The following is a 452,278-nucleotide window of genomic DNA, read 5'->3' as shown; positions in this document are numbered from 1 at the left end:
TTCGTTTTTCTCATCTCTAAAAGGACAAGAATAACTTTGAAGGTCACTTCCAGGTCTACCCTTCTGGGTTTTAAAGTCTGGCCCAGCTAGAACTGAAGTATAAACATTCACACACATATATGTGTGTATATATACACATAACATGTATCTGTCTGTATATATACACACACATAAATATGTGTAATATATAATATTACATATATTATATGTCTGTAATATATAATATTACATATATTATATATAATACATAATATTACATAGTATAATATACACACACTTACATGTGTACATATAAAATAAAGGTATGTGTGTTTGCGTATATACCACTATACACACACACACACACACACCCTATTAGCTACTAATACTCAAGTTGCATTAGCTAACAAACCTCATAAGGAAGAGAGCTTAAATGTAATGCAACACAGAAAAAGTAAATTTGCTATGGAAGATGAAGTCTGGAAATGTCCAGACCATGAGGCATGGTAGGTAAAGGTCAAATTCAGTAGATGTAACTAAACAAGGAGCTCCATAGTACCTGACATAGTTCGAGGATTTGGGAGATCAAGGAGAGAGTTTTAAGAGAATTCATTGTAGGGAAGGGATATTGACTACTTTTTAACCTTGATAACAATTTTGTTATGGGCCTGGCCTAGTTACCCACTTACTGAAGATTTTCTTTAAAGTGAAAATCAAAAAATCTTGATAAATTTTCAGCTGGGAAGCTACCTTAGAAAGTCATCTGGTCCAGGTCCCTCATTTTAGAGATAAGGAAGTTGAAACCCAGAGAGGTTAAAAGATTTTCCCAAGGTCACACAGCTAGTAAGTGGCAGATCTGGGGTTTGCACTCAGCTCCAAGTTCTGGATTCATTCCACTACCTCTTGGTTGGGGAGGGTCCACTTGAAGTTTAACTCCAAAATCTCTGATCTCTCTAGGGAAAGTAAAAAAGGCAATGGAAAACAAGCAGAAATCAGAGTCAAGGAGTTCAGCCTCACCAGCTGTCTCCTTTTACCACATCTGAAGGCATAAATACTGCTCATGCAGCATCACAGAAGGGTCTGGAGATCTCCCAGTTTTAAAATCAACAAAGAAAATGTGGACTCTTTCTGATTTTTTTTTTCTGGAGAGAAGGAGCCTGAAGGAAAAAAGCTGGATTGTAAATGGCACCTGGTAAAGAGTGTTTCTTCTAAATATTTTATCAGGACCATGGGCAGGGAAAGCAACATAAATAAAAGTCAAGACTGGGGTAAAAGAATCAAGGAAAGGGGAGACTGAAAGACGAGGGGTTAATCAAAGAACTCAGTCTTATTTTGGTTGTCATCTGTGGCCACATTGGAATTGGGAGTCTGAAGCCAGGCTAAGGGTTCTGGAGTTATGGCAACCATGAGCCCCACTGGTCCAAGCAAAGTGGGTGGTGAGTTCAACTTGGCAGCCAAGAGCTAGTCACCCTGTAAGCAGAACAGAGGTTGTAACCTGGGCTGGCAATCTGGGAGGCATAATCTTAAAAAAAAAAAGGCCAATTTTTGCTTTGGCCAGGAAAATTCCTATGATTACCGCCAAAGCTGGACAAAAGCTAGAAAATATACAGTTCAGGGGCCTCTGTTGGAAGTTCATAAGTAAATGTGTTGGGCTAGAAGAAGGCAGAGAGGGGGCAGCTAGGTGGCGCAGTGCACAGGCCCTGGAGTCAGGAGGACCTGAGTTCAAATCTAATCTCAGACACCGGACACACTGTGTGACTTTGGGCAAGTCTCTTAACCCCAATTGCCTTGCCTTCCCCGCTCAAAAAAAAAAAAAAAAAGTAGAAAGAACACTAAATAAGAAGGAACCTTTTGGAACTACGGCAAGCCCAGGAAAAGAAATGTATACACTCACAATAGTGAGGAGGCTAAGGACTGAGAACTGGGTCTTATTTCAAAGGCTGGGAGACAATGTGAAGTCAGTGAAAGAGAAGAAAAAGTGACCCAACTGGTCAGAGAAAAATGGGGACAAAGTACTGACATGAGGGCCAAGGGAGGCTATAATTGTAGGACAAAGTGGGTGGCCACCACTGTCAAATGCTTCAGAGGTGATAAGGACTGGGAAAAAAAAAAAGACTTTTATGGACAGGAGGTACTCGGTGTCCTTTGATAGTTGCAGAGGGGCTAACCAGATTGCAAGAGGTTAAGCTGTGAATGAATGATGGCACCTCTTGATCTAAGGCTGAATGAAGAGAGTCTGGGAATAAGGAGGCCTCACTGAATTCTGCACAGGTCAGCCTGCATGTTGAATACTGTGTTCGGTTATGGTATGTTTTAGGAAGGACATTGATAAGAATGAATGGAGCGTTAGTTAGCATTTACGATATGCAAGCCACTATGCCAAGTGCTGGGCATACAAAGAGAAAAAATTAAGACAGCCCCTATTCTCAAGGAACTTCCATTCTAATGGGAGCAGACAACACATATGGAAGGATTCAGCTTTTCTAGTGGAAAGACTTCATGATCTTTAGGGAGCAGCAGCAAAGAAGATGTTAATGGCTCTTCTTTAACGTCACTTTCACTGAAAAAATCCTGTCAGTGTCTAGTGTTGAATCATTTGACCATGCCAAGGAATTTAGCGACAAGAGCTTCCTCTTTTGGGTCTCCAACATGGTTGTACCACCTTCATGAAGTTGTCAGGCTATGTCTGTAGAGGGTTGCTCTCTAGGATGATAGCTACAGACACTGGGCTGGAAGCATTGCTATTCCCAAGGCTTTTGGGTTAAGGTCCCTGGTCATCCTTATCAAGGTCTGAGGGGAGATGGTGGTCAGAGCAGTGGAAATTTGACTTGCTTGGCGATGCCACCTCCTATATCTCCCTCGGGGTGCCCTGCTGATTTGTCCAGGCTGGCTTGCCCGTCTTGTAAGCCACAGTTGGTTGGGTGGGTGGGTGAGTAAGGATAGCTGCCACCTTCTCCACAGGAGCTGCTTCCTTAGACAATGACTGTGAGGCCTGGGCTTTAAGAAGGACCAGTGGTCTGGGGTGGGGGGAGAAAGTATGGACACTTCCAGAGTTCTTGTTCCTATCTACCGATTAGTGCAGCTAGTCAGCAATTGTTGGTGGTAATAAGAACATGAAAGCCTTCTACACAATGATTTGTCCATCAATGATGGGTACAGGGGCTAGGATGGGAGGAGGTCTGGAAATCTGGGGGACAGCATTCTTCCCAAGGCTTCTGATAAGTCAGAGAGAATAGATCTTGAGCTCTGCCTTATGAAAAATGGTGAAGGGAATGGGGATGTATAGCCTGGAGATCATTCCCATGAGGCCTAAGCATCTCCCCATAGTTTCCAGTGCCATCCCCCTCCCAACTAGGAGTTTTATTTTCTTTGTATGTGTTTTATTTTCTTTGTATGTGTTTATTTGTGTTTGTGTTGTTTTCTCTCTCTAGAGTGCATGTTCCTTGAGGACAGGGACTGGCTCATTTTGTCATTGCATCCCAAGCACCAAGGAACATTCTTTCAAACCAGAAAAACACTTGGTGCTGTTGGAGTTAGAACAAATTTTACCCTCTTGAGTGGGACTCCATAATAGGGTAAGGAATCATAGAATTAAAGGTTACGGAATTAGAAGCAATGTTAGAGATCACCTAGTTCATTTTACAGATGAGGACAATGAGGCACAGAAAAAGCATGTAACTTGCCCAAGGTCACATAGAGAGTAACTGGCAGAAGCAGGATTCTAACCCAGATTCTCTGACCCCCAATCTAGGGTGCTTTCCTCTGAAAAAATATAGGATACTAAGGGCTGTTGTGTACTTAGCACTGTTTCTAAGAGAGTGTATAGCTCCCTGTATAGTCCAGGAATATCCCTGGCAAGATGCTGTATAGGTAGGGCAGGAAACCCAAGGTTGTCCTTAGGGAATCCAGGGCTTATGGCCTTGGGAGAGGGTGGCAGAGAAAGAAGGGGGATGACAGTTGTCAGTAAACAGTGTCCTTGGCAATGCCAGGCCAAAGAACATTCCTGAGTGACACTGAGCTCAGAGTTGTGGATAGGTAGGTGCTAGGCCTGAGGCATATGAGACCAAGAGGTGAGGCTGAGGGCATCTTAAAGATTCAAGTCAGATCTTGCTATGATCATACCTGCAAACACTCACCAATACAAAATGATCACCTGAGACTGGTTAAATTCAGTGAAAATGAATATCGATTATAGATTTGAAGGGGAAAAGTAGTCACAAGAGGACAGCCATGCAGGGGAAGGTGTGTGGAATCCACTGACAAGTACTTTGCTGTCCCATCCACTTTATTTTGAAGCTCAAGAGGGGCAGCTGGTTGTTGGTCAATAGGTATGTAATGAGCCAGATGAACCTGAGCTCATTTTTGGCACCAGCTTGGGGAAATAAGCTCCATTTCCCATTCTTCTTTTGTGCTCCTCTGCCTCCCTCATGTACCTTCCCAGAGCAGCTCCTGCCCTAGACCCCACTCCCTATACCCATGAATTAAATCCAATTTTACTGCCCTGATTGACTGTACCTGAAGACTGGACCATTAGAATCTAGAAGATACCTTAGAGGTCATCCAGTCCAATCCTTTCCTTTTATTAAAAAAAAAGCACCTTAGTCCCAGAAAAGGGAAAAAAAGGCCTTCCTGAAGGCTGCATAGGTAGTGAGGAAAAGTTTAGATACAGGTTTGTCATCTAAGACAAGCAGGGGCCTGAAAGAGGCAGCTAAGTACATCAGGAAGTCCTGAGTTCAAACCTTGCCTCATCTACTTATTATCTGTGAATTCGGCTAGTCACTTAACTTATCTCCACCTTGGCTTCCTTGTCTGTAAAATGAAGGGGTTAGACAAGATGGACCGAAAGTTTCCTTTCTTCCACCTCAGAATTTATGATCCTTTGTGATGACTGATACCATCTGGGATGTGAAAAAAAAATCAGATGTATCCTTGTACTATACCTGAATAAGAAGATATATAATAATACCCATTGTACACATGCGCACCTATGTTTATGGTAGATGATTACCTAGCATATCATGTGGCAGTGTATGCAAAATGTGTCCTGAGACATAAATTCATGTCTGTATAGGCATATCAACTTATAGAGAGCCTCACAAAGGAAGACAAGGAAAGAGAGAAGGTCCCTGTTGAAAACAGAGGGCTTTTATAGAGATGGTTTTTCACTTTTGTCTTTGCATCCCATGGTACACAGCAGGTACCTAATAAATACATATTGATTTAGACTTATAAAGGAGCCTTAGAGATCCTCAAGGATAATAAGGGGATTCCCTTATTATTTTCCAGATAATGAAACAGAAGCCTAAAAAGGCCCCAGTTTGCACAGGTAATAACAGGTAAGAAGTAATTAGCAGAGGTAGGATTGGAACCCACAGCCGTGGATTCTAAATCTAGTGTTCTTTCCAAATGCCCATACCACTTCTGGGCTGAAAGTCAAGAGAGCTGGGTTCAGGTGCTACTTTTGCCACTAAATCTTGACTTCACTATAGTGTTGAATGCCCACAGACATACCTATAGGGCTGCCATTATCAAACTTTGGACCACTGACTTGATATTAATGTAACAGATTAATAGTCTTGATATTAAAACCAATGATGCTGGTGCTGATTTTTTTTTAAATCTAGAATTGTGCTTTTTATCAGTGTGGTATACCTATTGTGAAAGCTTCTACCAATGGAGTTTAAGAATTTATCAATACCATAGAATTTGAGAGAGCTATTCAGGGGCATAGAGCGGTTAAGTTATATCATAATAATAATAGTTAACATCTATTTAGTACCTATTACATGCCAGGCACTGCACTAAGCAGTTTACAACTGCTGTTTCATTTAATCCTCACCACAACCCTGGGAAATAGGTACTATTATTATCCCCATTTTACAGATGGGGAAACTGAGGCAAACAGAGACTAAGTTACTTGCTTATGATTGTAATCCATATGGATCGGATGCAGTTCTTCGACCTTGGTCTCCCCACCTCCAAGGTCCATCCTTTATCCACTATGCTATTTGCTTTTCGAATCACTAGTGACCACTAGATTGGTTCTCATTGAAAGTTAATCAGATCCCTAAGAATGTGCGTGTGTGTGTGTGTGTGTGTGTGTGTGTGTGTGTCTATGCGCATGTGGGTATCTGTGTGTTCACGTATAGGCCTGTGTCTGTCTGTCTATCTGTCTGCCTATGTGAGGGTATCTGTCTGCCTCTCTGTTTGCCTGTGTGTGGGTGTCTGTCTGCCTGTGTGTAGGTGTGTGCCTGTCTGGGTGTGTGTCTGCCTGTCTGTGTATCTGCCCATCTGTGTGTCCATCTGCCTGCATCTATGTGCGCTGACACGTGCGCATGCACACACACACACAGTCACTTAAGCTATCTGCCTCTGTTTTCTCATTTGTAAATTGAGAATAATAATAGCACCTACTTACCAGGGTTTTGCGAGGATAAAATGAAAATAATATTTGTAAAGCTCCTAACAAATTGTAAAGCGCTACAGACATGCTAGCTATTCTTACTATAACATGGGATGTTAGAGCTGGATGAGGCCTTAAGACTACAGAATGACTTCTGAGTCATCTAGCTAAAAGCTCTTATTTTAGGGTTAGGGAACTAGAACTCCAAAGAGGGGAACGTACTTATTCAAGGTCACAGAGCCAGTATTAGACCCGAAGTTGGCTGACTCCCAGTTCTTGTTCTTTGCATATTTCTGCATACTGCTTTTCATGAAATTATGCTGCCGTCTCAAATCTTAACCCCTCATGATTGATTGTTTTATACCAGAGGCTAATGGCAAGTGTACATCAAGGTTACTCACCTCCAAAGGGGCATTTGAAGTTCTTCTGGGAAAATGTATACATATAGAATGGGAATGAAGTTCCAGGACCTTGCAAGCTACACAAATTTGGTATCTGTGTGTGGAGGGGTGGTAGGGAGTGGTAAGAGAAGGAATTGATGCTTAGAAGTAGGCTATAATTATAAATACATGTGGGTTCAAGTGTGTGAAAATGTAAAAATAGCTTTATAAAAAATTCTAGGCTCAAAATTTGCCTAGATCCAAGTCAATTCAAACTGATGAAATTTAAAATGGCCTATAATGGTACTCATTGAAGGTGCTGTGAACAAACAAAACCTAGATATATTTGGTGGTGTTTTGTTTTTAATTTGAGGTTGCCCATAACATTGCAAGGACCTGAAAGGTTTCTGACTTTTCCTTTTGGAAACTGTTCAATATGGCTTGTACACATACTACCAGAACAATTTTTCTTGCTTGTCTGTTTTACAAGGGTTGGCAGAGGGTAAAATAATGTGCCCAGTAATATATACCCAGGTGTTCTTTTCTGGACATAGAGAGGGAGAGAGAGACACACATACAGACACAGAGAAAGAGAGAGAGAGAGAGACAGACACATGCACACGCACACACACACACACACATACACACAGAAAGAGAGAGAGACAGAGAGACAGAGGGAGAGAGGCTGGAAAGGACCTTGGAACATGGAATATTAGAACCCAAATTATAGAATCATAGCTCTAGAAATAGAAGGGAACATTTTTTAATATGAATATACTGAGGCTCAAGAGAGTCTATATAATTTGCCTAGTGGGAAGTGTCAAGACACTGGCTATAGAACCCAAAATGTTATAGGTGGAAAGAACATTACAACATGGAATTCTACATTGGAAGAGAATTTAGAACACGGCATGTGAATATGTTAGGCTGTGTGACCTAGAATAAAGAGCACTTGACTCCTGGTTTACTTTGTCTCTTCCTTATACCTTCATGCTGATATAACTGCTGCCCCAAATATATAAGACCCTAAGCTACAAAAACAGCCTTTCATTATTACTACGCTTTTAAACAAAAAAAGCACTCATGTATTAAAAACTCAAAAAAAGCATAAAGAATGGACTCTTTCTAAATATGATCCAAAGCATGTAAACACTAACATTGTCTGCAATTGAGAAAAATTAGCTTTTCTAGTGTGAACAAGGGTAAAGCAATGCTTTTCCCTTTTTCCACCCTCTCCCCACTTTTATTTAACATAGTTATAGAAGTATTAGAGCATCAGAACAAAATTTAAAATGTAAGAATAAACAAAAAGGACACAAAATTATTTCTAATTACAGGCAATAGTATGGTGTACTTAGAAAACCCCAGTGAATTAGGAGAGAAACTAATTTAGATGATTGCAGATGAGGAAACTGGGACCCAGAAAACTGAAATGATTTGCCAAAGATCCTATAGAATACTCATAGCAGAACCATGAATATAATCTTGTCTTCTGAGTCTAATTCTTCATTACTCTCTTACTTCTTGACATATTATTCCCACTGGGATGACAAGCATCAAAAAAGACCAGACACCTTCTCAGTTTCCCATTCCTCTAGTGAGGCTTCAGTAGTAGCAGGGAAAATATCAGAAACTGACCTCAAAGTGTTTTGAACCATTTTATTTCTTTTTCCAATATCAAGTCAATAAACATTTGTTAAATGCTTACTCTGTTCTAAGTACTCTACTAAGTCCTGGGGATACAAATAAAGGCAAAAATAACCCCTGTGCTCAAGGGGTTTATATTCTAACGGAAGAGACAATATGTAAATAATTAGAAACATACACGATAATACAGGAGAGGCAGAAGGTGATTTCAGAGATTAAGGCATTAGCATTAAGAAAGATGAGGGAAGGCCTTCTGAAGATGAATCTCAAAAGAATCTAGGGAAGCTAAAAGGCAGAAGTGAGAAGATGGAGAATTTTGAGTTCAGAATAAAGTGAAGAGATACTTGAGTCAGGGAGACCGTTCAAAGGCTGTTTCAATAGTCCAAGTGAGAATTGATAAAAGCCTGACCTAGGGTAATGGCTTGGTGAGTAGAGAGAAGAGAAGGTATAAGAGATGTGGTAAAAGTAGAATGGACGAGATTTGGCAAAGGATTGATATGTGATAAGTCACCAAGGATAACCACTAATATTTTAGATCTGGATAACTAGGAGAATAATGGCATCATCCACAGTAATAGAGAATGGAAGAAAGAGGGAGGATTTGGGGGAGGAGGAAGATAAATTCTGTTTTGAAGATGTTGACTTTGAAATTTCTATAGGGCATCCAATTCAGAAGGCCCAACAGACAGCTGGTATCTTGTGTAGGAGGGAGACAGGGGTGTAGGGTGCATTCAGGGAAAACTCTTACCTCTGGTGTGTGGGCTGCTTTCAACCTTTGGTGTCCACTTAATTCACCTAAATCTCACCCATGGCTCCAAGAAGCACTACATGCGCAGCAGCCATACCTTGGTACGGCCGTACTTGAGCAGATAGGTTAAACCAGGTTGAGGGTAACCAAGGGGTCTCAAACCCTTCAATGAGTTAGAGGAGTCTCTACCCCAAGGATGTGAAGACTTCTGGTGGAATGGGAAGATGAGAACAATGTGTTCCAATGGCCATGAAGGTAACTGAAGCAGGCACTGTGTAATGCTCAGAGCTTGGTTAAACATGGAGGATACCAAGGTCACCCACTGCATCCTAAGCCATCACCAGTCAACTTGACTTTGTCTTGCCACTGTACTTTGATGGCTCTGGAAGAGAGAATGAGGCCCACAACTTTGTGTAGCTCTGCCTCAATTAAAGCCAATTTATGCACAAATTAAAAGAAAAGAGACTAGGGCTGGATATGTAGGGTGTTTTTTTTAAAGTCACAGAAACTTTATTGGAGACAAACACAGAGCTGCAGCAAAGTGACCCCTCAGTGCACATAAAGGTGGTAAATGAACCCATGGGTACTGATGGGATCACTAAGTAAGAAAGTATAGAGTAAAAAAGAATAAATCCCCGGACAGAGCCTTGGGGGACACCTACGGTTAGTGGGCATGACCTGGATGAAGAACCAGCAAAGGAGAATTAGGAAAAGTCAGACACATGGGAAGAGAGAACAGTGTTATGAAAACCTAGAGGACAGAGTATCCAGGATCATGATATCAACAGTGTCAAAATCTGCAGAGGTTTCAAGATGAATGAGAATTGAGAACAAGTCATTAGATATGGCATTAAATGATTGGGAACTCTGGAGAGAGCAGTTTTCCTTGAATGTTGAGGTTAGAAGTCAGCTGAGGGTTTAGAAATGAGAGGAAGCAAAGTGTAGATGACTTTCTCAAGAATTTTAACCGAAAAAGGGAGTAGAGATATATACAATGATAGCCATCAAGAGGGAAGGGAATAAGTATGTGTATATATGTATATGCATGTCTATGCATATATACATACACATGCATGTATATGCACATATACGTGTGCACGTGTGTGTATATATATACATGTGTGTATGTGTATATATATATTGCTATATATATGTATACACACACACATATATAGTGCTACAATGTGCCAGGCATTGTGCTAACTGCTTTTTACAAATATCTCACTTAATTCTCACAATAACCCTGGCAAGGTGGATACTACTATTTTTCCCCATTTTATAGTAGACAAAACTGAGACAAAAGGCTAAGCAACTTGCCCAGAGTCACACATCTAGTTAAGTGTGAGGTCAAATTTGAGTTAGAAAGCAGCATTCTATCTGTTGTGCCACTCATTGCTTCTAAGAGGGTATGTTCAGGTCAAGTGTCTTATTTTTTGGGTGGTAGGGGATAAGGAAGAGCTGGACACATTTGTGGATAGCAGAGAAGGACCCAGTGGATAGGCAGAAACTGAGGATGATAGTGGAGGCAATCTGCCTGAGAAGACTAGAGGAGATGAGATCAGGTGTGCATATGGAAGGGTCAGCTTTAGTAAGGAAGAGAGGTAGGCACTCTGGAAGTGGGCTCTTTCTTTTTTTGAGCAAAGTATAAAGTGAGGTCCTCTGTTGAGATGGTAAAGACAGCAGTGCAGAGGGATCCTTGGAAGAGCTGTTGTGGAAGAGGATAATAGCAAATATATTGAACAGCAAATGAATGTTCCTTGACACAGTGAAGTATCAGCTTGTATCATATAAACTTGAAGTGCATACAGTTTGTATGGCTTTGCAGTTTCCTCCGGCTCCATTCAGCAGTATGTGAATAACAGAGGTTGAGGTGGATGGTAAGAGTAATCCAGGGTCAGGGTTTGGCAAGGAGTGATAGGATAAGGTGGCAAGGGGTTCAAGAATAAAGGATAATATAGAGTTAAGGCTGGTTCACCAAAGGGTCAAGCTAGGGAAGAAAGGATGGTGCAGCTAATATAGGGGCAACCACCTGGAAAAGAACCCAGGAGTAAAGGAAATGTAGGTCACAGTGAGGATGAGAATAAAGTAAGGGTTGTAATATACAGAGAAGGAATAATGAAAAAAATATGATCATATAAAGGAGTTTTGGAGTTCATGAACCTTGGTATCCTTCAGTCTGCCCCTCACTCACATCGACTCTAGCCCAGCAGAGAGTGATTCTTCAGCCAGGTGGTATAGCAGATAGAGTGTTGGGTCAGAAGACCCAGGTTCAACTCCAGTTTCAGAAACTTAACTAGCTGTGAGATTCTGGCCAAGTCACTTGCCCACTGTCTGCCTCAGTTTCCCTATCTGTAAAATGGAGATAATACTAACACCTACCTCCCAGGGTTGTGGGGAGGATCAAATGATAATAGTCACAAAAATAAATGTTAGCTATTATTTTTATTAGCTTTTCTCCTTCTCAAACTACCTGTCCTCCTTAGCATAACCTACTTCGGTAGGCTCTTAAGATCAAAGATCCCAAGCAAGATATGAGAAAAGGACACAAGACTGTGGTAAAAGCCTAGCACAGCAGAAAAAAAAGAACTTGGACTGAGAGAGGAGGCAGTGCTTGAACCTAGATTGGTCTATTCATTAGTCATGTGATCCTGGACACATTTACCCTGCTGAACTCTTCTCTTATTCCGTAAAAATGAGATAATCCCAGCAGGGCTATTATATAAAAAGTACTCTATTAACAGTTAAACTATATAAATTCGAGTGATTTTTTTTTAGAGTCTTCCAGGCAGAATAGTGCTGGGCTTAGCCAAGGTCCAAATCATGCTTCTGACAAATCCCCTAGCTGTTGACCCTGACCAAGTCACTTAACATCTATGTGCTTTACAGGGTTGCCTGAGGGAGCTAGTGCCACTAATCGTACCGACTGCTTCAGCAGGCTGTGTGGAAGATCAAAAGAGAAGATGCTTATGAAGTGATTTGAAAATGTTGAAGTGCTTTATAAATATCTTTTATTATTGTTGGTCCTCACAATAAATCCATGAGGTAGGTAGTAACAATTTAATCACCTCCATTTTACAAGAAAGGAAACTGAGGCTCTAACAGAAAAAAAAAATGATTTGCCCAAAGCCACCCAACTAGTAAATGGGAGAGTGGATTGGGTCCCTCGATCTTCTAATTCAGGGGTGGGGAGGCCTCGAGGCCACATGTGGCCCTCTAGTTCCTCAAGTGGGAACCCTAAATGGATTGAGTCTAAGGACCGAACTTGAGAACCTAGAGAGAGCTACAAGAAGCCTGGAGGCCACAGGTTCACCACCCACCCTAACCCCAAGCCTAGGGGCTCTTTCCTCTATACTACTCAGCTTCTGAACAAGAATCTTTTTCAGAAGTTCATTCCCCATAGAGAGGGAATGGTTCCTTGCTAGCATGTACAATGTAGCTGGTTAAAGGACAGGCCTGTATCTCTGGAGCATTTTTTTTTAAATTTCTTGTTCAGCCTTGTGCTGACCCCAGAGTAACCCTTAATCTAGCCCCTTTCCAATGACTGGAACTGGTGATGGCGGGGGGAAGTTCCCCTCCTACCCCCATCTGCACAGGAAGCCAGGCATCAGTGCCCGAGGAGAGATTCCTTGGGATTATTTTCATCATAAATATGAGAACGGCAGTGGTTCAGTAGGCTTTATGATCCGTTCATGACGGAGTTTCTTCAAGTGCAGCCCTCCAGCACTTCAGCCTTTGTATTGCTCTCCTAGCACTGAGGAAAAGGTGTGTACACAGAACAGCTATTTGGATGCATGCCCTGTGAATACAAGAGAAGGGTGAGGCGGACCAGAGCTGAGAAACAAAAGCATGGAATGAATCCATGGCTCAAAAATGAGGAGCACTTTTAACTCATTCTGTGACCTGGGGCAAGTCATCTGACCTTTCCTGGCCTGTTCCCTCATAGGTTAAAAAAAAAGGGGGTTGAACTAGGTGACCTCTGATATCCTTTACAGCTTTAAGATCATGTGTTCTTTTCTACCATGCTAGGGTCCAGGGTTCCTCCCAGTTCTGACATTTTATGATTCTACACAGGAAGACTTAGTGGGGGACAGACCACATTTTTTTTATGATAGCCTAAGGGTAATATGTGGAAAAGATTTACTCTGTGTAGCTACCAGAGGCAGAACTTTAGCCATTCTGTGAGAGTTAAAAGGAGGAAGAATTAAAATCAATACAAGGAAGGGCTTCCTGACAATTCAAGCCATCCAACGATGCAAGGGACTGCCTTGTGAGATAGTGAGCTCACCATCTCCACTGGTTTTCAGAGAGAGGTCAGGTTTATGATTCTTTACAAAGGATTTCCTATGATACGTAGGAGGTTTGACCAGATGACCTCTGAGGTACTTACTTAGTTTTCAGATCTATCATTTCATTAGTCCATATGACATTTCTTATAGCCTATTCTTTCTCATAAACGCCTTGCTTATTTTTTTTCTTGCTCCCCCAAGCATTACAGGAATGTAGAGCTTTACTCCTCAACACAATATATCCTAACCAGCCACATGCACCATAATATAAGACATGCAGGCTTGGATTTTAAAAGAAAAACAAAAACTAATTCTTAGGTGGCTGAGGGTTTTCTTTGGAGGCTGATGACATGGAGTTTGGGTCATGGTGAAGGACTTCATGCCCTAATTCTTTTTAAGTTTTCAATTTAATCAACGAGCTGGGAATGATCCAAACTCAAGCCCTAGTCAGCACATCTGTAATTGGGCTAATGGTATTTTGATCTGTTTAATATATTTACCTCGGCGTCAATGGGACGTAACAGTCACAGAACATGCTGTGGCTCTTCTTTTCGGAAAAAAAAAAAACAATACAGTGTTTCAAAACCAGTGATGATGAAGGGAAAAGCATCCTGAGAACAGCAAGGGTCACCTCGCATATGCTGAGACCCCAACATTTCCCCAGAGACAGGACATCAAGGACTATGTGGTTGGGAGGAAAGGGAATGACTCATAAGGGACAGTTTCTTTAGCCTAAAGGTTGGAGATTGACTTTAGAACTGACTCAATCCATTCGGCCTTTAGGAAAGCAGGGGGCAGGGGAAAACTGGAAAATACGGCAAAGGAAGTATGCTGTGACTGAATGAAGTGCTCTTCTGTTCTTGGCCTATTCAAACAAACACACCACATTCTGGAGGTAGAGCAGTCAACCACTAAAGGCTTCTGGTGACTGGATGGAAAGATTTCATCTAGAAATCCTAATAAAATTCCTAATAAAAGGGATTCCCTTCCCTTCTCTCTGCATGCCCTCCCTGCCTATTAGAAGCATTAATGATACCTCAGGGCCACTCTCTGACATGATGGAAACTGTGAAGAGTTGGAATTTCCACACTAGAGAACAGAAGAATGTTATTCTCTCTGAGGCCTGCCTCTTACTGATCTTGCTCTGGATGGCAGAGAAGGGGATACAAGAAAAGAAGGGAAGGGAAGGGCTGTCCTCAAGGGAAGACACATTCTGTGATGATCAGAATCAGAGGTAGGACAGGAAGCAGAATCAGAGGCTGTCTGCAAAATGCAAAGGTTTCCCACCATGTGAAACATTTCTTCTGACACTTAGATATGTAGTCCAGTAAACTTTTATGCATCATTCAGAGGAGAATTCTTTAGGTCCTCACTCAAAATCCACTTACTCATCTTTTACACACGGGTCTAACTAATTTGAAGATCTCCTTTTCTGGTCCCCGTCAGATTAAAAATCCGCAAAAAGTCTATTACAGTCAAGTGTATTGAGAGTATTAGTACACAACAAAACAACATAACCATTGCTATTCATAGTGATAAATTGGAGGCAGCTAGATGACTCACAGGGCCTGGCATCAGGAAGAGCCAAGTTCAAATCTGACCTTAGACACTTACTAGCTGTGTGACCTTGGGCAAGTCATTTAATTTGTGTTTGCCTTAATCCACTGGAGAAGGAAATGACAAATCACTCTAGTATTTTTGCCACAATAACCTCATAGAGAGTATCGCCATGCTCTGGTCAAATCTGACCTTAGACACTTACTAGCTGTGTGACCTTGGGCAAGTCATTTAATTTGTGTTTGCCTTAATCCACTGGAGAAGGAAATGACAAATCACTCTAGTATTTTTGCCACAATAACCTCATAGAGAGTATCGCCATGCTCTGGTCAATGAGGTCACAAAATCAGACAGGACTGAATGACTCAACAACCACAAAAGTGATAACAAGGGACAATCAAAGCAAGTATAACATGCTGAGTAACCTTCATTTAAGAAGACATGGAAGATTATAGTACATTTTTCAATAGTTTTCCACCTCAAATAATCTAAATGAAAAATATGCTTATAAGAATGAAATTTAAACAATATGAAAAATGTAAGGATCCAGGAAAATCTTCTCTCCAAGGGTTTTGGAGAACTCTGGTAATGCTAACTGTGTAAGAAAAAAAATGACTAATTATTTCACAACTCTCTTTACTAAAGTCTTCTTTTAGCATTTATTGTGGCATTGAGGTGACTCTGGGGTCCCAAAGACTATATCAATGGACCCATTAAGCTAGAAGCTCTTCAGGCGGTGTACTGTTCATCTACTCGATCGAGTTAAGTTTGAAGAAACCAGTCACCAGGTTATTCATGAAATGAGGAGTTTTTTGGCCACAGCAATTCTCAAAGACTGTCTACTAAATTATAGAAGGGTCAGGGAGGCCTGAAGGCATAGTTGAAAGAATGCTAGTTTGAGACCTGGTTTCAAATACTTTCTCTTCCACTTAGTACCAAATATGGCCTTGGAAAAGTCACCTCTTTCCTCGGCCTCAGCTTCCTTATCTCTTAAAAGGATGGGGCTGGACTAGATGAGTTCTCAGGTCTCTTTTAGCTCCAAATCTGTGCTCCTACAACCAAAGAAGTGACAGTTTTCTGAAGCATGAAAATACTTTAGGGACTGATAATTTCATTTTATTAATCCTTCTATCAAGGCAGGTTGCAATAGTTCCATGCCTTTCTAAATGCCGTGATGGATTGTCACAGGCAAAAATATTCAGCACCTCATCACACTCCCTACTTATGTCAGTGGATCTATACTCATAGTCCTTATAAGCTTGGTAAAAAAAGTACCTCCTGAAACTTAAGAAATTGAGAGTATAGACTTTAAGAACCCAGGATCACTTTGACACACTGTAGAGAGCCATCACAGGAGAGCTTGAGTAGAAGATTACATCATGCAGAAATTGGCAAAATGAATTTAAAATTTTAGATTAGATTTCTTAAAATAAGATTTTTTCACAACAGTTTTATTGCAAATTGAACAATGTGGCAAACAGCATACTTGGTGAGAAGGGTGAGACTGTGCTCGCTGTTCTTACCTTTGCTTATATAAGACAGTTGTTTGGGAGGATAGTTTCAGTGAAACAACTGAGTTTTGTTTTGAAGTTCACCATAATTTGCTTTAAAAAACAAGTATTGTAGGAATAGGATTATTATTTTTAATGTGATAGTTGCATATACTAGAAATTAACTCGAATTGGAGATAAGTACTATTATGTTTATATTTATTTTGGACTGGGAATCTGTATATGAAACAAAGTTCTAAGGTGTTTATTTCAAAGTTAATCTTCAGTTTCTGTTATTTGTTTTTAATTGAAACCTAGGATTTCACTATTTTAGAGTAAATTCTCTGATTTTCTTTCATTCGTGAAAAATCTTACAAAGTAACCTGGGCCACTGAAGGTTAGGTGACTTGTCTAAGGTCACTTAACTAGTAGGTATAAGAGAAAGGACTCCAAGTCAGGTCTTCCTAATTATAAGGCCCATTCTATATACATGCTGCCTGTCCATAGTCTTAACTATTGCCACAAAGTCTTTGCTTTTATTTTTTTCTTCCAGCTCCCCAATTTTAACCACCCAGCTCTGGTTTCCTTTAGACTTCTCCATCATGCTTCCAAAAACCTGATTGTTGGGCAATCTTATCATTCTTCCAGATCCAATCAGCTTCAGTCCTCACATCTTTTCACTTAGCATAGTTGCTGGCACATAGTTGGTGTTTAATAAATGCTTACGGATTGACCTAAATTCCTCAAAGCGTATTCCCACCAAAAGTATCAGTAATTTTTAAATACTTAGAAACATAAATCAACATTGGTTATTTTATATCTACTCTGCTGAGATAGTAAAAAAAAACTAATTACATATTCTGCATTAGGAATATTCAGTGATTGAATTGTGACTAATAATATGACTGACTTTGATCATAGTTTTCAATATCAGTTGAACCCATACATTACATACAACAGATATAGCAAAATGAACAGTTAAGACATTCCTTTATGGATCGGGATTTCCTCAGTTCTGAAAAATAATTTTATGAGGAACATCAGTCTAGCAAAGTTTATTTTTTTCCACTTAGGTTAGAGTTTTGTGTGACTGTTTCTACACAGAGATGCTAGGAGTATTATTGGTGAAGCCAAATCAATGTTTTCCATACATATATTCTAATAACATTTTATGTGTAGAAATATACATTTCTAATATGTTTATATAAGTATATTTATATAAAAATTATATAAATACATAAAAATGTATAGAAATACATTTATATAAAATTAGCAATGATCAAGGAAACCAACTTTAGCCCCCTTTAGCTCGCAGTATTTAATGATCCTTATCTATACTTACGTATGATAAGTGATAAAAAAGCCAATATGACTTCGGGCAAGTCACTTAGCCTTCTTGTGCCTCAGTTTCCATATCTGTAGAAGTAGAGGGTTGAATTAGCTAGCCTCTGAGGTTCCATCCAATTCTATTTCTATATTACCATGATGTAAAGTAGCTAGGTGGCAAGGATGCCTACCTCCCAGGATTGTTATTAACATCAAATGAGATATATAGAGAGCGCTCAATATTAGATAGGCAAAAACAATAGCTAACATACGTATAGGGCTTCAAAGTTTGATAATAGTTTTTATATAGTGCTTTAAGGTTTGCAAATCATTTTCCTCACCACTGTGAGGAAATTTCACAAATAAAGTGAGACCTGGAGTGGTGAGGCACCTAGTTGTAGATTACAAAGTTCAATATAAATTGACAGTCTAACATCATGAAAAAAGAATGAATGTGATCTTAGAATGCATTAACTAAGGAATAGTGCCCAATGATTGTGGTATTAGTTTTAGTTCCAGGTACAACATTTTAAGGACATAGATGGAACTACATCCAGAGAAAGTTGATGAAGATGGTCAAGTGCCTTACGACCATGTGATGCAAAGATAACTTGAAAAAAATGTGGATGTTTAGCTTGGAAAGAACAATTATGCAGATACATGGTAGTTTTCTTCAAATATTTGAAGGGCTGTTATGAAGAAAAGGGATTAGAATTTTTCTGCCATGACCTGAGTAAAGCTTGCAAGGATTCATATTTAGACTTATGGTAAGGAAAAGCTCTCTAATCACTTGAGATATAGAACAATGTTTTGGGAGGTAATGAACTTCTCCTTCACTGGGGGTCTTTCAGCAGAGGTATTATGACCATTTGTCAAGGATACTGAAGAGAGTATTCCCCTGTATGTCCTCACTAGATTAAGTGATCTCTTAGGTTCTTCACAATTCTAAAATTCTATCATTCTGTGACTTGTTCTAGGCCATATGGCTAATTAGTGATAGAACTGAGGCTAGAACCCAGATAGTCTGACTTTTGATTGTTCTTTCCCTTTTCAACCCTTTTTGAATATGTAGATGCCCAATGTTCTTGAGTCAGTGCCCCCCTGTATAGATGACACAGTAGTAACTCAGAGTGAGGATTTGGTAGCCAGACAGTGTAACTGCCAACTGACTAATACAGATGTTGGACTCGTAACTCTTAATCTGTCTGCCTTTTATTTTATAGACATGCCTCAGCAGTCTCAGACCTGAGTAAAGGGGACACACCTGGACAAGATGAGTCAGGGCTTAGGATAAGGTTTGCAAAAACAGAGCAAGATTCACTTTTAAAAGTCTTGGTCACTTCACTCCTACCCAACATGGTAGAAGGTTTGCCCCCACCCCAAACAATGACATTTATGGGGAGACATTCTATCCTGGAATACCAAAACTGAAACTACATCTTTCCCAGGAAATTGAAATAACTGTGGGATAGTGAAAAGAATGTTTTTTATAATCCAATTACTTATGTTTAAATCATTATTTTGCCACTTACCAGCTTTTGACTTTGGTAATTCCGGATCTTTACTGGAAGATGAGAAGAAAGAATAGATGACATTCCAGGATTAGTATTTTGTGACGTTATTCAATCTCTCTCAACATCTATTTTCACCGTTTATTCATTAATTTATTTAACTAACATTTGTAGGTACCTATCACAAGCAGAACCCTAGGGAAGGAGGAAAAGAGGGAGGGATGCAGAATTTATATAAGGCATAAACCCACCTTCATTACATTTACAGTCTAATAGGGAAGTTAAAATAACTGGAGAACACCGTGAAAAGAACACTGAGCCAACAGGCATCTCTCAAACAGTATGGAATGTTTATTAGACCCAAATGGTGTTAATCTCTCCTGCCCCCTCCAATAAGCCAGAGCTAAATATCTTCACCTGTAGAATGGGGATGATGATACTTGACCTGCCTGCCTCATAGCGTTGTGGTGACGATAAAGTAAGACAACAGTAATGAAAATGCTTTGTAACCACATAGCCCTAAGTGAATGTCATCTTTTAATATTATCATAATAATTATTATCCCCCTTTCCAACAGATGTGAGCTGATTGGGGCTAACTCATTTCAAAATTAGCAGATATTTCACTGTAAGAATTAATTCTCACACGCCCACATCTGGAGGAGAGAGCTCTGATGAAGACCATTCAGGACAACAATTTCAGACTCAATTGACTACATTGCTCCCCTTGCTCCCCAAACAAACAACACGAGGTTGGATTTGTTTGGAGTGTAGATTTCCCTGTTTAGATGACATTTTGTGAAGGTACTTTATAAGCTACAAAATACATAGCAATATAATTAATTTATCTCTGAACGCTTATCAGAGCTGGAAGGATTGGCTCTGCCTCTGGATGCTGATGCTACTCATGTTATTATCTGCCCTTGCAATACCCCTTTCCCCTGCCTTGGTGGGCATCCTGCAAATTCTTCAAGATTCATCTCAAATGCCATCATTTTCCTTAAGTTGTCCATCGTTACTAAGTTGGAAGTAACCTCCACAGTTCTGGGGGGTTTTTTAATCTCGCTTTTCACATGGATAACATTTTTGTTGTTACATGTGTGTGTATAAATATATACACATACACATGATAGATTCATATATATAGTATGTACATATTCTATGCGTGTATACATATGCACACATACATACACATATACTACCTCTCCTGTTCGACTCTAAGACCATTAAGGGCAAAGACTGTAGCTGATTCCTCTTTTTATTTCCCACAATGCTTAGCACAGGGGCTTGTATATGATAGGTGCTCCATAAATGAAGAGAAGAGGAAGGGGAGAGGAGAGGAGAGGACATTTATGGGCTATTAGAAAGAATTCCTCCCTCAATAAGGGAAGAGATAGCATAAAATGATAAGGTATCTCTTTTTACCTCTGACTTTCTGAATTTAGGCAAGAGTGGTGGTGGAGTGAGTAGAGCTAACCAGATAGTCTTGAATCACATTGAACTACAAAAGCAAAAACAGAGTGGTTGGAAGAACATTAGATTTGTTATCAGGAGACATAGATTTGAATCCTTTTTCTGACACTTAGTAGCTAAGTTATGATGGATAAAGCAATTTACCTCTGTAAGCCTCAGCTTTCTCATCTAGATAATGGGATAATAATATTTTACACTACCTAACTGAAGGGGTTGTTATGAAGAAACTACTTTGTAAGCTTTAAAATGCTATATAAATGCAAGGTATTATTATTAAGCTATAATGCACTATATAAACGAAAGTTATTGTTATTTACAAGAGACCTCAGAAAGCTGGAGACCTTCATTGAAGGGAAAGAGCCTATGGCGCTCTCCTTGGTCCTGCAGCTGTCTCTGTTTGGCATCTTCTTGACAATTTGCTAATGTTGAGCTCAAGCTGACAAACTCTGACTCTTCTTTTCTAATAGTTTTGTGAAGCAAGCCCTTCTGACTATGGTCTGTTTGGCTTTGCTATGGTCTGGTTTTTTATGTCTACCCCACCCCGGCTATTGGGATTCTCTGTTTCCCACTCCAGCTGCCCTGAGCACTTAGACATTAGCTTTTCACTTGGATCATTGACACCCCCTTCTGCTCCCCAGATAGCAACCATTCAAAATGATGGTCCAGTCTAACTACACCATAATGTTAATTATTTGGGAGGAGAGTTGGAATTGTTAATGAGTATGAATTAGCATGCATTCTAAATTTAAAAAACATAGTGTTATTACTTTCAAGTTTTCCAGTATACACACACACACACACACACACACACACACACACACACACACGATTTGAGACCATCCCCCCCCCCCCAGAAAAAGCTTCCTAGTAGAGCTCTTTAGAGAAATTGCTTAATGGGTAAATAAGATTTGTAATAACACATGAATTTCGTGTAATCGCAGCTTCCCAAGTGATCAAGCATATTATCTTAAATAATGTTGTTCAAATTACTTAAGCTCTCTGGGCCTTGGTTTCTTCATTTAGGTTATCTTTAAGGTCCCATGCCATTGTAAAGACTATAGTTTTATTATGCAATTTCCAACGTTATAGTTCTAGTTGGCTTGGTAAATTTTTTCTTCATTGATAATATTGGTTTGCCACATGATATACTAGAAACAACAGTGTTCAAAATATAAGAGGTCTCAGTTCTTATACCAACTCTGCCCCTAATTCTTTGTGTGATCTTGGCCTAGTCACTTCTTTTCTCTTGCCCTAAGTTTCCTCATCTGACAAATACAAGATGGCTTTTTAAATCTAGTTCAGCACCAATATTATAAGATTTTAAACCACCTCAGTCCTTGACCCACAACAGTTACAAAATATAAATTAGCAGGTTACAAAGTACTGAGTTTTGACCATATTCCTGAAGAAGTAACCTTAGATTAGGAGCCCAACTGAAAATCAAAGCTGAAATATGAACCATTCATATTCTGGCTGGGTTCTCATAAGTTAGAAGAGAACTACAGATGTTTTGAGATGAGAACAGCTGGCAGAGTACTTCATGGAAAATGCCTTAAAACATCAATGTAGATTATATTTCTTACCAACTCAAAAAGGAAAGAGGATACATAGTAAGTCTTCAACTTGGGTCTTCCATATTGCAAAAAACCAAGAAGTTCACTGTATTGTACTTTGGAAACATTTTGATATTTGTATTTGAGAAATGACTACAGTGCTATCTGAAATATGCTGCCCAGTCATGTGTGTGTGTGTGTATGTGTGTGTGTGCATTTCATATACATTTGGGTGGGTTGGAAAGTGTCTGGTCATACTGTTTCTCACATGTGGTCTGTGTTACCTTGACATATATTTCTCAGAATTTTAATACTTTGAAATAATACATCCCCTATGGTAAGAAGGCTTAGTTGGATTAACTACTCAGTTTCCATGGAAATTCCAGCTAGGCTGGTGTTACTTATTTGAAGGAAATATCTCTACCCCTTGTGTTCCACTTCTGCTAAGAAACACCATCTTTCTAATCCCTTTCTCTTTTGGGTACATATAGGAAAGAACATATTAAGAAAGTCCATTTTAGAGCTATAGTCTTTTTGCCTGCCCAAGACAGTGTCGCTATCCTCTTGTGCCACTATACCTATCCATTGGATCTCATCATGGGGAGCATTGTTATATGAGGGATAAAGGGAGTCTTGGTAAGTTGTCAGTATAGTGTGTGCCTTTTGAATGCCTTTTGCCCCTTCAATCTTTATACCATGCTCTGTCATTATGCCTTGTGACTGCTTGAAAGTTTGGAGAGGGTCAGTTTTAAGCTTTGTATTTACTCATCTAATGACAGTCTTCTGGTTGGGTTCTGAGCTAGAATAACTAAATAAACAGGGACATTTAAAAAGAGAAAACTTTGTGTGTGTGTGTGTGTGTGTGTGTGTGTGTCTGTCTGTCTGTCTCTTTGTCTCTCTGTCTATCTCTGTCTCCCACTCTATCTCTTTTTCCTTTTTCTGTTGCAGCTTTCACAAGATGTGATTTCAATGATGAGCCAGTCTCTACTAAAACATAATGGTAGCAGAAGCTCCAATTACCTTGTGGAATGGTGACTTATCTAGCTTCCTATAGGAAGACTCTGGTTTCTTCTCCTATGTCTTTCCTTTCTTTGGCACCAACCTTGTGAATAATAATAATAATAATACCCTACAGTCATTGCAACTGGTATCTTCCCCTTTCCTGGTACTCACGTAGCAGGGGGTAACAGAATGTGTAATCAGTGGCAGGACAGCCTGATGTTAAGGAAAGAGCTAACACTAGTGAGAAAAAGATAACTGGAGTAAAGATTGGAGTTGGCCTTTTGTTGGACTGTGATAAGTAAAGGTGAAATGTGAAAGGACTAATTATCAGTATTGTAAAAACTATTTCATAGGAAGCTCTGGAGTCAGAAATGTTCCATTGAATATTGAGTGTGGAGGTAGAGCGCCAATGAGTATATTCAAAATATTACTAAGTGTTTCTGTGTTCTAGGCATTGTTCAAGCTCTGAGGATAAGAACAAACAAACAAATAAGCATAATATTCCCTTCCCTCAAGGAACTTACAGTCTAAGAGAAGGTGATAACTCTTAAAGGGGAATTAAAGTTAAAAAAACCAGAAGAATAGGGTTGTACGTACTCCAGTGATGGGAAAAAAAGAAGGGATACAGACAGCATTTTTTTTCAAAATGGCCAGGAAGATTTCAGAAATCTACTCCCCCACTTCGGTAGTCAGGCTTTGCTGGACATGGTGTATGTTCCTGTGCTCCCAGCTACCAAGGTGGCTGAAGCTAAAGGATCTCTGAAAGTTAAGAGTTCTGAGCTGCAGTGAGTTATGCAGAACAGATGTCTGCACTAAGTTTGACATCGACATGGTGAGACTCTGGGAGAAAGGGAACCACCAAATTTCCTAAAAAGCGGAAGACCCAGATCAGAAGTGGAGTAATTCAAAACTCCCATGCCAATCTATTGTAGGTTCAGGACCATGAGTAGCACCTGCAGTTCTTGCCTGGGCAAGATGGGAAGACCATGTCTTCTTTAAAAAATCAGCCTTTCCTAACGATGAACTTGGTATATAACCATATATCTAGCTACAGAGTAGAGGGAGGTAAGTATTCTGTGGCCTAGCAAGTCCTAGCAGTGGTTGCCTCTGACCTATATGGGACATCAGCTATGTCTTTCGTAGAGGAACCTGGAGAAAAATACTTTACTTGAGATACTTCTCAAAAGTAGCAAAGGAAAACGTGCAGAGGTTGAAGAAATATAATTTTCGAGCTGGAAAGAAGTATATCATATATCCTAAATCTGATGAAGAGAAATTACAGAATCTGAGAGTTGTATGGAACCTCAGTGACCATCTCATCCAACTGATACCTTGAAGGAATCCCTGCCATAACATACCTGAAAAGTGATTATTCAGTATTCCATCCTCTATCTACCTTCAAACCCTATAAAGTCTTATGGCTCCCATGCAAATAATCTAGGATTGTTATAACCTCGATTATTCTCTGTTTAACTTTGAGATGTATCCCTGGCCATCACTCAGATCTTGCCAAATGAGTTAAGAAGTATTCCCTTTGGCAAGTTCTCCCTCAGGAAGCTCAATTGCCCTAGCAGATTCTACAAAGACCAACACTAGCAGAAGCCAAGGATTTATGGGCCATGAAACCTGAATGCCTTCTCCAAATAATCTTTGAACTGAATTGAATTGAAACCTTATTTTACGGAAAAGTCTGGACTGACCAAAGGTACATCTGAATAATTGTCAATGCTTTTCAGGGACCTGACTACTCCTAGAATCTTCATTTTAGCTCCTTATATTGCCATCAAATCCCCTAGCATCATGATAAATCAATAGGCTAAATCAACAGACATTATTAAGCACCCACTATATATGTTGGGGGCTGTGCTAAGAGCCGAAGATACAAGGAAAGGAATGTTCTTTTGGTTACTTAATTGAGGGACATCAAATATATCCTAACTATTTAAGTCAATCAAAGTTGTCCAGTTTTCCTTATTGAGAATAAGAGATATAGTCATCCCATTCTTCCCTCTGGGGGGGGGGGGGATTTCAACTAAACTGAGGTTCAGGGACTCCAGGCAGAGACTTACATTTGGCTACCAGTGGGTTAAAGAAGGAAGCAAAGAGGACCCTGGCCAGCCCATACCTGATACTGTGGAGTGCTTGGAGCCTTGGGGAAAAAGATGTGGGATCAGGACTTCGATGGGGGGCCAGGCAGAACCAGTGAGCAAACAGCCTGCAGCAGTGCTGTGTGTCGAAGAGAGACAAAGCAGAACTCCTGGAAAATACATGATTCCTCCAGGGAAGAAAGACTACTGGATCCCATCAACTGGACAAAGGACAAGAGGCCCCTTGCAAGAGTCTGAGGAGCTGATAAGTGTCGAGGCTGGAGAAAGAAGAGGGGACACTTCTCCCTTCACTCAGGCACTATTTCTCTATGTCTCTTGGAGGACTCCAGGGCTACAGATGCTAGAGTCAGATGTTAAATGTAGAGGGAAACTCATTTGTAATGGTGGTAGTGGAAGGACAGGTATCACATGTATCTTCCAAGTTAACTATATTCATCAGTGCATGTGAGCTAGAACTGGAAAGGATCTTACAGATTATCTACTCCAACCCCTTCATTTTACAGGAAACTCAGTGAAAGGAAGAGAAGTGCCCACTGTCATATGGTGTCTTATAGAGGCAGAACTGGTATTCAAGCCCAGTTTGATCATCACTCAAAGTGGGAGGTAGAAAGGCAAGTTAGGTGGCCATTTTGGGGTGACTCTGTAGGAGGAATTCTCATTTATGTATTAGTTGGATTAGATTACCTCTGAACTCCCTTCCTACTCAGATTCTGATGCTACTGACAGGTATATATTGGGGAGGGTAGAGGAAATGGCCTGGCATGAGGGAAGGTGTGTATCTTGCCTGAATCCATATAACAATGAACCAAATCATAATGAAAATCTACCATATTTTAAGGAAGTAAGGCCAACTGGACCAGAATTAGGGTATCATTTATCCCAGATAAACTGAGATTTGTGTAGTAAGCTTTCTAGTTACTCAAGACCAAAGTCACATAGAATATTTAACAGGTACCAGTTTAAAAAATCTACCATATAAGAAGAGCTCTGGGTTTGGAGTTAGAAGACCTGGGTTTGAATATTGACTTGGCTACTTACACATGACCTTGGGTAAGTCACAACCCAATAGGGTCTCAGGTTCTTCATCTGTAAAATTAGGCATATGTGGCTTCAATGACCTAAAAGTTCCTATCTAGATCTAAATCCTGTGATAAAATGAAACTTCCAGCCTAACCACTGAAGACTCTTAATTTTTACTCCTCTTGGCTGGTTGTTGTCTGTGTTTTTTTTTTTGTTGTTGTTGTTTTGATTTATTGTTTTTTGTTTATTTTTTGGCAAACAGGGTTAAGTGACTTGCCCAGGGTCACACAGCTAGTAAGTGTCTGAAGCCAAATTTGAACTCAGGTCATTCTGACTCCAGGGCCTCTATCTACTGCACCCCCTAGCTACTCCTGTCCTATGTTCTTGAAGAGGACCAAAATGATACCACTATGTTGGAGTCACTCTACCTAAAGACAGATATACTACCTGCTTAGTAGATATAGAGATTGAAGCAGATGCAAGGGGAGTTATGCAAATGAGTTTGTGTTGGAAGTCAAGAATAAAATTGACAATTTTGCTTTCCCAGGTGCTCCGACAAGTTCCCTGCCTTGTCCCTCAGAGTAGCCAACGATGCTGTCCCATAATCCAAATGCCCCCTGCTCTCTGTCCAAGTGAGAACACTGACTTCCCAATTCCTCTTTAGGCTGGACTCTTGACTCTGCACAGACTTTCTCTACCATGCCATTAAGAGTTATTCATCCTAGAAACTCACTCTACCCCTGAAATACTTCTCACCTTTGAAGTATGCTTCACCCCAATGGTCTCTCCTTGTGATAGGCTGGTTCCTCCCAAACCTTTCACTTTAAGAAGCTATGTTCAGGCTAAGCCCATCTCCATTCCTGTCCAGGCTGCACTCCTGACTCTTCACAGGACTTTCTCTACTATGCCCCATCCCTTCCCCGTGTTTTCTGGTTTCCATTTACGTGCCGTATTCATTCACCCAGTAGAATGTAAGCTCTTTGAGGACCCGATAAAATTCCAAGTCCTCAGCTTGAAATCAAAAGCCTCCATCTCCCACCTAATATTCTCGTTTTATTTTTCACTATTTCTCATCACATGCTCCCTATTTCAGTAAAAGTGGCCTGCCAGCTATTCCCTATAAGCTATATTCCATCCCCAGTCTATGCCCTTGCATTGTTGCTCATGTCTGGAATACCCTTCTCTCCACCTCTACCTCTTGGAGTCCCTAGTCTTTCTTCAAGATACCATCTTCTATATGACGTCTTTCATGATTCCCTCAGTTACTACATGACCTTGGGTAAGTCACAGCCCAATAGGGCCTCAGTTTCTTCACCTGTAAAATTAGGGATATGTGGCCTCAATGACCTAAAAGTTAACTCTGTGTGTGTGTGTGTGTGTGTGTGTGTGTGTGTGTTCACGCATGTGTCTCTCTCCGTTGTATTAATTGAACAAACATTCACCATATGCCGGATACTGTCCTAGACACTGGGGAAGCAAATACACAAATGAAATAGTCCCTGAACTCAAGGAACATTCTAACAGGGGAGAAACATACAAATATGTAGGTATGTATAGAACACATAAAGTAGATACAAAATCATCTGGGAAGAGGTACTAGCACCTGGTGGGGGTGGAGGGAGGAAAGGTCATTATTATTATTTTATATATTTCTATGTTTACTTATCTGTATACATATTAAGTTCCCTAAATTCCCTGAGGGCAGGGGTTATTTCATTTTTCTTTTTATATTTTCATCACCTAGCACAACGCCTTGCTCATAATTGGTGCTTAATAAATGTTTGTGGGATTGAATTAAACTTGGGATAAGTCAAGACCTTCTAAAATGGCCACACTGAGGATTGGAGACAGTGGCTGAACTCTCCATAGCCTTGAATAATGTGGGAAGTCCAGTAAGTTACAAATAGGTTGTGCTTCTCTCCTTAAGTTAGTCCAAAAGAAGTTGGAGAGAGCATAGAGATGATATCTTGAAATTCTTTAAGAAAACAAGCAGCATTGGCAGAGTTTCCTATGCTGAAGCACAAGCACACACGCACACATGCACACACACACACGCGCGCACGCGCACACACGCACACACACACACACACCCCTTTTGTCTATTGTATCCTTGGGACTGTCTAAAGCTTGAGTGTGATCATTCACTCATTCATTCACATGGTATTTATTAAGTGCTTACTATGGACCAGGCACTATGCATAGGACTAGGACACAAAGACAAAGCAAAACAAACCAACAACAACAACAAAAAATAATAGTTCCTGTCCTCAAGAAGTTTTACATAATACTGGGGAAGAAGATAGTGTCCAAAAAAGATTATATTTCAATAAAAGCTAAATGGGACCATTGAAATTATCCAATCTAGGGGCAGCTAGGTGGTGCAGTGAGTAGAGCACTGGCCCTGGACTCAGGAGGACCTGAGTTCAAATCCAGCCTCAGACACCTGACACACTAGCTGTGTGACCTTGGGCAAATCACTTACCCGAAATTGTCCTGCCTTCCTCCCTCCAAAGAAAAAAAAAGAGAGAAATTATCTAATCCAAAGCCCTCATTTTACAGATGAGACAACTGAGAAGCAGAGAAGGGATGTGATTTAGCCAAGATCACACAGGTAGTAAGTACACAGGGCTAGGAGTGAACCAAGTTCATTGCTTTTTCTACTACTTTATACAGCATGTATGTGTGTGTTATGTAATATATATACACACACATTTATAACTATGTGTAAATAACTATGTGTGCGTGTGTATTTATTTAATATATATATACATATATATATATACATATATGTATGTATTTAAAGAAATTTTTAGGGAACAGCTCTAAGAGCTAAATGCAAGGCTCTTAAAATTCATATTCAACAGTGCACATGGCCAGCTGTCGATCCTTTTCTAAGCACAAACAATACCTGTGTGCAGGCTTCATTTGTTTGGTCGAGAGCTTTTGAAGCCTCCCAGGCCAAATACCCCAGAAATAACAGACCAAGCTGTGCACAACCACCATGGGGCTGGAGCTGGTGGGCATGGAGCCCTTCTGTCTTCATCTCCCTATTGTTTACATGGGGAAAACATGCATCTCTTTTACCTCACCAAGAAAGAAGCTCTGCAATCCATTAAACTTGTTTTCACCAAAACTGGACACATCTCAGTTACATGCCCAAGGGGATGTTCAGGTCCGGGAGAGAGACAAAATGCAACCACGAAACTCTGCTTTCTTGTTAGTGCATGAAATACACAACTTGGGTAAGGGGAGGAAAAAACCAACAACAGTGATGACACACCCAGCGAAGGTATGTTTTTACAGGTGAAGGTACATGAGTCCAAGTCAGTAATTAGCTCAAGGTATTGGCTCTTTGTAGAATACCTTTTAGAGGAATCATAAGGGAACTTTAGAGATGATATAGTCTAGAGGTGTGAGACAAGCTGCTAAGGCCTACTCCCAAGTGCTGCCTGAACCAGATTAAAATGTAATTGGGGAATCAATTACAAGATAGATAAAAATACGATAAAACCTAGATAACTTTACATTTTAAGTCAATATGCAGCCTGCATGGATCCTTATGTACAAATTGTTGCTGTTTAGTCCTGTCTGACTCTATGTGACCCCATGGAACATAGCACATGTTATATTTTTAGCATTTTAAAACTGTCCATGGGGTTTTCTTGATAAAGATAGTGGAGTAGTTTGCCATTTTCTTGTCCGATGGATCAATCGCGTTTTGTCAGAATTCTCCACTATGACCTGTCCATCTTGGGTAACCCTGAACGGCGGAGCTCACAGTGTCATTGAACTATACAAGCCCCTCTACCAGTGATCCAGCAGGGGTATGTACAAATTAGTGGCCCCCATTTATATTTAAATTTGACCCTATTGCTCTAGCTCAACCCTCTTATTTTACATATAAGGAAACTAAAACTTAGAGAGGGCAGGTCACTTACCTGATGTGGTCATGTGGCTAATTGTCGGAAAAGCTAAGAATAAAACCCAGGTTTTTGGATTTTCAGTCCAGTGATTGCTCTTTATCATAGAATCATAGGCTTTAAAAACCCTGAGCAGGATCCTAGAGGTCATCAAATACTGTGCCTTCATTTTAACAGCCATGCCCTCTTCTACACATCTTGCAAAGTTTGTAAAGCTCTTGCCTCACAATAACCCAGTGAAGTATGTAATCTAAGTAGTATTACATTTTGTGTGGTGGAACAGAGGTCCTAGAGTTCAGAATACCTAAGTTCAAAGCTCTGGGCACTTGCTAGATAGATCTAGATATATAGATATTTACATGTGTGTGTGTATACACACATACATATGTGTGTGTATGTATTTATTTTATATTTGTAAACTTTAAAATTATAAGGAACGACAAAGAAACTTAACTGCTTCAGGTAAGGCATAATTCATAGATGGGACAACTGAGGCTTAGAGAGGTTAGGCAATTCACCAAAGAATAAATATAGTGCTGGGTAGGGTTTGAGATGGAAAATTACTGCGCCCTCCCCCCACCTGTGGCACCCAATTCCCCTTCTTAGACCAGTGCTCCATAACCATACGCCTTTGGCCCTTTGTCTCTTTGAGGAATTCTTTTGAGCCAAGGGGGCAGAGCAGGTGGTAAGAGCTGCCTTGTTGCCTTGAACAATTCAGTTCACCAGGCTCAGATAGACTGTCCCACTGAAAGAATTTATGGATGTGTTTGCTGAGCTCCTGCCAGTGATTTTTTTTTTTAAAGCATGGTGTGCAGCAGAGATGTCACAGTATTAGGGATGAACAGATGTGATTTTCCCCAAAGAGAAGAGGGTAGATTCTTCAAAATCCTGTATGTTTGTGGACTGTGCTTGAATTATTGGTAAATTTCTAGAATGTGCTATTAACAGAATGGTTTGTGAGCATTTGAGAAGGGATACAAAAGTATGTAAGAATAGGATCAGTTGAAGGAACTGGGGATGTTTAGCCTAGAGGTGGGGAATGAGCTTGGAAGGAATATGGTAGTTATCTTCAAAGTCCAAAGGCTTGTCATGAGGAAGGGAAATTAGACTTAACCTACTTGGTAATGGAGGGCAGATTTATGAGCAATACCTAGAAGTTACCAAGTCAGATTTCTGCTCAGTGTATGGAAAATCTCCCTTGCAATCAAAGGACTAAAAGTGAAATGGGCTTCCTGGGAGGTAGTGAGCTCCTCAACAATGGAATTCTTTAAGATGGTGATTGACGACCACTGGTTGGGATTTTGTAGTGGTAATAAATGACTTCTGAAGCCTCTTCTTACTCTGAGATTCTGTGATGTTCTCATTGTAAAAATGGTCTACAACTGATTATGCATCTATTTTCCCTTCCTTTCCCCACTAGCCACCACATGCTCTGCCTAGTTAACAAAGCTATGGCTGTGTCTACAATAGTTGTTTTAGGAAATATGATTGTATGACTTCATTCAGTCATATCATCAGTTTCCCAAAATATTTGCAGATAGGGCCTCTAAATCCCAGGATGCTACTACCTTGGTTTCTGAGCCTTTTAGTCCCTAAGGGGGACAATTACCCTCCCTACCCAGGTGTGTGTGTATTTGTGAGCCCATACCTATTAAATCATCGCACTGCTGGGATGTACAAAACCACACCAAGAAAGGTTTAAGCATACAAGTTATTATATATTTTTATAATATAGAATTTTAAGGTATAGGAATCAACAGTGGCAAAATATTTCTGTCTTTGACAATTTTAGTGAAATCCAACCTGTATTTGAGACCAGGGGGGAAAACAGTATGAAACAATGCCATGGATACAGAAGGTTAACAATCTCTCAAACAGCAAAACAGGACAGTGATGGTTAAAAACGGTATTGAAAAAAAATAAATTAGATGAACATTTGTGTAAATATAAATTAAAAAAAGATGACAATCTTAATAAATAAGCTATACTATTTACATCTTTATATATGGCTTGGAGACTTAAATTAGATCCATAAAAACAGACAAACAAATAAACAAACCCCAAAACAGGAGCAGCAAATGTACGTGCGTGAGGTACAGAATAAAGATTGAATTGTGTTTTGCTTTGGGTGTTTACTTTTTTTCTCTTTTTTTTCTTTTCTTTTTTTTTTTTTAAATTTTACAGTAGAATGTTCATGAAAACAGATCTTCAGCACTTGGGATATGTAGTGTTATTTGCCATAGTTTCCAGAAGGTGCCAAACAGATTCCAAAATAATAATAATTATAATAATCATAATAATCATAACAATAATAAAAAGGTACAGTATGATACATGAAGATGGAAGAGCCATTTGTAATATGAATACATTTTCTCTAGACGAGATCACAGTTTTATTTGTAAATATTACATTTAAATATATATACACACATATATGTACAGATATATTTATATACATGTGCATATATATATTAATATAGATAGATATGTGCAGACAGGTAACTGATTACAGAGGCCCACCAATATAATTCCTAATTATTCCAATTTCCCTTTGTTGACTGCTGGTGTATAGTTCAATTAAGCTCCTTTTTTCCGCACTCAGAAGGTAGGTTGTGGTTTGTAAGGAGCATGACCTCTCACTTTTTAGAGAAAACAGTTTAAATGACACCACCCGCCAAAAAAAAAAAAAAAAACTTCAACCCAGACAACTCAGTCTGTAGAACTGAGGTGTGGCCTTAAATTATCTTTTGCTTCCTTCCCCAATGGGTTAGAAGCAACCTTACTATTTCTCAGAATATGACAAGCTGACTTTTGCCAGCCTTTATTGTTTCTATGGGGAGGAAGTAATTGGATTTTAATTGGACCTCAGAGCTGGAGAACAAGCCAAAAATCAGAAGGAGAAAAAGCTATAATAATAATTAATAATAATAATAATGATAATAATAATAAACCCTAAATCTTCTAAAACAGAAGCCTCTTTTCCCAGGTGACTATAACTAGGAAGGTTTTTTTTTTGGTTGTTTTTTTTAAACTTGGAAAGTAGCAAGAATTCACTCTTACTTATCATTGGTCTCAAAGAATAATGCTTGGAATGTGTCATGCCTTTGTCCCTAAGCATCTCAAAATGCTTTTAAAACCTCAATCCAGAACGCCCCACAACCCCCCCAATGAGGTAGGTAAGAATTAGTATCTCCATTTGACAGCTGGAGAAACTGAGGCATGGAGAGGCTTTAAGTGACTTGTTCATAGCAAAAACAAACAAACAAACAACTGGCCAGAACTGGTAACTTCTGTGCTCTCATTTCAGAGCCAGATTTCCTTTTTGGCTTCTCTCTTTTCTGTCTTCCAGCCCAAATGTTCAATTCAGAAATTAGGGAACATTTGAATAAAACACAAATAAAGGGTTTGGTTTGGTTTGATTATCCAAACCCAAACTTGTGGTATTACCTGTCTTGTTTAGCAGTATTTTGGGAAAACTAGACTGTGCACAGTCATTCTGAGTGTAGTGTTGAGAGCAAAGTTAAATACTAGTGAAATACAGACTTTGTATAATGTAAAAAGCACAAATACATTTTTTTCTCTAAGGATCTTGTAAAATTGAAAACAGCACCCCCTCAAAAACAAAATAAATAGCCATACTTCCAGAGAGATAAAATTTTGCCTTATTTCCTGGGCCTACCAGAATGAATGAGGAAAAATAGATAGTGTTATTAAAACTCCACTGTGTTTTCTCTTCTAGGGAAATCTATGAGATTGTGTCTAATTCACTACTCAGGTTGCAGAATACATCTTTTCCTTTATGACACATAAAAATATGTTTTGCTCTTCTTGGTTCTGGATCATGCAGTTTTTTTTCTTTTTTTTTCTTTTTTTCACTCCTCTTTTTTATTCCCTCTTCTATCCACCTCTCTATTCGTACAGATTTCTTACTACATATATATTTTTATATTTTTTGACTTGAATCAATTGCAGCAAGAAATTGGCGTACTTTATTATTATTATCATTATTATTATTATTCTTTTTTAAACACAGGTAAAACCTATAACAAACCGACAGTTACAACCAAGTTTTTTTTTTGTTTGTTTTTTGTTTTTTTTTGTTTTTTCCTGGAACTAGAAGGGAGGTAGCTGAAATCTGTCTCAAAGTATCATCTTCCACAGCCTTCTCAGCCTTAGATCAAGAGAATAAGGCTATCAAGATGGCAAGAATATTCAGACACCCCCTCAAAGCCCTAAGGATGAGAATTACAGACAGTAGGTGCACTTTACACCAAGCCCTACCATCTAGGAATGTTGGTCTCTTCACCCTTCACCAAAATGAATTCCTCGAGTTAGAAAGGATTCTCTCCTTTCTCCCCCCCCCCAAAAAGGCAGTTGGCACAAAAGGGGGGAGGCTTTGTATCAGAAAGTTGGATCGGTGGCATTGGGTGTTTTTAATTCTTTACAGGGTAGAAAAAGTATAATGCATTAGAATGCCACTGTAACAAGAGAGCAAATACTTCATCAGACACTGAATCCAAAATTTTCAGGACCTCAGAGCTGTCTACAGCCAGCAAAGCTTCAGAGGTCTCTTCAGAGATCTTAGAATATGTATAGGAAATGACTTTAAGAATTGGGTCTGAGTCCCCAGAGAAGGATGAGGGGCTTCTCAGCCACTTGAAATTAAGTGGAATACTCCATTCTCACACATGGGGAGCAATCTGCTTGATACTGCCTTTCTATCCCACCATCAATGTGAACATGTCCCCAATTCTACTGTGGAAAATGCCTTGGGGAGAAATTGAGAATGGGTAGGATGTATACCAACAAATCCTCCTCCTTTCCCTTCTCCATTTTTGGCAAAAAAAAAAACGTTCTTTCCTAGGCTATTTTCCTAACAAGGTGACTTCTTCTTTGAAGGACAGTAGGGTAAGTGTGGGCAGGTGTTAAGCCATTTTGCTGATAAGTCCCCTGGCCTTTTGAAAGAATCACTCATCTAATGAAAAGAATGTGAAGAGAAAGTTGACCTGATTGGTAGGGTCTCCTCCAAAATACCTGCCTCATTCTCTTGCTCTCTGCCTGTCCCACTATCTTAAACATAACTAGAAAGTCACTCTTCTGGGTTTTCAAGGGTTGTGGCCTCCTGGTAAGAGATATCACCTTCCGTAACAGCCAAACTCTATATAGGAACTGTTAGCTTCTTGAAACCAAGATGGAAGGGGACTCAGGCTGGAGAACGATGCTGAAAGGGAAAGGGCCAGTATGTGGAATGAGCAGGGAGTACATGCATCCCACATCCCACTAACCCTGGCTCTCAGAGTGTGGATTCTAAAGGGCTTGATGTGTCTGCTTTATTTTAATGCTTGAATGTGCCTATAACATAGACTATGCTTAAAGATACCTGTCATTTTATTTGGGGCTGAGGGAAGTGACCAGGTCTTGAATCTCAGCCCTGAACTTTTTCAGTTAAGAAACCTTGGTGTAGACAAGAACTGGACCTCGTATATCTTCTCCTCTTTCTGAGCTCTAGGCTAAGACCTCGCTTGAGATTTGACTTCAAACCTTTTGATATAAGCTGGTCTCCAGCCACCTTAATCCCACAACACTAACCTATCTCATGTGAAGAGATATTTAGTGCTAGTTGCTGTGAACCATTCATACTCGAGGGCTATGGGTAGGGAAAGAAATGATGAAACATAGACTAAGTGCCTCTAATATACTTATCCCAACTAACTGCACCCTCTAACCTATAGATTCAGCCTATAAAGAAGAGAGAACAAATGGTGCTCTCTACCCGTTTCAGGGCAAGGTACTATGGGATACACAGTGCTGTGACTGGATTGCTGGGGGCTGGAGCTGCACTCCTACTGATCCATCCTCTCTGAGTCTTACTGAGCCCTACTGAGGTGAGATTATTATGGAGTATAGAGGGGGTTGGCCACCTCTGGGACTGTGTTTGTTCCCTAGAAACTGGCCCACTAGCAAGTATTTATTCAGGACAGAATTAATCCTAGAGACCAATGTCTAGCCAGGAATGGAATCTTTCTCGGGCTCCTGGAAATTAACACTGATACACTCAGTTCCAAAATGCCAACACTGTCTTCAGCATTCTTTGCTCTGGTTTGGGGACCCTTAAAATAGTTTTTGGAGTCTCTTTGCTTGACAAATCCCTTGCTCTCTCAGGCCCAAAGGTCTCTTCAGGAAGTGAAATGGGACGTGAGCTCTCACCACACAAGCCAGTGAGTGTCCTTTCCTTTGCCATAGGGTTAAGGTGGTGGCAGTAGGGAGAAGTGGAAGGAAGGAAGGCTGTGGGTAAGCTTTAAGGCAGACCATTTGGTTGTTTGGGGGTTGTTGTAACCCTCTCCTGACACAGTAAAGAAATGAACCGGATGGGATGTAGCAGCAGGCATAGCAGCAAGATGTGCTTAAATGGCAAGATCTAGGGGTGGACAGGAACCACTGGTTCTTCCTCTTTGTTCTCTTGGGGTATAAGCACCTCAAAGTCTCTGAGGAGCCAAGCCAGCTCAGTACTTAGGCCAGGCCAGGCTAAGGCTCTTACCGCCTCTCATCTGGAGCTTCATCCCAGGACTGCTCACTACTCTTTCTGAAGTGGAAGACCAGTGCCCAGCAGTAGAAAGAGTGGGCAGTAACCCATTCCTCTTTTCTTGGACCCACTGCCCACTGAGACTCAAAAGCTCAACCCTTCACCTATTATGTGACTTTCAGAGGGCTACTGTCCTGGGATGAAACCCATGTCCCCCAACCCAATACTTGGAGCACAATATACCTTGGCACTCAGCATTGGTCTAATGTGGTCTCAACAACTCCAGGAGTTTCAAAGCTGCAACTCTCCCATGGAGAATCAGCAGTGAGCACCAGAGAGGAATGTGTCTTGTCTTTTCCTCTCTCCCTCCTTAATCTCTAAAGAGACAGACACATGCATATACATATACATACATAAATATATAAATATATATAATATACACATGTATGTATATATTTGTATGTATGTGTACGCATGTGCATAGACCACATATACACATCATAGATAAAGAGCTCACTTGTAACCTCCATCTCAAGACATGCTGTTCCAATCATGTGGGCCCATCACTGCACACCACACACCATTGCAATACTTCCAAGTCTTCTGGACTTAACTCTGTTCTGTTTGGTCATTATGTTGCGATTTGGTACATAACCCCAGCTTTGAGTCCTTCTTGGGCAAAATTAAAGGCAGACCGGTTGAATTCTAAGGGTCCCTGGGTGCAGAGAGGCCATTCAGTTGAGCAGCTAACAATAAAAACAATACCAAAAGGGATGTGGTGTCTTGTGTAGCCTGCCTTCGGGCTGGGTGGTCTTTGGCTCCTCTTCGCCCATTGTTAGCCGTGACTATAGGCCCGGAGGTCCTTCCGACTGTGCTCTTGGGCCTTTGGGTCTCGGCAAGCGCAGTCTCCTTGTAGGTCACAGGACATAGGAAAGGGAGTGACCTGTAGGAGAGAGAGGGAAGAAGGAAAGTGAGCAGTGGAGGTCCTCATCACGTGAAAGTGTTCTTTGTAATGCCTGATGAGGCTCTGGGCAGTGCCAGGACTGCTGGCAGCATCTCTGGGTCAGGCAAGGCTTTTGCTCTGTGGGTGGCATGAGACCCTGAGTCAGGGATATGTTTTATGCCTTAGTTCCTCATTCAAGACTCAGATGAAAAGGACTTGGAAGAATTTTACATGCTGTAGTGATTTCAGAGTGGTAGAGAGATAGATAGGCATACCGATTTGGCTTCTAGTCTGAGTTAATGCCTAGAAAAAGGAAAAGGAAAGGGAAAGGAAGAAGTATTTATACAGCATGTCCAGGACTGTGCTCAGAACTTTACAAACATTATCTCATTTGGTCCTCAAAATAACCCTGAGAGGTAGGTGCCATTACGATCCTTATTTTACATTAAGGAAACTGAGGCAGAAAGAAGTTAAATGACTGGCCCACGGTCATACAGCTAGTACCTGGGGGCAGATTCGAACTCAAGTCTTCCTGACTCCAGGTCCAGCTCTCCATCTGCTGTATGACCTAGCTCCCTCTGACTACCATTAGTACTCACATTTGTACAATGCTTTCAGGTTTGTAAAGTGATAAGTGGTTAGGCTCAAGTTTCCCCATCTTAAATCTAGTAGGGATGAGGAGGGGGTTGCCCAAGAGGAGAAATCTCCTTCCAAGTCTAGTATAGTCTAAAAAGAAAACAGAGTGCATTGTTAAAAAAAAAAATCAAGCCAGTACTGAACTTAAGTCAGAGGATCTGCCTTTGAATGCTGGCTCTGCTACTCATTGTGTGACACTTGGGAGGTTACTTCCCTTCTCTGGGCTTCTGTTTGCCAACTATAAAGTACAGGAGTTGGACTAAATAATCTTTAAGGTCCCTTCAATCCACTTGAAATCTCCATGTCTCAGTTTCTGCCATCCAAAAAGCAGTGGAGGGACAGGTCACATGGGAGGGTCTATGTCTATCTGAATGCAATGCTAGACTCGACTTTTGAACGGCCTAAGTGTGATTCCAGTGCCTGGCTGCTGGAGGAAGGTACTTTCACCTTATTGCATCATAACATTTGCAAAGTGCATTCTCCAGAGTGTCTCCCATCTGCGCACACGGAGCTAATGACCTCACCCTTGCCCCTCCTTCTAGGGCAGTGCTGCAACCTGCTTAGATGTTCTCAGAGAACAATCTGCATCTTTCTTGATCTTTCTCTGCTTATTTTCCGTGTCTAACCCCCTTCCTTTCTCCTCCCTTACATTGTTAACACATGCCCCTTCAGTTAGTTTCTGGGCAGTGTATGCATCACCTCAATGGATTTCCTGTTCAATAACGGTATATCCCCTTCATCACTAACACACCAGGAATGTACTCTGCTTGGAATCATCACAGTTTCTTGCTCCTCTCCTTCCCTACATGCATCAGCCTGTCTGCCTAGGGAGACTAAATCTTCACATCCATGTGGTGGTGGGGGCTGGGGAATGTTTGGATAGCCAAATGGAGTACTTTATTGCCTAACTCAGAGAAAAAGAGTGTGGCAGAAGAGAATGAATAAGTCCAATCTTTTCAAGTTCCCCAGAATTCAGAACCAAATTGCTACCCCATGGCAAAAAGAACGGTCCCTTTGGCCAAACCATTTGACTAGAGTCTAGTCACTAGACTTTTGTCCCAAAAGAAAATTTAAGAAAATGAAGACCCTCTTCCTTGACTAGCAAGGTCCACACTGCCTCTGATGTTCCCATTAAACCTTGCGCCGCCCCCCAACTCATCTCAGAAACATTGTATAGAGAAAGGGAAGGGGAACTAGATTTGGAGTCAGATAACCTGGGTTTGAATTCCTAGCTAAAATCAAAAGATATGTATATATTTTTAATGACTTGGGATTTTAAGAAACTGAGAGATAACAATGGTCAAGAAAATCATTATGTGAGAAGTAAGAGAACACTTCTAAAGGCCAAAACAGACCAGAAAAATAATTCATGGGTGTTCTCTCTCTACTGATATTCTTTCCGATTGCCATTAATTGTTTGTGTGACCTTAACAAACCTTTTTGGTTCTTTGAATCTCAGTTTTCTCATTTCTGTCATGGGGACAGGGTACACAAGGGTAGGCCAGCAAGGTGGCACAATGGTTGGAGTGTTGGGCCTGAAGTCAGAAGACATCTTCCTGAGCTCAAATCCAGCCTTAGACACTTCCTAGTTTTGTGATCCTGGGCAGGTCACTTCACCCTGTTTGCCTTGGTTGTCTCATCTGTAAAATGAGCCAGAGAAGGAAATGGCAAACCATTCCAGTATCTTTGTCAAGAAAATTCCAAATGGGGTCATGAAGAGTCAGACACAAATGAAAAATGACTGAACAAGAAGAAAAGTTTGAGCCACCCCAACTCTCAAGGAATTTATCTTCTAATGGAAAAGATAGTACATATATAGGAGAAGTCCCCAAAGAAATGTGTTTTGGTCTGAGGATTCTCAGAGACTGGGAGATGGAACAATGAGCACCTGAATAATATGCCTGAACAACAACAAAGGGTAAGAATTAGATAACTTCTACATTACCTTCCATGTGAAGGCATTTCATTCAACTCTATAAAAGAGTAAGAGAAGATGCTTACAAATTTGGGGGTGGAGTGGAAGAGCTACCAAAGTGTATTCACTTAAAAAGCATGGTACCCTAGAAAGATCAATGCATTTGGAGTCAGGAATCCTCAGATAGTATCCCAGTTTAATTGCCTGTGTGACCCTGAGCAAGTCATTATAACTCCATGAGTCTGTTTCCTCACCTGTTAAATGATGGGATTAGACTAGGTGATTTCTGAACTTTCTTCTAGCTCTAAGTCCTACAAATAAATGTAATTGAACAACTACTATGGTTATGCACAAGGCACCATGTTAGCCTGAAAGGACGGCAGGAGAATACAATGCAAGGCATAGCTCCTGCCCTCCAGGAGCTTACAGTCTAATTAGAGGGTTGGGAAAACAAAGCTTACGCGAAAGGCTAAATAAAAATGCAATATTGTGTGGTTAAATAAATGCTAGAGCAAGTGGCAAGTGGTAGAGCAAAGGGTGAAGGTGTTTGGAGGTGGTGGGAGCTGCTGCCCCCTGGGGTAACTAGGGAAGAAGTGTGGTGAACTGGACAGCGACTTGAGAGGAAGGTGACTTGAAGAGAAGGTGAAGGGAATTTCCAAGACAAAGTAGGAAGAGGAGAGGAATTAGCCAGGGGTGGGTGTAAGAAACCATGAGGAGAGTGGCTGACTTCAATGGAGGTCCATAGGATTTAGAACTGGAAGGGGGTCTGGCGACCATCTAGTCCAACCCTTCACTTGACATGTGAGGAAGATGAGGCTCAGAAGTGAATCAACTTGGCCAAAATCACACAAGTAACTTTTAAAGTGCTTTTCACATAGACCATTGGTGCCTTGGAGAAACCACAAGAGATACACAGGGGGGGGTATCATTATTTCGTTGTTGATGAAGCCACCGAGGCTCAGAAAGGTAAAGACACATGATGTGACTGACACGTAAGCCATGATTTCTTTTTCTCAATACACCTTGCTGCCTCTTCAGCAAACATATTCAACTTTCTCCCTCAATGCAGATGGAAGTGAGGCAGGCTTTAAATTTTGAGGTTCTTGCCAAACTTTACAAAGACTATTCCTGAATAAGTGTCTGGAGGTAATAGAGGCTGGAGAGAGAGGGTACACTTCCTGAAAGGCTTTCACCCTTTTTGGGTGAAAGCTAAGCATTAGTTATTATTATTATTATTATTATTATTAAAAGCTTTCTTCTTCCCCCTTTGTGGCTAAGTTTGAGTTCAGGAGCTGTTGTTTCTCCCACTGAAACACATGTAAGGGCTGCCTCCTCAACCTGTGTAATCACTTCAGGAATGCAGCCTGTTCAGGAGAAACACAGAATTCTGAACTCAGAAGGTCTTGGCTGCTATTGTGAAACAGGTAAGGGCAGGATCCTGACGCAGACTCCAGCATGCAGATAACAACCTCGGGAGTGGAGGAGTAGAGAGAGAAGATAGGCATGAGAACACTGAGTCACAGAGCCACAGAGCTAGAAGCAACCTCAATCCAAACCACTAAGAATTTATTAAGCGCCTAATATGTGCAAGACACCTTGCTCGGTAGGCACTGGAGATTCAAAGGCAAAACAAAACACAGTGCCTTCCCTGAAGGAGCTTATGTTTCACCTCAAGAGATGCAGAATTATATTCTGAAATGGCCACAGGGCTTGCAACCATTTTAAAGACCTGGATGTTGGTAGGCAACACCTACCTTTGAGTCAACACTAAACTACCAATGTTCCCATTCAACCCTTAATGAAATACTGCCGACACCTGGCAGTTCTTCTAATTTGACTGGAAGTTTTCCAGGATTTCTTCTGCAGCAGGGATTCTTAACCTCTTTTTCTATCATGGAACCACCTGGCATTCTCGTGAAGCCTATATACTCCTCCTCAAAAGGATGTTTTTCAATGTGTAGTGAAATACATAAAACCACAAAGGAAAACATAAGCTAGTGACAACAAAGATGTATTTTCTTTCCCCATACAAGTTTGCAGACTCCTTACAATCTACCTATGAACACCTTGGGGAGGAGGGAAGTAAGGTCTGTGGGCCTCAGATTAAGAACCTCAGTTCTACAGACGTTTTAGGAATTTCTAGCATTGGAACTACCATGTGGAGAAACATATAAAGACTTCAAGGAGCAATGAAATGAGAGTCAGAAGACTTGAGTTTTAACCTTATCTTTATCCCTAAGGCAATCAAGGAAGGTTTCATGGAAGAAGTGGGATTTGAGCTAGATGTTGACTTGAGAGTAGGATAACTTGAAAAGAAGGGAAGGGCATTCTGAGTCTTATGAGCAATTGTGAGCAGAGAAGGGCTTGGGGAAATGTGAGGAAAATGAGCTAACTTCTGACAGTAATGCTACTTGAAGGGTAATATGACATAGGAGAAAGAGCACTGGATTCAGAGTCATAAAGAGCTGAGTTCAAATCTTATCCTTAGACATTTGCTAGCTGTGTAACCACTTTGTGCCTCAGTTTCCACTTTAGTGAAATGAGGGTCTAAGCTTCCTTCTGGCTCTAAATCTATGAACTTATGATCCTCTGACTGGAATAGAAGATGTATGTGAACTCAGACAAGTCAGTTCCCCCTTGTTAGACCACTTCTTCATCAGTAAAATAAGGTTGAACTAGATCACAAGTTTAGAACCAGTCTTTTCTAGCACTCACAGTCTGTGAATTCTAAAGAACTGTCTCACAACAGCTCTGGGGAATATTCTTTCACAGCTGGAGAATATGAGAAAAAGAAAGGGCTGCTTTTCTTTGCCAAGAATTAAGGGAGGGTGGAAGGGGTTGGGTTTGTCAAATCCTGATTAGGATGCTAACACCATATTCAAATGTCTATAATATCATGGCAACAAGTTTTAGTGGAGACAACATCCAAATGTAAGTCAGGGGACCTCAGTGCCAGTCAGGCTGCTGCTATTTCCTAGCTAGGGATTCCTGAAAAAGTCCCTTAACCTTTCTCCTCTTCATTTTCCAAATCTGTAGATTAAGTGATAGATGACCTTTAAGTAGAGTAATAGAAAAAAAAAATACCGTATTTTGAATCAGAGGACCTGAGTTTGAATCTTAGCTTTGCCAATTATTACATGCACAACTTTGGACAAGACACTTCATCTCTCTGGGGCTCAGTTGCCTTATTTGTAAAATGAGAAGACTGAACTAGACAGTAGCTTAACTTTATGTAGGATTTCATATGTCAATGGATTTGTGATCTCATTTCCTCCAATGGTACAGAAGAAGAACAAGCCATGTTTTCTCACCCTGTGTGATTCTTGACCAGATACCCATGAAAATCCTCCATTGAGGATCTACCCAATATGCGAGAAACTTTCCCCTAAGTCTTTTTAACATTCCGAAGGTACCATCACTATTCACCTTGTATCCTTTGCTCTGCCTTCAGGAAAGGCCCACCTCTTTTTTCCCAGTCATAAGCATGTGCGGTTCATTTCATTAGGGCATACACTCAGGGAATTATATGTGTGTATAGTGTGTAAGTTGAAAGTCTTAAAGAATATTATTTTTATTCGATAAATTAAACAAACTAAGACTTAATGGATTTTTAAAAAGTCACAACTAAACTTTATTTTAAAAATATAACCTTTGCAAAGGACTCCTTTTGGTCAAACTATTCCCCTTATCTAAAAATGCAGAACAATTTTTCAGCCTTAATTTTGGCTAATAAAACAGTTTTGTAACTGGACCCTACTGCCCAGCTCCATATTTTGCCATGATGGGAGGGATGGTGGTGGAGTTTAAGAACTGAGAAAGGCAAAAGTGACTTGCTCATAGCCACGAGTTCAGCCTCAATTTCCTGACCTGAAAAATGGGTATATCAGTAGTAAAACCTCCCTCTGAGGGTAGTTGCTGGGGAGACACTTTGTAAATCTTTAAGAGCTATGTAAATAAGTCCCTATTATTCTAGGATCCCAGTGAAGAAAGGGCTTCATTCTGAGACAAGAAGAACAAAAAATATAGCAGAAGCCAATGATATTCAAAGAAGATAGGCAAGAGTCTGCTTAGACATCAGCCTAAGCTCACCATCCACATCTGGGAGTGCTGAGGAAATGCCACAGGGTTTCAAAAATGCCATGATCCCTCTCCGTAAGGAGAAGCAAGTTGCTAACGCTGACAGTTGTAAACAGCTCTGGACTCTCTCCTCTGTAGCCCACTGAATCCTAGCTGGAATCATTCTGGAACCCCTCTGGTACACAGGGCAGTCTGCAGAATAAGTAACAGTGGAGGGGGAGGAAGGTGATGAGGGAAGAGGACCACATGCTGAGAAAGAGCATGTCTGGAGATTGCTGTCAAAGCATTTTCGAAACTTCCCTGATGTGAACAACTCTGAAACTATGAATAACAACTCCCTTCCCCCTCCATAGTCTGCGCCTGTCCTCCGGTGTGCATCACCTTCTGAATGCTAAGGCTGTATCAAGATAACCAAGGCAGGTCAGGGCAGGGAGTCTTCACTTAATTTCCCTTCATTTGACACTCTTCTCAGGTAAATGCTGATGGCTCAGTTGAGGAGGGAAAAGGGGGCAGGAAAACAAGCAAGGATTTCTTTTTTCTTGGCTGCTTAGTCACAAGAATGTTTCCCACATATCCAGAAAAAAAAAAGACTCCTACGGGCCAATAGGTCATACAGGGTCAAACTCAGGACTTCAAAGGTCCTGGAAAAAAAATCTTGAGAGCTGATGGAAAAGAGAAAGAGAGGACTTGGGGAATATAGTATTACCACATCTCTCTGGTTGAAGCACCATGTTTGAGGAAGTGGCAGAATTAACTCATAGCTGTGGGTTCAGCAGCTGACCCAAGGATTAGGAGAAACCTCATGAACATCATCCATAGAATGGAAACCTAAAGACACCAAATCAAGGAAGGAGTTCAGGCATCATTTTATGGGGAACCTTCTAAGGCTGGAAGCCCATTGGACTGGGAAGACTTCTGTGTTTTAGAGGATCCAGGCCTCATTTCATTTTATTTTTTCACAGGGAATAGAAGCTGAAAGATGGCTTCCCTACAGTGTCTGGTTTAAGAGGCAAGCTTCCAATACATATAATGATGTCCAAGGAGGAGTAAGGAGGATACTGAAGGATATGTGAAACCACTGGCAGGTGGTAGCATGACAATCTTTGGAGGGTTCCATCACCTTGACACCCCCCAGGTCTCTGCCAGCTTTCCTCCTGGATCTTCAGAGGCTGAGAGCTCTGGGCCTGCAGTGAGCTAGAGATGGTTGCCAAACCGCACAGAGTACAAAAGCCATATTACTCTGCTGCTCAGCAATTAGTCGCACTTCCCATCTTCCTGCTACTGATTGTGAAAATATGAATGCAATTAGTGAAAATAATCACCAAAGATTTAATGGCATGACAGACCACCCCAGAGCTGCAGGGAGATACCCTGCTACGTGGCGGGGGGGCATTGGTATCGTGGTCAGATCCCCCAGCTTGTAAGGACCTGGAGGTCACCGAGTCCTTGAGCAAATGCCATTGGGGAACCCTCTTCTTGGGAGAGCTGTGCTGTTGGGATAGCTAGGCTTTTTGGAAGCCAGGGATATCTCCCAAGCCAATGGAGTGGTGGCTGCTGCTGCTGCTTTTAATTTACCCTTTGTCTGAGAAGAAATCCCTTGGCTGGGGGCCACAGGATGCACCCTCTAGATTCCACCAAGACACTAAAGGCCCAATAGATCCTTGCATTAAAGTCCAAACCTTGTTCAGATTGAAAGGTACCTTTACCATTGAGGAGGAATCTAATTTGTGGTCACCCGTACCCCACCAACCCCACCAAAACTCATTCTTGGAGTTCTTCAAGGGCAACATGATTGGAACTGGAAGGGACCACAGAGATCGTCGTCACATGACCCTTTGGAATTTCGATGGCCACATTTCCAGGATGTTGGGGAAGAGATGCCTGTTCAGTCACAGGTTGGATGAGGTGACCTCTGAGATCCATCTCTGAAACTCCATGATCACTCTTGTTCTTATGACATTTTATATGGACTTTTCATTTTCTCTTAATGAAGTCCACCTAGTAGTATAATTATTGATGTCATAACACTCCCCCCACCCCCGCAAGAAAAAAGTATATGAGTTCCTTGAGGGCAAAAGTGATTTCCCACCCTAATCATTATATGTCTACCATCGAGCATGATACTTTACTTTTAATACATACTTAATAATTATGAAAAAAATTCACAGAATCACATAATGTTACAACTAGATGGGGGCTTAGAGGTTATCTAGGTCAACTCTCATTTTGTGGGTGAGGAAACTATTAAGGGACAGAGATAGAACTTGAACTCAAGAGAAACATGACTTTATGGAATCATGTTCTAGCTTCTCGGGATTCCAGGAGATCAAAGAAAAGCCAATGTCAATGTTGGCCATGTTACACCCCAACCCCAATCCCAATGACCTGAGGAGAAAGTTTACAGTTATTATACTGAAATACTCTCCTAAAAGCCTCTGAGCTGATTCTTCAGAGACCCATGGTCTCTCAGATCACTAGCTATTGGCTGGATCATCCTTGGGGACTGCCGATGTCCTAGGAGAATGCCAGTGGTGAGACCTCTTTCCATTCCAAAGGCGTTTGAGAACACCAGCTCTGAACACCTGACTCAACGTGCAAGGCCATAAGCACATTCAATCAGGACCACCTTCCTACCATTGTTCAGTTGTACTCTTCAATCTAGTGATAATGGTTACCTTACTGTTCCCTCACACAAGAGGATCTCCAGAATCCAGGCATTTTTACTGGCTGTCCCTGATCCTCGAAATCCTTTCCCTCCTCACCTCTGCCTCCTAGCTTCATTCAAGTCCCAGTTAAAATCCCAACTTATATAAGAAGCCTTTCCCAGTCCTCTTTAATAGTAATGCCTTCCTTCTGTTAATTACTTCCAATTCATCTTGTATATATCTTGTTTCTACATCATCATGATATTTTTTTGTGAACTCCTTGAGGACACAATTTCCAACATACAGTAGGCACTTAATAAATGCTTGCTGAATGACTGACTGTGGATGCCCTTATACTAACGGGTTTTTTAAACCAATAGGTTACAAATGGGGTCTAGTATCTTGAAATAATTTCAATAAGGGGAATAAGAAAAGGGCACCAAGTCCATTTTTGACTCCTGAGAATAGCAATACTAGTTAGCATCTTCAGTCTCAAGATGGGAATCCAGAATGTTACAATGATAACTGGAATAGGATTGTTTTCCTTGCAAAGTCCCATCACTCCTGTCAGCTCATTTTCTTTTCACAAAATCTTTATTAGAATAAAAGAGAAATCAAGGCCCAAAGATGCAAAGAACCATTCCCAAGTATAGCCCCCTCATTTCACATATAAGAAAAATGAGGCCAAAAAGAAGTGACTTGCCTAAGGTCACAAAAAAATAGTAAGTAACAGAACTAAGATTTGAACCCAGGTCTTCTTATTCCAGGAATCTAATATTTCTGCTACCATTCCACAGTACCTCTCTCAGATCTCTTCTTTCTGACTCACCTCGCCCTGAAAAGGCTAGTTACTTTTAGTGTTTTGATGTTCTCTCTTCTTCATTGCTGCCTCTTACATACAGTAATTTCAGTTTTCTTTGACCTTTTTTTTTCTTCAATCTGTGAAACCTAGATAATATAAAATGATCTTAAACTAGAACTGAATATTAAATGTTTGTTTCTTTGGTTGGTTTTTTTTTGGGGGGACACGTTTAAAAACTGAATAAAATCCCATTTATTTGAAATTCAGGTTTATAACAACCTCAATTTTCCAGAACATGGCTGCAAAATCAGAAGAAAATGAAAAAAAAATCTTCTCGGCAACCAAAAGAGACATCACAAAACACCAGCAAACGTGTATTTTATTTCATAGGAAAAGCCCTTTGATCCTCACCTATAGCTTGTTAACTCTTATTTAGTACACGGTACTAACAAGTTTGCTTGCCCATCTCGCAACTGATTAGAAGCAGCAAATTAGAAAGCTTCCCCAGGCAGATTCATCCTTGAGCCCAAGGAATGAGGCACATGAGAGCACCTTGGGGTTATAAGCTAGAGATTTGGGGATGGGTTCCTCCAAGAAGGAGAAATAGCCCTTACTTACTTTTTTTGTCTTAACTGTAGAGGCACAACAATCACCCCCATCATAGTTGCAGAAGGCTCGGTTGTTGATGGCATCACAGTAGTTATCTCCCATGAAAGGCTATTGAAAGGAAGACAAAAAATTGAAAAGGGTCCTCAAGGCGGTGTAGGCTGACTTGGGCACCCTTACTGGGGTATCGTCTTGTGGTAGGGCTATAGCCTTCTCTCCTGGGTACTGGAGCACCTGAGATTCCCCAAATAAAGGCAAACTCCTTAGGGCCCTTGGCCAAGGTTCCCAGTCAGCTCAAGAAAAGCTGGAAGTAAATGGTTCCTTCTTTCCATGTGCGTATAATGTCCTCTCACAGGTCCTCCACTTCTACCACCAACAGGGAGCTGAGCCTCTTATTGGCTTACCCACAACCTATGGGGTAGGCAAGGCCCCAGCTCCAGGAGTGTTCCCTGAGGGGTCTTCAAGGTCTTTCTTATAGACAAAGTGCACCAGACCCACCCAGACTCTCTGCTGAATCAGTCAGTGCCTCTGGGTTCTGCACCAGCATGTGGGGGAAAGAGGTCTCAGTTACACATGTGCATTGGATGTGAGTGCGCAGGGAAAGGCAAGCCAAAGAAAAGAAAGAAGGAAATGCAGCAGCTCATTCATGGGGTCCAAGGTCAGCTGAACAGTGGGAGAAGGTAGTGGGAAGGCTTGCAGCCTCCTGAAAGGTCAGTATTCTGCCTTTGTTTCTTCTTCCTATTACCAGCCTTATTTCTAGAGGAGATGCTCCTGGAATCTTTACTCCAGATAGAAGGACTGCTATAGGTTATCAGGTTAGTAATGTCAAGACCAACTGGGAGAGTCAAAGACAGGGGATATCAGTGAGGCAGGCAATAGGAGCTCAGCAATTTGATAGCTCAACTACATCTGAAGACTATTAGCAAATCTGCCTTTGAGAAGTGGGGAAATGGGATCAGTCAGAAAGAGGGGCTAAATTGAATATAGAACTGTCCTTTTCTAGAGATACAGTGAGACATTTTGGACAGAGCCCAGGACTTGGGGTCAGGAAATATGAGTCCAGATCCTAGTATCACATACCACCTAGCTGTGTGACCTTGGGCAAATCATTCAACTTCTCTCGGTCTCAGTCTCCTTATTTGGAAACCAGGAATGAGAATAATAATTGATTTCCTTATCTGACAGGAGGATTGTGAAGAATTTTCTTTTTTTAACTTAAAGCTCTGCAGAAATATGATTTGTCATTTTGCAGATTCCTCCTAGATTGACTCAGATGTCAAGAGAGATGGAAGTATATTACATTGAATACTATGTGAAGTACAAAGAAGCTGCATCTAGTTGAAAGAAGAGTCAAATAATACAACAGCTACCTGCTGTCTCCCTATAAGTGGGAAAAGTGACAGAGAAAGAAAGGGCAAGATGTTTAGAGCACTGACTTGGGAGGTAGAGGACCTGGGTTCAAATCCCACCTCTGTGATTTACTACTTGTGAAAACTGAAACAAGTCAATTAACTTCCTTCAGCGCTTTCAGTGTCCTCAAGCTATGAAATGAGGAGTTTAGATGAGATGATATCTGAGGTCCCTAGAGCTGTGATCCCATGATTCTTGCATACCTCTACTGGTCTGTGGCTTCTACAGTGCATAAGTCCTCAATACAGGTCTAAGAAAGCCAAGGATTCTTCCAGAGAGCAGAAAGATTGGAATCTAGTCAGAAATTTCACGATTCCTAAAGTAAATAAATCTTTTCCCACACCTATTCTCTAGCAAAGGACTGGAGGGATCCAGAGGTTAGTGCAGATGCTGATCTCTGCACCTCTTCTTTGGGAAAATCCTAGCCTTGGCTGAAGGAATATCAAGGTATAATGGAAATAGCTCAAGCTCCTTGGGCTCTCACCCTAGCCCTAACCTAGAGACCTTGGTCAAGTCACTTCATTTCTTTAAGCCTCAGTTTTCGCACATACAAAACAAGAGGGCTAGGTTAGATGACCTCCAAGGTCCCTTAAACTCAACTGTGCTAACTTCCTACATTTTAGGCATTGATATATTCAGAACTTGAAGGGACCTCCAAGGTTTCCTAGTCCAATCCCCCTCATCTCATAGAAGATAAAACTGAGGCCAAGCATGCCTTAGTGACTCGACCAAGGTCACAAGTACTGTCATAGGCAGAATTTGAATCCAGGTTCTTTGTCTCCATAACCAACATTCTTTCCATTATCTAGGGGTCTTTAACTGTGTGCTGTGTGTGTGTGTGTGTGTGTGTGTGTGTGTGTTTATCCACTTCTGGTGTTTTTGAATACATAAAATACATAGGATTCTTTAGGGAATATTGAAATACAGTTATTAAAATGTTTTTAAAAAACAAACAAGTTTATGAATCCCAGGTTAAGGATCTTTGCCACGTGTGATCCTATCTGTCTTACCCTTGGCATCGTAGGGAAGTATATGGTAGCATGGAAAGAACATTGGCTGATACTTTTTCACTCTCATATTTATTTCCTGTGCGACTCTGAGTAAATCACATAACCTCCATGGGCCTCAGTTTCCTCATCTGTAAAATGAGAGAGTTGGACTAAATGATTTCCGAAGTTCCTTCCTACATGAGATCTCAAAGCTGCTAGGTGGCACAGGGGATAGAGAGCTAAGCCTGAAGCCACAAAAACCCGAGTTCAAATTTAACTTCTGACCTTCACTGGTTATGTGAACCTCAGTAAATTACTTAAATTCTATCTGCCTCAGTTTCTTCAACTGTAAAATGAGAGTGATAATAATGGCACCTACCTCCAAGGGTTATCGCGAGGATCAAAAGAGACAATATTTGTAAAGTGCTTAGCATAGTACCTGGTACATAGAATTGGCCATGTAAATGCTTATTCCCTCCCCCCTTCCCCAGACCTCTAATCTTATGCTTTAATAGTTGATGCTGTAAGATCCCTTCCACCTCTAACATTCCATGTACTTGAGTCCCTTCCAACTCTAACACTGTTTTATGTTCTGAGGTCTATTCCAGCTCTAACATTTTCTGTTTTCTGTTCTAATATTAGCTTTAATATTCTAGGTTCTGTGAGCTTCCTTCCCTGTCCTAATGTTTAGAGTGAGCTCATCTAAAGAGGCAGCCTTGGTTCCTATGGCTGTATTCGAAATCTCTCTGTAGGTTTTCATAAAGTGGCCAGGCTCTCATTAACCCTGCTGACCCCACTTTTTCCTCTCCCAAATCTCCCAGGACCTAGGACTACCAGGTTTCTTTTCACCACCTCCCTCTTGGTGTCTAAAGGAAGAACAAGGATTGACCTTTCCCCTAGAAATCTCTCTAAGGAAGGATGAGCTGAGAAACTATGCAGAGCTCGGAGCTCATGTGAGTGTGTGTGTGACTGAGTGATAGGAGACCTACTCTAAGATTGCATTATTAAGTTTATATTAAAGCAGAGGCACCAGTGCCAATCAATAAGCGCTTCAGTTCCCTTCTCCCCTAAGGAGGCCTGCTTGTGACCTAACATATATTAAGGAACCAAAAGAGCTGCATGCTGGGACCTATCCTGGGAATGAAAGGAGCTGGTTTGGTAAAAGATCAGCCATTTTATAATAATAATAGCCATTTCAATTTTGTAATACCTGACTGTTTACAAATCAACCTGCAGTGGACAGACTATTGGATTTAGAGTTAGAAGACCTGGGTTTTTAATATATTTTTTTTGCCACTTAGTACCAATGTGACTTTGGATAAATCACTTAACCTCCATGTGTCTGTTCCCTTATCTATAAAATAAGGGTGAGAGAGATGACCTTTGATATCTTTTCCAGTTCCAAATCTATGATCCACCTGTTTTCTGGACAATACCCTTCTGAGGCAGATACTGTATGGTTTGCTGTTATTCTCATTTTACAGTTGAGGAAACTGAGGCTCAGAAAAGTTGTGGCTTGCTTACAGTCAAAAGGTTAGCAAGTGGCAGAAGGACGCAGACTCAAAACCCGGTCAATCTAAATTTTAGATATAATACTTTCCTCATAATACTATACATAATACTTTTTGGGTTTATAGTACTACACATAATACTTTTGGGGTTTATATTCTGATACCAGTGAGGAATCAGCTAAAGAAATGACAATGAAGGCTAAACTTGGTGGGGAAAATGTTATGTTAATTCTTTGTGAAAAGATGCAAGTTTTAAAAATGTAAATTTTGCCCTTGAATGCCCAGGAATTCAAACAGAGTTCTGTTCGCTTGTAAAACCAACATATCAGGCATATTAGGGTTTTATATGATATATAAAAAAACAAAATATATTATTAAAAGAGTTGCATTGCTTCATATAGTTCTTTCCGTGTTTCTTCATATTTGCCATTTTATGGCACCATGCCCTTCCACTGCTATATGAGAATTTAGTCAACTATTCCTCCTTTCATTAAAACCTATAAGTTGGTTCCAAATTTGCCCTATATGCATCAAATAAAGAATCTAAGAATATTTTTATACTGGGGGGAAAATCTAGCTCACCTGAAGTAAAATGAACTAGAAATAACTAGTTCCTTCATTTTCCAGGCAAAGAAAGGGCCTCTTAAAGGATGTGGTACTTGAGCTAAGCTCTGAAGTGAGCTAGGATTTCCAAGAGGCTAAGGTGAACAGGGAGGGCATTTTAGGCTTGGGGTACAGCTTATGAAAAGGTCCCGAGTTGGGAGATGGAATGTCATGGATGGGGAGCAATAAGTCAATGAAGAGTATATGAGGGGGAATAAAGCATTATCACCCAGGAAAGATAAACTAGAGCCCAAAAGAGAAGCTTATATTGTACCTTAGCAGTAATAAGGAATCACTGAAGCTAGGTTCGTGTGACACTACTTGGTCATAATTGCCTTCCTACCTCTCTGATGAGTCCTTTTCAGCCTCTTTTACATCCTCATCCAGCTATTTTGGGTTGCCACCCTCCTGCTATTTTGGTATCAATCAATAATCTTTTAAGCAGGGGGTGTTATATGGTTATCCCAGTGCTTTAGAAATATCAGTTTGGTGGCTGTGCAAAGGATGTGGTGGCAAAGAAGTGGAAACTAAGGGGATGGCCATCATTTGGAGGAAAGGATGAACAAATTATAGTATATAAGTAGAATAAAATAGTGTACTATGAGAAATGACATGGGAAGATTTTGAAGAAACCTGGGAAGATTTTTATGAACTGATGCAGAACCACAAGAACAATTTATACTATAACAGCAACACTGTAAAACAAAATACACAAAAAACTTTGAAAGACTTCAAATCTGTGATTAAACATTATTCCGGAAGACTCCCAACACCTAAAAGGAAGGTTTGGGAGTAATATGTAGAATAAGACAATGATTTTGGGACATGGAAAATATGGGAATCATTTTGCTTAAAATGTAGATTGTTATAACGGTTGCTTTTTTCTCCGTTTTTTCCATTGGGAGAGTGAGTGATATAAAGGAGAGAAAATAGATTCTTACTAACTGAAAAAAAAAATTAAAGAAAAACAAAGAGAAGAGGGAGGGAGGAGCTATTGTAAAGGTAAGCTTCTGGAAGGAAAGGTAGGGAATATAACCGAGGACACAAATAGAGAGGTTGGTCTCGGCAAGAAGAAAGAGGCACCTCTGCATTAGAGATTGCAGTAAAGAAGGAAAGAATAGATGATGATGTTGAGGTGATTTGAAGGATGCCATTGGGGAGGAGAGGGAACTCCTCTGACAATGTCCTTAAATCTTTGGGGTGTACATCCTCAGTTCCTTTAACCAACCCCCATGTGTCCTAAACTCAAGAATCCTTCCCAATCTAGCTGCCTTCCCCTGGATGTGTTCCAGTTTAAAAATGCCCTTCTAAAATGTGGCACTGAGAACTGATCATAATATTCCCAATGTGGTCTGACTAGGGCATAGTGGGGACTGTCCCCAACTTATTTCTGGAAGCTATGAGCCTCTTCCTGAAGCCTAAGATCACACTGACTTTCTTGTATGCCACTTCAACATTCTTGTTTCCCATTAAACTTTTAGACCTCTTCAAATGCCACTGTAACTTTTTCAAGTAAGCCTCTGTCTAAGTATGTCTACCCAGCCTTGTATTTGTGAAGTGAAGGTTACTCAGCTTCTCAATCAGAGAACTTAAAATCTTAAAGCTGTTTAGGGGCACTGATCAAGAAACATGGGGTGAGCTTTAAAAAATAAAAAATAAATAAAAAAATCAGACGCCAGGAATTCCAGACTGGTCTGTCTGGCTGTACTGGGACAGGGGCCCAGCTGCTCATTCGCCTGCTGACTTTGTCTCTCAGTGCAGCGCCACCACTGTTCTAAGCCCATATCACAGGGATGGGGCAGGAAGAGAGCAATAATCTCTTATCCCTGTGCCAGGGAGATAACAATCAGAACATGGTCAGGTGAGGGCCTCCCTGAGGCCACTAGTGCTGAGTCAAAGGAGAGATTGAATTCTGCTGTCAAATTGTCCACTTAAACTGCTGATTGAGCAGTCTCTTTAGCAAGGGGGTGACAGGGAGGGAAACAATACATGTGAAACTGAAAAAAAAATACAAAGCATTCAGATAACTCTAGCTTTTTCCTGAAACACTGGACTAGTCATAGTTGCTGGAGGGGATACCAGGAGACTCTTTGCCTGGTTATTTTCATTTCTGTACCACAGTGAATAGCAGAATCAGTGAAGGGGCTGAGCAAAAAATGATGATAGAAGCTGGAGATCTGGGCTCTGGCCCTGAGATGTCATGGGGCATCACCCTGGTGAATGCAGTGGTGTATATTTTTCTATCATCTCAGAATTTTGAGCTTAAAAAGGGACCTTTAGTAACATTTTTCAGTGAGGAAGATACCTCATATTAACATAGAGCTTTAAGGTTTACAAAGCACTTTCCTCACAAACCCTGTGAGGTTAGTGGCCCATGTTGTTGCTTTCCTTCCATTTTTTACAAATGAGGGAAATGAAGCCTAGAAAGGCTAAGTGACTTGCCAAGCATCACACATTTACTAAGTAGTTGAGGAAGTGTTTGAACCCTGGTCCTACTGACTGTAAGTCCATTCCTCTTCCCTCTACACAGAGCTGCCTCTGAATCCAAATCCAGTGAACTTCTCCCTATTGCAACTGTAGGATTCAGAGGAATCGTCTATGATTTTCTCTTGAACATTTGAATGTGGCCTTATGGTCATCTCTATACACTGTATGTAGGAAGGGTGAGGGAGTGAGTAGTAAAATCCTCCACAGTGAGCCTCACACTATTCCTTCCTAGTAAGGAGTTCATTGACCAAAAAAAAATTGTTTTAATTGACCAAAAGAAAGCCTCTGGAGAGTCAAAAGTTGACTCACTGTTGTTTATCTTGATAGGCCATCATATACATCAAAGAACTATGGAACATGGTATGATGAGAGTTTGTCAGAGTCTTCAGAGATGTTAACTGGAAGTTGCATAAGGATTTGTAGACTAATGTGCTCGTAAAGGTTTGGAGACAAGTCATTCTGTGTCTTGTACCAAGGTAGAGATGATACGATTGGTTTTTTGATAGGATTTTGTGAATTTTGTGGATAGGATTTTGGGATAGGATTTCATACTGGAAAGAATCACCACCTCAGCTTCTTACACTGATTAACCCAATAGCCTCTCCCTGTGGAAACTCAGGCCAACATTCATATCTGTCTCTTGTCATCTTATTTCTTGAAAGTTATGGAAGAATTATACCTTCCTTCATTGGCAGTCTGGTTAGGATTTTGCAGATTATCATCAGAGACCTGTCCCACAGACAACTGGGACATCAACCTACTCAGTATGTCTGGATCATCCATGCAGCCACAGGTGCCTGAAGTGACTGAGATCAAATGGGGATCCACTGGATAGAACAAGTATCTCTGTTTCTGTTCAGTGACAAAAAACACATAGACGAGGGACAGATCTCCTGAAAGCATCAGGTCAGACCTTTTTAAGTCACCAAGGATCCTATCTGATCACCCCAGCAAGAGACAAGTTGCATGTGATTATGTCCAATTAATAGTGAGATTACCTAAATTGCCAAAGAACCTCTCCTTCCCTTTATAAATCTGTCTCCATCAAGGACCATAGCCTCCTTCATTGAAATGTCTTCGAAAGGGATTAACAAAACAAACAACTATTAGGACAGACATACTATGAGCATTTAACTTTTGTACCTCAAGAATCCAGAGGGCTCAGCGTAGAGAAGCCTAGAATCAGGTAATTGTAGAGTTGGAATAGGCTTTAAAGGTCACTAGTACAGCATCCTAACTACCCTCCCTGACAAGAAGTCATCCAAATTCTGCTTGAGCATATCCAATGGAAGGAATTTCCCTACCCCATAAAACAACTGGTCTACTACCAGATAGCTCTAGATGTTCTAAAGTTGTTTAAACTGAGCCAGGATCTGCCTCCCTGCCGCTTCCATTCATTGGCGTTAGTTCTTCATTCTGCAGTCGCACAGATGACGTAGGTTTCCTTTTCTTCATAAGAGAGATGCAAGTATTTGAAGTAGCTTGTTTTTATCATTGTTGTTCATCCTTCATTCTCAAAGAGGACCATGTGAACAGGCAGGAGTCTCAGAATCTCCCCTCATGGGAAGACAGGTGATGAGATCATAGCGATCAAACTGGAAGGGCCTCAGAGGCCATCTATCCTAACTTGTTTATTTTACTAAAAAGAGAAGTTAAATGCCTTGTAGCTAGGTAAGAGAGATAATTGGGTGGGGCAGTGGATAGAGCCTGTACCTGGAGTCAGGAAGACCCGAATCTGAATCCTGCCTCAAATATTTACTAGCTTTGTGACCCTAGAAAAGTCACTTGACCTCTCTCTGACTCAGTTTTCTCATCTGCAAAGAAGGGATAATTATAGTACCTACCTCCTGGAGTTGTGAGATATTTATTAAGTGCTTTGTAGACCTTAAAGTGCCATGTGAATGGTAGTTATTTTTGCCCAAGTTTGCACAGGTAGCAAGTGGTAGATCTGGAATTCAAATCCGGATGGCTTGACTCCAAATCCCTTGCTCTTTTTAGAAAGATTTCTGTTTGGAAAGCTAGAGAGAGTTGTTTTGTTTTTGTTTTCTTGTGATACCTACCTCACAGCCTTTTACACAGTGAATCAGAGATGGATGAGGATACCACTTGAGTCCAGCGGTGCATACGACTCTCTGAAGGCAAAGGGAAAGAGAGAGAGACACAAGAGAATTCAGATGAGGCACCCTCCTGTGTGACTGGACCATTTTCAACCCCCTGAACTTCTCTTGGAATCTCCAAAGCACAGTCTCCCTCCTGGCATTTACTTGATGCATTAGCCCAGACGCTTGCAATAACAAAAATCTTAAGATTAAACTAATATTTGTGGTTCACCCAATGTGTCATAATTCTATATTTCACTCACGAAAGTGAGGGCAGCCCAGGAGAGAGACAGAGAGGGAGTTTTTTTTTGTTTTGTTTTGGCTTTTTTTTTTAACCCAAAGGCTCAGACACTAATACAGAAACAAAATCAGAAATGTTTTCCAAGAGGCCCTGTATTGTTGCCCAAGTTTACCTCAATGTGCTGATTGGTTTGGAGTTAAGGAAAAAGTAGCAGTAGTAGGAGGAGGAGGAGGAGGAGAAGGAGGAGCAGCAGCAGCAGTAGCAACAGAGAGATGTGTGTGTGTGTGTGTGTGTGTGTGTGTGTGTGTGTGTGTGTGTATGTGTGTGTATCCCAGCTATAGGAGGGCATTGTGTGTATATATACACATATTCTGTACATATATATATATATATATGCACACACGCATATATATGTGTATATATATATGTGAACAGATAGGTACCAACACACGTGAAGACACAGACATGTGTGAATGTATGTATGTGTGTGTATGTATGTACGTGTGTATATGTATGTATGTGTGTGTGTGTATTTGAGAGGCACCTGAACCCCGGCCTTCCTATTTCTGAAGCCAGCTCTATCCACTATGCTATACTGCCTTCAACTACTAGTATCTTGCCCTCTCAGATTATCTTCCATTTTTCTCTGTATATATCTTGTATGTGTCTTGTTTTGGTCTCCCCTATTAGAATGTAAGTTCCTTGAGGTCAGGGACTATTTGTGTCTTTGTATTTCCAGAGTTTAGTGGTGCCTGGTACATACTAAACACTTAATAAATGCTTATTGACTGACTGATTCAGAGTTCCCTAAATTACAAATGAAATATGTCACAGATTTAATCCCTATCCCCTGTTTTCTGTTTGTTATCACCATCATGGCCCATATGTTCCCTTCTCACTACACCCCACACACACATACTGAATTGAACACCTCTTGAACACCTCAGAAACAAAAAAAGAAAAAAAGCAAAACCAACCAAAGCATCTACCAAGTCTGACATTGTATGTCGTGTCCTATACTAAGAGTCCATCATCTTAAAGGACGTTATCAATAGTGCCAAACTTTTCTAAGGTGTATTAGTGGAAAGTAGACTGAAATTGGAGCTTTCAAAATGAAATTTTAATCCAGGATCTTCCACTTACTATCTGTATCACTTTAGGCAAGTCCCATAATATCTCTAGGCCCCAGTTTCCTTATCAGTAAAACCAGGGGGTTGGACTGGATGGCTTCTCAGGATCCTCCCAGCCCTAAGTCTATGATCCTACAAACCACTAGTCTCTGGGCCTCCGTTTTAAAATACTGAGGTTGAACTAGAGCATCTCTCAGGTTCCTTGTACCTCTAAATTCTATTTCTCAAGTTGTCATGGTAAAATCAACAACCTAGGACCCCTCCTCTTTTTCTGACTCTCTTCATTCCTATGACTCCAACTCAGTCTTTATTTCCTTTAAATCAAAAGGTGTTGGGGAAAATTGCCTACTTTCACTCTATAGAAAACAATCATAGGACATTAATCACATTTCAGGACAAGTACTTGTAGGGACTAGAAGGGGGCATTTGCTAATAGTTCAAGACTTCAAAAGCACAGGGATTAATATCAAGAGGGGACTTGATGGCCCCTGCCCCTCCGCCTGTTTATTTGAGGGCTAATTTAATCCGTCTGCAAGAGAACTCCAGTGTGTTTTTACAGTTTCTGTCATTTGAGGTTTACCTGATGTGGGTTCAGAAAAAGGACTTTTATACTATCTACATGGGGCTGTTTATCTTTCCGACACTCTTGGATTTTCCACTATTACTCAGGCTCCATGTGCCCCACCTGTCTCACTACAGGGCCTGTCTGTGTGCAGGGGGAAAACCGGGAAAAGGGACAGATGCAGAAGGGGTGGGGAGTTAAGAAAGGGAAGGCAGGGTTGTTTATCCCACAAGCAAGGGAGACCGCAGAGCAGGCCCCTCAAACGTCAGCTAGTCAGCTACGCTCTTGGTGCTGTAGACAGACATCTGGAATACCACCAGAGGCAGGGAGAACACTTCTGTTTATTGCCCTAGGCATTAAAGGAGGAGAGAACACCTCACCCATGCCCCCTTCTCCTGTGAACTGTCCCCCAACACTTTTGATTTATTGCTTGGAAACAAATGTGTGGAAGAAGCTGAACCAAAGGAAGCAGATAATGTAGGGGAGGTCAAGAACCAAAGAAAACTGGGTCCTAGGTTAAGGCAAGGGAAATTGAGGGACATGGAGAGAAAGATAACTGAGCTGGAAGGAAGGAGATGCAGGTTCTAGTTTCAATTCTGTCATTAATTCACTGTATGTTAATATTTTTATGTCTAGTCTCTCCCATTGGACTATAGGCTTCTAGAGGACAGGTTCCATGTCTTATATATCCTTCCTACATTCTCTAGCAGAGATAACATCTTAAGTGTGCGATATACATTTATCGAATGACTTGTTGAATAAAGGAATGAATGAATAAAGCTGTTTCTAGGACATTTTCATTTCTTGAGGCAAAAAAAAAAACCCAATTTAGCTGGTCTCACAGATATATGAGCATTGGTACAGCAAACTTGTATGAAACTGAAACACAGAACACATTGCTTGGGAGTCAGGGCAGGCTTGGTGATTTCTAATCTGCTAAATCAAAGTACCAAAGCCACCCAGATACTGAACACTGGAGTTGCCATTAAAATATGATTATGGATATGAAATGTTTAATATGAATGTATACGTAGAGCCTATATCAGATTGCATACTGTCTGGGGGTGGGAGGAGGGGAAAATTTAGAACTCAAAATGTTATGGAAATGAATGTTGAAAACTAGAAATTAATTAATTAATTGAAGAATATAATTATGGAATCTTAAGTTAAAGCTAAAAGGGATTAAACACAGAAAACTAGAACATAGAATAACTACAAGGGACCTCAGAAGAAAACATGTTAGAATGTAGATGACAAGTCATTAAAGCAGGCCAGCAAGTCTATTTAGTCCAGCTTCCTCATTTTACAGATGAGAAAACTGAGGCCCATGGAGGCTGTAACCAATGAATCGGCAGCCCAGAGAAGTGAGCAATAATTTGCCTAAGCTTCCACAGCTAGCTAGTGATCAAGTAGAACTAGTAGCTGGGTTTTCTGGGGTTAGTCTTCTCTCCATAATATCCATCCCCATAAGCCCTTTCTCACCATGACAACTGTACCAACTCAAAGCAACTGGAGAGAAAATTTCCTAATTCATCATTATGCTCATATTCTGAGATTCCAGCTTCATCCTCTAGTAGTGGAATAACTTGGCCCTGGGATAGTCTAAGGAATATTTTGGACTGGAAATGGCCCCAATTCTATATTCTCACAACAGGAGAGGGGAGGGCATAGTACAGACCCATATTTTCCACTGTATTCCTGGAAATCATCAATCTCCTCTCTCACCCTCCTCCCCCCACCCCTTTTCTACCACTTTTTTTCTTCCTTCTGGCTAATGAGGCCCCCAGGGACCCATGGAGGTCTAAAACTCGTTACAACTCCCTGTGAACACTGGTATCAATAAAGGAGGGCAGGCCCCAAGAACTGGGTGGGGGCTGGGGTAGAGGGGGTGAAACTCAAGGCTTTCAAAGCCTTGGTTTTATTTTGTTCTAAAATTACAACAAATCTCTTTAATTCCTAGAGCTCCAAGAGGGGCCCATTTGGTAGAGATAAGGGTTGGGGAGGGGGAGGGCAGGATTTCCAAGGAAGCTGACACAGGCCTGGCCTGGTCAGTAACATAATCAGAGTCTGGAGTGAAAAAGACACTCATGAGACTGCGGAAGTTGTTGTCCCATTCTGGGGGGGCAGAGGCTACTTCAGGAAATGCTGCCTGCATATGTACTCAGTGCACGGGCACATACATACACACGTGTATATCTGTGTGTACATGCAGACAGATGAGGTAAGGGGAGTAGGGGCACATAAAGACACATAGGCTTTCAGGTACATGGGGTGATGAGAATGGGAAGAGGGATGAGGCTCAGTGAATGAATACCTTAGCTTTGGAGGGCAGTAGTGAGGAGCTATGGGTTTGTCTGGGAGTTCACATGTATGTTTATGTCGTCTGATGACAGAAGAGAGATGGCCAGGAGGGGGAGAGAGAAAAATGGTAAAAAAAAAAAAAAAAAAGATGTCGATTAGGTGGGGGAAAAATGAGACTGGGAGAGAGAGGGGAAAAGAGGAGCCTTAAGAGAGGAGAGGGGGAAAAATGCCTAGGCTAGTAGATGACGTGCTGAGTAAGGCATCTGAATTAGTCACCTCAGCTTGTTTGAGAAATGGGACACCTTCTGTATCGGGTTTTCTGTCTATCCACAAGGAGAATCTGCATTGGGCAGAAAGTATTTCTCATGCCAGAGGTTCACACCCTTACTTTATAGCCAGAAAAAAGTGAGAATAAATAAGAATGTGAAACCATAGGCCCCCATGCCTCACTCCATTTCCTTACTGCAGAGCTGGTAGGCAAAGGCCCAAATCCCATGACACTCTCCTGTAGTTCTCTAGCCCGGATCCCTATAGATACAAACTTAGAGCTTAGAGGAATACTGGTAGATGAGCAGCCACATCTCAACCCTTGGGCCTGGATTGAGTTACTCAGGGGTGGGTATACTTGGAAGCTCCAAAGTTGAATCCTTTAGAAGGGCAGAGGCAGAAGCCCTTTCCTCCAGATTTTCTCTTATTCAGGGACTATATCAAATCAATAGGTCTTCATTACTCTGTGCCCGGCCTAATGTCATGTATTGGGAAGGATGTTTTGTTTTTTTTAATGTAGAAAAACTTTTTCCTTCTGGAAGTTGATAGACAATAAGAGAATATAAAAGCTGAATGAGACCTTAGGCTAGACATTAGACCACAGAATGTTCAAATGCAGAATGTTAGGGTTGGAAAAACTTCAGAAAATAGAATATTTGGACACAGAATATTAGGGCTGGAAGGGAATTTAGAACATAGAATGCTAGAATATAGAGTATAGGATGTGAGATCTGGAAGGGACAAAAGTAATTTAATCCAAGCCCTTCATAAGAGAACAGAAGAGCACAGAGGAGGCTCTAGGAATCTCAGGCCAGTGCATTTTACAGTACACCAAGCCATCTCAATAGATACCAGCACATAATTTTTCATTTTACTCTTCTTCTGCTCAGATTGCTAAGCTCTAGCTCTGGCCTCCTGTTAATGAATCTAGGAAGCCAAGGGGTGGAGAAGGTTAAAAGCTGAGAATCACTCACCTCCACTCGAGTTGGGTTCATCCAGTGGGGGATGTCCCGTACAGTCATGTTGACGGGTAGAATGATGGATTCGCTGTTGTGGTCCAGGCACGAGGTGGCACACTCCGCTCCTGAGCAGCCGGCCGGGCAGAGGAGGAGAGAACAAGCAAAGAAAGGAGCAGGTTAGGTCTCTTGCCATCTCATCAGTCATCATAAGAGCGCACATAGGCTCCCCTTTCTTTCTGGCAGCACAATTCCTGTGGTGAGCCACAACAGGGCCCTTTACCACTCTGTGGGGAGATGAACCTTATGGCTCCACCCCACGAGGATTCTGACCACCACGCCCACAGCGAGAGCATGATGATCAAAGACACTTTTCTTGTGGGATCTCCAAGTAGCACAAATGGGCTGCTGTATGAACTGAATACCCCTAGGGGGCCAAGGTATATGGTGGTGGTGGGGGGGGGAAGTGGCACACTGTCTCCCACAGAGCCCTGGGAGGAAAACTCTTGCCCTTCCCTTGAGGAAGGCCAGTATTTCCCTGTCAGTCATGGGATCACAAAATCTGAGCTGGAAGGGGCTTTAAAGCAAATGAAAAACACTTATACAGCACTTTAAGATTTGCCAAGAACGTTGCAAATATGATCTCATTTTAGCTGTGCAAGAACCCTGGGATATAGGTGCTATTATCATCCCCATTTTACACATGAGGAAACTGAGGCAGACACAGAGGTTAAGTGACTTGCCCAGGGTCACACAGCTAGGGAATGTCTGAGGTAGGATTGAACCTCAGGTTCTAGGCTATCCCATCCTGGATTTGAATCACTTCTAAAATACCTCCAGAAAGGGGTCCTCCAGACTCAGCTTGAAGATCTCTAGTGGGGGAAAAATCCATCCCAAGGGAGCCCACTGTACCTCTGGATAGATCTATTTATTGAGAAGCTGTTGTTTTTTCTTTACATTGAATAAAAATGTTTATTGGTTGATTGATTGTAATCTGAGTAGGGGAGCTAGGTGGCATAGTGGATAGAGCACCGGGTCTGTAGTCACAAAGGCTCATCTTCCTAAGTTCAAATCCAATCCCAGACTCTTACTAAGCTGTGTGACCCTGGACGAGTCACCTAACCCTGTTTGCCTCAGTTCCCTCATCTGTAAAATGAGCTGGAGAAAGAAATGGCAAACCACTCGAGTATCTTTGCCAGGAAAGCCCCAAATGAGATCATGGAGAGTCAGACACGACTGAATAGCAACAACAAATCTGCCATTTTGGGGCTTTCCACTAGTAAATAATTTTACCCTTCTGGATCCAAGTGGTCCTTCCTCAGGACAGCCCTGCAGAAGCTTGAGCTATCATGTTCTCACTTCACTTTCTCTTATTCATGATATTCGTGTCCAGTGCCTTCAACTCATTCTCATGTAGAATAGTTTTTCAGTCCTCTCATCCCTAACACCAAGTCTACAGGTCCTAGAGAATGATCCTCCGTGGTGGGCAAGGTGTCATAGAATCGAGAACTGACAAAGCCCCTTGGGAGATTACCTAGTCTGTCTCTCTGTCCTCGGGACACAATCACACACAAGAAGGGCAACATCTGATGTTCTAAATACCTACCTCAACTGCCCATTCAAATGTTTGACATTTCTTATTATCAGGAAACTAATCCCCCTCCATTTATGACCTAAATTCACTCTATGTTGATCCATTCTCTGAAGATGGGGTAAGGGAAAGCTGATTATCAGCTTCTATAAAAGATCCCATTAAACTTTTGTAGACAGGGAGGGCAGAGAATTCTTTCCACTAAGATTCTTTCCACTGGATTGTACAATGTAAGAACTAGAAGGGACCTTAAGCCAGAAAATGTAAGAACTGGAAAATACCTCATAAAGTTAGGCAGTTCAAGCCCCTCACTTTACAGAAAAGTGATGGAGAGATTTGCCCAGGGTCACACAATCAGCTAGCGATGATAGGGACAGGATTAGACAGAGACCTTATGACTGGCTGTGTTACTTTTTCTGGTAATGCTGAATAACATATATTGCCCTAAATATAATAGGCAGCCCCTATGTTGTTGGCAGTCTAGAAAAGGTTAAAAAAAAAGGAGAATATCTCCTCTCCACGGGATATTTATTTTGTAGGTGCTTCCAGGTAAGAAGGTCCTCTCTGGTCTGCATTATGTTATGTTGCGTTGTGTTGTGTTTTGTTGTGGTGTGCATGTGTGTATATGTGTGTCTGTCTGTCTGTTTCTATGTCTGTGCCTGTATTTTGGCTTTGAGAGGTAATGTGATATAGTAGAAGAAAGCACTGACTAGGAGTCAGAAATCCTGGTTTGAAGTCTAGTTGTGTGGCCCTGAGAGAGCCTCTGTGCCTCAGTTTCCTCATCTGTAAAATGAGGGGTTGCTGTTGTTTTTCGATTGTGTCCAGCACTTCCTGACCCCATTTGGAGTTTTCTTGGCAAAGATATTGAAGTGGTTTGCCATTTCCTTCTCCAGCTCATTTTACAGATGAGGAAACTGAGACAAATAGGGTTAAGTGACTTGCCTAAGGTCATACAGCTAGAGGCCAAATTTAAACTCAGGTCTTCCTGACTCCAGGCCTGGCACTTTATCCATTGTGCCACCCAGCTGCCTGTAAAATGAGTAGGTTATACTAAATGGTCTCCAAAGCGTCTTCCAACTTTGACTATTTATGGATTTATAAACTGAGAGTATGAACTTAAGGCCTTGCATTATAACCGTACAGGGATTGAAAAAAAATTGGAAGGAAAGAAAATAGAGGAAGAAACAGAAGGCAGTGGGGTAGAAAAGGATAGAGGTGTAGGAACAAGGAGGAGAATGATGATGTCACAAGTGAAATGAGAGAAGAGACAAAAAAAGGAGAGTCGAAAAGATGGATCTTAAGAAAATAAAAAGGAAAACATTTCAGGCACAAACTATTCAGTGTTTGTGCCTTGTTAAGACCCCAGTTCTGAGGAAGACTGCCCAAGGCAGACAGATTCCTGAGATGAGAATTAGGGGGTTGTGACTTCTGTTCTCTTGAAAAAGAGGCAGCCTCTTAGAGGTAAACAAAGGTCATCTTATCTCAAGGGTAAAAAGCATTGTCAAATTAGATGCTATACCAGCTCTGTGCCTGCAGATATATTTATATGCATTCTCTCTCCCTCCAACTCCCCTTCCCTCCCCTTCTTCTCCTCCCCTCCTCCCGTCCCAGTTAGCTATTTCTGCTTAAGGAACAGGTCTGCATTGTTTTGATATATGAGTAGTAATTGGCATCATTACAGAGTGGTGATCTCATCCAGGTTCCTGCCTTTCCTCCCCTAGAGAATGAACGGCAGCAGTTTTCTGATGACTTAGGACAGTTTTGAAATTCACTGGAGCCTCAATATTACGCCGCCCCCCAGCCCCAAGGGGCCATGCCGTGGGGCCTTCTCCTGCTTGAGGATGGTTTATAATGAGGTGCCCTGGGTCCTTTAGGAAATGCCTCTCTCTTGGACTCTTGGATGGGGTCCAAGGTGACCTTAGATGAGATTCGCCCTGCACCAGGCACCAAAGAGCTCTTTGGCAAATAGATTCGAGCTGAGGGTTTCAGATCTGTAAGAAGCAGGTCCAAGGCCAAAGGAAAGAGTGTTGGGCAGGAGGGGAAAAGAGGCTAGTGACTGGCTTTCTCTGCCTCCTACTTCTTAGGTTTTTAGATCATAAAAATATTCCTTGGGTAGGGGGAGGGGATGTGGAGGGGCAGTTTTACAAAACGAAATGTTGAACGTCATGCAAATATTTTTCTTTTCTTTCTTTGAAAAAGAAAATGCCAAATGGGGTAAGAAACTATGTTCCGATGAATACCGTAACAACAACTGCTCATATTTCTAGAGCATTTGAATATGTACAAAATAATTTCTTCACAAAAAGCCTGTGAGGGAGACAGTGTGAGCTGTTGTTGTGTTGTTCAGTCATTTCGGTCATGTCTGACTCTTCATGGCCCCATTTGGGGTTTTCTTGGCAAAGATACTGGAGTGGTTTGCCATTTCCTTCTCCAGCTCATTTTACAGATGAAGAAACTGAGGCAAACAGGGTTAAGTGACTTGTCCAGGGTCACACAGATACTAAATATCGGAGGCCAGCTTTGAAATCAGGAAGATGAGTCTTCCTGACTTCAGGACCACCCAGCTGAACATTATCCCCCACTTCTTTCTTACCCCTACCTGCACTTTTTACCGACGAAGAAACTGAGGCTCAGAGCAAGTAAGAGTCAGCTATGGGGAGTGTGAGTCTACATACCCACAAGGTTCTGGGAGGGTGGGAGATACGCCAAGTTAGAGCATGATTGTGTATTCACTTTATCCAAATTAAAAGTACTTCCTCTTCTCCAAGTTTTTCATCATCCTTAATTAGTGACTCTGCTTTTCATTGCTAATACACAGACAGGTATGGCTTCACTGAATTCAAGAAGAGATTGGAGAGCCACCTGTTAGGGATGCTGAATCCTGCCTCATCTCAAAGTTCCCTTTTATAAACTAAGATTCTGTATTTCTCTTCTCCGGGGCCCAAAGGTTGGGAGATTTGAGGTTGGCAGGGCACTTTTCTCACATCAGCCTTGAGAGATAGGTGATACAAATGCTATCTTCCTTTTACAAACAAGGAAATGCACTAGGGGAGGTTTAAGCGACTTGCTGAAGGTTGCCATTCAGCGAGTGGCTGAAGAAGGGACCAGAGTGCAGGCCTTTCAACTCTGATTCCTGTATCACTAAACTTTGATATGTCCACACAGGACTTTATTCTGGGTCTTTATACCTGATCAGGAAAAAAAAAGGAGTTAAATGAAGGCTGAGATTGTATATACTTAGGAGGAATTGCAAATACTTGAAAGAAGTGTTCTAAGACAAAGTGATCCTTTGGATGCGGGGCATTCAAAGGTGCGTCCTGAGGTGCACCACGATCTATGTTCCTCGAGAATTGGGTCCAATCCCAGGGTATACCACCAGCACCACCATCACTACCCCACCTCGAATTCACAGGACCAATCCCACTTGGCTGGGGGTGGGGGGAAGGGACATGCCCACATCACCACCACCACCCCTCACCACTTCATACCTATTTCATAGCCACCGGAACACTGCAACTTGAGATTGCTGTTGAGTTGATCAGGTAGGGAACACTGGCCATGCATCTCTTTGCAGACGTGGAATGACCCACTCCAGGTGCCATCCTTTCGGCAATGGATCACGTTGCTCCCACGACCCTGAGAGACAGAGGGCAAACAATCAAGCAAAATGTTTTCATTAGGCATCTACTAAATGCCAGGTGCTGCTAGTATAGTTATGGGGATATGGTTATGGGGATATGGAGGCAGGAACAAAACAGTCTCCGCCTTCATGGAGCATTTTTATAGTGCTTACTATGTGCCAGGCACTGTGCTAAACATTTTTTAAAACTACCGTTTCATTTGATATTCACAACATCTCCCTGAGATAGATGTTCTTGTTATATCCATTTTACAGTTGAGGGAACTGAGGCAGAGGGTAAGCAACTTCCCCAGGGATAGCTAGAGGTCAAATCTGAACTCTGGTCTCCCTGACTCTCAGCCCATCACTCTGTCCACTGTGCCGCCAGTTACCAGGGGTGGGAAATATGTGAGGTTTAGATAAAACTTAACTTGCGTCTTCAAGGAGCATAGGTTCTAATAGAAAAAAATGAGGGTTCAATTATCCCCTTCATTTTCCATACAGGCTACTCTCTTTATAGAAACACAAATAAACTTTATACGAGTTGTGCTTTGAATTTTTCTTAGCCCACCTCCTAGTACAAGTATTATTTTTTTTCCCCACAAATACAATGGCCTGGATTTGTAATAAGTTTCTGTGTAATGCCCTTTATACTGATCAAACCAACAACCCAGTCAATCCCTTGGGATTTCCTAAGAAGGCAAGGGAAGTGTGCCTTGTTTTACACAGGTTGGGGTGGGGGTGGGGGCGAGAGAGAAGTGGGTCCCTGAAAAATTAAACGAGCAACCATGGACATCTCCACTCCCAACAAACTGCTCCTTATTCATTCAGCCTCTCCAATTTCCTAATTTGGGGAAGATTGCCCTGCCTTGTATACCTCCTAGGGTTAGACATGGACAACCAAAAGCTTAGCTGGTTAATTAGAACATTTATTTAGTACCTACTGTATACAGAGCATAGTATTAAGTATGTAAAGAAAATAAAAGTGAAAGAGGCAATAGCAAGAACATGAAGGTAACAGAGAGCTAAGATTTCCAAAAGATGTAGATGTCCTCTTCCCCTTAATGAATGGGAAATTCAGCATAGCTGTATACCTAATAATTTCCTTAGGCTGTTTTAAAAGGGTGATCAAAGTTCAGTTATAGGTTTAAATTAAACTATGGAATAAAACTATAACCAAGGTGAAGAAAGAAACAACTGTAGACCTAGCTTGGCATCTAATGTCAATGGAGGTGAGCTTCTCCTCCTTGGCAATCTTCAGGTAGAGACTAGGAAACCACTTGACAGGTATGTTATAGTGGAGGTTCCATCATATGTGGGTTGGTCTAAATGGCCACTGAGGTCTCTTCCTCTGTGACTCTGTAACTTGAATTGGGTTGGGAAGGATCATGCCAAACCTATGCCAGGGGAGCCATGCTTCACCTCAAGTCTGTTCTGCTGGCTACATGAAGCCATTTTATTAACTGAATCTTCCCAGGATGAACATGGTGGAAAAGCAGAAACCTTGGTGACATACAGGGGCCATAATAATAGCTGATATTTGTATATTGCTGTAATGTTTGCAAGGTATTTTATATAAATTATCCTATTTCAGGTGGCACAGTAGATAGAGAACTACTCCTCTAGTCAGGACCCAAGTTCAAATCCAGCCTCAGATAGGTACTAACTATGGGACCCTGAGGAAGAACACTTAACCTTGCTTGCCTCAGTTTCCTCATCTGTAAAATGAGCTGGAAAAGGAAATGGCAAACCACTTCAGTGTCTTGGGGTCTTGGAGAGTTGGACATTACTAGAACAACACAACAAGAACAATCTTATTAGATTTTCACAAATCTATTAAGACAGATGGTATTACTGTTCCCATCTTATAGATGAGCAAACAGATTCAGAGAGTTCAGGTGATTGGTCCAAGACCATAAAGCTAATAAATGGTGATGTAGAAATTGAACCCACGTCTTCATTACTTCAGGTCTGATGCTCTGTCTATGGTACCATGGTGTCCCATAGAGCTGCACGCTACTTGTATGGACTATGGGATTACAACACTGGCCTGTCAAGCAGGATTAGAGAACCAGTTAGTTGTGTGAACATGGATGGGCAATTCATGGGTGTGTCTGGGCTTCTGTTTCCTCATCTGTAAAGGGGGGACAGTAATAGTTATACTACCCATATCACAGTGTTATTGTAAGGAAAGGTCTTTGTAAACTTTAAATGTCTTAGTAGAGTGACGAATAGCCATAAAAATAAAATCAGGGTGTTGAATTTGACCTCTAAGGTTCTTTTCAGCTCCAACATTTTATGATTATGATTCTATGATTATAAAACAGCTGAGAGGAAACAGGATTTGAGAGAGAAAGGGGGCCTCTTGCTCTAACTCCCACAGGCCAACAGGAGAAGGTCCAGGAAGTATGGTCACTCAGAAGTATTATTAGTCGAAATGTGTCTGGCATTGGAGCATAGGGTGGCCTCCCTGAACACACAGCTGCAGGGAACTTCATGGCGTCGAGTCCCAAAGGTTCTGTGTGAACTCATGTCGGTTTATATGGGTTCACACGGGTTCTCTCCTTACAAGCTTTGTAGCTCAGACATTAGCAAACACCAGACTCTCGCTGACCCCCAGCTGGGCCCAAGTCCCCAAGATTCTCCTGGTTTCTCTCAGAAACCAAAAATCGTCCCCAATTTTCCTGGAAACTTGGCTCAGATTTACCCTGAGTTTGGCCCACAGACCTTAAAAGGTTTGCAGACCTCAGCATAATATGGGACAAAGCTGGCCCTGAAATCAAATTTGCAGCAGAGAGACTAAACCCTAACTTGGATTCTACTATGGGAATTTCAAACCAGTATAACTTAAGTGACAACCCGAAAAGGAGATGAAGTGTGTTCCTTGGGATAAGATGATGGAAAGATCTGAGGAGAATTTTCTAGAGAGTGGTGATAGGTCACCAGTAGGTTACTCTTTGACACAGAAACAGTCATTCACACTAGGCTCAAAGAGTACAGGATTGGTTGATAAGAGCTCACATTTCTATGGCACTCTACATTCTATAAAGTGCTTTCTTCACAACAGCCCTGTGGGCAAAAGAATACACTATGATTGTCCCCATTTTACAGAGAAGGAAACCAAGTTCATTGAAGTTTTGTGATTTGTTTGAGGCAGCTAGGTTCTGAAGTAGATGGAGTGTTGGACTTGGAGTCAGAACACCTGAGTTCAAATCCATCCTTAGAAATTTACTAGCTGTGTGATCTTGGAAAAGTCACAACTTCTATCTACCTCAGTTCCCTAATTTGTAAATAAGGAATAATTAATAGCACCTATTTCTTGGAGTTGTAGGAATAAAATGAGATAATATTTTTTTATTAATTAATTAATTTTTTAAAGCTTACAACACCCAGTTCCACAAGTTTTTGAGTTCCAAATTTTCTCCCCCTCCTTCTCCTTCCCCACCTCCCACAAGATGGCATGTAATCTGATATAGGTTCTACAAAATGAGATAATATTTGCAAAGTGCTTTGCAAACCTTCAAGTGCTATATAAATGCTAGATATTATGACTGTTCTTGCTGCTAATTGATGACGGTTAGTAGTAGACAGGAGTGAAACCCAAATTTCTTGAATCTAAGTCTAGTGCTCTTTCCGCACAGGCTTCATAAACTTTCATTTGTAAACCATAAAGGACTATATGAATGCTAGCTTTTATTATTACTGTAGGGTGTAGAGGAATAAGGAAAATGGGGCTTCTCTCTCACGAAGGGGAAACAACCACCACCAAAGGAATCAGGAATCCTGGTTCTGCCCACCAAGTAACTGTGGTACCAGGGGAAAATTCACTGACATGCTCTGAGCCTCAGTTTTGTCCTCTGGAAAACAAGGCAGTTGTTACAGAGGTTCTCCCTAAATTACTCAACCTTTGGTCTCAGAATGCTATGATCCCCCCTAACATATTTTTATTTATTTTGTTAAATATTTCCCAATAACATAAAAAAATTAACATTCATTTTTTTAAAAAAATTTTGTTCCAAATTCTCTCCCTCCTTCCCATCTCTTCCCCCTCATTGAGAAGGCAAGCAATTTGATATTGAGTATATATGTGAAGTCATGCAAAACTTATTTCCATATTATGCTATGATTTTCTAAACTTCATGGCACTTTCTGGGCAGACCTAGGAATCATACGTCTTTGTGGGCCTTTCAGCAACACAGTAACCACATGACTTCTCCTTCCCCTATATTCCCTACCCATGCCCCAGTGCCTGCTTATCTGCCTAGGGTATTATAAATACACAAGAGCTTAAGCATGAAGCAACAAACAGGGAAAGGGATGGTGTGTGTGTGTGTGTGTGTGTGTGTGTGTGTGTGTGTGTGTGTGTAATATCAAAGGCAGTTTGCAAACTATCACTTTTAAAGGTGAAAACACCATTACAGTAAACCTTTTTGTGATTCCTGGAATGGGCCGGATGCATTACAGGATCCCAAATTACCTTCCCCTCATCCTTCCAGATGGTCTATTGAAAGCTTCTTTTAGGCAAACACTTTTTCCTACACTCTAGTCTGTCAGGTTTTTCTATCCCTATAGCTGCTGCCTAGTACCAAGCATCCTATCGCTTGTAATGGGTATCACAGTCTCTGCTGGCAGGATGGATCACCTACAATGCAAAGAGTCCTGGGTTTTAAGGCAGAGGAGCTGGTTTCAAAGCATGGTTATCTGCCACTTACTGTCTCTTAACCTCTTGGGGCCTCAGTTTACTCATCTGTCAAAAGAAAGGGTTTAGACTTGATGGCCTCTAGGATCTGTGATCCATGGTTGGTCTTTCATGATTCCTTGCTAAGGAAGCATGAGTTTCTTGTTTGGGTACAGGTTTGTCTTATCACCTACTATGGCCAGAGACATATCACAGGTTTTAATCCTAAAATAATTAATATTTTGGGGGGGGTCAGCACCTCCCCCTCCAGCCCCACCCTCCCACACATACTTTTGCCCCTATCGTTTTCTGAAGGTCTTAGAAATATCTTTGTTTAGGGTAGCATTTTCTATGGAAACCATGTGTCATCCTTGGAACATGGATGGAGGGGTGTAAATTATCCTGAGGAGTACCATGGTTCTGATAACCATAGAGAACACTTCATGAAATCAGCTTGTTTTTGAGTGAGAAACAGATTTCTGCATAGCTTCCAGGTGACCTCCACTTCCCCCCCCACCCCCATATCCTCAACCATGGTTCACTACATGTGGCATATATGTCCTCTGTCTCACCACCAGCCTTGCTATAATGGAAGGGAATTATGCAGGTTTCTTGGAATTTTCCTAGCCGAGTCCCTTCCCCTATCCCCTACTCCTACTACAAGATTTCCACCTTATATTCTTTCATTCAAGACTCTCAAAGTCTTTTATGATTGTTCAACTTGCAACATACCTTCCTGGTCATAAAATCACAGATTTAGAGCTGGAAGGGACCTCAGTGATGAATTTATGGATGAGGAAACTGAGAAATTGAGAGGTAAAGTGACTTGGCCAAGGTCACTCAGGTAGTGAGTAGCCAAGCTGATATCCAAACCCAGGTCCTCTCACTCCAAAGCCAATGCTCTTTCTACCACCCTAGGATGTCAGTCCTATGGATCTCATTTCAGATTTTTTCTGCTTATTTGTAGGATCATGGATTATCAGCACCGGAAATTATATATATAAATTAAATATAATTTAATTCAGCAATCATTTACAATGTACCTGTGTACAAAGGGCAATGCCATGTAGTGGAAAGAGTAATGGCTTTGGAATGAGAGGCCCTGGGTTCAAAATCCAATTCTACAACTTACCTGTGTGACCTTGGTCAAGTCATTTCAAATCTCAGTGGCCTTAAGACTAAAAATCACCAAATTGCATTAGTTAGTGTCATCTCGTAGGGAGTTCCTAATACCATGAAAATCACAGGTTTTGACCCCACCACCCAAAAACATGCAAGGTCCCCTGCTAGGTGCTAAGGGAATAACAAAAAAATAAAAAATAAAACAACAAAGCATCCAAGAATAGTCAAGCTGGAAGGCATCTTAGACTATCAGTCCTACCTCTTCCTTTTAGGAAACCAATTAAAGGATCCACCCAAACTCTCACAGTCAAGAAGTAATAGCAACTGAGTTTGAACCTATGTGTTCTACCCTACCACTTGTGGTGTTCTTTCTTTCCTGAGCTCAAACTATTGAATAAAACAACTTACAATGGTGTTCTTGCTACTTTGGAACATCTGTATACTTTTCTGCTTTCTAGAATGCTCTGCCATCCATTGGGGAGGAAGCTGTCAAGCATCCTGAGAGAAGAGATGATAAGTAAGTGAGAGTAAATTCATCTTTGGTGAAGCATGACATGGTCCTGGTGACATATTTGCTGTGAGAATAAGAAAGAGCTCAGACATGATTAAGATTTGTTTTCTAATCTCACACATCTTCAGTTCCCAGGATGTTAGAACTAGAGATTACTGAGTCTAATGCCTCCAATTTACAGATGAGGAAGCTGAGGCCAAGAAGAGAAGTGGCCTGCTCAAAGTCACACAGCTGATTAATGTCAGAGCCAGGGGCCTTGTGTTTTTGCCTACAGCACAATGATTATACAGGATATACTCATGGCCTTTGTAATGTACTGTATCAGACTCAAACCTCATCAAAGGATTAGGGGTCATATGTAAAAGTATCAAAGCAAAGCGTGTTGTTTTTAGGGCCTGGGTTGAGACAAGCAGATGTAACCAGAGCCCAGATAATTTACTACATCATACAGGAACCCAGACAAAAAAAGCATGTCTAAGAGAGCCAGCATAGAAGAGTGGATAGACAGCCAACCTTGGAATCATGAAGATTTGGGTTCAAGCCCTGTCTCTGATACATACCAGCTGTGTGACCATAGGCAGGTCACTTGACCTCTCAATGTTCTAGCCAGCTCTCTAATACTGTAACTTAGAGATGAGTTGCTAAATCTGAATGAGTAGAGGGAGTTTACACACAGGGAGTTCTGTATAGTAACGAAATCGCAGCTATGAACTGGACCACAATCAAACCAAACCGCAGTCTTTAATAGGGAATATGGATAGGTTGGAGCCACAAACAGTCTCAGATGGGATATACCTGTTCCCTGTACTCTCTCCTCCAATGTGATCAGACAGTGAGGTTCTAAGCAGCAGAAACCCCAAACCATTCATATGAGAAGCAATGATAGATAGACAGCAGAAACAACACTGGATTTGGATGGTAAAGGCCTCTGGTTCATATCCTAGCTTTGCTCTTTCATAGGATCCTAGTTCTAGAGCTGGCAGGAAACTTCGAGGCTATCCAGTCCAAAATCTTCGTTTTAGAGAGGTCCAGAGTTTTTAAGTGACTTTAAGTGATTAAGTGACTTGCCTAAGATTACATAAGTAATCAGCTATGTCAGATGTGGATTTAAACTCAGGTCCTTGGACTCTGACTTCATTCCACTCTACCCTACCTGTCAGATTAGATAACACCCTCCTGTCTAAGTTTCAGTTTCCTTATGTGTAAAATGATCTCTGAGGTGCATCCTATTTCTGAATCCCATAGGCCTATAGCAGATTTCTTGAGAGTTTTATAGTAAAAAAAAGAAATGGAGAGGGGAAGGGAAAAAGTGTTTGCTTGAGAATAAAAGCTTCCAGAAATGTTTTGTTTACATGCCATCTTTAACACAAGACTATGGTAAATGTGTGAAATAATGGTTATTTCCATTATAACCATGTATACATGGTTACTAAAAATGGGTTTTTTTTAATAGTGTGCAGTAAAGCACTTGGAAAAGTTAAAAAATACAGCCCAATCCATCCTGCGTGTTTGAAACAAGGCATGTTTCCCAGTGTCCAGAATAGAAGAGCTGGCGAGATAGAGGAGATTGGGTTTTGAATGTCCCGTACTATCCGCATGTACTGTGTTTACAGGCAGTGAGAGGGAATCTGAGGTGAATACTAGAATTGGCTCTCAGGTTGTTGGTCTGAGGGTAGAGGAAATTCATTTTCAGTATAACCTCAGAAATGTCAATTGTATTAGAAGCCATTTGGCAAGGAGCGCTTCATTCTTTGAACTGACAAGCGATACCCTACTCTCCTGCTTCCAGGTTCCTGCTCAGATTGCCAAACAGCCCTTCTGTAGTCCTCCGATAAATTTACATTTTCCTCTCTTTAAATACAAGCTGGCCATGAAAGTAACTTGGCAGCCTTCAGACAGACTGGGTTTCAGTTTGATAACATGACCACGGCCAGAATATTATTTGGCCTTGCTGCTACAGCGGCTTGTGTAACACTTACTAACATTTTTTCTGTAAGCAGTCTAAGGGGATCATGGCATCCGTCCCTTCCTGCCTTTGTCCTTTGCCCCCTTTCTTCCTTCTTGGTATGTACACGTGCCTATGCCCATAAATACACATATTTATTGCACTCAAGGATTCTTGAGTTGCATCTACCAGCCAGTCAAGTAAAAAAAAATCTGGATGCTTGGTCCACAGAGACCAAAAAACCAATTTAAGTCTATTTGGAAAGGGCAGCTAGGTGGTACAGTAGATAGTCAGAAGGACCTGAGTTCAAATTTGGCTTTGGACACTTGACGCTCACTGGCTATGGGACCCTGGGCAAGTCACTTAACCTCAATTGCCTCACCAAAAATAATAAATTAAAAAAAAATTTTAAAAGACTATTTGGGGCTGAGCTAATGGGAATGGGTTAGACCCAGACTTTGAAGCCTCCTTTAAGTTCAAAAGGAACATAACATAGCATTTTGATTGAATACTCACTGCTAACTTCATTTCTGATTGGCACTGGTCGGTGGACTAATATAAATTGGGTTCTATGTTTTGTGTGACTTTCTAAAAAGTCAATCATTTTATCCTTCTATTCACAGTTGTGTTTGTCTGTTTATATTAATGAGCCTTATGTAGAATCACAAGTCTCCAGAATGATGGACTAACCCCTGAACTCTATCTGTAGGAAGTTAGGTAAGTTTGATCACAAAGGCAATGTGATAATAGAGAAGGGAACACTAGCTTAGAAGTCAGAGGGACTGTATTTGAATCCTGGCTCTGTGCCTTACTATGTATATGAGCTTAAGCAAATAACTTGCCCTGACATGGCCTCAGTTAATTCATCTGCAAAATGGGGGGAGGGAGATCAGGAAAGATGACTGCTAATATCTCTTCCAGCCCTACATTTATGAACTTATGGTAAGATACATTTTGGCATCTTACCCAAGTCCCTGCCTCAAAATTAAGCAGGAAATGTACTTCCTGAAACCAAGCACCAACTTAGCAGGCTAATAGACAGCATTCTACTCTGCCATGAAGCAGATTCAAACTATTTGTGAATTTTTGTTTTCTACAGAGCCAAACAATGAGACATTTTACTTTGTTACCCTTAATGTAAGTGAAATCCACAGCTGTAGGCCCTTTGGCAAATCACTTCACTCCATGACCAATAATTGCTTCCTCTGTAAAAAAGAGGGTGTTTGACCAAGATGATCTATAAAATCTTTTTTTTTTTTAACTTTAGAAACTATGATTTCAGCTTTTTATAATTAGGAGGTGAAATACTGGGCTACTTGAAACATAGCCTAATGATGATTGTGAGTATTCAAATGTTTCATATTCCCCCATTGATCCTGAGTTATTTTATAGTGAGGTTGTACTACTGTGGTATGATACGCCTACCTTGTAGAATCATAAAATTTTCTTTGGGATCTAATCTCAGCCATTAGTGGGCTTTAGTTTCCTCACGGGTAAGATTGGGGGTGGAGAGAATATTGGGCTACCTGACTTCTAAAGTCCTTTGCTTCTCTAAATCTCTATGATCTTCATCTTCAAGATAGGGACAATAATCCTTTATCAGGGCCACCTGATCCACAGAGGTAGACTGAGGATCAAATAAAAAAAATGTATTTGAAAGCATTTTGAAGAATTAAAATTCTATAGAATCTGTCCAACCAAAGGGAAAAGGACATATTTGTACAAAAATATTTATAGCAGCTCTTTTTGTGTAAGCAGAAAACTGGAAATTGAAGAGATGGCCATCAACTAGGTAATGGCTGAACAAGTTGTGTATATGGCTGTGATAGAATACTATTATGTTATGAGAAATGACAAGCAGGATGATTTCAGAAAAACCTGGAAAGCCTTATATGAACTGATAGAAAGTGACGTGAGTAGAACCAGGAGAACATCATAGCCAATATCAGCAATATTGTACGATGATCAACTGTGAATGAATTAGCTATTCTCAGCAATACAAAGATCCAAGACAATCAGTCCCAAAGGACTCATGATGAAAAATGCTATCTGCCTCCAGAGAAATAACTGATGGACTCTGAATGCATATTGAAGCATGCTATTTTTCGCTTTATTTTTTCATGGTTTTGTTTTGTTTTCATCTGTTTTTGTTCACAAAATGACTAATATGGAAATATATTTTGCATGATTACCCATGCATAACCTATATCAAATTGCATACTGTCTTGGTGGGAGGGTGGGGGGTGGAGGAGGGATATGGACAGGAAGAGAATTTGGAATTCAAAATTTAAAAAAATGAATGCTAAAAATTGTCTTCACATATGAATGTAAATTGTTTTCACATATCCAAAAAAAGAGAAAAAAATAATTTATCCAACCTCTTTCTGCCAGACTATTCTCCCTAAATGATCCTTTTCATTACGACATTTCCCACCTAAGAAACAAACAATGGCTTCCTATAGCTGACCGCAGAGGTGTTAAACATGTGGCCCACAATCCACAAGTGGCCCACAAAGCCACATGCGGTCCACAACACTTCCTAGTGGGGCTGAACCAAATTAAAATGGAGTTCTTATCTGATTTTAACATGTTGATGTATTAATTTTTTAGAAAGAGAGACATATAAACACATGTGGTTTTCTAAGTCAATATGTGGCCCACAGGGATCTTTAGGCATGGTTTATTGGCCCCCATTTCTATTTATTTGATACCACTGGTCTACTGCATTAAGCCTAATTCTTCTGGCTGCCTTTCAAAACAGGCTTATCAAACACAACCTCTTATGATTTCTCAATGCATGCCTGCTATTCTGCTGCCGACCTACTTATGACATATTATTTCCCAAGTCTGTGTCTTTGTTCATATTGTTCTCCCCTCCTGGAATGTCTTCTGTGTCCCTCTCTTTTGATGGCCTAGATCCTTCCCATTTTTCATGTCCCAGCTCTAGTTGCTGCCTAGTCCATGAAGCCTTCCCTGGCTACTCTTGGTCACATGGAATTCCACCTCCTATTAACTATCATGGGACTTAAGATTCATGACCACATCTTTTAGTCCTTAAACTGTTTGTTCTACCTGAGTTATTTATAGCTTTCCAGATACACTATAGCTCATAGTAAGCAAGGACCACATTTTAATTATCTTCTGTATGGTCCTAACTATAGGGTGGAATATAAGAAGTGTTCAATATAAAATTATTGGTTGTTTTATCATAATCATCAGGATCCCAATCAACATCATCATTATCATATCCTTAGAGCTGGAACGAACTATGGTGGTTATTTAGTCAAATCTGTATTTTACAGATAAAGAAAGTGAGGCCAAAATCATGGAATGACTTGGCCAAGGTGATGTAAGCAGTACGCAGCAGATCCAGGCTTCAATTTTAGGTTCTCTGGTTCCAGTTACATAATAAATTCAAATGCACAAATCTATCACCATCATCAATATCCCCATTACTACCATTGCCACCACCACCATCATCATATTCATCAAAATTAATATGGTAACTTACTAGAGGCCTATTTGAGACAGGACTTACAGAAATATCTAGATGTGCATTCCACTTGTGAAATATGATCATGGTACCCTAATATTCTTCTAAAGAACTTTACGGTGCCATGAAACACAATCAGATAAGCCTTCACATGTAGAACATAAGCTCTCCATATACTCAGAAGAGTGAGGATATCACTAAAGGCCACAGTCAGGGAACAATTCATAGAGGTGGTGATCTTGCACTTTATAACATCAAAGAAAGAGGAAGGAGAAACTTGAAAACACTGTCTATTACTCTTAGTTCGTGATGAACAGGAAGGCCAAGACACAGTACTCTGCACACAGCAGCCACTTAATAAATTTTGGCCGAATTAAGAAATGGGGAAAAGAATAAGCATTTTAAAAATATCTACTATATTCTAGGCACTGTGATTAGCACTTTACAAATGTTATCTCATTCGATGCTCACAACAATCTGGTGAGGAAAATGCTGTGATTGTCCACATCTAGTAGTTAAGGCAAACAGAGGTTAAGTGAATGGGTGAAGACACTTACCGAAGAAATGTCGCTCTCCTCACACTTGATCCTGCACTCACTGTTGAACTGGAAACCATTGGTACACTGGTATAGCCCATGGAACTTGGGTGGGGGTGGGTCACATGTCACAGGTACACAGGCTCCCTCCAGCCAGCTGCCATCTTGGGTACACTGTATCTTGAAGGCCCGTCTTCCAAGAAGAAATGAGAGGAATCATTTGAATGAGTGCCTTGCACATAGAAAGCATTTAATGTTTTGGAATGAACTGAGTGACTGAATAGATTAATTTCTTATTCAAAACATTCAAATTTGAATGTTAAACTCCAAGGAGTAGACATCACATTGAAAATATCTATGAGGTAAGTTTGGTCTAACTGACTTCGTATGGAGTTTGCCAATATACCTCCTATGTTGGAGTGGATGATGGATGACAACATTTGTCATCTACTAACTCATCTACTAACTAATAAGATTTTGTGACTTAGAACTGGTAAGGACCTTAGCAATTATCTAACTCATTTTTCAAATGAAGAAACTGTGGGTTAGAGGGCTTAAGAAAGTTGCTCAGAATCATGCAGGTAGGAGAAATGGAGACAGGATTTGAACCTAGGTTTTCTGTATCTAAATCCAAGGTTCTTTCTGCTATACCATGGATGCCTCTCTCAACTCACAGGAAGCAGGGTCTTGATCCAAAACCAAGATTTGTGAACATTAAGTTAACTTTAGGATTGCTAGGTTAATAAGTCGCTAGGCTTATTTTAAAGTTCAAAGGGACCTCAGAAAAAAATCTAGTCCAATCTCCTCATTTTATATGTGAGGAAACAGAATTCCAGAATGATAGTGATTTTAAAATGTGAAGTCATGACATATGGGGAAAGAATTAAGTTTATTTTATGTAATTCCAGAGGGAAGAATTAGAACCAATAGGTGGGACCTCTATACATTCCAACCAATGGAATGAATTATCTTGCAAAGTTGTGAGCTCTCTGATTCTGGAAGTGTTCAAATACAGACTGGATGACCATCTTTTAGGGATGTTGTAGAGGGGTGCCCTTGTATTTGGTGCCCTCTTAGTAGCACAGGGCTAGCTACCATAATAGGCACTCAGTAAATAGTTGCTGACTGATGCATTGATTTCATGCTAGAAGCCACAATAGAACAACACGGAATAATGGATTCTTTGCGATGCTATGATAATGTATTCATCTAACACATGATAATAGATTCAGATGCCCACTGAACAACTGCCCTTCCTCCACACGCCCTGCTTACATTTTCAACTTCACTTACTTCTTTGACTTCCGAGAGGAACCAGGCACGTGGTATCCTGGTTTGCACTTGTACTTGCAAAAGGAGCCCACTTTGTGCTTGTCCTCCCGGCACCGAGCAGTCTGGAGATCAGCATTGGGTACAATGGGAGGGGCCAGGCACATCAGTTCACAAAGTGCCTCCGGGAAGGACCACAACCCATCTTCCATACATGTCAGGAAGCTATTGTTTCCTGTTAGGAAGATGTATTTAGGATTAGCATTAGAAATCAATGGGAGAATGGAACTATACTGCCTTTATTAACAGTATGAATTATGTTGAATTAAACCTTTTTTCAAGTTAGGATTTGCCTTAGAATATAGAATGCTGAAACACAGTTTGTTAAGACTATAAGGAACATAGAATACGTCAGATAATAGAATATGGAGCTCTAAAGATAGAAATGACCTTAGGAACCACTGAGACTATAAGTTTTATCTGATAGAAAAAACTGATATCTATAGAAATGGAATGGTTTACTCAAAATCATAGAGAGAAGCAACCTGAGAGAGTCATGACTGCAATAGAAACCCTCGTCCCCTGACTCTCAAGTCAAAGAATCCTGCTATACTATGAAGTGGACCTGGAGGGTCATCTACACCCTAAACTTAATTTTACATATAAGAAACCTCAGGCTAAGAGGGGAGAGGGGAAGTGACGGACCCAAATAAGAGCAGGTAGGCTCCCCTGAAATCAAGGTCTACTAACAAATTTCATAATGGCATGATCATGATACATGATCAGTTAACTTTTCTCTCTCTATTTCTATGGTTCCATCTAAAAGAATGGAAATGTTGGCTAGCTTGCCTGGGCTTCAAGGGAAAATTTAGAGGCTTTATAGTCCTCAAGTTGAGTTGCTGAGTTGCTTTTCAGATTCCAAACTTTGCTGACAGACCCTCATGAATGACACTTCCCAATATAGCCCATGCCTATGCTAATAGCTGTGCTGACCATCACTGGTGAGCTGGACTGCTTAGGTTTTACAAATGAAAGTAAAACCCAGTGAGGTCGTCCTTATCCTGTCAGATGATATATTATGGTGAAGCAGCTTGGCCAAAGCTTCCCTGAGACAAGAGAGGAGAAGCAATTCACATTCCCCAATATCCTTCTTGTCACTGGCGTCATCTCCGATCTTCCTTCCTCCCCATTAAGCTTTACTGTGCCTTTCCCTCATTCCTTTGCACATTTATCAAATTATCAAGGTGCTCCTCTTTAGTACTTGATTCCTTTCCCTCCTCTTTCTCCTCTTCCTTGTCTTGTATGATTCATCCAGTGAGTGAAGTAAAGGCCAGTGTCTACAAACACAGCAGATGCTTCTGTGTTGATGAACTGTTATATTACAAACTCTGGACAGTTTGACGTCAACAAATATATGAGCCAGCAGGAATGAGAGGGTGATTCATTCAGTTTCCTGCAAAGTGGTGAGGCTTCTTGGGCATCAGGGACTACATGCTCCAATCACTTCCTTTTCTCTTACTTCATTACCTAGTGATGTTCACTTAGTACCATTATCTGGAAACCACTGGAGGTATTGGAGCCAGACATTCTATTATGTAGAGACATTGAGTCTAGGCCATAGGTCAGGCTACTGCCCAGTAGCCCATGGCCCAAGCAGGACTTGGAAGGGAGCATAACAGGAATGTTTCTGGGGTGATGACCTATTAGTGAATTTGAGGGAGATGTCTGGCATTTTTTCCCCTCATGAGTGAAGAGTCCAAGTTTATACCACTGGCCTAAGCCTTATAAGAGTATAGTGGGGATCCTTACTGACAAAAGGAATAGTTTGGAGTTAATTATTCTAGCCTGGAAGGTACCTCAGACTGGGTGACTTGGCCAAGCCCTCACAATTAGAGAGCGGCAAAAGCAAGTTTCAAACCGAGGTCCTCTGACTCCAAATCCACTAAGAAACAGATATTTCAGGAAAGAGAGAGATTCTCAGACCCTGTGAATGAAGGATTGCTAGTGCTATCATGGAAGGGAAGAGTCAAATTTATTCATGGAGGTTAAAACAAAAAAGCAGATCACCGGGGTATCAGATGATAAACCGACACATAGGAGACATTCAGCAGACCGAATAGAACATTAGAAATCAAGGAAGCAAGATTGAAAAGGAATGTAGATCTGTAGAGGATGAAGAAGGATCCATAAGAGGGAACAGAATAAAGGAAGAGAGTTACTTGGGAATTAACAAGAATAAGAGGATGAGTAAGGGAAAGCTTCAGATTGGTTGTTGCACATTAAGAAACACATCTGAACTCCTTACGGTTGCTAGACCAGGGAAACACTGAAGAGGACAAAAACAGAAGAAATCAAGGCCTCATAGAAAGAACTCACTTTTATGTTGGTGGTGTTCCAAGACCTAGTCCCCGGGCTCTAAGGATATCAAAGAGTTAAAAAGAAACTATGTTCCTCACTTGGCAATTCCAAAAAGTATGTCAATTGTTCATCGAAATTGGGCCCTCCTGATAAAAGTGTGGGCAAATCCAATTTTACTTGGATGGTTGAATTGTACAAGGTCTTATATGTCAAAAGGGAATAAAACTAATGGACAGTCATGATCATCTACAAAATCTGCCAAGAGAAAAAGAGAGACAGAGAAATAGACAGAAAGAAACAGAGAAAGAGAGAGACAGAGACAGAGACAAAGACAGAGACAGAGCATCAGAGAGACAAAGACAGAGATTGAGACAGAGACAGAAAGAAAGGCAGAGGGAGAAACTAGTGAGATCATCTCCAAAGTAATAATAGTTGTCATTTCTATATAGTATGTTGAGGTTTATAAAGTATTTTATTATCAATGATCTCATTTGAACAATGACCCTTTGAAGTAGGAAGGCCAAGTTTTATTATCCTTGTTTTTCAGTAGAGGAAACTAAGGCCCAGAGAAGTGAAATGTCTTATCTAAGATCACACAACTGGTAAGTGGCAGAATGAGGATTTGAACCCAAGTCTGCTCATTCTAAAGTCAATGCTCTTGACATCATGCCAAGCTGTCTCTCTCAAATATAACAGAAGACCCAAAAAAAGGCACATCTGCATAGTTCCCTCTTCAAAGGAAGTCCTCCCATGACCCAGCTTTCAAAGTGGCGTCTGAAATTGATGTCCTTTGGTGAGCTATGATTTCACCAACTTGCCATCCAAGGGGAGGGATTTGTGATCTTCACCCACTTGATATGAGTGAAAAGGTATTGATTTATACAAACATCCTTGCAAGGTCAGGAGCTTACGGAGCTTCAAAACACTGTGCAAACCTTAAAGCTATATAAAGTAACAGCGAATACCCTTTTATCCTGCCCTAAAACAAGAATCTTAGAATGTAAGAGCCAGAAAGGACCCTAAAACATGAAACATAATAATGTAAACTGTTAGTTCTAGAAGGAGCCTCAAAGACTAGCCCAACCCCCTCATTTTATAAAGAAAAAAGATGAGGCCTGGAAGGGGGGATGGAAAGGGAAGAGTGACTGGCCCAAGGCCACACCGTAGCAGACTTGGGTACTAACAGCTTGGCCTCTTGACTCCCAGGTCAGTGTTCTTCTGACTCTGGTAAATAAATAATGTCTCTTTACCCTTAGAAGACAAATGGTTCTCCCATATTTAGGAGACCCAAGGTGGGAAGGGGAGAAGAGGTCAGTATAAGGAACATTAAGTCACTGGTCTGGAAGGAAAGGGGTAAGGATTCAGGCACTGTTGAGAAGGGTGGACTCCTATCACATCTTTCTGCAAGCTATAATTGAAATAGCATCTTCACCTTTTTTGTTTCATGATCCTTTCAGAGACCTTCAGTCAGAGAATTTTCTGAATGTCATAATGTCACATGAATATAATTCATTAAAGGAAACAACATGGTACAGTAAGACTTTTGAGCTGGGGAGTCAGGAGAAAAGAAGGCAGTTTGCTACAGTGGAAAGAACCCTGGATCTGGAATCAGAAGATCTGGGTTCAAATCCCACCTGTGAATTTCACTGGCTGTATGACCTTAGGTTGCTTACTTGCCCTCTCAGTTTCCTCCTCTGGGAAATGAGAGGGTGGACTAGATGATCTCTAAAGTTAAACATGGGAAATTCCTGAGTTTTAGGAGATTTGAGCAACCAGCCAAGGTATCTGAAGTAACAACAGACTAGATTTGATAACTAGGAAAAAAAGAAAGAACTGAACCCTGGACTTTCTTACGGAGCTGGGGCAAGCCCATTCTGGAAACAGGCTATGCAATCCTCACTGCCCACAGACAAGTACAACGCTCAAGAAGGCTGTGATTGTCTCAAGGCCCAAGTAGAGGAAGAGGCATATGTAAGAAAAGAGGAGCTATAAGCGTCCTATGAAAGAGGGCACATCGACACATTTATGTAGTTACTGCAAAGGCAGGAAGCTTGAATTCAGCCCGTGATGACTTCCACCTTCAGGGGCATTTTGCAGCAAAATAGAGGACACAGAGAAAGCCTGGAGCTAGATGCTCCCCTCATACTCTCCCACCTGACTGCCAGGTCCCACCCCGACCAAAGTTCTAATGGAAGAAGGTTCACCTGAGTCACCAAATCTTAATGAGGACAAACCTTTTTCCTGCCCTTGATTCTAGCTGGTCCAGGCAGAACTTTTTCCCTAGGTTTTGAAGACAGAGCACCAGGTGGGATTGACAATCAGTATGTTTCAAGACAACAATCAGTCCAAACGGGTGAATCTTCCCAGGGGCATCCATGTTTGATTATTAAGGGGAGAGGATATGAGCAATTAACATAAATGATCAAGGTGATCATTCTCACAGGGAACTCTTTTCCATTGTGGGGGCCCATGACACCCCCTTGAGAGACAGTGTGTGGGAAGGGAACATTGGGGGCAAGGGGGGCTGGTAGAGAAAGATACAGCCAGGTGGGTGCAAATCATTCTGATTAGAAATTATTATTAACCAAAATAAAAATGCTAATAATCAATGCTAATTTATACAGCTTCCATCCCTAGGGGCCTGCCTCTGATTGAGATGAGAAGTGTGATTTCCGTCTGGAGTTATTAATACACCTCACGTCTTAGGGAGCTCAGATGAGTAGAGAGGATCCAAGGGGATGCCTGTTGGTGGTGTTAGCACTTCCAATGGTTTCCAGGCCTCACCAGTACCTCCAAGTTGTTACCCTCTCCTTAGCTATTTCAGACCAGGTGCTTAAATCAGTTCTTGGCATCATAGGAGAATAACTGTTCAATTATACTGAAATGAGTTGAGTCATAGGATTTAGAGTTAGAAGGGGCCTTAGGGTATCCTATCATCAAAAGACCATTGATTTATAGCTGAAGGGCCCTTGTAGGCAATCTAGGTTAACCTCCTCATTTTAAAGATGAAGAAACTGAAGTTAAATGACTTGCCCAACATCACCTTGGTAGTACGAGTCAGAGGGGAGACCTGTACCTAGGTTTTCTATGCTCTCTCCACTGGAACATACTTGAAGATTAGAAAATAATGATGTCCTCCCTGTTTCCTCAGACCAAGGCTAGAGAAAAAGAGGAAATGCCAACAGAGGATTCAGAATCAGTCTCTTTTCACCCTGGAGTCATCCACCATTTTTCTTCCCTTTAATCTGAAGTCTTCTGATTGCTCATTTGCTGTTTTGCCCATTTTTTAACCCTCTTCCAATCCCCAACCTGACAGCAATGAAGGTAGAGGAGAATGACTTCAGGCCCAAGGCCAGTAGTGACCCCAGCAGGCCAGTTTAGTCCCAGCCAGCATTTTGTGGGTTGGACTAAAGGCTGGTCAGTCTCTGGCTCTCCATATGACAGGAATATGGAAGCTACTTTCTAGGAGTGACCCCTAAAGTTTCTCAGCTTGAATCAATTCCCTTTTTAGACCCACCTTTCACTATGCCTACTGTTGAATGGTACTGGCCTCATACATTTTTTTAACTTATTGTTTGCCTGTCAAATAGCCAGGTCTACTTGTTACTTGAAGGGAACAAACCAAAGGTCATTCTCACAATGAGCATAGATGCTGATGGGGATATCCTGTTGGCTTTGTGGTAGCACTGTTGGCATCAATCTGAGCTCATGCCCCTGAAAGTTCAGGATAAGAATCTCTTTATCCCATTTCTTGTTCCTTTTCCTTGTTACCTTTAAAATAATTCCTCATACCTTCCCTATACACTCTTACAGTTATAACTCATGAATTGAGTTGAAGTAAAATAAATTGAATTGTTCTGAACTGAACCAAATTAACTTGGCATGGGATAACCACAGTCCTTCTGGGTTTTAGTTGACAATGGATATGATTAAATACATCATCATCATCAAAACCCATAATGTTTTCCAGGTAGGCTTCCAACTAGTCCTAGCACTGTTTGTGGATTACTGTTAACTAACCACACACCCTTCTGCATTCCCTGATAGAAGTAAGAATCCTCCAAGACAGAGAAGGATTTATGCTAGGTTTATCTGAGAACAGTTCTATGTTCCTGGTCAGAATCAAAAACAGGCTCTGATTTTGTTTTTGTTTTTTTCTGTCAGATGGTGATCTCCTCACACATGCTCCTCATGGGTTTATTTCTTCATCTAGAACAATTGCATTAGTAAAAACAGAAGCACAGGATATCAGAGCTGGCAGGAACCTTAGAAAATAGAGTGGTGGAACTGGAAGGAATCCTGGTGCAAAGAATTTTAGACTATATGGAGCATGTAGGCTGTTAGAGATGCAAGGGATCTTATTGGTCATCTAATCAAGCCATTCAGTCAATCAATAAACATTGATGAAGCACCTACTATGTGCCAGGCATTGTGCTAAGTGGTGGGGCTACACAGAAAACTAAAAGGCAGTCCTTGTTCTCAAGGAGCTCTCAGTCCAACGGGGGAGATGATATGTAAGACATTATGTATAGGATAACCTTGAAATAAATAGATATATGAACAAATAAGGCTATGTATGGGATAAATTTGAAATCAACAGAGGAAAGACACTAGAATTAAGGAAGATTGGGAAAGACTTCCTGTTGAAAGTGAGACTTTAACTGAGACTTGAAGAAAGCCAGGGAAGCCAGTAGGCAGAGATCTAGTTTAACACACAGTTTTTAGAGAAGGAAACTGAGATCCTGGAGAAGGGAAGTGAGTTTCCAAGGTCATATGGTTAGTAAGTAGATGTATCAGTTTCGATTCTATTTTATTCTTTTCCCCACATTTTCCCCCTGCCAGATTTCATAGGAATCTCAAGAGACAAATATCCTTGTCAGTCTCTTCAATGTTTTGTTTTGGGTTTTTGTTTTTGTTTTTGCCTTTTACCTAGGCCCCTGGGGACACTGCATTAAATAAATAAATGGAGTTAACTGAGAGAAGATCAGCAGCCAATTAGCCTCCAGTGTAAAGAAAACCTTGGTTATCACCCACCAATATCAAAATAGTCATAAATAAACATAAGTGAAATATACATACATACATACATATATACATACATACAGTTATATAGATATAGATACACATGTATAGATATATGAAAAAGAAAGGGATATATATATCCCTTATCTCTTTTTCCTTTCAAAGGTTCTTCCTTGCTTCCTATGGTCTAAAGTAAATAGTCATAGTAGACAAACAATACCTTTCAGCTGAGCTGGGAGACGGCACTGGAAGGAGCATTTCTTGCCAAATGTGGTACCTTCAAGACAGGAGAAGGTGGCTGGGTAGACGTGATACTGGTCAGGAATGCCACAGTCCACAGGTTCACATGATACCTGCTTATTCCACTTGCCCTCAGTGCAGGTAACAGTGACGCTAGACCCAGACTAAAAGGAACAAACACAGGAGAATTTGTTAAAGGGAAGAAAAAGTAAGTGGAAGTGAGTATAGATATATCCGATACTCTTGCTTCCAACAGAAAAAAAACATCTGTGTGGTGCTGCGAATTCTGTGGACACTCAGGACAGTAAGGTTCTAGTCTTGGCTCTGTCCTTAAGCACACCTGTGATCTTGGACAACTCATTTCTATTCCATTTCTGGGACTCAATTTCCTCATTTGTGAAATAGTGCCACATCCTTTGGACTACTTGCCTCAAAGTATCAACTGAAACAATGGCTCCAAAGTGTCATGAAGCATTAAAAAAGGGGACAAGAAATATGGACACAGTAGTTAAATCACTTATTTTATTCTCAAGTGGCCTTAAAGGAGATGAGTTGGGGGCACAAATGTTAGGGTTAGACAGCTTAGGGTCCAAGATCACAGAAAATATACATTTAATAATGGCATAATGGCGGGAAAACACATTAGATTTGGCAGCATGATATGGTGGAAAGTTTTAAGAGTTGGAGGACCTGGGTTCAAGTCTCACATTGATACTATCTGGGTGACCTTAGGCAAGTCCCTCAACCACTTAGAACCTCAGTTACCTCTTCTTGTAAAATTAGGAGCCTAAACAAGAGGGCCTCTAAAGTCCCTTTCAGTATTAAATTTATGATCCTATGGTACCAAGGTCCAAATATTGGTTCTTCCACTCTGACTTCAAGTTACATCATCAGAGTCTTGATTTCTTCCAAAGTCAAATAGTGATAGCAATATTTTCTCTATGCATTGCAACAAGTTCTTATGAAATTATTTTTTCAAAATTAAAGCTTTGTAGGAATATATTATTATAGCCATGTTAACTATTATTACCTTATAATGCCCTACTCTATGCATCCCTTTCCTTTTTCTTCATTCTATTTCTCCCTCATCTCTTTTTTCTTCTCTTATTCTTGCTTTTCCATCCTTCCCTTTCGTCCTCTTTCCCTGCTGCCTTGGCATTAAGGGCTGCCAGGGGTTCCCAGGGGCAATGCATAATACCTCTGGGGACTCTTAGAGCCAAAGATCTAAGAGGTCCCCTGGGAAGAATCCTGAAAGGTCTTCCTGACTCAATCCCCCTGACATTGCTGCTAGGAGATGCTGCCCCATTCTCTTGGCTGGGCAGCTGTGCCATAAGTGACTCTGGGACCCTTTTAATGAGAACAGGGTCCCAGTTCATTGGCTTAACTCTGGTTTGGGTCATTAGATACTGTTGTCTAGTTCCCCCAGGATTCCAGTTGCATGTGGTTAGTCCTCTTCCTTTCCTACCTCATATCCTAGGGCTGTGGATCTACCAGCTGGGGCTTCTTCCATAAGGGAAGGGAGTGGGTCCCATCAGGAAGCTGGGGGAGGGGGTGGGAAATGGAGTGAAGACTGCCCTCAGGTGTCAGATAGAGCTAATACGGTGACATACTGTGAGCTAACTCTCTTATCACTATACTTAGAATGGCCTGAGGCTAAATTAGGAGTTTTTAACCTAGCTTCCATGAACTTATTTCTTTTTAACAACTATATTTCAATATAATTAATTTCCTTTGTAATCCTTTACATTTTATTTTATTCATTTAAAAATATGATTCTGAGGAATTCTTCCAGACTGCCAAAGTTCATCACACACACACACACACACATACACAAACACACATACATACACACATATCCCTCTACACAAAAGGGTTAAGAGTTCCTCAGTTAGATAGATCATAGAGGGGTAACAATACAGGTTTACACAGAAGCAGACAAGGAGAGGGGAGTGAACAGAGAGAGTGGAAAATGACAGATAATTTTTTTTAGTATATTTCTTTTTTTTATATTCAATAAAACTGGTATTAAAATTTCCCCAGATGTGGTATATGGCTGCAAATCATGGATAATATGATTATAAATTTGGAGCTGGAAAGAACTTTAAGGTCCATCAGTTGAACCCCTCTTTCCCAGATGAAGAAACGGAAGTCCCCAGAGAGGTTAAGTTACTTGCCCAAGGTCACACAGAGAGTGTCAGTGGTGAGACAGGCAATTTAAGGATCTTCCCAAGTTGACAGTTAGTAAGGAACAGAGGTAGGGTTTGGACTGAGGTCCTCTGACTCCCAAGCCAGGTGCTGTTTCTGCCATACCACACACGGGACAGAACAGAAGACTCATAACTGCAGGTGTTCCAAAATACAGCTGTAAAACTATCCACATGTTACTTAATGTTACCGTTAGGAAGACTTCCCTGATGCATCAGTTTGCTATAGGGCTTTCTCCCTTCTCTTGTAAGCTCCTTGAAGGCAAGGACTGATTCCTCCATGTCTTTGTGTCCCTATTACCTAGTATAGTGCTTTGGACATGGCAGGAACATGATAAATGTTTGCTGAATTGAATTAACTATATTGTCAAGATGATGGATGACTTGGAAAAGAAGTGGCCTATTTACATAGTGAGAACAAGGATAAGAAATGGCTAATGATTAATGATCATGATGATGACAGCAGCTAGCATTTATATAGCAGTTTAAGGATTGAAAAGCATTTTACAAAAAAAAAAAAAACAAAAAAAATAACAAAAATAAAAAAATTAAATTAAATTAAAATAAAAATAAAATAAAAAAAGAAAAAAAAAAGAAAAGCATTTTACAAATGTAATCTAATTCTATCCTGACAAACAGCCTGAGAAGTAGGTTGTTATTATTATCCCCATTGGACAGATGAAGAAACTGAGGAAGGCAGAGATAAAGTGACTTGACCAGGGTCACACAGCGCGTAAGTATCTTAGGTAGAATTTGAACTCAGTTCATCCTGACTCCAGGTCCAGTGGTCCAGCCACTGCACCACCAGCCACCTAGATGAACCCATATCCACTGAATAGTGACAAAATTCATAGCAAGGCCCTTAGTGTATCAGGGAGCTCCTCTTTGGAAAATTGATAGAAGAGGCCCTTCTCCCTGAAGTCAGGGGACATGGGTTCAAAGTTGTCCTCTGATGTTTAATACTTAAGCAACCCTGGGCTAGTAACAACCTCTTTGGACATGTTTCCCCATCTCAAAAGTGAGAGAGTTGGATATGGCTTTGAAGTTCCTTTCAGGTTGGTCTCTGAATCTATAGGAAGCACACAAGCTGAAAAGGTAGACATAGATGATAATCTCTACCAGTGGAAAGAATACCTACATTGGTAAGGACTCAATCTGATAATAGTCCTAGACAAGATTTCATTTTTTTAATGGAAAATTCCCATTAACGTTGGCCTGCTTCATTGGATTTATCAAAAGTAAGCTCAAGTTTCTTTAGACACTACAGTTAAAACAATGTAGTAGCATATTGGTCTATAGATTCTCTTTATGAAATTAACTCTGAAACATCTATTATACTAACATATTCTAACCCTGTACCATTTTTATCTGTATAACTTTCTGTAATAATCACATTGTACCCTGTATATGCTGTAGCAGCTTTTGGACAAACATAACAACATTCTGTACTAGACCTGGGTTTTATTGGGAGGTCATCCTCCTGACTGAATGAAGTTGGAAATCTTTTTTCTTCTTTGTTCCCATGAACAGGAGAATCTGATTTTTATTTTGTTGTTGTTAACAATAATATTAATAATTCACATTTATAGAGTATTTTAAGGCTTACGAGAGCTACAGAGTAGAATAAGGGCTAAGGGTTCCTCAAGGAGATCTGAGTTAAAGTCCTATTCTGACATATACTTGGCATTATCCTGGACAAGTAATTTTACTGCTCAGTGTGCCAAGCTCCCACCTCCCAACAATTCTCTAAGAATAAGCTGAAGAGAAGTTGGTCTGAATCAGCAGAAGATATTTTCTCATCAGGAGTTCTACATATCAGTCAAATCACACATGTGGACCAGCACTACCACATCATTCCCCAAAAAAGGGTGAGAGTAGTTACAAAGAACACTTTGCACAGTATCTCTGTGAAGTGTATAATATAATTAGCATTATTCTCCAAGTTATTGATAGTTGTGAAATGTCTTGCCCATAGTCACATGGTATCAGAATTTGAACCCAGGTTTTCTGTCCCTAGGTTCCAATATACTGTGACATCTTCTGTCTAAGCTAAAAGTGTACTTCCCAAAGTACATTGTGAACAGCCAGATACATTCTTACTTCTTTTGGCAGAAGGGTAGGGGACAGATCACAAAACTTAGAAGTTTGACTATTATCTCTTTCTCAACTCCACCAATGGCTCTCCAATAATTGGGGGTGGGGTGGGAGAGGCTACAGTGAACTTGAATTAGGGATGATGATGTTTTCATAAACACTAACTGAAAAGGCTATCTGATTAGTCTGCCAGCTGAGTTAGAGTCAAGGGAGGAATAGAGGTAATGAGTACGGTCTATAGAATCAGAGATGCATGCCATCCTACAAATGTTCACTTTCTGAAATCCAGGGAAACTGGGAAAGATATTTGAGAAGCAGTATAGCACCAGGGAAAGAAGAACAGATCAGGAATTGGTCAACCTGGGTTCTAACTTTGGTTCTACCACTCACAGGCTATGTCACTTGTATGAGACTCAGATGATTCCTCTGTGGGGTGAGATGGTCAGACTGGAATAAATTTAAAGACTCTGTGGAGTCTTATGGCCATATCCTATAATTCTTTGCAAGGTAATGGTAGTAGAAAGAGAAAGAGGTAAATTTTTTCTTTTTTTTTTTCAATAGCCTAAAAGTGGAAGAGATCCAAACTCCAAGAGAAAGATAGTGCTTGGAGGGAGGGAGAAGCCACTGGTAACAATGCCAAGTAAGTGACAGTCATCACTTGTGGCCTTGAGGGTTTCATTGAGGAAGAGGGCTGGCCAAATCACAGGAGTTTTGAAATGCCAAACATTGATCTAGGATTTTAAAAGCAAAAGATTTTTTTTTTCTTCTCAAGCACACATCAAAGGGACCTGAAATTCCTTAGTGCCAAAACACCCTAATTGTTTCCGTAGGAGTTTGGACCTGTCTGTATTTGATACATGGATATGTTCAGAAGGGAGAAAGCAGCCAATGGCCTGGAAACTCCCATGTGGGCACCTTTTCAAAGGCAGAAGCATTGCACAAATAGGTCCTGTCAGTAGCAAGTTACAATGTCTCCTAGGGCAGTGTAGGATGGCAGCAATGAGATACTACACCGCCTTGGGCACAGTGCCGACGTCAGAGTCATAATGCTATATAATCCCTAGGGCCCTCCCATTCCCATACTCTATCTCCGTTACTTACTAGATGCACTGCATCATACAAAAGCAAGCCCAACCAGTGAAGGAGATGGTCTATTCATGCCTGGTTGAGCAATCCAATGTGGGGGTGGGGGGGTGGGGAGGTGGGGGGAGGCAGGGAGAACCCACTACTGGAAAATCTTATCTAGTCAAAATCAGACAGAGAAATGACCTTAGAGATCATTTGGATCATATATTTAGAGCTGAAAGGTACTTTACAGATCATCTGACCTAGCCCCCTCATTTTACAGATAAGCAAACTGAGACTCAGAAAGGTGAGGAGAAATCCACTCAAGGTCACATAGGTGATACATGATCAGATCCTCAGATTCTAAATCCAATGGTCTGGCTTTCCCTTTCCTTTTCTGTTCTACTGGCCTTATCTCAATACCGAGCTGTATTTTATTGTGGGAGGTAGGCAAGCAATCAATCAGTCAGTGACCCTTTCTTAAGCCCCTACCTTGTACTAGGTGCTGGGGATATAAAGAGAAGAATGAATTAGTGTTTGTCCTCCAGGAACAAAGAGATCACAGGTACAGAAATAAGGGTATGCAAAACAGACGCCAGGTAACTGGGTGTGGGGGGGGGTGGGTGGTGTGCCAGTGCAGATATGAGCTGATGGGATCAGGAAAGCCTTCAGACAAAAGAAAGACAGTTCATCTGAGCCTTGAAGGAAACTGTGGAGATGAAGGTGGGGGGAAGTATTTCAAGTACTGAAGACAATCGGGGCAAAGGTATGGAATGCCATGCATGAGGAACAATAAGAAACCCAGTTTGGCTAGACCATATAGTAAATAAAGTGCAACACTATGCAATATGGCTGAAAAGAAAAGGTTATGGCCACGTTGTAAAAGGTTCTAAATGCCAAACCATATTCTAGAGGTAATAGGCAGCTATTGGAGTTTATTGAGCAGAAAACTGATAAGACCTAACCCTTAGTAAAATCAAAAGTTTTTGATTTACTCAGGAAAAAAATATATGTAATTTTACGATTATTTATTCCTAATAATTATTACATACACACACACACACACACACACACACACACACACACACACTATATTTAGTGACTTCCCATTCCTAACAAATACAGCCCAAACTTTTTGTGGAAAGTTTGCATGCACAGAATGTTCTGCCTGATATCAACACACAGAGAAACTTAGTGAGCCTGCTTCTGAAAGTCTATGATAGAGGAGCATCCTTTTATTTGCCTCAATTCAGAGGACACATAAGAATTCCTGGTCAGTTTTCTACATAGTAATGAAGAACCTTTTCAATGGCTTCAGAGATAGAATTGTGAGCATATTGAGAACAAGTGAACAAACAAAAGCTTGCGTTCTCTCTCTCTCTGTCTCTCTCTCCCTTCCTCTGTCTCTGTCTCTGTCTCTCTCTGTGTCTCCTCCCTTCTCTCTCCCTCTCCTCCTCCCTCCCTCCCCACCCCACTTTACCTCCCCACCCCACTCCCGGCCCCAGTCAAGAAATGTGATGTGTCTGGGTGGGGAAAAAAGTGAGAGTGACAGCTGCCTTATCTCCCCATCTGGCCTTCCAAGTGATAGCAAATGCATGGCCATCTCTATTCTTTTGCTATAATCAATTCTTTCCTGATTTTAGGTGAACAAGTATCAAACAAAGATAATCCCTCTTCCACAAGACAGTTCTTGAAATGTCAACCATAACCACTCTAAGTATTCTTTTCTTCCACCTGAACATCCCCAGTTCTTTCCACTGGTCTTCATATGGAATGATTTTCCGTCCTGGCGTGCTGGTTCTCCTCATCTGGATACATTCTAGTTTGTTAGCATCATTCATAAAATACGGTGCCCAGAACAAAATAATATGTTTTAGATGTGGTCTGAACAAGACAGAAAGTAATGGGATAATAACATATCTTATTCTAGATACTATTCTTCTCTTAATGCATCATTATCTTTTGAACCACCAATTGGATTTGTAAACCATGACCACTCCCAGATCTCTTTCATATGAACGGTTGCCTTGATATGCCTTTTCCATCCAGTCCTTGTATGATTAAAAAAAAATTATTACACACACATACACTATATTTAGTGACTTCCTATGCCTATTTTGGAATTTAAATTGTCTCATCTTATTAAATTTGTTCTATCATTCTGGTTCTTCAGGACATATTTGGATAAACTAACAACTCATGCCTATATAGCATTTTAAGTGTTATAAAGTATTTTCCTCATAGTAACCCTTCTGACTTAGTCATCTTAACAAACTGTCTCTCTCTCTCAGCATTGAGTCATCTTCAAATTTCACGAGCATACTATTTATGATTTCATCCATATTGCTGATAAAATAATTGAAACAAATGGATTTGAATTGACCTTCAGCCTTTATTGAGTCCTGTAAGCTACCCTATCTCCTCTTTTTTTGTTGTTATCTATACTTTTTCCTAAAAAAAAAAAAAAACAACAAAAAAAAAACCCAACTATTAGGATCTTTTTCTTTTAAACATCATTTCTAAGCAATTTCTTCCTACACTTCAGCATGCCATCAAACACCCCTTTGTCCAACCCGGGCCAGGAGGTAATGGGACTTTTCACTGAGAAGAACAATGTTTCAATAACTTCCTCTCTGTGTGACTTGAGGCCTTCCATCCTCTCTTACAGAGGTTCACCAAGCCAGTACATATTCTCGATAACTCTTAGCTGTTTTCAGTAATATTTTTTCTACAGCAGCAGGGAGGTCAGACCAATACCCATGAATTTAACAGTCTGAGTTTTCAGGCAAGAGAGATCAGTTTCCAAAACCCAAGGAAGGTAACATTACAATAACTATACTTCAAACTCACACAGCTCTTATTCCCAGAGTCCTTCAAGTGTTTTACTAGTTATAGCATATACAGACGGATCATAGCTTTGCCCTTGGCAGAGATGTAGCTGTTCAAGGGACCACTGCAGGCAACTGGCAAAATTCCAGTAGCCATGGGACCTGGTGGCAAGGCGGCCACTGGATCTAATTCCCATTGGAAAGGAGGCCTGCAACAACTACCAGCTGGCCAGCCTCAGCTGACATACCAACACGAAGGCCTAGGCCTCCAGCCATATTACCTCCTCTGCTTTATAAAGAGGCCACATTTCATGGCTGACTGAAAGGCAACAGCATCATCTCTTGAGTGACAAACTGGTCCAGGGCCTGGTGTTTTCTCTTGGAGGTCCATGCTCTCAGCACTGACCTCGGGTAAGATCTGATGAGACCACACAGCCTGAGGTGTGATGGCGTCAGCCTTAGCTGTTGTTTTCTTTTTATTAACTGCCATTTGGGGTGGGGGGGGTGGGTATGGATGAGGGGAGGACCATGATTGTCACCACCAGCTGGCGTGGCTCCCCTTTGTTCCTTCCCCAAATGGGTTTTGCATAAGGAAAGGTGTAAAGGGAAAATTAAAGAGAGGGAGAGAGGCAGAGGCAGAGAGACAGAAAAAGGGGGGGGGGAAGGAAGATATAAAAAATTGAGAAGAAAGCAGGAAAGAAAAGAAATGAGGAAAGGAAAAGGAAAAAAAAGAAAAGAAAAATGAAGAGAAAAGCAGGAAGGAAAGAAGGAAGGAGAAAGGAGAGGAAGGAAATGAGAAAAGGAGGGAGGAAGGAAAAAAGAGGGGAGAAAGAAAGAACTGTATTCTCTTCCATCTCTGACTTCCTACCACATAACCCAGTGTTGATTAAAACAACTAAAACTTAACCAAAACAGTAACACTCAGTTTGAGGAGGCATTCTAGTAGAGGAGGCTTGATTAAAGCCACACTTTCTTCTCATGACCTGAGAACTATGCTTTCTTCAGGAGATGCTTCATGTATGAAGTTTCTTCCCCTTAAAAATGCACAGCTGCATGCTCCCTTCCAGGTCCTCTCCTACCACTGCCCACTACTGTGCTCCTAATTGAGCCCACATGAGCGGCTGCTTTCTTTTCCTGGCATGATTGATGATGCCTTTACACAAGGCAAAGGCACTGCTGGGTTTTAAATAACACCTCTCTGTTGGAGCAGCATCAGGGATAGGGAACCACGACAACTCACAGGCCCATAGGAAGCAAGGGAAAAAAAGAGGGGACAGAGCTGAGAAGAGACCATTAAATAGGAGGGTAAGACAGGGCACAGGGATCTTGGGGATCCTGGAGGGGTAGAAAGATGAAAGATAATATGAGGTTACAGACATCAACTATGAAAAGCGGGGAGAAGGGGAGACAGAGACAGAGGTAGAGACAGAGAGACAGAGACATTAAGAGAGGAAGAGGGGGGTGGGAAGGGAAGGGAAGGGAAGGGAAGGGAAGGGAAGGGAAGGAAAGGGAAGGGAAGGAAGGGAAGGGAAGGGAAGGGAAGGGAAGGGAAGGGAAGGGAAGGGAAGGGAAGGGAAGAGGGGAGGAGAGGGGAGGGGAGGGGAAGGGAAGGGAGGGGAGGGAAGGGATAGAATAAGACAAGGGAGAGACAGACAGGAAAAGGGAGAGTGGGGAAAGAGACAGAGAGACAGACAGACACTGAGACAGAGAGAAAGAGGAGGGGGGACAAGACTGAGTATAGTGTAGAGTATTACAGGGATACAAGACTGGCAATGGAGTATCTCTTCTTTCCCAACGGGAGGCCCTTAATTTCTGAGCCAGGTCCTGCTCTGTTTCTGAAATGCAGCCGGGCTCTATTTATTAATTCTTTATTTAGCTGTTTGTTTGTTTGTTTTTGACTGGATCTGTGATTTCACTGGTGTGTAGGGAGCTCCCAGTGAGATTTCCTTTACCAATGTATTCTTGAGTCTTAAAGAAATCACCTAAGGGCACTGAGATATTTAAGGACTTGCCCAGTTTGGGTGAGACAAGAACCTAGATCTTCCTGACTCTAATGCCCAACTTTTCTATTCACTATACCATCATTTCAGATGCAAAAAATCTTAAGTGTTAGAAGCTGTCCAACAGATCCTTCATTCCCCACAATCCAACATCCTATGCTAAGGCAGTCACCTAGCCTTTTCTTAAAAACATCTAGTGACAGTGTCCCTTCACTACCATAGAACACTGTTAGCTCTGATTATGAGAAAGTGCTTCCTTACATTGAGCTAAATTCTAGCAACTTGTCTGTAACCTCTACCTTTTGGTCCTAGTTCTGGTCTCTGGGACTCAACAGGATAATAAGAGGAATGGCAGTGCTACTCTGAGTGCTAAACTTGGAATTACGAGAGTTACTTTTGAACCCCAGATCTGCCACTTAACTACCTGTGCTTGTCATCTTACTTCCAGGTCACTTCATATCTCTGGGCCAGTTTTCTCAGCTGTAAAATAAGGGGTGTGGTTTAATTAGGAGTACTTAACCTAGAATTTGTGAATTTTTTTTTAAATTTTGATAACTATATCAACATGATTGATTTCCTTTGTAATCCCATTCATTTTATTTTATGCATTTAAAAATAATATGCTTAAATGGAGCCCTTAGTCATCACCAGGTTGCCAAAGGGGTCAGTGAAACAAACAAAAAAATAATTAGAAAATCTTTGGCCTTGAAGTATCTTTAAGGCTCCTTTCAGTTCTAAATTCTTTAATTCTATTCTTTGACCTTTGACTCCTTACTTCTCCAGGCTTACACATCCCCAGCTCTTTCAACCAATCCTTTGGCTTGTTTCTCTGTCTTTACATTGAGTCAGACAGAATAGGCAGGCCACTATAAAGGAAGACTCTTTGGCCTGGCTTCTTAACTTGCGTGCTCTAGGAGATGGTCTTTTGTGATTCCTCCCCTCTGCCAAAGCAGATGCTGCCTCTGTCAGGCTGCCTTCGTTCCCCAATTCCCCTAAGGCTTCTTCCATTTGGTGATGAGGAACATATTTCCCATTCCATGCAGAGCCCTTATACAAACAGAGTCATCATCAGGCCCCCAGTTGGTAGTGATTACTGACCTATGTTGTCCCATGCTATTTCCAAACATCTTCACCCAGAAGATAAACTGGAACTGAAAGGCTATGAAAAGAGGAAGAAATGAGAGGGAGCTAACAAATGCCAACACTGGGGTGCAGGTAATACCCTATATCTGTACCCTACCTCCAGTGTAAAGGAAAGGAGGAACTGTAGACTGAGGGACAAAGGATTTGAACTTGACTTTAAACAACTGATGACCCCATCTGTATTTCTTGCAAAGAACCCTTTCAGATACAGAATATTGCTGAGGGAGAAGTGGCTAGGTTTTTAAAATCAATGGCACTTCATGTTGATACCAGCTGTATGCCACCTCTCTCTATACTCACTTGACTCTTAAACCTTTCTTTGAAGTAGACTGAGGGTTTAGGGACTATACTCTGCCCATTTTACAGTGAAAGCAACTCCTATGCAGGCAGAGATTGGCTCATGATTATGCAATGATTCTCCTAGTAAAGGCAGAAATCAGAACCAAGTGCTCTGCCTCAGTGCCCATACCATGTGTAGGGAGTTACTAGGCTACCCTGCCTTTGGAATCATTAATGCCACCACGATATTAAGAAGTTTGAGCCCTCTCATCTCAATCCAATTCACACATGAAGTCAGGCCTACAAAGACTCTTCCCCTTGAAAATGCTTTTGAGGGCGTTGAAATGTGTCTCCCCTCAAGTCCCACACCCTGAAAAAAAATCTCCCCTTATTTTGGGGGAGAGCAAGTTCCTATGTTTTGAGTGGGAAAAAAAATGAAGCCTAATAATTCACAGTTGCTGGCCTATGTTTTCTTGAACAGTATTGAGCTGAAGCTACACTCTCAATGGAGATGCCATCAAGATGGCAAAGCGCTCTCTGCCAGGTTCTGAAGTTGTCCTTCAATTTTGTTGAAAATCTTTATGTGTTTCCCTTCTACCCTGCTCAAGAGGTCTCATGAAAAATTCAGTATGAATATGAATACATGACAGTCTGTTTGAAAATATGTAGCTCAATCTGTTTTCACTCTATTGTATATTGAATTGATGGGTCTGGAATACCATACCGAACCTAAAGAAGAGGTCTTCTAGTGCAGTGCCTTGTTATCCCAGGTTTTGGCACGCAGCTAGATGGGACTGAATGAAGCAGGAGGGTGGGAGGTATAAACATAGACAAATTGTCACTAAGCTCCAATCTGCAATACACCTCCTCTTCCTTTTCCCAATTTATAAGAAAGCAACATGGTGCAAAAACAGCAACATCCAGCAGGGGAATGAGTATTGGATTGGAAAGACCTAGGGCCTGGCTTAGAATTCTGGCCCTGCCCCTTACTATCTGGGTGACCTTGGTGACTTGCTTTAGTCTTTTTAACCGCAGTTTCTTCATCTGTATAACGAAGGGGTTGAACTGGATGAAGTCTAGGTACCTGCCAGCTTTAAATCCCACAATTCTATCTGTCTTGAAACTTAAAGGAAAATCAATATGCTACAAATCTATATGCCACAGTGGAAAAGAAAGTGGATCGAGTAAGAGAATCTGAGTTCAAATCACAGCTCATCCACTGACTAGCTGTGTGACATCAGGCAACTCGCTTAACCTCTCTAGGCCTCAACTGTTTCAAGTGTATGATGAATAAGTTGGTCTATAGAACCTCTAAGGTCCCTCTCAGTTATAGATTAATGATTGTATGATATTATGAATCAAGTTCACTTACATGATCATAATACCAGAAAAAAAAAAAGACAGCAGTGCCAAACCCCTGGAATCCACTTGGATTTTGTGTGGAGTCAGCAATGTCATATGAATCACCCTACCTGTCTGAAATCACTCCAAAAAGCATGGTCACAGCTGGGTTGGGGAGGGAGTCAGGAGATTCCAGTTCTCAGTGAAATGCCTGTTTTTATGCATAGTAGGTGCATAAAAAATGTTGATTGATTCTTCTGCTCCCCTCTCACTTCAAGCCTTTCCTCAGACCACTGGCTTTCCTAGACCATGGGTTGTTGGAAAGAGCTACTCAACTAACCTGACTCTTGATGAGGTCATCATCTCGGTGAATTTGCAAAATGTAACCCATCTTGCAACTGACGGTACACTGGGCACCATTGTAGCGTTCACTGCTGGAACAGTTCAGAGACGCATTCTCAACGTTCAGCTCTTGGCAGTCGGTGGCTTCACAGGAGAAGTGGACACAGCTGTCAAGGAAACAAGAAATGGGCCATTAGTATACCTCCACAACTAGACAACCAGTCACAAGCCACTGGAAAATTGAAGGCTGAGGAAAGATGTGATCAAAGTCAAAAACAGATTGAAAGGCATGGGGAGTGTAAACGCGGATCCAAATCTGGGAACCCTAGAACTAGGACATCCTCTTGATACTTAAAGGAAGTCATCTTAGGGCAAATAAAAGGAAATACTACTTCATAAGTATGTAATAAACATAAGGAACTCATTATCCCCAGAGGTTATACAGGCAGTGAATGTAAATACATTCAAGAAGGGTGTAGACAAATTCAAGGGTGATTGATCTGTAGCCAACTCTTAAGAGGAAGTAAGGGATGTTCGAGGTACATCTCTAAGCTTTTTGGGTTAGTAGCATACAGAATAACTGCTTTCCCACAAACTACTCCTTGGTGCCATGCTCAGAGACAAAATCTCACTGGGGCTAAAACAAGATCATGATACACACACACACACACACACACACCCTAGCTGGGAGGCAGGAAAGAGAGATTTTAGTACTGGGCATACAAATGTATAACTAGCATGGTCACCTGACTTTGTATCTCTGGGCCTTGGTTTTCCCGTATGTCAGATGGTGTTGTGGTTGTTATCCAGTTGTTTCAGTTGTGTCTGATTCTTTGTGACCTCATTTGGAGTTTTATTGGCAAAGATACTGGAGTGGTTTGCCATTTCCCTCTCCAGATCACTTTACAGATGAGGAAACTGAGGTGAATAGGATTAAGTGACTTGTCCAGGATAACACTGCTAGTAGGTATCTGAAGTAGGATTTGAACTCACAAAGATGAGTCTTCCTGACTTGAGACCCAGCACTCTATCCACTGCGCCACCTAGCTGCCCAGCTAGGTTTTCCCATATGTCAAATGAGGTTGGACTAAATGCTATGTAAGTTCTTGTTCCGCAACAGAGTTCTATTTTCTAGGTCCTAATTGTCCTGGAATCTTCTCTACCCAAACAATAAGAATATTGAGACACCCTAATACGAATGAAAAAAAAATACATGGAAAAAACAAAACAAAACCAAAACCAAACACTGGACCTGTAGTCAGAAGATCTGGGTTCAAATCCTAGCCCCAACATTTATTCAGCTGTGATGCTGGGAAAGTTACTTTAACCCTTCTCAGCCTCAGATTACTCATGTATACAATGAGATTAGTAATAGCACCTACTTTACTACTGTATTGTTGTGAGGAAAACACCTTATAAATCACAAAGCATAGGAATTGTGAGCTGTGGGTTACTGTTATTCTTATGAATTGTTAATATTGTTGTTATACTGTGAAAGAAATGAGTACTCTTTTTATGTACACCTTCCATCTGGCATATCTTTCTCCCATCCTCCATCAACTCATAAGGAGAAGGTATGGGTTCATCAAAAGGGTGACAGACGCCTGTGCCAGTAACAAGCTTTGGACTCTCTTTGTCTGCCCAAGATGATATTGTTCAGTCTCATCCTTACCACCGTCAGTAGCTGTTGCTTGGCATGTTGAAGGACGTGAGTTAAGATGAACGTGGTAAATATTCAAGTGAGACCTAAGTTCAAGGTCTCCCATTACAAGGTTTATTTGGTGACAGATGTTGCAACATCTTGTCTAGGGAGGTGGTACGGTGAAATGAATGGGGGGGGGGGGGTGGAATCAGAGGATGTAGGTCCAGCTCCTGTCCGACCTGGGCCTTACTTTCCCCCTCTGTACAAACCATGCATTTGGGCTAAATGATGTTCAAGTTTCCTTCTAGCTCCAAGCTGATAAGCTTATAAAATAGTTATTTTTCCTGGATGAGGCATGTTCAGTCTTGCCTCATGGCCAGAAAGTAGACAACTTCAGGGATACCCTTCTATGGCTAAACATCCCATGAAAAGAGTGAGTGTTTATCCTTCACCATCTGGATGCACTGGTGAAGATTATTTTACAGCGGCAGTATTGAAATGACTACAAATGTTCAGTCAGATACATAAAACATTCCAGAATTGAGCCTTAAATCGGCTTTGAAACCTGAGACCACTGTAGGGGTGAGAGTGCTGGATCTGGGGTCAAGGAAGACCTGGGTTCAAATCTTCCCTCAAAAATTTCCTTAGCTGTGTAACCCTGGGCAAATCACTTACCCTTTCTCTCAGGTTCAGCTTCCTCATCTATAAAATTGGGATAAAAATACCTCTGGTACTTACTTTACAGGATAATCACAATGACCAAATGATATAATACATGGAAAGTATGTTGAAACCTTTAAAGTATAACGGAGATGCTAGCACTTACCTCCCAGGATTGTGGTGAGGATAAAATGAGGCAATATTTATAAAGAGCTTTGTAATTCTCAAAGTGCTATTTAAATGTGGGATATTATTATCATATATTTATCAGCCGTTATCTCCTACTCATCAACACCTTTTACCCCATAGTCTTTTCCAGGTAGTATTTTCAACAGTCCATAAACATTCCACGCTCATTCCTGCCACTATACCTTTGACTGGACACTGCATCTTGACTGTTAAATGCCTTCCCCCTCTGACAATCTAGATCTTGTATATTCCTTAAATTCAGCTCAAGTCCCGTCTTTTCCATGTAGACTTCACTGACTAATATAATATACAAGCATCTCTATCTGCCATGGATTCCCATAGAATTTATCATCTGGTCCACAATTTAGGACTTGATTACATTCTGTGGTACTGTTTCCCCATGATTTCATAAGTGTTAGTTCTCTTTCTCCAGTAAAATCACAAGCTCTGGGTCTGATGCTTCAGCTTTGATTCTGTATTTGCATTTTCCAAGGCACCTCTTAGAACGGAGGGAGGCACATAGTAAGCATGTGGTAAATCATAGGAGCATGAGGTTGTATATTTACTGCTAAAAGGAACCTCAGAGATCATCTGGCCCTCCCATTTTACAGATAAAAAGACTGAGGATCAGAGAGGGTAAGAGTCTTGCCCAAATTGTTAAATATCTAAAACAAGATTTGAAGCCAGTTCTTCTTGAGTCCCAGACAAGAGCTCCACAAGCTACCCCGTGCTGCCTCACAACTTCTTGATGTGTCCTAATTCTGAATGGTGTTGTTGGATATTTCTCCATCTGCATCTAAATGTTAGATAGCTACAGTTGTAGAGGCTGCTTTAACAATCTAGGATGCCATGATTCTTTGAAGAATAGGTCTTTAGTGTGCTCCAAAGTAAGTGCCTGAAAAGGAACCATATTCCACTGCGGTTATTTCCCTGAACAAAGAGTGTTAGAGTATAAGCCATAGAATGGTAGGTTAAAGAACTCAGAAAGTTAGAATTGGAAGAGAACTCAGACCATTTGTTTTGCTATTCAGTTGTTTTCCAGTTGTGCCCGACTCTCCTTGACCACATATTTGGGGGGGGGGCGGTTTCTTGGCAAAGATACCGGAGTGGTTCACCATTTCCTTTTCTAGCTCATTTTACAGATGAGGAAACTGAGGCAAATGAGGTTTTAAATGACTTGCCCAGGGTCACACAGCTAGTAAGTGTCTGAGGCCAGATGTAAACAGGATACAGAATATTAGGTGTGAAAAGACATTTAAAGATCTCCTGGAGGCATAATGAAAGGAACATTGGATTTGGAGTTATTTGGGGTTTAAATCCCAACTCTTCAACCTGGTTGGCACTCAGAAAGTTATCTTCCCTCTTTCAGCTTCAGTTTTCTCATCTGAAAAATGAAAAGGTTGGATTAACTGGTGTCTAAGGTCCCTTCCAGCTCCAATCCTTATGATCCTATGGTTTTTCTGAAGACAAGAGAAAAAGCAACTTGTCCAAAGTGCACATTGAGTTGGTAGCAGAACTATGCCTCCTGACCACTTGAGATTCAGTGTCCCAAAAAACCAGAATTAAGGAACCAAACAAACAAACAACACCCCCCCCCAAAAAAAAAAGAATGCTTGAAATGACAAAAGTTTATTTTAGTATTTCAAATGATTATTGTTGGGAGATCTGAAGTCATGTACCCTTGAAAGGGAAGGCAACACATATTAAGTAAATGATATTGAAGTGTTTTGATTTCCACCGAAATTTTCTGATTTCTACTGACTTGGTCCTTTGAAGCCCCAGCAAAAGGCCTTGAGACCCTTTACACAATTCCTTGAAGCCTCTGAATTATACCATGTAGAGGCCTCTAAGAGGCTGGAATTCTATAATCAATGCGAGAGGTAGTGAAACCAAACATTGCAACCCCTGACATTTTGTAAGCAAGTAAGACAGGAAAATAATAATAATAACCAAATGTTTCTACCGTGCAGTGCTTCTCAATATGCAGTTGGCCAGAACACCAGGGTTCAATTCTCCAGCCTAGTCAACATATTCTGGGAACCCCTGGGAAAGTTGCATTCCCTCTCTGGGCTCTGGTGTTTCCAAAAGGCTAATCAAGAGACTGTCCTCACAGCTGGCCACATTCCCAAATCTATCCCATCTCCCATGCTAATTACCTTATTCATACAGGGAGGGCTAGTCAGTGGCCCAAGTGAGGGTTGCAACTTTGTTGGAAAAAGTGGCTGAATGAAGCTAACCCTCTGTCTACATTATAGGCAATGGGGTATTGTGGGGGAATAGAAAAGAACATTGGATGTGAGTGATCTGAGTTTGAATTTAGATTCCTTTATTTATTACCTGGGTGGCCTTGGCCAAGTAAGTTAGAATTCCATCAACAGGTATTTCTCAAGTGCATAATACTATGTTCCAGGTACTGTGCTAGGTGCTGGAGGGGAGATACAAAGAGAAGGCTATGCCAGTCCCTGATCTCAAAGATCTTACATTCTCTCAATGGGAGACAGCATGTGTGTGTGTGTGTGTGTGTATATATATATATATATATACATATACATATAGATATATATCTCCACACATACATATGCACATATGTAAGTATACATATATGTGTATATATACATGTATGTGTATAAACACACACATGTGAAACCTCTATGAAATAATGTGAGCTTCAGTTTTCTTATCTATAAAAGTAGGTAGACGATCTCTAAGGTCCCTTTCACCTCTGAATTCTATGAGACATCCAAACCCTTTCAGTGCCTGTCTCCTCAATCCTACTGGTTCATGAATAAAAAGGAGAGGATTCCTATACTTACTAGAGGGTTGGACAGTATGACCTCTAAAGGCTTTTTTAACTCTGGCATTCTATTATTTACAATCCATGACAGTGAGAACACATGCTTTCAACCTTCAGGCACTGCTGAACCACTAACTCTCTTGGGATATCTCTATAGTTCCTCAGAAACCTCTTCACTCTGGAATTTCACTCTATTCCTGGAATTCACAAATTAGAAGCACCCTCTGCACCTTCAGTCTCTCTCTCTCTCTGATTGGCTGTTCTTGTTTGTCCTTTTGTTCTGGAAAAGGACCCATGTGGTGATGTCCTGACTTGCCCAGTATAGGATTTAAGTGAGACAGAGCTGTGCAAAGGTGCCAGCCTCACTCTCTCCTCCAGAGTCTAGTGGCAAGCCTGGCTCTTCCCAAAACCTCCATTTTAAGGAGGCTCAGGGCACCCATGTCTTCATTCCTTTCCAAACTGTACTCCAGAGTCCTCTGGGACTTCCTCCACAAGACTGGGCATACTTTAACTCTCCTCCCACCCCTTTTCTCTATTGTCTTTCTCTTTTAACATAGAAGCTCCTTGAGGGCAGGGGCTATCTTTCTACTAGTATCAGTATTCTGAGAATTTAGCACCATGCCTGTAGCATAGTAAGTACATAATAAATGTTTCTTGACAACTCGAAATGAAAAGAATATTAGACCTGAAGTCATTAGACCTGAGTTTGAGTTCTAACTGAGAAATACAAGCTTGGTGAGCCTGGTTAAATGACTTGACCTGTCTGAGAATCATTTTCCTCATCTTGAGGGAAACATTTCATGAATCTTAAAGTGTCAAAGAGATGTGAGTTATTCCATTTCTATTTTCTATTAAAAAGATAGCCAGTTTTAGAAGTCTATCAACTTCTCACTACAGTCATGTTATTTTTGAAAATCTTTGGAAGAAAATGATTTAGGCTAGAAGAAGGGAATAACACTCCAAGTATATGTTCAATTTCTTTTTTTGGTGGGGGAGGACAGACAGAGAGAAACAGAGACAGGGAGAAACAGAGACAGCGAGACAAATAGAAAAAGAGAAGAAACAGAGATGGAAAAAGAGTGAGACAAAGAGAGAGAGAGACAGAGAGAGAGAGAGAAGGGCAATTCTACTTCTATGAATAGGAAATGGCTAATAGTAAGGAGGAAGAAGAGGGGCAGAAGGGAAAGTTGGATGAGAATCTGAAGTTTTCCTGAGAAAAGCCCTCTCCCCTCGCCCCCACCAGGTCAAACTATCAATGGAGAACTAATCAATTTTTGGTGTGGGTTTTGAAATTGTTTACATTCCAACTTAAGCCAAGATTTTGAGTCAAATCTTTATCTGATCAGAAACAGCCCTACTATTAGTACTAGTACTAGTACTACTACTACAGGGTATAATTGCAAAAGATAGCCCACCATGCAAATTCAAACAGCGATCTGGTGGCTGGAAGTTCAAACCTTGCCAGCCCCTTGAATTCTGGCCCCTCTCTCTACTAACTAGACAACACCCCCTTGTCATTCTTTGTTATAAATAGTTTAACTATAATTGGATTGCCAGTGGGAGGGCTGTTTCTGATCAAATAAAGATTTGACTCAAAATACCCAAGTATTTCTAGTAACAATAAAAAACCCCACTTATATGTATATAGAATTTCAATATTAACAAAGAATTTTACACATATCATCTTATTTGTACCTTAGAACAATTCTATATCATTACAGTATGGTCATGAAAAAATGGGGCAGCCAGGTGGTACAGTGTATACAGCGCTGGGCCGAGAGTCAGGATGACTTATCTTCCTGAGTTCAAATTTGGCCTCAGATACTTACTAGCTGTGTGAATTTGGACAAGTTACTTAACCCTGTTTGACTCAGATTCTTCATCTCTAAAATAAGCTGGAGAAGGAAGTAGTAAACCACTCCAGTATCTTTGCCAAGAAAACCCTAAATTGGGTCACAAAAAGTTGGACATGATTGAAAAATGATGGAACAAAATAAACACAAAATAATAAGTCATTAAAATGTAAAACAAAATGTTGTCTGTACTGCATCTCTAGGCTAGGATATCTTCTAGCTCAAGATTCTAGAGCTATGACTAGAGTCCAAAAGCTATGAAGTAAGATATATTATTTGTTTGTTTGCCAGTTGTTTTGTTTTTTGTTTTTGTTCTTGGTGGGGGGGAGGGCACTGAGTCTCCTTAGTTATCCCAGGTCAGAAGTCCAATGGCCACTAATGGACTGCATCCTACTAATGCTTGGAATGAAAACTTTTGACCTGCTCTGTTTTTTGGACCTAGTCTGGTTCCCCCACCTAAACCAGTCTTGTGGTCCCCTTATGACTAGGGGCTTAATATATTGGTGCCTGACTTAGTGTGGACATCCAATCTTCTTTAAGCCCCACTACAACTCAGAATTCCCAAACTCAAGTGATCCACCAGCCTCAGCCTCCCCAGCAGCAAGAATTACAGGCATGTACCATCACACCTGGTATTACTATCATTTCTTAAAGAATGAATATAGTTTGCAGATCTCATTGGAAGTATAAATTTGTTCTTACTTCAAGAAAAGTAGAGTAGAAAGTCTAGTACTAGAAATGGTGGAGCTGAAGGGGGTATGGAGAAGGAAATGGAAAGTGGATCAAAGTGAAGGGAACCTTCTTTGAAATTTTTGAAGGGATGGAAGAGGGAATACTAAGTATGAGGTGGGGCAGGGAGGGGGAAGGAGGTTTGACTACTGATTTCATTTATTATTCCTTAAAATCAGCATCTACTATATTCTGCAAAAAGGAAGAAGATTTCAAAGTAGATAAAGAAGGTTAAGGGCAGAGGTAAATCAATAAAATTACAAAGTTGGACAAGGCCGTGATAACTCAGGGAAACCATGAGTAAAGTCCATCATCATAATCTGCTGTCTCCTGGGAACCATTTCATATCACTCCTACCTGAGAGAATAAGCCTTTTACTCTTCTCACACTTGGGAGAGAGTACGAGCAATTCATTCTGGCAAGGGGCCTGAGGTCCTCCTTTGTTGGAAGTAAATCCCAAGTTTTATAAACAGTACAAGGTCACCCTGCATCCCTGTCATGGACAGCATGCAGGCCTGCTGCCCCGGTCCCTGGAAGGTTCATGAAAGAGCCCAGGAAATGGACTCAAGCTTGAAGAAGCAAAACCAGTAGTGGAACAGTTTCAGGAACAAAAGCCTAAAAAGCCTGGGTTTCCAAAGGTTAGTTTCCTCCTCTATTATAACAGCCCTGCTCAAGCCAGGCTCCAGAGTCTGAATATGTTTTTGTGAAGAAGGAATGAGAAAAAAAAATTCAGAGAAAAAAAAAAGATTTTCTAAACATACAGTACTTCACATTTCATAACAAACTGTTCAATGCCTGCTTAAAACTGGATGAGTGAAGGAAGGCAAGAGAATAAGAATAAGGTGCATACACACCCCTGAACACTCGACGCTTAGACAGCCCCTAATCTCAGCCTTCCTCTTCTTATTGACCTCTCAAAACCTTCTTCCTTCATGTTCTCTCCCTCTGTCTCTCTGTCTCTGTCTCTGTCTGTGTGTGTGTGTGTGTCTCTTTCTCTCCCTCTGTCTCTCTCTCTCTCTCTCTCTCTCTCTCCCCCTCCCTCCCTCTCTCTCCATCTAAGTTGTGCACTGGGATTTGGCCAGACTTACACAACTGGACCTCTCATTTGAAACTTGATCTTCCTTTCTTTGGGCCTCTGGATTTATACAGTTTATTACACAGAATGATCAGAGGGCTTGAATCTAGGTCAGAACACACTGACTGGATTGATTTAGTTATAGAGATATTGCTCTACCTCCTCCACCCCCCTCCCCAACACCCTCTCTTCTTTGTCCCACCACCCCCACTTCTTCTACAAGTAAAGCAAGAAAGACCTGAAAACTCAGACACCACCATCCACCCACTCATTCCATAAACATGCCAACAATGGTTTTTGTCATTGTCGTGGTTTGTTTGTTTGGTAACTATCCACTTGTTGTTGGAAAATGTATTGATCATTACACTAAGAGCATTCATCTCTTTATTGTTCTGATCACTGCTATGTCATTCATAGAGATGTTCCTTAGCATTTCCAGTGTCTTTCCTGCCCCTCCCAAGTCCAAATCTTATCTGCTCTGGCAAACAGTGTCTGTATGCTCCATGAGCAGCTGCAGACCACGATGATGCTCAAGGATGCCGCATACATAGGGGTCAATGTCTCAGTGAGATAGTGCAACTGTGCAAGGCATTTTGTTTTTAAGTTTGATCAAAGGAGCAGCACTAGTATCTCAGGGATGGTATCCTAAACAACATATAATCCAGAGCTTTCACATCATCATGATACCTTTTAATGCCCCAATGTAAATGCGTATAAATTTTCTTTCCTTTTTTTGTTCTTTCTTGTAGGTGGGGAGGTCCACTTAACTCTTTTGAACCATAGATAGCTAAGAGTTGAAAAGGGCCTTAGAACATAGAATGTTAGAACTGCCAGGGACCTCATCAGATCTTGAACCCAGTTTTTCTTAACTCAAACCAAGGCCAACTTTTTATCCAAGGCTGTATTGCCTCATCTATAAAGTACTCAGTATTTATTGATTAACATTGATCACTATAACATTTGGAAACACCTTGAAAGGTGCTATGGACAAATCTAATGTCACATTAACTTTTCCCCCTTTTTTTGAAAATTTGCCTGTATATTAGAATTGATCAGAGGCAGCATGCGTAGTGGAAACAGAGCTGGCCTCGAAAGACAAGACTTGAGTTCAAGTCACAACTCTGAAACATACTGGTTGTGACCCTTGACCAGTGTATCTTAAACTGTGGGTAGCAGCCCCATTTGATGACGATAAAAAGTTTCTGAACACTCAACGACCAAAAATTAATTCAAAATCAAACACATGATGAATCCGACGTGTTTCTGGCAGTGCTTGCTCATGCTGCAACACGCAATTTCACTGCAACCTTGGTTCTGAACACAAAGCGTGCCCTCATGCCTCCATGCCATGCCATGCCAACAAATGCTGCTGAAACTCAAAATGGGGTCTTGAGTGGAAAAAGTTTAAGAAGCCCTGCTCTAGGCAACTCTCTGAAACCATTTGACAGAGAAGGCACCAACCTGCCTCATTAGAGGAAATTTCATCTAAGAGTTTTTTATAACAGTGAAATCACAGGTTTCATTTCTATTTCTCTATATAATATAGATAATTCTGTATTTTTAAAAAAAAAGCCTATTGGCAGCAAAACATCATAGCAATCAATATTTAAGTCTTCCTAAATTATTGTGACAGACTTTATATGACATTTGTTGGAAACAATGAATAAAAAAATGGGAGATTGTGCATAGCCCTTTTTTTGTCCTCTGTGGCAGCAGGTGAGTGGAAAAACTTGTAGGCTCCTTTATAAAATTCTCTTAGCCTCTACACTCAGATGACAAAAAGAATGAGGTCAAATATTCTCATAGGGCAATCAGTCCCTGAGAGATAACACTGATCTCGCAACCTCAGAGCCAGGTCACACAGGACTGCTTTTTTTCCTTCAGTAAGTCATTCCAAAGACATTCATAAAAACCCCACTGAGCCCTATGCTACACATAGCACAATCTTGGAACAAAGACAAAAACTGTCTTTTACCCACAAAACTTTGTATTTATCATTCCAGGTAATAGTTGTAGAGTCAGTCACTAGGAGGGAACTTAGAACCTAGACTGTTAGAATATAGAACACTAGCGCTCATAGAGTTCTTCCAGAACACAGACAGAATTATCACCAAAGGAACTTGGGAGCCATTATAAAGAATATTAAAAATTACCTAGTCCTCTTAAAAAAAGAAGAAGAAGGAGAAGAAGGAGGAGGAGGGAGGAATGGAGGAGAAGAAGGAGAAGAAGAATTCAGGAAACTAGAGCCAAAGGAGATGGAGTGAATTGTTAAGGGTCACACAGTGAGTTAGAGGCAGAGTTGGAACAAGAATCCAGGTCAACCTAATGAGGATTGTAATCAGAATCAAATGAGAAAATGCTTGTTAAACTACTTTGGAGGTGGGAGAGTTGGAAGGGGAAAGTGCAAAACACATGGAAGTACTATCAATGGGTCACTTTGGATTAGACTAAAATCAATGAATCAGTTAACAAGCATTAAATGCCTACTGGAAAGTGATAGGCAGTTAGGTGGCACAGTGCTTAGAATGCTGGGCCTGGAGTCAGGAAGACTCATCATCCTGAGTTCAAGTCTGACCTCAGGCACGTACTAGCTGTGTGAACCTGAGTAAGTCACTTAACCCTGTTTACCTCAGTTTCTTCATCTGGGCAATGAGCTAGAGAAGGAAATGACAAACCACTCCAGGATCTCTACCAAGAAAATCTCAAAGGAGGTCATGAAGAGTAGGATACAACTGAAAAACAACTGAACAGCCTCAGAAAGTGATGCTTTAAAAAAAAATTAAATGAAACATTGTAAGTAAATGACTGGTACACAAAACCAGATATTTATCTGGTCATATCAGAAATATTAATATTTCTAGAGGCTATCCCGTAGATTATGAGGAGACTTCTTTGGGGTCACACTTTGAGGAGCCCTTGAATAGATACAGTGCAGTTATTCTGTCCTAAAAGGAAGAAGACTCTGGGATGAAGCATGGTGAATGTTGAAATTTAGCAGGGGTCATTCCCCATCACTTGCTTTTCTCATTTCCCAGAGGATGTGTGTCTTCACCTGGGATTAAATGGTGAGCCTCCTTACTTTGCAGCAATTACAAGTTTAGAGGGAGTGAAAGAAGAAATCAATATAATGATACCTCTTTCTGATTAAGCAGTAGGAATATTGGGACTTTTCTCAGCATTATCAAAGACCACTTAGGTTCATCTCCCTTCCCTTCAGTTTCTTTGTTTGCTGTTCTGAGGTTACAAACCAGAGAGGGCAGGGAAACCATTTGTTAGGGGTAGGGAAGAAACTGAGGCGGGGGTGGTGGGGAGAAGCTGGAATTGAGAGCTTTACCTCTGCTCAGCCGGGCTGTAGGTCTCCCCTCTCTGACAGCTGCTGATGGTGATGGGGTCAAAGTTGTAGAAGGAACGCAGGGCCACCCCAGAGATGGCAACCAGTGGTGAGCTGAAACTCACAAGGACAGCTTGGCTGTGGTAGAAGGGGTGGCTGAGGTCATGGATCACTGGGATAATCAGGGGATTGCTCCTGCAGCTTAGAACATGGACACCTGTGGGGGGGGGGGGGTGTAGAACAGAGAGATGGAGGGGAGGACACTCATTAGTCAATGCTTTTCACACACTCCCCAAAGGCCCTTTCCAAAGATTCCGGACCCTTTTATGTCACTATACAAAAGCCCCATTTGTGCAACTGATGGGGATTTCAAGTTTGATTGAAAGTTGTTTTTTTGGGGGGGGAGGTTGTTTTGGTCTGAGTTTTTTTGTGCATTAAAAAAACAACACCCCCCCCCAAAAAAAAACCTCTCCAATTCCCTTCCATTCTTACTTCCTAGGCTAATGAACATTCTTTCCTCCACTCTCTACTCACCTACATCCAGCTTCTCTTTCTTATCCATACCCACCCATCAGCATTCACTAAAGTAATTCCTTCTTCACCTCCTTCCCTTTAGATTCATGCCCTCTGTAATACCATTCTTCAGATGGTCCAATTCTCCAACCTCACTCAAATAAGATAAAGGCTTTTCCCTGGCCTTGTTTACATGTCTCACTTTCCCCTTCCGTCTCAACCTGGCCTTGTGACCTAAACTGCCACTGTGTTTGCCACAGCAAACCATGCTGACAAGAGTGGAATGGGAAAGTGTGGAAGGGGGACATTATCTGAGGACTCAATGAGGAAAGACGGAATTCATCAACCAAACAAGACACACAATTATAACAGAGATTGCATTCACAGGTTTAGCTGCATCAAAGATGTCTAATGTTCCAGATGTCTTTGCCCAGAAGCAAAGACAATAAAAACAACAATTTTTTTTTTAATGTGCTTCTCCCCTACCAAGATAGGGATCCCCTATGAATTGATAGGAACATGGCGGTTTTCTTTCTCTTTTCTATTTATTATTTTCTCTTTTACCATTTAGGGGGCAAAATTCCTCCCTTCTTATTTGGCTTCTACCTGACCCTGAAACGACCTCCTTGTCTGCCTCCCTCCCACAGGCCTTTTGAAATGAGCTCTCTGTGGAATGATGCCGGGTTCCCGCTTTGAAGCAGGGGCTGCCAGAGCAGCGTCCGCCTGGAATTCCAAACACTTCGGAATTGCAAGGCTGAAAGTCATCCATTTCCCCAATCCCCTGATTACTGCTAGCTTGCCAGAAGGGCTAGGGGCTGCGGAGAGGTTGGGGGTGGGGGCTGGGGCAGGATAGGGCCAACAGGGTGGTGATATCAATTCACCTCCGGCTAGGCATATACTCAAGGGGCTTCGCAGTCAACACTAGGCCTAATTGGGCCCCTTGGTAGAGAAGTACAGCTTCTCAGGAACTGTGGTGAGTCCTCCCAAAGGCAGCCAACTAGGGACAATCACAGAGATGATTTGTGTGTCTCAATCTGTGTGTGCCACAGGATAGGAGGTTCCATCTACTCTCCTCTTCTTATCCTCGATTTCTCTAGGAAGGTTATAGTCAGTCACAGTCACTCCCATTGACTGAGCACCCAGTGGGTAAAGAGCCCTAAGATGGTTTTGTGGGGAGAGACGAGGACAACGTTGTTATCCCCAAGGAGTTTACAAAGACTTTATTGTGTAAAGGAAGATCTTGGACTGGGAGTCAGAAGTGAGCTCCTGCTGTGACTCAGCCATGAATTAGCTATCGGTGTCAAGAAAGAAATTTCTCCTGTCTGGGCCTCGGCTGCCTGGTTTATAAAATGGTAGACTAGACAATCTTTAAGATTCCTTCTAGTTCTGATACTAATTAATATGAATTTATTATATACAATAGGTAAAAAGGAATTCCACAAAAGAAAATTAAGTATACACACACATATATACATATATATATATATATATATATATATATACACCTGTATCTATATATAAATGCATACTTGTATGTAACTACACGTTTGTGTATATATCATACCCAGATCATGAATTTGTTCTTTCGTGTCAAATAGCTGAACACTGATTGTCTCCTGTTTCTGGTCCAAATAATTTGTCCCATCAGTCACCAGATGGACAATAACTGCTGTGGCTACCATTGGCTGGGAAAAGTAAGCCTGTGAGAGAAGAACAAATAATATTAAAGTCATTTGCCAAGACTCTAAGGGGTGGGATTCAGTGGGGAGGGAGAAACAGAAAGCAGAGAAGGGCTGAACAGGACTAGTAATGTTCTTGTTCAAGGCAAAATTTAAAGAAGCCTCACATTCACAAGGGTACAATATTTCCTCCTACATGGATCTCCTTAATGGATAGATCAGTGTATAAAAATATGGGGCCAGTGACCCAATAGAAACATGTTGGGAGTTTTAAAGGATTTTCATCCCAGTCTCTTACCCTGAGCCAGAAAGTGGTCTGAGGTATATATGAATATTGGTAGTTGACTGTGCAAGGATACCATGCGTGTTGAGATACCTCTTCACTCAAGTCCACCACTTTAGTTCGACACATCTGGAAAAAGAAGGATGCTATAAAATCAATCACAGGTATATTTCTACAAGTCCCATAGATCACAAAAGGAAAAAATGTGTGTATATGCATGGGCATGTATATGAGCAAGAAAGAACTGTGTGTACACATATACACAGCTTAACCTCAGTCATTGGTATCAGTACTTCTTCCACCTCAGTTCAAGACCCAGAGGTACCAGAGTGGGATGTAGTGATTTTTTTTGTTTGTTTATTTGGATGGTCAGTAATCAAAGGATTCATTTTGAGACTTGTTAGGATTTTTAGAAAATGCTAAATTTCTTTCTGAATGGGTTAAATGATCTCTTACCATTATCCAAGGCAGGTTCCCCCCGCAAAATAGTAAAACTTTAAAAAACAATGAAAACGAAAATAGTAGAAACAAATTTTCCTTAAGAAGAGTCCAAGAACAGGTATGAAAGGACATATAATTAATTTTTACAATATATGTATATACCCTGTATGTATATGTATACCCTGTAAATATATGTATCCCCTGTAAACACACATACTAATGGATACACACACACATACATATTTCAACATGTCAAAGATCTGTGATTTTGTTGGTTTGGGTATTTCCTCTACTGACACAGATCCCAAACCCTCCATGCCTTAGCAGATGGCCTTAACATGAGTTGCTATGGCTAGAAAATTCATCACCTTATAACCAATCTGAAGATGAGGTTCTTCAAGCTCAGCTAAGCTGGTTCTCAGATGATATCATACTTTCAGCCTTTCTAGCCTGATGGAAGTGGTGGTGGTAGTGGTGGTGGTGGTGGTAGTAGTAGTAGTATACAAGAGAGGTGCATGTCTAAAAGTTTATCCATTAAGTGCCAGATATTTCTGGCCATAGCATTTCATGACAGTGGTTTATCTAAAGCACATTGGAGTTCTATAATCAGTGGAGTGAGTATCCACATGAAAGAAATCGCATATACTTGAAGTAACAAATTATATATTATGTAGACATATATATGCCTACATACATATATTCATACATGTATAGACTTTCAATAAATGATATTAAAATCCTTAAAGATCCTCAGATCTTCTGTATTTATCAAAAGCACTCTTATTCTTGACAGCCCATTCCTTATAATCAATCAACCAACAAGCAATTAATAGCCAACAAGCATTTTATTAATGATGAAACTCCATAACTCAGGTATGCCAGATACTGTGATGGTTTCTTAGAAACTAAAGGTAAAAAGAAATGGTGCTCGTCCTCTAGGAACTTACACAAGCCTTTAACTTGCCAAGGTTCACTTGCAAATTTAAATTCATACACAGTTTCATATTATTTATTCAGAATAATGGTCACTCATGTCTCCACCCACAGAAAACACAAACATGTTGCAATTTCCCACGAGGCTAACTGCTATGCAAAGTCAATCATGTTTGCATGTCCCTGCTCTGATCACTCGTCCTTTCTCTGCTTCCATAAGCCAAGCAAAAATGTCAGCTTTTACCTTGACCTCTTTTCCTTTGCATTTTCTGAATACTAACAAAACATTTGTAAATAAAGCAATATAAGAAGCTATAAAATTGTGGGATAAAAGGACTCCTGGGCATTGGTGATATGTCATACTATAGCACTAATCACTGTATAGATAATAAAAAGGTAGAGATTTAAAATGATAGAATTATGTCTGATAGTTGAGCCATATAAGTGGACTTTAAAATACTACTACAAAACCAAAAATGTTGAAGGACGAGGGCAGCTAAATGGTGTAGTGATAGAATGCCAGGCCTGGAGTCTATTAAAACCTGAGTTCAAATCTGACCTCAGACACATACTAGCTGTGTGACCCTGGATGAGTCATTTAACCCTGTTTGCCTCAGTTTCCTCATCTGTCAAATGAGCTAGGGAGGGAAATGGCAAACCACTTCAGTATCTCCGCCAAGAAAACCCCCAAAATATGTGATGAAGAGTCAAATATGACTGAAACAGCTGAACGACCACAACAAAGCTGAAATACAAAGACACTAGAGATATAAATTTTAAATGGATTCATTAAATCATTTCAAGGATATAAAGCCATTTGATGGTAATACAGAGTTATGATACTGTAAACAACACTGAAGAGTCAGAAGACCTAGATTCATATCCTGATTTTGTCACTTGTTAATTATGTGATGTTAGGCAAGTCATGTAACCTCTCTAGACCTGTTTCCTCACATTGAACATATGGGACACATCAGAAATCACTAATCTCTAAAGTTCTCTCTAGCACCACTATTATGTGATTTAGTGATACATGGTAAATATGAGGCAGAGGTTATCTGGATAAGTATTTACCTGGAAGATGAGAAAAATACAGGGAATACCAATGTGTGTGTGTACATACACACACAGATACACACATATGTATCAGTGGTAGTTTCTAATATATCTTTCTCAAAGAGTCATTGAAACTGCTAGAAAGGAGAGGAAGGAAAGGAATAAGCATTTATTAAGCACCTACGATGTGCCAGGCTGTGTGCTAAGCACTTTGAAAATATCCCTTTTAATGCTAAGAACACAAGTGTTATTATTATTCCTACTTTACAGTTGAGGGAACTGAGTCAGACAGATGGTAAGGATTTGCTTACTTTAATACATTCTAATATTAAAGTTTTCATTACAGATTAAATGCTTATTGGGTATACATTTTACTGAAGTATGCTTCATGTACATATTGCTGTATGTGGACTCCCACATTCAGTCAATCTTTTACACAGTAAATTCCTTTGTTTATTCAACACAATTATTCTATGCTTACTATGAGCAAGGCATAATGCTGGAAATGATTAACCAATGAGCACATGAGGTGAGTCAATCATTTAAGGGGATTCAGCATCTTTTCTGGCTTCACTTGTAATGTCCAAGTCATTTCAGTCAGCCAAGCAACAAGTGTTTATGAAGTGCTTACTACGTGCCAGGCATTGTACTAAACATAAGGAATACAAACAGAAGCAGAAAGATGGTCCCTGCCCTCAAGGAGCACACATTCTAATGGGGGAGGATGACACATAACAGTGAGTTGAAAGGGAGAGTGGGTTGGTGTAGAAGATACCTGGTCCAGGGGCATGGTAGATGTAGAAAAGTCCTGTGGAGATAAAACAGCAATGCTCCCAGGAGGACAATGAAGACATCTTTGGCCTGGACCACCTCCTTAAATTGGAGGTTCTGAGATGAACCAGCCACTGAAAGTGAGGCCTCAGAGGTGAACAATACTTCTAATTTGAGAAGTAGTCCAGGGGTGGAGTGAACCTCCAGAGTGAAGAAGTTTCTACGGATCCATAGAAGTCTTATCGATACAATACAACTCTACACCCTGGAGAGAGATGTCAGTGTTTTTTTCTTAAGCCTCCAAAATGAATATAAGTCCATGGGTATAAAAGCTATTTCCCCCCCCAGGAGGATTTTTTCTCCACAGTGGGGAATATATATACATACGTATGTATATGTTTATATACATATACATACGTGTATATACATATACATACATACACACATATACATATATACACATACATATACACACATATATATATGTATGCACACTTGCTTGCACAACACACGTGTGTGTGTGTGTATGTACCCCAACTTCTATCAATACTAGGCTCATTTGAGAAGTCAGGGCAATCCACAGCCATGTGTTTCCATATTAGCTCCCCAAGGATGGCAAGACAGCTGAGCTCTGAAGGGGAAACAGCAGCAGCTGAAGCCTATAACTCTTAAGGAGGGCACCAGTCTCTCTCTACCAGTAGCCAACCTAAAAACAGGGAGAAGCCAGACTTTTACTATCTATGTTAGAGACCAGCCCTCTGGTGATACTATTTGTGCATAAACTTATATAGTGTTAGAGGAAGGAGAGGAGACAGGTAAGACTTTGTAGAAAAGCAGGGAAACTGAGAGGGAGGTCTGTGTATTATTCCTGGGTGCCTTTTACTGTGTGTCTGTGTATTTTCCCTCTGCTATTTGCATGGCCTGGGAGAGCCTGCTTGGCCATGTTACTGAGCCGCCCAAGGCACAGAAAACACCTAAGGCCTTTTGGTGATGATCTGCGTAACAAGGTCAGAGACAACTCCATCCTTGAGCACTTCCAAGTCTTTCCCTCTTCCCTAGAGCCTGTCAATGTCAGAGGCAGGGAGACCCTGATGTACAGCTTAGAATTTAAAAAAAAAAATGTTTCCTCTTTTAAACCTTGAATAAAAAGAGACATTTTAAACAATGCCAGGGCACTGCAAAGACAAACCCAGAGACATTCTTCAAAGGATCCCCTGGAGAAAATGGAACGCAGTGTGTTGCCAGTCTGCAGGTAAAACTGTAGCAAAGAAAAAGGCTTGAGGGACCAGCCATCTGATTGGCTAGAAGTGAGGTAATGGTTTCAGTCATTCAGCTCTCTAAAGGCCTTGTGCAAAGGAATCTATGGGTAAAACATAACCAGCTTTAATGGGCTGGAAGACGTTTTTTGAATTTATTTTTCTAAAAAACAACTGGGCCCAAGCTTCCCTGAGACTTGCCAGTGGGTAGTGTTACATTTTACAACAGTGTAAGACTTAACATAAACTATCTTTGGCATTTGAAATGCAGACCAGCAATTCGACATGTATCATTTCAGAATTCTTCCTCCTCATGTTTTAAGCCGCCTTAGTCCTCAGTGGAGCATGGTTGAGGACACCATTGTAGTCAGGGGGAATTATCTGTCCACATCTAACATCTTCATGGTCACAGAACTCTCTGACATGAACAAAGGCCTCTTATTGCTTTAATACGGTTAGCCCTTATCTTCCTCAGTCTATCAGCACAGGACGCAGCTTTAGAGAAACATGCCGCCAATATTTTCTCTTTTGTTGTTTTGTTTAGTTTTGGTTTTGTTGTCAGCCTGGCTAGGATTATAATCAGAGACCGGTCAACCCAGATCAAAGAGTAGGAAACCAATCCAGTTGAATCTTTGCCCAAAGTCCTGACCAATTTCAAACACATCTCTGGTGTGAAAGCTCCATATGAATGTCCCTTCAATGAGGTGAATGGGCATAGTAACTTCTTTTCCAAAGACATTTACACGCAGCTCTGTACATCTTCCATTCGGGAATGGTGGAATAAGCCCACAAATGAAATTGAATTGTAGTGATATTTTCTCAGGCCACCTTAGGAGCACCTTTCAGAGGAAAGTTTTATGATGTTTGACTTTTCATCTAGCTTTTAACTTTTTTTTTGACTTTTCAATTAGGAATAGAAAGGAATAAGCATTTCTCTAGTGCCTATCATATGCCAGACACTGTATTAAGCATTTTTACAAATATTATCCAATTTGATCTTCATAACAACCCTAGGAGGTAGGTGCTATTATTAACCCCATTTTACAGTTGAGGAAACTGAGGCAAATAGAAGTTAAGTGACTTAACCAAGATTATACTGCTACTAATTGCATGAAAATGGATTTGAACTCAGGTCTCAACTCCAGGCTCAGCACTTTACCCACTTTTCCATTAGCTACCTCTATTAGGAATTGGAAACTAGCACCTTATTTTAGTTCCTCATCTATGACTCTGAGAATTAAAGAAAGATAGAAACTTAAGTCTGGGAGTGACCTTACAGGCCAGCTAATTCAATTTCTTATCCAATGCAAGAATTTTTCTAATGTTATCAAGCCTTCACCTGAATACCTCCTATGACCTAAAGTTCACTATCATTCAAGGCAATCCCATGCCATTGCAGGCCAGCTCTATTTGGTAAAAAGGTGTTCCTTACATTGAGTTGAGATATAGATTCCTTCAAAGCTCAGCTCAAGCACCACTTCCTACATGAGGTATATTCTCGATCCTGTACCAACTAGTGCCTCCTCCCTCCAATGAACTATCTCCTACTTTAAATAAAGTTGTCTGTACATTGTTGTCTCCGGATAAATGTAAGCTCCTTCTGGGGAGGGACTGTTTCATTTTTTTTTTTTAATCTTCATATGGCCAACAACTAGCCCAGTGCCTAGCAAATAGTAGGCACTTAACAAATGCTTATAGATGGATTGAAATTCTTCCTTGTTAATTTCTCCTAATTGAGCTTCATTCTGCCCTCTGGAGTTACTTAAAATTAGTTTGTTCCCTCTCTCAAAAAACAGTTCTTCAAAAAAGAAAGTAAATCTCCTCTATTTTCTACACCATCTCCCCCTTGCATCAGTCTTCTTTTCTCAAACCTGAATACCCCTGGTTACTCTGACCAATCCTAACCTAATTTTCATCATCTTGGCCACCATTTGTTTTTCATTCTCTCTTCCCTTTTCTGCTGGACCACCTAGCTAGTCCAATTTGGAATTTCAAGGAACAGAAATACAACTTGATACTCTACTACCCACAGGTCTACAGTTAACATACAAGTTACCTGCCAGGGGTTGGGGGGTGGGGGGAGAGAGACACACACACAGGCAGAGAGAGAGAGAGGGAAAGAGAGAGGGAGAGCGAGAGAATGAAAGAGAATACAAATGTACTAATCTGCTTCATCACTGCTATTTCCCAATATTTGGTCTATTCCTGAGAGTTGAAGCAGGACACTGATAATTCTAGGAACTAACCTGCCTAGAACTGAAGGGCTGATTCTGAGTGGCATGTGACAAATAGAGCTAGAACTATTTTCTATGCTGGAGGACAAAAAGCTAAAACCTTTTTCAAATGTAGCAATTCAGGAGAAGTTGACCCCAGGCACCTTTGAATATTCCAATCATGAATAAGCCAGATAAGAATGAACACAGGGGTTGGTAAAAATTCCTTTGGTGTCAGGGGCTATAGTTACAGTGGGAAAGGGTCTAGTTAACCAGCCTGTATCATTAGTCAATAAACAATCTCTCTCTCTGTCTCTCTCTCTGTCTCTCTGTCTCTCTCTCTCTCTCTCCCTTCCCCCCCCCAGCCCAGACCTGTGGTTTAATCAATGTAAGGGACTTCTAACATGGAAGCCTCCAGTACTGATGTCAATCTGTCACTTATAGTCTTAGAGAGTTGCTGGGAGTACTGAGAGGAACTTGACTGTGGTTATATAGCTTGTAAAAGTGGTCAGAGGTAGTACCCAACCTAAGGCTACCCTTCTATCATCTCTACCAAACTGCCTTTTAAGATTGCTCCTAATTCCTTCTTAATCCTCTGGTCATGATGCACATACTAAAAGATTTTTACCACTGAGCTCACCCACCAGTGAACATACTGGAGTTGATTAGGCTCAGTCTCTGCTCATCCTTTTCCCTTTATATGTCTGAGGTGATTGTATGACTTCCTGTTTAGCTCCCAATTCCCCTGATTTCTGTTTGAATTAGGGTGATAACCTGCCTAGGCCTTTTCACTGTTTCCCAACTATGTCTTTATCTAGCAAGGCTTGTTTAATGAAATGGCTCTCATTAAATAACCAGCTCCAAAATTTTGCAATCTTAGGCAAGTATGAGCACCAGAGTCAGAGTGCAGGGCAGTGAGGAAGAGTGCTGAGGCTAGTATTAGGTCACAGAGGCTTACGTCTTGACTTTGTCTCTTCCTAGAGAAAACCAAAGAGCTTCTCTGAGACTCAACTTCCTTATTTACAAGGGAGGCATATGGATACCTGCTCTGTCTGTCTCCTAAGCTTATGGTGAAATTTATGTGTTGGCACATTTGCATGGTTGCTGTGAAGAAAGCATCCTGTAAAACTCAAAACACTAAATAAATATTTGTCATCATCAGCCAGTAAGAAAGATTGTTCCACACAAATACACAGTAGTATTACCACTGTTGTCCTTCCTCTTACTGGTTTTTGTTGCAATCTGATTGACAAGGAATTATTTAAGTGAGGAACAAAGGAAAAACACATTGAATTAGAAGACAGAGGATCTGGGTTTGAATCTTTGTGTGACTCACCCTCTGTCCACTTCAGTCTCTTTATTTGTAAAACGAAGTGTTTGGACTTAGATGTATTCCAAAGGTCCCTCTAGTTCAAGCTCTAGGAATCCATGATCAGTTTCAGAGTAGGTTCTTCTGAGTCCATTTTGCTTTTATATATAGTATGATGGGGAAAGCAGGAGACTAGATTCCCACTCCCAACTGTAGTACTAACCAGCAAGTCACTTCCTTAGGCAAAAGCCACTCCATGTACTTATATTGTGCTTTCCTCATCTCTAAAAGGAGGGGTTTGGCCTAGATAATTTCTAAGGTCACTTTCAGCTCTCAAGTTCTATGATTCAATAACTGATGTCAAAGCCACTGAAGAGAGCTGTCTGCATTGTACTGGGCTCAAAAATTAAATGCTCATGAAAAAACAAAAAGTGGGGGAAAGGAGATGGGGATGGTCCCATTTGCCTCCCAGTCACCTTAACAACTTCTGGATCAAATTTTCTCAGTTTTACAAGGTCAGAGGTTGGTTTTGCAGCTGCCCACCCTTGCCAAGACAACCCAGAGAACAAGAAAAGCAATCCAGACTCATCATCGCCATTAATAAAAGGGGTGTGTGTGTATGTGTGTGTGTTTGTGCTTGTGATTCAAGGGAGTTCAGGAGGATGGTCTGAATCTTTCTGAGCAAAAAGATCCTTCTACAGAGTAAGTTCTGGTGAAAAGTCTTGTTTGTCTTCAGTCCACTAACCAGATAGGACAGGGGGATATAAGTGGCCTCTTCTGGTATAGGGGGAGCATTTGTCCACTGGATAAGTGACCAGTTATGGCAGCCAGCACCAAATCCCGTCCTCAAAGGCTGCTTTCAATTAGAGGAGTTAACGATGTCTTGCTTTCAAAGGGTTTTTTTAATCCAGTTTATCTTCCACCCACACACGTTGTACACAAAGGCAGAGAGACAGAGAGAACAAGAGGAGAAGGAGCTGTGGTATTTTCCCACACGAGGGAATGCCATGCGGTTTCTATTGAGTTCCCCTTTGACAGATTTATGCCGTCCTTTGTCAATCACAGGAGGGGGGAAGTGCTCACCAAACCTCCAGCCCATCCTCTCCAATTTCCTCTTTCTACCCAAAGGGACCTGGGAATGTGCCACAGAGAAAGAAAGGGGGAAAAAAAAAAGAAAGGAGGGAAACACACACACTCACATACATACACATACACACACCAATCAGGGTTTCCCAATGTGTCTCCTTAGGCCAAATGTTAGCCTCAGTTACGCAGGCGCAGCTCCAATTGACTTCACTGGGAATTGAGCAGGCGTAAATGGGGCTGGAGTTGGCCCCTTTCACTTAACCCCAGTGGACCTTCAAACACCAGGCAACTCCTGAGTGTATGGTGGACTTTGAAAATGCTCTATTTGGGGTGGAGTGCAGAAACTAAAAAGATAAGGAAAAGAGGAAGGCTGGCCCCTGTTTCCTTCCCCTCCCACCCAAGCCTGGTTTAGGAACTGTTGACTTCCTAAATCAGAAGGCCAGAGTAACCATGTGGAATTCCCAAAAGGAGTGAATAATCCAGTAGAAATCATGCTGGATTGGACAGAAGAGACATGGACTTTAGTCTGACTCAATATATGTATAACTCACAGAAGTTCAAGAGTTAGAAGAGACCTCACAAGTCAATACCTACTTCCAACCCAAGCCAGAACAGTTACCCCACTACTCCATCAATCAATCACGTGGCACAAGAAATACAAAAAGAAAAGTGAGACAATCCCTGCCCTCAAGAAACTGATATTATATTGAGGGAGAAGGGGGGAAGCTAGGTGGCACAGTAGGTAGCACTGGGCCTCGAGTCAACAAAAAGTACCTACTATGTGACAGACATTGTAATAAGTGCTAGGGATACAAAAAAGACCTTCAAGAGGCGCTTTCTGATTCCCCAATTATTATTCCTCTTCCCTCAATTACTTTGCATTAATTTCATATAAATCTGCCTTTACTTATATTGACTTAACTGTGGAGAGGTAAAGGTTCCTGACACAGTGGATAAAGAGAACCAGTTTAAATCTAGGGAAATCTGGATTCAGGTGCTCTCTCTGACACACACTGACCAAACATCAAAGTCTTCGAAGCAAATCTATAAGCGACTAGTTTTCAAACTTTTTGATCTCATGACACCTTTTACATTCTTTAAATTATTAGGAAAAGCAACCATCCCTCAAAGAGCTTTTGTTCAAGCAGATTATATCTATCAATATTTGTTATATTAGAAATTAAAACATCTTATCATGAAAAAAGTTTTGACCCTGGATTTGCTGAAATGCCTGCAGGGGTGCCTGACCATACTTCTAGAAACACTGTTCTAAGCTTTAAGACCTGAATTACCTAGAAGTTCCCTCAACTAATGAAATCATATGTCCAATTCTTACCTGGGAACCTCTTGTATCTCTGTCCTCTCTCAATCTGTTCAGTCATGCCTGACATTTCATGACACCATTTGGGGTTCTCTCAGCAAAGATACTGGAGTGGTTTGCCATTTTCTTCTCCAGCTCATTTTACAGGTGATGAAACTGAGGCAAATGGGGTTAAGTGACTTGCCTGGGTTCTCACATCTAGTAAGTGTTTGAGGTCAGATTTGAACTCAGGAAAATGAGTCTTTCTGACTCTAGGCCTGGCACTCTATGCACTGTGCCACCAGTAGGTACTTAATAAATGTTTGTCATTGATTGATTGAAGGAGGTGGTTTGAGCTTGTCCTTGAAGAGAACTAGGGGTTCTAAAAAGTAGAGCTGAGGAGATAGAACAGCCAAGGCCTGGAGACAGCCTGTATAAGGTCAATGAGACAAAAGATCTCTAACAAGTACTCACCAAGTTTATGTTTGAAGATATCTAGTAAAGTAAAAGTTGGTTCCTGAGAGGCCAGCTCCACTTACACAAGACACAACACTACCTCTCTTCCCCACATACTCTGTCATCCAGTAACACTGGTCTCCTTGAAGTTAATCAAACAACATACTCCATCTCTCAAGTCTGGGCACTTTCACTCACTGCCCCCTATGACTGGAATACTCTCCCTCCCTATCTCTACCTCCTGGCTCCCTAAGCTACCTTCAAGTCTCAGCTAAAAGCCTACCTTCTAGAAGAAGCCTTTTCTGATTCCTCTCAATGTTAGTGCCTTCCCTGAAGGAGTATGTATTTCCAATTTATCCTGTTTATAGCTTGTTTATACATAATTGTTTGCACATTGTCTCTCCCTTTAGACTATGAACTCTTTGAGGACAGGGCACATAGTAAGTGATTAATAAATTTTTTTTGATTGACTCTTGGCCAACTGATTGTTACCAAGTTTTTCCTTAATTTGAAAGGTCAGGCCAAAATTTGTCAGAATAACTTCTACCCACTGCTGTCCCCTAGAGCTAATTTGAACTGGGGTTTTACTTTTACCCCCTCCCCCCAACCCCAACCCCTGGTAGGCAACACTCCAGTGTTCCCTTTGAATTCTTTGAATTACCTCAGGCCAACTACCACCAGATATTTTCAAGCCCAGCCCCACTCCTCCACCATAACTCAGAAGTTTAGAAAGTCTCTCTATTTTTATTCTAAGTATCAACTCCCTCCATTTCCAGACCCTACACTAAAATGGCAGGAAAAAAAAAACAGACTACAAAGAGTTAATGGATTAACACTGGCCTCAAACTCTCTTTTACAGACTTAACAACTACAAAAAGCTAGTCCTGTTGTTTACAAACCATTAGAAACAATTATCACCTTCCTGGGCAGGGCCTCAGGGAGTAGTTTACAGCTAGGATGCAAGTCTCAAAGAGATAAAGAGAATCCATTCTTTCAACTTTCAGATTTATAGTTTGACAGAATGTTGGTCAGTCAGCCAGCAACTGTGGCAGGAGCAGGGCACAGAGAGCATAGGGACTTTTCCGTTTGGCAGTCACAGATATCTGAAGACCCTCAGGGTTCTGAGTTGGTCTGCATTTCCAGATTAGATAATTTCCCATCTAATCCACCACCCCACCCCACCAGGACTTCAGGTTTCTATAATGAAGTTATTAGCATTGGAAATCAGAAACTCATAGATTTAAATACCATTCATTCCTAGTCCCCTCATTTCACAGGTGAGGAAAAGGAAGGTCAGGGAGAGAATTTACTAGCCTAAGATCCTACAGACAGGATTTGAAGGCCAAGTGATTCCAATGGTCTCTCTACAAGCCATGAATTGTGTGAGGCTGGCTTTCGCTCATTATACCTAATGCAATCGCTCAATTCAAATCACCTGCAGTGATTTGTTCCCAATAAGAGGATAGGCTATGGATTCTGAACCTCTGGGGAAAAAAACCAACCAACCAAGCAAACAAACAAAAAACACAACTTTCTAGTAGTAGTAACAATAACAGTGACAGTAATATTTACAGTAATAGTAACAGTGGCAATAGCAGTGCAGCAGACTAATACCCCCCAAGATGTAATGGAAAGAGCCTTCTAGGTGGAATTGGAATTCAAACCTTGGTTCTGCCACTTAGTTTCTGCATGACTTGGGTCAAGTCACTTATCCTCTCTGAGACTCATTTTCCTTATCTGTAAAATGAGGGGTTTGAAGTACATGGTATAGGGGAAAGAGCCTGGAATCTCTCTTAGGTGGCACAGTGGGTAGAGCTCTGAACCTGGAGCCAGGAAATCTTGAATTCCAACAGGCCTCAGAGATTTACTGGGTGTATGCCACCGGGCAAGTCACTTAAACTCTGTTTACCTCGGTTTTCTCATCTGTATAGTGGGTATAATAGTAGCATTTCCCTCCCAAGATCATTGTAAGGATCAAATAAAATAATATTTGTAAATGTCTGTAGGTGTTGTACAAATGTTGGTTGATGATAGTGATGGCGGTGATGGCGATCCTGAAGAACAGAGGATTCAAATCTCCCCTTTGGAGAGTACTACATGTGACAGTAGATTTAACATGCCCATCCCACCATTTCCTTATGTAAAAAGTGAGGCAGTGAAGTCAGATGGCTTCTAAGATCTCCCCCCCCCCCCCACACACACACACAGACACACACACACCATTTATTTCTCTAGCTTATAAGTTTCTTTCTAGTCCTAAATCCATGATCCACTTTACAATTCATGACTAAATAAGGAAGCGCCTTTACCTCCAAGGCATTAATGGTGCTGATAATGATCTCAGAGATGGAGAAGCCTTGTAGTAATCCTGGCAGGCCAAAGTTATTCCAATGGGCCAATGAAATCATAATCTTAAGGGTAACATGCTGAGGTAATGGTTACAGTTCTGGTGCCCATGAAATCCTACAGGGAGGAAGTGCTGGATATTGTGGTATCATTGTTGTATGTCAACACTTATTCCATTTCAAGACTTTGGGGAGATGTGAAGAGAGAGAAGAAATCTGGCTATTTCATCCAAAGAAACTCAACAGGTATTCTTGTCTCCTCTCCACAATTTTACCAGTCACCCACGCCTCCACTGCCCCATTTGGACTAGTAACCTAGGGAAAGACTTTATAGATCACTATGAATCCCTTAAGCCATCTAGTCTACCAGATCCACTTTTTCAATGGAAAATGGAAAGACCACTGTAATTGGAGTCCCAGGACCTAGATTTCAGTCCTGACTCTGCTACTGCGTGACTTTAGTCAATCATTTCATCTCTATGGGCCTCAGTTTTCTCATCTGTAAAATGAGGGGAGAATAAAATAAAAAGGAGAGAATAAATTAGATGACTTCCAAGGTTTTTTGGGTTATAAATCCATGATCTTATGATTTCAAGCAATAGGGAAAATGCCTTGGAACTGGTGAGGGGAAAACACATGAAGACAAGCATTCAAGGTCTCAGCAACAGGCCACCTGACAGGGACCTCTGGCCTGGGAGTAGCCAGGAGTATGTAGAGAAGCAGGATACCAAACAAAAACAAAACAAAACAAACAAACAAAAAAACTTTCTATGTAGTGCACCATGGCAACCTTTCCTCTGCTTCAGAAAGTCCTTTGCCAGCAAGGGCATGTGGGCCCACCTGTTTGTAATTTCTGGAGGATAGAGGGTAGAGGAAAAGTTTTATTTGTTTTAATTATTATTATTTAAAAAGGGAAGTGGAAAAAATGTTAACATATGACAGTTCTTGTGAGGCTTACATAATCTTCCATGTCAGAGGAGGAAGAGAGATTCCCTCTCCCTACTCTAGTCTCCCCAGATGGTCTAGGGGTGAATGAATGGTACTTTATCCTCCAGAGGAAAAGAAAGCAGACTTAGAAGGGACCATAGAACTAGAGCTGGAAAGGACCTTAGAGGTCATCAAGTGCAATCCCTGTCTTTCATCTTACACATTTTATACTACTCTGGAGCCCAGGGTAGTTAACTAATTTGCCCAGAGTCACACAAGGAATAAATAGAAAGGCAGAATTTGAAGCCACCTCTCCAGACATCAGTCTCTTCCCATGATAGCACTGTGAAGTGGAAACTAGGTATTTCCTTTAAGTGCTGGGAAATGAGCTGCCATGGCTTTGGTGTACCTGGGGATGCTCCAGCGTAGCTACAAAGAGGGAAGGCAAGTCAAATTTCCTTCTATGGGAACTAGTTTCTTCTTCCATCATGGGGAAGTCTTGGAGAAAGGGTGCATTGTAAAATCATAGAGTTGATGAGTTAGAAGAAATCTGAGAGTTCATCTAGTCCAACTCGTTCAGGGAGTCTGAATTCCTCTCCAGCACCCCTAACAAAGGGTCACCCAGCCTCTGCCTGAACACCTTCAGTAGCAGGAACCTTAGGATTTTATGAGGTAGCCCTGATTGTTGGGAGAGCTCTAATGGTTGACAGCCATCAAAAATCCACCTCTCTGTGCCTTTTACCCCCTGGTTCTATAGGCACATAAAGTCTTTGACTTCTTTCTTATGATAAGGCTTCAGGTTTCTTAAAGAATGCAGTCTTGTCTCTCCAAATTTCATGTTCCTCTGGCAAAATCCTGATAACATGACAACACAAAAAGAAGTTTCTCTTGTTTATACTCCTCTCAGCACCATTCATTCATTCATTCAAAAAGTATAAGTGCTATGTGTTAGCTATCATTACTACTATTATTTTTATTATTAACAATAATAATAATTCTATGTATTTTATGCATTTAAAAACATTCTTCTGAGAAAGGGTCCATAGGCTGCACCAGACTACCAAAGGACTTCATGAGATAAAAAGGTTAAGAACCTTTGGGCTAGATGTTTTCTAAGTACCTCCCAAGCCAAAATGTTTATGATTCTATCTCATAATATTGGTAAAAAATGGAACAAAGAATCAAACCAAGGATCAGTGGTGAAATTCCTAGGAACCCAACTCCAACACATAAGAGAAAAGAATATCATTACATTTCCCAAACTCATTAAATGGTGGGGTACATTTCTGGTCACATTGTCTATGGATTGTTTCAAAGTTCCTCACACAAGGTTAATAGGCTTAGGAGTTTGAGAGATCAAATTTATATCTTAGAGGGACTTCAGAAATCACTTTGTCTAATTCTCCAATATCACAGATGAAGAAACTGAGACCTACACTCGACTTGTTGAATTTCACACAAGCAGCAAGTTGGAATTTGAACCCACATCTTCTGTCATGAAATCCAGTGCTGTTTCCATTTCATCCCTAAAGTTTTCATCCTTCTCTTCATTGCAAGACAGACATCCCTATAGACTCACAATACCTTTTGCTTGTAGTCTTGTACACCCAATATAACCGTAGCTTTCATGAAAACCTGTCCAAAAACTGACTGCCATAGCATGAAACAAATGCTAAAGTCCATATCTCTGCACAAGTTCAGTATTTCTGAGGGAAAGAGGTAATTGAGCAGGCAAGAATTAGGAGAGTGAAATACAAAGTCTTCGTTAGACAATGTCAAATGATCAAGGTGGCAAAATATAAATTGATATGACATATGGACTGCCTGTATTTATATTGCCTGTGTACATACATGTATCATAACACAAAACTACCTAACATCAGATTGATTGCTAGATAGAGAGGTAGATAGAAATATATAGATCTATAGGTTGTATATATTCTAAATATATATGCTATGGCTCCCTAGGCCTATCTTTGTATGCTTGCTCAATTTCACTAAGTGTATAGGAATGAGATGAATAAAGAAGGACAGGGTAGGAATTCAAAGTGTACCAGGCAAAGTATGGTTCACTTTGCAGAACGTCCCATTGAAGAAGACAGATCTGAGGAAGGATTTGAAGTCTGGAAGACACAGTTTTGTGGAAGGTAGTGTGTATAAGTTGGTTCCAGAACATGGCATGGCATAAGTGAATGTTTAGAGGTAGAAAAGTATCAACAGAGGGTGAGGTTCAGAAACTCACAGATTTAGAGACTTTGAGATAAAGGAACAACCTCATAAGTCATGTGTAAAACCCCTCATTTTAGAGATGAAGAAACTGAAGCACAGAAAGTTTAAGTAATTCCTTATGGTGGCATAGAAAGAACTTGTAAGGGTTAGGATTTATATACAGATCCTCTGCCTCAAAACCCAGTACTCTTTCCATCATGATATGCTTAATGGGAAACAAGAATTAACTGAAAATATGAGAGGGCATGCAGTTATTGAGTTGTAGGGTCAATTGGTCAAGAGCCTTTAAGACCACAATCAAATTTTATTTTTATTGGTTGATGAGTGTGAATTCAGGACGGCAATCTGAACAGGAGATACTGGAGTGAAAGGTCATTTAAAAAAAACAGACAAAGTATTATAGTCACAAGGAGATAATAGGCATTGGCAGAAGTCTATAGGAGAGAAAATGAAAGCCAATGCAAGAAGCCTTGTGGGCCATGGGGACTGTGGAGATGGAGAAGGACCAAAAAGATTAATGTGACATAGACCCTCTCTTGAGAACCTTACAAATTAATTGAAATCACTATCTCTCCAGACCTTACTAGATGGTTGCATGAAATGCCATGGGTAAAATATTCCTCTCCTGATAGCCTTCCTTTGTGATAGTAAGCTTTACTGCCTCAGCTAAGCTGATTGTTAGATGCAAACACTCTTTCTCTAAAGCTTTTCTTCTTGGCGTAAATTGGTGGAGCTCGTGTGTTCTTGCATAGCATTTGAGAACCCCAAGTCACTTTCATACTTTTATGAAGTATCAGAGGAAAATGTTATCTACTCTAGGGCAGTAATTATCTATTCTATGTAAGAAGATGCCAAAACAGAGAAAGGGACCAATTTGCTTCAGATAGCTAAGCAAGAAGATAGGATTAGGCCTTATGCCTATTCCAAAGTATTTTCTGAGAATTACTGAAAACTTAAGAGTTAACTCCAAGAGAAAAGGAGGAAGGAGCCCTCCGTCTACTTTCTGAGCATTTTTATCCAAATTTTTTTCTCTCGAAGTTCTAAACAGTCAAGATATAGTTAATGACAAAATTGACCACATGGACCTTTCAGGAAAGGTCAGAGGAGCGATTTTTCACTTAAAAACATCTGTGTTGAAAGAACAAGACTTTCTCATGTTCATAAAACTACTAGTTTCCAAAGTTCCTACCCACCCCCCCTTTCTTCTGATTCTATGCTTTTCTAATTAGAAGCCACGAGTCTAAAGTTGTGTGTGAGGTTAATTACCAGCCAAATTACCTGAAGAAAACCACAACTGATGCCCAGACCCCAACAGAGAACAATTTCACCAAGAGCAGAAACAGAGGAAACATCTGTCCCTATGTCCCTTTTCATGGGATGTTTCTGCCATGCCTGGCTATGTGCAGGACAGAGAGTCCAAGAACTCTTTTCATTATCTCCTTTTCCTTTGCCAGGACCCCTCATTTTAATAAGTTGGGGTTCAATAGAGCTCTAAATGCAGAACTACTCCCTGTACTTTCTGGGAGAGCATGGAGTTTCTTTGCTTAATTGCTATACTTCAAACTAGATCTCCCCTGGGGAGGTGACCCAGTGAGAAGCCATGTCCCACCTTATGTAAGCTGTGAGGAAGGGATCAGGGGAAGAATAGGAACCATTTACAGTTGAATAATTGGAGTTTTTTGGTGACCTCCCAACTCAACCATCTGAATGTGTGCAAAAGAGCAAGAGAGAAATTTCTCTTGGCTTGCTCCATTTGATTCCAAAGATATGGTTGGTGGTGTGTAAATTAGAATGATTGCACTCACTTCCTAGGGCTATTCCAGCTGTCATAAGAAAACTGCTGACTAACAAATCCGTCACCACATAAACGAATTCCTCTAAACAACTTGGGCCATTCAATGAGCTGATTCCTCCCCCAGCAGCTGGTTGCTTCCTCTGGCATGTAGTGACTCACATCTGTATCCAAGTACAATTTTGCTGCAGGTGTTTGGAGAAGCCCTTCACTTTTATCCAACCACAACACAACTCTGGGTCAGTATGATGAGATCCACAGTTGGATTAATTAAACTCTTCAAGTGCTTTGGTAGCTTCCTTCTCTAACTTTCCAGGAGAACAGGAGTGCTACTCCAGCACCAGGCACGCTCAACAAGAGTCTTCATGGAGGAGCTAGTGGAAACAACATGAGAGGAAATTCCTAATTCTTATGCCAAACAATTTCTATAAGGCAATAGTATGGAATCCCTGACTGCAAAGGAGCTCCTTGATACCACATAGAGCAAATGATGACTAGTGCTAGGAAGAAATTTTAAGATCAAGTAAGTGACTCACCTAGGGTCACCTGATGACCTGAAAATAGAACTCAGGGTGTTCTGAGTCATGCTCTTTTCATAATACCATACCACCTAGGATCTTCTCTCTGCTCATGGCTTGGGTGCTTGACAGGCTTGCCACTGAGGATCTTCACTCAGCTTTTAAAGATCTGAATGAGGCATGTGTGTGTGTGTGTGTGTGCGCGCGCGCACGTGTATGTGTGTATGCACTCACAGGGCGCATGCAGGCACACGTGTGTATGCACTCGCATGCAGGTAAGTCCATGTGCACATGCAATTAAGAGATCCAGACTGCAATAAAAAGGTCATAATACACTTGTCTACTTCTCCCAATTTTGGAATCGCTCTTTCTCTCCAATTTCTGTCTTCTTAGGCTTCCTTCAAGTCTCAGGTAAAATCCCACCATGTGCAAGAAGCCTTTCCCATTCTCCCTTAATGCTAGTGCCTTCCCTCTGAGATATCGCCAATTTATCCTATCTATATCTTGCTTGTACATAGTTGTCTCCCCCATTATATTATAAGCTCCTTGAAGGCAGTGATTTTTTTTTGATCTTTCTTTGTATCCACATTGTTAAGCATAGTGCCTGACACAAAGTGGATACTTAATAAATGACTTGACTTGAAATTCCTTCCCAGTGTAGCTAAGACGGGAAAGATGGGGAGAGCATATTGTAGGTTGGGGAACAGTATGAGCAAAGAAACAAATGCAAAAAAAGCATAAGATGTTTTGGGGGACAGTGAATAGTGCAGTTAATACTAGAGGGGCCATATAGAAAAATAGGATATAAGACCTGAAAATGCAGTTTGTGGTTAGATTGGAGTGAGCTTTGAATGGCATACGAGGTATTTGGATTTTATAGTGCGAACATTGGTAAGCCAATGGAATTGCCTCAGTGAAAGGGTGATCATTCATTTTGTTAATTCTGGCAAGATGGGAACAGTAGTCCCAAGGTGTCTTATCCTCAGCTGGGGTATTTTGAAGAGTTTAATAACAAACCACTCTGGAAGGGAAAATTGTATAGTTGATACTCTTGCCTTATGATATGAAGAAAAGCTTTACTCCCCTAACAGAAGCTTCTCCCAACAGTTTTTTCCCCCAATGGATAAGCCGAGTGCAACACTTACATGTAACTTTAATTCCTTCTGCTTCTTGAAGTGATCTAGAAATTAATCTGAAAGGGGTTATCCCTGAATCTATAATATTCCAGTTTCAGGGAAGGACACTGACTCACAGTTCAGGATCCTAAGGATCCTCAGGATCCACTGAGTCCAGCCTCCTCGTTTTACAGAAGAATAAACCAAGGCCTTATCTAGGATCACACAGCTATTGCATATGAGAAGTGAGATTTGAACCCAATATTTTTGACTCTAGGCCCAGCATTTTCTCCACTTTACTATACTGTATCATAACTCCTTTTTTCTCATCAATTTATTTATTTTTAGTTCTCAACATTCACTTTTATAAGAGTTTGAGTTCTAAATTTTTCTTCCTCCCTCCCCTCCCCAAGATGGCATGCAATCTGATATAGGCAGTGGTGGGACTCAGCAGGTTTGCACCAGTTCAATAGAACCATTACCTAATTTTAGGTTGAGTTCAGCTAACTGGTTGTTAGCGGGGGCAGGACCTGCGCCCGCCACATCAGCAGTGGTACCACCTCAGCTCGGTTCCGTGGAGAACCTGTTGTTAATTTATTTGAATCCCACCACTGGATATAGGCTATATGGCTGTACGCATACAATAATATTAAACATATTTTTACGTTAATCATGCACAACTCCTTCAATCAGGTAAAGAAATAAGCTTTTACTGAAGGGATGAAAGCCAGTGATAGGATCCAAGGGTCACCTAAAGTGAGCAACCTAATGGATCCATTAAATTGTAATCACTTTGAGGGCTGGGACTGTCTTTTGCTTCTTTTGATTTTCCCAGTGCTTAGCATGGTTCTTTACACAGTAGATTCTTAAGAAATGCTTGCTGATTGATTCATTCATTCATTTGGGCAAAGTGCCCTCATTGTGTTTTATAAATGGGACTTCTTTCCATATTCTACTTCACCAGCCGTATCTCATATTATACCCCCTCTATATAGTCTATGATTCAAAGTGGACAATTCTGACCTCTAAACCCATTGTATCACATTGTATTCTCTCACACCTTCAAGTATTTGCTTATACTATATTCAGAATGTCATTCCTCCCTCTTTTTGCCTGTTAAATTATCATCTGTCCTTTAAATCCTACTCAAATGTCATCCTGTCCAGATGGTAAAGACGTCCTCCCTCAGAACTCTTAAATCTCCTCAGACTTTTGTTTTGCATCACTCTCACGCAGTTATAATAGAATACTGCATATTCTATCTATACATCTTGGTCCTGTAGTCTCTCCTAGAATGTAAGTTCTTGGAGGGCAGAGATTGTCTCTTACAAAAACTTTGTATTTTCCTACATTTTGCACTTTTACAGCAGGGGCTTAATTTGTTGGCATTATTATAATTCTTGTTTTATCTCTTTAGGCCCTTACTTCCCATGTGACTCTACCATTCTTTTCTCTTTGGTGCCAATGTGAGGATCAACATGGAAAAAAAATTATCTAAACCCTATGGGAGTTTTTGGTCTAGTTACGAAAATAAGTGCCAGTCTGAAGAGGACACAGGGGAGGCAAAGAGGGGAAGAAGGAGGAGAGGTGGAGATGGCGAGACTCTGCCTGACTCTGCAAGTCCAGTTCTGTGAAAAGTGGGGAAGCCCAATGAAAACAAACCCAACAAACAAACAAACAAACAAACAAACAAAAAGCACACAGAGGAGAAAAGCCCCAACTCAACAAACCCTTGCTTCAGAGCTGACATGAGAAAGTTTACTTTCAGACTCTTAGAAATGAGCGTGTGGTTTTGAGGGTGGAATTCCGTTCTGCTGAAGAATAGCACCCTGCATGTCTGTGTATCTGCGGCTTAGTAACTACATTACAATCTTGGAGAGCCCTGTTTACATTTTTTACATGTTTTTTGGGTACAGAACATGAAACTAAATTACACAGCAAAGGCCATCCTGGCCAGGCTCTGGTCATTCCCCCCTCCCTCATATGTATATGTATACACATATATATAAGTATATATGTGTATATATATATATATATATATATATATGTATATATATATATATATATATATATTCTTTTTTAAAGCTTATAATAGGGCTTGAGCGACAGTCTTGCAAGGGAACTTTCTGGCTTTGTTACAAAAAGAACTGTGTTAAGGAACTGAGAAGAGATGAGGGCCATAGGATTTAGAACTAGAAGGCACCTTGGAAATCATCCAGTCTAATCCCCTCATTTTATGGGGAAACTAAGGCCAAGAAGGAAATGAGTGGCTTTAGAGAACCTCAGACTTAGAATGGACCTCAGAAGTTTCGAGGTACCACAAGCAATAAATAGCAAGGCTCACATTCAGGTTTTCAGACTTCAAATGTACTAATCATTCTGCTTTTGTGCTCCAAGAGGCCATGGACTGTTCTTATCTATTGTGTATCTTCCTTTTCCCCCTCACTTAAGAAAAATGGTCTCTCTGCAAAGTAGATGTTTAATAACTTCGTTGAATTGAATTTGGGGGGAGGGGTGGAGAGAAGAATGAAAAATTCTGAGGAGTCCTTGCAGATAAATAAAATAGACAAATTGATTCTGCTTTTTGGCTCCCAATGGAAACGAAATAGTAATAAACACATTCATGTAAATATCACCACCACCACCCCTCAAGCCTCCACCTATTAATCTGTGGGCCTTCCATCAAAAAAGGCCAGCAGGCAAGGTAGAGATAGAAAATTGTTTCTACAGCTATCTTTTATACTCTTCATGCTATCTTTCTTAGCATTAAGTTTTCTTTACCTTCCTTTGGCATTTTCTCTTTCAATTGCTTTCAGTGTGTGAAGACAAGGGAATGCATATTTTGATCTGGCTTGTGCCAACCAGCCATCTAATGTAGGACCGTAAGATCGTAGGACTGTAGATTAAGAATTAGAAAGGATTTTAGTGGTTATCAAAGCTGATTCTCTGACTAGAGAAGAGGAAATTAAGGTTCAAAGAACTTGAGATTTGTCCTGGGTCACACAGCTAGTAATTATCTGAGGCAGGATTTGAATCCAAGTCGAGAGCCCAAGTCCAGAATCCTATCTACATGGTCTTTTCATTAATTGAAAATACTACTGGGTCTTTAGGTTGTTTGATGGATCTGACTGAACTCAATGAAATTCACTAAAATTCTTCCGTAAATGTCAGGTGACTAGGAGATATGGCTGTCAGAGATTTTAAGTGAGGGCAGAGCTGAACATTTAGAGTTTTGTAATTATTCGAATGAGAAAGGATCTTAGTAGTCATGACTTTATCTAGTCTAATACAATCATTGTATAGATGAAGAAACTGAGTTTCAGAGAGAGGAAACAATGTCATACAATCACAGAGTTGCAACTAAAGACCAGGTTTACTAATACTTTTCTTAACCTCTTCTATAGACTAATCCTCTCTAGTAATACTAGACCACATTTCTATAGTGCTTAAATGTATATAGAGATAATCTATATATGTATATATGTACATATATTTGTATGTATATGCATATATTTCCTCAAAACAACTGTGTAAGGTAGGTATAAGTATTTCCATCCTTCTGGCTAAGAAACTCAGGCTTAGAGAGAGCGAGTGATTTGCTGATTATCTAACTTCTTACTAAGTGCCCAGGTTACCCAATGTCAAGACCATGGCTCTTTCTAGTACATCACCCTGCCTTTTAATATATAGCTTTGGTCTTTGGCAGACTTGCCATAGAGGATCTTCACTATAAATTTTAGGCTTCCATGGAAGAGACACCATGGAAGTGTCCCTTCAGATTCTCTCAATAGCTAGAATTCCCTAAGCTGGGAAGTTGGTGCCAAACCCCAACCCTGGATTACTCCCACAAGCTGCCTTCTCCACTCTTACTCACATGCTGCTGAACAGTGCTGGAGGAAGTCAAACAACTATGCTGGCTGGGCCCACAACAAATTTTTGTTATCTAATCTCAATTGGGCCCTTTAGGTAGCCAGGCAATCCCTTTAACTCTTCAAATTGACTGTCTCACTCCCCACAGAGACAGTTTCTAACCTTTACAACTTTTCTCAAGCTTCCCATACTCCTCCTACCAACTTCTTCTCAGCAGAGGATTTAGCTCATACTTTACTGGGACAATAGGGGCCATATGCTGTGAAATTCCTTTTCCCTATTTTACATTTTAAACCCCCCTTGATAGAATTCCTTAACCTCTCATTTTTTTTGCTCCAATCTGATGGAAGGTTGGCCCCTTTCCTACTAGAGGCCAACCTCTATACTTATGCCCTTGATCCCAACCCCCTTTTGTCTCCAGAAATCCGGCATGTGTCTCTACAATCTCCCATCCCAACACCACCAACTTCAACTTCTCTCTATGGAATGGGTTTTTCTTTGCACCTTACGACAAGGTTGTGTTTGTGCTTTGTTTTCAAAGAGGACCACGGCATCAGGGAAATGATGACATGACTTGCAGTTGACTTTGATTTGAGTGAGGGAGGGCTGTGCAAGGTCACCAGCCTTACTTTCTCCTCCAGAGCCATCTGGATTCAATGATCTGATATTCATCAAGATGACTGGATATGACCCAGAATGCAATGGGAGACCCTGGCCTTTTTAGGCTAACACACCCACATCTATCCCATCCTTAAAAAGCTTTCTCTTTCCCCAATCATTCCCTCAAACTACTAACCTATACCTATCCTATTCATAACCAAATTCTTAAAGTGAGATTATGCGGGTGGGGTGGGAGAAACTGTTCTATTCCAATTCTCTCTACTTTTTTTCCCTTCCCTCCTATAATCCATGCAAATCTGTCTTCCAACTTCATCACCCAAATGAAAATGCTTTCTCCAAGAACAGTAATTATCTCCTAATTCCCAAATGTGATGGCCTCTACTCAGTACTCATCATTCTTGGCCACTCTACGGCATGACACTATACTGATGGGCACCCCCTCCTTTTCCATAATCTATTATCCCTAAGTTTTTATGAGTGTTCAAACTGGTTCTCTCCTTAACTTGCTGATTGCTTCTACTCAGATCCCTTGGCAAGGTTATCTATCATTCATATCCTTCTCTACTATGCATGGGTCTACTTCAGTCAGACTCTGTCTGAAGCCATTATTTCTTCTCCTTTTTATCATTTGTTGATATCCTCAGTTCTTATGTGATCAACTATCATCTCTATGTTGATGACTCCCAGATATATATATATATATATAACCAATTATAATTATTCTCTTGAATTTCAGCCCTGTATTATCAACTGTCTAGTAGAAATTTCCAAATTATTTAATATGCCCCAAATAGAACTCATTACATTTCCTCTGCCAAGCTCTCCTTTCTTGCAAATTCCTTATTTCTAATAATGGTATCACTGTCCTTCCAGTCTAAAATTAACAGGTCTAGAGTTATGCTCAACTTTTCACTCTTCCTCCTGCTTCACATCTGCTTCACAATTGCTAAGTACTGTGGATCCTATCCTCAAAATATATCTCATATGTGTATCCTCTTTCCTCTCAAAGAACCACCACGCCAATCCAGTCTCTTATTATCTCTGGAAGAAAATTTGTTCTATTTTCTGCTAAAGATGGCTTCTAGGGCCTCCAGGATATGTGCTTCTCTGCCCTGGTGTGCTTTTAAATAAGGACCCACCTAGTGTCAGTCTCACAGCTATAATAATAACAATCTACTTTTCTGGAACCTTCTAATTGGATTCCCTACCTTAAATCTCTCCTCCTCTCCAAACTATCCTTTTCTAAGTTGTCAAATTATTATTCCTAAAGCATAGGTCTGACCATGCCATTTCCATGATCAAGAAATTACAGTGGTTCTCAATTGTTTCTAGGCTAAAATACAAAATACTTGACATTTAAAGTCCTTCACATCTTCCATCTCCTTTGCTGGTTTATTGAACATTCCTCCCTTTCATGTATTCTATATTTCAGACAAACTGATCTACTTGCCATTCTTCCTGAACATGACTTTCAGCCTCCAGTCTCCATGACCATACATGGGTTATTCCCTCTGCCTAGAATATTTTCCCTCCTAACCTTCACCTCGTACTTCTTCACCTAGCTTCTCTTAAGATTCAGATCAAATACTACTAGCCAAGATCTATTCTGATTGCCTAATTGCTTCCACCATCTACCTCTGGAAACTACTTTCTATTTACTTGGGTATATTTTATATCTATAGGTGTTCATGTTGTTTTCCCTCAATAGAATGTAAGCTCCTTCAGTGCAGAAACTGTCTTTTACCTATAGCATTTAATGAAGTAAAGTGAAGTCTCCCCGGGATGGTAGGTATGAAGCCTCCTGACTACCTCTAAGGAAGTTGTAGTGCCCACCTCTGGGTGATATACCAGTGGGCTCCTTTCCATATTCTGCTGTTGTTCTGTGTGTGCATTTTTGTAACATACACAAAAAGAACATGGTGTACCAGTCCCTGGTACTTGTTGTACTCTTTCCCTAGATGACTTGCATATGTGCTCTCCAAAAGCTATTCTAAAACCACGGGGAGAAAACAAATCCCTAGAGTGTTTGGGGAAGCTGTTTGGAATCTCCTCTAACATTCCATTGTATTTTTCCTTCTCTCCTCTCTTCTCACATGACATGAGGAAAGAGTTGCTCCCTTAGGTTAGTGAGCTTCCTACCAAAAAGGATAAAATAAATGGTAATGGGAAGAAAAGAGGATGAATAGAGAGATCAGAATTGTTCTCATGAAGTCATGTCCAACATTTTACACTTTGAATCATAACTTGCTTTATATGATGGAGATTTTTGGCATATTTTCCATGCCAAACTATGCTCACCTTTTTTGAATGGTGCATTCATTGAGTTATTCCATCAATACATATATTTTGGACAAGCTAGGCTCAAACATAGCTGAGCTAAGAAACTGAATAGGCAGAAGAAGGGATGGGGTGGGATTGTGGTAGGGAACTGCACACCATGTCTGGTGATACCAAAGTGTACATTGCCACAGAATAAAATAAAACACAAAAATCAAAAATATCCCACTCTGACTACATGGCTGTTAATTATAGAATGTTATGATACTAGAAGGCATAAAATCTCAAGGTCAGTGTAAAGACACACAATGGATGTTACCAATGATGACTTGGACATCAGAAGTGACGTAAAATGTATCATCATTGACATTTATACCTGGAAAGGGAGGTAAGCTGATCCTGGGGCAAGATGAATGGATGATGGATAAATAGAGTGCTACACTGGTATCCATAATATATTGTAAAAGAACAAAAAGTAGAGGAAGGCTTCCAATAATAATACTATAGTTAGATAGAGGCACTTTATCTTGCAACCTAGATTATCCCAGAACCTAGTCAAGAACTAGGAAGGAATTAAAAAAAAAATCAAATCAAACAAACAAAAAAGAATCTCTGGGCAGCCAAAATCAATGTTGAAAAGCAACATAACCTCAGCTTGTGCATTTACCCATTAACAACACTTGGATGTACCAATCTCTGGAAATATTGATGACTACTCAGTTTTCTTTGGGGGTCATAGTGGAAGCTGAAACCCTGGATTTCTTCAATTCAGCAAGTTGAATTATTCCATTTTAATTTTCACCAATAGGTTCTAATCCTGTTATCCAGACTAAAGTTATAGAGCAAGTTGATTATCTCATTGTTTGAGCATCCTTGCAGCATAGTATATTGGACAAAGCACTGGATTAGAAGTTGGAGGATCTGGGTTCAAAACCTAGTCCTGCTAATTATGTAACTTCTGGAAAGATATTTCATCCTTCTAAGCCTTACGTCTCTCAATTGTAAAAGGAGGGGGTTGAAACTGATAATGTTTAAGGTCCCTTCTAGCTAACTATATGATTCTTGTGTGTTTTAAAACTATACATGTACATATCTCCACTACTCATTATCTCTAAAGCAGGGGGTAATTTTTAAAAAAGAAATTTGGATGGCTGTATTTTAACATAGTTGGTTTCCTTTGTAATCCTACATATGTTATTTGATCAATTTAAAAACATTTTCTGAGTAAGGGTCCAGAGTGCTTCATCAGACTTTCAACGGGGTCCATGACACAAAAATAGTCAAGAACCCAAGCTCTAACTATAATTTTATAAGGAGGGGGATTATTAATTTGCTAGGAAAAAAGAAACACTGATAGTATGGGACAATAGGATCATAGATTCAGAGGTCGAAAAGACTTTGGAAATTATCTATCTAGTCCAGTCGCCTAACTTACGGATGAAGAAATGAAGGCCAGTAAGAGGTAGTAATTGCCAAAGGTTACTCCAAGTCTACTGATAAAAAGAATCTTTTTGAGATATATTACCTTCCTGTTCTATCTCTGCTAACACAAGAGAAATGTCTGGTGGATGACTTTGGCAACTTTTTGGTGCAAAGCACAACAGAAAGAAATCAGAGAATCACAAAGTTTCAGAGTTGAGAAGAACATCAGAGCCCATCGAACTCAAAGCACCAAAAAAGAAAACAAACAAACAAGCAAAAAAAAAAAAAAAGATTTACTCTTTGCAAATATTTAAAACAATTTTTTTTCTGAGTTTCAAAAATAAAACACATTCTATTTATTCATTTCCATTTTTGTTCTGTCTCTGTACTGAGTAGGGGAGGGAGTAAACTAAAATATTCAGAGAATGTCTGTTAGTCCTTAAAAGAAGAGAAATGAATTGCCCAGGATAAACAATTAAGATAATAATAGAGTCAGGATTAGAATTCAGAATTATAGGGCTCTTCCCACTCTGCACACTGCTTCCCTTCATTCTATGAGCGTACATCTGTTTTTTGGTTAATAGCCAAAATTCTCTTGGAGCCAACTCTGATATTGTGTAATGTGGCAAGAACATTGGCTTTGGTGTTAGAGAATTCAGGTCCAAACCTCAGCTCTACTACCTTTGTGATCTTGGGCAGTCAGTCCATTGAATACAGTACAATGTTCTGGAATTGGAGGACCTGGGTTCAAATCCAACTTCTTACATGAGTATAGTGGTAAGTAACTATTGACTTCTTTGATGATCAGTTTTCTTATCTTCAAAGAGCTGGACTCAATGACTGCTGATTTCCCTTTCATCTCTAAATCTATGATCCTAAGTCACTTTACCTCTGTTTCCTTATCTGTAAAATGAGGCAGTTCTCCACTATATGATCTCCAAGGTCCTTTCCATAAGCTGAATCATTTCATACGATCTGGACATTCTGATATGCAACTCTGTGTGTGTGTGTGTGTGTGTGTGTGTGTGTGTGTACATGTGCATATGCATTTATGTATACGTATGTTTCAGCAGACCAGCTCTGAATGAAGTTCTGGAATGTTTATTTCTAAAATCAGTCTTACGACCTTCAAGTTATTATACCTTACACAACAAAGAAAATTTGCTCTGGGTCATTTCCCCTGAAGATGACCTGTAGGACTTCCAGGATGTGTGCTTCTTTGCCTTAAGAGAGAAAGACTAAAGGGTAAGCTCTATTTCCAGGAAATCATACAGACAAATAGCAGGACTTAAGAAAAAAAGATCTATGGGGGAGCAAATAGTGATATTTATAATGGAAAAAATATTTTTCTTTAGTGATGCATCAGAGTATTTTCAAGTAAGGAGCCACATAGTGCTAATCTAATAGTTATAATGAAAACAATTCACATTTCAATAGAGCTCTGAGCTTTACAAAGCACTTTCCTAATGCCAATTCTTTGAGGTAGGGAATAAAATGTGGTTACTACAGATGAAATGGAGGTCCTGAGGAGAAATGACTTGGCCAGGGTCACCTAGCTAAGAAATAGCCACAATGGACTTCAAACTCATATATCCTGAACCCAGGTCCATGCCCTTTCTACTATTTCACATTGCCTCTCATCTTTTGTCTACTGATTCTGGCTACTTCATGGTTCTAGAGTTATGGATACTTAGAAACATATGGGAACTTAGAGGTCACCAGTTGGTGAGCATATAGTCATAATAGGCTGACTTTCATTTATTAACACTTTCTCAGTCATGCATTTTGTTTGGACACAACTCTTTCCAGTACCCTCCCCCAGTTTCCCGAAATAGTTCAGTAAAACTTGCCTCATACAGTGATTGCAAAAACCAATACTTGTCATTTTCTACTTCTGTAGTTTTCAATTTTTTTTCCCTAGAAAGAAAGGATGTGTTCTTTAAATTTAATCAGTTGGTGCCAACATTTCCATTGTATTTGACCAGTGTTTTGCTGCATTTTAGTGCCATGTTTATCTACATTTTTGCCCTGTATCTTAAACTAATTTTTTTCTTCTTCAAACCCCATACTCCTACACTGTCTCATTTGATCCTTGTAATCGTTTCTGAGAAGCAAATGAAATGAGGATTGTATTTTTTCCATTTGGCAGACAAGAACGCTGAAACTTTTCGAGGTGAAATCAGCTGCCCAAGGTTCCCCACAGCTAGCTAGTAACAGAACAGAGTCAGGAACTCAAGATTCCTATATCTCCTGAACCCTTAAGAGAAGAACAGAATAACTTTGCACCAAAGTGTTAACCACCTCTGCCCACTGACAAGGGACCAGAAATGGAGACATATCATCTTGGCAATTAGAATGTTAGTCAATGGGAAGATAGGGTTTGAATTATATGAAACTTTTAAAGAATACATTGATAGCACGAACAAAGGCATACCTTGTAATAAGGAAGAGGAACGGGAGGGACAAGAACGAAATGGTACAAACTTATGTGAGCAATTCTCATATCTGAAAACAGAGCCATGGTTTTAGTTTTATACATCTTAATCCTATATTAATGCTTCTAGGAAGTACTGACCACCTTCCTACTGTGCTTGTTAATAAAATCAGTATACTCCTATGCCTAGTTAGTAGCAACTTTGTGCTCCCAAGTCAAGGAAATACTCCTTAGCAGAAGGAAATGCCCCAAACATGGCAGGCTTAGTCTATGGACAGGTGACTGGGTACACTTTGAAGATGATGAAACTGGGAGTCAAGACTCTTGAGGTTCTAGTCCTGATTTTACCACTAATTTGCTGTGTGACCTTGGAAAAATCATTTTCCCTCTCTGGGCATCAGTTTCCTCATTTACAAAAATAAGACAATTGGAGTCCCTAAGGTATCTTCTAACTCTAAGAATCTACAGTTTTCCCTTCCACATTGAGGAGGTTAGGGGCATGGCAACCTGGCAAATCCATTTAAAAATTTTTACCCTCCCTCTGTACCAGAGAAGTTTGAAATTTTTTCTTTTTCTTTTATGGGGTGTTTATAGTATTAAAAGATAAAATATGTTGATATTATACAGTATTATACATCTATTTTATGCATTTCTGAGTTTCTAAACTTTTTCTGGGTCATCTGCTGGGCTTCGTGTGTTGTCTGTGGCTTCTGCAAAACCCTCAAAAAATTTCCACTTAATTTCTTATGCTGATCTATGATATATTGAAACTGTAATGGGGAATGTCATGATGTGGAAGGGATAACTGTAATTTCTGCTGGCTGGTAGTTTCCTAAGGGACTCCAGGAAAGATGAGGAAAGAGAATGATGAACAAGACTACTAGGCACTGTGTGGATGGGCAAGGCATCCCAAGAGCATCCTTTCCAATTATCTGACTTAGGAGACGCTTTCCTTTGAAGCTCCTATTTCCCAGGGCCATAATTCTTTTCTTAAAGGAGAGACAGTATCAAACATTGAATAGAGGGCTGGCCTTGGAGTCAAGAAAACCTGCATTCAAATTCTGCCTCTGATTCCTATTAGTTATGTGACAGTTGGCAAGTCACAGCCTCTCAGAACCCCAGGCAAAGTCTTTAAGATTCTAAGTTAGGGAGAAGTTGTTATCCTGGCTACATTGGCTGTCTTGTCATCTATTCTGCCACTGTCCTTCCTCTCCTTCAATAATACCTTCCTGATCATGTCTCCCTCCCCCAGTGATCACAAAGCTAGAAGGAACATCAAAGGCTATCACCTCATTTTACAGAAGCGGGCACAGAGGCTGAAAGCTAAGTGACTTGCCCAAGTTCATAATAATAATAGCTATCATTTAGAGAATGCTTTCAAGTTTGCCAGTTCCTTCACACGTTACCTTAGTTGATCCTGAGAGCAATCCTTTGAGGTAAGTACTATTAGTATCCTTGTTTTATATATGAGGAAACAACTAAGTCTGATGAAGATTCAAGGACATGACCAGTAAGTGCCTAAGGCAAAATTTGAACTCAGGTGTTCCACATAGGAGGCCATCATTCTATCCACTATGATGCCAAGATGAGTTAATCCATTGAGGTTTGAAGCTTCACCCTAGAGCTGAGTTCTTCTAATCAGTAAGTGAATGAATGTGAACTCACCTAAGCTACTCTTAAAGACACATCTAGCCTATGGTTCACCTCCCATCTTTCCATCCACTTAGACATCTGACCATCTGCCTTGGCAATACACTTATCATTTTATCTTACATAGCACCTAAATATAATAGGCGTTCAACAAATATGTGTTGGCTGCATACCTGCAAGAATGAGGAACCATAGTTGCACTAAGGGAATATATATACTTGGTGGGGACATAAGTTAGACAGGTTAAGCACTGAAATAATACTCCAAGTTAGCATCTTTTAAATTATCAAAATGAGTGGCATAGTCATATCCTAAAGATGAAATTTGAGGATGAAGAGCTAATGATGAGCTGCGGAAATCATGGAAGACTCCATGGAAAATGGAAGGTCTTGAAATAAGCCCTTAAGCATGAATAAAATTATTCCATGTGAGGCACTAGTATATATTTTGCCATTTGGTTTATCTCTATGTTTAGTGCCTTCAAATGAACCTCAGATACTCATTAGCTGTGTAATCCTGGGCAAATAACTTAACCTCTATTTGACTCAGTTTCCTCAGCTGCAAAATGGGGATAGTAATATCACCTACCTCATAGGCCAAGCCTAATCTAACCTCCTTGACAGAAGGCATTGGACAATGGAGAATGGGTAGCAGGACTCTTAGCCTCACTGTCCCCCATGGATAGGTAATGATCACGTCCCCAGTTTCAGATACCATACTCTAATTTTCCATTAAACTTTATGGTCAGTGTGGACATACAGACCTAGCTATGCTTGTGCATGCATTACTTATACATGTGTTTGGATACATATAAGAAATTAATCATAAGATAAAGAGGAAAATACCCAGAATCTAAAATTAGTACCTCTATTGAAACATTAGACACATTTCAGCAGAGGGAGAAAGTAATGGCACAGTCAGTATAAGAAAGAACCCAATGTTGAATGGTAGGGAGAAAACTATACAATACCTTTAAATATACAGGTCAAATTTCATCACAACAAACTTATCTGAGAAAACTTCAACCAATTGTCCACATCATAATATCCTTGAAAGGAACTTCCTAGGTATCAAAGGTAGTCATTCCTGCTCACTAATGGGCTCTGATTCCTTCAAAGTCCTTGACAGTAAATCTTGAATGAGATGTATTGATTCAAATGTCACCTCACATAAGTCTCGACTAAAGCACTTGTCTATGGGCCTCAATTTTCTCTGCCATAAAATGAAGAGATTAGAATACAATTTGCTCTAAGATCCCTCCCAAGTCTAACATATTGTGTTCTAATGTTCAATATTTTAAAATCCCTTTTAACTCTTAAATCCCATATTCTATCTTCTAGAGTTCTTTTAGCTCTAGAATTCTGTGTTGTGTTATACTGTGAAATCACCCAAAGGTCACTATTCCTACCAATATGGAGATACATTATAGACCCATAGGTCCAAAGCTGCAACAGACCTCAGAGGTCATCCAGTAAAGCCCCTTTGTTTAACAGATGAAGAAACTGAGGCCCAGAGAAGTTAAGTAACTTAAGCTCACACAATTAGTGTCAGAGACAAGATTTCGAACCCAGGTTCCATGACTCTAGAATCAATGCCTTTTCCACTATACTCCAACATTAAGTACAGTGTTCTGACATATAGTAGTAGGTGCTTAATAAATGTTTATTGATTGAATCATTAAGTGCATTGGTTGATTCCCCAGTATGAATGAAGAAGGTACAATTAGAAACTACAGGCAACTGTCTCTTCCCCAAAATTTCAATATTCTTTTTTTTTCATTGCTTCTAGTAACATCTATGTTTGAGGACTGGGAAAGAAAGAGAGGAAAGTAATTATTCAGTGTAATAAATATCATTCCAATGACTCTGATAGCCTTTTATAATGGGTTTGGATATAATTTTGCTACAGATTTTACTTATAGCTGAAAGTATTGTAGTAAGATCAATCCAATGGAGAAAGCAGGGACATCTTCTAGGAAGTGAGATTATAATTACATACCACAAAATATATATCTGAGAAAAGACAACAGAAATGTTCTTAAATTGGACAATTCGTGTCTAAATAGCAAAAAAAAAAAAAAAAACAAACAAACAACAAAAAAAAAAACCCTAGTAAATAAAGCAAGCCAGAATCTCACAACACACACACATAATTTGCCACCAAGATTATCCCTGAATATCAAATTGAGGCATTCTCTGGGAAGGTTGGGTGCCCTGTAAGATGGTGGAGGAGGAGGTGTCAGTCTTGCCTGATTATTGTACAAGATGATTAGAGGAGGCTAGGAGGTTAATTTTTACCCTGTCAGGGCCTCTAGTTAAGATGTTGATGGCTAGAGTGGATAAACCGAGAGGCTTTTGTAAGCTGTCTTTCCTAACAAGAGATTAAGATGGACATTCTCCACCCTCCAGCCCTGTACCCCACCCCACCCCTCGCCCCCCACATACAGCCCAGAAATTTCCAGAAAGAGCTTTTTTGTTGTTTCAAAAGTCTTCTTCCTGTGATTTGGACCTTTCTCTTTCTTTTTTTTTTCTTCAAAGGGCTATCTTTGCTGGGTGAATAGCTTAAGAAGCAGGAAGGCTTTTGAGTAATTATCTGGTCTAATTCCATCATTTAAAAGATGGGAAAAACTGAGTTCTACAGAAAGTGATTTGTCTAAGAGCAAAAAACGAGGATTGCAGAGTGAGCCTGGGACTGGGCTCAGGTCTTCCAATTCCTACTCCAGGGCTCTTCTCATAGATCCATATAACTACTCACAAACTACAGTACTTAGCAATTCAAAACATATGCACAAGAAAAGTTGGTTAACACATTGGAGGTCAAATGGAGAAGAAAGACAATAAGTCCTTTGAGCTATATCCAAGGAAAGATCACTTTGGGCTAAGAAAATCAGAGAAGCCTCCAAAGGAAGCAAGCTCTAGAGCTGGGCCCTGAAGGCTAGACTGCAAAGAGGAGAGACAGAGATTTTATGTAATGATCACAGGATTTAGGACTAGGAGGGACTTTAGAGGTCATCTAATCCAACCCCTCATCATATAGTTAACAAAACAGAATACTAGCAGGTTAAGTGACTTGTCCAAGAGTAAACAGATCATAACCAGGAGAGCCAAGAGTCTAAATCAGTATTCTTTCTACTGGAGACTGGAGAAAGGAGCTGTCTGAGAAGAGGTCCCTGGGGCAGGGATGTCCATAAATACACAGATCAGTCTTCTATTGGGATACAGGATTCAAAAAAAAAAAAGGGTAGGAGACAGATGGTGGAGGGTCTTGACGAACAGCCTTCGAAGTTAAGATTCGCTTTATGAAATCTGCATAATAAGAAGAATATTGGCTTTATAAAATCATTACAATAAGAGTTTATTTTCACTAAAGAATAGCTTAAAAGAATCATTCATTTAAAAGGCATAGTAAAGAGAGCAAGCCTTTATCAATGATGACTAGGGCCTTGTCTCTTACCTGTGATGCAGCTGGCTGGCCAATGATGACCAAACCTGGGCACTTCTGGTCCTGATGCGAGACGGAAGCATTAGATGCCCACTGATCCAGGAAGCCTTTTGGTGTGTAAACTCCACAGTCTTTAATGCTGGTCTTTTGCTCAAACTCTTCACACACCCCATCTCCATCATGAAAATAGCATCGGCTGGGCTCATCTGCAGAAGGTAGACAAATGAAGGGGGTAAAGAATGTGAGAGTCTTTCTCATTTGTTTGTCCTTAGAATCAAAGAATCTAAGAGCTGGAAAAAAAATGACCTTGAGAGATCCTTTCTAATCCTTGTTAGATCCTTTTTAACCCTGTCTAAAGCAGGAATCTTTCTCTACAACATCTTTAAGGAAACTGTCATCCAGAATGCATTTGAAAATGATAGGGAAGGCATGTCCTTGGACAATGGTAATTCTTGGGAAGCACATCCCAATATTGAGTTAAAAATCTGTCTCCTTATAATTTCTATGCATTGCTTCAAAATTTGCCCTTGTAGGCCAATCAAAATAAGTCTATTCCCTCTTTCACATGATGATTCCTCAAATACTTGAAAATGTCAGTAATCATGATCCCTCTCCAAAAATATTCTACTTTTTCATTGTATTTTTATTCTGAACTTTAAACACCAAAAAAAGAGCACTTCCGTATACATAGAAGAACACAAAAAAACACTATGTAACAGCATGAATTTCCATTTCATACCTCTTGCTTAAAAATAAACATATAATAAATTCCACACACTGCTTTCAAAACTGTCCACCTGGTTTGGGCTTCTTTCTGAATTTCCTTCTGTTCTCTGCTGGGTATACATGTATGCATACATACATATATACATACATGCATACACACATACACATATACACACACACAATTACATGTATGTGTATATGTCTCTTTCTGTACCTTGAGAACATCACTTCTAAGGGAGGTAGACATACACTTCACAGGTCTTCTGGAGATAGATTTAGTTATTGTATTTATCACAGCTCTTAAGGCTTTCAAAGTTGTTTTCTTTACTATACCGTTGTCCTTGTAAAACTGTTGTCTTAATTATGCTCCTTCCTCTTTGCCTCAGTTCATACCACAAAGGATTTTCAGCAAATGTCTCCATTACTACTTACGGTATAATAATATTCTATTATATTCACACACTACAATTTGTTCAGCCATTCTCCAATTAACGGGGCACCTCCTTGCATCCAATTTCTTTGTGGTTTTTTTCTCTTTTCTTCTTTTAATCCTTCTCCTACTCTTTTAAATGATATTCACATGACATGATTGTAAACCCTATGTTCAGCAAAAGACACAGGTTAACTTCCCACATAGGTTGTTTTTTTTTTCAAACAATATAGTACAGTTAAACAAGGAAAAAAATGAGAAATTTTTTGTGTGTGTGTGATTTGGCTAATTTAGGGTAAAAACTCCACTTTTGCCTGGTGTTTCAGCTAATTCAAGAGCAAACAGGGTTTTCATCCTGTTAGAGGAAAAGTAGAACACATTTACCCCTGTATGTTGGGTTGTTATTCTGATAGACTTTGTTCACAGATCTTAGACCTTTTGAGTTGTGATGACGCCTTCCACATTAACAGAACCTATGTATTTTCATTGCACTTCAGTTCAAACTAAGAAATAAGTATTGAAAATAGTCAGAATGGTGCATTCCAAAAACAGAACAAATGTACACATTTATAAATGATTATGGTACTGAAGTGATCTCAGGCAGGGTGCTTTCCAATTGCATTGTAATCATAACCATATTGATCAGAGTGGGATGATTCTTTTCTATGCTGTAAAAATAAAACTACCAGTCTACGTTTGGAACTATGACTATAAGGAGAATATTTTTGTTTTTATTAAACACTCTATAAGCAATATAAATTGACATAATGGCAAGGACACTGGATCCAGAAGACTTGGGTTCAAATCTTCATTCTGCTACTTACTATGTGACACTGAACAATTCACTTAGCCACTCTGAGCCTTAATTTCTTTATTGGCAAAAATGGGAATAATTATGTTTATACTACCCTAGCTCACATAGTGAGGAAAATATTTCATACAGCTTAAAATGTTACATACGGGACTTATTTCTATACAATGTTTATTATACATATATATGTATGCATGTATCTACATACACACACATTTTATATATACATACATACATAATACATATAAATAAAACTAAATCATCTTTCTGTCTTAAAGTCATGGAAGGACAACAATTGTTTGATAAATCTTAAAGGTGACATCTACATTTGAAACAATCAGAAGCAGTCAAATCCATTGAAATAAGACAGGAAAAGTATATTTCCATTACCACTCAACTTGTCTCAAATATAAATCAATAACTTGTGATTTAGCTGGTTTGAGAATTCCCTAGCATATAACAACAATCTGTCTTACAATTTACAGTCTTTGGAGAGTTGCTCATGATTAAGTTAATCATTTAAGATCACATAGAAAGTAAGTTCCAGATGCAGGATTTGAACTGAAGTCTTCCTGACTCCAGTTCCAGCACTCTATCAAAAATGATGGGTGCCTCTTAAACATGTGACACAAACATGACCTGGAGGAATAGTCTTTAGGAGATCATAATCAAAGTTTGTGTCTATTCCATGTAGGAATCTTTGCTATCTAAATGGTACTTTAAAGGGCAGATCACCTTCCCCCCGCCCCAGTTAATTAGAAATTAAAGGACTGAAGACACAAATTCTATGACATGAATTGGAAAGCACTTTAAAACTCCATAATCAGGTGACCCAATGGCAAGTATTGTTTTGAGTCATTATCAGTTGACACAATTCTGCCTACTTAGGAAAAGTTCATAAAGGAGGAAGAATTAAGCTTGGAATAGTAGTACAAACTGTGATTCTGGAATTAGAGGACCCGAATTTAAAGTCTACCCCAACTACTTACTACTATTGATAAGGCATTGAAGAATGATATCCCTTCTCTGGGCGTAAGTTTTCTCACCTTGAAAATGAAAGAGTTGAACTAGATAATACCTATGGTTCATATGATCATAGACTTGGAGCTATAAGGGACCTTAGAGGCCATCAATTCCAACCTCCTTAGATGAGGAAGGCTCAGAGAAGTTAAGTAAGTTGCCAGAGGTGTCACCGCTAGTAAGTGTGACAGGTGGGATTTGAACCCAGGACTTCTTGGCTCTAAGTCCAGCATTCGGTCCACTAGATGATACTGTCTTCCAGGCCTAAGCTTTCTCAACCTGATAAGGTTTGTATTCTCAGTATGACTAACTATCTGCAAAATAAGAGTCACTGAATGTAATGTCAGCTGAGTTTTGAGTCCTTTCCAACTTCTTCAGTCCCCTGTTTACTTCTATAAACAGTTTATACAGTAAAATACCATCACAAGAGCCAGAATAAATCAATTCATTATAATTCAATTATTTAATGATGGGCTATTTCCAGCTGGGGACTCCAGTGACCAATAACATGCCTGAGGGAAAGAGTCTGGACTGATGACAGAAATATGATCTGTGTCTCTATAGCATACATCTCTCATGGTATGGAGCCAACTTATATATGATAAAAATGGAATCTCATCTAATCATGACCATCTGTAACGTCACTCCTTATATTCTTTTTTTTTTTTAATTTAAAATTTTTTTCCCAAGAATGTTTCTACACATCACTTCCTGGGCACCTCTTCCAAAAGACAATGGAAATGGGGTGGTATCTTCAGCAAGTAAATGAGTTACCAGGGCTCTTTTTCGATTGTGGACCTCTGGCTGGATTAAAATGTCAGCATAGTTAAGACATGAGATCATAGAGTTGTAAAAATAGAAAAAGTGCATTAGATGAAACCTACCACTTAGCCCTTGAGTCAAAAGGCATCATGGCATTACAGAGAGGAGGGAGGGTGCTACAGTAAGTAGAGGACCAAGATTTGAGGGATGTGACTAAGCACACCATTTTCTTGAGTTAAGCTTTCATAAAATGTGGGCAGTGACACCTGCCCTCTCTACCACGCAGGGGTTTTGTGAGGCTCAAATGATATCTAATTCATGTGAAGTGCTTTGTAAGCCTTAAAAGGGCTCAGCAAAGACCAGTTCTCTGTCTTATTCATAGTGTCATCGACAATGATGATGATGATGATAGGGGTAGTGATGATGAAGAGAAAGAGCTATATCAGATATGGTACTAATGCATGGTATTCCTGTTAGGGTCAATAGCAGATGCCTTTGTTGGTCAGTTATGTCCTACTCTTTGTGATCCCTTTTGGTGTTTTCCTGGAGTGGTTTGTCATTTCCTTCTCCATCTCATTTTATAAATGAGGAACTGAGGTAAAAAAGGATAAGTGACTTAGCCAGGGTCACACAGCTAATAAGCGTCTGAGTCCAGATTTGAAGACAAGCCTGATTCCAGGCCTGGCACTCTATACACTGCACCACCAAGCTGTCCTTACTGATATCCCAACTGATGGAAAATGTAGGTTCAAATCCTGTTTATACCATTTATCAACTGTGAACTTGGGAAATTCTATCCCTCTATATAGGCCTCAGTTTCCCCATCTGTAATAGGAAAAGTCTTGACCAGCTTATCTCTATAGTCCACTCTAACTCTATATTTTGTGATTCTATTATCTAGAACTTTTGACTCCAGAGGCATAAAGAATGAATTGAATGTGCCCAGGTGGGGCAGCTCTGGGGTTAACATTACCCTTAACTCTTCCCTTCCTCCTGTGGTCCTAGAGAGGAAAGGGCTAATCAATCTGGGTGTGCTGACACACTGGGTCATAGCTCTAAGCATGCATGGGCTCCCAGGCTACTATTCTGGGGTAAAGACATGTCTAAAACATAAAAGGGGGAGTGGGGCGGGGAGAGCAATACATTGATCTTCTCATGTTCCTCTAGCATATTCAGATTTCAAAGAACATTACTGAAGAGTGTGTGGCTACCCACAATAGGAATTAGAAGTATTCAGGCGCAAGCTGTAGGAAACCCTCCCTATACTCTAAACCCTTCTCTTACCCTGCCAAACATCAGGGGCCTATTTGAATGAAAGAAGAAGCAAATTTATGAAAAGCTTAATCACTCCCTCCCTCCTCACACATCCTCAGATTCATGATGACTGGGATAACAGGGCTTCCTATGTTGTTGTTATTTGAGCCAAAGGCCTCCTTCCTCCCCTAATATAATGGTAAGATCCTATGATAGGTATAAACAAAGCCTCAAATCTACTAGAGTCAGATGCCTCAATTCATTTTCACATGAAAAAGAAATCTCTAATTTCTATAATCTGGGCCTGTGTGTGTGTGTGTGTGTGTGAGAGAGAGAGAGAGAGAGAGAGAGAGAGAGGGAGGGAGAGATAGAGAATTTGTGTGTTTATATGTGTGAGTATGAATGTGTGTGTGTCTTCATGCACATGCTTATGTGAGTGTTTGTACGTGTGTGTGTGTGTGTGTGTGTTTTTTCCAGACCAATGATTTCATCAGTGTAGGGAATTCCCACTGTAGAAAGTCCTTTGCAATTAATAGTTTGAGAGTGTTGCATGAGGCACCAAGAGGTTAAGTGACTTGCTCAGAGTCATGTTGCCAGTCTGTATGCTAGGCAGGCCTCGAATCCTAGCCTTCTTTACTCACAAAAATCACAAAGGTAGGAGAGAGAATTCATAGTGAAAGTGAAGAAGAGTAATGAGGCCAGCTGTCTATCCTCTACGCCACATGGAATCTCATGGAATTCTTACAGAGGCTAATTTCTTCCTGATCATGCTCAAGACCCCAATAAATCTGTCTGCTTGGAGTCAGTAGAGCCTGAGGGAGGAAGAAAACAGAGAGACAGAGTTTTCTGAACTTCATGGAGATTATCCACTTCACTGCCAAGATCTTGTTGAACAAGCCTGCTGGAGGTCCCTTCTCTAAACAAGATCCTATTACCTAGATAGGGTCTTCCCTCCCTTCTTTCTTGCTACTACTGACCCAGGGGTCATTGGTTGTATGTGTCCAACTCCATGAGGGATTCACTCCTTTCAAAAGCCGGGGTGAATATGAAAAAATGTGTTAGAAACCACTGGGGAAAGCTTTTAATTTGTTTTCCTAATTTACCATCTTAACCTCCCTCACTTGCAAACCTCCCTGTTTCTGATGGGCATACCATCCTTCTAGTTAAGGATAAAACACAAACTCTAATTTAACCTGGTGTTTCAAAAGACATCAGAGTATATCCATTTAGTCTAGCCCCCTTGTTTTACAGATGCAGCCCAAGGATGTGAAAGAAGTGACTGGCCTAATGTCATGTAGCTAGTAAATGTGAAATGCAGGATTTAAATTTACATCATCTGAATACATTCAGTGTTCTTTCTACTTGAACATATATCTTCCTTCCCAATGAAGGTCTGCTGAATTTAATTTAATTTCATTCCATGGAATTTAATTTTTATTCACTGGATATTTATGAAACATCTAGAAACAGCTGGATTCATGGAATTTCGGAGTAGGAAAAGACTTCAGAGATCTACTATAACGCTTTCATTTTACAGATGAGGAGCCAAAGAGAACCGAAGAACTTCACTGACTTGTCCAAGGAGCCAGAACTTGAACTGCCATCTCCTGAATTCCTTCTAGGTTTCTTCTTATTATAGTTCAACGACTACCATGTGATTAGCACGACGCTACTTTGTTATCTGAAGGAATTTTATAGAAATGCCTTTGAATTATAATCCGGCCCATAAATTGTTCACACACGTGGGATCCCATGAGCACCTGTATTTTTCTCAAAGCTATGTTAATCTTCAAGTGTGAACTTGGGAGTCAGGACACTTAGGTTCTAGTTCTAGTGTAACCTTAAGCAAATCATTTCCCTTTTCTGGACTTTATTTTCCTTGTTTTTAAAATAAGAGAGTTTGATCTATGATCTCTACGATCCTTTTCAACTCTGTCTCTTCTCTGAGAAGGATTGATAGGAAGGGGGAGGAGAGTGGGAAGAGCAGCAGCTTTGGAGTCAAGAGACCTGGGTTCAAAATCCTACTTCTGTCACTTATTCCTAGTTCCAAGGAGTCCATATAGACACAACCAGTGGCTACCAGCTTAATGTTATGATTTCATCCAGCAACCTTAATACTCTAATTCCCCCTTGTATTCTCTCAGTGTAAGACAAATCTCTTTTTTGGCTCCACTCCTGTCCGTTTAGTTGAGGACTTAGGAGAGCCCCACATTTGGCTAACAGAATTGATATGGGTGTGGTGGTATTAAGTAATTGTCTCTTCTCTAGTTGAGCCGAAATCTGCCCATAATGATTTTCCCCCATGTCCACTGCTAAGACAACCATAGACTTGCTGAAAATGGTCTAATAAGGAGGATGCCTGTTTTCCTGACTTTTTTCCTTTAAAATGCTGATGCAGTAGACTACATTGGTGTCATATGGCAAGCCAAAGAACACTTCAGTTTTCACCTTCAAAAAACCTTGGAAAGGGTAAAAATTGTTACCCCATTTGAAAGCTGGGAAAACCAAGCCTCAGAGACAATTGTATTAATAGTAAAGTCTAGGATTTATTGTTGAGAGTTCTAAGTTCTATGGCTTAATCATCACTTGTTGGGAATATGGTAAAATTTCTTTCCGCATATAGCAAGAGGCTGAGCTTATCGTTTCCAAGGGTCATTACAATCCCAGAATTCTATGGTCCCAAGCTGGTCTTCATGGTTATAGATTCTGCTTATGGAGTCTACCCCAGTTCATTTCAAAAACAGTCCTAGGACCATAAGATTTAGAGTTAGGTAGCATCTTAAAGATTGTCTAGTCCAAACTTCTCATTGTACAGGTGAGGAATCTAAGGCCCAAAGAGGTTAAGTGTGATTTTGTTCAAGATCACACAAGTAGTAAGTAGCAGAACCAGTATTCAGACCAGGTCTTTGACTCAAAATCTTGCGTCTTTTCCATAGTACCATGACAATAATCATGTATGCTTCTCAGAAGCAAATTAGGGGTGGGGAGGTTAGCCCTGTTATCAGCACAGTTAATCAAGTGACTATGGGGACAAATTCACGTTATTGAAAAGCTCATCTGAGACAATTTACTAATCATTGACTTACCCGGTCATTCTAATTATTTATCCTGGATGTGATATTTCAATTACCCTCTTTCTATCACTCTTCCCTTCTAAAACATCTTCCTTATTAGACTGTTTAATTGGCTTCAATTTAAATTTTCATCAGGACTGATAATTTTAAATTGCCCTAAAACCAAGTAGCAAGTGGTCATCTCCCAAACTGGACGAACACATAAATAGCCCAGGTGCTGAGGATCTGGCAAGTACAATGGAAAAAGTCAAAAGAGGAATATGGCCACCCCCAAGAAGAAGGTATAAGAGACTGCTGAAGGTTTTGGAACTAGTGCTAGCAATTGGCAACTCTACCTTAGAAGATCTTTCAACTCCCAGTTTGAGCCTGGAGAAGGGTTAGGTAATGTAAGACCTAGCAATGTTGCTAGAAATCTCTAGTTTCAGTCTTCCCCAAAATTACCAGGATGAAAAGTGGGGGGTGGGGTGGGATATTGTCTTGGAAGCTACAAAAACTGCGGAGAGTTTGGCCCACCGAGAAATATGACTACCTGTGGAAGGAAAGATGAGAGCTTCTTATTTTAGAAGGGTGATGAATGTGCCAGGCAGTCAAAAGCAGACAAATAGTACATGGACTTTTTTAGGATGGATAGCTTTCCACATCATTAACAATATTACCTAACTTACAGTATACTACATTCTTGAATTAAACTTTAATACTTAAGGATATTTATTAAAGTATAGATGACATATACCCAATATAGCTTTCCATTGTCAACTCAAATAACATCTGATTAGCACCAGGTAATTCTTCTTTAGCTCAATGACATCTATCTATTGATATCTATTTATCTATATGTATCTATCTGTGTACATATAAATATTTATACCATTTACATATATATATATATATATATATACACACATAAATACACATATATACACAGACACATATACACATGTGTATGTGTATGAGTGTGTGTGTCTATTTTTTTTTCCTGATCAGACAAAATAAATAGTATTTTTAAGCTCAGCTGTTTGTCTAGGGATAGTTCCAATCACAACAAGCTTTATACCACATAAGTACTCATCCAAATTTAAAAAAAAAAGAAAAGAAAGAAAAAAGACAAAAATGCAAGAGCTTGGCGTCCAAATAACAAATTCTTGGAACAAGGCAGATGGGATAACTTAACCCCCAAAGTTTTGTAATAATCTATGTAGGAACTGTTCCATGGTAGATAGGTTGGTGTGGAACTCTTCAGGAATGGAAATATTCAGGCCCTATAGCTTCTATCTTCAAAGATTTAATTTTTAATCCCAGACTATTGATCTTACTTAGTAACTCTTACCAGCAGGAGTAACATATTCTTAGTCTCTGCTATTGGGTCAGCATAGATAGAATACTGAAGGCAAGAAATAGATGACTTCCCAAATTCCTTTAAATTTACTATCCAGCTTCATATACAGCATAAAAGTCTAAGGTCAGTGGAAAGTTGGAAAGCTTACACTGGTTCCCAGGTCTTTCATTGATTCACATCTCACCAAAGGGAATCACTTTTCCTACTCTATCAACCCATCTCCTACTCAGCAACCAAGATTTTAGAATAAGTGAGCCTTGTGTCTATTGTACTATAAAAATTTCACAGAAGAATAGTATAGGCTTGGAAACAATTCCTGAAACCATCTTATAATGATACCTTTATTTTTGTAACAAAGATGTTTATTCCTCTAGATTGGATACAAGGAGGACCCACTTTACAGCATATTCTACCTTGAAGTAAGGTATTCTACCTTTTAGTAAGCTTTCAATGAAGATACTAAGTATGTACAATAGGACCATAGGATGAAAGGGACATTAGAATGATATTACATAGAATATTGGAATTGCAAGAGATCTTAAAACATGGAATGTTAGGTCATACATCTAAGAATGTTAGAACAAGAATCAACCATGTTTGAACGTTTTCCTTTTAAAGACAATGAAATAGGCCCAGGGAGTTGCAAAGTGAGTTAAAAGCTGAGTAAGGATAACAACCTAGGATTTCTGTTTCCTAACATAATGTTCTTTCCACTATGCTATGCTGAGGTAGGTTATAAATATAAATTTATGTTAAGAAGATTAAAATAAACTCTTGTAAAATATTTGAAAAGCATGTTTTTTGAAGAAAATTTTGTTAATTTTTCTTACATCAAAAAATCTCAGAAAAGCATTTTTTTAAATTTTTTTAGCTGTTTATGTAGCTTTATTTCTCTCAAAAGAATTAGAAAAGTATACAAAAATTTTCTGGATAAGAATATGAAATATATTGTGTTAAGATTTAATAGAGTGCTTTGATTGTCATCAAGTTATATGGATTTGAGTTCAAATCCTAACTCTGCCATTTGCCAGCTTTGTAACTTAAGGTAAATCATTTCTTCTTTGGTCCAGTGACTTGTAGGCTAGACTTAAAGTCAGGCATATCTAGGTTATATTCTGCCTCTGAAATTTACCAGTGATGTGAACTTTGGCGAATCATGGAATGTCTCCGAATCTCTGCTTCCTCATCTAGAAAATGAGGAGGTTGGAATAGATGCCTCTGAGGTCCCATCCAGCTCTGAATTTATAATCCTTCAAACCTCTGTAAAATGAGGCTAATAGATTGGCTAATCACTGAAGTTACTTTTAGTTTGAACATTTTATGTTGTAAGCTTCACTTTCCAGGCTTACAATACTAAGCAAAGGAGCGGAATGTTACCACAAAGTTCTAATGCTTTTCCTTGGGTCTTCCCCTTTTCCTGGCCCCATTCTACCATCCCAGTCCTGTTCCCCCAATCTTGGCCCCATGTTCCCTCCACCCTCTTCCACACACACACCCACCCACATACATTGTCTGATGATTAAGAAGAGGTAGTAAACAGCATGATATTTTACTGAAATCTGCAGATACCAAGTAACTGGGAGATTTCTTAAATAAAAACAAGGAGAAAAAAAGGGTTACAGAGAATGTAAAAGAACTTAGACATTTAAGCAGGAAATAACAAAGTGAGATTCAGCTAGGAGAGCATAAACTAATAAACAGCCTCCCTCCCCGCCAAAAAAAGAGAGTAAAAAACACTGCTATCCAGAGGGCATGCCCAAAGTAGTAACTACTAAAAGACCAAGCCCCTAGGATGAGAAATGACAGTAAATTACAAAATTCATGCTGATAATGTTATTTCATTGAAAAGAAAAAATAAAAGTAGTATTTCAAGTGTTATGCAAAAATATAGTCCCCTCTCTGCTACTAAGGCATATGATGTTGTATAAGTCACTTCCCCATTGTGGGCCTCATTTTCTTTATTTTAAAAAATGAGAGAGAGAGAGCGTGCTGGTAATCTTCAATATCCCTCCCTGCTTTAAAATGGTATGTATCTGATTTATATTTGGGGAACAGGAGTAAAAATTATGCTTATAACACTCCTTAATTTCCTATACATTTGATTTTTTTATTTTATTTTAATCTAGTCCTATACTTTTATGGGCCTAGAGGACTCCCAGGGAGGAAGCTCCCTCTAACAATACAGATAAGAAAGTGTTCTGCAATTTATAGTCTTAAAGAGTTGCATGTAGTACAGTGATTTAAGTAACTTACCCAGGGTCACATAGCTAGGGGTCAGACTCTCAGGTCCTTTCCAGCCCTGACATTCTACATTCTAATAGTCTATGACATAAATTATCTTACAACTCTGACATTCAATGTTCTATGTTTTAATTCTAATTCTTCTAAGGTTTCTTCCAGTTCTAATATTCTATGATAAATATTTTCTTCCAGTTGTGACATTCTATTTTCTATCTTTAAATGTTCTAGGATCTTTTCTAGTTCTACCATCCTATGGCATTATAATTGAGGTTCATGAAATTAATATCAGATATATAGAAATCTGTGACAAGATACACAGACATGTGGATAGAAAGATAAAATGCATGTGTTTATTTGTACTGGTTTAATGAGGAGACTTCATCTATGTGGCAACTCCCTAGTGTGGAAACTCCCGGCAACTGCAGATCTACTATTGTTCTGAAATTTATAGGCTTTTAGTTCCCAAGAGCAAAGAAAGGTTAAGTGATTTACTCATAGTTGGACTGCTAGTATGTTTCAGAGACAGGATTTGAACTCAGTTTTTCTTAATGAAAAAGGCTGGCCCCCAATATACTACTCTTGTGTGCATATTCACATTTATATAGTTACCACAGATAGATAGCTAGTATAGATATCTGTATTGATGTGGATATATCCATGTATGTATATCCAGTTTCATATACATATACATACACATATATATCTCCCTATAGATAATTATCAATTAAATCAATTTCAAATCAGTGAAATGTGTCACTTCTCAATTCATAATTGGCAAAGATTTTGGAGGAATTAGATTTCTATAAATAGGCGACATTCCTGTCAGAATATTTCCTAGATGGGCCCACAAGATCCCTAGATGAATCAGACTACCACATAAAAAGTAAGTCAGTTACTCTAACTTGATATAGTTCTCATGACTAAGATGACCACAGTATGGTTGGCTCCTAGTAGGGTTCCTGTAAAGAAATCATAGCATCAAATTCTAACCCTTCCACTCCACTGTCTGGATGTTCTTAAAGACTAATGGTCCTTCTGCCATCCTACTTACACATGGCCAAATTTTCTCACTGCTATTACACTGACAGTGCCTTTGGTCACCAAGCCAGGAGAGATCTAAAAATAGTGGAAGCTGAGACACACTGTGGATTTACAGTATGGTGAGTTTCCTTTATCTCATCTGTCTGGTTACTCTTGTGAACTTGGTCAATATTTTTTTGCAACTGGTTAGTATCCATCTGAATCCAGATGTCCTTGAATGGCTATGTGGTTTGTTTTCTTTTCTCTATCAATATACATGAATGTATTTTGATCCTTCCAATCAAGCATTGTGAGAAAGGTAAAAAAAAGTAAAGAAAAGATAGAATTAGAGAAAGAATGAGAGGAAACAAAAGGACTCAAATCCTAAGGGTTAAAGTTTGGGGGAAAATAAAAATAAAATGACAGGCAAAAAAGCCTGACCTTGATTCAAACACTTTGATCCAAAGTCTAGAGCTTAAAAAGATGGATATTACATATGGTGGAGTTCTCTTCTGATTGATTATTGATTTCAATGCAGCCAGCACCATGATACCAACCAACATTTGGAGCCATTGGCTGTTAGATAGAGCTGGAAGGGCCATTCGTTCATTGTTTATACTCAATGTTCCAGCAAACTGGACTACCAGCTAGCTATTCACTGAACTCAACCTGCTCTTTCTTGCCTCTGTATATCCTTTTAGGCTGTTCTCTATGCTTGAATTGTATATTCTCCTCATATTCATTTGTAAAACTCCCTTTTCCTTCAAGGCTCAGCAACTGTGCAACCTTCTCTATGAACGCTTCCTTTATTCCTTTCAGCTGAAAGTAAATCCTCTCTCCTCAAATATTCTTAGGTTACTTTGTCTGGATCTCTCTTCACCACCACCTTTCCCTCCACGCCCCAATCAATCACAATATTATCTTGTCTTTTATTTGTCTATGTAGATGGTGGATTCCCACCATTACCCTAAGTAAATCATAAGCTCCTTGAGGTCAGGAATTTTGTTAGTTTTCATCCTTGAAAAAAAAATTCTGGTACTTAGCAATTATGTATTTGCAAAGGGTCTGTGACTTCATGTGGGGAGGTTCTCCTGTGGGGTCCCCTCCACCAGAAGATTTCAAGTAGTCTATAACTTAGTAGACTAAGATCTAAGATCTTAGATTTACAATTGGAAGGCCAATCCCCTCATTTTACAGATGAGAAAACTGAGACAAAGAGAAATTAAGTGACTATCTAAGGTCACTTAGTGAATAAGTGGCAGAATCAAGGTTTGAACCCAGGTCCTATGATTCCAAATTCCATATTATTTCCAGTGTTATCAGATAATCCTAGGCAGAAGTCAAGCCATTCCCCTATGGTTCTACCTCAAGTAAGTGTCACAAATGCTACTAGATTCCCTGTCTTCCTATCTCTGAGCCAGCACCCTATTCACTATACCCAGTTGTCTCTACTGCTTTATGCCTTTTAGGTGCCTAATGTATGATGTTATTTAATTGAATTCATTCACCAACAAATTTATTCATTTGTTGATTCAACAAAATTACATTGAACAGTTTTGTACCAGGGATTGTAGAGGACACACACACACACACACACACACACACACACAACATGGTCCCTACCTTCTTCATGGACATTAGGAGCCCATATTGTGGGTAAGGCACAAGCCACAAAGGTCAGGGAATAGTTCTATCACTCGGCTATTCAGGAACCAAATTAGCAACCTTTTAAAGTTTTCTTTTTCCCCCCAAAAGCTCTGGGCTTGAATCAATTTATTTTTACTTTCCAGGTATTCAGCAAATCTTTTGCCTGAGTACTTTGGTGAGGAGAGGTAAGGTGATAGCAGTAACTAGGGCACTCATTGTTTGGGGCTGGAAATTGTGCGAGAGTTCATGTCCTATTATTCTGCTAGCATGGCTGATGGTTGCAGTGCATTTTTACATAAGATTTTAACTAAGTAGAGACTAAGACTTTGAGACCTTAAACATCATCTAAAATAAGTCCCAATGAGAAACCTGAGATCCAGAGATCACACTAAATACTAAGTAACTGGGTCCAGATTCAAACTGGAATCTCCTGATCCCAAATCCAATGTTCTTTCCATAATAGTGCACAAAACAAAGATTACTCCACCAGCCAATGCATACCTTTTAGATTGTTCAGAGAGTTAAGGAAACTACATGAGATACCTTTGGCCGATCAATTTTTTTTTGGTGGTGATGAGGGGGAAGGAGTAATGAGACACAATCAAAATGTTTTGATTGACAAAGGAATGCATGTATGGTGATGGCTTTATATATTCCATGGAAATACTTATTCTTGCCTCCTCAGATGTGAGTTTTCTAAAAACAATTGAAGGTGCTTAACTATTATATTTCCATATGGATTGTCATAGTTGATAGTGAGTTAACATGGGATCCCGAGGCCAAAAGGACTGGTTCAGTTGTCCTAAATTGCCCAAATCCTCCATTTTCTTTAGGGATTGTAGGGAAAATGGCTGGTTTGATGTCTTAGTAGCCATAAAATCACTTTTTTTTTCAATTCTCAAAATATTTTGGGTTTCCCATGTATATACTAGCACAGTCTACTTGAATCACAAAACAGATTTCATTCCATTCTCCCATTTCATGAAGGAAATCCCTAAGAATATCATATCAAGCTTCTGCTCAAATATTTCTAATTCAAAGGAATTCACTGCTTTGCAAGTTCCATCTCATTAAACAGTGCTAATTCTTGAAAGAAATCATTCCTTATTTCAACTAAAATTTGTTTTCCTGTAATTAATTATCACTCATAGGTTCTAGCTTTGCCTTCAGAAACGTCATAATTTGTGCTTCACATCTGTGCTCCCTCTTTTACAGAGATATTTGAGGAAAGCTTTCACTATCCTTATCACCCCCAGTCTTCTCTTTTCCAGACTAAAGATTCTGAGTTCCCTACATCTCCCCTCCAATCAGACTAACCTGACATTGCTCTCTTCTAGAAATTTCTAGCTCAACCACACTGTGTCAGAGCATCACCAAATCTGACTTCTATACTTTCCGTTTAGGAACACATTAGATAAAGTGAAGACAATCATACAAAGTAATGAGATTTAAAAGTAGAACCCAACTTTTCTACCTATAATATCATTTTCACTTTGATAGCTTACCCAAATTTGGTGCTAAGATAAACCAAATTTTATAAAAAGCAGCCAGTGGTAATTGAAAGGTTTGCAGTATTTGGTTCAGTCTTATGGATAAATTGATTATGGACTTTTAACTGGTTTTGAGAGTTAAAATTACACACAGGTACTTGTTTTGTTTTGTTTTTCCCTATAGATAGCACTTCAGTTGAGGAGAAGGGGTAATTATTGGAAAGTGGTAATGACATAAAAACAAAAACAAAAAAAATATGACTAAAACAATTTTTAAAAAATCAGACTGGGAGGAAAGGAGTATCTCACTTAGAAGAGGTTAATCAGCTTAACACACAACTTCTAATATCACCCTTCTGTGCTAAAGGGGGCCATCTCCAGACATCCTGATCTATATCTTCCCGCTGGACCCAGATAGCTCTGGAAGAGAGAATGAAGCTGGTGACTTTGCACAGCCCTCCCTTACTTAAGTCTAATTCACTTGCAAGTCATGGCATCACCTTCCTGATGTCATGGTTCTCTTTGAGAATGAAAGGCAAACAAAAATCTGTTAAAAGAAGAAAACTTTCAAAATACTCCCCATTGCTTTATAGAATAGAAGCTAAACTCCTCAGTCATATTTAGAGCTTTCTGTGATATGACCCCACTTTACCCCAGACAACTTTATTTCCAGTCATGGTGGTTTTCTCAATGTTTCCTACACATGCTTTTGCTATTTCCACTAGCGTGTTTTTTGCTTATCTTTTCTCTAGCCTCTCTCACCCAGACTTGCCACCTTTTCTGGGCAGCTTTTCCTGACCTCATTATCAATGCAGTGATCTCTCCCTTTCCCCTAACCCCTTTCTTGTTGTTCAGTCCTATTTGACTCTCTGTGACCCCATTTTGGGGTTTTCTTGGCAAAAATACTGGCATAGTTTGCCAATTCCTTCTTCAGCTCATTTTATAGATGAGGAACTGAGGCAAACAAATAGGGTTGGTTAAGTGACTTGCCCAGGGTCACAAAGCTAGTAAGTGTCTGAGGCCAGATTTGAACTCATCAGGATGAGTCTTCCTGATTCCAACCCCGGTGCTCTATCCACTGTGCTCCCTCACTGTCCAGTCCCTAATTCTTTAGCACTTGCTATCTTGATAATTCATTGGACTGTACGGTCTGCTGCCTTGCATTATCAGTTCAGCGCATGTGCTTTGTAATCCAAACTCAACTATAATGAATACTATTTCCCTATCACAACAACCACTGGTATTTTAGTAACAACAACTACAATAAACCACTTTCCAATAAGTGACTTGCTCAAGGTCTCACAGTGAATTAATGACAGAGACAAAGTCAGAACCCAAATCTACTGAAGCTCGATGCTCTTTTAGCTATATTTGGCTGTCTCCCTATGACTGTTTAAGTTCTGGCAAGGAATTTATTTTCAAATGAGACTAATTTTCAGAGTCATCCTGTGCTAAAATAAATTTGTCTGCTCTCATTAAAATGCTTGGGAGGACAAACTGTCGAAAACAAAACCAAAATACATCATTGTTCCAAGATCCAGAACCAGGCTAGGGGAGCAGGACACAATCCATTGATGTATTTAGAGTGTGATGACCCCTCCTGGATCACAGCCTTGTGATGGAGGAGGGGCTTTTGTAGCTCAATGAAACTACAAGCTCTGCTGTTCAGGGTTACCTAAGAGGGACAGGTCATAGTGGAGAGTTCTGACAAAAGGAGGTCCACTGGAGATGAAAATGGCAACTGCTCCAATGTGTTTGCCAAGCAAATCCCATGGACAGTGTGGAAGACAGAAGGGCCTGGAGTCTCAAAGTGTCAGATAAGAGCGAACAACTGAGCAGCAACAATAATTAAAAGTTGCTATTTTCATGAGCTATGAAAAATGGGCTATATGAAAAAAAACATGCATTCACTTATATTTCCTGCTGTGACATAATAGTGAGAGTAGAAATAAAGCAAAAATTGGAAAAGAGGAACATTTCTCATTTCTGACCCAAAATATTTTAGTTTGTGGAAAGGGTCACAGAGTACTGAGACCTTAAAAACTCTATTGTATATAAAGACAATTCTACAAAGGGAAAGCGCTGTTGTCTGAGATCATACAAGGGGGGAACCTGCAGAATAACAGCTGGGACCCACATCTCCAAACCCCCAGTGATAGGATTTGCATCTGGAAAGCACCATCTTAGCGATCACCTGATCCATACTTCACCACTACGTTGCAAATGAGGAAACTGAGGTGCAGAGAGGGGAAGTGCCGTGCCTTAGATCAGCTATCTGGTGCAGAGGCTAGATCTGGACACAGATCCTGACTCTATAGTTGGTGCTCTTTCTAGATCATGCTGACTTTTTTTTTCTATGGAGGAAATTGTGAATATATATTTTTTTAATGGAAATGGTTTGGGGTGTGTGCATGTGTATACTTATATATGCATGTTCAATAATGAGTCAATATCTCAAAACTAATAATCACTATAAATAGCATCATTAATAAATAATATTTTATAAATAACATTATTAATGTTAACAATATACTTACTGTAAATAATATTAATGTTGGCACTGTGGTAATTATTATCAGTAATCATAATAAACATAAATCCAAAGATAGTGACACCCTCCACCTCCAACTACCCCTAATCCTTTCCACCTCCACCAGATGCTATTTTGTTTTTCCTCATTGTTTTCCTAAGGTCCTATTAGACTATCTCCAAAAAAGAAACACTATTAATCTTCTTGTTTGGCTTTCTCAACTTTCCGCTGAGGAGGCCAAGACAATCTAACAGAGGGGACCACACAGACCTGTCACCTCTGGTAATGTGATGAGGGATGGGAAAGTAGATTGATCCCACCTTATCTGCCTCACTCAGGGAGCCTGGAGGGCTGTGGGAAAAGGGGAAGAAACTGTGAATAAGAGAAGTTGAAGGTGGACTTATCAGCAAGTGTCCAGCTCAATGGTTGGAAGGTTGTGTCTGGAACTGAGACAGAAAGAAGAAGCAGGCAGATACTGAGAGTGGGCCAGATACTGAGAGTAGGACCAGGAACAGAGATTGGTGAAGATGTGTTTGTTTTCGGGAACTGAATTTCTTAATGGTATTAAAAATGATTTTTTTTCTTAATAGTATTAGAAAACATTATGACCTTGGGGGCCAACACACAAGTGTGGACCTGGGCCTAAGAAGTTACATATGGTGACCTTTTTTCCTGAAGTCACAGGCTTTCCCAGGCCCATTTATGTTTTATTTTTAATGGAAAATCATGATGATGATGATGACCTTAGGCAAAGTGACAAACCTTAGGAAACCTCAAGATACGGAACAACTCAGGAGAACAGGAGTTGGACTCACTGGATTACTGTCAGGAAAGCACCATCGTAAATCTTTTAACACCACATAAATGTAAGCTATGGTTATTAAAATTAATGATAATGAGAGCAAGTGTTTAGACAGTTTAAGATAGACACAGTTTATAGAGAGTTGCTTTGGAGTCAGAAGGACCTGGGTTCAAGTCCTACCTCTGACACATACTGATAAGTCACTTATTTCTCAGTGCCACCAGGCAATTTTCTAAGGTCTCTCTGTAGCATTCGGCACTGATGCCTATTTTTTGCATACTCTTTCCATTTGGGGTTTTCATAACATTATTCTCCTTTGGGTTTCTTGCTACCTGTCTGACTGCTTCTTCCTTGTCTCTTTTTGCTGGATAATCATTGATAGTCCATTCCCTATCTGAGGGTTTACATCAAGGTTCCATCCTGGGCCCTCTTTCTCTCTCTCGACTCATCACATGTCATGAGCTCAATTATCATCTCTGCAGATGGCTCCCTATTCTATAAATCCAGCCCTAGTTTCTCTTCTGAGCTTCGGTCCTATGTAATCAATTGCTTAGACATTTAGAACTGGATATCCCATAGAGATCTCTAAACAGACCTCATTATCTTTCCTCCAGAACCTACTTCTCTTCTGAACTTACCCATACCTATCAAGGGTACCCCTATCCTTCCATACATGTAGATTCACAACTTCGGAATCCTCTCCTATTCCACATCTTCCTTTAACCTTCATATTCCGTAAGTTGCTAAGTCTTGTTAATTCTATCTCCATTGCATCTTTTTGCATCTTTTACCTTCTCTACACTCAGCCACCATCTTAGTTCAAGTTTTCATTATTTCTCATATGATCTATTGCAATAGTCTTCTGTGCAATAGTTTATAGAACAGGTATTATAAAAGAAATAGTAGCAGGATATCAACTTGTCCCAGGACTCTTTCTGTCTAAATGCACTGGGAAAAAAATAGAAATATTGAATGATAAAATCATAAGAATAAATTAGAGATGTAAGTTATCTTAAAAGAGAATGTCAGAGCAGGCAGGGACTTTAGACAACAGAATATAAAAGAGGATAGAGATTAAAGTCTAGAAGGTGCTTAGAGGCTATCCGGTTTGACAACTTATTTATTTTACAGGTGAGGAAACTGAAGTCCAGAAAGGTGAAACAATATAATGAAGGTCACTCAGAAAGTTAGTGGCAGAATTCAAGGCATGACTTCCAGTTTAGGGCTCCTTGTACTTAATAAACCAGACGAAACAGGTCATTTCAATTTTTTAGTGTTCTAAAGGCATCTGAATACCAAACTGTGTTTGGTAAAGCTGTCCCCAAGGAATCATCATTATGGCATAAAGAATATGTTCATAAATCAAAAGGAAATAAGATCTTTAGGGAGTGCTCTGGGGAAAAAATGATCATCCACCCAAATTTATTAAGCCCCATTCAGTCTGTGGCATTTCTCTGGGACTGTTTCAAGATCTATTACTGGGAGGAGGAGGAAAAAAAAAGCCTTTTGGAAACTTCATACTTTGGCTGACTAATTTGCCTATTCCATTCTCTTCTCAGCTTTTATCAGTGACATGTCCATATTTATGACATCAGGGTGTTAGAAAATGAATTGCCAACCCCCTTTTTTGCTCTAGAAAACAATAGCCACAGCCAGTGCCTGTCAGTGGAAGCTATCTTTTTACTGATACCATATTTTTGAGTGTTTCAGGCCCTGTTGCTGTAAGTTATAAAAGGACAAGATAATTTCCACATTGCTGGGACAGGGAGCCCTGCCTTTCCTAAACAGGGCTTGCTGGTGGTGTTTGTTTAGCTGAACAACTTAATTGGAAAAACCGAGGAGAGAGAAAGGGTCTGCAAGGTAGGCTGCATGGCACCTTAGAAACCATTCAGGATGGGGCAATTAACAATAAAATCACATTCTCCTGTGAAGAATTATGCATTATGTATACTAGCCCACTCATTTTGCTGATATTGATGGATACTGAGGCAGAGAAAGGTGAAAGTGACTTGACTAAAGTCACACATCAAGTTAGCGGCAGAGACACAGCTAAGATTTAGGTCACCTACTTCCCATTCCACCATACATGTAAATGTGGCCTCCTAGTCTGTAGGGTACTGGAAGGTGCTTTCAGAACCCTCGAGAGGTTGAAAGTCATATTTTCTGAGCCCCAAAGTAGTCTGAAAAGTATTCTGAAAAGTAAGTGAAAACAGCTTTTCTGTTAGATATCACTAAAATTAAGTGAGGCTGCCATCAAGATATGAGACCATGTGGCTCAGTAGAGCACTGGACTTGAAGTCAGGAGACTTAAATTCAAATCCTACCTCAAACACTTATATATTTACCAGCTGTTTAATTAGAACTCATAGAATCATAAATGGGAGGTGGGGGAGAGGATACCTTAGAGGTCATCTAAGTCAAAAGCCTCATTTTATAGATGGGGAAACCGAGAATGTTATATTGGTAATCAAGGAGGGGAAAGAAAAGCAAAACAAAATAAAACAAAACTCTGATTAGTTTTCACCTCTTTCAAAGGGGATTATCTAGTGGAACTTTGATCTTTAGTATTGATTTGCATCTCAAAGAAGATGTGACCTCATCTGTAGCCAGTACAACTTCTATTCAACTCCCTCCAAACCCCACCCCTACTTGTACTAACCAGCAAAGGAAAGAATCCCTGGGCCAAGCTAAACCACCAGCAAGCCCTCAGTAAGGGGACAAATGCTGATGAAAACCAACTTCCTATTAGAATCACTAAAAAGGTAGAAATGGGGTATTTGCTTTGCAAATAGAGGGAGCTACTGGATCACTGCAAATGTTATAGCTACTGTCACAGGGTATCAGCAGGAGCCACCAGAAGGTCTGAGGTTGCCCAGAGTGCCCTCCTGAAAGCCTGTGCAGCTTTCAGGACTAGACTTACCAATGCAATTGAAGTACAGTTCCTTTCGACAGAAGAGAGAGCAGCCATCACCATTGATCTTATTCATATCATCACACTCTTCTCCTAGGTGTCTGCAGATAAAGATATGAAAGAGGCATTGGTCTAACAGAAGCAGCTAGATAGACACAGTAACGTTAGAGAGTACATAGTTTAATTCTCTCATTTTATAGATGAGGAAAAGGCAGTCAGTCGAAGTATAATGACCTGGACAAAGTTATAGTGCGCTGCAATTCAAATACAGGTATTCAGACGATAAACCCAATTCTAGGTCCAGCGTAACACTAATCCTCTAATCCTCGCTGAACTGGAAATTGAGATACCTTGGTTCTATTCTTAGCTCCAAGACTTAATATAGTATATAATTAAATTATTTAATTATCTATATCTATCTATCCACACACAAACACACACACACACACACACACACACACACACACACACACACCAAGCACTCATCTGCCTCTAAGGGCCTTAGTGTCCTTATCTCCCTACTAGATTGCAGTCATAATATCATAGTTCTGGAGCTGGAAGGGATCTCTACGAGCCATCTAGTCCAACTCTTCACTTTACAGATGTGAAAAATGAAGCCCAAGGAAGTGACTTGTCCAAGGTCATGGATGTAGTAGTGGTCAGAAGTGGGATTGGAACCCTGGGCCTTTAATTATAGATACTTTAAGTACTCTTTCTAGTCAACTTTGGTTCTTGTAAGTTATCTCTGAGAAATATGACCAAAAACTGAAATGGATTCCCACTCAGCCCACAATTTCTGGTTATTTTTAATCATTCCAAAGTTTTTCAAATTACAAATGACCAAGGAGAATATAAGTTCCTTGAGGATGGACACAGTTCCCTCTTGTTTTTATAGTGTAGCATAGTGACTTACATGATAAGTGGTTAATAAGTACATGTTCATTTCTTACAGCACAACAGTATTCCATTACATTCATATACTATGATTTGTTCATCCATCCCTCAATTAACGGACACACCTTTAGTTTCCATTTCTTTGCCACTACAAAAAGAACTGCTATTAATATCTTATATAAGACATAAAAATATATATCACAAAGGACTTTTTCCTCTCTTTTTGATCTCTTCCATGTATAGACTTAGTAGCAGTATCATTGGGTCAAAGGGCCCAAAAAGTTTCATAACTTTGGGGATGTAATTCCAAATTGCTCTCCAGAATGACTAAACCAATTCATAGCTCTAATTAAATTTAAGTCAATTTACTTTCATACATCCTATTTCCCTTGAGTTTCCTCTCTCCCCTTCATCTCTCAAGATCTGTACCTGTAGGTTTTTTCCAACCAAATCACAAGTCAGTTATAGGCCTCTCTGCTTTCCTTCAGTGGTTTCTTAAATATTTTAAGTATTTAATAAATAGCTGTGTGATATTATGTAAGTTACTTCTTAGTTTCCTTCTCAGTAAAATGAGTGGGTTAGACTAGATGATCGATGTCAACAAATTTGCCACTCCCCTTTGCTTCCATTTTATTTATGGAACTCTGACAGAATGGTATTGTAGTGTTTTCCCCTAAACTTTTTCTTTCTCTCCTTAAGTGAATCCACCAGTTCCTCTCTCTCGGATTTCTCCCTCATTTTCTATAAAAGTGTTGATCCCCAGTTAGTTGCATCATTTTTTGGACTGCTAGAATCTAGAGGTCTTAGGTTACTGTTATTTCTATGATGAGATTCATGGCAATTTTGAGCAGAATAGAACCTTATAGATCACACTGTGATTATTATGAAATACCCAGGGCTTTTTTTTTTAAGTTCCAACTCAGAGAGAACAGGATCAATGTTTTCAGAATTGGCCAAGGAAGGTAGAGAAAGAAGAGGTAATTGGGAGACTAGGTAACTGGCATACATCTGGACACTTCTACCCCTTGTTAGGATGGAATTCCCATCAAATGTTTGAATGATTTCCTATGAGACCTGCTGCTTATCATCTACCAGTCAGCTGGGACCCCTCATAGCATGGTAGGGACTACAGAAGTTGTCTTTTACTCCATAATTTGCACTAGTTAATGCTCCTCATTCTGTAGCATCATCTGAGCAGCAGAGTAGATGGTTCCAATTAACCCTGGAAAATAACTGAGGAAATTAGTATTGATCTCTCTTTAACAAATGGCCCTCATAGCCTTTCTTTATGGGATGTTTTGGCTAGCTCTTCCCACTCTGTCTGCTATGGGCTGAAAAGCCAGTTAGATATGAACCCAGCCTTGTGTTCCAAGCTGCTCTCAGATCACTGTGTTTAACACAGTATCATGTTAGCCAAGGAGGGATTATCTCAGTGTTATTATCTACTTTGTGGACTTTATAGGGAAAGTTTTGTCTTGTTTTTATCATGAGCTAGTTTCTCCAAGTCTAACCACACATGCAGGTCTGCTCCTCATCTCCAATTCACACCCAAGGTGTGTATTGTATCCCTGAAATAAGTTACTATTTCATGGACAACTGAATTTGCTAGAGTATGTACTCCCTCCATTAAATAAAATCACAGTACTAGGTACATGATCCTCATGAGTTACTGCAGACTAATATATCTTATTAACTTAAGCAAGATATAACAATGTGGGATGCATATGTGTGTCTACCAGTTAGCATAAAAAAAATCAATTTCCTGGTTTGCTACAGATACAGCTATAACTCTAGATATCAATGTATAAATAAAAGATAGTATGACAGATTAGCTAAAGTGCTATATTTGGTGTGAGGAAGACATTCTGCATCAGAAACTAGCTCTGGGATCCTGGGAAGGTTGCTGTCCTTCTCTGTGCCTCAGTTTCCTCACCTCTATAATGGGGGATATCCTCCCATCAACATCCTCTAAGATCCCTTCTACCTCTAAATCTATGATCTTATGACCTGGGACTAAGATGTCAAACATGTAGCCTACAATATTCCTGAGTGCAGCCCTAACCAAATTAAAATTTATTTGGGAAATATTTAATAAAATATATAAAAATACAATAAACATTATCAGTTAATATATTAACTTGTGGCTTCCTAAGTCAATATGTGGCCTGCAAGGATCATTCTGTATGGTTTAGAGGCCCCCATTTCTAGTTGAGTTTGAAACCATTGACCTAGAAGTTATGTGACCATGGGCAAGACACTTAACGTCTCAATGTCCAAGATGATTTTCTTAGACTATAAGTTGCCCAAGTGATCCACCCATTCTGGTAGTAAATGGCAGAAAATGGATTTGAACTCTGGTTTTCTAACTTAAAATCCATTAGAATTGCTTAAGATCTATATTGACTCTTATTTGTAGAGAATATATGTGTGCATTATGTGTGTATGCATTATATGAGAAGTAAGGCTTTAGGGTTGAGAGGAACCTCAGAGATCATCTAGTCCATCTAGTCCTCATTTTTTAGATGGAAAAAAAATGAGGTCCATGATGGTAAGGTGTAAATAAATGGTAGGCCTAGGGTTAGAGCCAAGACTTCTGGCTTCACATCCAGAGTCCTTTGCATGGTACCATGTTGCCTCTCCTATAAGTTAGTATCATTTTACATGATGTATTTTCAGGGCCATCAATAAACTCCATTCAGGTTTTCCATCAAAAATAAAAATATCTAAAGTCCAGCAAGCACATCAGTGTTTCTGTTATGGTTTTGACTTCATGGAAATACCATTTCTTTACACAAGATGCACCCTTCTACTTACTTTTGTATGATTCCATCTCCACAGTAGCCGCTTCCATGTATATATGTGGCTGTGGGAGAAGGCTCACTCTCCTCTGTACCAGAAATGGTGACAATCTGGTACTTATATGTACTGCCATGGCTCAGCTCCCTGGGAAGAATAAAGAAGGAGATTAGAGACACAGAGCCAAAAAGAGAGGTCAGACTGGATTCAATCAGAGATGCTCTTTTCTTCCCCCTTGTGAAATGTAGATGACCATTCAATTCACTTCTCAGCAAATTTCAGGAATACTTTACAAGGAATTGATAAAAAAAAAAAATTCAAGGCAAAACCCACCCACAATGTCCAAGGAAATGAGCCCATAATTTACAAATGAGGAAATATAAATTATAAATAATCACTTGAAAAACGGTTCAACCTCACTAATAACCAAAGAAATACAAAACAAAAGAACTTCGGACAACTATCTCATATGCACCAAAATGAGAGAAAAAAAATTCTTAAAAATTGTAAAGATGGGACAGCTAGGTGCCGCAGTGAGTGGAGCACCAGCCCTAGAGTTGGGAGGACCTGAATTCAAATCTAACCTCAGACACTTGACACACTTACTAGCTGTGTGATCTTGGGCAAGTCACTAAACCCCAATTGCCCTGCCCTCCCCCCTCAAAAAAAAAACAAAAGAAAAATTGTAAAGATATTGTGGGAAGGTTGTAGAGAAACAGAGACATTAATGTATGATGGCAAAACACAAATCAGTAGAAAAATTTTAAAATAAATTTGGCAAAAACATACGGCAAAGGTTACTGAAACTGTCAAACATTTTGATATAAGAACAAAGAAAGAGCAACCTGGTGTTATGGACATTTGCATATTGAATTCATTTATTTAACATGTAAATAGTTAAATAAAGTAAGTTTAACTGGTTTGTTTGAAGTTTAAAGCTAGGTTTATATTAAATAATTTTTAAGAATAAGAAGCATCAGGCACAGAATCATAGGATTTAAAATTGGAGGTCATTTAGTCCAACCAGTCTTATTTTTGCAGAGGCAGCTAGGTAGTGTAGTGGACCTAAAGCTGGACCTGGAGCTAGGAAAACCTGAGTTTAAATCCTGCCTGAGGCACTTAGTAACTCTGTGACCCTGGACAAGTCACTTGATCCCTGTCAACCTCACCTTTCTCATCTGTAAAATGAGGATAAACCTATCTCCTAGGGCTGTTAAAAGGATAAGATAAAGTCATACTTTTAAAGTACTTTGAAAAACTGGAAAACACTGAGTGTCAGAGAAGGGAAGTGATTTACTTAGGGTCACACAGGAAGAAAGTAGCAGAATCAGGATTTGAACATGGGTCATCTAATTATAGCAATAGCTAGCTCCCACTACCAAGAACTTTAAGACCCAAATAAAGTAGCCTGGGAACATACACTGACAGTCAGGAGACTTGGACTCTAATCCCAAATCTCATGTTAACCTGCTGTGTTATCTTAGGTGAAATGCTTGGGACCACAGATTCCTCACTTGTAGGATGAAAAGTTATACTTGGTAATCTCTAAGGACTCAAGCTCCCTTTTTCTGGGGGGAGGCAAGGGGTTGTTGCTGTTGTCCATTCGTTTCAGTCATATCTGACTCTTCATGACTGCTTTGGGGTTTTCTTAGCAAAGATACTGCAATGGTTTGCCGTTTCCTTCTCTAGATCATTTTACACATGAGGAAACTGAGGTTAAGTGACTTGCCCAGGGTCACAGCTAGGAAGTGTCTGAAGTCAAATTTGAACTCAGGTCCTCTGGACTCTAGACCCGGCACTCTATTCATTGTGCCAAGCAGGGAACATCCAGACCCAATAGACATAAGGAACTCTTGGTGAGGAAACTCTCTCTGAAGGTATGTGGGCAACTGGTTTTGGAGAATTCGTTGTCTGGGATACAGAGGATACTGAGAGATGAAGTAACTAGTCCAGGGAATTATGATTAATGTGTGTTAGAGACAGACATTAAACCCAGCTCTTCTGGAGCCTGAGATTACTAACTGTCTCCTAGGCCATGTTGCCTTTAATTCCATTTCTAAGGCTTTATGATTTTAATATTCAATTAATTACAAGGTAAGGCAATATATGATAGTCATAGCACTGGTACAAAGTGAGCAGTGTCCAGAAGAGGGGAAGTTCATGTCTTCCTGGGGTGATGCAAGGAGGCTATAGGGAAGACGTGACATGGAAATCATTTGGCCCTTAAAGGATAAGGAAGATCTCAGCATCAGAAGGTAGTATGAGGGAGGTAGTGGAATTTGGCAGAAGGAACAACCTGAGCAAAAAGTTACAAAGACAGAAAAATTACATTGTATATTTCAGGAGCCACAAACAGACCAATTTGACTGGCACAAAGCAAATATTGTAAAAAGAATGAAGACTGATAAAATTGAAAAGGCAAGTAAGGGCCAGAGAGTGGACTGTCTTGACTGTCATGGTAAGGGTTAATTCCATGAGCTATTGGGGCTTTCATGTGGTGAACTTAACTCATTATTTAATGAAGATGAGTGGAGGTAGATATTTTTTTTCCACATTTTCTTTCTTGTCACTTAGAAATGTGAACCAGGGTTCCTTTCCCCACTCCCATTTTAAAAGCTTTGTGGGCTTCTGTTTTATTTTTTTTTCTTTAAATATTTTAATTTAATCCCCTAAAGCAGAGAGAAAATTGAAAGGTTTACCTTTTTTTTTTGTTTTGTTTTCATTTTTGGCCATTCTAAGTCCCCCTTTTCTTGTAATGAATCTCAGGGCATCTTTGGAACTCTTTATGGCTGACTGGAGGACGAATAAATGGCATGTTTCTATAGGAGAGACTAATATTTTTTTTGTCACTGTGTTGACCAGATCTCATCCTGTCAAGGAACTAACCAATGAGAGCCCAAAAGGATGAATGATCCTTGTGTCCTTTTCTTTTAATTGCCCTCCTGCTCATAACAGGAGGAATTCAGGAAAGAAATGACATCAATTGGAGTATATTAAAGAAAGAAAGAAAAAATATATTTATGACTCCTAGAGTTTCAAGGAACTTTGTCAAGAATTCTTTTTACTGTATTGCATCCTATGTCTTACCTCAGGCCCACTCACATTTATCTTTATGTCACCTGTACCAACCTAAGGCTTTGTATGTGTTATTGTTGTTTTCAGTCATTTCAATCATGTCTAATTCTTGATAAGCCCATTTGAGGTATTTTTTGGTAAATATGTCAGAATGGTGTGGCATTGCCTTTTCCACCTCATTGTACTAATGAAGAAACTGAGGCAAATAGAGTTAAGTGACTTGCCTAGGGTAATACAACTAGTAAGGGTCAGAGGACAGATTTGAACTCACAAAGATGAGTCTTCTTGATTCCTGGTCCAGCACTCTATCCACTGTGCCATCTAGAAGTGCCCTTGTAGAAATAGGCACCTAATAAATATCTGCTGAATTGAGTTTAAGACCACAGCAATGAATTGACAAAAACTATAAGGAACTGATTCCTTAGAGAATTGACTCACCAATTTTCCATAAGCAGACAACCACCTCACCCTATCCCTGTATTTCCCTTCTAGCCAATTACAAAACTTCTTATTCTTCTGTCATTTTTCCTTTAAAAAAATTTAAATGGCATGGGAAAATTGCAAAAAAGATAATAAAGAGAATTCCTGCTGAATTCCATCATGGCGGGGGTGGGATTTCAAAAACAAAAGAAGGACGTCAAAAAATTCAAGTTCTTGGACTCGTCTGTTTTTTCAGCTGCCCTCAGATCTGGGGCTGTTTGGATAAGCCCAACGAGATAGCAGGTGCAGAGGCCGAACCAACCTCTTACTTCTCAATACAACAATGATTTGGTTTTTCAAGGGTGTGAAAGGACTCAAGTGGTGAAAATATCCTTTCTGGGAAAGATGGGTTTTCTCCCTATGCTTTCCCTCACAAAGTAAATATATTAGAACTGGCATTGGTCTCATTTTGGTTTGGTTGTCTTCCAGTCATGTCTGATTTTTCATGACCCCATTTGTGACTTTCTGGGCCAAGATACTGGAGTGGTTTGCTATTTCCTTCTCCAGCTCATTTTACAGATGGGAAAACTAAGGCAAACAGGGTTAAGTGATTCACCCAAAGTCACACAGCTAGAAAGTATCTAAGGCCAGATTTAAACAGAGAAAAATGAGTCTTCCTGACTTCGGGCCCTGAACTTCATCCATTGAGCCACCTAGCTTCCTTCAACACTCATATCAAATGCCACCTTCTACAGGAGGCCTTGTCCAATCCCCTCAGTTGCTAATGCCTTTCCCATAATATACTTTTTCATTTACTTCATATTTATTTATGCGTATATTGGTCATTTTCCCTTTAGAATTTAAGCTCCTTGAAGGCAGAAACTGCTTTTTGCTTTTTATTTCTATTCCCAGGACTTAGCACCGTCCCTAGCACATAGTGAGTACTTAATAAATCCTTGTTGATTGATCATTGTTGACTGACTGATGTAACACATCACATAACATTGTGAAATAACTAGCCTTGCTATGCTCTGGAAGGTTCGGATGATCTGTATATGTTTGTTTACACGTAGTATCCTCTTGGGAAAATACAAGTTCTTTGGGAAAATACAAGAGGTATGGCTTTTGTTTTTTCCTTTATATCTCCAACATCTAGAAAAAAGTCTAGCTGCACATAGTAGGCACTTAATAAATACTTGTTAGATTAGATTAGACTGGATCACCACGTGGTGAATTTTTTGGGCACAGAAATTAACTAAGCTATCTCCCAAAGCATAGAGGGGTTGTAATTTGAATTGGTAGAGTGCCTACAATAACACACTTTTTTTGAAATCATGAAGTTGTACACATAGGTATATGAAAGTTCACAAGAGCCCTGAAATGTAGACACAAAATATGTACTCAATAAATCCTTGAATTGTTGAATAGACAATCCAATTGAGGCTCCAAGAATTCTCATAGAAAAATAAATAAATAAAGGGGTCCAAATTATATTTGTCTAAATTAACATCAAAGTTAGTCACAGAAACAGTACATGAAGCATAGGCTTCCCCACTCCCAAGAACCAGGACTAAGAATTCAGTTCTTAGAAGGAGGTCGAGAAGATCTTTAAAGCCCCTACCAGTGGTTAGGACCTATTTCATGGTTCATCGAAAAGAAGGATGTTATGTGTCAAGCTGTTCCTTTCAGCTGTTCCCAAAGCCATCTGGAATGATTTATGCTGCTACTATGATTCCTCCTTTCCTTCCCCTCCCCCCAAACCCTTCCCCCCACAGAGTCAGTAACTGGGTCCTATTGATCCTTCCTTTGTAATCTCTCTTATCTATCCCCTCCTTTCCATTCTCAAGGCCATTAACCTAATGCAGAGTCCTCAAACTTTTTGGTCTCAAAACTACTTTATATTCTTAAAATTCTTGAGGCCCTCCCACTGAACTTTCCTTCTATTTATAGCTTTTGTCCTCTATATAGAGGCAGCTAGGTGGTACAGTGGATAAAGCATTGGACCTGGAGTCAGGAAGACCTGAGTTCAAATTCTACCTTCAGATATTTACTAGCTATGTGACTCTGGGCAAGTCACTTAACTTCTGTCTGCCTCATTTCCCTCATCTCTAAAAAGGAGACAGTAATAGCATCTATTTACCAGCACTGTTGTAAGGATAAAATGAGATATTCGTAAAGCGCTTTGCAAACTTAAAGCCTTATAAAAATTCTAGTTGTTGTTATTGTTGCTTTTATTATTATTATCATATCTGCTGAAATTTACCAGATTTCATTATATCATTATGAAAATGGTTTTGACCTTGTAGGCTTCCCAAAAGGATCTTGGGCACCCCCGAGATTTCCCAGACTGCACTTTGAAAACCTGCCCCAGTCCATGCCTGAGTTGTCTCTCACAAAAGCCTTCTAATTGGGCTCTCTTCCTCCAATCCATCCCACACCAGTGCCAGGTTAGTCTTCCTCAAGTACCACTTTCATCATATTGCTCCTGGCCTATGATTGTTATAAAAGGCCCTCTGCTGTCTCCAGGATAAAGTTGATAGTGCTCAGAAATGAACATTCTAAAAGCTCTTTAATAATTCATTCTAAAGACATTTTCAGGATCTCAGAGGACTTCGGTGTCATCTTCAATATTACCAGTTATCAATGCACAGGAATATAGGTATAAATTGTATAGGAGATGGAGTTGACCCTATGATATATATATATAATATATTATATATATATAATATATATATGTTATATATTATATATATAATATATATATATGTGCATATATATATATATATATATACATATCCTGGAAAGGAACCTTTTGAAAGAAATTCCCCATATTATCTTATTTATTTAGGCAATGTTTTGTATCGGAGTGATTGCAGGAGGAAAAAAAAATCATCCAGTTATTTGAGCTTACTGGTTTCATGAGTTCTGAAAAAAAGAGATATTACTAAATTATGAAATTTTAGGAGAGACAGTGAAAAACTGAAGTGTATCCAAATGAGGGCAACCTGTGTGCTCAGAAAACTCCAACCCATTGAATGTAAGGGACAGTTGAAGGAGCTGGGATTGCTTAGCTTGGCACAAGGAAGATTTGGGAGGGTGAGGATGATCATTGTCTTTTGATCACAGGCCTCTCATGTGGAAAAGGGATTAGACTCATTCTTTATAGGTTGAGAGGCTTGGACTAGAACCAACGAGTGGAATTTTTAAGGAGGCAGATGTCAGTTCAATACTAGAACTTCCTAATAATATGAACCACTTAACAATGACATGGGCTGTTTATGGAAGAAGTGAATTCCCTGTCACTAAGGGTATCTGAGCAAGGTGAGAATGAGCAGTTGTCAAGGGTGTTTAATGGTGAGTCATGTTTCTAGTAGGGATTTGAAAGACATGGACACTAAGGCTTCTTCTATGTCAAAAATTCTCTGCTTCTGATTTCCCGGCAATTAGCCTTCTCTCATCAGATGTTCCACTGCTTAATCTTCTTGAAAGAAAGTTTCTAGACATTTAACACGAATAATTGAAATTCTACCCACTTTGTTTCCTTCATATAACCTCCTCATCTAGTTAGTCTCTTTCTTTAAAATTTCCATCCTTCTGTATTACTCTGAATTCACAAAGAACAACTTGATTTTCCTTGCTGTTCATTCGGTTCAGATAACTGTTATTCATTGAGAACGGTCCTATAATTCTGCTATAGTCATTTACAGAATCTTAGAGTATTAGGGATGGAAAGGACCTTAGAGATTCTCTACTTCAACTTTTCTCATTTTATAGATGAGGAAATGGAGGACCAGAGAGAAGAAATATCTTGGCTAAGGTCATAAGGTACTAGAACTAGGTTTCATGGCTACAGGCATTTTTTTCCCCTTGACTTAAGGAACCTGCTGAACTAAAGCATCATTTTTTTGATTAGCATTTGGAAAGTGATATTTTTTGGTGAGGCATCAGGGCTACAGGGGAAAAGCACATTCAAAGGGGGAGCCAGCAGACTTAGATTCTTGGCCTCATTCTGCCATTAACTCTATGTATGACCCTGTGCAAACTGTCATTTCCCTTGACCATAACACGTGTACACAGTGTAATGTTCATATTTGTTCTACTTCTTCCCTGTGAAGCAATATGGAGGCACATACAGGAGCAGGAACATTGAACCAGATGTCCAGGAGACCTCAGTCCTAAGCACTGTCACCACATGTCATTTCTGCTCTTTGGGTTTTATTTTTTTTTTCCTTCACTGTAACATGAGGCAATTAAGCAAGATGAGATCTAAAGATCTTTGTATTTGTAGTTCTAACATTCTATAATATATTTCCATAGTCTATGTGCTAAAGTACCTTGCAGATCTAACATAGTAAGCTCCCACTCGGCTATAAAATTCTAGGACCTAAGTGTATAGGAGATACTGTATCGTCATAGAACATAGCCAACCTATAACAATTGGAGACCATAGCCTGCCTGTCTTCATGCTGGCCCTCTCTCAACCAAAATTCAATTCATCAGTCAGAAGCCTCCAATGTGTTTCACTTTGGGTGTTCCAATTATTAAGGCAAAGCTGTGATCTTTGAATTTCCTTGCCAAGAAGAAATCTTTGTTTGTGCAAATTGGCCTTTGTCTTGCAACATCATGTTCTGTTATTTCTTCTGTAGACCGCAAGGAGATCCAACTCATGAACTGGACGGAATGGAAGGAAAATGAGAAGTCTAGAGGAGCTGGGCATCTGTACCCCCTCACATTGGCAGTGGAACACAGCTTGGTTTCTGACAGGTAACATGATACTTGTCCTTTCCTTCTTGTCCACTCCTTCTCCTCACTCCCTATAAGGGTCCATGCTTTGAAAGTAGCAGACGTATACATGTGACTGATTAACTCCAGCAGGCCTTGATATAATTGTCCAAAGATTTGCCCTGGTACCAATTTAAAACACAGTAGCAAATTTAATAAAACAAACAGTTTGCAGCCAAGGCCTTTGTTATTCTGTTTTAATCATCTTTTACCACCAATTGAAATAATTTTCTCCTTTCTTGGTGAAATGAAATAAGATATGGGCGGGAGTGGGGGGAGTGTAAAATGATGGAACAATGTGGAAATTATCGAGGGTCTGTATCTGTAGTTATGAATTAGAAGGCATGCAAACAGTGGCCCTAAGGTTTAGAAGGGTATTTATGTCAGGAAAAGAACTCAAAGGAGACCATTTACAGGTTAAGGGAACTCCACACCTGGATAACATTAAAGATGAAAAAAAAAAATTGACAAGGAACTCTTGTTTTTCCTGAATACAACTGGAATAGATGTGTGACAGCTTCTCCAAACATTCCCCTCATGATGGACATTTCTCCTGATTACAGAGCACGGACTGACCCATTACCAAGGACTCTGGGAGCCAAAACACCAGATATAGTTCATGGTAAACAAGTGGAGTAGTGTGAAAATCAAGTCCAAGATGGGGCCAACAGCCTAGTGGAGGAGAACAGTGACAACCTGTCATGGAGAGACACTAACTTAACACAGTTGTTGGTGATTGCTGGCCAGTCAGGGAAACAATCCTCTTGTTCCTGATTGTAGCTGTTCTGGGTGGCCAGAGATTTTATTACTGGCAAAGGGCGAGCCCAACAGCATTTTAAAATTTGGCAACACATCTAAAAGTGTTTGGGGGTTGCTTTTATTTTTCTTCCCCCCACTAATGTTTTGGGTTCGGTGAAACCCAGAGTGCAGGCAGGGAAGTACGTTTCCCCTTAATTCTTAAACCCATGTGCACTTCAAGAAAATTTAATCCGTATGTTTCTGATTCATTTACACTTAACTCATCAAAATGCTGTTTTGTAAGAGCTATTTGATGTCCAAGAAGTCTTATGAGCCCTTTTGTAAGCCTTACTTCTTAGAAGCAGGAAGTCACGTTCCTGATGAGAGGAGCAAGAACTTGAACCTGAAAGGTTCAGTTTGTTTTGAAAAGAAGGGTCGAGGAAAGTCACGTGAGGCTTTAGGCCCTGCCAAATGGGATCCCTCATTTTTTGTGCACTTTCTCCTACAACTGCCACAATGCTGCCAGTGACAGATCTCTCTGAGTTCACTTACAGAAACAGGAGACTTCCAGGACATTGAGAGGATAAAAACACCCCAGACAAGGATGGCTTACATTTAGAGACATAACACTTTAAGATTTCCAAGGTACACACCTCATAACTTCACATTTATCTGGTAAGGGAAGATAGGTAGTGTCTCCTCAGTCCCATTTTGCAGAAGGAAACCCCTCCATGACAGAGACTGTTTCAGGTTTATTTGGGGGATCACAGTGTCTATTACCGCCTGCGGCACGAAGTAGGCGCTTCATAAATGTTTACTGACTGATTGATGAGGGGCTGCCCCGCCCAAAGAAGGTGAAGACACTTTAGGAATTCTTCCTGCCTGAAACTTTCCTGAGATGGTCTTTGTGCATAACTAACTTGGCTTTGGAATAGCTTGGCTTTGCTTTAGAGAGGTGGCTTTCAAACTTCTCAATTCACAGGATATTTGGACATGAGCAAAAAATCCCATCGGCCGACTACCCCTATTGCTCTCTATTACTTCCCATTATAAAGGCAAAAATAACGACTGGAAAATCCTCACCAGAATGAACGAGAAGGCTGGTATTGCTTTGGATGAAACATCAATGAGGACTTGCCAAGCATTTATTAAAGACCATACGTAAATTATTAATTCAGAGTATAAACCTTGTCATGCTGTAGATATTATACTTCAGGAGACTAGACTAGAGATCACCTGGACCCTTTCAGGACACCAGTGAACCCTGGACCACACTTTGAGAATCAATGAAGGGAAAACATAAAATCAGCTGCTCACATCCGTACCTGGAAGAGAAGATAATGACCTGCAGAGCCTGGGAACTTCACTATAAAGCTGTCTTTACAAGACCCAAGCTGTGGAATCACCTTAGTGATAGGTTAGGATAGTGCAATATTGTGAAAAGATCACTGGACTTGGAGTCAACAAACCAGAGCTCGAAACCTGGCTCTAACACACAATCTATACAAAGTTATAGTGGTGGCTCAGTGCATGTTAAGCTACCACAGATTCTAAAGGATTGTCTTGGATTAGGTTTTAGAGTAACCAAGGAAAATGAATACCTTCTAAGTTTCAGCTTGCCTTAAAGATTTTGTTAGAGTTGTTCTGACCATTGGCTAATCAGACAGGCTTAGACACCCGCTCTATAATATTTCTCAAGACATAAGTCATTCTTCCTACATGTTGCTTAAGTATGAAAATCAATCTGTGGAGAACCTTGCCATTGCTTGAAACATAGAATCAGTCAGTCAGTCAATAATCCTTTATTTAGCACTTTCCATGTGCCAGGAACTGTTGGAGATATAAAGAAAAGATAAAAACAGTCCCTGCCCTCTAGAAGCTAACATTCTAGTGAGGAAGAAAACCTGTAAATAACTAGATACTTATAAGATAAAAACATGGTAGATGAAGATAATCCAAAAGGGGAAAATATTTGGAGCTGAGTAGGCTTTGTACTGGAGTCTTGAAGGAAGCCTAGGAAATGGCACAGCAGAATGTTATGGCTGAAAAAGGATCATTAGAAATCATCTATTCCATGAAGACCCTCATTTTACAGATGAGGAAACAAAGACTCAGGGAAGGAAGTAACTGTTCAAATTCACACAGAAACAGTTGATGACAGAGCCAAGACTAGACCCTACATCTCCAGTGTTATTTCCAACATACTGTAGTAGGTGTCCTTTTTCTCAACTCCATTAAACTTAGTCTTGTACTTTTAATTAAATGAATAATGCTATAATTGGGGTCCTGGCTCAAGTAAGACAAAGGTTAGAATATCTTGGATTGTGTGTGTGTGTGTGTGTGTGTGTGTGTGTGTGTGTCTGTCTGTCTGTCTGTCTGTCTGCTTGTCCTTCAGTGTGTTTGTCTCTCTATGTGTGGAAGTACTAGGGAAAAAGTTAAGTGTGTGTGCTTTTAGGTGTATCCGCTACAAAGAACAAACTCAGTAGAAAAAAAAATGGAGTAGTCATAATAATGATAATACTTTATATGTGAATAACCCTAGAGTGTCTCTTCAGTGGAAAAAAAATCCTCTGTCGTATTTACTTCTCCTTGTAGCCTAATGAGTTTATTGTTTCATTACATATTGTAAAATTCTCAAAGTCTCATGGAGACCTTTCCCAATGTGAAGAGTAAAAGAAAGTGATTTTGTGCAACAGCTTTGTGATGACACTGCTATTTACCTGTGTGTCCTTGGAAGAGTCCCCTAACTCCTCTGAAACTCATTTCCCTCACCTGTAAAAGGAGAGGGCTAGATTCCATGATAGCACTAGTATAATTTGCAGCCTTCAATCCTATGCCTACTACTTTCAAAACTGATTGTAAATGGCTTTCATTTACTGTTATCCAATATGTAATGGCTCTTTTGCTATTTTGTGCTTCATCCACTTATTAATTCATTCAAATAGACATATCTATATAGAAAGTATGTGAGGGCAGTAGAGAGAGAGGGTGAGAACCAAAGTCAGGTCCATTTTGCCAACCTACAGGTAAACAGGGTGAGATATAAATAGCTCAATTTATATGAATAAAGCCTTCCCTTATTATACATTATTCCTCTTCCTATACACTGTAGTTTAGCCAAACGTGAGCTCATCTTAATCTCTCCTCTCCTGACTTTTCTTTTCCTTTCTTCCAATCCCTTTCAACTCTCTCCCTTCCTTCCTTCCTTCTCCCTTCCCTTTCCCTCCTTCTCCTAGTGGTAAAGAGGAACAGAGTCAAAAATATTCAGGATATTTTGTCCTTTGTAATGATTTCTGAAGTGAAAAATCTAAGGATATATTTAGAAATAAAGGTGATATAAAAACAAAATATAAATGATTTTTAAAAAGAGATAATAAATAAAAGGAAAATATAAAGATCCTTTTAGACTAAATAATAAACTTGCAGCAATATCTACCATGGAGCAGGGTTTGGGAGCTTTGTTGGGAGGCAGATTGATTGATTCTGTGTTTGCCACTGAAAACACAGAAGACAAGGAGTCAGGACATTTGGACTTTGTTCTTGTCATTGATGCTAAGCAAATTGTCTGTGTGTCTTTGAGTAGGTCATATCAGCTTTCTGGGCCTCAGTTTCTTCATCTGTCAAATGATGGAATGGTACTAAATATAGTCATATATAATCAAAGATGGATAGGACTAATGCTCCTTATTTGCTTGATGAGGGAACTGATGATCACTAAGTTTCCTTTAGAGAGAATTCTATGTTTTAATCTCAAGGAGTAACAAACTGACCCATGCACACATGGATAAAGGGACTCAGTATTTTCCTCCAATATCATAAAAGATGGTCCTTCGCCCTTTAGGGATATTAATAGCTTTTGCCATAGATAGTGGTTTGGGAAATCTGTCAGTTTAACTGATCCCTGTTGCTCTCCCTAATGTTCCTGAAAATCGTATTTCATCATGAGAGGTACTTGGCCTGAAACAGACAAGGGGGAGGAAGAGATGAGGTTGCCCAGCTTCTAGAAATAAAGTGAAATTGACTTAACAATATTTTGTGTCTGGTCAACATGGCATTAATTCTGGCTCTAAGAATATCAGCTATCACTTATGATGTATAACCTCCATTCTTGGATCTGGCAGCATTTCAGAAATCAGTAGTGATTTTACTGGATAGATGTGGGGGAGGGGGGGACATGGAGGCACTCAGGAATGGATCCAGCTCAAATCACGGATATCAGCAACATGTTACGGGAAACTGCACTGGTTCTAAAATGTTTAGATTTCCTCAAGGCATCCTCCTTATGATCTTGGTGGATTTAAAAAAAAATAATAGTTTGACTTTCTGCCTTATTTTCATCACTACATTGTTTCTTGGAAGGAATGAAATCTGGTTTTCAAGATGATTATTTGATTTCTCCTAAAGTCTGCTGTGGGATAAGACTTGCTTGGCTTTTTCCTAAAGGACAGAATTAGGAACCATGGATAAAAGCTGCAGAGAAGAGTTCATCTCTATGGAAAGCGAATAATTTCTATGATTTAGAAATGTTCAAAGGTAGAAGTATTGGAAGATGGTGGGTTCTTCCTTGCTGGAATGAGCTGGACGACTACTTATCAGACACATGGAAGAGATTCCTATTCAAGTTGGACTAGATCAGTGGTATCAAACTCAAACAGAAAGTGATCCTGGCAGGACTGGATATTGAAAACCAATTAGAAAACCATAAATTTACATAATCTCTGTTTTGTTATATTTTCATTTCTTTTGTTAAGCATTTCCTAATTACATTTTAATCTGGTTCGGACAATACTTGGGAGTTTTGTCTGAGTTTTATACGTCATCTGATGTCTGAGGTCTATGAGTTTGATACCTCTGGACTACATGACCTCTGAAATACCTTCCAATTCTGAGATTCTGAATCTGTTGTCACCAGTTAGGGAAACAAAAGAATAGCACCCAGCAACTAGGAAATTCACTTAAACTCTTTGTGCCCCAGGGAAGAGAAAGGAAAGAAGAGGGAATAAACATTTATATCATGCCTACTATATGGCAGGCATTGTGCTAAGTGCTTTTTACAAATATCTCATTTGATGTTCACAACAACATTGAGAGATAGATGTTATTATTATCCACATTTTACAGTTGAGGAAACTAAGGCAAACAGATGTTAAGTGACTTGCCCAGGGTCATACAGCTGGTAAGTGTCTGAGGCCAAATTTGAACTCAGGTTTTCCTGACTCTAAGTCCAGGTCTCCCCTCAACTGTGCCATTAGGAGCCTCAGGCAATTCCCTAAGAATTATTCTACTAAAATAATAGATGGATTGATGGAGGGAGTTCCTATACCAAGGGTCCCTCCAGTTGTTGAAAATACTGATCATTTGTGTAATTGAATAGAGTACATAAAATGTACTCTGTGATGGTGTGATTTTATGTTTAATTCTGGGTCCTGTAGTTTAAGTGGGACATTAGCAGGGCAGAACATGTCCAAAGAGTCAGTCAGGACAGTGAGGGCTAGGTGAGGTGACCCTCTCCACCTTGAGATCCCTTCCAACTCCAATATTCTAGGATTCTATGATGATGAGGGCTTCATTACTAGACTGGGGAAATGAGGTCTTAGACATGATCTCTTTTCTTGCCTTAGAGGAGAGGAGAGCCAGTGTCTTTTCTTTAAGAAAGCTCATGTGCCATGGTGGCAGTGGGGAAGGGACAGAAGGCTATGTGGGGGAGAAACACAGAAAGAAGAACTGCTCCTAGAAGGAAAATCAGCTCCCTGACTTTGTGGCCTCTGGGCTACAGAGCTCCCATGAGCACAGGGATGTTCTTTGGCTTTGATACAGCCAAGGGCTTTAATTTCCAGGATCACGTAAGGACCTGTGTTTCTGTGGGCCAACCTCAAGCAAAACAAACAAACAAAAATCATTCCCCTCAGTGCAAGAGTGTTATATAGTTAACCAGGGAAACAAAAGCTCCCTAGCTTGACTCTTCGGCCAGAGCCACAAGGAACTGGCTGTGTAACAGAGCAGGGAGGCATCCATTTGTTCCAGAGGTATGTGGGTAGGTCACAGGAGCTGATGCGTGGGCTGGTGGTCTGAGTTCACTGCTGGAGTCAGGAAGAGATGAGTTCTAATCCTAGTTTAGCTGCTGACTGTTCCTAGAGGTTTGGCCAAGTGGTTTGTACTTCTCAGATTTAGATTTCATCTCTATTAAAAGAGATTGTGAGTGAGTGAGATGCACATATTATGTAAGTCATTGCATAATGCTACAGAGGAGTCCAAGGGCAAATCATTCATTCATTCATTTATTCATTCGTTCATTCATCTAACAAATACTATGTACAAGGCCTTGTCCTCAGCTCCAGGGATAAAAAGATAGCTGGCACAGACTCTGCTATCAAGGAAGTTATAATCAAATGGGAAGAAGAATAGCAAAAAGAACACACATAGCCATAAAACAAAAACAAGACCACCATACCAACATACAAAGCAGAAGGAAAAATACAAAGGAGAAATCCAGGCAGAGTGCCATGAGAAATTTAAATAGTAAATTATTTTTTTTGCTAGAGTGAGTCAAGGAAACCTTCAAAAGCAGGTAGCCTGAATGGATATCAATAAATGGAAAAGGCAGTGAAGAGGGAATCAGTTTCAGGCATGGGGTAAGGCAGTAGCAATGTCAAGGAAACAGAAGAGATTAGGAAAAAACCAGATAATGAAAATTAGTTCAGTTTTGTCGGAATGTAGAATAGGATGAGAAGAAGCTGGAAAGACAGGCTGACATCAGATTGTGCTGGGCCTTCACAGCCAGAATGATGAGTACACACACACCACACACCACACACACACGCACACATACACACACACGGTATATATATATACATACATATATATATGTATATATAATATAGATAGATATAGATTATAGATATAGATATACACACATATATGTGTATATATACATATGTGTATACATGTATTCGTGTATGCACATGTATGCATGTGTTACAATGCACCATGGATACATATGCATATATTATATAGACATGTATTCATTCATTTATAAATATATGTGTATGTGTGTATATATCCTAAGTGTCTGATATAGTGTCTGGGACTTAGAAGGTGCTTGATGGCTTGATCTGGTAGGCAATGAGAGGTTATGGAGGTTTTTAGGCTCAAACACTCATTTAATCAGAGGAGTGCATTAAGAACATGAATTGAGCAGCAGTGTGAGTGGTGGGCAGGATGGATTCAAGGGTAAATAGTTTAATAGAGTTGAGGGAAGAAAACCAGTGATGAGGTTATTTGCAATAGTCTAAGCAAGAAGAGTTCTAGGCTTGAACAAGAGTAGTTGTGATGAGAAAAAAGGAAAAATGTAAGACCTGTTGCAGGGGCACAAACAAGATTTAGAACAGGGAGGGACTCAAGGAGAATGTGGCCCAGAGAGGTAAACTAAGGTTAAATTACTTGTCCAAGTTGACACATTAAATCTAAGAGAAAGAACAGGCTTTGAAAATCCCAGATTAAACCAGGCAGCTTCAGCTTAACTCTAACAGGGACCCAAATGAGACAAATGACAAAAGTTGACAAACAATTGGATATTAGAAGTGAGAGAAAGAGAAGAGTAAAAGGTGATCTCAAGGCTATGAGCCTAGGTGACTGGAAAGAAGGTAGTGAAATTCACAGACATAGAGAAGCTAAAGGGAATGGCTAGCTCTGGGAGAAAGACTGAATGTTGGACATACAGAACATTTTACCCTGAAATCCCCAGGGGCTGAGGAATCAAAAATGGTATCTGTCACTTCGGACATTTCAAAAGAGTATTAGTTTTTCAACAATTACAGCTGAACTCCATTCCCTTCGTTGGGGAGGTCGGAGACTATGGTTATGAAATGTATACTATGTCAGACATAGTCGATGTATTAGTTGGTTTTGTGAAACAATTTTTTTTCTTTTTAAAATCTTTGTTACAAGGTAAAGCTATCTGACTAGGAAAGCATATATTTGGAAATGCATATAAAGTAAAAATAAAAGGGAGCATCAACAAATCTTGTTTAAAAATAAAATTGAAGGCAATGGAAGGGCCATATGATCCTAAACTCTCCTTGTTCTAGATTCTATTAGTACTTCTCAATCAGTCAAAAAGCAATTATTAAGCATATACTATATATAATTGTGTTAAGTGTTGGGGATACAGAGCAAATAAAATTAAAAGACCCTGCCCTGAAGGAGCTTATATTCTAGAGGGGAAGATGATGTGAATATAAGTAAATATAAGGTCCATAAATAAGGCAAGGTATTAGCCTAGAGAAAGAAGCAAGAAGATCCTCACTGTTCTATTTGAATTTGGAGGTGATGGCTCTTCTGGGTGGTAACTTTTCCTAAAGTTATATTTGTCTACATACTTGTGAGGAGAATAAGGGAATTTTTCCATTCCCTTTCTGAAGCAGCTAGTAGTGTAATGGAAAGGGTGCTGGACCTAGAATCAAGAAATTCAAAGTTCAAATTCAAGCTCAGACACCTACTATGTGACCCTGGACAAGTCACTTAAACTCACTCTGTCTCAGTTATTCCAACTATAAAATGGAGATGATAATAGACCTGCCTAGCCCACAGCGATGCTATGAGGATCCAATGGGATAATACTTGTTAAAAGCACTTTGGTACCTGGTATACAGTAGGTGCTTTATAAATGCCTATTCTCTTCTCTCCCCTCTCTTCACCTTCCCTCATCAAAGATTTCAGTTGGGATCTTTGTGTATGAAGATTCACTCATCCACCTACTCCAAAGAGAGAATGTTTCATCTCTCCCTCTGACAGTGTCCTTCTCTGCCTTGCTGAGAACCCCTCTTTCAAGGGAAAAAGTCTGGATTTCTTCCTCCACTTCCTGCCTCCCTCAAAAAATCAAAATCTAACTCATTGAAGCTTCCAAATGGTGACCATGGGAGTTTCTCCCTTCAGCGTCACACCTTGGTGAACAATTTCTTGCACAGATAACTGAAGGAATAAATATTTTCATTAGGGGGAAAAATGAAGGAAAAGGTCAGAGGGAATCATGAGAAGAGATGGGAGGCTTGGGGAGGAAAGAAAAGTATTTCATTCTTTTTTTTTTCCTCTCTCCTCAAAATGTCTTTATATAGAACTTGTGTGAGCGCCAGTTTATTTGATATGGAAAAAATGTGAGAGCAGTTTTATATATACACACACATACACATACAAAAGGTATTTGTGTTGGGGTTTATAACTCAAATTACCAAGAGATAAAAAAGCTGGAATGCTCGATCTCTTTGGAATGCCGAGTTTCATTTATTCGGAGATTCAAAGAACAATCCAGATGACGAGCCAAGAGGAGCTCAGAGATTTTGAATGTGCTATCCATGACCAAACACAGATAAAGATGACGGAAAGAAATCCCTTGGGGTTGAAGGGCCACATAAGTACATCTCTGTGCACTGGTGGTTTGGGGAGGAAGTGGAATGGCCTTCAGTTTCAAATCATTGAACTTAAAACCATTAAAACCAGAAGGGATCATGCAACCAAGGGAGGGACCTTAGAACATAGAATAGTACAATAAAAAGCACCAAATGGTAGAGATAGAAGTAGCCTTAGAACATGGACTATAGAGCAGGAAGGGATAATAGGTACCTAGAACTCATCTAGTTCCATTCCTTCATTATATAGATGAGAAGGACAAGGCCAAGCAAGATGAAATGGCTTGTTCATGGTTATCCAGGACTAGAATTCAGGTTGCCAGGACCTCCAGTGCTATGGCAAGACCCCATATCCTATAGATGTGCTTCACTGCTTCATTCTGATATTCCTGAGTTGTTGTCATAAGCTCCTCAATGTCTTGGCTGCCCTATGACATCTGCTGGACGTTAAGACAAAAAAAACCAACAACAACAACAAAAAAAAACTCCTTTCCAAGGGATCCAGTCGATCACAATGATTTCACTTTCCATACCCTCTGTATGGGGTCCTGCTGACCATAGGCTAGAAGCTCATAAAGGACTGGGTCACTTTCCAGTTTTCCCAACTGTCTCTCTTACTTGCTGACTTGGACAGGAGTCCTATCCCCTGGGCATTCCTCCACAGAGCCCCTGTGAAACAGAGCTTATTAAAACTGCAATGATGTTCCACACATTTTGGCATCACTTTGAGAGGAACTGGAATGACCCTTTCCACGAAGTGCTTTCTACTCCTGGCACAAAGGGACTTCACGGCTGGCCTTACACTGTTCCAAGAAGGCCAAGGAACCAAGGCTGGGGACTTAATGTAACTAGTGTATTGACATAAAACAAGAACATGAAAATCATATACCCCAAAACAAACTTCAGGTTTCTGCCAAACAAAGTCTCCACACTGTCCTCAAACACACTGTACTCACTCTCCCCTCTTTATCTTTGCTCATGATGCTTCTTCTGCCAGGAAGGGCCTCTTCTATCTTAGCTGCCTGTCTCAAGCCTTCTCATCCTTAGAAGGATATGATTTAAATCTGGAAAATATCACCTAATCCAACTCTTTCATTTTACAGATGAGGGAACTGAGGCCAGGGAAACAGAAGTGACTTGTCCAAGGTCACAGAGAGACTCAAGGACAAAGCCAGTAGAGAACTTTTCTACCAGACAGACAGCCTATCTACCTAGATCAACGGATACTAGATGGCAGGGCCAGGATTCAACTCAGGCCCTCTCACTGCTTGTCCAATTTAAGATTCACCTTCTCTCTGAGTTATCCATGACTGTTCAAACACAAGATGTAAAATAACAGCTTCCTTCCCTCCCCACTCAGAGAAATCCCCCCCCAACTCAAAACTGGAAAGGGCTGTAAAAATCGTCTAGTTCAATTCATACATGAATAGAAACACTTCTAGCATCCCTATGAAGAGGTCACCCAGCTGTCACTTGGAGATCTCCAGGAAAGTGAAACTCATTCTGAGGCAACCCATCCCACTTCTGATCACTTTTCATTGTTAGGCTATTTCCTCTTCCTTCAAGCCAAAATTTGTCTCCCAAAAACTTCTAATTTTGCCTTCTAAAGTCAAACAGAAGAAGAAGGAGGTAGCATGGTATATAAGAAAGAACACTGACGGGGCATGAGAAGTCTTAGATTAAAATCCTGGTTCTGCCACTTACTCTTTATGTGACTTTGGGCAAGTCACCTGAGGGGGAAGGGGATGGTGGATCTGATTATTTCTTAGATACCTTTCAGCTCAAAAATCCTATAATTCTAAGTCTAATCTCTTTTGCAATGTCACTCAAAAACTTGAAGATAATTACTTTGTCCCTTAAAATCTTTCCTTAAGGTTAAATACTCCCTGTTCTTCTAAACAACTACTGGATGGCAGAGTTTCCAAGACTATGATCCCTCCCATGAATTTCCATGGTATTTAATGTCATCCATGGTTCAAATGGCATTTATTATATATATTGTTATATTATTATTTGTTTCATACATTTGATATAATTTGTTTCATTTTACATACGCATCTGTCATATATTTATAATGTGTACACACACACAAATACATATACTTATATGTGTGTATATGTATATATGTGTATATATGTATGTATATGTGTGTATTTATTTTTTATAAAACCACACATGTATACACATATTCCAACTAATTTATAAGCTCCTTGGAGACAGGGACCTGACACTGCTTTGTATCTTCCAGACCTAGTATTGATCCTCAAACATAAGAGGAATTTAATAAATATTTGTTAGCTGATGATTAAACTGTGTTGATGGTGTACCCTTAAAGTGATTCCCTAGAACCCTGTTTCCTAGAAAAGTGAAATTTGGTATAAAACAGTTTCACCTCACATCATATCCAAGTGTGTTTAACTATTGAGGTATCTATGTTGTGGAAACCACTAAGAGACTCATTTCAGCTTAATATAAAGAAGAATTTTGTAAAAATCAAGATTGGCCTGAGAAAAGGCTTGGGCTGCCTCATAAGGTAGTGAGTTTTCAGTCACTGGTAGTGTTTGGTAAAGGCTAGATGGCTATTTGTTGGGGGAGCAGCAAAGGGAATTAATGCTTTTGTTAAGAGCTATACTAGATGGTCTCTGGAGTGGGTTCAAAGTGTAGGAATCTGGGTCCATGAAGGAATCTCATTTTGAAGTGTTCCTAATTATAAAGTGATCCCTTTGCATAGCCTACAGGAATGGTATCAAAGTGAAGTTTTAACATGCCTTTTCTTGTATAGAGGAATAGTTAAAGAAGTAAAGTGGGAAATTTCCATGGGAATAAGTGCTATCTGAAAGAGGATGTTAAGTAGATAGATTTCCCTGAGGTGTTGAAACAGATGATCCAAAAATAATCATTGGAAATCCCAGAATATTAGTATTAGAAGGGAACTTAGAGACCACTGAGTCTACTGAATCCCATTTTAGAGATGAAAAAATGAAGGCCCAGAGAGGGGATGTGGCCTGTCCAAATTCAGACAGTAAGTTGACACTGTTGTTACTTCATGATACCTCTCTCCTCTGACAGTCCCTTTCTAGTTTGTTCTCCCTTTACAACTTCTTTCTCTAGTATTGCAAGTTCAATAGACTGGCTTGGATTTATAAGCAACAAGCTCGTTGGACCATTTTAAGTGTGATTTGGACAAGTTGACCTTTCTAGGCCTTAACTTCTCCCTCTATAAAATGGGGTTAATAATTTCCTAGCATGATTACGGTCCTCTCTGTTCATCCTAGGCTATCTGTAACCCTCCCCACTTTCCCCATTTTCCCCAGCCTGCTGTTCCACTTTGCCAACCTTCTGAGAGTCATGGACTTACGTATCTACGTATCTCCTGTTGAGGTTAGAGATGACAATGGGGACATCAGACTGGAATGGTGGGTCCCGGAGAACTTTGTACTTGAGGGGCTTACAGTCCAGACACAGGGGACTCTCAGGGATGGAGGTCAGCATGGCTGCATCAATTTCTAGGTGTTCATCCAGGGTGTAGATCTGGATGCCATACACCTCTTCACCAACATCCCGGATCTTGATGGTCAGGGGGATATCACAGAAAATATTCTGTGGTCCCAGTGAGATGTTCTTTCCACTCAGAGTCAGCAGTTTGATATCATTAACAGCCCCACTAGAGTCCCAGTCTGTGGAGACAAGTGTCACCCATATAGTGAGTGACTCAGGAATCAATGGGTATTGGAATTCCAGTTCTAGGTAGCATCCCTGGGGCTCCGGGCAGGCCGGGGGGACTGTGTGATGATTAACAGCAGAATTGGGGCTCCATGTCCGGACACTTGACTTGCAGGGCTGTTCTACATCTGGGTGGCCTGTGGAAAAGAGAGGAAAGAAACAAACTGTTGGCACCATTCTGCTTGATGCATAAATAAGTTCTTAAAGGCTCTGATAGTACTATAAGAGGGTGGGCCTTCTCCAATTTGGAGTGAGGAAAGGAGGAAAGAATGGGAAGGAAATTGAAAAGAGAAGAACTTTGTTACATATTGGAAAATCTGCCTTCTGCTACCCCCCTCAAAAAAAAAAAAAAGATTACGGATGAATCACCATACATTCAAAGTATATGACTCATCTTAAAGTGAATGACCAAATCTTCCATACTTCCCCTCCCCGTGGCTTCAAACCTTCCCAAAGCCCCAGCAGCAGTACAAAGACTTTTTATGGAGTAGAACAGTATACTCCCCTCTCCCTACCCAAGAAAAAGGAAAAAGAGGAAAGTTAACAAATCTTTGTGATATCTACCTCCTCTTCTTGCAACGCAACAGACTTTGAAAACAACAGTGGTGGATGAAAAGCCAAGGAAAGCCTGGAAAGGAGAAACTCTCAAGAAAGGACCAAGTGAGCATAGAAGACATTTTCTACTTGAACTGGAGATGTGAGGGAGACAGAGTAGCCAGTACTACAAAAAATGGAGTTGAAAGAAACATGAAGCTACTTTGTCCATCCTCACCTTCCCCATATGGGGTCATTCTCTAAAAATATCTTTTGTTTTTCCTTTTTTCTGTCTAGTCAACCTCAATAAACCATTTCAATACTTTTGGACCAATATTATATAATTGTATACTTATGCTGCTTAATGCATGTATGATCTCTTCTGCATCAAATTATAAGTTTTTTGAGGGTGCATTTTCAATTTATTGTATACGCACCATATAATACAGTATAGGCCTTTATAAAGGTTTAAAGTCCCTAAGAATTAATGAGAGAATGAACTTACCTATAATAATATTAGGTGGCATTTACACAGCACTTTTAATAAATTTAATAAATTAATAATTAATAATTTTACAAATATTATCTCATATAATCCTCACAACAACCCTGGGAGGTAGTTGCTGTTATTATCCCCCAGGCATACTTTTTTTTAACAAATGAAGAAATTGAGGCAGACAGCAGTTAAATGGCTGCCCCAAGGTCACAAGCTAGTAAGTGTCTGAAGCTAGATTTTAACTCAAGTCTTCCTCACTCCAGGTCCAGCACTCTATCCACTATGCCAACTGTGTCATACAGAATCATGGGATTTTGAGCTGAAAGAGACTTTAGGAAAGCAGTGGAATCATGGAAAAAGTATATGTCTGAAGTTAGAGGTCCTCAGTTTAAATACTGACTCTGTTATATATTATCTGTGATCTCTGGCTTGTTACTTAACTTCTAGGAGTCTTAATTCCCTTAGCTGTGAAATGACACCTTAGCTTAAGTTCACTTTCCAGGTCTAAATAAAGATTCTAGCCCAAGTATCTTATGGAATAGAGGAGGAAGGTGAGGCCTAATGAGACTAAGTGACTTGTGCCAGAATGGATACAGATAATAAATATCAGAGTTTGGATTCAAATCCAAATCCACTGAAAACAAATCCATGTCTCTCTGCTCTACCATTCTCTGGATGACCTCTCTAGAGACCCTTACAAGCCTCAAATTCGATGACTGCATGAAACATTTGCATTCGATTTTGCCCTAAGAATTCTTGAGCTCTCATCTGTGAAGAGGGTCAGCTTCTGAAGAGCATGTTGCTACATTACTACAAAGGCTGCTTATTATGTAGGTGGGGCCATAGCTGTAGTTTTGTGTGATCACACATTGTGAAAAAGTCTTTTTTTTTTTTTTAAAGATGTGGGGTCAGATAGCTCAATCAATGAATTCTTTACATCATTCTCCTCCTGGATTTTTCTAAATTTCTTTAAATATGCATCATAATGGATAGAACCACAAAAAGGTTGGGTAACTTTATGACTGCTAATGACATCTGCAGTGATGAGATAAGGTTAATCAGATTCTGAAGGACGTCAAGGCTAGCTGGCCTATTGAGCATGGACTAGAATCCCACCCCCTCCCTGTGAACATAATGCACTTTCTTCTTTTGTTTCAGGCTTAAGAAATTGGTCATCAGTAGGCAGGGCCCCAGGGGGTAAAGATGAGTAATCTGGCTGGCTCCTGCTCTCTTTCTGTTTACTTGTTAGTCAGAGAAACAATTAACAATGTCATCAGATGCTTTCAAAGGAAAGGAAGGTGAAAGAAGACATTGAACTCAACAATGATCAGGGCAGAGATTTAAGTGAAAGCTGAGCTTACTTATTTCCTAAGAGCATAGAATGTTAGCAGTGGAAGGAATTTCAGAATATAAAATGTCAGAGCTCAGAGGATACACAGAATGTTAAAATGTGGTATCTAGAATACTAAGAGTTAGAAGTGATGTTGGAAGAAAGGACCCTAAAACATAAAATGTGACAGCTGGAAACGTCCTTAGAGGTGATCTGGTTCCATTTCTTCATTTTATAGATGAGAAAAGTGGGGACCAGAAAAGGTAAGGGGCTGCCCAAGATCTTACAGTTAGTAGTAACACCAATATTAAAACCTATGTCCTTTAAGCTCTTCCCACTCTACCAGTAATGAAACTGGAATTGCTGATTGATTGGGGAGCTCTATATTCAGTGGGAAAGGCTAAAAACTTAACTACTCTGACATAAATAACATGAAAACGAGCCAGGAAGCAAAGAATAGTGTTTGGTTCACGGAAAAATTTATATTTTTCAAGAATATTAAAGGGACAGAGCTGAACTAAGCATAGAATCTGTAATAGAATGCACTAAAGAAGAACAATGCCTTCCCAGGCCTGGCGGAACTAAATTTATATATCCTGAGGGAAAACCCTTGGTCTTCTGGGTTCCTTTGTAGAGCTAAATCAACACGCAGAATCCAAAGATTTAGAATTCCATACCATGGAGTATAAAGATGGGCAATCTTGGAATATAAGGTTCATTTTAGAAAGGATAATGATACAGTAGAGTTCATCTTCAAGGGAATGACTAGGATTGTGAGGTGACTACCAAAGAGTATTACATGAAAGAATCGATAATTCTTGGTCTAAACAAATTAATACTGATTGGGAGTAAGGGTGGGGTTAGTCATGATAATGACCTCAGTTCTCTTTCAGCTCCACCTCTTATGGAACATATGAAATATCTCAAGAGCTGCCATGTAGAAGGCAGGATTAGACTTATTCTGCTGTGTGTTCAGAGGGCAGAACTAGAATCAATAGCTAGAAGGTATGGAGAAGCAGAATTTAGTTCAATACAAGGAAAAAAAATCTAACCATTAAATCTATCCAAAATATAAGAGGCATTGTTGGAGAGTGAGCTCCCTATCTCTGGAAGCGTTCAAGCAAAGGCTATATCTCTCAGGTATGCCTGTATTATGAGAGAGCCTAGACTAAATGATTTCCACCTATCACCCACAACCTATGTTCTTATGAAAGTGAGCTGAATATATGCCCAGGAATGTTTCCTATTTTACATTTCAAATGAATTTGCTTAGAATTTCTGCATCCTTCCCTTATTTTTACATTAAGCTCCTTTGAGAGATAAACATTGTACATACAGTTCTCCTCTCCTTTTCCTGGTTTCCTTTCTCTTCTCTATCATGAGTCAAAGTTAAGTTTTCCTCCTCCTGGTGGACAGGGGAATGGTGGAGTCAGCTGGCATCTCCTTGGTTCCCTTTCTACGTCATCAGTCTCACCCCATCTCTCTTACCTTCTGCTTCTCTGGGGCTCCAGTGCCCGGATGGATCACATGGCATGGGTGAGGAGGCATTGAAGGCGTACTGAACCAGGACTCTCCCTTCCAGACAGAGATCACATGCTGATCCCACTTCTCTAGGAAGCCAAGAAAACAGGAAAAACATACCAACTTAGTAACAGTTGAATGAGCTGCTGACCCAACTGGGCTAAAAGGGAAGGAGACTTAACACACACAATGCCATTTAGCCTCCTCCCTTTAACAAGGCACATGCAGAACATTCTCAAGAAAAGACCTTTGGGGAGAATTTCCAATGAACTTCCCAGCAAAGGGATTTACCAAGATTTAAAATGTATGTGTACTGCTCTAGTACCAAGAACACTGGATTTTTCATTAAAGGATCTGAATTCAAATCTGCTTTACTACTTATGAGCTATATGACCTTAGGCAAGTCTGGTCTTCTTTTGCCTGAAAAGTTAAACTAGATAGTCCCTAATACCCCATCTAGGTCTATGTCCCAGGAAAACTACTGAAGAATATGTCAAGTTATGTTTTTATACCTTATTTCTTTTCCCCTCTACCCAATCTCACCCTACAGCAGATTCTAAATCAGTCAGTAAGTCAATAGGCATTTATGAAATGCCTACTATGTTCCAGACACTGTTCTAAGTGTGGGGGATTCAAAGAAAGGCAGAAGACCACCCCACCCCTAAGGAGCTCACAATCTAATAGGAGTGACAACTTTCAAATAAATATGTACAAACAAGCTATATATAGAATAAATAGGAAATAATTAAAGAAGGGAAGGCAATATAATTAAATTCGGAGCTAAAAATGGGAAAGGATCTGTGCTTGAGGGGAGAAATTGTGTTGTTTTTCATTGCTGTATGCCCAGAACCTTGTACAGTGTGTTACACATAGTTGTTGCTCAATAGGTGACAATTGAATTGAATTCCATTGAATGTTGATTATAGACTATGCAGTTGACTATAATTCATGAAATCAGATTTGAGTTCTAGTACTGGCTGTGACACTAATAAGCTGTATGACCTTGTGCAAGTAACTTCATCTTCCAAAACCTCAATCATACCACCTATTAATTGGGGGGTGGAGGTAGGGCAGAGGGAGCTACCCAGTCTCTACTTCACAATGGATACAAGATTGAAAGGTTGAGAGAAAAAATACAGAAGCAAGTGCAAAAGGTTCCTCTTGTGCATTGATCATTACAGAAAATGTGCAAAAAGACCTCCTTCAATACCCCAAAGGGATGTGTGCTCCTATCAATGTGAGAGATCACAATTCCTCTCTCCCTTCTCATCTTTTGAGATGCTCATTCTTGTCTTTCAATAAATCTTCCCAAAACAATCCACTCATTTCATAAATGTCTCGAAAAATTTGAGATCCACACAATTCTCTGAAAATCTGTGTTGGAGAAGATGCAACTTTAACATCTCTTAGAGATTAATATTTAAAGTAGCTCAAATAGGGAAATAAGTCATAAAAATGGAAAAGATGACCAATGATTACCCTTATAAGGTGACTGAGAAGGCACTAACAAGTGCCAACCCATCTACCTATTTCTTTTCTATAAGGTCTTAATGAGAATAATTTACACATGAACTAAAGAGTATCCTTGGTAAAAACATGAAAAGCAACTAATAGACTTTTGCACACAATGTTCTCCAGCAAATAACATCTACACGATAGGTACATAGTAACTGAGAGGTTGTAGAGAGTGTTAGACTCCATTGTGTCTTTTGTTTATTGACTTAAAAACCAACAGCAACAAATTCATTTTTCATGTCTTTGGTAGGGTCCAGTTTTTCTTTCCAATTTGATGTTTTACCCCCATCAAGCTGTTTATTTTATTTTAAAATTCTTTTAAATTTATTATTAACTTGAGCATTTCTTTTTCTTTTTAGATTTTGAGTTCCAAATTCAATCCTTCTCACCCCTCCCCTACCCACTGAGAAGGCAAGCAATAGGATAACGATTATGCATGTGAAGTCATGCAAAATGTATTTCCACACTAGCCATATTTCAAAAAGAAAAAGAACGCGAGAAAAGTATACTTCAATTTGCACTCAGAGTTCATCAATTCTATCTCTGGAGGTGGATAGCATTTTTTTCAGAACGAGTTCTTTGGAATTGTCTTCGATTATTCTATTATCAGAGCAGCCAAGTCTTACACATCTTGGCTATAAACCCTAGCTCCTTTGCCTTCAAGAATATTATATTCCAATCTCTCTGCTTTTTTTTTTTTTTAATGTTGAAGTTGCTAAATCTTGTGTGAACCTGACTGTGGTTCCATATCTGAGGTATTTGTTTCTGGCTGCTTGAAGCATTTTCTCTTTAACCTGGGAGCTCTGGAATTTGACTATAACATTCCTGGGAGTTTTCATTTGGGAATCTCTTTCAGACGGTGATCAGTGGATTCTTTCAATTTTTATTTTACCTTCACTATCTAAGATATTGGGGAAGTATTCCTTGATAATTTCTTGAAATATGATATCTAGTCTTTCTTTTTTTTATGTATCATAACTTTCAGGTAGTCCAATAATTTTTAAGCTATCTCTACTTAAACACTGTAGACAGTAATAGTAACATTGGGTGATGATCAACTATGATTGTAGCTTTTCTCAGCAATACAATGATCCCAGACAATTCTGAAAGACTCATGATGAAAAATGCTATCAACATCCAGAGAAAGAACTGATGGAGTCTGAATGCAGATAGAAACTATTTTCACTTTATTTTGCGTGGGTTTTTTTTTCCCTTTTGTTCTGTTTCTTTCACAACATGACTAATGTGGAAATATGCTTTACATGATTGCACATATATAACCTATATCAAATTGCTTACTGTCTTAGGGAGGGGAGAGGGGAAGGAGAGAGAAAATTGGGAACTCAACATTTTATAAAAGTGAATGCTAAAAATTGTCTTTATATATAGTTAGAAAAAATAACATACTATTAAAAATATCTCTCCTCAATCTATTCTCTAGGTCAGTTTTTTTTAATGAGATATTTCATATGTTCTTCTATTTTTTTTCATTCTTTAGACTTTGTTTTATTGTTTCTTGATGTCTCATGGAGTCATTAACTTCTACTTGCCAAATTCTAATTTTTAAGAAATAATTTTCTTCAGTGAAATTTTTGTACCTACTTTTTCATTTAGTCCATTCTGCTTTTTAAAGAATTCTTTTCTTCAGTATCTTTTTGTGTCTCTTTTATTATTAGGCCAATTTTGTTTTTAAAGGTGTTATTTTCTTCAGTATTTTTTTTGTGTGTTTCTTTTACCAAGCTGTTAATTCTCTTTTCATAATTTTCTTGCACCACTCTCATTTCTTTTCCCAATTTTATCTACCACTCTTATCTCTTCCTTTAGCTCTTCCAGTAACTCTTGTTGAGCTTGGGTCCAATTAGCTTTTTTCTTTGAGGCTTTGTAGATGTTTTTACATTGTTTTCTTCTTCCAAGTTTATGTCTTGGTCTTCCCTGCCACCATAGCAGCTTTTTACGTTCAAAGTCCCTTTTCATTGTTTGCTCATTTTTCCAGCCTATTTCTTTACTTTGAACTTCATGATAAAGTTGGGCTCTGCTCCACTGGGGATGGGGAGGCATCATGCCAAGCTTCAAGTTTTTGTCTTGTTATTATTTTCAGAGCTAGTTCTGGAGGTTTGCAATCTTCCAAGATGGTATGATTCTGCGAGAAGTATGCTCATTGCTCTCTTAGTCTCCATTTTGGTCTTACCCAAGAGGGGCCCTTGGCCCCCTGTAGCTACAATCACTAGCACTCATTTCCACTAGCACTCAACTTCAAACCAGAACACACATACATACAATAGAGTTGCCCAATCAGTTCTAGCTATAGCTAGTGAAAGCAAAGGGTCCCCTATAATCTCTTTTCTGACTAGTTGTCTGAACTTATTATCTCAGGGCTGAAAGCTCCAAAAACTGCTGCCACCACCACATATGTGGGCTCTGGATAGGCCCCCACTCCAGTGTCACAATCTTTTCCTGCTGACCACCTAAGTTTTCTTATGCCAGAAAATGTTTTACCCCAACCTTTTTTTGGCTCTGAAGCTACAAAAATTGATTTGAGATATTATTTTAAAGTTGTTTGGAGGGAAATGTTGGGAGACTTCATCTGGGTTACCTCTAATTGGCCATCTTGACTCCACCCCTCCAATTTGACCTTAAATGTCATCACTTCCCTAGATAAGAACCAAGTACTTCATGAGGTAACAATATCTGATTATGATGGGTCTATCTTAGCTGATGAGGATATTTCAATATATAAAAGCCAGAAGTTCTTTTCCTTCTCATTCTAAATGTTATCCTTTAAGCATTTGTCTCTACAAGTGTTTTAGGGATGATTGGTTTAGCTGTCATACCAAGTTCTCTACCGGCTTATTTTCTTTTCAACTATTCCCCCTCTCCCCACTTTGTAATGTCACACTGCTTTTGATCTTCCACGATCTCCCTGTCATGTCTTGCAAACAAATCTGAATTCTAAATAGATTTAGCTTGCCCTTGACTGCCAGGCCTCTATTCATGATAAATAGATAAAGTGTTTGCTGGCTGAGGTAGTTTCTGGACGGGTTTTCCCCCCTCTTCCTTCTGTTTTGCATCAGTTACGTTTCTTAAAGAAATGATGATTGTCAGTGCATCCCCCCACCCCACCCTCATGTCCATTTCTAATTTCCTTGAGTTGACAACATACTTAAACATGCCAGGTTGTTACTGCTGTAATTATTGCAGTTTCTTCTCATCTTTATCCTTTCTTCTAATTTAGTATTGATTTTGACCTTTGCTCTAATTAGCTTATGATCTGATTGCACATCAACAGCTGATTCTGAAATGACTTGTATCAGTAACTAGTTTGTTCCTGTCTCTTAAAATGTAGTCAGCTTCACTTTTTTTTTGGGGGGGGGTGAGGGGGTGTCATTAGATGTTCAACACATCCACCAGCTTTCAAGCCTCTTTTTGAAGTAATCATGCTGTACTGCATGAAGTTTTTGAGTAGTAGATCATTCTGCTTCCTTCCATTTTTTAATGCTAAACTGTATTTCCAACATAATTTTGGCCTCCTGCCCCTATACCCACATTCATATTGAAGCAACTGAGTATAGAGGTACAGGCATACCTTGTTTTATTGCTCTTTGCTTTGTTTTGCTTTGCAGGTATTTATTTTTTTTTTTTAACAAACTGAAGGTTTGTGGCAACCCCGCATCAAGCAAGTCTATGGGCGCCATTTTTCCAACAGTGTCTGTTCACATCTTGTTTCTGTGTCACATTTTGGTAGTTCTTGCAATATTTCAAACCTTTTCATTATTATTATATCTTTTATGATGATCTGTGATCAGTGATCTATGATGCTACTATTATAATTGTTTTGGGGAGTCACAAACCATGCCAATATAAGACTGAGAATTTAGCTGATAAATATTGTATGTATTCTGATTGCTCCAGTGACTGGCCATTCTCCCAACTCTCTCCCTTTCTCCATTACTTCCTATTCCTTGAGATACAACAATATTGAAATTAGGCCAATTAATAACCATACAATGGCCTCTAAGTGTTCAAGTGAAAGGATGTGTCAATCCATATGGCAAACTTCATTGTTGTTTTATTTTAAGAAATTGCCACAGCCACCCTACCCTTTAGCAACCACTACACTGATCAGACAACAGCCATCAACACTGAGGCAAGACCCTTCACCAGGAAAAACGTTCTGACTCACTGAAGGCTCTTATGACGGTTAACAATTTTTTTAGCAATAAAATATTTTTAATTATGGGATGTACAATTTTTTAGACATAATACTATTGCACACTTAATAGATTACAGTATAGTATAAATATAACTTTTATATGTACTGGAAAACAAAAAAAAAAAAGTGTGTGACTCGCTTTATTGCAGTGGTCTAGAACCAAACCCGCAATATCTCTGAGGGATGCCTATCTATGCTGACTTAACTTAGATGATTTTATCAGGTTCTTTGTAACATTTCTCCACATTTCCATCATCTGCAACAGTTCCTGTTTTCTAGTTGGGCTGTTTCTTATGCTTATCAGGAACACTGGAAGGAGAGATAGGAAAATATTCCCTAAAGTGATGTTCTTTCTTGTTTTTAAGTGCAGGTTAAAATCAAATCTCTCCAATTCTTTTGCCTTTCAGAGGAGAAGCTGGGAGGGGCCCTTCCATTCCGTAGCTACTTTTTAAATTAATACATTTTGGACTCAATGTTCCCTGAAGTCCATCCTAGGTCTTAGATTCTGTGCTTTTATGATCCCTTATGTCTTTTGTTCAACTAACTGTCAATATAGACAGCCTACGTTTCTTCTAGTGTTGTGTCAACTCATTGGTCATTGCATGAGGGTTCCACATTACAAATACCAACAGTTAAATGTTTGTGATAAGCCTAAGTGCTGTGAGATTGTTATCACCTTCTCTGCCCTTATTCTGTCCCGTTACCATAGTTATCATGGAAGTGCAAGAGGACTGAACAAGACAAGGGCCATTTGAAATGTTTCTCTTTCATGGGTTGCCATGGACAAAATATACACAGTGGGTAGAGTGCTGGACTAGGATTCAGGAAGACCTAAATTTAAATCTTCCCTCATATACTTTCTCCATCTATAACCATAGGAAGTCACTTAACTTCTTAAATCTCATTATCCTCATCTATAAAAATGAGGATAGGAATGGCACCTAACTCACAGTGGTTATTGTAAAGATCAAAAGAAAGAATATATGGAAAGCACTTTATGATAGCTGCCTTATTGTTGTTGTAGTCATTTAGTTAGCTATCTAATGGTCAATTTTCTGGTGATGAGCCTTTTCCATATTTTGCAAAGCTGGTCCTTGGGAAGCAGACAAAGTCTATCACAGGACCTAAACTCAAAGCCTTTTCCAGCTTGGCAAAATCTGTCAGAGTTTGGATCTCCATTGGTATAAAATCCAAGAACTCAGGGTAATCTCCATGCCAAAATCACACATTTGAGCAAGAAAAAACCTTGTAGTTATATATTCTGCTTTGTGAATTGTATGGAGAGTTTTAGCTGGTTGATCCAGCCATACTTTTTTCTGTCTGATTCCCCTCTACAATTCTTTTCTCATCTTCCCCAGAAAATTTCCAAGAAAGGGGGAAGGGAGGTCAAGACAGAGAGAGGGATAATAGGGGTAGAAAAATCAATGGATCCAGCATTCTTTGAGTTCACATACCACAGGTCTAGGTGGTCAAGCCTGCCTCCAGCAATCCACATCATTTTGAGTTCCTCCAGTCAAAAGCTGTTTCTTTACCATATAATCTAATTTGACTTAGCAGCCAACTTTTCCAAGGGAAGTTCAAAGCCCTCAAGGGATCCAACCCTGAAAAGTCAGAGTCCAAGCCCATTGAGAGTGGAATCTTTGGGTGGCTAACCACCCCACCCCCCCAATCTTCTATGTCTGGATTCAATCTCATTTTGGAAACCTCTGGGATCCAACTTATCCTCCAAGGAGATAATTACCTCAGGAGAGAGCCAAAGGGGGAACTCCTTTTCTTTTCTTGATACAAAATCAACTAACAGGAACAATCCCAAGTGAGGTTGGAAATGTCAGAGGAAATAACATGCTGGTTCATAAGCCAGAAATAGCCCAGCATTTTTTTCCTAAACCATTATCCTTAAGTCAGGGACAAGGGTGGAGTATGGGCAAGGACATGAAAAGGCCCTGGTCACTGATGCTGCCCCCTAGGTCTCTCCTTGAGAAGAGCTCTCGCTGTCAGTCAGAATCCCCCACAAAGACAGGGCTGGAAAAGCCAAATTTCTACAATTCAGTTTCTTGTTTTCTGTTTTAGTTAAGAATACTAGCTCCACAATTTTACCATACACTACAGCAGCCTCAGATCATCCATGTTAAGAAGACTCAAAACTGGACCTTGAATCAGTGGGGAGATGCTAAGCTACATTTCACCCATAGGGATCTATAAAAAAAGAATTCAATACCCTAGAGAAGTTAATCAGTTAATAAAGATTTGTTACCAGCTTGGCGTCCAAGCATTTATTTTCCATTTATCAATATTTTAAGCTTGCATTGTGTTTGCTCTAGCAAAGAAATGTTGACTACTGGTAATTGTCTGCCTGTTCTTTAAAAATTGATTGTGGGGGCAGCTAGGTGGTGTAGTGAGTAGAGCACAGGCCTTGGAGTCAGGAGGACCTGAGTTCAAATCTGGCCTCAGGCACTTGACACACTTACTAGTTATGTGACCTTGGGCAAGTCACTTAACCCCAATTGCCCTGCCTAGTCCCCTCAAAAAAAAAAAAAAAAAAGAAATCTATACAAGTGTCAAAATAAATATATTTTTAAAAAACTGATTGTGCCATTTGGATATGCCTCTGTAAAATGTTTTCAGTTAAAGTCATTAATGCTTTCAACATAAAAAAAAGAAAGCCTATTATGTGCCAGGTGTTGGTGATACAAAGAAAAGCAAAGGACAGTGCCTGTCCTCAAGGAGCTCACAGTCTAATGGGGGAGACAGCATGTAAACAACTATATACAAACAAACTATATACAAGATAAATTGGAAATGATCAATGGACAGAAGGCATTAGAATTAAAGGGGGGGGGGGTGGGAGGGTCCGGAGAGGCTTCCTGTAGAATATAAGGTTTTAGATAAAACCTGAAGGAAGTCAAGAAGCAAAGTTGAGGAAGATGAGAATTCCAGTCATGGGGGACCGTCAGCAGAAATGGCTAGGGTTGGGAAGATGCCATGTCTTGTTTGAATAACAGCAAGGAGGTCAGGGTTACCAGAACACTGAGTGTAGGGGGAGGGGGGAGGCAGGGAGAGAAGGGAGCAGGCCATAAGGACACTGGAAAAGTGGGTGGGGAGAGGGTTACATAATGAAGGACTCTGAATGCTAAAACAGGTGATTTTCTATTTGATCTTGGAAGTGATAAGGAGCTATTGGGTTTTATTGCATAAGAACGTGACATGGTCAGACCTGTGCTTTAGTAAGGTCACTTTGACAGCTGAATTAGGAAACTTATCTCTGTGCTCTGAATTAAGACAATACTTAATAAATTCAGACCCCAATAAATCAGACTTTGTGAGAAGTACACTCTACCTTGCTTCTCTCGAGCATTCCAGTAACTAGAATTCTCTATTAATAATTTCCCCATTTCTATGGTCCAATAAATGCTACTGTCTGTAAAGATCTGAGGGCTTCTGACACATGCTGAAATGTCTTTGGAACCACCAAAATAAAGACTTTTCTATGTTCAGTCCACTTTTGAAGCCTTTCCTGATCTCCCCAGCTACTAATATAAACTTCCCCCTCCATTTACCTGGTATTTATTTTGTGTATACTTTTAAAATAATAGTCAACACTTAAATAAAGCTTTAAGGTTGGCAAAATGTTTTACACACATCATTTCCTTTTATGTGTGCATGCCGCAATAGAATGTAAGGGCCTGTTTGATTTTTTTTTTTTTTTGGTCTTTATAGCACCTGAACCTAGCACAGTGCCTGGCACACAGTAGGTTTTTGTTGTTGAGTCATTTCATGTATGTCCAATTCTCCATGGCCCCTTCTGGAGGTTTTCTTGGCAAAGATACTGCAGTCATTTGTCATTTCCTTCTCTAGATCATTTTACAGATGAGGAACTGAGGCAAAAAGAGTTAAGTGACTTGCCTAGGGTCACATAGCTTATGTCAGAGGTCATATTTGAACCGTGGTCCTCTTGACTCTAGGGCAGTACTCTATCCACTGTTCTAGCTAGCTGTCCAGAAGGTACTAGAATGTAAACTGTAGGGGAGTAAAAATGTTCTTAGGAATATGAGCTCATCATCGCCAGACTGACTCTGATGGCTGCGTAGGAGAAAATTGAAGGACCTTCCACTGTCCAGGGACGCCAAGCATAACTGTGCTGATCAGATGTGTCCCACGTTGTGGCAGTGGGGAGAAGGAGCTAGAACACATCTAGTGAGTACAGTAAGGAAGGGCAGGGACCCTGTTGGCTGTGGGCACTTTCAGGAGAGCAGAGTTCCTGGTTTCAATTCCAGGGCAAAGAGGACAGCTGTAGTTTGCAGCCACCAGAGGGACAGCAGGGAGCAAGGGCATTTGCAGGACGTTGTGGCTGGGAGCCCTATCTGTGGCTTAGGAGTGGAGAGCCCAAGGTTGGGCCCCAAGACAGACCTCATAGAGTAACAGTTAGAAGGACTTGAGGCTTGGGGTATCATTCCCCATACCTTGGGACTGTAACTTGATCATACTAATAGCTGCTAAAAATGATATAAAACAAAAAATATATACATAAAAATGAGTAAGCAAAGGAGAAAGAACAAAACATAGATAGTTACTATGGGGATAAAGAAGATCTGGGTTTATATTCAGAGGAAGATAATGAAGCTAAAAAAGTCTCTCCTTTTTCAATGAGAAACATCAAATGGTCCCAAGCACAAAGAGTTCTTGGAAGGACTTAAAAAGGATTTTAAAAATCAGATAAAAGAGATCAAGGGGAAAAAAATAGAAAAAAAAATGTCAATCCAAGAAAATCAAGAAAATCATAAAAAAGTCAACCAACTGGAAATAGAAAATCAAAAAACTTAAGGAAGAAAATAATTCCTTGAAAACTAGAATTGGGCAAGGGGAAGCTAATGGAATTCTAAGACAGCAAGAAATCATAAAACAAAATCAAAAGAATGAAAAAATAGGAGAAAAAGTAAAAATCTCATCAAAAAAACAACAGATCTGAAGAACAGATCGAAGAGAAATAAGAACATTTAAACTACCTGAAAATTATGATTAAAAAAAAGAATCTTGATACAATGTTACAAGAGATTATCAGGGAAAATTGCCCTGGAATTCTAGAACAAGAAGTCAAAGTAGATACAGAAAAAATCCATTGATCACCACCTGAAAGAGATCTCAGGAGGCAAGCTTACAAGAATATCACAGCCAAGTTTCAAAGCTCCTAGGCTAAGGAGAAAATATTGGAAGCCATGAGGGGAAAAAAAAAAATTAAATATCGTGGAGGTGCAATGATGGTTACACAAGACCTAGCAGCTACTACGCTGAAGAACTGTAGGTTTTGGAATACTATATTCTGTAGAGCAAAAGAGCTGGGGTTATGACCCAGGATAATTTAGCCAGTAAAGACAAGTATAATCCAGAATGGGGGGAGGAGGGAGACATTTAACAAACTGAAAGACTTTCAGGTTTTTCTAACAAAAACTCTGGAACTTAAGGGAAAACTTGACATATAAAATGCAGGAGAAATATAAGATAAACATTCAATACCACTTATAAGGGACTCAATAAGATCAAATATTTACTTTTTATATGTTAAAATATTAACAGTACTCTCATGATTGTCATCATTATTTGGATAGTTTGAACAAAAGGTGTGAACTGGACTGAGTACGATGAGGTGATTCTAAAAAAAATAAAACCGTGTTGTGAGAGATAAAAAGGAGTAATTATCTCATACAAATGAGTCATAAAAGGAAAAAAAAAATATATAGAAGAAGCTAGTAGGGGGGAGAGTGGGTAGTGCCAGAATCTTACTCTCATTGGGAATGGGTTAAAGAGGGAACAACATACACACACACACACACACACACACACACACACACACACACAAGTTTTCTATATTTAGAAAGAAATAAGAGGGCAAGGGGATAGGGTGGGGAGAAGATAAGGGAGGGGCTTTTAAAGGAGTGGGTATATTAAGGAATAAGAGGGCAAAGTAGCGAGTAGAAGTAAAATGGAGGAGTGAGAAGGAATAGGGTAAAGTGGGATGAGAAGGATAATGAAGAAAAGTAGGAAAGAAGAAAATACATAAGTAATTGTGGCTTAGAATGTGAATGGGATGAATTTACCCATAAAATGGAAATGGATAAAATTAAAAATTCGAATTCAACAATATGCTGCTTTTAGGAAACATAAAAATGAGAGATACACACAAAGATAAAATAAAGGGCAGGAGTAGAATTTAGTATGTAAAAAAAGCAAGAATAGTAATTGCGATCTCAAAGTTAAAACAGAATTAATCAAAAGTGAAAAATAGAGAAACTATACTGTCAGCAATTATTGTTTTAGACCATTTAAAATACCTACACATAATAAACATCTGCCAAAACAGACACAGGAATTATATGAACATAAACATAAAATATTTTTATGCAAATAAGCTCAGATCTAAATAATTAAAGCAACATTTATTGTTCATGGGTAGGTAATGGAATATAATTTTTAAAATGATAATTTTACCTAATTTATTTATTTACTGTCATTCCAATTAAATTACTAAAAAAAAATTACCAAGTTAGAAAAAATAATGATGAAATTCATTTGGAAGAACAAAAGGTCAGGAACTTCAAAGAAATCAGGGGAAAAAATATGTAAAGGGAGTAGATTCAGCAACATCAGACCTTAAACTATATTATAAGGTGACAGCATTGTTGAAGTTCAAAAAAGGATGATTTCTATTATTTCAAATTAAAATATTTTTGTATACATAAAACTTATATAACCAAGATTAGAAGGAATGCAAAAAAAAAATTGGTGGGAAAAACTTTCATAGACAATCTCTCAGACAGGATGTGATTGGGTTGCAATATTGCTGTGATGCAGGAAATAGTGAAGTGGTTGAAGTAGAAAAACATGGAAAAACTTGGACTTATAAAGGAGATGCTATCCACCTTCAAAGAAACAAATGATAAGAGGAAATAAGCATAGTATGGTCTTACATATATGTGTATGAGTGTATATGTGTATATTTACAGATATCTATGTTACATATGTGTATATATGTATATATGTGTGTGTATATATGTGTGTGTCTATATATATTATATACATAAAAGTATATATATGTGTATGTATATGTGGTAGGGGGAGGGAGGGGAAAAATAAAGTAAAAAATGCACAGCAGAGAACAAAGGAAGTAAAGAAAAGGTGGGCAACTCTGAAAACAATGTATAGTATTTGTTATATAGGTTTTCTTGAAATGGAAATTCACTGTTTTATATTGAATCCTCTTTTCATAGTCTGCTGTAAACATGGCAATGTTTATTTGTCTTTTCCTTTTTTTATCTTGTATCTAAGTTTAAAAAAAAAAAGGAATATGAGCCCCTTGGAGGTTGTCTCCTTTAACCCCTTTATTTTACAGATAAAGAAATTGAAGCCAAGAAATGTTTAGTGACTTGTTTAAGGTCCCACAACTAGTTGGTATCAGAAATGGGATCTGAAACCCTGTTTTCTAACAACTACATTACCTTACTTTATTCTCACAGGAACCCTATCATTGAGGCAGGGAAATGATTATTATCCTCAATTAATAGATGATGAAACTCAGCCTCAGAGGCCAAAGGGACTGACTATCCATCCCCAAGTCACATAGATAACGAATTGCAGATTCAGGATTCTAATCTTGGTCTCAAGTCTCCCAGTTCAGGACATTTTTTTTAATTGAAATGTTTTAATTAAGTAAGCACAGTATAAGCCCAATTACAAAGAATTGAAATGTAAATCACCATTATCATATTACTATTCATTAAAAACAAGTCGCTCCAGGGCCTCTCTGGAAATACTTTCTTTTTCTCCTTTCTGAATATAACAGCATTTCAGTCCTTCAGTATTTAAGGAAAACAACAGCAACAACTACAAGATGGAAGAGGTGTGACTAAATAGAAATTGAAAAGGAGCTCTAGAGGGATTAGATTGGATGAAGTAGACTGTAGGGCATATTGCCTGGCACATAATAAACATTTATTAACATTTATTTACTGACTGGCAGACTAACGACTTACCCAAGGTCACACAGGTAGCACATACCAAAGCTGGAATTTGCACCCATGTCCTTTGCCTATAAATTGAGTTTTTCATCACTAACTGCTATAATGCGCTTTCTCCAGAAGACATCTAGTTCAGAGCACTCATTTTGTTGAAACCAAAATGCCTATAAATAGGAAGTGATTTACCTAAGGTCAAAGCATGATTTGGTGGTAGAGGCAAAATATTTGGACAATTGTATAATATACCTCTCTAACCTCACACTAGCTTGTCCTATAGAAATTGAAGGGTAAATAAACTTATACTATAAGAAGCAGAGGGCCTGCATTCAATTCTCTCTACATGAATGTGGGTACTTTGTGTGGTTAGTTAGGGGGAAAAAAAATCAATCAATTAATACTAGACTTTCTCATCCTAAGGACAGAGTCCTAGACCCTAGGTTAGACTTGGAAGGGGACTTTAGAGGTTGGCTGGTTCAGCTCCCTCCCTACAGGAGCCCCAGTAGAATTCCAGTTTCAATGCAGCCCAAGTACATGAAGCTCGAACCACATGAGTGGATTCATGATGATGAAAAGATTAGGAAAGTGCTGCGACAGAATCAGGGAGCAAACTGATTTTATCGGGCCCTTGCACAGGGCTATGTTCCCTCTCTGGTATTTTCTTTTTTTTTTTTTTCCTCTCAATACAAAGAAGTATTCTTCATATGCAGAATTTCTTAAAACAGATTATGTCTTCTAGTAGTAATAACACCTTACACTTTTAGCTCTACTTCTCAGTTTACCAAGTGTTTCACATTCAGTATTTTGGTCCTCATGGCAATCTTCTGAGGTGTGTGTACTATAATTAATAATAATTATTATAATTTATAAGAATGTAATTAATAATTGTAACAACATAATAATTGCTCTCTCTCTATATATATATGTACATATATAATATATAAAACACATTATATACACGTCATATATAATGTATGTATTATTTTCCTCATATTGCAAATGATGAAAGTGAAGCCTAGAGTTTCAATGATTTACATGAAGTTTAAAAGCAAGTCAGCGATAGAGTCAGGACTAGAACCTAGGTTTTCTGACTGCTGCTACCACTACAACAACTACTACTACTACTACTACTACTACCACTGCTGCTACTACTACCACTACAACTACCACTACTATTACTACTACTACTACCACCACTACTACCACTACTATCACTATTACTACTACCACTACTATCACTATTACTACTACTACTGACACTACTGCTACTACTACTACCACTACTACTCTTTCAAGTACACTCAAGACATTCTCTCTCTCTCTGTCTCTCTCTTTCTCTTCCTCAGTTCCACAGTTGAGGGAAAATACTCAAAGAGGCGAAGTAACTTGCCTATTGTCACAAAGTTAGCAGCAGAACCAAAACCTGGACTAGAATCCAAGTAATTTGGTCAAGGCTTTTTTCTCATACCCAGCTCTCTCAACTATCCAGGTAGTTGAAACAAGCAAATTAAAAAAAAACCTGAAACAAACACACACACACACACACACACACACACACACACACACACACACACACACACACAAAGACTATAACCTACTTGTGAGTTAAAATTGTTTTTTCTTTGTACTTATATCCCAAAAGGTTGGGAACCTGAGGCCTCAAGGCCACATGTGGCCTTCTAGGTCCTTGAGTGAGGCCTTTTGACTGAGTCAAAGTTTTACATGACAGATTCTTTTATTAAGGGGATTTGTTCTGTGAAGTTTGGATCCAGTCAAAGGGAGCCACTTAGAGGGCCACATATGGCCTTGAGGCTCTGGTTCCCCACCCCTGTGCCTAGCCTCTAGAAGGGCACCTGGTATACAGTAGGGGCATAATAAAAACTTGTTGATTGATAGATTAGGCATTTCCTTGAATGACCAGCCATACAAATTAGACTTGGAAGGGATCTTAGACACCATTTGGTCCAATAATCCCCTTATTTTGTAGATTAGAAAACTGATTCCCAGAGGGGACACAGGACTTGCCTAAGTGACTTAGTGGCAGTCAGCATTTAATCCCAAGCTTTCTGACTCCAAATCCAGTGTTCTTTCTTATTGGTCATAGTTCCTCAATGAATCCAGTATGTACAGATGCAAAATACAGGGATATCTGAGCATTTTAAGAAATACATACGTTATTGTTGAGAATAATAATAGGTGGTGAGGAAGACTAGGGAAGAGGGACAGGTGGCTATTGGTTGATATAGATGGGAACAATGGAGATTCCTTGGTCAGCAAAAATTTTATAGAGCTGAACATTTCTGGAGCACTTGGAAAGGAGCAAGAAGAGATTTTGTTCTATAAATGGTACCATTCGTTCTTTGGGCATGAGTTTCTAATTGTTTTCAATACTTTATTCACCTTACTGACAGGCTTCCCCTAAATATTGAGTAGAGCCTACAGAGTTGTTAACCCTCATTAGGCATGTTTCTAAAATGTCACTATTAATTTAGCATATGATAATTCTGTTATGGAGCTTTAGGCTGAATAGAATAGCTATTGTATGTTTTTAAGTGCCAACTGACTATGGGTTATTAAAAACATATTGATTAAGGCTCAAGAAACTATGTAATAGAGACATATCTCATTACACAACAATTAACCCTCCAATATGTTTTTTAACAGTCAGATGGTACTTATTTAATGTACAATAACTGCCTTATGAAATACAAATTAAAGACATACATGGGCCACTTCATTTACAAAAATTCTATTTACAAAAAAGAATACAGGCCAAAAGTGGACCAAAAGTTTGATAATACATACAGCCAGAGGGGGAGAAAAATCTCAAGACGGCTAGAAAGGCAGTTTATTAAGTATTATGGAAAGTTTTCTAAATAGAGCTCCCAGCAAAGCTACTGATAACAGCTCTTCAAAAAAAGTGGGGAGTCAACTTATTTTTCATGTGCCATTACTGCAGACAAAGTGGATTGAGGCTGTGAGCTGTGCCAGTCCTGAATTCAGGGAACATCAAAACACTCGTGCTTTCTACTGGTGTTAACCCTCAAGATTTTACTGGCAGTTCTACTCTTCTATATAGACTTTCAGCACAGGTCCATTAAGGTATTTACAAGAGAAAATCGTAAACTCTCATGGGTCAAAGGGGCTTCAGAGGTCATATAGTCCAGTAATGTCAAATTCAAAGAGAAATTACCTCCATGGGCTTCATATTGACTTAGAAAACTACAAATTAACATTATCTATATTGTATTGCATTTTTATTGTTTTTTTTGTTGTTGTTAATTGTTTCCTAATCATATCTGGTTCCAGTTGCACTGAAGAGTTTTGCAGTCCACTGGGGGAAGCTGGCCTGAGTTTGACGCCAACCTTTACATGTCTATCAATTCCCTCTATACTACCACCACTCTAAACTTCCACTTAAAGACCACCAGAAATAGGGAACCTCTACCACCCAAGGCAGCCCGTTCTATACTCATATAACCCTAATTGTCATGAAATGTTTTCCTAAAATCAGGCTAAAATCTTCCTTGCTATAACTTCCACCTATCATTCCTAGTTCTTCCCTCTGGCTCTAAAGACAGTACATCTAATCTCTCTTCCATAAGAAAGTCCTCCAAATAGAGAGCTGTCATGTTTTCCCCTAAATCTTCTCTTGTCCAGGATATACTTCCCAGTTCATTAAATGGATTGTCATATGGCAAAGTCTCTTGTCCTTTCACCACCCTGGCCACCCTCAGCTAGTCTTGCTCCAACTTGTTAAGTCCTTCTGAAAATGGTATACACAGAGTTGAATACTCCTCATGAAGTTCAGTCTCCTCATGGCTGAACATGGAAGAGGAGAGTGGAACTACTGCCACCTTCATTCGAGTCACTGTTTCTTGCCTTGTGGCCTAAGGTTATATTTGCTCTTTTGGGCGACCATGTCATACAGTTGGCAAACTCACATTGACCTTGAAATCTATTAAAAACCCAAGATCTTTTTCACAAAACTACTGACCAGTCACAACTCCCTCACCTTGTACTTGTATATTTAAAATAAGATCTAGGTATGAGACTTTATGTTATTTGACCCATAATATTTAGATTCATATAATGGTATCAGGGCTGGAATGAGATAGCATATCATAAGATACTGGATTAAGAGACAAGTGGCTTGGATTCCCCTGACATATGATCTTAAGTTTGTTATTACCCCTCTCTAAGCCTCAGTTTCCTCATCAGCAAAAAAGATCTTTCTCCATTAATGTCCTCCTCCAATGTCATGAAGAAGCCCTTAGAGTTTCTTAGGCTATGCAATGGAGTGCTCATTGAGTTAGAAGGGCTAGTATAATATTGTGTAGCTTCTGTGCAAAGACCAGCCTCACTAATTAGGTGTAGGGAGACTCATTATCAGGTTATTGTAGAGTGAGAAATTTTTCAGCCACAGTGACTCACAACTGCAGCTTATAACATACGTTGATGAAGAGAATGCCCACATCAACAACAAATAAAATTACAGATCCTTGGTTTACCAAAGTGAATAAAATGGACTTAAAAAAATTGATAGTAACTACTTTATAGGCACATTGTTAGGAAAAAAGGAAATATTGTATATGTAAGTATGTTATAACCACAAAGTCCTATGTATACATAAGGTGTTATTATTTTGGAAACTGTATCTATTAGTTATGTCAAATACTGGCCCTAAAGTTCTAGTAAGCAGGCAATCCTGCCCCCATGCCCATAAAGATCCCAAGGCTTGGGGATTTGCTCCTATTCTAGAAAGTGTAAGGATTCTTGCTTTAGAAATCCTCATAACCCCTTTCTCTCCCTCTTCCCTCTAAATAAGAGAGAAGGGTTAGTACTTCATAACCTTTGCTCACCTTTCAAAGAAGTGGCCATCAATGGGTGGAAACCACTCCAGGGTGACTGAGGTGGGTGTCCGATCTACAATCTGGGGAGTCAGGGCTATGGGAGCAGGCTTCTGGGCAGGCTGCCAGCTCTGGTAGACGAGATCCAAGTAGCAGTGCATTCTCGCCACTTGATTGGGCGTGAAGGAGTCAGTGCAGTCATCTTCTACAAACCAGCAAAAAGAGAGATAAGAATGGGGGGGTGGAGGGAGGAGAGGAGAGAATTATGACATCAGCTGGCTGGGGAGTGTGCATACCCGAGCTCTTGCCAATGCGAAGGTTGGCCTCTTCCAGCACTCTGGAGTTAATGGTGTGTGAACAAATTAGTATAGTCATCACTTCTACAGACAGGTGAAAGGAAACAGAAGGGGTGGTGGTCGTGGAAATCACATTGAAAAGTACATCCGGGAAGTGCCAGAGCACTAACTGGAAGTTATAGCAAGGTGGGCAGTGAGAACAGTAGTATGGTACAATAGATAGACCTGTGGATTAATAGTGAGGAAAATGAATTCTAGTTTTGGCTTTTATTGAGTGGATTTGATTAAGTAGCTACCCTTCTCTGGACCTGAGAATCTCTATCTAGGGTTAGGAATAGGTGTTGTCTAGATCATCTCTAAGGTTCCTATTAACTCTTCCTGTCTGTGTTCTGAGGTCTTTTCCAGATCTAATATTTCATGTTCTAGTACCTTGTTTTCTAAGGTCCATGCTAGTTCCATCACATTCATGCTAGCTAATTTTAATTAAACCATCATTTTCCATCAAATCAATTTGCTTAATAATTCTGCCTTTTTTTGGACATTTAAATTTCCTACATCATGGATTTGCTTTTGTTTTGAAATTAAAAATAATACTTAAAAAAATCTGTATTCTCAGGTCCCTTTGTAGCTCAGAGAGTCTATGCCTCTATAATTTTGTTCCTTTTCATCTTTGTTAGAAAGTCATAGATTAAAGAAAGGACTTCCTCAAAGTCAAACAAGCAATAAGCATCAGAGATGGGATTTGAACACAGGTCATCATATGTTTTTCTTTCTCTGAATTAAAGTTTTAAGTTCCAATCTGATCTCCAGATTCATTCCTAGTGGTGTAATCAATGTATATTATGCAAAGACAATTATCGTGTCAGAGGATTTTGTATTGAAGAATGGGGTTGAAGAAGACATATTCTGTAGAAGGAAACCTTGCTATGGTAGGGTTTGAACTAGAAGACTTCTAAAGTGCTTTCCCATCTCAGAATTCTGTGATTCCATGATGATCCTAACATATAAACTGTACTCCTGGAGTATGTCAAAACTAGGAGCCTGGGAAATTCCATTCATTCTTAATATATAATAATATTCTATTAAATTTATGTACCATAATTTGCTCATCCATTCCCCAATTGATATATACCCAATTGGTTTCTAATTCTTTGCTACAAGCAAAAATTGCTGCTATAAATATTTGTGTAAATATGAGTCCTTTCCCTCTGTTTTTAACCTATTTGGAGTAGATGCCTAGTAGTGGTATCACTAAGTCAAAGATTATGTACAGCTTTAGTAACTTTAACAAAGTACCAAATTGCTTTCCAGAATGGTTGGATCAGTTCCTAGCTCCACCAACATTGCCTTAGTGTTCCTATTTTCAGACATCTCCTCCAACAACTGTTAATGTACTTTTGGGGGGAACTTTGCCAATCTAATGGGCATGAGATGGAACTTCAGAGTTGTTTTAATTTGCGCATATTTTATTACTTAAAATTTGGCAGTTACTTTAATTTTTACAGGCTATTAGTTGAATAGAACAGGAAAAAAAAATAACACAAACAAGAAAACCCACCACACCGCTATACACACGCATTTGCTAATCTGGTCCTATACCATAGGAAGGGGATCACAGACCCTTGCAAGCATAAGGGACCCCAGAGGTGATCTAATATAACCCATACCTAAAGCATAATCCTTACTACAATATCCCCAGCAAAAAGATATATAGGCTTTTCTTGAAGATCTCTATGGAAGGGGAACCTTCAACTTCCTAAGGCAGCCCGTTGTAATGATTGGATAGCTCTAATTGTTAAGCAATATTCTCTTATAACAAACCTAAATCTATCTCACTACAACTTTTACCCATTGCTCCTAGTTCTGTCCCCTGGAATAAAGGGGAACGAGTCTAATCCCTCCTGTATGGCAGTCTTTTTAATACTTAAGACAATTAACAATCTTTTGAATCTCAATTAAATCTTCTCATATACAAATATGTGTATATATATATATATATCCTCAGTTTCTTTCTCATACGGAATGATCCTGAAGCTCTTCTTTGGGCTTGTTGTGATTATGTGTAATGATGTCCCTTCTGAAGTGTGGCTCCAAGAACTGAAAACAAAATGCTCCATCTGTGGCCTGACTAGAACAGAGGACTAATACCTCTCTAGACACTGTCTCTAAATGGAGCCTAAGATCACATAAGTTCAACTGACTGACATTGCTTACTGTTGACTAATTTTGACCTCAAGGTCCACTAGGACTGCCAATCTTTTTTAGATGAACTGCTACAGAGCCACATCTACCCACTTTGTACTTGTGAAAATTATTTTTTGAACCTGTGTCAGACTTTATCCCTACCCCTATTAAATTTCATCTTCTTTGACTTGGCTCAATGTTTTAGACAGTTAAGATTCTTGAGATCCTGAGTTTCTCACCCAACTTGCAAGCTACCCCTTACCCCCAAACCTTGGCTTAGCACCATCTGCAAATTTGGAAAGCACGTTCTCTGTACCTATATCCAAATCACTGATGAAAATGTTAAAGAGCATAGGACCAAGACCTGAGGCCCTCAAGTAAAAGCGCCAATCCAAAATGAAGTAGAACCATAAATAGTGATGCTGTCCAGCCATTTGACTAGTGCAGAATCAACCTGATCCTACTATCATCTAACCCTTATCTCAACATCTTTTCTATCAAGTGCTTCACTAAAATATAAATAATCTTTATCTATAGAATGCCTTCATATAACAATCTAGAAAGTCTGTCAGAAAAGGAAATCTTAATCTGACATGGCCTGTTCTTGAGATAATTGCTTCCCTTTAAATATTTCACTAATGATCCCTTAAGTAATGTACAATAAAATTTTGCTTGAAGTCAGAATGAAACTCATTGGCCTCTAGTTTGCCACCACTCTCCCACTGTCTTTCTTTGTCTCTGTCATTCTCTCTGTCTCCGCCCCCTCTCTCTGTCTTTCCATTTCTCTGTCTGTCTCTTTCTGTTTCTGTCTTTCCATCTCTCCCCTTCTTTCTCTATCTCTTCCTGTCTGTTTCTCCTTCCTCTTTCCTCCTTTTCTCTCCATCTCTGTCTTTCTGTCTCTCTCTTCTGTCTGTCTCTCAATGCCTCTCTATCTCCCCCTCTCTGTCTCTCCATATCTCTGTCTTTGTCTCCGATCTTTCTGTCTCTCTTACTATCTCCCCCTCTTCTCCATCTCTATTTTTCTCTATCTTCCCTCTCTCACCCTTTTTTGTTCTATCTCTGTCTTTCTCATTGTCTCTCTCTTATGTCTTTCTGTCTTTCTATTACCCCCCCATCTCTCCATATCGCCTTCTGTCTCTGTCTCTTCTGGTTCTTCTCTCTTACTGTCTCTCCCCCAACTTTTTCTCCATCTGTCTGTCTCTCTGTCTTGCCTCTCTCCCCTTTCTCTTCATCTCTCATTCTCTCTCTCTCTGCCTTTTAGTCTCTCTTAATCTTTTTGTCTCTCTCTTATGGCTGTCTCTCTTTCCCTATCTCTCTCTTTGTCTCCATTTCTCTCTGTGTCTCTGTCTCTCGATCTCCCTTTCCTTCTATTTTTCCCTCTCCCCATTTTCTGGATAATTTCAACATTTCAACTTTCCCTGTTTTGTGTCACCTTCCACATTCTTCATGATCTTTCAAATATCATTGATGGTAACAAGGGATAACTAACAAGATTGTTTTAGGCAGAGGGATGACATAACTAATATCTAGAGTCCCTTCCAGTTTGAAATCCTACGATCCTGTGAATAATCTGAATATCTCCTTGGCTAGTTAATGACAGACCCTAAATCAAACCTAGAACTTATTTGTCCCTAGCCAGGGTTCTGGATGCCTTCTAAGACCCAGAAACAAACCCTGGACAGTAAAGATTAGTCCTAGCCTTCCCACCTGCATCTAAATCTCTTAACTCCAGAAGTGGTGTGAAGAGGTTGTTTTGGCTTAAGTTGGAACAAATAACACTTCCCAGAGGTTCCTGGTCAGGGCTACTGCAGCTGGGACCCTGTGGAGGGCAGAGAGGGGAGAACAGTCTCAAAACAGGTCTTAAAATAAACCTGCTGCTGTTGATCCCATGGTGTTAACTTGCCTTCCCTATCAAAAAAAACAGAAAATAAGTTTAGGCAGGTGCAGGAGGTTTGGGAATGGCAGCCTTGCCTTCAGCCCTGGGGTGGGAGTTAAGGGATTGAACAGAGCTGATTCTGATTTTCTCAGTCAGTAGTGATGATCAGCCACCCAACATTCTGCAAAATACATAAATATTCCTGGAGGAAGCCAGAAAGTGCACAGTGCCATAAAAGGATAATAAACAACATAACAGCTAACTTTGATATGTTACTATGTGCCAGGCACTGTGTGACAAGAGCTTTGCAATTATTATTTCATTTGATCCTCACAACACTGTGAGGGAGGTGTTCTTATTATCCCCACTTTACAGATGAGGAAATTGAGGCAAACAGATGTTAAGTGACTTGCCCATGGTTACACGTCTCTTAGTTGTCTGAGGCTACATTTGAACTCAGGTTTTACTGACTTCTGGCCCATCACTCTCTATCTACCGTACCACCTAGCTGCCAAGGACCAAGGAAGGAACACTGAGACAATGGCAGAAAAGCAAGACCCCCTGAGTTTGTGGACTATCTGAAAATTCTTTGGTTTTCTCTTTACTAAACAGCTCTTCTGAAAAGCCTTAGATTCCACTTCTGAGGTGGCATTTAAAGCCGTTTTGGAGACATTAAACAATTCTCATAATAACCATCAGCATGGTATGGTGGAAAGAGAAGTGGCCTTGGCATCATAAGATTTCTTTTTTATCTCAGCTGTGTTACTATTCTTGAGACCTTTAGCAAGTCACTTAATCCCTTTAGGTCTCAGTTTCCTCATTTGTGAAATGAGGAGACTAGATTAGATTATCTGCAAAGTGCCTTGCTGATTCTATATTCTAAGAACTCTTCTCACCCTGCCCCTTCATACAACCTGAGTTAGCAACAACTGATAGGGAGATCTGCTCTCCCCCATTCCTGTCTCCTGGCTTGGCATACACATTCACCCTTAGAGTCAAGTATTTGGTTCTGCATATGATTGCTGAGAAAAACTTAGTTCCTACAACTGAAATAAGAGTTACAGGGCAAATCAATCATACCATCAACAAAAATCTATTGACAGCCTACTCTGTGTGTAGTATTGCCCTCTATGAGTATGTTGGGGTAAGGTGACACACAGGAGAAGATGTTCACATGAAACCGAGGACATGGAAAGCCCTTTGAAAACAAAGTAGCTTATGGAAGGGATGCTGAGGTTAGATCCTGAAGATGTGAGTTCAAGTCCCAGTTTGGATCTTTACTGTGTAACTTCGGGAAGCTAGAACATCTAAAGATGTAAGGGGAAAAGAACAGGGGATATGCATTTATATGGAACCTGCTATACGCAGGCAATATGTTAAGAACATTTTACAAATATCTCATTTGATCCTCACAACAACCCCTTACAGTTGAGTAAACTGAGGCAGACAGGTTAAGTGAGTTGCCCAGGGTCAACAGCAAGTAAGAATGTGGGGCTGCATTGGAACTCATGTCTTTCTGACTCCAGCCCAGGATTTTATCCACTGTGCTACCAGATGTCTCTTAAGGATTTTGGAGGTCAGATTCTACCTTCCTCATTTTATAGATGGGGGAAAGGAGGTCCAAAGAGATAAAGTGACTTGCACAGTACCACACAGTTAATACATGCCTGATGCATGATCAGAGTCCTGACTCTAAGCCTAGCACTTCTTATCTTTAGAATGAGGGAGCTGATTTACATGACCTAAAAAGTTTCTTCTGGTTGGAGGTCTTTTTACATATGAAGTGGGATGCAAAGACAAGTTAACTTATTATTATTATTATTATTATTACTGGAAAAAATTGAAAGAAATAGTCTCGTCTCAAGGAGCTAGATTTGAGGTATGTATGTTTTTGGTTTGATTTGGTTTGGTTTTCAGGGGGAGTGAGAATTAAAAGAAAGAAGAGGGTATAAGAAAAAGGAATGGATGAAATGAAGGGTTCTAAGGAAATATTTGAAGTTATAAGAGAAATATATAGAAGCTAATAGAATCTAAAGTTCAAACTGATCTTACAATCATCTAGTCCGCACCCCTAGCTCTACAGGTAGAGAAACAAAAGGCCAAAGTAAGTCATGCAGGTAGAAGATGGCAGAAGGAGGATTCAAACCCAAGTCTTCTGACAACAAATTCAGGGCTTTTTCCACTACAGTATACTGAGAACACTCAAAGAAAGAAAAGAGCAAAGGAAAGAGAGAAGAGTGTTCTGGGACTATCTTTAAAAGCTTGACGCTTGAAATGAACTAAATCTTCTAAAAACCCTAAGGAAATAAAAAGATCTTTTTTCCTCTATTCACACCAGGAAGAATAACAAGAGAGGGATAGGTCTGTTGCTAGAGACAGATGGCACAATGCTAGCAGATGACAAAGAGAACACAGAATTATTCAAATCCTATTTTCCTTATACTTTTTCCTGGAGCGAATGGATGAATGAAAAATAAAACATTTATTAAGTGCTCATTATGTTTCAAGCATTCCCTTAAGCACTGGGGACATAAATGAAAAAAAAAATGAGACAGGTCCTCCCCTCAAGGAGCTTACATTCAAACAGAGGAAGGCAATATATGTTAGGAGCCTAATGGCTAAGAAGGATTAATTTGATTTGGAAAGTCACTCACAGGGATTGTGAATGGAGACACTGCATGAAAGGGAGGGATAGTTTGACATACTCTTTCCGGAAGCAATGACAAAATTGATGTGATTATGGTTCTAGTATCCAGAAGAAAGATGAGAGACCTATGGTAATCCCTGCTTCTAAATGAGACAGTGGCTTAGATGCTCAGATTACTATAAAACCCACTAACAGGACCATTAAAGCCCCCATTTCCAGTCCCAGGATGAACACAAATTTTCATATAACTTGGGAAATGAATCAGCAGGATGATGAAAGAATAGAGCATAGAATGATAGTCTTCCAAATGGATAAAGATGCTAGCTCTCCCCTCTGCCTAACCTCGCTTGATTCTAAATCTATGAATTCAATATGAGGCAGCACACAGACAAAGCAGATAAGAAGATAGGCACTGGGACCCATAATGGTGACAAGAATATGATCTAGAGTCTAAACAGTGAGGCAAAGAGAAGTCCCAAAGGTGATAATGTCTCATACGTATCCAGCACTTTCTCAACAGGAGGGCAACCTTTTAATAAATGGCCTCACTAACCCTCTCATTCCTGCAAAAGGATCACAGCCTATTTTGGGTTATCTGTGCTAATTAAAGGGCTCAATGCCAATAATAATATAATTAGAAACCTAAAATCAATTAACTTAAAATCATTTACATCAAAATTTGGAATGCATTTTCTGAATTCTTTCTGGCAGGCTCTCCCTTCAAACTGCCCTTTCTTCTGGTTAATAATGACTTAGAATCATGGAATCCTAGAGCTGGAAGGAATTACAGAAAATAGCTCCAAAAGAATATGGAATGTTAGAACACAGAATATTAGAATTGAAAGAGACCTTAGAGAGATTGTGTAGTCTAATCCCTTCATTTAGCAGTTGGCAAAATGAGTCTCAGAGCTTCAGGTTCACACAACTAGTTAAGGGCAGAGTTGGGCTTAGAACCCCTGCTACTAACTCCCAGGCCAGTGGTCTCTTTTCTTCCTTTCCTTTTATTCTCCTGGGCACACAAAAATTGAAGACAATATTAAGATAGCCTTGATGTTGCTCTTTATCATATGGAAGCTAGTCTAGAAGTCTGCTGGTTATAAATAATAAGTAACTGAGAATTCAAACCTGAATGACATGAATCAGGTAAGCACTAGCTTCCCCACCAAATCCTGACATACTGGGGTGGGTTGGGGAAGTGAGGAGATGTCAAAAGAAAGTATTTTCTGAAACTTAAGTGAGACAATTTTAAGAAAAATTTAAAAAGACCAATGGGGCACCATAAATAATAAGCTTCAGGATCCTCATTATACATGAGATTTGGTATAGGCAAGATACAGACAATTATGCAAAAGGCTTTAGGACACACAGGAATGGCCATTCATAGAAGTTGGGGCATAGCCTTCCTTCCTTCCAAGTCCCATTGTACTCTGTAACTTTCTTAAGAGATTCAAAATTTGTCTTTAATTGAATTTATTTATCTTAATTCCTTTCCTAGATTATAAGCAACTTTTGGTGAAGTAAAATGTATATTTCTTCCTTTCTTTCTTTTTAAATCACAGAGACTTTTTGTTTCTTTTTTTTTAATTCCAAATTCTCTCCCTCATTTCCCACCCAAAGAAGAGGCAAAACAAATTTCCATTATTAGCTATTTAAAAAAAGAAAGAAAGAAAGAAAGAAAAGAACACGAGAAAGAAAGAAAAAAATCCTCATTCTTCACTGAGTTCATCAGTTCTCCCTCTGGAGATGGGTAATATGTTTCATCATGAATCCTCTGGAATTGTCATGGGTCTTCATGTCAATCAGAGTTACTAAGCCTTTACAATTGATTAACTTTACAATATTGCTGTTACTGTGCAGATTTGTTCTCCTGCTTCTGTTCACTTCACTTTGTATCAGTTCATACAGATTTCCCAGATTTTTCTGAAACCATTTCTTTCAACATTTCTTTTTAAAAAAAAAATTAACATTTTTGTTAAAAGTTTTAAGTTTCAAATTCTATCCTTCCCTCATTCCCTTCTCTCCCCCATCCCTGAGATGGTAAGTAAATAATAGGTTATTGGTGTACAATTATGTAAAACAATTCTATATAAATCATTTTGTACAGGAAGACTCAAAAGGGAAAAAAAAATAGCATTCTTCAGTCTGTATTCAATCAGTATCAGTTCTTTCTCTGGAGGCCAATAGTATACTTCATCATTAGTCCTTTGGAATTGTCTTGGATCATTGTATACCTGAGAATAGCTAAGACATTCACAGTTCTTCATCAAACAATATTGCTGTTACTATGTATGATGCTTTCCTGGTTCTGTTCATTTCACTATACATCAGTTCATATAAGTCTTTCCAGGTTTTTCTGAAATCATCCTGCTTGTCATTTCTTATAGCACAATAATATTCCATTATGATCACATACCAGAGCTTGTTTAGCCATTCCCCAATTGATGGGCATCCCTTTGATTTCCAATTCTTAGCCACCATAAAAAGAACTACTATAAATATTTTTGTACAAATTGGTCCTTTTTGCTTTTTTGGATGTCTTTAGGATATAGACCTAGCAGTATTGCTACATTAAGGGATGTGCACAGTTTTATAGCCCTTTTGGCATATTTCCAAATTTCTCTCCAGAATGGTTGGATCAGTTCACAACTCCACCAACAGTGCATCAGTGTCCCAGTTTTTCCACATCCCCTAGCATATCCAACATTTTCCTTTTTTGTCATATTAGCCATTCTAATAATTATGAGGTGGTACCTTACAGTAGTTTTAATTTTCATTTCTCTAATCAATAGTGATTTAGAGCATTTTCATATGACTATAGATACCTTTAATTTCTTCATCTGAAAACTGCCTGTTCGTATCTTTAGAGCATTTATAAACTGGGGATTGACTGGTATTTTTTTTTATAAATTTGACTCAGTTCTCTACATATTTGAGAAATGAAGCCTTTATCAGAGATACCTGTTGCAAATTTCTCCCCAGTTTTCTGATTTCCTTATACTTTCAGTTGCATTGGTTTTATTGCACAAAACCTTTTTAATTTTATCTAATCAAAATTACCTATTTTATATTTTGTAATGCTCTCTCTATCTTCTGGTATCATAAATTCTTCCCTTATTCATAAATCTGACAGATAAACTATTCTATGCTTCCTTAATTGGCTTATGGTATCGCCCTTTATGTGTAAATCACGTAACCATTTGGACCTTACCTTAGAATACAGTGTGAGATGTTGTTCTATACCTAGTTTCTGCCATACTGTTTTCCAGTTTCCCCAACAGATTTTGTCAAATGAGTTTTTGTTCCAAAACCTTGGATCTTGGAGTTTATCATATACTAGATTACTAGGGTCATTTATTATAATGTAATTTGTACCTAATCTATTCCACTGTATCTACCACTCTATTTCTTTGCCAGTACCACTGTATAATACAGTTTGAGATCTGGCCAGATCACCTTATGGGAAGGGGATTCTTGGTTGTAATCCTAACTTTCTTACCTTCTGGTATATCATATTCCAAGCTCTCTGGTTCTTTAATGTGGAAGCTGTCCAATCTTATGTAATCCTGACTATGGATCCACGATACTTGAATTGTTTCTTTCTGGCTTCTTGCCATACTTTTCCCTTGATCTTTGAGCTCTGGTATTTGGCTATGATGTTCCTGGGAGTTTTCATTTTGGGATCTCTTTCAGGCAGTGATTGGTGGATTCTTTCAATTTCTATTTTGCCCTTTGGTTCTAATATATCAGGGCAGCTTTCTTTGATGATTTCTTGAAAGATGTTGTCCAGCTTTTTTCTTTCAATCATGGCTTTCAGGTAGTTCAATAATTCTTATATTATCTCTCCTGGATCTATTTTCTAGGTGAGTTGTTTTTCCAATGAAAAATTTCACATTTTCTTCTATTTTTTTTTCTTTTTTGATTTTGTTTTATTTTATCTTCAAGTCTCATAGGGTCATTAGTTTCCACTTGTCAATTCTAATTTTTAAGGAATTATTTTCTTCAGTGAGCTTTTGTATTTCCTTTTCCATTTGGCCAATTCTATTTTTTAGGGAGTTATTTTCCTCTGTAAATTTTTGTATATCTTTTCCCATGCTATTAACTCTTTTTTCTATTCCCTTACATTATTCTCATTTCTTTTCCTGATTTTTCTTCTACTTCTTTAATTGGCTTTTTATAATCTTTTTTAAGCTCTTCTAGGAATTCTTTTTGGTCTTGAGACCAAATTACACTTTTTTCTTTAAGACTTCACATATAGCCATTTTGACATTATTGTCCTCTTCTAAGTTTATGCCTTGATCCTCCCTATCACCATAGTAACTTTCTATAGTCAAGCTCTTTTTCTTTTTGCTTATTTTTTCTGCCTTTTTTTTTTTTGGTAACTTTGTGTTTTTATGTGAGAATTGGGCTCTGGTCCTGAACTATCCCAAGTTCGGGCTCTAGGTCTTACCGCTGGCTTTCACTGGGCTTCAGGGCTTAGCAGCTTGCTTTCTCTAGAGGGTAGGCTTCCCTTCTGGCTTGTACTGGAGTGGGGAGGGGTCGCTGTTGGCCCCCCTGGGTGTGGGGTTTAGCTGCTGGCCTGCTCCAGAGGTGGGGCCTTGCTGCTAGGTTGCTATGGTATGGGCTTCACTATTGGTCAGCAATGGGGTCAAGGCCTACCTGTTAGCTTGTGTTGGGGGTGTTCCAAATTGCTTTCCAGAATGGTTGGACTAGTTTTCAGCTCCACCAACAGCATGTTAGTGCATTTGTTTTCTCACAAGCCCTCCAGCATTTGCTGCACTGCACAAACTACTCAATTGCCTAGGGTTCTGCTGGTTTGTAGGAGGGCAGGGCCTCACTAGTGGATTGCCCCAGGCTTAGAACCCTGCTGCAAGCCCCCTGCTGTGAGGCTGGCTGCTGCTGCTTTTGGACCTCACTCCTCTCCCACCTCAGTGTGACAGACTTTTCCTGCTGGGTTGGTAAGCTGCTTCCCTGCTCCTAGAGTAATTCTGAGGTGGTTTGCTAGTTGTTTGGAGGGGAATTTAGAAGGGCTTCTGAGGGTTCCTTCCTCATTCCACCATCTTGGGACTGGAATGCATCATTTCTAACAGCACAATAGTATTCCATCACATTCCTATGTCATAACTTATTCAACCATTCTCTCAATGATAGAGAACTTCTCAGTTTCCAATTCCTTGTCACCACAAAAAGAACTACTTTAAATATTTTTGTACTTATGGGTCCTCTTCCTCTTTCTTTGACCTCTTTGGGGTTTAAACCTAGTAGCAATATTGCTGAGATAAAAGGTATGCACAATTTAATTCCCGTTAGGTCATAGTTCCAAATTGCTATCAAGAATGGTTGGACTAGTTTGCAGCTCACCAACAGTGGACTTCTTTTTCCCAAACTCTCCAGCATTTGTCATTTGCCATCTTTGTAATCTTAGCCAACCTGATGGGTGTGAGGAGGTACCTTAGAGGTGTTTTAATTTGTATTTCTCTAATTATTAATGATTTAGATATTTTTTCATGTCATTATTGATAACTTGGATTGCTTCCTCTAAAATGACTATTAATATTTCTGACCATTTATCAATTGGGAAATGCCTCTTATTCTTATAAATTTGAAGAAGTTGCCTATATTATTTTAGAAATGAAACCTTTATCAGAGAAACTTGCTATAAAGATGTTTTCCCAGTTTCCTGCTTTTCTTCTAATTTAGTTGCATTGGTTTTATTTGTGCAAAGTTTTCAAAAAATTTATATAATGAGAATTTTTTTTTGTTTCATTTCAATACTCTTATCTCTCATTTGGTTTTCAACTCTTCCCCTATACATAGATCTAACAGGTCCCCTGCTCCACTAATTTGCTTATGATATTATCATTTATGTCTACATCATACATCCATTTTGACCTTATCTTGGTATACAGTACATGATGTTGGTCTGTGCCTTGTTTCTGCCAGACTGCTTTCCAGTTATGTCAGATAGTGAAGTCCTACTCCAATAGCTGAGATATTTGAGTTTATCAAATATTGTTATTGTGTTCATTTGCTAGATATATGATGTATCTAATACATCCCACTGTTCATCTTCTCTATTTTTTATATAGTACCAAATTATTTTGATGATTACAGCTTTGTAGTATAGTTTGAGATATTGATAGGTACTGCTAAGTTTCCCTTCATTCTATTTTTTTTCTGTAATTTCTGCAACATATTTGACCTTGTTTCTCCAAATTAATATTATTATTATTATTATTTCTAGCTCTATAAAATAATTCTTTGCTAGTTTGATTATCTGGGTAATCAGTTAGGCACTGAATAAGTAAATTAACTTAAGTCATTTTTATTATATTGGCTTGGTTGATTAAATTCTCCAATTATTTAGATTTGTTTTGATTTGTGTGAAGTATTTTTTAATTGTGTTCATATAATTCTGCTATGTGTGTTGACAGGTAGACTTCCAACTATTGTACACTACTTCTGGTGATCTTAAATGAAGATTGTACTGGATTCTGTTGGTAATAAACAGAAATGCTGATAATTTGTGTGGGTTTATTTCTATCCTGTGACTTTACTAAAGGTGTTAGTTGTTTCAGTTAGATTTTTAGTTGACACTCTAGTGCTCTCTAGGTAAGTTATCATATCTGCAAAAAGTGATGGTTTTGTTTCCTCATTACCTATGCTTATTCCTTCCATTTCTTTTTTTCTTGTCTTATTGATATACCTAGGATTTCTTGTAAAATACTAAAAAGTAATAGTGATAATGGGCATCCTTGTTTTATCCCTGATGTTATAGGAAAGGCTTCTAGATTTAATCATTTTAAGGAAAGTTTGATTTATTCCTATTTGTTTTTCTTTTAAATCAGGAATGAGTGTTGCATTTTGCAATAAATAAATAAATGAATAAATGAATGAATGAATGAATGAATAAAAATCTGCATCTATTTCAATAAATAATCATGTGATTTTTGTTGTTTTTATTATTGATACATGGTCAATTATGCTTACAATTTTCCTCATACTGAACCATGTCTATTCCTTATACACATTCTTCCTGGTCGTAGCGTATGCCTTTTGTGACATATTGCTATAATGTTGCTACTGTTTTATTTAAAATTTTTGCATCCATATTTATTAAGGAAATTGGGCTACAGTTTTCATTCTCTATTTTGACTCCCCTGATTTAGGTAACAAAAACCATATTTGTCGTACTGAAGGAATTTTGCAGGATTCCTCCTTTACCTATTTTTCTAAACATTTTATGTAGTATTAAAATTGTTCTTTAAATTTTTAGCAGAATTCACTTGTAAATTCATCGGTCCTATTTTCCCCCCTTAGGGAGCTCTTTTATAGCTTGTTTGATTTCTTTTTCCAAGATGGTGTTATTTAAATATTCTATTTCCTGTTCTGTTAATCTGGGCAACTTTTATTTTTTTGTAAATATCATCCATTTTATTTAGATTATAAATTTTATTGGAATATAATTGGGCAAAATGGTTGCTTTTATTTCCTCTTCATTGGTTGTGAATTCCTCTTTTTTTTTTCCATTTTTGATACTGGTAATTTGGTTTTCTTCTTTCTTTTTATAAATCAAATTAGTTAACGGTTTACCTATTTTTTTTCCAAAAAAAATCAGAACCTGGTTTTATTTATTAGTTCAATGATTTGTTGTTGTTGTTTTAATTTGAACTTTGTTAATCTCTCCTTTGATTTTCAAGATTTCTATTTAGGTGTTGAGTTCAGGGGTTTTAAGTTGTTGGGCTGTGTTTTTTTGTGTGCATTTTTTTTAGTTGCATGCCCAATTTGTTGATTGGATCTTTCTCTTTTTATTTTACTGATATAAGCAATTAGGAACATAAAATTTTCCCTAAGTACTGCATTGGCTGCATCCCACAAATTTTGGCATGTTGTTTCACTGTTGTCATTGTCTTTAATGAAATTATTGATTGTTTCTATGATTTGTTCTTTGAGCCACTTATTCTTAAGGATTAGGTTTCCAATTAATTTTTAATCTATGCTTCAAAGGCCCTTTATTGAATGGGATTTTTATTGCATTATGGTCAGAAGTACTGTGTGTATTTCATCGTTGTTTCCCCTAAGGAAACTCAGGAAATATTTGTTGAATGAATGAATGGATGAATGAAGGAATGAGGGAGTGAGTGAATGAATGGACATGCTAAATCTTTAAAGCTGATATTAAAGAGGATAACCAGGTCCTCCCATATGCATTCCCCTGGGGCCACTACTGGCAAGAGAACTGGGAACTAAAAGGGCCTGAGAACTAAACTAATATGACAACTCAATAAAATTAGCATTTATCAAATGACTATCTACTAAGTGCTAAGGTGACAGAGATGAAAAATGGTTTCATGTTTCCCTCAAAGAGATTACAGTCTAGAGAGCTATATATAAGAACTTAAAACCTAATTCCTTTTAGTTTATATGCATCTGTAAAACCTTGGACACTGAGAATTATCAGGTAGTGGTGAGCCCCAAAGTTCTATTACATGGCAATTTCTCCTATGCTAAATTATGGCTCTAGCTTAAGCAATTTTAAAATGAAATCTAATGCATGAGCAGGTTAAAAGTGAGGTAGCAATGTGGCACAGTAGGCAGTATGATTGACTTGGAGTCAGGAAGACCTGATATCAAACTCTGTCTGAGATACTAGCTCTTTGACCTTGGCCTCAGTTTCCTTATCTGTAAAATGAGGGGCTTAGATTTAGTAAGTCTTAAGTTCCCTTCCAGTTCTATATCTATGATTCTGTTATCCCATAAAATATAAATGGGAAGTAGTTTTATCTTTATTATTATTTTATGGCACTAAATTATGTCTATTTTTTTTTTGCCTACTCTAAGTATACTTCTTTCTTTCCAGATCACATTCCCTCATCTAATCTCATACTACTTTGTAGTGTTCTTATGTGCTTATCATATTTATCTATATACATTGATTATTATTGCTACTACTAGACTGTAAACTGTTTGAAGGTGAGGACTATGTCATATTTTTCTCTCCACGATTCTAATACATGATGAATCCAGTATACATGGTAAGTACTTAATAAATGTCAAATATCAGAGGATGAATGGGGTAGATTCAATCCCAAAAGAGAAAATGAGTTGTTCAAGGTCCCAAAGAATGGACTCCCAGATCTTGCATCCAGGCCTTTGCTTAGCCCATTAAGACCTCACTGGGACAGTAAGATCTGCCTTGAGTAGCTCAGCACTGAGAACTTGATCCTGTCCTGCTTTTTGAATTTAATCCAGCTGCTATTGTCACACCATCTATCACAAAGCCTAAGGAAAACAAACATTTCAAAGCTGTGGTTGCCTTAAATATGCTTTTGTGGGTGCAGGTTTGTTATCCTAACTCAGTGAATTAGCTCTGTTCTTAATGGGTCAGTGAGCTGAGGGGTTCTTTAAAAAAAAATAGCAAATCAATCATTACATATCTGTAAAGAAAAGAAAAGAAAGGAAAAAAAAGAGAAGGAAAAGATTTATTTTATGGTGGTCTGATAGTGAATGGCAGCTCCTAAGCTTCCAACAGGCAGGCAAACATTCCAGCTCATGCTGTTGTTAATCCTGCCAATACACTGAGCTATCCACAGGAAAGGTGCTAAAGTCAAGTCAGTAAGATGTATTGGTGCTTAATATGTGCAAGGCATTGTGAATAAAATGGAATCATGACTACCTAGTGACTGGACTATAGAAGGTTGAATCTGGACCCCACCAGGGATATTTAATCCTGTGGATATTTGCTTTTGTAGAAACATTGCAGAATTCTTTAGAATGTTTATGGATCTTATTGATCCTTATTTGTCATGACAGCATCATAGACCTTCAGGGCACTAGTACTAGAGGGCAGTTCTGACGCCTGACTAGGAGGCTAAGAAACATAATAGCAGACTCATGTTCTTAGAGTTCATAGAATCTGACCAATTGGAAAGCAACTTAAAATGCTAGAGTTGGAATGAACCCTAGAGAGCATTTTATCCAATTCTTACTTTTATTAGATGAGGAAACTGAGTCAGAGATTTTTTTTAATTGTTGTTTGTTTCCATTGAAACTACACTTTATAAAGGGGAAAAAATATGGACCAAATAAAGTGTCTTTACATACTGGGATGCAGAAAAAAAAAGAGATCTGAGATTTTAGATAAATGAGCAAGGTTTTGTTTTGGAATTTCCTTCAATTAGCAATGTGCAAAAAGTGACATTGTTATTATTATAATCATCATTGTCACTATTGAGATCGATACAAAATATTTCTATACTGCTTTAACATTTATAAAGCAATTTCCCCACTGTAATCTGTGAATTACTCAATGAAATTGCCGATTTATCTCCACCACTCAGATGTGAAAACTGAGACTCTGGAAAAGTGACTTGTTCAAAGTCATACAGCTAAGTGTAGGAACAAAGATTTATAGAGTGATTTCAATATTCCAAAGTTCTCATTCACTGTCTCATTTGGTCCTCCTGGCGCCCCTTTTGAAACAGGTATTGTCAGCTCATTTGATAAATGAGACTATGTGCTAAAGGGAAAACAAATTGCTGGAGACTATGAATCAAGTTACATCAGAACAGACTATATTCTAAGGCTTCTGACCACCAATACAGTCCTCTCTGTGCCCAACATGCTGTATGAGAACAGTGGAAAATTCATGAAAACCCAAGTTAAGTACCTGCATAGCTCATGAAGTTGTTGTATGGTGTGTTGAGGAAGGTCCGGAAGCCACATGTATCATTTCCTGGTGCTGGATCCCCGCACAACTTGTGCTTGGGAGCTGGGTTGGTATCACTGCAGAGATCTCCAGTCTCAAAGGAAGGCTCAATCTCCATGCATGGGTCACTGCAGGACTGGATTTCTGATATGCCTCGAAAGATATGGTAAAGCCCTAGACTATGCCCAATCTCATGGGTCATTGTGTGGGTGTGCCCAGGGATGCCATAGAATGATGGGTTCAGGACGATACCACCTGCAAGGGGAAAACCAGGTGAATTGATAAGTGGAGTAATGTGTTTCTCAGTAAAACTACATATACAACTGAGGATTACAGAATCATTCAATCAATCATTCAATAAGCATTTGTTAAGCACTTATTCTGTCCCAGGCAATCTCAGAGTTTGAATTGGAACTAATCTCAGGAATTCATTTTGTTTAATTCATTCTGAAGAAGAGTCCCCTCCAAGAAGTTAATGCCAAAAGAGACATATATGTGATGAAAAGGACAACAAAAAATAAAGAAAAAAAAACTTCTTGTTCTTCTGCCTGATGACTCCCCAATCCTGACCTTTTTTATTCAGTTCATTGTCCATTACTTTTTATGGTTGTTGTTGTTTTTATTTTGTTTTAGGTTTTTTGGCAATTTCTCCAGATGGGAAGATATGTCTAGTCACCTGTTGTGTACAACACCCAGCACATTAAAGGTACATGGAAATTTTGAAGAAATCTTGAAAAGAAGAAAAAAGAAACTACCCAGTAACTGCCCCCTCAGACATGGCACAAAGAATTCAGGTGGATTTCACCTTCCTATGAAGTCCCTTCTAGTTCTTAATCTATGATTCTATGATCCTATAGCAGGGCTGTACCTTTACTAGGTCCCAACAAATTGCCCACAAAGTGTTGTCTATAAAACTACAGAATTATGGATCATACACATCAGAAATGGAAAGGGACCCTGGAACATAAAAAGCTAAAACATAAAAGAGAGACCCTTCAAGATGGAACGGATATTCGGGATCTTCTAGTCCAACCCCTTCATTTATAGATGAGCATACTGAGAACTAGAGTAGCTCAGACTTAATAGTTGGTAAATTGTAGTACTCATTCATGGATGGTGAGCCTCAGGTTTGACCACTGAATTTAGCAAGTGGGTAATGTTATGCAATTCCATAGACTGCGTCCTAAGACCTAACCCCATGGTTTCTAGGTGTGATCTTTATCTCTTACCTTTGTCTTCATAGCTCAAATCCAAACATTTATCCTGTTTTTGAATGTGATTTCTTGCCTATAACCACCTAACCTCTCAGTGCTTGCACACAGCTCTATAAGGCATTTTAAGGTGCAGAGAAGGTGCCAACCTGCAGTAATAGATGGAGTTCCTCATTAGGAACTCCTTATGCCAATAAAATCATGGGACCAGTCTGAAAAAAAAAAGCCCACAAAAACACAGATCCACTATGACTTAATCCTTTATTTTCTCTATCTATCCTTTTTGATATTCAATTAAGCAATGATTTCTTAGGTATATCTTATGTGGAAAGCGTGGTGTTAGATCCTAGATTTATGAAGGGAAAAAAATGATACTCTGTTAAGTCTCATGGAGCTAATAATCTAAAAATTTGATTTCTGGAAGTCTTTTTACCTGTCCTATCCTAAAATTATAGAATTACATAGAATTGTAGCATCAACTTTTTTTAAAATAAGTTTTTATTGATGTCTTTTTTTAACATCCTCATAGTTTTCCCCAGTAACATTCCTCCTCCACCTTCCAGAAAGCCATCTCCTGTAACAAATAGTATCTTTAAAGACAAAAAATAGAGAAGAAAAAAAGGAATAGGAAAACAATCAGCAAAACTAATCAATATATTGAAAAAGTCCAAAAACATGTGCCACCATGTGGACCTCCCACCTCCACAAAGGGGTGGGTTAAGAGAGTCCTCTCATATATTTTATTCAGAGCCATTATCATTCTTTATAATTTTTGCAACATTAACTTTTAATGTATATGTGTCTATAGGGTTGTCTTTCCATTTGCATTATTCTAGTCATTGTGAGTATTATTTTCTTGGCTCAGCTTCACTCTGCACCAGAGCATGTCAATCTTTCCATGATTTTCTGTATTCATTACATTCATCATTTCTTACAGCATAGTAATACAGAATAGATGTTTGATATTATGTACAAATATACATATTATTTATAAATACTTTTGTAAATAATATATTTGCATTTTACAAATACATTGTGCAAATACAAATTATTTACAAATGTAAGATTTTTAAATGTTACAAAAATATTAAGAAAAGATGAATCACTTTCCTAAGGTTACTTAATAACTTGGAGGATGGGATAGAACTGGCCTCAATCTTTCCTTCTCCCTAGTTTGGCAATCAGAGGTTTATAGGTGTAGTCTTGGAAAGTACCTCAGGATGGTATAGTGGAAAAGATAATTGCTCTGAAGTGAAATATCATCTCTAATATATGCTATCTGTGTTATTTTGGGAAAGTCACTTAACCTTGCTGGGTCTCATTTTCCTCAAGTGTAAAAGGTAGGAGGTGGACTGGATAGCTTCTTAGGTCTGTTTCCAGCCATAGATCTCTAAATTTCCTGCCATTAAGTTCAGTTCTCTCATTTTACAGTTGAGGAAAGGGAGGCCAGAGGGGATTAAGTGACTTGCCCAGAAGCATATCATCTAACAGTAAAGGGCAACATTCGAACCCAGATCCTCTCACTCCAAAAAGACCACAGAAATCATCTGGTCCAAGCATCTCATTTGTACTCGTAAACTACCATGGGCAGCTATCCTCAGAGCCTGGATAGGAATGCTGAAATGAAAAGAGGTCCTGGATTTGGGTAGAGTCAGCCAGGGAAGGCTTCCTGGAGAAGGGGGGGGCCATTTCAGCAGGGTTTGGAAGGAGCAGAAAGGATATGGCTTGGCTAAGAGAAGACAAACCATCCACAGTAAGGAGAGAAAGACTGTAGAAAAGAAGAGAAGATTGAAGTATCAGTAGAACTATGCTGAAGTCAGCTTGATTTGGCTCAAGGGAACTTGCTGTTCAATTTTCAGAGTTACCTTTTACACCTGGAAATCAACAAATGACACAAATCTGGGCTTGATTTATTGTTTTGTTGATTCTCTATACTTAAGAAAGTGATGGAGAAAATGTTAATAATGCATATTAGATTTGAAAGAGAGTGACGGGTACCTTTTTTGGCAGGCTATTTTTTTCTTTTCTTTTTAAATTTTATTTATTTGTTTTTAGTTTTCAATATTTACTTCTATAAGATTTTGAGTTCTAAAATTTCTCCCTCTCCCTATGCTCTCCCCTCCCCAAGTAGCATGCAATATGATATAGGCTATACATGTACAATCATATTAAACATATTTCCACATTAATCATATTGTAAAGAAGAATTAGAACTAAAGGGAAAAACCATGAGAAAGAAGAATAAATAGATAGATGAATAGATAGATAGATAGATAGATAGATAGATAGATAGAAGAGACAAAATAGTATGCTTTGATCTGTATTCAGACTCATTGGAGAGCCAATTGTTAAACATCTACTAGATGTGTGTGAGAACTGGGTGTTTCTTGAGAAAGAAATCTCATTATAGTCTAGGGAATATACAAAATACCCTACAACAGAGATAAAGTACATGCTTTGCAAGCTAGTGTCTGGTACTTAACAATTGCTTTTATACTAAATTGAATGAGAAGCTTCATGAAATGTATTTCTATATAACTTGAGGGGGGAAAGTCCATCTCCAGGAAAGGCAGAAAAATATAGCAGAAAGAGAAATGTACTTGGAGTCAGGAGACCTCAGATATTCACTAGCTCCATGACCACTGGTGGAAATTCAATGGATAAGGCAAATAGAGGAGTTGCTGAAGGTAAGTGTTATGTAACTTTGTACCTAGAGTACAGTGTTCCACTCTGGATGCCACATTTTAAGAGGGACAATGGCAAGATAGTCAGAGAAGGGAAACTAGCATGTTGAAAGGACTTGAAGTCATGTTACATCTATTGAAGGGACATAAAACCCCTAAAATATGATCATGACCTTCAGGTTTCTGTAGGGCTGTCATACTAGATAAGGAATTTCCCTTAGAGTCAGGAAGACCTGAATTCATGCCCATTTGGGGCACTTATTAGCTGTGCGACCCTGGGCAAGTCACTTAATTTCTTTAGTCTTCAATTTCATTATCTGTAAAGTGGGGCACTTAATGGTACCCTCTAGTTCAAGCTCTGTGATCCTGTAATCCCATGAAAATGATTTGTGTGTGTGTGTGTGTGTGTGTTTATGTGTGTGTGTGTGTGTGTGTCTGTGCTTGTGTGTGATGGGCCCCTTTGGCATTCTTGTGAAGTCAGTGGACCCCTTCTCAGAATGATGATTTTAAATTCATAAAATACATAGGATTACAAAGGAAATCCATTATAATACAGTAATCAAAAAAATTAAAAACAAGTTCCTTGACCCTAGGTTAATGAATCCTGTCCTATGGCTTTTTCTGTTACCCTGTAAAGCAAAACTAGCATTACGAGGTAGGAGGAGTTACAGGGAGACAGATTTCAGTTCAAAAGATTTATTTCAAGAAAATAATGATTTTTTAAAAAAATTATTTGAATCATTCAACAATGGAACATTGTGTATGACTGCTTGTCAAGAACATGATACAAGGCATCAGATGTTCTATATGAGTTTGAGCTAGATGATTGATTGGGTCCCTTTGAGCTCTAAGATTCATTGACTGAGATGGCTTCCACAGTGGTCCAGGATAGGAATACATTGTCTCTCCCTAAAAATGACAAAGAACATCTCCTTGGAGGGAAAAGACTTTTGAACTGGCGGACTGGAGCTCATGCACAATTTTTGCACAATGAACTATACATCCTGTACCACTTAGCTCAAAATAAAAGCTGAGGCAAGCCCTCTGAAATGGAATATTTTTGTTTCCGTATATTTTATGACTCTTGGAGAAATGGTACCTTCCTTAGCATGGAGTGGGCCAAATTTTAAGACATGTACCCAAACTTTAAAACACAAATTCATGTCATAGAAGGTTAATATTTAGGGCTGAGCAAACTTGTAAGTAGACCATCAAAGTCAAGAAAAAATGATGGTGCCAAAGAATGATGACAGAATAAAATTTGACTGTACTACCCTGTTAATTTGGGAAAACAAGACTGGAGTAAGATTTTAGCTAAGGGAATTTTATCACTAGTGAAACTGCTGGGATGACAAGCTTACTAAGTTATGGCAAATCACAGATTCTATTAATTCTGCTCTGCTCAATGCCTTCTCCTGTAAAGAAAAAGGAGAATGCATGAGAACGGCTATGGGAGGAATAAAAGAAACTAAGACAGGAAATCTTTCCTAGGTATTTTGTCAGATAGAATATGAAACTCACCATATCCTGCTTTTTTTTCTTCCAGGATATCTTAGCTTAGCTCCAAGGCAAGGGAGATGGAAACAAAGCTAATAAAAACTGGGATTGACCGGTATTGATAGGGACTGGTCAGGCAAGGGATGAATGTTTTCTGTACTGTCTCTCTTATGGCAATCAAAACCTTCATCAACTACAGTTCTCAAGCAGGAGCTTTTACCTCATCAGATGGTTAGTATTTAGACAAGGACTATATGGCATATTTCAATTTAAAAAAAATAATAAGTACGCATTGGATTTGTGGTCATGAGAAAGGATGGAACAAAATGAAAAATGAATCCACAGACTAAGAGGTAGAGATCAGTTGTTTACACAAGAAATTTATTTTCCTTTTTAGCACCTATAGCCAACTTGAGGTTGCCTGATGAAAACTGGATACTAAAAGATCTCATCAACAAGTCCAAACAGTAAATACAGATTAGAAAGCATCCCATTTACCTGTGCCTAAGCACATTCTAATGTCTTAAATGTGGCATTCTGTGTTTCATTTTTTTGTTGTATTTTTAAGCAAGGTTTAGTTTTTATAAAAATTTAGAAAGGTTTTTTTTAGTTTGATGAATAAAAATAATGGTCTTTATCATTTAGCATTTAATAAATGTTTAATACAATAAAATAGTTCATAAAGTAAATTTAATAAAATAAAATTCCTTGGGTGTATACCCTAATATATTGCTCACATATATGCGTGGCTTAGCTCAGATTGGCAAGGCAAAGTAATTATAATAGGTCTGCCTAATCATGATGACCCAATAATAGGGGCATAATTCATAAAACCATCTCTCTTGATCTGTGAATAAATTTTTAGTTTTGCTCTTTTTTTTGGCTCAGATAAAATGCCACCTCCTCCACGAAGATTTCAGTGATTATCCCAGCTGGAAGTCATCTTTAGATGACTTTAGAGCTAGAAGAGAACTTACAGACCATCTAGACCAACCCTTTCATTTTATAGATGAAAAAATAAGACTCATGGAAAGGGTAGGTGACTCACACAAGGTGAGTCAGCTAACAAAGAGCAAAACCATGACTAGAAGCCAGGTTTCCTGACTCAGTGCACTGATTCTTCCTCATCTAAGAACACTTTCTAATTCTTTTACATGCTTATTATAGACTAATTTGTTGCTTATCTGGGTACGTCTAATTATTCCTATTAGGATAAGCTCCTTGAGTTCCCAATCACATCTTATTTATTTTTGCATCACTTCTCTCATAGCAAAGTATATTGCATATAGTAAATACTTAATAAATGCTTTTGGAGGGATATTTATTTTTAAATAGTTTTTTTTTTAATTCTCCAGGACAGGACTTGCATTCCTACTTGCTCACAGCACTTATAAAGTTCAATGCTGTTCACTTCTCTTCCTCTGTACACATTTAAGTATTCAAAATGCCCAGATTTTCACAATAGCTTAAATGTTACTTTTAAACCGCCACCACCTTGACAATAAATTTGAGTTCTTCAATTTTTGAAAAGCTGTATGGAATGTTCTTCCTTCTCTTGTGTTTAGTCATCCCCTTTGGTGCTGGGTCCAAATGAAGCACCTCTATCTAAATGGGGCTGTTTGACTACCTGGGAAGCCCCCAGGCATGCCTCCTGCACGCCCCCCTGTACTCTGGTGTAGCTTAGTATTGATCTGGTTGCAGACCTCCAATTATTTCGGCTGATGCTTGAATTCTTCCTTCTTAGCAATTTGGTTCTTATCTAGACTGTTGATTATTTCTTTATGTTTGTCAAGGATCTTCTGTTTGCTTTCATCACCAATTTTGCCTTGAAGTTTCTCATTTGGCACTGAAACCTTCATGTTGAAAGCATAAGATTCAAGTGAGTTCTTAGGAGATACCCTATCTCTCTGCCTCTCTTTTTTCAGCCTTGTATTTCCCATTTTCCCGGACCTCAATGTCATCTTTATTTAGATGACCTTTGCAATTGGTGATGATGATGTCATTCTTCTTGTCTGTGCTCTTATTCACAACAGAAACATTGATGCCATTTGCATCAATGTATAATGTTATCTCAGTCTGGGGAACACTGCTGGGGCATGGGGGATTCTGGGATCTCAAACTTGCCAAACATCTTCATAAACCTGAATACACCAGTCTAGTTGTCTTGAGTAGATTATAAAGGTCTGTATCTACTTGGTAGAGATGATGGTATTGTGTTTGGTCAGAACTATCCTAACTCCACTGTAGTTTCAATACCAAGTGAAAGAAGAGTGATATCCAACATCAGCAAGTCCTGAACATTCTCAGATTTCTCTCCTAGACAAGACGGAACCCTGGGCAAGCACCATAGGCAATGGCCTTATCAGCATTGATGCTCTTGTTGAAGTTCTTGCCACTGAAGGAGTTTCTGGAACTTGGGGATCTCTGTGTAGCCACCCACCAAAATGATACCACGAATCTGTGACTTAGCTCATTTAGCATGCCTTAGGGCCCTTTCCATGGAGGACAGGGGGCCATGGATGAGGTCAGTATTCAGATCTTCAAAATGGGCATGAGTGACAGAGGTATAGAAACGAATACCATCACAGAGGAGTCAGTCTCAATACTCGCCTGGGTACTAGAAGAGAGGGTACACTTTGCACATTTACAAGTGATACACAGTGATTCACAAGTGATACACAGTAAGTGCATAGTCCTCTTGTTCTCACTGATGTCCTTGTGCTTTCATTTGAATTCAGCGAAGAAATGATTGACTATGTGGTTGTCAAAGTCCTCCCCACCTGAAAGGATATCCTCAGCTGTGGACTTGACCTCAAAGATGGCACTTTCAGTGGTAAGAACGGGGATATTGAAAGTGCCTTCTCCAAAGCAAAATATTTCTCTATATATCTGCCCTTTTTTATCCCAGTTATAAGCAGCAACAGTTGGATCATTGAAAATTTGGAGAACATTGAGACCAGTGATGATTCCAGCATCTTTGGTGGCCCAATATTGGGAATCATTGAAATAGGTAGATACTATGATGAAAGCATTTGTAACAGTCTTCCCAAGATAAGCTTCAGTAATTTCTTTCATCTTGGTCAAGACCATAAAAGATACTTCTTCTTGATAGAAGCTTTTAGTCTCCTCTTTGTGTTCCACTTGGACCTTATACCTGCCTACATCATTCATCACTGAGAAAAGCCAATGCTTCATGTCTGATTGTCCAACTGTATCATCAAATGTGTGACCAATCAGATGTTTGACATAAAAGACTCTATTGGGTGAGGTTCATTGTAATTTTGTTCTTTGAAACATCACTGATTAACATTCTGTGTCAGAGAAAGAGATAAAGATTGGGTGGGCCTATTTCCTTGGTCATCAACTATGATCTCCACTTTCTCTCACTGGAAGAATCTCATATAGGAAAAAGAGATGCCAAGATCAGTGCCAACTGTGGGTCCCTTCAACATGGTTGCTGGTGTACTGAGTCATTGATGACTGATAAGGAATAAGAAAGGTGGCTGATGAGCTGAGTTAATACCTTAATAAGTGCTTAATGAATTGACAAATATCTAAATTGTACCAGGCACTTCCATATGTCTCTTTAATAGATTCCTTTTCCTTTTCCCTTTCCTCTTCTTTATTGTCCTGGTTCATAGAACAAGAGTGGTTCTATCTATGTTCAGCTTCTTTTTCCTTTGCTTGCTCATTTTTATTGTGTTTTGTTTTATTTTATTTTTAGCAGCTTATTATTATAATCATATGTATTTATTAAGTTCATATGTATTTTAAAAAGAGAGAGAGAAAACATTCTGTGAAGAGACCTGAATGTTCAGCTAACAAGTTTGAACTTTAACCTCTTCTTTAATGAGAGCTAATGAATGTTTTCATTGGGGGGTGACCAGCTTTTTCCTCAATTCTCCCTGACTGGAAATGATCTTTCCCCCTTCAGACTTCATACACTACTTTGTTTTATAATTATCTAGTGAATTTACTGTGTAATACTGCTAATTCTGTTTATCCATATTACTATCTTATCTGTCCCATTAGGTTGTAAGCTACATGAGGCTGCATCTCATCTAAACTTCATAAGTTTTCCAATGCCTAGCACAGTGCTTTTCATACAAAATGTGTTTCATAAATGCCTTTTGAATCATATTACGGAAGTGAGGTTTTAGAAGAATGATTTTGGTGCTTGGGAGAGGAAGGATTGAGAAGGAAAGAGAGAATTTCAAGCAAAAAGACCAATGAGAAGATAATATTGCAAATGTTTAGGTGACAATTCCCTGGACTAGTGTGTTACAAGGCCAGAAACTAAGTACAAAAAGGCACTCCCACCTTACTAAACAAAACTCTATGCTGCTCTCCAACTCATGGTACCCAAATGCCAGTGGGCTGTGCCACAGCATCACAGGATTGCTAAAGCACAGTGGCTTTACATCTCTTCCTTTTGGAAGGGCCATGGGGAATGGCATGGAGACCACCTAAAGTGAGGAAGTGGGCAGGGAGAGGAGCTAGATCCCATCCATATTATGCTCAATTCTCTTATATGCAATAGCATCATAGATGGGAGACTAGTCTTAATCATCTGACAATTGTAGGGGAAAAAATAGATAGTGGTTCTCTTATAAAAGGCAAAATTCTGAATTTCAGCTTGTACCAAGGCATCATATCACAGGACTGAATGCCTCAAACTAGACCTAGAGTTTCTGGGATATCACTAAAAAATGATTGCAATTTCTAATTTTTGTTCACTGAATTGAATGATGGGTTAGAAAAGGAGGGGAAATCATCATACAATGAGAATAAGGGATTATAGATGAAAGACCTGAGTGGTTTAATGGTATCTAAAAATATTCTGAGAATGGGCACAAGAGGATCCTTTATGGAGAACTTATGGAAAGACATGAACAAAATTGACATAAGATGAGAAGTTCATAAGAGATTGTGACCTGCAGCAATGGAAGGAATACCCAAGCCCATGAGATCAGAGCACTGGAGGTTGCTTAAATTCCTATTTAAAAAAATTAACATATTTTATATACTATGACTCACAATAATAACTAACATTGACGTAGAGCTTTAAGGCTTGCAAAGCACTTTCCAAATAGTATGTCATTTGATCCTCCCAGCACTGGGAGGAAGTTGCTAATATTGTCCTTTATTACAGATGGGGAAACTGAAGCCAACAGAGGTTAAGTGACTTGCCTAGGGTCACACAGCTAGGAAGTATCTGAGATAGGTTTTGGTCTCAGATCTTCCTCACTCCAGGTCCAATGGTCTACTATGCCACTTGGAATACTGATCAGAGAAGGAACCACAGAGATCGTTTAGTCCAACCCACTTAGTTACAGATGTGTTAACTGGGTTCTGAAGAGTTTATATCACTTGCCCAAGATCATGTAACAAGTAAGTATTAGGCAGGGATGTGCTGGAGCCAGCTTGCATTGGCTCATCAGGGCTGGTATTCAATTTTCAACATGAGCATGTGCACCTTGGAAATCAGGACTTGATTTATTGTGGTTTTTTTTTTTCATTGCCTAGACTTAATAAAGTGATGGAGATTTAGAGTAAGAGTGTGTTATGGGTACAATTTTTTCTTCCCCCAGAAAGCCAGATCTTAAACTTTTACTGTCACACACCTGCAGTCAGGTCTTCTAGCTCCTGAGTGATATTTTTACTACATCTCAAAATGCTTCTCTTAATTTGCCTTTTCTTAAGGGATTAGATTACTAACAGATTACAGGTCATACAAATAGACTTTAGTGTTCAAAGGACCTTTAAGGAGAACCTTATCCAACATCCTCCACATTCTCTCATATATCTAATTCCTGTTGTGAACTAACAACACCCATTACCGTAAGTTTGCTATAATCAGTGGAACACAGCCAAATCAACTGGGCCAACCAGAAATTGAACCCATCACCCTAGGTACCCCTTGGAAGGTAGGCTCTGTGCTGGCAGCAATAACCACTAAATAAGAGCCCCACTCTGACTTTCTCATTTTGAATGGGACAGGGTGAGTTGTATGGATGAGTAGGCATAGATGGGTCCTAATCTTCATTACAGACCTCATGACATTATCTTTTTTTTCTCAAGTCATTACTCCTCCAAAAATCTTTCCATGGCATCACCATCCTTTGAGTCCCCCAGGCTTAAAATCTTAGAATCATCCTCACTTCTCCATTCTACCCCGTTGTATATATCTATTACTACATTTTATCACTTCTGTCTCCACAATATCTTTCTTATCTTTTCCTACTCTCTACTCAGAAACCCATGATACTGTCTCAAAGGCCTAACCCTGTACAGGAGTATGAGAATAGAGAAAGAGGAATGCTGTCCCAAGGACAAGGCCTTAATCCGTTTAAACAAGACACTTCTCATCTCTCTGGAGAGTACTATGGTACATCACAAAGATTAGAATGGATTGGTTAGACATTGGAAACAAAATGGCACCCAAGTGTCTTACCTTCCAATGAGAAAAACTTGTGGTGTTTGAGACTCACCTAAATGCATCAGGGCCTCTTTGTCCCAAGGCCAAGTCGCAACTCCAGCCAGCTCCTCCTCTGAGGAGTTTGCAAAGAAGATGTTAAGGTGTGTGGATCCATCCAATTTAAGAATGTTCTTCAATTCGTTGACATCCAAGTAGGCTCTGCAACAGAAATATACTTTGCGATTATTTCTGTAAAGGGATTGGGCTACAGAGAGAGACCCTGATCTAGCCTGGAAGAAAAGGTCACACCAGGAAATACTAGCTTCCCAGAAAGGTACAAAATGTCTTTTCCTGAGCCAGCAATTCTAAACATGCTTTCAGTGGTCATTTGGCAATGACAGATATTTTGATTTTGACCCTGCTGAGCCCTTTACCATTTTTTATTAGGCAAATTATTCTCTGAAATTGCTTTACTCTTTGAATTTGTTTAAAAGATAATAAATGTTCTCCTAGGATGGGATTAGTGCCTGCTATTTCCTAATTAAGCCCCAATAAATTTTCACAACAGGCATGGGCAGACTTGCTGATTCAAGGGGTTCTACAGAGGGAAAAAGGATTAAAGGGTATATTGTCACGATGGACAATTCACTATTCCCTTCAGCAGTGTGTACTAACTTTAGAGAATCACAGTGGTATGGAAGTCACCATGCACTTAAGCATCCAATGTTGCTGCTTTTTTTATATAGCATTAAGGAAAAATTTGCTAATCTTACTGTTTCAAGCACTGTGCCAGATGCTGGTAATACAAAGGCAAAAATGAAATAGTACCTGTCCTCAAGGAACTTACATTCTTCCAGAAGAGTCAAAATGTATACATACACACATAGGAAATTAGAGAGAAGAGAAGAGGAAAGGAGAGAGAGAAAGAGAGAGAGAGAGAGAGATGCACTTATGTCTATGCACATCTGTGTATACACATGCATGCATATGCATAATATATAATTATGGGAGGGTGGACCAGCAGTTGGAAGGATCAAGAAAGGCTTTATGCAGGAGACAGCATTTGTACTAATCATTTACAGGATCTTAAGGATTCTAAGAGTGACAAGTGAGGAGGGAGTGCATTCCAGGCATGTGGGAAAACCTGTGCAAAGGCATGGAGATGAGAAAAGGACCATCATGTACAAAGAATCCCAAGCATGGTGTCTTGTACATGAGGAGTTTTTCTGCCTGTGTCTGCTTCAATGGAGTAGTTGAGAAGAGGTATGCTTTTCCATTCACAGAGTCAAGTAATTAATTATTTTATACCTAAAATGTATCAGAGAAAGTTTAATCAGAATCAGGTGGTGGCCCCAAAACAATTTATTTTCTTTTTCCTACTTATTTTGCTTGCTCTTCACAGAATTCTGTTTCCAGGGATAGCCTATGAGTGTCTTGCCTAGGTGACAGTGTCTTTCAGATTTATGGAAGTAGTGTATAAAGTGAGGGCTCTGAGCTGATCTTATGTATATGAGATCAATAAAGAGGAGGGTGGAAATATGAGCTAATTAGAGGCATCCATACTCCCTGCAATGGCCATATGTATCCCTCATCCCTCAGCAATCTCCTACTCCATATCCTTCCTCAGCTGGGTAAGCTCTCAACATTTCCCTTGATGGCCAAATGTAGGTTCTTGGGGCAATTTTCACCTAACTTTGACCCAAACATGAGTAGAAACATATATGCAGATTTCATTGGGAAAATCCACCACCCTTCCTCCAAAGCATACTTTGCCTCTGCCCTTCAAACTGTGGTTCTGGTAGGTCCCCTTAGAAAGGCAGGCTTTGTGCTAGGAGCAATAGCCAGTTGGAAAGAGCTCCAACGTGACCTTTTCAGTTTGGTTTGGACAGAGTGATTCACACAGGACAAAGAGGCATGGACAGCTTTTGAACTTCATTACAGATCTCCTGACATTATCTTTTCCCTCAAACCAATCTTCTTCCAAATATCTCTATTACTGTATATTACTATCCTTCCAGGTGCCCAGGTTCATAGCCTTGGTGTTTTCCTCAACTCTACCCTTTACCTGCACTGCATATATCTAATTAATTATAAATTCTTGCCATTTCTGTCTCCATAGCATCTTTCTAATTTCTTCCATTCTCCCTACTGATATGACACAACCCCACCCCCCCACCCCCAGTTTAGCACCTCTTCACTTCTCACCTGTACTGAGCAATAGCTTCCTAATTGGTCTCCCTGCTTTCAGTCTCTTCCTTGTCCAAGCCATATTCCACACTGCTGCCCTTGATATAGTACAGATCTAAACATTTCACTTCCATATTTAACAAACTCAGTGGCTTCTTAAAGATTCTAGGATCAAATATCATCTCCTTTTTAAATGTCTATTTTTATGGAAATTCTACAATGTATACATTATTGATACACTAGTGCATGTATATAATTTATAAATAAATATACATTTATTATGGGTGAGTAAACCATTGCATGGCAAATATAGAAGCACGGTGTATTGGAAAGAGTCCTGGCCCTTGATTCAGGAGACTTGGATTCAAATGTTGGCTCTGACATTTACTGTGTGACTATGAACAAGTCATTTAACCATGAGAGCAAAGTTTGCGTCTTGTTCAAACTCTGTGCCTTCCTCAACGTGGTGTTCTGCATAAAGGAGGTGTTTAGTGAATGAATCCATGCTGTAAGGTATAATGCAAAGTGGCCCAGACTGAAGGGTAAGTGACATGGGATATAAGACCACCTTTGTTAACATATTGAGTGTCTTAAGAAATTTCATTTCCCCTCTCTGAGCCTCATTTCCTCCATCTGTAAAATGAAGAGGCTGAACTATGATCTCAGAGATTCCCTCCAACTACATCATTCTTTTTTAAGCTGAAGTAGGAGGAGTTTGGAGTCTTTAATCGCTGAAGTCAAAGAGCCAACTATAGTGGGACAAAAGAGAGAAGAGGTCAGCTAGAGCCCTAACAGGGTTGAGACAAGAATAGTGAACCACAGATAGATGCACTTCTGCTGGCACAGAGCATAAACTGGCTATCCTCTGCTGATGTCTCCTTAACAAGGCTGCAGTGACTTCATGGGAGAAATACAGGGTGTCAGATGTATGTAAACTTCAATATATACATATTTACCTATATACACACACGCACATTAAGGGAAGAAAGGAAACAAGGAAGGAAGGAAGGAAAGAAGGAAGGAAGAAAAGAAGGAAGGAAGGAAGGAAGGAAGGAAGGAAGGAAGGGAAGAAAATAAATAGCGAAGGAAGGAAAGAGGAAAATAATGGATGGAAAGAAGGAAGAAAGAAAGGAAGGAAAGAAGGAAGAGAGGAGAGGGAAGAAGGAAATACAGCATACTACTAGAGATTCAGTGTAGCTAGAAGAGATGAGCTAGAAGAGCCTAGATTGGATTTAAAACCTGCACTTTGGCACTCAACAGAGTCTGCTCTCTTCCCATCAGAATGTTTCTGTAAGTTTCAAGCTGCTTGCAAATATACGGTTTTCTGTGCAGGCTGAGGAGCTAGAAAAGAAAATTCAGTTCAGCTTTCAAAAAAAGTCCTGTGAAGACACCCATTAGGGAAATTCCCATTTCTAGGAAGATTGTGACTGTTGACCTAAATCACAAGAAGTTGAGATCACAGATCATGGGATTAAAATGTGAAAGGGATCTCAGCCCCTTACCTATGAGGAATCTTAAGTCAAGGTTGGGGAATCCAAGGTCCAGAACATGGAAGTGACTTGCCCAATGCCACAGAAGTAATAAACAGCAGAACCGAAAACTAGAACCCATTCTCTCCCTTCTTCCCCCTCCCTTTTTCCAAGGCCTTTGTTCTTTCTGCTGTAACAGAGCAAAATGTAGCTGTATTATCAGGGTACTACAGCTCACAAGCCAAAACTATTAGCAAAAAACCAAAAAAACAAACAAACTAGACTGGGTGAGAGTGTCAATGGCTTAATTGCACTAGGTGGCATAGTGGGCAGAGCACTGGACCTAGAGTCAGGAAGACCTGATTTCAAATCTAGACTCAGACATTTACTAGCTGTGTGGCCCTGAGCAAGTCATTTAACCTCTGCTTGCCTCAGTTTCCTCATCTCTAAAATTGGGACAATAATAGCACATACCTCCAAGGGTTATTGTAAGGATCAAATGAGCTATTTGCAAAATACTTAGAATGGTGCTTGGTATATAGTAGACATTTACTAAATGCTTGTTTCCTTCCACTTCCCCCATCTTCATTCTACTATGTTCTGTTGCCAGTATTAGGAGGGTAATTCTAAGGCTAATATCAACAGATGTGTTGTCTTTAAAAATATTCATGCAAATCTACACATATATACACCAACTTTGGTATAGATCTGCAGCAAAGCTTAGCATAGGGTACCACACAACTCAAACCTCACCCCGCTCCCCACCAAAAAAAAAACCAGTATAGGAAACTCTTTCCTTGATGCAGATGATTACCTCATTTGTAGCTTAAAGTCTGAGATAGCTGCTTGAATTGCACTGAGAAGTTAAGTGACTTAATCATGGTCAAACAGTAGGTATCAGGGACAGGATTTAAACTGTGTTCTTTCTGTGTCCAAGGATGACCTTCTATCTGGTATACCTTGGGGTGTCTCTACTACTGCCTTTGTACTTTGCATGCTTAAGAAATGTTTCCTGAATGAATGAGCTGCTGAACCAAGGAATGTGATGTCAGTGCTTGAAAATGAATTGCTAGGCTAGTATAGACACATCCCAATTATCCATTTCATATGAAACTGCAGGCAGGAGCTCTATAGACCAAACGGTTACCGGAGGCCAATTTTCACAGTTTTTCACAAAGGGTCATCCGGCAGCCGTGCGGGCTAGAGATGTGGGCCAGCTTCCCTTCGAGATCCAATAACAAGCAGGATGTCCCTATGTCTAAGATGAGTAAGCATGACAAATTCAATAGCTACTCCTCTGAAGTTGAGATGTTTTCCAGAAACCTAACTGTGCTGCTCCTAGTAAACTGCCCTTAGTAAACTGAAAAAGAGGTCCTCTCTGGGAGGCATTTTAACCTAGAACATAAAGAATAGGACCCTGGAAAATATCTTTCTGTTCTCTTTTGTCCTTCTAGTTCCAAACTAGACTAGGACCTTGAAGCTAAGAGGAGCCCAGAAAGGATGGAAGAATGGAAAATCAGAGTTAGCCAAGCTCTTCCAGCCATCTGGACAGCTGTGGGTCAGGCTTAGATCAGTTTTTCAAATCATTTGTTTATTTCATACTAATGACTTTGCCCACTATGTTAGAAATTCTCTTGGATGGAGTCTGCAAATGATGCTAGGGATTCCTGAGAAAGACAATTCCCCTACCCCAGGGGTGGGGAACCTGAGGCCTCAAGGCCACATGTGGCCTTCTAGGTCCTCAAGTGTGACCCTTTGATGGAATCCAAACCTCACAGATCAGATCCTTGGGAAGCTTGGATTCCATCAAAGGGCCACATTTGAAGACCTAGAAGGCTACATGTTTTCTTGAGGCTGCAGGTTCCCCACCCCTGCGGTATCATAATTCCCACATCTCTAGACTAGCAAATTTTCATTAGAGGAGGAATCAAGGGAAACTCTCCTAGGGAAGGGGTTTTTCTGTTCCTTGAAAGCCTTTCCTTCTGAGGAGATAGGTCTGCATCTGTTTGCTGCTTCCTAAGTAGATTCCTCTCATATTTTGTGAGGCCTCAGTTTCCCAAAGGGCAACAAAGCAGGGAAACTTGCATGGCCCAAGACCTTGTAGTCTCTCTCCCTGGAGACTACACCAATGGAAAACAGTCTGTGTTCTATAATAGTGTTCCTGTCACTGGCTGAAGTAATTTCCTCCAAAATACTCCAAGGCTTGGTATCCCCTTGGCCCCCTGCTGTCTCAATGAGAAGGAGAAAACATTTGGTGACATGTCACAGTGTGAAGGTTTGTTGCATTTTCCCCAGTCACTCTGTCAGACAATGTTTATCACAAAATGAATGGCTCAATCTGGATCAGTGGCTGGGAAAGACAACTTCTGCATGCCTTGGTGCTTCTCTTCCTATTCTCAAGCTAAAGTGATTTTTGTTTTTAAATTTTCTGTTTTGACTTTTGCCTAAGTGCCCAGTGGGCAGGACTGGCCCTTGGCAAAACTATGAAGTAGGTCAAACTTGTCTAAGGCAGAGCCAGACCCTTTGCTGCTGACATTTTCTGCTTCCTTGCCCCCACAATAACTATCCTCATACCTTATTCATAAATTCTCCTTCTTGATCCCCCCCACCCCAGTTCAGAACCCACTTTCAAGAGAAAAGGTCTACCATTTATTAATCATGGGGCCTTAGGTCTCTGTTTTCTCATCTATGAAAAGAAGTGATCCTTTTCAGATCTAATATTCTATGTTCTTCAAACTCTATAATTCTATATTTTAATAGTCTATGTTCAAAGATCCCCAACGGTTCTCATATTGTGTGATCAAACATCCCTTCTGGCTCAAACATTCTACGTTCTAAGGTCCCTTCCAGCTCTGAAAGTCTGGGGCCATCCTTTCTTCTTCATTATCCTTTTAATCAAGTGCACAGTTACTCCCAAACTCCACCCAACCTCTTCCCCCAAACTACATTCTCAGAGTTCAACTTGCCATAGGCAGACAGAAGTTACAACTCCTCTTGGTGAACCCTGCATGTCTAGAATTGTCAAGCAATAGGCTTACTCTCCTGTTCTGAGTAAATTCAATTCACCTTACTTTAATTAGGCACCTAATATGTGGGGTTCTATGTTTGGAAGTTTTTATCAGTGTCAAATATCGGATCCAATGGAACCTCTGTACCTCATCCTCACTGTCAAGGTTATGTGGAGCCCATTGAATGTTGGTTATATGGGCCTGAGAACCCACAGAGGGCCAGAGGGCCTAGACTTAACTCTCCTGCCAAAATCACATTTCAAAGCCATGAGTGCAGTTCTGGAGAGGGATCAAAGCTCTCTCAACTGTCATAAGAATATTTCCTTTATGTATCTCACAGAGGAGCGCCAACAATATATTTCATAAATGCATTGGCCTGAGAGGGTACAACTCAATAATAGCCTGAATGGGAAAGCTGTCAGAACAAGTTTTATAGAAAAAGAAAAAGGAAGAAATGAGAACACACAACAATAACAACAACAAAAGACGGCATTAGAATTAAATAAATGTTCACCAGTATTTCTAATGGAAAGAGACTGTGGAGTTTCCCATCTCTCAAATTCCAAAAGTATAACATGACCTGTCGTAAAGCAAGAATCTACCACAGGCCCAGATGTCCTGAGCACCATTACAGGCCGGCAGGGATGCTGAATCATGTTAGTCTGTATTTCTGTTCCCACCCAAAAGTAGTTTGCACATGAGCAGCTTTCTCTCACAAAGACCAAGGGTCAACAAACTCTGAAAGGTGCAATGCCAAGGTTCTGACCTTTTTGCCTTCTAATGTACAACATGGAGGAGGAACTGAGGAAAAGCTGTTTCCATACTGATTCTTTCCACGCTGTCTGCCAACTTGCTCCTGGAGAAAGACCCTAGGACCTCTTATGAGCCTTGGAGAAGTGACTGGAAATGTCTAAGGCCAGCAAGAGAACTCCATAAATGTCAGGACCTCATTCGCAGTTAAATAAAAGGGTCTTTTGCCAAGACAAGTGTTTTACTCTCTTTACAGGAGGCCTCTCCACCCCAAGCCAGTCCTCTAAATCCTACTTCACTCCAGATTCCTATTTGGCCTCCAAAACACCAAAATAGCCTCTTGACTATACTTGCTGAAAGAGGTCAAGAGTCCTAGAACCGCTGTTTTAGTTTCTGAATAATTCAAATCATTTGAAAATGATTATCAAAAATGAAGACAAAAGCTATTTTAAAAAAATCATTAAAGTGAGATAAATGTCAGAATGTTTAGTGTAGTCATATCCTTGTGTTCTGAATCACGGACTCTATCCAATCTATGACCTGTTGTAAAACTAAATATTATACTTAATCTCAAGGCTTCTAACAGCCCCCTTTATATGTGCATCAAAAATGCCTCAGTCTCTCTTTTCTCTAAAAATGTTAATGGTGAAATGAACAATGAAAAAATAAAGGAAATCTTCAGAGGGCTTATTAAATTCTTGTAATCCTAGTAGCTGGCTCTTGAAATCATTGCCTTTGTACCCTGATGCCCAGGGATTATAAGTGTGCTGTGCCACTTTGCCAATGTGTGACTTTCAGCAAGTCCCTTTACCAATCCGGACTCTGATTTCCTGATCCATAAAATGCAGTTTATTATCCCTGCCCTGCCCTGCCTCACAGGCTTGCTATGAGGGTCAAATAATACAATCAGTCTGAAAGTATCTGAAAACTGTAAAGCATACACACACACACACACGATATGTCACTTCATTTTACCCAAAAACACTTAAAGAGAACATTAATGACAACCACTGTCTGGTTGTGGCTGGGGTTCAAATAGTTCAGCCTTCTCTCTTCCTTCTTTCCTCCAGCATCACTTCCTTTTTACAGTGTCCCAACCACAATCAATAAATAAACCAACGAACCACATAGAGCTAAGAGACGCTTACTCACCGACCGCGGAGGGGAGTAAGTCACGTTTGCACAATTAAGTGACATCTAAAAGCTAGCAGTGTATATTTCCAAAGCTGTAAGGAGGAAAACTACACTATGTATTTTAGTAGGAAGATGATACATTTTTTAATGTAAGTTGTATAACCACCACAAGAGGCAGCTAGATGGTGCAGTGAATAGAGTGATGGGTCTGGAATCAGGAAGACTCATTTTCCTGAGTTCAAATCTGGCCCGAAATACTTACTAATTATGTGACCTTGGACAAGTCACTTAACACTGTTTGCTTCACTTTCCTCATCTGTAAAATGAGCAGGAAAAGGAAATGGCAAAAAACTCCAGTATCTTTGCCAAGAAAACCCCAAATGGGGTCATGAAGTTTTCATGCCTGAAATGACTAAACAACCATAACCATTACAAATGAACCCTTTGGGTTTTTAGTCATATAAATACAATACTACATTTAGACTACAGTCTAAACTCTAGCTAATATCAAGATTAGCCAGGTAACAAAAAATTTCAGAGAGTTACTGACACATGACTGATGGGGCACGTCTAATTTTCCTTGAGTCTTCGCTAGGTAATGATTACTTTTATTGGTTCTATAGTCATCTATAGATAACCTTACTTCCGAAGTAAACTACCTGAACAGATATCTGAACCAACTGTAGAACTTCAAAAAGTAACTTGTCCCCTTATTTACCTTTCAAAAGGCTGTGGCCTGATAAAACTACAATGAATCGAAGGGATAAGCCAAGAATTTCTCTGTTTTAGATACAGCGTCTCCACTACAAGTAAGATCAAGTTCCTTAAGATGAGGCTTTGCCTAAAGTTTTAAAGTACAAATGGAACTTCAAAAAATGTTTTTAAGATCCGTTAGTTTTCAGATGTTTTTTTTTCCAATTTATTTCAGTCACCCTTCAATAACTGTCCTGAGACCCACCCTCTGCTTTGACATACTTCAAATCTGGGGGAAAGTGTCTTCCTAATTTTCTAATGCAGACCTGTGTTAGGAGAATCAAAAATCCAAATTGAATAAAAGATATATGCTCTCAGTAAATTTCCGTCTCAGGCTATAGATCTTCTGGAGCATTTGGGGGAAGAATGTAAGTTTGAGGATCAATTTTCCCCATGCTTGCTGCTCTAAGAGAGGATCACCATTAACCTGAGTTAAAATATTCTTGTGGCATGGTGCTATGGAAAAAACATTGAAGTAGAGAGTAAGGCTGGATTTTTATAGCAATTCTACCACTGTGTAATCTTGGGCAAATCACTTCCCTTCTGTTGTACCACAGTTTCCTTATCAATGAAATTAAGGAAAGGGACTAGGTAGTAGCTCAAGTCCCTTCCCAATCGAACATTCTAGATTCTCTGTTCTAGCATTCAATATTCTAAGGCTCTTTCTAGTTCCAGCATGTTCTAATAAATGTCTTTTCCCCTCTGTTTCAATAGAACAAAAGAAAATAATTCAGGAAACCACAGACATGGCATTCCTGAGTCAACTCTGGATCTTTTCTACTGACTGATACTAAGCTAACATTTGTTTCATAAGGACAGAATGACTCTGTCTTCAGGGGCCAATGACTCAGCCCAGTGATGTTTTATGCTAAGCACTAACAATGAAGATCCCAGAATCTGGAGCAATGAACTTAAAAGGTATGCACCAGGAATGCACCGAAGTTTGTTACACAGTAGCTAAAGCCTTACTTCATCCAACATTTAAGACATGTAAAGAACTTTCTCTTCCCACTGGATAGTGTCCTAGGTGTCAGTAGCTACAGACCTATGAAATGATGTTTAACAGATTTAGCTATCTAGAATTTTAAATACAGTAAGCTCTCAATTATTTTCTTTGACCGAAGGGTGGTAGTAATCCTTCTCCCATCCCTAATCTTTCCAAGGATAGAGTTAAAGGGTGAGGGAGATGCAAAAGTCATATTATTTTCATTTGTATATTATTGTTTTCTAAAAGTCAATGCAATGGAAAGAGCACTAATTGGGAAAATAAGTGATTTGAATTCTTATCCTTGTTTTTTCTCGCTATGACCTTGGGTAAGTCATCTCATTATCTTATCCTCATCTGTAAAATGAAGATAGTGGGCTAGAGGACCTCTAAGATCCCTTTTATTTTCTTTTATTTTTTCTTAATTCAAGTGTTTTATTTTCAGGTCCACATTCTCTCCTTCCTAAAATCCTCCCCTTCCCTACCCACATGGAGAAAGGAAGAGAAACAAAATCTATTACAAACCTCATAAAAAGTAAAGCAAAGCAAATTCTCACATTTGACAGGCTTCCACCAAAATTTACACACACACACACACACACACACACACGCACATACATGTGTGTATGAATATGTATATGTGTATATATTATATGTATATACATATATGTTATACATTTCCATCTGTATTCTAAATCTTTCATCTGGAGATGAAAAGCACGTTTCATCATGAGTCCTCTGGAACAATGGTTACTTCAACCGTGTTGATCAGAGTCCCTGAATGTTTCAAGTTGTTTCTTTACAAAATTGTTGTAACTGTATAAATTGTTCTCTTTGTACTACTTGCTTCACTTTGCATCAGTTCATACAAGTCTTCCCAAGTTTCTGTGAAACCATAAGATCCTTTTAGCTCTAACATTTTGTGATCTAAGATTCCTTGCAGCCTTAAGTCTAAGTTCTAAGATCCCTTTCAACTCTACCTTTCTACACTTTAATGACCTTCCAAGTCTAGCAGTCTGTGAGAGAATAGTTGCACATCATATATAATCCAAAATATAGATAATCCAGAAATCATTAATATTGATCCAAAGTGAATCAATCTTGATAAACAATGCTTCCTGGAATGGAAAACATTTGATAGATTTAACTAAAGCCATTCCAAATTTGGCCCTTTCCCCTCCTAATCCTGTCTTTGCAGAAGAATTTGCCTTTCTCCTTGTCAAAGCCAACACTACTTCTTGGGACCTTAATCACAATGCCTCCTATCTTCTCCAAAAGCTTGCCTCGTCATTACCCTCATCCTCCCCACCATCAGCACCCCCTCCATCTTAAATCTTTCCCTACTACTGATTATTTCTCTGACATGTATGAACATGCCTAACTCTACCTCATTGTGAAAAAACAAAAGATAAACACATATACCTCACTTGATCCAGTCATTCACTCAGGCTCTTCTCCATAACTCTTCTCTTTCCCTGATACATTCCTAGGAAGAATATCACTGCCTTCACTTCTTCACCATCTATTCCCTTCTCCCAACATGTTAGTCAATTCCTTGGTCTCATTTCCTGAATAATCATGTATTTCCTTTCCCCTTGCAGTAAGTGTTCCCCAGGACTCTGTCCTGGGTCATCTCTCCTTTCTCTGCATGTGCTGTCATGAAAAGTTAATTAGCTCTTGTGGGTTCAGTTGTCAACTCTAAACAGATGAACTCCCAAATTTACCTGAATCTAATATTACATATTGTCCAATGCCTGCTAGAAATTTCCTGTATATACTGTAGGCATCTCAAACTCAGAATGGAAATCATTATTTTCCCCTCCTCTAAACATGCCCCACCTCTTAACTCTCTGACTTTTGTTAGTTCAACAACATACTTCAAGTCATCCAGGTTTATAACCCTGGAGTCATCCCTGTATCTTCTGGTCAAGCCCCCATACCCAAACAGTCTTATCTAGTCAATCCCCCAAAGATCTCCTGCATTTATCCTTTTCTTTCTACTCATCTAGCCAGTATGGCAGTTTGCTACCTAGAACACTATAATTATCTCTGAATTTATTTCTCTGCTTCTAGTTTCTCCATGCACCAATTCGTTCTCCACAAAGCTTCCAAAAGTATCATCCTGAGTGAGAACAATATTTCTTTAATCTTTCAAAGGGACAGTGGTCTTACAACATCATTCTTCTGATCAAAAAACATTAGTGGTTGTCATTGTCCAGGCCCTAGAGCAGAGGTGGGGAACCTGTGGCCTCAAGGCTACATGGGGCCCTCTAGGTCCTCAGGTTAGGCCCTTTGACTGAATCCAAACTTCACAGAACAAATCCTCTTAATAAAAGAATTTGTTCTATAAACCTTGGACTTGTTCAAAGGCTGAATCCAAGGACCTAGAAGGCCATATGTGGCTCTGAGGTCTAGGGAATAAAATACAAACTCCTTAGCTTAACATGAAAGGCCCTCCATGATCTATCTGGCAATGTACATACAAATACACACACAGATATACACACGTACATATATAAATGTGGACATATACATATATATTATCTGTATACACACACACATACACGCACACGCACACACAAAGAAACAAACACACTATTCCCTTAAAAGCTCTACATCCTAGCTGAAATGGACTTCTTCTCATTCCCATAACTCGATATCCCATCTTCTACTTCCATATATCCTCACAGGTCATTCCTTATTTGTGGAATTCACCACCTCTCAAAAAACCATATATTCCTTCAAGACTCAACTCAACTCAGGTGTCACTTCCTCTATGAAGCCTTCTCTCTCTCCCTCCTCAATTATCCTTGTAGCATACTTATTAGAACAGAATGTAAGTTCCTCAAGGGCCTGGATTGTTCCTTTTTGTCTTTATAGATATCCCAGCACCTGAGCCTTGCACCCAGTAGGCACCTAAGAAAAATCTGAGTGATTAAATTGAATTGAGTGAAGGGAAAAATTTTGTTCCCATGATGGAAAGGGAAATGGAACTATATTGTATGAACTGAAATGCAAAGAGGCTGAGAAACTTGTTCAATATCTTATAGCAAGTTGTTCTTGGTCGATTATTTTAGTCGTGTCTGACTGTTTGTGACCCTGTTTGGGGTTTTCTTGGCCAAGATACTGAAGTAATTTGCCATTCCCTTTCTCTGGTTCATTTTACAGCTGAGGAACTTGAGACAAACAGCATTAAGTGACTTACCCAGGGTCACATAGCTAATGAGTGTCTGAGGCTACATTTGAACTCAGGTCTTCCTGACTCCAGGCCTGGCTGCCCTATTTATTCTGATACCTAGCTGCCCCATAGCCATTTAGTTAGTCCCAAGTCCTCTGGCTCAGGCCAAAATACTTCATTCATTCATCCATCCACTTATTTATTTACTTGCTCATTTCTTTATCTTTATTTTTATTTGTTTCTGTTTTTATTATGCTATGCTGCCTCCTGTACATGGAGGGAGAAATAGTATTCTGTTGGCTTTGAAAGCATAGTTTCTTGGGCTCTAAAGTATGGTTGAGAAAATGTACCTCCTTCACGTCTTTGAAGAGGTGGGAGACTATTAGTATGTAACATTCCACATTCTGTCATATTAAAGTAATTAATATGTTAGGCTTTTTCATTGAACTATTTTTTCTCTCTTAAGAATTCTTTGTTATGAAGCATGCTCACTGGGTACAGGAGAAAGAAGGTATATTCAGAAAATGAAGGTGATTTTAAAAAAAGATTTCAATAAGAAATATAGCTGCTCTAATTAAAATAATTTTAAAAGGAAGTTGAATATTAATTTCAAAAATAAGGCAGAATGTGGTGATATCCAAGTAATAGGCTTCGAATCTGAACATGTAGGTAAGTCATCAAATGAAGAAACAACAGTGCCATCGGCATCCCGACAGCTAAAAATGGGGAAAAGCCCAGCCCTGATTTCCTTCTGATGTGGACAATATCTCAAACATGGCCTCCATGTCTATGTGCTGCCCTCATTCTTGTGGGTGCAATCCATTCCCAGAGTTTGCCAGACACCATGATGGCCGGCTTGTCATGGTTAGGCTCACTTTTCATCATTTAATCCTTCTACCCTACAACTCATCCTATGCATCACAATCCAATTAAGCTTCCTAAAATATCACTTGTGTCCTGTCCCTCCTCTATTCAAACCCTCCCAATCATTCTCCACTGACTGGAGGATAAAGTCCACATTTAAATCACTCACTAACCTAATGCTAGTCTACGTATTGGGCCCATCCTGTTTCTCACTGCTCCATCTCACAAACCCTGTGCTTCTGTCAAGCTAGTCCCTCATTGTTTTTTGAACATTTTCATGCATGAATTAGTTTTGTCTCCCAAAACAAATAATGAGGCTTGCCTTAAAGACAAGGACCATGTTTTATTGTCTCCAAAACACTCAGCATGTGCTGTGAATGTAAAATAGGCAATATGGGAGAATGGAATAGCTAGGGGTTTTTGCCTTTCTTGGCCTTGATTTTCTACCCCTGAAAAATGGCAAGGTTGCTTGGCGACCTCTAAGGTCCATCCTAGTTCTGATATCTTCTAATAGTTGCTCAATTAACATCTATTGAATGATAAGAATTTGGCTTCACTGATTAAAACATTTTTCCCCCCACTGAAAGGGTTTTTCCTTTAACCTAAGTTCTCAAACAGGATGAATCCTGATTTTTCTTTGCAAGATTTTCAGATAGGGAAACAAGGGATTATATTCTGTGGATCCTACCAAGTAGTGATAACCACTTAGGTGACTCAAGATAAATGAGTACAAGATGAGAAAGCACTTCTGTTAGTTAACAGTGTGGTGAGGTAGACTGAAGACTACCTTATCTCAAAGAGGGAAGAGTGTTTGATACTTACTATCCTTAGAACCATAGACCTGAGATAGGTCCCTTAGAACCTAGAACCTTATATCTCAAACTTGTAAAGGACCTTCTTTTTGGTCTTTCCCCCAAAATTTCTTGTAATGTTGAATTAGTACCAATAATTATACACACACACACGTATACACACACATGCACACACATATATATATATATGTATGTACACACACACACACACACACACGTGTGTGTGTGTGTGTGTGTGTGTGTGTGTGTGTGTATGTAAATAAACCTGGTCTCTACGGAACAACCCTGTTTTATTTAAAAGAGAAGAAAAAAAGTTTGTTTTTCAAGAAAGAATCCACCAACAACCAAGGAATGTGTGTTGTTTTTTTTCTCTCCCCTTCTCTCCACTCTAAACCCTCAGTTCTTCCCAACTTGGGATATCTACATTCCGAGGTGAAATTCCATCCCTAAAGTGCCACTGTTCATACTTTGGGAAGAATTGTCCAAAAGAGAACAGTCTGGATCCGCTGCAATATTCCATCACTGGAGGGGGCACACTAGATGGAGTTTCAGGCTTCACTCCACATTTTCTGAGACTTGATGGTTTGTATTACCGATTCCTGCCTCCCTTTCCTTTTCAAAGTCTCATGCAGACTGCCCTCTGCTTAACTCATACTCACTCCTTAAGCCCTTTGACAGAATTCCATGCTTCTGTCAAGTCTGCATCTCTTCAGTGGTGGCTGAGTTCTCCAAATACATGCTTCCAACAGGCATACTTGACTGATATCACATGGACTGAAAATTTCAACCTGCCATTGTCTCTGCCAGTTATTAACTGTTCCCCATCGGTTTGGGTGTCAAGTTGAACCTGGATACTTTCATCCTCCTTGCAGGAACACCCCCTCAAATGTCACCCTTTGGCACATTTTCCTGGTTCTATTTGTAATCTTCTCATCACTAGCTCTGTGCCTATGGACAAAACACTGCACCTCTCTAAACCTCACTCCCCTCTTCCGTAGAATGGGTATCATAAGTGCAGTATAATCAGTGTACACTGATATTATAAGGGTGAGCTATGAGAAAGAAGTAGCCTGTTAGAGGGAAAGAAAAAAAATAGCACCAGAAAATCTGAGTTCAAATTCTGACTCCAGAGCTGATGCATTGCGTAATTAGTAACAACACCATTTATAATCTATAAACATTAGTTTTCTCATCCACAAAATGGAGATAACAATATTTGTATACTATGTCTTACAGGGTAATTGTAAAGAAAATGTTTTGTAAACCTTAAAGACCATATAAACCTGTTACTAAAGCCACCAAGGAGCACAGAAGTGTTTTCTCAAGGAGCTGCCCACCAAGGGTAGAATATAATCAGCAAAAATCATGAAACATGGGATCTCAGAACTGGGAGAAACATGTGATTCCCTGGCTCACTACAATCCTAGAGCCCCTCAAGAGAATATTACAGGAATCCCCTCTAGAATGTCCCTGACAAGTGGTCATCTAGCTTGGACTTGGGTCACTACCAGGGATAGGAATTTAACTACATTGTAAGGCAACTCATTCCGTTTTTGAATATTTCTCATTTTTGGATGGTTCTTTCTTAGACTAAGTCAAATTCCTCTTTGTCACTGTTGCCCATGGGCCTTGGTTGTACTCAGAACTATCCAAAACAAGCCCACTTTACTGGGACAGCTCTTCAAATGTCCTGACTTAATATCTCACCAGAAGTCTAACATAATACTCAGTACTCCGTAGGTGTCCAATAGATATTTGTAGAATTGAATTGCCCACAATTTTTTTTTCTTCTCTTAGCTAACACCCTCACATATTGAACTATTCCTTTTCTTGACATCGCTTTAAAATATCCAAATTTGAGGATGGCAATAAATGAATGGGAAGGGATGAATGAGTACCAGGTAGTAACAGTTGCTAACAGTTTGCTGAAGCTCCTGAAAGCAGAAAAGTCAAGGCAGGCCATGTGGATGTTACACAAATTAAATTAAATTCAAAGACCCTTTAAGTATGTGTAGGACACTGTGCTATGGATGATAGGGGTGGGGGGAAGATCTGGATTTTAGCCCCATATATACCCTTAGCTGTTGTATATATGTATGTGTATGCATCTATCTATCTATCTATCTATCTATCTATCTATCTATCTATCTATCTATCTATCTCTACCTATATATCTTCCTATATTTATATCTATAATCTATATCTTTATCTATCTATCTCTATATATCTGTCTTTCTATATCTATATCTATGTGTCTATGTATCTATATTTCTATCTATCATCTATATCTATCTGTGTCTTTATCTATCTCTATCTATGTACATATGTATGTCTGCAAGGTGAGGTGAGTCAGGTACTCTTTCCTGACCTTAGTTTCTTGCATGTAAAAGGAGTTGATTTGCTCAGATGAATTTTAAATTGTCCCTTTAACCTTTATTATGCTGCTAAAGAGGCAGCATCACTTAGTTGATATATAATACTAGCATATTAAGGGTTATTAGAGAACTGTGTTCAAATCCCATCCTTCACACTTATTAGTGGCATGTGTGACCATTATCCAATCACTTCATCACTCTAACCAAGCCTCAGTTTCCTCTTCTGTAAGATGAGAATTTCTGTAGTACCTACCAAGATTGCTAGGAAGAACAAATAATATAGTATGCATAGAGCATTTTGTAATTAAATATACTATCTAAATGCAAGCAGTTTTTGATAGTGAGTTTTTCCTCACAGGGCTTTTAAGACAAGATGACCAGTGCTGGGGCATTTTGTAGAGGTGATTCTTGTTCAGGCACATGTTAGACTAGATGCCATCTGAGGGACTTCAGTACGTTCTAAGTTTCTTCTAGCAATAACATTCTATTATTCTTGGGTCTGTTCAAAACCAGTTTGATGTTGCTGACTTCTATTTCAGCTTGAGAATTTGGTGGTCAACTACTCTTGGCCTACAATATCATTCCAGGAGAGCATGAGGTGGCATGGTTTAGAAGAGACAACATGGTTTTGTGGGTGAAGCGTGGAATCTTGAGTCACAGAATCTGAGTCTGGATCCTGGCTTTGCTACTTGCTGACCAATCTTACTAGTTCAACTTTGGGCAAGTTACCCGAATTTTTAGGCCTCAGGGTCCTCAAATGAAAGTGATGAAACCTGCAGGACTGACCTTGTAATGGTGTTCTGAGGATCAAATGAGATAACCAATGCTGTGTCTTGCAATTCTTAAAATACTATGTTGATGGTAGTTATTAGTAGTACCTTCCAGCTCTAACTCTATGGCCTTTGTATGGAAAGACAAAGATTTCACACCTATCCAATAATAGAAACATTATTCATAGATAGGTGCTGACCTAGCCAAGTGTTACTATAGAAGGGTTTCATTTTTTTCCTAAAAAGTTATGCATTAAATTTAGGGTTTTTTTTTCCTTCTTTTCTTTCCATTTTTTAAAGCAAACTGAATTCTATCTTCAGTGCATTATGGGAACACACTGTTCATTGAAAATCTTTTGTAACTCAAGCCAGAATCTCGCTAGTTGATCAGTTCCATAAGTTCTGATGTTAATATATTGGGTTTTCTTAAATAACTCATCTTTATAAAGCAGTTTAAGGTTTACAAAACACATTACTCATAACAACCATGTTAGGTAAGCAGTGTAATCACTATTCTTTCTCATTTCACAGTTCAGAAGACTGAGTCTCATAGAGGCAAAACTACCTGTTTAAGAATCCTAAGCTAGAAGTACAACCAGGCAAGATTTGAACTTAAATCTCCTGAAAATAAGTCCATCTTTCCCTCCCTTCCTTCCTCTCTTCCTTCCTTTTTTCCTCCCTCCCTCCTTCTTTCCCTCCTTCCTTCGTATTATTACATTATTATAGAAACTTTCTGGTGAAGAACAATGAAGTTCAGCACCTTCCCTGCAACTTAATATCTCACAAAGTTGCTGGGAGCCCTGAGAGTTTGAGTGACTAACTTACAATCACACAGCCAACATGTGGAAGAGGCAGGACTTCCCTCCCTCCCTCTTCCTACCACACCATGCATACACCCTAAGCTGCCTTACACAGTGACCCATAGTAGAATGCATGTCACAGAAAACTCCCTTAAGGAGTCAAATGGTGCAAGGCAGGAAGGAACATGACGAGCACAGCAAGGGAGTAGAGTGAGGTTAGGGGACTTCAAAGCAAGGAAAGCTCATATCCCAAAACAGAGCCTAAGCCCCACAATCACCTGAGCACAACCTTTCCCTTCTTTTTCACACACAGGTCTCCACAGGCTTCCCTTTGTCCACAGGAGCTGATGTGGCTTGGGCCATTGTGGCTGAGCACAGCAATTCTTAGGTATTTTCAAGAGAAAGGTCTTTGTTTGGTTGGTTTAATCCAGTGTGTATTGCTTTCCCTGCCAGAAAACTTGCATCTCTGGTGCTCCTTCAAAACACTGGCACGCGGTTGTAGTCAGAAATTCTGGGCAATCACAGCCCAGTGAATTAGGAAACAGGAGAAGTTTTGAGCATACACTGTTGGCTTTTTCGAGTATAATCTGAACATGCCAGGATCCATCTCTCAACCTGAACAGTGAGGTGGGCTAAATTTGACTGTCAGTTTAAAGAATATGTATTTTGCTTCCTAAACCATTCTAGCAGCAATAATCAAATCATGGAATGTTAGTAATGGAAGAAATCCTAGAACACAGAATGTTAAGGTAGTAAGAGAATGTAGAACATCACATGTTAGAGCTGTAAGGTTAACTTAAGTTAGATATTACATCTTTGGAGGGAGTTGAGAATATAGAATGTTAGATCACAGACTATTGGAGCAAGAAGGAACCTCAGAGGTTATATAGTCTAGTCCAATGAACAGACTCATTCTTCCCTCCTCACTGAACAGAAAGAACAACTGAGAGAGGTCAAATGATCAGATTTCACCGAACTTTCTTGAAGAATTTTTCTCTGGTTGCAGGACCTAAAGTGATTCTGTCTACTATTTCTTTCTATATGTTTATCATTCTAGCCTCATTCTTATTTTCCCCTCAGGTAAAATAATGCCCTTCCACCTATAGGATCCTCTTTTCTCCATCTGTAAAATAAGAGCACTAAATCACCTGGTTTACAGGATTGTTTTGAGGATCAAATGAGATTGAGTATGTAAAGTGCTCTGCAAACCTTAAGGTGTTCTATAAGTACTATTATATGTTATTGAGATTATTCTTTATCCATTCTTCAAGGACCACCTGAAACCCAACCTTCCCTGACTACTCCTTCCCTCACTAGCTCCCCTCTCCCTGCAGCACAATTTATCATCAAATTCAATACTGCCCTATGTGGTTCACTATTTTTCATAAGAATGCTAGTCCTGTCTCCCCCCAAAAGACAGCCAACTCTTTGGAAAAAGGGACCAAGGGAGACTCCTGCTTCATCTACAATCCCTTGCATAAGATTGGGCATTAATAAATTATTTTTGATTGATGGACCTCTCTATAATTTCCCTTAACAGGTACCCTCAATTTGAGGTCTAGGCCCCCAAAGGGTCTATGGATAGATTTCAGGGGTATCATACACTTGGGTAGTAAATATATGTGTATATATGTGTACATGTACATACATATATGTCATTATTATATACACATATGTGTATATATACATACAAATAAGCATATACATTTTTCCCACTAAACCCTAACTGAAACTTAGCATTTCTTTCAATTATTTAAAAACATTATACTGAGAAGAGGTCCATTGGCTCCACAAGACTTCAGAAGGGATCTATGACAAACACAGGTTGAGAACCCCAGCCTTGAAAGGAGAAGGGGAATGGAGAGGAAGTGTCATGGACTCCAGGCAACTATTCTAGGAGCCAAACTATTCTCCCATTAATTCCTTGTCCCTAACCTAGAACCAGGGAACCATGGAATTTTGGATTTGAAAGGAACAATAAGGACCATTTAGTCCAAGCCGTTTATTTTACATAAGGTCCTTCAAGTTCTAAAATTCCATATTTGAAAGTTCAAGACAATGTGTCAAACAGACAGGTTCCTATATTTTCTGACTCCCACAATTCCTTGATTCCTAACCTGCCTCCCTACTCCCCCAGCCAGCATCCCTTTCCCCATATTGTGTTTGTGTTCAGGAGGCCAGCACTTTTAAGAGAAGAGTCAGCAAAAAAGAAAAAAAAGAAAAACAAAAAAACAAAACAAACATGCAAAGGCCAGCAAACATGATGAAAACATCAGCAAGTCCACTATTGTACATGTTAAATGGAAAGCAACCATCAACAGTTCAGTTTTAACCAAGAAACTCTGAACAGCTGTTTTTTCTTGACTTGGGATCTCCAGCCCTCAAGGCTGAAGGACATTCCCAGAAGTGAGCCTAGACCAGTTTCAGTACAGTTTGGTTCTGGGTTTCTAGTTTTATTATACAGTCCACAGTGGAAGCTCAGTTAGCTATTAAGTAGGCTGAGTACTCCTTCCACCTTTCCCGTCTCTCCTCATGCATATGTCCTCTAGAGCCAGCATGAAAGAGTGAGCACAATGAACCTAGATGTTAGAAGACTTGGCTCCTAGTTTTAGCTCTGCCACTACCTAGCTTTGGGACTTTGGCTAATTCACCTTGTCTATCCGTGCCTCAGTTTTCTCATCTGCAGAGTGGAGAAAGAAATGTCTCCACCAGCAAATATAGGTACTGTTTTGTATGAGATTTTTGCTGAAAAAGATGCCTACCTGTATGGAGAGTCTGGGTCAAAGCATGTCTTGGTGACATCAGTAATCTCAGGGTTGCAGCACTCTCCGCCATCAAAGTTGTATCTCTCATAGTTACAATCCATGTCACATATGCCATTCTGCTTCTTCTTGCTGAATGCTGAATGTCGAAGGTGCCGACAGTCCCCACCGTCATAACCCGTCAGAGTGTGGTTGCACTCAGGGTCACAGTTCTCATCTCCAATCTTGCTGATATCACAGTTGGCTAGGATGAGACGATGGCGCAGGGATGAATTCTTAACTTCCAGCACTTCCAGCTGCCATGTGATATTATAGCGGTCAAAGGCCTCTATCAGTTGCTGGTGCTGGAATTCAATCTGCTGTTGGCTGACTGTTGGATTCTCATGGTTGTCATCATAAATGTTCACCACTCGGTAACGTACCAATTTGGGGCGGCGGAAACTAGGGAGCTGGTTGTAGCTGGCAATCACTTCTACATTGTCACAGAGGGTCTGCCCACACAAGGGGGGCTCCAAACTAGTATCAAGCAGTAAACCATGGTGGTAACTGAATTCAACTTGGGGGCTGCTTCCATCTTTCATAGAAGACCACATGCTTTTCATGTTCTCTAAACTCTCTTGAATAACAAGCTGAGGTAGTCCAGTGCTTAGTCCATGATTTGCCCGCCCCATGTCCAATACGATCTCCTTTTGAGATCGAGCCGTCTTCCAAAGACTGAAATGCTCAATGTAACCCCGATAATTATGATTTAGGGCATTCCCACCAAGCATGAGCACTTTACACTTCTGGGTCAAAGGGCTAAAGATTCCACCCACTTGCTCACTACCCATTGCAACCTGGGCACCATTGACATAGAGCTTCATCAATCGTCCATCATATGTGGCAGCAAGGTGCACCCATTGATTAGGGAGGTAGCTTCGATGAGCATTGATAGTAGTCACCTTCCGAGCCCGGTCTGTCTTCAAGGAGAAGAAATAACGGGGATCTCTACTGCCCTGGTCACTGATGGTGTGAATCCCCACGGCCCATCCTCGGTCACGAGAGGTGTAAGAACATTTGTCATACAGTCCTATGTGTCCCCAAAAAAGAAATATGAGTGAATAAACATAACAAAACACAAAATTGTTTCCCCATCCCTCCCCAACTTATGAAAATCTATCTTAGCAATTAAGCTACTGCAATACTAGACAGGAGAATCGGGGGTCAAGTGCTCCAGACATGCAAAATAGATATGACTCCTATTTCCTGGCCAGAGGCCAGGCGAGCTGTGACATTCACTATAAAGGAAAGTCATTCTTTGTATTTGTATTAATTTTATCCATAGGGTAGTGAAGGTTCCACTTCATTGCTGATCTACCAGAGGAAACCTCAGGAAAAGGCTTTACTGATTTTATCTCTAGATCTATTCTTTTGTTCATCCCTGCCCTAACTGCCCTGTCTGTCTTTGTGAAGATATATGCCTTGTCTTGAACTGAAATTCATTCATTTATACATTTAGCAAATGGAACTCATGCATTCATACTTTCATATATTCAGCATACTGCATGTAGAAGACTATGCTAGGTAAGGTAAAATATGGTTTAAATTAGATACAATAGCTTCCTTCATAGAGCTTACAGTCTAATATAGTGAAGACAAATACAGATAGCTATAATACACAATATTCTAAAGGCACATAGAAAATTGCAAAACAAAACACTTAATGAATTCTAAGGGTGGGGCATGAAGGAGGAGATCTATAAGGTTCTCTATTTAAGAGAATGTTTTAGCTTTAGAATCTCAGAGTTGGAAGGGACTTCAGAGTTCAACCAGTCCAACCCCTTCCATATAGATGCTTCAAGTAGGAACTGGACTACACAAGGAGATGTCAAACTTGTGGCAGACAAAACTCCCAGCCCTAGAGTGCAGAGAACTAAATTAAAATGCAATTAGGATATGTTTAACGAAGTAAGTGAAAATGCAATACAACATAGATAATGTTAATTTGTGGTTTTTTAAGTTGACAGGCAGCCAACAGGTAGGCATTTATATTTGAATGTGACACCACTAGAGGACTTTGCCTAGCTCTGCCTCCCTTAAATCTGATTCACCAGCAAGTCAAGATATCACCCCGGAGACCCTTCAAGAAGGAAGGAAGAACAACAACATTGATAACTAGACTAGGTGACCCTTAAGGCTCCTTGGAATTCTGAGATCTGAAGTCTCTGTGAAATATAGAATATAGCAGAGTCACTAGACAATAATAGACGAGCCAGAAAGAGAAAGGAAGGAGAGAGAGATAAAAATGAATGCAATATACCCTTTTAGACAATTTCTACTTCAGGCTTAAGATTGATTTCCGCCATCATAACTTAAGCTGCACATTTTCCATTAGCGCTAATAGGATGCTCATGGAGAATGTCCAGCATAATAAATTGAGAATGTCCTCACAGTCTTTACTCAGACATTGAACTTAGGTTCTTGCACTAAGTGTGAACATAGCTATTCTTTCTCTTTATGTCAGAGAACATCTCAAACTGCAAACTTCTTGCTGACCAATCTCCATTAAGATCCCCAAGCCCAATTCACTAAAGCTAATCTCAAGGCATTTTATACTCATTTTATACACCAATCCTAACCTAATTTGCATCATATTTATCCCAACAAATACCTTAAATATGCTTTTAGACTATAAATTACTTGAGGGTAGGAACTACGTTCCATTGATCATCTTATCCTGACATAGCAAAATCTATTACGCATAATGGGTATTTAAGAAATGTTTGCTGATGAATAAATGGATATTATTCTCATAATCATATCTTTTTTTTCCTTATTCTGTATTCACAATCAATATAATTCAGCAAATGCTGGTTACATTCCCACTACTCTACGTGCAAGGCCCTGGGGTTACAAAGGTGAAAAAAAAACACATAATTTCTACTCTCAGTGAACAGATAACATGACAGGGGCCACACAGCATATCAACAAATATATATGAAATGCAGTAAAATATGATAAAGACAAAGGATAGACTAGGCAAAGGTCTATAAGAAAATTGGAAGAATGATCACATTCATCTGGTGGCATCTCAGAAAATTTTATGCAAGAAATATCACTTCAACTGTATCTTGCAGTAAGTGAAGTCATTTCATGTGTCAGAGATAAAGAGAAAAGTATTTCAAGCAAGGGAGAGATGGACATGCAATGCCTAGAGGAGGGAGATCACAGGACATGACTTGGTAATATTTACTTGTCCAATCTGGCTAGAAAACTCAAGGGCAGAAAGGTGAAGAGTGTGAAATAAGGGTGAAAAGGTGGTTAGAACATGGAAAGCCTTAAATGCTGGGCTAAAGAGTGTATTTTATCACACAGGGAATGAAAGCCTTCAAAAGGTTTTGAATAGAGGAGTGATGTGGTCAGGCCTGTCCATCAGGAAGATTAATTTTGCAGCTGTGTGAAGGATGAGTTTGAGAATGGGGAAGAGACTGGGAATGGGGGAGATAGTTTAGAAACTATTTCAACACACATGCACAAGACAGGCATCATGGTATAGGAAATGGCTCTGGGACTAAGACCTGTGTGTGTGTGTGTGTGTGTGTGTGTGTGTGTGTGTGTGTGTGTGTGTGTGTGTGTGTGCGTGCATGCACATATACAACATGTATGAATGTATCCAGCCCTGAGCTTGCCTGAAATCCAGGTCCACAATTTCACTAGCTTATAGGATATCTCTACTTTGATATCTTATTGGTATTTCATATTTAACATATCCAAAACTGAATTCATCATCTTCTTTCCCTTACCTCCCTCTTCTCCCTTGTACGTGTTGATGTTGCCAATATCCTCTCGATGCCCCCCCGCCCCCGCCCAAGTAAACCTCTGAGTACCTTTGATTCTTTCCTTGCCTCCAGTGTCCAGTCAGTTTTCACATCATGTCAACTTTGCCTTGGCAGTTTCTTAGACATATCCATCTTGTCGTTTCCATTCATATAGCCACTAGCTTAGTTCAGTTCTTCATTAAATCTCCCCTGGATTGTTGAAACAGCCTCTAAATTATTTCCCCCATTCCCAGTCTCTTCCCCATTCTCAAACTCATCCTTCACACAACTGTAAAATTAATTTTCTTAGTGGACAGGCCTGACCACATCACTCCTCTATTCAAAACCTTTTGAAGGCTTTCATTCCCTGTGTGATAAAATACACTCTTTAGCCCAGCATTTAAGGCTTTCCATGTTCTAGCCACCCTTTCACCCTTATTTCACACTCTTCACCTTTATGCCCTTGAATTTTCTAGCCAGATTGAATAAGTAGGTATTCCCAAGTCATGACATGGTGAGGTGGGGGAGGGGGAGGGGAGGAGTTGGTATGCATGAAAAGAAGCATGGTGTATTAGAAGGGGAGCTAGCCTGGGAGTAAAGAAAACTTGGATTCAAGTCTTGCCTCTGACAAATACTATTTCTGTCAAACCCTAGAGAATGCACTTAAACTTCTCACCTCTCCAAACAATTTTCTAAAGACTATAAGCTACAGAGCATTTGCAATTTTTAATAGTGAAATGAACCTCTTCAAAGGAGTTCATTATACCAGTGAAATCCAAACACTATCCTTCTACCTACCTACCTATATGCGTGTTGTGTTGTTCTGTCATTTTCAGTAGTGTCTGACTCTTTGTGACCCCATTTGGGGTTTTCTTGGCAAAGTAGTTTGCCATTTCCTTCTTCGGCTCATTTTACAGATGAGGAAAGTGAGGCAAACAGGATTAAGTGACTTGCACAGGGTCACTCAGCTATCAAGTGTCTGAGGCTAGATTTGAACTCAGGAAGATGAGTCTTCCAGACTCCAGGCCTGGCATTCTACCCACTGCACCACTTAGATGGCCCACATGCATGTACATGTGTCATCTGAAAAGAGTGATGAGGGAGAAAAGATCTCAGGATAGAATCTCCCTTGATGGAGGGAATATAGTTACTCGTATAGCCTTGGTCAAGTCACTTAACTAGTCTTCAATTTCCTCAAATTTAGAATAAAGGAGTTAGACTAGATAACTTCTGATGCCTTACAGCTCAGGAGGTACGAGCCTAGGATTTATATGTAGAGGGGGGAAGAAGATAGAGAAGATAGTCTAACAGGTAGGAGAAAAACCAGGAGAATACAATGGCACAATAAGCCTAGGGAGGGGAGGGTATCCAGAAGAAAGGCCAGCAAAGTCTAGTACTGAAAAAAAAAATGTCAAAGAGGATAAAAAATGAAAAAAAGGTCATTGGAGGTAGCAGTTAAGAGGTGACTGGTGATCTTGTAGAGTGGTAGGATTGGAAACCAGCCTGCAAAGTATTGAAGAGCCAGTAGAAAATGAGGAAATGAAAGTGGCCACCTTTGACAACTAATAAGGAAGAGAGAGAGATGACACCTTGAGAGGATCACAAAGTCTATTTTTTTTTCTTAAGAGCAGAGATCTGAATATTTCAGTAGGAGGAGCGCAAGGAGCCCGCAGAGGGAGAAATTATCAGAAGGATAAAGGGTATTGCGATTGTTAAAAGAATTGGTAGATAGGAAAGAAAGAAACAGTGAGATGAAGGGTGCTTATTCATATCTTTAGAACGAGAACTGGAAGGACACAGGAAGACAAAAGATATTGACTCTATCTATCTTCTTGGGTTTGATAATCTGGGATTTGCAGGGAGAAAAGTAAGTGGGAAGAGACTGAAATATATAAGAACGTAAGAAAAGTATGGCACCCATATTTACAGCCCATGAGTCAGTTTGCCAAAAACATGAAAACCTCCACAAACTCCCACCAAAGGAGCCCACTTGAAATCATAAATCTTTGTCAGCTTGGTCGGCATTAGGAGACAAAATATTAAGGACTTCTCCCTCTCTCACACCTCCCAGGGTCCCGGCCCTCTCTTCTGATTCTGACCAAGTTGCTCAACAGCCATCTGCTAACGATCACTCATTAACAGTGTGGTCTTGTCTAGTATCAACAAGAGCAAAGGTTACCAGAGGGCTCATTGTATTTTCTTTCCCACCTCCCAGCCCTGACCCCTCCTTCTCCTCTCCCCATCCCCCCCCCCCTCACTCAAAGGAAAGTCACCTCTAATGGGAAAATTGAAAATTTTGAAACAGGCCATCCCCCAACCCCCCTTTTATTTTGCCAGGGTCTTTTAGTTCCCCCCTTTTCCTGTTGCCTTTGGAAGGGAGATCCCAGGGTTAGGAAGGTAAAATGTTTATACATCTGTAGGGCGCCCTTAGTTCAGAACCTTTCTGAGACCAGCTTTTGCTCTGAGTGCCTCTGTTCAAAGCAAAGACAGAGAAGGGGAAGATAGCAAGAACCCAAGAGACAGAGCAAAAGAAAAAGGCAAGGAACTGGCCCAGAAGTAGAAGAGACAGGCAAGAGAGTGGGGTTCACAGGAATCAAGGGGGGTCAAAAACATATTAGAAAACAAGAGAGATTTTGAGACAATGTTCCCAGAAATTCTCTGGGAAATATTTACCTGGGAAAGGAGACAGGAGAATGCAAACTGGGAAGTTCAGGGCCAGGGTTATGGAATTTGTTTATTTCTCTATAAAGTCATTTCCTCCCAAAACTTCATATTGCCATGTGTATTCTTTAATAGCTAAAGCTACTTTTTTCTTCTCCTGTTTCACACCTAACAGCGCTTCAAACAAACTATGCACTCTGGGGCATACAGAGAGACCCTCCAACAGATGGGGAATGGGGGAAGAGGAATAGAGATCATGATGAGGGAGTAGGGCTTCCTAGTATGAGCCCAGGCAGAATAATCCCAGAGGATTTTCCCTGGGAGGCCACATCCAGATGTACCAAGCTGGAGGGCCACACGTAATTCTGCATGTGATTTGCATAGCATTAGCATAAATCCATATCAACTCTGAAGTCTAATAGAATCTTAGGATTTTATAGGACCTTGGACTTCATTTGTTCAAATCCCTTCATTTTATAGAAAGGAAAATGAGACCCAGAGAGGTTGTGAGGCCCTTGAAGGTCCAGGCTCTTAGAGCAATCACAGGACTTAAAGAAGGGACCTCTCATGTAGTAGTGGATAGAGTATTGACCTAGACTATCAGAAAGACATAGGCTCAGATCCTGTCTCTGTTACATACTAGTTCTGTGACCATGGGCAATTTATGTAATCTCTTAGAGCCTCAGTTTCCCGAGCTATAAAGTGGGGATAAGGATGCCTGTAGTCCATACTTCATAGGGTAATTGTTAGGTTCCAATGAGATAATGCTTACAAACTACACTACAACACTTAAAGGGCTGTAAAGATGCCAATTATTATTATAATCTAGACCAAAGATTCTTAACTCAAGGTCCATGAACTTGTTCCTTTTTCTTTTAAAAAATATTTTAATAACTATATTTCAATATAATTTGGCTTTCTTTATAATCCTCTGTATTTTATTTTATTTTATGGATTTAAAAACATTATTCTGAGGAGTCAATAGGTTTCACCAGGCTGTCTGAGAGTTCCATCAAAAGAGGTGAAAACCTGATCTAGCCTGACTTCTTCATTTTACAGATGGGGAAATTAGGCCCAGAGAGTTGAAAGTAACTTGTATAAAATCAAAAAGATAATAAGTGAAAAAGTTGGGATTTGAATATAAGATTACTAGTATTTATACTACAATTACCCTTCTTATAAACTTAGGCAAGTGTTAAACAAGTCATTTCAGAGATGTGGGAGGCTTACTGTAGCAGACCCAAAGATAATTGAAAATTTAAATATGTGCACATAAAGATTAACTCAAAATAAAGATATCAGCTCTCTTGCTTCTCATTCCAATTCTCTTTCCATAATGTTATTGTCCCATAAGTTGTCTTCAAACAGAAATGCCTTTATTGTTTTCCCATGAGTTGGGTGTCTACTTTTTAGTTCCTTTCCACCCACTAATATAGATACAACACCAGAAGTACAGAGTAGGAAGATGAAAACCTCTGAACTAGGGTACATGGGGAAAGCCACAAGACAATCAAGAACCAGAGAAATGGATCAAGTTTACACCAAATACTCAACAAGCAAAAATAACAACAAAAAGTAATGTTTTTTAGGTAGTGGAACAAATGGAAAGATCACAGAACCTTTCCTTCCTGGACACTGATTTCAACTCCACAAACATTTCTTAAGAGCTTAATATATGAAAGGCAACTACATTTGCAACTACATTTCCATTATCTTTGTCATGTAATGGAAAAGGGCTGTGTCACAACTCTGGAGACCTGAGTTCTAGGCCAGTCTGAATCTTCCACTGAGGCCTATGTTTCTTTAGTCGAGTTAAGGTGCTTCAACTCTTTGGGACAAAGTTTTCTTAGCTCTAAAATAAGAAGTCTGAATAAAATATTCTCTAAAGTCCCTTCTAGCACTAAAATTCTATGATTTTATAATCCTAAAAAAGACTACAGGAGGTCATATCATATGCAGGTACTCTCTTAGTCAATGACATTCTAGGGTTGGAAGAATCCCAGCTGAACAGGCAGAGAAATGGGGATAACAATTTTTAGTCCAGTCTAGCTCACTGTCAAATGCCATCCAAAGGCAGAAGATGACAGTGACAATGGTGGTGCTGTTTGATGACAATTTTCTTATTTAAGAATGAAGAGCAGACATCTTTGGCCGATATTCAATTCCCTCCATAATCAGGGTCCAGCTATAAGTAAGCTTGCAAACCCATCTCACACTATTTCCCATCATATACTCTATGTTCCCACCAGCCTAGATTATTCGAAGTCCCCAGAAGTTGTCCTCTGATTTCCAACTTCTAGGCCTTTGTTCACTCTCCTATAACTGGAATGGCCTCCTTACCCTCTTCAGCTTTACTCAACCAAGTGCATGAAGAATTTGTTTCCTGATAGTACCAGTGGAAACTGATCACTCACTTATCTCATTACAAAGAACTCTCTACTCCTCTTATGCATGTATCATGTTCTAATTTGTACTAAGTCCATCTATATTCACATCTTACCACCCTACTAGATTGTAAGCACCATCACGGTAGAGGCCGTGTCTTTTTTATCTTTGCATTTCTATCATCACCCAGACCAGAGCCTCAAATATAATTAGCACATAGTGTTTGATGGACAAAAGAATAAATAAATGACTCATAGTCAGTCGATAAGCATTTGTTAAGTGCCTACTATGTGCCAGGCACTATGATAAGCAATAGTGATATAAAGAAAGGGAAAAGAAGATGATCCCTGGCCTCAAGAAGCTCACATTCTAGTTGTAGAGACAAGTAAACAAATAAGTACAAACAAGCTATAAACAGGACAAACAGAAAATAATTAATAGAAAGAAGGCACTGGAATTAATGGAAATTGGGAAAGGCTCCCTGTAGAAGGTGGGATATTAGACTGGACTTGGAGGAGTTCAAGGAAGCCAGGAGATGGAAATTAGAAGGGAGAGTGTTCCAAGCCAGAGCAAATATAGGAGTGTCTTATTTAGAGAAGGGTAAGGAGGCCAGTGTCATTGGATCAAAGAGTATGTGGGAGAGTGTAAGATGTAAGAAGAGTGGAAACATGGGGAGAGGTAGGTTATGAAGGGTTTTGACCACCAAACAGAATTTTGCATTTGACCTGGAGAATGATAGAGAACCACTGGAGTTTATTGAGTATAAGGGGGTAACATTTTAGGAATAGAGAATTGACTGGAGTGGGGGGAGGCTTGTGGCAGGCTATTGCAATTGTCCAAATGTGAGGTAATGAGAGCCTGTGGCTGGACGGTGGCAGTTTCAGAGAAGGGAAGGGGGAATATGTGAGATATTACAAAGGAGACATCGACAGGTCTTGGCAACATATTGAATATGGAGGGTGAGAGATGGTGATGAGGCAAAGATGGTACCTCAATTGTGAGCCTGAAGGACTGGTAGGATGGTGTTGTCATAGACAGTAACGGGGAAGTTTGAAAAGAGGGATGGTTTAGGGAAAGAGATAATGAGTTCAGTTTTAAACATGTTGAGTTTAAGATGCCTACCTGATGTATTGTTCAAGATGTCTGAAAGAAATTTGGAGATGTGAGGGTGGAGATAGGCAGAGCTGGATAGGGAGATTTGAGACTCATCGAATCACAGACTTAGAGAAAGAAGGAATCTTAGAGGTTATACTATCATAGGATGATGGCCCTAGGACTGGGAAAAAACAAAAACAAACTCAGAGACTACATTGTCCAACTAGGTGGCCCAGTGGATAGAGAACCAAGCCTGGAGTCAGGAAGACCTGAGTTCAAATCTGACCTCAGGCACTTATTAGCTATTTGACTTTGGCCAAGTCACCCTGTTTGCCTCAGTTTCCTCATCTGTAAAATGAGCTGGAAAAAGAAATGGCCAATCACTCCAGTGTCTTTGCTGAGAAAAACCCAAATGAGGTTACAAAGAGTCAGACATGACTGAAACCACCAAACAATAACAACAAATTTAGTCCAACCTTTCCATCTTAAAGATGAGGAAAGTGAAGCCCAGGGAAATGAAGTGACTTATACAAGATCACACAGGTAGTGAGCAAGAGAGCCAGAATCTGAACTCATATCCTTGGATTCCTACTCCAGTGGATTTTCCTTTATCTCAAGCTGCCTTCATCTGGCCATTTCAGAGGTGCTTTGGTAGTTCCCACATCTTTCAAGAACAAGGATGAATGGTGAGGACTGAAGTGAGAGAAGGGAAAAGGGTTTACCTTTCCTCCCCCAGGCTGGAAAGTTAGGTACCCAAAGAATCAACAAGAGGTGATAAAATGCAATTAAGAAAGGGGAATTTAGGTCAGCAGTGAAAGCAGTAGTCAAGGGACCAAGAGTAAGGAGCTAAAGGTTGCGGCTGGTTTTTTTTTTCTTTTCTCTCTCTTTTTTTTCTATTTTGTTTTCCTTTCATACTTTAATCGCTGGTATCAAAGCCACAGAGGAATGCTCGAGAGAGCAAACTTATAGAAAGCTTTTATCTGTCCAGAGGAGGGTAATTAAAACAGACAGATTTGGGTTAAGTACACCCATGTTCCAAAGCAGTAGGGTGAGAGAAGATCCAGTGGAAGGAGCTGGCAGAGTTCTGTCCTCGGTACTGGGAGGGAAACTGGGATTTCATGGCGGACATACAGGCTATCTGCTCCATACCTTCTCTCTCCCTCACACAGCATGGCTTAAATAATTCAAATGAGGATAGAAGCAAAAGGGGGGGCTGCCTAAGCCCATGCCAACCTCAATGACTGACAGGCTCTTTGATTGCACCAGGCACCTCTGGGTTTTGATGGTCCTGCTTTGCTGGGTGAGAGGGCGGGGGAGTGATAAAGGGAAAGGCAACTGCTCTCCTTCCGTACTCACGTAACTAAGTTTAGAACAGTCCTTTCAGATCTGCAGGTTATTTGAGTTAGAAGGTAGATTCAGAACAGCGTGACACAGGGGCAAGGATGCTAGATTAGGAGTCTTGGGTTTAAGTCAGGCTCTCCGCTTAATAATGGTTTGATCTTAGATGGGGTACCTCTCTTTGAACCTTGTTGTTCACTTGTTTCAATCGTGTCCAACTCTTTGTGACCTCATTTGGGGTTTTCTTGGAAGAGATACTGGAGTGGTTTGCCATTTCCTTCTCCAGTTCATTTTAAAGTTGAAAAAAAAAAAACATGAGGTAAAGCAGGGTTAAGTGACTTGCCCAGAGTCACACAGCCAGTACATGTCTGAGGCCAGATTTGAACTCCGGAAAATGAGTCTACATGACTTCAGGCCTGACACTCTATCTACTGTGCCATGCAGCTGTCCTCTTCGAGCCTGGATGGGAATTATAGGTCCTTCCATATCTCCCTGACAGAATTAACTAAGTATCAGAAATGATAATGCATGTGAAAATGATTAGAAAAAAACAGGAAGTGCTAAAAAAATAAGGTGTTATTCATTTAACCTGAGGATGGTCTAAATTCTTCTGAATATAACTCCTAGGCCCTAAAATCCTACCTACCATTTTGTACTAACACAAACCTTTTTATAGACTTGTAGACCATAGAATTTCAGAGTTGCAAGGTACATTATTCCCCCAGATTTCCTTTAGTCCAGCTCATACCTGAACAGAAATCCTGCCTACAATTTCTCTGACAAGTGGTCATCTGGCTTCTACAATAAGATATCCAGTGATGGAGAGCTTATTACCTCCTGAGTCAGCAGCTCCACCCATTTTTGCCAGCTATGATGGTCATCAAGTTCTTTCTAGCTGAAAACAATCTACTGGTATTTACCATAAGTTGTTTTTAGACCTGCCTTCAAGGACTTCTACAAGATAGCCTCTCAATTCCTTGAAAACAGTAAATCACTCTCCCCCGAAGTCTTCTCTTCTTCAGTTTCTATTTCCTCAGTCACTTCAACTGATATTTATATCATCTTTATAGTTGACAAGTGTTTTGGTCCCCCTCACCATTCTGGTTGCCTTTTCCAATTTGTATTTTAGGAATGAACTCAATATTCTGCAGTAGGTAGGTGGCTCAGTGGATACAGCCTCAGGCCTCAAGTTAGGAGGACCTGAGTTCAAGTCTGAACTCAGACATTTAGCTGTGTGACTCTGGGCAAGCTGTTTAACCTCGTTTGCCTGAATTTCCTCATTTGTAAATCCAACTTGAGAAGGAAATGGCAAACCATTCCAGCATCACTGTCAAGAAAGCCCCAAACGGGGTCATGAAGAGTTGGACACAACAATTACAATATTCTGGAATTGAAAATATATTCCTGGGAGAAGCTGATCAGGGCCCAGAACAGTAGGGTTATCAGCTCCCTCATCCTGGACAATAGATTTTTTTTTAAAATTCAGCCCAATATTTGATTTGTGTGTGTGTGTGTGGTGTGTGTGTGTGTGTGTTTAATGGAGATTTTGTAGTTTACTACAACTTCCAATAAGTCCCTTGACACATTTATTAATCACCTACTGTGTACTTATGCACTGGAGATAACAAATACAAAGAATGAAACAATCTATCCTCTCAAGGAACGTAACATTTTTTTCATAGAAGAAAACAGATACATATGTAAGCATTATATGTAAGTCTATACTAATCTTGACCCACCATTGTTCTGTCTCTCAAATCTTGGTATTTGTGTTTTAGAAATGATAGCACTACATTGATAACAGGGCTACATCAATGACTATATTGATAAGGTCCAGTCTGTATTCTGCTCTTATCCCTGCTTCCCCTCCACCCACTTCACTCATACATAGGCAGAAATATTGCCACACCCCCCTTACCATTACCACCACCTTGTATTGCTATTTATTTTTCCCCTTTCTGTGAAATAGTGTCCACTTATCAAAATTTAACTTCACTCTATCAGAGGCTATGAGAAACCCTTCCATTTTCTCCTTTTCAGAAAATATGTATTTTTTTAAGAAAGAAATCCATTCTAACCTTTCATGCTCAAGAGATTCACCAGCCCCAATAATTGGGCACCCCATGGACCAAACAAGATCGACTTTGACTTCTCCCCAGTGCCACTCTTGAAAAGCAGCATGCCAATATTTTGTAATTTTTATTATTTTGTGACTCAAGATCCTCTCTCTCTCTCTCTCTCTCTCTCTCTCTCTCTCTCTCTCTCTCTCTCTCTCACACACACACACACACACACACACACACACACCACAGAAATACTGTTGCTTTCCAGGAAACAACTTTCTACTCAAACTGTGCTGGCCCCAGACAGTCAATACCACAGTGCACTGTTCATTTTAACTTCATCATTAACCTGGTGGCAAGGGCAAAAATCTGCCCTTAAATATAGCTATTAGGAGGAAAAGCTAGTAGGAGAGTCAAGGGAGATAGACCACATGGTGGAGTAGAAAGAACGATGGATTTGGATTCAAACGACCCAGGTTCAAATCTCAACTGTGTCACTACCCATTTGAACTTGGGCAAATCACTCAAGTCTCCTAGGGACTCAGTTCCTCCTATGTAAAATGAGGGAACTTGGACTAAGGTCCTTTCCAGCATGAAGTCTATGAAATCCCATTACATTCTGGGAACCTTATGAAATTCTAGGATGATACTAGGGCAGCTGCCATCTAAGTAGCCCCTCCAAAGTTGGAATTCCCATGAAAATAGTACTCACATACAAAGCATTGGAGTATAGCAAGGGCATTTCTAGACCAGAGGAAGAAACCACGTAACACATTAGCTATTCAGTCATGACTCTTTGTGACCCCATTTGGGATTTTCTTGGCAAAGATACTGGAATAGTTTGCTATATCCTTTTCTGGCTCATTTTACAGATGTAACTCAGGTGAACTCAGGTAAACAGGGTTAAGTGACTTGCCCAGGGTCACACAGCTAGTAAATGTCTGAAGTTGGATCTGAACTCATGAAGATGTGTCTTCCTGATTCCAAGCTCAATGTTCTATCCACTGTGCAACCTGCGTACCCCAAAACATTAGTTGGCCTGCTGGAATTTGTCTATGCCACAAAAATGACAAATTTGCAATAAAACATTGGTATGGTTAATTGGATTACAAGATCTAAGAATTCTTCCCAGCGATGTGAATTTGGCCCTCTTTGCCCTTAGGTTTTTACATCATAGATGTATTAAACACTAGCCCTGACTATGCTACAGGGGGTTGTGAGGTTCAGACAAGAGAATGCATGTGAAAGCATTTCATAAAACATAAAGCAATGGGCAAACGTGAGGTATTCCTATTTATGTGACTTCTCAATCTAGTCAAGCCAGTCTCCTCACTGACCCCTGAACAATCATGTTCCTGCCTGACTCAAAGGCTGACTTGTGTTGTGCCCCTTCACTCTCCCTTCTCCCTACCTCTATCCTACCTAATATTTCAAGACCCACTTCAGATTTTGTCTCCTCCCCAAAGACCTTTCTCTCTCACTCTAGTGAATCTAGAGAAAAATCTCCAGTTTTGCTGGGCTTATCTAGCATTTATGCATCCATATTACTCTGGCATTTAATCATACATTGACCCTCACATTCTTACTTGTTCTGTGAATTAGTAAACTCACAGATTCAGAGTATTAGAGTTAAAAGGGACCTTAGAAAGAGGTTATTAGAACATAGAGTATAGAATGATAACACTGAGAAATAGGTTACAATTAATTGAATTTTAGACAAGAGAAGGGATCTTGGAATATAGAATGTTGAGATTAAAAGTGACCTTAGAACCTAGAATGTCAGAGATGGGAGGGACCATAGAACACAAAATGTTAGAATGTAGAACACAAAATATTAAAAAGCACCCTTGACACATCAACATTAGAAAATGGAACATAAAATGATGGAGTTAAAAGGAATTTTAAATGTAGAATGTCAGAGTTAGAAGGGATCTCAGAGATCACCTAATCTAAAAATTCTTTACTTTTTCCTGTCTCGGACCCTTTTGCGAGTCTTTGAATTCTATGGTCCCTGTCTCAGAACTTTTTTTTTTTTAATGCAAAAAATAAAATCCATAGAATCACATAGGAAACCAGTCATGCTGAAATACAGTTATCAAACTATATATTTTTAAAGGAATATACAGATCTCCCTCCTATTGGAAATCTCTCAGGATGCCTGGATTTTCTAGGTTAAAAACTCTTCATCTGATCAAATATACTGATTTTACAGATAAGAAAGCTCTGTGTAAGTCCCCAGCTAGACTGAAAGCACCAGCACAAAGAATGTCTTACATTTCTGTTGTTGTTTTATTTTTTCTATTCCCCCCAGTGCCTGTTATGCACATAGTAGTGATGAATTAGAAGACATAAAACACTGAAGCAATCTTGGAGCAGAAGGTAAGACGGTTCCCACCTCATTGAGCCAAGTGATGTAAATTTCCCAACACAGCCAGGACCACAACAAGTTATGCAAAAATGCAGACCAGACAGTGTGGGCTGTGCACCTCAGACAATAGTTCTTCTCTCCAGTGTGTCTGTGATTGACTCCTACTTGCCTACACTGGAGAGGAGAGGTTAGTCTTTCAAGGAGAAGAGATGGCAAAGGCAGATAATCATGGAATTAGGTAAGGCAGGTCAGTCTCAGCTAGGCAACCCTACTGAAATCTGAAATAACTTCCCGAAACAGGAATATCAGGGTTGAGTAGGCAAAGCTGATGGAAGATAAGTCAATGTGTTTCATAGGGCTTATCACAGAATGTAACAGAATATTAGAGCTGGAAGAAACATCAGAAATCAACTAGCCACACCCCTTCAATAGTAAGCATGAAAAAGGAGGGGCAAACACATAACTAGAACTCAGGCCTTGTGACTCCCGGTTGAATGATCTTTCTGTGACCTTATTCTGCCTTTGATGAATCACTTAAAATAATTCACCTTTGAAACTTGCCCCACAAACCAACTTTTGCCCCACACCAACCTTTTTCACTCCCCAACAGGAGTATTTTTGTGTTAAAATAATATTTTGTGTTTATATATGTGGTTTAAAGTTTACAAAGTGGCATCAGTTTGATAATACTGTAGTTTGTTTCTGTTTTGAAATGGCTTATTGTTCTAGCAGAATCTTTCAAAATAGTTATTCTAGAGTTACAAATGTTTTGTCAATATATGATTCAAGATTTACTACCTCCAGGAAACCTTACCTGATTGACTTTATCCATGTCCACCATACCTTTATTGCCTTATTTCAAATTAACAAGTCATTTTTTTTTGGCTCTTATAGGCCTACAACTATGGGAGTCACAAAACAGGAGTAAAAGAAAACTCTGCCTTTTAATAATTTGTCATCCTGTTGGTGACACAAGACTAGTACAAGAGAAAAAAAAAACAACGCAAAACAATACGTAATACAGAAGAAAACTATGCGGTATAGGCAGTAAATACTCTGAACATTCACACATGGAAAAGGATCTCATTGTACATAGGTCACTATAATAAGGGAAGATTCTTTAGAAACCTATTTCTTCATCTGTAAAGAAAATGTCTGAATAACTGCCCTGCCTCATTAGGCTGTTGTGAGGATCAAGTGGGATAATGGATGTGAAATCATTTTATAAATTTGTTGTTGTTGTTCAGTCATTTCAGTCATGTCCGAGTCTTCATGACCCCAGTGGGGTTTTCTTGGCAAAGATACTGGAGCGGCTTGCCATTTCCCTCTCCAGTACATCCAGCGGATCCATTTTGTCAAATAATCAGAGGTTAAGACTTGCCCAGAGTCACACAGTGAGGAAGTAAGTGCCTGAGGCTGGATTTGAACTCTCTTCTTCCTAACTCCAGGCCAGTGCTCTATCTACTGAGCCACTGGCTGCTTCCAAATTTGTTAGTATAGCACAAATATAAGGTATGACAATGCAATTGTATAAATGCATGTGCATATGTGTGTACATATAAACATATGTGAACACACATACACAAAAGACATCCAAAAGCCTTACGCATAAGCCTTTACATATCTACTAGCTGTCAAGGTGATACAGTTTAAGTGACTTCCTGGTAAGCAAGTAAGCAGAATGATTACCTGAGTAATAGAGATCCTGGCCACATGGTGAAGGCTTTCAAATAACAAGAAGAATAATTTAGACTAGCCGCTAAGGGCAATTAAGAGCCATGGTAGCTTCTTAACCAGAGGAATGACACAATCAGTGTGGTGCTTTAAAAAGAGGCATAGAAGACTTTCCTAACAATCAGAGCTGTCCCAAAATGAAAAAAGATTGCTTTCCAAAATAATGGTTTCTTCTCCTGAAGGTCTTCAAACAAAGGTTGGCTGACTAATCACTTGCTGGGTGTGTGATAAAGGAGATTCCTATTCAGTTTCTAATGGATCAGGTCAGTGGTATCAAATAGAAATGGATGGGCTGCATATTGACTTAGAAAACTACAAAGTAACATTATCTATGTTTTATTCTATTTTTATTTATTTTTGTTACACATTTCCCAATTACATTTGAATGTGGTTCATACCCTGGGGAGTTTTACAGATTTGGGGAGTTTGATACCTTTAGACCTAGTGAGGTCTCTCTAACTCTGAAATTCTGTAACTTTGTGAAGACTCTGGTGACTTGTGTAAGAACAAATCAAAGAGGGAGAGTTGGGAAGTGGGCAACCCAATTGGAAGGCTGGTGAAAAAGCCCTGGTGAAAGGTAATAAGGGCAAGGATCATATTGGGGAGTGGGAGTCATAAGGTACATAGCTTGTGAAGGGCACATTGTCATACCCTCGCTTTTGTCCTCCAGTTAGGTTACATAAGTAAAACTAGGATCAGGTACCTGTAAGTCTAAGACAAAATCTGAAAATGGTCCCCCATGACCACCATCTCCATGTGTTATTCACCTTGAGTATTATACATATAATAGAGAGTAAAAATTTCTGACGTGAAAAGATGTGCATTGAATAATGCCATATTAAAAGTATCCTTCATTGTATCCCCTCCCCTGTAATGTTCCAACCCAGACGAACTGCCTACCTTTAAATCTAGCTCTATGTGATTGTATGCATGTATGTATTGTGTAAATATATGGTTGTATCTTGTTATGCCAATTCTATCCGAGCTCCTTTGGTAGTGATGGTAGAAGTATCTCCTGCTTTCTTTCATATTCCAATTCCATAGTAACTAACACAAGGCTCTCTTTCTAAAAGTCCCACAATAAATCGTGGCTGAAATAAAGGATAAACAGTTAAATTTTCACCCAAGAATTTCGAAGCCCCCAAAATATTGTGTCTTGCGGATGGGTATGTACTAAATTGATAAAAGCAGTGAAAACTAACTTGAAAACACCAAGTTAGCCTAAATGCTCTGTAGAGCATCTTTACATCCAAACTAATTTAATGTCATTACATGCCCTTGTCAAACATTCCAAAATACTATTACTTTCTGGTTAAGTAGGAATTTAGTCTGGTATTTATCACTTGCTTCATTAACATGCTTGAAAGACTACAGGTCAAACCCCATCACAAAGAATCCCATGGGATCCTCCCAAATCTTCAGGTTATAACAAAACTCTCTTGTTTTGGATATTGTTTGAAATAAATGGGACATAAACATGGGTTTCAAAGTCATTCTTATAGAAGGGCAACTGCTTTAATGGAAACTTGTACTTAACTTAGAATTAGGATATCATGGTTCACAGGGTCAGAGAATTTAGAGCTGGAAGGGACCTTAGAGATCATTTATTTCAACTCTTCTCATTTTACAGATGAGGAAACTGAGACCAACAGAGGTGAAGACTTGCTTAAGATCACAGAGCTAGTAAGTACCTGAGCTAAGAGTTGAACCTAGATGCTCTGACTTTGTTCTTTCTGTTGTGCTACACTCTAAAGAAAGAGGAAGGTGACCTTTCCCCAAACAGTTGAAAAATTTCAGTGCCATGGAGCTTCCCATTGGCCGCCTGGATGATCAAAATATAATAGTAAGCCAATGACAGGAGAAATTCCTAAATTACACAGACATCTTTCCTTCATATGCACATAGATTCTCCATGCTGTGGTTCATCTCTGACAATATTTTCATTATAGTCTGGCTTCCTTCTACCACCTATCCCACTTCTAAGCCACCACATGCCCCACCATCAGCTGGTATGTAGTTAAGGAATGCAGGCTCATTTTAATTACCCATCCTTCAAGGCTCAGTTAAAGTTCCACCACCATGAAGATGTCGTACTCCAACACTCCAAGCCTTATTCATTTCGCCTCACAGACTCGTAGAGCCTGACCTTGTCTTCCAAACCCTGCCCATTCTACAGCTGAGGATAGTGAAGCTCATGGAGTAGAAGCAACACAGTAAGTGTGGAAAAGAATAAGTGCTCAAACCCCAGGTCTCCTCAACCTATGATTCTTTCTGTACTGGGCAAGGTTGTTAATAATTCCTTATACCACTTACAGACGATTCCATATAATTTAGCAGTTAGCATTATGATTCTTTCTCTTGTGTTCCTTGCTGGTTGTTGCACATAATTCATGTCTCTGGCTAGATTCTAAGCTCCTTGAGGTTAAGGAGTACGCCTTGGTGTCTAAAGCTTCTTCTAATAATGATCCACAGTGCCTAGAAAACACATTGCTGAATACTAAACAGGTGCTCAGTAACTCCTTGCTTGCTATTTGGCCATTAAAACAAAATCAGGAAATTAAATCCCTTGTTCTTTTATCCCTATTCCCATCCTCCCTAGCACATATACCTACATATATACAAAAATATGTGTGTGTATTACAAAGTCCGGTTCTAATGCTTCATCTTGGAATTGAGTTGGTGCTGAATTCTCAAAGTTTATGTCAGTAGAGTATAAGCTCTTGCAGTTTCTACTATGCTGGAAGTATGATTGCAGCAACGGATGGTTTGTGCTTTCTAAGGCTCATCACCAATAGGTTGGTAACTAGGTAATGAATTATTTGACCAAAATGACCCATGAAACAATTGAGCCAAATGAAACAAAATGGTCCTGGGACTGTCCCCTTCTTCTGCTGGAGGAATGGTGGTAGCATGTCAGAAAAGAAGGTATCACAGACTTTGTTGTCTCTAAAAATTAACTTAACTGTTGGTAATATCAATAGGATTTTCCTCCAACTTACTGGGCATCAATACAGACTATCACCACAAACAAGAAGGCCAAAAGAGTCTAGAAACCACCTCAGTAAAGGCACACTTGATCTCCTTGCCTAGTGAAGAAATACAGCAGCCAAGAATAACAGTGTTTAAGAATACAAACTCATTTGTCAAATCTTAACAAAACAATATTGTGGAAGATGATAAGCAACATCACTTCATTAAAAAAAGCAAGAAGTAGTGGGGGGAAAAATCAGAATGTTTAGATAGCTCATTAAGCCAGATCATACTAAAAACCTAAAGAATGGAACTAGAACAACAAATAGATGAAAAATGGAAAAGATCCATCAGGATTTCTAGACCATTTCTTTTCTTATCAATGACATATATTTGGACTAAAATATCACAGTCTTTGATGTGTAGCATGAAGACATAGAAATGGCACTGAAGCAGATAAAGAAGTGACGAACAAGTGAACCAGTCCAAGTAAACAGATTGGTAGTCCATCCTAGAGGTAAAACAATTTTGAAGGTACTAAGAATTTTAATTTTCAGATGTCTTAAAGAAGGAAGGATATGCTATGCTTACAACAAATCATGGTATGTAATTACTACCAGAAAAAAGGCAATTCAAAAAATATCAATAATTCACATGCTTACTTTCTCATCTCTACAAAATGTGAGAAAAATCTGCATACATACAGAGGATATTCTTGATGGAAATATAAGGGAACAAACAGGCTTTTACAAATTATAACAGTCCACATCTTTGCAGTCATATAAGTGAGTAAAAGATATAGACAATAACAAAACAAAACCAAAAAACTTCTTCAACAAAATATATTGTTCAGTGGTATAAAATCCTTCCTTAATAGTTCTCTTCCAACCAGATATCTCCCTGCCTATGTTAAATCATACAAGATTCACTGAAGGGTACAACAATAAGGTTAACTTAATTAATGGCCTTTTATTAAAAAAAAAGCTTACTTTGTATTTCATAATCACAAACTTAACTCTACTGTCTAGCCAGACTAGTTGAGGGAATGGAGAAATACTAAGAGTGGTGGTGGAGGCAGCAGCACCAGGAATCTGAGGCTGAACAAAGCTATGGTTCCCAGTGATGGTATCTGATGACCTTATAATTATTAATTAAACAGCATAATTAACGTATCTAGGTGGAAATGTAGATTAGTGAACTGAATTTGGAGTCAGGGAGACTGGAGTCCAAATCCTCCCTTACATTTTTACTAGCTGTATAATCCAGGGCAAGTTACTTAACCACTTGACTTCAACTTTCTCATCTGTAAAGCAGGTGTTATAATAACCAAGACATGACAGGGTTTTTGTGATGATCAAATGAGATAACATGCAAAGTGTTTTGAAAACATTAGTATTATATAAATTCTACATATTATTTTAAAATATTAACCATGCCTATCAAACTAGGCATAAAACTGTGAGATGTGAATACCAAAGGGAATTTGCCACTATCATAAAGAATATTCAGCACAGAGTCCAAATGGAAAACGAATTGCTATAGATGGTGAGATCCTTCAGGTGCCCCATTTTCAGTTGACATTGTGCTGATTGCAACAAGCCCTGGAATACTACAGAGCCTCCTGAGATCCATAATCACTCAGAAGCATTCAGACTAACTATCCACATAGGAAAACTGAAGTGAATAAAGATGATTCTTTACTAGGCTATGATGCAATTTGTTGGGCAGTTCATCCACCAGGATGGATTTTCTACCATATGTATCTTGCACAGAAACTGTAGAGAGATAGTGAACTGAGATCACAGTTGAGTAGAAGAGAATGAGCTGGATTAGAATTCTTTTAAGAACTCAAAGCTTCTCCTTGATCCAAAGCCCTTTGTTTTAACATTAGTATTCACCAAGTATGTTCTATAACATAAATCAGGGACTAGAATCAAAACTGTAGGTGAGCCAAGGCATAATGTAGGGATACATTAATAAAGAACTACATGCAAAAAGTTTCATAAAAGATAAATGACCATAAAAAAAGGGTATGTTAGTCAAATAGTAAGAACAAGGGATAATCAATGAATAGCCCACAGGCTGCAGTGGTGTCTGTATATCAAGAGGCTTAGAAGAAGTCTACCAGCAAGAGGACAGAACTCCTGTGGAAGATTTTTAGGAGGACACAGACAGGAATCACACAGGATAAGAAGGTATATAGAGGTTCAACGTCTATCCTTAATATTCTTTAAGTAGGTTAGCCTGGCCAAAGTAGTTAGAAAATTTGGGAAAACAAGGTAGGGGCCAGGCTTGTGCAGCTTCAATTTTATTTGTTGGTAATAAGAAGTCCTGGTAGGTTCCTGAACAGAAGAATGATGCTAGGAAAGTGGTATTTTAGGAAGATTTATCTGGTGGAGGTGAACAAGATGAGGTGGAATGAGAGGAGACTGGTGACCCAGATATCAGTTAGGAATATATTAATCCACATCTTCAATGATTCTTCTATTTTAGCCCTTAATACTGTTCTTCGTAGACATTAATCTTCACCCATCTTTGCACAGGCCTGAAGCTTCTCAGCATTTGTTTCACCATTCCAAGATCATTGTCTATAGCTTGTAGACTCCAGTCTCTTCCCATTAAAAAAAAAGCGACATTAGCTTTTTTTGAATCTTCTCTCATTTTCCACAGTCTCTCAGAGATCACTGACAGTAGCTCCATAATCACACCTTTCATTTTTTTTTAGGATAGAGTTCATCTTGACCAGGTGACTTGAATTCATGTAAGGCAACTAGATGCTGTCTTACTCTCTTCTTACTTATCTTGGGTATCAACTCTCTATTGCTAAAGTCATCGAGAAAATGTTAAATGATGTTTTATTACTTATTTAAGAAGGCAGGAAAACAATGAATGTTATAGGAAGGTTTCATCCCAAGTAGCTAAAATCTATATCTACAAGTTTCAGCACTAAAGTTTTAGAGATCTGGTCCAATCCTCTCATTTTACAGATGGAAGAAATGAAGCTCAGAGACAAGTGACTTAAGGCTCAAGGTCACACTGGGATTAAGCATCACACAGAGAATTTAACCCAATTTTATCTGATCCTAAAACCAGGGTTCTTTTCACTAAACAGTGCCACTTTACCCACTTGGACTATTGGCAGATGTTACATGGACCATTCAAGGATTTATTTGAGAGCTAGATGAAGCACGAGACATGAGCTAACCCTTCCCACTTATTTTACAGGTGAGAAAACAAAGACCAAGAGAGAAGAAGTGGTCAAGGACACATGACTAACTGGTGGTAAGAACAGTGGTCCCATCCAGCTCCCTTGATTCCCAGCCATTCCAGTATTTCCCCCCTGAGCCATACTGTCTCTCCACCTACGTGGATACTCAACACTCCCTCAGTGATGCTAGATGGACTGTTGCTGTATCTTTGGTATTATTGTTTTTAAATTCACATGATTGACTTGCTTGTCTCATTTGATCTCTATTTACATCACAGGCTACTATAGCCTTAACGTGGTGGGTTTGTTTTGGTTCTTTGGTTGTTTTCTAGAAATCCCATGTTGTGTTTTGTTTTTCAAATCTTCCTGGCGACGGATGCTCCCAGCAGCCTGCCTCTCCATTCCCCTCCTTCTAATGTCTTTAATGAATAACTGGAAGGAGACAGAGGAAGCCAGACATTAAGGCAGATGGAAAGCTGCACAATCAGGAAGCTTTCGACACAGAGATGCTCACTGAAATACACACAGTCAAGCGAGGACGTTCAAAGCACAGGGTCTGGAGCAGATTTCTGTGGGCTTATTTAAACTACACACTCAGTCTGCAGATACGGGACTCCTGGAGTCTTTGTTTGTAAACAGCTATTCCTGCTGGCATTTGACTTAGGAGGGAGGGGGAAGACAGTGAGAGGGAAGGGGGAAGAAAAGACAGGGAGGAGAGAGAGGGAGGGAAAGGGAAAAAGAGAGAGGCACAGAGAAGGGGAAAGGAAAAGGATGAAAGAGGGAGGGGAAAAGAAAGGAGGAAAAGGAAGCAAAGAAAAGAAATCAGAGAAGGAAAAGGCAAAGAGAGAGAAGAAAGGATAGGAAAGGGACAAGAGGGTAGCATAGACAGAGAAGGACAGAAGGATAGAGAGATATAGAAAGGGAAGAAGGGAGACAGAGAGAGACAGAGAAAGATGGAGAGAAGGAAGGAGAGGGAAAAACAGAGACATATATAGAAAGGGAGTGAGAAAAGGATGATGAGATAGAGAAGCAGAGAGAGAAGGAGAGGGAGAGAGAGAAGACTGGGAGAGGGAGAAGAGGGGGAGAGGGAGAAGAAGGAGGGAGAGGGAGAGAGAGAGGGAGGGAGGGAGAGAGAGAGAGAGAGAGAGAGAGAGAGAGAGAGAGAGAGAGAGAGAGGTGAGTACGCAGGTTATGTCCAGTAGGCTCCCAAGTATGTGTTTGTTGTTGCTGAGAACACAAAGGCAGTACTGTATTCAATGAATATGCTTGTTTTAACAAGGCTAGTGGGAATATGATAGGTACATGTAGAAAATGCTTTAGCAACCTAAACAACCCTACACTGAAAGCTTCCTATGGCATCCCCACCCCCACCCCCAAACACACACACACACACACACACACACACACACACCACAAAGTCATCATACTACTTAGTCCTTCAGAAAATTTTGAACTCACAGATCTGAGTCACTTCATAGGGATTTTCCTTTTGCTGATCCACTGATAAACTTGCTTCTTTCACCACATGCACTGTTTCATCCTATAGCTCTTGTTTACTTAAAAAAAAATGCCCTTCATCAGGGGCCAATGATCATTTCAGGAACACTGTTTCTTTAAAAAATGAACAAGGCACCACGTTGATGGTGCTTAGGCAGTCACTGACCGTTTTATTGATCTAATGAGTAAGTCTAGTACAATGAGCACTCGTGTTTTCCATACATAGGCCACAGGCCTTGGAGTGCTTCATGGGATAAAAATAATAATATTGGCTGCACACAGCATTTTAATGATATCAAAACATTTTTAAACCTCTCATCTCATTTAATCCTTACAACAGCCCAGCAAAGTAGGCAGCCCATTTCAGTGCAAAATCTCCAGACTGGGAGGCAGGAGCCTTGAGTCCTACTCTATGCATTGCCCATCAGCAAATCAGTCTAACTTTCCGAGCCTCAGTTTCCTCATTGCTAAAATTAGAGTGGTAGAGATGACCTTTAATGTTGTGAGTTTTTTTTTTTAACCTTATATTCTACGAATCTGTGAACTCCATTTTACAGATGGGGAAACCAAGGTCTTGGGGAAATGAATCTTCTTACTCAAGGTCACGTAGCCAGCTTGTGTCAAGAACCAGGAGGCATTGAGGTGAAGCACAAAAAGCAGTGAACTTGGCAACTGTGGGACCTGAGTCCTATGGGATGTTGGTTCTTCCAAATTTGTGTTATTTCTGGGCTGGTCACTCAATCTCTCTTGGCCTTAGTTGTAAAATAAAAGAATTAGTTGACCTAAATGGCCTCTAAAGTCCCTTCCCACTCTAAATCTCTGATCCTATGAACATGAGCCCCTGAATCTTATCTCAGTACTACATTCACTCCACCACCATAAACTACAGATGATAATAATCTATAAGGAATTGAACTCTGCTTTATTATGTTAAATCCTTCAACATCCTAGGGATGTTAAAGTGAGAGGGAAGGGGGAAGAAAAGACCGGGAGGAGAGAGAGGGAGGGAAAGGGAAAAAGAGAGAGGCACAGAGAAGGGAAAAGGAAAAAGGATGAAAGAGGGAGGGAAAACTGTAGGGAAGAGTTGTTCTTCTAGGCATTCCTTGAGGACAGTAGGTCTCTGAAGAAGGAATTAGGTCAGGAAGTCAACAAGGATTTATTAACTACCTATGTATCAGGCACACTGCTAAGTGATAGAGATACAAAGAATGGCAAAAAACACCAAGGAACCCACATTCTCTTGGGGGAAACAAAATGCAAATAACTATGTACATGTAATACATAAACTATAAATGGTAGATAACTTCACAAGGATAGCAGTAATAGTGTGGAAGGAATGGAGATCAGGAAAGGTCTCTTGTAAAGGTTGGAATCTAAACTGGAACTTGAAGGAAGCCAGGGAAATCAGGAGGTGGAGATGGGTAGGAAGATCATTGTAAGCACAGGAGACAGTCAGCAAAAAGAGTATAGAAATGGAAACACAAGATGGAATGTTCTCTTCAAGGAATAGCAAGAAGGTGGATATTGCTGGTCATAGAGTACTTGATTGTGTGGTTCATCCTTCATTCTTGAAGAAGACCATGACATCAGGGAGAGGATGACATGACTTGCAGTTGACTTTGATTTGAGGGAGGGAGGGCTGGGCAAGGTCACCAGCCTCACTTTCCCCTCCAGAGCCATCTGGATCCAGGGGCCAGATATAGATCAGGATGACTGGAGATGGTGCAGCAGAGTACTTGAAGAGAAGTAGAGTAAGAAGCCTAGAAAGTTAGGAAGGGGACATGTGGCAAGGGCTTTAGGAGCCAAACAGATGATTTTATATTTGATTCTACAGGTAACAGGGAGCTACTGAAATTTATTAAGTAGAAGGGTGACATAGTCAGAACTTTTGATTTACAAAACACTGGAGTGGAGAATGGACTGGAGTTGGGGGACACTTGAGGCAGGAAAAAACAGTCAGAAAGTTACTACAACAGCTCAAGCATGAGCTGATGAGGACCTTCACTGAGGTACGGGTGGCCACGAAAAAGGACAGAAGAGGACACACAAGAGATGTTATGAAGATAGAAATGACAAGATTTAGCAATAGATTAGATGTGCTGGTTGAGTTTAAGTGAGAAGTTGAAGATGATATCAAGGGTGCAAGCCTAGGTGACTTTGAGGATCATGGTACCTACATCAGTATTGGGGAAGTTCAGAAAAGGAGAGAATATTTAGGGAAAGGATGACGACTTCTGTTCTGGATATGCTGAGTCTGAGCTACCTGTGGGGCATCTACTTTGAGATATCATAGAGGTAGTTGGTGACTCCAGACTGGTGCTCAGAAGAGACTATGAGAAAAGGAGAAAAAAAATAGGAAAGGAAGCTGGGAGACTGAAGGGAAGAATAAGAGAAAAACATAGGGGAAAATTCTTTAAACAAACAATGAAAATATAAATTGGATAATTATGCTACAACAGAAAGGAAAACAGATTTTTACAGGTAGCTTAGTCAAACTTACACTTTCTGAGAGAGACACATCTCAAGAAGCACAGTATAAAATATATTTGCTTTCACGATTCCTCAACTCTAATTTCTGATTATTGTAATTTCTCCCAGGTCCTCAATGTGATATAGTATTAAAAACATTGAACTTGAAATCAGGATATCTGTACTTAGCAGCACTGTTATTTCCTAACTAGGTGATCCTGGGAAAAATCACCTCAATTCCCTAGGTTACTGTGACCTCTGGAAAATAAGGGGGCTATCCTATGTCATTACATTGACTAAAGTCAGAAGGCCTGGGTTCCAATACTACTTTTGTCACTTAGTGCCTATGTGACTTTGGGCAAGTTCCTTAAACTATCTGGGTTTCCTCATCTGAAGCATCCTGGGCCATCTCCAGTCATCTTGATGAATTTCAGGCCACTGGACCCAGAGGGCTCTGGAGGAGAAAGTGAGGCTGGTGACCTTGCACAGCTCTCCCTCACTCAAATCAAAGTCAACTCCAAGTCATGTCATCATTTCCCTGATGCTAGGGTCCTCTTTGAGAATAAAGGACAAACACACACACACACACACACACACACACACACACACACACACTTCCTCATCTGTAAAATTAGAGAATTGGACTAGATGGTCTCTAAGTCCGTTCCAGCTCTAAATCTGAGATCCTATGATTTTAAGGTCCATTTCAGTTTTAATATTCTAGGATACGTTATAACATATTGTGCTCCAAGCTGCCTTACAGCTATAACATTCTAAGTTCTATGTTTTAATAATCGACGTTCCAAGGTCATTTCCAGCTCTACCGGGCTTTGAGTCTATGCCTGTCAACTTCACTCCACATCTTGCCATTCCCAAACAAACCATTCCTTATTTTGCTGAGTGTTTTGAATTTCACAATCCCTCTGTCTCATATTCATAAAAGTCCACACTGAGATATATGAGAAAGCATGCCTGTGTATACTGAGACAATCAATCAAAAGGATTTCTTTTACTTATCAACCATACTTATTCTATGTCTATATATATACACATATGTATATACATGTGTATACATGTGTTTATAAATTATAAGTAAATTTCAAATGAGATACCATATGTCAAGCACTTTTGTTAACTTTAAAGCACCCTACAGATTTTCGCAAAAGTCTTAGATTAGTTTTAAGCTATTAAAGCTTAAAGCACTAAAATTTATATATATACATGCATACACACTGTCCACATACACATATATATGCATATATGTATATGTATGTGGAGCTATAGCACAGATCTCTAGATACAGATATCTCTATATAGAGTATAAATATAGAATGTATGTACATATGCATGCAGAGATTTCCATATAGTGATATATCTATACATTTCTATGTAGGTAGAGACACTACATGTAAATAAGAGCTATCATATGGATATCCCTTATATAGAAAGATATCTCTATATCACTATATATAGAGAGATATAGATAATCGCAATATCACTATATCTATTTATATATACATACATCTCACTATGTCTATTTATATATTAGATATATAAAGACAAATCTAGGAATAGACAGATCTCTACAGATCTACATGACTTGAGGTAAGACACTTCACTTCCCATAATCTCTGCTTTTTTTTAATCAGTAAAATTAAGTGGTTGGACTCGATGATCTCACAGAATTTAAAGCTGAAAGGGACCTGAAGAGATTGATCTAAACTTTTTCATTCTACAGAAGAGGAAAACTGAGTCCCAAAGAGGTTAAGCAATTTACCCAGTCACATAAGGACTGAGTAGCAGACACAGGAATTCTTTGATTTCAGATCCATTGTTCTTTCTCCAACCACCACCGAAGCTCAATCCCTTTTTGTTCTAAAATTCCATGATTCTATCTTGAAAGGGACAGCAGTCACTTTGACATGTGAGTTCCAGGATGTGTGTTAATCAGCCGCCTAACTTTACAGTTACACTTTACACATATACTCAGAGCCATGAATCAGTAGCTCCCTTGGATAGCCCTTTCTATGTCAAAAACAATGCATGCCAAGACTATCCACAAAGACGACTTTCCCAAAGGATCTGCTAATTATGCCTTCATCCAGGGGAGCTGATCCCAGCACTTCTAAGGAAGAAGGCTCATTCTCCTCAAAGGGTGGCCAATGAATAGAAGATCTGAGATCTTGAGGTCACAGGGGTCGCTATAAGGCTTGCCAGACCAAAGGGAAATAGACTGAAAGGCCCTTTAACCAGTGAAGAGGGAAATGAGGGGATACCAGAGGAGCAGATAGGCCTGCAAAGGGCCAAAGAGGCTCACATCAGCAACTGATAAGATGAGGAGAAGAAAAACGAGGGAGGAAAGTAAAGGTGTCCTATCATCTGCTGCAGAAGAAACAGAAGAGCTGTGTGTGCAAAATAAATTTTTTTTTCCCCTTCTAACTGAGCTGGAAAAGATAAGACAGACCAAGACTGAAACAGGTCTTGAATTTGAATGGAAACAATCCAAGTCGAGAAAATTCTTCCCTAATTTCTTATTCTCACAGTCTCTCCTGTTTTCTACTTTCTCATCAGCCTTCCTTATCTCCTTTACCCCTCAAAAGCGAACACATACACACACACACACACACACACACACACCCCTATTCACACCCATAAACACACATACTACCCCAAGTTTCCTACCTACCTGCCTTCTCAATGGGCTTCCAGAACTCTAGACTTCCAGAAACTTGAATGGCAAAGTCCTTGTTAACAATGAGTGGACCACACTGCCCTCCCCCCACCCCCACCCCCTTTCCCTTTTGCAGGCGTCTGCATTCCTGTCGAACAATTTAGGAGAATAAACACCCTTTCTTTTCTTTATGATTGGAGTTTAAATGCTCTATTGATCTGAGAAAAATCAAAGGGCCTTGGGAATTGTGCATGCATGCAAGAGAGAGAGAGACAGAGACAGACAGAGAGAGAGAGAGAGAGAGCTGGAGAGATATTCCAGGGATAGGAGATGAGCAGGTATTAATGGAGAATATCCCCTTGGCTGGAGATTTCCGGAAGAAGGCAGGATAAAATGGAGGGAAAGATGACCCCAGATGGCAGAAACAGTTTAAACATTTTAATCTGTGAAACTACCCTATTAGAATGATATCAAAGGCTCAAGCAGCGGGCTAGGAGGTGTATGGGGGGGGGGGGGGAGACAGGGATCTGGCTAGAGTAGGTTTTGTTTAATTAGGGACTATTGGGATTTGAGGGATCAAGGGCTTAGCAAAATGAATGATGGATAGAGAGTGCCACAGGAAGTACCCCTCTGGGACTACTTTGGTGCATTTTACTCAGGGATCTCTATTTCAAATTTTGTAATTAATGGCCACAGCAAGGGTCTCCCCCCCCCAACAATCATAGGCTCATAGGATTCTCAATTGAAAAGGACCTTAGGAATCATTTAGTTGAACCCCAATTTTATAGACGAGGAAATTGAGGCCTAGATAGATAAGTAAAGCAATTTGCTCAAATGACCAAGGTAGGCCTAGAACCCAAGTGTTCTGACTCCTAGTCCCAGTCCTCCAATCATGTAGAAAAAGGTAATATGCAACCTCAAAACTTCCATCTCAGGACTATATTACCCCAGCCTGAACCATCTAATTGGTTTTTTTTTTTTCCACCACATGCTTTGAAACAGTTCTCCAAACAAAAACAGAGGAAAATACACAGCACTCAGAAAGTAAATCCCTTATGGAAGAGTGGGGCAAAGGCTTTAGTTGATAATGAGAAGACTGCCTCAAAGCTTGGGGGCAAGCACTTGAAATGGGCATGGTAGAAGGGCACAGTTTCCCAGTAAGACAGGATCTACTTCCCTGGGAGGTGTGGTCAAGTGGAAAGGGTCCTGGACTTGGATCAGAAGGCTTGGGCTAAAATCTGACATAGATGTGGATAATTTACTTCACCCTCTATTAACCTAAGTCTCCCCATCTCTAAAATAAGTATGGTGAGGTTTAGAATCTGTATGGAGCCTGAGTGGTTATTTAGTCTAATCTACCCCCACCCCCCACTCCCCTCTCCCACTTTACAGAGAAAGAAACTGAGGGCTAGTGAGATTAAACAACTGGCCCAAAGTCATTCTGCAAGTCAGTAGCAAACCCAGGATTTGAACCCAAGTCCTTTGACTCCAGGCTCAGTGTTTGGTTAATGGTAAGCACACTACCTTCCTCACACAAGGATATGATGAAATGCTTCATTACACATGGAAGGCACTTCTGTTGTCTCAAAACAGACACACGATGGAAGAATAGGGCTTTGGAAAAGGAGACCTTGGGCAAAATGGTGAAATCATAGAAAGCATAAAATGTTAGACCTGGAAAGCACTTTAACAAGAGTGTAGAAATGTGTAAGAATATAGAAAACATCAAAACCAGAAGAAACTTCGAATATAGAACATCAGACCTGGAAGGCACTCTAGAACATGGAATGTTAGAGATAGAATGGATTTTAGAATATGGAATATTCAAGATGGAAGAGACCTAAGAAAATAATGTTAGAGCCAGAAAGGATGACTGAGCCATTGTCCAAGCCCCGCCATTGACACAGAAGGAAACAGAGGCTGCCAAAAAAAAAAAAAAGTGACCTGCCCAAAGTTATACAGTAAATTAATGGCAGAGTTAGGGTAAAACCTGGGTTTCCTGATTTTCAGCCTAGAACACATTCTGCTATATATTGTGTTATTTAAGTCTGTCTCAGTTTCTCCGGAGCTCTTCCTATTTCTTTATCCTTCTGTTCTCTTTCATCATATACCATCCTCCTTCAAAGCCCCTAATGCTCTCGAATTCATATTACTTCCTCAAAGCAACTGGTAAGCTAATTCAAGTGTTAGTGACAAGATGAGACAAGGCAAAGAATTCGTATTAGAAGACAGAAAATTGGAATCCCAGTTCTGTTACTTACTACCTGTGTGACCTCAGGGAAGTAAGTTCCCCTCTCTGGGCCTCAGGCTCCATATATATAAAATGAGCGGGAGGTGATCAGGAAGGTCACTTCTAGTCCTAAATCCAATGACCCCTTCCAGAAGTATTTGCATTTTAAAAGAGAGCCTCAGGGAGAACGAATGAATTTTCCAAGAGTAGAATTTCAAGCCTGGGGTTACCTGGGTGGGGAAAGAGACCTTCCTAGGGCCCCTCAAACCAAACTATAGGGTTGCCTGACTAGGTCATTTAGGTACAAGGCCACCCCTGCCTTCTTTTGGGTAAAAGACAGTCCGACAAAACAACCCAGATACCAATAGACTCCATCCCATTCATTCATCCTGACTGAATGGTGGTTCAAGGGCCAAGCAATGCAGAAGGAGACCAAGGGGGTTCTGAAAGGAAGCGTAGAAATCACTCACACAGAGACATGTCACAAATGACAAGGTGTCTGACAGATGGTTCAGTGACCTGGACCAAAGGGAGTTAGGGGATTCATTTCCCATCCTCAGGGGAGTTGGGAAGGTGGGGGTAGGGGGTGGAGAGGAGGATTATGAGAGAGGGGAGAGGGAAGAACTTTTCCCCACAGCCAAGCCACTCCTTCTCCTCACACACACTCTCCCCACCCCAGTACTAATTGGCTCTCTTATTCACAGGCTCAGCTTAGAGGCCAGAGGCCTGAATGTCCCCTGAGGCCCTCCCCCAACTCTCACTGTCCAGGGTGGTCCCTCTAGGTCAAGGGTGAGATGGAGTGATGAACATGCACCATAGTCCTGTGGCTTTGGGTTTATACCTGATCTCTTAAGAGACATAGTAATGAAATCCTCTAAAACGCAAAATGTCTAAGAAGGAACCACCCCTTTCAACTTAACAAAGTGTTCTGTTCGGCATTTAGAATCTAAAATTTTGTATCTGAGTTTTCTGTGTTGCTGTCCTGTCCCACTGTGAGTCTGTAAATTCCTGGAGGGCCAGGACCTTGTTTCATTGCAACTTTGTGCTTCCCCTATCATGGGAGACACAGGCCCTGCATTCAGTAAGTGTTTAATAAATGTTTGTTGCATGAATGTTGAACAGCAGTGTTTTGTCAGGTTTTTTGCTTGGTCGTTTTTGAAACAGGTCAAATGAACTGAATTGGGGAGGAAAAGTGGGTCAAATCAGGAAATTCCAACTGTATTGGTCCAAATCCTTCATCCCATTTGAACTGTAGGAATGGACATGGAAGAAAAGTTACAAAAGCACCACAGTTGTAGGGAGGGCAGGTAAAAGAGGATGTGTGGGTAATCTCTATTTCCAAAAAAGAGTCTAATGACAGTTTAAGAATCATAAAGCTTAATCAAATAGTACAAATCTTTTATAAACAGTTGAGAGGAGGTCAGAAAGGCTACGTGGCATGGTGGAAAGAAATCTATCTTTGGATATAGGAAGATCTGGGTTCAAGTCCCAACCTGGACAAAATACAGGCTGTGTGACCCAGAGGAAGTCTCTAGACTGTAAATCTGCAGAGCTGATGTCTTACCTGGGAGCTTGCTATACCAATGAAGTCACCAGTCCAAACCCTAAATTTTCCTAATCTGAGACCCAAAGAGTTAAGGATACTTGCCTAAGGGCATAGGGTCAGGATTCAAATCCAGACACAGTGAAAAGAATTCTGGATTTAGAGTCCAAAGATCTGGCTTAATGTAACAGCTCTGCCATGTACTAGCTGTAGTGAGTGGCTTTGGGTCCAAATAGGATTTTGAAAAGTCAGACACAGCTGAGCTGAAATGCCTCAACAACAAAACCACTTGTGAAAGCATTTTACAAAATTATTGTAAATTAGTTACTAAAATTCAAAAGTACTACAAAAGTAAAGAATAATTTTCATTCTTGGTGCAGTGAGTCAGTAAATATTTCTTAAGTGCCTACTATGTGCCAGGCACTGCTAAGTGCTGATCATAATGCACCATACGAAGCGGGTATTTAAATATTTATTGAAAAAAATGATTAGCTGAATAAACTGGCATAAATCACTTACTCTTTCTGTGCTTCATTCTCCTCCTCTATAAAATGGAGAAAAGCCACACTATGTGCCTTACAAAGCACTATATGAATCAGTTGTTAAGCCATGTTCTTTAGGAGCTCTTGTCCTGACTCCCTCACCAACTTGAAGGATCCATAGCCATCTCTCCAAATAAATTTATGGACTGAGTTTGTGTAAAGAGCAAGGGACTGCAGGGTCAAACAGCTTTCTCTTTCAAAAGAGAAGTTTCCAGTTGTAATCCATATTACCAGCCAGGTCGACATTTCATTTTATCTCCCTGATTCTAAGAAACTTTAACCAGATTAACTGCCCAGGCCCCCCAGCTGTCCCAAGCAAATTGACCCCATTGTTGTGCTAACAGGAGGGACACCACGGGGGTGGGATCATGAGCCTGAAGCCCTACCAAAAGGAAGAGACAGTGTCAGAAACCATCTCTCCCCTAGAAAAGACTCACAATTGGTTCTCTGGAAGGCTAGGTCTGCCTGGGTGGTGGTGCTTCAATGATGGTGCGGGGTGAGAGGTGATGAGGTGTTTGTAAAAGAAGCCTGTAGCATTGGTGGGAAGCTGTGCTCAAGCATAAGTGACCAACTTTCTAGGCCTGGCTTTGCCTTGGCCCAGACAAAACTCTAATCTGCCTTCATTTGAAGAGGCCTGTGCCTTATTCTGAAGGTCAGATGCAAAAGTGTAAATTTTTTTTTCTCCCTTGCTCTACTTTTCAGAATGGTAGAAAAGTCTTCGAAGGGATAGCATCCCCGAACACACACACACACACACACACACACACACACACACACACACACACGCATACACACACACACACACACACACACACACACACACACACACACACACACGCTGGACCCTGGGCCCGCCTACAGGGAAGAGAGGTCTGGCCCAACCCCATGACGAACCTGGTTAACAGTGCTGTAAAATTAGCCCTTTACGAAACCAAATTGAATCCTGCAGCAGAGGGTGATGTAAGGAAGTTTGGCCTGACAGCAAAACAGAAACTCTTTGCCTGAAATAGCAGCGCAGTCCCTGCTGGGCACCTCTCTCTGGAGACTGGTAACCTGGGATTCCTGGCTTGTAATAACTTAAAGAAACAACACCCTCTGCTCTATACATTCAAAAGGGATTCTATGGTTCCTCTAGGCAGGTGGTCAGTAACAGAACAGTGTTCACTGAGATATTCAGGTTTAGGTCGAGGTGGGCGGGCAGGGAAAGCACTGATCCTAAGAGCTTTCATTTAAAAAAAAAAGACAACGTACATCAACCATTACACCCCAGTCCAAAACTTATAGGAGAGAGGGAGAGAGAGAGAGAGAGAGAGAGAGAGAGAGAGAGAGAGAGAGCCTCAAGTCTGTCTGCCAGGGACCTCTGTGTTTGTTTGTTTTTTTAATTCAAGGAAGGAGCAGGTTCTCCTCAGTCCAAGAGGCTGTACTGTGTGGAGGACACTCAGAATGAGTCCTTCTCTGGCATCATTCCAGGTGTTTACACACAGCCAAATCTGGCTTGTCTTCAGCTGGAGAAGGGGAAAAAATCACCAGAATCCTCTAGAGGAAAGCTCCAGGCTTTGTGGTGCTACGGGACAGCACTGCTTTTTGAGAGGAATGTGATTTCCACACATAAAATGGGCCAGGTATTTTATACAAGCAATAACCTAACCTCCCCCATCCAATTAAAGTATTTTACTGCAACAATCTTGGTTCATGAGAGAGAGTGTGTGTGAAGAGAAGTCCCTTGTCTGAATTACAGATACTTGTAAAACAGACTCATGTGGCATGCCAGGTGTCGTATTAAAAAAAAAAATACATTTACTATGCGTTTTCATTGATGATATCTGTCTAAACCTGTTCTCTGTCTTTCTTCACCAAAGGGGAAGCTATGAGAACCCTGGTAGTGCAAGTATACATTGGGGATAAGAAGACCTAATATTTTAAGATCCTTTGAGCCAGGGTCTCTGTGTGTCTTTTATATGTTTGTAAAAGTGATGCAAACATACAGCACTCCATAAATAGTATTATTATTGGTAATAACCTCTGCGCAGCCCGAGATTACTCATCCGGGCTGTGTCCTCCCAACTTTGGCTGAAAGTGAGGGGACTGGGATCCCCATTCATAGATAAACTTTGACTGAGTTCTTTCAGAGACAGCCTTCAGAGAGAGCACGACAGATGCCAGACATGGGGGAAAGTAACTCATTTGCTTTGATGGTAGTGTTTTGTTTGGTTTTGTTTTGTTTTTTTTTCCCCCTAGAGAAAGAAGAGCTCTTTGGTGGCTGAGGGGTAGGGGGTGGGGAGGGAAAAGAAATGGAGAAAGCAGCAAACCTAGTGTTAGGATTTGGAGCAAGAAGGGTCCTTAGAGGTCATCTAGTCCAAAACTTTAAAGCTGAAGAAAATGATACTCAGAGAAGGGAAATGACTTGGCCAAGGTCACACGGTCAAGAAGTTGGTAGAACCGCGACTCGAACCCTGGTTTTTTTGACTCAGTTCAACTAAGCCGGGCCGGGGTGGAGATGGGGGGTCGGGGGGAGGGAAAGAGAATTGGGACCAAGATGAAAATATGGAAAGAGGAGCCGAAATATCTTCAAAGTCGAAAATGACTTAAGAGGGAGGAAATCACTGGATACCATACTCACGGACAGAAAACGAAGACTTCTCTCCTCCCCCCATCCCCACTCCACTCAAGAAGAAAGGAGGGGGGGGGGGGGAAGAATCAAAGTATCCACTTGTTTGCGGAGTCTAAGGACTATCCCAGAAGAGAAGGGGGAACCCCTTGTTATCTCTTTAAGGCATCCCGGGACAGGGAAAGTTCTTTCTCGGTATTAGGGATTCTCCTAGCCTGACGACGCTTCCCCCACCTCTCCTTTCCCCCTCCCAGTTTTATTAAGGGCACTTCCACAGGTTCATTTAAAGAAAAGATGACTGTTAATGCTTTTATAAGCTACTTTAGGGTTTCTAACACTCCCGAAGTGTCCAATTTCACTAGAACTTCATGGTTGGGGGGGCATGTAAAGGGCGGGGGGGGGAGACATCTGCGGAATATTTAAATTCATTACGGCATTATAAAATGTAAATAAGAAAAGTGGTATTGTCAGACTCCAGCAGGCTTAGTTCCGAAGGGTTTTCGAAGAGCAAGTTGACCCTCAACCAATTTGCATTCGACTTGTGATTTTTAAAGGGGGAAAATATAGGACGCCAGCCAAGCGCTACAGTCATGTTTCCAAGGGGGAGTGTTTCAGCGCGGCCGAAGGCAAAGCGACTCCCCGCTAATTGGGCTACTACGTCCTCAAAATAACATCTTCCTTTATAGCTCTTTAGAAAGCACAGCCTCCACCCCTGTCAGTCTCGAGGGGGTAATGGGGCTGAAATAAAGGGGGATACCCCAATAAAAAGTGGGAAACAATCAAAACCACGCCACCACCCGCACGCGCGCGGGCAGGCACGCACACACACACACGCCCCCCCAGGCAGCTTCCGAGGGTAGTTTATCCCTAGATCCAAATAGGTGACTGACAACAAGGTAGTTTCGGTCCTGCTATTTAATCTTCTAAAAACACTTTGGGGAACAGCTCTTCTCGCGGACAAAAGGAGGCTTTACCGGAAAGCCGAGCATTTAAATACTTTTAGATTTTCTTTAAAACAAATAAATAAACAAACAAACAAAGGACCTGTCCGGTCTTCCCTAAGGGATCCCAGTGCAAAAGCCTAACACACCGAGCGAGGCCGACGCACGGACACACAAAGACACGCACGCAGTTCCGGGGAAACAAACACATACACACACACACACACACACACACACACTCCCATGTGCACAAGCTATAGGAGATTTTCTGTCTCTCCTCTCCCTCCCCCAGCAAACACACACACGCGCGCGCACACACACACGTACACACAAACACATACACACACATACACACATACAGAGACGCGCGCGCGCCCCGAGGTCCGCCGCCCGGAGGAAAGGGGACGGGGCAGCGGCAGCCGGGCCACCTACCTGCAATGACAGCCGGGGACCTCTGTCCACCCTCGGCTCGAAGCCACACTTGCAGCGTGAACGCATCCCGGGGCAGCTCGATATCCGCTTTCAGCCTCAGCTGATCTCCTTGTCCGCTGAAATAGAGCGCCCGGCTCGGGATGAGAGAGTCCTCTTCGCCCTTCACCTCCCGTTGCTGCCGCCTGCGGGGGGCACGGAGAGGTTCCCAGCCGGAGGGCGAGTGCCGACCGCGGGCTAACCTGGTGGCACAGGTGCCGGGAGCGGCCGAGTGGAGGTGGCGGCTCGGCCGCGTGTCCCTTCTAGCCCTGCGTGAGCGTTCGTCCATCCCACACTCGGCTCCGCTGGCCAGAGCTCCACAGAGAAGCCCCAAAGTCAGCACCAAACTCCAGAGCTGCATTTCCAATATTCCCCCCCCTTCTCCCCTGCAAATCCTTCCGACCTGCCAGCTTTGGACTCCTCCTCGCCTCGACTTTCTTCTCTTCTTCTTTCACCCTTCTTGGGTATTTGGTCCTCCTTTAACTTGTCTTTTATTTCTTTCTTTCTTCCTTTCTAAAGGTGTCTATCCCCCCTCCCTTTTAAAAATACAATCAAACTCCTCCTGGTTTGCAATTTTTTCTTCCCTCCTTTATCTGCCTTATTTTTTTTTTTCCACAGCTGGGATGCCTTCTTTTCTATTTCTCTGATGGGGTTTCTTTGCCTTTATTTGATTTGATTTGATTTGATTTGATATTATTTCTCCCTCTTAAAAAAAAAAGCAGCGTCCCCAAGACTCGGATACACTGAATTCCCTCCCCCCCAAAAGATGCTCTAATTTATTTATTTTTTTGCTTCCTTTATAACACAAGCCACAGCCCCCTTCTTCCCCCAGCCCCCCTCCCTCCTTCTTCACAAAATGAAAGAAAAGAGGGAAAAAAAAGCCCCTCAGAAGACGAGTAAACAAGAATATGCTAATCTACTCAAGGGCGGTCCACCTTCCCAATTGAATGATTCCCTATTAAAACTGCGGGATTCATGACTAATCAATCAGTTGGAAGAAGCAGATAGCTGCACAGCCTTCCACTTTGGCTATGTTTTTCTTCTTTTTCTCCTCTCCCTCCCCTTCCCTCCCCCTCTTTTTTTTTTTTTAAAGAAGACAATGTTAAGGTAACAATTTAATGAAATTCTGCACACACACCCCTTTGCAGTCTCCCCAGCTTTCCTTCTTAATCCAGTTCAAAACACACATTCCTTTTTTTTTTTCTGGCAAAAGAAAAAAAAAATCTATTTCTTCTCTCAAGATCCCCTTTGCACTTTGCTGGTAAACCTCATCCTTTGCTGCACAGCACATAAAGAGTCCTGAAACTTGATTCTCAGATTTTTTTTTTTAAATAGCTCTCTCTCTCTCTCTCTCTCTCTCTCTCTCTCCTCTCCTCTCCTCTCCTCTTCCCTCTTATTATTTCCTTAAAGTTATTCAAGGATGAAGACTCCCCCTTTTCCTATTCTCCTCAGTGCAATGGTGTACAGCTAAAGAAAACGTTGCTTCAAAAGTCTTCATCGAATCATCAGAAGAAAAGGAAAAGAGGCATCTCCCAGAGCCCTTGCCTTTCAGAAGATGTGGATGCAGTAGGAATGGATCTCTGAATGCTCCCAAAGACTTGCTTAAGAAATTAAAAAAATATATATATTGTTGCTTGTTGGTAATGATTTTAGCCTTAGAAAAATATAAGAGATTAATTTGGCTTATTTTTTCAAATATAAGAAATTTGAATCTTCTACCATAGCTGTATCCACAGGTAAGAAAAGTCTGGCTGTTTGCTGTTCTGTGGATCTGTTTCTGAACAGGGACATATATACAAATATGTATATGTATGTATATGTGTATATACATACATATACATATATTCTTTTTTTCCCACTCCTGAAAGAACTCAAAAGCTCCCCCTAATGGCAAAACAGTTTTTTTCCCCAAAATGTTTAACAAGTCGAAATGAGTTAGCAGTGGTGGATTACAAATTATCAGCTACTGGTCTGTTCAAATAAAGTAGTGATAAAAATATTCCGTACGATCCTTACATATGTGATAACATAATGGAACATGAAGATGAAATTAGAATCTGAAAAAGGGCTTGGTTGCCTGAAGTGTGCCTTTCAGTCCTCCTAGCTGCTCTTTGCTTATTGCAGAGCCTTCAGATTACTCCTGCCCCCTTGGTAAAAGAGTAGGAGCCAACAGAGAATGTGTATTCTAGAAAGTATGCAGATTTTGAGAATGAGTGAATGACTCAGACCTCCCCCATAAAAGAGGGAATGCAGTATAAAAGGATGACAGCACCATCCTGGAAGCTGAGGATTCCAGGCTCAGAACTCTGTTCTGCTAAGAACTTGCCTTGAAACTTTGGACCAGCATTTCTTGACCTCAGTTTCCCCAGTTATGAAATCAGGAATATACCAGGTCTTAACTTTTTTTTTCCCCTTGAGCATGAGGAGAAGTTACTAGATGTAGAAGTACATTGATGGCATTCTTTAATAAAACTTTATTTTTCTATAATTTCAAATTGCCTATAAAAGATGAGATGGCAACTTGCCTTCATTAACTATATCATTCAAAGAAGGCCTATCTTTTTAATATGGAAATATATTGAAAGTATCTGATAATGACATTATTAAAATTAATTATACCTTTCAAGTTACCGCTCCCCATTACAACCAAAGAATATTAGAATTGGAAAAAACCTAAGAACAACAACAAAAAGTTAGAGTCTAACAAACAACTATTAAGCCCCAATTATATTCAAGGCACTATGATGGGTGTTGAAGATACAAGGATAAAAAAATGAAGCTACTGACCCTTACCCTCAAGGAGGTTACAATCTAATAATGAGAAAACAAGTTCTGTAAATTGAGAGATAGTTGTATCTTCTCTTTCTTTTATTACACTCACATGATGATCTTAACAAACAACTTTACAATTGTTTGTTAGTCTTAATGAACTTTAACTACTTGCTACAAGAAAACTTGGCTGCCTAAAGCAGATGATATCTTCTGAGAAACAATGGGGGAGAGGGAGAGGCACAAGGCATATTTACATTGCCTTAACTTTTCCCAAACAACTATTTTGTACATTAGGGCAAAGGAGAGCAAGAATGTACACTACCTTATCCCCAGGATAATAAGCATATGTGATGCTTAGCGCTAGTCTCAAAGTTGAAAACAGAATGTTGGAACTAGAAGGAGCCTGAAAGCTCATCTAGTCCAACGCCCTCCTTTTTACAGATGTGGTTTAGTCAACTTCATTAAGCTAGTTAGTGGCAGAGCTGGGTCCTAGCATAAAACCACGACTATATCTTCTGACTCACAATTAGATGTTCTTGACACTCTATGTCCTACTTCCAACCCAGAACTGTATATGACCACATCAAAGTTTAATAATTGACCCAGGCTTCCATCCTGAACTTTTTTGGACTTTTATGTGCATCTTCTGAAAAATACTCCCCACCTCACCTCCCGGCCCCACCTGATCTATGCTAGTATTTAACTGTGAAAATAATATCATGAGAAATAAGGTCTTTTCATAAAGAATAATTGAAGTTATGCTAGGAAGCACAGTCTTTTTACAGTAAATCCATGTAATATATATTAAGGAGAAAGGAAAAAGGAAGGTTTCATTGTTTATGCAGGAGATATATGTGTGTGTATATATGTGTACGTATATATATATATATATATATATATATATATATATATATATATATATATGAGAGAGAGAGAGAGAGAGAGAGAGACAGACAGACAGACAGACAGACAGGCAGGCAGGCAGAGACAAACAGAGACAGAGACAGAGAGACACAGACAGAGACACCGAGAGAGACAGAAACGCGGGATGGAAATAAACACATACACACATTCATGGCAGTGTAGCTCACTTGAAAAGAACAAAGTTTGAGACAAAAATATCTTGATATTTATCTTGCCTCATTTGCTGTGATAAGAATACCCTCTTCAGTAATGGAGGAACACATATTGAGAATTGAAAGGAATCTAAGATGTCATCTAGTCCAATTGTCTCATTTTGTAAATGAGGAAACTGAGGCTCAGAGAAGTAAAATGACTTGTCCAGGGTTTATATAGCTAACAAGTTAACAAATGCAAGATTTGAAACAGGCTCCTCTGCTCCAAATTCAGTGTTTTTTCCAGGGCAGCCCACCTCCTGACCAGATTGTCATCAACACCGACAATAATGTTCTTCCTGCAAACTTTGAACTTCTTCAGCTAGAAGGAACTAATTGTAAGATAAAAAAGCATACCAGTATTCATCCTAGCCTGATATGAGATGAAGTAGGATAATGGATTAAGAAAAAAAACTAGGGGAGAAAAAGGGTTATATGAACTTAGACAAGTCACCTCCCTCCAGGATTTAATTTTCTTAACTTTAAAATGAAGAATAGAAAAGGCAACACACCTGTCTTCTTTCAACAAAGACATGGAGAACTATGAGACAAGAGTTTTGTTGGGGCTTTTTTTTGGGGGGGGGGGGCAGCAGGGCAATTGAGGTTAAGTGACTTGCCCAAGGTCACACAGCTAATACATGTGTCAAGCGTCTGAGGCTGGATTTGAGCTCTGGTACTCCTGACTCCAGGGCTGGTGCTCTACTCTCCGCACCACCCAGCTGCCTCATAATCTTTGAGACCAGAATTTTGTGTACATTGTCAGACCTAGTCATTGATTGTAGATTGTTTTTGTTTAACTATCTCTCTTTCCTTTTCTTTCTTTCTTTCCTTCTTCCTTCCTTCCTTTCTTGCTTTCTTCCTTTCTTTCGTTCTTTCTTTCTTTTTAATAAGGGAATTCTTTAGTTGGAAGGTATGGGAAAACTGCAAGATATTCAGAATTGCCTGTGATATAAAAAAAGGAATCAATAAAATTTATTAAATCAAGATAAAATTAAATGTGAAAAAATAACAGAGTTGGACTAAGTGATCTCTAAGATCCCTTCCAGCTATGGAGCTTGTGATCACTTCCTATCTCTGGGTCCTTGGGCAAGTCACTTAACTTCTATAAACCTCAGTTTCCTCATCTGAAAAGTCAGGATAACTATACTTGCCCTACCTACTTCACAGAATGGTTTTGAGGGAAATGCTTTTCAAAACTTAGGGCACTATATAAACATTAATTGTTTTCATTAATCAGAGATCTATCATTCCATGATTTGTTTTTGCCAAAAGGCAGGCATACAGTAGGCAATAGAGTTGAATTATGCCTGTAAAATAAACCAACTTCATGAAACAGAAGTCAGATAGAACAGTGATCCCATGCTGCTGATATTCATTGTAGTATCATAGAATCGCCAAGTTATCAAGTTGGAAGGAACCTGGGACAGTGGCTAGAGCTCAGGGTGTGGAATCAGGAAGACCTGAGCTCAAATCTAGCCTCAGACACTTACTGGTTTTGCATCCCTGGACAAGTTACTCAACCCTATTTGCCTCAGTTTCCTCATCTGTAAAATGATCTGGAGAAGGAAATGGCGAACTGCTCCAGTATCTTTGCCAAGAAAACCCCAAATGGAGTCATGAAGAGTGAAATAACTGAACAACAGTAACAAAGTCCAGTGGGTACCTGATGACCAGGATTCCCTGATATAGCTTTCCTCAAAACTAGCTAATTAGGAAGCCAAACTCACCTTGATAATCTCCAGTGTCATAGACTTCACCATTGCCAAGGCAGAATAATATTACACTTTTGGACAATTCAAAAATAGTTAAAAAATTTTTTTCCCTCATATCAAGCCAAAATCTACCTCTCTAACTTCCACTGAAGTCAGAGAATAGGAAGCTCATCTCCCCCACTCCTTGATCCTCTGTACCACCCCAAAAACAATATTATAAAAGAAATTTGAAAACTTATTCCACCCCCACCCCCTTGAACCTCTGTTCTACCACACCACCATTATAAAAGGAATTTGAAATATGTTGTTTAAGTGACTACATAGAAAGTGCTTGAGGTAATCTAGTACAGTGGGAAGAACCTGAACTCTATTCAGAAGTGTTTAGTCTCATCTTGGCCCCTTAATTGCTCTGTGAACTTGACTAAGTCATTTTCCCTCCCTCATTTGCCTTCATCATCATCATCATCATCATCATCACCACCACCACCATCATCATCCCTGTCTATCTGACCATTACATGGAGTTAACGTGAGGATACACGCTAAATTTCTATGTGATATGTATTTTTGCTAAAGTCACAGAAACTGAGATTTAGATTTGGATTAGAAGTCCTTAGAAGTTCTCAAGTCCAGAGTCTTCCTTTTATAGATAAAGAAACTGAGATGTGGAAAGGAGAAGTTAATTTGCCCTAAAGTCACACAAGAGTAAAGGGCAGGGCAGCTATTCAAACTCAGATGCTCTGATTACAAACTCATTCTCTTTCCAGGCTTGATATGAGATGCCAGTTCTGACAATGGTAATCATTTCATCTGATTTTCCCTCAAAAGTGTAGGACAGCTATGTTACTCACTGAGCTAAGTATACATGAAGCTCATTTTGACCAGGGCAGGGGTGAGGAATTCATAACTTCAGGGAAAAAGTAAGTTTGAGAATTCCACACCCTTGTCAAGTAACTTCCAGCAGAAATACACACACACACACACCCACATACACACACACATACACCACACATACATCCACACACACCCTCTTCCCAACCCCTGCTTGAATTGACTTCAAAGCACAATTGAAATTCCACTACCTCTGTCCATACCATTAACAACAGATAACATAAGTTTCCTTGATCCATTCATCATATTTTCATAAAGGCTAATCATATTTACTCCCATTGGATTGTGAGCTCCTCAAAGGCAAAAACCAGGTCTCTATATTTCCTACATTTGTTATTATAGTGCCTTACTTAGAATGGAAGCTCAATGTTGATTCATGTGTTCATTTAACAAACCTTTATTAAGCACCTACTAGTGTGTATATAGCACTGTACTAGGTACAGGGGGAGATAGGAAATTTAGAAGAAGACACAGTCCATGCTCTTATGAAGTTTACAGCCTAGTAGGTAGATATGACACAAGATAAATAACCATAATACATGATATTATATGATAAGGGCACTTGTGGAGTACAAATCCAAGAACTGTATGAGAGCTGAGGGAGAAAGCCTTTACTGGAAAGGGGAATCAAGGAAGGCTTCCTGAAGCCAGTGACATATGAGGCAGCCTTTAAAAGATGGATGGAAACTCCATAGGTAAAAGGAGATCATTTGAAGAAAAAAGAACAGAAAAGGCACAGAGACACCAAGCCACATGGCACATTCTAGGGCAAAGAATGGATTAGTTTTGCTCCAGGGTAGATTACACAGGAGCTAGTAATATGAGGTTAGAATGGCACCAGATTGGGAAGGGCTTTAAGTGCCAAGCAGTAATATGGCATTGAAAATTTTTGAGCAGACGAGTGACACTCTGAAATTCACATGTCAGATTATACATTAAATGTGTTTGCCCTTGCTATAGTTCATTTATTTCATTACCCACTCACCTCCCCATCCCCAAAGGACCCAAATTAATATATTATGAATCTACTGTCTAAATTAAAATGAATAAAAATGCAAGAGCAGCGTTCAAATTGCCCATGTTCTTTCCATGATCTCAATGTCCTAACTGAAGCAGAACCATAAATATTTTGTATAATGTCTCTCTGATATGGAAGATTAGATCTCCTCCTCCTCCTCCTCCTCCTCCTCCTCCTCCTTCTTCCTCTTCTTCTTCTACAGATTAGCAACATTGTCATTTAGAAGGGAAATCTGTAGTCACATGCTGTGGAGTGCTAGCCCTGGCCCTCATCTGTTCAATATTCTTATCTGAGTCTTGGATAAAGGCAGAGAGGATTAGCTTACCTAATTTGTGGATGGCACAGAACTGCAAGGGAGGGACATCTTGAATTTCAAATAAATCAACAAGCTAGAATGGTGAGACAGGAGGATGAAGCAAAAATGACATTTATTAAAGATCCAAGTAAGATCTTGTTTCCAGTTTCAAAAATCAATAGCACACATGTAGGATTGGAGAGAGGTGACTGAATGACAATTAATGTGAGAAGGATCTAGGAGTTTCAAGTGCTTATAAATTAAATATGACCAAAGAGCGACTAATACTATATGGTATTGTAAGGTTTGCAAAGCACTTTATGTATATGATCTAGTCTGATCTTCACAACATGCCTGAGAGGTAGGTACTATTATTATTATCCCAACTTTGCAGATGAAGAAATTAAGGCAGTCAGAGCTTCAGTGACTTTCAGGATCAACCAGTAAGTATCTGAGGTTGTATTTGAACTCTCATCTTCCCGACTCCAAGGCTAACACCATCCACTCCAACACTTAGATGCCTCATATTAAAACAAGTAACATAAATAAAATATAAATACCAGTAAATATTAATATAAATTAACACTAAGGCAGTATGGGACAGTGGATTGAGAACTTGCCCCAGAGCCAAGAAGACCTAGGTTTCTTTAAAACACAATAGCTGTGTGACTGCACAAGTGAAAAAACCTCTCCAGGCAATTACTTTCTGAGACTAAGTTGTAGGACTACAATGACAGATTTTCCCCACTTTCTTCTTCTTCTTCTTCTTCTTCTTCTTCTTCTTCTTCTTCTTCTTCTTCTTCTTCTTCTTCTTCTTCTTCTTCTTCTTCTTCTTCTTCTTCTTCTTCTTCTTCTTCTTCTTCTTCTTCTTCTTCTTCTTCTTCTTCTTCTTCTTCTTCTTCTTCTTCTTCTTCTTCTTCTTCTTCTTCGGAAACTTCCAAAAAGTTCCCAACTCCCTGCTTTCTCAACTCTTCTTCAACAAAACAAAGAACATTGTTAGTTATTTTAATTCACCATATGTCCATGTCCTTTCTCCCCAGATGTCTTAGAACTTCTTTGCGTCCAAGGACAATGCCTTAGGGATACTCCAGAGTGCTTTACACAGAGTTGTACTTTTTAATATTAAAACCAGAAGATACCATAGAAAACATTTAGTAAAGCCCTCTCCTACCCTTTCCAAACCTCCATTTTTAGATATAAAGAAACTGAGGACTAGAGAGAGGATACGAGTTGTCCAAGGTCATGTCATAATTTAGTGGCAGAAAAAGAGCTAAAATCTAGGTTTCTAATCACCATGTTCATTCCTTCCATTGTCTTATTATTAAATAAGATAATATGTGCAAATAAAGTATTTTTCAATGTAAAGTACTACAAAGAGGTGAGCTGAGCTGTACAAACTCAACAAATACTTGCTGGCCATTGACTGACAAGCAATTTCCCAACTTTTAAGGGATTAATTTCAACAGCAGTGAGGGGATTTTTATTTTATCCAAATAGGCTCTTTCATCCCTCAGCCTATATGCCTTTGATGAATGACAATATGTCTCTGAGGTGCTATGAAGGCTATAGATATTATAGCCTATGTCAATAACCTGTACAGGGCACAATTAAATGCTCTGTTGTTCAAAAGCTCCTTTTGTCACTGCCGTTAGCCACATAACATGCAGTGGCCATGCTAATCTCAGCAGAAGTAAAACTCAGCTACCTTCATTGTGAGCTTGGTATCACCTGACATGACTCCCTTGTTTCTCCCCAGGCAGGAATTTACACATGACCTGACATGACACATTGCTGAAAATAAATGTCCTCTTCCAACAGACTTTGACATTCAGAACTTCAGAATGAGAAACTGCTTCTGCCTGTGGTCAAAGCTAAGCTGATGAAGATAGAAAAGGTTTAGTGATATAGAGCCCCTGTTTCCCATCAGCCACCAATCTCCTCTCCCATTTAGGAGAGTTCAAAGAGCATTTGCCTTTCTTCCCCTATAGCAAGAACTAATAGAAAGAGCTCAGTTCTAAAAGTTGAGAGATTTAGGTGAGACATACCAAGGTGAGATGGAATGTGTATTCATTTGATGGAAGATGACCTGGGTTCAAATTCTGTTTTTCCTTTTTATTGATGCTGTTACCGTGAGGAAGCTACTTCCCCTCTTTGTCTCTTGATTTCTTCATTTGTAAACTGAGGAGGTATGACATGGATAATTTTTTATGGCCCTTCCAATTCTAAATCATATGACGCTAGATTTTAGGATTTAGTGGGCAAATTATTTAATGACTCAGTCTTAGCTTTTTTGCATTTTCCCCTCACACTGGCGTTATAGGACTAATCTTGCTGAACTCAGTCTACCTTATAGGGCCAGGGTAAAGATGAAACAAGATAATAAAATATACAAATAAAATAATAGCTCTTCTGGAATGTCAGAGTTTGATAAGACCTGAGGACTTTTAGCCCTACCCTTATTTGAAGAAACAAAAACAAAATAAAAATTCTGAAAAATGGTCAGCCAACCTCCTGAGGAAACCTATCTGTTCTTTGCTAATTTTAGATAATTAGAATGCTAGGATAATTTTTCCTTCTATTGAGCCAAAATTTATCTCTCTTCAATGTCTGCCTACTAGTTTGGGAGTTGGTGTTTTTGTTGTTGCTGCTGCTGTTTACAAGTAAAAGATGTCTACATAAACATTAGTGTTATTAATTCCTATTATCTTGGCAATTGAGGTAGTTTCATATTCATCAACTAGATATCTTACAAAGCTGAGAAATCTGTCATACTTCAGCATTTATTCAGAAGTTAATCATAGGATCATAGATTTAGAGCTGGATAGATCTTAGAAATTTCCAAGTCCAAACCCATCATTTTATAGATGAGAAAACTGTGGTCAAAGGAAGATAATTAACTTGCCTAGGGTCATACATCTAATAAAGACCTGAGGCAGGACTTAAACTCGGGTCTTTTGACTTCAAATTAATTGATCCATCCACTAAGCTTATATGCTTGTCATTATAACTATGGAAACTAAGGATATTTAAGGTTACAACCCTGACCTATTGGAACAGTAAGGCAATAAACACAACATCAATGATAATCATGAATATGCATATGTAGTTCTGTATTGCAAAGTATGAGAGACTCTCCATAAAGAAGGTAAAAAAAGTATAACATTCATTCAGACACGTGGAAACCATATCCCGTAACCAAATGTTCAGTTCCTTCAGTCAGTCAGCCCACTTTATCATAACAGCAAGGCACTTAAAACACCACATCACAGCCTGGAGCCTGGCCATCCCAAAACCTCTCTGACCCCCTGCTAAGGTCTTCCACAAAACAAACTCACAGTACATCTAAGTCAGCCTGTTCAGTTCTAACTATCATGAGGACAGCCATTAGCAGCCACCAGCAGCCATAACATCTTTCTTTCTTCCTCTCTCTCTCTCTCTCTCAGCATTTGCTGTGACATAACGTCCTTTTCCTGTCAGGAAACTCCTCCCACCACATATGTCTTACGCTTCCTGTGATGTAAGCAGGTCACATGGTCCACTAATAGCTGGAAAAGATCTTCAAATCAAAATCGCTAATATACCTATTGAAGTTATTGTTGGGAGGGTGGAGGAGGGGGAGGAGTTTACCCTGTTCTCACACCATAAGTCCTTCCTTTATCAAAGATTCAGCATCAGATGAGGTCAACTTTGGCTTTGACCCACTGTGATGATTCAGTTGTTCTTAGGAGATTCAAAGACTCAATGAATGAATGTGTATATATATATATATATATATTTAATTTATTAAGTGCTTACTATGTGCCAGGTATTATGTTAAGCTCTGCGAATACAAAGCCCCTGATTTCAAGGAACTTTCATCCTAATAGAAGACAATACACATAAGACAGTAGTGGCCAAAGAGGAGTGTATTGGACTGGAAAGTCATAGGGATGGAAGACATGAAAAAGACTGGAGTGCATTGTGGTGGGTCTGAGGGCATCTAAAAATGGTGAACTCTTAATCAGGAGTTCTCAGTCCTAGATTTGGGAAGATCAAAATATTATTGTAGACAGATGACCAGGGTACACTGTGCTGGGTCTGGGGTGCCCATAGTATTTTATTGTAACATAATTGATCAACAGGAATCATGCTGTTATAATGGGATAAAACCAGATGCAACCAAATTAATAGTACTGTAGTTCTAGAAAATGCCACATTGGACCTTTAGAGAGCCTTTAAGTCAAATATCAGAAAGGTGTGACTTACCCAAGTTCATGTACCTTCTAAGTGACTGAGCTAGTTATGAACCAAAGGAATCAATGAAATCTACCTAAATAAAGTGACATGTGGGTTGGGGTATAAAGCATAGGTAGGATTTCAGCTGGCAAAGAGGGAATTCCAGGCATTGGAAATACCATGAGAAAAGAAAATATGAGACTAGAGAGGAATAAAAGGGGTAAGATGTTGTCTAGTTTGCTGGAGCATAAATTGCATTGAGTGAAGGTTATGGGTGAATGCTGGTACCAGTTTCCAGGTAATAGTGTTTGAACTTTACTTGGAAGACCACTGAAAGCCACTGAAGATTTTGGGGCAAGCTAATGACATGATCAGCTGTATACATATTGCATCCCCCCCAAAAAATCTGTCAAAGCTATGTTGGTTGGACTCAAGGAGGGAAAAATGGAGTCAGAAAATGTTGATGACTCTGCAATATTTTAGGCAAGTGAAAATAAAGGTCTGTACTAAGGCAGATATAGTAGAAGTAGGGAATCAATGATAGATGCAACTGATCCTGTAGAGGTGAAATTCACAGAATTTATAAACTGATTGGACATGAGAGAAGATATTCTCAATGTTCCAACTCCAGAAAGGACAGAAATAATACATTAGGGAGGGATGAGATTTAAAGACTAGACAGGAAGAGATAAAGTTTATCCACAAGGTTTCTTGATAACAAACTATATCTATAATATAGTTATCAACAAGCTGTACATTATTCATGTAGTGCTGGTAGGCCTTGCAAGTGGACATATCTTGTAAGTAGATAGGAGTGTGCTTCTGGAGTTCTTCTCAACTCAGGAGAGCTCCAGAAGTAGGCATCTGAGAGTCCTCCTTTCACCATAGCATTGTTAGTTGATGCTGTGGGGGTGAATCAGGTCACCAAGAAAGAAAATCTATAAATGGAAGAGAGTCAATTACTAACACTTGAAGAACATGCACATTAAGGGACTGGGAAAAGATCAAGGAGCCAGTGAAAGTGGTAGACAAAGAGCATTTAGGGAAGTACAGGTACAGCCAGGAGAGCCTGGTGTCACTTCTACAATCATGGAAGGTGAAAGTAGCTACCATAGCACCAAAAGCTACAGAGAGATCAAGAAAGAAGGTAACTTTTAAAAGACTATGGAATTTGGTAACATCTTAGAGAACAGTTCTAGTAGAGTGGTAGGGGTTGATGGATTGCCTCCTTTTCTGAAAAAAACATTCAAATTAATGCCCAAGCAGTTTGTGTCACTGGAATATGATAGATTTATGTTTACATTTATGATACTTTTAAAAAGATTGTATATACCTTCAAAATAGGGGGGAATCAAGCTCATTATTAATGATGTTTCTTGTCCTTGAAATCTGGTTATTTTATCCTTCAGATTTTACTCATGAATGAGCACATTTCTGGGAAAGTTTTGTACGTATGCTTTTTCCCCATTATTTTCCAGATATATATATATATATATATTTCCAATAATAATAAGCTCTAGACAACACCTTCATGGTCTATAAGCAAGAAATTTGACAGGCCCATGTGACATATTATTGAAGGCATAATTGTCTTCTGAGATCATTATAGTCTTAATTGACTCCAACCAAAGCTGACTTTTGCCTAGAACCAAGTCAGGATTCCATGAAGGAAGGAAAGTTGCATGTGCTTCTGATGATTGAGCTACGTTTTAAATCTGTGTGGGCAAAGTTTGAATCTTAATTAAGAATCAAAGACTCACGTGCGTTTTCATCTCTTGAAAAATTATGCAGAATCATACCTTGTTCTTAGGAAAACTGGCCAATGAAGTTTGCTTCTGTGATTCTCTATGTCAATAACCAGAGTAGAGCCTGGGATAAATCAGAAAGTCGCTTAATTGGAGAGAGACTTTTCTGGAACTAGAGAGACTTCTGTAAATTATGAAAATGGAATGAGAAAAGAAAACACTTAGATAGAATAAGGTAACTTGGAGAATGAAGAGTTGTTTAGCTAGACTTGTAAGGAAGTTTTGTTTTGTTTTGTTTGTTTGGTACAAGTTCTTTTTTTTAAAAGTTATTTATTTTTTTATTTTTAGTTTACAATATTCAGTTCCACAGGTTTTTGGGTTCCAAATTTTCTCTTCCTCCCTCTCCTCCCTCCTCCCCCCCCAAGATGGCATATAATCCAAAGTAGGTTCTACAATTGCCTTCACATTGAATTTATTTACATAGTAGTCCAGTTGTAAAGAGGAATTATAACCATTAGAATGAATCATGATAGAGGAGAAATGAAACCAAAAAAGAAAAAAAAAGAGAGAGCAAATAGTTTGTTTCAATCTGCATTCAGACTCCATAATTCTTTCTCTGGATGTGCATAGCTTTTTCCGTCATGAGTCTTTTGGAGCTGTCTTTGAACCTTGTATTGATAAGAGGAGGCAAGTTTATCAAAGTTAGTCCTTACAGAGACGTCTGCAATTGTGTACATAGTTCTTTTTTAAATTTGATTTTCTTTTCGTTTCCCCCAAATCACAAATGAAAATCTATAAATTAAAGAAAGAAAAAAATATTCTTCCAAATGAGGGGTTTGCTGCATGAGAACCATGGATATTGAGATATGTTGATGTTTCCCTCAAGGCAATTTATGCTTCATCCAAACTGAACAACATCTTACCCCTTTTATTCCTCTCTAGTGTCATACTTTCTTTTCTCATGGTATTTCCTATACCTGGAATTCCCCCTTTGCCAGCTGAAATCCTACCTATGCTTTATACCCCAACCCACATGTCACTTTACTTAGGAAGATTTCATTGATTCCTTTGGTTTATAACTGGCTCAGTCACTTAGAAGGTGCATGACCCTGGGTAAGTCACTCCTCTGACTTTCAGCTTATCTAAAACATGATAATACCTTTTAGGGGTATTAGCACTTTAAGCTTTGCATAACACAATCTTAAAATGAGACAGAGAGCACAAATAATATTTTATCCATCTTACTGTTAGGCAAATTGAAGCTTGAGGAAGTAAAATTACTAGTCCAGTCTAACATATCTCATTAGAGTCAGAGTTGGGATATGGACTCAGTTTTCCTGACTCCCAATCCATGGTCTTTTGTCCCCACTAAACCTTATGCCAGGTTCTTACTAGGGCTGCTTTCAGCAATAACATACAGAGCAAATGAAAATGCTAGAGAAGGTGATCACTACATCTTGCCATCAATTCCAGTGAGTGTGGCTGAGCATTTGTAACCAGAATGGCCTTTGTTTTCTTTGAGTGACTCAATTTATCACAGTGAGCTTTACTAGGTGCTAAGCCCCAGGCCCAAATCCCATTAGGTGTTAGTAATCCATGTGGATGTGAACCTCCCAGGGTCCTAAGGGGAGGGGCCAACTCAAGAACCAATCACCAGAGCCTGAGCTCTGGTGATTCAGATGATGTTTGACTTTGTCTGAAGCCCTATAAGAAGGGAGGACAGAGCCATTTGTGTGGGGCTCTGGAGATGGTATTGATGAGGAGACTCCAGGCAGCTGTAGTCAAGGAGCCCTCCAGCTTGTAAACCTGGATGTTGAAACTTTGTTGAACTCTGGTAACTATCTGTTGGGACTTGAATCAGACAAAGTCTGTTGATGTCTGTACTTTGTTTGCATTTTGTTTTGAAGTTCAGGGTGCTGGTTTTTTTCCCCGAACTAACTGAATGATATTTGAATTAAAAGTAAGCTTGTCAACCCCTTCACCTTGCTTTCCTTAATTAAGCAGATCAAAATAACCTGTGCTGTTGGCAGCTTTCTGGGTGCTGGCTGTGGGTGAATCTTATACCCCCACAGAAGCTGCTAGCCAGGTTGTTGAAACAGCTTTCCATCATCAGGCCAGTCAGATTTGGTTTTGATGGATTATTGTAGGTCCTCAATCTCCCCTTCACTGATTCAACACGAAAAGATTCCCTACTACATTCTGAGGATGCAAAGTGTCTTCTGTTGCTCTGGAAATACTATAGCGATAGTCCATCCAGCCTCTTCTTTAATTCTGCTTTTCATGTGCCACTTATCACATCATAATTTGCTGTAAAGGTTTAAGTATAGACCAGTCCCTACATATGACCACACTGAAATGGAAAGGTAGCAGGCAGGGATAGAGGGGATCTCATGAATTCATTCATGGGCATAACTCATCTGGTGAGATATATAACTATCATGTGAGAGTTATTTTCTTTGCAAGTGTTTGCTGACCAAGGTGCTTTTTAGGCTCTTTTAGTCTTTTTTTTTTGTTTTTGAAAATTGATTTATGGATCATATGTATCAGAATTAGAACTTGAGTCTATTTCTTTTTACCCCCAAGACCAGGGTTCTTCCACCACATCAGAGATTAGGCTTATTCTATTTTCCCCTACAGGGCAGAATTAGGTACCTTGCTACTTAGTAGTTGTAATATACTCTCTTTATACCTACCTTTCTATATAAAGAACAAAATTCTCAGCCAAGTACTGCAACTGAAATGAGAAGATAGAAGCAAATTCCAGTTAAATTGAAGGAGAACTCACAGTTCTTCTTAGAGATGGGAAGAACAGAGTTAATGGAATTATTTTTGTCATGTGTCAAAAGGCAACAAGATATATCATTTCAGAGATTATATGCGCCAGGTAAATATTTGCAAAAGGATCAATATGGAGAAAAAAATTTAGTTTAGGTACCAGCAACTATTGCAGAAGATGAATAGAAGATGAAATTCTGCTAATAACTCACTAAAACCTTCCAGACTTAATCAATATGTATGATGATGCTCAATGACTTCAATGCAAAGGTGGAAATAGGTGAATCCTGTGAAAAGCTGTTGGAAAACATGGATTAAGAATAAAGAATGGATATGGAGGGAGTAAGAGTTGAAGACTCCATCAAGAAATTCACAGGTTGGTTGGGAACTCATGGGAGGATCTGAGAAGGTACTGAAAATGACAGCATTCAAAATGAGATACCCCAGTACCAAGAACTCCGAGATCCATAGTACTTTGTCCTGAGACACCACTGAGGACCGTGAAGATCGGTGCTCTGAACCTTAAAGTCTGGGTGGGGTGGTGGTGGTAGCTAATCCTGAGAATTATAGGTTAGTGCAGAAATCCAAGTGACCTGGGTCAAGATCAATCACCCCACTCAAAAGCACAGCAGAGTGCAGAGCCTGACTCTGGCACAAATCCTCAATTCCAGAACTAAAGCTGGATAAGTCAATATTTTTTTAAAAATATATCATTATAAATAATTATAATAGATCCAAAGATACCCAAACATTTAGCCTAGTAGAACAACTCCATAGCAATTACAAGCAGAGAATCAGAATGAAAGATGGTTTTATCCTAAGGATCCAATGAATACCTAGAAGAAATGAAATGTGAGATTAAAAAATTTAAAAAAGCTCTAGAAGAAAGAATTAGGAAGCCTAAGTAACTTAGAACAGAGAGTGGTAAACCTTACCCAATGAGCAGACTCCTTGTCAGAATAGATCCAATAGTGGACCAAACAAAAATCAATGACTTCATGAGATGGCAAGAAATATTAAAACAGAATAAAAAGATTGAAAAATAAAAGAAAACATTAGGTATCTGCTATCAAAAACAACTAATCTGGAAAACAAGTGGAGGTGAAGGAGAAATAATTTAGAATGGTTAGACTCCCTGGAAATCACAATCTCATGCCCCATCCCCACCAAAAAATCTGCATACCACATTTCTAGAAATTATACATGAAAACTGGTCAGACGTATTAGAACTAGAGAGCAAAATGAAAATAAAAAGAATCTACCTGTCACCTATAGAAAGAAACCCTAAGAGAAAAAGTACAAGTAATATCTCTAAAACCAGAGCTTCCACATCAAAGAAAAGATATTGCATGCACATAGAGTTAAAGAAAAAGTTCTAGCATAAAGGAACCATAGTGAGGATCACAGAAGACTTAATAGCATCTACAAAAAACAAGAAGAGATCTTGGAATATAACATTCCAAAAGGCAAAAGATCCAGGCTTACAACCAAGAATAGTCACTTATCTAGCAAAGCTGAGTATAATATGGAGACAGGGCAGGGGATGTAATATTTATGAAAGAGAGGATTTCCAAGCACAAAAAGTGAAAAAAAAAAAACCAGTTCGATAAGAACTTCGAAATGTGAAAACAAGACTCAAGAAACCTAGAAAGACAAATTTATTTGAGCAATTGGAGGGGCTGTAAAATGATGTAGAGCTACCATCCTGATGGACACTGTTTTACATTTTATTCAGTGGATCACTCAAAGCTTGAGTTCAGAGCAAGAGCAAGAGGTTCCCTTGCCCTGAATTAGCAGCTTAGGCAGTGATGATGGCAGTGGCATTTGGATAGTACCAGGAGCAGCAAGATGGAGAAAGCAGTGGTGCCCTGACCTTCAAGGTAATTGCTTCAGTAGCAGTGATAAGCTCCTCAACAGCAAGATAATAGGAAAACAGTGGTGCCTTGGCCCTCAAAGTGTTGGCAAAAGTGAGACAGTGACCTTGGCAAGGATACCTAGCTTTCAAGCAGCCGCTTTAATATCACCTGAAGCATGAGAAGGAGCAGTGGTCTCCTTGTCTGCAGAATTTTATCATGTAGGCAGATAGTAGTGTAGGCACCAGCCACTTGTGAGTGCATGAGGCATATGGGACCCAGCTGCCCCTAACCATTTTGGAAGTAGTATGAATCCTAGCCAGCTGGTCAGGCTAGTGACAGGAGGGGGCATTTTTTTCCTGTTTCACTTGGGGATTCTTTAGTTTTGCTGCAAGGTTACAATGTTGTGGGCTGTTGTGCTATGGCTTTTGTGAGTCTGCTGGAATGTGGTATTGGCAGCCAAGATCAAGGTGAGGAGTTTTGTTGGTCAGAATACTGGAGGATTTAGGGAAGCAGCCAGGACTGTTGAGAACAAGGAAGTTGTGGTTACACTTGAGGAAGCTTGGGTTGACTTTCCCCTAGGTGGATTGATATGAAACTCAGCTGGGGGCCCTTTGGATATGAAGAGCACAAAAGCAGTTTTTAGGACTTTGGCAAGGAGCTTGAGAGCCCATCTACCATAGCTGAATGCTAAAAGTTTGTTGAATATCCTTTTGAAAGTATAACTAAGTAAAACTCCTTTTGTTGATTGTCGAATGATATACAGTTATTTCATTTCATTCTAATAAGAAACTTAAAGTACTAGAGAATTAGCTTGAGTCAGGCTCAGACTACAACAGAGGCCACATAAATGTAGACAACAGACTAGTTCCCTTATACTGTGAATACTTTCTTTGACAAAGGACTCAAAAATATTTGACATGACAAGCACTTAATAGTCCTACAGAAAAGAAGAAATGACATAGGAAATGATAGCTGGAAAAGGACTTATTACTCTACCAATTGTCTGTGTATATAATGACCACCAATTTGTTTAAACAAAGATCAAAATTAATACAAAGCTAGAAGAAAGAATAAAATGGGAAAATTGTAATAAATATGTAATTTAAACAATTCCAACTTGAACTATCTAGCTGAGATATTGACAACGAAAAATAAGATATGGGTGGAAGAAATGTCATAGACACCAATTAATTTCATATAAATATTCAACCAGTATAAATCAAATGCCATAACTAGGTGGCCAAAGGAACCCCAAAATTGTGTTAGTCATCAAACACATTACTTATTTGCAAAGTAGGGATATAGGGCAGCCCAGAGCAACACCACTTCAGGATATTAACGAATTTGTAGAATTTTATGGAGGATTGTGGAAGGTTAGGAAAAGTATCATTTCATAAGAAAGAGAAATGACAGAGGATAAAATAAGTTCAAAGAGAGTTCACTGAGATAGTCAATTAAGCACAATCATCCCAAAGGTATTAAAGGAAAAAGCTTGGAGGGCAACAAAGAATTGAAAGACGGAAAGGAGCCATAAGGATTTTTTATAAGATACTCTTAAACACAGTTGGACTCTAATCTCATAATCCTAGAAGTGCTACATAAGGAAATAGTAATAGTATTATGGAGGAAAAGATGGGGAAATTAGGTAAATTAGACCAAGTGTAGAGGATTCTGAGATCTGTACTAGTGGGAATACAATTATAAAGGTGTATAGGGTTTTCAAGGTATCTAAAAGAAGGGAAGATACTAAAGTCAAAGAAAAATATCTTGGTTTTTATTAATACTAATATAATGTGACCAAGAGAACATCAACTATTGATCTATATATCTACTTTCACATCTATATACATTTTTATGAGAATAATATATCCATATATTCAGGTTATCGTTAATGATGCTATTAGTAGACAACAAGCAGGCTTTCCCAGGTGATATTTTATAGTAGTCCACATTTTATCTTATTGTGACACAATTGATTGAAAGATGTAGAGAAATCCCATTGTGATTGTTGTCTGCCGACTATAAAAAAAGCTTTTGATTTGGTAGAGCAAAGTGCCACTTTAAACTCTCTTACAACAATGTTTCCTATGCATATATCAAAATTATACAAAATTCCTTGAAAGATGTAACAAAGAAAACCTTCTTCAATGACCCTTTGATTATTAATTCTGAGCAGGGCATAAAAGAGCCAGATGTATGCTTGCCAAGGATGTTCACTACTGTCATGGCGAAGATCCAGTATAAAGGCCAAGATGAAGGGGGATTCCCCAAAGATGATGAGGTTCTCCAGATGCTCCTATTTGCGGATGACATTGTCCTGGTTGCATCAAGTCCCAGAACATTGTAGAGCTTCTTGGACAAGATCCATTATCCACTCAAAGGAGTTTGGCCCAAGCATCCATACATGAAAAATCAAATGGAAAAGAAAAAAAATTATTAAGCGCTTACTATGTGCCAAACACTGTACTAAACATTAGGAATACAAATAAAAAAGCAAAACAGTTCCTGCTCTTAAAAAGCACAGTTTCTAAAGGATGAGTGATGCCTATTATACAGAATTTGATGTGCAGTTAGATGAACAATACCTATACAGCTTATGCAGCCTATCTATCTGTACATACAACTTGGACAGATATTGCAAATGGACAATGAGTTGGGTCCAGAGCTGAATAGGAAGAGGAGAATTGATTGGATTGCCTTTTGCATATTGCAGAAGATGTATATATATATATATATATATATATATATATATATATATATATATATATATATATATTCTTGTCAATATTCTATTGATGTTGTTGTATACCACAAATCATGGAATGCTATAGTGTGTCAAGAAATAAAATTGAATAGCATTCACAGGGAAAAGGAGAGGAACATGATGAATGTTAACAGTTCATAACATAAAACAAATAAAGAATTGTAAAGAAGGATTGGCGGAAAGGATGCCATCAAAGAAATGTAGAATTGGAAAGCAACTTGGATTGGTCACATGGCAAGAATGAAGAATAATTACTAGTTAGCCCAATTGCTCCACTGGCATCCTCATGATTTCAATAAGAAATGAGGAAGGCCCCTAGCACCTTGAATGGATGGCCCATGGTGAACTTATGGGAAGACATGGATAAAATGGCATGGATGGGCATGGATGGATTACAATGTGCAGTACTGGCACAAGAGTCCATATTAATGAGATAATAATTTTGTTTTAGTAAGAGTCACTTTATCAGGAAACATTTATTGGGCTGATTCTTATGCTTAATTATGGAGCAGAGGTGACTCTGGGTTCTCAAAGGTTATGCAAATGAAGCCCAAGTTTCTGTTAGGTCTCTCTAAACTAGAAAAGCTTTGAGCACATATCAGGTGATGAATTGTATGTCTGTTGTCCCAGAACTTGCTTAGAAGAGTGTGGAAAGTCATCACTACTGTTAGATTAAAAGCGATGAATGATTTGGATAGGTAAACACAGAGGGGTTGATATTCTGTGCTGGGAGAGAAGAACCTCCCTCACTTAAATCAAAATTACAGGTCTTTGGTACATAGAAACAGGGGGAAAGCATTGCACTTGTAGTAGAAGAACCTCGGTTTTAATTCTATGTCTATTACTTATTGTCTCTGTTGTTCATTTGTCATTTCCAAGAAGATCAGTGACAATGCATGTGGATTAGACTTAAGTGAGGCAAAGTTGCACAAAGTCATCAACCTCACTCTCTCTTCTAGAGTCATCAAAGTCCAATGGCAAGACAAAAGTCAGGACAACTGGTGATGGCCCAGGATGTAGTGGATAACCTTGGCATCTTCAATGTCTAACCAAGTCCAAGTACTTTGCAGTGCCTGCTTCAGTCGCTTCCATGGCCATTGGAACAAATTGTTCTCATTCACCCATTCCTCTGGGGGAAGTCTTCGCCTGCTTGGCAAAGACATCTTCCTAAATCACTGAAGAGTTTCAGGCTTGTTGGTTACCCTCAACCTAGTTCAGCCCATCTGTCAACACAGTTGTATTGGGATGTGGCCTCTGTGCATGCTACAGCTTCTTGGGACTACAGGTGAGAGTTGGGTAAGAGGTGGACACCAAAGGTGGATGAGCGGCCCTGAAAAGGGCTTGGCAACCTCTAACACCAGAGGTTCTAGTCTACCCTGAACTCCCCACATACCCATACACTCCTCTATTTCTGTTCTTTACTGAGGAAGTCACTTCACATCTCTGGGCCTCACTGTCTTCATCAGCAAAAATAGGGAGGTTTGACTTATGTCTAGTCTAACTCTAAAGTCTACAATCCTTTCTATGAACTATGGTTATGGCCCTGATTTTTAGACTACTTCTTTGAGATGCAAAAATCACATAATCCTTTGTCCTCCTTCTTTCATTTGAGAACACAATATAAGCCTTCCTGGGACAGCGGACTTTAACACACTTCATTCTAGGGTATTGATCCTTCTTTTGTATCAATTCAAGAGGAGAGAAAAAAGTGGCCATTAGAGCAAGAGTGGGGTGGATGTCCATGTGTAGGAAAGCAGAGACATTGATAATCAGAAATGAATTGAGAGAGAAAATAGAAAAGAAGCTCTCTGATTGGCTCTCCTTCCCATGATAGTTACTTTTCTTCTCTTCCTAATAATCTTCATTTTTTGAAGTTAACATATCTCTACTTAGAGATAACACGAGGCTATTTTGGCAACCCATGAGACAAAGACAATTACAAAATAGCAGTACTACAGAGTTGCTTCCTTTTCTTCTTTTTATTCTCCTTTGTCATCTTTGGCTATTACATCACAGCCATTTCTAGATATGATACACCTTATCTGCCAGCCCCCAACTCAGTGAATTTTCTCTTGTAACAAAGAAAAAAAATTAAGGAAAACTGATAGATACATTAACCAGTTCTGACCATGTGTAATACTCCACACCTTTAGTCCTCCTCTCCAATGAAAAGAAGGAGAAATTCTTTAGTAGAGATTGGTAAATACAATGGAGTCACTGCTTATTCAAGGTGGTAGCAGCTGGAGCACTTTGCCAATGGCTCCCTTACTGTGATTGGTGAGCTTTCAGTAATATGGTCATTCCTCGTGAAGAACCTGCCTTTCCCCTTTTCTAGGATGATATGATTTAGAGCCATCAAGACTCAAAGTAAATTTGATGTAGCCACTTCATTTTTGTAGATGAGGAAACTAAGGCCCATAGAGGTTTGGTGACTTTTCTAATGTCATAAAGTTAATAATTAACTTCAAGGATTGAAACCCAAGACTCATAATTTCAAATCTGGTATTCTTTTTCACTCTGTCTCCCTTTGTGCTAGCCTGACATGTCACACAAGTGCTGGACCTAATATTAGGTCATATTTCCATAGTGCTTCAGAGTTTACAAAACATTTTCCTCCCAACAGCCTTGTGGGTTATGAAGTTTAAGTATTATTATCCCCATTCCCTGAGACTCAGTGAAGTTAAATGACTTTCATATGTTCATAAGTTAGCATGCCTGAGGTGGCATTTAAATCCAGGCCTCCAAACTCCAAAGCTAGGCAGTGGTCCATGCACCATATCATACTGTCCCCAGTAGTCATGGATCCGTGCTCAGAGAAATATGGAATTTTGATTTGGAAGGTAATTTAGGGAATATTGAATTAAATCCCTTCAATTTATTCAGGAGTAAAGTAAGGTCCTTATGGCTCTTATTTAAAGACATACGGCTAGCAAGTAACAGAATGGGGATTTGATCACAGCTCCCTTGATATCAAATGCTATGGTCTTTCCACTACCCCACAAATTGATGCTTCCCATACAGAATATGGGCTTGTCTAGTTCATCTTTTTCTCTTCTCTTTCCTTCTGGTCAGGTCTATATGAACACAGTTGAAAATATATATGTAGCTCCCAAAGTATAAGACATTTATATGGAACTTTAAGATTGTCAAGGTGTTTTATATACACTTACATTTGACCACAGTCTTGTGAATTTGGTACCATGAGGTGTTTTTGTTTGTTTCTGTTGTTTTGTCCAGATCTATTATTTCATCTTCATGTGGAATTCCAGATGATCAAATTTCGTCGAGCAGTGCAGGTTGACACAGGTTTTGTGATTTACATGGGGTTCCTTAGATAACTGAGAAGTAAAATGATTTGCTGATGGTCACACAGCCAGTAGACCAAGACCTGAATCCAAGTTTTGCTGCTATACTTTAAGGATCATTTGTTCTTTCCATGAATTATACAGCAGATGACCCCTATTATATGCATTTTTTCTCCCTATTAGAATGTGAGCTCCTTAACAGCAGGGACTATCTTGCTTTTATATTTTTATTCCCACCATTTAGCACAGTACTGGTAAGTAGTAAGTGATTTAAAAAATGCTTTCACATGATCAATTCGGAAACCCTATATTTATCACACAAAGGGAGGTGGGGAGGTTTGGAGAGTAAATACTGAGATCCACAGTGCTCTGAGGGATAGACAGGTAGCATATACCTGGCAAGGTTGAATGACACAGCTATCCCTTGGCCCAATTGATGGAAGCTGGCTGCATAAGGATTGGCTACTGAATTAGGAAGAGCCGCCCTCTCAGTAGATCTTAAAAAGTTACTCCACTCTTTGGCTCTCCCTTTCTTCCTCCAGTATACATAATGAGTAACTTTTTTTCTTTCTTGTACTTCTGTAACAATAATGTTACTTGCAGCTACTGTGGCTGTGTAAGGCCAATAACACCAGCACACAGGAGGGCTGCTAGCACAGGATCTTTGATCTGCTTTTGTAAAGGAAAGTAACTTTAAGAGATTAACAAACTTATTTTAATTAAAAAAATATATATCATTAACTTAGTTTAGGGGAAAAAGTCAGCAGTTTATGCAGAGCAAATACAAACAGAAATTACAAACAGAGAAAATAACACAAATTAACAGACAGGCTTCTAATTGTCTGACCATAGCAATACATACATACATAGCTGCTAGAGAGAGAAGCACCAACATCTAGGTTTTCAAAGCTGGAGGCGTGTTCTTTAATGGCTACCCAGGGTCTCGTCTGGCCAAATCACAGGAACACTCTCCCAATGAGGGAGCCCCAAAGCAAAATACTAACCTCAGAGAATATATATACACTTCTTCAGGGTCAGAGGTCATCACAACCATGTGACTCCAACTCATGTGACTTAGGCTTTCTTGTGACTCAAGCAGGTCATCAAAGACTCTTGATTTAAACAAAGACTCTTGATTCAAACAAAGGCAACACTCAATCAAAGGCATTTGATTGCCTTAGTGCTGAGAAGCACTCCAAAAGTAAAAACAGTGGAAAAGTCCCACTTTGCTTGCCATTACAACTTCCCATTAGCAGTGGGGAAGGGGCAGTTATAGTGGCTTTACATGTGCTGCTTAAGCCACCCTGAATCAGGATCCTGAGGTCCTGGTTGCTTTTCTCACTTTATGTTTCTTTCTTTAAGCATGGGTGCCAGGACAGTAGTCCTGAGAGATTTTTCAAGAGTGGCAACCTCTGGAGTTTGGTAGATCCAAAAATTTTTAAATTGGTACTGGCATTTCTTGGGAGGGGTATATTCTGAGTAGAAACTAGATGCTATGAGCATGTCTCATACTCCCCCCACCCCACCCCTGCCCCTGTAATGGCAAGCATAGTGGGACTTCTTGCTGTTTTTACTTTTGGAGTGCTTCTCAATACTAAGGCAAATCAAGTGCCTTTGATTGAGTGTTGCCTTTGTTTGAATCAAGAGTCTTTGATTGAATCCAGAGTCTTTGATGGCTTGCTTAAGTCACAAGAAAGCCTAAGTCACATGAGTTGGAGTCACAAGGTTGTGATGCCTTCTGGCCCTAAAGAAGGATATATATATTCTGAAGTTAGCATTTTGCTTTGGAAGAGGGTTCCTGTGATTTGGCCAGACGAGACTCTGGGTAGCCATTAAGGAACATCCCTCCAGCTTTGAAAACCTGGATGTTGGTGCTTCTCTCTCTAGCAACTATGTATGTATGTATTGCTATGGGACAGACAGAAGCTCTGTCTGCTGATTAGTGTTATTTTCTCTGTTTATATAATTTCTGCTTGTAATTTTTGTTTGTGTTTTCTCTGAAGTTCAGGGCGCTGGCTTTTTCCCCTGAACTAAGTGAATGATATACATATGTTTAATTAAAGTGACATTATAAACCCCTTAAAGTTTCATTCCTTAGAAAAACAGATCAAAGAACCTGTGCTAGCAGCCCTCCTGTGTGCTGGTGTTATTGGCCTTACACAACCACAGTAGCTGCAAGTAACATTGTTGTTACACCCTTCCCCCACATCCCCATCTTCTATACTTCTAGTAGTTTGGTACAGTAAGGGGTCAGTGGTAGCAAATGCTTATGTAGGAAATTCATGGCAGCAAGACCTTGCTTATAGTCTCTATTTGCAAAAGAGAAGGTAACTGTATATCACTCATATCCAAGGTATTATGAGTTCAGGGAGTAATGAGTAATTATTTGAGGGGTTAAGGAATTGATTTCTTGATGTCATTTAGGCCAGAACACCTAGACTATGGTTGATTTGCCTTGATGAAAACTGTCTACCAGGGAATGATTGTGCTGACTGCTCCTTCCTTTGGTGCTTCAAGGATATATAACTTTGTTTTCAGCACGCTACTCCTTCCAATGGTGTGCATTTTTACCTTCTAGGACTTAGTGGATTGTCATTCCAAGTTCCCATGATCCCCAAATTCATCATCTTGTGGCCAGAAGTGACTGAATCAGGGCACTTAGAGATGAAAAAGGGCTTTGGATACTATATAGTTCAATATCTGTATTTCACAGACAGGGAAAGCCAGACCCAGTTTTACCCTGGGTTTGAACTCAGGTTTTCTGACTCCAACTGAAAGGCTCATACTGTTCAGTTTTAAGGTCATTTGCTCATATCCCATGCTAATTTTACTTCTGCATTTCACTTTCTTCCTATTCTGTTTTTCCCCATTTTTCTTGTTTTGTAATGTCATGTAACACAGTATTCATTAAAAATGAGTGCACTCCATAGAATCTCCTACCTTCCCATACACAGACCAGCTCAATCAATCAATGAATAAATATTTATTAGGGACCTTCTATGTGGCAATCACTGTGCTAAGTTCTGGAGATACAAAAAAAAGACAAAAGTAGTCCCTAACCTCAAGGAGCTCACAACATAATGGGGGAACCAACCAACAAACAAATATATGCCAAAAAAACCCAATATGCAGGATAAACAGGAAATAATTAACTGAGGGAAGGCACAGGAATTAAGAGAGGTTGGGAAAGGCTTCTTGTAGAGGATGAGATTTCAGCTGGAACTTGAAGGAAGCCAGGGAAGCTAGTAGACCGAGATCAGGAGAGAGAGCATTGTAGGCATAGAGGACAGTCAGAAGAAAAGTCCTGAGTGGAGAGATAAAATGTCTTGGTGGAACAGCAAGGAGGCCAGTGTCAGTATTCCTGATTAGAAAAATCTTTTCTATGTAAAGAGACTGCTGATAGTTTCAAGAAACCGACGATAAAAAGTAGAAGAACCTATATGTACAAAAAATATTTATAGCAGCTCTTTTCTGGTAGCAAAGAATTGGACATTGAGGGGATGCCCATCAATTGGGGAATGGCTGAACAAACTGTGGTGATTATGATGAAATGCTATCGTGCTACAAGAAATGATGAGCAGGACGCTTTCAGAAAAAACGTGCAAAGACTTACTTGAGTTGATGCAAAGTGAAATGTATTGTGTACAAAGTAACAGCAATATTATAAAATGATCAGCTGTGAATGACTTAGCTAGTCTCAGCAATACTATGATCCAAGACAACTCTGAAGGACTTATAAAAAATACTACCCATCCCTAGAGAAAGAACTGATTGCATCTGAACACAGATTGAAACATATTTCTTAAACTTATTTCTCTTGAAGTTTTTTTTTTTTTGGTCTATGTTTTCTCTCACAACATGACCAATATGGAAATGTTTTGCATGATTACACATGTATAACCTATATTGAACTGTTTGCTTTCTCAATGTGGGGGGATGAGGAGGGAAGAAGAGAGAGAATTTGGAACTTGAAGTTTTAAAAACAAATATTTAAAAAGTTTTTACATGTAACTGAGGAAAAATTAAATACTAAATCATTTTTAAAAAGAGAGACTGATGAAAACATTTGAAGACAGGGATTTAGTCACTAGCATTAAGGGATCATCTGTATAATGCTAAACTGTAAGGATTTTTTTAAAAAAAGATTAGTTTTATTATCTGGATGCTTTGTTTACAGACACCAAACAGCCATATATGTGGAGACGTGGGGAGGTTAAGTGTTGCATCTCAATTTTGAGCAAGTTTCTTTTTTTTTGTCTTTAACACTTTTTCTTCTTCATTCTTAATATTTTACCATTCACCAAGTTCCATCAAGTTTTCAGCACAAATACATTGTGGATTCACTTCTCTCTTTTCCTTGATATCACCTTCCAGCATTCTATGGGAGTGAAAAACTAAGGGAAGGGCAAATCCTCTTGTTTGCCAGGACCACAGTGCTGGAAAGGAATCAGTGGGAGATAACACTGAAAAGGTATGTGGAGTCCAGATTCTAGAGTTCTACCAAATCCAGGATGAGGTGATTAGACTTCAGATTAAATTAGTCTATTTATTTAGACTTCTGTTATAGACAGGAGGGAACCATTGGAGATGCTTAAATAAATAAATCAACAAATTCTCATTAAGACTCTACGTAGGCTAAGCACTGAGCTAGGCACTGGGGTTATAAAAATAAAACAGTTATTGTCTTCAAGGAGCTTACGTTCTGCTAGGGAAATGAAGTATGTTCATAGATAAGCAAATAAAAAGAGACTTGGTGAAGGGTTGCAGTAATAACTAGGGAAATCAGGAGAAGTCTCTTAAAGAAGATACTATTTGAGATGAACCTGGAACGGAGCTATGAGTTTTAAGAGAGGGAGATGAGGAGAGAAAGTATGGTTAATATATGTGAGGTCTGTGCAAAGGCAGGAACATGGGATTTAAATTTAGGAAACAAGAGATTCCTGGCAGTATGCTCAGGAATGATGAGAGGGAAAAATCATTCAGGAGGAGGAGACCATTTGAACAATAGAACAGATAAAAGATATTTGAGACCAAAACTGTTGAAGGGCAGAAAGCGGGAAGGGAAAGAAAAGGGAGAAAGTGAAGAAAGAGGTGTTCAGGAGGTAAAAATCAGCAGGATTATTTTGACTGATTAGAAGTACATGGGCACAGATGGCAGCTGGAAAGCAGGGACTAGAGTGAGCTCCCCGCCGAGCCCCTCCATAAACCTATAAAAAATGGCTCTGAACCATTTCTAGAACTGCAGATCCCACAAGATAGCAGAAGGAAGCAGGGCTCCAGCCCAGGACAGCCTGGATGGTCTCTGGGTGAGGTCTTTCACGCATGGAGCTGGGAGCTGGGAGCCGAGCTGAGCAGAGCAGAGCCCAGCATGGGCAGTGTGGACCAACCAGACCAAGAGCCGGGTGGAGCATGCCCTAGCGCCCTGAATCAGTGAGCTGCAGCAGTTACCAGACTTCTCAACCCACAAACACCAAAGACAACAGAGAAGGTTAGTGGGAAAAGCTGCAGGAGTGGAAGGAGTTCCCTGTTCAGCTTCCGCCCCGGGGGCAGCGGAGGTGGGGCAGCTACAGAACTACAGCTGCAGTTGCTACTGGCCCCAGGCCCACCTGGTAGGAGGAATTAAGTGGCGGATCAGGAGTGAAGAGCCTGCTGAAGATCTAAGTTCAGTCCGGTTTGGGGGTCCTTGGGGAAGGAGGAGTGCTGGTGTGGCAGAGCTGGCGCATCCCCTCAGGCTTGGAACATAGCTCTCTTAACTCTACAAGCAGTCATACCCTGCTGAAAAACTCAAGGGTCAAGTTAGTTGGCTGGGAATATGGACAGGCAGTGAAAACGCACCCAGATTCAGTCTCAGACTCTGGAATCTTTCTTTGGTGACAAAGAAGACCAAAACATACAGCCAGAAGAAGTCAACAAAGTCAAAGAGCCTACAACAAAAGCCTCCAAGAAAAACATGAACTGGTCTCAGGCCATGGAAGAGCTCAAAAAGGACTTGGAAAAGCAAGTTACAGAAGTAGAGGAAAAATTGGGAAGAGAAATGAGAAGGATACAAGAAAACCATGAAAAACAAGTCAATGACTTGCTAAAGGAGACCCAAAAAAATACTGAAAAATACACTGAAGACAACAAAACCTTAAAAAATAGACTAACTCAAATGGCAAAAGAACTCCAAAAAGGCAATGAGGAGAAGAATGCCTTGAAAGGCAGAATTAGCCAAATGGAAAAAGAGGTCCAAAAGACCACTGAAGAAAATACTACCTTAAAAATTAGATTGGAGCAAGTGGAAGCTAGTGACTTGATGAGAAATCAAGATATTATAAAACAGAACCAAAGGAATGAAAAAATGGAAGACAATGTGAAATATCTCATTGGAAAAACCACTGACCTGGAAAATAGATCCAGGACAAATAATTTAAAAATTATTGGACTACCTGAAAGCCACGATCAAAAAAGAGCCTAGATATCATCTTTCAAGAAATTATCAAGGAGAACTGCCCTGATATTCTAGAGCCACAGGGCAAAATAGAAATTGAAAGAATCCATCGATCGCCTCCTCAAATAGATCCCAAAAAGAAATCTCCTAGGAATATTGTCGCCAAATTCCAGAGCTCCCAGATCAAGGAGAAAATATTGCAGGCAGCCAGAAAGAAACAATTTGAATATTGTGGAAACATAATCAGAATAATCCAAGATCTGGCAGCTTCTACATTAAGAGATCGAAGGGCTTAGAATACGGTGTTCTGGAGGTCAATGGAGCTAGGATTAAAACCAAGAATCACCTACCCAGCAAAACTGAGTATCATGCTTCAAGGCAAAATATGGATTTTTAATAAAATAGAGGACTTTCAAGTTTTCTCAGTGAAAAGACCAGAGCTGAATAGAAAATTTGACTTTCAAACACAAGAATCAAGAGAAGCATGAAAAGGTAATCAAGAAAAAGAACAAGAAAAAGAAATTGCAAGGGACTTACTAAAGTTGAACTGTTTTGTTTACATTCCTACATGGAAAGATGATGTGTATGATTCATGAGACCTCAGTATTAGGGTAGCTGAAGGGAATATGCGTATATATATATACATATATATATATTTATGTATATATATGTATATGTGAGTGTATATGTATGTATATATGTATGTATATGGAGAGAGAGAGAGAGAGAGAGAGAGAGAGAGAGAGAGAGAGAGAGAGAGACAGCGGGCACATGGTGAGTTGAAGATGAAGGGAAGATATCTAAAAGAAATAAAATCAAATTAATGGATGAGAGAGGAGTATATTGAGAGAGGGAGATAGGAAGAGATAGAATGGGGTAAATTATGTCGCATAAAAGTGGCAAGAAAAAGCAGTTCTGTAGGAAGAGAAGAGAAGGCAGGTGAGGGGGAATGAGTGAATCTTGCTCTCATCAAATTTGACCTGAGGAGGGAATACCATACATACTCAATTGGGTATCTTACCCCACAGGAAAGAAGAAGGAAGAAGATAAAAAAAGGGGGGGGGATGATAGAAGGGAGGGCAGATGGGGGCGGAGGTAATCGGAAACAAAGACTTTGGAAAGGGGACAGGGCCAAGGGAGAAAATTCAATAAAGGGCGATAGCTTAGGAAGGAGGAAAATATAGTTAGTCTTTCACAACATGAGTACTGTGGGAGGGTTATACATAATGATACACATGTGGCCTATGTTGAATTGCTTGACTTCTTAGGGAGGGTGGGTGAGAAGGGAAGAGGGGAGAGAATTTGGAACTCAAAGTTTTAAAAACAGATGTTCACAAACAAAGTTTTTGCATGCAACTGGAAAATAAGATACACAGGCAATAGGGCATAGAAATTTATCTTGCCCTAAAAGAAAGGAAGGGAAAAGGGGATGGGAGGGGAGTGGGGTGACAAAAGGGAGGGCTGACTGGGGAACAGAGCAACCAGAATATACGCCATCTTGGAGTGCAGGGGAGGGTAGAAATGGGGAGAAAATTTGTAATTCAAACTCTTGTGAAAATCAATGCTGAAAACTAAATAAAAAAAAGAAAAAAAAATAAAGACACACATAGAAAGCACACACACACACAAAAGAAGTACATGGGCACAAAGAGGAATGAATCAGAGATAACTGCAAGGTTTCAATTCTAGATGATTGGCAAAGTGGTGGTACCACTAAAAGATATGGACACCAGGAGGAGCTGGATTTTAGGGAAATGAAGATGAATTTCAAATCAGAGTATCTCAGTCTGATATTTAAAGTGTAAAGGTGAGACTGATTGATTTACTCAATCATATCACCCTGCTTCACTTGTAGTAAATGATAAGATGCTCTATTACTTTAGTCTGGTAAAAACCATCTATTAATCTCAGTCATGGGCTTTAGTTTAAATCAATCAATCAGTCATAGACTTTAGACTGAGTATGGAAAGGAATCTGGAACTTCAGTGACATTGCACAGGAATGGGTATCCTGTTATGATAAGTTGAGGAAACTTGGTTAGGCCCTAGGGGTCCTCTATGAGTTATGAAATGAATTGAGAAGAACTTTGTCAGTCAAGTCCCTGAGGATACCCAGCTTGGGAGATGGTATGTTTTAGGGAAAGTACTCTTTTGGCCTTATCCCAGGTCTCCTCCCTGCCTACCTCCACCTTTGGTCAGAACCTCTTTTATTGACTCCCCCTCTATTGGCTATATTTATAGCTTCAAAATATCTGGAGGATTTTGGACTTCCCATTTTTTTTCCCACGGATGTCCTAAAATCATCCCAGGTTTAGCATCCTGATCCCAAGCCAGTATCTGTAATAGGAGTCACACATGGATTGGACATACGTTCATGTAACCACAAGAATCCTAGCAATGAAACTATATCCTGCTTAAGGGGAACTTCTTGAGCATCCAATGAACGGAAAAAAAAAGACTTCAGAAATTAGTCATCATGAGTTAGTCCTTTGCCACATGTGAATTCTAAGCTGGAGGACTCAATATGTGCTTGTGGGGAAGGTATGTGTGGCTTTCGGAGAGATGATTTGTGCCAACTTAGTAAATACTTCTTTCTAAAAGCTCCTTAAGGTGGTTGACTAAATTGATTCTCAAATGATAATCTTGAAGGGGAAGCGAAGCACATCAGTGGCTTGAGCCAATGGCATTAGAGGATCACCCCAATCCCTCAGGGATACCCCTTGTAGTTTAGCTCTTGGAACCAAGATTCTCTGGAGGAGCGGGAATTGGAATAAGAATACTGAGTGCTTACATGGGCTACAAAAGCCCTGAACAATCACCTCCAACCTATGTTCCCAGAGAGATCCCACATCATTCCCCCCTCATCCATCCTATATTCCAACTATTCTCATACTGTATTCTCTGCCACTATGCCTTTGTACATGCTGCCCCCTATGCCTAGAATGCTCTCCCTCCTCAGCTCTGCTTCAGAGAATCCCTAGCTTCCTTAAAAGTCGGCTCATGTGTTACCTCCCACAAGAGGCTTTTCCTTTTCCTTCACTACTTCATGCTGTCCCCTTCCCCTTATATTTTTTTTTAAATTTTCTTTTTATTTTTAATATATTTTGCACATACTTTCTCTGCGAATATATTTTTTCCCTAATGGAATGTAATTTACTTGAAGGCAAGGACTATTCTGCTTTTGTTTTTGTATTGCCAGTACCTAGTATAATGCCTGGCACATAGTAGGCATTTAGTCAATGTTTGTGAATCTCTGGTAGAAGGGAAAGATTGCTGGCTTTGTAGTCAGAGCCTTGAGCTCAAATCTCTGCTTTGTCACTTTTTACCTGTGTGCCCCGAGGCAAACTAATGAATTTTAATTACTAAGAAGGCAAATTTCTGGGCTTCAGTTTTTTCAGCTGTAAAGTGAGGCAGGTCACTAGCCATTTTTAAAGGTTCCTTCCAAATCAAAATCTGTGATCATATGAAATGAGTTGGAGTTTAAACCACCGGCATACAGGCTGTTTTAGTAATCCTAAGCCTTTCTCAACAAGATTGTAAAATTCCTTGAAATCAGGACTATATGCTTTGATCTTTCTGGTATTTTCCCAGTGCTTAATATAGGATGGTGACTACTGCTTCTTGCTTAGACTTTTGCAATAGTTTCTTAATTGTTCTCCCTGCCTCAAATCAATGTCTTCTCTAATCTATTTTCCACATCATGTCAAAGTGATGCTCCTCGAACAAGTCTCCTGCTCAATAACTCAAGGGGCTCCCTATTACCTCTAGGATCAAATAGAAACTCTTTTGTTTGACATTTAAAACCTTTTACTACCTGGATCCAACTTACCTCTCAAGTCTTATTATACATTATTGCTCCCTCACACATTCTTCTGTTCAGTCAAACTTTTCTTCCTGTTGTTCCTAAAACATGACCTTACATTATCAAAGTTTCTGTCTTTAATCAGGCTGCCTTCCTCTCTCATACTTCATATGAATTCACTCCTTCTTCCCTCCAATTCTTAGAATATCTGTTTTCCTTAAAAACTCATTTCAAGGACCACCTCCAAAGGAACCTTTCCCAAATTCCCCAGTTGCTTTCCCTAGCAAGCTACCTCATTATAATATTGCATGTATTTGTATATGGTTACATATGTACATTTCTCTTGGTTACAATGATAGTAATAGCATTTATGTAGGCCTTAAGTTTTGCAAAATACTATTGCATTTTATCTGAATAAAAACCTTGTATGGTAGCTACTATTCTTATTCCCCATTTTACAAATAGGGAAATTAGTTGAGAGAAATCGAGTGATTTGCTTGGTCATGCAGCTAGTGTCTAAGGTAAATTTGAACTCAGGTTTTTTTGACTCAGTTTCCAGAACTGAAAGCCCCCTTGAAGGAAGGCTCTGTTTCATTATTTTTTTTTGTCTTTGTGTCCCCTGTGCTTAGAATATTCCATGCCACCCAGTAGGTATTTTAAAATAGTAAACATTTGGTGATTGGTTGATCTTAGGCAGGTACTGATTTTTTTTTAAGTTTTTGCTTTTGATCTACATGGTCTGACATAAAGCAGATGCCCTTTTTGCCTCTCAGACTTCATAGCTGGTGCCCTGGCTGTATGGGATCATGGTCAAAGGTCAGATTTTCTTATCGGTTCTCATAGCATGGAAACATACTGGTATTTTGGATTAAAGACTCTCTGTTCTCTGGAATTGCAATTGTATTCCACATCTTTTTTGTTTGTGTTTTGTTTGTTTTTTTTTTGGGGGGGGGGTGAGGCAATGGGGGTTAAGTGACTTGCCCAGGGTCGCACTTCTAGCAAGTGTCCATTGTCTGAGGTTGCCTTTGAACTCACATCCTCCTGACTACAGGATCCATGCTCTATCTACTGCGCCACCTAGCTGCCTCTGTTTTTTTTTTGTTTATTTGTTTGTTTTGCTACAAATGATTAAAAAAACCCAACGCAAACAAACAATGTACTTCTTGGTTACAAACTTAACCCTTGAACCCTTCCTCCCTCTTCTAGCTCCAGTTCAATTAGCATGCCAAAGGCCTCCTTTGTTTTACAAATCAGGTTTGTGGAAGAACCACTGGGAAGTAAGTTTCTGTTCAGGAAATTTTATTTTCTGTCTGCCATTTAAAAATCGCAACTGTGTGGTGATAAGGCAATTAATTTTCCGTGGTTAGTGGTGGTTGTTTCACTAGTATTTGAGTGATCAGTATGTTGGAGAGTATCAAATGAAGACTATATACTTAGACTGGGAAGGCATCTTAAGACATAGATGGGGGAGCTAGCATGGACTTTAGAAACATAACCTGTTAGAGCTAAAAAGGATTGTAGAAGATAGAACATTAGGTAAGAGTTCTACATCTCTAACCTGACCCAGTCCCACCACCCTGCTCCTCAGCCATCATCATGGCCTGCCATTTCATCCACCCTTACACCCACTCTACTTCTAGCTCTGAGAACAGTAATCAAATCAGTGCAACCATTCGTAGAAAAGATGTGTCAATAAATTGCTTTTTGACCATCCCTGTGACTTCCCTGACCAAAATGACTCTCCTTGCCACTGTTATCCTCTGTATGTTGTTGTCCTGAGTTAGAATATGAGTTTCCTGAGGGTAGAGGCTGTTTTGCTTTTTTTGTATTTGTATCTCCAGGGTTTAGCACAATGTTTGGCACATGGTAAACTCTTAATAAATGCCTCTTTTATTCATCACTTGAATATCAAAGCTAGAAAGTCATGCAGTCCAACCTCATCATTTTGCAAAAAGGCAAAATGATATCCAAAAAGGGGAAGTGACTTTTGAAAATTACACAGAAAGTAAGTACTTACTGAGCTGCTACTGGAATCCAGGGCTCCTGACTCCCGAGGCTATGCTTTTCCTATGCGCAGCTCCTGATATCTGTCTGTATGCACAGGTATCACATAAGATAACTACATGGGGAACAGTGGTCTCTTGGGATAAATTAAATCATCCTCATGTTTAATATTGATATTAATCGACCTTTTGAACATTACTTCTACTGCTGTGATCAAACTAGTTTTAAAGCTCCTGCTGATGGGAACAGAGAAAAGGCAATAACCTGACATCACACCAGAGCTGGAGCTGCCTTTTTACTTGACATTTACAAAAATACCTTTAAAAAAAACCATATGATTTTGCCAACTACCAGAAAATCAATTAGAAATTCTCAGGTTGAGTTATCCTTCCTATTACTGAGCCATTGGTTTTTCTCTCAATCTTGCCTATTATGGTCAATGAAGCTGCTTATAGTCATTAAATAAAAGCATACATGGACAAATATATGTGCATATATCTATATATACACATAATATGTATAGATATTAATAGATACATATGCATATATCATGGTAGGAAAAAAAGACTGCAAAGATGGGTTTAAACATCAGTCACTAACTACTCTGTGAATCTGGGCAAGTAACTCCTCTCTGTGCCTCAATCTCCTCACTTCTAAAATGCGGACATTGAAAATCTATGAGTCTATGGTTCTCCATTTAAAGGATTGTGGCAGACAATCACAAAGAAATGTGATGACTAACAGAATAATATCAAGGATACTAGGACCCAAGGACACTACCCGCACAACTGCCAATCAGTAAGAAGATCCTTTGTATTTATATACTACTTTGTATTTATATTGTATTTTGTATATTGTATTGTATTTGTGTATTGTATTTATATTGTATTTTGTATTTATATATCATATTATATCATATTTGTATTTCTATACCACTTCTCAGGTGCTGACTCCTACTGAACACCTTTATTTCTGCTGCCCTCCTCCCTCCTTCCTTCCCCCCTTCTGACACCAAATTAGTAGGGCTTTCTCCTTCTTAAAATTTCTTTTAATAAAATTTATTTTTTAAAAATTGTGTTACCATCTGTTGTTAGCTCACATTAATTTCTTAATGCATCTCTCTCCCTTCTCTAACCAATTTGCCACACCTTACAAGAAAGATTTAAAAAGACAGGAAACTAGAAGAAAAGAAAGGCAGTTCAGCAAAATCAGCCAATATTCTGTCTGACAAGGTGCGTGTTGTTTGCTACAGTATACACGTGTAGCATTGGTCATCTGATGTTTGCTTGAAGAGCTCCAGCGAGAGAGCATCCCCTCCCTTTTTCTGAAGGCAGCTCAATCCACTCTTGGATAGCTCAGTCCAGAATACCATTTTCTTTACCTAAAGTTCTTTCCCTTTGCAGTGAAAGGAGGGAAGTACACTTGAAGTTTGGTCATTGTGATTACACAGTGTTTAATTTCATGTTATTGTTCTTTGCATTTATATTGTTGAAATATTTTATTGGTTCTCTTTATTAACTACTGCATCAGTTTATATCGATCTTCCCATATTTCTCTGAATTCCTTCTATGTTAATCATTCTTACAGCACAGTAATATTGAGTTGCTTTCATGTACCACAATTTGTTTAAGCATTTCTCTATCAGTGGATAATGGAATATGAAGAGGGACTAGATTTGTGATTTCATTAGTATAGGGAACTCTTAGATGAGCAAAATTTCTTAACTTATAGTCTTGGAGAACTGTCAAAATCAGTAAAATATTAAGTGATTTGATCAGGGTCTCTTAGACAGAATGTGTCAATAGCAGGATTTGAACCCCATGTATTTCTGGCATCAAGATCTAGTCTCTATCCACTACGTCATTTTTTCAGTTCTTTGCAAATACAAAACATGCTGCCATGAATTTTTTTTTTGTTTGTGAGACCTTTCTTTCTGTCTCAGACTACCTTGCAGTGTTATTGTTTGTCCTTCATTCTCAAAGTTGTCCAATGACATACAGAGGGTGAGGTCTTGACTTGCAAGTGAATTGGATTTAAGTGAGGCAGGCTTGTGCAAAGTCACCAGCCTTGCTCTCTCCTCCAGAGTCATCTGAATCCAGTGGCAAGATGTAGGTCAGGATGACTGGAGATGACTCCCACCTTGCAGTATATGCTTAGCAGTAGGATCTCTGGATAGCAGATTATGTACATTTTAGAAACTAATTTAGCATAACCCAAAATTAATTCCAAGAATGGTTAGAAAATTTGCATGTCCATCTTCAGCATATTATCACAGTTACCTTTACATATTCTTTCAAATATCTATTAGTTCCACCTCTTGTCATCTTTAGCATTTTTGTTTGCATCAGGTGAAACCTCGGAGTTGTTTCAATCTGTATTTCTCTTATTATTAGAGATTTAGGTGATTATTACATGATTAATAATTAATAATTAGTGATCACTAGTGATTATTATGATTAGTGAATGTTTCATATGGTTAATAGTTTGCAATTCTTTTGAGAACTATTTGTTCACATATTTTGACCATTTTTCCAATGGAGAATGGCTCTTAACCTTATATATTTGTGTCAATTCCTCTTTTATCATGAGTATCAGATCCTTATCAGAGATATATGATGATTTTCTCCCCAATTGCTAATTTTCCCTTTTCTCCTAATTGCATTAATTTTGTTCATGCAAAAGCTTTTCAAGTACATGCAATTAAAATTAGCTATTTTGTCTTTTTTCTATTTCCTTTACCTTTTATTTGATTAAGAATTCACCCTCTAGCCATAGTTGAAAATGGCATTTTTCTTTTCTCATAAAAAAAAATCTAGTTTGTATGTACATTTCATTTACTTATTTACATGTAAAGTGCAGCTCCTTGGAGGTGGCAATTGCTTCCTTTTCCAATGCCTAGCACAGTACACCTAGTAGGTACCTAATACATGCATTTGAATTAAATTTGAGTCTCATAACTACTCTGTGAGATAAGGCAGATATTACTATCCTAATTTTGTATATTGGGAAACTGAGGCTTAAGGAGGTAAAGTCACTTACCTATGGTCAATTCAATTAAATCTAACAAGGTCCCATTTACTGGAGGTCTCCTGTGTGTGAGGTTCTATGCTATAAGCATCAAGAGATGATGAATAAGACATGATCCCTGGATTTAGGGATTTTGTAGTTTAATAGGTCATAGAATCAATTAGAGGCAGAGTTGGGGCTAGAAACCAAGTTTCACAGAACTGCAGAATTCTAGAGTTGGTCATCCAATCCAACCTAGATTAAAAAAAAAAGAATCCTTACTACAACATGTGTATCAAAGTCATCTAACATTTTCTTGAAGACTGCTAGTGAGGGGGGATCTTTCTCAAGGCTGTCCAATCCATTCGCTATTGGATGGCTCTAATTGATAGGGAGGTTTCTTTTTGTTTTGTTTTCCCCTTTACCTTACACCTAGATTTGCCCTTTTTGCAACTTTCACCCTTGCTCCTAGGGCTGGCCTTGCCCTCTAAGGCCAAATCCAATTAATCTAATCTCTCTTTCACAGGACAACATTTCAACTTCTTCAATATAGTTCTCATTCTCCTTTTAAGTCTTCTCTTCTCCAGGCTGAGCATCCCCAGTTCCTTCTTTCTATCCACGTAGGCATGAACTCAAGGTCTTTCACTGTTCCTTTCTCACTCTCTAGATTATTAAAGTCCTCCTTAGAATGCACTCTATAGACCGAGGCTCAATACTCTAGATCAAGACTGTCCAAAATGTGGTCTGCAGGCCATTTATGTGACCCGCTTACAAGCCTAGAAATTTATATAAATGCTTTAGTAAACAAAGCCGAGCTACCACAGAGCTCTCACTAAAATGGCAAATCAAAATATATTGTCTATTGTTTCAATAAAAACCTGCTCTAGATGTACTTCACCAGGGCAAATTTCAAAAGGACCATAACTTTCCTGTCTTCTCTTTACTCAGCCTAGTCTGTTCTCCTTCCACTTTATGAATGTGCACAACAGGCACATTAATAAATACCTTTTAGTCTATCCATGTGCTATTAAACCCAGAGATCTTTTATATGGATACAGTCAATTTTCCATGTCCTATTCTAAGCCTAAACCCATTCCCTTCCTGTTCCTTTTTCTGTAATAGCCTTCTGTTTTTAGGCTGGATGCTAACAGTGACAGGATACGAGAGAAAATATGCCTGGTCTTATTGCTCTGGGATGTAATCAGGTTTGATAAAGTGGTAGACCCTGGATCAAAGGGAAGATAGTGCTTGTCAGCAGGTATCAGAGAGATAAGGCTAAATGGAAAGTATTTCTCTGAAATTTTCCAGTGAAACCAGGAATTTCCTTCTTCTATGTCATTGGAGGTCCAAAAAAGCAGGGAGAAGAATTGTCAGAGGTGCTATTCCCTGAAACTCAAAAACTTTCCCATGATTCATTTGTCCTGCTTACTGTTATGAAGACAGTAAGAAAAAATACCTGTAAGGATGAAAACATGGGATCTTGAACAGTAATAAAGTAAATTATTGTAATTGTTATTAATATATGAAAGACAGACTATTTTCCTATACTCTTTCAGTTCTCCTACCTTGGACAGATGAAGATTCATTAATAAGAGGCTATAATCCTAATTTATGCCAAATTATAATTATAATAATAACTGGCATGTGCAATGCTTTGTAGTCCCACAATGCTTTGTACTTACCTCATTTGAGCCCCAAAGTAGCTTGTGAGGTGACGGGATAGGTTATTATTCTCCCCGTTTTACAGATAAGGCAACTAAGGCTTGGATAAAACAAGTTACCTAGAATTTTAAAATTGCATAGCTGGAAGGAGATTTAAGATACCCTAGTCTTGGCATCCTTAACCTGGGGTTCACTGACCTATGAAATGATTATAGGGGGTTCATGAACTTCATCAAAAATATATCTTTCTTTTCACTAGCCTCTAACTGAAATTTAGCATTTCCTTCAATTATTTAAAACAACAACAACAACATTATTTTGAGAAGGGATCCATAGGTTTAACCAGATTGCCAAAAAGGTTAAGAACACCTGATTTGGTCTAACTCTTAAATAAATGAGTATAAATAAGTAAATAACGCATAAGTAAGTAAATAAATAATGTATAAATAAGCAAACAGAATTTTCAAGATGTGAACAAGTGACAAAAAACAGGTTTCCAATTTGATCCTTCAAGGATTTGCTGCCTTTCAAATGTAGGAAACAGCATAACACTAAAACGTTCTGATCACTTAATCACTAAAATATGAATTTAAATGGCAGGATATACCCAAGAAGTATGCACACACATATGTATATATACATATATAATACATAAATATATATATATACACATATATATATGCATACACACACACATATAGAATGACAGACAGCAGCACAGTGTTGTGGATAGAAAGCCGACCCTGCAGTAAGTATAGACCCAAGTTTAGGTTCTGCCTCTTGCACAGATGACTGTGTCCAAGTCACTTACCTTCTCAATGCCCCTCAGTGCCTAAACTCCCTAAGAATTGCAGAGAAGATGCTGACCTGCAGTGGTAGAAGGAGTTCCTCACCTGAATCTCCTTAAACAGACAAAATCACAGATCTCATCCATCCCTTCTTCCCTTCAAAAACATAAACAGAGGGAACAATTGGACCAGAAGGATAAATATAAGTACCAGAGTTCAACAAAGTCGATGATACAGATTTCCATTCATGTATTCAGCACTGTATTAGAATACAAAAAACAGAGAAATCACCCTGCCCCCTCCCACCTCACCACCTCCCCTCCTTGGAAACTTTCGATCTAGTTGGAGAAGCAAGACTTACACACAGGAAGGAAGCATTGCGGCATGGAGGAGAATACTGGACTGAGAGCCAGAAAGCCTGACTTAGCTTAGCCTAAAGCTTAGCTCAGACACTGTCTCTCTCCAGAACCACGATTAAGTCACTTTCCCTCCCTTGCCTCGGTGTCCTCTAAAACAAGGGAGTTTGTCTAGCTGAGCTCCAACATGCCTCCTGACTCTTTCTCAGAAAGTCCATCAAATTCTTAACTTAATGATGCCATCTGTAGGTGCTTTATGAATTCAGAGAGAGAGATTTTTCAACTATTCTTAGCTCTAGAATTTTCCTTACCTACCTCAACAAACTCTCAGGAGTATACCTCAGGAAGTGGTGCCTGGGAACTATGGAGGTGAATTTCAAGGCATAAATTGACTAAGGAGAAAATTTTAAAATGGGTCCAGGACAAGTACAGAGAGCAGCAGTACAATTCCCCAGATGCTTGTCTGAGTGGAATGAAGGTTTGTTGTTGTTTTTTTACCTTCTGATTGACACCCAACCCTCCCCGCTTTATGCTGTTGTGTGTTAATTTCAGATACTATATTCCCTTCCGCCCCTCTTCTCTCAACACTAAGCAAAAAGGTAATTTGTCTTTCCCCCTCTAAATCGCAGCAGGGAACTCTGTGCTTGCACTCTGCTCACCTCTCTATACCCCATCCCCTCACCACCCAGTATCGCTCCCCCTCCACTCTCCCCATCAGACTTACATTGTCAGAATGTGGAGAAATTAATTGATTTGTGAAAGGAAAGTGCAGGCAGAACTGTATTAAATCAAAACATTCTTCTCATACCTCCCAAGCTTTCAACAAGGAACAGAGATTCTTCAGAAATGAGGAGGGGGAGCAGGGCCAGGCAGGAGTGGGATGGGGGGAGGGAACATTAGGAACTGAGAAAGGAACAATCAGGAGAAGCTGAGAAGATCTGAAAGTTGGGTTTAGGGTTCCTATATTAGAAATTTGGCTTCAGTGCTACCCTGAACTATGTCACCGAAAGAAACAAATACTGTATTCAGTTTTCGAGGAAACTATTGCCATATGTGATGGAGCTGGAAGCCTGCCCACTCTCTTCCCACACCCCTAAAGTCCCCCACCCCTTCCTCAGCCCCTGTTGATTCACTAAAGACTCTGATTAAGTTTTGTGAAATCCATCTCTTTGCCTTCACTTCCATATACATTACAGATGGGCTGAAGGAGAAAGGCTTCTTGCCAGCCAATAGGAAAGAAGGTAGCCCCACTCAACACCGGTTGTGAGAAAGAGCCAGAAGTTCAAGTACTTAAGAACAGGGGTGTGAGTGTGGAAATCCAACCTGACCCCGAGGTTGAGTTGGAAAAGGTAAGAAAACAATAATCCCTTGCTCCCCAAACTCCTTGAAATTCCAAATCTCCAACAAATCCCAAAGGATGGAAATGGTGGAACAAATCCCACATTTCCTCAACAACATGGGCCTAGACTAGGTCTATGCAAGGGAACCACAGTCAGGAAATCACTGATCCCTAACAATAATAATAATTCACATTTCTAGTGCATTTTAAGTTTTACAAAGTACTTTTCTTACAACAGCTCTGCAAGAGAAGTGGTACAGGAATTATCACCACTTTCTAGATGGAGACAGTGAAACTCAGCAAGATGAAGTGACTTGTCCATTGTTGCTAGGAACAATCACAACAGACATTCAAAACTACATCTCTCAAGTTTAAGTCTAGTGCTTGTTCCAATTCATCACATTGCCTCTCTATGAAGTAATCATTATTGATCCACAAAAATTGTGCTATGTGCAAGACACTGTCCTAGGTGCTGGTGATACAGAGATAGGAATGAAACTGTTCTTAGTCTCAAGGAGCTTGTATGCCATCTGGGAAAAGTTGATATGCTCAGATAAGAATACATGAAATAAATAAAAGTAAATAGATAAGAACATACGAAATAAATAAGAGTAAATAGAAGATAAATTGGGAGGGGAGGGAAGGCAGGAATTAGGAAAAGTTTCATGTTGGAGGTAGTGCTTGAATGTAGTTTTAAAGGGTTTTAAGGAGAGCTTCCTAGCTCCCCTTTATCTTTCGTGTTCTTCTATTAGATTTCAAGTTTCTTGGAAGTAGACTATCATTTTCTTGTATTTGTATCCGTAGCACTTAGCAAAATTCCTGGCATATAGGTGTTCTTTGTTTGCTTTTTTAAAAATTTTCAGTTATTAATTGTCTTTTCCCACACCTATTGGGAAGGCAAGAAAAATAAAACACATTACAAATATGATGTAATGCAATGTAAAATGTAATGCTTTACAAATGTAGTGTAACCCAAACAAATGTAATTGAAAACAAAACATGCTACTAATACAATGCAATGCAATGCAATACAATGCAATATGTAACATAACATGGCATGATGTAATGTATCATAGCATATAACATAATATAACATAATACGATACCATATCATATCATACCATATTAATGTTGTTGCTCAGCATTTTTCAGTCATGTCAGACTCTTTGTGACCCCATTTGGGGTTTCTGTGGCAACAGTTTTGGAGTGATTTGCCATTTCCTTCTCCAACTCATTTTATAGATTAGGAACTGAGGCAAATAGGGTTAAATGACTTGCCCAGGGTCATAAAGCTAGTAAGTGTCTGGGGCTAGACTTGAACTGATTCCAGGCCTGTCTCTCTATCCACTGTGCCATCTAGCTGCCCTGTAATGTGATATAACATATGAAATATACACATACATTTATGTTCATATGTACACACATGTATATGTGTACAAATATGTATGTATCACATTGTCATATGATATATCATATCATATCACAGAAAACTAATTCTGGCATTAGTTATGTCCTCTTCATTCTACCTTCCTCCTCCCAAAAAGAAAGAAAAAGTGTGCTTCAACTGCTTTGTGATCCATCAGCTTTCTGTCTGGAGGTGTTTCATCATGAGTCCTTTAGAATTGTGCTTGGTCGTTGGGTCTTCCAGAGTTCCTAAGTCTTTCACAGTTGATTATCTTTACATTGTCATTGTTATTGTATATATTGTTCTGGTTCTGCTCAGTTCGCTTTTCATCTGTTCATACAAATTTTCCCATTTTTTAAACTATCCCCATCATCATTTCTTATAACACTTAGTATTCTGCCACATTCACACATCACAACTTGTCCACACATTTTCCAATTGATGATGCCTGGTCCATAGCAAGCACCTAACAAATATTCTCTGTATTATTCCAGATTTCACATTACTCACCGGTATACAGTATAACGTACAAGACAAACTGAGCTACCTCATGTTCCCTGTACCTGTCATGCTATCTCCTCTCTCAATGCCTTTGTGCAGTCTATTCATCATGCCAGAGTTTATTTCCTCCTCACCTTTGTCTCTTAGAATTCCTAACACCTTTTAAAACTTAGTTTTGAATACTCTACTGCAAAGATATATATGGAGTGGCTAGGTGGTGCAGTGGGTAGAAGACTGGGCCTGGAGTCAGGAAGATTTGAGTTAAAATCTGGGCTCAGATATGTATTACATGTATGACCCTGGGCAAGTCACTTAATCTTTGTCTGCCTCAGTTTCCTCATATGTAAAATGGGGGTGATAATAGTACCTACCTCCCAGGGTTATTGTGAGAATCAGATGAGATAATAATTGTAAACTATTAACACAATGCCTGGCACATAGTAAGTGCTATGTACATGTTAGCTATTATTATTATACATTCTATATTTATTTACGTGTGTGATTGTTGCACCACTGAGTAGAGTGTAAGCTTTTTTGATGGCAAAGATTTTTTGTTTATTTTTTTCTTTGCATCCTCAACATAGCACAGTGACTTACACATAGAAGGTGGTAAATAAGTCAATCAGCAAGCATTTACTAAATACTTATTCTGAGTCGGACACCATGCTAAGTACTGGTGATACAAAGAAAGGCAAAAACATGGTTCCTGCCCTCATGAAGTTCACATTCTAATGGGAGAATCAACATGCAAACCAGTAGGTATATAAATGATGTATATAGGGTGGGGAAGGTAATCTCAGTAGGAAGGCCAGCAGTGAGGAGTGCAGAGAATTGAGATGGGACTCCTGCAGAGGGAAATGTGAGCTGAGTCTTGAACCTCAAAGGAGAAGAAGTTAATAAGTTATGATTAAAAGAATTTGAAAGTGGAAGTTGGAAACAAGAAGTATTGCAACTCCCTTAGCACAATCAGTGAGTGGGGAGGGTGTGGGTGAGTTGAAGTTTGAGAGAAATTGGACCAAGTCATGGAAAGGGTGGCCAAGGATACAGTGTAATAAGGAATTTCAGTGACTACCAAGAGATGGACAGAATAAGAAAGGAAAAAGTTCAAGATGAAAGCAAGTTTGTTAATTATTGCTCAGGCATTCCAGAAAGCACTTGAGAAGGAGTGGAAGGGTGGGTGGATTTGGAGTGGAACATTTTGGGAGGATGGAGAAATAATAGAGAGGGAAGCAGGGAATAGAATCTGTCCTTCAGCAGCTGGGTGTTCAGAATCACTGGGATGAGGAAAATGTGAGGGAATGATAATATGTTCAACCTTGAGGAATTTGTCCAAGCCAAGTATTGGTGACTGGAGAGAAATCTATTGAAAGAAACAAGTGATTAGATCCTCCCTTAAGATCCAATCTCACAGTGATATGCCTTATGAGGCCTATGGAGGCCCACGTCAAAGTAGGCAGAAGCAGGTGGAGGTATGCAGACAGGAACAGGTCTATATATGGCTCAGGGAAGTCTGATGAGCAGATAGGAAATGGTAATGGGTCATGAGTCTGTCTGATCAGGAAGCACCTAATCACTGATTGGGCATTGCCTTGGACAAACTGAGACCTGGGAAAGAACTTAACCTAAAAAGGCCAAGATCTCCCACTGCATCTGGGGCCATCTCCAGTTATCCTGATCTATATCTTGCCACTGGACTCAGATGGTTCTGGAGGAGAGAGTGAGGCTGGTGACTTTGCACAGCCCTGCCTCACTTAAAACCAATTCTCTTGCAAGTCATAACATCACCTTCTCTATGTCATAATCCTTTTTGAGAATAAAGGACAGAGTACTATAGGAGACCAGAGACCTTGATTGGGGGCAATTAAAAGCCCCTGAGCACTTGGATGCCTGTTTGACTTAGGGTTCACTGGAAAGGCCCCAGAATGGAAAATCTAAGAGGAAGATAACATAGATTAGTATTAACTCAGGGATCTCTGAGGAAGTGACTGAGCATATAAATCTGGAGATAGGTGGACCTGGATAAGAGATGATCAAGGATTTCTGGGAAAATCCAGAAATCCTTGGTCAGTGAGGAGCAAAGGGGGAAGTATTACGGTGGCATGTACTCCAGACTAACACAGGGCTCTCTGGGAAGGCCCCGGGGGAAAAGCTTGTGTTTATTCCACTATCTTACAGTTGTCTCTCATCTTCTTGATGGAAAGTAGATTGGATGACTGCATAGGGTCACAGAAGAAGCAGGAGCCAGGACTCAGAGATGAGGTTCCCCAATCATCTCTGCCCATGCTTCCTGTTGTGTGGTGGGGAAGTAGAATACTATAGGGAAAGAAGCGCATTGATATGCTGTTGCTGGACTGATGAATGGGTACAACCATTCTGGAAAATTATTTGGAATTAAACATAAAAATATTAAATAGTATATGTCCTTTGGCCTAACTCTACCACTACTAGAACTATATGCCAAGAAAACTAAAAATTAAAAAAACAAACCAAAACAAACCAAAAAAAACCAACCCCCAAACAGGAAAATGTTCCATATGTACACAAATATTTGTAATAGTTCTTTTTGTGGTGTCAAAAATAAAAGGAAACTGGAAACTTAAGGATGCCCATGAATTAGAGAATAGCTCAATAAATCGTGTCATATGAATGTGATAGAATGCTATTCAGTTTTTAAAAAAAATTAAAAAATAGATTATTTTAAAGAATTATGGAAAGACTTTAATGAATCAATGCAGAATAAAGTAAGAAGATGAGAAAAAACAATATCAGTATTATAAAAGATCAATTTTTAAGATTATAATGATAAAGAATGAAATGAACAGAACCAAGAGTTCAATTTATATAACAACAACATTGTAAAGCAAACATCTTTGAAAGCTATAAGAACTATTATTAATCCAATGACCATACTTGATTCCAGAGACATGATAATGAATATATCATCTGCCACATGACAGAGATTTGACAGATTTAGGGTACAAAATGAGATATATTTCTGTAAATGTCCAATAAAGGACTTTTTTTTTGCCTGACTATGCTAATTTGTTTCAAGGAATTTGATTTTCTTTCCTCTTTTTTTTCCCCTGATGGGGCAGGTGTGAGAGGGAGAAAAAAAATAGATTTCTCTGTTTTTTGAAAATTAAAAATAAAGAGGTGGGGTGTGGTACAATGTGAAATGTAGAGTTTCACTTTCAGATGAGTCACTGTATTATTAGTATTAATTTACTTAATTTTTACTTTGTTACATGAAATATTTCACTCAGTGGGAATAATCTATAAGTGTTCGCAATGTAAAAGAATCATTAAAATGTTAAAAAAAATACCCATATAAAAGGAGAAAAAATAAGTCAAATTCATTCATTCATTCATAGAATTATAGAAACACAAAATCTCAGAGCTGGAAGAGATCTTGGCCTTTTAGTTCAATCAGAACTTGGAGAATACCCTCTGTAACACACCCAATGATCGATCATATAGACTTTGTTTGAAGGCCTTTAATAAAGGGAAACTCACTACTTCCTGAGATAATCTATTTTACTTTTGGACAGCTCTAATTATTAGGTTTTTTCCCCCCTAGAATAGGGTGATAGATTTAAGGTTCAAAGAGAGCTAGATTATCATTTTAGCCATTATTCCTGTATCTTGTCAACAAGCATAGAATGAAGTTTTTTTTAATCAAATACTGTAAAAATTTGAGTAAAATATATTTATGTCTTTTTTTAATAGGATGACCAGACTGGCAGATCAGATTAATGTAATAAACTTGTCATAGTTGGATTTTTATGAAAGTATTTGATAAATGTCTTGTGCTGTATTTATGGACAAGATATAATAATAGAGAGCTAAAAAATAGTCCATTTATTTGGATTAGGGACTAATTGAATGATTGGACTCAAAGAGTAGCCATTCTTGACTTAAAGGAAATTTGGAGGGAGGTCTATATTGGAGGACTCTAGGGATTTGTTCTGAGCCCTATGCTCTTTTTTATTATTATTAATTTTTAGTCAACAGTTTAATACATTTTTTTAAAAAGAGTAGTTAATTTGGACTTAAATGGATATGCTTAAAAGCCATTTTACCTAAGATTATCTTTAGTCTTTCATCAATTATTTTGAATGTCCTAGTTTGAAACATATTCCTTTCTTCTATAAACTTCTGAAAGAGATGAACACCACCTCCAATACCAAAGTAATGTGCTGTACTTGCTAAAAATGCCTGTCCATTTTCATCTAACAAGTTAGCTGAAGTTTAATATGATAAAATTACAAGGGATTGGGGACCAAAAGAAAAGCAGCCTTCTATTGAAAGTGACCAAAGAAACATGATGTCCCTGAAGATTTAAAGAAAGTGGTAGAAAATAAAGTTGTAGAAGTTATGCTAGATTTCCAACATGTAAATTTATCAGTGGTAAAAATGGCCTTTTTGAAAGACAGTTATTGTGGAGAAGACATGGTATCCAAAAGCCTTTCTTCTTACTCTGAGTATATATCAGTAAGGCAAAATTCATGACCTTGGAGAGGAACACGGGCATGCCTCAATGGTTCAGAATCATCAAGTATAAGGAATTCTCTAGATAGAAGGCAGAGGAAGTATAACATTTATTTAGACTCTAGAGGATCAGATTCAAGGACCAATTCCCCCAATTTGATATTGTGGCAATAATATTCCAAAACTGATAAGCCTACCTCACTGTAGTAACAAAGGAAATTATAATAAAATATTATAGCAACAAACTAAACCATACTGTAGCTTCCCCTCAATGCTAGGGCCTCCTTATGAAAAGATCACTCAGGAATCCTAACTCTCTGTGCTCAGCATTCTCTCCTTCAGCTCTGCTGACTTCCATTCCCTTGTTCTCTGCTACTCCCTCTTGTTCAGCACTCTCCGCTCTACACTCTCGATGCTGGCTCTCTATTTCTGAATCCTGCCACTCTCTTCTGCTCCCAGTCTTGTTCTTCCAGTTCCGCTCTTAGTCCTCAGTCCTCGGTTCTGCCCTGCTCCAAGTTCTGTTCTCTCTTTTTGTACAGTCCTAGATGTCATCTGATTGACTAGAACTCAGTGACATAACATTGGCTCTGGTCTTAGCAACTCCCTTTAGGGCCCTGAGGGCTTCATGCCTTCCTCAAACTAGCAAACCAGTTTGCTTAGTAGCCTGGGGCCTCATATCTAGTTAGTGAAAGGGTGTGGGCTGGTCTCTAATTAGGCCTTCCTTTGTTGGCCCCACCTGAAACCTATTCAATGGAAGGGAAAGATCTTACACTTACTGATTGGCTTCACAGAGCCCTATGTCCCTCAACATTTCTTTATCAGTGAAGAAGAGGACATATGTGATATGCTTGTCAGGTTTACGGATGACTTAAAGGATAGAAGGACAGCCAATACTTTGGATGATATGATTTGGATCCTAAAAGATATCAATAGGTTAGAATGATGGGTTGGATGAAATTAGATTTAGTTCAATAGACATGAATTTAAATTTCTATACTTTGGTTCAAAAACAATGTCAAAAGTATAGAATTAGAGAAGGATAGATAAACATTTTTGTGAAAAAAATGTGAATTTTAGTGGCCCATGAACCAAATATGGATCAACAGTGATATGACAGGCAAAAAAGCTAATATAATTCTAGTCTACATTGAAAGGCATAGTGAGTGTGAAGTATGCCTTTTTTTTAAATAGTCTGCCTAGGTTAGGACATAGCTGTAGTACTGTGTCCAGTTCTGGGAATATCACTTAGGAAATGGAAGCTGTAGAAGATCCAGAACAGGGAAGCCAGCATGGTGAGGGAACCAGAGAACCAAACAATATGAGAATAGATTGATAAAATCTGAAGATGCTTATTCTAGTGTAAGATATGCATGTTCACATACATTGTCTAAATGTATATATATGTGGCTAATGAATGTCATGAGTGTCTCTGTGGAGAAGAGGAGGGTGAAGGGCAATGTCTGCCCTGCCAGCATCTTAGCTGGCGGGGGTGGGAGGCAGGGGAAGGAAGTGAAAAGATGCAATCAAATCTTAGAAGTGCTCTCAGGCTGGATGCTCTTTCCTCAAATTTTCAAGAAGGGTATCAGGTTAGAATTGTACGTATCTTCCTCCTTCAGATTTATCTGTTCTTATGGTACTATGTTAGAGAATTAGAAGGAAACCTTCTTCTGCATTTGCTTTTAAGGGAAAAGTTAGCCTTTAGTTAACACTAACTCCCTTAAATAATTCCCAATAAATACTGGTTACACACACACACACACACACACACACACACACACACACACACAAGCAAAACAAAACAAAATCACAAATAGTGGACAGGGAGTAAGCTCATTTACCCAAGCAAAATAAAATAGAAATTAAAACAATTCTAAAGATTAGACTATAATGGAACATATGCATGTGTGAGTGAGCCCTTCACCTGGGAATGAGATGACAGTATCTCAGCAGTGTGAGAAAGGGGAGGGGGGAAAGGGAAAGAGAGAAGGGAAACATACTCATATAATGCTTACTAACGCCAGGTGCTGTATTAAGTGCTTTACAAATATTACTCATTTGACCCTCACAACAACCCAGCAAGGTAGGAATTATTATTATCTTCATTTTAGAGTTGAGAAAACCAAGGCAAACAGAGGTTAAATGATTTGCCTAGAGTCAAACAGTTAGTAAGAGTCTGAGGCCAGATTTGAACTGAAAACTTCCCGGCTTCAAGTCCAGAATTCCATTCATTGTGCCACCCAGTTACCTTAGGAGAAAGTAGCTTTAAGAGAAAAAAAGCTGGAGGTCAGTAACATGTTTAAGCTTCCATTAAGTTAAGGCCTCCCCTACATATCTATGATTTCTCTTTCCATGTGTGTCTCCCAGAGAGTAGAATCACATATGTTTCTTTCCCAGGAGCGTGAAGGACCAATTCAGCAAGTCCCTTATATTGTACAAGAAGTGTTGTACTCAACATTCATCCACCATCTAAAAGTTAGGTGTCCCTATATATTCAGCATGCAGAACAGGGCTCCCCCAACCCATCCTCCTCCCAACAATATGGGAGCGGGGTTACACTGGAAAAAAAACATATACTGTGCATGTGTTTGTGTAATAACTATCTTTAAATATTTGAAGGGCCATCATATGGAAGAAGGAATAGGTGGTCTCTCTTTGGTCTCAGGGGTACAATTAAGAGCAATAGATGCAAGTTGTAGAGAGGAATGCTTAGTCTTGATATAGGAAGGAATTTCCTAGCAATTAGAGAGGTTTAGAAGTGAAATCAACTGCCATAGGGAAGAGTGGGTTTCCTCTCCCTCTTCATTTAAGCAGAGGTTGGACAACCACCACTTAGGAATGTTGTAAAATGAATTCCTAATTTAGAATGGGTTGGACTCATCTTTTGAAGATCTTTCAGCTCTTACAGTCTGTGCTATAGATCATGTTCCATGATCAAGTTTAACAATCCTCATCAACAAAAGAAATATGGTTCATTTGACATAATTTGTTTGTTTTTGATGAAACATTACTACCTCATGGAGATTACTGATCTCTTTTAAAAGGCTGACTAACTATCCCTTTTATAATCCATCCTAGAATTTTTCCATAAATCAAAGTCAAGTTCAATTGAGCTATAGAATGCAAGATGTACTCCTTGTTGTTGTTGTTATTGTTTTGAATTAAGACATTTGCCCATCTCTGGCCCTGCAATACTACTAGATTCTCTACAATACTTCCCAAGATCACTGACTGCGGTTTGGCAACCACATCTGCCAATTTGATCAGTACCCTGCACTGTAATTTGTGGGTCTGGTGACTTGAATTCATAAAAAGCAGCTAGTTGCTGTTGTACTATCTTCCATGCAAAGTGTTTATGTTGGCTTTCACCTCCTTATTAGCCATTTCTGTTTTGTCCTATCCAGTCCAAAGATCATTGTAGACATCTAAGTGGCACCATGGATAGAGACCTAGACTTGGAATCAGGAAGACCTGAGTTCAAATCTTGCATTACACATTTGCTGTGTGATCCTGGGCAAGTCACTTAACCTCTATCTGCCTCAGTTTTCTCACCTGTGAAGTGGTTCACCTACGTGCCATGGTTATTGTGAGGATAAAACGAGATATTTATAAAGTACATCATAAACCTTATTCCATTTAGAAGAGAAAGAGAAACAAATGGAAAGTTGAGCAATTCCATCTTCTCCCTGTCATCTATCATCACTATCCTATCTACCACAAGTAACTATTTCATGCCTTTTGGGAAACTTCTCTTCTTCCCTTAAAACAATGTTCTTTTTCATGGTCTTTCACTATCCTTATGAGCAGCCTCATCTCATTCTGAAGGTTAGTACTCCTGACATTATTCTTCCAACTTTGTCACACTTTTGTTTTCATTCTCCATTACTTGTCCTTGCTTCTACCTCCTATATATGTTTCTCAAAATTTAAGTTGCTTTGTCATTTCCCACTGAAACCATAGCAATTTCATTACACAAAAGATTGTTTCTTCTTTCCTCTTCATTGGAATTGTTTTTCTTTGTGTCTTCATAATTTCAATCCTGGTTGTTTCCAATCTCTCCTGAGCTAACGTCCCTCATAGCATTTTAATCTGTAGAATGCCTACTTCACTTTTCTCTAACCCCTTTGAAATCTACCCTCACAAAATTTATGATGCACATTGAATTATGCCCAGTTTTCTTCTCCTGTCATAGATTTTAAGATGTGGCAGGCATTTCCCCTAAGGTTCTTGTTATTTCCATCCAACAACCAATTCCTCTTGTTCCTTTAAAAGTTTAGAATAACTCTTCCTCTCATTGATTTCTCAGCCTCTTTGAGGGATGGAATTTTCATTAAATAGACAAGCCATGAAGTTATTAGCTTTTCTGCTTTTGAAATCTCCCACCACTATTACATAATGCCTCTGTTCCAGGATTGTGATCTTTCTCTGAAAGTCTAGATAGATAGATAGATAGATAGACAGATAGATAAAACATTTGCTATGAGCCAGGCACTGTGCTACGTCCTAGGAATTCAAATAAAAATGCATGACAATCCTAGTTCTCAAGGAGTTTACATTCTAATTCAGGAAGACAACATATAAAGGGGAGCTAAAAAGGGGATGAGGAAGGCTGAATGGAGTGGAGATAGCAAGTAGTGGGGAAATCTGGTTCCTGGTAAGAAAAGGCTAAAGCTCGTTTATCAGAGTCCATAGTCCCAGAGGCAAAGTCCAAGATTTGGGATGATAGAAGGGATACGGATGATAATCAGAGTGGAGGCACCATAGTGTGGAAATGACTAAAAAGTGGTATGGAGGCCTGATTCCAGGCCAGATCAGGTGCAAATTTGCCCAGAACCTGATGTCCTGATGGTGGTGTCTAAGGTTCCATTGAGGGAGGACATAGGAATGATGCCTTCAGTGGAGGCAGTATGGTGTAGATTTTATCCAAGGGATGTGTAGCATATTCTAATGCCACTGTTGTCTCTGTCTCCATTATTACGGAAATATTTCCAACAGTGTCTTTTATAGTGCTCTCCTCCTTTTTCCCATCCTCCTTCTTTTGAATAAGGTACACTATTCAAGTCATATGAGTCTCATTATGGGTCTTATTCCACAATGTTTCAATGATACCATGAGGTCAAATTTTTCTTCATGTTAGGATTTTTAGTCTTTCTTGAGTATTACCCATTCATTATGTATCTTTATATACTTAATTGATTTCTGGTGCCTTTCTTAGATTTTGTCTCTTAGGAATTTCTTATTGTCTTCATTGACATTGTCCTTCCTTCATTAAAACTATTCTTTGCTTTCTAGCTTGATAGATATTCCTAGGCAGTTTTCTTTATACTCCACGCTTTTACTTTTAGTTTAAAGTTCTTTTGATTAGATTTATAAAATCAGGCAAATATATTTTTATTAGCACTTGCTGGAGCACTTTTTCACCTGTCAGGTGCCTATCATTCCTGTATTTTAAGTTATGGTTCTAAAAATACAAATTCTCTTCTTAGACACTATTTTCTTAATCAACTTGTTATTTCCTAAATCTTCCTTTTTTTTATTGTGAAGCCCAACCTGGAACTTGGGATAGTGAAAAAATGACAGCATCATTCCTACAGTCTTTTCATTCATTTAATCAATCAACTAAACAAAAAAGTATATACTAAGAGCTTACTATGAGTCAGAATCTGTTCAGTTCTGAGAACACAAAGAAAAAGTCCAAACCATTCCTGTCATCAAAGAATTTACATTCTAATGGGGGAAACAACATATATTAAGACCTTAGAAGGAAAGACAGTATCAACTGGGAGACCAGAAAAGGTCTCCTAGAGAAGATGGCATTTGAGCCAAGTCTTAAAGGAAGCCAGGCATAGTAAGAGTTTGAGATTAGGAGTGAGAATTTTCCAGACATTGGGAAAAACCAGTGTAAAGTGACAGAGACAGGCAATGGAATGTCATTTTCAAGGAATAGCAGGCAGGCCAGTTGGATGGTGTGTAGCATGCTCAGAGGGGGACAGGAATAAACTGTTAGAAGATTGGAAAAGTAGGAAAGGGCAAGGCTGTGAAGATCCTTAAATGCCAAAGGACTTTACGTTCAATCCTGGATTGCCATTCGATTTTATTGAGAGATATAGTCAGATCTATGCTTTAGAAAAATCCCTTTGGCAGCTGAGTAGAGGCTGAATTAGACTGGGAAGACATTTGAGGCAGGCAGTCCACCCAGAAGGCTATTGAAATAGTCCAGGAGAGAAGTTATTTGACTAGAGGGAGAGAAACTTATGTGAGAGATTTAGGAGAGCAGGGGTTCTTCACTTTTTTGGTCTGTCATAAACCTCTTTAGCAGTCCAATGAAACCAATGGGCTCTTCAGGATAATGTTTTTAAATGATTTAAGGAAAAGTCAAACTTTGTTTTGGGGTTAGTGAATATGAGTATTTTGCTGAGTACTCCCCCCAAGATTAATAACTCCTACTGTAGAGAAAGAAATTACAATATTTGGCAAATGACTATATATCTGAAGTGGGCAAGAGAGAAAAGCTGCGAATGACACTGAGGTTTGAAATTTTAGTGGCTGGAAAGATGGAGGCACCCTCCCCAATAAGGAGGGAATTTAGAAGAAGGGAGGATTCATTCAATAAATATTAGTTAAAAACCTACTATCCATAAAGCACTGTTGTAGAGGCTATGGGAGATATAGTAATGACAATTCATTTGATACAAGAAGCATTTATTAAGCTCCTACTATATGTCAGGCACTGGAGAAAAACTAAATAACACAAAAAAATGATATTTCTCTTTGAGGGGCTTATATTTGATTGAGGAAAAACAGTATTTAACCAGATTTATACACATATTTTTGCACATATGCATATATACACATAAAAATATAAAGATACATATATATCATCTCGATTCATATACAAATCTATATAGGGGTGTGTGTGTACATGCATACACAAAGAATATACATATACACACATACACAATATACACATGTATACACACACACAATAAAACCTATAGTCAAGGACCCCTAAATCACCAGACTATATCCAACTATATGGGATGATCCCAAAAGGATAAGTTTCTCTCTTTTGTTAAATGTTCCTACCTAAAATTGCTTCAGGAAAATCTTTTTATGTTTATGGTACAGCCCCTGTCTATGTTTCCCCAAATACAGGTAAAGGGGTCCCAGCTCTTATATAAGGATTCAATATACACGATGCTGTTGGACATGGGACAGTCATTATTTTCCTCCACAGAAAATGTAGGATATTTAAAGGACACATAGGAGCCTATGAACAGAGACACAAAACCACATAGAACATTCAACTAATCCATTAGTCTCCCTCCTCCTCCCCCACCCCCGCAACTCCCTCCAGAAAGGGGAAAGAACATGGGGCTGCTATCAGGGTAACACCCTGACATTCCAGTGAAATCCCTCTCTCCCAAAGGGTCTGCAGTAGGAAGCAATTGATTTGAACACTATGCATGAGACTGGCAACAGCTGATGGAGTTTCCTCCAGATGGGATCATGGGATCCTGAGTGGGTGGACATCTGGAGGGGATGGGCCTCTCTGAAGAGGTAATAGCAGCTGCCCCCATGCTTATCAGGTGCCTCCTCCATCTGGGGTTATTGAGCTGACCTTAGAAGCCTGCAGGGAACTTGGCTAATAGTTTTGGACCTTAGTAGAGGTAGTCACCTGATTTGAATGGGGGGGGGGGGAAGTGCTCTATTTGTGCTGAATCAGGAAGAACTTTCTCCACATGCTCCAAAAAATTTGGCATAGCTGTAAAATTTCTGATGCAATGACTCCAGATCCAGAAAAGGCAGAAAAGATAGAGGGGCCATGCTGTGGCCCTAACCATGGGTAATGCTGTGGGCCCTTAGGAGGGGCAACAATTTATGCAGCAGCTTGACTAGTGACTCTGGAGCCACCATGGGCACAATGTGGATAGCAGCTTCAAATGAAGTTTACTAGCAAGTTGTCAAGGGTGAAAGGATGAAAAATAAAAGACTTGTCTTGATGAAACTGGAGAACAAAGGGGTGGGAATTGCCATCATTGGTTACACTGGTAGTCTAGGACATTGGGGACTAAGGGTCAGGGGGTGGATTACAGTAGGCAGCAATTGACTTGTGCTCTTGCCTGGGCAGATGCCTGGAGAGGTGGGGCTTCCCTGACTGGTGCCCTTCAGGAGTTTTTCAGCTGGCAAGCCATAAAAGGTGCATCTATCTGGGATTGTTGAGTCTGTCTTTGAAGGCCACAGGTTGCTGAGCTCATTGTGTAATTTTGTACATTAGTGAGGGTAGCTGCCTAATTTGAATACTGTGGCCTATGTTCTATTGGTTTCAGATCAGAAGGAACACATCTTGCATTACCAATCCCATCTCCATACACAGTCCATTTCAGACTCACATTGTTACCCAGGGGTGGGTTAAACACTCTCTTTGAAGGTAAACACCGCTTGAGTGAGGGAGGGATAAGCAATCCCCTTTCTATGGAACTGTAATCGCCATTTTACATTATATAAATAGCTTATAGACTTTGCTAATGACATGTTTCCTACCCTCAGAAAATGTATAATCTACCAAGGATGACATGGCAAGTGGACATATAACATGAAACACACTTTAAATGTAGAATATTAATGTACAGAAAAGTACTGAGAATGGAGTGATCATGACTTGCTGGAGAGAGGTATCCTAATTTAGCACTTAATATTAGAGTATCTCGTGACATCTCTTTTTTCTGTTATTTAATAGAGTGTGTTTGTCTAGGTTGTAAACTCCTAGAGGACGGTGATTATATTATCTGTCTTGGTATTCTTTATAGCTCTTCAGTGGTGCGGTGCTCATGGTAGACATTCGAAGTATTTGTTTTTACGAGTGTTTGTCTATTGAATAGCTATCCTGCTCCATGAAGTAACAAAGCAAGGCTGACTGGCAGCTTCCTATTGTCTATCACTTACTCTGGGAAAATCCGTACTATTTAGACCCCCCGTGTTCTACAGAGTTAGACTAAATGAGGATGGGAGGGGCCAGATGGATGGACAACCAACGTTCCAGTTTGGAGTCTGGTGAATTCCTTGCCATGTCAGGGTTAATTTTATCCCTGTAGCTTCCAGTTGCAGCATAATTCTATTTGGACCAATATGTCAGAAGAGGAGTTATAGTTCCACTATGTTATAGTAGAAAGCACATTAGATTTGGTGTCAGGAAAAACTACCCAACCATCTACATGATTGTTTTGGTCAAGTCTCTTTTCTTTGTTTTTTCTCATTTGTAAAAGGAGAGAGAGGAGCTAAATGGTCTCTTAGGTCCCTCTCAGCTCTCTGAATCCCGCAATCTGTAGGGAGGCAACGTATTTTAAATAAGAAATATGTTTTCATATTTTACATTTGACTGGTCTGTAAAAGGAGTTTGTAATTTTGTTTTAATTTCATGCATTAAAGGGATGCCCTTCAGGAGAATTTCACCAACATAACAATGTAACCTGTCTCAATAAAGAAATGATGAACCAGGAGGCTCCAGCCCATTCGGGAAAAGCAAGCGGACACTAGGTCACTGTAAGGAAAGGGATGGGGGACAAACTTAGGTGAATTCTCTATTAACTTCCATTCCTTATTTTGGTTCTTAGTAATTGCTTACCAATATTTCAGAGGCATTACGTAACTGAAATCGGGTAATGTTATTACTACCGACAAAGTCAATAAATCATTAACATTTCGTAACAGAAGCAGCCTAACTGTTCAGGCCGTAGTTGTCTTGTTCGCTTTCAATTCAGAGTTTTGGATTAAATATTCATCCAACATTAAAATATTAATGCAGCCCTGCTGTTTCTGTAACAAATATTAATTTCTTATGGCATTTCCAGGCAATGCATAAGTTATAAACTCCATATCCCACAGGACGCTGCTCATCTTTTGCTTCTCTTCGTTATCCTGGTTTCATTCCATAGCAAGAGGGAGTTGGAGGGGGAATGAAAGGGAGGGATAATTGATTTGGAACCTTCATCCCTGTCTAGATGTATTTCTTCCCGCCTCCACATTTTCTTCTTAAATCAGTATATCAGGCTGCTGTGATATCTCCCACCCACAAAATGAGTCATCCATCCATTCAGCAATCTGTATTGAAAAAACGAAGGAAGGCCTCTGCCATTGGAACCCATTACAGAAATTAAACTTTACAAATCATTGAAGGGTAACATTTAATGTCTTTCAGGAATTATTATGTCTCTTCCTCTCTCTGGGGGCCTCTCTGTTCCTTTCTGTCTCCTCTCCTCTTCTCCTCTTCCCATTCAATTTCTCATATCCTTCCTTTTCCCCTTATTTCCTCTATTTCTTCCCTCCTTCATCTTTCCCTATCTTCCTCTTACTCTATCCCTTTGTATCTTACCCTCCTCACTCTATGTCCCTGTCCTCCTTTCCCCCTTTCTTCTTGCCTTACCCAACTCTCCCTGTCTCTCCTCCTCTTGCTCCCTGCTTCTCAGTCTCCTCATCTTCCTCTCATTTTCATTGTTTCCTTCCCTCTCTCTGTCTTCTTCCTTTTAAAAATCTCTCTCCACTTTCTGTCTCCCTTTCTCTTTTCCCTTCAATCTTTTCCTCTCTGATGTGATCTTTCCCTCAATCCCCACCACCCACCCAATCTTTTTTTTGGTTTCTATATGTAAAAGACTATTTTAATAAGTGGCCTTTAGGCCATCCTCAGCTGTTTTCTACAGGGCACAATCTTCATATATTCATGAAAAAGAAGTAAGCAGTGAGACTAGTCTTACTTTTCTCTCAGAAGCTCTTTGCAGAGTGTAGCCTTGGGAAAAGAGGCAGAACGGAGCCAACTCTAATGTATAGAAAGATGATAGCAGCAGGCTTCACTCAGCCCCTCCCCCCACCCAACACAAGGGTATCCCAGGGATCTAAGGAATTTACAAGAATTGACAGCATATTCCAAAGGGAAACCGTGTAATGGATTAAAGATCTGGAGTTCAGGACAACCTCACAGGAACCCCACAGCATGCCCTATATAAGGTTTCCGGTTTTCAGGATTAATTTACTGAAAAATTCATACTAGGGGAGGGGGGAGAGAGTTCCTTTTTGGCAGATAGATGGAAAGCCTTAAAGAGGTCTAATTTTCTGGGCAATTACCCACAGTTGTTCCAGTTCTTCCTGACTTGCTCTCTGCCCTTCCCTTCCCTCAAAACACTCCAGGTGATGAGTTCTACCACCCTTTTTGGGGTCAGAGCCCCATAGGGAAATTGGCCAAAGTTGGCTCAGTAAAAATTCTATGGTATTAGAAATGGAAATGTCCTTGGGGCATACAGTGTTGGAATACAAAAACAGAAGGTTAGAGATGCAGAGGACCTTAGAGCAAAGAGTGATAGGATACAGAACAGTAGAGCAGCAAGAAACCTTAGAAATCATCCAGTCCAACCCATTTCATTTCACTGGTAACTTGTGGCCTTGACCCTAAAGCTTATATTAGACAGCTAGGTAGTGCAGTGGGAGTCAGTGGGTGCAGTGGAAGTTGAAGTCAGTAATGCCTACCATGAAATCCTTCTTCAGACATTCCCCAGTTTTGTGACTCTGAGAAAGGCCCTTAACTTCTCCCAGCCTCAGTTTCCTCATTTATAAAGTGGGGGTTAAAATAGCACCTACCTCATAGAATTATTGTGAGGATCAAATGAAACCTTTGAAAACCTTAATGCTATGTAAATACGGGTTATTATTAGTATTAGTAGTAGTAGTTACCTGAGTAGAGATCCTACACAAAAAATAGTACTAGAGATTGTTAAAGAATCAGTTAGCTACCTGCTCTTTTAGGACTCTGATTTCCCCAATGTCTAAAATCTTAGGGTTTCTAAGGATAAAGTCTTACTTTCTTGAGGCATTGACATAATTCATTTGACTCATAGTCCCACTCTAAGGTTGCAAAGCCATCACACAACCTTCTTCTGATGAGATATATTTTTACTCAGGACCCACATGGTCCACATGACTAACAGTACCAATGAAGGGATAAGTCCAGCTTTTTCTTCTAAGCTGTGGCTCCCTACTTCTCTAACACCACTATATCTAGACCCATCCAGCTTTACTTCATTCACTGGCTGCTATGTTATTACATGTGTGCCCTTTGTACCATAAAAAACCTTCCTTTCCCAGTCTAGAAACACAACCAAATCAACTGTCATTGCTCCTGGTAAGGGTTTGTAAATGTACTCCCTAATTGCTTCACTCTCCATCCCTGTAATTTTCCTTTACAAAATGTCCCTCCCTGGCTACTATACCCACATATGTGCTGCTTCCCCCTATGAGAATCTAAGCTCCTTAAAGACAGGGACTATCTTTACTTTTGTATTTGCATCCTCAGTACTTAAAATTGTGCTTGGCATGTAGCAATCACTTAACAAATATTTTTGCCTGCATTCATTCATCCATCCATTTATGCTTCCATTTTATGTTTCCATCTACCTACAGTTGTTCTCTCCATCTTATTTCTGATTCTATGTAAGTCCACTTCTCCATCTTCTCCCAGGTATAAATGGTTCCTTCAAATGGTCTCCTAGATGAAGTCTTTTGTCTAATAAACCGAATCCTTGTCTATGTGGTCCCTTTTCACATTTTTCTCTCTCTCCCTCTCCACATCTTCCTTTTAAAGCCCTAAACCCTAGGCAATGTAAGGAATGTGAACTGTCTCACCAATACGGTATCCACTTTTCAAACCTGGACACTCCAAAGCAAGGAACTTGAGTAAGTGCCAAAACAAAAAGCCACTTCAAGGTGGGGGTGGGTAGGGTGGGGGTAGAAGGACCAAGGACAAGGTAAGTTCACATCTTGTGAGAGATTTCACACTTTATTAAGCAGACCCAAGACTGAGGAGGAGCTACTGCTGCAAATGGGAGGGGGGCAGGAAATAAGACTAAAAAAAAGAAGAGACCTACCTAAGATTTTAAGCATTTAATAGCAGTGAGAATAAGAGTGATGAAGGAAATACACAGGAAGTAATTAAAAGCTAGTAGTCAATAAAATTCTAAGTAGCAGTATAGTATAATAGATAGAGAGATGATCTTGGAGTCAGGAAGGCTTGGATTCAAGTCTAGCCACTGAAACCTGCTGAGTGTATGACCCTGAAAGTATAACTTTCTTTGTCATGATTCAGACAACTCAGTAAGACTATATGTTACAGATCAGGGGTCAGTCTAGATTGGTAAATAAAGTTCTTCACCTTGAATTTCCTATACTAATGAAATATCAGACTGATTAAAAAATAATAAAAAATAATGAACACAATAAAATACACACTTAGCTCTACTGTGTTTGAAGTGCAAGACACTAGGGCATGGTGGATGGAAGGCTGCCCTTGGCATTAAGAAGATGGGTTCAAGTACTGCCTCTCATACATCCTAGGAGTTTGGCACAGGTCATGCCAGTTCACCTCTCAGTGTCTCAGGTAACTTTCTGAAATAAGAGTAATTGCTACTCTGCTCTGAGGAGGGAGTTTCCATGCTGGGAATTGTCTATAGCAATGAAATCATGGGTCAAACTAACAAAAAAGTGAAAGACTGTGCTAAGCACTAACAAAAGAGACCCTCACATCAAGAAGCATTCCCCTCTTGATTTGCCCCATCGTGAAAGTCGACTCTTTATTGATTGAATCCTCTGTGACATGCCGTGTCATATTCATATTTGCATTTCTTTCTTAGCAGCTGGCACAGGGACTCATATATGATAACTACTTTCAAAATATTTGTTGATTACATGAATGAATGAAAGACAGCCTCTGGGAACTATGTGGCAGTCTTATCAGCTTACCAAGCAAATCAAATAATGCTGTCACTTTAACAGAAGTGCAATAATTCTATTTGTTTTGCAGAAGGAAACATCAATGTGACCAAATTATATTTAATTTTTTCCCCTTGGAAAGTCACAGGACTTGGAGTCAAAAGACCTTTAAGTGTCCATTTTACCACTTGGTAGTTGACTTTAGGAAATAAGCCTCTTTCAAATAAGTCATTTCACTTCCCTTGACCTCTAAGGATAATTGAACAAGAATAAAGAGTTACCTGTGTTACAGAGTTGTACTGAACAGAGTGCTTTGTAAGCCTTGAAATAATAGAAATTCTAAGTAACTAATCCTAACTAGGCTTTCTATAGAGTTCAAGGGTTTGCTGAAACCACTACCCTCCTTTTTTTGGTGAAAGAGGAAAGGAAGGATTTCTAGAATGAGAAGAAGAAGAAGAAGAAGAAGAAGAAGAAGAAGAAGAAGAAGAAGAAGAAGAAGAAGAAGAAGAAGAAGAAGAAGAAGAAGAAGAAAAAGAAGTAGTAGTAGTAGTAGTACTAGTAGAGAGAGAAATGCAATTGTCCAAGTTCATCCACTAGCAATGATGAGAACTCATGACCCTTAACTGTTAGACCCCTATGACAAAAAGCAGCCAGCTGTATTTGTTTATAAAACATTGAATAGAATAGAATGATTGTCATGGAGGATGACCTAGAGTACCACACTCCTATCCAGTGCACATGTTTTGACAAGAATTTAATGAGGGCAGGTGAATTAGTTATTTGGGAACATTCTCATGGGTCAGAGCTGGGGTTCAAGCAAAAGAAAATGCTTCTCTTAAGATAGGATTGTACTGTATATTCTCTAATTCCTCTTCTAGAATTACTAATTTTTTTGCTCCACTTTCTAAGTTATTTTTCAACTTTGGCATTTTATGTTCTGTGTTCTAAAGATCCTTCAAACCCTTACATTTTATAGCCCAAGTCCTTTTCAACTCTAATATTGTGTTCAACTCCTTGATTTTCTTTGCTGAATCACCATCAATGTTCTACTCCTTATGAGAAGGTATACACAAATGTGGTATCCTGTTCCTTCTCTTCTTCTCTCTCTACACTTTCTCAATGATCTCATTCATTCCTGTGCATTCAACTATCATCTCAATGAAGGCAGTTCCTAAATGTACACATAGCCCTCACCTCTCTCTTGAGCTTCTGTCCCAATTTTTAATTGGTCACTGGACATCTCCACCTACTTATCCTATAGGTATCTCAAACTCAACGTGTTTAAAACGAAAGTCATTATCTGCAATTCTGTGATATATTCTGGAAAGCGTTCAGTGGAAAGCAAGGAGGAAAGACAACATCTTGCCATTGTAAAATGTGATGATCATTGAAGTAACTGGACTGTATTTGACTTCAGGAAGAGAAGACTTGGGGCCTACATGGTAAGTATCTTCATGTATTTGAAAGACACTTATGGGGATAAGGGATTAAATTTGTTCTTTTCTAGTTGGGTAGAATTACAAACAACGGGTGAAATTTTCAGAGACATATTTGCTATTTTCAAAAATTCATTAAAAATACCTTTCAGATCCTCATTCTCTCCCTCCCACCTCCCCCCACCAAGAAAACAAGAAGTACATTGTCTTGATGGAATGAAAAAGTATTAACTGTTAGAGCTATCCAAAAGTAGAATTGAGTGCCTCAAAAGTTAGAGAGTTCCCCTTCCTGGAGGTCCTCAAGCAAAGGTGGATTGAGCATGTTATGGAAGGGATTCTTTATCAGGTATGACTTGAACTGTCCTGCCTCTGAGGCTCCTTCTAATTCTTTAGGGTCTACAACTTTGTGGTCTCTTCAAACTTCAACATCCTTTATGGTTATAACATTCTATAAGGAAATTATAGTTTAGTTGAGAAGACAGAATTGACACAATGGAACAATAAGAAAACAAGACAAAACACTTTATAATTAAGTGTTAAATTGCATGGTTCTGATTGTATGTGCTATAAGAATTCTGAGTAGAGAACAGTGTGAGCTGTACTAACTAGGCAGAGTACTTTATGGAAGAAATGGGGCTTGAATCAACCTTCATGGCTAAGAGATTTTGGATAGGCAGGGAAAAGCTAGGAAAGTATTCCTGGTGGAAGAGATGAATATTTCTCAGTACAGAGGCTATTGGTATAGGATACAATTGAATTTAGCAGTTGCAATTTTTTTTATACTTTGCACCCTGAATTTCTAGTTCTTTATTGAGTTTATACCTTTCTCAAGATTTATCTGTAGGACATAGGATAGTTAACAGAATACTGCAGGTCATAGTTTGGTCCTTGACTTATAGTCTCTGTCCCAATTCCTAACCTCAACTCCTGCCCTCACACTGGGAGACTTCAACATATATGTAATTACTCTCTCAAGTACTCTAAATTTCTAGCTCTGCAATCTGTTTTATAGAATAAAAAAATCTGCACTCTTGCAAAAAAGTTGCATGCAACATATCATCACAAAGATATGTGATCGCTACCCACTTCCAAATGAGAAATAATGGATTCAGAGGGTTGATTGAGTTATAGATGCATGTATGTGTATGTATATATACATACATATGCATATGTATATACATATATACAAACACGTAAATACTTATGTATATGTATATACACACGTGTGCTGTGGTGTGGTTTGGTTGTTATCTGCATCCCTGGAGGGAGTACCCACGTCAGTGAAATCATGGATCCTGTGAAGAATCGAACTGTAGTTTGCTGTACAAGATGTTACAAAGAAATGGCTGGTGTCACTAGATAGTAAAATAATAGGTTGAGAGTTAGAAGACCTTATAGACCATCTAGTTCTAATTTTCTTTTTATATGTGGGACAGCAAAAGCACAGAAAAGGGGAAGGACCTCACTCAAGGTCATGTAGATAGCAAACAGTAGGGCAAGGATCAAAATCCAGGTCCTTTGACTCCAAATTATGTGCCATTTATACTCCATTCTGCAATGTTCTTCAATCAGTCAGTCAATAAGCATTTATTAAGCACTTACTGTTTACCAGTTCCTCTGATAAGTGCTGGGGAAGGAAAGAAAGACAAAATACATGTTGCTTCCCTCAAGGAGCTCAAATTCTAAGGGGGAAGGCAACATGTAAATTACTATGTACATGCAAGAAACATGTGATATAAAGGAAAGGTTATCTAAGAAAGAAAGTACTAGAAAGATGGCATAGAATCAAGGGTGTATACATAGGGGTTTGCCTTTGTAAGGAGAAGAGCTGCCTCTTTGTGTGAGACAGGGGTGAAGGAAGAAATAATTGAATAAGATGTCAAGGAGAGGATAAGAGGGAGCTTTCCCTGAATGAGCTCATTTCTTTTTTCTTTTTACCAAAATATGAAGCAAAGTCCTCAGCTGAATGGGGAGCAGAAGTGCTACGAGAGGCTTGAGAATAGATGAAGAGGTCTGGAATAGCCACTGTGGAATAACAAATTGATTAGGAAGTTGTAAAAAATGCCTTGCTGCAGTAAGATCCCAGGTTAGATTATGTAGCATCAATTTGTACTGGGCCCAGTCAGCACAATTTTGTGATTTTTTTACATCTCTGTTCAGTAGCAAGTAAATAGTATTGAAGGTGGCAACTATGGACACAATCCAACATTGAGTTTGGTAAGGCATGATCTGTGATAGGAAAATGGGGCAAGAGATTAAGTTGTTAGTATAAAGATGAAGTGATTCACTGAGAAGTTGAGATGGTGAAAGAGGAGGATATACCCACTGCAGGGGGGATGGCCTGGGACAGAATGGAAGGATTGGAGGTCATGGTGAAGATGAAGGCTAAAGAATATAGGGAAAGATGAAATGATGAAAGATTATGACCAGATAAAGGATACGAACATAGAAATGGAACACTTGTGCTTAACTGGATCCGAAATATATCTATCTCTATGTGTAGGCAGAGGAGAGGAATAGGTCATGGAAATTAAATTGATTGTAAAACTGGGAATTTCAAGTACTGGGCTCATTAAAAGCATTATATAATTTCCCAAATGCAGTCTTACCTGTTCATTTCCTTCCAATAAATCCTGAAGCCAATTCATTGTCCAGCTACAGTATTTGAGTTTTGTAAATTAATAGAAAAAGGTCTATGGATTGTCCATGCAACTACATATTATGGTCTAGGGCAGAAGTATCAAACTAAAATAGAAAGGGGGGCACTAAATAGTCCATAAGGATCCCTGCAGGCTGCATATCGACTTAGCAAAACTGCATATTAATATGATTTATGTTCTATTGTGTTTTTGTTTATTTTGATAAATATTTCTCAATTACATTTTAATCTGGTTCCTGACACACAGGTCTCAAAAGCCCATGTTTGACACGTCTGATCTAAACAATACATATTCCTCATCCAATTAGTTTTTCTTGTATTGACAGACTAACTCCTTTGGATAATTAGAAATTTCATTTAGCAGGTTTTGTCATACACCAGGAGAAGCATTCAGAAGATTTCATCATCTATCGGGAACCTCTTTTCCATTTGGGCTTACTGTAGGACATCTTTCATGACGGTGGTAATCATCTTTGGTGCACATATAGCTTTCTATTTTATGCTTCGTTCTATATTAATAATCAGATAATCTTTGAAAAAAGTTCTGTTGTACCTATCAAGGAATGTTTTATAATCTTAACATACACGTAGGTGACACCTTATTGGAGGAGAACATTTAGTACTTCATTTTGCTCCAATGATTTTTTTTGTAGTCAACAAATAAACACAATAGGATCCGGTATTCTTAGTTCCCTTCAGTCATTTGTATGACAGCAAAGATGTGGTCTGCTGTAGAATGTTATTTGTGAAATCTTGCCTATTCCTTCTGGTTCTAAACTATTCATATAAAGATTTTATGGGGATGAGAAAGTAGGATTTGGGGCTAATCGTTATAGATGTCTTCCCAATTACTTTTTAAAAGAATAGTAAAATTTATTATTGTTTTGGTATCTTCCTATTTTTTAGATATTCTGGGAGTTGATCCTCTAGCGTGCATAAAATTGTTTTGTCTCTAGTATGGACCTTCTGGGTCTGATCCATTGGTGTTCTCATCTTATATTCTTTATTGCCTTTTCTTTCTTGTACAGTACATCAGGGAATATGATATGAAAGGTCAAAGGTATTGACTCCACTCTTATAGATCCCCATTATGGGGCACATCTTCCACTTAGAGCATGGTAGCATGTGGCTGGCTTGGAGCCCACATTAGAAGCAGCATAATATCATCGAAAGAGCACTAGATTTGGATTCAACACACCTGGGTTCAACTACTGCCTCTATTACTAACTGTAACATGGGCAAGTCATCTGACCTTTCCATTCCTCAGTTTCCTCATCTGTAAAATAACCGGATTGAACTAGATAACCTCTAAGATCTCTTCCAGTTGTATTTCTAATTCCCTATATATATAATGTTTGGTAGCCAAATAGTGCAGGGGAAGAAGAGACTTGCACTGCTCTTTCTTTTCCTTTCTCCCAAATTTTTAGATGAGATCCACTATTCTTGACCAAGCTTGTAGAAGTTTCCTGCTGTGGAAATGGTGGGTGGTGGTGAATTTTCTTCCTGTGTGATCTCCTAGGAGGGAGGGATTGGGGGAGCCAAAAATGGGGGCTTTCTATAATAAGCACCAAATGTATCCATTAAAGTAAGTGCCCTTCAATTTAGTCATTAGATGAACATATTTTTCAAATAAAATCTTAGATAATACCATGCTTATTCACCTGCAAGTGTGAGATCAGCGATGAGATTTGTCAGCAACTATCCATTATGTTAAATAGTTGAAGAATGACTGGATAACTTTCCACTGAGATAATAAGGTTTAAAATTCTTGAACATCTTGAGGCTCTGACTAATCTTTATTCCTTTTTTTCTTCTTGCTTTAAAAAAGACATTTTCTCTGAGGAAACTGAATGCCGTAGGAAAAGTCCTAATTCATATCTCTAGGTGTTGGAAAACACAATTCCCTTACAGGTCTTCCAGTGGGTGAAATGGTTCTTTCTAGTCTTGCTTCAAAGGGTCACAGAGGCAACATGAGAGTGCAGGCCTAAGGACGTTTTCAGGAATTATCTACTTCTGCAAACGACAGTGGATTCTACCTAGGAAGGAAAATAAAGGTGAACTGCTGGATGGAGATCCATCACCCACTAGCCTCACCAGCATCAACATGGATAAATTATTTGACAATAATGGCATGGAAACTCAGAATTTCCAGAATGTATCCTTTCCTCTTGCCACCACTGTTTCTCATGGGGAGCTTCTTACATTAGAGGAAGTAAATTCATTTACTAAAGTCCACCCAAAACATCGCATGTAGGCAGAAACAGTGGTTCTTAGCCATGTTGATTTAGAATGTGAATAGAGAATTGAAAATGTTCTGGAAAAACCATTGGTCGTGTACCAAATTATTAAATCATCCCTCATTCTGTCACAGTATGATCTGTCCACTCTTGTGCATTCCATGTCCCCAAGACTCAATAGAAACCACAGAGGCTTTTAAATGTTTCTTCTAAAATCAAGGTATAATGACAAGCCTTCTTAGTTACCTAGCTCCTATCTTTAGGCCACTTCTCTCAGTTTCGAGCTTCTACTCATCCCTACAGGCTTCTAGACTGATCAGATTGCTCTAAGTGCTCATTGAAGACAAGAGATTAGAGGACTAGAAGGACCCATTACTCTTAATCCAATCTTTTCTTTTTATGGTTTTCCTCTCTCTTTGGTCCTCCTCTCTCTTTAATTTCAAATCTCTCCTTATCTAATGGCTCCTTTCTTGCTCTCTTCAAATGTGTTTGGATCTTCCCCATTCTAAAAAAAATAACAACCAAAAAACAAACCTCTCAATCCTACCATCTTCTCAAGCTATTATTCCATATCTTTCCTCATTTCCATAGCCAAATTCCTGGGAAAAAAAGTTTTTCATGTTATTTACCTCCATTTTATCACTGCTTACTCCCTTCTCAACCCTTTGCAATCTGGCTTTTATTATAGTTCTTATTATAAATTCATTCCAAGGTCCCCAGGAATCTTTTAATTGATATATTCAATGATATTTGCTAAGTTTTTAATCCTTCCAGACTTCTCTGAAACAACTTTGTTAGCCATTTCATCGTCCTAGGTATCATGGGTTTTCATGATACCTCTCTCCTGGTTCACTTTTTATCTATTTGCCCACTCCTTGGTTTTCTTTGTTGGATCATCATCCATATTCCATCGCTTATGTGTGAGTATACCCTATTGTTCTGTCCTGGGTCATCTCCTCTTCTCCCTTTATACTTTTCTTATCAGCTCCTATTAATTTAATTTGGGAATTCTAAGCATGCCATATCTATGTTTGGATGTCATCTTTCTCCTAAGCTCCATTCTCAATCTTTAACTGCCCACAAGACATCTCCACCTGTGTATCCTCTCAAACTCAATATATCCAAAAAAGAACTCAGTATCTTTTCCACCAAACTCACCCTTCCTCTTACCTTTCTTGCTTCTGTTAAGGATATCATGATTTTCTTCACTCAAGTTTGCAACCTAGAAGTCAGCAGCAACTCTTTACTCTCATTCTTCTTCTCCTCCATCCAATCAGTTGCTAAGTCTTGTTGATTCTATTTTCTCAACATCTTAGGCATCCATTCTCTCTTCTCACTGCTATTACCATTACCCTAGTCTAGAACCTCATCATCTCTTGCTTATTGAAATAATCTCCCTGAATCCAATTTCTCCTCTTTCCAATCCATTTCCCACTCAGCTGACAAAATTATATTCTTAAGGAACTGTTCTTACCACCTAACTCCTTTGCTGAAAAAGGTTTGGTGGTTTCTCATTGCAACTAAAATAAAATACAAACACTTCTGTTTGATATTGAAGTCCCTTAACAGTCTGGACGCAGACTATTTTTTCAGGATGATTATACATTACTTAAAAATTAATTAATTTTTAATTTTCAACATTCCTTTCCATAAGATTTTGAGTTTTAAAATTTCTGCCCCTCCCTCACTTCCCCCTCTCCAAGATGGTGTGCAATCTCATATAGGTTATACATATGCATTAATATTAAACATTTTGTCACATTAGTCATGTTGTAAAGAAGAATTAAAAACAATGGGAGAAACCATGAGAAAGAAGGAAAACAAAACAAAACAATAGAACAAATAGTATGTTTCCATCTGCATTCAAGTTCTTTCTCTGGATGTGAATAGCATTTTCCATTATGAGTCTTTTGGAGTTGTCTTAGATCCTTGCATCTCTGAGAAGAGCTAAGTCTAGCAAAAGTGGTCATCATACAATGTGGCTGTTACTATGTACAATGTTCTCTTTGTTCTGCTCACTTCATTCAGCATCAGTTAATATAAGTATTTCCAGGTTTTTCTGAAGTCTGCCTTCTCATCATTTCTTATTGCACAATAGTATTCCATTACATTCATATACCACAACTTTTTCAGTCATTCCCCAATTGATGTGCATCCCCTCAATTTCCAATTCTTGGCTACCACAAAAAGAGCTTCTATAAATACATGTGGGTCCTTTTCCAATTTTTATGATCTCTTTGGGATACAGACCTAGAAGTGGTATTACTGAATCAAAGAGTATGAACAATTTTGTGGCCCTTTGGGCATAGTCCCAAATTGTTCTCCAGAATTGTTGGATCAGTTTACAACTCCACTAACAATGCATTAGTGTTCCAATTATCCCACATCTTCTCTAACATTTATTATTTTCCTATTTTGTCATGTTAGCCAATCTGATAGGCATGATGTGGTACCTTAGAGTTGTTTTAATTTGCATTTTTCGGGTCAATAGTGATTTAGAACATTTTTTTCATATGACTATAGATAGCTTTAATTTATCCATCTGAAAACAGCCTGTTCATATCCTTTGACCATTTACCAATGAGGGAATGGCTTGTATTCTTATAAATTTGACTCAGTTCTCTAAACATTTTAGAAATGAGGCCTTTATCAGAGACACTGGTTGTATAAACTGCATCTCTAACCTCTGTGCTTTTGTATGGGCTGTTCTCTGTGTTTTGAATGCTCTCACTCCTCTCTCCTACCTCATGGAAACTTCCTTCAAAATTCAAGTGTCATTTCCTTCAAGAGGCACCCAATTCCTTAGCAAACTCTATCAAAATCTCTTTGAATATATTTCATATGTAATACATCTATGAACATGTCATATTCTCCCAGCAGAATGTAAACTCCTCAGGGCAGGGATTTTCTCATTTTTCTAAGTCCAGCACTGAGCATATCACCTGGCATACAGTAGGCACTTAACAAATGATGGACTGGGGCTAGATCAGGGGTGTTGTAAAAGAAAACTAAAATTGCTGGGCAGATGGGACAAGACCACAGGGGCTTGCTGTTAAATGTTCAACAACTGGCTCCCCTTAGCAACACCAAAGGTATGCATGATGCATTTAAATTTTATCTGCATTATTAACACTTCCTCTATCACTTTTGTAAATTTAGATAATCAACAAAACAATAAGTCAAGCCCTGATTCATAACATTTTTTTTATTTCTGAGGTATAAATGCAGACATTGAAAATGTAACAATTTGCTCTTGCTGGCCACTATGAACTGGCCACAGCTCACACCAAGAGGAAGACATTAGGAGAGTCAGATAAGGAGGATGTAACATTCCCAGAGTCAAAACAGAGCAACATAGTAAAAAGCAACAGATGTCAAGAAATCTCATCCCAGCTCACTTTGCTGTTGGTGATTAATATCACCCGTTAGCTAAAATATTAGAAATAAGGGAAGTTAAAATGATTCAAGTAGAGTGACCTGATGAAGCAATAACTTTATCCTTAAAAAAAGATGATTGTGGTAGAGAAAGAGCGGGAGAGAGAAGTCGGGCTGAGAAGTTAGACTATCCAAGCATAAAGCTAGACCAGACAGGAGGTCCAATTACAACTGATCCAAACTAAGGACTTTGAGAATAAGGAAGCTGGGAAGAAAGAGTTAACTTCCTCAAGTGTCTGGACATCTCTTTATTACCTGGAAAAGGCATTGATATGAGCAGAGATTCATAGCTTACTAGAACTAGACAGAGACCTTAGAGACTGTACAGTTCACTCTTCCCCTACCAACTCCCCACCAACTTACAGATGGAAAAAATAAATCCCTAAGAAATCAAGTGACTCACTCAGAGTCACACAACTAGTTGGTGATGGGCATGGGACTTCTCCTGACACCTAGTGCTTTCCTTTAGGGCAGGATTCTTTTTTTATTTAACCGTAAAGTCTATTTATTAGTACTACATGTTAGTTTTACAGTCAATTGGCATTTATTGAGCACTCCATCATATGCTAAGTATTACACTAAGCATTGAACTTATTAAGCATATTTCCACAAATATCCTACATTCTTCCAAATAATCTAGTTTCTCCATGTTAAATTATCCATCACCAGGATAGAAATTAAATCTTAAAAAATTCATCACCCATATCTCATCCTGTATATTCCTAGGGAAAAATTCCTATTTGCTAGAAGTAAAATATTAATTACCTTTACATCAAGGCAACACAACCAAATGTGTACCAATTAGGAAAAGCAAAAGTTATTTTTGTAATATTTTGTTATTTAATAATTAGCAGCATAATTGTTATTTTTTCTTTTTCTTTCTTTCTTTTTTTAATTAAGATTTTTTATTTTTAGTTTACAACACTCAGTTCCACATGATTTTGAGTTCCAGATTTTCTTCTCTCCCTCCCCCACTCCCTCCCCAAGATGGCTTGGAAACCCATATATCTTCTACATGTAACTTCACATTGAACTTATTTACACAATAGTCAAGTTGTAAAGAAGAATTATGACCAATGGAATGAATCAGGAGAAAGAAGAAATAAAACAAAAAAAAACAAAAACAAAAGAGAAAAAAGGAAAAGAAAACAAAGGAGAGCAAATGGAATGCCTCAATCTGCATTCAGATTCCATAATTCTTTCTCTGGATGTAGATAGCTCTCTCCATCATGAGTCCTTTGGAGTTGTCTTTGAACCTTGTATTGCTGAGAAGAGCCAAGTCTATCAGGGTTCATTTTAACCTGGGATCCAGTGACCTCCTCCCTTTAGGGGATCTTCTGTGAGCTTGGATGGAGAAAAATTACATCTTTATTTTCACTAATCTCTAATTGAAAATATTCACCTCAAGGGATTACATTGATTTTATGCATATAAAGAGATTATTCAAACATCAGGGAATCCTTACTGAAAGTGGTATCATGGAAAGAGGACTCAGATCCAACTCCCTTAGTTTATGGATGAGAACACTGAGGCCCCAAGAGGTGAAGGGGCTGTTCAAGTGACTTACTCAAGGTCACAAAGATACAAAATACTGGAGCAATGTTGGAACCCAGATTTTCAGGCTCCAAATCTAGTTGTCTTTGTGGTATATGCTGCCTCCATACAGGTAGAAAATCCTACTTCTGTCAGAGAAAAGGACACAAAATTATGGCTGGAAAAATATTGGTCATTTGTGTCCTGGTATCACAATGGTCATTTCATATAAACTGAGTCTTTTGAGTCAGCCTTTTAGAACTATTTCCTCCTGGTGGAATCATCTGTAGCCCTTCTCCTTGTTCTACATTTGTTTCTACAGAGTAACCCTCGGTATTTGACTATTATTGACATCTGTACTGAACGCACAAACTTAACAATATGCAACAATATGCTTCTACTTGGGAACACTAAACAATATTGAAAGGTTACAATATTTTGAGGCACTGTCAAATAGTGGACAGAATGATGGGGTTGGGATCAAGAGATTTCTGTTCACATTCTTCTTCAGGTGTTTAAATGCTTTGTTGATCGATCAGGAGCAGGGCATTTCATCTCTCATTAGCTCAATTTCCACATTTATAAAATAGGGAGAATAATACTTAAACTATCTCCCTACCTAAATATCTCATAGGATTATTGTGTGGAAAGTACATTTCATATCATGAAGCACTATTCCAATGCAACTTATTACTATTGTCATGATGTTTATCCATTTTATTCATTTGGATCAGCATTATGCAAACACTCCTGAGTTCAGTGCTTTTGTTGCATACATTTGTAGAATTATAGTATCTTGTCTGTTTGTTCGTATCTTGCATCCCCTTGTGGAATATATTTTTGAGCACAGCACATTTCTTTTGCATTTTAACATTCTCAGGCCTCAAACACAGTAGTTCGTTAATTAAGTGTTTGATGAATTGAACTGAATACCTGAGGTAAGACGGAGGTAGCCTTAGCTTAAGTTGTTCCTACCCAGACAACATGAATTAGAGAGTTAAGCAATTACCTGATAATTAGATCGGAGTAGAGAACCACTATGGATAATTTGGGAATAAGTTCTTTCTTAAAAATATTCACCTCCAGGAATGTCAATCAACCTAACCAATCCATCTGCATTCTTTGGGTTCCTATCCTTTGTTCCATAGTGAAGTAGAATACAAAGAATTAGAGAACATGTTTCTTTATCCTTAAGGATCTTATACTATAGTTTGGAAGCTTTGAAAACATATAAAGAAGGATAATAGTCAATGGAGAGGTCCCATGGCAGAGTGAACAGACCTGGCGTCAGAGGCAAGAAGACGTGGGGTGAAGGACTAACTCTCACACCTGCTGTCTGTGACCCTGGGCAAGTTAAAAAGTTTCTTAACCTCTTAGTGTCAGATGGCAAATTGCAGATCAGGGATGTTCCTACCAATAAAGGACCATATAATTGACTTCCTACCATGTGCTAGGCCCTGTGCTAATCTCCAGGCTGCAAAGACAAAAATGAAACTGTCTGATCTCCAGAAGCTTACAATTTGATCATGGCAGACAACACGTACATTTATAAACATATACAAAATAAATGTGAGATTGTTTAGGAAGAGAGGGCATGAGTCTGGCTTAACATAAAAATGCCAATCAATCATTCAATCAGTCTGGGGGTACCTATTACAGGTCAGGCATTATGTGCATTCAAAGACAGTCAGAGCTGGACAGATTATCGAGTACAAGGATTTTAGATATCACAGAGATATTTCAAGGTATCTGTGAATTTGTTTATTTTAAATACTTTGCTAACTGTATTTTAATACGATTCATTTCCTTCATGATAATATGTATTTTATTTCATGCATTTGAAATGATTATTCTGAGAAGGGATCCACAGGCTTCACCATATTGTCAAAGGGATTCATCACACATGCGCACACACACTCACACTCATGCACACACATTAAGAATTTCTGGTAATCGAATGCCTACATTTTTCACTTTAGGAAACTTTTGAGACCCACAGAAGAGAAATCGCTTGCTGCAATTTACCTAGACAGTAATAGAGTCAGAATTCGAATTCAGGTCATATGATACAAAATTCAGTGCTCTTTCCACCATAAGACTGATCCCCAAAGCTAAATTGTGGAGTATTGATGTGTCAAATGCTTTTGGAGAGAGAGGGGAGAAGGGAAGAGAAAAGGGAAAAGAGAAGGGGGACAGAGACAGAAAGAGACAGGGATAAACAGAAAGAGAGAAAGAGACAGACAGAGAATGAGAGAGAGAAAGAGACAGAGAGCCAGAGACAGAATGAGACAGAGACAAAGAAACAGGGAGATGGAGACAGAGATAGAGACAGAGAGGGAGACAGAGATCATTGAGCTGTTGTGGTTAGGGAGGGCTTCAAAGAGGAGGTAAGATTTAAGTTGTACCTTGAAGGATGGATAAGATTGTGAAAGGAAAAGAGGAAAAGGAAATGTATTGAAAAAGAATCTATATGAAAAGAATTATGGAGGTAGAAAAGTGCATATGACATGTTGAAGGAACAGTGAGGGTACGGTTGGAGTAGAGACCAATGGCAAGGAACAGTGGGATGATAAACCTGGAAAAGTAGGATGGAGACAGATGGTAAAGGGTATTGGTTCAGCACAGAGAAAGGGTGACTAAGGTCTCTGTGTGGAATAACATGTCTGTAGCTAAACATAACCTAAAATTTCAAAATAGGAGTTTGGTGACTCAAGCCTATGGAGAGATTCCCCAAACAGTGGTGAGAACAAAAACACCAATGGAGAATATTTTTGGGTGGATTAATTATGTTTGGATAAAGTTGTTTATTTTCATTGCTATAAAACAACCTTACAACTCAGCTCTCTCTTCTGGCAAGTTAGGCCTCCATTAGGAAACACCCAGGGATCCTTATGCCTCATGTTGAGTTCCATCTGTTGCTACATTACTCAACTGTAAACTGCACCCACATTTTCCTGAAAGAAAGATATTTGTGACTTGGAATGTAAAGCTTAATAGAACTTTTCCTTCTCTCCTCCCACCACCCCAAAGTTTGATTTCTTAAAGGAGAAATGGAAATTTTATTCGAAATAGTCAAAAGATGAATGGCTCTCAAAGATTCAGAAATTATAACAGGTCATCATTTATAGTATATGCCTGGATGAGAGAAGATTCTTAATTTTCTAGCTGGCAGGTATGAAGCTCATCATTTGCATGTGCCCTTCATCTTCTGAGGTCACCAGAAATGGAAAAATGTGTTCAACTGTGGTATCTATAAGGGACTAGATAAAAGGTTGAAGATCAATTTTTTAAAAAAAAATTTAAATTCTAGTCTCAAATGACATTTTTAAGGAGATAATTTGAACCCATTGTACCTTTGTCTTGTTCTACACCCACTATCATTTCTCCTGAATATGTCTAAGTATGAATTTCAGGTCAAAAAGGGATTTGTACCAAAATTTTGTATTGATCATCACTTGTACACCAATGACATCAAGTTATGTGGCTGCACCAAAAAACACATTGACTAGTTTCTTCTTCTTATGGCAACTTCCTTCAATAATCCCCAGACGTAATTTGGGTTTCACAAATGTGTGTGTGTGTGTATATGTGTGTATATATATATATATATATATATATATATATATATATACACACATATATATATACATATATATATATACACATATATATTTAATGTTTGCCAAATAAAAATATAGACTCCAAGCTTTCATGTGAGGATCAAACAGAACCAATAGATTGAAGTCACACTTAGTAAGGAAATCCCTTTGTCTTCTCTAGCCAAGACTCATCAAGGAAAAAGTTGTAGCCATAAGATGTGTCAAGAGACTTAATGATATACTGATGGTCAAAGCTCAAGGGGAGGAATAGGTTAAGAGAAAGGAACATCTTTGCAATATCAGTCTTTTGGAACAGCAAAATGGATACCAATGAATTTAGAAAGCATTCAAAATTCCAGTTGGACAATATTAATGAAACACGGGACTTATTATGCCAAGGCTTACACTATAGAAAGATTCTTCCCCATCAAAAGTGAGGATGAGAATTGGTGGATAATCTCATATTGCATGAAAAACAGCTTAGAAACTTAACAGGAATACTTCTGGAATGAATATTTCTTCATTGGGAAACAGCAAAGTCTGACACTAGGCACACAACATTATGTAATGTTCCTAATAATGGTTTTCCTCTGGATGAAATCTATGCAACATCTAAGATCAAAGAGTGGACTCCATAGGTCCTCCATGCATGATATCCACATGATCTCCACCAAAAATATTTAAACAAAGAAGAGTCAAAGAAATGACTGAATTTCATAAGTTTGCTTATAGAAATGGATAGACTTACAATAATTACACAAGACTGCATTATTGCCAACAGAAATTATGGAAATGTCATCCTTAAGAAGCCTGCACTTGTGGATAAATGCAGCTTTTTTTTAACATTTTTTGAGGGGGGAGGGCAGGGCAATTGGGGTTAAGTGACTTGCCCAAGGTCACACAGCTAGCAAGTGTGTCAAGTGTCTGAGGCTGGGTTTGAACTCAGGTCCTCCTGACTCCAGGCTAGTGCTCTACTCACTGTGCCACCTAGCTGCATCTATAAAAGCAGCTTTTACAAGAAAAGTGGAAACATCATGCAATCTGTCATGGCAGGTTGTAAAATTTTGGCTCCTACTGATGAATGCCTAGAAGGACACGGTCAATTGATGAGAATTACACACCAGAACCTCACTTTCCTTCAAAAACTAACATATGACAAGTCTTCATACTGCAAATACTGACCTGAAAATATCCTTGAGAATTCAACAAAATAAACTCTATTGGAATCAGAATCAAGAGAAAACTAGTCCTCATGATCCACTAGATAAAAGAACACTGACCCATAAACATTCAGTAATCATGTTTAATAGATATCACTCTATCGAATACTCACTATCTCCAAACTCTACGGAATGAGCTTTCAAAATGTAGAACTTTAGAAGAAGAAATTGACTAATTGGCTGCAGCAGTTAAAATCATTTGGTAAAAGAATGAGGTTCATAATCCCACTATCTTCTTGTCTACCACTGGATTTGTTCTATACTTTTATTCAACTACCAAAAGCAGTTATGTTACCCTCCTGCTTAAGAGTTTGCTAACACTAAGCATAAAATAACCATAGCAGGACAGGAACTTGTCCCCACATCATTTCTAGTCAAACTCCATTGAATGAATGTAAGATGAAAAGGATGAAAATATTGATGATGATGATGATATTTGGCAATTAAACAGTGCTTTAAAGTTCACAAATATTTTCATATATTACACCACTTAAATTTGCAGTCATGTGTACATTCCTTCTGGGACCCTACCATATTTTGTTTTTTCTTACAGTTTGTTGAATTGAACAAACATTTGTTGAGCTCCAACTATGTGTAATGAATTGTGAGAAGCTATAGAAGTGCCTGATATTTATGCCTGGTGAGGCATAGAAGGAGATACAAAAGCAAAGATATGATCCCTGCCCTATAGGAGCTTACAGTCAAATCGGAGAAATATTAAATAATTAAGAACAGAGAATTACTTTGAAAAAATTATTTTTCACTTATATACCAAAAAAGATAACATTTTTACATATATAGAAGAATACAAAAAATTACGTATAAAACAGAATCTCCATTTTGTACTATTTCCTTTAAAAAAAGAGCACATCATAAATTCTACACATTCCTTTCCAAACTATCCTACTTGTCTGTACTTCCTTTGAACTTCATTCTGTTTTCTTCTGTGCATTTCAAAAAATGTTTCAATGATCTGTCTTTTGTTTTTGCCATCCTTACTGCTGACCTCTTTGTTTCCAAGAGACAGAGGAAGACAGAGAGAGAGAGAGAGAGAGAGAGAGAGAGAGAGAGAGAGAGAGAGAGAGAGAGAGAGAGAGAGAGAGTTCAATCAAAACAAACCCTACAGTGGCCATGGCAAAAGATCTATGTCTCTTCACCGTGGGTCCATGCCCTCTCCATAAGGAGGTGGCTAACCTGCTTTCTCATAGACATTCTATAGCTTTAGTTGGTAATTGTATTGACCAGAATTCTTAAGTTTTTCAAAGTTAATTTGCAATCTTGTTGTCCTTATATAAATTGTTCACCTGGTTTTACTCACTTCACTCCAGATTAGTTCCCTGAAATTGTCTCAGGTTCTTTCCCCCCCTTTTTTAATCACATAGTGATATACAATTGCATTCATATAATCAAAATTGGGTCAACCATTCCCCAATTGATGGGCACCTCCTTAGGGTCTCTTTCCTTCCTCCCTTCCTCCCTCCCTTCGTTCTTCCATTCTTTCCTTCTTTCCTTCTTTCCTTCCTTCCTTCCTTCCTTCCTTCCTTCCTTCCTTCCTTCCTTCCTTCCTTCCTTCCTTCCTGCTTCTCTCCCATTCAAGATCAGGAAGTTTGTTTGCTTTTAGCTATTCCTCCTGGGTATTATCCTTCCTTTAAGGCCTCATCCCTCTCTATCCTTAATTGTTCTGTAGGCTTTCATTTATTTCTTAACCAGTCTCTGTGTGTGTTTGTCTGTGTGTTCAATCCTCCTTTGTCCATTTTAGATAAATGATGCCTGCTCTTCTGCCCTATGGCCCTCTCTTCTGAATGGTAGTTTTCTGGTTTGTACTGCCATATTAGAAATTACCCAGATTATGTTCATTTCACAAATGGTTCCATTCCTCATTCTCCAGACTTCTCCATCTCCCACCCAGGAACCTTTACATTTTCACCCTCCTCTACTTTCTAGTTCTCTTTTTCTGTCTTTATCTTTCTTCATTAGAATATAAGCTCTTTAAGGTAAGCAATGACTTTTTTTGCACATTTTTATATCTTTAGTTCTTAGTATAAAGTCAGGAAAATGGTAAGCATTTAATAAATGCTATACCAATCTATCCATCTGTCTTTCACTATCCCTTCCTCCAAGTTTATATAATCTTCTTATCCTGTGCCCAAGTTGAGAAATAGTAAATCCTATCTCCTTCTTCCTCCTGTTTACCCTAGTGCATGTTTTTAATCATCCCTTCACTTTTCCTTCTTAAAGCCCTCAGAACAAAACCAATTCACCCCATTCTCTGTTTTTTATTTAATTCTCTAAATACCCTTTTGAAAACATGAAGGTTCTGAAAGAAAACTTGTTTCTTTCCCTCTTATTATATTGCTAACATTATATCATCATACAGCCACTTCCAATTGCTTGAATAAATTTGTCTTTCAATAAATTTGACTCTTTTGCTTTCATTTCAAAGTTCCTACCCAGTTCTGCTCTTTTCATCAGAAATGGTTGAAAATATCTGTTCCATTTTGCTCCTGTAGGATTATACTTAGCTTTGCAGGGAAAGTTACTCTTGATTACAAGGTGATGTCTTTTGCCTTTTGGAATATCATATTCCAAGATTACTTTTCATTTATGTAGAAGCTTTCAGAGCTCGTATGATATTGACTGTCATTCCTTGGTGCATAAACTGCTTCTTTCTACATTCTTGCAGTATTTTTTCTTTGACATGGGAACTCTGGAGTTTGACTGTTATGTTCCTGAAAGAAAATCTTCACTTTGATCTCTGGTTCTAATAGATTTGGACATTTTTCTTTGTGGCTTCTTGAAATAAGGTGTCCAGGGCTGTTTTGTCACTGTTTTCAAAGAGTCCAACCATTCTAAAATTACCTTTCCTGGCTTTTTTTCCTGGTCAATTGTTTTTGATATCAGATATCTTAGATTTTCTTCTGTATTTTCAATCTTTTGATTTTGTTTTAGTATTTCTTGTAGTTTTATGGAATAATTGATTTCTATTTTGTATATTCTAATTTTCAGACCATCCATTTTTTGGCTAAGATTTATCACTTTCTCTCCTAAACTATTTATATTTCTTCCAATTCTTTCTTACAGAGCTTTTATTTAATTTTAAATCTCTTGTTTCAATTCTTCTATATAGAAAATTCATTTTTTTATCCTTTGATCTCTGGTTGCAGTTGTTACAGAGTTATTCTTCCTTTTTGTGGATCATTAGATCTATAATAATTGTACATAATGGTTAATGTATTCTTGCTTCCCCCCCATCTTTCCAGCCTTAGTTCCCAAACTATGGTTTTGTACTAGGGCCAGGTTCTTCCCTCAGATGCCCTTTGGGGTAGGACAGTCAGACCTACTTATTCTTTACCTGGGTCACTTGAGTTATTGTGCCAACCTTTGTCTCTCAGGATTAGGCCACCTTGATCTTTGAGATTCAAAGTTCTAGAGGTTCAGGGCCTTCTGTGGCTTCTCAGGACAAAGTTCTAGGAATCTAACAGCACCTGGTTACCAGCACCATCTAAGTTTGAGTACTGTGCTGCACTGATATGCTGATGGTTTCTATTCTCCCAGAGGTCTACATAGTGGGCTTTCTCACATCTCTAGGACTTTCTCAGGGGGTGAGGTTGGATTGGCTCTTACTGCCTATAGACATAGGACCTTATTATCTACATAAGTAACTGGCTCATTTCTAGTTGCCTTGGGAAACTTCTGGCTTAGTTGTTCTTTTGGGAATTGGTCCTCATAGTGGTACTCTTTCCTGTGGCCCTTGGACTTCTGGCTGATTTTCTATGCAGTTCCACAGTGGAAGAGAACATTGTAGTTTCTTACTGGATTTCTTGATCATTTTTCAGTTTGGTAAAAATTTCTGGTTTTACTATAGTTTATTTGTGGGATTTGGGCAGCCTGCCCCTGTTCAAGCATCCATCTTGGCTGGAAGGCCCCTAAGACCATAGATTTGCATAGCTGGAAGGGAGCTTAGAGGGCATCAAGCCCAGCTTCTACCCACATCATGAATATTGTTGCGACATCCCTGACAAGTAGCCATTCATTCCTTTCTTAACTCTAATTAATAGCACAGGAGAGTCCATAATTCCATGACGAAATCATCAAGAAAAATGAATGATTTAGAGAAGTCCTCATGGCATGGATTTTGATTGGTAGGTACCACTTCCTTGAGGGAAGGAGGAAAGTCTTCCGAGCTAGAGAGAAGAACATAAGGAAAGGCTTGGAATCAGGATATGAACATGACATATTTTAGGGATCATGAGCCACTGTCCAGGTTAGAGCAATAATATGAGTAGTGGAGTAGTGGAAGATAAGTCTGAAAAATGTGGGTGGAATCAGACCATAGAGAACTTTGAATGTTGGTTTCTCTGGATCAAGGGAAGCCCTCAAAGGAAAGTAATATAATGAAAGTGCCACTCTAGGGAAGATTAATTTAGCACTTGAGAAATATCTTATTTACTTATTTGATTTGGGAGCATCTCAGAGCTAATTTGTTTAACATTCAATAAACATTTGTACAATAGTCTAATAAAAATTTCTTAACCTAGGGTTCATGGACCCCTCAGAGGCCTGTGGATAGATTTCAAGGAGTTCATAAACTTGTATGGGAAATACATTTTTATTTCAATATATTTCCTTGGTAATTTAACATATTTCATAACAGATTTCCTTTGTAATTTAACATATTTTAATTTATGCATTTAAAAACATAATTCTGAGAAGGGGTCCATAGGCTTTATCAGACTGCCATGACACATAAAAAAGGTAAGAACCCATGTTCTAAGTAGTAATAGGTACTGCATGGAGACAGAATGATCACTACAACACAATCTCTACCCTTCTATTGCTACAATACAGTGGGTGACAGAAGACGTTCATCAGATGCTTATGATACATATTACAATATTCCAAGTGGAAAAGAGGAATAAAAAGTACATGGGATTAGATGAGGGAGAGATGATTTTCAGCTGAGGCTTAGCGTATGGAAGAAGGAAGGGGATCAGAGAAGTTTGCGTGGAGGAGGGGGCATTTCATCTGTCAGATGTAGAGGCCATCAGGTCCAATCTTTTCAGTTTACAGATGAAGAAATGAAGGCAGAGAAAGCCTTAGTGACTGGTTCAGGGTCACACAGCTAGTGAAAGTATCTGAGGCAAGACTTGAGCCATCTCTAGTGCTCTAGTGCTATTTCTGATTCCATCTCTAGTGCTCTTTTCACTCTTCGTGGCTATACTAAACGTTCTCCATTATTCTTTGTCATTTTCATTCCCCTCTTGACTGTTGCTGTTCTGGGACTAACTCAATCAGTTTGCATTCCTTTGTAACCCTTGTCATGATTCTTTCCTCTCTATTGGCTTTCCCTTACTAGTAATGGCTCCCTCCTGCCTGAGGAACTCAGGGTACTATGAGAGAGGATCAATGATCCTGGGAGGAGGAAGGGGCGAGTATAAGTGTGTGTATATATGGGGAGGCAGTGTAGAAAAAATTCCTGTTGCTACCAGAGCAGCTCAAGTAACATCTCATGTCCTAGGAAAATATACCAGCACGTTTTGAGAACTGGAACAGTTTGAACCTCCAAACCATAAATCTTTGACTTCAAAATGTTCCCAGTCCTGTTCATATACTTTTAATTTACGAATTTAACAGTTATCCAAGTTAAAGATGATCTAACTAAATAGGACTTTTTTTCCTACAACCTGCCAGGATCCACAGACATCCTCTACTGTGGAACTAAATATTTGATCATCATTCAGTTAAAGCTATTTCTGGAGTCCCTATAATTTAAATGATTTTTAATGGGATTTATGGGCACTTAAGCCAAGGTACAGCCTGTAACAAAGCTTTATGGGCAAAGCCTCTGATACTGGGCCTCTTTCCCTGATTCCTGTCTGTCCACATCACAAGTGGCTGTGTATCACAATCAGAGATGCCTGCCATGTACTCCATTTTATTTGGTTGACCCCTAAAGCAGGGGAGAAATGATATAGAGAATGATGAAGGTGAGTGGCACAGAAAGTCAGGAAGACAGGATTGTGTTATCTCTTGGTGGAATGGTATTTTAGGGAGTCACACAGCTACAATCAATGCCCCTTTTGAATTGTGTTTGTGATATTATAACTAATTATCTATTTTCTTTTTCTCTTTTTTATTAGGATTTTTTATTTTTTAGTTTACAACACTCAGTTCCACATGATTTTGAGTCCCAGATTTTCTACCCCCCTCCTCCCTCCTTCTCCAAGACAGCGTGGAATCCTATATGTCTTCTACACATAACTTCACATTAAACTTATTTACACAATAGTCAAGTTGTAAGGAAGAATTATCTATTTTCAAGTATATAAATCATCTTCTAAAGATCAATTCAGTTGTCAACTTAGTTGAACCAGAAGTCAAAGGAATGAGTTGGAGACTTTTTAGGTGCCCACAGGGTACCAAAAATTCACTTGAAAAATCACAGCAGTAACATTTCAATGGAGGCTGGATACCTCCACAGTTCTCTGGATCTCCTCCTTAAGGAAAAAGCTGTGTGACTTTGGCCAAGTCACTGAAACCCTGTTTGCCTCAGTTCCCTCAACTATAAAATAGGGATACAAATAACACCTACCTTGCAAGGCTGTTGTGAAGATCACGTGAGATAATATTTGTAAAGTTCTTAACACAGTGCCTGGCACATTGTAAGTGCCATATAAGTGTTCATTCCCTCCCTCTTTCCTCCACGTTTATAATCTGATGGGTAGTGGGCAATGAAACAGAAAGTTAAACTGATTTGACTTTTATTTATGCATAGTGTGGTATGGAAAGAGACAGAGAGAGAGGTGCAGGGAGAGAGGGAGGAGAGAGATAGAGGGAGACTGAGAGAGAAAGGAGAAATAAAGGGAGGAGAGGAGAGAGAGAGAGAGAGAGAGACAGAGAGACAGAGATAGACAGAGACAGCGACAGAGACAGACAGAGAGACAGAGAATTTGTTGAGCACTTACTGTGTTTCAGTTCCTGTGCTAAGTGCTCAGGATACATATACAAGCAAGCAAGACAATCTCTGTCCTTAAGGAGCTTATACTCTAATGGGTAAGACTACATAGAAGAGTGATAGAAATGTGATAGAGCAGGAACCTTCATGGGAACATTATGAAGAGAAGTCTGGGAAGTTGTATGAAGGCAAGATGAGACAGAAGCTCTCACTATCAGGGTCAAGAGAACCAGGGGCAGAATCCAGGCATTGGTGAGAAGGGGATGAGGATGAATGTCTGAGAGCAGATGGCCTGGTAAGATGGCCAGTCCTAACAAGACAAGTTGACAGTTTTCCTATTAGAGATAGATTCTGAGTCAAAAGTCTTGGGTTCAAATCCTGGATCTACCTCTGACCAGGTAAGGCACTCAGCCTCCTTGGGCCTCAGTTTCCATGTCTGTAAAGTGAGAAAATTGGACTAGATCATCTCTAAGCTCTCTTTCAATTCTAAAGATATGACACTATAATTCTATGAATTCTATGAAAATTCAATGTTCATTAAGGGCCTACAAAAGATCAAAATGAGTCCTTTTTTCTTGAAGACTGAATAATCTTGTTGAGGTACAATAGCACAGAACAACATAGGAAGATACAGAGGCCATGATGTAGCAGGAGCACTGAGCCAAAGAATTGTTAGGTTAACATTTGGGCAAGTCAACTGACATCTCAGAGCCTTCATTTCCTTATGCATTAAATGGGCACAAAAGCTGCTCTCCCTACCTCATAGTGTTGTCCCTAGGATCAAAGAAACAATACTTGGGAAACAGCTTTGGCAACAGTGAAGAATAATTCGAATGTTAGACAGCAACAGTACTCCTCCTCCTCTTCTTCTTCCCTCTCCTCCTCCTTCTCTTCCCCCTTCTTCTCCTCTTCCTTCTCCCCCCTTTTCTCCTCTTCCTCCTATTATGACCATTGTGGCCCCTATTGGTGATCCAGGTTCTTCCAATTTCTGCCTTCCTTCTTTATCCTTACTCTGCCTAAAATGGAGATCTTAGAATAATAGAATTTGTAAATCCCTGTTTGATGTTGGACATCATCTTGTGCAACACAGACATGACAAGGCACTGAGTCACAGAGGAGATGCAGCTTAGCCAAGGCCACAACTAGAATGGTTAGTTTTGTGCATACTCTAGTTCCCTGGGCAAGACCCTCCATCTCCAGACTATTTATTTTTATTGGCTGGCTGAAATGTTTTCCCTCCTCATCTTAAATGGCAATCTTATTCAGGAGTGTATGGAAGTCATCTTAAAGCAGCTCAGGAGAGCTGACTGTTAAATTCTCAGTGAAAGCATTCACACCTCAGAAATTGGCAAATGCTACAAATTGGGTCTTGATTTATTGTTTTGTTGATTGTCCAAAGTTAGGAAAGTAATGGAGGGAAAAAAGGTTAATAAAGCACATTAACCTTAAAAATGTGTTCTGTGTACATTTTGTTTTCTGGAGATCTGGTTGTTAAATATTTACCAGCACAATTCTTGTGCCATCCCTCTGAGATTAGCACCCATTTATCTTGTGTATATCTTGTTTGTATGTAGTTGTTTGTATGTTGCCTCTCCCATTAGATTGTGAGCTCCTTGAAGTCAGGGACTATTTTTGCCTTTCTTTGAATTACCAGTGCATAGCAAGCATAGTACTTGGCACATAGTCAGCATCTAATAAATGCTTTTTGACTTGACTTAAATCTACCAATATCTGTTTATTACAACATTAAAAAAAATCTTTCCATTCCTCATGGTAGCAAAGTAGAATCTGATGTTTCATGTGGTGAAGAGAAAAGAGAATAGAACTAGATGTAAGAAATTCAGCTTCTAATATTGTCATTATCATTTCATTAGGTGTATAACTTTGGGCTAGCCATGTGACATCTCTTTACCCAAGTTTCCTCCTCTGTAAAATGAGGTGATTGGACAGGATGGTTTTCAGGGTCTCTTCCAACTCTGATAATCTAGGAGATCTATTTTTAACTGCATTATATAGCACCCAAAGTGTACTAGTGTCTCATTGTCTAAGGCTGATTGTGAAACATCTGGTAGCCCATTTATTTGAATTCACATTCTGGTGCTAAGGCATGCAGGGGAATTCAATTAAAAGCAACTCTGATCAGAGAAGTTTTGCTGCAGGAAAATATACAGAATACAGAGGGGTGGGGGAAGGAGGGCTGGAGGTTGTGAGTGGAGGGCTAGGACTCAAAGCTGTGAGAGGAAGGACACATACCATTGTAAAGTTCTCAGATGCAATAAACCATCCTTATCTGACAAGGTTTGGTGCAGTGGACACCAGGCTATGTCATCTGATCTTTGGCCAGTTTTTCATTCATTGTTACTTTATGGAGTTTCTTGTAAACTGGAGAGTGAAGAGACAGGTGGAAAATGAAAAGAAACCTCTGTTCTTTTCAGTTTTTGCATGCAAGGACTGAGACTCGGCAATTTTCACCAGATCGGTCAAAAGCAAAGTATAGCGAATTTCCAAAGGAAGGAGATTGATTTCTGCTGTGACAGCATAATTCCATCGTGTGGAAGAAGGGGGAAAAAAGTCACATGTTTGCCCCTGGTGAAAAGTTGCCGGTTTTTTGGCAGATAAATTTCACCATTTTGGCAGTAGAGTGCTGTGTTTTTTTCTCTCTCGTTCATTCTCTGTGAAAATCTCCTTCTGTTACAGTGGAAAACAGCCAAGGTGGGTGGGGGGGGGGAACATGAAGGCAGAACAGCAACACATTCCATTTTTATCAGAAATGATCATAATCATTGTTCTATGGGTGTCAACAGACTGACTGAGAAGGCCAAAGAGGCCCATTCACTCTCCTGTAGACCATCTCCTATTGTTTGGGGAAGAGGGCCCCATAAAGTAGAGTCATCTGTAATTTTCCTACTTCCTGCTTTAAAAAAAAAATTAGTTAATGTGGATTCTTCCACTTTCCACAGGCTGTCTTCATCTGATGGAAGCCACACTGGACTGTCCAAGAAATAGAGTTTGTCTGATTTGTTGTGACTATTCTGCATGACTCTGTAAATTCCACGAAGCCTGGGACCATGCCTTATCTAGGAGACAACCTAAGGCAGTAGAAAGAACAGTGGAAATACTCTGGATTTGGAGGACTTGGGTTCAAATTTTATCTCCGACACTATCTGTGGAACCACTAATAACTCACTTAATCTCCCTGTTTCATTTTCTTCATTTGTAAAATAGCCTCTGAAGTCCCATCTAGATCTATGATTCTACACAATGCCTAAAGTAAGTGCTTAAGAAATGTTTGTTTCATTGAATTAATGGATGAATGAATGAATAAATGGGGCTTAGGAAGAAGGGACTCATCTTCTCACATACAATCACATGCTGTTAAGACATAACTTTGGAGATTAGAACCCACTATGTGTGATGGCAGAATATGACTGTCCCATACCACGTAAGCATGGGAAACTTTGCCATTTTACTTTTTCTTTGGATTCTATTTCAAATTGTCCTTACCACCCTCAATGACATCTCCCAAGACCTCCTTTCCAACACTTATGCAAGCTTTCATGTTCCTTTCCTTTTGTCCTTTTCCAGCTATGGGCTACCTGGGTCCTTCAGCCATTCTATTCTCATAATTCAATCTTTTTAACCTTTCTCCAAAGAGGGATGTCCCTCCTCTCTGCCTCCTCCCCTCCTCAAGTTGATAGAAAGCAGGATATGGGAGCATGGGCTCACTTTAAGGGGAATTGAGGAGAAGAAAGACTTGGGTTTGCAGAAAGATATGGGGAGCTTAACTGCTTCATCAGAAAACATTCCCATGACTCATGTCACATTCCTTGTACTTTCAGCTTCAGGAAGAATTCCAACAAGTCTAATTCTGAAACAAGCAGAGGGTCTCCTAATCCAGAGTGAGCCACCTAATCATTCATGTCCCTTTTGACACTTTCCCTTCAGGAACTGGGTATTTCCGTCCTTACGCTTTGTCCAATGTGGTTTTAATCAGCCTAGATCACAGGAGCATGACAAGAAGCCAGGGTCAGAATTCTGTGTCTGCAGTCCTAACAACTTTACAGGGACATGCAAAAGACCAGTAAACTGCAACTGAGCAGATGGAGAACATGCAGGTCATGAACTGATAACTGGCCTGATTTTGTATTTCTCAGGCAGGCATAATGCCCATCAAACTTGTCCATGGTTGCCAACAGCTTTGTAACCTGTGTGTCACAGACCAGTAAAATGTGCCCATATTACGGAGAAAGAAGAAACAACTCCAGCCAACAGGAACTGACCCCAAACCTTCGTGTTGGATTTGCGTTGCCCTGGAATGACTCTGAGGTTTCTTAAAGTTCATTAAGTTTTTATTAACGTTATTTTAACCTTTGGTGGTTGTCAGAGCTAGACATGATGGTAAGCTGAGGTATACCACAATGGGCTGCACCCTCCCACCCTGTCCATGTCTTCTGTAAAGAGGGGGTGGGGTGCAGGCAGTGTGCCCGGATCAGCCACCCAGCATACACACTCCTAGCCCCAAATGGTAGACTAATATATGTCTTCTGGGGGTAAGGTAAACATCAAGCATGTTGAGCTATTTTGGAGAATACTGAGGATTCAGAGAGCTTGGCCATTTTTATATCTTAAAAAAACAAACAAACAAACAACTATTACACCATTACCCCCTCAGATCTGCTTTATATTCAGATTTTGATAGCTACAGACAATCAAATATTTCTGATTGTTTTCATATTTTAAAAAAAAATCCTGGAAACAGCTGAAACAAAACTATGTTAGTTTCATCTTTTATAAAGATAGCCAAAATTAGGTGGTATGGAAATAGGAGATAGAATGGTAGATTTGTTGAGTCAGATAGCATGGTGCACTGGATAGATCACCAGAGTTTGGGTCAAAATAGACCTAATTTCAAATCTTGCCTTGGATGCTTACTAGCTGTGTCACTGGTAAACCACTTATCCCTTCTGGGCTTCTGTGACTCAGTGACTTCATCTGCAAAATTAATGGATAGGACTTGAGAACCTCTAGGTTTCCTTCAAACTCTAAGTCTATGATTCTATGATTCAGGAGGATTTTAGTTCTGATCCCATTGCAGACACTTACTAACTTTGTGAGCCTCATTTACTCAACCTTTTCTGGAACCTCACTTATAAAATGAGGGTCTGGGGCTCACTGACTTCCAAGCTCCCTTCCAGTTCCCAGTCTGGGATCTCTATGTTTCCCACTATGGTACCATGGGCCACTTTGCAATGGACCTATCTTTGTAGCCAAGACTAAAAATAGACATTAATCAAAGTCATAATAGAGGCAATGCAAGTGAAGATAATGACATTGGGTATGCAAAGCAGAGGAACATAGGAGAAACCAATTCCATCCAACCATCATTACTTAGCACCTATTGTGTACAAGGCACTTAATAGAAATGTGGAAAACATCAATGTTCTATTTCAATCATGTCCTAGCATTAGGATGGGGTGGGTATAATTTTATATTCTTGCCTCAAGTACAGTATTAGGTGGCCATCAGTCACATGCTGTGGACCCAGCCCTGTGCTAAGCACTGAGGTGAGGCAAATGAAGTACATGATCTAGTCCCTGCCCTGGAGGAGGTCAGGTCCTGGCTTGGTAGACAAGACTCATCTATATGGAACAACTGGACTACAAAAATAGGGTATACAGAGATGTATCCTCTGGCATCTTTGAGAGAATGACAATTTTCCTTTAAGTGAATCATTTTATGTTAACCGTCTTAGACAGAAGTCTAGCAAAAATGAATTATATATCATTTCCAGAAAAAGAACTAAACATTGTTTTATTTTCCTGTCCCTGTAGATGTTTGAGCCCATGTTGGATGACCACTTGTAGGGAATGACATAGAGGGGAGTGTTGCTGGTATCCTTAGATCCCAGATCTCAGATCTCAGTCTTGATACCACAATGATAAAGAATCCCTCTATAATCTGAACCAATATACTATCAATCATGATGATGGAGGACAGCAGGCCATGTTTAGATATGCTTCACAGTTTATAAAACATTTTTCTCATGATGTCCCTGAGAAGTAGGTAGAGTAGCATCATTGTTCCTATTTTATAAACGATGAGTTTTAGGCTCATAGACATAGCGTTACACAGCTATGAAGTGGCAGAACATTTTCTTTCAAACTCTAGCTAGTTAAAATATCCAGAAAATTACCTGAATTTTCTATTTTACCTTTCCTTTATAGGCTCAGACTTCCTGTATGGCTGTATAAAGACCCTACCTGGCAAGTATATGCAAAAGGTCTTTACGGCCTTTATCTAAATTCACCTATTTATCTAAATTCAATGCAACCCAGCAAACATCTATTAATTTCCTACTGTGTCTAAAGCATACAGAGATACAAAACAAAACAAAACAAACTAAAACAAAACCCAGTCTCTGCACTCAAATGCTATGTATTCTACTAGAGAAAAAAAACAGCATGTAAACAGGTAAAAGAATAAGAAGGATCTGGAAAGTGTTCCTATAGGCGATTATTCCTAAGTTGATTCATGATGCAGAGAGCATGGCCATTTTTATATCTTAAACAAACAAACAAACAACCATTATACCATCATCCCTTCAGATCTGCGTTTTATTCAGATTTTGATAGCTACAGACAATCGAATATTTCTGACTGTTTTTATGTTTAAAAAAAAAACCTGGAAACAGCTGAAACAAAACTAAGAATCATAAGAATCATAAAGGTATAGATGTGAAAAGAGTACATTCCGTGTACAGGGGCCAACCTGTTCAAAGAACTGGAGGTAGTAAATTAATTGCCAAATTCAGGAAATAGAAACTCTCCATTTTGGCTACAGATTATAACCTCTGTCATTGGCATTGGTATACCTATACTTTAACTTCTTGTTCTCACCCCCAACCCCCAATCCCCACACACTTCATATTAGAAATTCACCTTCTATTAGGACCTGTAAGTGGTGCTTCACAATTCTTTGAGGTTTCTCTCAAGAATTTCAAACACTGTTGTTTGCTTGATTCTAAGGTCAATTATTTGAAGTCTAGCTTCCAATGATCTCTATCTTTAGGGGGTACTTAGAAGAGGAATGATCTTATATTAATTAATGGTATACTAAGCTTGTATCATGAGAACCAAAGAGGCATGAAAAAAGCAAAACAAAACAACACACACCTAACTAATTACCTTGGGTCACAGATCATCTGAGGGAATGAGACAGCGGGGTGGGGTAAAAAGAACATTGGGTGAGTGCTCAAGAGCCCTGAATTATGACTCTGCCTCTTTATGACCTTGGGAAAACCAACCTGTCTTCAGACCTCTTTCCTTTAAATGCAAAGGTTAGGTCTCTGAAGTCTTTTCAAGAGCTAACATTCTGCATTCAAAAATTTTGTGCTTGAACTACAACAGATGGAACGCTGGGTTTTGGAATAAAATAGGCTTAGGTTCGAATCTATGCAGATCCAGGGAAGCCACTTAGCTCGCTGGGCCCCGGTTTTTTCCTCCACTAAATTACTAAACTAGATTAGATGATTTCTAAGCTTCCTTCTAGCTCTAGGTCTATGTTGTTATGAAAATGAGAATAATAATACTTATAGTTCTTACCTCTCTCAGTTGTTGTGAGGCACCAATGATTTAATGTATCATGTAATACATTAAAAGTCCTTTGCAAATTTTTGAACTCAGTGTAAATGTTGTATGATCTCTGTCAAAAATTATTTTAAAAATCAATTATGAAGATGATAGTGTGGTACAATAGAGGCAGTGTGCAGTAAAAAGCATGCTGGATTGGAATTGGAGGATCTGGGTCCAGATTCCATCTCTTCGCTTACTACTACTTGTGTGACCACAGGCAAATCACTTAATCTTTCTGGGCCTCAGTTTCTCTATCTGTAAAGTGAGGTGATTGGAATACAGTACCCCAAACCCTAAGTTACCTGAAAAACAGTAAAATATTCTGTGTTTTAATATTCTATACTTTATGGTTCTTTCCTGCTCTAGGATCCCATGATTCTAAGTTAATTATTAACCAAAGCAAAGTGTAGTTTGAAGGGAAAGCCTGCCAAAAAGAATTCAGAAAATGTAACCCAAAACTTAATATAAATGATTTTAAATTAATTGATTTTGGGTTTTTATTATTTTATTGTCCATTGGCACTAAGCCCTTCAATTAGCACCAATAACCTAAAATGGGCTGTGTTCCCTATGCATTCCATAGGAGTGAGAGAGTTACTGAGACTCATTTATTAAGGGGTTGCTTTCCCCTAGGAAAAGTGCTGGATAAGTATGAGACATTATTATCTTTGAGATTTCTCTTTGTTTCATTGTGCAGTTCATATTCCTGTTACCATAATGAGTCCCAGTGTCCGTCTTCCTACGCCCCCTTTCCAGTGGGGGACATATTCCAGTGTCCCTTTTCTGTGGGGAGCCACATACTAAGTAGATAAAACTGAGATCAAGAGGAGATTGGCAGAGAAGGAGTTACTTCCCCTACTCTACCATCTCCATCCAATTTGGAAACTGCCCCACCCCCATCTCCTATGTTCTATTCTCTTATTATCTTGCTGATTCATATTCCATGGTTATATGAAGGTTTGTGTTTGTCGCTGGGCTAGAAATGGGGGTTGCAACTGTTTAATGGGACATTTTGGACCATCATAGTGTTGGATATTTCTAGTAAATTCAGCATCTCAGCCCCTGACTCATTTAGAGGCAAGGTTACTATAGACTTATCATATCTTCTGTTTATATTAAATGCAAATGTGCGCATAGTCTCCCTCAATCAGTAGTTAATATAAAAGTAAGCATGGGGACATAAGATCAAAGTTCACCATACTTGCTCACTGGTCCTCTCCTGCTGTTTCTCTGACCTCCTGGACTCTGGACCCTTTTTGCCTGTTCCTCTCAGCTTCATTTCCTTCATTAGTTCCATTGCTTGTATAGACCTAAGGCATTCGCAGTATTTTCTTTAGTTCCTAAAACTCTTGACTACCTCTGCCCCTTCTGAATATTTTCTCCTCCCTGGGTTTTCAGGACAATGCAGTGGTTCTTGTCCACCTTGTTGGACCAATGCTTCTTTGTCTCCTTTGCAGTTTCAGCAGCTCTATCTACTTGTGAATGGATTTAGGTACTTTCTTTTGTTGATCTCATCCCCTCTTATAGTTTCAAGCCTCATCTCTATACAAAGCAGTCCCAAACTCTTTTGTGCTTCAATCTCACATCTCTAACTGCTTGCTTGACGTCTCCACTTTGATGTTGCATAAGATTCTAAAACTCAACAGGTCCAAAACAGATCTCATTAGACTTTCCTCTAAAACTCCTTCTTCTGATTACATCCCTATTCCTGTCAACAGCACCATGATCATCCCAGTCATCCAGGATGGAAACCTAGGAGTCACTGTCAACTCTTATTTCTTCCCCCTCCCTCAACACGATGTTCAATTAGTTGTCAAGTCCTATCAATTCTACCTGCTAATCTAAATCCTTATCCTCTCTCACTTGGACTATATTAATAGATAATAATGTCTTCCTGAATGATCTCCCTGAATCCAGTCTCTTCTCTCCAAACCATCCTCTGCAAACTGTCCAATTGATATTCCAAAAGCACAGGAAGTTTGAACATAGGACTCCTCTGAATGTTCAATGGTTCTTCATTGTTTTTTTTTAATGCCCCTGTTGGCATTTAAAGCTTCACTATCTGGATTGCTTATCTCTCCAGGATGATTAGACATTACTTATCCTCACAGAATCTATGCTCCAGCCTACCTAGCTGTTCCTAGTACATGCCATTCCATTTCTAGTCTCTTTTTATGCCTTTGCAATGAGCCTGCTGGTCATTCCTGGAAAGCTTTTGATTCTCCCTACTGTCCCTTGAAAATCTTATCTCCTTTCATAGCTCATCTCGAGTGTCTTCATCCTCAAAGGGCCTTGCTTAATCTACCCCACCCCTAGGTACTCAGTTTATTTGTGTTGTACATATCCTATTCATACTAATCTGTGAGCATGATGAACCCCTGTTATAGGATATAAATCATTTGAGGGGAAGAATTGCCATTGTCTCCAGCAACCAGTACTGTGCTTGACACATGGTAAACATTAAAATGCTTATTGATTGTTTATAGCAAATAGATGCTTCTGGGGAAAAGGGCTGAAAGAGAGCTTAACGCCAATCTCTTCAAAACTCTTGAAGTATATGACTGGAGTAGTAGAAAGGGACCTCTGGGATCATTGATTCTTAGTCATTCCTTTTACAAAGGAGGAAAGTAAGGCCAGGGCAAAGGGTGGTGACTTGCTCAAGGCCAAAGAATAAGACTCACTTAAATATTAAACTGACACTGGGTTGAAGTGGAGTCAAATTGAGTTCAAAGCCCATAGACCAGAAGATGATTGGAATTGAAAGGAATATGTTCCAATCTTGTTACTTTACTGAAGAGGAAACAGAGGCCAAGAGTCAGTGAGAGCAGGTATTGGATCCCAGGCACCTTACGACTTGTTCGACCCTCTTGTAGCTAGTTTGTTGAAATTCAGTTTCCTTGGGGTCATAGGTCCTTTCAAGACAGCAGCCCCATGTCTGCTGGCTCATGAGAATCAGCTGAGCAGAGAAGGAGCCATCCCTGCCCTCCCCCCGCCCCCTGCTCTTGCAGGAGCTCCCTGGTTTCAAGCTCAATCCTCCCTACCCAAGGAAAGTCAGAGAAGTCAAGGAGAGGAAAGGTACACGTCCTGCACATGGGGAGGCAGAGATATCCCCAAGAAAGTATATCTTTCAACTAGCCTGAGGCCTTATCTCTATTCCCTGGCCTTCCAAAAGTGTGTCTCCTTCTTCCACACAAACACCTCTCCCTTTGGGGAAAGCCATGTTGAGAGTCTATATAAAACTCCTAGGCCTGGATGAGCATTTCCCCACCCTTGAGTGGCAAGCCAGCCCGTGTCTCACATAAGACTCTGTTGGATTACTGTATAACCTGGCACATTTTCACTAGTATTTTTTTGGGGGGGGAGTGGAAGAAGTGGGGAACAGGCTCAATTCAAAGCTTAGAGCCATGGATTGTAGAAGATGCAATGACACAAGTCCTGTATGTCCCCTGCTGCTGATACTGAAAGGAACAGCTGTCTTTGCCTGGACCAGGGCCAGGACCAGGTAACCCTCTCCATTCCCTGGATGGGCCGGAACTCAGGGCAAGTCTGGCATCCATAGCCTGTTCTTTATCTTCCCTGTCACCAGAGAGATTACTCCCTTGAGACAAGGTGGAGCTGAGGTTGAACATTTCTCCCTTATCCTCCAGGGATGGGGATCTGGTCCAGTCTCTACACTCAGCATCCTGTTCTAGCCTGTACATTGACAGGAGAATCTGGCCCCAGTTCCTCAGGAGAGTACAAGCAGATTCAGAAACCCTGCGAACTCCCCTCTGTTCCCCCCCACCCCATACCAAACCTACTGCCTCTGATACTGAGCCATGAGAAACAATCAAAAGATAAAAAGAAAACAATTCCTGTCCTCAAGGAATTTACTGCTTACCAATCCATTGTTTAATGGACCATGTGCCCTTTCATTGTTCCTTGTCTTTTTAACTCATTTTAAGAACTTGGGTTTGTTATGGGTGCCATTTTGAACTCATTCCCTCACTACTAAAATAAGGACTTGGAACTAAATTGTGTCTATTTCAAATCTAACATTATTCATAGCACCACAGAATCTTGGAGTTGGAAGGTACCTCAGAGGTCACCTTAACAAAATATCACAAAATTAGTCATTCAGATTCTAGTTATGAGAATATTTTCCTTGTTAAACTGAAGATATATACATACACTCCATCTCCACCTCCCCCTTTTCCTTCTCATCTCTTTCCTTCCCCTTTCTTACTTTCTTACCTTTGCTTTCTCTTTCTTCTCTCTCATTCATCTTCCTAATTCTTCACTCCTTTCACCCTCTCTGCTCCCTGCCCCACAATCCCAGTCTTCTATAGATTATTTTCATTTCTTTTCATTTTCATTTTCATTTCAACAGATTCTCATAAGATATGTTTCTAGACAACTTGCCTTTCTTTGGGGTTTTCCTTTGTGTGAGAACCAATTCATCAATATTTCTTTCAATACCCTCTGGATTTATGCTTTCCAAGTCAGGAAGAAAAGGTCAATAGGACAGGAATAGTATGGAGGGACAGAAAAAAATATGCAAGGAAAAAGGCCCTGCTTTCCAGCAACTTCCCAATATACCCACATTGGGAAAAGACAAAAAAAGTCTTGCATAGTTTCTCCCAGGCTGCATGCTCCTTTCAACAGCAGCCTTCCCTTACCAAATAATCATACTAAGAATTCATGAATGTTTTTGTTTTTCAATAAGACCCCCCTCAAAGATCTGTTTCTTTGGCTTTTTCCTTGTTTACGAGATTCCTATTCTCTGTCATAATTACCACAGATCCACAGTTCAGCAAACTTGCTGTTGCATTCATATATCCAGGGGGACCTTTGATGAGAGGTGGGAGCATGTTAATTCCAAAGGACTTCATGATTAACTAGGTAATCTTATTACTTGTGCCAGGGGCCAAATGTTGGTAGATGAAACCTGATGAATTAAAAAGTCTGAATGCCACTTTGGCTACAGAAGTCTGCTTTTCATTCCAGCTAAACTTTCAATAATAATCCAGCAAGATTTTTTTCCATGATGCTTACACATTCTGAGATATGTGTGGCTCCTCTTGGATACAAGGTCCTTTGTTATTTCATTTCTTGGAAAGATTTAGCAATGTACCAATACCTCTCTTGTTTAAAGTATATTTGCTTTTTTTCCCCCAAAGGCTGAATATTTCATCCTCCCCAAAGCTTTTTAGAGTATACTTCAGGAGTGGGAAACCAGGAGAGGAGGAGAAGTATTTCCCACTTTTATTACAATACCGTAGTGAATGGGCATTCTATATTCTAATGTCACTTCCAGCTCCATATTTACATACTCCAAGATCCTTTCCAACTCACCATGATATGTTCTAAAGGTCTCTTCAAATTTTTATATGCTATTTTATAATGTCCCTTCCAATTCTAATATTCCATGTTCTAAGTTTCCTTCTAATTTCAATATTCTAGTTCTAAAAGAATAATTTTAATAGAATTTCATCATTCTAACCAATGAAAAAAAGCTAATTAAAAACTTTATCTCCATTTCTATCTTTTTTCTCCTTTTTTATTATTTTATTTAATATTTTAACATTGATTTCCACAAGATTTTGAGTTACAAATTTTCTTCCCATTTCTACCCACCCCCCATTCCAAGATGGCATATATTCTGATTTCCTCGTTCCCCAGTCAGCCCTCTCTTCTTTCACCCCACTCCCCCCCATCCCCTTTCCTCTTACTTTCTTGTAGGGCAGGATAGATTTTTATGTCCCATTCCCTATATAGCTTGTTTCACAGCTGTATGTAATAAAACAACTTTTTTTTTTTAAAAGCGTCTACTTTTAAAACTTAGAGTTCCAAATTCTCTCCCCTCTTCCCTTCCCACCCACCCACCTAGGAAGGCAAGCAATTCAACATAGATCATACATGTATCATTATGTAAAACACTTCCACAATGCTCATGTTGTAAAAGGCTAACTATATTTTCTTCCATCCTGTGTTGTCCCCCTTTATTCAGTTTTCTCCCTTGACCCTGTCCCTTTTCAAAAGTGTTTGCTTTCGATTACCTCCTCCCCCTATCTGCCCTCCCTTCTATCATCCCCCCCCTTTTTTATCTTCTTCCTTCTTCTTTCCTGTGGGGTAAGATACCCAATTGAGTGTGTATGTTATTCCCTCCTCAAGTTGAATCCCATGACAGTAAGATTCACTCATTCCCCCTCACCTGCCTCCTCTTCCCTTCCAACAGAATTGCTTTTTCTTGTCACTTTTATGTGAGATAATTTACCCCATTCTATCTCTCCCTTTCTCCTTCTTTCAATATATTTCTCTCTCACCCCTTAAATTTATTTCATTTTTTAAGATATCATCCCTTGATATTCAACTCATCCTGTGCCCTCTGTCTACATTCCCTTCAACTCCCCTAATACTGAGAAAAGTCTCATGAATTACACACATCATCTTTCTGTAGGAATGTAAACATAACAGTTCAACTTTAGTAAGTCCCTTATGAATTCTCTTTCTTGTTTACCTTTTCATGCTTCTCTTGATTCTTGTATTTGAAAGTCAAATTTTCTATTCAGCTCTGGTCTTTTCACTGAGAAAGCTTGAAAGTCCTCTATTTTATTGAAAATCCATATTTTGCCTTGGAGCATGATACTCAGTTTTGCTGGGTAGGTGATTCTTGGTTTTAATCCTAGCTCCATTGACCTCTGGAATACCATATTCCAAGCCCTTCAATACCTTAACGTAGAAGCTGCTAGATCTTGTATTATTCTGATTGTGTTTCCACAATATTCAAATTGTTTCTTTCTGGCTGCTTGCATTATTTTCTCCTTGACATGGAAACTCTGGAATTTGACAACAATATTCCTAGGAATTTTCTTTTTGGGATCTTTTTCAAGAGGCAGTTGGTGGATTCTTTCAATTTCTATTTTACCCTCTGGTTCTAGAATATCAGAGCAGTTTTTCTTGATAATTTCTTGAAAGATGATGTCTAGGCTCCTTTTTTGATCATGGCTTTCAGGTAGTCCAATGATTTTTAAATTATTTCTCCTGGATCTGTTTTCCAGGTCAGTGATTTTTCCAATGAAATATTTCACATTGCGTTCCATTTTTTCATTCCTTTGGTTCTGCTTTAGAATATCTTGATTTCTCATAAAGTCACTAGCTTCCACTTGCTCCAATCTGATTTTTAAGTTGGTATTTTCTTCAGTAGTCTTTTGGACCTCCTTTTTCCATTTGGCTAATTCTGCCTTTCAAGGCATTCTTCTCCTCATTGGCTTTTTGGAGCTCTTTTGACATTTGGGTTAGTCTGCTCTCTAAGGTGTTATTTTCTTCAATATTTTTTTGGGTCTCCTTTAGCAAGTCATTGACTTGTTTTTCATGCTTTTCTTGCATCACTCTCATTTCTTGTCCCAATTTTTCTTCTACTTCTCTTACTTGCTTTTCCAAATCCTTTTTGAGCTCTTCCATGGCCTGAGACCAATTCATATTTTTCTTGGAGGCTTTTGATGTAGGCTCTTTCACTTTGTTGACTTCTTCTGGCTGTATTTTTTGCTCTTCTTTGTCACCAAAAAATGAATCTAGAGTTTGAGTTTGAGTCTGCGTTTGAGTCTGAGCTCATTTTCGCTGCCTGTTCGTGTTCCCAGCCAACTACTTGACCCTTGACCTTTTTCGTTAGGATATGACTGCTTGTAGAGTAGAGAGTACCTTGTCCCAAGCTTTAAGGTCCAAGCACTGATGTTTTCAGAGCTACTTCTACTCCACCATCACCCAGTCTCTGTCACCACAGTGCTCCTCCTCCCCCAAGAACTGCCAACCAGGACCGTAATACAGATCCAAGCAGGGTACAGCGAGAGAATCTGCCTTTGTGCCCACAAAGCCCTCCTTGCACTCCCACTCTGATCCGCAGCTGGAATCCTCCCACTGTGTGAGCCAGGGACTTGGGAAGCAGCTGACACTGTATCTCTGGTAGCAGCCTCAGGAGTTTCCTGGTGCTGCCACTGCCATCACTGCACCACTTCTGTCACCCCCAGGGCTGGTGATCAGATTGCTCTGAACTCAATTCTGCAGTTTCCCCCTAACCTGCTCTTTGGCGTTTGTGGGTTGAGAAGTCTGGTAACTGCCACAGTTCACTGTTTCATGGCAAGACCCGTTCTGGCTGGCTGATTCTGGGTCTGGTCTGTCCCGATGGCATGGCCCGTGCTGGGCTGCCCTCCATTCTCAGTGCTGTGTGATAGACCCTTCCTGGCGACTATCCAGGCTCTCCTGGACTGGAGACCTGTTTCCCTCTGCTATTTCATGGGTTCCACAGCTAGAATTTGTTCAGAGCCATTTTCTTCAGGTGTTTGGAGGGATTTGGGGGAGAGTTTACACAAGTCCCTGCTTTCCAGCCAACATCTTGGCTCCACCCCATTTCTATCTCTATGAAGCAGGTACAAAGAGATTGACATACTCAAGCTCATTCAAAGTAAAAATAAAATCAAGGGCCCCAATCTAAATTTTTAGATGATGGACATTTAAATGATAAACTGGTGCTGAAACACAATGAATCTTTCAAGCAGCTTTTAAATGAAACTTCCATGTTCTGTGAATTTCCACCCAACCCATTTCTGGTCATTCCTCTACTGGGCCCAGTGTGTGCTAATGTTTGGTAATTACTGGCTGATTTTCTGTGTTTGAACAAGGCCATTTTTCTTTTTTTAGAATATGTTTGCCACAAATGAGTGAGCACAAACTGACACTTCTTATATTTGTAAGTTCATATCTGTTGTACTTTCCAATAGAGCGTATTCCATAAAAGTTTAAATATCCCTGCTCAAGAATGAGTGAATGCCCCTGGACAAGTCACTTTCCTTCCTGGGCCTGAGTATCCTCATTGGTAAAATGACAATTTGGACTAGATCAGAGGTACACAATCTTCTTAATGTCATAAACCCTTTTGTCTGGATCTTATGAATACCTATTCAGAATAGTATCTTAAAATTAATAAAATAAAACATGTAGGATTATAAAGGAAACCAATTACATTAAAATATGGCTATCACAACTTTTTTTTCTTTTTAAGTTTATAAACTTCAGGTTAAGAATCTCTGGACTACATGATCACCAGGTATCTTCCAAATTGAACACTATTCAATGCTTTCATTCCTTGAAAATATTGAACCTACAATTGCGATCTTCCTAAGTGTCAAGACAATCCTTTTGATTATTTTTGTAACTTTTTTTTGGCAAGAAAAATCCAGAGCTTTCTCTTTATTTCTTGGCAGGTCTTCAAGATTTACATTACTATCCTGCCACAAATTAAGTGAGAAAAAATTCTGAAATTTCTTTGCATAAATAAAAAGTCAGAAGGTATACAGAGTACTTTGTGGTTGGCCTCCCTATCTCCTACCAGGTGCACAAAGTTTGAAGTTTTCAAAATGGACTTTTGCAAAATCTGTCCATAAAACTAGTTACTCATAGAAAAATGAAAATAGAGCTGTTTGAAGAACTGGATATGGAATAGGAGATCTGCATTCAAGTTTTATCTCTTTTGTTTGCTGGTTTCTTTTTACTTTGTCCGTCTCTTTTGCCTCCAAATCCATATGACTTTGGAAAACCCATTTCTCCTCCTGTGGTTTATGCCCTAGTAGAATAATGGGACTGAGTGTAGAGCTTAGAGACAGGAAGACCTGGGTTTGACTCCTTTTTTGGATACTTACTAGTTGTGTGACCTTGGACAAGTCATTTAATCCTTCTTGGCCTCAGTTTCTTCACTTGTAAAATGAGGATAATAATATTATCTACCTCATGGAATTGTAAGGATCAAATTAGATAATGTATGTAAATGGTATGTAAATCTCAAATTGCTATACAAATGTTAGCTCTACTCCTCTTCTCTTTCTTCATCTTCTTCCTCTTCTTGTTCTCATTATTCTTCTTCCTGCTCTTCCTGTTGTCCTCCTCCTCCTCCTCTTCCTCTTTCTTCTTCTCCTTCTCTTCCTCCTCTTTTTCCTCCCCCTCCTTTTCCTTTTTTCCTCTTCCTTCTTTTCAGTACCTTTATTTGTAAAAGTATCTTTATTTATAAATTAAACTTTTGCTGGAATGAAAATGTTTTACCAGCTTTAATGTGCCATAGAATTATAAGGTAATATGAATATTATGATTTTGTTAATGTACTGGGCACATGCCCCATTGTGGCAAGTAGAGGATTCTGGGTTCTTTTAGACTATACCAGTAAAGCATGAGGTCTGACATTTTGTACAAAGCTAGCAAGCCTCCAAGTATGGGTCTGGGTCATAAATTGTAAGTCTGCCATCTGAAGACTACTCTAGCTAAATTTGGAGAGGTTCATCAACAGGTTGGTCACAATGTGTATGGTGGATGCTGTGGTCAAACAGCTCTCAAAGACCATCTGCTCAAATGTATTGGGACTGTAGCTCGTATCAGTGGAATGGAGTACCCACATTGGTAAAATCAAAGATGCTGGAAGAATTGGAGAAATGACAACAGCAATAAATTCAGTGGCATCCAATAGGTTGACCATGCTTAAATAGGACACTGCACCAAGGTCTTCTTCTTCTTGTTGTTAGGTTATCTTTTATCTAACCCTGTAATTTTACCAGTGTCAGGACTCTTGGCACAGACACTCCTTCCACTGATGCAGAATAGCAAATTATCTGCAATTTCTCATTTTAAAGAGTTTCCTGAGGGCAACAGGGTTAACCCTTCATCTACTATATCACTGCTCTTGACCTTATGCCACGGTATGTAGTGGCCAAAAGACTTGGCAAATTGACATTAGACAATGACAGTTGTGAGAACAATTGTTCTCATGTAGCAGAAAAACCTGCCAAGAATGCTGCATGACACTTTTTTGCTCAGGTAGTTTTCTGTTCCAACTGGTCACAGATTTTACATTTATAAAATGCCAGGGCTCTGAGGTAATTTCTTATTTTGTCTGGGACGGGTCATTTTTGTGGCCTTTTGGGGGGGTGGGACTTGTGATCTCATCGTTGTAGGAAACTCCCTCTACCAACCAACACCTGCTCTGTAACTTATAGTTTTAGGGTTGCATAGGGCACAGACTAGTTAATTGACTTACCTCAGATCATACAACCTGTATGAGTCAGAGGCAGAGTTTGGACCCAGTTATTCTTGACTAAGGCCCTTGATTGCCTTAGTGCTGAGAAGCACTCCAAAACAAAAGACAACAAAAAGTCCCACCCTGTTTGCCACCATACCAGTATGCCAGGCTTTCTCATGTTTCCCAAAATAGGCAGCTAGGTGGTACAGTAGATGGAGGGCCAAGCCTGAAGTCAGGAATATCTGAGTTTGAGACAGGAAGACCTGAGTTCAAATCCAGCCTCAGATATTTAATAGCTGTGTGACCCCCAACAAGTCAATGGTTTTCTGATCAGTAATATGGGAATAATAAAAATACCCACCTCACAGAGTTGTTGTAAGAATCAAATGAGGTAACCAAATGAGATAACATTTTACAAAGCTTAAAGTGCTAAAGAAATGCTAGTTGTTTATTATTATTATTAGACTGTAAAATTATCCTTTTCCCTCCTTGCCCCCCTGAATTCTTTTAAATATATCCGGGGGCTAAGGAGGAAATATTTCAATCAGTGAATATAAATATAAAAAAAGTAAATTGAAGGATGGGCTTTAAAAATTAGTACATAAAACTTAGAATTCTGGTTTCTAAAGTTAATTCTATGACAAGTGGAAAAAAGATTTTTTCTCTCTTCTAAAGAGTAGAATTAAGTTAACCATTCCTAAGCAGTATAAAGATTTTATTGTGTAAACTCACAAGGTCCGTTGGTTTCTGTTCATCATAGCTCTGCAAGCGGTATACGTGCTGAAGGCAGGAAAATTTTAACAATTTCACAAGGTGTACTTTAGGTCATTACTCTAAATATATGATTATAGATATTTTTGTCTATAAACAAATGCCAACCAGCTGTATTTCCATTTAAGCAGAAAAGTGGGGGAAGGGAATGAATATTTAAGCACCTACTATGTGCCTTATGCTTTATAAACATCTGATTTCATCCTCATAACCCTGAGAGGCAGGTGCTATTATTACCCCCATTTTAAAGTTGGGGAAAGTAAGGAAGACAGAGATTAAGTGACTTGTTAAGTGTCTGATGTCAGATTTGAATTCTAACAAACTCCAGGACTAGTGCTCTCTCCACAGAACCCCCTAGAAGACTCCCAATGAGGGCACAGTCTTACAGGTGTATTTCAAGTGGGTCTAATGACTGGGGATAAAGGCTCATAAAGTAATTACTATGGGTTTCAAATTCTTTGACCATCTTATTCTACCTATGATTACAGCCATTATATAAGACAGTCCATGTAAGGACCATCCCTCCATTGGCGAAGGATCACTGAGGTGTGGAAATAATTGGACATCCCTTTGCTAGGTGCATAATTTAGTAAAAATAACAAAGGACTAAGAGACTTATGGTGCTGGTGCTAATCCCAGCCTTGGTACTAACTAGCTGTATAACTGTAGATAGCTGATATCTCCTCTCTAGATCTCAGTTTTCTTATGTATAAAATTAAAGGGTGGAACTAAGTTATTTCTAAAGTATTTTGTTTGTTAAACCCTCTATGATTTTATGTTCTACTATATTTTAATTTATCCATCAGCCCTACAATTCTGTGCCTTCAAAGATCTATGTTATAAGGTCCTTCTAGCTGTAAGGTTCTATGGTTCAAGATGCAGGTGTGTAGTGTACAGAATATCGGGTTTGCAGTCAGAAAGATATGAGTTCACATCTGGCCTCAGATACTTACTAGCTGTGTGACCCTGGGCAAGTCATTAACCTCTGTGCCTCAGTTTCCTCACCTATAAATGGAATTAATAATAGCATCTACCTCCTAGGGTTGTTGGAGGATTAAATGAGACAATATTTGTAAAGCTCTTGGTAAAGTGCCTGGTAAATAGTGGGAGCTTAATAAATGGTTGCTTCCTTTTTTCCAAGCTTATTTGATCTTTGTGATTTCTTATTACTCTCTTAAAATTCAAGGGCATCTCAGAGAAAATAAAGTCCCAGATGTCAAATATACAACTATCCCTGACTTAAGGGCAGAATGAAAGTTCAGAATTTTGCCATCCTAACAAGCTAGCTCTACATTTCTCATTGACTGATCAGCAACAGGTCCCTGGCCAAGCTCTACTTTATAATTATTTCAGCCTGGCTTGGCTCTGAGTGAATGTAAATAGCAATTGTTTCTGTTTTGGCCAGAAACTCTGAGGGTCTTCCCTCCTAGACTGATTTTTTTTGACTAGGTAAAAAGACCATTCTCTGCCTCATTTCTTACCTAGTCTTAATCACCGAATGGGCTTTGAGACCTGTTAAAGACCTTTCCAATTGCCCTGACCTATGTCTTGCCACTGGACCCAGATGGCTCCAGAGGAGAAAGTGAGGTTGGTGACTCGGCACAGCCCTCCCTCACTTAAATCCAATTTATTTGCATGTCATGGGATCACCTTCTTGATGTCACCATCCTCCTCGAGAACTAAGGAAAGCAACAACAACAAAACAAAAGCAACAACACGCAAAGTGGATACTAGTGATGACAGATACATTTATCCAAAAGGTGAAGAAGAAGAATTATACAGTCCTTCTTCCATCAGTGAATCAGAAAAGATGAATACAAAAAACAAAAGCATTCAGCAACCTATCACTAAGCAAAAGGGAGCAAAAGAGAATCAGGAAAGAAGGAACAGTAGAAATATGTCAGAGAAGAAAAAGGAAGGAAATCTTGAACATGTGTCGTAACAAATCTCAAGGAGAAAATCAAGCAGGGTGAAGGGCTGAATATCACTCATGGTCTAGGGCAGATAAAAGATGACTTTTTTTTTATTCAGAGCTCTATGTATGGCTACCAAGCTTCTTGAGATCTTAGGGAGCACCTCATTTAGATTAATGATTTCCCCCCAGGTCTTAGAGAACATTTGCACCAAGAAAATATTTTATTTCTTAGTGTTCTTAGCCAGAAAGTTGACCAATCAAATTGCTTTCTTTTTAAAATTTGCTTTTAATAATTGTATTGATGTCATTTACTTTATTTCATTGCCTTCATTTCTGGATATATCCTGCTCCCTTGCTTTCCTCAGAGAATCATTCCTCATAACAACGAATGAAAAACAAAAGGGGAAAAAAAGAGTTCAGGAAAACCAAGCAATATAACAATGTAGTTTAACAGTACATGCAATATTCTACTGCCCTAGTCCTCCACCTCTGCAACTAAGGTTGGGAAGTACATTTTATCCACTCGTTTTTGGAACCATCACTAATCTCCTTTTGGTTTCACAGAGAGACAACTGATCAATGAGTGTTCCTATTGTATTCCCAGTGCTTAGTGCAGCAACTATAATCAGTAAGTGCTTAATAAATGCTTATTGACTAACTAACTGACTTACTATTGTGAATGGCACTGATGGGAATTAGATTGAGATTGGTAGTTATTACTAGAAAATTTGAGACAGGTATCTAATGTCTAGGAAGATAGTGGTTAAGGTGGCGAGTTAGGGATCAAAGAAAGGAGGCAGAGAAATTTCCCAGAACAACAGAGTGATATAAAAGAAACCATACACCTTGGTAAGCTTCAGATATTTGATTTTCGTCTTGAGGATAACAAGGTCATATACATAACCACACACACACACACACACACACACACACACACACACTCACACATGCATTCATAAATGCATATGCACATTGCAGCAGGGGCATGAAATACACACACACACACACACACACACATACACTCATGCTGGTGCAGGTTGACTTCTTTTTTCAAATACTACCACACCTCATTTTAATAATTTCTTCCTACCTCTCCTGGTGCTGATCTCATAAAAGATTATACAAGTATGAGATACATGAGAACTTAGATGATGTGGTCAGCAAAAACCACTATTTTCAATTCCCTGGAAACATGGGTCACAGGCACTATATTTAAATAAAGGTTAGAACAATATGGCTGCTGGATTTTTCCACAGTGACTCTCACCTTTGCAGACAGTAAATGCTGAGTAACTCCTCCCGCCAAGGTTCTTGACTTTAGGGCCACACATCCTCCTCTTGTTTACCAAATGTCTGTAGTGATGTCAAGAGAGCCCACAGAGCCTGTCTTTTAGAGAGAGGCCATTTGGTTGGTGTCATAGCAAAGGGAAAAAAAAGTGATGAGAAAACAAGGCCAGACATGGCAGGAGTCACCCACACTGGTCAGTGCGGGTTAGGCTATGGTTCCTCAGTTTTTTTTGCTTTGTTTTCTGATGGGATCTAACCTCATCTGACTGAATATTGCCTGCCTAAAATGGCCATCAGAGAAGTGCTTATCAATTAATTAATCAATTGAAAAGCAGGTATTAAATGTTCTTAATTGCCAGACACTGTCCCAAACTCTTGGGATACAAAACAAAATCCAAAACGGTCCTTGCCCTCAAGAACCTTACATTTTTTATTATTATTAGGCATTTTTTCTCCTTCTTACCTTTCTTCCCCTCTGTCCCTTACTCAATTTCTAGACACTGTGCTAAGACTATGGGACACAAAGAAAACAACACAAAACCAAATAAAATTTTCATTGCTCTCAAGGGGCTTATATGTTTAAACAAAAACGAGCAAAAAAAAGAGCATTTTTCTCCCTGTTGCTCTCCCCGCCTTCCAAGAAAGCGAACAAACCAAAACCTCTGTAAAAAATATACATAGTCAAGCAAAACAAATATTCATATTGAACATGAAGAAACTTCCATTCTAATAGAGGATATAACATATAAATAAATCAGTATATTTCAGATAAATACAGAATATTTTGAAGGTAAACTTACAGGGGAAGCCATTAAGGGGACCAGAGAAGAGCTTCTACGAGGAAATGACACTGGAGGTGAGTCAGCTAGAAGTGAATAGGGAGAAAATGCCAGACATGGGGGCACAGTAGATGCAAAGTCAAGAAAGTGGGAGATAGAACACTGTGTGTTCAGAACAGCAAGAGGGTCGATTTGTCTGAACTATAGAGTTCATTTTGTTGTTCAATCATTTTCAGTAGTGTCTGACTTTTGGGGGTTTTCTTGGTAAAGATACAGGAGTAGTTTGCCATCTTTTTCTCCAGCTCATTTTACAGATGAGGAAACTGAGGCAAACAGGTCCAGGGCCACACAGCTAGTCAGTGTCTAAGGACAGATTTAAACTGAGGAAGATAAGTTTTCCTGACTCCAGGCCCAGTGTTTCAGTCACTGGACTACCTAGCTGCCCATAGAGTTCCTGTAGAGGACTAATGTGTTAGAAGAATTGGAAAAGCAGGAAAGAGCTAGGTTATGAAGAGCCTTAAATGCCAAACATTTTAGTTTATATTTGCTCCTGAAAGTAACAGGAAGCTATTGGGGTTTATTGGGTATGGCAGGGTGGGCTGATGTGTTCAGATTTGTGCTTTAGGAAAATCACTAGCAGTTCTGTAGAAGATGGATTGTATTGGGGAGATACATGAGGCAGAAAGTTCAATTAGAAAGCTATGAGGGTCTGAGGTGAGGAGATGACTGTGAATGGAGGGAAGGAAACTATGTGAGAAATGTAGGAGAACAATTACACGATCTGGCAACTGATGAGATATATGAGGTGAGCAAAGGTGAGGAGCTGAAGATGATGATAACATTGGTGAATCTGGGTGACTGGAAGGTTCCCTTAACATGTATAGTAAAGTTTGGAACAGGTGAGGGCTTTGGGGGAAAGATGATGAGTTTTATTTTGGACATGTTGAGTTTGAGGTGCAAGATGACATATAGTTTGAAATGTTGAATAGGTAGTTGATGATGCAGGAAGGCAGCACAGAAGAGACTATGGCTGAATATATGAGATCTTGGAGTCATCTGCCTAGAGGTAATAGTGGAACCCACAGGAGCTTATGAGATCACCATATGAGAGATCTAGAGTGAAAAGAGAACAGAGTCTAGGACAGGGTGTTGGAGAACACTGTGGTTAGTGGGTGTGACATGAATGAGTAAAAAAAAAGTAGTTTATGGAAAAGGTGCATGGAAATAAAAATGTTAAATGTCAGCAAGGAGGGCACTTCTAATTCTGGGCTTCATGCGGATCTGTCTTGGCTTGTTTTTATTTTTATTTTCTCTTTAAAACTATTTCAATACTTGCTGACCTGGGGAGTGCTGCATCAGGGTTGAGCAGTTGCTTTCCTTTCTAAAACAGGGATCAGTGATGAAGCTAAAGACTTCTCAGAGAGTACAGTCAACCATTGCCTTTAGACTTTTTTGTTTTGTTTTTTAAAGCAATCAGGATTAAGTGACTTGCTCACAGTCACAAAGTTAATAAGTGTCTGAGGTCAAATTTGAACTCAGGTCCTCTGACACCAGGGCTGGTGCTCAAGCCACTTAGCTGCCCCAGGACCCAAATTTGTAAAAGTCAAACTCAGAACCAAAATGAACATCCTTGTAACTACAGAGGAAGGTAAGACATTTAATCTCTGAGCCAGGAGTTCAAGGTTGTATCTTTTCATCAGTCACTGACTTATTCTGCAATCTTTGGTCAAGAGATGTCACCTTTCTAGCTCTCCTCACTAGTAACTGGTAAGAGAAGTAGAAGCCAATTCAAGTCACTAGATATGCATTATATACTTCTTCTACATTAATGAGTAAAGGTACAAACATTACACTATGCTCAGTTCTAGTCTCAACACAGGGATTACAAAGGGGTTACCCAGTCCCTACTCTCAAGGAGCTCACAATTGATCAGGAAGGAGATGACATGTACAAAAAGAAGTATTTGGCTAGGTCTCAAGAAGTTCAAATAATGAACATTGCTGAGTGGTCCAACTATTCAAATTTACACTATTCAAAGTTATAATTATATATAAAATATGTTCATTGGTTCCAGCCAAACAGAAATATACAATGAAAAGTCAAAGTATGTGACCACTTCACAAGATTCTTAATATTAAAGAAAATGTGATAGTGTCTAGGAGAGGTCCAGACAAAGCACCTAGGAGCTAGAGAGAAAGAAAAGATCATGATGTAGTTCACAGAGCACTTGAGTTAGAGTAAAAAACCCTAGGGGTTTGAATCCAACTTTTCTATTTAGTATTTTATTGATCTTGGTAGTGAAACTCTCTGAATCTCACATTCCTTATTAGTGAAAACCAGCTGGACTAGAATGGTGGTATCAAACTCAGATAGAAAAGGGCCACCAAACCATACATAAGGATCCTTGTGAGCTACAAATTAACTTAGAAAACCACAAATTAATATTATCTATGTTCTATTGTATTTTTATTTATTTTGTTAAATATTTCCCAATTACATTTTAATTTGGTTCAGACTGCTCTGGCCTGAAGGCATGTGCTTGACATCTCTGGACCTAAATGATCTCTAAGGTCCCTTCCAGCTTTAAATCCTATGAACCAGGATGCAATCAATCCCAAATGACAAGATCAGAAAAGAACAGAGTAATGCCGTCTTGTCAAGGGTATTATGAGCTATTGCCTGTGAAGCCTTTGAAACTTTTTAAGGAATGGACCTATAGAAATGTGAGCTGTTGTTATATTCAATGTTTTTACCATAAAACATTTTTCATATTCTGAATAGAAGAGGTTTGTTATTCAGTACTCGCACATGTATCACTCAGAAAGCTAGCTGTACGCATATTTGGGGAATTGTCAATTCTCGGAGGCACAGTACAGAAATCCCCACCACATTCCTCTTCTTGGATATCTGTAGAGATGGAGAGCTCATTGTGCCATAAAATAGACTGGTACGTCATTGAGTAGATCCAGTTAGAAAATTCTTTCTTAAGATTGAGTAAAAGTATGCTTCCCGGTAACTTGTAGAATCTTAGAATTTAGAGGTGGAATCATCTAATCATTTGTAAATGGGTAAATTATTTGTATTGGTACTAGTTATGATTTTTGTAGTTAACATCTCTCTTAAACATAGTCCTCCAAATATCTGAAGACAATTTCTGTGTCCTCCTTTAGGCTTTGCTTTTCTAGACAATTTTCAGTTCTTTCATTCATTTTTCATTTCACTTTTCTTCCAGATTCCCCCCTCATCATCCTATTTAACCTCCTCTGGAACCTCTGTAGTTTGTCAATATCCTTCTTAAAATGTGGGAATGAGACCCAGACATCGCTCCATCAGGCAAGGCAGAGTGTATAGGACCTTGGACTTAGAGGGAGGAAGATCTGGATTCTAATCTTGCCTCAGACAATCACTAGTTATGTGACACTGGGAAAGTCACTTAACCACTTTCTGCCTCAGTTTCCTTATTTGTAAAATGAGGAGATTGTGTTTAGTGGCAACTAAGGTACCTTCTGGCTTTACATCTTTGATCTCATATGGCCTGACTAGTCCTGAGGACAATGGAACAGTCAACTCCTTTGACTTGATTTGGACACTATACATTTTTTTTCATGCAGTTTATACTTGTATTAGCTTTTAGACCCCATATCCTATTGTCAGATCCTTTTAAGCTTGAGGTTTATAACACCATCCATATCTTTTTTCTCCCTTCACATTAACTGCTATTGCCCAGCTAGGTTTCCTCCATTTTGTACTTCAGCAATTGGATTTTCGAACCTAAATGTAAGACTCTACCTTGAACCCTTTTAAAGGCCACATTGGTAGTTTCACCTCTACTGTTCAACTGTGTTGAGATCATTTTGACGTTTGAGTCAATCATGTCTCCTATTAAGTATGCCACCCAGCTTTGTGTCATACAAAGATCTGATGAGTATTTAAACAAATTTAATCATGACAAAAAAGAGTAAAGAAGAGCTAACCTGTCTGGCTCACATGGGGCACCTGCTGAATGGTTACGAGTTGTCATATTCTGATGGATCCTTGCCTGCTATAAATTACAGTACTGTGTTTTGTTTCCCCCCTCCTCGTTTTAATGATGTGACAAGGTTTGGTTTTCCTATGATGACCCTCTATGCTCCAATTACAACTGTGCATTTTTTCCATACACATGCTCTTCCAATAAAATTTGGAATAAACAATATATTTTAAAGTCGATCCTAGGCTGCAGGGACTATGACACCCTCAGTCTGATCTCCCAGCTCTAAGCTGTCCAGTGGCTTGTCCTGTCAGATTGCTGGCATCAAGTCACTCATTCACATTACTCTTTGACCTCTGACTGGCAACTATGGTCTCCCTCTTTGCAAAGAAAGACACTTCTTTTTGCCTGACAAATCCAAACTGTCTACTTACTGTTCATGCACAGCTGCAACAGCTGGAAGCATCTGGCAAGGAACATATGGAATTTAATTTCCCGATATTTACATAGATTGAAACTGTTTTTACTCTAGACTTCAGAAGATCTTTTGCACCAGACCTTGAGGCAAGAGTTTTCAGATCATTTCATTCCCTCTCCCTAGTGCTTACTCCCCCGCTTAACCCCACCCCCTCCTACCTCCTTTGCTTTCTGTGAATGAGCTGGGAATTGCAACTTAAAGTCAGTTCAGGCTTTAGAATGTCTTAAGACTCAGAAATTCTTGATCTACATAGCTTACTATGTCAAAATTTCTTTTTTGTTTTAGGAAAGTCCAGAAGGACTTTAAAGCGCTTGACTGTTGAAAAATTTACCTTCTTTACAGTGACCTTGACGAGACTTTTATTGTGTCAATGGAAAATCTCCACTGGTCCCCTTTCCCTACTGGTGGAAAAGACTGAAAATAGGCCACAGAATTGGGGAACAGAAAGGTAATATCAGAAGAATGAGTTGGGGCTAAAATAGTACAATTGTTAAAAATGATCATTTATTTCCTTGAACCCCAGGAGGGTGGAATTCAGTGAGAAGAGACAAATCAAAGTCAGAGGTCTAGAATCCATTTTGTATTCATTGGGTTCCTTGCTCTATCTCTAACTATACATCTCAAAGCTTTCTGGAAGGCAGAGTGGAAAGTGTAGATCTAGAGTCAGGAAAACCTGAGTTTGAATCCTAAGATAATTATCAGTTGTTTGACTCTAAGTAAGTCAATTCACCTTCTTGAGCTTCAATTTTGTAATCTGCAAGATGGAGATAATCCTTGTACTACCTATTTCATAGGGTTGTTATAAGAAAGGTGTTTTTAAAATTTAAGCACTAGGGGAAGCTAGGTGGCACGATGGATAGAGCATTGACTCTGGAGTTAGGAGGACTTGACTTCAAATCTGGCCTCAGAGCCTTACTAGTTGTGTGACCCTGAGCAAGTCAGTTGACCTTGATTGCCTCCAAAAAGAAAATTTTAAAGCACTATCATAGTGGTAATTATTATCATTATTATACCATACTTTTCATAGACTCAAAGATCTAGACCCAGAAAACAGGATCTATTCCAACCCAATCATTTTACAGATGAGGAAACTGAGTCTCAGGGATATTAAGTGATAAATCTAAGATCACTCAAGGAACAAGAAACAGGGGTGAGATTTGAACTGAAGTCTTCTGACCCCAGAGCGAGTGTCATTTCTGTTGTACTATAGATGGTGCATTTGTATTTGGTTTTCTTTGGGTGATCTTGCTCTCTTCCTACTTTTTTTTTCAATGAAACCCCTCTGCCCTAATGCCAAAAAACATAACAAAATGAAAAGATCTGGTCCCTATCTTGGAAGAAGACACAAACTATGGAGTTATGTCTCATCAATCTGTTCTCTCTCCTCAATAAGCTATACTGTTTTCTAAAGGAGGGAGCATGGGAGAGAGACAGTTAAGAACCATTAGTGTGTAAGATTTACCAGCCACTGATTGCAGAGCTCAGGGCAGAGAGCCACATATTTGGTCCTCTCCAAGCTTCTGAGATAGTCTCTCCTCAACCCTGAATGTTCTTCTCCAGAGGTCCAACTCAAACCAGATGGACAACCTGGGGCAAAAACAATGCTGTGACCAGAGGAGAAAGTACAGGATGGGAGCTGGCTCTGTCTTCCAGCTTCTAGAGAGAAATTAGGGTGGTTAGGTTGTTTAAATCCCAAGCCAGAACCTCTGAAACCTCTGATTTAATTTGATTTTATAGTTCCAAGGATTTCCTTGTTGTGGTTTTTCTATATCACTTACAGAGCTCAGCTCTTCCCCCCTGCATTGAAGGAAACAAGTAAGTATAAATCTGCTGGCATGGTATGGGGAAACATCCTGCAGAGGCATCTGCTCAGAGTCCCAGGCACAAAGACCCCAGAGGGGACATAGACCATGGCCATGAGCCAGAAGACACACCCAAGCAGGGACTTTTCAGGGTATGCTGGGGACTTCAGTCTAAGATAGGCAGTACTGTGTAGTGGAGGGAGCTTTGGACTTGCAGTCTGGAAGAACTAGATTCAAATTCCCCCTCACGTAAGTACTAGGTCTACGACCTTGGCCAAGTCACTTAGCCAGCCCCTACTCTGTCCTTATCAATACAGTGAGCTGCTGGAATGGTTTTTAATGTCCCATTTAGCTCTAAATCTATGATTCTCTGATCCTTCCTTGAAGAACTTCCTTGTATCTGTAAAGGAGTACATCACCCAGATAGTTCATAACACTGAGTATTGGGAACAAGCAGTTTGAAGGCTTGTTGTTTGTCCTTCATTTTCAAAAAGAACCAATGACATCACAGAGTAATATCTTGACTTGTGGGTTTATTAGATTTAAGTGAGGCAGAGTTGTACAAAGTCACCAGCTTCACTCTCTCTTCCAGAGTCACCTAAATCTAGTGGCAAGACAAAAGTCAGGATAACAGGCCATAGACTGGGATGCAGAGGATGACCTTGGTGTCTTCAATGTCTGACCAAGCTCTAAGTGCTCCATGGTGTCTGCTTTGGCCACCTTCATGGCCACTGGAAAAAATTGTTCTCATCTACACATTCTACTGGGGAAAGTCTTCACAAGCTTGGGGTAGACACCCCACTAATTCATCAACAGGTTTGAGGTCCATCGGTTACCCTCAACCTGGTTTAGCCTGTCTGCTGAGATGGCTTTACAAGGGTGTGACTGCTGTACATACCACAGCTTCATGGAGCCACAGGTGAGAGTTCAGTGCCAGGTAGACACCAAAGGTGGATGAGCTGCCCTGAAAAGCACTCAGAAAGCCCTCACACCAGAGGGGCTAGTCCTCCTGAACATCCAATACATTCCAGTTTAGATGATTACTACCTATGTGACTTTGGACATTCATATCAATTAAGCTCCCAAGGCGTTAGTTTCCTCATCTCTAAAGTAAGGGGGTTGATCTAAATGGTCACTTCTGTCTTCAGACCTATGCTGCTTTAATTCAAACTCAGTGCTCTTTTCGTGTTGCCTCAGTGATTTCTTTGATGTAAAGAAATGCCTTGGTTTTGTGATGTTTTGTTATTTTCATGCTTAACTTCATTTTGATTCCTGTTAACATTCTATTCTCTTTAGAATGGTAGAAGTGGATTTTCTTCTCCCTTCACCTTATTGATATCCCTGATTATGGATCAATGACATAATAATGATATTCAGATGAATAGTGATGAGGAAAAGGGCTGCTATTTGAAAGTACTAGCTTTGGAGTCAGAGACCCAAAGTTTGAACCCCATTTTGGCTATTTTTAAAGCCAGTTCCAATCCATTACTTTCTCTCCTGGTCACAGCATTGTTTTTGTCCCAGGTCATCTATCTGGTTTGAGTTGGACCTCTGGGTAAGAACATTCAGGGTTGAGGAGAGACTATCTCAGAAGCTTGGAGAAGACATAAGAATGTGGCTCTCTGCCCTGAGCTCTGCAATCAGTGGCTGATAAAGTGGTAAGTAAGCTGGTAAATGGCAAGTAAGTCACCCCCCTTTACTAGGCTTTAGTTACTTTATCTATAAAATGTTGGGAGGAAAGGGGAGGAGGTTGCATTAGAGAATAAGGGGTTTCTAACTCCACATCCTATGAGTCTATGATTGTATTAAAAATCCATCTCTGATACTTTACCATTTAAAATTTGGTTAAGTCCCTCTTTCTGGGCCTCAATTTCTTCTTTTGTGAATATGGATGAGAATATTGGACTAGATGATGTCTATGACTTCCAGTTCCATTGCCTCCTTAGTCCCCTTTAATCATAGTATACCCTACCTATTTTGTATTGGATCTGGTTCCTGTGTCCCTCTAGAATCTGAACCTGGACATTATTTCCTTTCTATTTTTTCTCAGTTTCACCTGAATTTCTCCTCCACAAATTCCACTTCTGACCTGTTTAAGGAGTTGAAATCCCATCCAAAGCACCTTCATGATTTCCTTCTTTCTCCTCCTTCCATGCAAACCAGAAGTAGAATGGCTTTACCTTTTATTGCCTCTGTTTTCTCATCTGGAAAGGAAAGAGAGGATGATGGAATTTGCCATCTCTAAGAATCACTCTGGCTGCAAAATCCTATAACTCTATGGAGGATACACCAGTTTAACTTTTAAAGTGCTTTGGTTAGGCACACGCAACCTCGCTGAGACATACATGGAAGGCCAGTAAGATGAGTCTTCTCTAACCTATGTAGTGTTCATTGGTGTGGATATACAATGTGCCAAAGATAAAAAAGTTACATGAGTAAGGATGAGGACAAAAGAATGATAAGTGCCTATAAAAAACTCTGAATTCTCAAAGGAGCTAAGGTTTGTAAAACATGGCTAAGGAGAAAAAAAAGTCTTTTTTTTAAGTTTGGGACAAAAAGAAAAAGAAGAAATGGTTTAGCTCATTGCTTAGGACAAATGGTGTGATATTAAGAGACAATTGAGCCAAATAAAAAAAAAAACTCTATTCTCATTTTATTTCAATCTCCTTGATCAAGGAGAATGGCCATCACTCAGTCAGTCAGTCATCAAGTACTTTTTAAGTACTCACTATATACCAAGCACTATGCTAGACATTGGAGACACAAATACAAACAAAATGAAAGACAGTTCCTGCCCACAAAAAAAACAGAAGAAATGGAGCTATCATAATGACCAACACACAGTAGGTACTTAGTAAATGCTTACCTATTGATTTAAATAGTACCATAGGCATAAGTCAGAGGTATGTGAAGACTAAGGTAAGTGAAGAAAGAGGAAGAGAACACCCAGTTGCCCTAAAGGTGTTCAAGTTTCTCAGCCAGATCAATTTCTTCCAAGGAAAAAGAATTTGCAGATGAAATCAGCTATCTGTTGTTCCACAAAGACTCATCTAAAGAAGAAAGGTCCCAGGATATTGAAGATGGTCCTGGGTAATCCATTGGTTTGAACTAGCATTTATGTTCCTATTCAGAATCAGCTTTTTTTAGAGGTACAGATGCATGAATATCTAGATAGATGACTTTTATCAACGATGCCTCTTTAACTCCTGAACAACATCTGGTTTAGTCAAGTTACTTGAAAGTCCACGTCCATTAAAAAAAATAAATTAAAGCCACCTCCCCTTACTTATTTAGGAAATCATTTTTATGAGAATAACTGATCCATAACTCAGTTTCTCCATCATGGTTGAGTGAATGTATGAGTCAGTTCTGCCAAATTGAAGCTTGTGGTCATTGGGTAAGACACAGGGTGTGCTTTCTTGGAGAAACACCTCCAATATTACTCAGGTCTGGTATCATCAATCTAGAGGCGTATCCCATCAGCAAGCCTCATCTCTCTGACCAGACACTACCCCTAGCATTGTGGAAAGAATGATCACTACACCCACCAATGCTGGACAATTTGGGATGACTAATTTTTACAGCTGAAATGTTCTATAGAGATGAAAAGCTGGATAGAGGTTAATTCCTGAAAGTTAAGCTTTAACATCGGTCTTCGGTCAATAAAAAGTGGAGTCACCAGTCTCTGAATTTACTAACTCCTATCCAAAAGTTCCAGTTTACCTGTCTCTACATTAAAGGGAGTTTTTTGAAGTGACACTGAATGGATAGTCCCCTTTTGAGAAATGTACTTAAAATCCCCAATGCAACAGCTTTTGACATGATGGTAAAGAATTAAGCCCTGCTTGCCTGTTACTGATTTGGAAACTGGCTTGAATACATTCCTTACATCCAGATTGGATTACACTTACTCTTAGCTTTGCAGAACTTTGCAGCTCCGCCAGGATGTTTTATTACTAGAAGCTGCACTTGGTCCAGAATGTGGCAACAGGAATTATCTCTGGAAATCATACAGCAAAGTCCTCTTGCCAACCTCTAAATCTCTACCCAGGTTCCTAATTTCAGTCAGAATTGATTGGAAAATTGGCCTTATAATTCACAAAGGTTCAGATTTGAAATCAGTTAGAATCAGGCTCCTGGAAACATCAGATGCACCCTTCAACCACTGAGATGTTTGTAGTTATGCACCTCAGCTGGGGAGCCTTCTGCCCCAATGCACTTGAAGTCACATTGGACTTGACATTCTGTTTTTGATGACTCGGAGTTGTTACAGATTTTTTATTCATAATCCTAGTTTTTGTGGTGAAGCTATGTCTTATCTGGTGTGCTGATTGGTGATGGTACTCAATACCAATTTTTGTGAAGAGAATCCCAGAATGCTTGATCTGGAAGGAATTTTAGAGACTGTCTGGTCCAACCTCTCTGCATTTTATAGAGGACGACACCAAGATTCAAAGATTCATCTAGTGATTATAACATGGAATGATTATAATAACTAATCTTGGTCCCAGAGAAGAGATGAGGAAGTACTTTTTTTTGGTGGAGAGGTGGGAGCTTTGGGTACAGAATGTCACACACCACACACACAGGCACACACACACATGCACACACTCACACATGCACGCAGGATTAGATGCAGTTTGTGTTGCAGGCTATATTTGTTGGTTTTGCTTAGGTTTTTTCTTTATTAGAAGAGAAGGTACATGTGTGCATGGGAAGGTGGGTAGTAGTGGTAGTGATGGTGGTGGCAGGAGTGGAGACAGATCATAAGTGACTGATAGTCAAAAGCAAAAGGCATCAGCCAAAATGATGATGACACTAGCAACAATAATAATTGTTATAAAAGATCACACAGCCAGTTAGTGGAAGAACTGAGATTAGAACCCAGGTTCCTCTTACCATAATGCTTCTGCTTAATAAGCCTGCTTGGAAAAAATCATTGTAATGGGAAGTAGATGAGCTAAGGAACTGACTGCCAATATCGTTTCAGATTAGAACGGTACTTAATCTATCCAATTAATCAATCAGTCCCAAGTGTACTCCAAAGGCTCCAAAACTGCCATGCATGCAAGCACTCTTGGTCCCCTGCAGAGTCAATATCACATTCAGTATAAATACCAGTATTTTTTTGAAAATTGCAAGCCCACTGTGGAATGTGTGTGCTCAGTGTTCCAATTGGACTATGTTCTAAACACTAAAATACTGAAAATCAGAACATGGCTTTACTGGAAGTGAGGGAAGCATATGGGATAAGACTCATTGGCAACCATTCATGTCATGAAATGGTTTTGACTACAGCCTGTCCCACCCTTAACCTGCTGAACTCTTCCCCCATTTTAGATACTGTAGTTGGCCATCCCAAAGGGCCAGACCTTTAAGTTACAGGTGGGAGAGTGATAATAAATTTGGATGTATAGGACACAGGTTGGACAGCTGGGGCCTAATATAGGCATGGATTCTGAGATGACATGGAAGACATTTTAATTGCACAATCAATATAGGTTCTAGGAAAGCTAAGAAGCCACAGTGACCGAGGTCACCAATATTACTTGAGGGATAAAGTGAAATCTGATGGAAGCAAAACCTGAGATCCTTGCATCAGGCAACCAATCAATAGCAACCCAGCTTGGTCTGTGTCAAATTTAAAAACATTTGATGACATCTGTGACTGAATAGTGTAAAGGCAATTATGCAAAACATACAGCTGCTTCCTAGAATTTGAAAGCTATCTGAGGATCATCTGCCATGAATACACAGAAGAATTCCACCAGGCCCTAAGCAGTACTACTCATAAAATGCTACAAACAAACAGATTTCCACATTGGACAGCCCACCACAGAATGTTTCTTACAGCTGGGCAAACTGACCTTGGTATTCTTTATTCATCTCAGCCAACCACTTTGGAAACTCAACTCATCTCCAGACTATGTGTGGGGAGTTTGTATCAAAAAACATTCTCCTTTCTTGATCCTCCATTTGCTCTGTCTGTGGATGATACAAAGACAGTCAAGCTATCTGATATCTAAGAGGAAATTTCCATGGCACAATGATAAAAAAGATAGTGTGGGTTTGGTGGTCAGACATTAGACTTCCAGTGAAAAGGCTTGGGTTTGAATCCTGCTCCACCCATTTACTAATTGAGTGTGCTTGGGGCTAAGTCATTATACTTCTCTAAACTTCAATGAAAGAGGGCTAATGATATTTTATTTCCTAAATCGTAAAATTCTTGGGAGGGCCATATAAGATTATGTAAAAGAAAGCGGAAGAAGGAAAGGATTAAGTCTTCTTTATTAAGTAGCCAATCAACAGGCATTTGCGAATTGGCAAATATACAGGGCATAGTGAATATGAAATATAAATAACAATACTATCCCTACTCTCAAGGAATGTAAAAAACTCAGTACTTCAATGTGTATATGATTTCAGAGGTAATAGGCATCCTCCCTCCTCTTTAGGGTAGTGAAAATGATCTAAGAGTCAGCAGTACTTGGCCTCAAGTACCCTCTCAGATAAATATGAGCTGTGTCAGCCTGGGCGGTTCCCTTAAGCTCTTAGAGCTCCATATATGTGCTGGTCAGTGTCCTTTGTGCAGCTTTTCACACAGTTCATTATTAGTAACGTGCTGATGCAGCCTGCTTACATCAATACTATGTTTTCCAGAGGCAGAGTCACAATGGCAGAGACAGAGAGGAAGCCTTCATTCTAACTCCTCTGACCCCAACCTCTTTGACAAAGATTAAATTCTGACCCAGAAAGTCAAGAAGTCACAGGGAGTCATTTCTGTAGCCCAGGGAGGCTTAGCTAGATAAAGAAGTCTACAGATGCTAGGAAAGGGGTGCTTATTATCGCAGTGGTGGGGAGCAATCTAGTTCCCAGGGACTGAGAGAAGACAAAGCCCAGGGAACCAGAAAGAGATCCCAAGGGGATACACTGGGTGCAGGAAAAGGTACCCTTTAACAGAGTTGTTACCTGCCTCCAAATATAGGTCAGAGATCCAAGACAAAGAAGAGTGAGCAGAAATGTTGGCTCTAGGTGTGTAGTGTACAATGATCAAGTTCCCAGAAGCAAGCAGTAGCTGCGTGGCTCTGATCTCTGGAGCAGAGAGCAATGTCCCAGACCAAAGGGGAGCCAGCAGTTCAATTACTCTGAACCTGCAGAATCTCCCAGCAGGCCAATAGTGGCTAAGACAAGCAGTAATCTGTTGAAACTCCCAATTAGAATCAAGCCAAACCTGGGTCAAGAACTTTCAGAACTCACACCAGGAGGGCAGCAAACTGACCTTTCCCCAGATAACAACACTTTGGCACCACTGAAAGCTTTCAAGCTCCCTGTTAGAGTTGTGGAAACATCAGAAGAATGCAAAGGGACAGAAGTCAAGGACAAATACCCCCACCTTCACACCCCACCCCCTGAAGTGTGCAGAGTTTAGCATTAACATCAAGTCCCAAATAAAGAGGTAGGCTGGAAGAATGAATAAATCATAACAGAACCTGACCATAAAGAGCTACTATGGTAATAGAGAAGATTAAGACAGACAGGGACACACACACACACACACACACACACACGCACATACACGCGTGCGCAAGAGAATTACTTGAAAAAAATCCTCAAGCAAAGCCTCAAAGATATATACAGATTAAACACAAGTCCAATACAAGTTCTTAAAAGAGTTAGAGCAAAAGTGAAAGGAGCTAAAAGTGATTTTAAAAATGAGAGCAGTGGACAAAAGAATGAGAAAAGATACAAGTGCTGGGAGAAAGAGTTAAGGAAACAAATTTAATAGCTTGGAAAAATAGGTACAAAACTTTACTGAAGAAAATAACTCCTTGAAAATCAGAATTGGCCAAATGGAAACTAATGACTCTAGGAGACTTTATGAAATAATAAAACAAAGTCAAAAGGCTGAAAAAATAGAAGAAAATGTGAAATATTTCATAAGAAAAACAACTGACCTGGAAAACATTTTGAGAAGAGATAATTTAAGAATCACTGGACTAACTGAAGCCCATGAACAAAACAGGTCTTAGACATAATATTTCAAGAAATCAAAACAGAAGGCTATCCAGATATCTTATAAACAGAGGGTAAAGTAGAAATTGAAAGAATCCACTGGTCATCTCTTGAAAGAAACCCAAAATGAAAATCTCAAGTCAAAAAAAAAATACTGCAAGCAGCTAGAAATAAAGAATTGAAATACCAAGGAGTCATAATCAGGATCACAGAAGATAAGTAGAATATTTTATGCCAGAAGGCAAAGGATCTAGGTTTATAACCAAGAACATCTCATTCAACAAAATTGAGAACAATCCTATGGAGGTGAGGATAGACCTTTAAAATGCAGGATTTCCAAGCCTTCTTGATGAAAAGAAAAACAGATCTGAGAAGAAAATTTGACATAACAAAAACAAGTAAAGAGAAGAATAAAAAGGTAAACTTGAATTAAAAATGATGAGACTAACGTTCTTATATGACGAGATGAGTCATGCAACCCTTAGAATTTTATCATCATTACATTGTTGGTGGAGTTGTGAACTGATGCAGCCATTCTGGAAAGCAATTTGGAACTATGCCCAAAGGGCTATAAAAATGTGCATACCCTTTCCTTTGACCCAGCAATATCACTTCTAGGGCTGTATCCCAAAGAGATCACACAAGTGGGAAAGGGACCCATATGTACAAAAATATTTATAGCAGCTCTTTTGGTGGTAGCAAAGAATTGGAAATCAAGGGGATGGTCATCAATTGGAAATGGCTAAACAAGTTGTGGTATGTGAATGCAATGGAATACTATTGTGCTACAAGAAATGGGGAAGATACAGTCTTCATAATAACCTGGAAAGACCTACATGATATGATGCTGAGTGAGAGGAGCACAACCAGGAGAACATTGTACACAACCACAGACATATTGATTCTGTGATGGCTAACTTTGATAGACTTGGCTCTTCTCAGCAATACAAGGTTCAAAGACGACTCCAAAGGACTCATGATGGAGCAAGCTATCTACATCCAGAGAAAGAACTATGGAGTCTGAATGCAGATTGAGGCAAACTATTTGCTCTCTTGTTTTCTTTTTTTTCCTGGTTTTGTTTCTTCTTTCTCATGATTCATTTCATTGGTCAAAATTCTTCTTTACAACTTGACTATTGTGTAAATAAGTTTAATGCAAAGATATACATAGAAGATATATCAGATTCTATGCTGTCTAGTGGGGAAAGGGAGAGGGGAGGGAGGGGAAGAAAATCTGGAACTCAAAAACATGCAGAACTGAGTGTTGTAAACTGAAAATAAAAAAATTTTAAAAAAAGAATTTTATCATCAGTAGGGGTAATAGAGGGAGTCTAATTAAACAGAGGGCCTGAATTGATTCTGTTCTGTGTGAATGGGAGAGTGGAAAGGGAGAGGAAGAATGGGTAAATTATCTCCCATAAAGTAGCATGCAAAAAGATTATATATGAAGAGTAGTTAGGGGGGAATCAGACAACATTTAAACCACTCTCATTTGAACTGGCTAAAGGAAGGAAGACTATACATACACACAACTGGTTACAGAAATACATCTTACTCAACAAAGAAACAGGGAAGAAAGAGGTTAAGGGAAAGGGGGAAATAAGAAGGTCATTAGTTAGAGAAAAAACAGATTTTTAAAGAGGGGTCAGGGGAAAAAAAGGGAAGGGTAAGAATAAGAGAATGGGGAAATACACAGCCCTCGTAACTGTGAATGTGAATGGAATGACCTTTTAGATACAATGAAAAAGTATAGCACAGAAGGGATTAGAAAAACAGAACCTAACAATATGTTATTTACATGAAACACACTTTAAACAGAAGGACACAGAGCTAAACTAAGGGTCTGTAATAGAATCTATTGTGCTTCAATTGAAGTAAAAAAAGGCAAGGTTAACAATTGTGATGTGAAACAAAGCAAAAATAAAAATGTACCTAATTAAAAGAGATAAACAGGTGAAGTAGATTTTGCTAAAAGTTACCATAAACAATGAATTAATATCAGTACTAAACATGTATGTACCAAATCACACACCATCTAAATTCTTAAATGAATTACAGGAAGAAGTAGATGGTAAAACTATAAGAGTAGTGCATTTTAATTTATCCTTTTCAGACATAGATAAATCAAACCAAAAAAATAAATAAGAAAGACGTTAAGGCCTGCAATAGAATTTTAGAAATGTTAGCTGTGCTAGAACTTTGGAGAATGTTGAATAAGAATCAAAATCATTTCTCATCTGTGCTTGCCACATTCACAAACCTTGACCAGATACCATTGTGTAAAAACCTCATCAACAAATGTGGAAAGTGAAAATATTAAATGTATCTCTTACTGAGCATGATGCAATAAAAATTACATTCAATGAAGGGCCTTTGAAACAAGATTAAAAAATAATTGGAAATGAAATAATTTAATCCTAATTAATAGGTATGTCATAGATAAAAGTATATAAAAATCATAAAAGATAAATAAAATTATATAATGATAGAAAATATCATTAAAGATAATAACAATGAGACAGTATGTAAACATTTGTAGGATGCATCCAAAGCAGTGATAAGGGGAAATTTTATATCTCTAAACTCTTTCATCAATAAAAATGAGAATGAAATCAATGAATTGGGCATGCAGTTAACAAACCACAAAAAACCAACAAATTAAATCTCTCCAATTAAATACTAAAATAGAAATACTGAAAATCAAAAAAACTTTACAAAAATAAATATAAAAACCCATTAAATTAATAAAGTTGGTTTTTTAAAAGAAAAAAACAATCAACAAACCATTAGTAAATTTGATTAAGAAAAAGAAAGAAGAAAATCAAATTACCAGTACAAAAAAAATGAAAAAAAGGTGAATTCACAATCAATCGAGGAGAAATAAAAGCAATTATTAGGAGCTATTTCTCCCAATTATCTGCAAATAAAAGTGATGATCTGAATGAAATAAATGGATACTTATAAAAATATAACTTGCCCAGCTTTATAGAAAAGGAACTAGAATATTTAAATAACCTTTCTTAGCAAAAGAAATTGAACAAGTCATAAAGTCATAAATGGACTCCCAAAGGGAAACTCAAAGAAAACCCAGAAAGAGACAGATTTACAAATGAAATCTGCCAAACATTTAAAGAAAAATTAATTCTAATATTATATAAACTATTTTAAAAATAAAGAAGAGACCCTACCAAATTCTTTTTATGATAAAAATTTGATCACGATACCTAAAATGGGGAAAATCAAAACAGTGAAAGAAAAGTATAGACCAATTTCTCCAATGAATATTGATCCAAAATTTTAAAATAAAATACTAGCAAGAAGACAATAGCATAATATCACAAGGATCATACCCTATAACCACTCTGAATTTATTCTAGGATTTTAGGACTGGCTCAATACTATTAAAACTATAAGCATAACTGACCATATTAATAATAAAAATAACCAAAATCTGTGATTATTTTGATAGATCCTGAAAAAAAACCTTTTGACAAAATATAGCACATATTCCTGTTAAAAACACTAGAAAGCATAGAAATAATCTATTAATCAATCAGCAAGCAATGCCAACTATTGTGGGGCAGCTAGGCAGTGCAGTTGATAGAGCATGGGTTTGGAATTAAGAAAATTTATCTTTAAGAGTTCTAATCTAGCCTCAGACACTTACTAGCTATGTGACCCTGGGCAAGTCACTTAACTCAGCCTCAATTCCTCATCTGTAAAATGAACTGGTGAAGGAAATGGTAAACTACTGTAGTATCTTTGTCAAGAAATCCCCAAATGGGGTCATGAAGAGGACGTAACTGAAAAATGACTGAACAACGATGTGTCAGCTATTAGGCTAGGTACTAAAGAAGAAAAAAAAATGTTTCTACCCTCAATAAGCTTATATTTTGTATGTAAAATAAATACAAAGTAATGTTTTAGTGGGTGAAACAAACTGGGGAGTTGGGAGGATCAAGAAAGGCCTTGGATAGGAGATGGTGTTCAAGGTGTCCTCAATTGAAAGTAGTAGGAATTCTAAGACAAGGAGGGAGTCCATTTTAGGCATGGAGGACAGTCTATGCAAAGGCATGGGGCAGATGGCAGAATAACATGTGAGGAATAGCAAAGAAACCAGTTTGTCTCACTGTAGATTGTGTACGTGAAAGTAACGTCTAATAAGACTGGAAATGTAATTTGGAGCCAGGTTTGTGGGACTTTAATGCCAAAATAAAGGAATTTGTATTTGATCCTAGAGGTAATAGTTAGCCACTAGTTAATCAGGAAAGGAAGTTATGTGTTGAGACCTGTGTTTTAAATAATTAAGCCAATTAGATGAGTATTGTAATAGGTAATTGATTATTGTAATTGAAAAGGGCTTGAACTGGTTTATAGTTGGATAAATGGTGAAAAAGTTTTAGGAAAAGAAATGTTGTCAGGATAGAATCAGCATGTTGTGGTGACTGGTTAGATATGGAAAAGAGGGAGGTAAAAGAGTCAAGGATAACTGATGTGAATCTGAGGGATTCGAAGGCTACAATGCCATCAAGAGAAATAGGACGGGGCAGCTGGATGGTGCAGTGAGTAGAGCACCGGCCCTGGAATCATGAGGGCCTGAGTTCAAATCCGACCTCAGACACTTGACGCATGTACTAGCTGTGTGGCCTTGGGCAATTCACTTAACCCCAATTGCCCTGCCAAAAAATCAAAAAACAACAACAACAAAAAGAGTAATAGGACAGTTAGGAGGAGGGGCAGGTTTAGAGAAGAAAATAAGGGGCTCTTTTTTGGACATACTGAATTTGAGACCCTTATGAGATATTCAGATGCAGATGAACAGCAGATCTTTTACCAAGGCAGGATTGCAGTTTTGGAATTAGAATAGGCTTGGAATTATCTGTCTGAAGATGATGATAATGGGAAATGGTGAAATCACCTGGGGAAAAAGTCTAGCTAGAGGAAAGAAGAGAACTCCAGTCACAGATTTAGGGATTGCCTATGCTAAAAAGTCTAGGGCTGGATTAAGAAGAGACAAAGGACACACTAAAGCAGATACTGGAAAACAGGAGACAGTGGTGCCAGAGAAGTCAAGGGAAGAAAGAGTATCCAGGAGCAGGGAAAGAAAAAAAAATGATGACCTTAAGAAGGCCTTTGGATTTATGAGTTAGGAGAGTATTGATAATGTTATTGAAGAGTGGGTTTGGAAGGCAGGTTGCCAGAAGTTGAGAAATAAATAGGAGGATGAATTGGAGACAAAAAGTGCAAAGCAAATCTTTCTAGGATTCTGCTATGTAAAAGAGGAAGGAAAAACATAGGCCAATAGCTTGGAGGATGTCAGAGTAATGAGAAAGTTGTTTTTTTAAAGATGAGGGAGTCCTGTGCCTTGTTGTAGGCAGGGGCAAAGTCAAATGAAAGAAAGAGGGGGAGAGAGAGGGGGGAGAGAGAGAGACAGACAGAGAGAGAGAGAGGGAGAAAGAGAGAAAGAGAGAGAGAGAGAGAGAGATGGAGAGAGAGAGACAGAGAGAGGCAAAGAGAGGCAGAGAGAGGCAGAGACACAGAGATAGAGAGAGAGAAGGAAAGAGAGAGAAAAGGAGAGGAAGCGAGCAATTTGGGATCATTGAAAGTGCTGTAAGGTTTTTCAAATGTGATATGGCTTGCTTTTCTCTTTCTGTTCAATCCTGGGCCTTGTTCATTGTCCATCTGTAGCTCTTTTCTAAGATATGTATACATACATACATACCTCAGATATTGTGGGTTCAGTTTCAGACCACAGCAATAAAGTGAATATTGCCATAAAGCAAGTCACAGAAATTTTTTAGTTTTCCAGTGCATATAAATGTTATATTTACACTATTTTGTAGCATATTAAGTGTGCAATAGTATTATATCTTAAAAACAATGTACATGACTTAATTTAAAAATATTTTATTGCTAAAAATGCTACCCATCATCTGAGTCTTCTGCAAGTCATAATCTTTTTGCTTGTGGCTGCTGACTGATCAGGGTGATGGCTGCTGAAGGTTGGGGTGGCTGTGGCAATTTCTTAAAATAAGACAATAGTGAAGTTTGCTACATGGATTGACTCTTCCTTTCACTTGAACACATAGAGGCCTTTGTAGTTTTATTAATTGGCCTAATTTCAATATCATTTTTGTCACAGAGAATACAGAGGTCTGAGGGGAGGGAAAGAGATGGGGAAACAGCCAGTAAATGGAACAATCAGAACACACACAATATTTATTGATTAAGTTTGGTATTTGCTATAGGTGCTGTTTGTGGTGCCTCTAAATAATTTCAATAGTAACATCTAAAGTCACTGATCACAGATCACCATAACAGATATAATAATAATGAGAATGTATGAAAAATTGCAAGAATTACCAAATTGTGACACAGAGACACAATGTGAGTACATGCTGTGGGGAATATATTGCCTATAGACTTCCTCAATGTAGGATTGCTACAAAATTTCAGTTTGTAAAAAACAAAACAAAACAAAACACACAACTAAAAAGCACAATAAAATGAGGTATGCCTGTACTAAAGAGTGAACTTACTGAGTTTCCTGTCCAACTTCATGTCACAATCTGAGCACCGTGTTTTCTTCATCCACTTTGTTTTTCCTCTGCGGATGACTGGGTTCATCTCTTGAGTGACCATGAAGTTCAATTCAAACCCCTATTTTAGATATTTGATGAATAGTTGTTAAACTGAATTGTAAGCATTATAGAAATTCAAGGGATTGTCATTGTAGAGGAAAAACATGGATGCCTTTGTAACATAATCAGCTTCACAATCCCCTTCTAGCACTATGATATGGTTCAGGCAGTGAGACTAGCCAGGAAAAGATCTCCAAAGGCTTTGACAACATCAACTTCACCCTGCATTCATCTACATTTCTCTGTGAGTGCAGATACACAGCCTGCTAAGAATAGGGAAGCTTTTGGAAGGCAGATGAGATGAAGATTCCATCGGCCTATTTGTTCACTTTCAGAGCATGTGTATTTCCTCATTGGAAGGAGAGACTCCAATAGTAAGAATGCTAGGAATAAACCCATACATGGAAGTTGTATTGTTCTCCTGAAGGAATCACCATACTAGAGCCTCTAGTATATTAGTTGTATTTGGCTCCTAATCTGTCTGAAAATGTGATCTTTAGGTAGCTATCGCTTCCTAAAAGCAAGTCCCTACATATGGGGGGCTTAGTGCATTCTAGATCATGGGTCATGCAATTGGTTTGGAGGCAAATTCCAGGATATTCAAAGAGGGAAAGAAGAGAAGGCTATGCCCTCCTTCAAAAGGTCTGCAACCATTTAGTAGATTATTTAATATTGTGGAATGCAGTAAGGGCAGAGCCTGGCTCACCTTTCAATATAATTACAGCACTAGCCAGCAATCTCTAAAATTGCTTGAAGTCATTGACACCAGTGAATGCATATGCATTGGGGCCTAGTTAAATACTTAGAGGATAAACCTGTTAACAGAATTAATTTGATATATCCGATATGTTTAAGTGAAACATGTGAATGCCCTGAAGAGAGCTCAAAGCTGATGTGAGGGGAACAAAACCTCAGACTCAGACTCCTAAAGGAATAAATCTACTCCTTCCTTTCCTTTCCAGGAGGACACACAATGACTTTCTTGATAAATTAGCCTGCTGTAAACATCTTAAAAGAGTGTCTTAGTCTTACATTTCAGTGGTCTGGTGGGAAAGGGGCTCAAGAGCAAAAACTGAGCTTATTCATTCTGTCTCCAGAGCCAGCAGTGAGGGTGGGAAGAAAGGCAGTGTCGCCACTTACCAAGGGTATCATTTCTGAGAAGCAAAGGAAGATGGCATAAGCCCATCTGTGGACAACTTTAGCATAGAGTGGAATTCTAGAGGGAAGGGAGGGAAACCCATTCTCATTAAAGCTATGGATTGGCTGCCTCTTGAGTCTGTTGGCTAGAATTGTAGATTGGGGATAGTGGAAATAATCTTACATTTAAGCTAGTTCATTCACTAAAATGCCTATGTGGATTTTTTGTCTTTATATTCTACAGGGGGAACATGGAACTGGAACATAGTATGACCAAATGCTTAGCTTATCAAGGAAGCCCAAAAGATGGGTGAGGAGGGAAGACTAATTTTCTTTGAAAAAGAGAAATATCTTCCGCCACCCTATTATTTTAGGGATTCCAAACTAGGAGGCCCTTCTTGAATTCCAGAAGAGTGACAAGTGTGCTAAAATCAAAAGACCTTTGATCTGGAACTCTGAAGACCCAGATTGGAGTCTTTTACTATCTGCATGACCTTGGGCAAAGCATTTCATGACTGGGCTTTTTGGAGTTCTCCACAATCAAATCAAGGAGTTGCACCTGGTGACTGCTAAAGCTCTCCTCAGAATCTATCATTCGATGATTCTGTGACACTAGAAGGAGGTAGAGGAGAAGATTTGGGGGGAGCAAGGTTGATTAGTTTTGTTTTTGTTTGTCTCTGCGCACACGTGATTTCTAATACTATCATCAGTGGTTGGCTGACTGACATGCTCTACCTTGGTGACTAATCCCTGTGGATTGATTCTACTCAATATAACAAATTTCAGTGAGATTCTAAACTTTTGGAAGCCTTTCTTGATCCTCTCAATTCTCATGCCTCCCTCACCCTGCCAAGAAAATGACTTGTATTTATTTTGAATATAGACTATAAGCTCATTGAGGCAGGGTCTTCCATTCTTGTCTTTACATCCTTAGTGTTTTATATTTCTGTACATAAGCAAAATTTGGCACCTTGATTATAGTAGCTACTCAATAAATATGAATTGACAATGATGGTGGTGGCGGTCAATCGGTCAACCAACCAGCATTTATTAAGTGCTTCCTATGTGTAAGGCACTGTGATAAGCACTGTAGATACAAAGAAAGGCAAAAGATTGTCCCTGTCCTTGAGTAGTTCACAGTCTAATGATGAAGGTGATGACTTATGAGATACTTTACTACCTGTGATAGAGGAGAGGTCTCTTTCCCCAAACAGTTTTGTGAATTTGCTCTACAACTCCAACAATCACCTACAGTGAATCAAACCTTAGAAGTTCATACCTCAGGGTTATTGTAGTTTGGTGGAAAAGGTTATTACAGAGTGAGAACATAGCATAATGCTGCAAGAGAGCACAAATATGCAAGATTTCTGACTTCCAGCCCTCAGGAATTCAATTTCTACAATGTCTGGAATGACTTTCTGATGGATAGCCTAATCTGAATGGATGTATCCCTCTAGGCTAGAGTATCAAGTCTGGGCACAAGGAAAACATGTTGTGTACTGTAGGGAGTGAGAAAACACTGGAATGGTAAAATGTGAAGGTGGGGTACCAGTCTTTGTCTTTCTCTGGGTAGCCAGAAGAAAGGGATCAGGGGATTAACCTGATCTGGTCAGCCAATAAGGACCATTGGCAATTTATGAGACCTGGTCCCAAACTAGCATAGTTAAGTTCTTGTCTAAGAATATAACTCTGAGTGTCTTCTGGTTTTTGCTATCAAGAATAAATATTTAGAATAAACAAAAACAAAGTACTTTTTTATGAGGCCATACTTTAGTCAACTATGCTCCCAGGGCCAGACAAGCATGATACCTATTAGGAGCTTAAAAGGATTTTGTCTGTCATATATTCCAATTTAGCCAATAAGGTGGCTCTAGAGTCCCACTCTTGTCCCAAAAGATGCCACATATGTCTTTACTTCTGTGTGATTAGCTCTGGTTAGTGTTACAAGGTGAAACAGAAAAAAATCAAGTGCTCAAGATATAATAATCCATAATTCTGAATTGGTTTCATCAGCCTGCTAAGATGTCACAGGAGACACGGTCCCTGTTGCATGAACTTTAGTCAAGAAATAAGTAAATATTTATGTAAATTAACATGCCCTTGAGACAATACTTTTGGAAAAGGATTGTAGCAGTGCTAAGCCGATGCCTCCAAATTGGAAAGGAGCACATCTTTGCCAGGTATTTGAAAGCACTTTTTCATGGTGCTAGTCTATAAGTTCTCATTTTTTTCTAGAAAAGAAGTGATGTTCAGTACTTAGAGGGGTGGGAAGGGGAGGATGGGACAGCAGAGAGAAACAGCTAAAGCCAGGCAGAGCCTGGCCTGGGGCTGCAGAGGCTCCCCCACTGACATCCCTGCCAAGGCTCAGGCCTGGCTGGTGACAAGCAAACCTCCCAGCATTGTGGTTTGGGTGCTGGCTTTGGGTTGACCTAAATGTGTGTGGTCCTCTAACCCCAAAGACATCAGGTCTTGACTAAAGGAAATCAGTCAGGAGGCCTAATCACAATGGGGGGGGGGAGTAAAAATGTTTGGATGTTCCTTTCTTTCTGTAAAGTTGTTGAAAACTTAGGTCTGTATTGATTGGGGTTAAGATAGGAGTGGAATATCTAAAGATGAATTTTTCTGCGTGTCAAGGCATGTGTTTTCTTATTAGGCCTTTGCAGGCATTAATATATGTCATATGGTAAAAAGAGCACTAGAATTTTTTTCCCTCTCTCTCAATAACTAGCTGTCTAGCTGTATTACCTTACATAAGTAATTTCTTTTCTGTAGTCATCAAGACCCAGATTCAAATCCAACCTTTGATATTAACTTGCTTGATTAATGACTGGGCAAGTCATTCAACTTCTGTCTCAGTTTCTTCAACTGTAAAAGGAGAACAATCATAGTACCTACCTCCCAGGGTTGTTGTGAGGATCAAATGAGGTAATATTTATAAATCACTTAACACAGTGCTTCTTTTACATACAGCCGGTGCATAATCAATGTTTGTTCCTTTCCCTTCCCTTCTGAAAAAGTGAAAGCATTGGCATAAATCCCATATAAGGTGTCATTTGGCTCTAATATTCCAAGTATCAATGAACGCTGTCCTGAACTAGGATGTTAGGAGAGATGGGCAGGAACATGAGGAGGGGGCGGTGTGACATTAGGCAAGGTCAGTATTTGTCAGCTGAGAATATTATGGGAAGCACTCAAAAATGATTTAGTGGTTGATTAATGTTTTCAGGAACTAAGCCCTGATGAAAAGGTTAGCATCACATTTTGCTATATTATCAGCTTAATTTTTTTTTAATAAAGTACAACATAATTTACCTTGAATTTAGTTCTATTCTGTTCTTCCCATCTTAGAATGTCTCAGTTAAGCAGTCACAGTCTTGGACTTATTGCTTAAGAGTATAGTCAGGATCAGCTTGAATAAGTAATTAGGATCACATTATGGGAATGGGAAGAGGATAAGTATTATTTGCTTTTAGTGGTACTCCTTTTGTCATGTGTCATTTGGTCCTAGTCATCCCCTCTACAGTTCCCTCTCTCTCTCTCTCTCTCTCTCTCTCTCTCTCTCTCTCTCTCTCTCTCTCTCCCCCTAAATGGACCCCAATTTTTCATCCAAAAATTAGGAGGTTGGATGAGACAATATCTAAGCTCCCTTCTAGCTTTAACATGCTATGTTTCAAGGTTCCTTCTAGTTTGGTCTTTCTGCGTTCTACATTCTAATGGTCCATCCTCTATGGTTTCTTCCAGCTTTCATGATCTAAGATTCTATAACTCAATGATTGACAAAGAAATCTCCAGACCTCTGAGTATTTTCAGAGTGTCTGTTCTGTCCACTTCCTAAGGAGCTGTGGAAGAGAATGCTTCCACACAATGACAATGACTCTTGCACCCTAGACAATAGTTCCCATGCTTTTGGTGTTTGTACGATGCTCTTTCAGGGGTCTAATCCTACATTGGGGACTGCTATAGTTTTGAAATTTTTTCACAGGCCTGAAACATTGAAGGTTCAAATTGAAAGAGGTCTTCAAGGCCATTTAATTCAACCTTTTCATTTCACAGATGAGGGCACTTGGGTCAAAGAGGATAAGTGGTCTGTTCCAGTTTACACCGAGAGAGTGTCAGGGACTAGAGTGAAGGGCCTTTCGCTCTAAGTTACCATTAAAATCTCACATCTAAAATACTCCAAAATGAGAGGAATTAGGTGGCTAGAATGACTCATCTTACTGTTTGGTGCCTGAGCTGCCCCTCTGCATAGTAAAGCCCTCTGAAGTCCTGGGATGATAGTAGCTCTACACACATGGAAAATGTACTGCTGGTTTTTCCAGCTTTCTATGTATGCATGTTTTCCTTCAGCATCAGGCATCTGTCTTCATTTTCTCAGCACTTTAGTGTTGTGCAAACCTTTACTTTGGCAGGGGTTAGGGAAACCCCACTCTCCATGATTGCCTTCGTTCCTTACCCAGGAAAGTGGAATAGGGATTCAGAGGTGAAGTGCCTTCCAAACCAACTCTGGCTTTCTTTATTTGTTTTCCTTTCGACAGTGAATTTAAGACTGGTGAAAGGCCCCCAGATGGAAAGCACTGGAGACTGAGCCTTTACGTACAGCCACAGGTCAGACAGGGGAATATTAGGGGCTCTTGAAGGCTTCCCCCAAAGAGTCCTCCTTCTGAGTTTCTGCAACCTTTCACAGATTTTTTTTTTCCAGGGAGGACATGGTTGAGTATTTATGGTTAAGAAAATTGCTCAATATATTTATAAAAAAGTTGTTATACACATAGTAGGTACTTAATAAGTGTTCACTAGATAACTGAAACACGAAACTCTACATATGTATGTCATATTATGACTTACAAAGACCTTTCAAACCCTTAGGCATTTGATCCATGGAGTAACCCTCTGAGGTAGGTAGGATAGGAACGATCACCCCGATTTTACTGATAAAGAAACTGGCCTTCAGAGAGGCAAAGTAACTTGCCCAAAGTAACATGACCATAACCTAATTCTTTTGATCAAAGTCCAAGGTTCCTTTGACTGAATGATGCTGATAGGGAGTTCTGACGAGAGACCAATGGAGTGATCAGGAAAGAAGGCTTCATGGAGGATATGATACAAGTTGAAATTTGAAGGAAGGTATAGCTTTTAAGTACTTCAAGGAAAAAAATAAACTAATTAGGTATCTATTAATTTAAAAAATAGAGAGGTAAAGGATGCAACAGATGTGAAATATAAGCACTTTCAAACAAGATTATTATATAATTAGTTTTACTGAACTATTTTACTTTGTTATGAGACCTCTCATAAAATGGGAATAATCTGTAAATGTATGTCATGCAGAAACAAAACACATCAAGAAAATTGAAGATGACAAGAAAACAATCTCAAAAAAAGAGACTTGGAAGATTAGTAGGATTGGCTAGGCAGAGAGGAGAAGGGTAAGCATTCCAGACAGTCAGGGGAGACTATGCACTGGGGAAAAAGCATTTGTTCTCCTGGCTGGTTCACTACCTATATTCACCACTTCAGTGGATCACATAAACTATTTGCACCTATTTTCCTCATCTATAAAATAAGAAGGATGGACCTCTGTTATGTCTTCCAGCTTTAAATTTATCTGGAATTTATGGTTACCTGGATTCTATGGTTGCATGGCACAAGTGAGAATGGATAAGTGAGATTAGTGTATAGCGCTGGTCAGAATTAAATCTGTGTTCCATGTTATCATTATGACCTAAAAAAACCACTTAATTTTACAAAGTTCAATGCTAAACTATGTATGTGATAGAACTATTTAGACATAACCCTTGCTCTCTAATTTGTCACTATCTTGGGCATGCATACACACATACATATATAGATATACAGAAGAACGAAGCCATTAAAATAAGACGCACTTTTAAATTAATACATTTAACATCAGTTCCAAGTTATGTGTATCCTACATAGGTCGAAGGAAAATATATTCAAGGATGGGAATAATAGTAAATTAGCAAATGTCTAATTCCAACAAAAATGGCAAAAAGAAGCCATGGGAGTTCTGTGTCTGGGTGGGATGGAGCAAATGGAAGACCATGTCTTTTTCTGTTTTATTGTGGAAGAATTTGTGGAGAAAGGAGGAATATCAGAAACTGCATAAATATTGGTTGAGCAATGCCATGGCTTGATATAGCATAGCAATACCACACATTAAAATAGATTCTATTTTCTTTTATACTTGGGGCTAAAAGTTGAGATGAAGTGACTCCTTTATTTCAATAGAGAGAATGGACTTGTAAGTCAAGGTGAACTTGGCATCAGTATCCTGAGTTGCAGTATAGCCAATTTCTTTAATAGTTGACTAATGATTGGATTGATTAGTTAATGTTACAAATATTGGTATTGCTTAAAGGTCATAGGAGCAGGAAATTGTACAGTCCTGGCACATAGTAAGTACATAATGAGTCTTTGTTGACTAACTCCCTGAGAGC

The 452,278-nt window shown here is 39.4% G+C and overlaps 1 protein-coding gene across 1 annotated transcript; it reads right to left on the bottom strand.

Annotated features, from left to right (window-relative positions):
- Positions 1–37,759: 37,759 nt before the first annotated feature.
- Positions 37,760–313,656, bottom strand: PAPPA (pappalysin 1). Its single transcript, XM_036751860.1, has 22 exons — positions 313,260–313,656; positions 274,708–275,776; positions 252,934–253,079; positions 241,012–241,305; positions 223,355–223,547; positions 204,729–204,850; positions 200,516–201,017; positions 178,757–178,885; positions 175,058–175,149; positions 153,007–153,200; positions 117,548–117,661; positions 117,135–117,270; positions 115,061–115,274; positions 102,783–102,951; positions 89,469–89,652; positions 81,893–82,103; positions 80,621–80,792; positions 68,184–68,331; positions 63,123–63,232; positions 57,609–57,680; positions 48,561–48,659; positions 37,760–37,867 (listed from the first exon to the last, which is right to left on the bottom strand). Exons 1-22 carry the CDS (start codon positions 313,654–313,656, stop codon positions 37,760–37,762), a joined length of 4,875 nt encoding a protein of 1,624 aa, XP_036607755.1.
- Positions 313,657–452,278: the final 138,622 nt, after the last annotated feature.

The sequence above is a fragment of the Trichosurus vulpecula genome, chromosome 3 (assembly GCF_011100635.1).
Source record: "Trichosurus vulpecula isolate mTriVul1 chromosome 3, mTriVul1.pri, whole genome shotgun sequence".
NCBI lineage: Eukaryota > Metazoa > Chordata > Mammalia > Diprotodontia > Phalangeridae > Trichosurus > Trichosurus vulpecula.
Note: the sequence above shows the minus strand (reverse complement) of the source record. Positions and strands in the feature narration are given on the sequence as shown.

Excerpts from the sequence above, each read along its gene's own strand:
- PAPPA (XM_036751860.1), bottom strand. The coding sequence starts at position 313,656 with ATGCAGCTCTGGAGTTTGGTGCTGACTTTGGGGCTTCTCTGTGGAGCT. Across the intron at positions 89,653-102,782 it reads ATGACCTCATCAAGAGTCAG|TCTGGGTCTAGCGTCACTGT; the intron begins GTTAGTTGAGTA and ends TGTTCCTTTTAG. Across the intron at positions 48,660-57,608 it reads ACTGTGTAAAAGGCTGTGAG|CCTTTCATGGGAGATAACTA; the intron begins GTAGGTATCACA and ends TCCTTTCAATAG.